This window comes from Delphinapterus leucas, chromosome 12, assembly GCF_059928025.1.
Source record: "Delphinapterus leucas isolate spDelLeu-1000000601 "Yukka" chromosome 12, BTC_Dleu_Yukka2, whole genome shotgun sequence".
NCBI classification, from domain to species: Eukaryota; Metazoa; Chordata; class Mammalia; order Artiodactyla; family Monodontidae; genus Delphinapterus; species Delphinapterus leucas.
In genome coordinates this window covers 79,247,797-79,735,383 of record NC_143140.1, presented here as the reverse complement: position 1 = coordinate 79,735,383, position 487,587 = coordinate 79,247,797, and the positions used below count along the sequence as shown (strand labels likewise).

General features: G+C 41.9%; 1 protein-coding gene, 1 long non-coding RNA gene and 2 pseudogenes across 25 annotated transcripts; all 4 read right to left on the bottom strand.

The window, feature by feature from the left end:
* Positions 1-278: 278 nt before the first annotated feature.
* On the bottom strand, positions 279-324,593 carry SASH1 (SAM and SH3 domain containing 1). Of its 24 annotated transcripts, none has more exons than XM_089922116.1 (21): positions 324,386-324,593; positions 180,632-180,737; positions 148,377-148,505; positions 98,789-98,839; positions 98,609-98,658; positions 73,432-73,472; positions 71,589-71,675; positions 68,672-68,796; positions 61,439-61,540; positions 36,168-36,300; positions 30,094-30,926; positions 24,992-25,066; positions 22,881-23,024; positions 19,528-19,663; positions 17,731-17,900; positions 16,745-16,954; positions 15,897-16,047; positions 11,890-12,003; positions 6,524-7,653; positions 5,072-5,203; positions 279-3,615 (listed from the first exon to the last, which is right to left on the bottom strand). In XM_089922116.1, the coding sequence occupies exons 2-21, from the start codon at positions 180,674-180,676 to the stop codon at positions 3,352-3,354; spliced, it is 4,122 nt and encodes a 1,373-aa protein (XP_089778242.1). In that variant the 5' UTR covers positions 180,677-180,737; positions 324,386-324,593; the 3' UTR covers positions 279-3,351. The 24 variants fall into 24 exon arrangements, with proteins under 24 accessions (XP_089778242.1, XP_089778233.1, XP_089778235.1 ...); XM_089922107.1 differs by lacking the exon at positions 180,632-180,737 and adding an exon at positions 154,190-154,903; XM_089922109.1 differs by lacking the exon at positions 180,632-180,737 and adding an exon at positions 154,190-154,605.
* Positions 65,773-68,659, bottom strand: LOC111166802 (lanosterol 14-alpha demethylase pseudogene; annotated as a pseudogene).
* LOC149747907 (U6 spliceosomal RNA) lies at positions 200,564-200,659 on the bottom strand (annotated as a pseudogene).
* Positions 275,711-324,379, bottom strand: LOC149747906 (uncharacterized). Its single transcript, XR_016395248.1, has 2 exons — positions 313,861-324,379; positions 275,711-313,330 (listed from the first exon to the last, which is right to left on the bottom strand). It is a non-coding gene; the product is annotated as an uncharacterized LOC149747906 (long non-coding RNA).
* Positions 324,594-487,587: the final 162,994 nt, after the last annotated feature.

Here is a 487,587-nt window from a genome sequence, read left to right as displayed (position 1 = left end):
AAAACAACGGGTTTAGACCAGAGGTGGCTTCCAAAAATCTCTTTCTGGGCTAAGATGCTGCAATTATGTGACTTGATTATGCAATATTCGAAAAAACCCTGAAATAAATTGGCAAAGAGAATCTGAGTGACTATGACAGTGAGTTTTTGTGGTGTGGCAGAAGTAATTGTGCACAACTACTATTTTTACAATATATTTCATTCTTAAACCACACTTCATAAATTCCCTTTCATTTCTACCCTATGTGCCTTTATAATACCCAGGGAACAACAAAAGAGGCGTATTCAACTGAAGAAATTTATTTACTTTTTTTTTCTAGGTACATAGATGACATAATTATAGACAAGTTTTGATACATAGGAAAACCCTTCTGTCCACCTTTTTGCTAAATGAATCATCACAATAATTTTTACAGTTTTTAAAACAATACACAGCTTTCTTGGGCTGAAGCAATCGCAAGAACATATTGGTACTGGTATATTACAGGTACTTACAATGTTTAAGAACAGCAATGGAGAAAAATAAGTTATTTAAATATTGATTTCATATACAGAAAGTGCAATGTTGTTAGTTGTTATATAATTTGCTCGACAGTTTCTTGTTTATCAATTTAAAATCGAGATAACTTGGACTCAGACTATTATATTTTGTTTTCTGAAAACAGTACACACATGCAGCATTGACTTGGTGAATTGACTCCTTTTGCTGCAATTATGAAAGCAAACTTTGCTCTGTGAGGAACTGATTTTCAATCGACTAGTTATGTCCAATTTCACCTATACCTGGAAAGAGAAAAGGCCTCTGACTAAGGCAAGGCCAGGAAGATCTACTTCTTGCTTATCTGGGAATGTAAGTAGTGGTTGGGACTGGCTGCACTTCCTTGTAGACAGCTTCAAAGGAAAAAAATGACACACAACGGATGTGTAGCTACCTGAGCCAAAGTGCCTCTCCAGGTTTCTTTTGTGCTTTCCAAAGGTGATGATTTTCACCCTTCCTCAACGTTCTGCACCAAGTGCAGTGGATTAAAACTGGATATTGCTGAAGCCGACCACCTGCCTTCTGGTATCCACAGGAGGCCCCAAACCACCTCGGTCAAACATCACACACACACGTTCAGGCTTTTCTAAGATCAAATTAAAAGTTTAAAGCAAAAGAAGACCAAACAAATACTAAAAGTAAAAAAACAAAAACAAAAAAAATTTTTTTTAAAAGCAAAATAAAGTAAAAATAACCTCAGATCCCACAGACTAGGAAGCCCTTCCCACTGAAAATGATTCATGGTCCCTGAATTTCACTTCTATGCAAAGGCAATGATTTCCAAAGAAGAATGAAAAAGATACGGTTTGGCATTCTCAAAAACTCATATTCAGAAAGCTCCCTTTTCTGGCACCACTTTTACATTAAGTGAAAATCTTACCGTGAAAATGAACTAACACTTTCCCCTTCTCCTTTGTTACCTATTACCTGACTTTATGCGTGGTCTTTTAGCCCAGCTTAAGCTATGAGCAGGCTCTCTCGGACGTCATGCTGAGGTACTGAAAACGCAGGGCGAGGAGCCCGTTTTACAGTGCCCACCTCACCACACACCTGAAATTCCTTCCAGTGACATAGGAGAGCCCTGCAGCCTTGTTACCTTCTAAATGGAATGTCACAGCCCACAGGAATGTCTTACCCCAGATGACAAAAATGGGCTGTTTTGAAGAGTTCAACAGAAATTTGGCAGCTTTTTCCACAACTTCTTACATGGCATCTTCTTATAGAAGGTGACTATTATTGAAGAAATATATATTATTCTTTCAAATGCATACCAAAAGCATGAAAAAAAATATGTCACCTGAGAATGTCCTTTTCCTCAGAAACATGGATCCAGATACATAAGGCAAATGGTAAAATGGTTTTGTAATTAATGAAATCACCTTTTTCCCCCCCCTCCCCTGAGGGATATCATTTGTTTTAATGAGTAGATGAAATATTACAGAACTTTTAAATCAAGGCTCCAAACATTTCTATTGTAAATGATCACACCCAGTGCTTAAAATAGGGTTCATGATAAGAATGTAAAGGAAAATCACTTTGTAAGCAATTGCAAACAATAATTTCTGTTTGCTAGAGAATCAGCCACTAGACTAAAAGAGAATGCTGAAATCAGTCGGAAGACAACTGAAAATATGCAACTACTTAATACATGGCCAATGTAGTTTGGCTCCAAAATGAACCTTTATTATATTTAAGTGAATTATCTAAATAAGAAAAGATGGAAAATAGTATTTTAATTATAAAACCAAAAAAAAACTTTTAAAATATCTTATAAACTACTTCCCTTTTAAAAAACAACCTCCTTAAATGTTCAACTTACAATGACCTTTTGCAAAGGTGATCTGTTAGCTAATGACTGAATTTTGGAATGGACACGGTCAAGATTCCAAGTCAATACTGCAGCACGACGACCAACGTGGTAACAACACTAAACTGATTAAAATGAAAGATCGTAACCTCAAACACACACATAAACTCTCACACGTGATATCTTTGTGAATTTAAGAGCGCCTTTTACCAGGTTTGTAGTTAGTTTAAAAACTGAAAGTCAACATGAAATTTGGCCTGATAAACACCCCTATAAAATAAGCCATGTTAGAGTGAGACAATTAGAAAAGCCCATATCTGCTGGAAACATCCCAGATACGTTAGATGGCAGTCTAAGGTGAAGATCTGGAACTATGGTTACATGGTAGTGAACACTAAGTTAGATAACTGCTTAAAAGCTTACATTAAGGCAAATAAAAGCTGATTGCTAGAAAGCAATTATTAAAATGTCTCTTGTTTATCTAAAGGAGAATAGGGCTTTTTTTTTTCCTAGTGCAGCCAGATTTTCTTATTTTTGAACAAATGAGCCTGGTCAATAGTGTACAATCACTCCCGAGTCTGTTACTTTGGCCTGGCTAAAGCCCATCTGGGCCTCGGGAACCCTGCAGGGTGACAGACAGAAGGGCTAGAAGCACGCTTAGAAACAGGGCAGGCTGCCCCTCCCTCTGCCCCCTGCCCTCACCCAGTGCACCAAGACAGGCTGCAGGCAGAGCATTTGTGGCAAGTTGGCATCTTTGTTCTATTGTGTCCTGAAAACAAAAATAAGTGCTTGTCTTTTCTTTGGGGGTCAAAGAGAACCACACCAATTTCCTGGAGGGGGCTTTTCTGGAGAAGAGAGTCCCGTGCCAAGATTCCGAGTTCTGCTGGCCACACACTGGGCCTTTCTTCTGGGTCTGGTCTGCATGTCCAGCCAAGGAGGAATTGCATCAGCATCATAAACACAGTGAACGGGTGGCTCTTGTCCAGGGAGGTCCATTTCGGGCCTGACTACATGGCCTCGGGGCCTGGTGGCAGTTTGAAGAGTCTGGCTGCAGACACGAGCTTACTTATGTGTCTCTCCTCTGTGATGCCAGCCTCCTGAAGGCAAGTGTGGGACAGAGAAGGCACTTGGCCCAGCGTGCTGAAGCCCGCTTCAGTGAGGGCACTGGCGTACATGGGTAGACCGATGGAAACCAGCCAATCCGACACGGATGAAACGCATCCGGGAGATAGGGGCTTCCTACAGATTTCTGTGAGTCCACCGCTTGGGATCTGGGTAACCAAAGAAAGCAATTTATCAAGATTCAGCAGGTGCCACTGGAGAGCTCTTTCTTCTATGCCTAAAAGGAACCCTATGAAATATTATGTTTATTACTACACTGTCAGAAAGGGATAATGCTATGAGATGTCCAAGAACACGACTAGCATCAAGAATTCTTTCCTGGGCTTCCCTGGTGGCGCAGTGGTTGAGAATCTGCCTGCCAATGCAGGGGACACGGGTCCGAGCCCTGGTCTGGGAGGATCCCACATGCCGCGGAGCAACTGGGCCCGTGCGCCACAACTGCCGAGCCTGTGCTCCGCAACAACAGAGGCCGCGCGACAGTGAGAGGCCCGCGCACCGCGATGAAGAATGGCCCCCGCTTGCCGCAACTAGAGAAAGCCCTCGCACAGAAACGAAAGACCCGACACAGCCATAAATAAATAAATAGATAGACAGATAGATAGATAAATAAATAATTTCCTGACTTCTCAAAGGTGAGACAAATCTTCAAGGAAGTGTTGGAGGTTCCAGAAGGTACTTGGAATTAGACCTAACCCCAATTATGTGTGTACGTCTCCAAACTGTAATCATTTATATTTCTGGCTATTTTGTCTCATGGTGGCCACACTCTTCAGCTAATGATCCTTACGGTGCTTGAAGAAGCGAACCTAAGTGATAGTGTGAAAAGTAAGATACTCAGTGGGTAAGGTTCTTATAAAGTAGATTTCCTTCTGTATTTTGGATCTACATTAACATCCAGAAAATTAAGCATTTAACCAATATAGTCATAAAGAATTAAAAATACAATAATAAACGTTGGCTAGGGCAGGGAAATGGACATCTATACTTGAATCCTGAGAAGGCCAAATGCTACACCTCTCAGAAAGGCAATTTACCACCAAACGTGCAAACCCTTAAGATTTCGTGCAGTCTTGTTGAAGCAAATCCTCTTGAAGGAATATATCCTCAGAAATTAACCCCAAAAGTCTACAAAAAATTATTAACCAGGAGGTTCTTCACTCAATTGTTTAAAATAAACAGCTGGAAAAAATCTAAATGTTTCAGCAATGTGGAACTGGCTGAACTAGGACATAACTACTAGAGCACTTTGAAAAACTGATAATATAAAAGAAATTTTAGTAACAAAGAAAGAGGTTCACCACCTGATAACTGAAAACAATAAGGTCTGCAAACTGTTAATGTACTATTATATATGTGCAGAGAAATGACTAGATGGACTTTTTCACAGTGCTGGGGTTATGGATAATTTTCATCTTTTTCTCTCTAAAGGTATTTTTAAACCTTTGTAGGCTGAATAGGTCTTACTCTCTCCCAGGTGTCTCCCTTCGATAGCTATAATGAACCCTGGGCTACTTAGCGGCTGCCAGCATGCTCACCATTAAGCTCTAGAACTGAATGGACTTCAAAAAGCTGGGTGAGGGGAGCCCCGAAGCGTGGGCTGCTTACCGCCATGCGGTGCTGCTTCCGAAGCAGCTTCACGCGGATCTGGTCCATGTTGGTGGCAACGTCCCTCTCGGGCTGATCTAAGTCTTCCGCATATCTCTGTACCAGGGCCTCAGGAATCCCACAGCGGCCGTGCTGCGAGGGAACAGAAATCTCTTATTGAGGGTTGCAAGGATCTTTTTCCTCCTCCAAGGACGGCAAACAAGGTAGGATAAGACATTTAGCTACTAGAAAACAGGACTAAAAGTTTTAATTTGAAGTGAATATATTTTATTTAGTGTCAGGATGGATGTTTTAGAGACAGTACTTTTACGTCTTTATCTTTTAAGTAGTTATAAGCTCTAGAAAAATGTTTTGAAATATGGTTAAAACAGGACACAATCATTCTCTAGTTTGGGGTCCAACGCCCTCACCTCACTCTTATCTGATCATTTTGCAAGATGTTATTGAAGACAGTCTTCTAAACTGCAGGGAAGAAGGGCAAATTTGTGCCCTACGGAGAGTCTACTGTTGGTTCCTCAACTACAGAGTAGAGTTATACCGCTGTATCACTAGACCAGCATTTACTGTACAGTAGAATTCTCACAACTTTCCATTCAAAGGGGTTCATTCACTAAGTATCAGAAGGCAGAGGAGTATTTTATCGTAAGGCACTCTTGGTCATGAGAAGTTTATAACAAAGACTCCTGGGAATGCATTATAACAATTCATGCATTCCTAGGAGTAACATACAGCTACATCTATTATCGTGTATTTGTATTCAAAGTCATTTTGGTATTGGCAGATCTACTCTTTTTTATTTTTCTTCAAATGAGAAATGAGTTTTCATTATAGGTCTCAATGTTTTTAGGACAATGAGGTATCTTTTCCCCTGTTACCCATACAGATAATTATACAGTCCAATTATTACATCTGAATAGGGCTCTACAATTTTCAAAGTAGGTTCAGGTTTATTTTATTTGCTCCTATTAATACCTCTAAGAGGTAGTTATGCAGGTCATTATTAATTCCATTTTACGCACAGGGAACTGAAATGGGGATTTGTTAAAGTCTAAAAACAAAGATGTTGAAGAAGACATGGAAACTGGAACTCACGTCTATCCTTTCCGGAACTGGGTCTAGTACTGACTGATAGCTCTCCCTGCGAAGGATAGCTGCCCCAAATTAAATACAAACAAGTGAAAGAAGAGAAGAGAAAAGAAGAGAAGGGAAAAGAGAAGAAACCCCTGAGGTCGTGTCTGCATTTAATCTGGGCACTGTGCTACCGGTTCATTTGAACACCAAGCGCGGGGCGGCAGGAGCCCCCGCCGTGGGCCACCCGTACGGTCACTGTCCATCGGTCCTCGCTGCCAGCTGGCCTTTGGGGGCTGGGAGGTGGCGGGCAGTGCCGTTCCTCTCGCCTGGCCCCCGCCCGACTTAGAAGAGCCTGTGCAGTGGGGTCAGGGCCTCGGATACCTTATCGGAATAGGGCTCCTCGGTGAGATCGATGCCTTCGGCCCGCAGCTTCTTCTCGGTGAGCATCTCCAGGTCCACCCCGCGGGTGCAGGAGACCTTCCTGGCCAGGGCAGGGCCAAGCCGCACGCCGTGCTCTTGGAGGCTGGCACTCTCAGGCAGCTCTGACAGCCAGGGTGGAGGCCTGGCGCTCGGCGGGCTGCCTGGCTCCGGCCCTGGGGGAGGCCTGGCCACTGGCGGCAGGGGACAGTCGCTGGGGCCGCCGGGGCTGCCCTTTTTAAGGGGCAGACTGGGTACATCGGCGCCAGGGGCGCCGGGGGGGCCAGGAGGGACAGGAGGCAACCCGTTGGCGAGGCGCTCCCTGCTCTTCTTGGCGGGGACGGGGGGAGGCTGGGCGGGAGGTCTGGCCTGAGATCTGGCCTCGGGGCCCCTCTGCTCAGCATCCACACCTTCTTTGGTGCCTGGGGGGTGATGTGTCCCTTCGAAATCGAGTCCTTTCCTGTGACCCTCAAGAGGCGTCCTTGTTAAACCGTGTTTAACGGCGGGCAGTTGGGCGTCATAGGTTTTGGGTAAACACGGAGGAGGGGACGTGCCACGTGAAAAGGCAGCCATCGGGCCATCCAGTTTCTTAGTAGTCGTTTTCTGAGGTTCAGAAAATCTCTTGCTTTGGGTCAGTAGCAGTGCATTGTCAACAGCAGAATCTAGTTTGGGGCTTTGAACCTTTGTGATGGAGGGCGCTGTCTTTTGTGGCACTTTGGGTACAATCTGAGGGGAAGGTTCTGTCACCTCACCAGGCACATCTCTTTCAGGCTCTCCTTGAAGGTCATCCAAGGAGTGGGATCGGGGCCAAGTCTCCACGGCCTGGGGGCCCTCCAGGGTCTCACAGCTCCGGCAGATGGAAACGGGGAGGCTCCTTCGGTTTTTATTCAAGTCAGTCACACACGGGGGATCACAGTGCTTGGAGGTGTGAGGGGTGAGACCACTGCCCAGCCTCCCCTCCCCTCCCGGCTTCAGCGCGTCTACTGGCTTCGTTAGAGGCAAGGTTGGGTAATTGCCCAGCTGATTCCTGTTGAAAGACTTCACGCTGGACTCAGCTGAAGATTTGGCAGAGGGGCTGGTTTTCCGAGACTTGCCTACGAGACAAGGAAATATTTTACAATCACATTTTAAAAAGCGAATCAATCAAACTGATGTAAAAGGTGTGCTAACGTAATTGAAATCTCCAACTCCTACATCCCACTGTTGAATCACACTAAGGACATAAAATCACCACTGGTGATGTAGAGTTATTTATTTTTAGAAAGAATTCTTAGTCTTATTAAAGGACTCAGGGAGATGAAAGTTAATTGAGTTATGTGGAAAGAAAATATGCTGTGTCAGGCAATAAAATAAATCTAGGCCTAATGTCTTGTCCGTAGCTGCAGTCAGTGTGAAACAAGGCACACCCATACCCCATTTAGGAACCACACTGATGGGATTTCTGTTTAGGGAGTAGTTTCCTAAGACCATGGTTGCAAAGAGGACGTAGGACTGAATGCTGGGACAAGTTCTTTAAATGGTATTCCCCAAGGTTCGCCGGTGACCGCTGAATTCTCAAACCTTTCAAGCCCTCCCCGTTTTGCGTTTTGCTCAGGTGTGTAAAATAAAGGTACCCTAGAAACAGTCAGCCGACCTTGGTGCAAATGAGTAAACAAGCAGAAGTGAGGATGTCGCTGCAGACAATCTATTAGATACTGATATGGTTCTAATTGCCACTGAAGCGACAGACCTGATTACAGTAAAATGACTGTCAGGCTGATAACTTATCAACCGGTCACAGTCTACTTAGTTGACAACTGTTGACTGATACTAATTGCTACTGCTGTCTGGTGAACAGAGCCACCCATGGTAACCCTGAGTGCACCTGACCCCAATCCACTTAAGATTCCTCTTCTCTTTGAGACAAGTAAGCTGTCTGAATTTCCTATGGACTGCTTCCCGACTGTTAGGACAGCAAAGCAACAAACAAGGCATGCGGCCCTCTTCCCCCGAAACTGCTCTGTCCTCAGGCCGTGCCACTGCTGCTCGTGTGGCCCTGATGGATGGTCTACTTGGTAAGTTGTTTTCCTTATGGACCTGATAGTTCCCAACACTCAAATGTTGGTTTTCATTGCGAAAAGAAGAGGACACAGGAGACACACAATTTAGGTTTTATGGCTGCAGGTATTTTAGATGGAATTTATTCACCTCACACAGAAGTCAGCAGAGGCTAACTAGAAACGAGAACGGCGAAGAAGTCAGAAAGGAAAAGATTAGCACCGCGTTCACGGCGGTCAGAGAATGGACTCTTTTCAGAACACTGCACTTTTAAAATCAGTACTTTTCAAAGCAGGAGGATACTTTTTTTTTTTTTTTTTTTGCGGTACGCGGGCCTCTCACTGTTGTGGCCTCTCCCGTTGCGGAGCACAGGCTCCGGACATGCAGGCTCAGCGGCCGTGGCTCACGGGCCCAGCCGCTCCGCGGCATGTGGGATCTTCCTGGACCGGGGCACGAACCCGTGCCCCCTGCATCGGCAGGCGGACTCTCAACCACTGCGCCACCAGGGAAGCCCAGGAGGAGCCTTTTTAATGAAGCTTCATCTACAAAACAGATCAAAGTTGAAGTGCGGAGGTTTCTCAAGGCCCAGGTCCACACACCGCCACCAAGGCCCCCATCCTCGGGACCCCGCAGACCACAGTTAAAAACCAGGGCCTTAGGCAGCATGAGCTTCTGAACCAGAAGTTACGAACTGCATAAGAGGGACTGCTTCTGTAAACCTTGCGTTTATTTCTCCACCCGGTGAAAATACTCTCCTAGTAAAACTAGATCAAAATTGTGCAGCTTGGTTTAATGTTTGAGAAAACAAAGGTGGGGAGGTACCATGTCCTTAACTGTTACGCGGACAAAGCAGAAAAGATGTGTGTGTGTGTGGGGGGAGAAATGTCGAATCTATTTTGAAAACATCTCGCTTTTCAGGTGCTTTTGGCTGGTTTGAATTGTGGACTTGCGGCAATTTCATATCTTCAGTGTGTATGTTTATGCTCCTTTTCAAAGTGAAAGTTATGGTTGATCCTATTGTTCCAAAGCCTGTTTAGTAAATGTCTTCTCTGTGCACATAGAAGTTTACTGAAGTAAAGTAAACCACTGATTCAAACTGAGTCCACATGTGTAGTGGGTATGGGAGCCAAAAATACACATTGTCCGATAACTTCCAAAAACTAGACCATGAGGAGGGCTGGCCCAGTGATGTGAAGTTTGGGGGTCATAACTCTGAGCCCCCAGTCATGCTGTCTGCGGGGACAAAGGAAGTACCATATTGGATGTGGGTAATTATATTCTTTCTGTCTAGCTGGTCTGAAGTTTTGAGATTTTTTTAAAAACAAAAATGTGCTCTTTAAGATTTAATTACATACCCTTCATTCAGAGATCTAGCTTTCATAAAAATGAAGAAATGTTTGAATAGACTTTTCACATTACTTTAATATGAATTTAGATATTTTCATACTGTAATGATAATACTGCTGCCAGGATCTATCTGTTTTTTGTGTTTTTTTTTTTTTGAATTTTAGAATTTTATTTCTTTTCTATACAGCAGGTTCTTATTAGTTATCCACTTTATACATATTACTGTATATATGTCAATCCCAATCTATCTGTTTATGGAAGGAGTCATCGTGCAACTGCGATCCCTGAACTAACGAGCATGCCTGTTTTCCCAGGGCAGTGTCCGAACACCGAGGGCCGCCCCTGCTCAGGCTTTACTGTCTATTTAAGACGAAAACTTGAGGTGAGGGATGATGATGATACTGAAGGAACCAAACCTTCCTGCCCTGGCTTTGCATCATGTTCTCAGCGGGGCTCCTCAAAATCCTCACATTGAAATGAGAGACTCACGGATGACAGTCCCGAGCACTGGGATTTTCTTGCTCTTCAGAATAAATAAGCAAAATCAAATAGGCAAAGAGACCCTTTATGGTATATGTTGCCTTTTTCCTTGTTCCCAAAATAGGTCCACCTATTTTCATCTAATCCATGGTTTGTGAAAGTACTTATGATAACATACAAACTAAATCCCTTCTGGCTTGAAGTTCCAACTAAGCCCCGATACCCCTGGCTGATGTATGACGACATTAAGTAGTTAAGAGTATGGACTTGAAAATGCTTATGGTATTGGAAAGTCAGGTCTAAAATACTGTCTACCATTGACTGAGAGCCTATTATTATGAGTCAGAGTGGTGCCAAGAGGAAAAGAACAAGCGCTTCAGTTATTATTTAATCTCTCTTTAGCATCCTCATCTATAAAATATGCACTGCAGGATCTGAGTGATAATTAGCAATTGCATACGTGCGCACCTAGCCCACTGCCTCATTCATAATCAGTGTTTACAAAGTGCTAGGTATTTTTAATATATTATTACTTTGTCTTAGAATAATCTATTTAAAATAAAAACAACTCACATTACCATTTAAGAAGTAAGGAGGAGGACTTCCCTTGTGGCGCAGTAGTTAAGAATCCGCCTGCCAATGCAGGGGACACGGGTTCGAGCCCTGGTCCGGGAAGATCCTACATGCCGTGGAGCAACTAAGCCCGTGCGCCACAACTACTGAGCCTGCGCTCTAGAGCCCACGAGCCACAGCTACTGAGCCCGTGTGCCACAACTACTGAGCCTGCACTCTAGAGCCTGCGAGCCACAACTACTGAGCCCGTGTGCCACAACTACTGAAGCCCACGTGCCTAGAGCCCGTGCTCCGCAACAAGAGAAGCCCCTGCCCGCAAGTAGAGAAGCCCCGCGCAGCAACGAAGGGCCAACGCAGCCAAAAACAAATAAGTAAATCAATTTGTTTAAAAAACAAAAAAAGAGGTAAGGAGGAGTCGGAGATGTAACTTGGCCAAAGTCTTCAGCTATGCCCTATTCACGTTCAGACACCAGGTCTCCCCACTCTAAGGCCCCACAGCTCTTTGCATGATCCAGATGGGGGGAGGGGCCTAAACCTCTAAGAGCAGCAGAACAATGGAAAGTTTAGGGTCCCTTTCTCTGACACACAAGTTTAAACTCTTTCCAATTATGTGCTATGTGGGACGGAAGAGTAACTGATGAAAGACCTCTCTACTCATTTCTCAACATCATCTGTTGCCTAGGTTCTTGAGAGGTGCTGCTCCCTCCTAGGGATCTTAATTAAGCACCATTCACCTTGGGAAAACTCCTCTCCCTATTGCCAGTTTTCCCAAAAGCAATGAATGGCTCAGGCTGAGGAAGAAAGACAGTCATTAGCCAAAGCACAGAAGTCAAGAAACGGCCCAGTAGGCTTGCGTATGAAGATGCGTTCACGATCACTTGTGCTGACAGTACCGTTTTCCAAGTTCTCACTGCTTTCATAGCATCCCGAGTCTCGTGGAGAGCATCCACTCAAGCCCTGGCTGTCAACAAGCAGCTTCTCCTGGGATCCGGACTGGTCGCTGTTACCTAAAGAAGGTGAACACATAGCAAGGGATCGTAAGAGGAATGAAAAGCAGGCTCCAAATCAACGGCATCCCAGTTCTATCCTCGGTTCTCACAATACATTTTGAAGCCTTGGACTTTGGAAGAGAACAAATTATTTTAAAGTAAATGAGATAAAAATGAACGAGTGAGATCAGAACACTTTTCTTTTCAAATCATGTATCACAGGAAGGTAAGTTTGTAGACAGAGGACATAGTTGAAATACATCAATGCCTTTCAAGTTACCCTCAGGCCAACCAGGGAGAGGAGAAATTCAGAGCATCATGTCAAAAGTGGGGGGAGAGCAACCACAGTCTGCACATTCTATAAAGAGGGCATGCCTGGCCTTATGTAGGTTCAAAGTTACAGGAAGACTGTCTTTCAATCATTATGCAGACTAGATGCTTGGTCGATAAAAATGGAAACCAAGAAAACATTTTCTACCTAAAATAAGTAGTTGACGATGAATGGCTTTAATTTACTTTTCTTTCTCTTCACTTCGCCTCCCCCCCCCCACACACACTCTAAATCAATAAACCAGAAATCTGATGCCTTTTCTTGGGTCATTAAAAAAAAATTGCGGGAAGGCTGAGGGCTGCCATTCCTACTGTCCACTGACCACTTCCTGTTTGTATTTCTCACATGGAAAGCATTTTATAACAGAAATCACGGCGGAACAAGCCCTTAAATTAGAGCACCAAATTAAGAAATGCTATTTTTAAAGTGATTAATGAAAAATTAACTAATTGGAAGCAAAAGAGAAAAACCCTTTCCCCTCCCCCGCACCGAACGTGGAACATTCTAGAGTGATGTCCTCATTGTGTGGAGGAGTCTGTGGATTTGGAATGGCCTTTGTTCTAGCCTAGCATGTTATTTTGGAAAATGATACTTATAAAATGAGGGCTTGGAGCTATCAATCACAACCCAGGAAGAGGAATCAATGCAGTTCGTCCTTGGCGAGATAGTTCAGTGTATTGCAGTGGGCAAACAGACTCCAAAGTGCTGACCGATGGGAATAAAACAGAAGACTTGTCCCTGCCACTGCAGGAAAATGCAGACTGTGCCTGCATCTTTCGGGATGCCAACCTCACCACACAGCAGGATACCTGAAGTTATTATGGGGAGTGAAGGGGTCCCTTGCATTGCCTGAAAACCGCAGTTCAATCCATAAAGTCATGAGGCCTATTCAAGGGGCTAGAGCCACTTTCTTCCTGAAGGATCCAATCAGCAGCAGGAACCCAACAAATTTAGCAAAATTCCCTAAAACTAAAAGCTAGTGTTTCCCCAGTAGGTTGTCCTTCTTCATTAGGGAGAATGAAGAGGCGGGGCATCTCTTAGATGTACTGCACACTCAAGACCACACCCTCCCCGCACCCCATACTCACTAGAATTAACGTCAAGGCACCAAGGACGAGAAAGAAGGGGAGCTAGAATCACGAACATTCTCACAGTCAAGTAAGAGCGAAGGACTGGGTTGTGGGGCTGAAACTCCATTGGGACATGACCTGAATTTGGACTAAAGGTCTCCCCAACCCCATCTCAACACACACACACACACACACACACGGAGAAAGAATATATGCTAAGACACTGATGAGACATCCAAACATCAAAAAGGCGCTTATGCGCAAGGATATGTGCCATTTTCTGGAGTGTAGTTACCTTGGAAAAGAAGGGAAAGGAATGGGATTCTTGGATAGCAGGCCCTCCGATGGGCTTGCAACACTTATGTCTTTAAAAAATAAGCACTGAAGTAAATATGACAAAATGGTATGTGGATTTGTTTTATTTTTCTCTGTACTTTCCTGCATATTTGAAATAATTCCTGATTAAAATTCTCACTCTTGTGAAAACGATTTTGTTAAACGAGAGCTTTTGTCTGGCAGACCTAGGAGAGTGGGTCTGGGATCAGTAGAAGGAACTACCCAGGGACAATGAGAGTCTTTTCCAAATGGAAGCCCGCAGGAAGGCTGGCATTCCCCGTGCACAGATGCAATGAGAGAAGCTGGACCCATCTGAGTGCCAAGCCATGATGCAGATGTGCCTCTTGCTCTTGTGGGGGGCTGAGCTGGAAGATGTGCAAGATCTCTCAGGTCTCAGCAGGTCTCTGGATCTGTCTAGTCTGACAGAAATGTATTGTGTTCCTCTAAGGTATCAGTTACTTAGAGTACTTCTTAAACACAATGAATTTAAAAGCGCCGAATGTAGCATCTTCTAATCCTAGGATAATCCTGCATCCAGGCACTTGGTGCTCACTGGCACCCCTGAGCCCTTGAAGCCTTTGTTTTAGAACCACTAAAAAGAAGTACCAATTTATGTATGCGGGATGTTCTATACAGTGGCACAGCACAGATTCAAAGTAGGATTTATGAAGAGGCAAAGAGCCTTCCTTAGACTTGTGAGTGAGCATGATGAGGGGCAAAGATTCCCTCCTATAAAATATGCCCAAGTGCACACCTCAGGACATGATCCCAGGAGGGACAAGGAGTCTTAGCCCTTGCGGCATGACAGAGACAGACCCTGCACCTTATACTCAGAATTTAGCTTTGCTCCTCCTGTGTCTAAATGCTAAAGGAAACACAATGGATGGAGTTTATAAACCAGCTGTTCTCAGTGGCTGAGGAAGAGCAAATGAGCTATCTTACCGAGCAGATGTGGTCCAGGAGACTAGATGATTGAACGTTAATTGATATTCATATAGCTGGTCGGCCATTCCAGGCACTGGGCCAGGCTCTGACACAACCGGGCCACAGATCCCCAAGGTGTCTCCTGGGGAACTCCAATACTAAAGAGACCAGGTTATAAAGTGACATTAACTCTGAAACACAATTCCCTCCAAATCTATCCCTGAAGGCAGTGTGCTTATCTAGGGTTTAGGTATCTATTTGATGGTGTGTCATCAGTTAATTTAGAGGGAGGACTTATTAAGCAGAAGTGAATTTAACTGCACTTGCTTCCCTGTCTCTTGGGCCTGATACATTCAGTAATGTACAATTTTTTTTTCCACCATTCACCATGATTTTGGTGTGTCTTTTAGCAATGGAAATGCTATTAGCTACTGATATCCCTGAAGCAGAGCATTTGAAAGAAAATGCATTTGAATTCAGTAACTGGCAAGGATACTCCCCACTTTGTGATGAATAATTTCAGGAATATTTCTGATGTCAGACTGAAGAATAAAGAGCAAGGTAAGACCGGGTTAATGAGCAAAGGACACAGTGTATTCAAATAACTACAGGAAAGCTGTGAGCTCACTAAATTCTCTTCATGGGTTGTAAAAATGAGCTATCATTTTAGCTGAGAAATCGCAGCATGGAATTCTCTGCCCTACATATTCACTTGAGATTATTTCCTGCTTCTTTAACGCAAGCTGATGGATTTCATTTATTCATTAATTAACCTATTCAATCAGAAAACAACTCCTCATGTGCCTTGAGAAGTAATTAACCCTTGGTGGGGCAAGATACTCCCAGTTTGTCAGTTACTCTTGTGCCCAGGTATCCTAATGACCTCCTGAAGGCTGCACATCCCACCAGCCCCCAAGGTGGCATGAACTGTGTGTCTTAAGAAAACCGCAATTCAATTCTCAGTCACTCAGAGGAGCGTTTTCCTCAACGATTACCTAGAAACATTCCAGGAAAGAATAGGCTAGTAAGGTTTTCTTTTGCTCCTGCATTGGCAGGAAGGTCTGCTTTGGGAATCTATGTCTTTGTGCTATTTGACAGAATACAAAATTGACCTTGGTTTTGGAAAGAGTATGATCGAATGAGTGACTCCAAGGACCCAAGCATATGCTCGCAGCTTATGGGACGCCTGCTGGTGACCTGAGAATGTGGCGGATCTAACAGTGAACACGTCTGTGCTGGGAAGGACTTACTGTCATATTCCTGTAACAGCTCCACGGCTGTCAAGAGAACAGCTCTGTGCTCTGGGTCCCGGATATTTAACTCGTCCAAATCTTCCTCCTCCAGGAGCTTAAAGGTGTCCAAGTCTTCATATCCATTGAACAGGAAAGTGGGCATGTGCTCCTGGAGGGAAACAAGACAGAAGTGAGTCAGCAGCCCAGCCATGTGATCCACGACCGATGACCGGCCTCAAACCCCTAAACTCTTTTTCCATAGTCATTTTTATGCTAATTCAAAAATTAGTAAGTATCCTTTGTAGCACAGTCTGTACCTCCCAGTCATACAGCATAGTGGGCAGGCGGGGCGCTTCATCCATCAGGGGTTAAGAAGATTTACACTGCAGGCTGAGATGACTCCACTGGCTTGCATTTTAATTGTGCCCTTGCTGTGAGCTGAAGCCTGTAATGCCACCCAGTGCACAACGGAGGAGATTCTTCTTTCATTTAGAGCTGCTGAAATCCAGCTCACAGAGACCTGTGACTTCCTCAGTAGCAAGACAGTTTTGCAAGGAGGAAACAGAATCTACCACGTAGACCACCCCCCCGCTAGATGCCGGGAGTAATGGCAGGAGAGAGGGTGGAGGGGAGAATCCTTACGGCCTCTGAGAAGCCAAGCAGGGCGCCAGGAGTTTGTGCTTACAGCCCTTCCTGGTAGTGGCTTGAAGCTCACAGCTCTTTGGACTAGGAGCTCATTGCGACCTGGATTTATGCTATCACTCCCAGCGGAGGCCAAGGGCAGAGTCATGGTGCTGGTAACTATTTCTGTAGGATAATGGGTACTCATCATAGCAGACGCGGGGCCAGGACAGGACGGAACTAACTTTGAGGTTGATGCGATCCAGGAGATCCTCCACCGACTTGGGCTGGGGGGGTCTTCCTTTCCTCCTCCTCCTGGTGGGGCGCTTGGGCTTCTCCTCTTCCTCGTTGAGCACGTCCACGTAGATGAATTTGAATGTGCCCACCTTGTTGTTCAGCAGGCCCATCCAGGTGCCCATGGGGGGTTTGCTGATTATGTCAATGATGTCTCCTTTCTGTGGCCCAGGGAACAAAGATCTTTCCGTTAGGTACGTTTCCAAGCATGAACCATCTGTCAATCAGAAGCGTGAATCACATGCATGTGAAGACACTAGGAAGACCAGAATCAGGGCTCCGCGAGTCACCTGCTACGATTGGGAGTCCGGCAGATACCGGACAGGGCACTCCTGACCGTGCCAGATCTCACGGAGGCCCAAGGGCCCATCCCCTCTGGCCTCCTGCACCACAGGACAGCGGCCCGAGGTGTCCGTCCACCAGGGCTCAGGGCTGGGTGGGCACCTGGCTCTCTAAACGCCCTGCCCTTACCCAGAGAGCACCTACTTCTTAGGAAAAGAATTCCCACCAATCAGATGTCAGTGGCAACCGCTGTCCTGTAATCGCTTCATACATTTCGTGGAACCCCATCTGTCCCATATGAATGTCACTGATGACACAGAGAAGCCAGTTACATCTCTTCAGTTGGTGAAAGCACAGCGACTGGAGGGTGGAGGGCAACAGGAATTCTGGAGGGAAGCTGAGGTCAGAGGACAGGGCCAGAGGGATGAGGTGGTGACAAAAGAGGATTAACACAAGACCCTCCTCCATCCCCAAATGCTGGCTGGTTCTCTGTTTCATTTTCCACTACAGAGGTCGAGACCGGCTTATCAAGGTAGCAGAGACACTGGCCAGTCTGCACCACAACAGCCCAGCATTTAACCGTAAGGAGAAGAGAACACCTCCTAAGGCAACAAGGCACCCCGTGTTACTGCTCCAAGGCCAGGCAGACACACACCTTGAGCTTGAGTGAGTCTGTGTCATAGGGGCTGGGTGTGAAGTCGGTGTGCACCCTGGCGCGCCCACAGAATGGGCCCCGGTACGGGGGCTCCTCGTCATCACCGTCTTCCGACTTAACACTCTCCCTGTTGCTGGTCGAGGAATCGGTGGTGCTCACTGTTTGACCACCTGTACAGGAAAACAGGCAGAACACGGGTCAATACAGATTTCCTGCACAGCAAAGCTGAAGGCACTGAAGGGGGCTTCCCTGGTGGTGCAGTGGTTAAGAATCCGCCTGCCAATGCAAGGGACATGGGTTCGAGCCCTGGTCTGGGAAGATGCCACATGCTGTGGAGCAACTAAGCCCGTGTGCCACAACTACTGAGCCTGCGCTCTAGAGTCCGCGAGCCCTAACTACTGTGCCCGTGTGCCACAACTACTGAAGCCCGAGTGCCTAGAGCCCGTGCTCCGCAACAAGAGAAGCCACCGCAATGAGAAGCCCGCGCACCGCAACGAAGAGTAGCCCCCGCTCGCCGCAACTAGAGAAAGCCCGTGTGCAGCAACGAAGACCCAACATAGCCAAAAATAAATAAATAAATAAATTTGTTTTAAAAAAAAAGAAGGCACTGAAGGCATCACAGGCTAGGAAGGTAAGAGCCAGAGGAGGGAGTCATGAGACACAGCCAAATGTCAGGACCAGAGCAGAGTCCAGGGGAGGATCTGAGTTTTCTGACTGTTCTCCCTAATCAAGCCCCTAATCAGACAGGGGCCTCCATCAAGTTATCTTTATGACCAGGGAATCCAGGTGACACCAAGACTCCCTGATAGAGGACACCACCCTTAACATTCATAACCTCTCATTTGTCAGGCATACTATTTTTACCCCATTTTACAGATGAGGAAACGTAACTTGCTCAAGGCCAAATGCTTTTAAAGTAGTGAGTTTAAACTTGGTCTCTTCCCCCATAGCATTCGGCAGAAACCGCCATTGGACCAGGAGTGGTTGCACAGCATTTGTTTCAGGGACATCTGTCATTCTCTTCTCCTCTTATTATTTTTCCCCCTATTTCTTAGTTGATTATTTTATTGCCCTGATAATAATGTTTTAATCAACATTTTGTATTCATAAAAGTTATGAAGACATTAGCTTTCTTTGTCAAGCCAGAAGAGAATTATTGGCACTTCCCACTACCCGAAATGCATCAGGGAAAAATAACATTACATTATGGTGTTGAATTCTGCGTAAAATGTTTCTGATTAAGGATTGGAGAATGAAGAGAAGCATCTGTCTTCTCTTTTATTAAACCCCCACTACAATGCTAACAAAGGAATTGGATTCACTATGACAAGGAAAATGGCAGGGGGCAATGCACAGATGAGAGATTTTTACCAAAATCTGTAAGACAAAAAAGTGGTCAGAGGATCGCTAATTACTACTGTAGGTGGAGGATGTGCCCAGAGGTCAGGAGAGCAACGTGTGCGCAGCAGGGCCCCAGTCCTCTCCTCTCAGTTTGCTGCACACCTTCATGAGCCCTTCCCCTTGACCTACTCCCCCCCAGTCTCCAGATCTTCTGCTGGCGTGCTTCCCCTCTCTCCTCCAACCAAAATCATTACCCTCAATTTTGTGGCACTGCTAGACATCAACTACTAAACAAATAGGATTCTAGGGCCAGCTGTTTTGCAGGTCTGTCTCTGTAACAACACCTTAAGGGTAAGAACTTGGTCTAATTTATCTTTAAACTGCCTGAACCTGACACTCAGTAAAAGTCTGATTTTGACTCCAAGGAAATCATCTACGTTTGCAAACTAGACCTACTCATTGAGCTTTGACCGCTCAGAGAACTCCGCAGACTCTCCACAGAACCTCCGGCTTTGAGCTTGGGCTTGTCCATGTGTTCGCTGTCAGGCTGAGAGGATGGAGGGGAGCCCGGCATTCCATCAAGGCCTGAATCCTGAAATGGGTTTTGACAAAATTATGTTTCACCAGAGTGGATGGGTGTCCTTTTGTAATTCACAGCAGTTTAGCCCTCAACGACATCAGTCAAATCCATCTTTACACCCAAGTCTGATTCTTTACCCAAAATGTACCTTCCTTTTTCATCTAAATCCTTACTTCATTTTAAAGTCGTGGTTCATGTAACTATTAATTAAACACTCAAAAAGTATTTTTCCTACTCAAATAGATATTTTTGAAAAGAATCTATCTACCTTGTAGACAAAACATTTCGTTAAAGGCTTAGAGACTCTTAGTATACTCCCTCGTTCAGTAATAACGCTGGACTTCAAACGTAGATCAGATACAACCCACTAGTAGTGTAGTATCCGGAAGTATCATCACAGAATATTTAATCTATTTGAAGGGAAACATTTACACACACACACACACACACACACACACAAAGCACAGATTCTTATATTTCTGTTTACACAAATTACTAAAATTGGCTAATAAAATACCGACTTAGGACCCAGATATACAGTTGACCCTTGAACAACACGGGGGTTAGGGGTGCCGACCAGCTTTGCAGTTGGCCCTCCTTATCTGCGGCTCTGCATCTGTGGATTCAGACAACCACAGATCGTGTAGTACTGTAGCGTTTACTACTGAAAAACTCCACCTATGAGTGGACCTATGCAGTTCAAAACCTGTGTTGTTCAAGGGTCAGCTGTACAGCAAACATACTATTTTTCTGTCTATAATACCGTTTCCCTAAGTCACCCTACGATTTTAGCTTCTTTCACTCCTGTTGTTAATAAACAGCTGGGAAGTCCCTTTTAGATCAGATGCTGGCAGTAGTGACTCAGCAGTACTTCTCACTTTTGGGGTGGACAGCCCCCCATCCGCACATGTAACTATAGCACGCTCATTTGACTTGAGGTGCTAATAGATAAGACAGTATCACATTTTAAAAAGTCTGCAGTCAGAACGGTTTACTGGCCCAAAGAGAACACTTTCTGGCATATTATTACACAGCCACGTGAACACAAAACCATCTAAGGGCAACCTGTTATTTGCATAATGCCGAATCATCAGAAGGGCTTTGATGAGATCTGCAGGGCCCTGCAAACATTTAAGGACAATAGAAAGGGCAGCTTCTGATCCAAAACACACTTCTGCTTTACATTTAAGGAAAGCGAGCAAACAACCGCAACGACTACAAAGAGAGGGTGCATCGTTAGGAGGTTACTGAAGCTGCAAAGGATGAATTCCTGAGGTTTTCATTCCTCTTTTCTGAATCATAAAATAAGCCACCTTTCCAATTAAAATCTTTTTTAAATGCTTCTGGAAAAAACCTCCCAGTCTGAAAAACAGCAATACCAAATACACACCTCTGATACTGTATGTTCACAAATGCTTTTTAAAAATTATTAATTTATTCATCACATATTTATTGATTACAAGAAGAGGTACTATTTCAGAGGCTGGGCATATAGCAGGAACAGAGCAGATAAAAATCCTTACTAAAACAGTCGGTGTCTTTGCTAGAAAGTTTTTTTTTAAAGCCTTACAATGTTAATTTCCTCTCTCTAAAAAGCATTATAATGATTCCTTCTTTTTTTGATTATGTGCAACGACCGCTTTAAAAAAAAAACAGAACTAAAACTACAAGACATCTCTATAGTAGTAAAATTATAGAAAAATGCTCAAAATGACATGAAAGTTCTATGCTCATGACCCACGAAGCAGAAGACCCCTAGGAATGTAAGTTTATAAGAGCTTTTAGTGGATGTTTCAATTTGGGGGAAAAGCCAACTAAATGAAGTGCTTTAATTCGCGGCACTGCTTTCACTGGCATAATGTCTGTCTCACTCGAGCGTGCACAGCTTGCTTCATGGCTGGGCAGTAATACAGAATCACCATCACTCCCATACCCATAGGGACAAGAGACGAAAAGATTAAGGAAAATATTCGTGGAGAAGAGATACTGGAGGCAGCCAGACGCCCCCTGCAGGTCTAACCGGCCAGTTTCTCCATCTGAGCACTCTCATCGTTTTGCATGGTTAATTCTTTGTTTCCATGGACTGTCCTGCCCCTCATAAGATGCATCCCTGACCTCTATCCTCTAGATGCCAGTAGCCCACTCTGACCCACTGCCACTATTAAAAATGCCCCTAGCCAATGCCCCTGGGGTTGGTGAGGGAGCAAAATCAACACCCCCCAACACACCCCCAACACCCCACGAGAACCACTGCAACAAGCTGAAGATATGCAGGCTTTGTTTGAAGCACAGCGCGGGAGGCTGGCTAGCTGGTTCAAACAGGGCGATGCTTGGTTTTTAGCTCACCATGTCCACCAGAGGGCAGCAGCTGAGCAAAAATGCCTGCTTTCCCTGCTGTTCTATTTGGCAGATGAAGCAGCATTACCTACATATTTCATAAGTAGACAAGCAGTTCACAAACGGAGACTTCAACAGACTACAGAATGCAGACTATTAAGGTGCCAGAGGAGAGCGTTTTGAAAATCTAATGGTCAAATTATCTCAGGCCCAGCCTTCCAAGTGTCTTTATTCCCTCCACCCATAAAAATAAGACCCATAAAAAGAAGGTTATGTTCCTAGAGATGAACTTATAGAACTGGGGAAGGAAGTGGTGTCAGTTCTGTGATGTCTTAAAGTCTGCAGATAGGGATGGTTAGTGAACACACCCCTGCAGAAACACGATTACTGTGTAAGTCTTGCAGCCAGGAAGCACTTTCTGACTTTATTTCTCAGACTTGCTACACGCTCCTAAGAACAACTTATGCTACATTTATTTGAAAAGTCGGCTAAGAAAACTTGAGTGTCTTTTTAAGGTTTGATTCTGGTGATGTCCATTGTGGAGCAAGGAATATTTTAGAAAATAAAATCCTTCCTTTGTGTTCTAATTTTTAGTGCTTATTGCATTAAAGAATAATCATTTCTTTACATGTCTGTCTTTTTCTCTCATCTGTACGTAGAAGTCAGGGCCTGCTTTGTATGCCCAGCACCAAACCTGGCGCTCGGGTGACCCTAAGCCCTTAATAAATATTTGCTGAATCCAATGTTTGTCTACATAAACCAAGCATGGTCCTGGAGCCTGGTTAATGCCTGTGAATATATTTAGCACCATTTAAAACCTCAGACCAACAATCGTCAGCTTTTCTTGTTGTTGGGAAGAACCAAGGGGGCTTTTTGCTCAGCTGTCACATACCTGCTCAGAGACAGAGCTGCTGTATTTTTTAGACATTCTCTTCCTCATTGTCTCTTTCACTGATTTCACCTTTTTTCCAAGAGAGATTCGGGAGGCGGTAGGTGATTTGATTACTTCTTTATACACAAAATCTCCTTCTTTACCCTGCAAAATAAAATGTTATAAGTATCTTAATCACAGAAAATGAAGCCCACAAACAGGTTTTATTATTCAAACCATGAATGTCCTACCTCTCAGCAAAACATTGGCATGCTCCAGGATCTCCACATTTTTCTTATGTTAACTCAGTGCTATGTTATTTACCTTTTTGATTACAGATTAAAAGCTATTGACTAAGTGACTTTTGCTTGTTTGTTTGCTTAAAGTGGGATGTGAGTCACTTTGTTTTATTTAAACTTAGTATATTCTTCTCCTGGTACATGTTTTCCCACCATTTTAAATACCCAAGGGGACTGTATCTTATCAATAAAGAATGATTTAGATGAACCAATGTTCACTTAATCCCAGCAGCGGGGAAGAAGTAAAGGATAATACTACTGAATCACCCAAGAAAGTGGTAAGAACAAAATGGCAAATCTCAGTCATTAGAAGTCCAGCATCTGGGGACTTCCCTGATGGTGCAGTGGTTAAGAATCCACCTGCCAACGCAGGGGACACAGGTTCGATCCCTGGTCTGGGAAGATCCCACATACTGGGGAGCAACTAAGCCCATGAGCCATAACTACTGAGCCTGCGCTCTAGAGCCCATGAGCCACAACTACTGAGCCCGCGTGCCACAACTACTGAAGCCCATGCACCCTAGAGCCCGCAAGCCATAACTATTGGGTCCATGCACCACAACTACTGAAGCCTGCACGCGCTCTAGGGCCCGTGTGCCGCAACCACGGAGCCCGTGTGCTGCAGCTACTGGAGCCTGTGCGCCTAGAGCCCATGCTCCGCAACAAGAGAAGGCACCACAATGAGAAGCCCACCCACTGCAATGAAGAGTAGCCCTGCTCTCCGCAACTAGAGAAAGCCCATGAGCAGCAATGAAGACCCAACGCAGCCAAAAAAAAAAAAAAAAAGTCCAGCATCCGATCAGATTTGTATCATTGTAGCACTTCGTGTGGCCAACTCCTAAGACTGTGTAAATTTTCTTTTCTGAACAAGTTAGATTGTGGTCTCCTTTCATTCTATTTTGCATTAAAAAAAAAACAAAACATTCCCCTGAGGGGAAAAAAATCATAGTTTTTACTTTTTAAAAGACTGACCACACAAAATTATTGGTTTATAAATCAATAAAATTTGATATCCAAATAAAATAGTTTTATTCTTCCAGGAAATTCTCAAACACTTCAAAAAATCATAGATGGGTGCTTTCGCTAACACATGGCCATAACAACTATAAAGCACAGAATCCTAATTTCACAGTTGCATGACCAGCTGCACAAGGGGAAAACAAAACTGTATGGAAAACTCACGTACAGCTCTGGGACCTCAGAAAGTAAACCTTAGGGAGAACCTGTACACTGTAAAGGTGGCCTGTCCCCGGACTGTGATCCAGTGGCAGGTCTGAGCAGGCGGTCACCTTGGCCCTGAGGAGTCTGGCTTGCTTTGGCCCCAAGGGGACTGGGTTCATTTCAGGATACCCCAGATCAGAAAGACCTACGCTTGGTGTAGGGCTATGCACTTGGCCTATGACAAGCCTGGTTTTCAGAAATGCTGTCACATACTCTTAGAACCCCAATCACAGGGCTCCACGCTGTGGCCCTACCTATGTGTCACAGTCACGCGCACTTGCAACAAGTATGAGCAAAAAGCACACGTGCACCAATGACTAAGACCATCTAAACTCATCTGGACGTGTGACTTGAAGAAACCTGGAAACCAGGGTATTAAAGAAATGATGCTTCTGCAAAGAGAGAGATGGAGGCCACAGGTGGTCATCATTCAGTCCATGTGGGACTGTGAAGAGTCTTTAAGATGGGGAAATAGAGCTTCTCTCCAAATGCGATTTAGGATCCCGAGGAAAAGGTCACCCAGTACCGATTCTCAAAGATACTAAATGTGAAACTATGTCAGCCACATCACTTGAATCCAAATCTTTTGCTTCCCCTCTGATGTATACTCACCAATGGGTCAGAATTATTACTGCCAATGTGCAGAGAACGATTTGTCAAGTCAAATCCTCCAAAACTGCAGGTTCTCTGTGGAAAGGAGAGGGCAGAGCACTAACAATCCAGTTATGCTAAGATCCTCCAGTAGTGTGCCAACCCAACACACGTCCCCTTTGTAGGATGTCACTGAACCACAAACGTGTTACAGGATGAGAGTAAGAGACGAGAAATGATGAAGAAAAAAAATACATGATTCGTGTTATAAGGAGACGCCACTCATTTTGCCCTTCCACAGGCCACTGGAACTGTGCCTACACCAGAGGTTCAGAATCCTCTTCACAGGCAAAAACCAACTGGTTAAAAAAAAAAAAAAAAAAAAAAATACACCAACCAAAAAACCATACATGTGTTAAGTGCTCTAAGACTCCCTGTCTCTTAGCAACAAAATTTCCCTTCCAGACCCCTTAATATCGGCTGCACACAGTGGTGATAATGAGGGAACATGTATTAGGGAACCCATGTGCTCAGAGTGGTCTTGGAAACCCAGAAGTGAAGTCCTATAGCCCTGCCACTGACAGCAGGCTTTTCTGAGGGACTCTTGTTTTGTTTAGTTTTAAATCGCTGAGACGGAGGGAAAAAGGTTATGTTTATAGTAGAGTCCAATCAGGCCAAGAGGATTACTCACTCATTGCTTCCCTGACCTAGCCAAAAATGCTGATAACTCTCCCATCTAACTGCCCAACTTAATTACTTATGACCCTTTCCTCAGAGTGTATGAAATAAAGATACCACATTTGCCCAGAAAGAAAAAGATTGATTCCGTGACTGTCTCTGACCACACTACTTTAATTTCAATAGGAAAAACACTGATAGAATGAAAACTTCACTGTCCTTTCGGTTCGTTTCAAACTTTATGGAACTGCTTATGTTTCAGTGCTTTTATATTTCCAGAACTTGGTTTGAATTCTCTGCTGTTTTTCTAGCAAAAGCTACTCAAGCACCACCTCTCCCCGCCAACCCCCAAATCTTTAAGAAAAAGGAGAAATTCAAAGCACATTAATTTTTGTTATCACCGATTACCTTCTTAAGCAATTGGTAATAAAATGTGAATCACAGATTTGGGTGCCAATATTTTGTATTACCCGTTTCTCAGGGAACTCTAGTTAACAGCTATTAAAAGGAAGAAATGAACAGAAAAGCACAACATATACTATAAACATTGCTTTTTAAAAATAAATACACCTTAGATACATATTAACTGAACTGAGAAAGTAGAAACATCCAGGAAGGAAAGTGCCTAGGTTTTTGGAATCACACAGATAGGGACCCAAATCCTGGTTCTACCACACTTAACTTGCTGTGTGATCACAGGTAGAGTACTGAACTCTCTGAGCTTTGGTTTCTTCATTAGTAAAATACTATCTATAGCCTATATTTGAGACTTCTAGCACACTGCCTGGCACAAAGCAGACACTCTAGGAATGCTGGTTTCTTCCATTACTTTTCATTAGGGCCACACTGAGAATTTGGTAGCTTGTCCTGACAATTGTTATATTGAAGTTTAGGCTTAGTCAACATTCTAAATATGCAAATGAAGAACTGGAGCTTAGTTCTGGGCCTTATAATTCTGGGAGCTTCAAATGTAAAACCAGAGCAATCCCAGGAATGGGCCAAGAAGTGAAAGATAGCAGGTGTAGCAGAAGGAAAGGCCGGGAGATACAGCAGTGTTATATTTCAGGATAACCGACATTCAGGATATCACACAGCTATTTTTCTCCTTCAGCAAAGCTGTTGCTGCTGTTTTAAATAATCAACCACAGACATAACCTTCAATGGACATTATTCTCATTTTATATAAAAATATCAATGGACAATCTGATTTCCCTTACAGTCAACTCAACTGGACCTATATCTACTCTATAAAAAGAGAAAGATCTCTGTAAACAAAAAGACTCACCAAATCCCCTAATCTGCAAGCAATGTTATGACCATCTCTCAAGGCTAATTTTTAACTTTAACTTTCCCTTTGCAGCTTATAGTGCCAAATAAATTTTCTCATTTTTGCAAAGGCAGTCATTTTATTCTAGTTCCTCTCCTGTGACTCAGGGCTCCACAGACACAGTATGGCGTCCAGATGCCTCATCGTTTTACGGCTTTTGTACTTCCCTGCTTTGAATTCCAACACCGACTGCAGCACTGGAGCCCAGCATGTTATTTCTGATGCATATGAAATAACTGACAAAGAATTTATGTGGAAACTACACCTGCAATAAATTAGAAGCTCATTTATGTCTTCATATGACTGCTGCATGCATTGTCTCCTAAAATAAGAAGTTTAGAGGAAAGAGTGGACTGGTTTTCTTAACTACCAACTAAAACCTCTCCCAGTGACATGCTAAGATATTTGGAACTGATTCTTCTTTATCAATGGAGGATGAACAAAATATAACCGTCAGCACCACCTGAACTAATCTCCAACTCTTTCCGTAATGTCAGGTAGTTCTTGAAGCAGCACTCTTTCAACAGAGAAAACAAGAGAGAATAGTAAAAGAATGTAAACCAATCTTTGGTGGTCTACATGAATAAAGCTTAAATGAGGTTTTTCAAGTTCAAACATCTCCTGTACAGATATTTACAAGAACATTTTAGATAGATGCTTGTGGATGAGAAGCACCAGTCAATGGAATGGTCATGCAGCTGAAAACACGTTTTGGGGGGGTTTGGATTTTTTTTTTTTAATGGACAAAATTCCAAAATGTCATGCATGTCTGTTTCCCCAAACAAAAATTGAATGACCAAATAAAAAGCAAAACAAGCGACCGTTTCCAGTGAGTACAAAGCATTGTCATTTCCCGGAGGTTTCATCAAGCAAATATGGCATTTTTTGAAAGACAAAAAGATCAAGGTTGAAGAGTAAAGGAAACTATACTTTTGAATAAAATGAAAGAGATATATGACAAGAAGAAAGGAAAACAATTTTTAAGTAAACCAAGTAAAGAAATTATTTTAATCCCTTAAAAAAACCCAGAAAAACAAAAAACCCTCTTCTGTTGTTAAAACACTTATATTCTGGGACCTCCCTGGTGGTCCAGTGGTTAACACGCCGAGCTTCCACTGCAGGGGGCACAGGTTCGATCCCTGGTTGGGGAACTAAGATCCCAACATGCTGCACAGTGCGGCCAAAAGAAAAAGAACTTACATTCCCCTATGTTCTCTGAATAACTAGAAAATTAAATTTTGTTTTCTTGATTGTACAATTATACTTACAAGAAACGGTATGTACAAATTTCTGATTTAGCACTGAACACGTATTTCAGCAAGTATTAAAACTGTCCAGTACTGCCTCAAGTTCACAGTACTTTAAAAATACCCAGCCTCAGGCTGGTACTGGGGATAGAGGTTACAGAGTGCCACTTTTACAGGGGGTGGAATTGTTACGTGAAAACAAGCTTGTCCAAATGTCCATACTCAAACGTCAATGAAGAATTAATCACTGGCTCACAATGTGCACACAAGGACCCACAATGGCACAAATCTTAGAAATATAACTTCTAGAGAGAAGGTCCTGATGAAGTTATATCATTAACCTGGCAATAAATAATATAAGGGATACATGAGCAACTCAAGGCACTCAATCGGAAAAATTCTCAGTATTGCATGATTTAAACCCATGGGGCTGAGTCATCAATTTACAGAGAAGAAGTGGATCTGTTCTATCAAGGTCATGTCCAAAGGTGCAGAGGCAGATGAACTAGGCAGAACACCTTGGAAGGTAAAAAACAAATTATACCAAGACTAGGTAGCCACAAGTATTTCCCAAAAGATCTGTGGGTCAGAACTGAAGGAGTGACAACAAGAAATAATAACAAAGAACTGTTATTTTACAACAAAAACAAAACCAACCGAGGCTGTTGCCATGACAAAGAGCCAGAGGAAAAGCTGTTAACTGTTAATATTAAAAGTGCTGCAAGATTTATAAGAATGTGAAAAAAGTGGAGATCGAGCAAGAAAGTCAACACATGGGAATATCTGGAAAACCTAAGGGCTGGTACGGACCTAAGCATCCTTTAAGGAGGGCATTGACCCCAAAAGCAGAACTTGATTTAATGAATTTAAATTACAGCAACCGTCTGGGGAAGAACATGTTACAAATGTGAAGGAACTCTGGGAGAAGCCATCATGGGAGGTGGCAGTACCGTCTACTCCTTCAGACCTATAAAAGGGGACAGGCCAGCAGACCCAAGTGGATCAAGCAGGGCGCCAGGGGCCAGGAAGCGCACAGTTCCTCCACACCCTGTGCCATTTTATATGGGCTCTTGTGCAAACTAAAAGTTGGGTGGGAATTTCAGGGGGGAAATCCCTATGTTCTCCAGTTCAATATAAGTCTTGCCCTGAAAATAAATTTTACTAGGTCTCTAATAATTCAGTAATAAAATTGAAGACCATATCATTATTTGAAAGTAAGTACTTTATTCCTTGCTATGTACAGAATAATCTATGGGGCAGTGGAGGACATTTCCAAACGTTGATCCTTTTGTTTAAAAAGATAAGCACATCAAATATACTTAAGTAAAACAAAAGAGCTCTAATTTTTCTTTCCTTTTAGATTTGAGAACTTTCCGTCTGCCCCTAGTAATAAAAGAAAGTACGTTACAGTGTTTTTTCGAATCACCAAATTGGCGACGATGATGGTGGCAATCTACCGTGAGCTAGTTCCTACTGTTTTAACCCACTGAGAGAAGAAACATCTCTTTTAAGGGCAAAACTTCCTTCTGTTTTGAATCAGCTTCCTTGAGGCCAAGTGACATGATGGCTGCGACTCAAGACAGCCACTTCTAGAAGGAGGCCAGACCCCACCCCTGTACTCTGAGAGCCCTTCTCTGGATCAGCTTCAATGTTTAGTTTTAAATTAAAACTCAAACAACTGGCAAGAGGACAAATGGGAGAGAGGGAGAAGCCATTCCTCAAGGAAAGCGGGGGTAGGAATGGAGGTGATGGAGGGACAGAGCATGAGAAGAGCGGGGAGGACGCCAGGCTGCACGCAAGAAAGGCCATAATGCTTGACTGCACATCACAGAAATGACAAGGCCGTCCCCATGACCGTCTTTGTGACTCACAGACTTCTGGCGGATTCTCAAGAGAACCCTTTTGGTACAGCGGTCCACCGTGGCGGCCCACTTCCTCCTGGTCTCCTCCTCCTCCAGCAAGCACCGTCTCAGGTCCTGCTTCTCGGCCTTGCTCAGGGTCCTGTCTGAGGCAGGACGCACTAGCTGGGTCAGGTTCAGGTGGCTGTAAAGGCTGCGCTCCACCACGTACGTGACATTGAACTCGCTGACGGAGGGGCGCCCGCGCACCCTCCTGCCGGGGCCGCCACAGACCCCGCCCCCTTTGGGTTTCTGCCGGAGCAGCTGCAGGTCGCAGGTGGTGCTGTTGATGCCTTTTCTAGAGGGACGCTGGCAGAGGAAAGCTCTAGAACAGGAATAATTAGTATCCGTTTTCTTCAAGCGGATCTGCTTCCGGACGCTCTGAACCTCCTCTAGGGACACTAGGAGGTGGTGCCGGCGACGGTGGCTGTCGTAGAAGCAAACACCATCGGTACTTACCCCGTGGCTCAGGGACCCGAGACCCTTCTTCATCTCCCCCTCGGTGAGGGAGCGGGACACCTTCTGGGCCTTGTCGTCCTCTGGGTAGGAGAAGAACGTCCCCATCTTCTTGGGGGGCTTGATCAGGCCCCGGCTCTCTCCTTTGCTGAAGGTTTTGACCAACTTCCGGCCGGCACCCCAGGTGTCCAGGCTGCTGGATGACGGAGAAGTGGTGAGAGAGTCTGAATCATCTTCTGGAGGTTTCTCAGGAGAGGCATCAAAGAAAAATGGCTTCTTGTGCACTCCAGAGTACAGGGCAGACCTTTCATCCGGGACCGGGGAATTCTCAAACACCTGTTCCTCCCCGCCTGGAGGGAATCAACACAGACACAGACACAGTCACGGGTTCCTGTCAACAAACCTTTGCGTTCTCTCACAGATTTGCCTTTAGACCCCCAACCCTGCAAAAAATAAGCTAAACCATGCAGCGACCACAGTGACGCCCCTCCCCACAATCACTTACCCTCCATAAACCCAGCTCCTGCTTAAATAAATGCATATAAAAAAGAAAATAAACTGAGCAAATAATGGTTTCACACAGGCTTAATGTTAAAAGGTTTCAGATGTGATTTCTCCTCCTCCTCTCAATATCTTTGTAGACCAAACACCTTAACAGACCTATTAAAAACGGCATTTGGACACTCTAAGCCCATCCATAACACAATATTCCTTAGCATTTAACGATAATTATCCTTCCCGGTTTGCAACTGCAATCCTCAGAAGCTAGGAATCAATTGTTCTCGCTTCTGAAAGGCTCTCCTGTTGAGTCTGGTTGGCTTTTTACAGTCAGAGTGGGATGAATGCCATGTGGCTGACAGTAATTTTTTTTATTGATACATATGCCATTTAAGTAATTAAGTCACCAAGGGAGAAGTCTGGGTGAGGAAACGCCATAAAGGGTCGTAGATTGCAAATGCAACGGACAAACGGTCCCCACTTGATAAGCCAAACACAAAAAGTTGCGGAGCTGGGTGATCCAGGACAGACATTCCCATCAACGCAGGCCCCGCTACAAAGCAGCAAGGGCATTTAAGGGCCTGGACACGCAAGCAGCCCCATGGAGCGTTCCATTTCTTCTCAAGGATTCCAGCTCTTCAAGCCATCACTGGAGGCAGGTATCCAGCCAAGACTTCCAGAGACCAGTGGAAAGGTTTGGACTTGCTGGCAGGAAAATTGAGTTCTTTTCTGCATGTGTTATGTGAACATCTGTGAGAAAAGAAGTAGGTCAAACTCTGGGTGTAGTGATCCTAACTGGCTGTGTCCCTTTAATTATAAGGAAACTTTTGAGCACTGCAGCTTTCTGCCAGCTGAATTGTGAAGGGGAAAAAGCACCAAGTTCCTTGGAACAGACGGATGGCACTAAATATACCACCTGGGATGAGGGTCCCAGTGTGTGGTTAAATGTCAAAGATAAAGGGAGAGCGTGGCTCGCTCCAGAGGGGCAAAAGATGAGTGACTGGTAGCAGGCCTTTAAAATTCCAGAAGTTTCTTAGTTTTCCAACTGATGGGAATTACAGTTACAAATATAAAAAAGACTGCTGCTATTAAATACAACCCAAGGTTGACTTTGATGTCAAGGAGATGGTGGTGGGGAGGGAGATTCAAAATTATATCTGGTCCAAAGTTCTCCATCACCCACAGCACAAATATATTCACTCAAGAATTATTCCCGGATCTTTCAAGGGAGTTTAAAAGCAGGGTCTGTGGTTCTGATGAATACTGGCCGGACCAGAAGCAGTGTGCACACATCGTGAATGTCTCCCGCTCCTTCCTCAGGACACCTAATATGGACTGAAGACCAAGGGTCCTTACGTTACTGGAAGTAAAAATGGCAACCTCTTCCGGATACAGTCTACCCTCCACTTCCAGGGATGAAGTGATGGGGCTGAGAGGCATAGCCTGGTGGCAGGGGCAGCCCAACAGAGGACTTTTCTCTAAAAGTAGTCCAATCACAGATCATGACTTCATATTTAGCCCAGGTGTCCAGAGAGGTGTGCAAAGGCCCTCATTTATGCACAGTCTTAAGGGGCCTTGGGGAAGTTAAGGACCTGTCACTCAGCAGTGGTCTGGAAATTTTCTGGATTCTATATTTGGCATTGTCATCAGAGATTCCAATACTTCAGTGTCACATTTGAGTTTGGGACCAGCTGGTTCACACATGCCTGTGATGTATGTAGCTCTACTTCCTGGTTCTGGCACGTCGGCATCTGGTAAAGAGTTTGGAGGGAAACATGGCAAATGCTTCCAAAGAGGCCACCTTAGCCTGTGCTGGGGGCAGTCCTCACGTGGTACATGAGGTTCTTCTGCCTATGCCTGACCCAGGGCCTGAAATCCCAGCCCGGACTGGATTCCTTGGGTTTAGAGCATTACTTCTCCCATTCACCTCTGACTTGAAAGTACGAGTATCAAGTCAAAAGTACGACAATCAAGATGCTCTCATTCCATCATCATTTGGCGTGTGATTTGCTTCTTGCTCAGCTGAGATCAGAATACGGAAGGGAAGGTGATTCTGACAAGAGGAAGGAGTCAGGAGACAGGATGGCTGAATGCCAAGAACACAGATTTATGCCCTAGATTCCAGCCCTGGCTCTGCTACTCACCACCTCCATGACTGTGGGCAATTATTTCATCTCTCCGAGTCTGTTTCCTCACCTGGAATAATGCCTACCTATTTTATTTTATTTTATTTATTTTTTCGGCCGTGCCATGAGGCTTGTGGGAATCTTAGTTCCCCGACCAGGTATTGAACTCAAACTGGACAGTCAGGGAATTCCCACTGCCTACCTATTTTATTAGTATCTATTATAAGGTTATTGAGAGGATAAAATTAAATGAAAAGAGATATGTGAAGGTACTTCATAAGCTGAAAATCGCTGTACAAAAGCTGATGATTCATTAGCAGGTTACAGATGAACTGGAGAAATGAGGGAAGAGAGTGGGTGGGTATCAGCTTTGGGTAGAAGACACAGAAATGGCTGGATGAAGGGCGCTGCCCTGGCCTACAAGTTCATATTGTCTAAGGTCATGCACGCCCCAGATAAGGACTTGCAACTCAAGTTACAAGGGTAAGACTGGGTGATGGATTGTAACTCTCCTGGCTTTTCCAAGACTCCAGAGCTGGGGGGTGAGAGATGGGGTGGGAGCAGAGCACAGTCCCAGGAGGTAGAGGAGTCAGGCTGCTCAGACGTTAACTCCGGGTCTCCCGCCAGCTGGCTCGGTGACCATGAGTAAGTTACTTCCCCTCTTTGTGTCTGTCGGAGTTTCTTTATTTGTGAAATGAGGGTAGTATTAGTGCCTGCCTCTGGTGGCTATTCTGAAGATGACATATTAACAGGAACATAAAATCTAAAGTGTTTAGGAAAGTGGCTGGCACACAGAAGGCTCTCCGTAAATGCTCATTATTACTCAGACAACTTAGTATTGGCACAGGCATGAGGGAAGTCAAAAGGATCGGCTCTTTGAAGGCCCAGGGGCAGGAGGAGGGGTTGTTGGGAGTATGAATCTCTCCAGCTTTGCAAAGCAGGTGCCAAGGTGGCCACTCTGTACCAGCATCAGTTCTGTTGCTACTGAGGAACCGCAGAACGTTCTACCATGCAAGGGATGGAGGCCTTCTCATCTAGCACAGTGCTGGGTGCAGCCTGCAGTGGATGACCTCAGCTGCAGACACACCTGGGGCCTCTCCTGGTGACAATGGCAAGCCTGGTCAATAGCACCCCAGCTCCCCAGACACCAGAAGTGTCACTGGGGATTCAAACTCACTAAATCCATCTTCCATCTATGACACCTAATTCATATCACGATGAATCAAAGTTCAGAGCTAAAAGTCCGTATAGTTATTACTTTTTACCCTACAGCTACCTCTTTTGGTATATTTCCCCATTTTTTCAACTATGTGTCTCAGAGACAGTTGAATTGATTTATTCTGACATAAATATACAAATGAGAACATTTCTGCATTTTTATGAGTGTTATTCTAGTGGAAAGGCTGCCCCAACACATATGACTATCACATACGAAGGGGCTCCTGGGTGGTAGGCCCAGGACCAGGTACTTCTCCCATTTATCTCATTTATGGACAAGACCCACCAATCTATGCATGATATATGAGATTTAATTTTGGCAAGCATGCATGAGGTTTGTTTTAAAAATGCAACGCTCCCAAGGTTGAATGATGGCTCTTCCATATGGTTCTACTTAATATTACCAAACGACACTGTGTGTGATTTCAGTAAGAGCTGCCACGGGGAGAGGAAGTCAGGCTATATTCTGTCCTGTGAAATCATGACAGACAGGCAGGTATTAAAACAGCCTAATGTAAGTCAGCATTGCACCCGGAATTACCATGCAAAAGACACCCAGATGAAACCCTGGAACTAAACACAACTCTAAGTTTATGAAACTGGCCGTGAAGCAGATAGAGTCTCTCTCCCTCTGTCTCTCCCTCTGTTTCTCTGTCTCTCTCCTCTTTTCTTTTCCCTTTTTATCTCCACTTTCCCACCGTTACCCCCTCACCTTCAGTATTCCTCCAGGGGATTTAAACTGATAATTACATCAAACAAAAATTTTAAGAACAGCAGTAATAACGACAAGAAACCCTCATCTATTTAAATAAAGGGGAATTCAGTTCCCTCCAAGGTTTGATTTATGTACAACAAAAAAGCCTCTATAATGATATTTTTTAAACCTACCTGTTAAAATTTTGAACTTCCTCGCAATGTAGATGTGACACTTCAACAAGTAATGTGCTTTAAAAAAAAAATTCTTTCCAGTACTTCCTTCAACTCACTAATTGTTTTCCAAACAGGAAATCTTACTCTTTTATTGTAACTTTTTGGAAGAATTTTACAAGATGCTGCAAATGCACTTTACTAACAATAAGAAAGATGGACACGGTTGAGATTCAAACTGTCATAACTGCACTTCAAAGGTTAACTATTCATTGCAATAAATCCAAGCTCATGCCGCTTTTGACATTATTGCTTCCTCTGACAAGTGGCTTAGCCAGGGATCTAGCTCTTAAGGATCCACGTAGAATGCGAGGTCCTTAAAGCCTCATTGGAACCGAGACTTGAGACTGTTTACAGGAAGAACAAATCATCCCTCAGAGATCTGAAAGGACATTAAGTGCCTCGTTTGTTAGATGTTTGGGATGGAGGTATATTAAATTTGGACTAAATTCACAGGGTTAGAACCACCATCCTTTTGGGAGCAGAGGCTTACGCTCAGAAGGTGATATAAAATAAAGTTTATATAAAATGGTGTAAGGTCAAAATGAAAGCCGTACCACATCTTGAGGAGATTTCATTGTCACACGCTAGCCATTTCCCCTCTTTGTAATGCTGAAATAACTAAGCCCCTGGAATGCTAGACGCCAGGATCCTTCATCCCAGAAGGTACTGAGCGTTGTCCTGCTCACCTGCAGACTCGAATTCTCCCTCCGCCAGCCTCAGCCGGAACTCGAGCCATTTTCTACTTTCATATTTTCTACTGACAGACGGACCCCAAATGATTGACTTTGGAATAAGCAGGGTGGAGTTTGCTTTTTTTACCTTCAGGGCTGGGCTTCTTCATTTCTTCCACCCTGATTAGTTTCTTTCTCACTCTGCGAGTGGAGTTTACCAGCTTGTGTAACCTCTTAAACTTCACTGACTCTTCCGTCTCATCGTCCGACTGTTCTCTTGACTGTCAAAGAAACAAAGGAAAAGTTAATCAGATAATTGCCCGGAGCAGCTCCGCCTCACTGCCAGTCTGAACTCTGGGCAGCTCTGCAGCTGAACTTGGGGCACCGACAAAGCTGCCCAACAGGTTCTTGGAGCAACACGTATCATCATCTTAAGGTCTAATTTGGTGGAGAATTAGGTCCTAGGCACCGAAACACACACCGATGCCCTGGCCCAGCATGTGGTGCATTTGTCTCAATGAATTCCGGGTTTCTTTCAGAGAACTCGGGCAGGATGCTCTCCTAGGCCGGCCCTGTAATTCCAGTTACACTGCTGTGGTTTGGGCCAGGCTCTCTGTCTGGCCCATCAGGACTCGCTGTTTAACGTGGTCATCGACTACTTCTCCAAACCCAAATTCTGTTGACTTGTTCCAGTCCCCCCCGAAAATCAAAAACAGCAGGGCAGGAAAACGGAAGAGATGCAGAAAGCCATCTTCGGTCCCATCTGTGAGGACCGTCGGCCACATCTCAGCCATCCCTCCTTCGGCCTCTCCCAGCTCCTTCCGAGAGCTCACAAGGCGAGCATGGGGACAGGCCCTGCATTCCTCCATGAGGGACAAGGGAAAAAGCTGACCTTTTCAGCCATACAGTCCCGTCCATATTCCCCAGCATCCCATTTCGTTCTGCAGTGATTCAAGTATGCTCAGTCCAGCTGTTTTCCCTCAAGTATCAAACATTACAGAGAGAGAGAGAAAAAAAAAGTCTCTCTGCAGCAGTGACCCAAGCGAAAAACAATCCTTTCGTTGTGAACAAAATGCGGGTCTCGTTTCCAAGTTAGCTTCAACATTCAACATGCAGCTTCCTCTGTTTTATCTGTTCAAAATGTGAAACAGAGTCTCCAACTCAGTGGATGAGCTGCCCGGGCCTGGCGCGCAGGTATCCCCGGGAGCGCAGAGCCTGGCGGAAGTGCGCAGCATCCACAGAGCCCAGGCCGCTCGGAGCGGTTCCAGTTCACCCCACGCATCCTGCCAACAGCCTTCTCTCCATCTCCTCCAACCTAGTTCACTGACAGAGTCCGGAGAGAAATGCCTCCAACCAAAAACAAACCCCATCTCCGAACACGAGCCTAATAAGGAGAACTCCCCCCTCCAAGAAATACTCTCGTTAATCCCAATTTTATAGAAACTAAACAGGTAAGCAAGAGCTAGCAGAGAACAGCTCAAGAGGAAATGAGGTAGGGATTATATTAATTACTTAGGCAGTAAAAAAGAGTGCCTGCTGTGAGTCCACAGGTATTTCTGTAGCACTCTGGCCCTGCGTAAGGGAGATACGACCCATATCATGGCCTCTGTCCTCGCCCTGGAGTTCCCAGCACTGGAGCCATTGCACTTTCTCACTGCAAAATTATAAGCAAACCATTAACTCGCTAAAGAATAATTATTACAACCCATGAATGGCCAGTCATCGGGACAGAGGTATTTCTCAGGCTTCCCTTCTGTGAAGTATGTCAATGTCCAATTTCTTTAAAGGTCCTAGGTAAAATATTGCATACACATTTCAGAATTAAGGTTAACTGCTGGTTACCCGGTAATGAAGAGCAGAAATCAACGCCCAGATAACAGGGGAAGGAGGATACATTGCATGCTGGTAATCAGGCTTAAGGCATTTGGTCTAAATCTTAAAATGTAACAAATTAAAATAGTAAGTACAGCTTCTACTACATAATGGCAATCGTCTGATTTGAATTTTACTTTTTCTTGGATGAATTGTTGGTTTGCGATGGAATGGTCAGAGCGGTCGACCAGAGGAATGAGAACTTGGTTAGCCCTCATTCTGGGTAATCAGCACCTGAACAAAACCACAGTGCATGGAATTACACATAAACACTGAAAAACATTCTGCCTTCTTGATGTATCTCAAGAGTCAAGTACTTCTAATAGAAGAGTCAACACTTGATTACAGAAAGCTTCTGTACCTACACATCTAGACCATCTATAACCCTCACGTTAAAAAATTCTGAAGGCAAGTGAAAATGAAATAAGCACAGGTTGTCCGTAAGTCAGTTCCAGGAAGCGGCATCACAGGGTGAAGATCACTCATGCCTAGCCCGGGGGTTGCTGGTGGTGATGTGCGTGGGGGCTGGGGGGAAGTAAAAAGAGAAATGGGGCCTGGAAAGGAGTAATACAAAAATCTTGAGTCCACCGAAGACACAAATCACTTGTAGGAAACAGACCACCGGAAGGAGCTTTTCAGGGAAAAATCAAAACAGTTGAACCAGGACAACAGATTTCAAGACAATGACCTCCCCTACCCCACCCCATGCCCCACCAGTCCTACTTTCCTCTGCCCCAGATTCACTGGGGCGAAAAAGAACATATTCCAGGTACTTATTTAATTGCTTTCACATGTTCCATCTATTTTTGAGGAACAAGAACTCTTTAGAACTTTGAGTTAGTGTTATTTTTCTTTTTCTTTAAAAAAATGAAAAGTCTGGAGGTGTTTGCCACTGACAAATCACAAATCATAGCAACCAATAACTTTCTTTGCATTAGCATGTTTTTGAACACTAGATGAGATAGATGCAGCACAATTTATATGAAGAGACATGTAGGATAAAACCAAAGTCATTCAAGATATATATATATATATATATATATATATATATATCTTATTATCATTTTAAAAATAGAAAATCTCCTAAGTGAGCCCGGAAGTCACTGGAGGTAGTTGAACAGTGTATCCCAAGGATGCTTTTTATTGAGAGAGGTGTTGAGTTCTCGCTTCCTTCTGAGTCCAAAGGAAAAAGAGTTGTGAAATATTTGCCTTTAAAAAATTCTCTCCAGCTGTTTCAACATAAAGACTCCGTAAACGGCATGCAGTTTTCTTTTAAACTAGGGAGTAAAGCTTAAATTCCTCATTTCACGTCTCTCCTTTTAAATAAGCATGTGCCACTTCCCAAATGCTGAAGAAAAGACTTGTCTTTTTATTCAGAAAATACACCCCCCCCAGAGATATATGTGTGAGATGGGGGTGTGAGAATTTTTTAAAATTAAGAAACAGATATGGGTATATAAAGGAAACCCCCACACCTAGAGGAACTTTGTAGAAGATCAAGGGAAATCTGCAATGTATATAAAATGAATGATTGATTCCAAGAAATAGACTCAGAGTTATTATAAAACAGGTTTTAAATAAACTACAGTGAAAAAAATAACAGTGTATGTTTATATACATTCAAACACAAGATGGTATCTCTTCCCTTCCCTGTCCTAGCCCAGGTCAGAGTGCTAAGATAAACTTTAGTTTGACCAGCTTCTAAATTAGAAGGTGAAAACTCAATCATCTGTATAAAACCCCCCACCTCCAAACCTGTAGTAGAAAAGGCAACTGATTTACCCCACCAAAGGATGTGGATTTACAATACTGTAAATAGAAACATTTAATTTCCAGCCTCTCTACTGCACATTTTTCCACCAGAAAGCCCATATGGCTCAACTTTTAATTACTTTGGCTAATGCTATATGTAGTAATTCTGTGGTGAATGCTTAAGTGTTTCATTTCTGGTTTCCATGGCAACATTACATCAGATTGCAGACAGCTGGCTCCACAGTTTTAAACCATAACAAATTGACCAAGCCAAGGCACAAAACTATAGCTGCTTTAAAGAGAGAGTACACAATTCGCCTGCCAGGCTGCTGAATGAGGAGGAGCCTATGGGGCCCTTTTGGCTTGTGACAGAGGGTGGAGCCTCCCTCCTTCTCGGCTTCTTTTGGAACATGTGCGTCCTTGACACATCTGCAATGTTCTAATGGGAAAGACATGGAGCCAGCGTGGAGAACTTTTTATAACACAGCTACATTAAGGATAATCAGAAAAAAAGGAACACAATTAATAGCATCTGTAGATACAAAAATGTGTGTGCTGGATGGAGCAAAGTAAAAGCATCCCCTTACTGTTCAACTGAAGCCTGTCACTGCAGGTCGGTAACAGATGCTTCACTCGCCCCTGACCTTGTAACAAACAGTTCTTGCAAATCATGATGTGCCAGAACAAATGGTTTCCAAAAGCTGCGTGGCACAGCCGCGAAGGCACAGGGGTAACGTGCTGTAATAAAGATTAAACTGAACTTGCAAGGAGCAACTAGAACCCTTTTGGGGACCGCTGGAGACCTGGCTGAGCACAGGATTACAGCTGTGCCTTTTGCAGAAACACACTTACTCAGCCTGCTTCCCCAGCTCCAAACACGTAGCATGCTGTCCCGACTAAGTTAACTTATCTCGCCCCGGAACTACGCACGGCAACACTATATTTATGCACTTCTGAAAAGTATTCCGAAATTGGCCAGATATTCGCCTGTGAAATTCACACGATGTCGATGGCGTTAACCTTCAAGTTAAGAGAAGGAAACCAATCGTAGGTTTATGAAAAGCCGTGTGCAAAGCTGCCCGAAACCAAGTCTTCCGCACGAGAAGCCTCCACAAGTGGAAACTAAGCTCCCAGCCCCACGTACACCGAACCCCTCGCATGCCCGCTTTATTCTCAAAATAATATTCACTCCTCTCCTCCAAAAGCTATGCCTTAGTATCGGGTGAGCAAGCTAGGAAAGAATGCTCTGGGTTATAAGGTAGGGAAGTAAACAAGGGAAGAAGGATGAATCTAGAGGAATTTGGATAGGAAAGACGGAAGCATCATAGCCGGGAACAATTAAAAAGCTTTTCCTTGAAGCGACGGAAAGCACATTTCCCCCTTCACGTGAAGCGTGTCCAGCGAACTTACCGGCTTCGGCATTGAGCAGGCCTCAGGGGTGATTCTGAGCTCGTCCGGGACCCCCGCCCCCTCCCCACTCCGAGCGCGTCTTCACTCCTGCTCGCCACCTCTGTAATCTCAAAGTGATGGTGAGGCACTCCTCGAACATACTCCCTGGAAGTTACATGATCGGGCAGGCTCTGCCGGCACAGCTTACAATCCGAAGGAGAAGAAAGTGAAGACACTGGTTTCAATTAGCTGCTTGCTGCCCGATCCCCCAGTTCCTCGCTAACTGCATAACTTGTAAGAAAGGCAGAAGTCATCAGCTCTAAGCAAATCTCCTATTCACCACAAGGAAAAAAGGGAGTGTTGTACGTGGCAAACAATCCCTGTTTTCACTGACGAAGGCTCCCTGACCTCCCGCTGGCCTCCAGTTCCTTAATTACTGTCTATGGAATTCCAGAGAAAGAAAAAAAAGAACGCGAGAATCTCAGCAAATCCGGGACAAGGGCTCACCCTCACGAGTGACTGAGCTGAAAAAAGATCTTTTTTGCAGATAATCTTCCCAACACCCCCTGAAGGGAGTCGTCGCAATTGAAAATAGACACCTTCCCAGGGCTATTTTTGAAATTCCTGAATTAAAACTTATGATTGTGGTTTTCTCCTAAAGCTGTCACTTTCTGTCTCTCTCCCGCTTCGTTTTTTTTTTTCTTTTCTTTTCTATTTTAACCACTAGAGTAAATGTAGGTCCCCTTCACTGATGCTTCTAAAACTGTCTTAACCAAATTGTTTCAATGATCACTTCAGAGCAGCTGAGTTCTCTTGGATTCTAAAATGTAAGCACGGGGACTCTGTCACTAGACGGTCATTTAATTTTCTCAGGGCTGTCTAGGGAGCGACATCACATTCTGTTACTTAAACAGAACACCATCTAAAAAGGCAGGACTGAAAACCCATGTGACGTTTCCGTGACACAGGTTGTAAGTCATGTCTGTATTTTCAGGGCTAAATTCATCCAGTGGGGTAAGTCATGTATTCCCATTGTGTAGTCCGAGCTACCCGCTCCTAGGTGCCTCTCACTGTGTGGGTCTTTATTTATGTACTATGCGAGGGCCCCTCTCTTGGTAGGATATCACATAGCAGAGATCCTGGGGTATCCCAGACGGCCAGAGCTCACCCTCTTTTCCTGGGCACCTGTCCTGCTCTCCTTCGTCCCTTTGGCATCTCTCACTCTGCATGAAATTCCCTTTCCCTCAATTTTTCTGCCCCCAAAATGTCTCCTCCCATCATTTATCGAATTTCCTATTATTTCTCCCCACAATGGTTCGCCACACCTTCCCTATACTGTCTGTTTCCCATTTCGCAAAGCCATTCCCCGATGCCCTCTCTGGTTTCACATCCGCTCCCTTCCACACTGCCATCTGAGGACCCACATGTGCCACAAGTGGTGGCAGTGCTTTCCCAATGTGGGACTTCAATCACCCGTATTTATCAAATGCTCACGATTCCCAGGCACTCTGCTGAGTATCTGCACACATGATCTCATTTCACAGACAGTAAATGGCAGAGGAAGACTGTGACACTTCATGGTTCTGCTCCTGCAACACCCTAACTCTAGCCGGGCTTCCTTCACCCAAGACTGAGAACCACGCTGCGTGCATCATTGTGCTGAGAATTCCTTAAGACTGTCAGTAGAAGTCTCACTTGAATTTCTTTGTTACTTCATGAAAACTAAGAAAACGTGCATGCCCCAAAGACAGTGGGGAAATACTCACAGACTTTGGAGCTAGAACAGCCGGGCATTAATTTCCAAGTCCTCCAGCAAATCACTCTGCTCCTATGGGTCTTAGTGTTCCTCCACGTAAACTTCGTCTAATAACATTGTGTTAAAGTGTTGATGTTTTACGAATTTTGTATATAATTGTGTATAATCGACCACTGGAGCTTGGAGCTTGGTAAGTGATGGTTACATCTGCATTCCCTCTATTACTGATGGGAATTCAAACAAGAGAGATTTTAATTCTTGCAAACTGCTGTTTTAGGTGCCATGTAAGTAGCAAAAACACATGAAAGCAAGTGATAATGGCCAACATTTGAGGGTGAGTCTGAACAGGTTGTTTAGATACACAGAAGATTCTGGGCAGGATTCAGAGCCAGAACTCTGGAATCCCGCAGACATAGGCTGAGGTCTCCTTTATGCCACTTGTGAACTCTCATTTATAAAACAGGCAGTGACAAGCCTCTTAGGGTCCTTTGAGAGAATGAAAGGAGACCTTAACTGTGAGGCCTGGAGCCTGGAAGGTCCTGAAACCTTTACAGTGTGAGATCGAGGGAGCTGGGCCTCAAGAGCTGGGTTGCTGTTGTTGTTGTTTTTACATCTTTATTGGAGTATAATTGCTTCACAATGGTGTGTTAGTTTCTGCTTTATAACAAAGTGAATCAGTTATACGTATACATATATCCCCATATCTCCTCCCTCTTGCGTCTCCCTCCCTCCCACCCTCCCTATCCCACCCCTCCAGGCGGTCACAAAGCACCGAGCTGATCTCCCTGTGCTATGCGACTGCTTCCCACTAGCTATCTATTTTACGTTTGGTAGTGTATATATATGTCCATGCCTCTCTCTCGCTTTGTCCCAGCTCACCCTTCCCCCTCCCCGTGTCCTCAAGTCAAGAGCCAGGTTTTGTGAGGCGGGTGGAGGGAAGGACCTGCTTGGCCTCCCGGTGGTCTCTCCTCCTGCCCATCCCCCTTATTTTTGGCTGCACCAAGCAGCATGCAGGATGTTAGTTCCCCGACCAGAGATCAAACCTGAGCCCCCTGCAGTGGAAGCTCAAAGCCGCAACCACTGGACCGCCAGGGAGGTCCCTTTACCTCCCTTTCTAACTGTCCCTGCTGCTACTCTCAGAGGAGCCAGGTGTCTATGGAGACGCTCCATGTAGGCAGCCTCATGGGCACCCAACAAGGGCTTCCCTTTCAGAAGACAGGAGACACCACAGGGGCAGGGGCCATGTCCACTCCCCTCCTTGTAAGTGGGGTGCCCAGTGCACCGGTGGGCCTGCAGCAAACAATGCACGAAGAATGAAGAAGTTGAGACTCTTCAGCCCCACAGCTCCCAGCCCTGGCTGTGTATCTGAGTAAACTGCGGGATATTCGAAAGACTAGCCTGGGCCAGGCCACCGTGCGACGCTTCTTGGTGGAGGGAAGGTGGCAACAGGGCAGATCAACTTCACAAAGGAAGAGCATCGCTGGTCTCGTTCACTGGGTAGTGGACTTGAACTTACCCAGCACATAGTAAGTACGTAAATTTTCAGAGGACAGATTTGAGCATCTCATTCCCACTCCAAGCAACTATTCATTAGGTCCTCAGAGCAAAGTCCAAGGCCCATATTGTGAAAAGCAGGACTGCGTGCTCAGAGCCCTTACTTCCAGTTTCTGTGCACGTTACGCTCAGCTATGCAGACACTATGTGGAAACAGCCTCTCACAGCACCTGGTTCTCATACTGCGACTTCCTCACAGCATCTCAGATACCCCATCTCTCACGTGTCTGGACACCTCTGCACTTGATAGGATTCCTCTTTGGGGAAGATCTCTGTCCACCCCCATCTACTTCCCTAGCTCCTACTCATCCTTCAAGATTCAGTTCAGGACTTCCCTGGTGGCGCAGTGGTTAAGAATCTGCCTACCAATGCAGGGGACACGGGTTCGAGCCCTGGTCCGGGAAGATCCCACATGCCGCAGAGCAACTAAGCCCGTGTGCCGCAACTACTGAGCCCGCGCACCTAGAGCCTGCAACAAAGAAGCCACCGCAATGAGAAGCCCGCGCAACGCAACGAAGAGTAGCCCCCCCCCGCCCCGCAACTAGAGAAAGCCCGTGCGCAGCAACGAAGATCCAACGCAGCCAAAAAAACAAAAAGATTCAGTTCGTGTGTCACCTCCTCTGGAAAGCCTTCCTGGCTTTCCTCCTCATCTTCCTTAGGCCAGGTGGCTGCAAAGCAACCTAACAAACGTTCTCTTAGGACTTAGCTCAATACATGATCGCAGTATTACTAGCCCTTCACTGAACTTCAAGAGGCCAAAGAGCACTGTCATTTCCATTCCTCTGTCTGCGTTTCAGTAACATTTATTGTTTATTTCTACTAATACAAGATATATTTTTAATTAGAAAATTTGGAAAATGCAGATACAGAAAAAAAGAGAAAGGAAATACTCATATCTTCCTAATCAGAAAAATTAGTAATATTTTGGTTTATATCTTCATACACACACGCATGCACACACACACAATACACTTTTATGTTACTTTTTTTTAAACAAAAAAAGGATGACCTTGTGATCTTTAGCTGTTCCACCCCCCCGCCCCACAGTTACTATCAAGGTCCCCAAAGCCTCCCTCAAATGAACACAGGTGTAAGTAGAAACAAAGTGCCCACTTATAATTGTGACCCTCTAAGCCACACTGCTGCCTCTTAATGTTTCCTTTAGAGAAACCCTGGGGCCCTCAATGTACACTGTTCAAACTGTTTTATAACTTGCTTTTAAAAATTAATATTGAACATTTCCCCACATCAACACATATTCAAAAAATAAAATATGACAATACATTAATGATTCAATAGTATTCAGACACAGAAATACACCATACTTTACTTAAATACTATCCTCAATCATTGGACATGTGCATGTTTCCAATTTTTCAATATTGTAAAATATACTCCGATGAACACTGTGGTAAAATTTCTAATGCACCTAATACATTCTTTCTTTAGAATAAATGATTAGATTGTTCAACTGATGGGTAAAGAATGGGCGTATCGTTAAGTCTTTTGATACATATTAACAATGTGCTCAGAAGAAACACTATTATTTTAAAATCTCACAAGCAGTATAAAAAGAGTACCTATTTCTTCACACAACTGCCAACACTGAACATTACAATATTCTTCCCCACTGAGACAACTAAAGATCGTATCTATATTTGCGATAAATAGATACTTCCTGATTGAAATCAATGGAGGTATGTACTGATTCGAGGCATTAGGAAGAAGCAGGAATAGCAGTATGAGTAAGGTGGCTTCACCTGGACTTACAAAGCTTATAATCTAGAAGTCTGGGGGTAGAGATGCCCCAAGAGAAGTTCAGAAATATGATTAATGTAAGTCAACTGTGATAAATGGGTAAGAGGAACAAAGAGATACAGGGATTCAGAAGTGGGTGAAATCACCTCTGGCTGGGGAAACTGAGACATGCTTCAGTGAGGGGACGGGCACTCGCCATGGCTTTGGGGGCATTTCCATGTCCCTATATGAGCCCAGAAGTCCCGTGTTTACATGGCTCCTGCTGACCTTAGATGCCTGCCTATCTGGACGGTCAAAGAAGAGTTCAGCTGCTGCTGCCCTTATAAACAGCATGTGACACCAATCAACAACAGCTCCACGGTCCTCCTCTTCTCCAAGCTTGATTTCATAATCTCTCCAACATGCCTGATCTCCCTCCACTGGTCCAAGAAGTGATGCATTCAAGGTCACTCCCTACCTTGTGGGCAGCATATTGGCTCCGGCTGGGTACGTTCAAGACCAGCTACCAGTCATCACTGTCCGGCTGTGGCCGGGGCCTTCCGATCACAGCCATCAGGTTCATGTGTGATTCTTTGTGTTTACAGAAAAATTTGTTTCACTCTTTGAAGAAGTTAGAATTACTTTAAAAAGTGTTTATGAATCGCAGTAACTATATCAACTATGAAACACGCTGTGGGTTTCTTTCCCCTTATTTCACAAAGGAGTCAGGGGAGGACTCATCTGTTTAGTAAGAAATATTTTGCTCATTAGCTGGTGACATCATTGCCCTCTGAAATTAGGAGATTTTGTCAGCATAAAAAGATGAACTTCCATTCTTCTCCCAGAGGTACAGTGTAACACTGAAATAATCTCTCTGGCAGTTTCAAAATTAACTAGTTGTCACCAGATTTGAAGAAGAAGGAGGAGGAGAAGATAATTACATGATACTCATACTTGTAAAAAGTATGTGAGAATTTGAGGTAATGTTACCATCCCCTAGAGGCAAAGACTTGTCAGCACTTAATTCACTTAAAGAAACTGTTTAAAAAACTAACTACAAAACCAAAGGAACAGCAAAGGGATGGTACATTCCACAAGAAACTCTATTCTTTTTCTTAAAACTCATGAACTCTGAACTGCTTTTAATCACCCCCAAATAATGTTGCTACTTTCCCTATAAGGAACGAGAAAATATAAGACCTCAGGAGTCCTACAGCCACGTCTAGGGAGACTTGAATAACAAGTAAGCATACTCGTCCCAATTCTGCAAGTTTCCATGAAGCAGAGAAAATGCCTTCCTTCTCCTGAAAGGAGTTGGGGGAGGAGAGAGGTTAAGTGGAGGAAAAAGAACAGACTTCCCCTTCACTCTGTAAATCTTTGGAAGATTTTACTACTTGAGATTATGTCACCCTGCCCATAGGTCAGAGAACCCCGCTGGTCATATAAAATAGGTGAGTTGAGATAAAAAAGAAGTTAGGGGAAGGTAGTCAACAACTAACTCTACAGGTGCCTCTGTAAAGAGTGCGGGAGTGTTACCCAAAACAAATCTATGGTGTCAGGCACACTAACAGCTAAAGCAAAACACCAACCCCCCTCATTCCCAAGTGTATTCGATTCTCACATAGCCCGTGCCATGGAAAAAGGATGATTCAGAACAGGACTGCCAAGTAGGGCAATTACATATGCTTCTGAGGCTCTAGTTTCTGGAGCTGATGGAAGTTTTCATCCCAGAAGCGCTAAGTCTCCCAAGAGACTGGGTGGTGTTTGCAAAGTCACATTACTTTTATGGCATGTTAGACTGACTGATTCATGGATCAGGCACGATGACTTCTTGGACAAGGCCGCCAAACAACCTTGCCTAGGCACATGACGATGTAGGAATACAGAGAACTGATGGAGCCTGCAAGGCAACGGAGGGAAGGTGCGGACACCAAGTTCTTCCCTCCAACCCAAACTGAGGCTACTGGCTATCAGCACGGGCATCTGTTGAAGACGGAGGCAGATGGGCCGAAGGTACCTCCCAGAGTCACGATCTACGTGTGGCCTTAACACACTTCTCCTTATGTTTGTAGAATGAATAATAAGCATATTTACTTCCAAACAGAAGACAGCTTAGCTTGTTTTTGTGTCTCTATAAACACAAAGAATAACACATTAGCCGGATGGCTGTGATCAGAAGGCCCCAATTGATTCACTGGCTTAGAAAATGAATCAATTAGAGCTAGAAAAATTGTTTGCGGTCATCTAACTGGCAAAACAATCAGGTCATGATGACTGCTGACGACGAAACCACAGAATATCCTTCCCACAACTAACAAAATGAGCAACAGTGTCCTACAAAGCACAATTACTAAAAACTGGCAAAAATACTCCACCAAGGGCATCCAAACAAAAGCATATAACCTAATATATTAAACTTTAGAACTCCTTGATCAAGCTAAGAAAAAAATTCCTGAAGACCCACAGAAAAGGAAGCAAACTGTGTGGCCTTCTTTATCTTTTTCGGATCTAGGAGCAGCAGAAATTGCTTCAGGAGAGTAATGAGTGAAAAGATGGAAAGTCAATGGTCAGGCTGATCCTGATTGAAATGAAGCCTCTAGAAATTCACCAGGAATTGGAGGAATAAATTAAAGACAGACTGGTTCTGGTGTACCCATTCCCCCACCCTTAAGCAAGCAACGTTAACAGTGATGTAGCACATTTAACAAACTCTTAGGAGACAGAAAGCCAAGCCCCGGTATCCCAATGAAGACCACATTCCACCTCAGTTGGGTTTTCCCACTTCCCCAGCTATTACATTAGGCTACAGCAACAACAAACATGAATGGGCCACAAAATAAAGCAAGGAAAACACTCCACTGTCTGACAGCACGGCAAACAGTTCAAAAAGAAAGCTTCATTATATCAACACAAACAGAAAATGTGACCTGAGTTACCCAAGCATGATCAAAGTGAAAAGAAATGCATGAGAACTACTCAAACAAACTATAACAAGGGGAAAAAAAGAGAGAGAGAGAGAGAGAGAGAGAGAGAAAAGGCATGGACAAACACAATGATTCTGTCTTTTGATCCCATCTCTCTATCAGAAGAAAATATAACTCAAGGAACAGGAAGAAATTCCTAACAGTTGCTTCTCTCTATAAAATAATTAAAGAAGAACATGAATTCAATTAAACGAGACCTCAAAGACAAGATGAAAAACACGAATGATATAAATTTTAAAACTGCAATCATATATGGAAGCAACGTAAACGTCCATTGACAGAGGAACAGATAAAGAAGATGTGGGACATATATATATATACATATATATATATATATATATATATATATGCACACTGTGGAATACTACTCAGCCATAAAAAAGAATGAAATAATGCCATTTGCAGCAACATGGATGGACCTAGAAATTATCATATTAAGTGAAGTAAGTCAGACAGAAAAAGACAAATATCATATGATGTCACTTATATGTGGAATCTTAAAAAATGATACAAATGGACTTATTTACAAAACAGAAACAGAATCACAGACACAGAAAACAAACTTATTGTTACCAAAGGGGAAAGGGGTGGGGGTGATAAATCAGGAGTTTGGGATTAACAGATACACACTACTAGGTATAAAACAGATAACCAACAAGGACCTGCTGTATAGCACAGGGATCTATATTCAATACCTTATAATAAGCTATAAGGGAAAAGAATCTGAAAATGTGTGTGTGTGTGTAACTGAATCACTTTGCTGTATACCTGAAACTAACATAACTTTATAAATCAACTATACTTCAATTAAAAACAAAACAAATTGCAGTCATAAGGAACCAAACCACCTATTACAGAGCCAATTTATAAATAAGAATGAGCAAAGAAAAGAAGCAATACCGTATTAGTCAAAATATCGATACTGAGAAAAACTTTATTATTTAAATCCATTTTCTTGTATGACCCAAGTCTGAAGATTCACCCACCTATTCACCTAAGCCACTGGCCTTGCTGCTCCGTCTACCTAACAGGTTTCTCCTCCTCCTCCTGGGGAACCCTTGCTCAGTTTCAGTCACCTTCACTGGCCTTTCCACACTCTCCTCACTGGGGCTTCATGGACTTTCTGTGCGTATTTCACACACTCGGTAGAAATATTCCAATTAAGGCCCCAACCATGCTATCCACTTGTCTGTCTCTTCTTCTCAAATATAAACTCCTGTGTGTAGGGACTGACATATAGTCGGTACTCAGTAATGTCTGCACAATGAATGAGTAAAAGAATGTTCAAGATGGCATTCTTTCACCTACACTCTGGCTCAAAAAGCACAGGGCAAGAAGTGTCCTTGTAGGAACTAATTATGCAATGTTATTAGAATTATACTAGTAATAGTACAATCAACCAGGGATGAGAGAGGGTGTGATACAAAGAGGGAAAGGAAAAGGGACAGAGCAGAGAATAAAGGGATATTTCTACAGAAATTATTCTGTGAATAATTAGAATTTGGTTGTGTTAAAATAGTGCTTTCTAGGGCTTCCCTGGTGGCGCAGTGGTTGAGGGTCCGCCTGCCGTTGCAGGGGACACAGGTTCGTGCCCCGGTCCGGGAAGATCCCACATGCCGCAGAGCGGCTGGGTCCATGAGCCATGGCCGCTGAACCTGCACGTCCAGAGCCTGTGCTCCGCAACAGGAGATGCCACAACACTGAGAGGCCCGCATACAGCAAAAAAAATTAAAAAAAATAAAAATAAATATTGCTTTCTGGATGAATGTCCTTGATGACTGGGTATAGTTCTAAGAGTTCTGATATAGTGACTTACAGTTCAAGTGGACTCTGAACAAGTGATGGGCAGTCCATGACTTCAGTAAGTTGGCTTAGGCTGGAAGCGGCCCTCAGTCTGGATCTGACCCATGAACCATGATAGGACCTGGGTCTCTCTCCAACCCATCCATTATATAAGATTTGGTACCAGGGCAAATGATTTAATGAGGAATTAACATGTGATGAATCACTATCATTAAACAAGTAATGGAAATCCTCTCTTACCCCAAGCTCCCTAAGGTTCATCCCAAAAGTGAAGTAAGAAATTGGCATTGCAAATCTAAATGCCAATCCTTAACCCATATTATATTACAAATATCTGTATTTAGATATAATCAGTTAGCTACGGTACATGTTGTAGATCCTGTTTGGTATTTACGTATTAGGTTGGACAAATGAGATTGCTATTTTTAAGGTCAAAAGCTAGTATTTCCAGTTCACGTGGTTCGACCTAATAAAAGAAACAACAGGGAACTCCCTGGCAGTCCAGTGGTTAGGTCTCCACGCTCTCTCTGCCGAGGGCCCAGGTTCATTCCCTGGTCAGGGAACTAAGATCTCACAAGCCACACAGTGGGGCCAAAAAAATTTAAAAAAGAAAGAAAGATGAAGCTGAGGGTGACAGTAAAATCTTAAAAAAAAAAAGAAAGAAAGAAAAAGAAAAGAAAGAACAGGGGCTTCCCTGGTGGCACTGTGGTTGGGAGTCCGCCTGCCGATGCAGGGGACATGGGTTCATGCCCCAGTAGTCCGGGAAGATCCCACATGCCGTGGAGTGGCTGGGCCCGTGAGCCATGGCCACTGGGCCTGCGCGTCCGGAGCCTGTGCTCCACAATGGGAGAGGCCGCAGCAGTGAGAGGCCCGCGTACACACACAAAAAAAAAAACAAAACAAAAAAAAACCAACAACAACAAAAGAAAACTAACTTAAATTTTAAAATGATAACAGTAGGTTACATAACCCTCAGATTATATTGTATCTGGGTATTTTGTCGTTATTTACTTTTGTTCACGTGGCCCTTGATGTGTTGAGGAGGGTGTGCAGGCAGCATCCTCAACTCCCTGTGACCATACAAACCAGTGAAGATAGACGTGTACTGATACCTGGCTGGTTTGCCAGGTGCAAAGAGCCAAATTTCCAACTATTTCTGGGCCTGCTGTAAGAGCACCCCCCAACGTAACAGGCATGGAAGCGCACACCCACATGCTCGATGAGACGGCCTCATTGTCACTATATGGCCCTAGATAATTTCAATACAACTAGTTTTTATTTTTCCCAAACAGTAATCCTAAGGCCACATATGTTACCGAAATCATACCAGACCCGTTCCTAAGCCCACAGACACTTACACGTTCTGAAACAGAAAATAAACTGATTATGTGTTTGGTAAAACCATAACCAATTAAACACACGCTATTTACATTAAGCTTGTTCTGACAACTCCAGTCTGTCTGCCGTAATACGCAAAAGCAGAAGCGCTGCTGCCATGTTAATGGCATGTACAAAAATAAAACTTTTGACAGGAACTCCAGTATTTTAAGAATGACAGTTAATGGCGAGGTAGAAGATCGTCACATAAAGCAATAGAGGCTGGCGTTCATTGGGTATTTACTTGGTGCCATTTAATCCTTGCAACACCCGTGTGAGGTAGTACACTCGGCCCAAGGTGTTTTTTTTTTTTTTTGCGGTACGCAGGCCTCTCACTGCTGTGGCCTCTCCCATTGCGGAGCACAGGCTCCAGACGCGCAGGCTCAGCGGCCATGGCTCACGGGCCTAGCCGCTCCGCAACATGTGGGATCTTCCCAGACCGGGGCACGAACCCATGTCCCCTGCATCGGCAGGCAGACTCTCAACCACTGCGCCACCAGGGAAGCCCTCAGCCCAAGTTTTGAGGCACAAAGAGATGAAACAACTTGCCCTCAGATGCGGAGCTAATAGGTGGCAGAGTTGGGATCTGGACCCAAGGTCTGACTCACATCTGTGAGCTTAAACCAGCCCCCTCACCGGGCAAACGCCTGGCTTTCCCGAGGCCAGAGCCTCCTTCCTGTCTCACTTTGTTTAAAGATGATGATCTCAAGGGACTCACAGCAAACACACGCCTCAAACTTTGGCCCTTCTCCCAGGGACAAGGCTGGGGAGAGAGGGTGGTGTGGAATAAATGACAAGAAGTCATCTAAGCAGTGGTTCTTGGTCAGCTTATGTCCAGTGAGAGCAAAAGTCATCTTTCTCACAAGACTTTGTGACACATGTTATTTCAATGGACTGATTTTGTCTCTAGTCTCTCCATAAGCTACAGGTCTAAAGAATCATTACGGGGCTTCCCTGGTGGCACAGTGGTTGAGAATCTGCCTGCCAATGCAGGGGACACGGGTTCGAGCCCTGGTCTGGGAAGATCCCACATGCCGCGGAGCAACTGGGCCCGTGAGCCACAACTACTGAGCCTGCTCGTCTGGAGCTTGTGCTCGGCAACAAGAGAGGCTGTGACAGTGAGAGGCCCGCGCATCGCGATGAAGAGTGGCCCCCGCTTGCCGCAACTAGAGAAAGCCCTCGCACAGAAACGAAGACCCAACACAGCCAAAAATAAATAAATAAATTTATAAAAAAAAGAATCATTACGTCTACTCTTCTAAAGAGAATTTTAATATGTCTCTATTTTACTATCATTTTCATTTCAAAATTACATTTGTTAAAATTAAGAGGAATATTGCTTCCTCTTCCCACCCAGCCAAATAAAAAAGAAATTTGTAGAAGGTGTCTATGAAAGTCTGAATAATCATCTCAAGGCTTCAAGTACACATTAAAAGACCTGAATCAATAAAAGTTATCTTTGCCATAGTTATATTTAGAAAGATTTAGAAAAGTGTTCCTTTTTTTGACACAGTGTAACATAGCATGGCATGAACATGCTAGCCCAAGCAAAGAAGGTAAAAAAGCTCTCTGGCAAATTACCGCTAGGCCATACTTCTGCTCTTTCTCCTGGTCAAATTAGAAGTCAAATGAGTTGGGCTTCCCTGGTGGCGCAGTGGTTGAGAGTCCGCCTGCCAATGCAGGGGACACGGGTTCGAGCCCTGGTCTGGGAAGATCCCACATGCCTCGGAGCAACTGGGCCCGTGAGCCACAACTACTGAGCCTGCGCATCTGGAGCCTGTGCTCCACAACAGAGAAGCCGCGACAGTGAGAGGCCCGTGCACCGCAATGAAGAGTGGCCCCCGCTCGCCGCAACTAGAGAAAGCCCTCGCACAGAAACGAAGACCCAACGCAGCCAAATAAATAAATTAATTAATTAAAAAAAAAAAAGAAGTCAAGTGAGTTGAGTAAAGCTCTTCCTCTGTTCAAGAAATAAAGAGTCAAAGCACACATCCAACCATGCTGTATTTAAGCCTAGCGAGTATAAGAATTAAAGCTACAACAAGCAGAACCATTTTCTAGCCACAAATCAAAACGTACCTTGCCAGTGAGAACCCTTTTCGGCTGAAACCCGTATGTTGTTATAAAAAAAAAATCCTTTAGGAAGAGAGATTCAACGAAAACATATCAACACAGTTAAAAGCAAACAGTAACTTACATTCAGTAATGTAAGTTATTTTAATGCTTGGAATCTATTCTCTCTTAAATTTCCTTATAAAACCAATAATATAAGAGCAGAAAGACAGTAGAAAGAAGGCCAACCATTTACATAAAGATACCTTTACTGGACTTATAATGTCAACTTTAATACTAAGGTCTATGTGAATCTTCACATAGTTTATGCATCCAATAAATATTTACTCAAAGTCAGCAAAAATATGAAAATCTTATTTTTAAAAAATCGCTGGTACTATCTATAGGTGGAAGACAATTCTGTAAATTCATCATGTATTGTCATTAAAAAAATGACAATGTTGTTTGGGAAGCAGATTTCCCCAAACAACAAAGCTAATAATATTGGTTTCTATCTTCCTTTAACACCTTTGCAATATAAAAATAAAACTTCTGATAAATTTTAACTTATAGGCATTGTCTAGAAGTTCACCCTAGTAAAAGAAACCTATTCAAAATAAGAATTATTTTCACTTTATTAATTATATTTAAGAAGAGCCAAGTTTTAAAAGATCTGGTTCAACCCAGAGTCCTGGACCTTAAAAAGAGCACCTTGCATTTACAGACGTCTCTTGGATAAGCAGAAGCATCGTTCTGCCCCCGAAAGGAACACCCCATGAGCATGAGCTCTGTTCTCTGACCACATTCTGTATTAAATGATTAAATTGTCCACCTTTTTCTTTGGCCATAATAGAAATTAGGCCATTCGCCCCAAGAACCACTAAAAAAAGTAACTCTGTGGAATGCTCTCCTGGCCTTCAGCACACTATCTTTTAGAAAGTTCTAGATTAGACTAAGGCTATAGCAACCTCTTCTTCCAAAACAACAGACCTGAATCTTCCGGTTGGAAGACAATGGCTGTAATTGAGGTAGGTGAAATGACTCTGAAAAGCCTCAGTAAAAACCATCTGCTGGTGAGGGCCAAGTTTATGGTTTATAATTTTAGAAAGCCCCCAAAAGATTTAACAGTCTTGCATCATGCCAACAATATGGGGATATTTTAGTTGCGACCTTGAAAGTCCTCAATCAAGGAAACACTTAAAATAGTATTTTGTAAAAAGTGGAAGAAATGACCACCTGATGTTGTGTGTTTGTTACCCCAAATCTGGACACAGTTCAACCACCTGGCTCCCCAGGTTAGTGGCAAAGCTATATTCAGAATTGGAAAGAAAGGTTATGCAGAGATGCACATACGGATGTAAGGTATTATTATAACACCACAGTGATAACATAGCACTCTTTGCACAAATATTTCCCAACTCTAAATTTCCCCAAATGTAAAAGTGATCAATTATGAAACGATGACTTGATTTACAAAATAATTCACTTCACAAAACATTTCACCATAGTTGCTTCACCCTGGTAAGGAGCTCCAGATACAGAAACATAATTCCAACTTTTTCTGGAACACAGTTTGTATGAAGTGAAACAATTGAATGCGACCAAATTGGATGTCTGCTATGGACTCTAAGAGCTCTGGTGCTTTACTGTCCTTGTTGTTGCTTTACTATTTCTTCATATATTATATATTTAAAAAAATAATTTGAATAGCATCATAATCAAATAATTTACAATCTGACATTTTTCGGCAAGAGAGTTCACTGCAAGCATTTCAGGTACAGATCACCGACTCTTACCTACCACTTTTGTAAAAACAAAAACTATGATTTACTAAAACGCACGCCTTGAGTAAAACAACTTTAAACCCCAGTAAGATAGAGAGCACAATTTCTTTAAACACTTTCTTAATCAGAAGGTAAACTGAACCTCAAAGCACAAAGCTGAAAGCTTAAAATGAGAGCTCTTACAACCTTTCCCCTGCAGGAGGCGAAGGAAAACGAAAGTCACTAAAATAAGATGAAAAATGTTAAAATAAACGTTCAGATGTTTAACAAGGAATCCAGTTAAGTACTCAACCAGAAATTCTTTTTAAACACTCACAACAGAAGTTTGTTATTAATGAAAAACGGCAGAGAACAGATTCCCCTCTGGCAGAGAGAAAGCTATATTTCACTTCCCCTGGTAACTATCTTTAGTACTTTATACTCTTGGAAACTGAGAATGTGAATATGGATTTATTGTGAAGTAACATGCAATTATCGAATGCCAGTTCTGGGGGTGGGGGAAGCCTATGAATCAATGCAAATGAAACCCTAAAGCACGACAGGCATCAATATAGGCATTGAGGTCCGGTGACAAGGGCCCTATGATCTCTGCAACTTTCATGGCCTGGGCATTCCCCACTATGGCCAGTGGGCTATTTGCATCTCAGTATAGAAAAGAATCGATAGAAAGCTGAAAAGCCCTGGCCCTCGCACAAAAGATAATCAAAGCACCGAACCCAAGGCAGCTGGAGTAGGACACAGTGGGAATTATCTGAACTTAATTACCCTGCTAGTAGGCAAATGGAGCATCAGTAAGAAGGAATATTTTGGATGGCGTTTCTTGCTGAGTCTCCAGGAAAACATGGGACAGACTAAAGTCAGGGTGAGAAGGGCAAGTGTCACGTACGTCGGGATCACAATCAAGCACAAGCAAACTTCGGTGCCAACGGTTCATTAGCATGAAGTAATGAACAGCGTGACTGAACATGGGTGTGGGTTGTTTGCACAAAGGCAGCGAGCAAACTACACAGAGTAAACAGCCTTTCTTCAGAAAACTCTCTCCACTGCTGACTAGACTGTCTTCACCTACATCTTTCAGCAAAAAGACAAGTCCTTCTAGAGCTTCTGGGAAATTGTGCTGGAAGTGGAAGGAGCGTATCGTACCCCTGGCCCTCCCTCCAACTAGGAAAGGCTGAGTTTATTTTTGAGCCGTCTATGAAGAAACAGTTTGTAAGGAGTTAGTAATGTAATCATGTACGTGAGTCTGTGTGAGCACATGTGAGGCTAATTTTAACCTCTGCACTGCAGGGTAAACTCCACTGGGGCAGGGCCTCTCTCTCTCCTTCACCTTTGTAACCTGGATACCTAGAATGAAGCCTAGCACATAGCAAGCGCTCTGCAGAGGCTCCACAGATGCCTCCTAAATGAACAAAGAAATGCTCAAGAGAACGAATGCCCAACTTTTAAGAAGTACCCATTTCATTCTGTCAGCTGATATCAAGGTGATGGTTGTGATTTACCCTCTGAAAGGGGTTCAACAAACCAATACTTAATATAATACTTTCTTAGCAGCTTGTTCAAAATGCCTACAGTGCTCTATTTATAGTAACTTTTTCCTAAATGAGATAAGCCTCTCTCCTTACCATCTAAGTATGTGAGGTTTTACTACAGGACTGTTTCTCTGAATGGATAGTCTTGTAACCTCTCCCTTGACTCAGATGCTATTAATCAGGACAGTATCCAGTGAGACGGACACTAAAAGACCCACTATGGACAACTGAGGCTATGTGTTCTCCCCCGAGTTGGGTTTGAATCACATCAGTCCTGAGTTACGATATTTATTCTTCATGATTCTTTGGATTCATGATTTACATTTATATTATGTTAGAACTAGGGGATAAGAGACCCCAAAAGGCACAGTGAAAACCATGGACATGGTTCCTTTGATTACCTCATAGTCCCAGGACATGCTGCTGGCTAGCATATGACACATTCATTATTATAAATGGTAACGTCTCAGTCCCCTCCACACAAAAGCAAACCAAGCAGAGCTTTCAAATTAATAATCCTTTGGGTTTTTTGTTTATTTGTTTGTTTGTTTTAGCTGCAATGGAATCTGGTGTTTGATTCAGGAAATCAGGGACAAGGAGGTAGTGGGAGGGTTATGTTTACTAATGATATGCCATCATTTGTTACTTAGATGCAAAGAAGTGTAAAGACTGAGTCTATAGTCTCAAGACATAAAACATGCTCTTAAAGCAGCCAGGAAGGATGACCATTCAAATACAAGTTTGTTGACTGAATATTTCTCAAGCAGGCTACATAAGCTGAACACTGAGTTAGGCACTCACTGGAGACGCAAAGATAATACAGCTGCCTTTCTTGCTCAAGGAGCTCACAATTTCCATGCAGGTTGAAATACATACAATTAATTCTGATACTCCAGGATAACTGTTAGGTTTCATGTAGCAAGCCAGTTTAACAAAGCACAGAACAGGAAGCTATAAAAATACACTTGAGGATGCTAAAGTTTCAGAGGAGGTGGCAGTTGGACTTCACCTTGAAAGATGCATAGATTTTTACCTGGAAAAATTTGCAGGAAGACATTTTAGGTAGAGGAAATGCAGAAATTAAAGCAGGGAGTGTGAAACTACAAGGTATGATCAGTAAGGCATTCAGGGTCCAATGCGGATGGAGTGGAGACCTACTGGAGCAAGGGGTGACAGATGCGAGTAGAGAAATTGATTAAGGTCAGATCACAGAGGGTCTTGAGTGTGCCAAGAAGTTTGGAATTTATCTTGTAAAACTGGAAAACCATCAGGCTTTTCCGAAACACACGAATGTACGAAGAGAGGTATGTTTTGGAAAGATGACTGGCTGTATGGAGCACTGACAAGAGGAAACAAGAGTCTAAAGAAATGGAGGTAGAGTTGCTTCCAGACTTTAAGGAAGAGAGGACCTAACAAACAAAACAACTGCATAGTAGCTACAAACTACTCAAATAAACAAAATCTTGAAAACCAAAAAAAAAAAAAAAATTGAATAATAGATGAAAAAGGTTAACTCCCTCCATTCTCACTCCATGCAGTTTGATGATAGCACCATGAAATGTCTATCTGAAATTCTGGAATTCTACTTCCTATGATCTTGGTGGAACTCCTGAGAAGCAATGTTTTGGTCACATTAAAACAGCATGAATAATACAAGGTATCAAAACTGGAAAAGAAGAAGAAAAATTGCCTCTATTCACAGGTGACATGGTCTTATATGTAGAAAACGCTAAAGATTTTACACACCCCCCACACCCCCCCCACACACATCTGTTAGAGATAATAAAGAAATTCAGCAAAGTTGCAGGATACAAAATCAACACAGGAAAATCAGTTCCATCTTTATATACTGGCAATAAAAAATTCAAAAAGGAAATTAAGTAAACAATTTCATTTTATAATAGCATCAAAAAGAATAAAATACTTAAAATTAAACATAACCAAGGAGACAAGACTTGTACACTGAAAACTACAAAACAATGCTGAAAGAAATTCAAGAAGACATAAATAAATGGAAGAATAGCTGTGTTCACGGATCGGAAGACTTCATGTTAAGATGACAACACTACCCAAATCAATCTACAGGTCCAATAAAATCCCTATCAAAATCTCATGGCACTTTTCACAGAAACAGAAAAACCCATCCTAAAATTCATATGGAATCTCAAGGGACCTTAATAGCTAAAACAATCTGAAAAAGAAGAACCAAGTTGGAGGGCTCACGCTTCCCAATTTCAAACCTTACTATAAAAGCTATCTTAATCAAAACAGTATGATTCCTGCCAAGGAAAGATATATAAACCAAAGAAATAAAATAAGAGAGCCCAGAAATAAACCCTCACATATATGGTCAATTAATTTTCAAAAAGGGTGCTAAGACCATTCAATGGGGGAAAGGACAGTCTTTTCAACAAGTGGTTCTGGGAAAACAAGGTATCTACCCACAAAAGAATGAGGTTGGACCCATATGTTATATTATATACAAACATTAACTTAAAATGGGTCATAGACCTAAACTTAAAAGATAAAACTATAAACTCTTAAAAGAAAATATAGGAGAAAATCTTCACGACAATGGATATGGCAATGATTTCTTAGTTATGACACCAAAAACGAATGTCAATTGGACTTCAAAATTAAAAACTTTCCTGCCTCAAAGGACGCTATCAAGAGAGTAAAAAGGCAACTCATAGAATGGGAGAAAATATTTACAGGATTACTATCCAGACTCTATAAAGAACTCCTACAACTCAACAACCAGCAACAAAACAAAAACCCCAATTCAACAATGGGCAAATAACTTGAATAAACACTTCTCTGAGGAATGTATAAAAATGGCCAAGCACATAAAAAGATGCTAAACATCATTAGACACTAGAGAAATCAAATCTAAACCACAATGATATCATTTTATACCCATTAGGATGACGTATCAAAAATGGGAAGATCACAAGTGTCAGTGAGGAAGCAGAGAAATTGGAAATTTCACACAGCTGTCAGGAATGTAAAATGGTATAGCCACTGTGGAAAACCATACAGCAGCTCCTCAAAAAGTTAAAACATAGAATTACCATATAATCCAGAAATTCTACTCCTACGTATATACGGAAAGGATTTGACAGCAAGGATTCAGACACTTGTATACCAATGTTCATAACAGCAATATTCACAATAGCCAAAAGGGAGAAACACCCAAGTGTCTATCGACAGATGAATAATTAAACAAAATGTGGTATATACGTGCAGTGGAATACTGTTCATCCATAAAAAGGAATGAAGTTCTAGTATAGCTGTAACGTGGACGAGTCTTGAAAACATGGTGCTAAGTGCAATAAACCAGACACAGAAGGAAAAATATTGTATGATTTTACTTATATAAAGTACCTGGACTAGTCAAATTCATAGAGACAGGAAGCAAACTGTGGTTGCCAGGAGTTGGGGAAGGTGAGGAGAGAATGGAGAGTTATCGTTTAATGGTTATGGAATATCTGTTTCAGATGATGGAGAAGTTCAGGAAGCGGGTTGTGAAGATGGTTGTACAGCAAAGTGTATGTACTTAATGCCACTGAATTGAACACTTAAAATGCTTATAATGATAAAATTTAAGTTGTGTCTACTTTACTTCTATTTAAAAAAAAAAAACAAAAACAGCATGAATAGCGCTGTCCCAGCTACCAAGTAAAGAAAAGAATAACACGTCAGAAGAGACACCTCTTTCCAGATCCAGGTGGGAGTTGGTGCCTGCAAAAAGAAGTCTAAAGGCTCAACTTGTGTAGGCTGTCCCTTTTTAGTAGGAGTGGTTAAGATGCTCAAAGAGACAGCAAACTTACATTGCAGTTTGATGAGCCATCGAATGGTGGGTAAGAACCGTCTGGCCAGTCAGCAGGGTCCAAGGCAGCTGACTGCCGGTGCTGGGCCTCATACTCCTTGAGCTGCAACAAGAGGAAATGGAAGATTGAAATGGAAATGATGGCCAAGGCTGTCTACCAAGCAGCAGAATGAATCCTTTGGGCACCTTCTTCGCACCACTGTTGGTGACTAAGTGGCAGCCAAAGACAAGGGTCACCCAAATGAAAGGAGAAACACGTCCCCCCCTGCAGGTTTTCATCTAAATCAAACCAAGAGACACAACAGACTCTTTGTGTTCTGTGTTCCAAAAAGAACCTTGATTTTCCTTCTCCAACATCTTCCAACATCAAAACACCTTTCTCAGTTCAATTATAAGTTCGATAACAGAAATTGTCTGTAGCTTGACCTTTGGGTTACCTCTCTTTGTGGAAGACAAAATGTGTAGACTAAGGACATTTTAGTAAAACAGAGGTAGAAGCCTGAAACTGATTTTTAACAATCGCTTGCTTGTTTTGCTCTAGACTGCCTCATGTTACCAGTTCAACGTTATCACCTAACAAATGCTATGGGATTTATTGGGGATCCTATGGATGAGAGGAAAATAGCAGTTAGATATCTAGAATATGTTCAGAGACATTTAAAGTTTGGGCTTAAAAACTAGGTTTCTACTTTTTGAAAAACACAGAAGGACAAAATGAAATATTATAGAAAATTAACAAATTTAACCTAGCAGAATTAGATGCAAGATCTTTCAGAATGGCCAATGTGAGAAGTTCCAGGTGTGTTTTCATAAAATACATAAAAATTTAACTCTGTGTGTAATACAAATAAGTTGTCCCAGCATAAATTCTGTTAAAAAACAGTTTTTAGATATGAAGTTAAGACATCGATCAAATCATGTTCCATGAATCAAGACACCAAAAAGCAGATACAATCTGACCTGACAGCCCAGGAGATGGTGCCAGGACCGTCCTTTTCCACTGGAGCTGTGTGGACGTGGCAATGCCAGTCCTCTAGGAAAAAGCAACTTTCCAAAGCATTATTTCTACTATGAAGTTCTTTTCTGTGCATACTTGTGACAGGAAATGGACAAGGGGGAGGCAGACAGTATTATTAACAGGTAAGGGCTCCCAAATAACTGGAAGCCCTTGGGCAAATTACTTAACCTCTCTGTGCCTCAGTTCCTTCACCTGGAAAACGGGATGACAATAAACTATATCACAGGACTGATACCAGAATAAAGTAAGGTAACGTAGCAAAGCTCTTAGTATCCTGTACCCATGCAACAGACTTTTTATGATGGTATTATTATCACCCTTGTGGTTTCAGATAAAAGAGAGCTCAAAGTTCACATCAACTCCAGGTATTTGAACTTTTGCTATGCAGGTGCTTAATATTATTTTAATCTTTCTAGTATATTAGGGGGATTAATATTGTTCTAATCTCTATAATACATTTAAGTGACATATTAGAATGCTCTTCCTTTCCAGATATATTGGTTTCTGAAGTGCATTATCCTTCCTGTATGATGGAAATAGCTGCCTCTGGAAAAGGGTGCTATCATTTGTCTTCTCAGGGTCTCTGCTCTACTTTCTAGGAAGCACTAAATAAAATCTTCATCTTTAGGAAAACAAAACAAATTCCTCACTAGTCAATCATAAACAGACTTAATATTTTTCTTTTGTTATCCGTCCATTTCCATCATTGACGTGGGTGCCTAAGAGTACATGTGCTTCTTCTTCTTTTTTAAAAAAATTCATTCATTTATTTATTGGCTGCACAGCTTGTGGGATCTTAGTTCCCCGACCAGGGATTGAACCCGGGCCCTCAGCAGTGAGAGCGCGGGGTCCTAACCACTGGACTGCCAGGGAATTCCCCGTGTGCTTCTTCTGATAAAGATTCAGATTTGTGCTCTATCCAAATTTACCTTGTTTTTTAATTTCCTAATTAAAAAAAAAGAAAACCGGGATCTCTAACAATTTTTAAAGTTCATTTTACAATGAAAAAAACCTGGTTATTGTTTACATAATCACATTTTTGTATTCCACTCTGCTCCCAAAGACAACTGACGATGTTCATTTGAGAAACTTGTGTATTTTAAAGCAAATTTATAGAGCTTTAGTTTAATTCTGGAAGTTTTAAAATAATGACATTTTAAAGTGTGGGTGTGGCTGTGGGTCTGCCTGTCCATCTGTCTACCTTCATATCTTATTTTCCCTAGTCTCATAGTTTTCTCACACTGGAAGTCTATGACATGATTCTTAGAGGAATGACCATCTGTAGTAGGTTAATGCTTATTCTATCTTAAAGACCTTTATGGAGAGAGATTCTAAAATGTTTCCATTTCTAAGGGCACTTATTATAAAGAACATTTCTATTATATTTAATCTAAATCCCCTCCAGCTGCGATTTTCATTCATTTTCTTTTATGCCCACCTCAGTAGATATGAAAACAAAACACTGTGCAGTACATCCTAAAGATGTACTGTCTAATAACCCTTCATATACTTGAAGACAGTGAATAAGTTCTTTTCTGAGATAAATTCTTTCCGATTCCAGCCCAAGAGACCTATTTAAAAAAACCCTCAATCACTTTGTTGCTCTCCTATGGACTCTCTCCATGAGCCTCTCTAGCTGTCCACATTCCTATGATTGATGCACAATACCTGCTACGAGGTTCTCAGCTCATAATCTTGTGCTCTGGTATAACAGATGCCCAGACTCCCTTTAAAAGACTGCTCTCTGATTTCCCAATTACTGGAGATATGGACTCACTTCTATATACCCTTCTCAGGAGAATTATCCGTGGTTGACAGGCGTTGTCTCCCCACAGATGCCTAGAAGGCTGTTCCCTCCTCCCCAATCAGCTTTCAGCCTCTTTTTCTCTGGCAGGACAAACTCTACAGTGCAATTCACCTTCCAGAGCTCCCCACCCCTCCCTGTGGGATCAGGCTGAGGCTGAGGCTAGACTTCTCCTGAAATCACATCTCTGTCCACCTTCTTCCTCTGCCTCTCCTGCTTCCCTCTCTCACTTACAGGTTTCTTCTGAAAGCTTTTCTTCAATAAATCATGTGCACAGGAATCCACATCTCAGGCTCTGCTTCTAGGGAACCTGATGTACGACAGCTGGCATTAAGAAAAGTTCTCCATGCCAAAAACATCAGTCAAGTCAGTGACAAACATCAAGTTTTTTGTTTTCAAATCCCACAAGGACTTTATTTTGGACTTCCACACAGATACGACCTTGAGGAACCCAACACATATTTATCAGGTGGATAAATACATAATATTTAGTAATTAGATCAAATTACATGAGCAAGTGTTTAGTATCAATATTGATACATTATTTTTTAGGGAACATGATTATTAAATCATGGTCATAAATCTCTCTCAATTTCCTTAGACACTGCTTCCAGTTAAAATGTCAAAGGACATATTTTTCAACAACATAGCTCCATCATGGTTGAGTGCCATCATACCAAAACAATACTGCTCTCCTTTATGCAAAGCTTTAAAAGTGACTTTATTCCTCACCCTCCCAATCTCACATACACCACATAAATTACCCAGATAAGTTAATAACCTGTAGCTTCCAAGTGTCTCATGGGCTTTCTATACCTTGCAGAACTAATCCAACACTTGAATACCCTGAACTTACTCACCAAGAGCTATGAACAGTCTTAAAATTAGCACCTGTAAATGGTGTTGTCTAGAATACGCTAATACTCTAGATCCCCCTAAACGATTTTTTTTAACCAGTGTGCTGGACTCCTTAAAGCATACAGAGTAAGTGACCATCATAAAACCATTAGAAAATGTTTGAAATGCCATTAGATTTGATGGAACTATTCAGTTAAAAAAAAATAAAAATCATAAGTTAAGCTGCTGTCTTTTTAAATTACACACTGTGTACACAGAGTTATCTTGTAAACTTCATTCTCTTCAAATGCTTTTGCAGCTGACAATGGTGTTTCCCATATTGCTTCTTTGCAGCTATTTTCATCTTTGTATTGACAACTGGGTTTTCAGGAATGTGAATCATAGCTGTATACTTCACAGGGGGAAAATACTCAGCAGTGAGATCAAATTCATATGAACAAAGCACAGTGGACCAAACTGTATTCATTTGAACATAGGCAAAATTTTCCCAAATACAACGACGCATTGGGGGATACACTCAGCTCCAAATGACACACAGGCAAACTTCTCTCCTGATGCTGGTCGTCCTATCAGGATTAAAGTCTAGACATTCTATATGGGTCTTTTTTTTCCCCCAAAACTTTCTAATTAATTCATTTAAATTCATTAATGTTGCAAAACTACAACGTGGAACAAATCAGGACAGAAGTTATTGTATTCCTAACAAGTCAAAGAAAAAGAAAATATTACATCTTCTTGGTAAATCAAGACCAACCCTAGTATTTCTTACAGGGACCACATCAACATCTTGCACACACAGTCTTCAGAACTGAATTTCTCACACTGTAAAAGAAGAGCAGTAGGCTATGCAACATCATCTGAACAACGGTAAAATGATCACAGTACATTAATTGTGTCTAAATGGCAACATGTGAACTTATGGTAAAAAAAAAAAAAAGTTTGAATCTTTGAAATATATATCAAAGTACACTAGTGTCTAATGAACTCTGAATTGTGTTCCATGTGCCCCAAGGGCTGTGCAAGTCAGTGCCCTGAACACCACAAATATTTACTAGCTAGTTTATGTAAATAAACTGTTGAAGGGGCATAACTTTAGAAAATTCAAATACAAAAAGTGCAGTGGAGCAGCTAATTAACATTATTTTCCAAGTTCCTCCTTAGCTACGCTGAATGTAAAAACACATAAAAATTTCAAAATGCAAATGTTTTAACCTCATGTAGAATGTCTTATAAAACAGAATTAGCCACCTGAAACAGATTATAATAATTCTTTAGTAACATGAAAGCATTAAATACCTATGGGTCTTTTAGACTCTGACTGACAGTGGGAGAAACACACGTCTGATGCCCTGAAGGACCATTCTTATCATGGTCATTACAGAAGGTCTAACTCTTCATGTTTCTTTTATACAGCAATCAAATAAATTTTAGATACTTGAGCTGATCATAAGTTAAAGGAGGGAGGTCCTTCATTTTTCTTGAAGTGTTTTGTCTCTGGCTAAAAGGAAGCCCATCCAGACGCTAGTAGCCAAGGATGTATGTTGCCCCGCCAAGAGCAGACCGACAAGCTTCCCTGTTACTTCATCACCTGTCAAAGGACACCCACCTTTGTGTGCAGAATCTAATAAAGTTTGGAGAATGTCATCAATTTTTTCTTTCTGTGTTTCTGGATTGCTTATAGGGAATATTATTGATGTCTTGATGAGCTCCATCCTAAAATTAGGCAAAGGCAGCCAGCCTGGCAACAGACAGACTCCATGGCTAAAACCTCCATCCAACCTGCATACAGCTGTGCCACCTTTTCATAGAGTTGACTTCTGATTTCCTTTCCATGTAAACAATGGCTAGCTGTTAAAATTATCAGCTCAGAAAGAACATCAAACAAATTTTTTTCTCCCCAACTTTGAAAGTATTCCTTTGTTTCTTTTTTGATTATAGAAACGTGCTACCTGAAGTTGACTATGTTAAGGACATTTTTAACATTTTCTTCTGCCCCAGGAAAACTGGGTTAGATACATCCTATGCAACTCCCTTTCCAAACACAGATGGTGTCAGATGCCTGCAGACATCTTCTGCATTTAGATCTTCAAATTTACAATTATAAACAGCAATGTAGCAGCATGACTCACCAGAACGTAAGTAAACATCTTGCCTACCATGGTAAAATTAATACAGGTCCGTGTTTCTCATATGCATTTTCTAGGAATTCAGCTGGACTTTTTTCAAGTGCTATGACATGCTCAAGGAATGGCACCGGAGAGATGTCTGGTGGACTTTTTGCCCTAGCTGGCAGCTAGACAGGGTGGCCGAAGGCATGGTGGAGCAGGGAGACCAGACTGAGGGTGAAGGGCAGGCACAGGTGGTCACGAGGCACTGCTTCAGTCCCCCAGAGACGCTGGAAGCAAGATCACCTCTGCTCCTCCGAACCAACAGAGCGAGAGAAGCTGGCAGATGGGCATCTAGTGGAGGCCTTGGTCCTCAGGTCTCCTACTACAGGTCCCACCTCCCACTCCCCTCAAGCACTTTTTTTTTTTTCCAGCATTGTCTCAGCAACAAATCAAACTTTTTTTTTTAACTATTGAGGTTTAGAGTCAGGTATACTAAACTAAAGTATGTCTGGCACTGTTTCAAGGTTTCAGACCTTCAAGATTCTGCTTAATGTTAAAGTCATAACTCATTCAATGATTCCTTAGTGACTTGAAAGTTCTAAACCTGCCTAATTTATGACTTGTCTACACCATCCCGAACCAAGTATTCAAAGTCAGAATCCAAGAATTAGTCAGCCAGTTGGTTGGGCGACAACAAAGCAGGAGATCTCTTAAGAATTGCTATCTTGCTATCACAAACACTACTCCGGTGTCCTAAAGGTTAATTAGGCTTCTTTCAGTGCTTAATTTAACTCAGAGCAAAAAAATATGACACAATAAACTGTAATATCTACTCAGAAATGAAAGTAAGCAAAAGTTTAAGGTTTACAGATAAAGCTTGACTTTTAGGTTAGTCAAAGTTTAGTTTGTTGAAGGCATCTTACAGAACTAATGCTTATAATGGTTGCATTTACTTTTTCTTTGGTGGTTATTTAGTAATTTATCATTATCAATCTCATCAGTATATTCCCATACCCTTTGATGTCCCTGTTCTAGTCTGTTTGAGCTGCTACAACCAACCACTATAGACCGGGTGGCTTATAAACAACAGAAATTTCTCACAGTTCTGGAGGCTGGGAAGTCCAAGATCAAGGTGCCGGCAGATTTAGTGTCTGGTGAGGACCCACTTCCTGGTTCACAGACAGCATGTGTCCTCACGCAGCGGAGGGGGGTAAAGGAGCTCACTGGGGCCTCTTTTACACGGTCACTCACCCCATTCATAAGGGCTCCACTCTCATGACCTAATCACTTCCCAAGGGCCTCACCTCCAAATAATGTGACTTGGGCATTAGGATTTAATATATGAATTTGCGGGGGGGGGCGGGGGTGGAGGCATTCAGTCTGTTGTAATGTCCCAACATTTGTCAATGTCGGGAGGTCAAGCGCTCACAAATGAAAACCACACACCTGCACTCTTACCCTAGCAAGCGCTTCTTCAATGCTGATCATCTTTTCCTTGACCATCACCATCAGCTGAATCCGTTCCTCATCACTCATTGTCAGCTCGCTGGCAACATAGCCCACATCTTCTCCTGGAGATCGGAGAAGAAACGCCATAGGGACAGGTGAAGAAGGAAATAAAAACGATAAGACAGGGTGCCAGTCTTGAAGGCTTGTCATCTAGGACTAGAGAAGGACGTAATTCAGGCGCACCGTCTAGCGCTGTTACTGATGGAGCCACAGGACCAGGAATGGGCTGCTTTGTAGGAAGCCAGTGAGCCTATCTCGCTCGGAAACAAGCTCTAAGAACAAACGGATGTTACCATGGAAACAAATCCTTCAAAATGATCAGAGCTTTTGTGATGGAGGGTCTAGTGGAGGAGTTTTGGAAGAAGGCTGACAGGGCGTCTGGAGTGACAGGTGAGGCAGAGAACTAATTTAAAGACCTGGCTAGAGGGCTTCCCTGGTGGCGCAGCGGTTGGGAGCCCGCCTGCCGATGCAGGGGATGCGGGTTTGTGCCCCGGTCCGGGAGGATCCCACATGCTGCGGAGCGGCTGGGCCCGTGAGCCATGGCCGCTGAGCCTGCGCGTCCGGAGCCTGTGCTCCGCAACGGGAGAGGCCACAACAGTGAGAGGCCCATGTAGCACAAAAAAAAAAAAAAAAAAAAAGACCCGGCTAGAGCGAACAAGCACTCCAAGGCTCCTTCGGCTGAAGGTTCTCTGCGTCCTTCCATTTCAAACACGAACAAGTAGATGTTTTTGCAGAGCAGGGAGAGGAAACCCTCTTTCACAACAGAGAACTTGAAGGTCACAGCGTCTGCTGCAGGACAAAACCTTCATCCTGGTGGAAGCCTAGATCCCTACTAATCTATTTGACTGCTGTTCCTCAGGGGACACGTGTAAATAAATATAATCTCAGGTGTGAAACATCTGGAGATCATTAGAAGGAAGGTACTATCTATGCATGTATCTGAAAGCATCACTCTCATAAATATGGTTCCAAACTGTGAGGGGAACTCAACTTCTAGCTCAAAACTGAAGGCAGGGGGCTTCCCTGGTGGCGCAGTGGTTGAGAGTCCGCCTGCCGATGCAGGGGACACAGGTTCGTGCCCCGTTCCGGGAAGATCCCACATGCCGCGGAGCGGCTGGGCCCGTGAGCCATGGCCGCTGAGCCTGCGCGGCCGGAGCCTGTGCTCCGCAACGGGAGAGGCCACAACAGTGAGAGGCCCGCGTACCGCAAAAAAAAAAAAAACACAAAAAAACTGAAGGCAGGCAGAACTGCAGAGGGAAAGAGAATCCCTCAGTTAGGATCCTTTGAAAGTGTTTTCTTGAAAAGCGAAATGGCCATCACGTCTCATGTATGTGAGCCACGTCAGCGTACATGCCTTTGATCAGCGTGTGGGGAGAGTGTGTCGGTGAAGGTGGGCCGTCATGCGCAGCCGGAGTTCTCATCCCCCATCCTTCTCCTCCACCATGTTGTTCCCCTCCACACCTTACAGGAATCAGTGCCATCAGGATGCTCGGCTCTAGCTTCATTTGCCCGTGGTATAGACAGATGGACTGAATGAGTCTGGCTGCAGACTTGTGGGAACCCATTTCACTCAAGACCTACCTTGGAATTTATGTTCCCCTGTGTTTCCTTATCTCACTTCCTTTTTGTAATCAATCAGCCCAGAAACACCACTCAAGTGCCCTTCGCCACTCAGCCCCTTGTGCGGGAAGAGTAATGGTGTGAGCCAGGGGAGGGGAGAGCCTGCAGCTTTGATGCATTTTACTATCCGCCTCGCCTCCAGTGGTGGAGGGGAGTGGTGGAGAGAGTTGCCTGGGTTTAAAAAGAAATGAACGTTGAGCCGGTAAACTGTTGGCTTCCTCCCTCCATCCCCTTCTCTCTCTCTTTCACCTTTTCTTTCTTTCTAAATAAGACTTTGTTAGAATCCAAGGTTTACTTTGAATCGTAAGTGATGCTGGGTGTGTCTCAAAATGAAAAACTGGGAATGCTTAAGAATAACTCTCTCACAGCAGGACAACTTAAATAAGCCCACTGATGGCTGCCAAGGAACCCAGGTGTGCCACTGACACACACTGTGTCCATTTTTCTCATTTCCGTGTGTAGGAATAACTGGAGAAGCATTCTGCACAGGCTAGACACCAAGATTTTGTAAAAGAAAATAAGTCGTGTCAGTGGTGAGCAACTAAAAATGTTCATCTAATGATAACCTTATCCAGCCAGACTGGAATCTGGAAGTAGCTTCGTTTCCCCTCCCTGTCTGAATACTGGAGAAACATAAATTATACAACTGGGCCTCAAAGGGATGACATATTTACTTACTATATAAACAACAACAAAAGACACAGCTAAGAGGAGGCAGGACTGCCTTCACAAAGCAGCCCGGGCAAATTCCCATGATGTCAGCCCATTAGACAGAGTTTCCAAGGGTAACAACCCCATAACTGTCCCTGCCACAGAAAAGCATCAGCAGTTCTGAAGATTGCAAAGGCCCCAAGTGGCAGGGCAGGGGGGAGGGTCCAAAACTCACAAATGCTAAGACTTTCTGGACCTTTTTAGGGTCCATCTTGGCCAGTAAAGATCTCCCTGAGGTTGATGTGATTGAGAAAAGGAAAGATTTGGTCTTTGCTGCCAGATCTGTAAAAGAAAGGACTGCGAACTCTTTCCATTTTGATTTCTTTGATTTAAAAAAAGAAAAAAAAACAACCCACTGGGATGAAGTCTTAAAGTAATGATAGGAATGTCAGAAAGGCTGCACGGCGTATGGGCACATGCAATGACTTATTCTAACTTACAGCATCCATTTAGATTAGCAGCCCAGGCTTCTTAACATTTTAGAGCTAAAAGGACCTACTGTCTGCTAGCTGTGTTACAGTACCTTTTGAAGTCTGTCTCATTATTCCTTTCTGACTCTTTCGGAAGTTCTGCCAGAAATACTTATTTTTCTTCTTCCAATCTCCTTTTCCTTTAAAAAAAGAAAAAAAAAAAGGCACAAGCAATAAATTCATTAATAACAAAAGTAGCCTCTTCCTTACAACTCAAAGCTTGTAAGAATACTTTGATTTCACAAAAAGACAGTTTTTCTCTTTCAGTTTGTGAAAAGACTTAGAAATGCCTATAAAGTTGTTTAAAAGAAATGCAAATTTCCTAAGAGCAAGAAATGGTACAGTAGGGTTAAGATGAGAAATAAAGAAACATCAAAAAAGCAGGCAAGGGCTTCCCTGGTGGCACAGTGGTGGAGAGCCTGCCTGCCGATGCAGGGGACACGGGTTCGTGCCCCAGTCCGGGAAGATCCCACATGCCGCGGAGCGGCTGGGCCCGTGAGCCATGGCCGCTGAGCCTGCGCGTCCGGAGCCTGTGCTCCGCAACGGGAGAGGCCGCAACAGTGAGAGGCCCGCGTACCGCCAAAAAAAAAAAAAATGAAGAAGCAGCAGCCCTAGCTGCTCTCGTGGACGGGGCACACCCAAAGCTGCGGCTTCGTCCCCGTTCGGTGTCTGGTTGCTCCACGGCCACTGGAAACAGGGCCCAGCGGAGTGATGCACTGTCGGTTTCCGCAGTCTAGACGGGCGGTGCCAGGCAGTGTGGCACAAAACAGACCCGTGGGGACCCCGCGCAAGGGGCTCCCAGGCTAAGGGCATTATTTGTCAAAGTGGGATGCCCTCGTTACGTTCTGACAATCCCCAAGACTCTGAGAAGGAAACTGGAGTCCACTAGCCTGAGGCTGCCTCTGTACCCAGAACGTGGAAGGTGCCTGCTGCCTCTGGGCTAAACACAACAGCAAATATCAGCCATGAAAGGTCAAAGTGAAGTAGGATTATCACTACTTGAATCTTTCTCACAAGCAGTCTGGGAATAGAATGTATTTCTTGTAAGCTATACTCTCCCCTTCTCCCATTTTAATGTTTCTGAAATGGAGGTGCAGCTTGAGAAAAAAATGGCAAGAGCTAACATTTATCCCGCACTTAGCATATCCAGGCACTTTGTATCTAATGGCATATCTCATTTAATACTCACTCACAATGAACGTATGACGTATCCTTGTTTCCATTTGTGGATGAGAAAACCGAGGCTTAGAGAGGCAAGTGACTTGCCCAAGGTCATAACTAGTAAAGTTGGTAGTCATGATTCAAATCCAAATCAAAGCTTGATTTGAGCACTTATGCACCTAATCATGATTACTTTGCCAGGCTTTCTTAGGCCCAAACAGAAGAAATGTTACAAAATCAAGAGTGGATTTTATAACACCTTAATTGTGCATAATCTTTCATTCAAAAGTTCCAAACAGAAGGATTTATCCTAAGGACATGATCAGGGATAGGCTCAAGGATTTTTAGTGGTAGCATCATTTCTCTGTGATAGAGAAAAAACTGCAAACAACTTACATGCCCAGCAGAGAAGAGACTGGTTGATTCAATTATGGCACATCCAATAAGACAGAATATTACGCAGACTTAAGAATTTTACTGTAAAAAATACTCAATCATGTAGGAACATGCTCAGGATATATTCAATTGTAGAGTACGATCCATATTATGTTTTTCTGAAACCCACACAAATTCAGAAAAAGAGAGGAAAGCTATACATCAAGATCTTAACAATGTTTATTTCTGGGTGGAAGGATTCTTTGTGGTTTTTGTATGTTCACATACTTATGTGTTCCGCAAAGTATTAAAAGAAAATAATTAATTAAAAATGGTTAAACCAAGAAAAGTGGTACTGACCTACAGAGCTGTCTTCCGAGTGTGACTTATGAAGAGGATTCCTACAAAAGAAAAACAAGTGTGATTACCAGGGAGCTTTACCTTCATGTGAGGACTGAAAACCCTCCTAACTAGTGGTACCCAGCATCAATCAACTGAGGAGAGCCAGGGAAATTTCTATAGAATATTTATCAATGGCCTTCCCCAGCCATCTGCTGCCTTTCTAGAAACCGGCTGAGGTGCCATTTGTCAACACTAATTAAAGGCTCACTCCAGGGTAAGACCTATATTAAATGAAGGGAACGGACTTCACTGGCTGATGGCTGAAGTGCCTTCCATTTCTGTGAATCATTATTCACATGTTAAGTTACTGCCATTGAGAAGTCTCTCATGTAAGTGGGAAAGAGAAGGTAAATAAAAATAAGAATATAGACCTGGCAGATGAGTAAAGTGGTCACCTGGAGGACAAATAAGGGGGGTGCAGGGGTTTGTGGACATCAAGCAACAGGAGATTGGATGCCCCAAGTAGGGGGGCAGCTAGGATGCAGCTCCTCTGGTCCCTTGCTGCCACCTGGCAAGTGCACTACGTGTTTCTCTAGATCTTCCAATTTCAAAGAGAAGTCAGAAGTCTGCATTTCTTTTACAAGAGCTCCACGTGTTTAAGGATGGCAAATAATTCAAGATTTCTAAAAATGTGTCCAAGTTCAATAACACATGTCTGGGCATCAGATTCGGCCCACACCCTCCCCGACCCTAGCTGCCAGTGGGTGACTGTCGATACAGATGAACTCAAATAACCTGAAAAGTGAACCCAGCCCCAAACGCAGGCGACCAAGCCTTTCTCCAGAATATACATAGACAGATAGCAACGTAAAGGAAGAAGGCAGGGAAACCAAAGAAAGTGAAAATTGGTTCTCTCAAAAGGGGGAAGAGCAGGGCTTCCCTGGTGGCGCAGTGGTTGAGAGTCCGCCTGCCGATGCAGGGTACACGGGTTCGTGCCTGGGTCCGGGAAGATCCCACGTGCCGTGGGGCGGCTGGGCCCGTGAGCCATGGCCGCTGAGCCTGCGTGTCCGGAGACTGTGCTCCGCAACGGGAGAGGCCACGATAGTGAGAGACCCGCGTGCCGCAAGAAGAAAAAAAAAAGGGGGCAAGAGCAGAGGCGGAGCATTAATCTTCCGTTAGGTGGGTCCAGAGCCGAGAGAGCAACTTCAGCGTCCCTGAGCTTGCTGACCAGGAAAACCAGGAAGAAGGAACCTGCATCGGAACAGAAGCAGGGACGCCCAGGGGGTTTACACCTGAACCTTCACTGCTCGTACCTCCACCCGGATGGAGGGTGGAGGTGGCATCTGGCGAAACACTCATGTGAGAAAGCATGGGAGGCCAGAGTTCCACTGAAACAATCAGGAAGAGAAGCAGAACGTCCAATCACTTAGCAGTGATTTTCTGCCTACCTGGCGGGTAAAAAGGACCTCTAGAACTTAAGGTGACAGGAGAGGGGCAGGGGGCTTCCTCTCATGCAGAGTCACCTATGATAAGCCATCTCTCTTTGGAACAGCTGCATCGACGCTGGCTGACTGCCGGCTGCCGTCTGAAGACTTGAGCCCTGTAAGCACCTTCAGACCCCACGTCTGCGAGAAGTGAATTGTTTCTGACTAGCACCAAAGCCTGGCAGACCTCTACTGTCCATGAGGGGACAGAGTAAGAGCAAAGAACAGAAAACAGGGGAAAGGACTCGGGTGCTGAAGAGCTAGACTTGAGGCCTAGTTTCTTGCCCTTTCTACCACACTGCCCGCGCAGAAAACGTACGGAAAGTCTACCTCATCGGCACATTTTGCCACATTTAGCTTCTAGGATATACTCTCCTCCCTCCAATCCACACACAAAAAAAGAAAATCCCTAAACATATACTTACTTGAAAGGCTTCTATGAAATAGTTATTTCAGTTTCCTTCCTTCGGAAAAAACGTGTTGATGCTATTGTAAGGTACATGGACAATCATGAAGAAGTGGGATGTACAATGGAGGGAGGGTGACAAAACATGAACAAAGTACCAGCAAAGAAGGAGAAGCAACAGCAGAAGGAGGAGGGGGGAGGGAGGGGGGAGGGGACATGAGGTGGGGGAGGGGAGAGGGCCAGGAAGGAGGAGGAGGATGAAGAGAAGGAACAAAGGGCTTCCCTGGTGGCGCAGTGGTTGAGAGTCTGCCTGCTGATTCAGGGGACACGGGTTCGCGCCCCGGTCCAGGAAGATCCCACATGCCGCGGCGCGGCTGGGCCCGTGAGCCATGGCCGCTGAGCCTGCGCGTCCGGAGCCTACGCTCCGCAGCGGGAGAGGCCACAAGAGTGAAAGGCCCGCGTACCGCAAAAAAAAAAAAAAAAAAAGAGAAGGAACAAAAACACAAGCCAGGAAGGTGCTCAAGGCCACAGAAGTAGGAGCAAGGCAAATACCAGCAGACAGCTGAGTAGAGTTGGCTAGCTGACTGGGGATTAAGGCAGGAAATCCTTCGAAAATAATATTTACGCTAAGGTTTGAATACTTAAATTTTGTTTTTTAAATTCTACTCTGTTGCATTTGTAGCTCAAAGTCATGGTAATACGCCTCAGCCCACCCTACTTCAACTGGCCATGATCTACCAGCACCATCATCAAGCTTTCTGTAGATGCCCTCTGATGGCAAAGGAAGTGGCACATTTATTTTTATACTCACGCTAAGGACCTAACCGCTTACAACCAACTATATCAACTATCCCTAGCTCTTGATAAACTACTTACCCGTGTAATAAACTAAAAATATGTATGTCTTTCACCTTTTCTAAAAGAAATATTTTCAAGGGAAAATGGTCTAAAGAAATAGTACTTTTATTCAGTCCTTTGTTGATTTAGAATAATACACTTCATCGAGCTGTAAGGAATTCTGCCCATCGTTTAATCCAATCCCAATTTTACAGAAAACCATGGTCTCCAGAAATTACAGAAGTGGTGCTCGTTTCCCTGACTGGTTACAGACCAGCAAGGAGCTGTACTGAGGGATCGCTAGACCGGTTGTCTTTCCAAAATACACCTGACTCTCCCTATCTGCATGAAGTATATATAAAATTGCCTGTCTCAGTACGACTCTTCAAAAATCCAAAGGCTCATTTCTAAGTTTTCAACCCATTTTTCACTTGTTCCGCCCGATGGGAATATCTAATACTGTAAAAACACTCCAAAATTCATACTACAGAAAAGTTATGCTCTCACTATTACATAGTTATCACAAAATATAATTGTATTTTCCTCTATAAAAAGCTGGCTTACAACTTTTTCATTATTTTTATCTACCTTCTTCAAATTATCATGTGTTTTGAATATTTACCCTTGGGTTTGCATTTTTTTAATCTATTTGTTACATAAGAGGTGCTTCTCCTAGTCATCATTTGCATTTCCCCCAGAATGCCAGCAGATGGCACTGTAGCTTCTTTATTCAACTTGCTTATGGTAGCCAGTGGGGATTTTGTATTTAAAATTTCACCAGTTCACAATCTAGATACTGGTCAAAGGTAGCAAGCCAATGTTTCATAAGCACGAGGCCCAACTCATCAATTTACAAAGGGGTAAAATGATGCCATATCAAGTTTAATTTGGATGCAGTGAATTTTCCCTGCCAACAGAAGATGGCAGAGCAACAATGCAAAATGCCATCTCCTTCCTCCTTCAGACTGATTATAAAATTCATCCAGCAGGAACAAAAATCAATGATGTCACCAAATTCCAAATTCGGATGGCAGCAGGTGGAAGGGGTCATTTACTGATCCCCTGGTGGAAGAAATTAATGCTCAGAAGTCAGTTCTAAAGAGGCCTCCTCAGACTTCCCTCGTGGCGCAGTGGTTGAGAATCCGCCTGCCAATGCATGGGACTTGGGTTCAAGCCCTGGTCCGGGAAGATCCCACATGCCGCAGAGCCACTAAGCCCGTGTGCCACAACTACTGAGCCTGTGCTCTAGAGCCCGCGAGCCACAACTACTGAAGCCTGCACGTCTAGAGGCCATGCACCATAACGAAGAGTAGCCCCGTTCGCCGCAACTAGAGAAAGCCCGCACGCAGCACTGAAGACCCAATGCAGCCAAAAATAAATATGTAAAATAAATAAGTTTATAAAAACAAAACAAAGAGGCCTCCTCGTAATACATCCTTCCAGCCAGATACTGCAGACGAAAATGGCAGCCTATTTCTAGCCATCACTTTCACTGTTAACAGGGTAAAAAGGATGGGGATTTCCATGCAGATTTCAACGACTGGGAAGCAATAATTAATATTCGGTTGCACTTTGAGAATCTATTAAAGCATTTAATAGTTTTGCATTTAAAGTCTCTGAACTCAATCTTAGTACCTTTTCATCAATAACTACTACTATTAGACCCCAAAACTGCATAAGTGTAAACTTTCCTCAAGACCCCTAAAACTACTCTAGTTCTCCCTGAAGGTCAAATTCATTTCAGAAAATTATAAGGAATACATGAATTAGATCAAAAAATCAATTTAAGGGACAGCATCCCCAGAACTGAACCAATTCTTTTCATCCCACACTCCAGTCTTTAGCAAATTCTTTGTTAAATTGCTTCCTTCCTTCATTTTCACTCATTCATTTATTCATTGCTTCTTTCATTCAATAAATATTTATCAAGCTCTCATTCTGAGTCTGGCATCCCCGCGGCACTGAGATCATAGCAGTAAATAAAAGATGGGTAAGATCCCTGTTCCCTTGCAGCTAGGATGGGGGTGCAGATCAAGAAGTAGGGAGAATTCTAGAAAGGATGGACAGAGAAGGCCTCTCTGAAGAGGTGACAGGTGAGCAGATACCTCAATGATAAGCTGGCATGACATCCACTCCCTCCACTGGGGAAGACTGGTAGGGAAAGAAAGGAGGAAGTAAGAGGTCTACTTTGGCCACGTTCAGTTTGAGGTGTTTGTTGAACATCCCTGCAGAGATATTAGTGAGATAGTTGGATATGTGAGTCTAAGTTCAGGGGACTCATCGAGGACTGGAGTTAAGAATTTGGAAGTCACTTGGATATTTAAAGCCAGGAGACCAACTGAAACCGAACAGAAGCTGAGACTGAGCTCAAGGGCAATCCAATTTTTATGGGTCAGGAAAAGAAGCGGAAGCAGGCAATGGGACTTCTGGGGAGGGGCCAGTGGAGAGAAGGAAAACCAGGGAAGTACACTTTTACCTTTCTGGCTAGAATAATACTAAAATCAATTTAACACAGATGATACTGCTGCCTCAGACGCCATGCAGGGTAAATTCTAGGTTGCTCTATTTTTCCATTGAATCTATTGCTTCACAGCAGAGATCCACATAAGACCAGAATGAAAGAGGAAACTAACAAAGGTCAAAACGAAATTCTTCACGTTTGTATATAGGAGTCCACCTTGCCTAAGGGCACAGAGGTGGTCAGAGACTTAACTGTGTGTCTGAGTCCAAAGCTTCACCCACTTCACTGAACATACTGCTTCTCATTTACATGAAAGAAAATCACATCACATGATACACTACCCTGGTTCTTGGGTAAGTTCCTGGAATAACACTCAGAAGGATTTGTGAGGAGAGAGCACGTTTTCAACCCCAAATGTGAACATGGCCTATGGGTTTATAAGAACTCAGTATTTCAAAAACACTTTTCAGGATTCGGTTGTGTTACTACTGCATGGTCCTCTTGTCTGCTTGTTGAAGGAAAGGAAGCCACATCATTTGGCTCAAACCCATTTTTCTTCTTCTATTTACAGATAAATAGCCTAAGGTACCTCCAGGCAGAGACAGCTCTATCTCGCTGTTACATACTTAGGCTGGCACACCAGAAAGGTATAACAAATGCCCACGCATAAAGGAATTCCTAAAATAGACTTTGTGTTTTTGTTCTGATGGACTGTCCAGAAACTTCATTATAACCAAACAAAAAACAAAAGAAAAACTGTTCTAACCTCATTTCTAAGAAAGGACCATGTGTTACATGTTACTGGAAAATGTATACTTAAGAGGTTTTAAAGGTTCCTTTATCTTGAGTCTCCGGAAATACACTAACATACATTATTAGTTTATTTCCTGCTGGATTTTGAATCAGAGCTTTTGCTGTGTCTGGGTCTTTGACTGCATCATCCCCTGGCCTGCCAAGGCAGTCCCCAAAGCCAGCAGCAATTTTCCTCAAGATGCAGAAAAAGGACTGAGGCATCTGTGTTATTGAATTATACGTGCACGGGGGAGGGAGAAGAAGGTAAATGGGTTGAGGGCCTTTTTAGTAGTTAGTATTCTCTTTTGCTTTATTCTTTTTTTTTCTCGTTTTGGCCGTACCACGTGGTTTGTGAGATCTTACTTCCCTGACCAGGGAATCGAACCTGGTCCCCAGCAGTGAAAGCACCAAGTCCTGACCACTGGACTGCCAGGGAATTCCCTTCTCTTGCTTTATACCTTTACCTAAATATAACAAACTACTCACATTTGTATTTTTCATATTTAGTGACAAATCATTTTGTGTAAAATAGGTAATTCCTTAATTTGACATTTCTTATTATCCTTTGGGTAGCAAAGATATTTTTCATATAGGAGCATTTCTTCTCTATTTAATAGGAATAAACATGAAACAAAATTCAGCTCACACTATCCACTGTCTGCCATGAAAATTTAAGGGTCACCCTTCCCCCAGCCATGGGGTAAGGGCTGGGATAAGGCATCCGACGTGGAGGGTCCCCAGTGCTGGGCGCTCACTCGTGGGGTTGGGGGGTTGCAGGGAGCGAGTGCCTCCTTAAGTTCCGTGCCCTCCGTTATCTCTTGCTTTACCCTTGATGGGGCCCTTCCCAGCCAATAACCATTATATTCCATACACACAATGGAAATTAGCTTGCCAATTTACTGGCTGGGATGGAAGGTAACTCTCTTGCCAAGCGGCTGGCTTATTGTTCGAACTCCCTGAATATTCAGTACCGATGACAACGCTGGTGACGTGTTGTCACCCTGGTGAACACACTCTCCATACGGGCTTTTTCTTTCATTTCACAGTCTATTCCCGGCCTGTACTTTCTGGCTTTTTGTTGCAAGGTCACCTTCCTAAGTGATCAAGGCAGAAGCCAAATCCAAGGCCGTGGCCGACACTGCACAGGCTCAGTGCTCACAGGCTCAGGAGTCAGGCCCACCCGTGACAGCGCTGCCGCAAACCTAAGCCATATTTTCCCTTTTTATGTGCAGTAAAACTGTGGTGTAAAAACTGTACCTCCCTTGGTGGGTTGTTAGGAGAATTACAGGAGACAGTGAATATAAAGGGCTTAGGGCAGTGCCTGGCACTTGGTGAGGTCCCAGTAAATGTGACCTCTTGTAACTACTCCCCAGAGCCGCCTCAAACACACGAATATGCTTGGTCTTTGGGCAGGATTACGCCACCCTCATCCCACTGAGCGCTGCCGCTACTCAGCCCCTATTCTAGACTCCAGCAGTTTCTGAATCCCCAAGGTTCCTCTTTCTTATTTTTCTTACATTAACTTGCCTCAAAAAATTTGGACGGATGTCGTGATTTCTCTTCCTCTTCTCAATCTCACTTCATACAAGCAATTCATGTTTTTCTCAGAATTAAAAAAAAAAAGACAGAAACAAAAACCATCTAACACAGCATTGTAAGTCAACTATACTCCAATAAAATTTTTTTTTAATTTCATATTTTCCAAAAAATAAAAAGAAATCACAGCAACAATTGAACAAGATTCCAACACACTTTATCCATTTTTTCAGCATAGTATAATTAATATTTGCTTATATCCTACTGTCTTCCTTAAGCAGTAAGAACTGTACCAATTTAGATGACTGTGTTCAACACAGTGTATACTAAATAATCCTTCATTTATGTTGAGTAGATTTCCATATGGATACATATCATGGGAAATAATCGGAGCCCATCAATCATGTAATATTAACTCTCCAAAAGAAACGGCAGGGTTTCCAGGTTTAAGAGTGGATATTGTCCCAAAGCAAGAATACCAGGGAATTCCCTGGCAATCCAGCGGTTAGGGCGCCTCGCTTCCACTGCAGGGGACGCAGGTTCGATCCCTGGTTGGGGAACCAAGATCCCACAAGCTGCGCAGTACAGGCCCCGCCCACCCCAAAAGAGAATACCACCTAATCTTTAATTCCAATTTCATGAGGGTCTCTTATCACACAAATCAAATTCTCACACTTGGAAAGTGCTAAAAGAACATTTGAAAAGTTTGAAATTTCTCGCCATGAGTTTTGGCCTCTTCAAATTTTTCTTATTCTACCCTCTGCTTTATAATATCTTTGGTTTTAAAACTGCCATCAGGGGCTTCCCTGGTGGCGCAGTGGTTGAGAGTCCGCCTGCCGATGCAGGGGACACGGGTTCGTGCCCTGGTCCGGGAAGATCCCACATGCCGCGGAGCGGCTGGGCCCATGAGCCATGGCCGTTGAGCCTGTGCTCCACAACGGGAGAGGCCACAACAGTGAGAGGCCTGCGTACCGCAAAAGAAACAAAACAAAAAAAACCTGCCATCAGAATCAGTTTAGGTGAGCCTATTCCTTCCATACAAGATGTCTCAAGAGGAGCATCTTATCCAGAAAAATAGAAAGACACGGCCAACCTGGGCGTGCAGCTTGCCTTCTAACAACAATCATTTTTGTTATCCCTCAGTCCTCTGCTAATTACATTAGGGATGTGGAAGTTCTAGGTATTTAAACAAGATCTCTTCTGCTGCAAAGCATGCCTTTTTTTTTTTTTTTTAACACTAACTGTCCTCATATAGTTAGAATGGACATAGTGATTCCTCTTCCACTTCTCAACTGCCCTTTACGAAAGCAGTCCATGTTTTTCTTAAAATGAAAAAAAATACACGAATGATTGGACATGATGTCAACATGGAGATGCATGGGCAGCTCACTGGTATCTAGACATGAATGACATTATCTCTAATGTTTCTCTGAGGCCACGACCCAGGAAGCAGCCCAGCACAACGGCTCACAAGGTGGGTTCTGGAGTCCAGTTGCCAGTGTTCAAAGACAGCTCTACCATTTACTAACTAGCAACTCCGGACCAGCCACTTGGTCCCACTGAATCCCAGTTTCAGCCTATGCAAGATGGGGACAATATTATTACTGATCATATGGGTTTTCTAGAGGTTTCAGTGAACTGTGACTTGCATGGTGTTTAGAACATGCCTGCATGTGATAAGCACCACCACCAAGACGCCAGCGATCACGACTGCCAGCCTCTGCTCTCACCCAGCTCTCCTTATGGGGTCAAGTCTCTCATAGTCCTTCTCTAGAACGCACTGAGTTTCTCAACATGGAAGGGGTTGGCTCTCTGGCACCTCGGAGGTGACAACAAGCTCTCCAGGCCAAGAGCAGGGCTCCACCCCTGTTGAGTCTGCAAATCCTTCACAAAGGTGCATTGAAAGAGATGTGTGTCCATTCATTCACCAATTGGTTATTTGTGCCGAAAGTTAATGATGCAGGACACTGTCAGAAGTTTGAGTTTCTTGTCTTAAAAGCAGCCAAAAGCCATCTCTCCACAATGGAGGCCCATGGCCTAGTTGTGTCACTGCCACAACTTCACTCCCGCTAAGACTATACAAAGTGCAGAAGTGCAGAGCTCAACATGCCCACAGATGGGTGCTGGGGGCAGGGAAAGACCAACCTGGGATCCCAGATGGTCATCCTCCAAGGTTTCCAAAGCCTCTCAGCGCGTCTTCTCTTTTCCATCTGGGCCATATTCTTCATCTGTGGCCTGCTGGGTCTAACCTGTCTAAAACCTGGCTGTGGATGCCAGCTGTGATGCTCACGGCACTGTGGAAAGTACCGGCATCTATCTCAGCTCCAAGAAGTTATAAATGCCTTCCCAAGTCCCTCAGATTTAGTAACTTATCTTCAGAATATCCACGTGACACAGTGGAGGGTATGTAATATTATCTTTTTATGAAAGTTCATATAAAAAGGCATCAATAACTAATCAGTCTCTTAGAAAAACAACCAAGGATGATTTCTTGCTCAGTGTTTCATGTTTGGTACAGATAATAAAGCCCTGCACAGCTGGATGAAGGAGATGCACACAGCACGGTCCATACCTTCAGGAGCATACAAGATAATTCGGTAGATTATACTGACACACTGCGAGATACGAACGGTTGAGTGAGTGCTCATCACTGGCAAGGCCAGCTGACTTCCATTTCAATATCCATTCTTGTCTTCATTCTTACTGGGAGAACGTTGATTTTGCTTGGGTGGCAGTGTGCCCTGTTAAATTACTCACCCACCCACACTCCCTTGCAGCACGTGGAGGCCAGGTGTCTGGGTTGCCCGAGAAGACATAACTGGAACTTTACAGCAGGGTGTTTCTGGGAAAGCTAGTGTTTTCACAGTGAGAAGAAATGACTCAGTCTTCACACATCTTTTGCCCTTTGCCCTCTCCCTTGGTCCTGCCTGAAACATGGGCAGAATGCCCCAGCGGTTGTCATTTTATTATAAGGAAGAAAGTTACATACTAAGGATACGGGAGTAGAGGAAATAATTCCTTGGAATACCTACCTCCAGACTCCTTGCTATATGAAAAAATATGCCCCCCTGTGCCTCAACACTGCAGATTTGGTTGTTAAGAAGTAAAAATGACAAACTTCTATAAAGCATTGTTCTGGGTCTATCAAGCACATTCATATATATTGCATCAGATTTCAGGCTCACAGAGACCCTGAAAAGAACTAGCCCCATTACATAGATGGAGAGACTGAGGCCTAGAGTACTCATGGAAGTGACTTGTCCCTAAGTCACGGAGCTGGGGCTTAAACTCAGCTCTTCTGACATCCAATCCAATGTCCTTCCCACTAAAAACCAGATTCACGATACTGTGAGCCCGAAGCCAAAACGATGTGCATTTACTGGCACTGACAGTGCAATTTAAGTTTGTGACTTGGCCGCAGGAGGCTGTAGCCCCAGGTCAAGCTCTGACTTTCGATGTTTCCTCAACAGGCATACAAATTAAAGCATTAAAAAAAAAAAAGAGGTCTTGAACTTCTGTTCATTCTCGTTTTGGTGTAAACAGTAAAAACCAATGCCTTCCTTTAACGACCTCGATGCGAACTTTAATTTTTTTTTTTTTTTTTGGTTGCGTTGGGTCTTCATTGCTGCGTGCAGGCTTTTCTCTAATTGTGGTGGGCAGGGGCCACTCTTCATTGAGGTGAGCGGGCTTCTCATTGCAGTGGCTTCTCTTGCTGCGGAGCACGGGCTCTAGCAGGCTTCAGCAGTTGTGGCACACGGGCTTCCATAGTTGTGGCTCACAGGCTCTAGAGCACAGGCTCAGTAGTTGTGGCGCACGGGCTTAGTTGCTCCGTGGCATGTGGGATCTTCCCGGACCAGGGCTCAAACCCGTGTCCCCTGCATTGGCAGGCGGATTCTTAACCACTGTGCCACCAGGGAAGTCCCAAATTTTATATTTTATTTAGGTTTTTATTATCTTCAGAATTACTAAATTACTGTCAAAACCAAAATAAAACAAAACAGGATTTTATCACATTATTTTCACCACAAAAGCTAGTTTTTATAAAATGAGAACAAAAAAACCTGTAAGTAGCTTTGTTTACATTTTTAATGGCTGCTGTTTATTCCGTAAATAGAGCACAATTATTCCTTCCTTCTAGTTATTTCCCCTTTAAAATTTACTGCATATGTGTAATAAATATGTGGTCCAAGAAAGGCTTTTCTGCAAGGAAACGTGGCTGAGATTTGAGGCTGGCTGGATCAACAGGGAAGCACCTGCCTGCTCCTCTGGAAGGCCGTTTGATTATCAGTATGTGTGACGCAGGCCCCAGCTCAGGAACGGGTGTGGCAATGGCCTCTGTACCACTCTGCCTGGTACAGGGTGCATATGGGGTAATTTATCCCAGCAGACGCTGGCACAGTAAGGAAAACCACCCTTTGGTATTCTTATCAAATTTGCATGGACCAGCAGGGAAAGCCAGGCTGCAAAGAGCTGGCCCCTATGCGCCAGAGCCTCAGGATGGGGAGACAGGAGGAAAAGAGGCTCCTTTCAATGACCTCTTCAGTCTGTTTCCATGGCGATGGCTCCGGAAGCAGGTCAGAACTTTCTCAGTGGAAACAAACAGTGGCTCCCATTCACCATCACCCAAGCCACGCCAGCCACACTGGCCGCTGTGCCATCTGGACACAGAGGAACCTGGGGAGGGATGCGGGGTCCAGGGCTGCTGCCAGCCTTTCTTCTGTCAGCTGTTGGGAAGGGAGCAGGGGAGTCAGTGAAGCCGCCTCTGAAGGCCAAAGCTGGAAGAGCCGCGGGCATGCCGGGCCCTTCCTGGCCGCCTGATCACGTGCTGGAGGCACAGGGACCAACCACCTTCTAGGACAGGGGAGTGGGAGCCACCTGCCAGCCCTATGTCTCCTGGCTGGCAGCACAAAGGATCGGGTCCTTTCCACAGTAACCACTGACACAATCTTTCTTTTTTTTTTTTTTGGCAGTACGCGGGCCTCTCACTGTTGTGGCCTCTCCCGTTGCAGAGCACAGGCTCCGGACACGCAGGCTCCGCGGCCATGGCTCACGGGCCCAGCCGCTCCGCGGCACGAACCCGTGTCCCCTGCATCGGCAGGCGGACTCTCAACCACTGCGCCACCAGGGAAGCCCTCTTTTGTTTTTTTTTTTCACTTTTAATTCCTTCAAGACACAGCTGATGAAAAACTTGTGGATGTTATAAATACTATGAAAATGGGAACTCAAGCTTTCCTATCTCGTCAGATCTCATTTTTTCTGTTGAGGTACAATTGGCGTATAACCTTATATTAGTTTCAGGGGTACGACACAGTGATATGATATTTATACATATTGTGCAATCATCACCACAGTAAGTCTAGTTAACATCCGCCACCATTCAGATCTCATTTTTAGATCCCCACACATCTCCTCTGTCACATCCTCGCGCCCTCCACATTCAAAGCCATTAAGGGGCTGCCGACTCCTCCCTGAACTTTGTAGTTCTGCTGGCTGGTCTCACTTTGCTCTCGGATTGCTTCACATCCTTCCTCCTTCTGATTCTGTGGCTTTATCTGAAGTGACGCACGAGCACCTGCTAGAGATGATTCGGACACCAGGCAGCACTGCCAGGGACACCATGACGATAACTGACGTCCACCAGCGTCATCTGAGCGGCCCCGGGACCCACTGGTGACTGAGGTGTGGAGAAGAAGCACAGAGCTTCAATCTGACTGACGAGAAACAGGTTTTGGCAGAGTTCATAAAGCCAAGCTGCTGCTTGAGAACCTCCTGGGAAACTTGTTACAGGCTCCAGAGTTCCACATTTGGAGAATCCAATTCATTGGGGCTGGGCGGGGCCCGAGGGTCTGTCTTCAACAAGCTCTCCAGCTGACTCTGCCTCGCGGATGTGCTTGGAACCACTGTTGTAACCCGGTAGAAAATGGGAAACACGTTCCCCATCCTTCCTTCTCCACCCCCTCCTTGTATCCTTCTACTCCACCACCTCCAAAATATGGAAAGCAGTACTGCCAGCAAGGTTTTCGGAAGAGAATACAGAATACACTAAGCTAAAACAAGCAGCTGATACGCTTCAAGCGTTATCCTGACTGTGAGGTTTTATTTGGACAAAGCTTTTAGAGAAGGTCGGGGCGGGGTTGAGCCTTGCCTTGGGGAGCTGTGGTGGGTCTGCAGTCCATCACCTTAGCTCAGCTGGACTACGTTTCCCAGATCCCCTCCCCCAACTGGGTCAGCGTGGGCCACGTGAGATGTTTCACGTGAGGTGCGCAAAGCAGAAGCGGTGTGGTAGCTGTTTTCTTTCTGGGCTTCAGGGTCAGTGCAGGGCATGAGGCCCCGCTGAGGCCAACACATGTCGTCACGTGTCCCCTGGGTCACCGAGTGGCAGGGCAGCAGCTGGGCTGCCGTGCTCGCATTCCTGTCCAGTCTCCTCCTCGGGGTCTCCGATCCTGGGCCTGTGGCTTGTTTCCCTCCAGGGGAAGGACGCCAGCCCCTCCTGCAGGTTCCTGACATTGGAGCTTGCTGGGCGGTAGTGAAGATGACTGGGTTTCAGCCCATCCTTGCAGGCGGCAATCTGTCCTCTCTCCTCACTTTCCCACATCATTTCTGCCCCAAGTGCCAGTCCTGTGGACTTCAGGCCACATCACCGGACAAAGAGGGAGCAGCCTCCACAGACACATGAGGTCAAAATGCTATAATGACGTGATCCTAACGTCTGCTTCTCCAACAGAACCCTGACTGATGGGGAATTTATGTGGCTCTCGGCCCCGCCCCTCCCTGCAGGGGTGGGCGGTCCCTCCTCCTCCAGTCCCTCGGCACTGTGCACACAGGGTAACCTATCACTGTGCCTTTTCTTCGGGGTGTCAGAGGACGGCTACCTTTCCTATCCTGTCCATCGTTCCAGGGCCTAGCATATTTGTCCATACAGCCGAAACATGAAAAGTGCTTATTCAATTAAACTTCACTAGAGGCCTAGCCCATCACTTGTCTTCCCTAAGTGCATCCATCCTTGTGTGGTCCTGGTGGTGGAGTCTATGATAAAGGCCTGGCGCTGGCAGATAAACAGATCTGGATTGGAATTCCACCACTGCCTCAACCAAGGTTTGGACTCGTGATCTTGGTGTGTCATTTAGTCTTTCTAAACCTCGGTTTCCTTAACTGCCAACTACCATCTACATTATAGTTTTGTTAGGAGGATTCACACACACAAGTTGTAGGTATGGGTCCTCCCTTATTCCTGCTAGGAAAGGAATGCTATTTATTTACTGATAGCCCCCCTTCTCCCCGGCCCAGGGTCCTGGTCACCTCTCCTGCAGGACAGACAATCAACAGTGGCCACCTTTGCGTGCTAAATACCTCCTGCGGTCACTCGATGCAGCCCAGGCACGTGGACTCAAGCTGGGCTGGGTCAGCTGGAGGCTCCCTCACCAGACGGAGCTCGGGGCCACAGAGTTTTCAGAGGGAAACAGCTGAGGTGGAGGATTCTGGCACAGCTGCTCTTACTTGGAGCCCCTGCGTCCTGGAATGTTGAGCCCCTCAAATATGCTGTGCGATGGAGCACACACGTGTGCGGCCCACACAAACACATATTTCAGCACGTTGCGACCGCACGGGCTCTGTGAAAGCGGTGGCTGTCTCCCAGCCCTCCCCCACCCTCCTATCTTCGGGGCGTTGAAAGGACAGGAAAGCTCATGGGGGAGAGGTGCATTGTAAGTGACCGTGGCCACTACGAGCTGCGTGTCTGGCACCGTCTACTGAGACGCAGGATGGAAACCACAGGTGCACTGCCGTGCAGGGCAGCACCCTACCTTCTGCGGCTGGGGAGAGAACAGCACCTGCCTAGACAGGCACAGCACTGGGTATTTCACACAACCACCCTTGGAAGGAGCTTTTATCCTGCACGTTTTATCGATTAGGAACCCGAGGCTTGGAGAATTTAAATCCCACAACTAGCAGACCTTAAATTCAGGCTCAGGTTCTGTCCAACACCAAAGCTGACATGAGCGACAGTGAACGCGGAGAGTCTGTGCGACGCTGGCCGGTGCCCGTCATGCTTCGGAATGCGTCAGAAAATGAGCGATGGCCCAGGCTAGAAGGAACCCGGAGACCCCCTGACTCAGACTCACTGCCGTGTCACTGGGAGCTGAAGCCTGGAGGGGTGACAATCACAGACAGACTGGAAGCCCAGCCCCTGGACAGTGACCGTGCCCTCATGTCCACAGCCTTGGCAGATGGCTACCGCTCAACTGATTAAAGCAAAGGAATACAGAATACATACGCTGACGCCTGGCTCTTCGCGCAGCCTACTTATTTTCTGAAACTTAAGTTTGCTGTCTGCCTGTCTCACCTCGCCCCCTCCTCCCTGTGAGCTCCAAGGACCAGACACTGGGGGCCCGAGTCGCCTTTGGTGCTGCTCTAACGGGCCACGAGCACTCACCTCCCTTTCCTGGGGGCGGGGGGACAGTGGGGACACACCCACCTGAACCGGGCAGAACCGACTTGTGAGCCATTCAAGAACGTGCCTCCACAAGGCTGCTGCACTCCCCACACGTGCTCTTTCCCCAGGGGAAAGTAGTGGTGCTCCCCTCCACACCCCACAGCTCTGCCACAAACAGGATGTGGAAACGGGATGCATTAGTCTCGGCTCCGGGGGACACGGCTTGACCTGGGTTTCCAAGCGAACTCGCGGGCCTCACCAGCAGTTCTCGCTGACTCTCGTCTGTTCCCAAGGGCGACTGATAACCAATCGCCGTGCCTGTGGGCTTCTAGAGCTCACGTTTACCAATGAGAAAGAGAGCCCCGGCCCGTCACACAGGAGTCCACGTGACTGCAGGCCTCAGCCCCTGCCCTCAGGGGGCTTCCACAAACGGATGAAGCCTGAGCCCCTCTCCTCAAGCCCAGGCGCTGGGGACGAGCTGACTGAGGAAGAGGTCCCACTTCAAACTTCTGAAATTTCTTACACATTTCAGGATTTCTTTTTGAATTGACAAAAATACTCCAAAACTGACTGTGGTGACAGTCGCAAAAACCCTGCGAATATACATTCTAAAACCCACTGACTTGTATACTTTTTAACAGGTGAGTTGTACAGTATGTGAACTATATCTCAATAAATCTGTTACTAAGAATAAAATAAAACAAGTGTACTTTCCCAACAAAATTGCAGGTTTAAAACATTTTCAGGATTTTTAAAATTAATATTTTGTGTGCTTCTCCATATCATACCTTTATCTGGAGATGGTATGTGGAGCCCAACTTGAACAAGACTGCAGAATGGAATCGGGTGCGAAGGGGAGGGGCAGCTCTTAGAAAGAGATCTGGGGATCTGTGGAAACTACCATTCTCTCCACTACATGTTTTTTAAAATGCTTTTAACAGGTGTCTTTTTAATCCTAATATTCACGAGCAGAAAGCACTGACTTCATATGACACTGCTATCATTTTAGGGAGACACTGGCATATGCTAGCTAACAGGTGAGACCAAAGTAGGTCTTCTGTAATTCCGGTCCTGGAGATAATCCAGTTTTAATCTTACTTCCAAGTACTGGGGGCATTTAATAAATTTGATGCAAGTATTTAATGAGCACTTGCTCTATGCAAACTACTGTTCTGAATATTAAAGAAAATCCAAAGAGAGGAAGAGAATGAGTTCATGGCCTCAAGGAGCCCACGATCATGCTGGGTTGGGTGGGATTAGAAAAGTGCACAGGGGGCTAGAGCCAGGGGCAAGGGCATGAACTTGGGTCAGACGGAACAGACAGTGATAACAGACAAGATTGTTGAGCGCCTATTAGATGCTTGATAGCTGACTGAGGCCAATACTGTAAATGGTTATTCTTTTTATAGTTGTGGAATCTGTAGATATGAAGGTAAGTAACTAGCCAAGAGCTGAAGAGTTGGAAGAAAGCACCTGGCTGTGAACCCAGAGAATCCGCTTTCAGGCCAGGCATCTTAACCCCAAGGCTATAACGGCACTTCGACCAGATTAGGATTTTTGTCTCTTGCTCTGGGACCTTAGGCAAGGTACTTATCCTCAAAAATAGTACGCATCTCAATGAGTTCATGAAAAATTAAATGATAACATACAATAAAAGTGACTAGCACCAGTGCCCAATACACATAAATAACCCAGGAAGCAGTGCTATAATGTCGACAACAATGATGATGATACCTGTGACAGGACATTAAGAGACATCAAATCCACACAAAATTGCTACTGGATTCCAAGAGGTGGAAAGAATACAGCCGGCGACGGGACTGAGAAAGCATTCAAGGAGAAGCAGTCCTTAAAACAGGACTTAAAAGAAGGAAATGCTTTCAAGGCAGGAACTTCAGACAACCCAGGAGGCATTTGGAAACAAGAGCATCCCCTGGGTCTGGAACTGGGTCATGTGGCTGGGAAACTGGGAAATGCAGCAGTAAAGATGAGCTGGTGCTCTATGGGGGGGAGGGGGGAGGAGGAGGCGGGGGGGGGCGGGTTTTGATCACAAAGGTGAAAACCTGCAGAGATCCTAAATTCTAAGTGTCCCTGAGGGGATCTCAGCATCCTCTCTCAGTGTGACGGGACCTAACTGCCTAACTGTACTTTAGGGAGTACCTTCCTGGATGCTCTTTTCCAGTTCATGAGAAGAGTGTTAAGGGTCTCACGTGGAGCAGTGAAGATGAAAAGGAGGGGAACAAGGGAAAGTTATAGAAATAGAGGGAGCAACAAGGTTTGGCAGTTAGGTTCTGGAATCGTGGAAGAAGAGCGGGAATAAGATGTAAAGGCTCGGGCTTCCCTGGTGGCGCAGTGGTTCAGAGTCCGCCTGCCGATGCAGGGGACACGGGTTTGTGCCCTGGTCCGGGAAGATCCCACATGCCGCGGAGCGGCTGGGCCCGTGAGCCATGGCCGCTGAGCCTGCGCGTCCGGAGCCTGTGCTCTGCAATAGGAGAGGCCACAACAGTGAGAGGCCCGCGTACCGCAAAAAAAATAAAAATAAAAAGACTGCAAACAGGCAGGTCACCAGATGGGGGGATGGTGCAGAGGGAGAGGCGTAGATTTGACGTGGATGCCCAAGACAGTAGTTCAAAGCCACGGGTGGGGTAGGTATCTTGGGAGAACTTGCAGGCTGGATGAAAGCTCCAGGGGAACAACCAGAGTAAGGGGTGGGCAGCGAAGAAGGGAGCTGCCAAGAGTGGGCATAAAGTGAGGGGGGAGAAACTGGAAACCACAAAGTCATGGACACTAAGGGCGGAGAGAGCAGCGTGACCAAAGGGAAAATCAGCGCCAAATGCAACAAGCATCTGTGAGGGGGAGGGGCCTTGGACCTTGGAAAGAGCATCTCAGCAGGGAAGGAAGAGAAGAGTCCAGCTTTAGGGGAAAAGTTTAGCAACTAAGAGGGGAGAGAAATGCAATTGTGGTTTGGGAGGATGGAGAGATTCTCATGGGGTGGAGAAGAAGTGGCACGTACCAGTGTGCACTCACCCACCCAGTCACGCATGTATCCAACATTACTGAAAGCCTTTTATGTAAAAGATCCTGGCCTTAGCGTGGGAGTTGACACACTCACACACACACACACAGTCACCACATAGGAGCACCCACAAGTGCAGTCCACTGCAACAGCAGCAGGAGAGCTCAGGGGTTACAGAGTCCAGCAGTGGGACGCTTCACCTCCATCTGCAAATCAGGGAAGACTTCTGGGAGAGGCAAGACCAGAGCTGAGCTTTTAAGGTTGAATGGAAGAATTTCCCTGGCAGTCCAGTGATTAAGACTCGGCGCTTCCAGTGCAGGGGTCCCACATGCTACACGGCCAAAAATAATAAAAATAAGGTTGAATAGAGCTTGCGCAGGTAAGGGGGGTGGGGAGGACGGTGAGAGTAGGGGACAGGGCACCACACCAGAGGAGCTGCAATCAAGAGGCTCAGCGTCCGCGGGAGAATATGGCCCATCTGACAGATTGCAGGAGCTCCACCCACCTGGAGCAGATGGAGGGAGGAGGCATCCAGGCAGGCAGAGGGTGGATGATGGGACGCAAGCAATCCGGAGAGTAGGTAGCAGGTGACACAGCGTGGAGGGGGGATGGACCAAAGGGGACACATGAATGCCTGCTGGGGCTTCTTCCCTGGAGTCTAGAGGAAAGAGGAGGGGAAGACAGATTTTTGAGGGGGAAAAAAGGAAAGCTGACACCTTCCAAAGAGTCACCAGGACTTCCCTGGTGGTCCAATGGTCGGGACTCCACACTTCCAATGCAGGGAGCGCGAGTTCGATCCCTGGTCGGGGAACTAAGATCCCACATGCCATGTGGCACGGCCAAAGGAAGAGTCACCAGCTTGCCAGATGAAACAGTTCCGAGAGTGAAGCAAAGCCAAATGGAGTAAATGCTTGCACAGAATATTTATAAACTCTATCCATTTTATCCGACCACAGAACACAGCTCCCTCCCTTTTATTTTATCTTCCTCTTCCATCATGCTACTATATTTTTTGGGCTTTTTCACCACAGGTAATGAAAGAAAGGGAAACGAAATCAGAGAATTTTCAACTCTAGTGAAAGACTTAGTAGAAAAGAGTTTATAAATATTGGCTAAGGTGAAGTTTTGAGATTTATTTTGGACCTTCCTGCCTCTATAGATAAATGAGAGACCCGACTTATATAAGAATAAAACTTGTTCCTACTTCCGAGGGAAACCAAAGTGGAGGTTTTAACGGCTGCTATTTACATAGTGTTCATGAACTCAATTCACCTCTCACCTCTCTATCTGCATAAGCAATACAACTACAGGTATTTTGGAACTAGACCTTAGTGGTTAGGAGCATGAATTCTTAAGTGGGAGCCAATCTGGGATCTGTCACATATTAGCTGTGTCGCCTTGGGCAATTTATCAACCTCTCTGTGCCTCAGTTTCTGCATTTGTCAATGGGAATAAGAGCACCCAGAACAGCGCCCTGTGCTCATAGCTGGTGCTCTGGGAACAGATGCTGCATGAAGAAATGAGTAGGGTAAAGTGGAGTGTGTCGTACAGGGTTTTCTAGGAAAGCTTTGTATGGGAAGTGCCTTTGGCTTTCTGCCCTTTTACCTTCTTCCCTTTACCCTGCTTCTCCTTCCCTGCTGGAAGATGCAGCAGCATTTTAAAACCAGAGGGAGGGAGGGAAAGGGAAAGGGAAAGGGAAAGGGAAAGGGAAAGGGAAAGGGAAAGGGAAAGGGAAAGGGAAAGGGAAAGGACAGTCTAAGTTCCTGAAGGCTTGCTTGAGCCACAGTGCCAGCCCTGGACCTACCCATGAACAAGAATGTATCTAGTGAAACTTGTATTAGTTTATGCCACTATTTGTCAGGTTTTCTGTTACCTGTAACTAAACTTTGTTGACTGAAGAAAAACACACAACATAAAAGTTGCAAGTTAAGTTTTATTTGGAGATCTTACTGAAGACTATAGGCCAGGGGACAGCCTCTCAGAGAGCTCTGAGGAACGGATGCTAAGAGACAAGGGAGGAACCAGGATATATAGGATTTTTAAATTTTTTTTGGCTGAGAAAAAAACACATAGTTGAACATCAAAAGATTACTACTAATCACCAAAAAAACCCCACACATTTCAAGTTAATTATTTTAGTGGCTTTCTATGTATGAGAAGATGCAAGAATCTGGGCTCACTGAAATTATTCCTTAGGTATGCATCTTAACTAATAGGGCCAGGATCCAAAGCACAGAATGTCTCCTGGTTTTTCTCCATACAGAATTCCCTGGGGTGGGAGGCACTGCCGTGGCTGACGGCTCCATCCTTACAGAACTGGGATGGAGGCACCACATTCCCTGCCCACACCCACTCTGAATAGGTACAGTTACAAAGATGTTTTCCAACAAAAATGGCTTGCTCTCAGTTACTCTTGAGTAACAAAAATTTTAACTAACATTCACCTTTTCAACCAGTCAACACAAATCCAAGATTGGTGTAATAAAGTGGATAGTCTCATCAACAGGCAATGCAAATAGATATAAATAGAAGAGGTTCAAATTAAAGCTCCTTTGGCCTCCTTTATTATATTTTCAGTGAAAGCATATGGAGGGCCCACGGACTGTAAGAAAATCAGGATGAATGGGGACTCTGTCACACTGGGAAGGGGGCTGGGAGGGGGGCGGCTGGCAGGTCCATTCCCTCCCTCCCTCCCTCCCTCTCTCTCTCTCTCTCTCTCTCTCCCCCCCATCCATCCCTCCGTCCATCCCTGCTTTCACCATGCAGGCTCTGCACATCTAGACGCCAGATGGGCCAAGCCAAATAGAGCCCAAGCAGCCCCCTACTTGTCAGGCTACCCAGGTGCTGTCAGGTCAGGTGTATTAGAATTCTCACTGCTGGTCTCCCCCAACAAAACCGACCTCCTGGGTGTTTTCTTGCCAGAGTTATATTCCTGTAACTTAAAACTTTAAACCTTGTGAAATGCAAAGTACTACTGGGAGAGGTGATGTATTTTTTAGAAAACAGACATTTGCATCATAATTAATGCCTAATACTTTTCTTACAACAGGTTTAACTGGGGGAGAAGGGAGGGCAGGGGTGCTGAGGCCCCTGAGACCACTGTGGGGAGAGGGGGGACTGGATTCGGAAGGGCGTTATCAACCTCTCAGCTCCCCTGTTACCTGCTGCCATCATCTATGCCTCTGCTTCTAAGGTGGTGCTGCTCTTGGATTTGTCCACTTTTGTTTACTGAGTTCTCCTGCCTTTTGAATAAAAAGTAGAAGAAACCATCTGCCAATAAAACAACACTGCTGACTCAGAAGGATATTTTGGTTGGCAGATACTCTGCAGACACTCACCAGACACAACCAACTGGTTTGCCAGGTCGTCCACCAGGGCTTGCAAAGTTACCAGCAAGGATTTTCACTTGAAGAATAGCAGGATTTTGCATTTCAAAGTACTTGCATTTTCAAGTAGAAAAATACAAATAATTCAATATAAACACTACATCAAACCTACTCAGATTATAATCTGACCTTGAGCATCCAGGGTGATACCTCATGTTTAAAAAGACAAAAAAAAAAAAAATCTAAATTAAAAATCTAAATTAAATCTAAAATAATCATCAATTTCAGAATAAGTATCACCATTTTGCAGCCATCACAGTAAAAACTGATTCAGGCAAGAATCACTAAAAGAATCTAAAACCATTAGGTAAAAATTTAATGAGGAACAAGACATTTACATAGTCTCAGATTACCTCCCCACAGAATATTTGTTAATTACAAGAGATAAGTGTAACTTCTTAGAAGAAACCTGACAGGCATCACTCTAACCAAAAGATCAGAATTAATATCACCAACGATGGGACAAACTGACATCATGATGTAATGCACTGTGGAGGCCACAGCACCAGAAATGCATTACCTGAATCTTAAAAAAAAACAAGAAACAAAAAAAAAACCCAGATCAAGAAACATTTCACAAGACACCTAGCCTACACTCTCAAAAAATATCGCCAAGAAAACCTTTCAGATTAAATGTGCAAGAGACATGACATGTAAATGCCATGAGTAATTTTTTTTAAAGTGATGGATTGAAAAACAAATGCTATAAGAATTATTATTGCGACAACTAGAGAAACTTGAATATTAACTGTATATTAGGAAGATCACTATTAAATTTTTTAATTTGGTAATTATATTGTGGTTCTCTATAAGATTGTCCTTGTCTTAAGAGATACATGGTAAAGCATTTAGGAGTGAGGGTCATGAGGTGTGCAACTTAGTGAAGTAACAGTAAAAATTAATGATATTACATAAGTGTGTGTATGTGTGTAGAAGAGAGACCAAGCATGCAGATTGGTGAGTCTAAGTAAAAGTTATATGGGAGTTCATCACACAATTCTTGTAACCTTTCTGTAAGTTAAAAAACTTTTCAAAAGTTTTTTTTTTTTAATTAAAAAAAAAAGTGTCATTGTTTTCGAAAACCATTTAAAGGGAAGTGGAGGATGAAATGGATTGAAATTTTCAAATTCTTTAGAAACAACTAAATTTAAATAAACTATTTAATTTAACAGAAGCAGAGCGGTAGTATTACAGATGGGAGGTTGGGGCTTGTCAGCAGCTGTGTGTGTGTGTTTGTGTGTGTCTGTGTCTGTGTCTGTGTTTGTGTGTGTGTGTGTGTGTGTGTGTCTGTGTCTGTGTCTGTGTTTGTGTGTGTGTGTGTGTGTGTGTGTGTCTCAAAATTGTTAACCTCAGGAGGCTGTCAGTCTTTCTCTGGGCCACAAGCGTCATGCCACATTTTACTAAGTGGAGGTTATAAACACAGAAAGAATGACTACCCACAATTGAGGGGAAGGAGAAATACCCAGCCTAAATAAGATTAGTACAAATTTGGTGACCTGGTGAGTCACTTCCTCTTAGGAGGAAAGGCAAACATCTCTTGCCCACTGAAATATTCAGAGAGTCTGAGAGATCACCTGAGTTCTCAGCCTGAATCATGCCATTTACGTAGCAAACCAGGTCAGAAAAGCCCACAGCCCCTTCACTCAGTGTTTCTGCCCACACTCGGTTCAACACCACCATCGTACCTCCAATTTCAAAATCCATGTCAACTCAGCTCTCTTGGCTATTTCAGCCTCCACGCTACTAAGTTCCTGGGAGAATACATGCAACTAAGACAAAGGAAATTCCTATTTACTGCACATTTACCTTCCAACCTTGAGTGAGCAATGGCCTTGGTTTTCTTTTGCTCATCACCCCTAACACTCCTCAGGCCTGATCCAAAGCTGCTTAGTGAGAACTGAAGCTTTGGCGCACAGCAGCCTTCCCTCCTGGAAGCCGTGTCTGTGCCAGCAGCACACACACGTGGATGGATTACGCAGAGCTATGCTGTAAAGCACACACACGCTCGCCTAACGTGTGCTTTTCATTCCAGAAATACTTGATGCCTAAACCACTTCTACGCCTCTCTTGGCCTGAAACAGTATGAGTGGCTCTGTGCCAGAGGAAGTGTCTGTTTAAAGATGTGGACTTTCTCAAAAGTTCTTTACCTCAGAAAACCATAAAGAGAACATTCTACCATAATTATGATAGAATAAAGTAGAAGAGGGAAAGGTTATAGGGGAAAAAAAATTGCTTTGTTTTGTTTTTAACTGGCCAAACAAATACTGGAAATATAAGATGTAACATAGAATTATCTTCCATGAGAGTAAAAATTACAGGGTCCAAGTTAGGACAAGGAGGCAAACATACTACCTTTAACAGGAAAGGGTAGTTAGCCTTTGTAATCTGTCACAAGCATTTATCTCTGTTTTAAGGTCACCCACCAAAGCAAGGTACATAGAGGGTTATGTAATCACTGTTTTATTCTGGAATGTATTCTATTTTTGTACCTTGCTTCTTTATGACTTTCATCCTATATCAGAAACCAGTGTAAAAGAAGAAAACCATTCTGGTTGACTTAGCTGTCCTTTCCTTTTCTCCATGCTCACTTTCAGATATTTAAGCTCACTTACCATAAGGAGTGTGAAATCAATTAACGCTTTGCAGAACCCTCTGCATCACCAGTTGAATTATGAAACACACTCATCCATCTACACACACACACACACACACACACCATGTAAGGAAAAGGACATCAAGCTCTGTAGTACATACACAATATTATGATCACCCATTTCACGTCCCTCAGGATGGACCTAAAAGACACCTTAGAAATTCTGCTCCTGGACAGAAGGAAGAAAACTTACTTTCTTTCCACTTCTGGTGTTGACACGGTGCTACTGAAGCCCAGTGACTCCTAGGAGAGAAGATTCACAGTGTCAGTGCAGGCAGAACAGCAGGCTTCATCTGATTTGTACATAATACCACTTAAAAAAAAAAAAAAAAGGACGGAAGCAAAAATAGATGATTAAAGTCACTGTGCTTACTTCGATCTGGGACCGCAGCTGAAGTGACGTTGGGCTGGCTTCGGGTTTCTCCTAAAACAGAACAGATGCTGGTTTAATGAGACTTCCAAACATGGCACACACCAGAAGACAAATAGTTGTGTAAGAAGAGATGGGGGGATTTGGAAAATGCTAGGGTACAGTGGGAATAGATGGAGGAGATAAACAGATTTTCTGGAAAAACTATTTTTAAAATGAGAGCCGTACCCTTTTAAAATTGAACTGTTTTCCAAACTTCATCACTTGACACTGTTGATAATTTTACTGCAGAAGATAAAAGCACAATCTAACTGAAGGGTACTAAGAGTTAATGGTGAAATGATGCTCTGGATGTGATTAGACCGTCATCAGGACACAGAATTTACTATGATCCATTTGTGCCATACAGTCATAAAGAAGAGGCAGAGGACTCAAACAATTTTAGAGATAAAGTCATAGAGTATAACACGCATTTTACGGTTTAAAAAAAAAAGAAGAGAAAAAAAAAGAAAGAAAAAAAAAGAGAGATAAACCCATTACCTGTGATAAAAAATAATATATTGAAATAAGCTTTGACAACAAAACAGGATAATTACACTATTAGAAGTGCTAGAATATGCCATAAGAAAATGAGTTATACTAGTAAATAGAGCACAGAGCACCGCACTGATAATTTTTCATAAGTAGAGAAAAATTTTGAATCTAAATAGGTGCTAAAGCGGAGGTTCGCATCAGTGTCATCCAAGTCCAGGGTGGTCCCCGGCTGATCAGCAAGTCCTAAGCAGGATGATGGGCAGTTTTAGAGGAAGGAGTAATATCACTAATGTTGTACAAGTTTGAACTATCAGATTAATTATGAGTTTTTCAATAATCCTATTGAGTTCTTAATGATTGCTATCTTCTTCACGACTGTATGTGCACTATATGAAGACTGTTTTGTTGGTCTCAGCTAACAGTCAGGAAATGGGGGCAGATCATGCAAATTACGAATTCTCACTTGCATCTAATTGTTCATTTTTTTTCAGGTTGCTTAATTCATCAGCACAACTGCAAATCTAGATCAATATTTTAAAACTTAGCAATGAAACAGTAACGTAAGTGTAACTCGGAGTGAAAGTATAAATGTAAACAAGGTAACAGGAATCCAGTACAAATAAAGAAGATAAAATGAATGCATTGGGGTGATTAAATCTGACAACAGGATGATTCTTAAACACTGAAAAAGTGTTTAATGGACTGGCAACCCACTCACCTCCAGTCCCAGGACCTTATTTGTTATGAAAAAATATCAGAGTGGGTGTGAAGCCCCAGTGAACTTCTCTTTGGTTAACATCCTCCTGGTTTTTATTGCCACCTTTGTTTATAATGATCAAGTTTATATTCTGTCGCAAAACAATGTATGGAAATGTTTGAGTTACATTCCAAGTCCAATTGGTATGATGTCAGACTCAAGTGCAATCAACAAAGAGGATGTGTATTTCAGAGGTTCTTGGTGCTTAGAAACCAATCACGATGCCCTGATACCTAACCTCTTAGCATTATGGCATAGAGAAATTTAAAAACTTAAACAGCAGGAGGTAAGCAAAGGTACAGCTTGCAATTTTTTCATCTTAAGTCTTCCTGTTCAGGAGTCGGTATGGAAGCCTGGGCATTCTGGCGCACCTCTATTAGTTCCTCTGAAATGGTCCCTCTAACCCCCAACGCCATAACCATCAACACAAAGTAACTGATTCGACTCTATTCCCCTCCTCTGTTCTTAACTTTCTTCATACTCTGAGTCTCTACATTACTCGGTAACGTAGACCATGATAGGAAATTACCTGCCTTTATTGTACATTTTTATCTGCACTTTTCTAATAAATTTTATTTATTGAGTGTATCACTTGTTACTCCACACCATAAACACAATGTTTACGGTATATTATGCAAAATGTACCCATTCCTGCATACAAAACTGATGCTTGTTACCAATCATATTAAATGTTCGATGATCTGGAACTAATATTCTAAACAATTCATTTTCACATGTTAGTTTGTCACTTATAATAGACATTTGACTGTGCTGTAGCTACTTAGGAAATTGGTTGGGTGTGTAGTTTGATATACAATGTATTAAAATTCACCCCATTAAAATAACGGACCCAGTTATTGTTTCCATGCAGAACATCTGTTTTACCAGGAACAGGATATGTTTAACAGGAGATCTTGCACAATGATGTTTCTAGTGGGTTTTTTTCTTCTTTTTCCCCAGAACATGCCACAAAATAATGTTGTTCAGAGCAAACATTATTAATTTCATCTCTCAAGGAGAGATGACCATCATTGTTAAGAGGCATTTCTTAGAGTAAACGTATCCTAAAGTAAAAATATTACACAATTGAGGAGAAGCTTGTAAAATTATCCACTAAGTTAAGGACCCATATGATGTTTGGTGAGAAAACAGAATGAACTATGGGCAAAATTCCATCATTATGACATTGATGGGTGTCACATGATATTAATGACAAACATACAAAAGACTATCATTCTATCATGTTCTCGCGAATGTGATGAGACCCATGTGGACCTACCATCGAGCCTAAGAAATGGAACGTTACAAATAAGAGTTAAAGCTAGCAGGTATTCTGACGTACACTTGGATAAAACACCTTATGTAGAGCATGAAACAAATCTTGAAAATATGTCATACACACTTAAGGAAAAAGTGCTGGACTTTTTATTCTGTTTACCTCTAAAAAAAATTAGATTTTTTTTCACAGCACAGTGTGAAATGAAAAAGTGTGACAGAGTCAGACAGAAGGAACACCAGTCATGTGTGCAGCAATAAAGGGTATTGCTTACGTAATTCAGAAGGACAGATTCAGGTCAGAATGGGCAGAGAATTTGCAGCAACATGGATCGATCTAGAGATTATCATACTAAGTGAAGTAAGTCAGACAGAGAAAGTCAAACATCCTATGATATCACTTATATGTGAAATCTAAAAAAAAAACCGATACAAATGAACCTATTTACAAAACAGAAACAGACTCCCACATAGCAAACTTACAGTTATGAAAGGGGGTAGGGGAAGAGGAATAAATTAGGAGTTTGGGATTGACAGATACACACTACTATAAATAAAGTGGATAAAGAAAGTCCTACTGTACAGTACAGGGAACTATATTCAATATCCTGTGATAAACCATAATGGAAAAGATTCTGAAAAAGAAGATACATATATACAAATAACTGAATCACTTTGCTGTACACCCAAAATGAACATATTGTAAATCAACTATACTTCAATTTTAAAAAATTAAAAGAACTATTGGGAAAAAAAAGAATGGGCAGAGAAAGGCTCCTTGACATCCCTCTTCCCTGTCCAGTCACCAGACTAGGCCAGCCCCTTCTCTGCTCCCAATTCAACCAGTGTAATGAGGGGAAGGGGCAGGAAGCCATGGTTCTGGAGCTCCAGCAGAAGGAAGTCCTGATGAAGGCGGGAGGTGGAGTAAGAAGAATTAAAGAGATACACCTGATTGCCCAGCCACTAACTACTTTATTCTGGGACTAATGGATGGTCTACAATACAATTCCTGATTTGGAAGTCATCACGTTGATGGAAGTCATAAAAATTGTGAATACCATCAAAATCACTGAGTATGTATGTATCTTTGGGGCATGTTATGATAAGTGATGATCCCTGAGAAATAAGATTCTTCTGTCTCTCATTAACATATTCTGACTGTTCCAGTTGCTACTGCTGTGTAACAAATCATCCCAAACTTAGTTATATAAACCAACAAGAATTTTGTTTTGCTCACAGATTCTGCAGGTAAGAATTCAGGAAGGGCACGGAAGAAAAGGCTTATCTCTGCTCTATGATGTCTTGCTCAGCTGGGAAGATTCAAAGGGGGCGGGGGGTGACTTGATGGTTGGAGCCGTAATCAACAGAAAGCTCACTTACTCACATGTCTGAAGGCTGATGCTGGCTAACAGCTGGGACTGAAGCAGGAGGTATCAGCTGAACACCTAATACATGGGTGCTTCCAGAGAGAGAATACCAAGAGAACCAGGCAAAGTGTATTACCTTTTTTTAAGAAAAGTTACAATTTATTTTCTTTAATTTTTATTTTATATTGGAGTATAGATTAACAATGTTGTGTTAGTTTCAGGTGTACAGCAAAGTGATTCCATTATCCATACACATATACAAATACACTATCTATAACGGAATCACTTTGCTGTATACCTGAAACTAACACAACATTGTTAATCAACTATACTCCAATATAAAATAAAAGTTAAAATAAAATATATAACCAAAAGGGCCTATATATAGCACAGGGAACTCTCCTCAACATTTTGTAATAACCTAAATGGGAAAAGAATTTGAAAAAGAATAGATATATGTATATGTATTATCTATTATAACATAGCCTCATACAGTGTCACTTCTGTTGGACCCACAAGCCCTTCCGGAGGCAAGAGTCCGAGCCCTATCTCTCACTTGGAGGAGGGTCAAAGTCACATGGTAAGAAGGGCACTGGGATGGGAGGTATCATTAAGGCTGTTTGGAAACTACAGTCCACCGTACTGACTGCCAAGGAGATGGGAGTTCAGGTAAGTTTTTGAAACCAGGAATGAGATGAGACTATTTATTCTTGACAATGTCCTGAAACATTCTTTTGTGATTTTTATAGCGTTTACTCAAGCAGCATATCATGGCAATATATTTCATCCTGAACTTATCACATAAAACAAAAAAGAAGCAGACACAGATACACAGAACAAACTAGTGGTTACCAGTGGAGAGAGGGAAGGGAGGAGGGGCAATAGAGGGGTAGGAGGGAAAAAGAGTTATTAATGGTATTGTATGACATCATGTGTGTGAAACTTTTGAAAATTGTAAAGCACTATTGAATTATTTTTTAAAGTTGAAGTATCACATTGTTTTAGGCTACAGTTATTATTTGTCTCTTATTTCAAACTTATTATAGAAAATCTCAAATATACAAAAGGAAGGAGAACAGTATATATAACAACCTCCCAAATGCTTATTACCTAGCGGCAACAATTATCTACTCATCAGGATCAACTTTATTTCATCTATACCTTCACCCATAATTCAGCTCCACCCTTTTACTTTGAAGAAAATCCCACACACCGTATCGTGAAATATCACAATTTTTTTTGTTTTGCAGGATCTTAGTTCCCCCACCAGGGATCAATCCCGGGCCCCCTGCAGTGAAAGCATGGAGTCCTAACCACTGGACTGCCAGGGAATTCCCTCACAATTTTCAATGTTAAGGTTTACCTACCAGGGTTTCTTACATCCTAACTGTGGCTCAGTCTTGAGCAAATGGCTCAATTATCAAGAATTCGACTCTTTCCTAGCACTGGAAAACTTTCTTTGGTTACCGCAAAAAAAAAAAAAATCACTTTCAACAAATTTAGATATTCCATCTAAATGTTGCAAAAGAACATGAAGAAACACACTCCAACTTGAACACAACCACAGAGTTCATTAGAGAAGGACTCACTACTGTTTCCCAGGTATAAATCTATCATCCTAATACTTTTTGAGTACGATATGCTCATTGACTTTGCTCTTGACAGAGTATTCTGAGCAGTATTTTATGAGAAATAACTCCAAACGTTGGTCCATGTTCAATATGGGCATCCAGGGAGCCACACAGCACTGGAAGCTGAGCCTGAACCTGTAACTGTAGGTTAGGGTATCATAGCTTAGTTAAAGTTTAAAAAATTTAAAAAGAAAGTGGATGTATGGAACTTGACCTATGAATTAAACTGCTTATCACTAAGCAACATGTGTATGCCTTAGTTAAGAATGACAAATATCATTAACATTACAAATTCTTAGTGAGTTTGTAAATTACAAACGCTTAAGGAAACCTCCCTAACTTAATGAAGTATGAACAGAGAAAGCCAAAGCAAAATATAAATACTGCCCAACATGGGTGCATGTAAGTATGTGCATAGGAAAAGGTCTGAGAGGATCTACACTTCTATTCTCTTTGCCGCTTTTTACAAGCATGTAATCTTGCATTGCCTTTATTATTTCTTTTTCTAACAATGGAAAATCAGCTTAAAAATACAATCTCCAAACCAGACTTACAGTGGTGATAATTTTGCAATTATCATACATACAAATATCAAATATTATGTTGTACTCCTGAAACTAACACGATGTTTACCCCTCCTGCTTTTCCAACTGTAAAGTTCGTTTGGCTTTGAGCACTGGCAGCATTGAGGGGGGGAGAGGTGTGGCAGAGGGTATGTCAGTTATACTTCAATTATTTTTTAAGTTGTAATAATAGTAAGAAATGAAGAAAAAAGGTTTTAAAATTAAACAAATTTAAAATTAAAAACAAATGATTACTTATAATATGATATCAATACATAAGTATATCATATGATATCACTTATATGTGGAATCTAAAAAAAGATACAAATGAACTTATTTAGAAAACAGAAAGAGACTCACGGACATAGAAAACAAACTTATGGTTACCAAACAGGAAAGATGGAGGTGGTAAATTTGGAGTTTGGGATACAGCTACACAATACCATATACAAAACGGATAGGGACCTGGTGGCGCAGTGGTTAAGAATCTGCCTGCCAATGCAGGGGACAGCGCTTCGATCCCTGTTCCAGGAAGATCCCACTTGTTGCAGAGCAACTAAGCCCGTGTACCACAGCTACTGAGCCCGTGCGCCACAACTACTGAAGCCTGTGTGTCTAGAACCCGTGCTCCGCAACAAGAGAAGCCACCACAATGAGAAGCCCAAGAACCGCAACGAAGAGTAGCCTCCGCTCACCGCAACTAGTGAAAGCCTGCAGGCAGCAACAGACCCAAAGCAGCCAAAAATAAATAAATGTTTTTAAAAAAAAAAAAAGGATAAACAACAAGGTCCTACAGTATAGCACAGGGAACTATATTCAGTATCTTGTAATAACCTATAATGGAAAAGAATCTGAAAAAGTATATACATACATATATATATAACATATTGAATCACTTTGTTGTACACCTGAAACATTGTAAATCAACTATACTTCAATTTAAAAAAAAATAAAAAATTATAAAGTTAGTTATAAAAATTAAAAATTTTAAACTGCAATCTCCAGATCCTATATATGTTTTAAAATTATCTACATGTATATGTTTATAAATGTATGAGAAAACACCTGAAAGCATTCCTAAACACCAATGATAGTTCCTGCAAAGGCCACTGTATTTCTGAATTTTTAACATATTTTCAAGCACATATTAATTTTGTATTTTTTAAACATAATAACCATTCTAAAAAATTAAATCTGATAATTTTAGTTTTATCTCAAAAATTAAAACTTAAGAAATATCAAAACTTAATTTCTCAAATTAGGCCATGCCCTGTTTAAAATTCTTCAAGTGTTAAAAGTTTTAATAACTAGTGTCATAAAGCTATGCATGAATTTTATGTTTAACAATAAAGGTCCATGATGATTTTAGAAATAATCTCATATTCATAATTTGAATGAAAGAGACTAAACCATAGTATCATACAGTTTTTTTTAGAAAGGAATCAGATGACAAAATTACTAGGGGAGAAAACCTCAAATCCATTTCTTATCAACTTGGACAATTTCTGGAAATAGTTCCCTAAATGTTTATTACGTCTAACACAGAAGCAAAAAAAAGAACAAATGTTTCAAGATGAAATCACTGGTTTGCCAAAATCAGAACCAAAACCAGAACCAAACATGAAAGCACGTGTGTGCTTTCACCAGCTTGGGCATGTGCACGTGTGCCCAAACACAGGCAACACACACACACACACACACACACACACACACACACTATAAGGTCACACCAGTAGGGCATGGGTCAAATAGAAAACTAAGGCTCTGACCCTGATAGGCTACATTTTCACTCTGAAGTGCTACAACCCACTGTGCAATACACCAGCGTCAAAAACCCACTCAGGGCAGAGTAGGACCAGGAAAGCCAGTATCCTGCCCTCATCTTCACCCCAACTTTGTTTCCACGTTCTTGTGGAAACCCACACCTCTCCCTCCCTTAATGGTGGCAGAGCTGGAAGCCAAATGAACTTTACAGCTGGAAAAGCAGGAAGGCTAAACCCCTCTCCTATTCCAAAAGCAGAGAGGAAGAACCTCAGGCGCCCACCAGCTCTGCTTGGCATCAAGTTCTCCTCCTCCATCCTGGGTACAGGAAGGAGGCCTCGAAAAAAGTGAAAGGACTGAGCGCTTACAACTTTCAGCTACAAGTGAAACGCCACATGCTCTTATTAATGTGTTCAATTAATGGAGGGAACCAAGCTCTGAACTGCTGGGCAAAGTTGCTGCTGGTGGTCGATTTTAAGACGCATGTGGCATCTCTCACTTGACAAGAAGACTGAAGTGGTGGTACCTCCCGTTGGCCGAGTCTCCTCCCCTCTTGTCTGACTCCTCCATTCCAACCCATCAGTGTGGCATGTGTTCATTTTCTCAGGATTTAAACCTCAACGTTTTCTTGGGCGTTTTCTCACTCCCCATCACATCAGCTACTAGGAGCTGCTGCTTCTCCCTTCACATGGCTTCTTGCATCCCAGCCAACCCATTCCATTCCCACAGACCCCAGCTTCTTTGCAGTCCTCCCCTCACAGACCTGGACCGCGCTGCACAGGAGGGTGGGAGGTGATGGCGTCAAGCCAGGAGAATTGAGTTCCAGTCCGGCTCCCACTTTAGACCTCCGTTTTATTTTATTTGTTTTTTCCAATGGCAATGAAAGAGAAATGGACCATTTGATTATCTTTAAGTTACTTTTGGACTCTAAAACCCCAGGATGGAGCAGTGTCATGCCCATTCAAGCACTACTGTCCATTAAATCTTCTTGAAATCCTAATGCTATGTCCTTGCTATTTAAAGTGCTTCATGTATCATGAGCATTAGAATCACCTGGAAGCTTGTTAGAACAGCAGTCTTGGGCCCCACCCCAGACCTCTTGAATCAAAATCTGCATTTCACCAAGATCCCCAGGTGATCCGTTTGCTCATGTCACTTCGAGAAGCACACTGCTTTGTACTCTGTGTCCTTTCTCCATTCCAAAATTTTCCCAAAATGTGGAAACACAATACCAACAGGATAAAGTCCACATTTCTGAAGGAGAGGCCATTTGACCGACAGGCCGGATCATAAACTAGGTGCTGGGTCCAATGTCTTAGAGACCGGGTGCTGGGTCCAATGTCCCCTAAGTGCTTGCTGTCCCAGTAGTTTCACTTGTTTCCTTTCCACCCAAACCCTAGTCATCCTTCATCTACAAACCCACCTCCCATTAAACCTTCGCTGCCCAACTGTGCCTTAAATGCCATTCCTGAGGGTCTCCCTCCATGTAGCTACTCTTCTGCTCGCTTATTTGCATCATATTCCCTCAACTAGACTGTAAATGCCTTTTTTTTTTTTTTTTTTTTTTTTTTTTTTTGTGGTACGCAGGCCTCTCACTGTTGTGGCCTCTCCCGTTGCGGAGCACAGGCTCCGGACGCGCAGGCTCAGCGGCCATGGCTCACGGGCCCAGCCGCTCTGCGGCATGTGGGATCTTCCCGGACCAGGGCACGAACCCGTGTCCCCTGCATCGGCAGGCGGACTCTAAACCACTGTGCCACCAGGGAAGCCCTGTAAATGCCTTCTTAACGGGGATTCATTGTACCCACATACAGACAGGCACACAGACAGACAGACAGACACACACACAGTCTCACAGTCCAACAAAAACTATTCAGCACTTATTATGGACCAAGCCCCATGTGAAGTGCTAAGGAGGCAGCAGTGAACAAGACGAGGGTCCCTCTCCTCATGGCTGTTACTTTCTGAACAAGAGAGAGAGCTTCATGGGTATCTATTGGTTTGATTTGTTTAAACTGGATTACTTTGCCAGTAATTCTGACTCTCCCATTAATTTTTCATTCCAGTTCTACTGATTGGGGCATGTATTTTCATGCTTTAAGATTTCTTTCGGGTTGCAGAGTTAGATCGGTAAGTAAAAGCAATTCAACAAATATTCTCAAAAAGATCTACAACTCAGACCTATAATAACTTAAAAAGACCATGTTAAGGTATTGAATCACTTTTAGGGTAAAATCTGTAGTAGTCTGTGTGTTCTAAATTCGGTCGCACAGGTTGTCATATCTTATTTTACCTAAATCGTTCATAGGTGAAACAGGAAACGTTAGTCATTTTCAGGCTCCTGTAAATAAGCTCACCGCCCAGCATATCAAATTTTTTCTAATGAGTGAAAGTGAATGGAAAACTACTCTCATCCCACCACATCAAAGAAGAAATGTTCCAAGGAAAAAGCTTTTTTTTTCACAGTTGAACGCTATTATACTAACTGCAGCCTTAAAACCCAACTATAATGAACAGATCAGTGAATTTCTATAAGCATTGATAAGAAACCAAAAGTGGCAATTCCAACCTAGCCATTACTGCTCTGTGGTAATTGAGTCTCCTTGCTGCATTAGTCCACGTTCTCTAAGCATTTGTTACATATTTATTAGACCTCTCCACATTCCAAAAAATGACTTAAAATGCCTGATAAACCTTAAGTGCAATGTTGCCTGATAACGTTAAAAAACTAATGTCAATGATACAAAGGGGGAGAAAAATCAAGATTGTGTAGTAAAACTGGTCCATGAATTAGGTTAGTTCACAAAATTCAGGTTATGGATTCTACACTAAAGATAGACCACACGTTTGGGGCTAAGCTTCTAATGTTTAATGCAAAGGAGACATGATCGGTTAGATTGACATTATCCATCATGAGAATGAGAATTTCTCCTCTGGCTTCTGGCAGAGAGGACACTATATCACACTGACCAACATCACAAGCCACGCCCCTGCAGAACTGTCCCACAAGCGCTTTAACTTCAGCAAAGCTGGAGGTAGGCCTGAGATCCCCTGGTGAAAACCAAGGGACCTCCCAAGGGGACATTCATGAAATGCACATCCTCCCATCTACTGGAAGGACCCAGGACAGGGGCAGAACTCAGTCTGGGGAGAAAGCAGGGTGAGTTCTGCCATCTTGAAGCATGACTATGCTAAAACACAGGGGAGAGTCAGTGAATGTTAGATGAATTGGTTAAAATCAGGGATAATTTTAATCTAAGAGTGTCAAGCTTGGTACTCTCATGCCTCATTTCAAACGACAAGGCAGTACGATTCTTTAATTTCTAAACTGTCTTAGGAAATGATATACTAGATCTTTCAGGCTACAACTTTAACAGTGTTGAGTACATAGCATGCACCAAGCACCTTGAAGACAGGTAGGAATAAGACCTAAACCGCTGCCTGATGATAGATCATTTCAATAAAATGCATCACGGTAGAAGAATGCACCTTTTACTACGAACAAAGTTAACACAAGTATGCCATGTCACATAAATGTAAATATTAAAGACACAGTGTCATGAAGACGTTTTAATCACCCTTTTAAAAAAGTTGTGAGAGAATTCCCCGGCGGTCCAGTGGTTAGGACTTGGTGCTTTCACTGCCGGGGCCTGGGGTCGATTCGACCCCTGGTTGGGGAACTAAGATCCCGCAAGCCGTGCGGTGCAGCCAAAAAAAAAAAAAAAAAAAAAGTTGTGTCATTCAATTTTTCATTTTACTAGCAGGACTTGGCTTATGAAGACCAACATACAAATGGCCCCTGCATTTCCCAGTGGTGGATACGCACAACATCCAGCGCCTCTGGATGGCCCATCCAATCTCACTGTTGTGAGAACAATGTGCAGTGATCCACACTCACCAAGAGATACTCTGGGTACATCTAGTTGCTGACTGGACAAAAGTCACAGAAAGCAACTAAACGGGGCCCACTTATTTTTAATTTCTCTCCGTGTCTCTTCATTTGCTCTTTCATCTAACCACTCCTTAATTTAAAAAATAGTTATTGGGCTTCCCTGGTGGTGCAGTGGTTGAGAGTCCACCTGCCGATGCAGGGGACACGGGTTCGTGCCCCGGTCCGGGAAGATCCCACATGCCGCGGAGCAGCTGGGCCCGTGAGCCATGGCCGCTGAGCCTGCGCGTCCGGAGCCTGCGCTCCGCAACGGGAGAGGCCACAGCAGTGAGAGGCCCGTGTACCGCAAAAGAAAAAAAGTTATTGATCACACACCGTACGCTAAGCACTGTTCTAGTCAAGAAGGATAAAACAGTGAAAAAAAACAGTTGCTGCCTTCATGGAGCTTACATTCTAGTGATTTCTAAAGTCACTCATGGGAATCATTTGCACTTAATGTCTAAATCACAGGCCCAGTATTCCTTCTGTTCTAGCACCAGGCATGATATCTGGACAGCTGTGCTCAGCTTTGGATGCCAGATTTTCCAGATGATAATGAAAACCAGGGGAACCTTTGTTAGAAAGGTGTCTAGAAATGGAGTCATATGAATGAGATCAATTGGAGGACCTGGAGCTGTTTACTCAGAGAAGGGAAGGAGAATGGAAACATGGTAAGGGCTTCCAAGGAGAGAGGGCAGACAGCCGCCTTGTGCCTCTTCCCATACAGCACAACAGTAACAGGCCACTGCACACTGAGGCACTGAGGAGGGGTTGAGTGGGAAAACATTCATTACGTGTTTAAATAATATATACTGATTATACCAGAGTATTAGGGAAAATGTTAAATTTTTCCTGTGGCATGCGGGATCTTAGTTCCCCAATCAGGGATGGAACCCGTGCTCCCTGCAGTTGAAGTACAGAGTCCTAACCACTGGACCGCTAGGAAAGTCCCATGAAAATATTAAATACTGAATTGGTACAAAACTTCCAAATAAAATCTTTTTAGTTTTTTAATAGAACTTCGAGCTTACTGAAAAATAACTTTAAAAAAATTAAATTATATGATTGAAATGACTGTAAGCTAAGTTAGGCCAAAACTTTTAGTGATGAGCTCTTACCACTCTTGTTGGTCATTACTAACAAGGAATTTTATTCACACAACTAAGTCATCAAAATTGTTTTGTCCATTTCTATAACCACTGAAATACTTATGGCAATTTACATTGCAAGGATCTAACAGCACTTTGCCCAATGTCACAGTGAAACTGCTTATGAAAATGTAACAGATTTCAAATCTAGTTAAAAATTTTCATATTAGGTATTACAAAATGACCAAGTTCTAATGTCCATCCTGAAACTAGCTCAGCCACACAGGGCCAGAGAGTCGCTGTGCCACCGTGTCTGACCACTGCACCTTGGACTACATGCCTGAACCTTGCTCCAAACTCCTTCAACAGCTCCAAGTCCCCTTGCCCATGATGTACAGGAGCAGAGCGCTGGGCAACTGGCTGACGAACTGCGTGCCACCACTGAGCTTGCTGCCAGAGGAATCGCATATCAAGGTCCCTCCTTGGGACCACGATCCAGTGAGCCCTAGAACAGAGGTTCCACACTTAGTACCCTGCAATCCCCTGGCTTGTTCGACACTATTGCTGGACCCCTCCCCAGAATTACAGATTCAGTCCATCTGGGATGAGCCCTCTAATTTGCATTTCTACCAAGTTCCAGGTGATGCGCACACTGCTGGCTGGGGAGCTATACTTTGAGAACTGCTGCCCCAGACAAGGCTGCTCAGAGCTGACTCTAATGTTGGATTCAGTGGCCTGGAGGTTGAAGGGATCAGTATACCCTGAGTCACACCTAAACTCCAGCCTGGTCTTCACTGCTCTAGAAGGGGATGACCAAGACTAATGATTGTTAATTTTATTTTATTTATTTATTTATTTTTATTTTTTGGCCACACCATGAAGCTTGTGGGATCTTAGTTCCCCGACCAGGGATTGAACCCGGGTCCTCGGCAGTGAAAGTGAGGGAATTCCCAAGACTGATGATTTTAAAGTAAAAGGAAAGAGGTAGGCTCAACATTATTTAAAAAAGTGTCTGATAATAGAATGAATTATTTACAACATGTAGAATACATATAACTGGAGGGTTTGAGCATTACCATGGGACTGTCTACTGACTGGGAGGGACTGTTTTTCAGAAACAGATCCAGACCTCTGTCGACTACAGTGATTGTGCTAGAGTGTAATCGTTGGAAATTAAATAAGCCTTTGTGGGAAAATTTACTTTTTACATTACACTTTTACAGGAAAATGAACAAGTCCTAACCCAGTGACTCACGTGTTTCAGAATGAATAATCTTCAGAAGTTGGTGACAGTCTATAACTGAACAAAACTCATGTATTCATTTATTCAACCCATATTTCCTAAGTGTCACCTCTGTACCTAGTTGACATGCTGGGTACTGGAAGTATAAAGAATAGTCACTGAACTTCAGGAGCTCATGATCAAGTAAGATGAACATAACTGAGAATATAAAAACCCCAAAGCGTTCATATCATCACATAAATAACACCTGCTCTGATTAGTAAGCAGACTGGGTGTCTGAATATGGGTTTTACAAAATTATGTAGCTTCACCAAACTGGAGATGCCAAATTTAAATGAATCCTCTAAGATACTGACTCACATTTTGTCATGATTTAGAGCATTATTATTGTTGTCTTTGCAGCTATAAAAATCAAACGCTGGGCTTCCCTGGTGGCACAGTGGTTGAGAATCTGCCTGCTAATGCCGGGGACACAGGTTCGAGCCCTGGTCTGGGAAGAACCCACATGCCGCGGAGCAACTAGGCCCGTGAGCCACAACTACTGAGACTGCACGTCTGGAGCCTGTGCTCCGCAACAAGAGAGGCCGTGATAGTGAAGAGGCCCGTGCACCGCGATGAAGAGTGGCCCCCACTTGCAGCAACTAGAGAAAGCCCTCGCACAGAAACGAAGACCCAACACAGCCAAAAATAAATATAAAAATAAATAAATAAATAAAAGATTGCTATTTAAAAAAAAATCAAACACTATCATAACATTTAACCATTGCTCTTTCTCAGACTTTGAATCATATTTCCAAACCATCTTTAAAAGTTTTTTAACCACCTTTTAAAAATTCATTTATTTATTATTTTTAAAAATTTATTTGGCTGCGCCGGTGTCTTAGTTGCGGCATGCAGGATCTTCGCTGCCGCGTGCAGGATCTTCAGCTGCGACATGCCGGATCCTTTAGTAGCATAATACGGGATCTTTAGTTGTGGTATGCGAGATCTTTTTTTTAGTTGTGGCATGTGGGACCTAGTTCCCTGACCAGGGATCGAACCCGGGTCCCCTGCATTGGGAGCGTGGAGTCTTACCCACTGAACCACCAGGGAAGTCCCCAAAGTTTTTTAAACATCTTAAAAAGCCTCAGAATCAATGACAATCAATGACAATACAGTGTATTCTGAAATCATCAGCCACAAAGTTTTACTTCTAAAAGAAATGGACTTTTGAATTAATAGCAATGATGTAAAACATTTAAAAACACACTGGGATTGACATATATACACTACTATGTATAAAACAGATTCCTAATAAGAACCTGCTGTATACAAAATAAATTAAATAAAATTTAAAAAAACACATGCATAGATGTCATAGTATTTGATTAAGAAGAGTAAGAATAAAATAAAAATTGGAATCTCAGAAAGTTGAGACAACTGTCAAGTTTCAGCCCAGGGCAAACTTTTTACTGCTGTATTACGAATGCTTGAAAAATCCGATTTATAATGGAAACACAGGCAGACCAAGCCCCAATGTAATATACATAAATGATATGTTTCTGTTCTTGTCCAGTGATTTTCCTCCTTTCTAAGCATTAATCTTTGAATGTCTCACTCTATATATTATTGAACTTAGTTCAAAAGCAAATGAAATCTAAAATACCCATTTACAGAATGGCTAAAGTGCCACGTTGAAATTACTGTGATTTATCTGTTTCTTTAACGGTTACTGTAGCAAACGTACTTCATTGCTCAAAATTATTACCTGGTGGCACAGTTTACTCTGGTTTAAGCATAAATCTATCCCCCCGTTCAGAACAGCAGCTGTTTGTCAGGATCTCATTCCTGGTTCACTCATCCACAACCACGAGGCTCGACTTTTTATAACCCGAAAGTGTATCTACATGTACACTGAGGTACATAGAGATGGCATGCATTTTTTGGAAACCAATTAAATTCACGTGCACCACGACTACTACATTGGGGGAGGGGCAAGGTAGAGTACCATTTGCCCAGTACTGAGTTCGATCCCTGTGCTCACATGCTTACTCGTACCTGCATGACTGGCAGCTCAGGCACTAAACGCAGCCCTGTCTGTAGAACTATTATATTTCTTGGACATTACTGCTTGCAGGTACTACAATCACAGCAACTTAGCTGTTGCTGCTGTGGTTATGGAGAGAGATTCTGGTTTAAAATCCACACCAAGAGGAGGGCCTCCTCCTCATTTCCTGTCACGTGATTTGGTTGCTGGAAAAGTTGGGGAAACCGTATATTCTCCACCTCGGGAAAATTTTGCTACATACATGATAATAGACTAAATGGCTCAATATATAAAGGGTGCTGATAAATAAGAAAAACAATACTTTAGACAGGAAAACAGGCAAACGACTTTAAAACATGGGCCACAGAAATAAAGATATTAAAAAACGTGTGTTCTTAGAAATAATCAAAGAATTATGATTGAAAACTCTGAGAATACTTTTCACCAGTCAAACTGGTAAAGTTTTCTTTATCCTGATAATGTTAAATACTGGGAAGTATGACATTTTAAAAAGAAGCACAGATATGTTGTTAATAAAAGTGCAAACTATACAATATTTCAAAATGGTAATTTTTTTTTTTTTTTTTGCGGTACGCAGGCCTCTCACCGCTGTGGCCTCTCCCATTGCGGAGCACAGGCTCCGGACACGCAGGCTCAGCGGCCATGGCTCACGGGCCCAGCCGCTCCGCGGCATGTGGGATCTTCCCGGACCGGGGCACGAACCCGCATCCCCCGCATCGGCAGGCGGACTCTCAACCACTGCGCCACCAGGGAAGCCCCAAGATGGTAATTTAACAGTGTTTGTGGAGTCTTTAAAATGTTCCTACTTTTCAACCTGCTAAACTCATATCTAATAATCTACCCTAAGGATGATAAATTATGAAAGTGAAGATGTACATTTAAAGATATTCATTGGGAATTCCCTGGCAGTCCAGTGGTTAGGGCTCCGTGCTTCCACTGCAGGAGGCAGGGGTTCGATCCCTGGTCAGGGAACTAAGATCCCGCAAGCTGTGAGGCCAATTAAAAAAAAAAAAGAAAAAGATATTCATGGTTACTTATTTTTATAATAACAGAAAGCACTTAAATAGCTTGAATTGAGGGATACTTAAATAAACTATGGTCCATTCACAAGATAAAAAGGTATATAACCATTAAGAATCACAACACCGGAGAATATTTAACAAGGGAAGAGTGTTCCTTATAGAAGGTTAAGGAATGTAAGCAAGCGCACAGTATGACAGCTTGATCCCAATGTGTATTTGGGTAAATGGGTGGATATATACAGAATGTAAAGTCCACTGGGGCAGGCAATTCTGTATGTTTTGTTCACTGTTGTATCCCCAGAACCCAGCGGTGTCTGGCAATTCAAAAAGTAGGTACTCACTATTTGTTGAACAAATATATATATACATACACAGACAACAGTCTGGGAGGAAATATGCCAACATGTGGTTAAATCTGAGATGGGGGTAGGGATTAGAGGTTTAAACATAATTAGTTTGTTTTTTAGGCTTTTCTGTATTTTCTTATTTTTCTATACTGTGTATATACAGTACAGAAAACCAGAAAGCAAGACAAAAATGTTTCTATTTAAAATGTATTTTTTCCTAATATTATTCCTTCTAGACCTAGAGTCAGATTTGGTTCAAAATTTACACATATACATAGTACACTATCAAGATTCCATACCATAACTGGGACTTAGAATACCCAAGGCATAGAAGATGTACGTTAATTTTTTAAAATCTCACATGATGACTGGTTCCTTTTCTACAAACAGATCTTTGTGTGGAACACTTGTCATTTAAAGATACATTATTCGACATATAAACACACACTTCATAGTACCTTATGTTTTTAAACTGCATTATAATATTGAAGATTCTGAAACATCAATCATTTGGAATTTTCCTCATAGAAAGTTTGCTCTCCTTTCCCTTTCTCTTAAACTGCCTTGTCAAATTCTCCTTTTCCCCACAGCATGGAAAGATAAAATTAGAAGTATTTCCTTGTTGTCTCTAAACTAACCTCAATCACCATAAATATCACCGGGGTGTTAATTAGAAAACGGTTATTTCATATGAGATTATGCATACAATATGCACGGAGAATTTGCATGTATACAAACAGTGAGCCAATTTGCCCCTAGCAAGTAGCATTTTGTCCTTACGAAAGCAAACAAACAAAAGCCACAGAAGAGAACAAACAGGAAACACATTTGGACCTGATCTCCGAGGGCAGAAAACAGATGGACAGCCCTTCCCTAGCCTCTGTAGCAGGACAGACAAAAGTGCAAACCCAATGACCAGTGTGCCTGGGACACCGGCTAGGAGATCTGGCTGTGTCCCTGAATACGACATGTCCCTCCCAAAGGCTGAAATGAACCTAGAGATATGATTGTGACTTGGAGAATCAAGAGAATAAAAGAGTCTTGCATGGTACAGTCAGGTCTGTCAAAAAAAAAAAAAAGATGTAATCCATGTAGCGATACAGTAACACTTTGAAATCACCCAAATTTTTCCTTTCTATCAAGCCAATGTACGCAAACTCAAAGCACTAACATGACTTTTTCATTCATTCCATAAACTTCAACATAAAGGGAACCCACGGATCAGAGTGCTCACCTTTACCACAAAACCCTAAGCTGGGAGAAACGGACAGCATCCTAGTATAAATTTTAAATGTAAAACATATAGATCTTGAAAGTTGCTATGAAGAGTCTCTTTGAAATATTCCAAATTTTAATCACCAGACACATTACCTTAACAACTCATGAAAATGCTAATCACACTAAAGAGAAAATGATCTTTGGAGGATTCTTCAGTTCTTTGCCATATAGTATTCACAGAGCAATAAGTAACCCCCTCAAATCTTACCAAAGATATTTTAATGTTGGGATGAGCAGTGCAGCACAGGAGAATGACTAAAGAGGCAAGAGATGGAAAGGCAGGGATAACTGTCAGGCAGGATTCAACGCTGGGGAAAAGACTGGTGGCATCAAAACTGTCGAGGCCTTTAAAGTCGTGATTTGAAGTCTGGAAGTTAAGGAATATTTTGGACAGACTTTTAGGAAAATTAAAGACGTTACCCTCTCCGTGGGCCTTCCCCTATCCCCTAAGACTGTCAGGTGCTCCCATCACACCATTTAACCACATTAACACTGCAACTGTCTCTATTCGTCTACAAGGATTTCACGGAAGGTTTCTGGGCTGAGGCTGCTCACCATTAACCATCCCGAGAGACCACAGCACAGAAAGCCTAGTGCCTTTTACACTATCAACTGAATTAAAATTTCTATTATGTTTTTAATCCCTAGGTATTGACATTGTATAATTTGATCCACAAGCATGAGACAGACAGTATGTTGAGAAATAAAGACAAGACAATGACAGAAACATGTTCAAGGAAGGACAGAAACCTTGTTAAGCTCTCTATATCATCCACGACACGTGTCAACGGTGCTGTTAGGGACCACACAGACTGCCATTTGTCCTTGCTCAACGTGAGCAGGCAACCAGGGGAAAAATTGGAGAAGTTTAGGGACACATAAAAACAAATAATTATTTTCTTGAAAATCCTCTCTTAAATATTCAAATGGTACCCATTGTAAAAATTGAACTGATGGATTCAGTTATCCACACAAAGGTACTAGCAAGTAACCAAAGAAACAGCAGCAACGAACTCCTTGGGGTTACCTGGTATACCTCTAAACACAAAATAATTACCAAGTGCTCATCAAGGCTTGTTCTGCACTGCATCCCACTTCCCCACCTGCTGGCTGTCACTGGATCTCCACCTATAAGTTGCACGCCTGTCCCAGGGCCAGTTCTGTCTTGAGGAGCAGGTACTCCCACGGTACTTTCTGATTCATCATCGTCATCAATGTAGTCATCACCAACATAATTACCACCATCACCATTGTCACCATCATCCTCACCCTCACCATCTTCTTCACTTCACTGCCATCATCACCAATGCTGACTAAGCACTCACTTGGTGCCATACACCATTCTAGGCACTTCACATATATTATTTCATTTAATCATCTGGAATGCCTTCTGAGGTAGCAAATTTTACTATTTCCATTTTACCAACTAGGAGACTGAGGCACAGAGAGATTACAGACCACGTGCTAGAAGTCTACTGTCCCTGTTCTCCTCCCCTGCTCTTTAGCCTGTACCCAAGTGTTTTGCTTTGTTGTTTTCTTCCTTCTAAGGCTTTGTTCTGATAACTGCCAATAACCTTGGTCTTCTCCCAAGACAGGGGTTCTGCCCCATCCTTGGTCAGCCTGATGACTCAGTCCCTGCCACCTTCTCATAGGCTTAAAGACGGACAGGCATCCATTAGGAGCTGCTCTCAGTTTCCTGGTGCTGCCCCTACCCGACTCCTCTGTCCATAGGACCCCATCACCTGCTGCTTACTCAGACTTGAACCTCCTGCTGGAGACCTGAGCCCTCCAGTAGATCCCTGACACGAGGCCACCACAGTGGGTAGGTCTATACCCAAGATCTGGTCTCTTTGGCTTGTTTCTGATCCTGCCAACAATCATTGGCCTTGTTGGCAAAACTCTGAAGTTGCTAAGGGTGGTAATGAATCTCACATAATAATTAACCACGTCCCAGGGAAGATCTTGGGTTCTCTAACTATTTCAATTGTACTCCAATGAAGACTCATTCGCTCTTGAGGCAGCACAACCTCAAGACACAAAGGCAGTGTTCCGAGCTGGTGCTGGACGTGCAGCAGTTCCCTTCTCCTGCAAGACACTGTGGAGCCTGCCACCTGTCAGAGAGTGTGCAGTTTAATTAGGTAACACTTGTGAAGGGTTTTGCAATGTGTAGCACACATGTTGTCCCGGGAGCTCACACATGGCATTCCACATCGCAAAATTCAAGAGCTATTTTTAAAGTCTCTCTACCAGTTGAACAGAACCTAGAGTATGTCCTTTGCAGACTGTTGTTAACCCAACACTCTTTCACTGGAATACCTTGAGAAGAGCGCACAGCTGGTGGGGATTATTGAACAGGATACAAAGGACACTTTAAAAAAACTATTTACAAGCAATGTCTAGTTTTCAGAGAAACCTCAAAGAGCTTGCTTCGTTTCATCCAGTCCTTTGAAAACAAGCAATTCCAATGGGGAAAGAGGGAACCTATTGCATCATGTCTGTCTAGATGTCATTTCCAGGTAGGAGGGTGAGTCACGGCGGGGGCCAGCTGAGGGGACTGAGAAGGCTTCTGGGATGGCCTGGAACCTGTAACTAACCTTGGTCAGTTAAGCCAAGCGCCTTGACGGCTGGAGGTTTAAGCCAACTAACCTTGGTCAGTTAAGCCAAGCGCCTTGACAGCTGGAGGTTTAAGTGGGGGATCACCTCTACCTCTTCAGACTGTAATTACAGAAAGCTTCTCTGGCTTCAGGAAAACTGTTTTTTTGTAGTATCTTTGTCTGCTTTTGGTATCAGGGTGATGGTGGCCTCGTAGAATGAGATTGGGAGTGTTCCTTCCTCTGCAATTTTTTGGAAGAGTTTGAGAAGGATGGGTGTTAGCTCTTCTCTAAATGTTTGAAAGAAATCACCAGTGAAGCCATTTGGTTGTGGACTTTGTTGGAAGATTTTTTTTTTTTTTTTTTTTTTTTTTGCAGTATGTGGGCCTCTCACTGTTGTGGACTCTCCCATTGCGGAACACAGGCTCTGGACGCACAGGCTCAGCGGCCATGGCTCACGGGCCCAGCCGCTCCGCGGCACGTGGGATCTTCCTGGACCGGGGCACGAACCCGTGTCCCCTGCAACGACAGGCGGACTCTCAACCACTGTGCCACCAGGGAAGCCCCTGTTGGAAGATTTTTAATCACAGTTTCATTATTTGTGATTGGCCTGTTCATAGTTTCTATTTCTTCCTGGTTCAGTCTTGGAAGGTTGTACCTTTCTAAGAATTTATTCATTTCTTCCAGGTTGTCCATTTTATTGGCATAGAGCTGCTTGTAGCAGTCTCTTACGATGCTTTGTATTTCTGCGGTATCTGTTATAACTTCTCCTTTTTCATTTCTACTTTCATTAATTTGAGTCCTCTCCCTCTTTTTCTTCGTGAGTCCACCTAAAGGTTTATCACTTTTGTTTATCTTCTCAAAGAAAGAGCTTTTAGTTTTCTTGATCTTTGCTATTGTTTTCTTTGTTTCTATTTCATTTATTTCTGCTCTGATCTTTATGATTTCTTTCCTTCTACTAACTTTAGATTTTGTTTGTTCTTCTTTCTCTAGTTCCTTTAGGTGTAAGGTTAGATTGTTTATTTGAGATTTTGCCCGTTTCTTGAGGTAGGATTGTATTGCTATAAACCTCCCTCTTAAAACTGCTTTTGCGGCATCCCACAGATTTTAGATTGCCGTGTTTTCATTGTCATTTGTCTCTAGGTATTTTTTGATTTCCTGTTTGATTTCTTCAGTGATCTCTTGGTTATTTAGTAACAAATTGTTTAGCCTCCATGTGTTTGTGTTTTTTACATGTTTTTTCCATGTAATTGGTTTCTAATCTCATAGAGTTGTGGTCAGAAAAGATGCTTGATGTGATTTCAATTTTCTTAAATTTACCAAGGCTTGATTTGTGACCCAGGATGTGATCTATCCTGGAGAATGTTCCGTGTGCACTTGAAAGTGTAATCTGCTGTTTTTGAATGTCCTACAAATATCAATTAAATCTATCTGGTGTATTGTGTCATTTAAAGCTTGTGTTTCCTTATTAATTTTCTGTCCAGATGATGTCCATTGGCTTAAGTGAGGTGTTAAAGTCCCCCACTATTATTGTGTTTTTGTCGATTCCCTCTTTTATAGCTGTTAGCATTTGCCTTATGTATTGAGGTGCTCCTCTGTTGGGTGCATAAACATTTACAATTGTTATATCTTCTTCTTGGATTGATCCCTTGATCATTATGTAGTATCCTTCTTTGTCTCTTATAATAGTCTTTATTTTAAAGTCTATTTTGTCTGATATGAGAATTGCTACTCCAGCTTTCTTTTGATTTCCATTTGCATAGAATATCTTTTTCCATCCCCTCACTTTCAGTCCGTATGTGTCCCTAGGTCTGAAGTGGGTCTCTTGTAGACAGCATATATATGGGTCTTGTTTTTGTATCCATTCAGTAAGCCTGTGTCTTTTGGTTGGAGCATTTAATCCATTCACATTTAAGGTAATTATTGATATGTATGTTCCTATGACCATTTTCTTAATTGTTTTGGGTTTGTTTTTGTAGGTCCTTTTCTTCTCTTGTGTTTCCCACTTAGAGAAGTTCCTTTAGCAATCGTTGTGGAGCTGGTTTGGTGGTGCTGAATTCTCATAGCTTTTGCTTGTCTGTGAAGCTTTTGATTTCTCTGTAGAATCTGAATGAGATCCTTGCCGGGTAGAGCAATCTTGGATGTAGGTTCTTCCCTTTCATCACTTTAAAGATATCATGCCACTCCCTTCTGGCTTGTAGAGTTTCTGCTGAGAAATCAGCTGTTAACCTTATGGGAGTTCTCTTGTATGTTATTTGTTGTTTTTCCCTTGTTGCTTTCAATAATTTTTCTTTGTCTTTAACTTTTGTCAATTTGATTGCTATGTGTCTCGGTGTGTTTCTCCTTGGGTTTATCCTGCCTGGGACTTTCAGCGCTTCCTATTTCCTTTCCCATGTTAGGGAATTTTTCAGCTATAATCTCTTCAAATATTTTCTTGGGTCCCTTCTCTCTCTCATCTCCTTCTGGGACCCCTATAATGCAAATGTTGGTTCGTGTAATGCTGTCCCAGAGGTCTCTTAGGCGGTCTTCATTTCTTTTCATTCTTTTTTCTTTATTCTGTTCTGTGGCAGTAGACTCCACCATTCTGTCTTCCAGCTCACTTATCCGTTCTTCTGCCTCAGTTATTCTGCTATTGATTCCTTCTAGTGTATTTTTCATTTCAGTTATTGTGCTGTTCATCTCTGTTTGTTTGTTCTTTAATTCTTCTAGGTGTTTGTTCTTTAATTCTTCTAGGGCTTTGTTAAACATTTCTTCCATCTTCTCGATCTTTGCCTCCATCTTTTTCTGAGGTCCTAGATCATCTTCACTATCATTATTCTGAATTCTTTTTCTGGAAGGTTGCCTATCTCCACTGCACTTAGTTGTTTTTCTGGGGTTTTATCTTGTTCTTTCATCTGGTACATAGTCCTCTGCCTTTTCATCTTGTCTATCTTTCTGTGAATGTGGTTTTTGTTCCACAGGCTGCAGGATTGTAGTTCCTCTTGCTTCTGCTGTCTGCCCTCTGGTGGATGAGGCTATCTAAGAGGCTTGTGCAAGCTTCCTGATGGGAGGGACTGGTGGTGGGTAGAGCTGGGTGTTGCTGTGGTGGGCAGAGCTCAGTAAAACTTTAATCTGCTTGTCTGCTGATGGGTGGGGCTGAGTTTCCTCCCTGTTGGTTGTTTGGCCTGAGGCGACCCAGCACTGGATCCTATAGGCTCTTTGATAGGGCTAATGGCAGATTCTCGGAGGGTTCACGCCAAGGAGTACTTCCCAGAACTTCTGCTGCCAGTGTCCTTGTCCACACAGTGAGCCACAGCCACACCCCGCCTCTGCAGGAGGTCTGGTTCAGTCTCCCCTGGGGTCACTGCTCCTTCCCCTGGGTCCTGATGTGCACACTAATTGGTGTGTGCCCGCCAAGAGTGGAGTCTCTGTTTCCCCCAGTCCTGTCGAAGTCCTGCAATCAAATCCCGCTAGACTTTAATGTCTGATTCTCTGGGAATTCCTCCTCCCATTGCCGGACCCCCAGGTTGGGAAGCCTGACGTGTGGCTCAGAACCTTCACTCCAGTGGGTTGACTTCTGTGGTATCATTTTTCTCCAGTTTATGAGTCACCCACCCAGCGGTTATGGGATTTGATTTTATTGTGACTGTGCCCCTCCTACTGTCTCACTGCGGCTTCTCCTTTGTCTTTGGATGTGGGGTATCTTTTTTGGTGAGTTCCAGTGTCTTCCTGTCGATGATAATTCAGCAGTTAGTTGTGATTCTGGTGCCCTCCTCCTATCATTTTCTTTAGCTGCAATGCAGCAGAGACTCAGAAGCAGAAACCACTGTGGGAACCAGCGCTGGGAGGAAAACTGGAACTCCAGGAGCTTGACGTAGTAAACACTGGAGAGAAATCTTCTTGTGCTTCCCGCAAGGAGAGGGGAAAAGGAACCATCTTGAAATACACCGGAGCACTCTTTCTCTTCAGGAAAACTAAAAAGTTTATTTTTAATGAATGAGGGCAGGTCCCTCATCCCCTCTTTAAGAATGCCTCCTTCTGCCAATGAGAATCCTGTGATTGAGTGGGTAGGTTTAATGGGTTGCCTTTGGCTAACAGTTTTGTGGGTAGTTCCCCCAAATCGTTGTAGTCCTCCAATGACAGCCACTAGGGTTCGCTTACTTTCCCCTGGGCTTTCCCTTCTATGTTTTTTTAAAATAAATTTATCTATTTTATTTTTGGCTTCATTGGGTCTTTGTTGCTGCACGCAGGCTTTCTCCAGTTGCAGTGAGTTGGGGCTACTCTTCGTTGTGGTGCGTGGGCTGCTCATTGCGGTGGCTTCTCTTGTTGTGGAGCATGGGCTCTAGGCGCACGGGCTTCAGTAGTTGTGGCACGCGGGCTTAGTAGTTGTGGCTCACAGGCTCTAAAGCACAGGCTCAGTAGTTGTTGCGTATGGGCTTAGCTGCTCCACGGTATGTGGGATCTTCCCGGACCAGGGCTGGAACCCGTGTCCCCTGCATTGGCAGGCGGATTCTTAACCACTGCGCCACCAGGGAAGTCCTCCTTTCTGTGATTAACTGACCATAGTGACAGCTCTCTGGTGACCTGTGTCCTGCTGGCTCTCAGGCAATTGTCACCAATTTTTAAGTTGCTGAAGTTTGCAGGGGCAGGGGCTGGCATGTTCTCATACCCACTCACAGGAGTTCCTGGTGGTCCAGTGGTTAGGGCTCCCTGCTTTCACTGCCGGGGGCCTGGGTTCGATCCCTGGTTGGAGAACTAAGATCCTGCAAACCTCGTGGTGCAGCCACCCCCAACAACAACAACAAAAATCCATTCACATCTCACGCTTATCTTTCCGGAATCTAAGCTCTGACGCAACAATGCTGATCGCACCAAATGACAGTCAAACCTGAACAGTGATCCGTCTTTGGTTGTTTTTTTTTAAGAAAACTACCCTGTGGTATATTTCCTGCAAAGTTAATAGTTTTCTTCAAGTGTTGCTTTATCAATCTTGTTTTCTCCCCGACACGTGTGACATAAGAAGGGCGCCTTTTAGAGAAAACCCTGGGTCAAAGCTATCAAACGTCAGAAAAGTGATATTCTTCCCTGGTGCTTCCTATTTAATAGACGGAAGCAGCACAATATATGAAAATCAGTACCCAGGCCCCTTCATAGTAACCAGTTTCCTAGGCATACACATGATCATCATAGACTAATATCAACATGTAAATCGTGCAGATGACACACAGGCACCAATAGGACTAAGTGATTTCCTCCCGCAAATTAAAAATATTCAACACCAGCTTTCTAAATTCATTTGCTAATGGAAGCCCCTACCCATTTGTCACGAAAAAAATATGAAAACATTCTGCGGTGTCGGATGTCAGTGATGTTGGCTCACACTGAGCACGGCCAGGCAGTATGCTTGGCACCTTACAAAGAGTGAGAAATGTATTCATTCTTCCTGGACCCTACAGAACATAATAAGTGCCACAGGGACAGACACGTAACGCATTTTCTTCGTTGCTGCAGCCCCAGTACCTGGCACGTAACAGGTGCTGAATAAATATTTGGTGAATAAATTAAAAGAAAAAAATTCTCCGTAGTTCTCACTGCAGCCTTCAAAGGTTGAGATTATGTTTATCTCCTTTTTACAGAAGGAGAAACTGAGGCTCGGAGACATTAAGTAACTTGCTCCCAGTCAAGTAAGTGGTAAAGTGGCTAGTAAGTGGTAAAACCAGGATTTCCCCTCCCCTCTGCCTGCCCTCCTACACTCAAGCTGAACCACTCTGCTCTGTTGCCTAACAGTCTCCTAAAGTCAGTTACCTACTAAAGCCATTTGCATCCAACAAAATGTCCACATGGATATACAGCTGACCCTTGAACATCGTGGGGATTAATCTGCATATAATTTAGAGTCCATATCTGAGGCTCCTCCACATGCACGGATTCAACAAACCACGGACAATGAAGTACTGTAGTATTTACCATAGAAAAATCTGCATATAAATGGACCCTTGCAGTTCAAATCCCTGTTGTTCAAGGGTCAACTGTACAGGCAGGAACACTCCAGAAATTCTTCCCGTGATATACTTTCTGACTGTGCCTTATGACCTAACACTTAGCATGTTTGGGGGCTCAAAGCTAATTATCTGGGTGCTTCCTCTATTTCTTTACGTAATTACCTTTCTTTTTAGCAAATATTATACAGACAAAAGTAGAAACACAAACCTTCTGGGATGACTTTCGCCTGCTGTAAATACGAATGATGTGCCCTTGGAAAAAAGGAGGATCAGAAAGCCACCCAAACTTTAAATATTTTTCATTCTCCAAACAGGGAAGGTCACACTTCTTCCACTGTTTTTACACAGACTTCATAAAAAGGAGGAGCAATTCCCCCACATATTTATTCTTCCTTTTTATTTTTTAATCTTCATTACCATTCTTTTCTTCCCTTCTTTTGGCACACAGACCTGTTCAACTCTCCCCACAGAAAGAAAAATGGAGGAGCGCGGAGGGGAAAGGAGAAAAGGGAAGGAGGGAGGCAGGCAGGAAGGGAGAGTGAGAGGGAGGGAGGTTGGCTGGGTAACACTCTACTCATTGCACTCGTTCCTTCAGCACCAAAGAGCAAACTTCTTGAATGAATTTTCTATACCCACCGCCTCCATTCACCTCCCATGAACCCATTCATTTCAGGCCAGACATCAAGTAGGTGCCAAGAAGATGATGATAAATAAATCTCAGAATGTATCTCTCTCTCGCCAGCTGCTCCTCTAAATCTAAACACTGCCACCATTCTCAGGTCCCTGGCTGTACAGCTCCACGAGAATACCTGGACAGGACCTCAACCTCCACATAGTATAAAGTGAGCCCCTGATCTTCCGCACACCCCGCCTTTGTCTTTCTCTTACCTGCAAAAAGCCACACCAGGGACTTCCCTGGCGGTCCACTGATTGGGACTCAGTGCTTCCACTGCACGGGGCATGGGTTAGATCCCTGGTCGGGGAACTAACATCCCACATGCCTTGTGGTACGGCCAGAAAAAAAAAAAAGCCACACCAGCCTCCCAGCGTCTTCACTTATCCCTGTCCCTTCCAGAGACTCAGTGAAGTTCTAAGTTCTTCCAGCAGAATGTTTCTTGCCTCCGTTTCATCGTTTCTGTTTCCACACCTGGTGTCTTTACTCAGGTTTCCCTTCCCTTTCATCTGGACTGGAGCCGCAGCCTTCTCACTGCTCTCTCCTCCCAGATAACTGAATGTACTACTGATAAATCAGACTTTCCAAGAACATAATGCTCGTGTCATTCTCCTAATCAAAAATTTTCACAGGTTGAACCCTCCTACATTGTTGGTGGGAATGTAAATTGGTGCAGCCACTATGCAGAACATAGTGGAACAGAGGTTCCTCAAAAAACTAAAAATTGAGTTGCCATATGATCCACCAATCCCACTCCTGAGCATGTATCTGGACAAAACTATAATTCGAAAAGATATGTGCACCCCTATGTTCATACTAGCACCATTTACAATAGCCAAGAAATGGAAGCAACCTAAATGTCCATCGACAGAGGAATGGATAAAGAAGATGTGGTATATATATACAATGGAATATTGCTCATTCATAAAAAAGAATGAAATAATGCCATTTGCAGCCGCATGGATGGACCTAGAGATTATCATACTAAGTGAAGTAAGTCAGAAAGAGAAAGACAAATACCATATGATATCACTTATATGTGGGACCTAAAATATGACACAAATGAACTTATCTACAAAACAGAAAACAGGCCCACAGACATAGAGAACAAAAATGTGGTTGCCAAGGGAGAGGGGGCTCGGGGGAGGGATGGATTGGGGGTTTAGGACTAGCAGATGCAAATTATCTATGGATAAGTAACAGGGTCCTATTGTGTAGCACAGGGAACGTCAATATCCTGTGGTAAACCACAAGGGAAAAGAAAAAAATTATTCATATGCTCCCTCTTAAAAACAGAACAATGTCAATTATTAAACTGGTGTTCAAGGCTTCCATGATACAGGTACAACCTACTCTACAAGTTACTTAATCTCACTAATTTAATTGAAACTGAAATGCACTAAGCTCCCTTGAACATCCAAACATGATTCAAACTAACTAAATACTAAAGTAGCTCAAACTACTAAAATTATAATTAAGTTTCACGCATTTGTTAAGAAATCAACACACACACACACACACTAAGGTTCACAGTTTTTAAAATGGTAAACATTCCCCTAGAGTCTCATCATTAAAACCTTAGTATTATTCAGAATCACTGAGTTGCTTTCTTTAAGAAATGCCTCTTTCTTTTTTCCAACAATAATGATTTTCCTGTGATTCTTTCCCTATATACTCCATGATCTAGTGTTCCAGCTCTGGGGGACTTGTTGCAAACTGCAGAAACGATGGCACAAATTATAAGTTTAAAAACCAAACAATAAATCTTCATTGTATCATTTTACATCATTTTTTAAGCAACTTTTTTTTCCTTCCATTCATGGATGTTTTAGGGGTAACTGGAGTCTATTAAAGAATACTTATCTCCAAGTGCCAGGGCCTAAGTAGATTACTACTATTGCCAGGGGAGAGTGAGGTGCAAATTAAAATTTATGTGAAAGACACTTGGTACTTCTTAAGCATTTCTTAAGTGAACTCTGATTTTCTCAGTCCTTAAATCAAAATCTAGCCAAAACGATCCCTCATACTTATAAAACTGTAAGCCTCTTAAACATCTTGAAATACGGTTCGTCAGACATATACATGCTTTTTTAACACCTTAACTACAAGTCATAACGAGTCGTAAGTATCAACGTTCAGTCTCGCTTCAGGCCATGAAGGATATGTAACAACATGAATTTTACCAAAATGCAGATTAAGAATTTGAAAAACGAATGGAAAATCCATCAAGAGTATAGTCTGCATAGAAGCTTTGGCCAATATTCCCATTATGGTCTCTGAGAATAATATTCCAAACAACTGGGGATTTCATGCTTCATATTAATTTCATCAAATTTTACATAGAAAATTACTAAAAACTCAAATGACATTTCTTTTTATTTCCTATAGTTTTATACACAGCCTTGCACATGGTGAAGACTCAATACGTGTTGACTAAATGTAATTGCATAATGCTGAATTACATAATGGTGAATTACATAAAACTAATTTTATTCATGTGTGTTTGTATAATGGAAAAAAATTTTTATATTGCATTTCTCTTGGACGCCAGGACACGTAGTAAAGTGCTCAATCAGTATTTAGCATCGGGTTGAATGACAGGATTATATATTTAATCATATAAATATAAATTCATGACATTGCTTAAATAAAAATACAGATCTGGGGCTTCCCTGGTGGCGCAGGCGTTACGAATCCGCCTGCCAGTGCTTGGGACACGGGTTTGAGCCCGGGTCTGGGAAGATCCCACATGCCGCGGAGCAACTAAGCCCATGTGCCACAACTACTGAGCCTGTGCTCTAGAGCCTGCGAGCCACAACTACTGAGCCCGCGTGACTAGAGCCCGTGCTAAAAGAGAAGCCACCGCAATGAGAAGCCCACGCATAGCAACAAAGACCCAACACAGCCAAAAATAAATAAAATTTAAAAAAAAACAAAGAAAGCACTAAAAAAAAAAAATACAGATCTGGGAGGCAATTTTTATATCTGTGCCTCAGATTTATGGGCAAAAGCTTTATTTTATACCACTGGGTAGCTTGTGACACTACAGAGTGTTACAATATAGGTTATAATGAGATCCTTCTTAGAATACCTGTTACCTCTAATGTGATGTAGTTGTTTATTACCTCATAAGAGTTCCATTTACTATGGAATGTGAATTTTTGCCCAACTTCTAATTTAGATTGTCCTAGAGAGAAAATGTAATGGTAGTAATATGGTTCCTTGGTTTACAGGAAGGTATGGGTCTTGTCTCAAGAGAACCGACTGAGAACTTAAAGAACTTTCTGAGATTAAACAACAAAAACAACTATTCTAGAACACAAGTGATCTCTTTTGTGATTTGAACAGGCAAGCATTAAAAATATAACCATGAGCACTGCTTTCCACAACACTGCCTTTTTCTTATAACAAAAGCACGCTCACCTCGTTATTTTATCCGTTTCTCATGGTGAGTACTCATTGGGATCACTCTACAAAACACTCTCTACCAGAGATGTGTTCACAACCTTCAACTGACATACACCAGGAGGTTTTCCAAAGACATCCTCCTGATGGGAGAAGTAGCAGTACTGGTTTCAGGCTAAGGGTGTGTTCTGTTACGGTCTGTGGTGAAAGCGACTCTGCAAGGGACCAGACTTAGTCATTTGATACGTGCATCACGACCTGCCTCCAGGAGTTCAACTTTATTGAAAGCACAGGGAATCACTTTCTGCCGTCTGGCTTTAAATACAGATAGTAGTTTTTAAGGACAATCTTGAAGTCACTTAGGTATGAAATTTCTTAGCTAGCCCCAAGGCGACGTCGGTATAAAAATTCCTCCCTTCTCTTATGCTCTTATTCTTCTCTTAATTCTCTTACTAGAACATCGATGGCAATTTTCATAGCATTTTCTGACATTTTAAAGAAAACAAAACCAAACTTGAGAGTTCATTTAAGCAAAAATTAAAACTGGAGAATGTTTAAATTCAATATTGCTATTCACACAATACTATCTTCTAACAACTCCTACTAATTGGGTATACAGTTAATAATCGTTGGCCTCTACAAGGTACAAGTCACCATGAGGCACCAGGTATTGTGGCAAATGCTCTGAAGGATACAGGGATGCAATTAAAGCCAGTCATCTTGGTGCTTATAATCTGGTAGAAGGGATGAGACAAGTACATGAATAATAATAAAAGGTAGGAAAGAACAGATATCATATGAAAAGTATCATAAAACTGCAACAGGAATTCAGAAGAACAAGTGTCACTTGCCTTAGGGAACCAATGAAGACACTGCAGAGATGGCATTGGAGCAGGATGCAGTGACACGTGTAGAGGGAAAATGACTGTCTAGGCACAAAAAACGGGGTAGAAGGGAGGCAGAGACTGTTTTTCTTCACAACAAATCTCTTGAAATTATGCGATAATGAATGTACTTCATAATAATAAAAGCTAAGGGAGTACCTTACACCATATACAATAAATAACTCAAAATGGGTCAAAGACCTTAAATATAAGAGCTAAAACTATAAAACTCTTAGAAGAAAACATAGGGGAACATCGTTTTGGCAATGACTTCTCGGATATGACATCAAAAGCACAGGCAACAAAAGAAGAATTAGATAAATTGAACTTCATCAAACTTATAAATTTTTTAATACACTACTATATATAAAATAGATAATCAACAAGGACCTACTGTACAGCACAAGGAACTCTACTCAATACTCTCTAGTAACCTATATGGGAAAAGAATCTGAAAAATAACAGATATATGTACATGTATAACTGAACCAGTTTGCTCTACATCTGAAACTAACACAACATTGTAAATCAACTATACTGAAATATAAAATAAAAATAAAAAAAACAAAACAAAACTTTTGTTCATCAAGGGACACTATTAACAGTGTAAAAAGGCAACCCAGGGAATGGGAGAAAAATATTTGCAAATCATACATTTAATTGATAAGGGATTAATATCCAGAATACATAAAGAACACCTACAACACAACAACAAAAGCTACCCAATTTGAAAATGGGGGAAAAAAATGAAAAAACAAAAAAACTTGAACAGACATTTCTCTTAAGAAAATATACAGATGGCCAAAAAGCATATGAAAAGATGCTCAGCATCACTAATCATTAGGGAGATACAAATCAAAACCACAGTAAGGCATCGCTTCACATCCATTAGAATGGTTACTATTTTTTAAAAAAGGAAAGAAAGAAACAAAAGAATGAGCATCAGCAAGGATATGAAGAAAGTAGAACCTTTGTGCACTGTTGGTGGGAACATAAACAGTATGGAGATTCCCCAAAAAAGTACAAATAGAATTACCATATGTTCCAGGAATTCCACTTCTGGGTATATACCCCCAAAGAATTGAAAGCAGAGACTCAGAGAGTTAATTGGACACCCATGTTCACAGCAGCACTATTCTCAATAGCCAAATGGCGGAAGCAATTCAACTGTCTATTGATGGATGGATGGATAAATGGATAAACAAAATGTGGTAAATACATACAATGGAATATTATTCAGTCTTAAAAAGGAAGGGAGACTTCCCTGGTGGTCCAGTGGTAAAGAATCCGCCTTACAATGCAGGGGATGAGGGTTCAATCCCTCGTCAGGGAACTAAGATCCCACATGCCTAGGGCAACTAAGCCAGCGCGCCACAACTACTGAGCTTGCGCGTCTCAACAAGAAAGCCCCCGTGCCACAAACTACAAAGCCCACACGCTCTGGAGCCCACGCATCACAGCTAGAGAAGAAAAAACCCACACGCCTCAACTAGAGAGAAGCCCTCACGATGCCAACGAAGATCCCACGTGCCACAACGAAAGATCCCGTGTGCCGCAACTAAGACCTGACGCAGCCAAAAATAAGTAAAATAAATAAAAACATAATAACTCTTTAAGAAAAAAACAAAAAAAGGAAGGAAATTCTGACACATGCTGCTACATGGGAAAACCTTGAGGAAACTATACTAAGTGAAATAAGCCAGTCCCAAAAGAACAAATACTATATAATTCCACTAACGTGAGATGGTTAAGAGAGGCCAAATCTATAAAGACAGAAAGTAGAATGGTTGCCAGGAGCTGGGGGGGGCAGGGAGTGGGGAGCTATTGTGTAGCAGGCCTCAGGTTTCAGTTTTGCAGGATGAAGAGCTCTGTCGATGGATGGCGATGAGAGCACAGTGAGAATATATTTAAAACCACTGAAATGTACACTTAAAAATGGTTAGGATGGCAATTTTTTTTTTTTTTTTTGGCGGTACGTGGGCCTCTCACTGTTGCGGCCTCTCCCGTTGCGGAGCACAGGCTCTGGACGCGCAGGCTCAGCGGCCATGGCTCACGGGCACAGCCGCTCCGCGGCATGTGGGATCTTCCCGGACCAGGGCACGAGTCCGTGTCCCCTGAATCGGCAGGCGGACTCTCAACCACTGCGCCACCAGGGAAGCCCAGGATGGCAAATTTTATGTTATGCGTATTTTACTAGAGTCTTTAAAGAAATAATTTTTTGAACTGAAAAAAAAAAAAAAAAAAGCTAAAACAAGTTCAACCCTCCTTACTGACCCTCTTGCAATGAACAACGCCTTCCTAGACCTGAGAAGGGCCTGCCGCGCCCCCCCCCCTCAGATTCTCCCTGCTCCTCTTTGCCTTCTGGCCAATTCCCTAGGGCCAGATCCTTCCTGGACTACCTGGATTCCTATTCCAACCTCTTGGCACTCAAGCTCCACAGGTCACCCGTAAGTTGTCGTAGAAGACGACATACATATGTTGGCTGTCTCTCTGCTAGGTGTTGATGGACAAGACAGCATTCTCTCTAAGCTTGAGCACTGAATTTAGAAATCTGTATACAAACAGTAACATACATAACAACAAACTAAAATAACACATACCAATTGCATTTATTTATAACTTCTTTTTCAACTCTTGCAGTTCAGAAACAGATTTCACTCACATCAGTGACGGCTGCACTGGATCTCCTAACGATGTCCTTTACAGGTATTCTTTGAGGTGCATATGGTGAGAATTCCAACCAAAAGAAACAGGCAAACAAACACAAGCACTGCTGAACAAATTCTTATCTGACTAAAATGCTGGCTTGTGTTCAAAGTTTGCTTTTCCTTAGGTCAGACCAGGTGACTGGCACCCAGTAATGAGAAACATGCCCATCTGGCCTGTTCTACAGCCCTGCCCCTTCTTCATTCCCATCCTCAAGTCAGTGTGACATGGGCGTAAACACATCTCCACCTGGAGAAAACGGCTCTAAATTCTCCATTGCTTTGGAGGCCACCGCCCAGCACAAGATGGGTTGGGTTCCAAGGATTATCTTGTCAGTTTCTCTTCTGAGGGTTCTTTTTTTTTTTTGAGGTAACAAAATTGAGCTTTAATCTTAGCAAAAGTGGACACATCCCAAGGTCAGGCCACCCAGTCCAGTTTTTCTCAGGATGTGCTGGGATACAGATGCAGAGCGTACTCGCCAGCGTAACAAGTTTCTATGGGAAAATGGAGTCCAAGATGAATTCACCCCCAGGGGAGTGAGGGAGGGTGCACAGCCTCGAGGTGTCACTGGTGGCCATTTTCACCTGGGCAGTGAAGGCCCAGGGGTGAGGATGGGCTGCAGGTGGATGGCGGACCAGGTGGTGAGAGGAAGGGATAAAGGCAGGAGGAGGGAGTGAGGAGGGGTGGGAACACTGAGGAGCAGATGCGGAGGAAAGGTAGCGGGTGGGCGCGAGAGTTCCTTGGCATCTTGCACTCTCAGCCCTGCTGCAAACCAGCCCTGAAGTAGAACAGCGGGGGGCGGGGGGGGGAATAGGGGCAGAATCTCCTGTTCTCCTCGTGCCCCTGAACCAAGAACTACCAACGTAGGCGCGGGGGCATGAAGAGGTGCGGGCAGAAGGGGCATCTTCTCTGGTCTTCTTCGTCCCTGCTTGTCCCCCTCTAGGGACAAGATATTTTCTACAACCGTGGTCACCATTATCTGCTGATGTTCTCTCTCTCTCTCCCTCCCCCACCCCACTCTCTCTCTCTCTCTCTCTCTCTCTCTCTCTCACACACACACACACACACACACACACACACGTAAACACTCACCCACACATGACCCCAGGGTGATCTCAGGCAGGAGGTGAGGACTACAATGCCAGGACCGAAGGGACAGGCAGGCCTATGAGAGGGGCCTCCCTGTGCCCCATTTTCAGGGTATGCAGCACAAAGAGGAAAAGAGAGGGGGAGGAGAGACAAGAGGCAGGAGGAGAGACCCTGCATTTGAGCATCTGCTCATTGGCAGGAAGGCCTGTAAACTAGGGGCTTTTGGTCCAGGTATGCTATGGACAGAATCAACCGTCTGTTCCAAGTCTATGAAGAGCTAGTGTTGGTTCATTCCTGGGTCCTCACCCAAGCTTCCAACACTTGCCTTATTACTGGTTCCCTGTCCACTATTCTGCAGTTCCATGTGACCATACAACAGGCTCTCACTTGCGGAGGGAGGGAGGGAGGAAGAAAGGGCAAGCTGCTGCCTTGGAGAGGTACGGACCTCACAAGCAATACACAGTGGGGGAGGTGAGGGAGCTAGGAAGTCAGTTTGGAAGAGATGCGGGTACCAAATGCACTTTTCTATTGTACTCCAGTTTTTACAAAGATCATCCTCATTGGATCCTGGGTTTTCACATTTAGATATCCATTTTAAGACAGCAGCCTATCCTTTAGAACCATACTAAAATATAGGTTTACATAAGCAAATTTTAAAGCAGGAAAAGACTTTTTTTTATTATCAAATATACTTTCATTGGGAGCCTTTTCTCCTCTAATCAGAAGTTTGAACCTCTTAACATATTTTACGTTTTTATTAGTCAATGGATTCATTCTTGTAATAAAGGCACTTTTCCCCAGAATTATACTTTCCAAAATTTACTGCTTTAAAAACTTTCTTATTTATGCTTATTTTAAACACTAAGAGTAATAACAAAGCCTCACTTTTTGAGGATAGAAATTCAAAGATGTTCAAAATGCCATTGTCATTCCTTTCACAGCTATTTATTGATCATCTAGTACATGCTGGGAACTCTTCTAGCCACAGAAATGCAGTAGTGAAGAATGTATTTATTATACACTCACTATAGAAAGGTGAAAGACAGAACACGAAGTACTGTGGGATTCTGAAGTAGACTGTAGTACAGACTGCACAACCTTGGGAACACACTAAAACCAGGGAACTGTACACTTAAAAGAGTGAATTTTATGGTATGTGAATTACATCTCAAAAAAAAAATCATTTTACAAAGCCCTATGGGAGTGTTCTGAAGGGAGATAATATGTACTATGCGCTTTCACATGTTAGGTATTCAATAAACGCTTTACAAAGAACACAATCAGCTGTGGTATTTAATTAAAAGAAGATTCCTACTCAAAAAAAATATATATATATAATCTTGGTTATTACTGTAGTCAGCATTATCGTTCTAACTATAAGTGCCCTTATAAGTCCAGCCCTGTTAAATTCATCCAAACTTTAGCTGTTTCCTTGTGTTGATCCAGGTTATGGCACAGAATAATCTGAGCAATTGTACAAGTTCTTGTCCAATTACTCAGAAACCAGCCTTGTGCTTGATTTTAGGTTGTAGAGTCCCGACCCTAGCGTGAGGCACCTGCTCCTCCAGACCAGTTCAGCTAAGCTTTCCAACCAACAAGCATCACCACCTTTACCTTTTCTATTGTCCTAATGCTTAACGCATCTCCAGGTGAATGGATGGATACTAGAATTTGCTGTAAGCAGATCTCTATGTATCACCCACTTATGAATATGACTAATAGAATCTTATCCTTGGATGTCTTGTTCTATTGCAACATGAACTTCCTGAAATGAGGCTTATATTTTCTGTGACTAAAAACTCCCCCATGACACTACCTACGTTACTGAGACACGCCAGAAAACCATTAAATATTGTTTTTACTTTGCTGTTTTTACCAGTTCCCTGTATTCACGTTCAGGAAGAATAATACGTGCCATCATTTAGCTACCTCTAAAATAGTTATTACATAATACACTAAAATTACAATATTTAGAACCCTCTAATATTCTGTTAAACTACATTTTCAAGAAAAGGATACAGGTAAAACAGCAAAATGTTTTATTTTACTTTATTTACTTTCTTTATTATTTTACCTTTCACGTTATTTTACCTTCTTTAATGGAATTCTTGAAACGTCTATTACCTCTTGTGTTCTGTAACAATGTAGGGAATATAATTTAACAGATTCTTTTTAATTTACAAGGTTTTTGGCCCCTCTTCTAAATAGTCCAGACTGTCGAGATTCTTGAGTTCTGTTTACTTTTTAAATGTTCTGTGTCTCCATTTGCGAACATTTCCTACCACTATCAGATGACCATCTCTAGCAATGAGTCAACCCTCTTTTAATTTACTGCTTCTACTCTGTCCTAGGTAAAACATCATGTACGTTCATTTGTGAGTGTCACGTACGTTCATTTGTGAGTGTGTATTTGTGTGTATGTAAAGAGAGAAAGAAGAGATGAAGAAGTAAAGAATGAACAAATAGAAAATTGGAAATTCCAGGAAGCTACTTAAAACCCAACTGTTTAGAATTGTTACCCTTGGTAAGTATTAGGAGACTTTAAACTTCTACTTTAAGGAATTTTTGTGAGGTTTTTTTTAAAAAAAATTTATAATGAGTGTATTATTGTAATTTGTATAATAAAAATTACTTTATATTATATTATTGTTTATAATATCACACATTTAAATTATATTACCCAAACACTTAAAGTAATCTGTAAATCAAGATTTACTCCCTGGGGAGGAGTGGGGGGGGAGGAGTGGGGGAGGAGGAGGGGGGAGGAGGAGGGCGGAGGAGGAGGTGGGGGAGGAGGAGGGGGTGGGGAGTAGGGAGGAGGAGGTTGGGAGGAAGGGGGAGGGAGGCGGGGGGGGGGAGGAGGAGGCGGGGAGGGGGGGAGGAGGCGGGGAGGGCTGCTTTGGGAAGAATATCCTGAGAATAAAAATGGAAGGTTAATGCGTGGCCTGGGGGGGGGTTCAGAGATTTTGCACTGACCTCCTGGTTTCAAATTCCATCTCTGATACCTACCAGCTATTAGATTTTTAATAAGTCCTACTTACTTAGTATTCCTATTAGAAATAATACTTATTATAAATATTCACTGAGCCCTAGCATGTACCCGGGAACTCTTCCTGGTGCTTTACAAACATTATCTTATTTAACCTTTACAACATCTGATGAAGCAGCCCTGTCATCCCCATCTGACAGTGCCCAAACCGAGGTTCCAGGCAGGTCCCAAGCAGTAAATGTCCAGACAGGTGGGCGACGCAGCTTCCCTACCAAGTTATTTAGTCTCTCTTTGGGAGCATTATTTTCTGCCTCTGCCCAACTGAAATCATAAGATTACTAATACCCTTCTCATAAGGATATTAAAACTAAATAAGGTAGTACATGTGGATGTCTCATAAACTCCAATGTACTTTTTATTTTTTTTTACTATTTTTAAATTTTATTTATTTAATTAATTTATTTTTGGCTGCATTGGGTTTTCATTGCTGTGCACGGGCTTTCTCTAGTTGCAGCGAGTGGGGGATACTCTTTGTTGCGGTGCGCGGGCTTCTCATTGTGGTGGCTTCTCTTGTTGCGGAGCACGGGCTCTAGGCGCGTGGGTTTCAGTAGTTGTGGCACGTGGGCTCAGTAGTTGTGGCTCGTGGGCTCTAGAACGCAGGCACAGTAGTCGTGGTGCACAGGCTTAGTTGCTCCATGGCATGTGGGATCTTCCCGGACCAGGGCTCGAACCCGTGTCCCCTGCACTGGCAGGTGGATTCTTAACCACTGTGCCACCAGGGAAGCCCCCAATGTACTTTTAAAATGTCATTATTACAATAATTATCAGCATCGTTGTTATGGCCTCCTCACACTTTACCCTTCCTTTCTAGTTACTGGCAGTATTTTAGGTACTGAGTTTTACACATGTTAGGCTATACTGGTGATCAACGATACAAAATAGCTTCATTGATAATTATCAGAAAATCACCAGCATTTAAAAGATTCATCAGAAACACTAAATGGTGAGTTTTTACTTAAGCTAAAATTCTCCTTTAGAAAGAAAGTTTTAATCTTCATGAGTCAAGTAACTGACTCCAATGAAGAATTCAGATAAAATATCAAAACAGATTCCAAAAGATGAAAGAGATCAAAGGAGTATCTTGGAGAAGGGAAACCCACACCCCAAGGAGAAAGGATATCCACACACAAACAAAAATACCCTTTGAAATCACAGCTGGAAATCTGTCTTCCTCTTGGCATCTTTGTTAAGAAGCCATGTCTCTGTTATCGCACACATTAAAAAATAACATACACTCCCACAAACACATCCAGATGTTCACGAATATTCATGATGTGCTTCCAGTCTGGTTTGGACATGCCCTTGATTTATTTCTGATTAAGTTCCATCAGCTTCTGCTGGGGTCCATGAGATGGATGACATTGCTGTAGCACAAATTTTGAACATCTTCATATTCTAAATAGTTGCAGAAGGTCTCTCAAACTATCCCTTAGAAATAAATGATTTATGCACAAACCTCAGAATAACCAAAGACAGAGAAATTGGTTTACTCCTGAACCCAAACTCTAAGACGCCTTCTAAAGTTGATCAATTAAGCCTCCACTTCTAAAACAAAGGTTGACATGGGGGATCGGGGGGAGGGCAAAAAACTAGAATCTGATGTCCTTTTTCAAGTAATACAGTGAGACTTGAAAGGAAAGGCAACAGACATGCTCTGAAGTTACCAAGATGTATTTTCCAGTCACCAAGTTACTCTGTGTCCTTCCAAACACAAAATGGTTGAAAAGCCAGAAAGACCAACTGAACCGACTGCATAGAACAAAGTAGCTCAACATTTTACCATCTTGCTTTTCTTCTATTTGAAATAAAATTCTCGAAACTTCCAAATGGAAAAAAAAAAGGCAGCTCCAAATCAAAAACTACTGCTGAAACCGGTGTGATAATCTTCTCAAAACAGGTGGCCAGAGAAAGGTCCAGTCAATATACTTGGTGTTCCGGAGCCCAGTTCTTTCTGTCCTTAGTCATTTCAGTTGGTTCACAGGAGCTGTGGTGAGAGATCCCCCTAAAATATGGACCTAGTCTAGGGAGTTCCCTGGCGGTCCAGTGGTTAGGGCTTGGCACTTTCACTTCCGGGGCCCAGGTTCAGTCCCAGGTTGGAGAACTAAGATCCCGCAGTGGCTAAAAACAAATAAATAAAATAAAATAAAATATGGACCTAGTCTACAGCCATAGCACCCTGATCACGCCCCATCTTGTCTGATAAAATGTGGACCTATAAGGTCAGAAGGCCAATGTGAGGTGTGTGTTCTGACACCAGAGAAGGCTCATAACTCTGCTCCAGGTGACCTCCTGTCCGGGGCCTGCTCACATCTGCGTAATCCCACTCCAGACCCAACTCTTGCCATTTCAACCAAGCTGGGCCTTAGAGGACAGGTGGATCAACCACTTGGCCTGGGCCACTCAGCCTCTGCCGAGGATCTCAAACTTAGACCTTTGACAATAACAAAAAACACTGTAGATACAGCTACAGAAACCCATTCTTAGGGCCTGAAAATAAGGAAACATTCATCACACTCCTTTACATTTTGTCTCAAGTCAAGACCATACTGCCTCTAGTGTGCCACAAATTAGCATGTTTAAGTAGCCTATAATTAGCTTGTGATTAGCATAAATAAATTACACTGTAATCTTCCACGTTAAAAGTGTTTAATTGTTAAATGTAGACATTGAGATCACACTATACTTTTGGTAACCTGGTTTTAATATTCCAGGGCTCCAAAATGCGCCTGGCCTGGGCCTCACTTAACTTTGAAAGGTCCCGATTCCAAAAACAGTGACACTCCTTTCCCCTCCAAGCCCAGATTCTGCCATCAAAAAGTGGCCTCTTTAATTTCTTGCCTTTTTTCCCCAATTATTGTCAATTTGATTAACATCCAGGAATGCTCTCTGTTGTATGTAAATGAAAACAACTACAAAGTTCAGACTCTTTTCCCTTTCTGGCAAGCATTTATACTTTGAGCAGAATGCTATTTTGGTGTTTAATCCCCTGGGCACATTGTGTTTATAAATGCAAACAAACAAAAATCAGTCATTTCTGAATGCTCAGGAGCAAAACCAGAAAAAGAAGCTGATGTTGTTGATTCCTATTTGAAAAGTCTGATGAAGACGGCTCAACTATTCTACCACACATAGCACATCTCATCTGTCCATCTCCATAATGGTATGAGCCGTCTACAAAGGTCTCTAAGTTTAAGAGGATGGAAGCATACCTAAATTGATCCTAAATATAATAAAAATCTTCTTAATTATGAGAGGTACGGGATGCCAAGATCAAATCTGGCAGCCCAGAGACCTATTCATATTTATGTCCATGTTAACGTGGTGCAACGAACAAAACAATGCTAAGTTGGGACTGGGCATTTGACTACAAATGGGACTTTGTCTGAGGAGCCCAAGCAGGGAACTGTATTACCATCTGGCTTAAGACATAAAGCCTCAGTGTATTTTGACATCAAGTGTGTAAACCCCACAGCAGAATGTGGTTCAGACTCAACTGTCTAAGGCCCATCTTTTCTGACTGCAATCTGCAAATCAACAGTAGCCCAAAGCTAGCAAATAATGTCCATTAAGACAAAACGAAACAAAACAAAAGCAAATGCCCTGGTGCAACAGTTGGGCTTTAGCATTTAGCAGTTGAATATTCAAAGTCAGGACAATTTGCAACACAGCTCACATATTTATCCTGGGGGTGAGAATAAGAATTCAGGTAGCCTCCTGGGGCAGCCAGTGTTCCCTAAGCACTGAGGTGGAGGCAACCCTTATCTTTTCTTGAATATCTTTTCTTGAATATTCAGGGAGCTCAAAGGTACAGGAAACCTGTTTTCCACAGGCTTTGCAGTCTCTAGCAAATAACAAAAGAAGAGCAGTCAATAAAACAAAACAAAACTCCCCACGGAGACTGGACTAGTCTGCATGACTGGGGAGAGCCACAAGGTCACCTTGGCCCAGCCGGTCAACTATTGCAAAATGGCAATTATTCTTGTTTTGTCTTGTGAATGGTGATGAATCAGAGCAACGTTCTACCTTTTTATATCATTAATGATCCAAGGACCTGTGAAAGGACAGCATGTATCTTTTCTCTGCACACCTGTTTATGCCTTAGGTTCCAGCCCTAGTAAACTTCTCTCAGTGGCCCATAAAAGCCACATTTTCTCTCATTTTTGACCTTTTCACTAACTGTGACCCCTGCTTTAAATTACTCTGCACTGTCTACACCTCGCTCCCCAACCAGATTAATCTTCTGTGTTTCCTTACAGTTGGGCTTGGATATCACCTCCTCCAGGAAGCCTTCTTTGATTTTCCTAAACTGGGTCAGGGGCTCTTTTGTGTACTCCTGTAGGGCATTTTAATAGTCTGATTAGGGAATTCCCTGCCAGTCCAGTGGTTAGGAGTTGGCACTTTCACTGCTGTGGGCTGGGGTTTGATCCCTGATCAGGGAACTAAGATTTCACAAGCTGCACACTGTGGCCAAAAAAAAAAAAAAAAAGTCTGCTTACTTGTCTAAAGCCCCCACTAAACTCTGACATCTTTGTGGACGGGGAACACATCTTTACCTGTATTTCTGGAATGACAACATCTCAGATGCTTGACGCTCATTTAATAGTTTTAAATAATTACATACACAAATGAATTCAACAAATACTTACTGAGCACCTATTATGTGCCATGCACTGTTCTCCATGCTGGAATACAGAAAGGACCAAAACAGACTGACAAAAATGCCTGTCCTCAAACTAGGATTTCCTGGGAAGGGATATGAGGGAACTTTGTGGGGTGTCCTGCATCATGCTGGGGTGTGGATAACATGCCTATATCCACTTGACAAAACTGGATAGCTAAGATGCAAGCATTTCAATATGTAAATTTTACCTCACAAAGAACTTTAAAAAAATAATAATTAAGCAGGCGTGAAGGGGCTTCCCTGGTGGTGCAGTGGTTAAGAATCCGCCTGCCAGTGCAGGGGACACGGGTTCGAGCCCTGGTCCAGGAAGATCCCACGTGCCGCGGAGCAACTAAGCCCATGTGCCACAACTACTGAGCCTGCGCTCTAGAACCCAAGAGCCACAACTACTGAGCCTGCGCTCTAGAGCCCGTGTTCCGCAACAAGAGAAGCCACCACAATGAGAAGCCCGCGCACAGCAACGAATACCCAGTGCAGCCATAAATAAATAAATAAAAATAAATAAATAAATTTTTAAAAAAGCAGGCGTGAAGAGTAAAGATGAAGTGAGGATGGCAGGATGCTGGTAACTGTTGAAGCTGGGTAAGAGGCACAGGAAGTTTGTTATAGTATGCTGTTTATATATGTTTGATATTTCCCAAAATAAAAGCTAAAAGAAACCTCTGCACTCAGGTGAGTAAAAATTAATGAAGTACAAATAACGGATACTCCTGCATCATGACAGGAGTTTTTGAACCAGGAATAGAAAGGAAGGAAGAGAAATGAAAGGTTATAGGTCACTTACAATGAGGGACCAGGCATGCTTATAGTAGTTTTCTCATTTAATCCTTGTAACAACTTTATATTTTTACCCCATTTTATAGATGGGGGAACTGAAGCTTAGAAAGGTGATACAACTTGCCAGTTAAGTACAACAACCAGAATTTGAACCCAAGTCTTCCTGACTCCCCCAGTCTCCTTCCATCATGTTTCTCACACCCTTTTGCCACTGTGACAATCACCGAGGCCAGGACTCCAGCTTGGGCGTGGGGTGGGAGTGGTAGGGTCTGAGGAAGCCCCAAGAATCACCCCCAGTCACACCAGACACCACTCTTACTGCCTCCTGTCTTTGTCCAGAATTATACCTCAAAAGATTAAATTACGAAAATTGCTAGGAACAATAATTATGCCCCAGAATCATTCCTACACCCTCGGCAATGGTTCTGATATCACATTTCTCTGTGATAATATGTAACAGTCTCAGTCCTCGAAGACCTGGGTGAGTCCTGCCTGGGCTCCTGGCTCTTGAGGCCCACACAGGTGTGTTAATAGTTTGGCACAAACTGTAAGTCACCTGTAAGTGGCACAGAGATCCTGTAAGTGGTGACTTCTCTGTCAAGACTGTGATACACCAACCACTGTACAAACTTGTTTCTGCCAACATCCAAGCAGACTCAGCCGCAAAGATGCCGAGGAAGCTGACATGGCCGGTAGTAAGAGGCTGCCTTGCATGTGTCCCTCTCCTGGCCATGGTGTCACTCTGACAGATGTCAGACTTAGCATCACTAGACATGGGCCCATTATGGACTTGGAAAGCTGCTGTCATTTCCAAACGCAGCTTCTCACAGCCAAAAAAACACACAGTGCTCAGGGATGTGCCCAAATGTATGGAAATACGGGCAACTTCCCTGCTGTTCCCAACCACTAATGTCCTAATCCCCAGCAGAGGCAAGGGCTGTGGTCCAAACACACGGTTCCTTTAGGGCCCACTTGGTGCTAAATAGAAACTCTCATGACAGTTATAAATCTCAATCATAATCCGTGCTTATGCTGTTGAATTTTCACCCATCTGTACTCTCTCTGTTACCTTCATCTAAACTAACTGGCCCCCAAAACACTTCATCAAATAAGGGCTTTATTCCAGTCAGGGGCCAGGTGATTAGGTCCTGGAGAAGTAGTTTGATATCCAGTCCCAAATCAAAACCTTTTATTTTTCAGGGTTAAGTCAAGCATCTCTGTGGGCAGGGTGACTTTTTGGCTTGTTTGTTCTCCAGCTGACATGTAATTAGCTCTTAAGGACACTGCATTTTTGGACTTTTTAAAGCCAAACATCAATATTCAAATATCTATTCTGTCTATAGAACATTTCCTCAATCTCCCAAATTCACCCATAGGATGTGAAATGAAACAAACCCATAAAACCAATTTAAACCATCACCCCAAACTCTCTGCCCTCAAAGCTGTCTCTAATGACTTTTTCTACAGCAGATACAACAAACCTAATGCTATTGTTTTCCCTATAAATTGTTTTATGTTCCTAACATGTTACTATTTCCTCTTAGTGCTTTCGGTGGATTATTTCCTCTCCAAGTCATCTCATTTCTGCTTTTTTTTTTTTTCTCCTTTCTGCATTTTTTTTTTTTTTCCTTTTTGGCTGAGCTGCACCACATACAGGATCTTAGTTCCCTGGCCAGGGATCAAACCCGTGCCCCCTGCAGGGGAAGCACAGAGTCCTAGCCACTGGACCGCCAGGGAAGTCCCTCACTTCTGCTTTTGACAGGGCTGCCCACTAGCACAGAAAACAAGTATTAAGCTGCAGGTCCTCAGATCCCAAGCTGCCCCAAAAGCCTAGCATGCAAGAAGTTTGCCTACTTGTCTGAAGGCAGAATTCGCAATCTAGAAATACAGGTAAATTCTGATGCAATAAAAAGTGGCGTTACGAAAAAAAAAAAAAAGTAGCATTACGGACTGAAAGTTGCAGCTTTTCAAGAAAATAAGTTCCCATCAGGACTCTATCTGTGATGAGCTAACCACCGTGAGAGGGAACTTTCCCTAAGTCGCCAGTGTTGCAAGCATGGCCTCAATGATGACCTTAAACAACCTCTAACTTCTGGACTCCTGAGCCGTGTGAAGGACCAAGACCATCTAACTTGGTCTTCAATACTTGCCTGGAATCTCATAGAAAGGGAACTGAATATGCTGATCTTACTTGTCTCACTAACTACACTTTAAAGGATGAAGAGAGTTTCCAGCTAGCTCCCATCAATTGTATCCACCACCACATTCCTGCACCTTTGATGAGAAGTAATTTAGCTCATGCAGTGTTTTCTCCCCACGCTGTCTTTTGCCAAAGCTCTGGAACAGAGCACACCAAATTAGCCCTCTCTGTCTAAATGGGAAGAAGTTATTTATTCCACTTCCAGGCAGGCTTCCTTTCCTACCAAGAAGCTGCTTTCCAACGTTCCCAAACACTGTGGAATGACTATGGTAACCCCAACTCTTAACCAGCTAGAATGTGGGGAAAAGCAGTTGAGCATCGTATCAAGGATCATCTGTCAATTCACAGCCATCATTTCCTTGCATGGTGAAATGTCCAAGGAAGCCACAGAGTATCCTATTATTCAAGGTCAAAATTGCAACATTCAACAACTCAGTGCAATAATGAAGTTGTTGTTTGGCTGCAACCTTGCCAAAAAAAAAAAGGCACTAACTGTGCCCCCACAGGAGAGCCTAATTAATTTTAACAGTCTTTTGCCACATGAGAATACTTTCTTAAAAGAAAGGAATAATGCCCCTCCCCACCCCCCTTCACACATGCCAGGGGACAAAGCTACAGGAAAGAAGCCCTTGGCAACAATGACGCCCATGTGCCTGCCTGGGCCAGGGTGTCAGGCTCCTGGGGTGATAGCTTTCTGCCCCCAACGGATGCTTCTCAGCCTTAATCGATTCCATTATACTAACTCCTACCCATGTTGAACACTAAATCAGTGAACAAAAAGGAAAAAGGATCAATAGTTATTTGACAGTTATGACATAAGAAATCTTCACGTGGACTGAATTAAGGAAAGAAATGAAACTGCATAAGAGCACCAGCATCTTACTTAGAGTGGAAGTGAATGATGTCTACTTATGGAATATATAGCAGCGGTGCCTAAACTATTTGGTGGGTCCCTTATCCAATAGGTTTTTTCAAACATAAAAGGAATTTTTTTAAAATTTTTTTTGAAGGATCTTCATACTGTTTTTTTTTTAAATTAATTTATTTATTTTATATATATTTTTGCTGTGTTGGGTCTTCGTTTCTGTGCGAAGGCTTTCTCTAGTTGTGGCAAGCGGGGGCCACTCTTCATCGCGGTGCGTGGGCCTCTCACTATCGCGGCCTCTCTCTTGTTGCAGAGCACAGGCTCCAGACGCGCAGGCTCAGTAGTTGTGGTGCATGGGCTTAGTTGCTCCACGGCATGTGGGATCTTCCTGGACCAGGGCTCGAACCTGTGTCCCCTGCATTAGCAGGTGGATTCTCAACCACTGCGCCACCAGGGAAGCCCCAAAAGGAATTATTAATAAAAGAATTATCTGTTCCGAGTTACTAATTTTTTCATCTCTACTCGAAGTAGATTTATGAAAAATCACAAAATAAATAAGGATTCAATTGAATCAGTAGTTTTCAAACATTTTTTTAAAGGCAGAGGTACTGTTACTCAGAAAAGATCCACGTAGTCCCCTAATACATAAAAGATGCTTAAAAAGGAGCTGGTCCAGGGCTTCCCTGGTGGTGCTGTGGTTGAGAGTCCACATGCCGATGCAGGGGACACGGGTTCGTGCCCCGGTCCGGGAAGATCCCACATGCCGCGGAGCGGCTGGGCCCGTGAGCCATGGCTGCTGAGCCTGTGCGTCTGGAGCCTGTGGTCCGCAACGGGAGAGGCCACAACAGTGAGAGGCCCGCGTACCGCAAAAAAAAAAAAAAAAAAAAAAAAGGAGCTGGTCCAGATAAGGAAACACGGAGTGTTGAGACTTTTCTTCTGCCTCTCATTCCTAAAATGGTCTTAAGGTCACCACAATGAAACAGAACAACTTGAGAAGCACTGAACCAAAATGAACCCAAGACCTATATAGCAAATTTAAATTAATAAATGCAGAAGTTTTGGTAAGATACTTTCTAGTAAATGTACAACATGGAAATACCAGCACACATATAGATTATATAGACCTAAACTCTGTATTTACTGTTTATCACATGGAACTTCAAATGCTCCACTAATCATACACATAAAAGTCTTTATAAAACAGCCAAATGAATTTCAATGCACCTGAGAGAAGAGTTGTGTCTTCCTTGGTTATCTTGGTAAAATCATGAAAAATGGTGATTTCAAAGAGGTCTTAGCAACATGGAAGAACTATAATAAAATGTTAAGTAAAAAAGCAAGAATTACGTTGCTGATGTAAAAATGCCCAGAAAACACGGAACGGAGACTTGCTAAAACACCAGTATGGTTATTGCTAGGTGAGAAATTAGGGTGGTTTCTTGTTTCTTTAAATTTTATTTTGTTTAAAACAAAAAGAAGAAAACAAAGAAGGAAGGAGACAAGGAAAGAACTAGCCTAGACCTCCTCCTTCTGGCTGAGAGTCATTAAAAATGTAGTGCATACCGGCCAACAGTAAAAACATCCTTTCCCCTTAAGCTAAAAAAAATTAAAATTCAAATGCAATCTTTTAATGAATACAAAAATTTGATCATTATTGCCCCAACTAATACTCATTCAGTCTGACAGCCACAGACCTGGGTTAATCCTTTCGGGATCTGAATTTTTTATCTCAAACTAGTGCAGCAGCCTGCAGAGTAATAACGCACGCACAACCGCGAGAGGGCTGAAGGAGGGGATGCTGGACCAGAAGCAGCCTGGCTGGGCAGGAACACATTCCCAGTGCCCCACTCACCACATCCAGGTCCTGGGAAACCCGCCGTTTCCGCAGCTCCTCCATCCTCTCACACACGTCGGAGAAACACGTATTGTAATAATCTGCATACTGTTGCGCCAGGTCATCGATGTTTCCCAGGGAGCCGTCCTGAGGGTGAGGAGGGCAGGGGGACGAAACGGGAAGAGAACAAAGGCGATCAGTCCACCTGCAAACGCCCCACACCATCTAGTCTTCCTCTGTGCAGCACTTATACTAATAACAGCTGGCATTTTTTCAGTGGTGGACGTGTGCCAGGCTAAATTTTACATGCGACATCACCTAATGCTGAGGACAGCCCTGGGACACAGGACCTATTTTCCTCAGTGTGTATAGATGGACAAACATCTACACACTCAAAAAAGCTGAGTGACAGCCCAAGGATTGCACGGCTACCAAGCAAAGAAGCCAGGCCTCCAACTCAGGACTGTCTGATGCCAAAGCCACGGTTTTAACCCACATCCCTGCCTGCCTTGCAGGGCCAAGAAACCCCTGGGAAAGCCACTGTGTCGGTGCGAGGCACCCTAAAGCCCAGTCGGTGGCTGCATCAGAACCTCTGCGGAAGCGTTTGAGAAACCCAGATGCCAGGACACCACTCCTGGGAATTCTGATGGGAAGCTGAGAATTCAGAAGCCAACAGGGGATGCTGCATCTGGGACACACCTGAACCATGCCTCCCATGAGACCCTCAGAAAAGTGGGAACTCTTATTCCCTACATCATTCAAGTACAGAAGCAAGAGAACAAATTCAGCTAAATAAATAAGGAAACATATCTGTCTCTCCACTGAGGGACGGGCCTGGAAGCTGCTCTGGAGCCCACACCCCCGAGTTCACATCCAGCTCTGCGGCCACTGCTGGTTCGGCAGCCTTAAGCATGTTTCCTAATCTCTGGCAACGCTGGGATACCTCCCCGTGAGGAGTGATGAAGTAACGTGACACACTCAGAGCTTGGTCCTTCACAGTCCTCCTGGCACATAGTAAGTGCTCAATTTACTTAGCTAACAATAGTCACTACAAATAATGTTTCAGATTGTAGTCTTCCTTTAGGGGAACGGATTCCTAAATTCATGTTTGAACACATACACAGAGGATGACAGCAATGCTGTATACATTTGTAGGTTATGCCATTTTGTCTATTCATTCATTCATTCATTCCTTCAGAGAAGCATCTCCCCTGCCCCTTTTCACCTCCCAACAAGGTCTTTCTTTGGTATGAATAAAAGACCCTACCAAGACAACCAAGGAAAATGATTTTACCAAGATAACCAAGGAAAACACAACTCTTAGACAACCGAAAAAGTACACACACATTTTCCCTGTGACAGACCACTGGTCAGCCCTGTCTCATAGTTAATGCCAGCACACCACCCTTGGTGCACATGTCTAAGACTGCAAAGCACACTTAGACGCAGACAGGCTTTGGGAATTAAGAGATCTTCAGTGCTGGTGCTGAAATCTCTTCAGAATAGTCATCACGATCTCAAAGTCTGCAAACATCAAGTGTCAATCAAAACTGAAGATGAAACACCAATGAATGTTGAATTCTCGTGCTTTAGATGTACTTCCTTTTTAGAGTTTTTGCTTCTCTGCTATTTATACCGTACTGTTTCATTTAAATTTCCTTCACGCTAACTTCCTTTGTGCTACTGAAATAAAATTACAGTATATACAACAACAAAAAAAGAGTTCTTCAAAAGCCTTTCTGCTGGGACTTCCCTGGCAGAGTGGCACAGTGGTTAAGAATCTGCCTGCCAATGCAGGCGACACGGGTTCGAGCCCTGGTCCGGGAAGATCCCACCTGCTGCAGAGCAACTAAGCCCACGCGCTGCAACTACTGAAGCCCGCACGCCTAGAGCCCGTGCTCCACCATAAGAGAAGTCACCGCAATGAGAAGCCCCTGCACCGCAATGAAGAGTAGCCCCCGCTCACCACAAGTAGAGAAAGCCCGCACGCAGCAGTGAAGACCCAATGCAGCCTAATTAATTAATTAATTAATTTTAAAAAAGGCTTTCTGCTGAAGATCTCAAGGCCCTGGTCAGGATATGTGGGTCAGAGCAAGTGACCATCTCTATCCCACTTCTGCATTCACCAATTTCACAAAACTGACCAAGTGGGGAAACAGAATTGAAAGAAATGATTTTTTTTAGAAAAGATTCTTCCTTTGTTACCAATAAAATGTTCTATGCTTGAGGTAATTGCCTCAAAGTCCCCAGTACAGAGCTAGGGATGGGAAGCTCTTTACAAGAACAGTAAGATGTTTGAACGTGTCTGGGCAAAAGTCAGTCCCTCCCCTCTGAGACAACAGGCTGGATGGACACAGTGGAGGTGGCAGGAGCTTACCCTCCCCCCAAAAAGGTTTGTCACGTTTCCGGTAGGGAAAATAAGAAGGAGTCAAATGGAAGTCTGCTGCCAGCCTCCGAGGAAACGCACAGAGGGGATCAGCCTACCAGTCTTTGCTTTACTGCCTTTAGTAGAGGTGAGGCTCCCGACAAATTGCATCATAAGTCGGATTACGATCCTGAGGTCTGCCCTGACTCGTCTCAACTCAACAGCGCATGCCCCATGGGCCACAACATGAAAATCTACAACCTCCTGACCGGTCTTCTTGTCTCCTTCCCCATTTGGCCTCATCTGCCTTGGATCCAGTCACCAAAGTGACCTTGCAAAACAGAGATCAGACCGGGTCTCTCTCCCCTAAGAATGATCCGTGCCACACACATCACACATTCTACAAATAAACCCCAAACTTACCAGCCCGGTGGAGAAAGGGGCTGAGGCCTGCCGACGGGGAAGACCAGAGGAGCGAGAGAAGATGGGCAGCCCCTACAGTGGCCGCTCCCCCAGCCCCCATGCCACCCCCAACACCAAGAGAAAGTACTGGAAGAAACTTTAGGAAAGAGCGAGGGCGGAAGGGCTGCTCCCATGGGAGCATCTGTTCCAGCCAACGACCAGGACTACGACAGCAAAGTGCCCAGCGAGGCAAGGGCTCCAGACCACCGCTGCCTCGGCCACCAACTGCTACTTTCTTGGACTAATCAAGGCCACCTGAAAAAATTATAAAAATGATAATTTATATAGCTTTGTTCAAATTGCTTTCTTTCCTTTCTCTCTCCTCTCTCATACATCCTAGGACACCTTCAAAGCCAACTGTTCACGTCACTTCTAAAGTTTCTAGGCTTCTGGTCAAACTTTTTTTCCTAATAGTGAAACAGTTTCATTCCCTACCCCTCACTCCCAATCACTCGGAACTCCCCAAATATTTGAGGGCCTGGGAAATATCTGTTGCTCGTGAGGAAGAAAGCAGCTGTTCAACTCAACTCAGGCCAAAGACAGCAAACATTTCACACCCTGCAATAACCACTCCTCACTTGATGCTCCGCAAATAATAATTTAGAACAGGGTGGCACAGCTGCCTCTGTGTGTTTTCAAATCACTTTCCAGATGTTCAGTGAGTCCCCATAATTACCACTTTCATCAGTCTTGATCATTTAAATGCCAAGAAAGACAAAATAATTTTTTAAAGCGTGTGTGTGTGTGTTTTTTAAGTACGTCTTGTCTGCTATGCACAGAAAGGAATTTTTTTCCATCCCCATCACATGGAACCAAGGAGCCACATGATTTTCTCTTCAACCACTCCAAATCCATGCTTTTTCAGGACTGTCTGGAGACCCCTGCATCCTTTCTGTCCAACTTGTTCTTACTTGATATAGTACAAACCTCTTCAGTAAAAATATTTAATACTTAATATTCTATTAAAATATTTGCAACATTAGTCTCTAGGGAATTTAAATAATGCAGTTGATGTTTTAATAGCACCACACCTCGTACATCTTTTTTTGGGGATGTGATGTTCATGTCTGACTGAACACCCCACAATGCTAATGCCAAGAGGCATTGATGTTACAAAATAAACTTCGAAATATGTAGTATGGCTTTATAAATTTTGATATTTATTATAATAAATACATTAAACTACTTAAACAGATTCCTTTTTAAACTTTTTTTTCTTTTAAGGTGTTAAAAGTTTCTGCTGTAGAGTGTATTACTTGTCTAATCTGTTTCGTTTCTTATTTTCCCCCTTCGGTTCGCATGCATTAGGCTGAAGCAATATTAGCTCTGTGTTTAGGAACTCAGAAAAATCTTATTTCCTCAGAATAGCCTTTTTAAAGTAAATTGTGAAATTCTGTGACGCATAAACTTTTTTACAAGAATTTTCCCATCACTGTCTACCAAAAAAAAAGATACATGCAAATTCAAGCTCTCTTCCCGTTTCTTATTACAAAACCAGGTCACAGCATTTTTCCATATGACCATCCATTTCACTTAATATGAACTTAATTTAAATCTGGGTCCCGCTACCAGTGTCAGCTCAATGGAAGACTAACTTGTATAATTTTCCTATGAAGCCACAGCACACATTTATACCAAACACCCATCTTTTTTATACAACCAACATAAAAATATAGAGATAAGGGGCATTGTACCAAACAGTTCAGATCGGGTGAACTGCTGTTACAATTAAGGAGAAAAGAAACAGAGCATTGTTCTCTCAACAATTGATTTAATAGCATTTCTGAATTTTTACCCCAATGTACTTCTGTCTCTGGAAAATGTGAAAACTAAAAGTACTATGAAAACAGAGGCATTTGTATCATTACTTTTTTTGTTTTTGCTCTCTTCTTTCCCCAGATGTCATTTATGCTTTAGAATATCTTGACAAAGTTTAAGGGGAAAAAAAGAAAAAAACTTCTCTGAAAACACCAGGAGACACAATGTAATCTGTACTGCTGTATGCAGATTACATGCAAATGAATGGAAATGAACTCTTGGTCCCGTGATTTTATCTATCTGTAAAGACAGAGCCCTAAGGGAAAACTCAATGTGTTGCTCTGAATCCCCAAAGTTGAGGGGAAGAAAGGGAACAAGACTCCTGACTGATTTATTTCACACATCTCTACCTTTTCTGTCTATAATAGTAAATACGTACATGATATATTTTATGAAATATAAATTATATGTTTTATATCCACTGCTCACTATTGTTTGGGAGGGGGATGAAGATATATTCATATATATAAATACTTGCATCAGCCCCCTACCAGATAAATCCACTAAAAGAAATCACTACAATAAAATAAAGCCTAACTGATTTCTTGAATGACTTCACAATGCGTTCTCACTCTTAATTAGCTTGTGTAAAGATTTTGAGGTGATAAACACTTCCAGCAACCTTTCAGGTGAAGTTGCTACTACCATAAACAAGACTTTAATTCCGGTTTCCTCGTTCAGCCTCACCGAACCCGTGAGATGTCAATGTTTGCACCAGCTCTGTCATCCCATCCTGCCATATCATTCTGGAGAAATTCATTGAATATGTAATAACTGATCTCAAATATATTTTCTCTGAGGTATCTCTCTCCGCATTTCTGCAGATGGTTTGAGCTGAAATACAGTTTGTCTCAGGAAAGTTTTTTACACGTAACAACCAAAAACATACACCAGAGGGACAAATTAAGTCATGCTGGTGGTGAGAGAGGGCTCTGGGGGCACACCCACGTGGCAGGCGGCTGGAGGAGGGCTGATTTCACATCTTCCACTCTCCTCCCTCCAAAACACCGAGAACCTGCCGGAGCCCATGTCTAACTCTTGCTTTGGCAAATATGATCTTGGTGCCCGTGGCCCCCACTATCATGCATCAGTGGTCTCCAGTTAACATAAATCCCTTCCTGAAGCATGAAGAACAGCCTCACAAGCTGCCAGTACTGGCGACCCCTCCTTCCCAGCACTCTCTCACCAGTTGCTTCCAAAGGCAGTGGTCTTCAGGGACTCCCCTGGCGGTCCAGTGGTTAAGACTCCGCACTTCCCCTGCAGGGGCCCAAGGTTCCATCCCTGGTTGGGGAAGTTCCACATGCTGCAAGGTGTGGTCAAAAAATAAATAAATAAAATTAAAAATTAAAAAAAATAATAAAGGCGGGACTCCCCTGGCGGTCCAGTGGTTAAGACTCCGCACTTCCACTGCAGGGGGCGCAGGTTCCATCCCTGGTTGGGGAAGTTCCACATGCTGCAAGGTGTGGTCAAAAAATAAATAAATAAAATTAAAAATTAAAAAAATAATAAAGGCGGGACTCCCCTGGCGGTCCAGTGGTTAAGACTCCGCACTTCCACTGCAGGGGGTGCAGGTTCCATCCCTGGTTGGGGAAGTTCCACATGCTGCAAGGTGTGGTCAAAAAATAAATAAATAAAATTAAAAATTAAAAAAAATAATAAAGGCGGGACTTCCCTGGTGGTCCAGTGGTAAAGAATCCGCCTTCCAATGCAGGGGACGTGGGTTCAATCCCTGATCAGGGAACTGGGATCCCTTCCCACATGCCACGGGGCAACTAAGCCCGTGAGCCACAACTACTGAACTCACGCACCTCAATGAGAGAGCCCGCTGGCCGCAAATTGCAGAGCCCAGGCAAATCCACATCTGCTTCTCATCAACTCCAACCTTGATGCCATCGGTGACCTACAAGAGAAGCTGGAGTTCTTCAGATGGCTCAGGACCCCCAGAAGATGACGGAGACCTGGCAGGACCTGGACTCGCTGGGGGTCCGGGCACCACTTCACGCTAGCAAGGTAGATCAGTGACACCACAGGGGAGCCACCACAGCGCCCAGTGCCCTCCACTAACCTTCAGAGTCTGAAAAGTATGGCTACTGCCGATTCACTTCTGACTTCTGGGTTGACACAGTCCTAAGTCACCACACAGCCCTAAGATATTCTGTGGCCTGTGAGACCAGCATTTGTTTAGACAACATTGCATAGCACAGGGGAGTACAGCACAGAGCGGGAAATGCCGGCATACATCCCAGGAAGAAACGGGACTGTTTCCTGCAACATTTTTTTCAGTTGTGTGTGTGTATAACTGTACCGAATCACAATGTAAAATACATCTTCCAGTGAATCTGTGGCCAAAAGTTTGAAAGTCATTGGTGGAGTCTGTCTCTCGGGCTGCACCCTAGGGGTCCTCCCACTTTCGAGTCCGTTCTAGAGCTCCGTGCACATGGGTCTCCTCGGGACTCTCTCCCTCCTCCTCGGCTTACCCCTAAATGCAGATGCTCCCCAAAGGCTCTCCCTGTGTTCTCTTCTTGTGGTCCCTGCTCTCCTGGGGGAAAGCTCATCTGTGGTTGACCTGATTTAAAGCCACAACAGAAGCATTTTTTCCTTCTCCTCTTCCACCCTCAGGCTCAGGGCAGCCTGCTTGACCCCAGGATACGAAAAGCCTGAGATCTTTAGCAAAAATGTTATTACCAAAATCTTATGCATGAACTAGTTATCCCTAATTATCTGCTGGGTATGTGCTGGGAAGGGATTTGAACAGCTTGGTTTAAATATGAACAAACTCAGTTTACAGGCCATGGAGAGGAGTAGCTACAACAAAATGGAATGAAAAGGCCTCCTCGTGGGGAGAGTGTGTGCTGGCATCTTTCACGTCATGATGATTGTCAGGTGTGATGAACAAAGTGATCAGAGCTATAAAATTATGTTCTTCAATCATCAACACCTAATGGGATACTTCATTAATTCAAATAATACTTACTGAACACCTATGGCATTCCAGGTGCTGTGCTGGGTGCTAAGTATACAATATAAAATCAAGAAACGTGAATGCTTATTATTACTGGACAGAAAAGCCAAGTATGGCTGTATTTTAAGGCAGTCATATAATTAAGTCATGGAAATTTGTTGAAGGGATTTACTAAACCGTGTGCTTAGTATAAGGTCTTTTTGGAATTAAAGGCTTTGAAAGATCCCATTCGCTGGGCTATCGGTGGCTTAAAAAGAACATTTCACAGGAACCTTCAGAACTTGAAAAGCGCAGGGAAAAGACTAGAATGTTGACAGTTGGTTCTAAAAACCTCAAGTGCAGATTTATTCAGACTTAAAATGGACATGAGGATTTAGCAGAGGACAATTTTAGACTCAACTCATTTCTCCTTTCCAAACTGCCTGAGCTTAATCGAATCACAGATTTGGGAAGAACAGCAGAGTGAGCTAGTTGGGTGGGAACGAAGTCAGAATTTCAGACCAGATTCACAGATTTTGATGAGTATGAATCACACTTTGCACTTTCTCTGGCTGCCTCTGGCCCATACTCATGAGGATATGGGCATTCGCAGGCACTGCACCAATCAAAATCTGACCGGGGGGAACACGTGATCTATGATATTCTTAGAAACCTGGAAAAGAATAGATTGATCTTAGAACAATCCTGAAATTTCTGGTTAGGATGTTAATTAAATTTTGCATAACGTTTGAGTTTGCTACATTTTATGAAAATTATATTCTACCCTGGCTTTAGCAGAGAGTCAGGAGGTGTGGTGTACATGGAGTCAGACGTGCACGTGAATCCAGTTCACTTCCGAGGACTGCTCCTGAGGGCAGTGCGACTGTGTTGTTTTTGTTTTTGTTTTAATTTTTAAATTTTTGGTTGCATTGGGTCTTCGTTGCTGCGTGTGGGCTTTCTCTAGTTGCGGCGAGCGGGGGCTACTCTTCGTTGCGGTGTGCGGGCTTCTCATCGTGGTGGCTTCTCTTGTTGCAGAGCATGGGCTCTAGGCACGCGGGCTCAGTAGCTGTGGCTCGTGGGCTCTAGAGCACAGGCTCAGTAGTTGTGGCGCACGGGCTTAGTTGCTCCACAGCATGTGGGATCTTCCCGGACCAGGGCTCAAACCCGTGTCCCCTGCACTGGCAGGCGGACTCTCAACCACTGCGCCACCAGGGAAGCCCAGTGTGACTGTTAAGTGAAATTTGGACGTCCTGGTGACCTGATCAAACTGAAGGCATCATGCTTATCACCCAGCATTCAGTGTTATAAGTGCTAGTGTTGATTAAATTCTTTCTTGGTGATGCTGCCAAAATTCCACATTTTTAAGAACCAGCAGGTAGGGACGTCCTTGGTGGTCCAGTGGGTAAGACTCCATGCTCCCAATGAAGGCAGCCCGGGTTCGATCCCTGGTCGGGGAACTAGATCCCGCATGCGAGCTGCAACTAAGAAGCCCACATGCCGCAACTAAAGATCCCATGTGCCACAACTAAGACCTGGAGCAGCCTAAATAAATAAATATTAAAAAATAAAAGAAAAAGAAGAACTGGCAGATAATACCTAAAGAGTGTTATCAATAAAAATTCACATGACTTACAAACCTGAGGATACTGAACACGTGGCCCATTACCGAAAAACTTTGTAGCCCTTAACTTATATTTTGATAACTCTTAAAACTCTTTCTTCATCTCCTTAGCTGTAGACAAATGCCTATGCCTATTCTTCCTACATATTCATATTCCAAACTCTCCATCCCCACCAAACTTTCATTCTGGATTCCAGTAGTCCAGAGATTAGCATCAACCCATTTGATCCGTGCCAACATTCACAGGGTCATTCACTTATCCCCAAAGTTAAGAGATAACTAGGTCTTATAATGTGTCATAAATAAGTGCTAATATAATATTTCTTCTCCAATATCTCTCAATGTCTCAAAATATTTCTCCATCCTAATCCTAGCAGTGTTTCAAGACATCAACCAAGGTTCCCAGCTATTCACCCCCTCTCCAATCCCATCTCATTTACGACCCACTCTATACCCCATGCCCACTGTAACTTTCAAAATATAAATCCTGAAAACTATAAACGCCTCCTAGTGAAGATGTGACAAAGTCAGTCTGCTGCTGACAATACAAAAGCCTTTTCACTTGTACTCTGTCTGCCTTTCTAGACCCCCACCTGTGGCTCCACCTCCCCCATCCATGTACCAGTTTTGGCCAGATCAAACTACAAGCAGCACTACATCATCCCCGCTCCCCCCCATACTATTTCTTCTGCCTGGAACACCCTTCTTTCATGCCACTGACCCTGCAGAGAGCAGCCCATCCTTCGCAACTGCACCTGACCTTCCCACTGCATAAGCATAACTCACACATTCCCCGTGAAGTCTGCGATTTGCTTCAAAGTCATGGGGGGAGGGGAGAGGAGTATAGATGAAACAAGATTAGCCATGATTGATAACTGTAGTGCTGGCATATGGCTGTTCTTTAAAATATTCTCTCTACTTTGGTACGTAGTTGAACTTTTCCATTTTAAGACATTTTTAAAAAGTGACCCTCGCTCATTTACATGGTGGTTGTCCCCAGCACACTTTAAAGTCCTTGATAGCTGAATCTGGGTCTTATTTTTGCAACCTCAGTCCCTAACACCATGACAACACCTGACACTTGGCAATTACTCGAGAAATATCTATCGAATTACGAATGAATGAAAGAGGGAAGGAAGGAATAAACAAAAGTTAGTAGAATGATCTCTCCCCTTCCTGAGGGTGCCGGATAACAATAACATTCATTCTGTTAACTATGCGATGACATTCCATCCACCAAACCAGCATGTCACATATAATGGTGACCTTTCACAGGCTCAGTCTCCCTGCCCCCACCAACCTTACAACAGCAATTCGCTCTAATGGGTAAAACATTCAAACACGGAATATATCATTAGAAACAATGACAAATGAACTGACTGAGGGTGTGGGAACAATAAAGGTAACTCCTCTGACTCAGGGGATGGCCTAACCTGTTCCCAGAGGAAAAGCTCCTGGGGTTGGCTGACGGATCAGTGCAGAGGTGTGGCAGGACAGGGGCCAAGAGACAGAAGAGAACCTAGGTTTGAAGATTCTTCATGTATAGGAATTAATGATTCCTAATAATCTCCACTTAATGCTGATAATTCTCAACATGTTAAGGGTCATAGATCTTGGAAGAATCCCATGGAAATTTTTTATCCCTAGAAGATTTAGGACAAAATTTCTTGGTGCAATGGGCTTCAAGGTCTAAAGGTTCAAGATTAAAGTCTCACATTCTTCTCTATCCTGACAGAAAAAGCAATTAAAGTGTTTGGAATTAGTGTAGTATAGGGAACTCTACTCAATGCTCTGTAATGACCTGTATGGGAAAAGACTCTTAAAAAAGAGTGAATATATGTATATGTATAACTGATTCACTTTGCTGCACACCTGAAACTAACACAACATGGTAAGTCAACTGTACAACAATAAAAATTTTTTTAAAAGAGGTGTTTGGAAACGAAGAGGGTGCCTTCCTTAAAAAGGCACTGAACACACCCGGAACTCTTCTGGTTGAATCCCCTGCATTAAGCTCCCGTCAGGGAGACCAGTAGGAAAACACACCTGGAATGCAACTGGCTCGGGTGCTGTAAGAAAGCAAATGCCAGAGCAACGCTGTGGCCTCTGAAACATGCATATTCCCTTTTTTTTTTTTTAATAAATTTATTTATTTTATTTTTATCCTTGGCTGCACTGGGTCTTCGTTGCTGCGCACAGGCTTACTCTAGTTGCCTAGAGAATAAGCCCTGCATATTCCCATTATGGGACTGAGCTATCGTGAGCTGAAGAGATACCTGTTTGTTCCTTTTTACTGGAGATGATTTTAGGGTCCTTCGCTCATGTGACACCAACTGAGTGGTTTCTTTCCAAAGTCGGGGAGAAACCAGTTCACCCACTGCCCTGGAAAAACTCCCAGTGGTCCCCAAACAACTCTTCACCACACACCTAGCCCCTTCCCAGAACATTTCCTGACTTAGCTTCTGACATTTGCTCTTCTGACCAGCTCCTTGATCTCCAGGACACACACAATAGCAATCAGGGCACTAAGGACTTCATTGAGGACTCAAAGGCCTGCTTGTGAATGTGAATGTAGGGTGAACACAGAAAATCTGGCTTCATTCTGTACCACATTCTGACCTTTCACGTATAGGAATAATCAGATTTAAAGACAAAATTACCGCTCTCGTTCCGGGCACATGCGTGAGTATCACTGTATCTACGTATCTGTCCATCTACGAATGTAACCACATAAAATATTACATGACATGACAGCCATACTTTTACTTCAATTTTTGGGGAAGACAAGTTCTTTCTTAACTACATCATTTCCCCTCAAGATGATTTCAATTTTCATCATAAAAGACTTTCATGTTCGCCAAGAATATAATGTGAAAATGCTCTGAAAAAGCATCTTAAGCACATGGATCTGTTCTTACTCTTAGATTAAAAACATCTTGAAAGTTGACAGTGAAGACGATTTGCTTTCTACCGCATTCTATATACATGGTTACAATGAAAACTTGACGGGCTTCTTAGGAACTAAGTGAAACAACAACAAAAATCTAAGATGAATTGACACCATTCTAACTAAGCCAATTATCACAAGAATGAAAATATTCAATTTGCTCACAAGCTGAGAACTTACTAACATCACCACTGGCTTTTTCATGACACCCGCAGTTTAAATTTCTAACATATAGTTTTCTTTTTTTTGGCTGCATTGGGTCTTCGTGGCTGCGCCCGGGCTACCTCTAGTTGTGGCGCGCGGGGGCTCCTCTTTGTTGCGGAGCACGGGCTCTAGGCGCACGGGCTTCAGTAGTTGCGGCTCGTGGGCTCTAGAGCGCAGGCTCAGTAGTTGTGGCGCACGGGCTTAGTTGTGCCGCGGCATGTGGGATCCTCCTGGAACAGGGCTTGAACCCGTGTCCCCTGTGTTGGCAGGCGGATTCTCAACCACTGCGCCACCAGGGAAGCCCTGATGTATACTTTTTTAAAAGAGCAATTCCCTTCACCAAAGAATTAACATTTTTCCTCACACCTGTCAGAATGGCCATCACCAAAAAGAACACAAATAACAAATGCTGGCGAGGATGTGGAGAAAAAGGAAGCCTCATACACTGCTGATGGGAAGGTAAACTGGTGCAGCTGCTGTGGAAAACGGTACAGAGGTTCCTTAAAAAATTAAAAGTAGAACTACCCAACGATCTAGCAATTCCACTCCTGGGTATATATCTGAAAGAACCGAAAACACAAATTCGAAAAGATACATGCACCCCAAAGTTCATAGCATTATTTACAATTGCCAAGATATGGAAGCAACCTAAGTGTCCATCAGCAGATGAATGGATAAAAAAGATGTGGTACATATATACAATGGAATACTACTCAGCCATAAAAAAGAATGAAATAAGGCCATTTGCAGCTACATGGATGGGATTAAGACATTACCATACTAAGTGAAGCAAGTCAGAAACAGAAAGACAAATACCATATGATATCACTTATATGTGGAATCTAAACAAATAAAACAAACTAGTGAATATAAGAAAAAAGAAGCAGACTCACAGATATACAGAACAAACCTGTGGTTACCAGTGGGGAGAGGGAAGGGAGGAGGGGCAATAGAGGGGTAGGGGATTAAGAGGTACAAACTATTAGGTGTAAAATAAGGCTATTAGGTGTAAAATAAGCTACAAGGCTATATTGTACAACATGGGGAATAGAGCCAATATTTTAAAATAACTATAAACTGAGTGTAACCTTTAAAAACTGTGAATCACTATTTGTATACCCATAACTTAAGTAATATTGTACATCAACTATACTTCAATTTAAAAGAAAGAATTAACATTTTTATCTACTCATCGGCCAAATCTTGTTTCTTCCAATAGCTTTACAGGTCAATGTTTGCTCTGACATAGCCCCCTCCTTCCTATCCATGATCTTGGATTCACAAAGAAACACTCTCACTAAAGGAAATGAATGAGTTAAAACACATCTGCCGCCTGCCTGCCTGCCTGCCTACCTGAACCTTTTTATTCTTCTTAATTGCTGCATTAAAAAAGGGCAATTTCACTTTCTTCTCTGTGATGTGTATGGGACATTTTAATTTTAATTGTTTGCCACATTGCGGGGGCGGGGGGGGCGGGGGGGGGGGGAGCCTACAAAGAAAATTATATGCACTACTCAGACAGGCTGGGACCTGGGACCTGGGACCCTTTGCTGCAGTGCCTGCACCTAAAAAAATGTCTCCTCCAGCAACAAAATACAAATAAACTATAAGGCACTAAAAATAACTGCATGTATGTGCAGTTGGGGCAAATTATGGACAAAAAGATACAAAAAGATCAAAAAGCCCAACTGCCGCTTCTGAGGAGCCAGGAGCAAAGGCAGGGGGTCCGGAGCAAAAGCAGAGTACTGGGCATGCCCCCTGCACACAACACCGCCAAAGGGGTGGTTAATCCACCAAAGCCCCCCTCCGGCTGGACCCCTGGACACACCCCTACCCTCACCCCATGGAAGAAACCAGCTCATCAGGCCCCCCTTCGGGGAGCAAGCCTGCAAGGGAACCTGTTGTTTGTTCTCAGTAAGGGGCCCCAATAAAGCCTTGCCTGCGTGAATTTCTTGTCTGGCCTCTGATCGATTTCTAGCGATTAAAGAGGCCAAGAACCCTGGTTGGTAACCCTATCAGGCCTCTTAAAGGGTTGCCCAGTTTTAAAACGCTGATTTTGTCAGGATGGGCTGTGCTTTTCCGTTCACAAAGCACAGCAATTTAACAGCTGTTTTATTTTGGGAGATCAAAGACTGGGCTGCCTCCTTTCAACCCTGCGCACCCTCAAAACACAGAAGCTGGAGAGACCCTGTTAGAACCTATTCGGATCCTGCCCCTCTGCTCAAAAGCCCTATTCAGGCTCCCCTCTCACTCAGAGTAAAGGCCTCCATCCCCCCATGACCTGAAAGACCCTCCCCATCTGCACCTCCAACCAGCACCTGTCTCCTGCCTCATTTTTTTTTTTTTTTTGTGGTACGCGGGCCTCTCACTGCTGTGGCTTCTCCCGTCGCGGAGCACAGGCTCCGGACGCGCAGGCTCAGCGGCCATGGCTCACGGGCCCAGCCGCTCCGCGGCATGTGGGATATTCCCGGACCGGGGCACGGACCCGCGTCCCCTGCATCGGCAGGTGGACTCTCAACCACTGCGCCACCAGGGAAGCCCTCCTGCCTCATCCTACGACTCTCCCAGGCTCACTGCCCCCAGGGACACACTGGCCACCTCTTTACTTCTCCAACGGCCCAAACCCACCAGCCCCAGCCCGGACTTTGAACCTGCTCCTCCCTCGGCCTGTTGTGCTCTTCCCACAGTTACCTGCCCTCCCCTCACCTCCTGCAAAGGTGACTCCAATACCCTCTTCTCAAGGGTCGCCCTAGCTAACACCGCAACCTCCCTCTCCTGTTCGCACAACCTCTAACCCCACTCTCTGTCTTATCTTTCTCTTTACCACTTTGCAGCATCTAAACTAGTTTGCATGACTCCTAACTTTTCCAGTCTCTGTCTCCCGACTAAAGTGTAAGGTCCACAAGGGCAGAGATTTTTCTCTAAGTTTTGTTTACTGTTCAGTGTTGAGGACAGTGCCTAGGAGACTCTCGATATAAATTTGCTGAATGATGAGTGAAAGAATGAATGAATGAAATAAAATGCTCAATCCACAAGCACTGTGCCAGACACTATACACTCAGGCCCTGGGGAAGATGGACATAAACAATTCATATACTGCGCTACATTTTAATTTATTTTTTCTAAATAACAGATCTACTCCTCAGTCCTCAGACTTAAAGTAACTGGCAAGTTTTAGCTTCTAAACGCCCATGGCTTCATCATAATTTAAAAGGCCAATATTAACTCCGCTGGTGCCTTCTGTATGTGTATCATCCTGTTCCCTTTGTACGGTTTCTAAAGAAACAAATGGAATATATAGTTCAAGGTGTTAATTACATCAGCTTATTAAAAACAAACTCCCAAGACGTGTCAGTTCTATCACTTAGCACTTTTATGTTTATGTAGTTTATTCGTTTTGTAAATGTGAGAAAGTCAAACATAGTAAGATTGCAAAACAGCCAGTACCAAAGGAAAATTCTTTCTCTTACACAGACAGGCCTTTTAAAGAACTGGCTCCAGTGTGCAAGTTTGAAAATGATTAAAGGACATGGCAGTGGAAGCAGGTTTTTACATGACAGTGTTTCTGAATTCGTGGTAGGGTGATGTTCTGCTTCCTTATGTAATATGCAATTTAAACAATTTCACATAATCAGAAGAGACGTATTCACAGTATTCCATACTGTGAAAATGAGTGAGGACTGTTTCAAGACATTCTGTATATCCAGATTATAAATGATCTAGCTTAATAATGACAAATCATTTTTTTATATTAGATTTAGAGAGAAAGTTCTGTGAACAACTGCTACTGAGGAAAATTAGCTCTGTTAATGAATATACCAGAACAAGACCTTCTGACCCGCAAGGGCGAACTAGGCCATAAATGCAGGAAATAAAGATTCTCAAAAGGCCATTAAAGTTAACTCTTCCCCAACTGCAGCTACTTCACCACCGTCCTGGAAACCTGGTGAGTGAAAGGCTTCCCGCCCTATTACTCTCTTTCCTTACTTTGCCAGCACCATGAACCCACAGGGCCTCCTGGCTCCATGCCCAGACTGAGGTCAGATGTTGCCCCCACCTCCCTATAGACAAGTGTGGCCACAGAGGCTTGACATGAGTCACCGGTGACAATGCAGAAAAGTCAATTTGAATTTCCATAGAAATAATTCAGAAAACATCTAAAAAGGTATTAGTCAATTAATTTCAACCTCATTTCATTTTTTCCTAAAGATGAGCCCAGTGTCTTTAGCCTCTTCTCTCCCATCCCCCCTTCTGTGGCAACAAAACCACTAAAAGGTACGAAACATGGAGGAAGGAAGAGCATTAGCCATTCCCGAAAACTATAGTTCCATGAGGCTGGTACTCAGACAGCAACATTCAAAGAGATAACCAATGGAAAGATACCAAGCCTGAGGTACTTGGCAATATACTTCACCAGATTTTTTTTTCATTATAAAATTTTATTTATTACACAAATATATTTCAGTCCTCATTTGAGATTACCGTATTAGGTTGGAACACATTTTTGAAAAGGCAAGAGACCCTAAATAACACCAAACCAGAGAGAGGATTTAATAGAAGAACACCAAGATGGCACTGTTCAAAGACAGAAAGGAGAAGTCTAAGATGGGAACATCTCAGCCCACTACACTCAAAGAGCAGAACCCAAGGATTAGTGGCTGGGACTAATATTTCAAAACTTTCCAGGAATCCCCTGGCGGTCCAGTGGTTAGGACTCCATGCTTCCACTGCAGGGTGCGTGGGTTCCTGCAAGCCACGAGGCGCAGCGAAAAAACAAAACAAAACACAGCTTGCCACAGAGTACTTCTGTGTGAATTTCTTCCCGAGGCCAAATCTTGCCAACTATCTTTAAATAGACAATGATAGCTAATCACCTACCAGTTTCTTAAAGTTGCACTGGATTTTATCCATATTCCACAATTTGTTTTTTAATAAAAGATGTCCGGGGAATTCCCTGGTGGTCCAGTGGTTAGGACTCCATGCTTCCACTGCAGGGGGCCTGGGTTTGACCCGTTGTCGGGAAACTAGGTCTTATCAAATTGCCATTGGTGCTCACGATGTTGTAAGATATCGTGACCAACTCTGGATTATCTAGCTTCAAAATTTTTACTGCATCATAAAGACATTGCCTTTGTCCAGGTAGAAACAGTTTCAGTATGTGAAGCAGATACAACTACAAACAAAAAGCAATGTGTAGAAAGCCAAGAGACACATGATAAAGTCCAGCTTCCAAAATGGCCTATTCCTCTTCCACTGGCAGGGGGATATACCTAAAGGAGGTCCCTCCTATGCTCTGTGTTCCCTAAACGTTTATGCAGTCACTCTACCTTGCATGGGTTTATTCCTAGTTCTTTCATATCTGCACATTCAAGTACTCTCTCCAATACATATTAGCTCTCCTGGGCCAATGCATGCGTCTTCTTGCAAGGCAACACATCTATAATCCTTTGCAGTGCCTGCCACAAGGTAGCACAGGTAGGTGTTTAACAAAAGCGCAACGAATGAATCCTTATCTTGGGGAATATGGTACAGCATACAGCTTCAGACATCATATGGATGGCTTTAAAATGATTCACTTTTGTTCCATTTGATCAAGTTTGCAGAATAAACTGGTAATAGAATGGGGGCAGGGTATGTGTGCATGCACGTGCATGCGTGTGTGTGTTGGGGAGGTTGAAAGATGAGAGGTAGAAGACAATTTAACGTTCATTGAGTGTATAAATACCTATATATATAGATAGATGGATAGGATACATATACCTATATTATATCTCAGGTATTCTTGCAAGTTATTTAACTTAAAACATACAAGACAACATAGGTTTCGCTAACTGTACCATACCAATGAGAACAGATACTCAGAGAGGTAACAAATGTGTCCACTGTCACATAGCTCATGAAGAGCAGACCCAGGCTTCAAACCCACCCCTGCCTACTCCAGAACCTGACTTCACCATCCCAGTAGTATGGACTTAGAGCAGTTGGGCATATAACAAACCTTAGCTAACCTTACTGTTTATTTAAATCATCAAGCCATCTATTAAGGCCTTCCACAGAAGGTACACCTCCATTATATTTTTAAATAAAAGTGAGGGTTGGTTAGTAACACTCCCAAGCTGCACAAGTGTACAGCTGAATCATTCATTCAACCACAAATGAGGAAACATATGCCTGGGTGCTTGGCCAGGTCAAACAAATTGGCACATCATCCAATCCATCGTCTCCTCCTGAGGCCGGGATCACAGCTCATCCAGCAGCCCTCGAGGGACCGGCTCGTGGCCCGGTGGGAAAAGCTGAGGCTCGGAAATGCTGACACAGCTGCTCTGGAGGCCTCTGAGGGGTGCCCCCTCCCGAGCTCTTTACCCCAGCACTGCGTGCAGGAGCATGAAATGGCAAACAGGCGCTGGGTACCTGGGAGCAGAAACTCAGTGTCTCCCCACCAATTCCCCCCCTCCCCAGTCTGGGCAGGAGAGCTGGCCTTGAAACTTACAGGCTGGAAAGGATGGGTCCAGATACAGATCTAGGCTTGACCTCAGCGCAGCGCCCGGAGGGCAGAGGGGGCTGTGTGTCATCACATCCTGGTCACCCCGGCCTGCCCTCCACCAGGACAGCTTCCTGAGGAAATCCCGATGGCTTCAGAGAAATGGGTGGCCCAGCCCAAGTATGTAAACAGGAGCAGCATGTTTTGTTCTCCGTCCCTGCACACCCAAGTGAGGTCTCGACTCCACAGCTTCTTTGGCAGCAGCAGGGCTGAGCAATGGCTTGGATGACTAGCATTTATTAATACAAGTCAAGTATGTGCATGGCTTCACTCAACGGAGGACCGGAGGACCGCTTGAGACTGAGGCGGTCTCTCCTAAGCTTTTAGCTTAAGAAAGAATAATCACAATAAATAACAAAAAGATATGCAGTCTTAGGCATGTTCCCTAACCAAAGGTCAAAATGCTTTCCAGCCTGGAACTAGTCTACTCAGGTTCATACCCTCCTGGATAGAGATTAAATTCCATAGTCAGGACCAAGCTCCCGGTAACTCCCCTGAACTTATCAAGGTGCCTGGCACGTGGCAGACACTCAGTAAGGTTGATTGAATGAAGAGTTTTCTCTGTGAAGTGAGAAACTGCCTCCCAGTTGGCTATACACTGGCGCATAAGAGTATATATGCACACCAAGAGCGCTGCACTAAAAATTGGAAAAGAAAAACAAAGGGAAATAAAACGACTGAGTAGAAAGGATGCTGTCCTACCCCATACCCAGCCCCTTTGCTCACATCAACCCCATCCACCGTATCTCATGTTTGTGCTCGTCCTTCGGAATTCTCCTTGGGACCAGGAGAGTCTCAAGGCCAACGGGGGCCCAACCTCTTCTCAAGGTGAAACGGTACCTGGCTTCTGGTAACTCAAAATGTTAAACATAGGACTGATATACATTTTCTCCTAAGGTGTCTTAATAATTATGGAATTTTTGTTCATTATACTCCGGTGTAGAACTGTCTCCCTTTCTCCACCCTGCCCATCCTTCCTGTCTGCCCATCTTACCAGGCACAGACACACAAAAAGAAGGGTGCTGCCAGACCCTGATGCTACCAGACTGAATGGCAAGCCAGCACCTGGCCATCACAGACATCTCCAGTGTAGCAGTGGCTCAGAACTCCTTTTAGGAAAGAGATTCATGTATGCACCAGAGTGCAGTGGAAACCAATATGGGCTGTGAAGCCAGAATTCTTGGGTTTATTCTGGCTACACAATAAAGTTACACAGCTACACAGTTACACAGCTCTGTGTGACCCTGGACAAGTACTTAACCTCGCTCAACCCAATCTGTAAAATGGGGTGATAATGAGAGCACCTACATCTCATTTCATCTCACTGGACTGTGCAAAGTTTAAAAGAAATAACCCCCCAATAGCATTTAGCACAGTGCCTGTCACGTAATAAACACTCAATAAATCTTAGCTAGTATTACAAGGACTAAAAATCGAGAATTAATTGTCTAAACAAAGCCCTAGGATGCACCTTTCTGTAAAGTATTTTCTTTTTAGAAACAGTAACACAGAGGTATTTGAGATTTTTTTGAGCCATTTAATTAAGTCTGGCAATTATTCCCCTACTGAGCTTTTTAAACACAAAGTTTCATGTAAATATTATTTGGAATCAGATTTTTAAGTACCAGAGACTGCACGTATGATTTTGTAGTTTATACCAACTAGAGATATCAGCCCAGGAAAAAAGCTCTTCCCCTTGTCATCAGCAATCATTTGGACAGTGGGATCTGCCTCTTCCACGTGTAGATTCTACCACCACCACAGGGTCCGACGTGGGTGCCCTGGTGTTCTCAAGCAGCTGAGGACAGTCCTGTCCGCTCACGTGGCTCACTGAGCACTGGGAACTCCAGCCGAATGATATCCTACAATAGTGACTGTGCAGCTTTTTGTCACTGTGCTTCCTGAGAGGAGCAATGAGGTCAACGTGAAAATATGTCAGCATGGGAAGGGGTAGAGGGAACACTGAAGGTCTTTTCTTAATTGATCAAATTAGAAATTTGGAAATTTCAAGAAAACTGAGCAGACTGATTTGGGCCATAAGTTTAAAAAGTTAGCTGAAGGGACGTCCGTGGTGGCGCAGTGGTTAAGAATCCACCTGCCAATGTAGGGGACACGGGTTTGAGCCCTGGTCCCGGAAGATCCCACATGCCGTGGAGCGACTGAGCCCATGCGCCACAACTACCGAGCCTGCGCTCTAGAGCCCGCGAGCCACAACTACTGAGCCCGTGCGCCACAACTACTGAAGCCTGCGCGCCTAGAGCCCGTGCTCCGCAACAAGAGGAGCCACCGCAATGAGAAGCCCGTGCACCGCAACGAAGAGTAGCGCCCCCTTGCCGCAGCTAGAGAAAGTCCGCACGCAGCAACGAAGACCCGACGCAGCCAAAAATAAACTAAAAAATAGATAAATTTTAAAATGCTGTGAATTCAGAACACAATGATAAAAAAATTTATTAAAATAAAAGTTAGCTGAAGAGTGTAGCCACACGAAGGCCACTCACCTTCTTTAGCTCCCCTACCACATACCCCCCATCCCTTTCACCTGTGAGCCTCAGGCATGATGCTAGCCTCCCCGCTTCTCTCATCCGCCACGCCCCCTGCCACCGAGAATCAGCAGCCCAGGCCCATCGTTTCTCCCAAACACATCTCTCAAATCCATTCCCTCCACGACCTTAGCTCCCCCCCGTCACCCTAGCCCTTGCTGGATCAAGGCTGCGTCACTGTCACGGCGATGGCTGAGTCCAGCACCTCTGCTCTGCGGTACAGGCCACACTGCCTTCTAGGGGACGTGAGGATTCTGGTCTACTCAAGAGCACAAGGGCACATGATCAAGGCTGCCCAACTGGGTGCCCTTCTGGTCCTAATTAAATTTCCCAAGTGGCCTTTCTCACTGGAAAGAGCATGTCATGGTAGTCCAGTCTGCTGGTTAGCTTTAAACTCTCCCTGTAAATCAGTTTAATGGCACTGGGTTTATCTTGATTTCCCATCCCCACCCTCACAACCCCAAACAATCTCCTTAGATGATCAGACAAAACACCTAAATGTCATCCTCAGTTCTCTGTCCCCCTAACAACCAGCCCAAATGCAGAGGCTCTACCTCTAAGACCCATTCCACATCTGTCTACTTCTCTCCAACACCAGCACTACAGCCTGGTCCAAGCCACTGCCACCTCATTATAATCCGTTTTCCACAACACTGCCAGTGGTCTTTTAAAAACATAAGTTCATTTAAATGCTCCAATGGCTTCCAATCATGCTTAAAATAAAATCTGGACTGTGACTGATGTATTCTGGCCCGACTGTCTCTTTGACCCACTCAGATCTCCAGCAGTCACTAAGCAATAACCTTATATGGGCCTTGTCTATGTTCCTAAAGTTCACCAAGTTCATTCTCATCTTGGGACCTTCACAGCTGATGTTCTCTCTGCCTCGAGAAGTGCTCTCCCCCACGATACTCATTTCCAGCTCCTTCCTTGACCACCCTATTCAAATCTAGCCCCTCGGTAAACTGGATTACTTATTCCATCTTCAAAGAGCTGAGAGTTTTGTACAGAAGAGACTGCAGAAAAATAAATTATATAACATGTGTTTATATCCTGCCTTCTTTCACAGTGAATTTGAGGTGGCAATTCAAAATAAGTGATGAATACTTACACAAGTAAGGAAAGAGCCGTCCTTGGCCCAAACCTACATACCGGTCATGCTTTTACACAGGGTCCAGACATTTTAAGTCAAGACACTTAAGAGGGCTGCCATCACCTCCCCAAGTCCGGACAAAACCTCCAAGTAAATGAAATTCTTCTGGTGCCTTCTGAAGCTTTGTTCCTCCCAAGTATCCAATACTTTCTCGTGCTCACACCTTATAACTAACTTCCGGGGCACAGCCTCTTCTCTGGTAAACATTCCCTCCTCAAAAATTATCCTGGGACTTCTCTGGCGGTCCAGCAGTTGAGACTCCACGCTTCCACTGCAGGGGGCGCAGGTTTGATCCCTGGCTGGGGAACTAAGATCCCACAAAAGATTAAAAAAAAAAATTATCTCTTTCTAGCCCCATCTCTCCTTCCACTGAAGCTCCCTTTAACAGAGCCACGTCACCGAGGGGCAGCAAGATGGAGACGGTGCTTAAGGAAAGTGAGGATACAGCGTTTGAATTCCTAATGAGAAGTGCAGGCATGGGGTGGGGGGGTGGGAGGCGACATCTACACTGTGACCACCCTCCTCAGCATCTTGGTAGGGAGCGCCTGGGCCCCGGGCCCCCCCAGCAGGTCTCAGTAAAAAATTAAAAACGTAGTCAGAGTTCGATCCAACAAATAAAATGGCTAATAGGCCTCCTAAAGACTGTAAATGTCAAACGAGTGATACAAATAGTGGGTGCTAACGCATATTCAGAGAAGAAAAATACTGTTTTTGCCACATCATGAGATCTACTATAAAAAAACAGTCCAGAATTGTAAATTATATAACAGTGAAGTATGACAGTCCGGAACTTGCCTGGTCAAAAGGGGACACGGTAAAATACTTGGAGAAAAGAGTTTTGTAAATCGTAGAATGTGCTGTCTTTTATAATACAAGTATCCCTCGCTTTTCAAAAGTTCGCTTCACACCACTTCACGTTTATGAAAGACCTGCATTAGGCCCTGTTCTTGCTAACCGAAGGAAACCCAAAGAGGATTTCCATTTTTATGAAAAACGGGAAAAGGGTAACTTGAGATCAGTGTATGTATTTCAGCGCACACCTCCTTCCCCGGGAACCACACTCAGTCTCCCAGCCTCAAGACGCCATAGCTTTGAACTGGGTCTGATCTGTGCTTTACCTCGATTTACAGTTGACCCTTGAACACACAGCTGAACTGCATACATCCACTTACATGTGGATTCTTTTCAATTAATATAGTACCTGTATTTTTACTTTACAGATCTTTACATTAACTAAGTGTAGGGAAAAGTTTGTGTTCGACGAGAGATCACACTACATGGAATCAAAAGAACCAGGGTCTGAGTCCTGATTCTATCCCGTTTCAGCTTTTCCTGCCCTTGGGTGAGTCATTTATCAATTCTTTTGTTTTTGAGGCAGAGATAGCAGTATGCAGATTTTCGTGAATTTTTGATGGGGGTGGGCGGGCGTCAGACCCCCCTACCACCGTGTTGTTCAAAGGTCAACAGATGTACTTTGTGCATCTGTTGGCAAGATGTATCCTAAGGCAACTGCTTCTTCACTTTACGCCATTTCAGCTTATGAAGTCTCAGGAACACTCTACTTCTGGAATGGGAGGGTGGGTGATGGCACGTGGGGTGGGGGATGGAGAGTTGGGGGGAGACCTCTACTGATACTGTATTGACTTCGTGTTTCATTGTTACCATTTTGCAGTGTTTGCTGCTGTCAAAACTCTTGGGAACAGTGCTATCACTCTATCCCTGTGTCAGTTAGCCTGTCAATCAGAGAGCCACCAGCCAGAACTGACCCTCACCTTGACCAGGCACCAACAGAAATCTTCCTTTTGGCCTTGAGTCATTTCCTGCCCCAACTACAGCAATTTCTGGTTTTATATTCTTCTTGAATATTGAATCACAAACTCTAAATGTGCTCAGGGCAGCCAACTTTTGCATTTTTAACTCCCACATTACATTAAGGAGGTGTCCTACACCCTTTTTTACCCATTGCTGGGCTGGATTCCAAACTGCTCATTCTTCTGTCACTCCTTTAAGGGACTACACTCTGGTCCATGCGCTCACTCCACTGACTTCCCGAGGGCCCTTGGTGAGTATGTTTCCAAAGGAAGGTGTGGCAGCTGGGGGCCATCTCTGAAAACTTAAGGCGCCTTCTTCCTTTGGGACCATGAATCATCTTCCTTCTCTGTCTCAACTTTAAAATTTTCCTTTTCCTCTGCAAATCAGAAGTTTCTTAATAGGATGTCTGCTGGGCTGTGTAATAGTCTCCAAAGGGAAGTGATGAAGGTTTTGGCTTGAATCATTGAACTAGAGTTGGAAGAGTAATCTACGGTAATGTACCACAGGGAGCAGTCCATTACCAGCAGGATGGGCTACAGATGATGTAGGAAATTTAATTTTCCTAACTCTTCATTTTTATTGTACTTTACAAAAACAGTTCTCCGAAAGCATTTATTCTGAACGAATGGTGGGGATTCAAATTAATTTGTTCAGGGGTCTGAACCTTTTAGGATGAATATCCCGTAAGATTTTAATTAACATGTCCAGTAAAGAATCCACAGAGAATAAAACACATGACAAAATTATTTCCATTTTCTCCACACCCTCTCTTACTTTCATTCCTAACCCTCAGCAATCCCACAAGGAGTGTTTCAGACTCCTCAAATCTTCCATCATAGGTAAGATACCTGTGGCATTCTACACAGTCTCAAAGACCAGGGGAATAAAATGGTACCAGGAGAAGCCTCAAGCAGAGGTTAATGTTTTCATCCAGAAACCCCCATCACTCCTTTCCTAATACAGGCCTTATGGAATACCATGATTCATCTCCCTCTTACTGGATTTGAAGGACTGAGGGCAGAAAATTCAAAGGGTGGCCCAAGGGTGAAAGAGTACAGCCTGATATTTACAGGCATCACCACCAACATTCCTCGGGGTCCATGTAGCCCCACCCCCCAAAGCCCTTTGCCAGATTCTCTGACCCTCCTCCCTCCCCCAGCTTATTTGCCCCACCCTAGAAATCAGTTCAAGAAATCTAGCAGCAATGGGACATCTGTTTTGTCTCCGCAGGCCCTCCCAACTTCTCTTCTGGGTAGTGGTTGCGATGGGGGTGGGGGCAGCAGCCTTTGGAGGACTAGTTCAATTCTATCATTTCACAACAAAGATGTAAGGCACTGTTAAGTCTCCATTTCCTTATCACCCCCGCCCATCCTCCCCTCACTTGCATCTTTCTCTCTCTCTCTCTCTCTCTCTCTATCGATAGATATAATACAGAGAGAGAAACAGTAATAATAATGGTGAGCAGAAGAGGGAAAAGCTGTAGGCACTTGCCTGAGGGCTTATTTGGGTGAGAAGATGGGATACAATGCAATTTCCCAAGTCCACTTTATTCCTCAGCTCATCAGATGAGAAATGCTGGACCATCACGAAGGAAGCACTTCCCTCTACCTTTGTCCCTCTTGTTACCCCCTAGCACTTGGGAGAGGAATAGAGGAGTCTGTCTTCCTCATGCCCGGCGGAACCACCCAAAGCCAGTAAGCGTTTGTTGCACAGGTGTCTGTGCTCCCCTGGTCACGTTCTTACTGAGGCTCACTGTTTACCTATCTTGTCAATTTTCCTTCTCCTCCTGGTCAAGGTATTGGTCTGTGCAAAGTACTAAAACTTTCCTGGAAAAAGTTCTGCTTTCTTTATCCCTTGCTCCTTTTCCCAACAGCTGTTCCCCTGTAGAAAGAAGATAACAAAGCGCCCATCTGTATCAGTTTTTTAGGACTGCTGTATGCCAAAGTACCGAAAACTGGGGTGACTTGAAACAGAAATGCATTGTCTCACCGTTCTAGAGGCTAGAAGTCCAAAATCAAGGTTTCAGCAGGGCCATGCTTCCTCTGCAACCAGTAGGGGAATCCTTACGTGCCTATTCCTAGCTTGTGGTGGTTTGCCAGCAATCTTTGGCATTCCATGGCTTAATAGATGCGTCACTCTAATCCTCCATTTTCATATAGTTCTCTCTGTCTATATGTGTCTTCACAGCGTCTTCCCTCTGTGTATGCCGGTGTCTGTGTCCATATTTCCACTCTGGATTAGGGCCCACTCTAACAACCTCATCTTAACTTGATTAAATCTACAAAGATCCTATTTCCAAATACGGCTGCATTCTGAGATTAAGACTGAGGGTTAAGGCTTTAAGGGACTTCCCTGGAGGCTCAGTGGATAAGACTCCAAGCTCCCAATGCAGGGGGCCCAGGTTCGATCCCTGGTCAGGGAACTAGATCCCACATGCACGCCACAACTAAGAGTTCACATGCCACAACTGGGGAGCCCGCGTACAGCAACTAAGGAGCCGGCGAGCCACAACCAAGGAGCCCGCCTGAGGCAACTAAGTAAGACCCAGCGCAACCTAATTAATTAATTAGTTAATTTTTAAAAAAGGCTTTAACACATCTTCTTCGGGGGTGACAGTTCAACCCATAACCTCACAGGGTTATAGGGACAATGAAATGAGATAACGCATGGAAAGAGCCTAGTACAGTGTTTGGCACATATTATATGATCAATCAGTCCGTATCAGCTGCCAACAATACTATTTTTATTATTACTCTTCTCTTTCTGCCCCATAGCATCTTTGCTAAAATGGCTTTATAAACAAGTCTTGACGGCAGTCACGTTTCAAAGAATATTCCAACTACTGCACAAAAATATAACCTCCAAATTCCTTGAGAAAAAAAATAATTACAATGGGTGACTGGGTGGCAAACCGTAGAATGTTCCTTGTTCTATCCACCGAGTTCTGAAGCTTCAAGGAAGCGTGGAATGTAGAGCTGCATAGGAATCAATAAAGAAGTCCTCCAAAGAATCCGCTGACAACTGAATTTCTAAGTTCCTTTAGTTTGCAGAAAAAAATGTTTGATTCTATCCTGCACACTCTCCCTACATTGCCACAAAGAATATATGTTTATATTTTTTAAATAAAAGTCCCATCAAGGACAATAGATACACAAAGCGTTAGAAAACCGTAAGCCAAAGAACCAGTTAATTGACTGCTAATCGTCTAAGAAGTAGTGGCTTAAAAATTTTAAAAAGGTGATCGCCTTTAGTTTTAACAGATACTTCAGAATGTTGGCTCTATCCCTAGTTGTACAGCTGTGACTATCGTCACATCCAAGGCACTGCAACAACACCAGCATCCTTTTCTCTGCACTAATAAAACTTGTTTTGATTTAAATCTTCAGGGGACACCAGAAGGTAGTGTGTCACTCCCCCCAGCCCTCATTCATTTTAAGTCATTTTTCTACCAAAACAAGCTTTGGAGCTTCATCAGTCCCTGCTGCCAACTACGCTGCATAATTCAGTACTTACTTATCTTGACCTAACTAGCAAATGCAGGAATTTAAACCAGTCTTGCTTTGGCTTGTTCACTTGGTCTTCGGCTGATCCTTTGAAACCATCTGTAACCTAGCGCCCTTGAGCAACTCTTGTCCCAGATTTTCCTTATATGTAAGGACTTGAAACAGAACACCCTTAAACTTGTCTGCAAGTAAGTCTACAGGTATACAAAGGAAAGGTTTGCGTGTCTTTTTAAAAATCTTGATTTTTAAAAAAAATATGTAAACCTAGTGTCATAAAACCAAACTCTTTCGCAGCTTGCAAAACTTTTTGGCTGACAATAGGAGAGTCTGCTTTTCCCAGTGTTGTGAAAGTGGGCCTTCCTGTTTTCCACAGTAGAAGAACTGGAAGCCGTGAGAACAAAAGTCTGGCTTTTCTAGAATTTGTGGCAAGCCGTAACAATGAGACACCAGACGTTTGTGCTGCCCTCTGCCTCCTTGGAAGAGGTGAGCCTGCAAAGTCTTGAGTGTTTGCCACACTGACCCACCCTAGAGCATCCAAGACCCCAGGGACCAGGCAGCTTGGGTAGAAAATGGGAAAATCCAGACTAGGGATCACTTTCTGGCTTCATCCCCAAACTCTGCTCAAAAGATAGCAGAGCCCACATCCAGCTGGGTCTGGTCTACTTCAGAGGAGCATTTGAAAATACTTGCAAAGATGTAACTTCAATGTTTCACCTCTATTTCACAGATAAAATAGATGAAAACTTAGAAGCCTAGAATTTACAGAAACCAGAATCAACCAGAAATTGTTGAATTACGGGTATTAAAATATGGGCAATGAAATGTCAGTGTGTTTGAAAAGGAAACCAGGAACCCTAGATTACTCACCAGGCTAGAGAACTGTGGCTGCCAACAAGGCTGGGTTTCTGGTAGCTATAAGGGCATTAAACCAGTCGATGCATGTAAAGGACACACCATGAAATGTAAGGAATTATATGCCAATGTAAGTATTATCATCTAATCTCTAGAGTAGCACTTCTTAAGAGTAAGGGATGTGACCTGCTGAAAATCTCTTGATGTCTAAGGAGTGTATTAGTTATACTTGCCTCCCCTCCGGTTTCTATGGAAACTCTTCCACCATGGAAGATACCCCACTTTCTAAAGACACAAGCTCTGGAATGTGCAGTCTTTCAGTGATGTGACAAGCGGAAGAGTGCTTTGATATAGAATGTGGAGGTTACCAGCTGACAGTCTGGTCTGTTGAAACAGTACATAGTTCTCTGCTAGTGCTAAAGTTATATCACGTGGATTTCAGTGTATCTTTCATGTACCTTTTATGAATCATTTGACACCTATTTACTTTAATGCTCATCACATAGCCTCAGTTTCATAATATCCTAATCAGGGCAAATCACTACCATGCACCAGTGTTATGAGGCGCCTTTCATTAAGTCACCACCTGGGCACCACATGTTACATAACTAGAAGCAAAATGCTGCAGAGGCATTAATGACCTTTCCCCAGTAGGCTATGTCCTAAGGCTACACTTTTGTGGAACGTTTTCAATAAAACTGTATTTCATGATAAAATATGCTTTAAAAATGAAATGTCTTATCTCTCTAGCATCCAATGTTCGTCTTTACAGACTTTCCCAAAGTTTCAAATTCCTTCATGTTTTCTATAGATGCATAGTGAAATTATCCCCCAATTAAAATGTATATAAGTGGCATACTGCATAATAATAATGAATAATAATCTTTCTCAAACCACAAGCAATCCCATCTTCTATCATGTTCACACTGACATGTGTTTGCAGGTTGCTTTGGGCTCTGGTGGGGACACTACCGTATGACGCTTTTATAACTTCTTGATTGGAGACGGAAGATTCCTAATTAAGATGCAAAAATACAGAATGAATGTTTAGCAACCCTGACAAAAACATTGGTTAATTCAATAAAACCCTGGGAGAATATTTCACAAAAAAGTTCAAGATAATGAAAGTAGATTTAGTACATCTATATGAGCCCAGCATTCAAAAAATAAAATCACTAGTTAAGTGGACGCTTTCAATATCTTACATGTTTCTAAGAAGTCAACTATTAAAATGATCTCATATTATGGTGCTTCTTAGTCACAAGAGAACTGCAAATAGCAATCTGGATACCATTTAAACAGAAAATATGTTTTCCTTACAAATACCTTCTTGCCTCCAGAAAACCCTGCCTATTCACAAGTTTCATACATTTTCTCTCTGGAGCATACACATCATTTTTAACACCCGTTTCCTAACATGAAACCTGAAGGTTAATACTTTGAAGCAATTTATGCATTTGTTTTTAAATTGTGTATTCTAAAAAGGACATGTGACATACATTAAATCAATAGTTAATATCAATCCTAAATTGAACATGTGGAATCAGATCATCACTCCATCTGAAGATGAGAATGAAGGGAAATTAATTCATATTCCAGCTAAAGGAGATTTAACCGTTAACAGCTAACAATAACGAGCATTTATGATCTGCTTACCATATGCCATGCACAGTCCTACTGACTTAATTAATCTTACCAGACCCAATGACGTGAGTGGCTATCACCCTCATTTTACTGATGAGAAAACCAAGACATAGAAGGGTTAAGGAACTCACCCAGGTCACAGGTCCACTAAATGCTGAAGCCAGGATCTGAAGCCACTCTGAACTGCTTCCTTTGCTCTTAACTCCCTCACAAAATAACCTTTCAGTTTTCTAAGAGGTGTTTAATCAATTTTTTTGTTTTTAAATGTTCTCATTCTGTTACCCTTCTCTTGATTAAAACAACAAAAAAATTTAATTATATTTTCTTATTAAGACTTCATTTTTTTAGCAGCTTAAGACTGACAGCAAAGTTGAAGGGAAGGTACAGAGATTTTCAATATATCTCCTACCCTCAAACAGGCCTAGCCTCCCTCATTATTAATATCCCCCACTGTCATATTGTGACTTACAGGAGACAGATACTTGGTCTTCTTCCCAGCCCTGGTACAGGGGTCCCAACCCTTGGAATTTGGAGTGATAGGAGCATCTTTTGTCGCTCACTAGGAATCCCTTCAGAGCACATCTGAGTTTATGCTAATGAGGCACCTAGGCTGGGGCTCCTAGATAGCCTCAGGATGGAGCTGGTCACCAGGAAGACCAAGTAATTAGAGGGTAAGAACTTTCAGTTTCACCCCACCCTTACCCCCCCCCAACCTCCTTGAAGGGAAGAGGGGCTGGAGATTGAGTTCAGTTATCAAAGGCCAATATGTAATCAAGCATGCCTACATAATGAAGCCTCCATAAAAACCTAAAAGGGCAGAGTTCAGAGAGCTTCTGGATTGGTGACCACATGAAGATTCGGGGAGAGTGGTGCCCCAGAGAGAATGGAAGCTCCTCGCCCCTTCCCACCTACCTCACCCTAAGCAACTCTTCCATCTGGCTGTTCCTGAGTTATATCCCTTCATAACAAACCAGTAATCTAGTAAGTAAACTGGTTAATCTAACAAGTAAATTGGTTTCCTGAGTTCTGTGAGCTGATCTAGCAAATTAATGGAACCCCAGGGGGGATGCAGGAACCTCCAATTTATAGCCAGTCGTTCAGAAGCACAAATAACAATCTGGACTTGCGATTGGCAACTGAAATAGGGACAGTCTTTGGGACTGAGCCCCTAACCTGTGGGATCTGACACTAGTAGATAGTGTCAGACATGAATTAAATTTGTGGGAAACTCCATCAGTGTCCACTGAGAATTTGAGAATTGCTTGGTGGTGTTGAAATAAACCCATCGTACTCATTAGAGTGGAACCTTTGTTACAACTGATGAACATACAGTGTCACATCATAATCACCCCAAATCCAAAGTCTGCATTACGGTTCACTCTTGGTGTTGCACATCTATCTATCCATCATTATAAAAGTCCTCTGTGCTCCACCTGTTAATCCCTCCCTCCCTCCAACCCCTGATCTTTTCACTGTATCCACAGTTTTGCCTTTTCCAAAACGTCATATAGTCAGAATAAAAAACTTTTCAGGTGGGCTTCTTTCACTTCGTAATATACATTTAGGGTTCTTCCACATCTTTTGATGGCTTGATGGTTCATTTCTTTTTAGCACTAAATAATATTCCACCACACTTTATTTGCCCATTCATCTCCTGAAGGACCTCTTGGTTGCTTCCACGTTTTGGCAATTATGAATAAAGCTGCTATAAACAGCTGTCTGCAGGTTTTTGTGTGGACATAAGTTTTCACCTTCTGCGGGCAAATACCAAGGAGTGCAACTGCTGGACTGGATGGTAAAAATATGGCTTAGTTTTGTAAGAAAATGCCAAACTGTCTTCCAAAGTGGCTGTACCATTTTTCATTCTCACCAGCAATAAACAAGAGTTCCTCTTGCTCCACATCCTCTTCAGCATTTAGTGTTGTCAGTGTTCCAGATTTTGGCCATTGTTACAGGTGTGTAGGAGTATCTCATTGCTTTGTTAAAAAAAAAAAATTTTATTTTAACCCTGTGCATATCCAAAACAAAGACATCTGTAAAATTGTTAATGGTTTATCTTTAAATGTGGCCTTTAAAATCCTCTGAAGATGGATGTAAGCCTATAGCGAAGATACTTATTCTTAAACTAGAATATTCCTTTCTTCTATATTGAAACACTATTTTTAAGAGCGCCCAAAAAAGCATAAAAACATTTTTTAGCTCTAGTGTGAAAAATGTATCGGTTGACAGCAAGTCTTAGGCAAAAGTACTCAAGTCCCCAAAATTAACTAGGATAAATTGTTAAAGTAACTAGGGCTCAGGATACATACTAAATTTTTTTTATTCTGCCCTTCAATGATACTTTTAGTTAGAATTACAATTATATGCATTTCTTTTTCTTTCCCTTGTCATTCCACTTTTAATGCTGCATGCCAGGACAGAAGATGAAGCCACAGCCACAACTCGGAAGACAGTGATGTGTAGACACACTGGACCTTCCTCACTCACTACTTGCTGTAAAACCAGACAAACAATGGATGAAGCAACAAAATAAACCGTGAATCAAATCTACGTCATAGACACCAAGGAGAGCCGCAAAGTACCTCTATGGACACATGGAACAAGTCTACAGAGCAGTCATTATAAACTCAAACGTATTCACGTTTTTACCAATCAGCTTAGAAAGGTGAAAGACAATAGGAGATCTCTTCAGAAAAGAAAAAATTAGGGGTTACAGAGAGGAAAAACTATCTTATTATCAAGGTTTTGTCTTCCAAGTCTCTAAGATACTCTAAGGCCTGGGTCTCCGATCTCTGTGCCTGAGTCATCTCTATTACAGGGCTTGACAAGCAAGAAAAAATACAAACTAGGTTATCTCTATGAGGCATCTCAACTCATAAAGAATTAATGCTACCCAGTGAAACATCTTATGGAACAAAGGGTGGGACACTAGACAGCTGCCTAGGAGCAAAGCTAATGAGGAACAGACCTACAAATTTCAGGTCTCATTACCAAATTAAATTAATAAATAAATGAGCATACTACCATCTGAGAAACGACAAATCCAGGTCATCATAAAAATACATTTTCTCTCAAAATTAGTCGGAAGGTTTGGTTAATTCTTTTAGTCTTAGTCTATACTCACTGGTATTAAATGGTACAGTTAATTCTTAGTCTTAGCCTCTATCCATCTAAATTCATTATTTTGAGATCAATTTTATTTCTACCCTAAGAAAAGAATGTGTGTAAACCATGGGTAAGTACATCATATATCACAGTGGGGTTATGATGGTTAAGTCTGAAGCATAAAGTACTCTTAAAAAGAATACATTAAGTAAACTGCTAGTTACAGGTTTTCCTCTTATGTCCTTTGTAAAACTGAGCTACAGATTTGCTTATGGATCAATATGCCCAACTGAATATTTCCCTCTATTTTACTGTTCTCTAGAATTATCCTTTTTTTAAAAAAAATTTTTGTCTGCAACGGGTCTTAGTTGTGGCCTGCGGTATCTTTCATCGCAGCGCATGGGCTTAGTTGTCTGGCGCGGCACGTGGGATCTTAGTTCCTCAGCCAAGGATCAAACCCACGTCCCCTGCACTGGAAGGCAGATTCTTAACCACTGCACCACCAGGCAAGTCCCTAGAATTAGCTTTTAAAAGATGGTATTAAACATCATTTAGCTATAGCATTGTGTGCATATTGTTATAAATAATAATTCCCCTCTTTAAGGAACCAAATCATTTACTCCAATACAGAGAGACAGGTAAGTAGATATGTGTACACATAGATGTGTCAAGATAGATACTTCTTTAGAATGAAAAGAAAAAAAAATCACAACACTACAACATGCCTAAAATCTCTTGCATTAACCCAGCCTACTCTTGAGCATAAAAGAATTTACCAGAAGTAAATTACCATGAGCAATCCTTGACTCCTTATAGAGTAAAATATGGGGACCAATAGAAGCCAGGTGATAGATAAGCTGGTATGTTTCATAAACATTTAATCCAAGCTCTCATCTTCTCTTGCCTGGATCACTGAAGTAGTCTTCTTCCAAATTCATCACCAACTCATCACCCCCCAAAGTCACTTTTCTAAAAAGTGATCATGACACATGTCAATTTAAAATTCTGCAATGGCTTCTCACTGAAGCCTACAGAATGACTGCAGCTACTTCAGCACTCAGGACCTGGCACCCACCTCAGTGCTCTCTGCTCTCCCATCTTTCTTTCCCTAGGCTCTGTCCAGAAGGCCCTTCCTCTCTTCTTTCCTCCTTAGCCCTCACTGGGAAACACCTCTCAGGTAAAGCCTGCTCACTGCCAGGGCCCAAACTGAAAGGCATTTCTGGGACTGGACTTCCTGCACCAGCACCTCCGTCAGCCCTCCCCAACTCCGTGCTCTTTGGGGCGATCTGCATACTACACTGCAGGACTGGGTATTTAGGGGAGGGGCAGTGGGCGCTGTTTTCCCTACAGAACTACTGTCTTTCTGGAAGTCAGGGGCATGTGCGGCTAGTACTTAGCTCAATAGCTTAAGCAAAAAAGATTGACAGTCAATAGATGTCTCGATAGAGATGTGAGAGAACGAACTATAAAACTGCAACTAGGAGTTACTTTCCAGGAAATAACATATGATCCAAATCCCAGCTCCTGTTTACCGTCTGGGTGATTCAGGACATGCACGTTTACCTCTCCACTGTAAAACAGGGACAAAAATGCTCACTGGTCACAGTGAGAGGACCAATTAAGGTTAAGTTTGGGAAGGGCCCCGCACAGCACCAGGACTCAGCCCTTGTGAGCACTGCCTTCCCCTCCCCACGTTGCTGCATTCTATCATTGGAAGTTGAGAGTCAACGATGGTGAACAAGGATGCAGAACAAGCCAGGTGGAAGAGGGAAGGGTTACAAGGTAGAGAGCGGCAAATGAAAGCAGGATGTGGGAAGACGGAGAGCACGAACAGTCGCTTTAATGCAGAGGCCTCTTTTTAGCTTTTTTTTTTTTTTCTTTTTTGGCTGCGCCTTAGGGCATGCGGTATCTTACTTCCCCCACGACCGTGCCCCCTGCATTGTGAGCACGGCGTCTTAACCACTGGACAGCCAGGGAAGTCCCAGAGCCTCTTTTGACAGCAAATTAAGGACCCCAGCCAGAACTGTAAGACTTAACTTTGGCAAAGAAATGAAAATCGGTAGGTCTAAGTTCTGGTCCCTACGCTGCTGCCCCAAGCCCTTCCATCCCTCCTCTCTAAATGAGAGAGTTGAGGACTCACTTCCAAGGTCTCTTCAGTCAGTGTCTTCCGCTACATCACCCTGCAATCTCTCTACTCATATACAAGCCATAGGCTTTCAGCCAGCTACCAGGGACAAAGCATCAAGACGAAGTCAGAATATTGGAAACTGGGGCTGACTCTCAGATTCCAAGACCTAAAAAATTAAGTCATTAGCTGAAGGGCTTAAGGGAAGACACCACCCAGAGAATATGTAAATTACACACTGGTCTGTACAAAGGAGTTTGCATTTTAAAAGCCCTCTAGGGATCTCACTGACACCTCCCCTCCCCTACACTTTGCCCAAAAATACAGAGCAAAAGGAACGTCTTTTAAAGGAAGAAGACTTCGGTAAACAGCAAGACAGAATGAACCTAGCCGATAAACTTAAACAGAATGAACCTAGCCGATAACTTAACCTAAAGATAAACTTAACAGATAAACCTACTACATTCTTTTCTGTAGCTTGAATAGGAATTAAGAGTAGGGGAAGGTCCTCCATGTACAGTTTGTCTACACAATGGATATTTTCCAAGCATTGCTAGGAAATGGGTGTAAATTGTAGGAACATTGCAGGGAAATGTAAGGTTTGGGGGAGGTGCATCTTGCAGGATCCTGCAAACAATAGTCACTTACTAACTCCCTTCCTCTCCCTTCCCACTGAGACCAAGTAGCTTCAAAGGCCTGATTCTGCATTTAAGGAGTCCTCGAATTCTGGAGGAAAAATTTATGAACCATCACAAGTTACCAAATGGATACTTGGGGCTGAAAACATGATCTACCTCATCTGATAACCTCAGCAATTCCTACTCTTAAAAAAAAAACTACTCTCCCCCACCCCAAAAAAGAAAAAGGAATGCTTTGTCTGCAACCAGGGAGTAAAGATAAAAGAGTAGAATCCCATAGGATTCTAACTTGTTCTGCAATTCTCAACAGAAGTCTAAGCATGTCATCGTGAAAGGTGACAGGCTTTGAAAACCCAGGCAGACCACACGCTGCCGAGTTAGAGAACAGAATAGCGTGTTTTGCAAGAAGGCCTCGGTTTAATTGCTCAGGGTTTACAAACATTTCGCAATTTGCCATTACATTTTCAGTGGAAGTGCCAGGATTTAAGTAGGCATGATGCAACTGTCCAAGTGGTAGCTTTGGCATAAGCAGAATTTATTAAAGTCTTCATAAATGCGCCCCATTATAGCCAGGGCATGAGTCTTTACAGAACTGTATTTTGGAGTGGCTCCTGCATTTAAGAGTACATACTTTTTTTCCTTTCTCACTCAATAAAAGCATATTCTCAGCACCCAGTAAGGCCCAAGCCCTGCAGGTAGAAGAATGACTGAAATACAGACCATGCCCTCCAGGCCCTCACATCCATACTGGTTTTGTAAACTCATTTTCTCTTAACTCTCTATTTACATATTCACTTGTCAGCATTTTATTCATTCCAACACACTCAAACATTTTCATGCCATAAATTATACTATTACTTCTCTAAACAAGCGTCTTGTTAGCAATTATATAAAAACAACTGATTGGTGCTGAACTGGGCAGGACTGAATTAATTTAAATGTAAAATGTGTCCCAATGAACTCAAACAACCATCTTGTATTTACCGAGATCAATGCCTCTGGGGCAACACTCTCCCCCTTCCCTGGGTTTGAACCAACAAAATCCAAGGGGGTAGGGATGCCGAGGGCTTCTCGCTGTACGGCACCTTCGGGAAAGAGGAGCTGTGCTCATTCATTTAAAAAAAGTTTTAACCTAATAAGCTTTGAAGTTTACATTTTTACACTAAGAAGAATCTAAAAAATAAAGTAGCAACTGTCCCTGAAATCTGCTAAGTATGATGTCTGGATGTATAATTCCCCTACTACCTCTACTCTCCTAATCTTCCAAACAGCATTTGCCTAAAATGACTGGATGCCATTACATTTCTACCAAGTTGATCTGGGATAGTTAACTATGGAGCATCATGGCATCAGGCTCCTGACCGGTGGAGGTCAGAGAACTGGGGTGCAGTCTGACGTTGCCACCAACAATGAATACGTGCCAGAGATCAAGTCACTTCAACCCGTCTAGGCTGACAGATGATTGCAAAATGCCATATTTTAAATACAAGATGAAGGAAATGGTGTCTTTTATCTCCGTGAGAACAGAGAAAGTCAGTTGTCAGTTTCGTGTCTTGATACATTCTTCCGAAGATATAGTTTCTTATAAACACTTGGATGGCAGCTTTCTAAAAGCAGAATAAAGATCCTTTTCCCCTGGTGACTTCTTACAGGCACGTACAAAGGACAGCAGGTAGTCTTCGTCTTCTTTGCCTGCTTTTTCACTAAGGAACAATCTTGATGCCCAAGACTTAAAGCAAAATAAGACCTTATAAAAAGATGGGAAAACACGGGTGAACACTACCTGTTTGGAACAATCTTTACCGTCTTTCAGCCTCACACGGAACTATTAGCTCTGTAAGAAGCACATATTTGCTTTTCTCCTGCATCTGCCTTTTGAATAACAGGTTTGGGCTTCTTGAGCCCCACCCCATCTTCTAACTCAGCCAAAGAACACTCTGCTACAACTGACCCAACAGCGCTGGAATCTGCCAGGGAAGGGAAAGCAAATCTTCAGAAAGTGGTCCATGCCACCCCGGCCCCCAAACGACCCTGAGCCCACACGTCAGTTCAAGTGAGCATCTCTAACCCTTCCCTCCCCAGCCCACACCCTAGTAAGGGATGTAATGTGATGTCATCAAGCCAATTTTCTCAGTGCCTGAAAATTTACAGAGTGAGACCTAAGCAAGAAATAACAAGATAAGCTTCCTGCTTGATAAACTTAAAAAACAATCTATCACCACAACTTTTATATATATGTTCATTGGCTTTTCTGGAATTTCACTGAAGGCCCATATTCATCAGTAATGTTCAGAAAATGCAAAAAGCGTTAACTTAAATTTTTTTTAATGTATATTTTTTTAAACATTGGAGAGTCATTCTGAGACGGCCCACACTCTGTCTACGGAGTGGGTATCTCCCTGAATAAATCTGCTTTCAAAAAATAAATTAATTAAAATAAAATATCGGAGAGTGAGGCGAGCAGATAGAAATCTCTGACCAACCTTCCCTGGCTCTCTGTACAGGAATAATCATAAATGCCAAAGGACATGTGAAAAGGGAATAACTGGGACTTTAGGATGTCTGGAAAGCTGAGACACAAGATCATTTGCAAGAAAAAAAAACAGAAAGACAGCTATTCTTTATTAAGCACCTACTATGTATCAGTATAGAGCACTAGCTATATATCAGCTTAGTTAAATCTCAGGAAACCTAAGAAGCAAATCTTTGCTTCACTCTTCAGGTAATGAAACAGAAGGTCAGTGGAGTTGGGTACCTTGGCCAAGATCAGGCAGTCAGTCAATGGGAGGGCTGGGATTTGAATCCAGGCTAACTCACTCCAAAGTCCAAAAGCTTAATTACTGTGCTAAAAATGGTTTCATCATTACCAAAGAAGAGTTTTCTATAAACTACACCTCCTCCTATTTAAAAAAAAAAACAAAAAAAAACAACTCCAAGTAAATCTAGAGCCTCTTCCAATGATCTACACAACTCCCAATTCCGAATCTTTCCATTGAAATGGACTTTTTAATGTGTGGAGTAAGATGTCTGACTGTAAGAACCCCACCCATCTGATTCCAGTCTACCTGCCTACCTAGAGCTCCACCAAAGCAAATCTACTAATTCCTCAAGGCACTGAACGCTGAACAAGTAAAAGCTTCATCCGCCATGCCTAAGAACTATTTTTCAGAAATTATGCCAAATCCACGGGCGGGTTTAGTTACTGGACATTTCAAAATGCATGACAATACGGATTTAGAAAAATAAGTCTTATTGTTTTTAGTCCCAAACACATAACAAGTATCCTGGAATTCTACAAGTTGAAAAACTGCAAACAAAGTAAACTTTCTGTGGTTCTGAGTAAGGAGATAATTGTTTTCCTCTCCTGGTCAGACAACACATGGTGAAGAGATAAACATCAGTAACATCAGCCTCTTCCCAAATCCGACTGTGAGAGCACATCAGCCAAACAGTATTTATTTACATCTATTCTTTGAAGGACTCTGTCTTTTCCACACCAACTTCTCAGCAGGTGTCCCAGATTAAACTGTGGAATATCATACCCGTTTGTTTAAAAAATATATCTTTGATGTGATCTGTGGCTGGTTATCTTTTTAATTAGGGTTTGAAATCCTAAACCGTGTGTATTTAACCCCCTAAGAGCTACAGCCGGAGAAGGACGACCCCGAGGAGTGGGCTTGTCGAGTCTGCGAGCGCGAAGGGAGCGCCGCGGCGCCGGGGTGCTGCCTGCTCCCGGGTCCCGGGTCCCGCGACCCGCCCTCCCCGCGCCTCCGCTTCTCCAGGTAACTCACCAGGATGCCCATCACGTCGGTCCAGAGCCGGGAGAACGCCTCGGACATACCAGCGCCCGCCTCAGGCTCCGGCGCGGGCTCGGCTTCGGGCTCGGGCGCCGCGCCGGCGGCTCCCGCGTCCTCCTCCATGGCCGGGTCCCCGGGGCGCCCTGGCCCCGCAGCCGTGCGCGCCCGGTCCCCGGCGCCGGTCCCCGCCCGCCGCGTCACCACCGAGTCGCGCCTCCGCGCCACATCCCAAGCGGCCCCGGCCTCCGACCCGGCGGGGGCCCCCGGCAGGCGCCCGCACCTCGGCTCTCGGTGGCGACGGGCCGCGCGGCTGACAGGTCCAGAAACTTTCCCAGCCCGGCTCGGCTCGGCTCGGCTCGGCTCAGCTCGGCAACCCGGTAGCAGGAGGCAAAGTTCGCACCACCGAGTTTTCCGGCGGGGAATTCTGGCAGCCCAGAAGCAATGCAACCCGCTGCAAAGGCGTCTCTTCCTGTGACGGGGACCGACTAACTAGGCACGAGACTTATTTCTTCCAGCAAGTCTGGGCAGGGCCCCGCGGGGTGACCGCGGCGCCTCTGGAACTTGGAGGGTACTTCCCGGGCCCCCTCTCTTCAAAATGAGCTCTTCCAGCTCCACATGACTCTCTCCCCTTGATGCTAAAGAAAGCGTTTAGCAACAAAAGGTGCTCTGATGTCAGGCTCTTTGCATGGAAATGAGCCGCAGACAGGAGGACAAATCGCCTGTTGAAAGAGCGGCCGCGCTGCTGTCTCCCGCCTGCACAAGTTTCCAATCACGCTATTCACTGGCACGGTTTGGGTCACAGAAACTCGAGAAAGTTAATCTTTAAGCTGCTCCTGCCGAAGGAGTTCCCAAGTAGTGTAGTTACCCCGCACACCTCGCCCCTCCTGAGGTCAAGCGACCTCAGGAATTACAGCTCTGCCTCTGGCAGCCAAGACTTGGAAAAACAAGTGTGAAAGCTTGGGCACGAGCCATTGTTTGTATCGTGTTTATTACAAGGGGGGACATTTTGGTTCCTGGGCGGCCACAATGCCGTGCATTGCTCGGAGTGGCAGCTATTTCGGGGGAACGCGCTTTGGGTTTTAATGGTCCCTTTACAGTAAGGGCATAGGGAAGGGCCTTTTTCAAAAGGAAATGTTTTGGTTGTAGCCATTAAGCCAACACACCTGGGGCCCCGTGTGTGTTTTTCTAAGGAGAAGGTCCATGACGGATTTATTTTATGAGGGAAATAGCCCTGTAGATGCATTTCTCCTTTTGTGATTGCTTCTTTAAAAGCCACTCAAGAATTCTCCCTGGGAGATGACAGCCCACGTCACATCGGATCTGGTGATTGATCACTTTGTGAAACAGTTCAGAAACTACAATGAATCGCCCCTATGTTAAAGGACTGAGTGGTACAAAAACCCAGGTGAGGTGCCCCAGGGAGAGAGCCCTTGCTTGTTTTAGAGGGCTCTGGCTGTCTTTGTTTTTTCCTTCTGAACCCACATGAAAGGAGGGGTACAAGATCACGTCCCTTGAAATTCCCCTCCTAAAGCATTAATTACGGGATCCAAAGGATGAATAGCCCTTAGAAGAAAGTTCAAAATTGAAAAAAACTGAAAAAAAAAACTTTTTCAAAGGTAATTAAATTTATACGCATAATCCCCGATGACAAAGAAACAAAATGCAAAAGTTTCCCCTTGATAGGAAGGAGGCATTGTGTTGAAGTGGAGTGCTGGGTGCAGAGTCAGTATGACCAGGCCTGGTGCTTTTCCCTGGGCTGAGGCTGGAGTTAGATCAGGTGCGCATTCTAAGATGCTGGGAATCCAAATAAATTCATTAAAGCATTGGTGGGCTTTATTATTATTACTATTATTATTACATCTATAAAGACATGAAAATAAGTAAACGATAGGAAAAGGTAAAATAACCATTGAGTTGATTTTATGTATACTTAAGAATTTCAATGTATTAGCCATGTGGTACCTTACTCAATTCAAGAAAATACAAAGGAGGGACTTCCTAAGTGGTCCAGTGGGTAAGACTCTGCGCTCCCAATGCAGGAGGCCAGGGTTCGATCCCTGGTGGGGGAAATAGATCCCGCATGCATGCTGCAACTAAGAAGTCTGCATGCTGCCACAACTAAGACCCAGCGCAACCTAAATAAATAAATAAATATTAAAAAAAAAAAGGAAGAAGAAAATACAAAGGACAGTGCTGCTTCTACAGGGGGCGGCTAGTTTTCTGCATCAACACCTTCTAGCAAGTGACTGAGCATGAAGTCAAATAAGCAGGATGGTGGGGGCAGGACTCTCCAGCACCAGTCGTGAGTCTTTCTTCAAGACTCATCAGATCACCTGAGGGCAAAGCATTTAACTCTTCTGTGCTGCAGTTTTCCCATCCTAGAGGAGGCAAGGCCACCCTAATTGCCATGTACCTCCTCAGAGGAGATATTATATTTCAGGGTCATCCAAAGATAGGTACCATTTGGCAACAATACAAACACACATATCAATATAACTAAATCTTAGCCAGCATTTTGGTACTTAGAGAATCAAGCTACCCTAGAGATTTAAGCTCCTTGTCCTGGCATTCCCTAATGATAAGAAAATAAGTAATACCTTTGAGGGGGAATGTTGCTACCTACAATTTTGCTGTCTGTACATAAATATGAAATTTTGAGCATTTTTCTACCTGTAGTACGTAATAATATTTTTGACCACCTGAATAATGAAGGTGAACCTTTTCGCTTATCAAGCTTCATGATGCTTCTACGCAAAATGAGTCTGATTACTTCTCCCAAATTGAGTCTTTTCTCCTTTGGTTAATGTCAATCTTCCAAAAATTCCTTCAGGGGCTTTTTAACAACATATAAAGAATAATTAGCAACATCACAATCATCACCAAACTGTTTCAGAGTCCCATAGGGTACTGTTTACAAAGAGCTTTTTATAGTAGAATTATGCCCCATGAGGGCGGGACAGAGCCTTGAAGGTGATCTTGAATGATCACTCCAAGTGAACACAACTACACTGAGCAGAATCAAAGTCAGATGACTTGATTACTTTTAAAAGTTCTTTCATCTATGCTGTAATTTATTTGATTCCCACAGAGCTCTGTAAGGTGGGCAAGTGTAGATGTGCCATTAAAGACATGTATAGGGAAAGTATACACATAGGAATCCTGCTCTCTCTCCTTTTCTCTTTCCATCAGGGCTCTCCCTCATCCAGCTCTGTGGAATTGTTATGATGTTGGTAAGTGAACTCCAAGGACAGAAAGGGATCTAGAAGAGAATTTTCTAGACACCTAGTAGAGACCCAAAAGTTGACTGAAATCAATTCTGTGGGTTCTGATAAACATTTATTGCAATGAACTATCAGAATGCAGTCAATGAAAGCAAATATTGGAAATGCACCTGTCTCAGTAAGTGTTCCTTCTTGGAAAATTAGTCATACAGCTGCACATATATGCGCGCAACACGGAAGTACATACATACACACATACACATATAAATGCAAATACTGGATTGCTTTGTAAAAAATTGTTCCTTACTATGTGGCAGGATTACAAGTTTAAAAGCCACTAGTCTAGAAGCTGCAGGGTGTTGCCTGCAGTCTACTTAGGACATCATTTTGACATAAGTAAAAAAATCTATTGCCTGGCAGTAAAGGTAGAGTTTGGCAGTAACACAAATATAATGGGTTCAGGACAGAGCCCAGTTTGAATTTTCACTCAGGTTTCTATAAGACATTGGGCAAGTTATTTATCTCATCTGTAAAGTGGGATAGTTCATCTACTTAATACAGTTGCTATGGGCTTCCCTGGCGGCGCAGTGGTTGGGAGTCCGCCTGCCGATGCAGGGGACGCGGGTTCGTGCCCCGGTCCGGGAAGACCCCACATGCTGCGGAGCGGCTGGGCCCGTGAGCCATGGCCGCTGAGCCTGCGCGTCCGGAGCCTGTGCTCCGCAACGGGAGAGGCCACAGCAGTGAGAGGCCCGCGTACCACAAAAATATAAAAAAATTAAAAATTTTAAAAATTAAAAAATAAATAAAAAATACAGTTGCTATGAGGTTCTGTGTGAAAATGCAGGCAGTAATTCTCTATGAATTAGAACTTCTTCCCCCCTTTCCCTCCCCCTATTCACTCATACCACGAGGTGATATCTATAAAATTTCCCTGTTCATACCTGTCTCTTGGGTCACATAAAGGAGTAATTCCTAGCCCTGGAATGTGGCTGCTGAGTGGAAGGGCTGGGAGGTTACCTCTGGCAAGGTGGAGTCATAAGGGCTATTCAGTTTGGAAGTAAAGGTAGTAATAACAGTAATATCGATGTTATTTATTGAAAATCAACTCTATGTCAGGCACTGTGTTTGATGTTTTAAAAATATTTTATTTAAACTTTAAATAGAATTTATCACTTCTCACTATGATCCAACCCTCCCACCCGCTCACTTCCTATTTCAGTACTCTGTTACATCCATCCATTGGTTCAAGCTACCAACCTCAGAGACATGCTTGAATCCTTCCCACACCTCACCATCACTCCCATCTAACCATGGACAAGCCCTGTGGATCCTACTTCCTAAATATGTGTCAAGTTCATCCACTTCTCTCTGTCTCCACTACCACACACCACCTTAGTCCATACTAGCTCCATCTTTTACAATATTTTTTTTTTTTTTTTGCGGTACGCGGGCCTCTCACTGTTGTGGCCTCTCCCGTTGCGGAGCACAGGCTCCGGACACGCAGGCTCAGCGGCCATGGCTCACAGGCCCAGCCACTCCACGGCATGTGGGATCTTCCCGGACCGGGTCACGAACCCGTGTACCCTGCATTGGCAGGCAGACTCTCAACCACTGCGCCACCAGGGAAGCCCCATCTTTTACAATATTTTATCTAGATCAGTGCTTCTCAAAGTGTGGACTCAAGAACAGAAGCATTAGCATTACCTAATTTGTTGGAATTTGTTGGAAATGCAAATTTCCGGCCCCAGCCTCCAAGCCTGCAGAGTCAGACACTCTGAGGATGGGACCAGTGACCTGTATTTTAACAAGCTCCCCAGGCAACTGTGAAATCTGCTGAAATTTGAGAGCCACTTGAAACTATGGGAATGTCAGAATAAGGAAAAGGAACACATTGCCAAGGGAAGGTGAAGTTGTAAAATATAATATGTTGAAAAACTAAACCAGCGGATTGCTTTTTAAAATTAACTGGTAAAAGAAACCATCATGAGATATGTGAATGGAGATCCCCAAATCAGATGTTCAGAGACATTTGGCTTTCAAGGGCAGACGATAAAATATTAAATGTATTTATTGTAATAAAGTGTATTATCCATAAGAATAGTACATATTTTAGGAACACAGCTTCATTCAAACACTTGTTATGTCTTAAAGACAACACATTTTCTACAGAAAAAAATGTGAGATTAAGCAGAGATTAATAGAGAATAGACTTGAGGACACAGTGGGGGAAGGGTAAACTGGGACGAAGTAAGAGAGTAGCATGGACATATATACACTACCAAATGTAAAATAGATAGCTAGTGGGAAGCAACCGCATAGCACAGGGAGATCAGCTCGGTGCTTTGTGACCACCTAGAGGGTTGGGATAGGGAGGGTGGGAGGGAGACGCAAGAGGGAGGGAATAGGGGGATATATGGATACATAGAGCTGATTCACTTTGTTGTACAGCAGAAACTAACACAACATTGTAAAGCAATTATACTCCAATAAAGATGTGAAAAAAAAAGCAGAGACTAAATCCAAAAGATTATAAATAGTCCAATATTTTTTTTACCATACTGCATTCTGAAATTGAGCAATGAAAACAGATAAACTCATTTAATTTTTGCCTAAGGTCAGCAATCCTCTCTGGCACTCTAACGCGGGGCATTCCATAACGCCTGGGGCGGGTCGGGGTGGGACTAACTTCAAGGAAAGACTGAAACGCCAAAACATTTTCCCCCTTGACAATCCCAAACACATTTTTTCCACAACTGCCTTAAAAGTGAGCCAAACCCCTGCTAAAGCATTACCTGTTTAAAAGCCTTTTCATCATGGAGTATTTGGTAAGAGAGACTGAGAAAAGAGCTAAGAGCAAACTAAAGAAAAATTAAAACCAAGTGAAGACAGCCCAAACAGGCTAGGGAGAGAAGGTAAATAAACAAAATGATGATTCAGGGCTATAAATACTTTTCTCTGAAATCTCTTCTTCCACTCTGACAAGCAAGGTTACTAGCCTAGCCAGTTAGGTTTTCCTCTGTGCTGATGCTATGTAAACACCACGGTTCTGCCTGGGAATCATTCCATCAGGCATAAAACGACGTGACTGATATTTCATCTTGCATAGTTGGGTCAGACTAGGTAATTTCTAAAGCCATTTGTAATTCTGAAATACAAGGATTCTGAACTATTCAGTAATACACATTATAGACAAGAAGCAAAAGACTCTGAGTGGGGTACCAACATTGAATTCACAATGTTTAAGGCAAAGGACCCAAAGACTTCAGCCCACCATGAAATAACTTCTGAATTAACATAGGAGCAGTGTCTCCTGTGGAGAGCTGTGAGATTCTCTGAGAGGTACCTGACACTGAAAAGGAGAAAAAAAGGAAGCATGGAGAGAGAATGGTCTTTAGAATCATACTCCCTGCTATTTATCTTTTTAGCTTAGGAGAGTGTAAGAAAAAAAAACAAAAGGAATGTGTTAATAAGAGACGAAAGATTATGTTAAATATTTCCAAATTATGCAAGGACAGTCTAAAAAGCACAGCTGGGAAGTATCATCCACCAACCAAACTGCTTCATCAATCTTGTCTATTTTATAAACTTTACCCAACGAGAATGCCTACTTGGCTGTCTCTATTGCTTACACATACTTGTGAAAAATATTTTTTTTCCTATTAAATGTAAAAGCTCCAGTTAACACTATTGCTCTGCTTCTTTTTTTAAAAATTTTATTAATTAATTAATTTATTTATTTTTGCTGTGTTGGGTCTTCGTTTCTGTGCGAGGGCTTTCTCTAGTTGCGGCAAGCGGGGGCCACTCTTCATCGCAGTACGCAGGCCTCTCCCTGTCGCGGCCTCTCTTGTTGCGGAGCACAGGCTCCAGACACCCAGGCTCAGTAGGTGTGGCTCATGGACCCAGTTACTCCGCGGCATGCGGGATCTTCCCAGACCAGGGATCGAACCCGTGTCCCCTGAATTGGCAGGCAGATTCTCAAACAATGCACTACCAGGGAAGCCCCTGCTCTACTTCTTTGAAGTGCAATGTTATATACATAGAACAAAAGATTCTCACTCACAAAATGAATCCCAGAAACCATAGAAAACTATTACAAATCTTACCCAGAACTGAAGTATTATCCAGAATACTTTGGTTGAACAACGAGAAAAAATAATTTATAATTAATGACATTTTTATATGACTATTAAAAAAGGAGGGAGGCATTGAACTGAGTATAACATTCTGGAAAAAATATGTGTTGACTTATTAAAGCAAAGGAAAGTGTGATATCCTTTTCACTACTCATTTTTTTAAAGAGTCACATATTTACTATATAAATTACTTGAGGAAGAACCACGAGTCTTAGATGCACTGCCCAGCCTGATGGTAACTCTGTATACAGCCTTGCTTTACTCTGTTCTGTGTCTTTCATGGGGGAGCCAATATTTTGGGTCACAAGCAGCAAGATTTTTATACTCCTAAAATGTACCTGATGGCTATTGAAAAGAGACACTCCCATTCTTGTTTCTAAAGGAATAAAGAAAGGAAGGAAGGAAGGGAGGGAGGGAGAAAGGCAGGGAGAGAGAGAGAAAGAGAAAAGAAATCTCCTAACTTTCCCTTTAGCTATAAAGTTCTATCCTTTTAGAATCTCAGAAACATATCTTCCTTCTTACGCAATCTAACTCCTTTCCTTTCCATGTACAGTAAGTTTTTCAGTCTCCCCTTAGTCATTCAAGGCCATTTTCCTCTTCTGGGTACTTTCTTTCAAACTGCATTTCCTGTGACACACAGAGGCACACGCGCATGTGCGCGCACACACACACAAAGGCTCAGTTATCTCAGTTTTTCTGAGCCGCCTTATACAATTGAAGATATAAATAAACGAACTTGGTGAAGAACTCATCAAAAGAGGTGGCACCATGAGAATGTCTCAATGAGCTTCTCACATATAGAGAGAGAAGTTTGAGTGACAAGACATTGGGGTCATGGCTACTTCTTTAAATAGTGCCTTGGTCAAGCTAAGTGAAACAATTCCCTGTTTTAGGAAGCACGTAACATGCTCTGCTCCTATGGTGAGTGCTGGCTGGAATGGGGATTGAAATTTAAGAGAAATATTAATATGGATAAGCAGGCCCCAGATTTTCTGCACCGTTTCCCTCTCAAGGAACACAAATGTTTTTAAAAGAGCAAAAAAGTAGGTTGTCTAGGCATAAATTTTTCCTATGCCTTATAAATGAAACAGCTAGGTGCTAGCTCCTCTTTATCTAGTGAATGTTCTCAAAAATCAGATGATGTTGATTCCAATTGCAAAGAGACACAACAAAGGCCCCTTGTTCTAGAAATGAGGTCATTTGGACAGTCTATCCATTAAGAAAAAGCCTATTTTGCTTTAAGAGGTCACCTATTGGGGCAGGAAATCCATCTTTCAGCCAGTGCACTAACATCTGGCCTAAGTCTTCTGGGCTGAAATGTCAATTTCCTGGTCTAAATGGAACACACATGAAAGGAAAAAAGATAAAAAATACAATTTTTTTTTTTTGGCCAAGCTTCATGGCTTGTAGGGTCTTAGTTTCCTGACCAGGGATTGAACCTGGGGCCCCGGCAGTGAAAGCACCGAGTCCTAACCACTGGGCCACCAGGGAACTCCCAAAATTCTCCAAAAAAAGAATTACTCTTTAGTGATCAAAACAAATAAACAAAAACTGTAAAATACCTGTATGAAAATTTTCTTTCTGTAATAACTCCTGAAAGGTAAAATTAAGAGGCTAGAGATTAACGACAGCAAAGGAACAAATCAATCATTCACTAGTACATTCATAAATAAATATACTTTAATTTAGAATGACTAATCATGATTCATGATGATTCATCCCAAGCTGGGCCAGATTTGCTTTTGTATTCTACTATGAGGAGGGGGAGGGGAGGAAGTATACTAACTAAATTAACAGGATAAAACTTAAAAAAGAGAAGTAAAGGGAGGATATTTAACCAACACAAGAAAAAAATCTTCTCAAGCTGGTTAAGAGTGCCATAAAATATTTCATGTGTAATTCTTCTAAATAAGCCACTCAGTTTATACTACTTTTTGTACCCTTTCAGAATATTCCATAGTTTTGACTAGTCTTCTTCTACTGGTTCAAATTAGAGAGATCTGGTCCATCATTCATTCATTCATTCATCAGGCAACAAACATTAATTGAGCTCCAGTTATGTCTGACATCACGTTAGGTATTCACAAAAGACAGCCCTGGTTCTCAGGAGTATTTAATCAGGAGTGTAAAATCCTTAATTTTTTGAAATTAAATTGTTAAATTGTCCGATTTAGGTTCACTTTATAATTAGTGGTCATGTGGAGTCTAGAAGAGCGTGAAAATTGAGAAAAGGCAACTTTTCAGTCATACTACTAATCTAGGCAAGAGCTACAAGGATTAACAATGGGGGCACTTAGCACACGTACATCAGTTCCTGCCTGATCGCACACTGCTTTTTCAGCTTGACTTTCTGTTATGATCAAACATAGAGTTATTTTGGAAGGCTCTTATCTACTTTTCCCCACATTCTCTGTATTTCCTATTTTCTGCTTCTCTGTTTTGTTCAGTCTGTTCATTTTCCCTGAAATACTCCTGCTTTCTCCCTCCAGCTTTGTTGAGACATAATTGACCTATAACATTGTGTAAGTTTAAGGTGAACAACTTGTTCATTTGTTACACTTATATATATTGCACAATGGTTACCACCATACTGTTAGCTAACACCTTCATCACCATCGTATCACGTAATTACCATTTCTTTTTTGTGGTGAGAACATTTAAGATCTACTCTCTTAGCAGCTTTCAAGTATATAATACAGTACTATTGACTATAATCACTATGCTATACATTGGATGCCCAGAACTTATTTGTCTTATAACTGGAAGTTTGTACCCTTTGGTCAATACCTCCCCAGTTCCTCCACCCCCAGCCCCTGGAAACCACCATTCTAACCTCTATTTCTACGAGTTCGGCTCTTTTAGATTCCACATATAAGTGATATCATACAGTATTTGTCTTCTTTCACTTAGCGTAATGCTTTCAGGTTCTTCCATGTTGTCACAAAGGGCAGGATTTCCTTCCTTCTCATGGCTGAATAATATTCTGTGAATCTATCTATCATCTATCTATCTATATCGATATCAATATCGATATAGATATCTCACATCTTCTTTATCCATTCATCTATTGACAAACACTTAGGTTGTTTCCATAGCTTGCCTATTGTGCATAATGCTTCAATGATCATGGGAGTTCAGATATTTCTTTAAGAAGCTTTTTCATTCCCTTTGAATATATACCCAGAAGTAGAAATGCTGGATCATGTGGCAGTCCTGTTTTTAATTTTTTGAGGAACCTCCATACCGTTTTCCATAGTGGCTATACCAATTTACATTCCCACCTACAGTTCACAAATGTTCCTTTTTCTCAGGTATCCTTATTTTTTTGAAAGAGCCACAGGTGATTATGATGGGTAGTAAAGGATGAAATCCACTGGTGTAAGTGAGAATGTAAAACTGAGAAAGACAGAACTTGGGGAACACTACCATTCAAGAGAACAACATGGGGTAATGACACAGTGTCTGAGTGAGAGTAGTCCCAGGGGTAGAGAATCATGGTGGCATGATGTCAAGGAATTTGAGGGTAACAGGAAGACGGGAAGGATCAGCAGTGTCCAACATTATGGAAAAGTCGATAGGAAGAGTATCAACTGAACGTTCATTTTAGCGGTCACTAGTAACTCTGCTTAGCCAGTGCAATTTCATTGTAGAGGAAGGAGTAGAAACAAGATTGCAGGAGACTGAGGAAATGATGGGAGAAAAGTAGTGAAGAAAGATAACAGAAGGGGTCACAAGGTTTGAAGAAATATTTTTAAGCATGTGAAAGATTTGAGCGAATTTATAAGGCAAGCAGAAAAGGAATAGTAGAGGAGGAGAGATTGGAAATTTAAGAGAGGGTGGTACTAGAATAAGATTCCAGAGGAGATGATGATGATGATAATAATAATTTACATTTTTGAGAAATTATTGTTGGCGGGATTCTCTTGTACAGAGTCCAAACAGACTACCCCTTTCCTGTTAACACAGGTTTCCTACTCAATAATACAACAAAATTGATCAGATTTAAGCATTCTAAGAAAGAATTACATTCTAGTCACATTTTGCTGATGCTAGACCCAGATCTTCACTGGATTTTAAGATTTTTACAAATCCTCATTCATACATTTCAGATATTTCAGTTCAATAAGCATTTACTGAATGTCTATTCTGTACTTACTGGAAGGTATTTAAGCATTGGGGAGTATGAAACGTCACAGATTCTGATCTTGATGAGCTTAGTCTTGTGAGGGAGTCACATAAATACTCCCAACCCAGTGTGATAAAAGAATCCATAGGCCCTTTATGAACTGAGAGACTGGATGGTCATGGCGGTCTAGACGCATCATGGCAGCCTTCCTGTAAGGGGGTTCATCTGAGTTAAAGCAGTCTCAAAGGAAAGGTTGAAATTAGCCAGTCACATGGGAGCTAAGCTGGTTTCAGACTATGAGAACAACAGGAAAAAAGGCACAAAGACATAAAACAATATTATGTGTTGGAGGAACTTGAAGTTCTCTGTTTTAAAAAATGCTAGTGAGGGAATGAATAGCTAGTCCAAAGCTCAGAGAATGAGATGGTCAGTCACACTGCACCTAGCCTGCTGTCAACTAAAGAGGTTAGTCTTAAGGCTCTGGGAGAGCTCATCCTTTGTATTTTAATGCTTCCTGATTTCCTTTCTGAAATGGTAACCTTCTTTTACTTCCCAAGTGCACCATGTACTGTTGAGGGTCCTTGGGCTGAACAGGCAATGCCAACGCCTGTAATAACAGAGTACACATGAAGAGCCACAGGCACATTAGGGAGGGAGTTAAATTTGGAACCCTTCACTAATGTGCAGGTCATACCTGCCCAAAGGCCATGCTGATTCTTTTTCTTTCCAATATTAGTAAATGGGCCACCTCCCTTGATATTTCCTAGCAGCAGTACCAAACAGCTTCATGCAGAGAATCTTGTCCTAGATCTCCCCACCAACACTGTGATATGAAGTAATTTTCAATCTTCCTGGTTCTCGGGGTCCGTAACTCTAAAATGAGGAGGGGGAGATATTTAAGGTCTTTTCCATTTCTAATGTTCTATAATATTGTGAGTATTTTGGTATAGGAATTGTCTTAGGGAATAAGGAAGTAAGGAGATACCAAAAGTCTGGGGAGGAGGAAAATGGCTTTCCTGGTTAGTGGAAGGTATTTATATAACAGATGGGTTAAGCCATCTGGAAGATACCCCTTATAAGAAATGGCTTATGCATGCATTCTTTTTTTTTTTTTGCGGTACACGGGCCTCTCACTGTTGTGGCCTCTCCCGCTGCGGAGCACAGGCTCCGGATGTGCAGGCTCAGCGGCCATGGCTCACGGGCCCAGCCGCTCCGCGGCATGTGGGATCTTCCCGGACCGGGGCACGAACCCGTGTCCCCTGCATCGGCAGGTGGACTCTCAACCACTGCGCCACCAGGGAAGCCCTATGCATGCATTCTTGATGAGGCCAAGTGTTCCTCAATTCTCCATCTAGAAATCAAGCAGTATCTTCAGGAAAGTGGCAATGGAACGTGACTGACATAAACAAAATTACAAATGTAGATTGATACAAGATTCAGAAATTTGGCAGGATGCATCAAAATCCATAAAAATGTTCATATCCTCTGATCCGGTATTTAGACTCCTGGGAATTTATCCTGGTAAATTATTGGAAAGGAATCAGAAGCTCTGTGCTCAGAGGCTTATTACTGCACTTTTTAAAACATTTAAAATTTAGAAAGAAGCTTCATATTCCACAAGAGAACAATGGTCAAATAAATGGTGATATTGAAGGAATAATATCTATTGATTAAAATGTCAATATAAAGAACATGTAACAGCACGAAAAAATATCCTCTCTATGAAACGCTGAACTCTGAGAAATCTGGAGTGCATGTGTGCAAAGGTGAGACGAGAATCTACAAATATTATATGCCAGTGTTTGTAATTAAGTAGGAGCTCAATAAATATTTTTTGAACAAGTAAGTAAATGAAGTAAAATGAAAACTGGTGATGCATTAGGATGGTGGGATCTTGAATTAAATTATCTTTGAGAATTTTTCTATTTTTGTTACTCTGTTGTTTAATGATAAGCACAAAGTTAATGAAGGTTAAACATTTATTAAATGTTTATTGTGTACAGATCTGGTCCTACAGATAATATATTTTGCAATGCTACTTATTCATCACCTTCCGAAACATGCCTGCTACTTTTCCACCTCCAGATTCAAGCCTTCATGGAGCCAATTTCAATGCCGGCCAGACATTTGAATGAATGAATGAACACCTCAACAAATGAGTGGCAGAGATTGAAGCACAAGATACTGGTACCTTAAACCACACGGTCTCTGGTGTGCTGTATGGTCAGGAATTCTCAGTACTCACTCAAAGTCCTAGACTTCGAGACTCTCTATGTAAATAACTGCAAGAATTGGAAGGTTTGAGTTCCCGAAGCTGAGAGACAAAGAGAATTCTTCTCAAAACCCTGTCTTAGAAAACATAAACTTGGGCTTCCCTGGTGGCGCAGTGGTTAAGAATCCGCCTGCCAATGCAGGAGACACGGGTTCGAGCCCTGGTCCGGGAAGGTCCCACACGCCGTGGAGCAACGAAGCCCGTGCACCACGGCTGCTGAGCCTGCACTCCGGATCCTGCGAGCCACAACTGCTGAGACTGCATACCTGGAGCCCGTGCTCCGCAACAAGAGAGGCCACCGCAATGAGAAGCCCATGCACTGCAACCAAGAGTGGCCCCCGCTCACTGCAACTAAAGAAAGCCTGAGCGCAGCAACGAAGACCAAACTTAGCCAAAAAGAAAAAAACAAATACCGTATGCAGCCAAAAATAAAATTAAAAAAAAGAAAGCATAACCTTTTCAATTACTTCTGATCATTCTTTTTTTTTTTAACTAATTAATTTATTTGTGGCTGCATTGGGTCTTCATTGCTGCACGTGGGCTTTCTGTAGTTGTGGAGAGCGGGGGCTACTCTTTGTTAAGGTGCATGAGTTTCTCATCACGGTGGCTTCTCTTGTTGCAGAGCACAGGCTCTAGGCACGCGAGTTTCAGTAGTTGTGACATGTGGGCTCAGTAGTTGTAGCTTGTGGGCTCTAGAGCACAGGCTCAGTAGTTGTGGCGCACAGGCTTAGTTGCTCCACAGCATGTGGATCTTACCAGACCAGGGATCGAACCCATGTCCCCTGCATTGGCAGGTGGATTCTTAACCATTGCGCCACCAGGGAAGCCCCTTCTGATCATTCTTGAATGCCTCAATGTTTTTTTGTTTTTTGTTTTTTTAATTGGGGTATAGTTGCTTTACAATGCTGTGTCAGTTTCTGCTGTACAATGAAGCCAATCATCTATATGTACACATGTATCCCCTCCCTCTTGGATCCCCCTCCCACCCCCATCCCACCCACCTAGGTCACCACATAGCACTGAGCTGAGCTCTGTGTGCTATACAGCAGGTTCCCACTAGCTATCTATTTCACACATGGTAGAGTATATGTGTCAAACCTAATCTCCCAATTCATCCCGCCCCCCTTCCCCCACTGTGTCCACACGTCCATTTCCTATGTCTGTGTCTCTATTCCTGCACTGCTGATTGGTTCATCTGTACCATTTTCCTAGATTCCACATATATGAGTTAATATATGATACTTGTTTTTCTCTTTCTGACCTTCTTCACTCTGTATGACAGATTCTAGGTCCGTCCACCTCACTACAAATATCCCAATTTTGTTTCTTTTTATGGCTGAGTAATAGTCCATTGTATATATGTACCACGACTTCTTTATCCATTCGTCTGTTGATGGCCATTTAGGTTGCTTCTATGTCCTGGCTATTGTAAACAGTGCTGCAATGAGCATTGGGGTACATGTGTCTTTTTGAATTATGGTTTTCTCAGGGTATATGCCCAGTAGTGGGACTGCTGGGTCATACAGTAGTTCTATTTTTAGTTTTTTAAGGAACCTCCATACTATTCTCCACAGTGGCTGTACCAATTTACATTCCCACCAGCAGTGAAAGAGGGTTCCCTTTTCTCCACACCCACTCCAGCATTTATTGTTTGTACATTTTTTGATGATGGCCATTCTGACCAGTGTGAGGTGATACCTCACTGTAGTTTTGATTTGCATTTCTCTAATAATTAGTGAAGTTGAGCATATTTTCATGTGCCTCTTGGCCATCTGTATGTCTTTTTTGGAGAAATGTCTATTTAGGTCATCTGCCCATTTTTGGATTGGATTTTTGATATTGAGCTGCATGAGCTGTTTGTATATTTTAGACATTAATCCCTTGTCCGTTGCTTTGTTTGCAAATATCTTCTCCCATTCTGAGGGTTGTCTTTTTGTCTCGTTTATGGTTTTCTTTGCAGTGCAAAAGCTTTTAAGTTTAATTAGGTCCAATTTGTTTACTTTTGTTTTCAGTTTCATTACTCTAGGAGGTGAGTCAAAAAAGATCTTGCTGCGATTTATGTCAAAGAGTGTTTTTCCTATGTTTTCCTCTAAGAGTTTTATAGTGTCCTGTCTTTTACATTTAGGTCTTTTTTGTGTGTGGTGTTAGGGAGCATTCTAGTTTCATTCTTTTACATGTAGCTGTCCAGTTTTCCCAGCACCACTTATTGAAGAGACTGCCTCTTTTCCATTGTATATTCTAGCCTCCTTTGTCATAGATTAGGTGTCCATAGGTGCGTGGGTTTACCTCTGGGCTTTCCATCCTGTACCATTGATCTATATTTCTGTTTTTGTGCCAGTACCATATTATTTTGATTACTGTAGCTTTGTAGTATAGTCTGAAGTCAGGGAGCCTGATTTCTTCAGCTCCATTTTTCTTTCTCAAGGCTGCTTTGGCTATTCGGGGTCTTTTGTGTTTCCATACAAATTGTACACTTTTTTGTTCTAATTCTATGAAAAATGCCATTGGTAATCTGATAGGGATTGCACTGAATCTGTAGATTGCTTTGGGTAGTAGAGTCATTTTCACAATATTTATTCTTCCAATCCAAGAACATGGTATATCTCTCCACCTGTTTGTGTCATCTTTGATTACTTTCATCAGTGTCTTAAAGTTTTCTGAGTACAGGTCTTTTGCCTCCTTAGGTAGGTTTATTTAAACAATGGAATGTACTGCAAAACTTTTACACGTTGTAGCATTTCCAAAAAGGAACAGGAGTGCACTATGGCAAATTTTTAAGGAATGGAACCTGAAGGGACCCAGCATCCAAGAAAGAGCAAGCGGGAGATGTTGGGAGTCACATTTTAAAAGGTTTTCTCAGTATTTCCTCAAACCTCCTTAATAATAACAAATATTCAGGAGCCACCTTTTTTGATCCACCCAGAGTGTTTAACTTTCCTGGTTTTGCAGGTCTGATGATAAATATGGTGTCACAGATTAACAAGAGCTCTTTATTGGACTGAATTTTATCACTGGCTCATGCACGCCCAGATTCCGTGGAGGCCACTGGAATGGCTCATCTGTATCCAAAAGAAGTATTTAGCCTTTGGTCAGCAACACAAGCAATTTCACCCTTGATTTTTCTTGGATACAGAGTCTACCTTGTTTACTATTCATCTCAACATTTCCCAAGGAGAAACACTATTCTTGAAGTTGCTCTGTGCCTTTGGTTATTTCTCCTGATTCCTTCCCTTTCCAGCTGATTCAGAGTGGAGAGCATGCAGCCACGTGCTATATCTGATCACCGTTATGCTCCCCAAGGCACAAACGACAGTATTTTTAAGCACAGCAATCTCAGGGGTTCTATTTCAGTAGCTCATGTGACATAAAGAGCCTCACTTTGAGGCTCTTTCACGCATACATATACTCAAGATACACCCCCCCTTTCCATAATTCTTTAAACCCTGACTGTCCCAGAGCTTAGCCACCTCGGCAAAGCAATAATCAATACTCCCTGCATCATCTCAACATATGGTGGCCAGTTTCTCCCAGAAGTATCTATGACTTATGAAGGAAAACCAGCAAAACATTTCATGAACCCATGGTGTCAAACACCACTCACTTTCCTGGTCTGTAAAATAAAATGTCTAACTTTCAGTGCCTATGAGATGAAAAATTGAGAGTCCAAATGCACACTGCCCAGCATTTCCTGAGAGCTTTCTTCTAATCACAGATGCATTCTGGGCAAGCCAATTAATCTGGGCACCATGCCCCGAAGTGGGTTGTGTACTGCTCCATGTCACTAACAGCATGACATATATCTATGCCCTGCACCCACTTAATTTGTCCCTGGCTGGAATACATGAACTTTTATTTGTGTTATTATCATCATATCCTGTCTAGACTGAAAACAGCTACAGAGCGGCTCCCTTCATATTCAGTGAATTAAAAATAAAGAAGCTGGTCTCTACCCCCACTGCCTCCGCTGGGAAAGCTGGTGGGTTTCCACTCAGCCTCTCCCATCTAAAAGGGGAGAAACAGAGGGAAGACCAGGGAAGCTGCTTCCAACTGGAAAAACCTAGATAAGAGCAAAACTTGACGTTAAATAGTAAACACAGTGATCCGACTGCAGTAATATTATATTTTAAGTACATCTCTTGGAAAAATAATGAGGTTTAAACCAAGCTAGGCAGCAGTAAAGTTCGGACTCTGTTTTGATTCTAGTTTGAAAACACTGATGTGCCAGGAAATTGGTGAACAAAAGCATTACTGTATCCTCAGAGTTGTGAGCGGGGGAAGAGGCTGTGGGGCTACAGCGCAAGGATTCTCAAAGGCAGAAGTGTTCAGGGGTGTGGCAGGCGATTCTTTCCCTGAGATTTTTGACAGGCTAAGAAAGCTCCTAACACCAAGGTAAGAAAATCCTTTCAACTTAAAATATTTTGAATTTATATAAAACTGACCAATCACTGGGATAACTTGCATCAGAAACAAACAAAATCTGTCTATTTAAGGATTCATCAAAGGATCTAAGGTGGTGGTTGAGCGCATAGACTTTGACTATTTAAGTTCAACCTTAAACCAGCCTCAATTTCTTCAATTATAAAGTGGGGTTAATGAAAGTGTCTATGACATAGTGTTGATAAGAAGAATAAATGAGATAGTTTGCAAAGAATTTGATGCTATGAGTGGCACATAGTAAATGATCAATAAAAATGTATTAGCTACTTTTATTATTATTATGTGGAAAAGCAGTTAATACAATATCTACCTGGCTTAAAGGGAGCACTGAATAAATGAGAATAGTGGTTATTAAAATTTTATTTCAATTCTGTTTAGTACTAATGATAAATAGCTGCTTTTAAAAAACACGTATACAGGAGGGTGGGAGGGAGACGCAAGAGGGAGGAGATGTGGAGACATATGTATACATATAGCTGATTCACTTTGTTATACAGCAGAAACTAACACACCATTGTAAAGCAATTATACTCCAATAAAGATGTTAAAAAAAACCCCAAAAACCATGTACACTATTTTTCATGAGTAGCTTTGGGGCTTAGGAGAGAATAAGTTATTCTAACTCCATCCTCTCTTTCTTTCCCTCCTCCTGAGCTCAGACACAGTAATGATGCTGGGTGGAGAGGAGAGAGGAAAATAGACATCTATTTCCAAAATTGGTTCAAGGGCCTAAAATGAAAACGTATGCCATTGATTAGAGGGAAATGACCATGAATGTCTTAGAAATAACCCCTAGACTCAGGCACAAAATAATACACTCATCAGGCTCAGTAAACTCCTCATTATCATATAAATTGTTTTCAAGGCTGATCTAATAGGATATGATTAATAATTGGGATTTGTTTTCTTCCAAGAAGCTGAATGATTGAAGGGAACCCATACAATTTAAAAGACAGTTCCTAAACTGATCAAGTGAGTGTTTTCTGCTTTGTTTTGTATAAACAAAAGTATTCTCATTAGTAGGCAGAGTCCTCAGGGGTGCCACTGAGTGAGGTAGTGTATGTGGCTGCAGTCTTGGCGTTGTCTGTGTTCACTATAGGAAGTGGGGCTGCATCTACTCACCATACGGCTTATGAAATGAGAATTGCAAAAATCCTGGCTGCTCAGGGACAGAACTTCCGACTTCGTGTTGTTTATCCTCTGATTAGAATACCTGGTAGAGTCCAAGGACTGCTTGAGCTACTCCCAGCTCTTTTCACTTCCTCTTTGGACCTTTTCTGAGAAGCACAAGCTCATTACTGGTGTAAATTTAATGCAACCCAAACTGCTTATGAAAATCTGGACAGGAAAACACTGAGCTTATGCTAAAGGTAATTTTCAGAGAAACAAGGTTTCCTTGTTCAAGTTGCCCAAAATTCAGAGCTCTGCAAGGGGGAGGGAAGGACTGGCAAGTTAAGGGAAATAAAATCAGCAAAATAAGGCCTTTGATTACGAGTTAACACAATGTGTTCTAGCCAGTTACCACAATTACAGCTCTTGCTCTTCTGCCAGAAGGAGCAGGTAGCAGTTTCTAATTCCACTGCCCACCCTACACCAGGCATGCAGCCTCACGCACACAACCACCAAGGCCCTTGTCAATTAGAAGCAACATTAAAATGACATCGCATCTACTCACAAATGTTGATGAGCTCATGCCACCTGTTGAGGGGCTGTGGGACAGTAAAAGGGTAAAGAGACTCGACACAAGTTTGTATATATTTAAAAATTTTTTTGAATTATTATTATTATTTTTTTATTTTTGGCTGCATTGGGTTTTCGTTGCTGCACGTGGGCTTCTCATTGCAGTGGCTTCTCTTGTTGAGGAGCACGGGCTCTAGGCGTGCGGGCTCAGCAATTGTGGCTCGCGGGCTCAGTAGTTGTGGCTCGCAGGCTCTAGAGCGCAGGCTCAGTAGTTGTGGTGCACGGGCTTAGCTGCTCCGTGGCATGTGGGATCTTCCCGGACCAGGGCTCAAACCCGTGTCCCCTGCACTGGCATGCGGATTCTTAACCACTGCGCCACCAGGGAAGCCCAGGTTTGTATATTTATATTGACAAAGAGCCACTTCATTCAATGTTCTCCCTCCACTTCCACCTTCTACTCCACTGTTTTGCCAGAAATCTTTTGAATAGCTTTGCAGTGGTATTTTGCACCCAGAAGAGTGTTAGTTGTATTTAAATACCAAGCCTCGAGAATCACAGGACATTGTGAAACGTGTGCCATACCTCAAGTAGTAGAAAAAATTAGCAGGCTAAGTTACCCTCGAACCATCCTCCACATGCATTCACAAATAAGCACGAAGAAAAACTGAAGCCAAGTAGTCTTAAATTGGAGCTAAAGGTGAATTTTCTCAGTCAGGGTGAATCTAAGACACCGGAATGAGTATAGAGATTATCAAAGCTCTTTTCCAAAGATCTGGACAGTAGGAGAGTATGTCAGAATCAGGATGTCATGTCAGCTTACGTGAGCTTCCATCCAGCCTCTGCTCACATAGTTTCCCTACAATATCTAAGTCCAACTTTGGGGTTTGGCTCAGATGGTATTCCCTTTCTCTGCCACTAATTCCCATGATCTGTTTTTTTTTTTCGGGGGGGAGGGGGAGGTCTGGTTATCATTTGGAGTGTGTCTCTCCTCAGTCACTCCACACGCCCTGGATCTCTGTCTGCTGACACGCAACCTGTCCTTCAAGACATAATCAGATGCCACCTCCCCTGAGAAGGATTTCCGCAGTACCACCATCTCCCCAGCAAGAGTCTCTTCCTCCTCCTCCATGATCCCAGAGAAGTATCCTGCAAATCCCACTCTCACAGCACTTCACATACTGCATTTAATTTTATCTTACTACTTTTTAAAGATTCTCTATCTTCTTTTTTTTTTTTTTTTGCAGTACACGGGCCTCTCACTGTTGTGGCCTCTCCCGTTGCGGAGCACAGGCTCCGGACGCGCAGGCTCAGCGGCCATGGCTCACGGGCCCAGCCGCTGCGCGGCATGTGGGATCATCCCGGACCGGGGCACGAGCCCGTGTACCCTGCATCGGCAGGCGGACTCTCAACCACTGCGCCACCAGGGAAGCCCTTATCTTCTTTTTTTAAAAAATTGAAGTATAGTTGATATATATAATATAATGTTAGTTTTAGGTGTACAACATAGTGATCCTAAAAATACATTATGAAATGATCACCACGGCAAGTCCAGTAAACTATACACAGCATCTTAATTGTTAATTTGCTTCCTTGTCTCTTCACTGTGAGCTGCCTAAGGGCAGGGACTCCACGGTCTTTTCCTTTTGTTATTCTTAGTGCCTAGCACAGTACCTGGACATAAGAGATCCTCAGTGAAGAGTAAAACAAAGTCAGCACCTGTGGAGTACTTCCTATACGCCGGGGGCTGTTCTCAGTATATCAGTGATAGAATCTATTCCCCGAGGTTTTTAGAACTGACTTGGATAAGCCATTTCCAAAACCCGGTACAGACTAAATGGTGAATAAACTAGCAAATTCTATTTCATGAGTTATTCAGTTCTTAGAACATATTTTGTATGCAGTGCTACTATTTCTTCTCATTTTAAAGACGAAGAAATGGATACGTACAAAGGTTAAGAAACTTGCCGAAGGTCACTTACTCAGCTTAAGTGCCACAGTGGAGTTTTGTTTTATTTTAACATCACCTTCATAGTTTTTGACAACTAAGTACGGTTGTTAGTATTTCTTCTTTTTCTTCCAAGGCAGGTTTATCGAGGCATAATTTATATACGATAAATTTCATACCTTTTACTGCACGGTGCTGTGTTACAGTCATGTAACTACCACCACAATCAAGATAGGGGACAGCTACACCACCCCAAAGAATCCCCTCATGGACTGAAGCCATGAACTCCTTTCCCCACTCCCCGGCTCTGGAAAACACTGATCTGATCTCTGTCCTTTCCAGCTTGCCTTTTTCAGAAAGTCACATAAGTGGAGTTATACAGCATGCAGCCTATTGAGGCTGGCTCCTTTCACTTAGCATTTGAAGTCTGTGAAGCGTTTGTGATCCATCCATGTTACTGTGAGTATCAGTAGTTTGTTCCTTTTTATTGCTGAGTGGTATTCTATTGTATGGATGTACCCCAGTTTACTCATTAACCAGCTGAAGCATGCTTGGGTATGTCCCAGTTTTTGTTGATTATGAACAAAACCATTTCTAAACATTCGTGGACAGGTGTTGTGTGAACATAGGTTTTCATTTCACTTGGGTGAATACCCAGGGGTGGGATTGTTGGGCCATGGGGTAAGTGTGTATTTAATTTTATAAGAAATTGCCAAAATATTTTTCAGAAGTAGCTGTACCATCTTGCATGCCAATAAGTAATGTGTGAGAGTTTCCTTTGCTCCACAGCCTTGCCAGCACTTGGTGTCAACAGTTTGTTTTTTGCTTTTGGTTTACTTTTTAAAGTCATTCTAATAGGTATCTAGGGGTATCTCACTGGGGTTTTCATTTGCATTTCTCTAATGATGAGTGGTGTTGAATACCTTTTCATGTGCTCTGTTCAATATTTTGCCCATTGAAAAATTGGGCTGTTATCCTATTACTGACTTTTAAGATATCTGAATATATATTCTGGATACAAGTCCTTTATCCGATATGTGCTTTGCAAATATTTTCTCTGTCTGTGGTTGTCTTTTTATTTTATAATGTCTTTCAAAAAGAATTTTTACATTGGATTAAGTCCAACTTATCCATTTTTTCTTTTATGGATCTTAGTGTTTTATCTAAGGAATCTTTGCCTAGAAGAGCCACAGAACATTTCTCCTATGCTTTCCTTTGGAAAATTTCCTAGGTTTAAATGTTTACATTTTGATCTATGATCTATTTTGAGTTAACCTTTACATAATACATGATGTATGGCTCTAGGTTCTCTTTTTCTTTCACTTATGGATTTCCATCTGTTATAGCACCATTTATGAGAACGAGCAGAAATTTGAACTGTAGTTTCTCTGCTTCTAGAGGTCAAGTTCTTACTATGTAAATCCTTGTTCTATGTTTATGTATTTCTTTAATCTTCTGCTGGATCATAAGCTCTTTGACAGAATTCACTATATCCCTCATAGCAGAGTGCCTTGAACATAGCAAACCCTCACTAATTACCCCTGGACTGACTCTTTAGATGGAGGATAGAATAATAATCACTCAAAACTGGCCAGTCCTTGTTCTCCCTTGCCCAAGAAAGAAACAGTATCCTCATACATGTTGCCTGTGTGTTTAGAGCTCTGACCCACCCAGCAGGCAGGCAAAGGTCACCTGTCCAATATTTACAACTGACCTCCATACCCTAAGCCTTTTAATACAAGGATGGAGGAACTAGTCTTTTCCTCATATTAACATGGGTCTCAGTCTACAGGTGGCAGGACGATAATTACGTTTCTTCTGACAGCATTCCAGCCTGATATACAAGCTCTGGCTGTCCTGAGGAATGGCCATTTGCCAGTCTCTTCTGGCCAACAGGCAGGGCTAGTTCAGAAGCAATTTGGGGGCCAGAACTAGTGGGTGGAGGAAGGAAATATGAAACCCTAGTATAACAGAGATTAACTGACATCTTGTGTCTGATCCTAGAGTAAATAAGCGAGTGTGGCAAGTCCTCTGCATGATCTTTAGCTCCATGGATTTATAAGCAAAGGCCATTCTGTAACTCACAGAGGGCAAGACCAACAGACCATTGCTTGGCCTTTGCCACCAAAAAGGCAAGAGGGTCTTGCCCAGTCCACCTGAGAAGATTTTGCATTTTTACCCCATCACTCATTTTTTATTATAATAACCTTCAGTTCTCATTCAATATTCCACCTTTCCCAAGACAGCATAATTACAAACACCAAATCATTTCTGGTGGGGCCACATAGAGGAAGAGATGCTCACAGACTGAAAAGGAACGATTCCATTTTCTTTCTTCTTTTTTTTTTTCTTCATTTTTTTAGGCTGTGCCACATGGCATGTGGAAAATTAGTTCCCCGACCAGGGATTGAACCCGTGCCCCCTGCACTGGAAGAGCAGAGTCTTAACCACCGGACCACCAGGGAAGTCCCCATTTTCTGATATGAAAAACTGGAGAGCAAGAAAGAAAAGCAGAAACTATCTAAAAAAAAGCTCTCAAGTTTCTGGTAAACACTGATATAACACAAGCAAGGTTTTTTCCCTAGGGCCCATTACAGAGTAAGTTTTCAGACATGCAATATTGTTAGCCATTATTATGCATTTTTGCTTTTTTTTTTTTACCATTTTTTAAAAAACTGTGGTAAGATGCCATTATTATATCTTATACAAGGTGCAATGCACATACACATGCGTATGTGCATATGTGCACACACACAAACACACATGAGACACTAGAGAGAGAGAGAGAAATAGAGAGAGACTTAGAGATTAGGAACCGAGAGAAAAAGATAGGGCATTGTGTGTGGTTGGCTGCACATCTTGCTTCCCCAGGCTAAATCTCCAAGGCTTCAGGCTGTGTCTCTTCCATGATCTCAATCCTCATATTATCATAGAGATTCCGGGATCACAGCTCCTTTTCAGTGCTCTGCACATCTTGAACATTCAGAGTCAGCTGGGTTATTTCAGGGAAAATTACATAAAATATATTTGCTGAATAAACATTAATGGAAAAGTCATCAGACACTGAGCGAAGTGACCAGTTAAATCAAATTGCACCAGACAAGTGATATGCTTTCCACCAAAACAAGATAAAGCCAAGTTAAGTTGACTAAGAGGCTGAGCAAAAAAATTAATAACCTAATTTAAAAAGCAGCTGCCAGGCTTCCCTGGTGGTGCAGTGGTTGGGAGTCCGCCTGCCGATGCAGGGGACACGGGTTCGTGCCCCAGTCCAGGAAGATCCCACGTGCTGCGGAGCGGCTGAGCCCGTGAGCCATGGCCGCTGAGCCTGCGCGTCTGGAGCCTGTGGTCCGCAACGGGAGAGGCCACAACAGAGAGAGGCCCGCGTACCGCAAAAAAAAAAAAAAAAAGCAGCTGCCCATTAGCAACATGAGGAAGATGACAGGCCATTCTGGTAGGGCTGGATTCTCAGGACAAATCATACACCCTCCTCTGGAGCCTGAGAATCAGCAGTGGGTGGAAGGGCAGTAAATACAATAGGATGCATGAAAATATTGGGGCAGCCATGGAACCTGGTTTATACATATCCTCTTCCAGGAAGATGTCATTTTTTAATGGGTTTGACAGCTTGGTATACTGTAAGATCTTTTAGGACAGGGCTCTCAGCTTCCTCTCCAGTTGCCTTTGAGGGTTGTGCTCAGAATGTGGCAAGTGGCCAGTTCTCTGGTGCACCCAAGGATAACTAAGAGGCACTGTCACCACATATGCTTAAAAACACCGAGGTCGGGTCATCGTGCACATATCTACTGAGCACATTGCACAAAGTTGATTCCCAGAGGTACTGACCAAGTCCTGTGGCCAGGATGAAGTTCTCCCAATCCTTGGGCACAGCTGGCTTCTGAGACTCAGTGGGCTAACTACTTGTGATGCCACTGAATGAACTCAGACCAGCCTCACATGGCCTTCTTTTTGGATAGCAAAACAAAAGCAACAAGGCAGGGGTATGGTGATGCTCATTCAAAGGCTCCTTTTAATGGTGAAGTCCATTATCTAGGCAGTGAAGAGAACCCAGACTAACACATAATCCTGTCCTCCCTTGGTACACTAGACCAGTGGGTCTTAAACTTTACGCTGCATCAGAACCTTCTGGAGGGTTCCCAGAGGGCCAGGGCTGGGCCTGAGAACTTGCATTTCTAGCAAGTTCCCAGCTGGTGCTGATGCTTCAGGTTCAGGAACTACAATTTTTTTTTCTTTTTTTTTTTTTTGCAGTACGCGGGCCTCTCACTGTTGTGGCCTCTCCCATTGCGGAGCACAGGCTCCGGATGTGCAGGCTCAGCGGCCATGGCTCATGGGCCCAGCCGCTCCGCGGCATGTGGGATCTTCCCGGCCTGGGGCACGAACCCGCGTCCCCTGCATCGGCAGGCGGACTCTAAACCACTGAGCCACCAGGGAAGCCCCAGGAACTACAATTTGAGAACCACTGCATCCACATTGGCTTGGATAACATTTCCTACCTCTGCTCCTCTAAACTTGACACATGATGGAAGCTTCAGAATTCACTAACTATTGAATGATTCCATAGTAAAAGAAAAAGAAAAAACAGTGAAGCCAACAAAGTTTCACTTTTACAGAGGTCAGAGTTTTGGCAACCTCAAGGATTTGGAACATAGTTGCAAACTCAGAAGTAAGATAAGTCCTTAAATTGTTAAAATAAGCCTGTAAAAAAGTTATGGTACTCTGTAGGGGGTGACAATACAAGAGAACCCCTTAGGTCTGAGTGTAAATTAAGCCAATACATATTGCAAGATAATGACAAAAGAAATATGAGGGCACTACCATCAGGCTGTATTATCTGCAGGGGCAAAATGTCCTATGTGACTTGGTATCAGCCCCTGTGGTCACCACTATATTACAAGTAAAACACAATAATCCATTTTCCTAAAATATTAAGGCTCCTCTTGAGCAACTCCCTCCCACTGTTGCCCCAGTGTCAATTAAAGAAAATATAAAACGCCAATAAGGAATTCTCCCTGGATGTGAGAGTGCAAAAAGCCTTATAGCTCAGCTTGGGACACACAATGATTGTTAGCTGGAAGAAGTTGTCCTGAGGGGGCTGCTGGGTGATGCGTTCCATGGCCTCGCTCTCAGGGGGAATGGAGGGGTGGGGAAGGAAATCTGCCCCTGGCTCAGCCCTGAGGGGACCTGTCTATGTTCCCAGGTAAGGGAAAGAGGCTGTGAAAACTGAAGGAAAAGATTACTCTGTAAACCCAAGGAAGGGCTGTAAATACTAGTGTGGAGAGACAGCCTTCCTGTGTCAACAAGATCAAAGAACCCCCCTCTCCTGGAGATACCTATTGGGGGCTGAAATAACAGCTGATTTTGAAAGGGCCACAAAGTACAAAGCAGAGCGCAGCACAAGCAACAGAGAAGTGGAAGCTGTGATGTTCCTTGACAACCAAGGAGAGGCTTCCTAGAACCCAGTTAGAGGCTGGAACCTTGGTGCTTAGAGACTAGTGACCATCAACTCCTCTAGATCCATCTCTGCCTCCTTTGCCATCTTTCTCCTGGGAGACTGAAGTCTATTGATGGTGCCCTGAGTCCTGGTCCTCTGGCTTCCTTTGGGTTGGGTCAATGGTGGAGGATAGGAGAGTGTACGGAGAGAGAGGTAGGGTAGGGTGTCTATCAATGTCTAACAGTGCCAACTCCTGCCAGGGTTTTAACAGTTGCTACCTTCCTCTAAGCTTGGAACTCAGCAGAGGTGAGCCCATTTCCAGGGTTATGGTTCTTGACTTAACAACTGTTTTCCCCAATTTTCCCTTCAGGCTTCGAGGTGGTACAGGCTTCCTGCAGTTACTAGTGTCTGGCGCTTCACCATCCCTGGTTCTTTATTTTTTTTAAATTTATTTATTATTAACTAGTTATTTTGGCTGCACCAGGTCTTAGCTGCAGCTCGTGGGATCTTCACTGCGGCACGTGGGATCTTTAGTTGCGGCATGCAGACTCTTAGTTGTGGCATGTGGGATCTAGTTCCCTGACCAGGGATGGAACCCGGGCCCCCTGCATTGGGAGCACAGAGTCTTACCCACTGGATCATCAGGGAAGTCCCATACTATCCCTTGTTCTTTAATCCCTGCCACACTTCTGTGAAATAGCACTTCATTCAACTCTCATCAAACCCTTTGAGTCAGCCTGCTGTCTACTGCCTGGGCCCTCTGAAATAGAGATCAAGGTCAAAGCTTCCTCGGATTGAGAGTGAGCTTTGGTGAGCTCCCGACTGTAAACTCGGGAACAAATAGAATCATCAGCTTTCCCAGGTAACCCTGTAGCAGAAGGTAATGAAGACAGAGGACTTGGGGAAATTAGTCTCAGCTCAGGAATGTCAATGAGAATATGACTCTAAAACAATTACCAAAAGCATATGAGCAGGGGTTAAACAGCTGAATACATTCTGAAGAAAGTGATTAGTATAGAACATAGGAGTTATTTTAAGAAAGTTTTCTAGAAGTTGTGAATTTTTAAAGCTAGTTCTTGAAAGAGCAATAATAATTTTTTTTTTTTTTTGGCCATGCTGTGCAGCCCGTGGCATCTTAGTTCCCCGACCAGGGATTGAACCTGGGCCCAAGGCAGTGAAAACACGAAGTCCTCACCACTGGACCGCCAGGGAATTCCCAATAATAAAATTATTGAAAAGATTTGAGGGATAGTATAAGTACTGGTAGATTTAGGAGGGAATAAAGCAGGATGCTATGTCCTATTTTTTAAAACAGCTTTTTTGAGATATAATTCACATTAAAATATAATTCGCCCATTTAAAGTGTACAATTTATTGCATTTGAGCACATTCCCAGGGTTGTAAAACCATCACCACAGCCTGATTTTAGAACATTTTCATGCCCTTGAAAAGAAACTTTGTACCTATTAGTAGGCAATTCTCATTCCCTCCCTCCAAGCCTCACTTCAAGCTCGAAGCACCACTTATCTATTTTATGTCTCTATAAATATGCAAGTTGAGAATATTTTATATAACTGGAATCATACAATATGTGGCGTATCGTGACTGAATTCTTTCACTTAGCAAAATGTTTTCAAGAGTCATATTATTTATTCATTCATCAGTTGATGTATACTTGCGCTGTTTCCATTTTTTCAAAATAAATAATGTTGCTCTGAACATTCGTATACAAGTTTTTGTGTGCACATGTGTTTTCATTTCTCCTGGGTATATCCCTAAGAGTGATATTGCTGAGTCATATGAAAATTCTGTTTAACTTTGAGGAACTCCCAAACTGTTTTTCTAAAGCAGCTATACCAGCTTAAATTCTTACTAGAAATGAACAAGGGTTCCAGTTTTTCTACATCTTCATCAACTCTTGTTATAGTGTCTCTTTTTGTTTATAACCATCCTAGTGGGTGTGACGTGGTATCTCAACGTGGTTTTGATTTCTATTCCCTTAATGACAAAAGACGTTGAGCATCTTTTTGTGTGCTTATTGGTCATTTAAATACCTTCTTTGGAGAATTATTTATTCAAATCCTTTGCCATTTTAAAATTGAGTTGTCTTCTTATTACTGAATTTCATTAGTTCATATTCGGGATACAAGTCCCTTGTCAGATATATAGTTTGCAAATAGTTTCTCCTATTCTGAGGTTGTCTTCACTTTCCTGATGTTATTTCTTGCACCACAGAAGTTTTTATTTTTGACGTAATCCAATTTATATGGGTTGGCCAAAAAGTTCGTTTGGGTTGTTAAGCCGTACGGAAAAACCTGAACGAACTTTTTGGCCACCCCAATATTTTCTTTTGTCACTTGTACTTTGGCATCATATCTAAGAAACTATTACCTAACCTAAGGTCACAAAGATTTATGTCAATGTTTTCTCCTCAGAGTTTTATAGTTAGCTCTTACATTTAGGACTATGAGCCGTTTAATTTTCGTGCATGATGTGAGGAAGGAGTCCGACTTTATTCTTTTGCATGTGGATATCCAGTTGGCCCAGCACCATTTGTTGAAATGACTGTTCTTTATCCCATTGAATTGTCTTGGCATCCTCATCGAGAATCAATTGATCATATATGTTAGGGTTTATTTCTGGACTTTCAATTCTATTCCATTGATCTACATGTCTTTCTTCATACCAGTACCACACTGGCTTGATTTGTAGTAACTTTTGAAATTGGGTATTGTGAGTCTTTCAACTTTGTTCTTCTTTTCTCAGAATTGCTTGGGCTATTCTGGGTCCCATTATAGGGGCTGTGTTGAAACTGTAGATCAATTTGGAGAGTACTGCCATCTTACAAATATTAAGTGTTCTGATTCATGAACATGGGGTGTTTTTGCTTTTAATTAGATCTTGAATTTCTTTCAACAATGTTCTGTGGTGTTCAGTGGATAAATCTTTCACTCCTTTTGTTAAATCTATACCTAAGGGCTTCCCTGGTGGCACAGTGGTTGAGAGTCTGCCTGCCGACGCGGGGGACACGGGTTCGTGCCCCGGTCCGGGAAGATCCCACATGCCGCGGAGCAACTAAGTCCATGTACCACAACTACTGAGCCTGTGCTCTAGAGCCGGCGAACCACAGCTACTGAGCCCATGTGCCCCAACTACTGAGCCTGCACTCTAGAGCCTGCGAGCCACAACTACTGAGCCTGTGTGCCACAACTACTGAAGCTCGCGCACCTAGAGCCCGTGCTCTGCAACAAGAGAAGTCACCTCAATAAGAAGCCCACGCGCTGCAACGAAGAGTAGCGCCTGCTCACCGCAACTAGAGAAAGCCCACACACAGTAACGAAGACCCAATGCAGCCATAAATAAATAAATTTTAAAAAGGAAAAGAAAAAAAATGATGGTCCAAGAAAATAAAATTGAGTCTTCTCAACCATAATTCTAAAAGAGTCATGTACCACAATGTTCATTGCTGCACTACTTACAATAGCCAGGACATGGAAGCAACCTAAGTGTCCATCGACAGATGAATGGATAAAGAAGATGTGGCACATATATACAATGGAATATTACTCAGCCATAAAAAGAAACGAAATTGAGTTATTCATAGTGCGGTGGATGGACCCAGAGTCTGTCATACAGAGTGAAGTAAGTCAGAAAGAGAAAAACAAATACCGTATGCTAACACAGATATATGGAATCTCAGAAAAAAAAAAGGTCATGAAGAACCTAGGGGCAAGACGGGAATAAAGACAGATCTACTAGAGAATGGACTTGAGGATATGGGGAGGGGGAAGGGTAAGCTGGGGCAAAGTGAGAGAGTGGCATGGACATATATACACTACCAAATGTAAAATAGCTAGTGGGAAGCAGACACATAGCACAGGGAGATCAGCTCGGTGCTTTGTGACCACCTAGAGGGGTGGGATAGGGAGGGTGGGAGAGAGACACAAGAGGGAGAAGATATGGGGATATATGTATACATATAGCTGATTCACTTTGTTATAAAGCAGAAACTAACACACCATTGCGAAGCAATTATACTCCAATAAAGATGTCAAAAAAAAAAATTGAGTCTTCTCTCTTTTTCCCTTGGTCAGGCTAGCTAAAAGTTTGTTAGTTTTGCTGATCTTATCAAAGAACCAACTTTTAGTTTCATTGATTTTCTCTATTGTTTTTCAGAGTCTGTTTCATTGATTTCTGCTCTAGTCTTTAAATTTCGTCTCTCTGATTGCTTTGAGTTTAGTTCACTCTTCTTTTTCTAGTTTCTTAAGATGGAAGATTTGGTTATTGATTTGAGATCCCTCTTCCTCCTCCTCTGCCACTTCTTCTCCTTCTCCATCTTTGTCTCTTCCTTCTTCTCCCCCTCCCCCCTTCTGTTCCTTCCTCTTCCTTTTGTTACATAAATTAACCCATTTATTACGGGTTAGCAATGTTTCAAATGGTAGAGCTTCTAGTGCTTTTTTAATTCCTTCAGTCTTCTGGTGATGAATTTACTGTGATGGTAGAAGTGGTGTTGTAGGTCCAGGCACCACCAGCTACTACTTTCACGCAGGAGTTAGAGTGCCAAATCCTCACAGTTCATCTCTTTATCTTGCTTTTGCCGTAGAAAAGCAAGCGAACTTAGAATGCAGGCTGATTTCAATTTTTTTTCACCAATTTCCCAAGGTAGAAACCATAAGGGTCTTGTGTTTACTGATGATTCTGTCCTTCTTGGTGGATTTAGCCATGTTGCTGCAAACTGAGCCCAGAGAGCTTTTCTTCTTCTTTTTTTTTTTTTTTTTTTTTTGTGGTACGCGGGCCTCTCACTGTTGTGGCCTCTCCCGTTGCGGAGCACAGGCTCCGGACGCGCAGGCTCAGCGGCCATGGCTCACGGGCCCAGCCGCTCCGCGGCATGTGGGATCTTCCCGGACCGGGGCACGAACCCGCGTCCCCTGCATCGGCAGGCAGACTCTCAACCACTGCGCCACCAGGGAAGCCCCCATCTTCTAATTTTCCTTGCAATTTCTTCTTTGATCCTTTCATTATTTAAGAGTGTATTGTTTAATTTTCCTATATTTGTGAATTTACCACATTTCCTTCTGTTAATATGTCTATAACGTCAGAAAACATACTTTGTATGATTTCAATCCTTTTATACTGAGTCTTGTTTTATGGATTAGCATATGGCCCATCCTAGAGAATGTTCCACTTGTGCTGAGATAAATGTGTAGTCTGCTGCTGTTGGATGAGTCATGTTTTTATTTTTTAATCAAGTTTAAAGTACAGAGGTGCCTGGAATCAAACACATTTTCATCTCCTTTACCTTATCCATGGTCAAACTGGGAGAAGAATAATTTCAATCATTTGTTACTAGATATATAGAAAGATATAGATATATAGATATACATAGGTATAGACTATTTTTGCAGCATGGGGACGTATCATGTGACTTTGAGAATAAGGCTGTATGAAATCATAGCACCATGGAGCTAAGGTTTCCCACACTCACTTTATGATACAAATATCATGGCAAATCCTAGAAACTTAGAGGACTGGATTCTCTGATTCCAAAGGCCCCCTCTAATGTTAAAATGGTAGGCAGATACTTAACTTCTCCGACTCTCACTCTGGTCATCATTATTAACCAAGAACATAAGATGTTATCTTAAAGTTCTTGTGAAAATTAAATGATGACTTTTTTCATTCAACAAGAAATGACATGAAAATGACTTAGTAGAGTGTTTGGTACATAATAATCATTATGTTAGTTGTTTTCAGATACAGATGCTATTTAGATACAGAACGTTAGTTAGGTTTTAGATACAGAACTGCTATTGCCGCCAATAAAGAATGGTTTATCAGCTAGTTTTCTTCCCTCAAGTAAAACATACAGGGAACACTTTGTACTGCTTTAAGATTTTTGAAACTCCGGCCTGAGCTTGTTTCCTTGCTCTAAATGAAGGGAACAGAATATCTTATTTCTGGGCGGCAAAGAGTTTTTTTTTTTTAAACAATTCTATGAAATTTATTCTAGGGTACCCAAAAGCATTGGACCACTTGGTGAGGATGTTACAGAGAAAATAAGCATCTGATGGACACGGGCATGTCAGACTAGACAACAGTTTACATCCTTCCAACCCTGAGTCTGCTGAGACAGACAAGAGAGGTTATGAAAATGAGTACTAGCGCGAAGTCATCTTGTGAATCTGATCATACTAATGAAAAAAGGACACACTAATCAATTTATTTCTTGGAACTATATTAAGGTTTTTAGCCTTCCATATTCAGTTTACTAAATCATTTCTGACAGTGTGTTATGGTAAGGTAGTCATAGGAAAGAGTTAATTATTTCTACCCGAAAGCAATTTACTACCTCTCAAGTGTAGAATAAGGACTACAATATGTTGCTAAACTGATATCCATGCATCAATGGAAACAGGCCCTAGGAACTTAAAGTTTCATTTCCTCCCCAACATCTTGACAACATTCCCTGCTCCTAGAACCCTCATTCAAATATGGGGAGAGGATGGGACAGGCACCCTGTAGATTTACTCTTATTTAAGAGTTGAGAATTTGTAACTAAAGATAACGTCCTGAATTAATGTCTTGCTTCTTGTGCCCCCCCAACTCAGTTTGACCTTTCACCCCAAAGGCTTTTTAAATTTATATAATTCTCAGGCATAAAATCCTGAGAACTTCTTAAAGGATTTAAATGATATCAGGATGTACAATTCTTGTAGCACCAATAAATGCTGAAAAATAAATATCTAAAGTCTAAATTACGAAAAACAAATCTTTATAACATCATATTGCCCCACAAAATATCATTAAGCTTCCTGGGATTGGTTATAGTCTAAAATTCACACAGCCTCATAAAACCATTCTCTAAAATGAAGACCCAAGAGGACAGGGAAGTTTTGTTTTTTTTTCTTTCCTTATTTCTCCCCAAACCTTCAACGATGTCTAGGATAGAGTGAGTGCTCAATGGATATCTGTTGTATGCACTGAATGAATTCCCTCCTTTAACACACAAACATTTATCTACAAAGTATTTTAAATGCTTGCAAAATGTCCTGTATGCTTTATTTATGAATAACGTAATGATATCTTGACTTGAGAGAAAATATGATTATCTGTTGGTTCTCTGAGAGCAAATTTATAGACTTAAAGTGGGAAATTGCCAAATAAGAAATTATGGTAAAACTTTTTTCAAGTCAGCAATTCACTGTATTTTCTTTTAACGAATGCTATTTCCCTTAAAACTTGTAAGTTACAGCCATGCACTAATTTTTACCGAAGGTACTGCTGCTGTGTTACACTGATGTTTCAATAGGGTTACCAGATAAAATACAAATAATCGCACAATAATTGGTACAAAAATATAAATATCGCATGGGGCATATGTGTACGAAAAAATTATTGTCTATCTGAAGTTCAAATTTAACTGGACACCCTGTATTTGTTTCCTGCTAAATTTGACACCCCCAGCTCAAAGTAAATATCATTGCTCTCATCTTAAACTGTTGTCACGATCAAATGCAAGTTGCTTAATAAATAAATCCATAACTGGCTGTCTTATCATTATCTTTTCTCAGGAAAATAAACAAACTAAGGAAGAAAATGGCTTCCCGAGTGACGGCAGTGGTGTGACTCCCCACGGGGCCCCTCCTTCGTAGTTCCCTGAGGTCAGCAGCGGCTCCGTGGGGCAGTGCTACACCCGGACCCGGAGTCCTACCCTCTATGATGAATGAATCCTATTTCACGTTACAGGCCCTTATCGGTATGCTTTTCCGGATGGACCTAGAGACTGTCATACAGAGTGAAGTCAGTCAGAAAGAGAAAAACAAATATCATATGTTAACGCATATATGTGGAATCTAGAAAAATGGTACAGATGAACCGGTTTGCAGGGCAGAAATAGACACAGATGTAGAGAACAAATGTATGGACACCAACGGGGGACGGTGGGAGTGGGTAGTGGGATGAACTGGGAGACTGAGATTGACATATATACACTAATACGTATAACATAGATAACTAATAAGAACCTGCTGTGTAAAAATAACTACATCAAATAAAATTCAAAAAAAAAAAGACAAAAAACCAACAGAAGTTTCTTCCTGCTTTTGGAGGAGCAGCGCTGGCCACATGAAAATGCTAGAATTCAGCAACAAAGAAATTCTCTTCTCCAAAGACCTTTCTTCCCTTAGCTTAACCTCACACAGAGGTTAACCCTCCACAGCTGCACACTTTTGACTCTTGACCTTTGCCTTCACAAGTATAAAAATGTGCCTTCAATATTTTGCTAAATTTTCCAAATCCTTTAAACAAGAGGCAGTCAGAGCCTCCACGCGGTGACTCCTGTCCTCAGCACACTTCTTTCCCTTGCCCTGGCCTCCTTCCTACATATAAGTGGTATTAGAATAATATGAAACTTTAAATTTCATTGTTTGGAAGAACACTAAGCAGTTGGCTTCCCAACACAGGGAAATTACCAGAACTGTACGTGTCCTAGTCTCCATTGCTCTAGTGCCGAGGATGGAACATAGCCTGTCAGAATGTCGGATGTGAGAAATTGCACTGCGGGGCAAGGTGTGGGCAATCCAGAGTTGGCTCTGCCCAGCAGGTGAAGCACTGCTGTCATCACGCAGCCCTCACCTGGGCTGGAGTCTGAGGGAGAAAGGCATGCTGGGAACAATTTCATACTCTTCTTCAAGCACCTGCACTTCTTCAGATGAGGGGAGAGTGCACTTCTGCGTGCCTCCACCGTGGTGCTGACCATCAGCTTAATCTGAATGTACCACAGGCCACTGAGGAAATGCCTCTCTACCCTGTGGGGTGGCTGCCTTTCATCAGTACTCAGAAAGAAGGTGAAAGAGTTCTTGTTAGGAATAATATTGTTTGTTGCGGCTTTTCTCCATTTCTCTCTCTCTCTCTCCAAGGGAGAAGAAGCTGAGTTAAGAACAGAAATCAGAATCTGGAATCTGCTCACTCAAAGAATAATGGATCTATTCTGCTCAAAAAATGCCTTGATTGTTGATGTGTTTACTTCAGCTCCTTCTCTGAAATTTGAGGACAAAGCAAAATTGGGAGCAAGGAGTCTGTGTGTGTGTGTGTGTGTGTGTGTGTGTGTGTAAGTGTGCACACATGTGTGCAGAGAGCTCCTTTCTCTAAGGGTTCAAGATGCCCCTGTAATGAGCCTGCCCACCCCACTGAGGCATCAAAACTCATTACTTTCCCCCAAAGCTACATTTAAGCCACCTTTAAAGTGGATAGCAGGACACCTGGGGCTCATTTAGTTCATTATCCTGGGCCTTTGTTTGCTCATCTATAAAGTGAAGACACTGGATTAGACACAGTCTCAGACCTTTCCAGATCCAAAATGCTCTCTTGTGATGTTACTGAAACAGGGACAGTAGATTAGAATTTACTCACAAGCAAAGCAAAGCCAACACTGTGTGTGTGTGTGCGTGCGTGCGTGCACACACGCGTGTGTAAATGTCTTATTAACACAAAGGACTTACTAAGCATTCATGAAATTTTCCTTTGCCTCTTTCAAAAGTGGGAACCAGATTCGATGCATTTTAGTACAATGGCTGTGGTAGTGGGTTTTAACTCCCATTCTTTGGAAAAGGTAAATGTCAATGTGTAGCACAGAGAGTTGAGGCTAGAAACTACTGAGGTGCTGAACCACTTCAGAAAAAATCTGGTGCTTTTTCCAGGTGATTTTCCACCCAATAAGATAGAAGGGCAGTGGAAATTTTCAAGCCATGTTTTTTTTTGTCCCACGCTCTTTCTCCATCATGAGTGAGGGCTTGGGATTTGATCAGACAAGCTGAGGTTCACAGCTCCGCACTGACATTTATGAAGTATTATTTAAAACCTGGGGCATTAGTGTGTGCAGTCCTTTCTGTGTAAGAATAAAAATAACAGTAGCCACCATGCATCAAGTACTTAGTTATGTTCTAGGCTGGATTCTAGGTAAATGTTTTACCAAATGTTATTTAATCTTCCTACATGTTGGTGAGAAAGGACCTATTACCATCATCCCTATTCGAACTTCATCCCAGTGAGAAAGGATCTATCACCCATCCCTACAGAGCAGTTGGGTAATTTGTCCAGGGACTTAGTAGTAAGGGAAGAACCCAGGATTTGTACAATTCTGACCGTGAAGAACGTATTCTCAACTATTCCTGGATTCTGCCACTGGTCTCCATTTGGTCGCCAACCCTGTGACAGTTTCCTGGCTCTGTGGCCTCATTTGTATTCTTGTCTGCCTTCTCTTGTGGCCAAAAACACATCTGCAAAGGAATTCATTGGCCACAGAACTGAATTTCTCTGTGCAAAATCTAAGTGGGCCACTCCAGAAACATGGGAGTGCCCAGCGCTTCGCAAGCATCCTTCTTTGATGGGGCCAGCCCAGGTGTGGCAGGCATACACACGTCATGCTATTCAGAGAACACATTCCCCTTGGTGTCCCCAGAATTGTGGCAAGGGTCCAACTGCAATTCCAAGATTTCCCGTGAAACATTCAGCCGCCCAAACTAGGCCAATGACTCTTTCTCAGGTTTCTCTTGCTCCCAGATGAATCTTAATGCTCTCCGAGTGTATAAGAAGAGCAAATACTCCCTAAGTTCTGATAAAGGAATAGAACCTTTCCTTTTCCTTCTCTCAGGATAACTGGCACGGTTGAACTAAGGTAGGGGCCATGTGACAGCCCAGATGGCAAAACACAGTGTTTTGTGACCTGTGGGAAGCCTCTAGCTGATGGCTTCCCCCAGGATTCTAACTCACTTTGCCTTTTGGACAGGCTACAGGGTGCACGCAGATTATAGAAAATTTAGAGCCTAGCACTAGTGGCATAAATGACATTTCTCAAACCCCCTCCCCATCCAGGACTCGCTGGCTCTGGGTCTCCAGCATCTACCTGCCCTCGCCGCCTGGGAGGGAGCAGCTGCGGAGAAGGGCAAGGGTGCCAGGTACAGGGGAAAGCACCCATTCACAGCGCTGCCCAGGGTCCAGGTGCAGCAAGTGGAATACCGAGACTTCCCTGAAGCCCTTGCAAGACAACCTGTGCACCTGCATTCCGAAGGGAAGAAAAGCAAACAGTTCAAGGCCACTTCCTCGAACCAGGCATTTATCGACAGAATTGTAACCCCACTGGGGATGTTTCCTAGGCTGCTGACTTGTTGCAGGCAAGGAGCCACACCTGAGGAGACAAAGGGCAGTTTCGTTGCTTCCCGCTAGTCCAGGGGTGATCTGGTTCTGAGCACATCTGGAGGGTCATTGTCAGCACCACTGACCACCTATAAGGTTTGGATCATCTCGGGTTTGCAAGGTGCTCTGTGGCTACTCTGTAGGGACCTACATCCAGGTTTAGTGAGCCCTTCCAGACCATTATAGATCATGGTAGATGTGATTCCCCTCTCTGGGCTCCTGTTGATTTAAGTAGACCTTTTAGAGCCTGGCATAGAGCCTATGATTGATGGAATTCACATATCATTTGCCTTTGTTGCTCTGCCCTGATTGAGCCACATCCTCAGTGACTGAGCTCCCGTGAGACTCAACATTTGAGCAGAATGTCCTTCACAGCTCTCTTCCAGGTGCGGAGACTTCTAGAGGCTGTGTCTGAGTCGTACAGCCCATAGGCCAACACACTCAGAAGTGATGGAAGGCCGAGTATTGCTAATATCTGTAATAACGTCCATGCACCAAAGAAAATCCAGTTTCTGTGGAAGGTTGTATTAGTCCATATCCCAGGATGAAGCAGGGTTGGGGCCTGGGGGAGATGGGTGTCACCCTCTGCCAGTGGTGGGTGACAGGCAAGCTCAGAACTCAAGGCAGGGTGTGGTTTAAAACCTTGAAAAAAAATGAATTGGATAAGCATTCACATTGGATGGCTTAGTTATATAGCTTCCCAAGGCAGGAAATAAGACTAAACTATGTCTTCCAGCTGCATGATTCTATGAAAAGATCAACACAGAAGACAGTTCTGTCTACTTTCTAATCTCAAGTAACACTTAAAAACACTTCATTAAGTACATTTTACAAAGGTATTTCCTTCCTGTTCCATATTCTTTCTTTCTTTCTTTCTTTCTTTTTTCTGCCTGATCTTGCTACCAGTGTTAAAGATGCCAGCTGCTCTTTTTCAGGAGGAACTTAACTAAATTCTTTTAAATCTTAGTATCTATTTTCTTGGTTCTAAACTTTTCTTCTTTGCCATGTCTGGAGTTTTCAGTTCTTTTCCTTATACCGAGTGTTCAAATGCCTCCAGGAGACCAGCAATAACAAAGATAACAATAACTACCTTATGCCCCAAGCTGTGGCTTTCTTAACCTCAGCCCTTATTTCTGGCTTTCATTTGATTTCAAAGAGAGTTTCACTACTTAATAGATCAGTCACATCTTGCCTGTCCCTCCATCTCTCTTGGTTTTCTCCTGAGAGCTGGCTTTGCTTAGCATTCTTGGAGAAAGCTTGGTCTGCTTCATCAGATGGGTGAATGGCTCTCACAAGGTGGAGGCACTGAGGATGGACAGATGGGAGGAAGTAATTTCCGTTACTCACATTAGATTGAACCACGTGAAACTGCCAATACTGGACTATTTTTTGACCTATAAACATAACTTCATAAGTTTAAACTAATGTAGGAGTTTCGGGCTCATATTTATGCGGTGAATCAGTTTTCCTATAAATTCTATTCAGCCAGAGAGAATCAGATGGTCTTGCTCACTGAAGGCTCCCTTCATGCTGAATTCCACGTTTTTCTGAAGATGATAATAGCTAGCATTTATTGGACAGTCCTGCATCTTCTCATGTGATCCTTACATCAATTCAGTGAGGTAGGATATATGACTCCCATTTTACAGATCTGAACACTGAGGCTCAGAGAGGCTGCGTGAAGGCAGGTCTGCCTCACTCTACCCCCATGCACTTTTCCCTCTACCACACAGGCTCATCTTTGCATTAACCTCTCTTCTTTTTTTGGCCGTGCCTCACAGCTTGCGGGATTTCACTTCCCTGATGAGGGACTGAACCCAGGCCCGGCAGTGAAAGCACCGAGTCCTAACCACAGGACCATCAGAATTCCCCAACCTCTCACCTTTTTAAAGCTCTTCCTGATATTATTCCTTTTGAAGTGATTTTGCCTAAAACAAATATGGGCAAGTTTTCCACCACCTGATCTTCATTGGGCTGTAATTGTTCAAGATATGATGGTGATGCCTCCCTGTTGATAGGGAAACTGTAGGAACAGTGCCACTTATTTACCAATCTCTGGTCCCTCATTTCCTCAAGTATTGATAGAAATACTTCGGCATTATAATTTTTTGAAGTTGTAGGCAGACGACCGATTTGTATGTGTTACAAACAAACTGGGAACCCAGAGCATGAATGTATCATGTTTATAGATGCCATCAAATAAAATCTAAGAAATTAGATTAATCTGACACATACTTAATGAAGTACATAATCATTATTATGTTTCATGGTAATTAGGCACAAATGGGACGCGTTCCACGTAAATAATTGTAATTGGTTTGACTGTGCATAGATTTTTAGGTTTTTATTTTCTGATCACATGTAGTTTTGTAAGATCTATAAAGGGTGTCAGTGTGGACCTGTGTTCCCAGATTCCATCTGTCATCACCACCACCACCACCACCATCATCAGGTGTGCTGACCAGTACAGGTGTGGGTCTTGCACCCCTTCCCTCAATAGTTAGGATTTCCTTGTCCCCTCCTTCCCCAACCCTAGCCTAGGATAATTGCTTCTTGGGTTGTAGGAATGCCCCTTGTACCTCTCCCCCTGCTGTGCTTCTCCCAGACTCACACCCTGAAGCGTTCCTGCAGCAGTTGCTAGAGCTGTACTTTTCTGTCTCCTCGGGTGTCCTGGATGCTGAAGGCTTGAAGTGACTGATCTCTGGGCTTCACTGTTGTGGATGACAGTGAGGCTGGGCTTAATGTGAAAGAGGATGAGACAGATGCAGGAAGGGGAAAGAAAGTTTTAGGCCTGGGCTGCTGACTGAGTGTGGGATTTCCATGTTGCCAGTGACCCTATTCATATATGGTTGAAACCAAGGGGAATTTATTGGATCCCATAACTGAAATATCAGGGGTGGATTCCAGGGCTGAGGAATATCTTTAGGGATCTGTGTTTCTCTTTCCCTAAGCTTTGCTTTTCTCTGTGTTGATTTAATCTTAGGCAGGCATATCTTTGTGGTGGGAAGATGGCCACCAGCAGCTCCAGGATTAAATCAGCCATCTCAGAAACAGGAGGAAAAAAGCACCTCTTTTTTCAGCAGTTCCAGCAAAATTCCTGAGATCAACTGTGATTTGCCTGGCCCTTACCTGAACTAAGCAGAGTGGCCGTGGGCATGTGATGCTCTCGTGAATGGCTAGGCCTCCATCACAGGAGAAACTTTAGATCTGGAGGTGGAGTCAATCCCACTAGACCACGTAGACAGCTAGTGGGCAATAGTGGGCTGCAAAGGAAAATTGGATGCTGTTATCAGAAAAGGGATTACAGAGTCGGGCAGATTATAGAAATTACAGATGTCCACTCTAGCTGGTGAAACAGAGGGCAGAGAGAGCACAGGTAAAATGGCCTGAGCCCCCATATCTCAGAGAGTTGGCTCAGAGAAGAGGAAGTATGAGGATTAAGGTAAGTAGAAGAAATGGGAGTAGATATGATCTCAGTGACCTATTCTACCTATTAAGTAGGCCTTTCAAGACCTTAAAGTGAACAAAAGTTTTACTTTTCTGTCCTTTAAAACATCTCCCTCCACTGCATGCTGTTATTTGAAATGTCTTTAATCATGGACAACCCTTTATTCTAAAAATAGGGAAAACAGATTTAAGCGCAAATGCCCTGGGAAAGGCAATACAGAGTATGAATGTGTTGCAGCCAAGGTAGAAATGAAAATATCTTATCATATCTTGTTTTGATAAGGAAAGAATTAAAAAGAACAGGGAAAGAAATGCCGTTAGAAGAGAAGAGAAAGAAGAATTGTAGATGATTAAAGAGAGAAGACAGTCAAAACTCACTTCCCAAATTTGTCATTGTCAACTCAGTTGATCCAACACAAGTAGTGGCCACAAGACTGACCTTAGTGGAAATTCTATAATAGCATGTTTTTACTATTGATCTCTTTGCTTTTAAAGCTTCTTACTTTATTGAATGAGAATGGAATTTCCCAAATTTAGTATTTGCTCTTAGTTGGGAAGTCTCTATAGCCTGGACAATCTTGGCCCAGTTAGGTCATAATTCAAACTAGTGAGAAGAATGCAAGATAAAACATGTCACAGGAGAAATTCACTGGCGCTCAGTCATATCCAGAGCCTTGGCATGCCTTAGTAAAGTTCAGCTTTTCTCCCCCTTCTCTGATATAATCTGCGTTTTGCTAAACAGGACTTAAACAAACTTGAACTTTATTCCAGAAAAGTAAAGAGAAAGCTTTGATACCCTTGAAGGCCCTTACATTTCAGAAATTCAGGTTTATTCAATATTTAAAAGACACTGAAAACTGGTACACTGTGCTCCCCTCAGTGTGACACCATCTTAATTGTACTTTCAGTGAACGAATGAGTGTTTGGGAGGCTGATCCTCCCAGTGAACTGGCTCCCAGACCTGACCACATGGGTTAGACCATCACTTTAAGATATTCTGAAGATTTCCCAGTAGGGGTTAGTAATGTGAGGACCACAGTCCACAGTAATGTGACACCACAGTCCAAGCGTTTTTATGATATTCACTCTTGCACGTGAGAAATATTTCAAAGAACTTCAGCATGGGCCCAATGATATTCTAAAACCACCAATAAAGAGAATCAACACTACAAAATGTTGTCCTAATTATCCTGGGCTTTTATCAAAAATACTAATATTCTGGTCAAGTAAAATGACAGGAAAATGTCAGGAATGGTAGGGGGTAGGATTGTGTAAAGAAAAAGGTAGTCTGGAAGACAAGATGCCTTTTCATCTCTTTGGTACAACATATTGAAATCTATAATAATAATTTTTAATTTAATTCCCAATTCTTAACTTGGAGAGAGAAGGGAAATTCTTACCATATGTTTGGGCATCAAAGACAAAAAGCTAAGGGTGTTGGTTGTAATCATAGATAAAAATGAACATGCACTGAAACTTAGACTTTCCTCACAGAATTCATGATTATTATTTGCATTCACAGTTGCTATACAACACATGTATGCGGGCAGGATAGAAATCAAATCACCCTCTGGTTATATATTAAAGGAAGTAGCATCTCCAACTCCTATTTCCCCATGTACAATACTCATTATGCTTCTTTCTAGGTTCCTATTTTCAGTTGTTCTCGGAATCCAATGGCTTTATCAGTAACAATTATCTATGTCTCTGAGGCTAATCAGCTTAAAAAGAAACATTTGCCTGAAAGCCTCCTCTTTAAGTTTACTCTGGATAATGGCAAAGGCTACCACTGGCTACTGTGAGGACCTCCATGGGGGCCCCATCCAGACAGATGCATCAGACAGGCCTGGAGACTCCTGTGGAGGGGGGCCCCTCCCTGTAACCATCTCACTGCCTTTTACCCTCAAATCAACAGGAAAGGAAGACAGCAACAAAAATCAGGTTAAGGGCTCTAAGCCTGAGACTGTGAGGCATCTGAAATCAGGTAGGATTGGGTAGGACCACACCTTTACACACGGATGGCCAGATGGCTGTGTTTGCACGTTAGTCATCCATCACAGGGCTGCCCTGCCACTTACTCCACCTTCCTGGGTCAACACCAGCGGTTCCCTCCCTCCTCCTTCCCTGCCTGCTATTAGCTCAAAGCATAACATGCTTCTCAAATTATGGATTATATCAGGTGACCTGACATAATTAACCCAAATAATCCATTGAAACTGACCTAGTATCTGTTTGTTTTGCACAGTAAAATGGAAAAGTTGCACACTGTGGGAGATTTGGCCACTTCCAGTTAACTGCCTCTCTGCTACCCTAAAGGCTGGAAGGTGAAATCTCTGAGAAATTTCTCTGGTCTTTGTTAGGCAGCCAGGTTTGGATGTAAATGATCTGGGCAACATGCATGTTGGCATTTAGAAGCATAGACTCTGGGGCCAGGTGCTGAGAACCAGGTGAGAAATGATAATTTGATTGCTACCAGGACATTTTTCTGATGGTTCGACCAGGTGTGTGTGTGTGTGTGTGTGTGTGTGTGTGTGTGTGTGTGTGTGTGTGTGTGTATCCTGTGTATGTGTCAGCTCTAGGATTGGCGTGGAATTTGCCGAGAGGTAGGAAATTACAGAACTAAACTATCATCCTTGAGGTTGGGGAAAGGTGCATGAGGCACACACCCGTGGCAGGTAAGAAATAAAGCGGTGGGGGGATTTTTCTAAGCTGGGAGGTTGTTCTTGTTTCATGTGAAGATGAATATGTAGTTCAATCCCTTCCCATGGTTTTTGTATTTTTAATTATACTGAGTTTTAAATAGTCAATTTAAAGACACCTGTGTGTTGCTTCTTTTTACACCTCTAACCTAGGAGACTGTGTTTCTGGGACTGGGACAGGCTCAAGCATGACTCCCATGATCCTCTGCTGCAGGGATGCTCATCTCACAGGCACATCCCAGGGCTGCCCTGTCACTTAATCAGCTTTCTCAAAGTGATTGAAAAGCACACTTGACACACGTGCCGTCTTCAGAGATCAAGTTATAATTAAATCCAGGAAAACTCTCTGACAGCTGGAGCCCGGGTTTTGAGTTTGGTATGTGTTCTTGCAAAAGCCCACAGCTATAGCTGATGTGTCGCTGCCACATGCCCGGTGTGGGTGACCCTGGAATGTTTGTTCTGCCTACAGTCTATTTTGCTTGGGGAAAATGAAAGCCCACTAGTAAAGTAAATTTGCTTTGAATACAGATTTAATCATTTTCTCACAAAACTGAAGCTCTCCGTGTTCCAGACAGGACAAAAGGTTAGTTTGATATTGTGCCAACAAACAAGGAACCATAACTAAGTAGTTGAGAATAGGTAAACACAAATGGCTTGGGAGAGGGGGAAGTGTCTGGTGGGATGCCAGCGTGGGGACCAGATTTAACAGCTTCATCAAAGGGAATGTGTTAAATGCTCATTAACTGAATTTACAAATGATCCCCAACTGGGGGGTGTTGCAAACAACAGAGGAATAAACACACACACACACACACTAATTACATGCACACGTGCATACAAAGCAGGAAATGAAGGAGCCTTCTGCTTGGAAAATAAATCCAAGATAAAATAGTTTTAAATATAGACATTCAAAGAAAGCATTAACATAGATTTCATACAGGATTAAGGGAACAGCTTGTCAATAGTAAGCTGCTGTCTCTGGTGAAGGTTATTGGGCCACTGCAAAGGGTAGGAGGGGAGACCGTGCCCATGGTGGCAGGGGGCGTGCACATCCCCAAAGGAGCCTGGAAAAGATCTGAAACACGCTCAGAAGGAAAGCAGGGGCCACTGGACACCAACGGAGGCAGAGTAGAATGCTTGATGGTAACAGGCCACCAGATTCTAAATATTTGTTCCTGAAATCCCTAATTTTCTAGGGCTTCAGGAGCCATTGACCCAGGCCACACTGTGGGTCTTGGTGGTGGAGGAAGGGCCACAGTGGATCACACTGGCACCCCACCATCACCCTACAGATGCTTAAGAAGCCATTAGGAACAGACTTCTTAGGGGATTGTTTTGAGTGTTGCAGAGGCATCTTGAGGAAAATAAAGTGCATTCTAGATCTTCAGCCGCATCCTGATGGCATCAGAGACTCAGGGTGAGGACAGCACCTCTACTCGCGCCCCAGCCCTGAAATCTGACCCTCTAGGCTTCCCCTGCTGACTCCTGGGGCAGCACGTGGAGGGAAGGCAGGGTGGGTCAGCAGACTGGCCGATGGGACACCTGGGCTGCAGTTCTGCTTCTGCTGCTAAATATTTGTGTGACTGGGGGCAAGTCTCTGGACCTCTCTCTCCGGGTCTTAGTTTCCTAATAAGATCAGATTTTCTTACTGGAGAATCCATGAATTAGCTTCAGGGAGATCTCAACTCCCTTGTTCGTAAACATTTTATGTGAATGTGCATATGTGCTTTTTTAAAGAGAAAGAACACATCCTTTAGGAAAGAATCATATTTTAAAAGATGTTCATGATGTAAGAAAGTTAACAACTACTGACTATCACTGGATTATTCCTAAATTTAGCTGGCGCTAAACTTCAATCCTTACCCCATACAATCCCTTCCATCTCTAACCCATATAAACAACCAGAGGTTCAGGTAACACAGCAAGAATCTGAGGCACCTGCCTATCATAGGTCACCAAACCTATAATCCAGACATCTTAGGTGTGTTTGGACTGAAAACCATTGGAGCCTCTTGGCTCAATTGGTTAGAACATAGGAAAAGTAAGTTCAGGGTTGCAGGTGTGATTCATGCTTAGACCGTTTCTTCACTTGAAAAGTAGAGAAAGGGGGAAATACTTCTACCAGAATTACCATAGGAAGCCCTACTCAGGCATCTTGGAACTTAAGGAAAATAGTGGAAAAGAGAAAAATATATAGCGTCTCATGGCTTTTTGAAAAACAAATGTAATGTCATACCATGTCCTCAGCCAAACCTTGTCAGGGGTCCTCTGGCTACCACCCTGTGAAATGGCTTTTCTTGGGCCCGCAAACACCCAGAGGCCACAATGTAAAGTAATACAAACATGGTAGGGTGCTAGGTGCTTATCTCCTTTAGCCCATGTCACAACTGTAGCAGGTGGATAGTGTTAGCTTCATCCTCATTTTCCAGGTAAAAAAGGGGACTTTGGAAACGGGGAGGCAACTTTTCTAAGGCCACAGATGGCAGGTGTTGGAGGCCGGATTCAAGTGCAGGCAGTCCCACTTCAGACCTTACCTACTGGTTCAACAACTGTGTGGGCTCCCCATGAGGGCGTGAGGGGAGAGGTGAGAAGGGCTGGAGCGGGAGAAGGACGTGGCATCACGTAGGTCCCGGTGCGCGTATGTTCCTGCTCCTGTGGGCACCCCGTAAGTACAGTATGGATTGGGTACAGAGCTGCTTGAATTTTACCTCCTAACTACTTCCTTAGACAATTACTCCAGCATATTATGTTTCAAGGCCAAACAAGTCAATCTCTCCCTCTCCCTCCCTGTGTCCTTACCCCTTTTTCTTATCCTCTCTTATTCTCTAACCAAAAGACCCTATATTCTTTTTTTTAAAAAAAAACACCTTTTATTTCTATATCTGTAAAAGATGCTAAGTGACCTGAGTTCTTTTTGTTTGTTTGGCCTCACCGTACGGCTTGCAGCATCTTAGTTCCCTGACCAGGGATCGAACCCATGCCCCCTGCAGTGGAAGCGCGGAGTCCTAACTGCTGGACTGCCAGGGAATTCCTGACCCTATATTCTTGAAGTTCTGTTGCTTAAAAAGTCTGTGAGGGACTTCCCTGGTGGCGCAATAGTTAAGAATCCGCCTGCCAATGCAGCGCACACGGGTTCGAGCCCTGGTCCGGGAAGATCCCACATGCCGCGGAGCAACTAAGCCCGTGCACCACAACTACTGAGCCTGCACTCTAGAGACTGTGAGCCACAACTACTGAGCCTGAGTGCCACAGCTGCTGAAGCCCGCGCGCCTAGAGCCCGTACTCTGCAACAAGAGAAGCCACCACAACGAGAAGCCCGCGCGTTGCAATTTGGAGTAGCCCCCGCTTGCCGCAACTAGAGAAAGCTGGTGTGCAGCAACGAAGACCCAACGCAGCCAAAAATAAATAAATCTATTTAAAAAAAAAGTCTGTGAGAATATAAATTCAGAATAATGGCTACATTTGTAGGTGAGGGAGGGCATGTGAGAGGTGAGAAGTACAGAGTGCCTTTAGATGTATAAGTTTTATGCCTTCTTAAGCTGGACCATGGGTATGGACTTAATGGTTTGTATGTTTTCATCTGAAAAATGTGAATATTATTAAATACTAAACAATCTTTTTCACAGTCAGCCTGAAAAAAGATTTACTTGGCCTTAAAAATGTTCATACCACTTGACTGAGCAGCTCCATTTCTGGGAATCTATTGTGAGGAAATAATCTGAAATGAGGGCAAAGATTTATATGCCAAAGGTTCATCACAACGTTATTTCTAATTTAAAAATCTTGAAATAATTTAAAAAGCCTAACAAAGAAGAATGATTGGGCAAATTATGCTGCAACTGTGAGCTGGAATATTATATATACTTCAAAAAAAAGATGCTTACGAAGTGTTTTTAACGGTATAAGGAAACACATTTGATGAAATTTTAAGTGGAAAATCAGAATATGAAATCACGCATAAAATAAGATTTCAGAGCTCTGGAAGAGACTGAAAGAAAAAGACTTGAAAGAACAAGGCAAATAGTGGGCACCTTTGTGTTGTACAACTGTGGCCCTTTGGACTTGTTTTTAAGTTCTAATTTTATGCAACTGAGTATAAATTACTTTTATTTCATTTTTTTTTTGGCCACACTGCACAGCCTGTGGGATCTCAGTTCCCCGACCAGGGACTGAACATGGGCCACAGCAGTGAAAGCACAGAGTCCTAACCACTAGGCCACCAGGGAACTCCCAGTATGTATTACTTTTATAAAATGGAAAAAATAAAACTAAAAAATTATCTGCTTATTGGTTCTTGTCATCAAAAATCTTCTGATATGTTCCTGTATTGGCAATTGGGATGACTTTTGTTCCTTAGCCTAGATAACGTGTTCCTGCTGACAGAATAACTCACAGGGTTATGGACGGGCCTTCTGGAGTTCCTGGTCCCCAAACAATTCAGTGTCTCCTGTTTTGTGTCATCTATTCCAAGACTAGATGGAGATGAGGAAAGCCCAGTAGGAGACCCAGGTAGATACACATGCTTCTGACCAAGTAGGGAAGAACTATGGTCATGTGAGGTAAGGGTGTGAGGTTTCTCTGGCGTGTACACACACACACACACACACACACAGACACACACACACACACACACACACGCCCTAGCCTCCCCACAGTGTCCCTGCCCACATTCCACCTGGCCTGCGTGCCACAGGAGGAAGGTATGTGGCAGGAGTCCAGGGCCTCTGAGGCAGCTGTCTCAGGGCCCAGGTGGCCGCAGGGCAGCAGTCACAGCTGGCAGGTGGAGAGTGGGCGCGGGAGGGAGTGCAAGCTGCTCTGGGATCCTCTCTTCTTCATGGTCCCCTCCTCCTTCTTCAGTTCAGTCATTCACCCCAGAGGAAAGTGTCTGGCTAGTTTAACCAGCTGCGGACGGCTCAGAATAAGGAAGAAATAAACCTGGGCTTAGCTGCAATCAAACGATAAGCCTTGTGGAGTGGAGTCCCCAGAGAGAGTTGCGAAGCAGCTGGTTGAATCTCTTCAGGTTTCCTTCCAGGGATATGTGAGTGTCCTTCCCTGGCCCCTGGATACATCTCTAGGTGTGTCCTCACCGCAGAGAAATGAGCTATGCTTAGAAGCAGAGGCTGCAGCTGGGGAGAGGGCTGGACATATTATAGATGGAGGAGAGGGCAAAAATGCAAAAGGCACCACCTGGGACTCCTTACCACAATCTTGATCAGATGTTAAAAATATATATATTATGTATATTTATTATATATATAATATATTTATATACTTTATTTATCTTATTTAATTTTTGGCCGTGTGGAATCTTAGTTCCCTGACCAGGGATCGAACCCGTGCCCCTTGCAGTGGAAGCGCAGAGTCCTAACCACTGGACCGCCAGGGAATTCCTCAACATACTTTAAATACATATTTACATTTATTTAAACTATAAATGCTTTAAAGATGTTTGATATATATTTACATATTTTTAGAATATATTTAAAGATGTTTTTTATATGTATCTGTTTGATATGTGTATAGATACATGCTTTTTAATCATCATAATATCAGGCTGAGGTTAATAAGCAAAATTTATTAAGTCAAGTAGTACTCAAGGCCTTACTCCCCTTCTTCCCCTCCACACAGAGTTCCCTTCTTCACCTGCTCCTTCCCTGACATAACCACTCTTAGCTCTTTTGGTTATTTTATTTGTTTGTTGCTGGCATTGTCATCTTTCTAAATTATGTGCCTATCCTGCTAGTTCTTAGATTCTTTTCCCCCGCTACAGACGTACAGATATTATCTATTGACTTCCTAATATGAAAGATGATTTAACATTCCATCCTGCCTCCTTCCCCTACCCCTCCTTATTTTCCCTTTTTTTATCCTCCCAGTGTAATGATTGTGTTACCTCAGGTCCTCTGAGAAGCAGAAAACAAGGCAGAATTAGAAATGAACGCGATAAAGCGGTGGTTCCAGGGCAGAGCTGACACCATGAAGGGGAGGGCAAGGAAGGAAGTTTGGGTAGGAGGATACTTGGACTGCAGGGTAGTTCCGAGAAATTCAAGGCCAGGCTGATGATGAGACCCAGACTGAAGACTCCCCAGTGAAGAAGTCTTGCACTGGGCAGCAATGGCTGGCCCTTGTCCCCCTGCTGTGCTCCATCACTGGCTGGGAACCCAGGAGATCAAGCCTTCCCTGGAGACAACAGTGGGTCCCCAAGGGGGGGATATACCCCTGAAGCAGGTTGTCCTTTGATAGGAAGTCTGAGTGGTCCACATCCATGGCCACCTCATTTATATTCTAATTTGTGGTTTTGTTAATGTTCAGTGCTTCTACTATTGTGACTGAATGAATATTGTTCATAGCTGTGTCATATTGTATACTATAACCGTATTTCTCTTTTCATTATTTTTCCTTTCTTGGAGTTTTCTTCTTTATTACTTTTCTATCTATTTGTCCATTATTCTGCTCCAAATCTTCTGACAGTGTATAAAACACCCTGCAATATGATGGAACCCATTGGTATATCAGTCAGTTCTATTCCTTTATTTTTTTGATCTATTCTGTCTGGAGCCCCATTCTGGGTTGGTTGTGCTTTGCTTATTCCCTCATTTCGGTGGAGCAAGTCTTCTAAGAGCTTGTTGAGAAGGGATGTAAGTGATGTAACTATTTTTATTTATTTATTTGGTTGTGCCCAGTCTTAGTTGCAGCAGGCGGGCTCCTTAGTTGCACTTCCAGGGCTCCTTAGTTGTGGCATGTGAACTCTTAGTTGCGGCATGCATGTGGGATCTAGTTCCCTGACCAGGGATTGAACCCAGGTACTCTGCATTGAGAACGCAAGATCTTATCCACTGCAGCACCAGGGAAGTCCTGATGTAACTATTTTGACCCCTTATATGCTATAAGTCCACCCCACACTTGACCATTTCTAGGTTAGAAGTCATTTGTACCTCGGAATTTGGAAATTACTGTTCTTGGCTTTTAGGGTTACTGTTGAGCAGTCAATGCCATTCAGATTCCAGATGGTTTATGTGACCTTCTTTTTGCTTTCTGGCAGCCTTTAGGGTCTTCTGTTTATCCCTAGTGTTCTGAAATTTCACAACGATGTGCCTTATTCTCTATGTTGGGTGCTAGGTGGGTCTTTCTAATCAGGAAACTCCTTTTACTTCCGGGAAATTTTTGTTTATTATTTCATTGATTTCTTCCATTTTGTTTTTTCAGCTCTCTCTTTCCAGAACTTATTATTTGGATACTTGACCTATTGGACTGACCATCTAATTTCCTTAGACTCTGTCCCATTTCCTATCTAGTTCTGTCAAATTTCCTAAACTTTATCTTCGAAGTCTCTTAAAAATTCTTTCTGTTTTCAGAATATTCTTTTTTTTTTAAATTGTATTTGTTTTTCTTCCTCTTGCCTCACTGAGCATACTCAGTGTGTATATACATGTATGTATACACATAAACAAAAATACAAGAGAACAAATCCATACTTTTATTTAGTCACTTTTCAATAAGTTTAAATCTTCGAAGGGTACAGCATCACATGGATTCTGTGTCCAATGGCCTTAGGAGGAAGGTTGCTTTGGAATTTGGCACCGACGGTGCCACTGGTTCCATGAGCTTGAGTTATCTTTCCCCAGACTACTCTGGTTTTGTTGGGTTTTCCCACCAGGAGTTACTGGGTTCTGGGAATTCCCTGGTGGTCCAGTGGTTAGGACTCTGTGCTTTCACTGCTGAGGGCCCAGGTTCAGTCCCTGGTCTGGGAACTAAGATCTTGCAAGCCATGGGGCACGGCCGAAAAAGAAGTTACTATGTTCTTTGCTTTGTACACAAAAGCACATCTCTTGGCTAGACAGAACTTAGTTTCATCTCGAGCGTATACACCTTCAATTTTCAGAAAAGCTGTGTGCTCCCTCTGGTTCCAGGGACCCCGCTTCTAGCCAGCAAAAAAGGCCTTGGACCATAGCCTTCCAGATATATGTCGTTTTAGAAGTCCTGTTCCCAGCAGGCCTCCACAGGCTCCAAGATGGCTGAAAGAGCCTCAGTGTGTATTTTCAATGCAATTCTGTCCCTCAGATTGTCTCTGCTACCTTTGAGTTCATTTTCCCCACCCATCTGTTTAGCTGTCTTTCACGTCCACAGCTTTCTCCTGTTATCTGATGATTCTTTGTTTATACTTAAGACTGAGGCACCAGAAATCAGATTGGAAGCACTGCATTGTGGGGCTTCCTTTCCCAGAACCTTCTGAGGGTTCTCGGTTCCAATACGCTTGTTCCTGTGGGTGTTCTCCACACCCCACACCCCATGTAATTAATTTTCAGTTGCCTCCGTTATATTCTACATCAGTTGCTACTGTTTCCCTCAATCTGTGTTCAATCTTCCCAACTTGTGTTGGCATTTCTCATTTCTGTTATCCACCCCCCACCCCGCATCATTGCTGTTCTTGTGGTTTTATTTTATTTCCCTCCTTATTTCAACTTTACTGCGATTTGAGGAGGGAGGGGCGACAAAGAACGTATGTTAATGCAATGTAGTATGTATAACGAGACATCATGCTTCTCCTATGTCTTATTATCACACTTTCAACACGCTCCATATCAACAGTCTATCTCAAAAATGGTTGAAAAGGTATCTCTTTTGTAGAATGTGCTCAGAGGAAACAACTGCCCATCAAATTTTCTTATCCCAAGATACCCTTCTTCTGTGACACTCTTTTGATCTATTTCTTCATTAAGGTAATAAAAGGTTACCATTTACTGAGGACCTACTGTGTGTACTTTACACTCAATATGTCTCATTTCATCTTCACAGAATCCCTGCAAGGTAGGCATTATTATACCCATTTTACAGACAAGGACTGTGGCTCAGAAACTTTTCCCAGGAAACTCAGCTGACAAGATGTGGAGCCTAGATTCAAGGAGGCATCAGTCTAACTTCCAAGCTGACTGCTCTTTCCAGGGCACTTTGCTGCCCATCCCCAGGGGTTGTTCAGTGCTTGGTGACAGCTGTGACAGCAGGAGTAACACACCAGGAGCTCTTTGATAGAATATAATTTCCATGCAGGTAGAGCCCTCACCTGCCTTGTCTACATCCATCTCCCAAGCACAAGAATAATACCTGATGCATTGAAAACACACAATCAATATTTTTTAAATAAACCAATGAATGAATGGATGAACATGATATCCTTTAATTCTCAGAGCAACGCAGTCATAACTCTTACATTACCCTTTCATAAAAGGTTAGAAAACAAGTTTCAGAAACTTGGGATTTCTGTTTCCTGGGGATCTGCCCTTTCTAGGAAGTGTTGTTTTTATGTAATCTGAGGAATAACCCATGCTAAGGTGTCAGCTAGGACCTGAGAGGATAGCTGAGTTGGCTTGGCTTCATGAGTTCAGAATTATTCATCATTGGAGAAGGTGTAGAGGAAAGGGAACCCTTCTACACTGTTGGTGGGAATGTAAATTGGTGCAGCCACTATGGAAAACATTATGGAGGTTCCTCAAAAAACTAAAAATAGAATTACCATATGATCCATCAATCCCACTCCTGGGCATATATCCAGACAAAAATATAATTCAAAAGATACATGCACCCCTATGTTCATAGCAGCACTATTCACAATAGCCAAGACGTGGAAGCAACCTAAGTGTCCATTGACAGATGAATGGATAAAGAAGATGTGGTACATATATAGAACGGAATACTACTCAGCCATTAAAAAAGAATGAAATAATGCCATTGGCAGCAACATGGATGGACCTAGAGATTATCATACTGAGTGAAGTAAGTCAAAAAGAGAAAGACAAATACCATATGATATCACTTATATATGAAATCTAAAGTATGACACAAATGAACTTACCTACAAAACAGAAACAGATTCACAGACATAGAGAACAGACCTGTGGTTGCCAAGAGGGGGTGGGTGGGGGAGGGATGGACTGGGAGGTTGGGATTAGCAGACGCAAACTATTATATATAGAATGGATAAACAACAAGGTCCTACTGAGTAGCACGGGGAACTATATTCAATATCCTGTGATAAACCACAATGGAAAAGAATATGAAAAAGAGTGTAAATATGTGTATAACTGAACCGCTTGCTATACAGCAGAAATCAACACAACAGTCTAAATCGATTATACTTGAATAAAATAAATTAAAAAAACAGAATTATTCAGCATTCATTCAACAAAATACTAGTGACTGTTCATTATGTGCTGGACTGGGAGACTGAAATTCATTACATCTCATCTTAGCTTCACAATAATCTTGCTAGGTAGCTAGTCGTTCTAAAACCAGACTCTTAAATATCCATTTGCCAACGAAGAGTTCGCTTAAAATTCAAACTCTGTTTGAGAATCTGGACTTCATTTTAGTGTCCTGTGTTTTCTTGGCATTTTGGAGCAGTTTGATGGTTTTAAACAATTAGTTCCGGGGCTTCCCTGGTGGCGCAGTGGTTGAGAGTCCGCCTGCTGATGCAGGGGACACGGGTTCGTGCCCCGGTCCGGGAAGATCCCACACGCCGCGGAGCGGCTGGGCCCGTGAGCGCCATGGCCGCTGAGCCTGCGCGTCCGGAGCCTGTGCTCCGCAACGGGAGAGGCCACAACTGTGAGAGGCCAGCGTACCAGAAAAAAAAAAGAAAATTAGTTCCTTGAAGGGCACATCTAACTTAATTTTGTATTTCTGTTAGGTATTGCTTGAACTTGCACGATTTTTTTAAAAAGATGGGATTGTTTTGGACACTTGAAAGTGCCTTTTGACCTATTTTTGAATAGTTAAGCTCTTTTAAGTCAGTTTATGTAAAAAGCCTTTTATTCAGAATTTAAATTAAATTAAAACTTAATTTAATTTAATGATGTTTATTTCCAGGACACCTGAATGGTTGTAAAAATGCTCCGTAGGGGACTGATGTTACATAAGATATTCTCCTGCCAGGCTGTAATGAGTAAAAAATGAAGACAGACACCTAGGCAACCCACTTACTACCCCATTCCTCTTTTCCTCCTTCCTCTCCCACCACTGTTGTCCAAGGAGGAGGTGGGGCTCCTCCTGGCTCCCTATTTTTGCCAAATGCTATATTTCCTGATCTCTTGAGTCAAAGGAAAGAACTCAGGTGGGTCACTGAGTGGATGTATTGGAGGCAGGTAAAACTTCTGGTAACTTCTCCAGCAAGCTTACCTCCCTATTCATCCAAAAACTATGCCCTAAAACATCAGTGGGGCATGTGAAAGGCTTAAAATAGGAATGACTAAAACAGCTAGAGAGATAGATAACTTTGTAGCATTTGCAGTTACTTTATTAATTGTAGAAATGCTTATAATAATCCAAACAGGTAGCAAAAGGGAGAATTACATTCTTTCTGCCTGCCTAACACATCCTTGGATCAGAATTTGTGAAATTTGTTAACTAGTTGAATGTGTCCCTATTTTTTTTTTGTCCCTATTTTTGATAGGAGAAAATGGAATCAAATTGCTCAGAGCAATTTGAGGGAGAGGTAAGAGCTCAGCGTTAGGCGTATGAGTAATGGAATGACTTTAGAACATGCACCTGTCAAACTCAATGCTCACAAACTGTATACTTTGTTACTTTTTTAATAGGTCAAAAATAGATGATTCTTTAAAAAAAAAAAAAAGACAGCACAACTGTATCTATTTTCATATTTGGGAAACTACTGGGGTGTCAACCTAATTTCAGAAAGAATTTTTTTTAGAATTCCCTGGACATCATCTGGAATAAAGATGATGTCCTTCCGACACTGCAGTGCTAGGTGGGTGGCTAAGCTCATCTGACCCTCAACCCCTGTGGGTCCCCAGAGATTCTGATGAGTGTCCCTGAGGCTGACTTACTGGTCTGGGCATGATGAACTAAATGTCCTTCCATGCTATAAAATTCTACCATTCTAACTTTTCAGGCATGAAAATTATATTTTGAAAAGCATATCCATAGGGATGGTCATCACCAAAGTGGACTTCACGATGTTGCTGACCGTGACGGCTGAATCGGCCACCTGATTGTGCGAGAAGCCACATGAGCTGCAGGTACATTCTTTTTTAAAAACATTTATTTATTTATTTTTGGCTGCTTTGGGTCTTCGTTGTTGAGTCTCTGTTGCTGCATGCGGGCTTTCTCTAGTTGCGGCAAGCGGGGTCTACTCTGTGTTGCAGTGCGTGGGCTTCGCAATTGTGGTGGCTTCTCTTGTTGTGGAGCACGGGCTGTAGGCACGCGGGCTTCAGTAGTTGTGGCACGAGGGCTCAGTAGTTGTGGCACACGGGCTCTAGAGCGCAGGCTCAGTAGTTGTGGTGCATGGGCTTAGTTGCTCTTCAGCACGTGGGATCTTCCTGGACCAGGGCTTGAACCCGTGTCCCCTGTATTGGCAGGCGGATTCTTAACCACTGCGCCAACAGGGAAGCCCCTGCAGGTACATTCTTGCGTGAAGTGTGCAGGCTCTGGGACCAGACTGCCTGGGCTCGAGCAGTGGCCCCCATACATCCCAGTGTGTTGTCTTTCCTTAACAGTAAAATAAGGATTGTATGTACCCACCTCACAGGGTTGTTGTGAGGATAAAATGAGCTAATATGGGTCAAGAGCTAAGAACAGTGCCTGGCACCTGGTAAGTGGTACATTAAATGTTAGTTAGGAATGTATTTCTATCATTTTAATTTACGTGAACTATTTGAAATTACACAAGGTGCTTTTTAGTTACCGATGCACAGGAGTGCATTCGTAGGTATGGTAAATGGACAGTTGCTCCTTTTATTGGGACTGATATATATACACTAATATGTATAAAGTGGATAACTAATAAGAACCTGCTGTATAAAAAAATAAAAACAAAGACACCCACAATTGCCCCTTTTAGAATCCCAGAATGCAATTTCCCAGCAATGCAAGTGCGCATCTCTTCCTTTCACTTTGCAGCCACCTCTACCAAACAGCTTTCTCCTCAGCCCCTTGCTCATTTCTTTGCACGTACATACAATTTTCCTTCTTCCTCCATCATAGCCGACTTAATTCTACTTTGGGAAATTTTTTTCCCAATACTTAACTCACAAATCCCCTGAACCCTCTTCTTCTTTTCTCTCACACTTTCAAGTTTATTTCATTTCACTTCCCACAAGTGATGTGGGAAGTGGCTGGTAAAAGCTAGAATCAGGCTATTGACAGTCTGCATCAAAATGAAGGGGGGAAGTTGCAAAAGGAGAGTGTCCAAGGCTGGAAGGAAGGGGCCCAGAGTCCTCCTGGTTTCAAAGTTCTATGTCTGCCATCTCAGATTTAGATCCATATTTTATGACCACTTACCTTCTACCTCATATGGGTTAAGCACTAGACTAGAGCTTTTAGATGGATTATCATTTGATGCTCATGGTAACTCCTTGAAGTTAGGTATTACCCCCAGCTTACAGATGAAGAAAAGCAAAAATAGAGAGGTAAATAACTTACCCAAGACCACATAACTGGGAAGTAGAGAACTAGAGTTAGAACCCATACATTCTTATTCCAAGCTCCATTCTCTTCCCACTATTCATAATGCCTCCCTTACATAACCGTAGAAGTAAAATAATAATGGTCAAATTTCATCAATATCATGCCCTTGAAACTACAAGTTCCATTCAGAATTCCATAGAAGTTTCTATATAGCTCTTCATCCTCCTCTAAATAAATGAACTTTTTATCCAGCGCTCACTGCATCCATCCATCCATTCATCCATCTATCCTTTTATTAATTATTTACTATTAATATATTCCAGCATTGTAATAAGTCCTGAAGAAATCCCTATCTTTAAGGAGTTCTCAGTCTAGGGAAGGGGACCACGTGTAAATAAAAATTTACAATATAATGTGGTGAATGTTAATACATAGTGGTACTTATAAGGTTTTAGAGAAATGCAGGAGAGGTGGGGAGGGGAATTTCTAACTTTTCCTAGGGGCAACTTTTAAAACTAGGATCTCTGGTACTTTAGAAGGTCAGGGAAGGAATCACTTGAACTTGTGCAAAGTTTTCTCAGAAGAGTTTATGTCCAAGGGAGGAGAGAAGTGAGAGTTTGACTGGGGCATCACAGAAGAGTTTTAACTGTGTTAGTGTTTGAGCTGATCAAGAGTTTGCCAGGAACCAGAAGAGGAAGAGGATATTCCAGGCAAAAGCAACTACAAATGGAAAAGTACATGCAAATAATTTGCTAGGACTCCTACCTAGAGTACCATTCAAAGGAGTAACAAGAGACTAAGCATCTAGGATAGGTGGTTAGGGTTTGGATAAAGAAAGGAATGGTATGCAAGGCCAATAATTAATTCTCAAGGATACTAAAAATGCTCTCAAAAGCATTATTACAGTTCATTGTAAAATTGATTCTTCAATGCCATTAAACAAAATGATAGAAGTTCTTTCTGTCCATTTCCAGAAAGTTGCAACAAATTCTCTGTATTTTGGGATAAATTTGCATTCAGGAGTTGAGCTGGGAGCCTAACCTTGTTTCTGGGGGATAATGTGTTCTGAATTCCAAACAATGGTTTACAAAACTCTGGAGAGCCATGAGGCTGTGACTTGGCATATAGTGGCACAGCCTTAGAGGCAGGCCTGATGTTCAAACACAGGGCAGGGAAAGAGGATGTGGCCCCAAATGAAGACTTGCTTGTTACTCTAAAAGGGGCAAGAGAGCTTTCTGGAGGTGAATTTTACTTGAGGTAATAGAGGTTAAATTTCTTTTCTTTTTTTTGGCTGTGCTGTGAGGCTTTTTGGATCTTAGGTCTTAGGTCCCCGACCAGGGATTAAAGCCGAGTCCTCGGTAGCGAAAGCGTGGAGTCCTAATCACTGAACCACCAGTGAACTCCCTAGAAGTTAAATTTCTGACATGGGTTTCACCCTGAAGTCTCTGCAACACTACTTTTATTTTCTTCCTGAACTTCTGGGGTTGAGATTAAGTAAGTTAGTGAAATTAAGATACATATAAATATAGCTGTATCTCTATATAAATATCTATATCTGTATACTCATCTGCCAGAGAGGAAGCTGGTCTGAACTGGAACCGTTTCTATAGATTTCAAGGCTCATTCGCCAGTCTCCTCAGCTAGGACAGAAGCCATGTTTCTAAGCCTGAGAATTCCCCCTTCTGTCTGAGTTGATCAATACATCTTTTTGCATCCTCTGGCACAAAAACCCAAATGTGCTTCCTTTTCTAAAAGGGAGCCTCTGTCTCGCTGGGATTAAGAGAGCATAGTCCCATGACACAGTCTGCACTCAATTTTTGGCATCTGAAAAACCTTCCCCCTTTCAAGAACTGTGGGCAACCAGTCAAGAGGGAACAGTACATTGGCATTTGGACTGAAAATCTTACCTGCCAACTGGGCTGCTCTTAATGTATTTTTTCTGAAACTGGGGGAAGCACATGTAACAGGGACAGGCTTTGTGCTATCGGAACATTTTTGATGAGCACATCTGCACTGAGTTGAAGGGGAAGCCGGCCAGCTGTGTTTGTTCACTTTCTCCTGTACCAGCTTTCCTCGGACTCTTGAACACTCTCGTAGGGCAACTGTTACCTCTCAAGACTCATATTTCATTTCTTTACTTTATTAATACCACAACCGCGGAATCACACATTTTATACGTAGTTGCTCTGACTGACACTCTAGCACGTTTCTCTCAATTACTCGTCACCTTCTATGCTTTAGTTCTGGTGTCAATCTTGCCAAGAAGGTGAGTGGAAATTGACCCAAAGAGAGTTTCACTAGCTTCATATGTTCAGACTGATACTTCTTCCAGGGTTCCCTTCCACAACGCTATTTTCATTCAACACGTATTTATTGGGTATCAGCTGTACCAGGCACTGTCCTCAGCTTCTCAGAGAAAAGGGTGAGCAGAATAGGCTTCTGGAAGTAACCCGAGAGGTCTCCACTCACCAAAGCCCAGTCCAGACCCGGAGAAGGAGCCAGAAGGGCCTCCGGAGCCTGGCTGGGGCGGGGGATTATGGGGGTGGAGCGGCGGAGGGGAACTCAGCATCCATGCCTCAAGCTGTGGGGTACTCAGACCCTTGTTCATAACCACTGTTGCCTTCTTTTTCCTTTAATCATTTTTGATGAACAAATCTAATCTCCTTTTTAATTTAGAAGAAAAAGAACCTCACATTCTATAACAGAAATTTTTCAACAGAAAAAGAAGGAAAAAAGTTGTTCAGCCGGCTGAGAAGAAGACTTCAGTAGGATATTAAATGCTAAATAGTTAATCAGATGGTCCCGGTCCCCTGAGGCTTGGAATATGAAGTTCAGAGTTCCATCCTTCATTCCTGGCATATGTGGAAATATTTTTAAATAATTTCATAGATAAGCTGAGGGTGGAAAAGCTCTCGCTTTTTAACAGTAAAAACTTTTCTTGGCTTCCAGAATCGTTTTAGAGTCTGGGGGGGAGAATTTTATATAAATATCTACATAATTTTTGAATATATCTTATATAAATGATAAGTCACAAAAACGCAAAACCTGGCAGAGAAATTTCTGGACAGTGGAGGCTTCTTAGCCTCTTGGAATTCTGATCGATTCATTGGTGGCACTGAAAAGCCCACAGACTGACAGTTACTTTATACCTGTTAGCTGTAACAGTCCCCTCCCGAATATTCCTGCCCAAAGGTCAGAAGGACATTTCCTTACAGAAAAGCAGTCTTAAAGTTTGAAAACACACAGCCTACATACCCTGCCGTCTAGGTCCTCCATGAAGGGAGCTGCCGTGTTGCTATCAGGCCATACGTTCGAATGTTCTCCAACTTCCTTTCTGACTCAGATCGAATGAATTCGCAGCGCTGATGTAAGGCTCTTAATGGCAATCTGTTTTCAATTCAGGGCAGATGTGGGACACTCTTGTAGCTCTAGGGATTATCAACTTTAAAACAAATCGCCTTCAGGATGATAAGTCAAGAGGCAGTAACTGCTTCCTGAGGCCTCCTTGGGGTTCCTTCCAAATGCTTAACATATAACACAAGAACTATGGCTCAAAAGCGGGTTTTGCTCCTGAGGTTCCCAGGCTTGAGAACGAGGCTTGCAAATACTCCTCAGAAACAGAGCTTGTAAATACATCTCAGAGCGAATTCAGATATTTTAGTAACATGCCAAAGTGATCAAAATGTTCCTGCCCCCCGTCCCCCACCAATCTGTCTTAGCACTATGTTTAGTCCATGGAGTAGAGCTTTTCCACAAATTGAAATTGAATTGTTCTGGTTCAGAGTTTTCTTGGCTCAAAGGAAGGAAGGGGAGGATTATTCCAAGACTTCCACAGAGAAACATCCAGAAATCAATTTAACATGATAAGTTTAATGTTCTAGAATTAGTGTTCCCGTGGCATGAACTGCCTACAACTCGGAGCACCCTCTGTTCGGAGACCACTCCATAGGGTTGGCTCATTCGCCAGGATTTAAGACTCAAAAAAAACCCATAGCGGGTGCTTAGTATAGTTTAACCCCATTTAATAAACCTGAAAAGAGGTTTAAAAAAAAACTACTAACTTGCAAAAAATCTGAAGGAAAAATTTTAAGATTTTTAAACAAAACTTTCCCCATAAAGCACCCACAGATAAGTTTAGGTATAAGTAACACTAGTGAAGAGTCAGAAAATAGTCACAGTACATTATATATTTAGAAAACACAGTCTATTCTTTAAAATTAATGAGTGTGACATAATGAAGCTACGTGGCAAAGCATTAAGTCACCCACCAATGAACACTATAGCTACAGTTTCTCTTACCTTCATGGGGAGACAGAGATTAAATTTCCACTAGCTTACACATGTGCTAAATAACCATGAAGCAGCATTACACGAGGGTGTTAAGAATTCTGGATGGGACATAAAGGGACCTGTCCCCAGGTTTCTTTAACTCAGTGGCTGTGGACAAGCCACTGCCCAGGCCACAGTTCCATTGGTAAAGTGGCTGAATTAGGTGGTCTCTAAAATCCAAACCTCACGTATCAGTTATGATGCATTCATCAAGACTTGGTAGAGAACAGAGGGTAAAGGGCTTTTCTTTCTTTTGTTTTCAAGAATAATCACTAAATACCACTAGGTGGACATCTCAGACAAAATTTTTTTCCACCTTGAAGCATATATTTATAAGTATGGCCACAAGGCAGGTTTTAGCTGAAAAGTTGGATCTGAAGGGTAAAGAAAGCTACTACCTTATCCAAATCAGACACCTAGATTATTTATTTATTTATTTATTTGGTTTTATGGGCTTCTGGGGAAACAGTTAGCTAAGGCATACTCCAGAATTGTCATCCTGCTTATGGGCATCAGTAATGTACTCACTTAGCAAATTTATTAGGATTAGTTAATTTTTTTTTTAATTAAATGAGGTAAGGAAAGTCAGACGTTGTCAGTGAGCAGTGGGTAGTTTTGATAGGTAGGGTTAAGGTGGGGGATACCTGGTATGGAGGATGGAGAGTGTGATGTGGTGAAAAAAGCATGGAATTATGAGTCTAGTTCCAGGGCTACTACTTCTACTACTTAGCTTTGAGGCCTTGGCCACCTGACTTCTGTTTTCTAGGTGTCCATTTCCTCATCTCTACAAGGAAGGCATTGGTCTCTCCATCCTCTTAGTTGCCCAATAATCAAAAAAGAAATTCTACCCCATAGGATGTAGCTTTTATTTTAGAGTTTGACTCTCAGAAGCACTGAAGCCAAGACTATAAACTCAGTGTACATCTGATAACAACTGGAGATCAGGCAGATCTGCAGTTAACCTGTGATATGATCTTTTCTGCAACTGTGGGAGATCCTCACTCACCTGCAGAAAAGAGCTCAGATATACCAGTAAAGTCCTGTTACATAACATCATAATAATAAACATTTCCTTTCCACAAACTTATTTACATTCTCAGCTATAATTTGATAATATATGAACATTTAAAAAACCGTGTGTAACACTGGCATTGTGGGTTGAACTGTGTGTGCCACCTCCCAAATTCATAAGGTGAGGCCTAACCCCGGTACCTCAGAATATGATCTTCTTTGGAGATAGGGTCTTTACAGAGGTAACTTAATCAAATCATTGGAGTGGGCATGAATTCAATGTGACTGGTGTCCTTATAAAATGGGGAAACCTGGACACAGAGACATGCTTAGGGAGAATGCCATGGGAACAAGAAGACAGCAATCTACAAGCCAAGGAGAGAGGTCTGGAACAGAGCCTTTCTTCACAGCCCTCAGAAGGAACCAACCCTGCCAACATCTTGTTTCTGGACTTCTGGCCTCCAGAACTATGAGACAATAAATTGCTGTTGTTTAAACCACCCAATCTGCGGTACTACTATGTTACAGCAGACCAAGCAGACTAACAACTGGCACCCTCTGAACAATGACTGTGCATTATCTTGCATCCTACTATGCGCCAAACACTCACAAAAACAAATCAAGGTACTCTAGGGTTTAAGACTGTGAGAGCTGGAAGAAACGAGCATTGAGACTGGGTTGACAGTGGACAAAAGCCATCAGCAGCATTATTTTTGTAGTTTTTTTTTTTTTTTGAGGTACGCGGGCCTCTCACTGCTGTGGCCTCTCCCGTTGCGGAGCACAGGCTCCGGACGCGCAGCCTCAGCGGCCATGGCTCACGGGCCCAGCTGCTCCGCGGCATGCTGGATCTTCCCGGACCGGGGCACGAACCCGTGTCCCCTGCATTGGCAGGCGGACTCTCAACCACTGCATCACCAGGGAAGCCCTTATTTTTGTAGTTTTAAAGATGTCTTCTCGCCCCCTCCATTCCAACACACAATGTAACACGACTGATTCAACAAAGCACACAAAATACAAAAAAATATAAAAACCTAAAGAAGCCCAGTGTTGGGGAGGGTGCACACCTAGGAACACCCATGGCTCTGTTTTTATTCAAGGTACTGTGTGCTGACTCAGCACAGGAGTTGGGGTCACCTCTGTTACTCTACCAGCTCCTCCACAGGGCGTGCCAATCCAAGCATTTACGATATACCCTCTTATTAATCTTAAGAACTTTTTCCCAAATCAGAACAGATGAAGAAATAATGTGCTATTATTTCCAAAAAGTTAGGCTACACTGATTCTCTCTATTAAGGCACATTATCAAAAATAAAGGGAAAAAAAATAAAGGGAAATGCGAAGAAATGGGCATAGTGAATGCATATTAAAGCAAGCATTATTACATAGAGCAAGTTGATAATAGTTTCCAAAGATAAAATCCAGACCGGATCCAGCACCATTATTCTCAAATGCCTTATCTGGCAAAGTTTGGAAGTGAGTACGTTTTATAAAACCATTATGAAGGAAATGCAAATACTCTGAACCTATATATTAATTAAAATCAATCTCCATTATCTTTTGTCTTAACAAGCTCAGAATCAAACATAGTCTCTATTCAATAGTGACAGTACTTATGGCTCAAGTAAAGCTGAGACAAAGGCGGGACTCCAACAGTGCAGCAACTAGGAAGGAGGAAAGTTTTACAGTGAATTACCTAGGCCAGGCAAGTGGATGTGGCCCCAGGGGAAGTGGGAAGATTCTGCAAGATGTAACTTTTCAAGGCAATGTTAGAACGTTCAGTGGGAACTGACAGACCAGTGATTCTGGCAGTTTGATGCTTTCGAAACAGTGAGGAGTGGAATTATCTGTTGCAATGCACAATTAGCATTGAGCTGAGTTTTGCAACTTGAATATCAGCAGTTAACATTTTCCCTTCAGGTTTGCCATAGTAACTTGTCAGGATGTTATTTACATTAAACCTGATCTGCTTCACTTTCCCACGAGAGCTAAAAGTAATAACTTAGGCTTTATAGAGCTGTACAATATATATCTTTTGTAGGGGAAAAAGTTTTAGTTACGACTGTCCCATTCCCCTGGTCCACACCAAAACTTGAGTTTATTATTTTATTTCACAATATTCAAATGAAGTCAGTGATTCTCACCCCTGTCTGCACATTAGAATCAACCAGAAGTTTTTAAAAATCCAGATACCTAGGCCACAGCCCAGACCAATAAAGTCAAAATCTCTAGGCATGGACCCAGGCTCAGTACTATTTCTTTTTCCTCCCCAAGTGATTCCAATGTCCATCCGAGTCAGGGAATAAAATATTTCTTTCTTAAATGAAAGAATTCTTCTTTTGGTGCATTTCTTGGCATTCCAAATTGTTTGATCAAGAAAAGTTTCAAAACATTGAAAATCTTATCCATCGGTCAAGATTTCCTGAACTAGAAAGGGAGTGGTGATGATTGCTGCACAAAGAGAAATAGCTAACAGTTGTGTTATTTATTGTTCACATAGTTGGTTAACACACTTTTGCCTTCCATTCATACGATTCATAAAGTTTCACGTGGTTTAGAGATGAATCAAGGTGAAGATTTTATTTTTTTGGCCACGTCACGCGGCATGCGGGACCCCAGTTCCTTGACCAGGGCTGGAACCCCTGCAGTGGAAGCATGGAGTCTTAACTACTGGACTGCCAGGGAAGTCCAAAGTGTGAAGATGTTAGATGATATCCCTTCTAACTCTCAGACTATGATTCAACACAGTATTTCTCATAATGGTCTGCAGAGAAGAGGCAGCTAGAGGTGCTTGTTGAAAATACAGATTCCCAGTTCCTTCTTTGGAGGGTCGATTCTGTAGTTATGGTGGGTCTCTGGGGCTCCTTATCACCAGGCAATCTTGAAAAATATTTTATTCCCTGACTTGGGTGGATATTGGCATCACTTAGGGAGGAAAAAACGAGTACTGAGCCTGGGTCCACTCCTAGAGATTCTGACCTTATTGGTCTGGGCTGTGGCCTGGGTATCTGGATTTTTAGAAGCTTCTGGTTGATTTTAATGTGCAGACAGGGGTGAGAATCACTGACTTCATTGAAACAATAGTCATTTAAGTGAAACAGGTGTGAAAGCAATGTCTACCATTCCCATTAAGATACTCAATGTGCTTTTACATACATGTGTCTCATTTGAATCCTTGAAAATCTGCTGAGGTGGGAAGAGTGGGCATTCTCTTTCTCTTACAGATAAGCAAACCAAAACTCGGAGAGGTGAAGTGGTGTGATTGAGGTACCACTAGAAGTAGAATTATGGAATTGGTGACAACTGTCTTATGGATTCTACTACCTTGCCTATGTTTCTTTACTCCTTACTAGCTCACCAGTTGTCCCAGCCTTCCTTTAAAAACAAAACAAAACAACACTTTTGGTTGCCTAGAGCGACCAAAAACTTACATCAGAATTGTTATTAATAATAATACTAATAACCACATCAGCAGCTAACATTGGGTCCTTTCTATACATTGTGCTAAGTGCTCTGCATGCATTATCTAATTGTCTCAAAGACTCTGTAAGGTGGGTTATCATTCCCATTTTACAGGTGAGGAAACTGAGGCTTAGAGAGTAAGTAACTTGCCAATGGTCACGTTCCTATGCAGCACTCTTCTTATTTCATCTAAATCTCTTCCTAGTTTCCTTGCAGCTAACCAAATTTCAGCAAGTGGCAGAGAGAAAAGGATCTGATAAAGTAATTCAGAGAAAGCTATTATGGACAATTACAGCTTTCCTGAATCATATTGCCACTTCTAACGTGGAGATCAGATCTTTTAAGAAACTTCTCGAGCCAGCCATTCAAAAACGTGAGTATCCAGCACTTGAAGAGTTCATCTGGAGAATCATGGGTCGTTAATTCCTAACTACCTGCTGTGTCTATGCCTGGGTTAACCGTGTCTTCCCAGAGACAGTCCATAATACACTGACTTGGCGTCTGAGGGCTTGAGTCCCAAATGCTTGTTATTCGCTGTGGGATCTTGAGCCAGTCCTATCCAGGATGTGGCTTAATGCTCTGAGAGAATCAGGCCCAGTTGGAAAATTAATCAATATTCTCATTTTTCTTTTTCTAAGGTTTCCAAAGTACTGAACTTATTTTTCTTCCCTGGCTCTGTCTGTTGTCACTGTTGTTCTTGTAACCATTTTTACTGTTACTATATAAATGAGATATACTGTACTAGATACTACACAATAAAATGAAATATATAGTATATTTTACCAATAAGTAAAGTGCCTAGCACAGTGCTTGGTAGAGTAAGCAAATATCTGAGAGATCATCGCTGTTGTTAGCATCATTCAATGTATTATTTGTCCATCATAATTAATTGCTGAGAGTATAGAAAAACGTATAGAAATAGTAACAGGTGACAGTGACTGTACATTTACTCCCTTCACATGTACAGAACTTATTTTTCTTATTTAAGTATGCAGAGCTCAAAGTAAATGAAGTCAAGGATCAGGTTCCTAGAAGTTCAAGAGGATGTGTCTTCTGTTTAGCTACAAAACCTCTTCCCAGAAATTAGGTACTATTTCATGATGCTGTGAAGAGGGAAAAAAATGTAAAAGAACAGAGTTTCTTTATCCCTCCAATTCTGAAGACTGTCACCTGGTGGGGGGGGGGTCCTAGCTAACTTCCTGCAAAGTTATACTTATGTAAAGATTGAGGAGAAATTATTCTTTTATGTATACTATAAAGAGAATAAGGCTACTGGGTCAACTGACGGAAGCTTAAACTATGCATCCTCTAATATATAAATCTTGATTTATTCAACAAATATTAACTGAGCACTTACTCCGTGCTGCACGCTGGGAATACAATGATGACAAAGGTCCCTACTCTCACGAAGCGTTCGTTTTTAGGTGGCACACGGACAAGGGACAAGGACACAAACAGGCTAGTAGAACAATAACTGTGCTAAATTTCTAAAAAGAAACCATCAATGGGCTGAGATGGAGACTGTTGGCAGAGGTATCCTCTTCAGATAGAGCGGTCAGGAAGAGGTGACTTCGAACTGGAACAATATGAAGTCAGCTATTACGTGTGGGAAGAAAATCATTGCAGGCAGAGAGGTTCGTGAATGCAACGTCTCCGAGGTGGGGAACAATGCTTGGTGCAGTCGAGAAATTGGAAAAAGTCTAGTATAATTGGAGTGCAGAGAGCATGGGAGAAGGTATGACACCAAGCCGCAAGATGATCAGGGGCTGGGTCACCCAGCCCTCTGGGTCATGGTAAGGAGTATGGATTTATTTTAGGTCCAGTAGGAAGCCACTGAAGAATTTTAAGCAGAGAAGCAGCATGATCTGATTTGTGTCTCAATGTAATTCCTATTGAGTGTGGAGAACGGACATTGAAGATAATGATGACCTTTCTCTTCCCATGGCTGCAGTGGTTGAGAGTCCGCCTGCCGATGCAGGGGACATGGGTTTGTGCCCCGGTCCGGGAAGACCCCACATGCCGCAGAGCAGCTGGGCCCGTGAGCCATGGCCGCTGAGCCTGCGCGTCCGGAGCCTGTGCTCCGCAACGGGAGAGGCCACAACAGGGAGAGGCCCGCGTACCGCAAAAAAGAAAAGTTAAGACACTCAAAATTCCTCCTGGGCTAGCTCAGAAATACATCCTCCATTGTCACGTACCCTTCTCTTTCCATTGACCAGACAGGGGCAGGAAAACAATAAAAGTCAAACTCTCTTTACCCCATGATAGTTTTCTTTTCAGGTTTCAGTTCAACGCAAAGCGTATTTCTATGGTTGAGTTATGAACTCCAAAAACAGAGGCTTGTCATGGAAATGCAGACAGACGCCTCACTGCAGCCACGTTCCTGGGCGCCGCTATAGTCATCAGTTTTAATGAGAGCTGTTAATATCGCCTCCAGCAGAATGGTTGCCCTGGGCTGACGTTCTGGGCTGTGCACAGGTGCTCTCGGCCAAAAATGTAATGTACATCATTACGTTATCAATGAGGCACAGATGCGCTTTCTGTCTGAACTCAAGGTGGTGTTCCTGCCGAGTGTTTAAGTCTTTCAGCGGGACCGGGGCTGTTTGTATCAAAATGCTGTTCTAGCTCAGTGAACCTGAGAAGTGCATTCTGCTTCTCCAGGACAGGAGTTTAGAAAACATGCTTAAGTTAAGAGTGCAAGAAGGCTGGGCTCTCAAAAGGCAGGTACAGGATTTCTTAAGAACATGAAACTCAGCCCAACACCTTCTGCTTTTTCAGTGAAAACTTCAGCCACTGCATGTCCATTCATTGACTCCTCGGGATTTTTTTGGGCACCCACCCTGCGCAGGTACCCTGAAGAAGTTGAGGATGATTCTGTCAAGGACCTTGCCCCCAGGCACTCTGCAAATATTTCTGCCATTTCTGATTTTCCCTGCCAACTTCTTTAGAATTGACTCTCAAGATCTGGGTCTGCACTGCCACTCCCTGAGACTCTAGTTCTAACATTATGGTGTTTTTCTACTGAGTTCAATGTTTAACTTAATTTTACAACCCCAGCGGTGTCTCCTTTTTCCTAAGCTTGAAACCCCCATTCACTGAACTTTTTGTTATTCAACTTGGTCCCTAGGATCTATCTGACTTGAAGCCAGGTTTTTCTTAAAGCTGGCAGCTCCTGCAGTTAGCCTAGCTTCTTACCTTGGCTCTGCCAAACCAGTGTGGATACCTGGATGCTGAGAACTGGCTTTGAAGGGCACCCAGGGGCCACCACCGACAGGGCACTGCACCTGCCTCTGTTCTCAATGTGAAGTCACCTGTCAGGGATGGAATGGTGGCTCAGGGAGAAAAAGGGTACCTCCTCCACACAGGAGGGAGTTTTGACTCAATCCTGACTTTGAAAGTGACATTGCCTTCCTTGCTGTCCAGGAAAACTGTTCTCTTACACAGAAGCTAAATGGTGAGAAAGGAGATCATTGCGCTGGCTACCATGCAGTCTCCTTACTGTCATTTCTGTTTTAAGCACAGAGATGGACACAAGACACAAGGAAGACACTGGGAAGTGTGTGTGTGTGTGTGTGTGCGTGTGTGTACTTGGAGAAGCGTGCAGTATTTTCCTGGGCCTCTGAGAGCATCCAGCTGAGGAAAACATGAGACCAGCAAGGTCAGGACCCAGCATTACCCAATCCTCTGTCCTTCAGCTTGTTGTACACCCCTCGACTGATAACCAAAGATGACAGAGGCCCCTGAAGATAAATGGGCGCTCTTCTTTGCCATTTCCTTTCCACCCCCATCCCCATGCCTTACTTCAGGTTCCCGCTTCCCCACCCCCGACTAATCCCCACTCCTCATTGAGTAATGGTTTGGCAGTGGCATCATGAAGGGGTGGCTGGTGGCATTAACCCTGTCTCCTGGCCCCTCATCCCTCAGGGATGTGGCCGTTGCTGGGGAGCTCAGGACTGTCATTCCTGCCATCTGCCTCAGAGCCCCAGAGCTCTGGGCCAGCAGCGGTGCCCTCGTGGTGCAACGGCTGTTCTGCATGGCTGGCCTCGCTAGAAAGTGAATCTCTTGACGGGCAATTTGCTGCTGCCACCTGTATCAAGAAATCTTTTGCTAAGACTGTGAAATGCACGAGACCCCCTCTCTGCTCCCAGGCTTAGTTTTCACATGTTCTGCTTCTATTGAATGTACATTGTCCTGGTTGCATTTCCAGCTGGTACTTGAAATATTCTGATCACCTCTCCTTTCTCCTAGGCAGACAGTCACATGTTTTATAAGTGGTAGGAAGGCAAGGACGTAAGGGACCCAACAGGTGACAGTAGGAAGTAAATGTCAGATGTGCTTCTGACTCAGGAAGACTTGGGTGGTGCTGCAAGCCCCTCCAAGAGAATCTGAGTTTGGATGAAATGCAGAGGCGGAAGGGTTGACTTTCTGTCTAGGGATTTACCGCGGACTCTCTCTTGTCAAATATCAGGTGGAAATCTTCCTGATGATTACCTCAGGGCTAGAAGATTTGGACAACACGTTAATATTTACAAAGTGCTTTTTAGGAGCTGTACCAACTATTATGCAAATTCACAACAAGTTACATAAGAAGCTGATTAATGTTATTGTATTAATATATCAAATGTATAAACTGTATCGTAAGATTTTTTGGGGGCAGGGGGAGGCAGGCAACTATGATATGATTAATGTAAGTTAAGTGATATTTTAAAATAATTTATATTCGAAATAGAAATCTTTTCCAATGAATATTTCATAATTGAAAAATTAAGCTTCTTCAAATTTCATGAAAATTGAAAGGAACATTATGAAAGTGGCATCCTCCGATCTCTATTCTTTTAATATTTTCAAAAGATCATATATTTCAAATAGATGAACATATTATATTTAATCTTGGACTAAAAAAGTCTGGTTCTTAAATATGCTATTTTGTTCAGAAATTAAAAACGAGGGAAATAATAATTTTAAAAGCCAAGCTTGGGACTTCCCTGGCGGTCCAGTGGTTAGGACTTCGCCTTGCAATGCTGGGGGTGTGGGTTCGATCCCTGGTCAGGGAGCTAGGATCCCACATGCCTCGCGGCCAAAAAGCCAAAACATAAAACGGAAGCGATATTGTAACAAATTCAATAACGACTTTAAATATGGTCCACATCAAAACAAAAAAAATCAGAAATTGAAAAAAAAAAAGACAAGTTTTACAGTGCATTGAAAGGATGTTAAAATGATGAAAAGTGCCTTAGTCTTTAAAAGACCTCATCATATCCCAACCAAAGTCCTCCTCCCACAGATAAGGCTTGGCTCACTCTTACTGTAAGGGGCCCCAGCGGTGAGATGCAAGGTCTTCTTCATGACAGGGAGTCAGTTCTCAGCCATATTTCTGCCAGGCATTTCTTTTTCTCCATCGACCTTATAATTCATTTATGCAGTTGATAAAAATGTATTAAGCCAGGTGTGTTCTGGAGGGACAATGATGAGTAAGAACAGTCTTAGCGCTGCCGCATGGAGTGAAGAGTGACAGGCAGTGAGATAAGCAACAGCAATGGAACCAGGGCTGGGATGGGAGGAGAAGGAGGGTTATCTATGGAGCCTTCACCAGGAGCAGATCCCACAGCCCTGAGTACTGGTGAGAATGTAGGGGGTTCAGGACATTGGGCCCTTGCTCTGAAAGAAGAATCCAAGAGAGATCTGGATTTTCTCTCTGCTCATACAGTTCATTTGAAATTTGAGGACAGTTTACACAATTGGCATCGGCAACCCCATCTGTTCCTAGAATTTTGGCTTAGCCCTAGACACAAGGAACACCCTGAGTGTGGTGGATTAACTTTGGTTCTGTTTAATTTTCCTAACCAAAAACATTGGTCTTGAATGACTCCAAGCTCCCCTGGAACACGGGTTGCCCCCCTTTGGGTATAAGCTTCCCCCCCATCCTTGCAGACAATCTTTGAGTGCCGTCCAGTTATAACACACAGGCAGCCAAGGTAACAGAGGTGAATAGAAATAGGAAAAATACCAGGCTGTTTGCATTGGGACATGGTAACCGTGAAATGAGCAAACATTTAATTTTGTTTATTGAGGTCAACATGAAAGCTGTTGAATCTCTTATAACAACTTTGTGACATTTGATGCATGCCTTTTTGAAACACCTCAAGCTGAGCTTGTTGTTCTGAAATGTCAGAATGTTCCTTCCTGGTAAGCAGTCAACTCGTATTGAGTTCTCCCTTTGTGCAGAACGCTGTGAAGTGTGGCTGAAATGCATAAGGGGGACGAAAGAGGATACAATGAAAACTGGAAGCTGTGAGTCAGGAGACAGTGAAAACAATCTGAAAAGCCTTTCTGGTTTTGCTTGATTTCAGACTGCATTCATGATCAAGGGGGAGAAGCCCACCCATACTTTCCATGCGTGCTTTACTTTTATGGCCCCCTTCTCAATGCAAGGGGCTACTTGGGCAGTAAATTTTGCCCACTGAGTGAGGTAATCTCAGAAATGGCAGCCTGAATTTGTGAAGAAGCTGTGTGTCATCTTGGACCCAGGCAGAGATCTGCTAACCTTTGAGGCCAGGAAGCCTTCAGACAGGGCCTGGAAGAAAGGCAAGCCAACAATCTCAGGCCTCACCTCTTGCTTCTTTTTTCCATTTACCTTTGATGAGGGTATGTTGACAAAATAAAATATTGAGAAGTCATGGGAATTGCCTGGTTGTCTAGTGGTTAGGACTCCGTGCTTCCACTGCAGGGGTCATGGGTTCAATCCCTGGTTGGGGAACTAAGATCCCACATGTTGCGTGGTGTGGCCAAAAAGAAAAAAATACTGAGAAGTCATAATTATATAGAGGATAAATGAACAGGCTTTGGAGTTCTGAGGTTTAAACCAAGGCTTCACTATGATTAACTCTATGACTCTGGGCAAGTCGACCTCTGTGAACCTCAGTGTCCACATCTGTAAAATGGGGGTAATAATAATATCTACTCAGGGGGTTATTGTGAGGATTAAATGAGATAACAAATATATAAGTAGGTTAGCCTAGGGCCCAGTCCAGAAATGTTTATAGATGTTAAGCTATTATTATCTATAATTATGTCAACTCTATGGGAAAAAAAAAATCACTGCTTTAATTAGGATTCTTTAGTTTGATAGTTCCAAAAATTGCCCAGTCTAACACAAACAAAAAGTTATGTGCATTCTAACAAGTTAAACATGGGAAAACAAAGTATTCATTTATTAATTCATTTAACAAGCATCTATGGAGCATTTTGTATGTGCTCAGCCATGGGCGAGCCACTGAGGGTGCAGACATAAAAGTAACAGTTCCCATTCGCTAGGAACTTGAAGTCCAGTGGAGCAGATCAACACATAAACTGACAATGACAATACAGCATGTGTGCTTAATACATGTGGCTTGGCAGATCTATGCTTTGAAAACACAGAGCTCAGGAGAGAAGAGCACGTAATACCAAAAGGATTACACGCCGATTACACTCTAACGTTCTCATTCTAAAGGAATGGAAGAGGGAAGTCAGGAACACAGGAGAGATTACTGCAGGCCCTGCCTCACACCCTGCCGAGCTCCCAGCCTTAGAAACTGGCTTCTCCCCAGCCTGGGATGTCATTCTTTGGTCTTTAAGATAAATGCTGGCCTTGGACAGGAGCTTAAGGCCAATCCTCTGTAACTCAGGTTTAAGCCAAGTTTGCAGTCAGGGCAGCCTTGACCATATGCCCCCAGTCCGATACCTTCTCTTCTGGCCTGAATGTTTAGAATCAGAAATGGGCTCTTTCTTCTTTGCACATCTTTAAAAACCCTAATATTGGCTGTGAACTCCATGCTTATGGGTGGAATCCTGCTACCTCTTAAAGACTTTACCAATGACCTTTCCTGCTCCCTAGGGTCTGTGTTGGTTGGTTTGTTTTTGGTAATAGCTTTACTGACATATAATTCACATAGCATACAATTCATTCACTTAAAATGTACAATTCACTAACTTTTAGCATTATTCACAGCTCTACCATCACCACAATCACCTTCAGAACATTTCATCACCCCCAAAAATCCTTTGCACCCCTTAGCTGTCACCCCGATCCTCCTATCCCTCCAGCCTCTGGCAACCACTAATCTACCATCTATCATTACAGATTTGCCTATTCTGGACATTTCACATAACTGCATGCTATGGCTCAAATTATAGCCCCCTAAATTCATATGGTGAAGTCCTAACCCCCAATGTGACTGCGTGTTTGGAGACGGGACTTGAAAGAGGTAATTAAAGTTAAATAAAATCATAAGGGTGGGGACCTGATCCAACAGGACTGGTGTCCTTTTAAGAACAGGAAGAGACACCAGGGATGTGTGTGCAAAGAGGAAAGACCATGTGAGGGCACAGGGAGAAGACAGTAGTCTGCTAGCCAAGGAGAGAGGCCTCAGGAGAAACCAAACCTGCCAAAACCTTGATCTTGGACTTCTAGCCTCCAGAACCATGAGAAAATAAACTTCTGCTGCTCAAACCCCCCAGTCTGCCGTATTTTATTATGGCAGCCTTAGTAGGTTAGTGTAGTAGATTTATACAATGTGTGGCCTTTGTGTCTGGCTTCTTTCACTTAGCATAATGTTTTCAAGGTTTAATCCATGCTGTAAGATGTATCAGTACCTCATTCCTTTTTTGATGACAAATAATATTCCACTGTATGAATAAACCATATTTTCTTTATTCATTTTGATGGACATTTGGATTATTTCAACCTTTTGGCTGTTATGAATAATGCTGCTATGAACATTCATGTACAAGTTTTTGTGTGAACATGTTTTCATTTCACTTGGGTACGTATATCTAGGAGTAAAATTTATGGGTCATCTGGAAACTCTATGTATAACATTTGAGGAACTGCCAAACTCTTTTCCAAAGTGTCTATACATTTTACTTTCTCACTAGCAATGAATGAGGGCTCCAATTTCTCCATATCTTTGTTAACATTTGTTACTGTCTGTCTTTTTGACTGTAGCCATACTAGTGGGTATGAAGTGGCAGTTCATTGTGGCTTTGGTTTGCACATCAGTAATAACTAATAATGTTGAGCATCTTTTCATGTGCTTATTGGCCATTTGTATATCTTTGCTGGAGAAATGTTTATTCAGATCTTTTGCCTACTTTTAATTAGCAATTAAGTTTTTTTAGCAATTAATTTTCCATTTGACTTTTTATTGTTGAGTTGCAATTATCCTTTATATGTTCTGGATACAAGTTCCTTATCAGACATAAGATTTGCAAAAATTTGTCCCATTCTGTGTGTTATTTCTTCATTTTCTTGAAGGTGCCCTTTAAAGCACATACGTTTTAATTTTGATGACGTCCAATTCATCTAATTTTTCTTTGTTGCTTGCACTTTTGGTGTCTTATTTAAGAAACCATTGCCAAACCTAAGGTCATGAAAATTTACTCATATGTTTTCTTCTAACAGTTTTACCATTTTAGGTCTCACATTTAGATCTTTGATCACTTTTGATTTAATTCTGTATATGGTGTGAGGTAAGGGTTCAACTTCATTCTTATGCATGTGGATAGCCAGTCACCTCAGCATTATTTGTGGAAAAGACTATTCATTTCCCCATTGAATTGTCTTAGGAATTTGAATAAAAAATCAACTAACCATAAATTTGAAAGTTTATTTCTGGCCTCTCAATTCTATTCCATTGATCTGTATGTCTCTCTCTTTATGCCAGTACCATACTGTCTTGATAACTGTAGCTTTGTAGTAAATTTTGAAATTGAGAAGTGTGAGTCCTCCAACTTTGTTCTTATTTTTCAGGATTGTTTTGGATATTGTGAGTCCCTTGAAGTTCTCTATGCTTTTGAAGGATCATCTCTCTCTGGTGCCTGTTGCCAGGATTTATCTGCTGGCTGAGGCATCTGAGGTTGGCCTGCAAATCTGCCAGGCTTACCATATGTGCTGGTCTCTGTATGCCTCAGTATTACTTCATCTGCCTGAATAGACTTTTTCCAGCCCCTGGAGCTGGATCTTGTTAATCCAAGTTCTTGATGGGTACCTTGTGGGGGAGGGGATCTCATTCCAAGGCCAGCTCTCGTGGTGTTTTAAATAAGATTGATATGTTAGGTCTCATGGTTCACTATAGAATCCTAAGAATTAATTAGCTTTGATGGACAGCTTGTTAAGTGTAGTCATGTTACGGCTGTTGTGTTTAGATTATAAAAATAATATTGTCGTATCCTAAAAAAAAGCAAACGGAAAAAATCATAACCCATTTGTTAAAATTATAGTGTAATTATCAATGATCTAATGTATGACTGTAGGTAGGCTCTTTTTTCCTCTGTAGTAAGACGTTTTTGCATGACTTTTGGAAATTAACTTGAGTTGAGAATTCCACTAGGAATTTTTTTGGTATCTATTGTTTCCCTTATGGTTTGAGAGGCCATTCACATTTTTGGAGGCATAATCAAGCAAAAACCATACTCTTGGCCTAGGAAGGCCTTTGTTACATTATAAGGGTGCATTCACAGAAATATATTTACTTGGATTTATTTTGAGGTTAGGCTAAGACTTAACATGTAGTTTGTCTTTATATTGAATTCTTTCCTCTCTAAAAGCATACATGCATTTACAAATGCAGCATCTCATCCTTAGAACGATTCTTAAGACTGGCTACAGATGTTCAGTTTAAATCGGTTTGGCTTCCAAGCCATCTGAATAAAACGTGCTGCACCATTTACTGAAACCTGGGCTCCGACAATCCGGACGCTCATATTTTCTTCAGGATGACCAGCAAGGGGCACTAAAGCCTAGCATCTCTACCTTGTTCCCTCCCAACAACATCAGAGGTTTCAGTAAGCAAGTAATTGGGCATGAATATGGAAGCTGTGCACGTTTATAGTCAGATCCAAACACTGGTAGCAGTCCCTTTGATATTTTTCAAGGGTATTGATATTTTTTAAATGAGAAAAATTCTGATTGGGTAAAAAGACAGCAAAACAATTCCAAATACAGAATCACTCTTTGTTTGCCAGCCATAATTCTCCTGTCTAGTCAATACTATTAGGTAAACCAGCAGAATCCTGTCATTGCTTCTCTATGAATTACTGTATTTTTTTCCACCCAGAGAACATAATGGCCTAGCCACATAACGAGTTCCTAAAAGGATGAACTACTTGATGTCACAGTGACAAGCAATTATTACAGAGGCCTACTGGCTGGTCTTTTTTCTTCTTCCCTTTAAATTTTGCCTGCCTATTTATTTCCATCAGCTAGTAAGGATGACTCTTTTATGGTTTCAAATAAAGGATGCAATCTACACGCTAGGCACACGTTATGAATAATTCCCTGTCATAACAAGTCACGAATGTCCTTCAGAGACTGGCACGAAGTTACTGGAGCTGTTTAATATTTGGTAACGGGCTTTTCTTTTTAATTTTAGCTTTGATCCATGCTTAATCACCTCAAGGTGCTGAAACACTAAGAATGACAGCATTTAATAATTAGTTCACCAAGCTGGAAGCTAAGACCCATTATTCTTTCATTCTAAATCAAAGAAATAGTTTCTGGAAGCTCTGTCCACTTATCAATATTATAGAAATGATTGCATGTAAAGTTAATTAATTCAGTATTAATGTTCAACTGTAGGTCAATCAATGTATAATACTTTGAGAAAAATTCATTCCTTTTTCAAGCTGGTTTTCTTTTAAGACTTAGGTTTTTGGGACCTTGTTACTTGCAGCATGTGAGAACTATATTAAAATGGATCGCGTAGTTCTTCACCCAGCTCATTACAGCCCTCTTCCCCTCAAATACAATGCTAAGCCTCAAATGGCTGATCACTTAAGAACCCTTAAGAAGTCTCAGCTAAATCATGGGCAGTTCAGAGTACGATTTCTCATATTTTTCCCTCTGGTAGCCAGAATTAGAAATTGGAGGTTGCAGAGCAAAGACTTGCAGGGGCTGAGGCAGATACTGAGAGTGAAATGAAAAAGAGCAAGAGAAAGAAAAGACCGTGGATTGCGTGTTCTCTGAGCAGCCCCGAAGGTGTTCTGTCTTAGCTACTCGAGATGCTCCTGATGCATCCAGGTGTTGTGCCCTTTCCACTCCCTGGGTCTTTCTTCTCTGTGACGCGGGGAGATGGAGACAGAGGCCATACACGCCTGGCATGGTTAAGAGCACAGACCCTGGAGTTAGTTTGCTGGTGGCATATTCTGTTGTGTAATTTTGGGCAAGTGACTTTCTCATCTAAGCCTCGGTGAATTCTTCTGTACCGTGAAGATTCACTCATTCATTTAACAAATACTTATCCAACGCCTGCTATATGCCGGGCACCGTTCTAAGGATCAAATGAGAGAATGAAGGCGAAGCACTTAGCACTGTGAAAATAAATAATGGCTATTATTATCTATTGAGAATCTACTGTGCGCAGGCCCTAGGCCATACACTTTGGGCAATTACTTAACCTCTTTCTGCCTCAGTTTTCCTCATTTGCAAGGGGGGAATCATGTCTCGTATGGCTTTTGTAAGGTTTAGATGAGGTGATGTATTTTAAGTACTTAGTGCCTGGCACGTAATAAATGTTATATTAACTGTTTGCTATCACTACCTCAGTCTCTAAGTAACAACCTGGAGAGGTAAGTGTCATTATCATCACTTTAAGGATGAGTTTACTGAGGCTCAGGGAGGTCAAGGTCAAATGGTCGGTAAGCCTCAGATTGATAGTCTTATCTGCCTGGATCCAAAGCCTGTCTGTGCTTTTCCCAAGGAACCTTGGTGCCTCCTAGAAGCATTGAGCACCCTGCTTGCGATCACACAGGCCGTTTACACATGAACTTCCTTGTAGCTCTGAAGTGCTACCCCCTCAACCCCCGTCCCTCTGAGTCTCTCCTATCAGTGCGCCTGTGGGCGGATACACAGACGCACGCGCACACACACTAGCATCCGTAGTCTTTGCACTTTGCATTCATTCTGAGCGGTGGCTCCTCTCCTCACAGAAACTATGCCACCAGTTATGCATCTAGCAAAGTTGCCATCCACGGCTATAGAACCTGTATACTTTTTTGCCAGGTGATAAGTAAAAAGCGTAAATTTAGTTTTTCAATCTGTGAGCTTTCTCAGGAAGAAAGCTATCTTCTTGGCTTGCTCATTCATTCATTCATTCATCAAAAATTCACTATTAGCCAAGCCCAGTTCTGGGTAAATTCTTAAATTTTTATTAACCACACTCTATGTTTTCTCAGTACGTAAAGTACTGGAGCCTAATTGTAGACCTTGTACAGATTAGTTTAAAAGGAGAGAATGCAGGAAAAGACAATGTTTGTTTGTTTGCTTTTCACGTGCCAGTGGTTGTCACTGACTGTCAGCAGACGATAGTTCTATCAACAACTCACAACTTAAATAAGAAGCATATTTTCTCGCTGCGTCCTTTGTATATCTTCCCCTTGGGAAACACACAGCTACAAATTATATGGAGACGCTTTAGAGCTAAATGAATCTCCCTCTGAGAATCCTGGGGGAATGTGACTGCTTTAATAAACTATTCTTTTAAACCTGATGAAGTTGCAAATGTTCTGAAGAGCATATTATACCAAGCTGGTGATGGATTTGTGGAAAACGAAGTTCCATAGTCAAATATAGTAACTGTTTCTTTTGTAAAAAATTACAGGCCCAGGACTTCCGTGGTGGCGCAGTGGTTAAGAATCCGCCTGCCAATGCAGGGGACATGGGTTCGATCCCTGGTCCGGGAAGATCCCACGTGCCACGGAGCAACTAAGCCCATGCACCACAACTACTGAGCCTGTGTGCTGCAACTACTGAAGCCCGTGTGCCTAGAGCCCGTGCTCCGCAACAAGAGAAGCCACGGCAGTGAGAAGTCTGCTCACCGCAAGGAAGAGTAGCCCCCGCTCGCCGCAACTAGAGAAAGTCCGTGCGCAGCAACGAAGACCCAATGCAGCCAAAAAAAGAAAAAAAGAAAAAAATTACAGGCCCAGTTTTCGCCTCCAAAGTACCTGACCCAGGAGGGAATAGATTTTGAGGATTTGTACCCATATGGCATGAATTCTCAGAGTTATGCCCCCAAAGAGCTATAAGTTTTGAGAATGCATTTTCTGTGTGTTGTTCACTGAGCATCCATTCTTTATTCTTTTAATAATATTTCAACTATCCCCTGGGGAAAGGTTCCTACTGGCTCTTGATTAAAACAAAACAAAACAAAACAAGACAAAAACAAACAAGAAAATTCCCTTATTGCCTTCTCCCCTAGTCTTTTGGGAACATGTGCTGTGACCATTGCTAACTGCTACCCTCACTGGGCTTCTTCCTTAGGGTTTCTTTTTGGGAATGCCCTAGAAGGTAGTATTGCTTAAGAGATAAAGACTTCTGTTTAGCTCCGTTATTTGGAAATATAGAGAGCATTGTAAAAGGAATTTTAAATATTTCTGACTTGTGTTAATTGTCACTATTTAGAGGTTACCATGAGGTTTCTGTCAAGAATTTGAAATAAGGGGCTAACACTGAGAGTTAAATGGCAAAATCAGTATACAATGCATTAGAGATATATACAAAGTGCCTTAAAGAGAGAGACTTGTTAAAAATATTTGCCAATCACCGTGATCAGAACAGATGTTACAGTCCCAGCTTTCATCCTTTTGTTGCTGGAATGTGGCTAGGTCTAGGTTTTCCCATGGAGGGAGGGCCCAGGATGACCAGCGTGACAGGAGTCAGGAAAGCAGCCCTTTATCAACTAGTACAGAAGCATTTCCATAATTATTTCCAGATAATTAAGTACTTCCATAATTAAGTATTTCCGTATTTAACAACTGGTTTGCAGAGGTGGATTTTCTAAGTGAATAGGAATCTTGCATGGGAATCTTCCAAATAAATCTTCACTTTCATACCTAATTTTTATTCATAAAGGGGTATTGTTTCTTCAAGAGGTCTCACAAACTTGTACAAGCTTTAGGCCACCACAAAATCAGATGCACACCAGATGACTTTAAGCCCAGTCAACAAGGTGGGATGGCAACTACGGAAGGGGTGTGGGAGGGGCTCGCTCTGGCTATGGCCATGTGCGTGTTCACTGGCCACTGCACTGGGTGCTCTCATCCACAACCCTCATGGTCCCATCATCATGTCAGGTTTACCCACTTTAGGAGATGGATTCATCAGACTATCATTATAATTATATCCTGGTGTCATTATAATTTCTTATGATCTTTCATCAAACACTAATAGAATTTCTTCTATTTCATGCTTACCAAGGAACCTCGTGATTATACCTAGCTCCTGCGGTGGCTGCCTTTGAGAGGCTGGCCATTGGATTTAAGGGTGTAGTCCCTTGGGCAGTTCTGTTTCTCAGAAAAAATTAATAAACTGGCATTCTATTTTATTAGTTAGTATTCTAATTACTTGGCCAAAGTGAGTCCACTTCTGAGAGACAGTCTATGCGAAGGTTTCTGAGACTGTGAAGCCAGACTTTGGAGCATGATTAATTGCCTAAAATAAACATCCTGTCTCTAGGGACAGACACTCCATTGCATTGCCCTTGGCCTTCTTCCTTTACACTCGGCAGTATTTTTACTTCAGCAGAATTGTTTATTTGTCTCCCCCCACTAGACTGTAAACTCCTCAGGAATAGGGGCCATCTGTATTCCAAATAGTATAAATACATAGCACAGAATAAGAACTCAATAAATATTTGGTGAATGAGTGAATGGTGTAAGAAAAAGTGTGTGATATCCTTTGGATACTAGTAAACTAGTAGTGATGTAAACTTTTAGTTAAATTTACAAAATCACTTTGTTTTTAACCAATTTATTTCTTCATTACAAAAGTATTCACAATGCTTTGGAGGTTGAAGATCTTTCACCTGTTTGTTGACAAGTCATATCAGATATAAACCTAGCCACTGTTGATATAAAGTCATCTCTTCCTTAATTTTTTTCACTACAGTATAGTCCCTTTATTGTTTTATGTCTACCAGATCTGCAAATATTTTGGGGAACTGGAAATCATTTTCTACTTGGCACTTAAAGCTAGTGATGAGAAGCTAGGTATACTAAGAATAAACCAATTCTGGGATGAATTCCTTTATTGAAGAATGTGCAAAATAACCCAGATGAATGGTATTGATGTTATTACACAATATTTTCATCACCCAGAAAAATCTACTGTTGGTTTTAAAGTGCACACACACATACACACACACACACACACACACACACACACACGTTACCCCATTACATGAAAATGTTGAGGCAGAAGTTGAGGGAAATAAAACAATTCTAATGGAAATAGCCTTTTTAAAAAGAACATTCAGAGGCAAATGAATGAACTGAATGCTGATGAGAGAAATAAAAATGAAAAGACTTCTACTTCTCCACAGCTATACATTCCTGTGAGATTTTATTTCTGAGTCTACTCTCTTGTCAACCCTAAAGGATATAAGTAATCTAAGAAAGAAAGAGGAGAGAGGGAGAGAAAGGGAGAGAGAGAGAGAGAGAGAAGTCAGAATAAAGTATGAGTGTGTGTGTGTGTATGTGTATTAGGAAAAAGAAGACGCTTCACAGCTTGTTGTTTTTTTCTCAAACTTGAAAACCAAACCAAAATAGAAACTCCATCCCTCTATCACTAACATGTATTCTGAAAAAAAGAAATCCTTCAGTTAGTATGAACTATATTGCTGGCTCTGTAACTTGCCTTATTAAAGAACGCCAGCAGAGGAGAGGGTGTGGAGAAAAGGGAACCCTCTTGCACTGTTGGTGGGAATGTAAACTGATACAGCCACTATAGAGAACAGTATGGAGGTTCCTTAAAAAACTAAACATAGAATTACCATATGATCCAGCAATCCCACTACTGGGCATATACCCAGAGAAAATCACAATTCAAAAAGACACATGCACCCCAACGTTCACTGCAGCACTGTTTACAATAGCCAGGTCATGGAAGCAACCTAAATGCCCATCGACAGACGAATGGGTAAAGAAGATGTGGTACATATATACAATGGAATATTACTCAGCCATAAAAGGAACAAAATTGGGTCATTTGTTGAGACGTGGATGGATCTAGAGACTGTCATACAGAGTGAAGTAAGTCAGAAAGAGAAAAACAAATATCGTATACTAACGCATATATGTGGAACCTAGAAAAATGGTACAGATGAACCGGTTTGCATGGCAGAAACTGAGACACAGATGTAGAGAACAAACGTATGGACACCAAGGGGGGAAGTGGCGGTGGGGGTGGGGATGGTGGTGTGCTGAATTGGGCGATTGGGATTGACATGTATACACTGATGTGTATAAAATGGATGACTAATAAGAACCTGCTGTATATATATAAAAAAAAGAACCCCAGCAGAGACAACATACAATGCATTTACAAGGGGGAAATTAATTACTCTAAGTGAACAATTAATATTTCCAAATCAGTTGTCGCTTCTGTTAGATTGACACTCCGTGCCTCTTGGAGGGGAGACAGGGAACTTTCTAGGCTCAAGCAGACATCACCTGGCCTGCATCTTTGCATCGTTTTTCAATGGTAGCATGATCGCCAATGGTACCCACGCTATAATATCAAGAACTGATTTTATTAGCAGCACCCACCATTCAATTACAGGCTACCTGGCATCACCTTAGCTTCCTTGATAGAGCTGAGTTTGGGAGAGAAGCAATCATTTGGGAATTGTGCTTGTCTTGAGAAACAGAAGAGTTAATGTTGTTTGTTTGCATAAGCAGAGAGGAAGTTATCAACCCCGTGGATTCTAAAATTCTAACCCTCAAGAGCTTTTAACATTTCCTCTTTAAGGCATCAAGCAGCTGTTTCTCTTGGGAGGGCTCCTGGAAGCCAACCGAGCTGAACATGGGGTAATGGAATGTGGGCTTGAAAAAGGAATGCTGAGATCTAGCTTCTAATCACAAACACACACACACACACACACACACACACACACAGAGTCACCAGAACCTATGAGTATCTCAACTGAAATCCTTTTTCCTTATAGCCACGCAAGGCAAGAATCCATCCTCTCCTCTGTCAAGTGGAGTGACCTTCCTCAGGCCGCCTGAGGGGTCCCTGCTCACAGGAACCCTGCGGCCAGAAGCACAGCTGCGATCCAGCTGCCTCTGAAAGAGCAGGCCACCTGGAATACAGCCCCAGAAGAAGCGACAGCCACAGCGCAGTAGCGGCTCCTTCTGCAAACGCTGTGGGAACGCATCAGGAGTCCTCCCTGTTACAGAAACTGGAGGCCTCTAGCTGTCCTGCTTGTTCCCTGCCATAGCTTGTCCCCTCCTGGTGGAGCTGCCATTAGCTCCCAGGAACACGGGCCCCCTCTCTGAGTGTGTTTTCACTTATATTATCACGATAACCATTAATAGTAAACAACTTCCTGCCACTGGGTGCGTTCCTCCAGCAATATCGAGTTGCGATATTCTACACGGTGTGTCTTGTTGTGGGAAATGCCATGGCCTGTGAATAAACCTGGGCTCTCCTGCAGGGAAGGGAGACATTTTCTAGTGTCAAATGTGCAGGGAAAACATGGACTCGAGGACAGGAAGCTGGACCTTAGTAGGTGATTAGGTCTGGGCTTCCAGGAGTCTAAGCATGCTTCCCTGCAGGGTAGGAGGGGACCCTGACCTTGCCACATGGATGCAGGCAGGCCTAGAGCTGGGAAGGGAGGCCCATGACCAAGCTCCATGTCAAGGGCATGTTATACAGCCATGTGTTACTTGATTTCTTTTGCAGGAAGACCCTCTTTAAATGCTCCAGCTCACTCTCAGAGTGTTTTGGAAAATTCAAAGAATGGTCTCGGGCCAGAAGTTGAGAGAAGAGTTAGAGGGAGGCCGTGTCCCTGAGGCTGGACTGGGGGTCACAGGAGAGACTCCAAATCTTTGCTGAGTCAGTCCACAGGCCTCCCACGTGGCTGAACAGTGGGCTTCCCCACATCACTTCTCATCATCCATTTCCACAGCCTTCCCAGTAACCAACATGTTCATAAGCTCAACGATGGCTATCATGACTGTTCAGAGAGCTAAGAGTTCAAATCCAGCTTTAGGGGACTTCCCTGGTGGTCCAGTGGCTAAAACTCCATGCTCCCAAATGCAGGGGGCCCAGTTTTGGTCTCTGGTTAGGAAACAAGATCCCGCACGCCACAACTAAGACCTGGCACAGCCAAATAAATAAATATATATATTTTTTAAATCCAGCTTTAAAGCAGGATTTCAAGTTTCCTGATCACATCCAAGTCTCCCACCTGACGTGCCAATTGAAATATCCTGTTTTTATAGGTGGTCAACATATGGGATTTATACCATCAGTAAGAGTAAAAACAGCACATATTCAGTGCCAACAGGAGAGAGTACACAGGTTGGTACAGCATATGGTCACCGCTCATGGTCCTTAAGGAAGAAACTATTTCCCTCTCTGGAACTGGGCTAGTTCATATAGAAAAAAATTCTTAAAAAATCTGTGTCTAGATGTAGATGAACCAATGGCATATGGGATCCTGAGGCACCCACAGTATATTCCACTAAAGAAAAGAGAGCAGAATAAAATATAATATGCATTTTTTTAATAGTGGCAGCTGCCTTTTTCAGAGAAGTACTAACCAGGTATTAAGGTCATTCCTGAACCAGTAAATTGCCTTGTGAATGATAAACCCTCTTTATGTGAAAGTTATAATAAACATTGGTGTGTGAGGAGCAAGTGAAAGAGGACTTGGGACGGAAGCAAACACGCACTTTCCTTGGCCTTGAGAAATTAGATTGAACACTAGAGATTGGAGCCTTTGTTGTTAGGGGAGAGATTCTGAAATCACTGGGACATGAAAGCGTTCCCAGCCTCATTCCAAGCTACCAAAATGCTGGGTCCAAAGACACTCAGAGTCTCATAAAGTGTCTTGCCAAGAAAAAAATGGAACTTTGCCTTCTTGGCTTCCAAAAAGAGGGTTTCCATCCAGGTTCCCACTGGAATGGAGAAGTCATTCACATATTTTCCCACCCTTTCTGGTCTCTCTGAATCACAATAACTTTATTTTAGCTTGTTATTTACAAAAGGAAAATGGTCCCTTAAAATCAGGCCGAAGACCAGTCTTCAGATTAAAAAAGAAGGTTAATAAAAATAAAAGTATATAATATTGCAAGATTACCACTATGGAATAAAAATTATGCACGGAAAAAATACTGGCAGTGAATAACACAAAAAGTTAAGGGTTGTTGTCTAATGGAATTAAATAAGCATGTTTTCTATAATGAAGGTGCTTTCGTGGATAAACGGATAAAACGTACCCTTCCCCACTCTTATTTAAAAAATAAATCCATGAAGAAAAATTTTCATTTCCAAGTACTACTTGTCACTAGTAGTCAAGTCCTCACCATCTGCTTGCTGACTAACTACATAGCAAGAGCCCAGAAGACTATAGTTAATCCTGAATAGACCTACATTCTTTTAAAATGTCTACACTCAGAAACAACTAAGGCACCAAGGAACAAACAAAGGTCACTCTTTCTATCAGATTTTCAGTTATGAGTAAAACTTACCACAATAATCCATGGATGTGGGGCTCACACCAGTCATTTCTGACCCAATTCTCAGTTTATAAAAATAATACCTAACATCTATTGAATGCTTGTTTTGTCAATAATGGAGTTGTGTGCTATAAATGTATTATCTCCTTGAATCCTTACACAGTCGTGTAAGGTAGATACTGGAGTCAGTCTCATGTACAGCCGAGAAGGTGGAGGCATGAAGAAGTTAAGCCAACTTCCCAAGGTCACAAAGCTAACAAGTGGCAGAACAGGCACTGAACCCTGACCATGTGACCCTAGAGCCCACGCTCTCCACCATGAAGCTTTACTGCCTTGTGAAGCTGTACGATATTGTGCCTTACCCCTTCTTTAACTGATGTTCAAAATTCTCTGTTGAAACATCTATAACAGGATATAAACATGTACCCCGAGGCTTCACAATGGGCATGTTCCGGGGAATGTCTTAGACACAATTTAAGGTGTCCATAAATCTGAAGTTTTAAAAGCAGGAGGAGATACCATTTACCTAGTAGTTTTCATCTCAAAGAACACCTATTAGGAAAATTCTAGCAGTGCAACGGCATAATGTCTGACTCAGCGCTTGTGTGTGCATGCCCTTATGTAGAGACATTTGGACCGTGAGAGGTCGTAAAGTGTATTTAATCCACCTCTTCAGCTGGGTTAAGAGACCCGCTCAGGGTCTGACAACTAGTTAAGAAGGTGGCCAGGATGAAAACACAAGTCTCATCTCCCATTTCAGGACTCTTCCACCTGTTTCTTCTCATCTTAAGCCCAAGAACAGAGAGAAGCAAACTGGAGCAACAGAATTTCCATGATTACTTAGGATCTGATGGTTTTAGTTCTAGTAGATATTTTTTCCCTATGATGGGCTTTTTTTTAGAGTTTGCCAAAAATAGGTCTGTGGAGACCATGAAATGTTTTGTATATGAGAGAGGGAAAGAGATAAAAACATAACTTAAAAAAAAAAAGATGACTATGCAGGCAAAAATAATGGTATGGGAAATTAAATCCCATGCCTAGAGGTCTGAAGCTGATAACTTTTCCTGACCCCAGTGGGAAGATATTTTCCTTTCTCGGGGAGCACAAAATCATTGGCTATGCTTTCTCTCTCCCTTTGAAGAATATGTCTTCTCCCTATTAGTATAGGACAGATCAGGTGACAATAAATCCAATCTGGGACTGACATTAAAAATGTCTTTCTCTTGATCGTGCTGTAAAGGCTTCAGCCCCAAGTTGGCGAGCGCTGAGAGCTGACTTGGAGGCGGAGGCCTGACACACAGAGTAATGCCTGTGGTATGAGGGGGCCGTTACCCACCAGCAGCCTCGGGTGTGGGAAACTATTCCTTCAACTCAGGGAAAGCAGCCCAAACTCTGCAAATTTGATCTCCTTCTTTTGCCAAAGAGCCAGCTACAAGATTCTGGTATCCATCACTATTATTATAACTGTAGGGGGAAAAAAATGACTTAATTGTAAAACAGTGACCTCACCCTAATAACCACGGTCTAATCATTTCTAAAGAAAGCTGCCTTTTTCATTTCTGCCAACTTGCAAATGAAACAAATTATATCGGAACATGATTATATTCATTAGTGATAATTCCATGAAAACAGTGAGGATTTGAATTTACCCTATACTTAACCCAGACAACTAACACTGCTGTGCAAACCTCGGGTCAAGTGATCGATGCTGTGTTAGGAGAATATTTGTCCCAGGCTATAAGCAAATGAGTGTGCCTCTTCCTCAGTGAGATGCTGATTCAGGTGAGAAAAAGAAAGCAAGACACCAGAATGCTCCTCCTCTAAATTACTTAGTTTAGCACCTTTGAATGTTATTTCTCTGATTTAACTCTGCAGGTTTCTGTGGGAGAGAATGACACATGGGACAAGCCTACTCTCTCACGGTCACATGTCAACATCCTGGGAGGCTGAACTGATGCAGGTTACGGAGAGGCAGCTTGAGGGTTGATTATGCCCTGACGTCGGTCGCCTCCCATGTACCTGAGAGGTCGCGTGATGTCTTCTGGATGGCTAGGCATTCCATTTTAGGAGGGAGGCAGAAGACTGAATAAGGGAGAAGAGAGAATAAAGAAGCACTGTGACAGAATGACAACATGTCCTAACATGGTTTTTATTAACCATTTTTGAGCTGATTTCTATGTCATTGCCGGGAGATTGATTAGCAAGGTGCCACTTTTACAGAAGAAAGAACTAAAATGGAGAAGGACAGAGACAGTGACATAATGACTTGCTTGAGATGAATTAGCAAATCAGAGCAGGACCTGGAGAATCACTCAAATTGGCCAATACCTGCTCCTGAGCTCCGACAATGAAATGAAGTTCAAAATTTGGAAAGGAAGAAGATGCTAAGCCAGCTTCCCTTCCACTGTGGTCCAGCTGGTCAGACTTCTTTCAGATCCACGCCCTGGGTCATGGGAGAGCGTGTGGGAGGGTCAGTGCTAAGCCAGCACTCCCTCCAGGGAAACATCCCAAGGCCAGGTCACAAAGAGAACGGGTCAATATTATCTCCCTATCAGAAGGACCACATGATGTTATAGTATCATTTCCTTCAGGAAATGTCAACACCCCCAAATTATTTAGCCACCCTGAGCCCCTACGGAATAACAGCCTTCACCTAAGACTAAGGAAATATCTCTCTCAGTCAAACAAATATGCTTGGAATCAGTGAGCAAAAATGTCTTCTCTCACGTGAAGTCCCTCAAAGTAGGATGCGGTGATAGAAGTTCAATAATTCTAATATCCCCGGTTGAGCCAACCGTCTGGCTCGACAAACTCACAGGCCAGTAGAGTGCCTGGTACTTTGCAGGGTCACAGTTTGTGTCTCCGCTTCCATCTGACCTTGACCCTGCCCAGCTTCCTATAATCTGCCTGCTAACTTGGTTAGTGAATGACAACAATTCCCAGAGTAATTTTTTGGAGCTATTTTTGAGCTGACCCACATTGATTTTCCCCCAACTAACCTGATATGCAAGTTGAGCCAGTAGGAGAGAAGTGTATACAGTGGTGATAAGGGTGAAGTATATGTATTCAACAAATATTGATTGAGAAGCCAGTATATGCCAGGTATTTTTCTAGTCCTGGAAATACAGCAGTGAGTAAAACTCATAAAACTCCCTCCTCTCATTTAATTTATAATTAAACAAATTTTTTTTAATTTATAATTTGATGTGGGTATATGTGTGTGTAATTGAGATGGGGGTGGGTAAGACATAATGGCCAACATAAGTGGAAAATTTTATATTGTACGTTAGAAGGTCATGAGTGCTATCAAGTGAAACTAGGAAAAGAGGATAGGAAGTTTTGAGGTGAGAAGTGATAGATGTAATTTAAATAAAGTGACAAAAGAAAGCCTGGTGAGAAGGAAACTTTTGTGCAAAAACTTGCAAGACAAAGTAGCAATCCCTAAGTCCACTTGGGGAAGAGCATTTCTGGCTCTGAGTGTAGAGGCTCTGAGTAGGGCCACCACGATGCCCATTTTTGGGGTGTGGCATCCTCCTGGTATTCTAGATCAACGGTGTCCACTGGAATTGTATCACGAACAGGGGGCAGTGGGAAATGTGGCAGACCTGTCATGAGGTGGGAGCATTCTGCAAAGAGCAAGGGGGTCAGGGAGAGAGGGACAGTCAGAGGGAAAATGGAGGCCAGGTATTTTCAGGATCTTTTTGACTAACTATGTGGGAAGGCTAGATGACTATACAGGGAATTTTTAAACAGCCCCATTGCTCGCGGCGACCGAGACCACAAATTCTAAAAATAGTCAGGCTGTTCCTCGGCTACTTGGGTTTAGTAGCTCATAAGTGAGTTCCATGAGGGAACTATAAAAGTGGGCATGCCTTTATTTGCATGGTAGCTTTTCAATTCTCCAGCCCCTGCTGAACTTGGGAATAAAAGTTGCCATCAGAACAGATACCCGTTATAATGTGCTTGCTATGTTATTTGGAATATTCAGCTCTGCTCTAGAGGCCAGGAAAACAAGTGGAATGATGAAATCCACAAGAAATCTTAGGCAAAGATAGTAAGTAAGCTCGTTCCTTATGCAATACAGGCAAACCTCATAGCATGTATTAAGTATAGGTAGAAAGTAATTTAGAATATGCTAAGACATATTGAAGATAAACAGAGTAAAGAATTATGTGATGCAACAAAGAATGTCACCTATAGATAGAAATGGATGGAAATATCAGGTCGTAAGTCTTTTTTTTTTTTTCCAGTACGCGGGCCTCTCACTGTTGTGGCCTCTCCAGTTTCAGAGCACAGGCTCCGGACGCACAGGCTCAGTGGCCATGGCTCACGGGCCCAGCCGCTCCGTGGCATGTGGGGTCCTCCTGGACGGAGGCATGAACCCGTGTCCCCTGCATCGGCAGGCGGACTCTCAACCATTGCGCCACCAGGGAAGCCCTTTTCTTCTTTTTTTTTCGTAAGTCTTGATCATACTACCTCTGGGCTGACAGCTACATCACCCCTATATTATTAGCCATTTATCAGTGACCCTCAATATGGTCCCATTCTGGCCCCACAAGAGCTGTGATCAAAAGATGCAGATAACATCTACCATGTTAAACATGATCATTGGTAAGCTACAGATTGTGGCCAGGGGTCCTCATCCTTGCATCTCTCCAGTAGAGCAAATGTGCCTCATTAGTCCAGGGGGCCATCCCGCTATGGGCTTCCTTGCTCAAACCTCGCCTCTGCTCCCATACTACCTCATCACTGTGGAGAAAGAGACAGGACATATGGACCTTCAAAATCCAGGATTCGGATAGGGGGTGCTGCCACCTGCTTGCACCTCGTCCTGGCGAACTCACCCCTTCTCTTTCCCCTTGCTTTTCTCTCTGTGTTTTCAAGCAATTGCATAAGCTATGTGCTTCCAGCATCTTAGTTCAGTCTTGTACCTTCCTGTTCTGTGACCTTTGGGATAATTTCCCACATACCACCTCACCGTTTTCTTCCCACACCCTTACTACGGAAGCGTGAAGCCCAGGTGCTATGAAGTTCTTAACAGTCCCTGTATTAGGTTATTATTCCCTGAATCCTGACATTCATAGTGAGTGAACAAGGTCCTTCAGAGTCCTTGTACAGAAGGAAGCAATTTTAAAATATAAAGAGAGGGGCTTCCCTGGTGGCGCAGTGGTTGAGAGTCCACCTGCCGATGCAGGGGACACGGGTTCGTGACCCGGTCCGGGAAGATGCCGCGGAGCGGCTGGGCCCGTGAGCCATGGCCGCTGAGCCTGCGCGTCCGGAGCCTGTGCTCCGCAGTGGGAGAGGCCACAACAGTGAGAGGCCCGCGTACCGCAGAAAAAAAAAAAAAAGAAAAGAAAAATATATATAAAGAGAGAAAAAAACAAGCCTACTGTGTTTCTGCAAGTATCTTTTATATTTTCATTAGTGGTATAGACTTTTCAAAGCTTGACTAACTTTCTCCACCTATTAGCTTGGAGGGTCTAGAAATACCATGTAACTAGCCAAGGGGGAAAATTCAAGGCCATTTTGGAACCAGAAAGAGCTCTTCTGAGAGTCAAGGTCTTGGCTCATGAGATTTCTCCTACTATTTGCATGTACTATTATCTACTGATTATAATTGCTAGAAACATGTTTGTACTGGTCCCTTTGACGAAGTGGGCTGAAATAAGGAGTTGTGGGTTTAACTCATCATAATGTGTAAGAGTCAACCCTAAGGCCCCTGGACATGTTATTAAAGCCTGGAAACTGCTGAGTTAGTGTACAACTTAGACATCTAAAACTGAGACACAAATACCTCTTTTTAAAATTATGCAGTTTCTAATCAGTTTAACATGTTCTGTGGCAAATAATCATTCCAAAGAAACAAGAGTATTAGCTATCTCTCCATAATTGAGTAGGTCAAAAAGGACAATAAGAGGTTATAGTAACAAAAAATATCTTTTTGATTAGAGAGATTTTATTTTTCTGATTTTGTCTCTTCTTTCCATGAGGTGATTACACCTGACCAGATTAAGCATATGATTATATAAGGTCAGCAATCAGGGTCTGTTCATTTACTTACAACCCCTCGCCTTTCCCCTTACCACCTGCCAATTGCCTTTTTTTAAAAAAATGACATCAAGGAAATGTTACATTGCAAATCTCTATAAAGTGCATTTAAAAATTCCCAAATTTTGGGCTTCCCTGGTGGCGCAGTGGTTGAGAGTCCGCCTGCCGATGCAGGGGATGCGGGTTCATGCCCCGGTCCGGGAAGATCCCACATGCTGCAGAGCGGCTGGGCCCGTGAGCCATGGCCACTGAGCCTGCGAGTCCGGAGCCTGTGCTCCGCAGCGGGAAAGGCCACAGCAGTGAGAGGCCCGCGTACAGCAAAAAAAAAAAAAAAAAAATTCCCAAAGTTTTAGGAACCAAAAAATTAACAAATGTGTCCCCAGAGAAGAGATGAAACTTCTAGTTGATGAATAACTATTAAAATTATTTAGAAAATTATTTAAAAGTTAGGGCAAAAAGACATTTCCAGAGTCAAACGGTCTTCAAAGAGTAGTTCTTGTAAATCAGCTCTTTTTGGAAAATTTAAAAATTATTTAAGCTTTCCAAACATGAAGAATGCCAGCTTTCAAAATCTTTGTGCAACGACATCACAACATTTAAATAGAAATCCGATTCAGATGACAAAATACAATATTCTTTTTTTTTTTTTTTTTTTTTTTGCGGTACATGGGCCTCTCACTGCTGTGGCCTCCCCCGCTGCGGAGCACAGGCTCCGGACGCGCAGGCTCAGCGGCCATGGCTCACGGGCCCAGCCGCTCTGCAGCATGTGGGATCTTCCCGGACCGGGGCATGAACCCGTGTCCCCTGCATCGGCAGGCGGACTCTCAACCACTGCGCCACTAGGGAAGCCCAAAATACAATATTCTTACTTACTACAATCTCAATACAGTCTTATTATTGTTGGGGCAGAAATTCTAAATGTTAGCAAATAGAATAGTGGTACATTAAAAGAATATTATACCATTTACCAAGAATATATATTTCTCAAACAAATATCTAGCAACAAGTTTAATGGTAAAACATTAAAAGTTTTATTTTCATATCCAGAATAAGAATTTGATAGTAATGCCTACCATCTCCACAATTAATATTGTTCTAGAAATAGCCCATGAAATTTGACATGAGGAATGATAATTTAGGGGGTAAATATTGGTAAGGATGAGAAAAACATTATTATTAATTGCTGCTTATATTATTGTATTCCTATCAAATCCAATATAATCAACTGAAAAATTTACAAAATAATTAGTTAACATATAAAATGTCACTGGGAATAAAATAATCAGTTTTGGCTTTTCATCTGTTCTTTTTATTTTTGAATTTTTGAAATTTATTTAATTTATTTTTTATATGGCATGTTCTTATTAGCCATCCACTGTATACACATCAGTGTATACATGTCAATCCCAATCGCCCAATTCAGCACACCACCATCCCCACCTCCCCATCACTTTACCCCATTGGGGTCCGTACGTTTGTTCTCTACATCTGTGTCTCAATTTCTGCCATGCAAACCGGTTCACCTGTACCATTTTTCTAGGTTCCACATATATGCGTTAGTATACGATATTTGTTTTTCTCTTTCTGACTTACTTCACTCTGCATGGCACACTCTAGGTCCATCCACGTCTCTACAAATGACCAGTTTCATCCCTTTTTATGGCTGAGTAATATTCCATTGTATATATGTACCACACCTTCTTTATCCATTCGTCTGTCGATGGGCATTTACGTTGCTTCCATGACCTGGCTATTGTAAACAGTGCTGCAATGAACATTGGGGTGCATGTGTTTTTTTGAATTGTGATTTTCTCTGGGTATATGCCCAGTAGTGGGATTGCTGGATCATATGGTAATTCTATGTTTAGTTTTTTAAGGAGCCTCCATACTGTTCTCCATAGTGGTTGTATCAGTTTACATTCCCACCAACAGTGCAAGAGGGTTCCCTTTTCTCCACACCCTCTCCAGCATTTGTTGTTTGTAGAGTTTCTGATGATGCCCATTCTAACTGGTGTGAGGCGATACCTCATTGTACTTTTGATTTGCATTTCTCTAATAATTAGTGATGTTGATCAGCTTTTCATGTGCTTCTTGGCCATCTGTATGTCTTCTTTAGAGAAAAGTCTATTTAGGTCTTCTGCCCATTTTTGGATTGGGTTGTTTGTTTTTTAATATTGAGCTCCATGAGCTGTTTATATATTTTGGAGATTAATCCTTTGTCCATTGATTCGTTTGCAAATATTTTCTCCCATTCTGAGGGTTGTCTTTTCGTCTTGTTTATGGTTTCCTTTGCTGTGCAAAAGCTTCTAAGTTTCATTAGGTCCCATTTGTTTATTTTTGTTTTTATTTGCATTACTCTAGGAGGTGGATCAAAAAAGATCTTGCTGTGATTTATGTCAAAGAGTGTTCTTCCTATGTTTTCCTCTAAGAGTATTATAGTGTCCGGTCTTAACATTTAGGTCTCTAATCCATTTGGAGTTTATTTGTGTGTATGGTGTTAGGGAGTGTTCTAATTTCATTCTTTTACATGTAGCTGTCCAGTTTTCCCAGCACCACTTATTGAAGAGACTGTCTTTTCTCCATTGTATATCCTTGCCTCCTTTGTCATAGATTAGTTGACCATAGGTGCGTGAGTTTAGCTCTGGGCTTTCTATCTTGTTCCATTGATCTATGTTTCTGTTTTTGTGCCAGTACCACATTGTCTTGATTACTGTAGCTCTGTAGTATAGTCCAAAGTCAGGGAGTCTGATTCCTCCAGCTCCGTTTTTTTCCCTTAAGACTGCTTGGCTATTCGGGGTCTTTTGTGTCTCCATACAAATTTTAAGATTTTTTTGTTCTAGTTCCGTAAAAAATGCCATTGGTAATTTGATAGGGATTGCACTGAATCTGTAGATTGCTCTCGGTAGTATAGTCATTTTCACAATATTGATTTTTCCAATCCAAGAACATGCCAATTGCCTCTTAAAATTTTTGTTCTGTGCAGAATTGAGTTTAGTTCTGTGATTAAAATTGACATATCATTATGACACAAGTGGCCCTGAGGTGTGGACCTTTGTTTTCATTAGAAATCTGAGTCTAAATTTTATGGTAGAGGTGATGACTGAGGGAGATAGAGAGTCCATGCATTGTCAGGAGATGGTTAAAGGAGTCTCCAAAATTAATTCTATTCTACTATATCTTGGGGGAAAAAATTGCCCATGGCCCCATCAAGAGTGAATTTTAGAGCATATTTCAGATATTTTCAAAACTGTTGAGAACCAGGATTTTCAGGTCCTGCAAGGTTTTTTTTTTACTTGACCTTAGCTCTGACTCTACCTCTCATTTTTTTCTTGTCCTTACCTCCCCGCCCCCACTTAGCCAAGCACCAGACATTCCCAGAGTGAGGTCAAGGGTCATGCCAGACCCTACCTGCCGTGCAGAAACTTCACTGGCAGAAGTAAAATATGGATATTCCAGTATGGATATTCAGTATAAATACACACACAGACACACAATTAAATTCAAACTTACAAACCTCTTGAATCAATTAAAAATTCTGCTAAGTTTGTTAGTTTTTTTGGTTAAGATGTTTCAGAAGGACTACAATGCAGAATGCACACAGAACGAAGTAATTCTTACTGAATTTGGTTTTCTTTAAAACTAAATTTAGGACCTTTTAATTACCTTAAGTGGTTCTCATTTTACAGCAAACATGACTAAGCAACTCTTTTCTCTTTTTGTATGTCTCTGATAAATGGAGGGGCGTTTAGATAATTTAAATCAGTGTGTAGTTAGTTGCTTAATTTCATTCTCCCTCTCTTGTCTGTAAGCACCAAGTGGGTAAGAACTGATTCTTGTTCCTCCTCGTATCATCGATGGCTGGTACATAGTACACACATGATACATATTTGTAAAAGATGTGGATGGATATTTGGATGGATGGAAGAATAAAAGGAAGGAAAGAGAAGGAACAGAGGTGGGAGTAGGGTGGGTGGGAGCCTGCATGAAAGCTTCCTCTCTTTCTCTGGCAGACCAGAGAGAACAGCAGGTTGACTCTGCAGCGTGGTGACTTATAGCACCTAGAAGAGCTTGGATTTTGGTGTCAGACAGACTGGGTTTCAATCTTTGCTCTGCCCCTGCCTGTGGCTAATTACTTAACGTCTCAGACTCTCAGTTTCCTCATCTATAAACTGGAGAGAATACCACCTGCATCAGAGCTTTGTTGTAAATACTAAATAATAGACTCTCCATAAAAGCTCTCAGCTTGGTGCCAGGCTCAGAGTCCTGAATAATGAGACCCTAACTAAATGCTCGTTTTCCAAGGGGCACTGACTTCATGGAGTTTGAGGCATACAAGCCTGTAAGGTCTGGATGATGTGCAGAAGGACTGAAGGATGAGAAGCTAAATGCCAAGTTCTCCAATTTTCCTTGTCTACATTCTGGCTCAGAGATTTAATATTTTCTTGTCTTCAGCCATCTCTTGAAGGACAATCCTATCTACTGATCTAAGGTTCAACACCACATTTTAATTATCTTCTGTACAGTTGGATGCTCTACTTTATACTTTTTAAAATACTATTTTATGCTCAAGTGTAACATATTCGACAACACCAAGTGAAGAATCTCAAACTAGTGTCTCCTCTCCAGTCTCCTCTCTGTTAATTTTACTTTCATTCTCTCAAACTCCAGGCTCAAAGCCTCAGAGTCAGCGATCCTTGACACATCTAGAAGAGTGGTCAAACCACGGCCTCTTGGGTCAGTAGGCTTGAGCCGAAATCTGAACCTGGACACTTACGTGCTGTTGGATGGATGAGCTTGCGGTTTACATCCATCAAAACCCGCTTTTCCTATTGATTTCTCCTTTCCTATTAATAAGTGCCTCTTCTCCCCACCAATTATTAAAGCTTGAAACCTTAAACTCATCCCTGGCAACATACAAATTCAATAGCTCCTATTCTTCTTCCTTCATATGATCTCTCATACTCATTTATCTTCCTATATCTGCCACCACAACTCATATCCAGGTCATACAGGTTAAGAGCATGGACTTTGGTGTCCAACAGAACTGGGTCTGAGTGAACACTCTGTCACTTGTTTTTTTTTTTTGAATCCCTTATTCATATTTTAAATTATTTATTTATTTATTTTCTGGCTGCACGGCACGCCTTGCAGGATCTTAGTTCCTGGACCAGGGATTGAACCCGGCCCACAGCAGTGAAAGCTCCGAATCCTAAATGCTAGACCACCAAGGAACTCCCTGTACTCTGTCACTTTTTAACTGTGTGCTGCTGGACCATTTACTAAACCCCCCAAGGCTCTTTCTTCATCCAGCAAAAGGGATAATAATAGTAGCCATCTCATATGGTTGGGGGGATTAATTGAGATAATGTCCAATGACAATGCCTAGTTTCTCACTGCTATCCATACCCACATATCACAGAGTTATATTATCCTCTATCCAATGTTGAAACTCTGTCTACAACATTACTGATGGATAGGTCATTTGGCTTTGGCTTGAATCTTTTCAGGGATGGGTGGATCAGCATATGAGATCTCTTTATGACTAAGCTTAGTTGTTATAAGGTTCATCCTTATATTGAACTGAGGTTCCCCTTGCATCATTTTCACCTTCTGGAGTAATAAAGTATTCACGGAATCATTTTCCACATTACAACAGCCTTGTGAGTCTATGAAATCACCTCTTATGCTCCACTTTTATATTTCACCTTGCAGATTTAAACATCACAAATTGCTGGAAGTTTTTTCTTGAATGTCCTCTGGTCCACTCGACTTTATCAATATCTTTCTTAAAATATTTTGTCCTAAGCTGATCATGTAAATGCAATGGACCCAGAATAGGCAAAACAGTCTCCAAAAAGACGAACAAAGTTGGAGAAGTCACACTTCCCAATTTTGAAACTTAGGACAAAGCCACAATAAACAAAATCATAAAACTCCTAGAAGAAAACATTGAAGTAAATCTTTATGATCCTGGGTTAGGCAATGGTTTCTTAGATAGGACACCAAAAGCAAAAGCAACAACTACAACAACCAAAAAATAAGTTAGACTTTACGAAATTAAAAATTTTTGTATTGCAAACAATGCCAACAGGAAAGTGAGAAGACAACCCACAGAATAGAAGAAAATATTTTCAAATCATATATCTGATATGACTTGTGTTCAGATTATATAAAAGACTCAAAACTTAATAATAAGAAGATAAATAACCCAATTAAAAATGGGCAAAAGATTCAAGTGGACCTTTTTCTAAAGAAGACACACAAGTGGGGACTTCCTTGATGGTGCAGTGGTTAAGACTCCGCGCTCCCAATGCAGGGGGCCGGGGTGCGATCCCCGGTCAGGGAACTAGATCCCACATGCATGCTGCAACTAAGAATTCGCATGGCACAACTACGGAGCCCATGTGCCACAACTAAGACCCGGCGCGACCAAATAAATAAATAAATATTAAAACATAAAGAAGACATACAAGTAGACAATGAGCACATGGAAAGATGCACATCATTTGTCATTAGGGAAATGCAAGTAAAGACCACAGAGAGATACTACTTCCCACCCACTAGGATTGCTATAATCAAAAAGACAACAATAACAGGATGTGGGAAAACCAAAAACCTCATACACTGCTGGTGGGAATGTAAAATGGTGCAGCAAATTTGGAAAACTGTTTGACGGTTCCTCGAAATGTTGAACATAGAGTTACCACATGACCTAACTATTCAACTCCCTAGGTATATACCCAAAAGAAATGAAACATATGTTGGCACAAAAACTTGAACGTGGCTCATTATGCAGAAGAGCCAAAAGCTGAAAACAACCCAAATGCCCATCAACTGATAAATGGATAAATACGTACGGCACATCCATACAACAGGATATTACTCAACAGTAAAAGGAATGAAATATTGATGTGCGGTATAAAATGGATGAACTTCCAAACATTGTTCTAAACGAAAGAATCTAGTCACAGAAGACCACATATTCTATAATTCCATTTTTATGAAATGTTCAGAATAGGGAAATCTCTAGTGATGGAAAGTAGATTAGTGTTTGCTGAGGACTCTGGGGATGGTGTTGGTGGCTGAGGGGGAACAGAGAATGACTGCTAATGGTTAGAGGGTCTCTTTTAGGGCTGATAAAAATGTCCTAAAATTGATTATGGTGACGGTTGCACAACTTTGTGGAAAAATATATGTATATAACCACTGAATTATACACTTGAAATGAGTGAATTATAAAGCTGTTTTTAAGAAATGTGTGTACAAATTCAGCATTATACTCTGCTTTGATCTGACCAATATTTCTTCGCTGGGATTCTTTGTTATTTTTGAGACCTATACTTTATTTTTACATTTACAGCACTATATTTTAATTGTATTGTCACAAGCTATATGTCCCTAAGGACAGGAATCATTTTTATTCATTGTTATAGTTCCATATCCTTGGATAATATTTTGTGCAGAGTGTTTAATTAAAACATGTTTATTGAATGGATAAATTTTAGGCTAAATGAATGTAGTTTGCATTTGCTTTAGGGTAAATACCTTGCAGGTAATCAACTAATCCTGCTCAAGTCTCTTTTCATGTGGATTGCTGTTAAGCCAGGGCAATTCCATCTTGTGCTTGGGCAATACATTATTTTTTAATCAAACTGAAGAGCTTTACACTTATTTGGTAAATTTTCTCTTCTTAGATAACATCAGTCATTCTAGCCAGTTAAGACTTTCTTGGATCATTTCTCTGTTTCTAGTATAGTCTCTATTTCTACCTGCTCTGCATTGCAAACAAATCTGAATAGGCACACTTATTATTAAAGACTTACAAGTTTATTATTAAAGACTTATAAGGCTTTCTCCAAGATGTTGATAAAAACATTCAAGAGCAGAGAGCTGAGGCCAAAGACTAGTGGAACATCAAAAACCACCTGAAGATAGATTAGTGAATGGCTCTAGCTAACTTGACTATAATCTAGTCCAGTGGCTAGAACTTCCTTGCGAGTGTTTTTCCACCCACCTTCCTAAATCCACCTGACAAGCTCAGATCCAGCGCCATCTCTTTCATGGACCATTCCCTGATCATTGCAGCCAGAATCTCTCTCTCCTTCTATTTAATTTGTTATAATATTTGTTTGTACTCCTGTTGAGAGATTGACCTCATACTACCTTGAATTATAATTGTTCATGTACGTGTCTCGTGTCTCAGTAGCTGTTCTAGACCATAAGAAACTAAAAAAAGAGGATTGGTGACACCTTTGATACTTTTGCCTCTTAGAATTTGTGTGCTTAATAAGTTTTATAAGTAACAGAAAAATAAAATATTCAGTGCTGTTAGAACGACTATTAAATGTCCATACCTTCAGGGGTTAGATATCTGAAAAACTATGTCAAATATTTAAAATAAATTGAAACAGTCCATATCAAAAACCCTGCTAGAGTAGGTACCTCTCCCCAGTCTTCTTCAATTATTCATGACATAATTTGCAAAAGCATCACACATTATGCTTAAAGTTTAAAGAATGCATCATCTTAGAGTTTTCAAACTGGTCCATACTAGCTTGAAATTTAATTTTTCTTGCACTTGTATTTTCTTTGTTTTGTTTCTGTCAGTCTTGGTCCAATGCTTGGCTAACTGCTCTGCCATTTTATGTTGATGTGGTGCTTACAGGTGTGTTTTTGTAGCTGTGTTCTTCCATTCCTCAGTTCTACTGGAGTGTAGCCCGATTAAACCTCTTCTCTCTGCACCGTGTCACAAAATCACCTTAACAAAAGGGTGAACAATAACTGTTGTGGTATTCTCCCATTACAGGGGATGAACACACTGAACATGTGTATAAAAAGTGGAGGACTTTACATTTTTGCAATATAAAAATAATTTCTAAATCATGATTTCCATACCGTGGCTGGAGAGGGATTACAATCTCCTCCTTGAAATTTTCATCACTTACTCAAAAAAAATTTCTTGAGTGCCTACCATGCGCTGATTACCCTGTTCCAGATGTTGGATACACAGCTGTGAACAAGACAAATACAGTCTGCACTCTCAAGGAACTTACATTCCAGCGGAGGCGAGAGACCAAAAACAACTTTGTACATAAAATCTTTTCTGACAGGTATTAAGAAAATAAAACAACATGATGTCTGAATTCTAGGTTGCTCATTTTAAAGGCTAGAGTCCCTACGACGCCAATGAACATTTCTGAATTAATAATTCACACTTCATAGATCTATACTTATGCCAATATATGTTCAGTATGGCTATTTCTCAACAGCCAGCTGACACGTCAGATCACTGCCCACCCGAAGCTTCCATACTCAATAATCCAAAATTCTGTTGAGTTTACACTGTTCCCGTGGAATTTAGAGGCTAATCTGAATCCTCTATACCAATCAGAATAATCCTATTCTCTCTGATTGTGATTGTTTTAGGCAGAGGCGTATGACTCAGTCTTTGTTAATGAAACTAGAGGTCTGATGTGAGGCTTCTGAGAAGGATTTCCTGGCTCGTAAGAAAAAGGAAGACACAGGAAGAAGAGGTGGTCTTCTCTACCCCTGGAAATCTGGTGATGCTCTGGATGAGAAGCCTGTACCTGTGACAATCATCTTGCAACTCCAAAGACGTCAGCTAGGGTACAAAACCTACATGCCGAAGAAGGCACAGAAGAAAGAAGGAAAGAAGGGATCTTTTTAAAAAATTTTTATTTATTTATTTATTTTTTTGCCACACCTCACGGCTTGTGTGGGATCGAACCTGACCAGGGATCGAACCTGGGCCCATGGCAGTGAATGCACCGAGTCTTAACCACTGGAGCACCAGGGAATTCCCAAGAAGTGATCTTCTTGATGACAGAGTTGAGCCATGGAACTGTCCAACCCTGGAGTCACCCCACTTTGAGTCCTCTAGTTACGTGAGATAATGCCTTTTCTGTTTCAGCAGCCTAAAGCATTTTAACAGATAAAAGTAGATACAAATGCACATACATAGTGAGCAGTCTGGCTGGCTGATTAAATGTATGTGTAGGCATAAGTTATCTCCCCTCTCCATTTATGACTGTAACATTTTTTTTACCTCAGGCAAAAGCAACGGTTGAATTAGAAAATTTCAGGGTTGAAAATGAACATCTGAATTTACTACAATTAAAAAATCAATTCAATATGTAGTGGTATTACAGTAGAATAAAATAGATGCTTACAGATTTGTTAACTGCTGAAGACATAATAAGACATCAAATAAACCAATTTTTCTTTAAGTTCCTTAAGAAAAAAATCTGATGTGGAGTCCAGTCTTTCATTTTATCACTGGAATAAATAGAAAACAGCCATTGCAATCAATCGCCTGTTTGTTCCCCCAGAGAGCTCGCCCGCAAGCATATATTACGTATGGTGATGAGAGGGGAAACTGGGCTCCTTTTCATACTGTCTTTTCTTCTAAACTACAGTTTCTCCTTTTAAATAAAATGAAAGCAAAAATGCTAAACTACTGCTGTCAGAAAATAGCTTTCTCTAAAAGTGAAATGCCAATTGTCTTGCAAATATTTTCTGTTTCTCATTTGCAATTTTCTACTGGTCACTTTGATGTAGTCAAAGCTTCTGAATATTTATAAAGATTTGTTTGTTTTGTTTTGTTTTGTTTTTTTGGAGAAAGACAAGAAAGGCAGTAACAACCTTACTGGGTCGTTATTTAGCAATTCAACCTTTATTTCAAAGGACAAATGGTAAGGAATTATACTTATAAAAAACCTCAATATATAGTCTTTATAAAGTTACTTTTGTAAGTGTAACTCTATCCATAACCTTTGGTATAGTGCAGTTTGGAACACAGTTATAACTAACATCTGAGGCATGGTGGGTAGAGGGAGTAGATGGTATAGTGATGAAAATAGCCTCTCGTGCTTAAAACAATCACAGGTCTTCTTTCCACCAAGAACCAGTGACACCTCCTGCTGGAATCATCTTCCAGTTTATTCTTTCTATCTTACAAACCTGCAACAAGCAACCATAATACATATTTCTTCCTGCTTGCTTCCCTTAATCACCAACCTTCAGTGGCCCTTGGGAAGATAAAAAGCATCCTCCTTCCTTCCATCCATCTGTTTGGTAGAAAGAGGGAAGTTGTGGAGGAAATATGGGTCATCTATACACATGTCCAGCTTTTTAAAAGGAATCAGTTTCAGTATCCTCAGCTTCCATGTATATATTTTTTTTTTTAATTTTTTTTCTGAAGATGACTTACATGAGAGGGAGCTTGGTTCATTATTGTTTAGAAAAGATTCTAGTAAAATCGTTCCTATCAGTTTAGAATGAAGAAAAGCATACCCATCACCTGTGCCAACTCTTACTCTAGTGCACTGCCCAGGGGTGCAAACATTTTTGGACAGTTAAACAAAAGTATAAATAGAAATGACAGTTTGAGGAAGCCTCTTTTACTGATTTGTCAAGACAACTTAAACACATCCGGCTTATTATCTTTCCCCATCTATACACAATTCTGTAAAACATTGGTGCTGGTAAAGTGATATTTTCGATCATGTAGGGATGGATGATCTCAATTCCAGACAGCCAAAGCAGTATAGCCTACTGAAGTTGATCATTTTAAATGCAACTAGAGTGCTTTTTGGGAGTCTACCAAAAATTTGGTGATATATTTGATAAACCCACACATCAACACTTTATGTAATTTCTTTTAGATTTGTCATGCTTTATTATATAAGGTAGGTAAAGTCTTTTCTAAAAATCAAATCATGAGATACTTTTTGCAATTACAGTCGATCCTCATCTCATTTCAAATTTTCTACCTCCTAATAACAAAAATAAACTTACTTAAAGTTATAATACAATTTTCAATATCAAATTTAAACTGTGTGAGTTACATGAACAAACATTTTCTTTAGTAGGTAGAGAAGCAAAATCGGTTAAAGACCAGTAGTTGATGGATTCTTATGGTCTCCATCATGCGGTCACTTCTTTCTCTCATCAGCGGAACCCCCTGTGTTTGAACTCAATTCTTTTTTTTTTTTTTTTTTTGCTGTACGCGGGCCTCTCACTGCTGTGACCTCTCCCGTTTTGGAGCACAGGCTCCGGACGCGCAGGCTCAGCGGCCATGGCTCACGGGCCCAGCCTCTCCGCCGCATGTGGGATCTTCCCGGACCGGGGCACAAACCTGCGTCCCCTGCATCGGCAGGCGGACTCTCAACCACTGCGCCACCAGGGAAGCCCTGAACTCAATTCTTACTCATGAGTGACAAGGACCAGAACTACATCTTTCCGGACAAGAGGGGCCTTTCTTTCTAGCATAATCAGAAATGTTAAATTTTTTGTTTGCACAGCATTTTGAGACTGAAGGCACTGTTCCAAGAATGTTATCAATATTAACTTGTATAATCCTACTTTCAGTGCTCAGGGGGTCACTATTATGCCTTCATTTCACACTTGGGGAAACTGTGGCAGCTAGTCAGTAGCAGAACTAGCATTCAAATCTAGTCCACCCGGCTCTCTCAGGCTGTGCTCTCAGTCACCGCTACAGCTGCCCCTCCAGAAACATTTTCAAGTCTTGGGTCTTTTTAGGAAGTTCTCAGGATCATCCCCTTCTTGCGCTGCCCACACCTAGAATATGTCCACTGAGAATGATGATGAAAACAACAGCGTTCAGTTACCTCTCATCTGGGAATCAGTTTCCATGCAAAGCGTTATTTCCTCATTATATAGATAAGGAAAGGAGGGACAAAGGGTCAGTTAAGTGAAAAAGAGAACAAGTTGAGAATTTTATAGAAGTCCCCAGCCCTGTGATCTAATCATAAGAAAAGTTTCCATTCTCAGGAGTCGCTAGGGAAACAGATTTGAAGAGAGAGAGAATGAATATCACTGGCGGGAACATAGGGAGAGAAACCTGAAATGCAAAACTCTGTGCCTGCAATGAGGTCATGGAAGCAAAATGATTTCATATATTCATTCAACTTCCTGTGTGGGGAGTCATGTATAATCATGTACATAGTCATAGGCATAATGCTGTGGCTATTAGCTTGGTATAGCAGCTGTGGGCTGAGCAAGGTGAGGGCCCTCGGTGTCTCTTCCCAAGGCGCGTGGCCCCATTTTCCTTTCCAGCTGAGGAGCCTGACTTGAGACAAGTCACACCGGCTCTGTGCAGGCACACTCCCTACCTAAGCAATCGCTTGAGTCACTTGCCTGATTCTCAGGTTTTAATGTAGGCGTGGATGAAAATGTATGGAATAGTTTCACGTTGCTAGGCTATTAAAGACAGTGATATTGATTGTGTCTGGGGGGAAAAAATCCTAATCGTTGATTTATCTGCACAAATTCACTACTCCTAAGCTACCTTAGAGTCCCTTCAGCCTGGGAATTCATTTGATATTGTGGTCTACTGATGCAGTGGAGGTAGACAAAATCTAGGTGTCCCACAAAAATAAGAACAATCGTAGGTTGGGAGGGGGAAAAAATCAAAAAGCTCAACTTGTTTTGAATTTAAGACGAGGGAAAATAAAACTTTAAAAAGTAAAAGGGAATTCCCTGGCGGTCCAGTGGTTTGGACTCTGCACTTTCACTGCCGAGAGCCAGGGTTCGATCCCTGGTCAGGGAGCTAAGATCCCACAAACTGCACGGTGCGCCACCCCCCCACAAAAAAATAAAGTAACATCAAAATTTTTTTTTTAAAAAGGGAAAAGATTCGTATTTTTCAGTTTCATTTTGTGGGTAGTGAAGATGTAAAGAAAGAGGCTGGGGAAATGTATACAGAAAAGAAGGAAGGCTAGTGCCGAGGGTGAGGCTTAGAGACCAGCGGGCAGAGGAGACTATAGAACAGGGAGAGATGGGGGGAAAGGCTCAGTCATTGCAAAGTGTTTTAATGGACTTGAACTTCTGTAACTACATTCTGTTCGCCACTGTTGTCACTGCCCTTTGAAATTCTGATTAGCCAATTAATCACTGTTCTCAGCCCCCATAGCTCACCAAAGGGAAAATTATGCTCCTGGTGTAGCCAAAGCAATATCACCCCATGTCTAGATGAGCTCAAATAAAACCGGTCTCAGAGTTGCCCTCCTCCTGCCTTAAGTAGCCACAGTAAATTCTAGGGCACCCAGGTCATTTTCAGATAAAAACGCTGCCTACAAGTCAGACTTTTAATATGTACCCTAAAACTTTTAAATACAGAGAACTCCTCTCTACAGACTGGATTTTTAGTTTGACTCTGTTCCCTTTCAAATCTATTCGCTAACCTGTATACAGCTATGCAGAAGATATCTGTGCAGATAGGGGACATAAATTCAGTACTAAGCAAGCTCTGTTGAAGCTTTGTCATGTTAATACCAGCCACAAATGAAAGTAAAATTTTATTTTTAGACTTAACCTCATAAATTGCCCAAAAGCAGTTTCTTTATTTCCAGCTGATTTATTTGAAGAAAATAGGCTCAGATTTATTGGGTCTGTTAATAAAAATAAATTAAATGACCTCCTGTAGTTTTGCTGCTATTTATTGATCTCTTTCAAATTTAGTAAGCAATTCCATCTTCAGTAAGGCGTGTTGAATGAAATGGACTGTGAATGCAAAGACGGAATGAACATTTAGAAAGCATTTTCAAGTCCCAGAAGTAGCTTTAATAAATGAGAATAAATTAAATTCACATCACTGGAGAAAAAAAGATGGATTTTGTCTTAATGGTGAACTACACAGAAACACTTTATTGGATGTAGGATCTATTGGACCTTTTTAAGAAGCCAGCTCATAGAATGGATTGCTGCAGCTCTGATGAGTGAAAGGTCCATCATAATCTGTCTTGTAACCATACCTTCTGAGACTTTGAGAAATTACTTCTAACATCATTAGGGTAATTCACTCCTGTCTTCCCCATCCAACCCGTGAAACTGCTACGACCACCACTACTGGTAGCAGTAGCGATGATGATGACAACATGACTTCAGAATGAGAAGAATTATGGGGTGCTTTCCCAGAATTAGATGACGTGACCTTCATATTACCAAACCCACATGTACGTTTCAGTACATTTCCTACTTCACCTTTGTTATGGTTGCCACTATCAACCATCCCTTTCTTCTTGAAACTACTTTGGCTGACCCAATACCACGCCTCATTCTGTACTATTTCTCTGCAAAGCTCTGTCTTCTTCTAGGTCTTCCTTTTAGGATCTCTTGACTTAGCCAACTTTCTAACCTGTAACTTTAAGCTAAGCCTTAATTAATGAGGCTTCCCAGGGCTTTGCCCTGGATCTTTCCTTGGTTTATCCTTTTTCTAGGCAACCTCCTTTACACCCTTGGCATCAACTAACTCCTATATGTTGATTTCTCTCTCTCCCTTTTTCATAACTCACCACTCAGTCCTCATCTCAAACTCAGTATGATTAAACCTGACTCGGTATTTTCCCTCTAAATACATTTCTACCTCTGTATTCCCCAGTGATACCATGATCTACCCAACTCTTAATGGGACTCCTGGGAATTCCCTGGCGGTCTAGCAGTTAGGACTCCATACTTCCACTATAGGGGCCATGGGTTCGATTCCTGGTCAGGGAACTAAGAAGATCCCACGTGCAGTGTGGCTCGGCCAAAAAAAAATGGGAGTCCTCCTCTGACCTACACAACACAGGAACTGTTTTCTCAATTCTTTCAACAATAGCACATATCTAGAACCATTCTAGATGCTTAGGAGGGAAGTGAATTAACTACACACAGTAGGTGCCTCTGGACATCAGAGCTTGATTCTCTCCAAGAATCCAGGCTTAGAAAGGTTGCATCTAATCTGAAACCCAGCAGCCACCAGAGATGGCTCCATCTCCTTCATTTCCTCCATGCAGTTGTCATCTTTACCCAATTTTTCACCCTGACTATACACACAGGGAGGCTTACGTGTGGATTTGCTGACTAAAGCTGTCTACTTCTTATCTTCCTGATAGAAATCCTCTTCCCTCCTGTATACAGAAAGCTTCATCCTGACTTAAATCCCTGCCTCCATCTTTGCCTTCCCTGGTTTCTCCTCCCCCTTCACCCCAGGTCACTTCTAAGAGACAAATTTGGTCATACGCTTCTGCTCAAACCCTTCAATGACTCCTCCTGGCTTTCAGATTAAAGTTTAAACTCTAGCATGATCAAATGTATTGTCAACCCTGTCTATGTCTTCACATTTCCCACCAACCCCACCTCCCCAAACCCAGGCTGTAGTCAAAACCAACTCTCCCCAGGTAGAATTAGGTTTCTCCAATGGCTTCTGCAGCGCCCTGCACAAATCACATTCTATTGCCATCATTCACTCATTTAACAAAATTCACAGAGTGCCAACCATATGCACCAGGAAGGCAGTTATGAGCAAAACAAAGTCTTCGCTCTCATGGAATCCAATTCTACATGGACAAACAGTAAACACATGAACAAATTAATAAAACAGAGTAATGGGATAATAAGGGACTTGGAAGTTCTTTCATTAGGGAAGTTGGGGTAGGTCTCTCTGGGAGGATAACATACGAACTAAGAAATAAGCAACAAGCAAAAAGAGGCAACAAGAAAAAACCTGCTATAGACAGAATAGCAAGTTCACAGGCCCCTGAGATTGGAACAAGTTGTTTGAGAGATGGAAAGAAGCCAGGGCAGGCTTGAGAAGTCACTGAAGTAGAGGATGAGAGGGAGAGATCCAGGAGAGGGGCTGGAGAGTCAATGGGGGCCCGGTTACGGGTTTAGATTTTATTTTAATTGCAGTGGAAAGCCATTGGAGGGTTTTAAGCAGGGCAGAAAGGTCTTATGGCAGCTGGTGGGGAACAGACCATAAGCAGGCCAAGAACAGAGGCACAGTCCAGATTAAAAGTCATGGTGCCTTAAACTGGGGTTTTAGCAGGGAAGATTGCAGCATGTGTCATATTTGCAATATAATTTGGATGTAATGCCAATGGAAGGTGCTGATGGATTGTGCATAGTGGGTGGGTGTTGACTCTTTTTCTAGCCTATAAGCTCTTTAAGGGAAAGGCCTGTTTCTTCACATCTGTATTTTTAATTCCATCATGGTGCCTGGCACCTAGAACGTCACTAAGGCTGGTTTATGAATGAAACAAGCTAAGAGGAAATTACATTGTAGCTGGGGGTTGTCAGTGCAGGCTTTATGGTAAAGGTGAGAATGGACCTGTAACTTAAAAGATGGGTAAAATGTCAACTGGTAGAAATGGAAATAGAGGGAAGGTGAGCTCCTAACATTTCTGGATCCTGGGACAAGAATACAAGTGGAACCCACATACCTCCTGTCTTAATATTTTTAAGTCTTAAGTCAAACTAACAGACTGTTAAAATGTGCTCTACCTGTTTTAAAGTTATAAGTGAAGCTAAATAAAATACGCTCTATCCTTTACCTTGACAAATACGCTTTATAATCACTAGGCTCTGGAACTTGGCAGTGGAATGGGAGAGCCAGCCCCCGGCCCCTGGATGAGGCATGCCCCCTGCCCATCCTACCCCAGGTCCGTCATATGCACACATGTAAACACCCAGGCCTGCAAGTCTAAGCTCAGTCCACTTACCACTCCTCCCCGCTCCCCCTCCCCGCCACTGCGCAGGCCATGAAAGCTGCCATCGGGTCATCGGAGCAGGGAATTCTGGGTCTCAGGTGTTCAGCACATGGACTACAGGGCAGGACTGGGGCTCAGGGAGAGCACATCCCCTTGGGCCTGCCAATGTGTCACCGAACAAGGAGAAATAAGGCCAGAGCAAGGCCCCCTAGAGTGTGAGGCCGGAGTAAAGGCCCTGCTTACCTGGATCTGAGGGCAGTGCTGGTTGAGGGGGTAAACAGGGGGAACCATGAGGCATATTAAGGGGATGGGGAAAGACTAGTTTGTCTGGAGCAGATAACTCATGCAGCCGAGTAGAGATTAAATCCTAGAGGGATAAGAATTTGTGGGTAAAGAACTTTGATCCCATGGGCAATGGAGGGTTCTGAACTCTTAAGTAGAGGAAGACATGATCAGACATTTGTGTGCAGGGAGAATGAGGAAATGGGAGAGAGATGAGCAGAGTGACTTGACTGCAGAGTTTAGGGTACGAAGTAATGAGAACTGAAAGCAGAGAGAAAGGAGTTCGTGTAACACCTAAGAAGAAGAGACAACCAATTAGATGCAGGGGGCAAGGGAGATGGAGGAATTGGGCCGAAGATGATTTTGCAAGAAGAAATGTGGCCGGCTGCATTATTCCTAGTGCTATGCACTGAACGTCTGTGCCCCCTCCTAATTCATATCTTGGAGCCCTAATGTGATGGTATTTGGAGGTGAGGCCTTTGGGAAATAATTAAGTCATGAGGTTGGAGCCCTTAGGATGCGATTAGTGTCCTTATAAGAAAAGGAACAGAGCTCTTTGTCATGTGAGGATACAACGAAAAGACAGCTATTTAAAAGCACCTTGATCTTGATTTCCCAGCCTCCAGAACCATGAGAAGTAACAGTCTGTTGTTTAAGCCACCCTGTCTATGGTATTTTTGTTATAGCAGCCCGAGCTGGCCAAGACACTTACATAAGGCTCCTCTTTCTGAGAAGTCAGGACCTGGCGTGGGTATGCTTTGATCACTGTTTCTGCAACCAGTGCCAAGCCTGACTTCTCAGGACTCCTATGAACCTGGGTTCTCTCTCAAGGTCTTTTCAAGTAAGCCCCCTCTGCACCTCAGCACCTCTATCCACTATCAGGCTGAGTACGGGAATGCAATTTTAGCTATGAGTTCTAAGTTATGTTTATTTGGGGGTGGGAGGGGGATGTTTCAGAGATTATGAAAATGTAGGCGTCTTTTAGGAAAGGATAAACAAGTCAGTCCCGAGGCAGGCACCCAGGTCATGGTCAGATAAGGTTAAATAAGAGATGACAGGGTGATGTGGACTCCAAAGTATCTGGGTTTGACCCTGCCTCTTACCAGCCACATGACCTAGAAAGTCTGGCCCGGAACTTCTTCCAAAGTACTGTAGCATGAGGGTTTTCTGTCCTGACTTGGGTGCTAGGAGTAGGGGGGTGGGGGCGGGGGCGGGGGTGGGGGAGTTGTCCCTCCAGGGTGCCAGCCCCAGCCCTCCTTCTGCTACGCCAAAGAGGCGAGGACAAAGGCCAGGGAGCTTTGGCTACAAAAGTCAGATGCATCAGGGCTGCAGTGTTGTGATAGAACCAACAAATTAAAGGTCTTTCCCACTAAAGAAATTTATGCCATTTGATAGAAAAATATCAGTTTTCTATTTTACATATTGGAACAGAAAATAACTTGTGGCCAAAACCTCCATAATTTTCCTTGTGATGTTATTTTTTTCGTGTGGGCTCTTATTGTGACCATCAGTGGTGATGCGCTAACTAGTTGTTTGTCACTAGTTCTCTTCTTGTCCTCTTCCCACCGTTGCTTGGCATCTGAGTTTGTTTTTCATTTCTATCAGTGGCACACAATTTCAAGCAGCTGTTTTCAGAAGTGCTTGACTTTTAAGCAGAGTATGCAGTGCTCTCTTGATGGTGGCACCGCCGCACTCAGCCCCAGATCTGGTTTGCAAATGAAGATGCTGGTGCGCTAGTCGGCTTGATTTTGGACTGATTTCCGCGGGGTTGTTATTGCTTGGACCTACCCTGGAAGCCTGTCAGCATTTTGAACCTGCCCACGCTATTTTCAGGGTTGGGGGGGGAGACACAGGCCCAGCACAGACTGTAGGGCTGGGAAGCACACGCTTTAGAGTAGGGCAACCTGCGTTTGAACCCTGCCTTCACTGCATGCTGGCTGTGTGATCACAGACAACGCTTGCAAGTTTCTTGTCTGTAAAATGGGGGTAAGGATGGACCAGCACCTCATAGGCTGACAAGCGATAAAGTGTGTAAACCATTTCGGTTCAGTGACTAACATGGAGTAAGCACTCAGTTCATCCCAAAAGAGTGGTATTATTTCTGTCTAGATTTTAAAAATCCTTACAAGAGTCCTACGGGGTAGGTTGCTATTAATATTATTATCACTGGTTGTGGATAAAAAAGCTGAGGCACAGAGTGGTTTAGTAACTGGCCCAAGGTGGCACAGCCAGTAAGTGGCAGAGCAGTCTGGCTCCAGCGTCTCTCTGGGTCGCTGTTTGGTGCTCAGTGGGGCTGGGTGGTACATAACAAGCAGCGCATACTCTATTTCAGGCACCAGGAGTAAGCACTTCACAGCACAGGATTTTATTTAACTCCCTAACCTAACTCCCTTGCTACGTTCTGGGGGAATGCTATGACTAGCTTTGTGATAGAGATGAGGGAAATCAGAGGGTCAAATGAGGTCAGGGAGGACTATGCTGCTGAGAGGGGCTGGCCCCCCAGTCTCTTTCTCTGCACGCCGCCGGGCATGGATCCTTCAGAGCTGACGGACCTGAGCGGTCATCTCATATAAATGTCCCCAGGATGCCAAGGGGGCTCCTGGAGACCCATGGGTTGGAGCCCACGTGCCCTGACTCCAGCCCATTGTTTTATGTTTTTGTTCATGGTATTATGATAACAATATCAATGGCCACTGTAAGTAATTCAATATACTTCATGTTTTCTTTTCCTCCGGCCACAAGTCTTCTAATAATAAAAAGTTTCTAAAATGAATAAGTATTAAAAACCTAATTTGCACAAGCACGAGGAAGTCCAGAAGGCCAAGTAAACAAGAAGTCTGGGCACTTTTCTTTAGAAAATAAAAGTAGTAGGGGAAAAAAAAAAAAAGCTAAAATGTGGTAAAAGTAGATGTGAGAAAGGAATACTGCAAAATTCCTTCATGTTATCCATATTCTGGAAAATTACTGTCCACAGTTACATATTAGAAGATAATTCTGGTTATAGTTCTGCCAGGAAAAAGGTGGGGTTTTTTTTCTGAATTAGGTATTCTTTTTGCTAATTCTGCCCACTATATACGTACCATAAATAAATTTTAGTGCTGTGGAAAAGTACAGGCATGCTCTGTGAGTTGATTCTAACTGATTTTACATTTGAACCTTACATCTGGGGATACAGTAAAACTATGCCATAAGTCATCATCAGTAATAAGACATTAAAATGTCGCTTTCCGTGATACCTCGTACACAGCTGTTTATTACTAAGAATCTCATTTTTAAATGTTTTAACCTATTACAAGTTTCCTTGTTACCATCCAAAAGGAAAGACAGCCCGGCAGAGTCTGTCTAAATGTCCTAAAGACAGCCTCTCTCCTCTCCAGAGCGTACCTCCAAATCCCAAGAAACACACAGCATTAGTTTTTGCCAAGTACGTTATGGAGGACCTATTTTCCATTAAGTTAAGCCAGTTAGTCTTATACACTTTCCCTTTTTTAGAACCTCTGCTTTTGTTTGATACACATTTGGAAATTTTATTGATTTCCCAAGAAGCTAAGTTCTGCACAATTTAGCAGAACCAGGAAAGGTATCGACTGAGTTTCCCACCGATTTTCAAATGGGATCATTTTCTTTCAAACACTCACTGGATTTCGGTTGGAATGAGACAGGTGGTTTTAGGCTCAAAGCTATTCAAGGCTGACAGAATAATAAAGCAAGGCCAGCAGCCTTTCTCACAGACACCCTGTGCAAGTGCTGGCAGAACCCTGCAGGCTCTGCCCTCTACCTCTGCAGAGACAGGTGACAGGTGATCCCCACACTGACTTCAGATGAACCTGGCACCTCCGGGCTCCTGGGGACCCAGGGTGACTGATACAGGCCCACCTACCTCCCTAGAATGTTTTGGTTTGGAACACATCTGAGTCCATTCACCTGTGCTGACCAAGGGCCACGACTGGGATGGACAAGGTGCCAGGGTGCGGGCAGGTGGGATGGGTCCAGGCATTCTCTCGGTCTTGCCCATTCAGCTCAGTTCAGCAGAAACACACTGAGTCCCTGCCAGGCTGCCATATAGCACACAAAAAACTATTTGTCACGGAGGCTTGCAATCTCCCTCTCATGCAAAGCACTTTGGTAATATGAAATTAGTCTCCCTCCTCTCATCCAAGCACTAAGTCTCTGATAACTTAGAGCTGGGCGAAAGACCAAATAAATATACATCTTGGCACATCTGGGGACCCAGTTGTATTTAAGTCCAAATAACGCCAGAGAGGGTTCTTGTAGGAGAACAGAGTTGGGAAATCATTATTATCCTGTGCGATAACATTAGCTGACATGTGTTGAAAAAGACAGTGTGCTAAGTACTTTACATGCATTATCTCAATTAATCCCTAAAACATCTCTAGAGGGAAATACCACTTTTAATACAATTTTTACAGAAAATGAGGCATAGAAGTAACTGTCGACAGTCATTTAGCTGATAAGTGATGGATCTGAAACCCAAACCCGGGTTGGATTAACTCCAGAGTCTGAGAATGTAACCGTTTTTGCTCATCTGCATTTATCATTTAATCTTGTCTCTTAACATGTGGGAAATGGGGAGCATACACGTGTTCTCCTCCTCTGAACACGTCTTTTTTTAACTTCACATCAAAATGCATGCACCGTCAGTTTCTACCAATTACCAAACGCACAAATCAGAAACACAGCTCAGCCCAGTGTCATGAGCCATGGTTACTCTCGTTAGAGAAAAACCCGCTCGCATATATTGCACTCGGTGTGGAGTGACAGAACTGTCATAAAGGTAATCATGTAAAAAACAAAATCTGCCACTATCCAGTTCCTGAACTTCTGGGGAGTTGTTTTCTGTGCCAGCTAGTGATGAGCACCCTTCTTCTATCCATCATTCCCAGTTTTATACTGTTGGGACTAGGATATCATCACTATCAAATCAGAGATGTACATGACTAGGAAACATTTAGTTTTAGGCTTACAGTCCTAGTAAATCAAAAGAGCAAGACGGAAAATAAACTATAAAGTTACGATGTCAGCTGGAGATTCTTTGTAGTTGGGCCTTGACAGTGGTTTGCAAGTTTTAGTATTGCAGACGGTGGAAAGCAATCTGCCCAGGAGAACCGAAGTCTCCAAGCGCACACAGACCAAAGATAATTACAAGATCCTTGAACTGAAAGTCACCTCTATTGCAATCCCTGCTTTCAGGACCACTTTGTTGTTTATATGAGCAGAGAAGGCAAAGCCTTTAACAATACCTGTACGGGTAATTTACTTGAGAAGTCAGAGGACTCAACCCCACCCAGTCTTTCCTCTTAACACCCTAACACACACACACACACACACACACACACACACACACACACACACACACACTTTGGCCAGAGAATTCTAGGCTTCTACAGAAATTACATCTTAACTGAGTCACTGAATTAATTAACTGAATTAATTCAGTTAATTAATTAACTGAATTAATATAATTCAGTTATAATATAACTGAATTATATTAATTAAAACGATCTTCACTCTTTAAAGTTGAATTTTGCTATAACTTTTTTCATGGAAACTTTACTAATCCTCTAAAAACTGGGAACAGAGATTCTTAATCTGGGGTTCGTGGATACGCTCCCCTGAAACAAGATGAAGTATTTACTCGGTGGAGTTGCATGTGCAGTATCCCGCGGAGAAAGTTCATAGCTTTCATCAGCTTCTCAAAGGAACCTGAGACCCCTTAAAGCCCCAAAACTACTGTCCTAGATACAGGTCCTCTAGTGTAGCTGAAGGACATGAGAGTTAAAAAAGATCCTATTTCACTCTTACTCAGCACTTTCCAGAAGTTCATGCTGACAGGAGGTTCTAGCCCAGCAGTTGCTTCTTTTTTATAAAAACCAAAACAATTGTCGGAGGTGTCAGCGTCAGGGACAGGTTTTAGCAGGAGAAGGTGACAGTATCTCTGAGTCCCCTCCCCAGGAGCCACTGCTGGCCACCCTACAGTCCCTGTCAGCACATTGCACGGCGCGAGCCTGTGCACAGAGCTGGGTTTCAATGCGTGGGGTTCAATCCTCGATCTGTTACTTTCTATTGGTTGCATGACCTTGGTCAAATACATGCTTCCCTATCCTATTTTTTTCATCCATAAAATGGGGAAAATAATAATATCCTCTCAAGAGTTATGTAAGGATTAAATGAGATAATGTGGAAGTAGTGCATGACACACAGTCACCTATCTGAAACCCTTGGAAACAGATGTGTTTTGGAATTCAGGTTTTTAAGAAATGTAATATATTGCTATCCTCTACATTATTTAATACCACCAGCATAACCCATAATAAATGGATATTTCTACAGCAAAACTATGAATATTCACATTAAGAGGGACGAACCAAGATTACAGACAGCCTTATGTCAATTCAGGACAGGTTTTGCCACCCCAAAATGTCAGTTTTCAGAGCATTTTGGATTTGGGGATTGAGAATAAGCAACTGTCAGCCTGTTTGGAAGAATCCTACTTTCTTCAGTTCCCAAGGCCCTAATTCTTGTCATTGCTGAGTCACCAACCTTGGCTTGTCCTCATACTTCTATTCTCTGTGCATTGGCGCTGGGCCTGTGGCTGAGCTGGTACCCAGTGTATTTCTCTTACCATAATGCTCATTTGAACCGTGTTCCGCTTGACCCGTGGCTCCCCTCTCCTACTATGGTTCTGAGTGAAGAAGACTCCTCTCTTCTCTTGGCTTTGTCTCAACCTCTCCCAGTTCCCGAGGCAATCTCTCTCCCACAGCTCCCCTGTTCCAAGGGCTGTCCGCCTCCTGTTCAATATATTCTCGGAAACTCTCAAAGTTACTCCCAGTGACGTTGGCAGGTACGCTGGCGAGAAGAACACTCTTCTCCTGGAGACAGACGAGACATTCCTCGGTTTCATTCAGGTATGCCTGAGAGCTGCTTGAGAGGAATGACGTGGCAAATCCTCCCAGACGGCACTCTGAGCCTCTCTCCCCCATTCCAGAGTGTCCCAAGAGAACGAAGATGGGCTCCAACATCAACAGAACAGCCGAGGGTGACACTTCTAAGGGCTCAGTGACAGTTAGTGGCAGGTAGCAGCTGCCGAAGGCTACCCTCATGATACTACCTGGCCGTGGAATCACACGGTTTAGTATTGGTGGTGCAAAGGGGACGATCAGACATATGGGGGTTTGATTTCTCCTTCTTTCACATGCTGTGTGACCTTGGGTAAGTTACTCTAAATTCTCTGGGCCTCAGCTATAAAATGGGGATAACATTACCCACTTGACTAGGGCTGTAATTAGGAGTATGTCAGCTAACCTATATATAAATGCCCCAATAATTATCCAGTCCCTTCCTTAAGTGCCCTTCCCTAGACTTTCCCTCACTAGTCCGGGAGACCCCTGAAGGGCAGGAACAGATCTTCTCCTTGTATTTATTTCTAGTGTGGGTTCTGGCCCATAGCAAGCAAGCCTGTAATAAAGTAGTGAATAAATGAATGCAATTGTTTTTGCAGTTGATAGCACACCTTTAGTTCCTGCTAAATCAGATATCCACAATTTGAGAAGAGGAAACTAGGGTGAGAATGCCTGAGCCAGAGCCTCCTGGTCCAAATAACCATGTTTCCCTCTGATGTGGATAACAGAGGTAGACTGCACAAGCTCTTCCACTCAATAATAATGTTTTGTTTTTAAAATGGAACTTTTAATTTTATAGACAGAGTATTACATCCTAGTAACTAGAATGAAAAGTCTTTCTTCTACTCAACTGTCTCATTTAATTCTTATTACAACTTATTTGGTAGGTAACATTGTTGTTTCCATCTTATAGCTACAGAAACAGAGATCTGTGTTCATAACTGATGCTTATCATTCGTATTAATATAACCCTAACCAGTGTATTCTTCCTTTTTCTTCCAGGTTTACTGAGCTATAATTGACATACAGCACTGTGTAAGTTTAAGGTGTACAGCATAATGATTTGATTTACATATCATGAAATGATTACCACAATAAGTGTAGTGAATATCATCTCACATAGATATAAAATTAAAGAAATAGAAAAAGTTTTTTTCCTTGCAATGAGAACTCTTAGGATTTACTCTCAACTTTCATATATAACACACAGCAATGTTAATTGTATTTATCATGTTGTACATTAAATTATATCCCTAGTACTTATGCATCCTGTAATTGGAAGTTTGTACCTTTTGACTACCTTCATCCGATTTCCCCTCCCTCCAAAGTGTTGCATTTTTAAAAGATGTCTCAATTTCGAGTAAGACTTGAAGATCTACTACAGCTCAATACCTCTTTCACTAATCCTCAACTCTTATTAATTAAACTAATTAATTATTAAGTTCACTAATCCTCAACTCTTATTAATTAACTTAATTCTAGCATTCTCCTGGGTTCAAGCAGGTGATAACGGCCAGACTAATTCTAAACTATTTTGTAGACCCCAAGGTTCATTTAGGGCTTTCACTGGTGTCGGAAATTAAGACACCTTGGATTCAAGCAGCTTTGCCTATAGTTACTCTCCTGTTTTCTTGGACTAGAGAAGAAACTAAATGATTCCAATTTATCCATATAGAAATCAATGATGCTGTTTTTGCAGCATTTTTAATTAGCCTCAGTTCCTTACCCGTGAAGGGGACACTAACAGTATTTGCCATGCTTATGCGAGACACCCGTGGAAACACCAGGGCTTTGCCAGCTGTGAAAAACTGCAGCTTCTAGATGTAACCTTATTGCGATAGACTGCCAAAGGTCCTTTCCAGTGCTAATTTTCCATAATTCCAAGATTCTCTAGTCCAGCAGTAAACAAGGTTTTTACTTACAATCTACATTTTTCTTTCTGTCTGATCCTTATTTTTGCTGTGTCTGAAAGAAACTTTGGGGGAAAAAATGCAGTGCGCGTGTGTGTTTCTTTTTTCTTATAGTACAATAGTTCCTCCCTTACCCAAGGTTACACTTTCTGAGGTTTCAGTTACCTCTGGTCAACTGCAGTCTGAAAGTGTGAAATGGAAAACTCCAGAAATAAACAATTCTTAAATTTTAAATTGTGTGCTGTTGTGAGTAAAGTGAGGAAATCTCGAGGCTTCCAGCTCTGTCCTGCCCTGGATGGGAAGCAACACTTTGTCCAGCATATCTCACCCTCATTAGTCACTTAGCAGCCGGCTCGGTTATCAAATTGACTGTTGTGGTATTGGGGTGCTTGTGTTTGATTAACCCTTACCTTACTTGATGGCCCCAAAGTGCAAGAGTAGTGATGTCGGCAATTTGGATATGCCATAGAGTAACTATAAAATGCTTCCTTTAAGTGAAAGGGTGAAAGTTCTTGATTTAATAAAAAAGGAAGGAAATCATAAGATAACGCTAAGATCTACGGTAAGAACAAATCTTCTATTTGTGAACTTGTGAAGAAGAAAAAAGAAATTTGTGCTAGTTTTGCTGTTGCAATCTGCCAAAGTTACAGCCACAGTGTGTGGTAAGTGCTTAGTTAAGATGGAAAAGGCATTAAATTTGTATAAGATAATTTGAGAGAGAAACCACATTTATGTAACTTTTATTACAGTATGTTGTTATAATTGTTGTATTTTATTATTATTGTTGTTAATCTCTTACTGTGCCCAATTTATAAGTTAAACTTCATCATAGGAATGTATGTATAGGGAAAATACATGGTATATAAGGTTGTGCCTTGATATCTGTGAGGGACTGCTTCCAGGACCCTGGTGGATACCAAATTCCGTGGATGTTCATCTCTTATACAAAATGTTGTAGCATTTGCATATAACCTATGCACATTCTCCCTATACTTTAAATCATCTCTAGATTACTTATAATACCTAATACAATGTAAACGCTATGTAAATAGTTGTGAATACAACCTAAATATTTTGCAAAACCCTCTGGTGGGATGCAAATTCAAGTCTTGCCTTTTGAAATGTCCTAGAATTTTTTTTCCAAATATTTTAAACTTGTGGTTGGTGAAATCCACGGATGTGGAATCTGAGGCTACAGAGGGTCAACTGTATAGGGTTTGGTACTATCCGTGATTTCAAGGCATCAACTAGGGGTCTTAGAACGTACTTCCCATGAATAAGAAGGGACTACCGTACACTTTTTTTTTTTTTTTGCCTATAATAGAGTAAAACAAAAGGCAGTCTCCATGAGAAAGCACTGTGACTAGAATCCAGGTAATAGAGGAGAAAGACCAGAGAGAAAAGGGAGCTGAAGTTAGAGGAGACTGGAAGGGCCCATTTTTGAAGAACGAGGGAGACACACTGGTTGGAAAGCACTTACGCCGCTCTGATAGGTAATACAATGCATTTCTCCTCCAGAAGACATTGACAGTGTAGGTAAAACATGTTGCTCTGGAGGTTTGGAGGTAAGATGCTCGATATAGCTGACAACGGGTGAGGACCATGTGGGGGAATGAAGATGTATAAATTCCTCACACTCAGCCTACGTGATCTGGCGCTCCTTCCAGGATTCCAGACCATGTGTACGCTTAATTTAGCCTGGCCCTGCACACTGCTCCCCACGCAAAGGAAAATCTCTCTTAATTTCTCTTTTCTGGCCATTCCCTTTTTCTTTCTGTCAACAGAACCTTAAACTATGCCTAGATAGAGGCACACGGTCACACAGGTGAGCCTACTTCATCTCTTCCGACAATGAGAGGCAGCTGTACATGATGTGAGATACAGAAACAGCCTTTGGTTAATATTTCAGTCACAGGAGAGGAATTTGGCTACAAGATGAAGGCGTATTAAGAAATAGCTCCCAGACAAATGGACTTTCTGAGTTCATCTCGAAGCATCCAACATCAGATTCACACTGCGTCAAAATTCAGACGATTTATACAGTCTCATTAGGTTCTATTAGTATTAATGGGAAATATGCATGTATATCGATATGTGCATTAGTGCAGGCGGATTTCCCAAAGGATTTTTGCTTTGGGGCAAAAGCTGCTATTATGTGCACCTTCTCCACAATGGAAATAGAATTATATCCGCTAAATAAGTGCAGTTGGTCCAACGAAGTGACCACTAAAGCCTGGGGCTTGAAGCCAGCTCAAGCTGGAGTTTCTAGGTTTAGCAGGTTAGTGACAAACTGTTTTTGTTTGTTTGTTTGTTTTTTGGCTGCACTGCGAGGCTTGCAGGATTTTAGTTCCCCAACCAGGGATCGAACCCAGGCCCCCTGCAGTGGAAGTGAGGATTGCTAACTACTGGACTGCCAGGGAAGTCCCAATGACAAACTGTTAAGCAGACTGTTTATTCTGAACCTGAACCTTTGACTCCAACTGACAATTGCTCTAAAAGGACAAAGAGGAGGAAATAAAATGATATTAATACAGTTTAGATCTAGGGTATTGTTAGCTTTGCAAAACTGAAAAGCAGGGGGAATTAACATTTGATACCTCGTTCTCTCCATTCTGTCCCCGCTCACCACACACCCATAAAGCTCCCAGCAGCACAGAGAGTTCTCTGTTCTGTTCCGGCTTCCTTCTGCCATACCTCCTCCCAGAGCCTTCTTTCACACTATGGTATGAACACCTAATAGCAGCATAGCAGCATAAGTGTCATCCATTTCACTAATAAACTTGGCCGTGTGACATGACAGGCCTCATGGAAAGGGAAAGAACTTTAGAACTGATCAGTTCTGGGATGGAGACGGAGAATCCAAGAAGGATGGTCATAGCCAAAATCAAACACTCCATTGCTGTCCCGTGCAATATGGTAGCCACTAGCCACATGTAGCTAAAGAGTTTAAATTTAAATTGGTTAAAATTAAAAGTAACAATTTTCTTCCTCAGTCTCACTAGCCATGTTTCAGATGCTCAGTAGCTACATCTGTCTAGTGGGTACTGAATTGGTGAGTGCAGACATAGGACATTTCCACCATCATGGAAAGTTCTATTAGACAGTCTGTTCTAGTGGGAAGTGGTAAGTCAGGATTGTGACACCCAATGATGTTTCCCAGGAAAATCCAGTCTAATGGGCAGGGATGCTCTGTCAATGCTTAAACTGAGTTGGGGAGGTCTGTCTGGTCCCTTTGTTTTGGAACAAGAACGTGGGCAGTGGCTGGGTGTTGGTGGGCAGACAGTGAATAAAGGAAAACCGTGAACCGCGTAGGCACCTTAGAGCTAGGGTTGATCTGATCATTAACTCTACAAGGACTAGTAGAGGATAAGAGATGCTGAGGAACTCAAAACACTGGGGTTAGATAGAACATGAACATAAATTTAAAAAATTACATAACATTTGTGTTAATAATTATTAATGATTATTTTCTATTTTTGCCAAGTGTCTTAGTCTGCTTAGGCCGCTACACCAAATTACCATAGACAGGTGGCTTAAGGAACAAACATCTATTTTTCATTGTTGTAGAGGCTGGGAAGTCCAAGATCAGGGTGCTGGCAGAGGCAGTTCTTGGTGAGGGCCCACTTCCTGGTTTGCAGTCAGCTACCTTTTCACTGTGTCCTTACTTGGTGGAGAGCAGAAAGAGAAGCAAGCTCTCTCCTGTCTTTTCTCATAAGGGCACTAATCCCACCTTGAGGACTCTATCCTCATGACCTAATTACCTCCCAAAGACCCCACCTCCAAAACCCTCACACTGAGGATTAGGGTTTTTCAACAGCTGAATTTCTGGTGGGGGAGGATAAACATATAGTTCCTAACAGCAAGTTATACTACTGACATAAACTTTCTTTTCAAAATACAGTTATTAAAATTTCAAAGGGGGTAAATTTAAGGAAAAATATTAGATGAAAACTAGTATGGGAGCAAAGAGCAATACGGTAAAATTCCTAAATGTGGTTTGCAAAGGACGGAACTTTGAAACACTGATCCAAGGTAAAGGGTCTGGTCTGCTTCTCAGTAGGGCCACCTTAACCATCAGGGGCACCAGGCACAATGCCCAGAACCCACAATGCTTTTAGAGATCCATGCCAACGTGTTAATTTCTTTCAAGGAAATTAAATTCTGGAGAAAAAATACACTTTCAAGCCAAAGAAATGTCTTAATAAATTATATATATATATATATATATATATATATATATATAGTATGAACATATTTGTCTTTATACCAACACAACTGTAAAACATAACTTTCAACATTTTTTTTTTTTTTTGCGGTACGCGGGCCTCTCACTGTTGCGGCCTCTCCCGTTGCGGAGCACAGGCTCCGGACGCGCAGTCTCAGCGGCCATGGCTCACAGGCCCAGCTGCTCCGCGGCATGTGGGATCTTCCCGGACCGGGGCACGAACCCGCGTGCCCTGCATCGGCAGGCGGACTCTCAACCGCTGCGCCACCAGGGAAGCCCTTTCAACATTTTTTAATGGAGGAAGTGGCCCACAAAGCCAAAAGTGCCTGGGGCCCATGAAAATCATACCACCACCCCGTTTTTAGGTACACATGGGAGGAACCTTGAGGCAACGGGGACACAGAAGGGTAGCATTTGCTCAGCAGCATAATCAGTGGGCAGGGGTGGGAGACTCGGATTTCAGCAGGAAAGTGTAAGTATAAATCAGAAAGCAACAGCAGCATCCCATGCATGCCCGCCAGCTAAGCACGGTGTGAGCTAAGGTGCAGTCAGCAGACAGGGTGCCCAGGGCTCAGCCCAGGCCCACCAGACACCAGGCTTAGGACAGTATGACTAACCCCAGTTCAAGTGATCACTACCTGCAGGTCAGGATGGGTTCTGGGAGTGGAGAGAGCTGAGCCTTCGGGGGAAGTTTCGCTGGGGACAGAGGAAAGGCAGGATAGTCAGATCATGGGATTTCAGTCATCATCAATTAGGAAGACCTATTCGGACTATTTAGCCCTGAAATCACATCATGGCGTTTAGGGACAATCACCTACTTGGCCTGAGTCAGACTTCTTACGATTATAAGAAACACAAATGAGAAGCAGATATACACATACACACACAGGCAGCGACTCCTAAACACAAAATGTGACTTGGGAATGTTGTCAGATATTCGTTTTGGAAAAGAAGTTTATGAAACAATAACCTAACGCACCCTGAAGGCAAAGACTGCCTAAGTGAAGGCTGACTCCAGGACCTCTTGACAAGGTCTGTGATGAAGGGGTATAAATGCCATTTCAAGTTGGAGAACTGTGGCTAAAGGCCAGGTATGCAGACCGATTCTATAATATCTTGTAGTTTCTCTCTCGTTGCCAAGTGAGAAGAATGACATTGATAAATCACCCTATTATAACTTGTAAAAAAAAAAGGAACAGGTACTTAGAGAACTGACCAATACACACCTGAAAAAGACAAATGGCTGCAGGAAGATGGCCGATACAAGTTGGAAATTAGTGATACCCGCTGTGGGAGGAACAGGACAAAACGTAGCTGACAGAGATAATATACCAATCTCACGAATGTCCATCGATTCAGGTCACCTGACAGTCTTCTTGGAAAAAAGTCTCAATTACTATTAATATACATGAAAACACCCTGAAAACTATGACACATCACGCAAGTGCAAGGTATTATTATAACTTAACCAACTGAAGTGGAAAATTAAAGCAATTATCTATATACTTTCATTTTAGGCTCAAGTTTTGGGATATTTGGTCAGGACTTTTTTTTTTTCTTTTGGTTAAATGGTCTAGATATTTACCACTCTAATGTGCAGAATCAGCAAAAAGAGTGTTTTGATTTTCTAAACGCTCCAGCTTTCAGGGGGACTCAGAATGACCATGTAATGATAAGTGCCACAGATACCTCTCCTCTGTGAAACTGGGTTATTTTGTGCTGGTGAGCGTGTTGGTTTCTACAGTGGCATCCAGCACCTAGGCCACAAATGGCTTCCTTCTTAAACCTCAAGGGTTTCTGCAAACCACGTTCCAGTGGTCTGTAGAAAGTGCTGTCCTACATTTTCCATTACCTCAGAGTTGGGCCAAGTCGGCCTGAGGGGGAGTCATTAACTGCTTCAGTGTCTTCATGTGTCTGAGTAACTACAAATATATAGTGCAGTTCAGCAGTGTAGGAAGCCACACGGGGAACCAGGGCGAAAATTCACTGCCATTTTCTCTGGCAGTTGTCAGTGCTCAGCAAGACCCAAACTGAAACCTTCAGTTGCCAACAGTTCTAAACAATACGCGTCCATGTTCCCGAGGTGGAGGGGCCCCGTGGGGGCCCAGGCTGAATGGGGGTAGGTTGGGTGAGAGGGACAGAATGGAAGTGGATAGAAAAATGAACTTCTGAGATATGAATAAAGAAAGGAATGGATTGATGGAAGGGACCCATATGTAGGTTTCTGGTGAATTGCTGGTGATACTGTGGAAAGTACACGTGGCGTCCAAGCCCATTTTTACTTCAGGAAAACTCATTCTCGCATTCTGCAGCAGGTGCTACTATTTGGATTATGAAGAGTAATAAGCCATATGGTGTGGCAGAAAGGAATCACACGTCTTTTCACATGGACAAATATTATCATTCCAATACATAAACACGTCAATATAAGTGTTTTTTTCTTCTGGGAGCACTACAGCCCCTGATCTCATTTATAAGAAAATGACTCACTCCGGATGTGCAAAAATTACCTGCCATGGTTATTACTGGAACCTGCACCAGTGGTCTCCTCAAGTTTTTTTTTTCCCCTTATTTGCAGGAAGACAGGAAGAAAGGGGGGAAGGGAGGGAGAGAGGGAAGGAGGGAAGGAAGGAAGGGAAAGGAAGGACAGGAAGAAAGAAAGTCAGAAAGAAAGAGAGAAAGAGAAGAGAAAGAATGGAAAGCTGGTCCAAGGAAGAGAGGGCACCCTGTTCCTAGCTCCCCACCTAGAAGGCAGCCCGACCCCAGAATGCTCATAACTGAGCCAGCTAAATACCTCGCAACCAAACCCAGGAGGCAAAGGTGGAAAAGACTTAATCAAGCTACTTAGAGTGGTCAGTGAAGGCCTCTCTTGATTTTATTTTAAATGTCTCAAGGACAAAGCATCCATCACGGACCATACATGCCTCCTAACAATCTATCTAGATCTTCCATTTCTTAATTTGGTCTTGTTACTTCTCTCTGCCATTTCATTTTTCTTTATTCTTCCTTGCCCTGGAACTTCCTAGATAAGGTTTTTCTCCTGAGAATCTACCACTTTTGGCACAAGCTGTTTTGTAATCAACCCCAAACTTCTCTTGCTTATGTCTCTTCCTGCCAAGGCTGGGTCATTGTCTTCCAAGGCTTTCCAGTGTCTGGCTTTTTAGGCCCACGTGTGTCCCTGCAGGGCAGACGAGCCCACTGGACTCAGGGAGAGCCGTCCTGGGGTGCTGTTTGCAGGGAGGGACAGAAGGGGCATGGCTTTGCTATTCAGGTCCTGTGTCCACCAAGGGTCAGCCCTAGTAAGGTGGAACCAAAGGAAGCCTCGGAGGGAGAAGACCTGGAGGAGACTGGGGGGACCTAGAGAGCTGTGCTCGATGGAGACAGCCATCCTAGGAAACAGCACAATGATGGACGATACTACTTTCATGGTAGCACAGTTTGTAGTGGGTCCTTTCCCCCAGTGTGCAATTCCTATAAGTGAACAAACTGGGATCAGTTTACCAAGTGACCCTTCTCTCATTCTATAGAGTCCAGATGGCAGATTACGGAAAAAAAATCAAATCCCTAGGAGTCTAGGATTAACATATCCACACTACTATATATAAAAATAGGTAATCAACAAGGACCTACTGAATAGCACTGGGAACTTTACTCAGTATTCTGTAATAACCTATATGGGAAAAGAATCTGAAAAAGAATAGACATATGTACATGTATAACTGAATCACTCTGTTGTACACCTGAAACTAACACAGCATTGTAAATCAACTCCACTCTAATAGAAAATAAAATAAAATGAAAAAATGGAATCCAGCATTCACCTGCTGCTCGCTCAGCCTGTACCTCAGGGGCCATCAGCTCCAGGGCCATCTGTGGCCAGGCCGGTGAGCATAAATGGATGAATCATCAAGGCTAAGAGAGAGTAGGGGCTATGGGGAACTGGAGGATGGATGCATTCAAATTAAAGCACCTAGCGGCCCTGCATACTCGTAGCAGACCCATCTGCAGATGCGTTCAGCCTCGGGGCCACCAGGTTGTAATTCCTGCTCAGAAACCCATCACCCTCCTCTGCGTGGGCACCTCCCAGGTTCCTCCACGGGCAGCCCACTCCACCTGTTCTCCTTCACTCTCAGCTGTGCTGGTCTCAATCCATACCTTTTGGCCAATGTCACATCCACTGTCCCAAGGGTATCACTTACAGTCCAGCCCTTTAATAGGCTGCTGGGTGGAGGTGAACAGCGGTGGACCCAGCAATCTGTGTTTAAGCCAGGCTTCCAGGAGATTCTGCTGCAGGCTCAAGTTGTTTTGGGGGTTTTTTGTTTTTATAAATTTACTTATTTTTGGCTGCATTGGGTCTTTGTTGCTGTGCGTGGGCTTTCTCTAGTTGCAGCAAGTGGGGGCCACTCTTTCTTTTTTAACATCTTTATTGGAGTATAGTTGCTTTACAATGTTTTGTTAGTTTCTGCTGTACAACAAAGTGAATCAGCTATATGTATACATAAATCCCCATATCCTCTCCCTTTTGCGTCTCCCTCCCACCCTCCCTATCCCACCCCTCTAGGTGGACACAAAACACCGAGCTGATATCCCTGTGCGATGCAGCTGCTTCCCACTAGCTATCTATTTTACATTTGGTAGTGTATATATGTCCATGCCACTCTCTCACTTCATCCCAGCTTACCCTTCCCCCTCCCCATGTCCTCAAGTCCATTCGCTACGTCTGTATCTTTATTCCTTTCCTGCCCCTAGGGTCGTCAGAACCATTTTTTTTTAGATTCCATATATATGTGTTAGCATATGGTATTTATTTTTCTCTTTCTGACTTACTTCACTCTGTATGACAGACTCTAGGTCCATCCACCTCACTACAAATAATTCAATTTCGTTTCTTTTTATGGCTGAGTAATATTCCATTGTATATATGTGCCACATCTTCTTTATCCATTTATCTCTGTCGATAGACACTTAGGCTGCTTCCATGCCCTGGCTATTGTAAATAGTGCTGCAATGAACATTGTGGTATACGACTGTTTTTGAATTATGGTTTTCTCAGGGTATATGCCCAGTAGTGGGATTGCTGGGTCATATGGTAGCTCTAGTTTTACTTTTTTAAGGAACCTCCATACTGTTCTCCATAGTGGCTGTATCAGTTTACATTCCCACCAGCAGTGCAAGAGGGTTCCCTTTTCTCCACACCTCTCCAGCATTTACTGTTTGTAGATTTTTAGATGATGGTCATTCTGACTGGTGCGAGGTGATACCTCATTGTAGTTGTGATTTGCATTTCTCTAATGATTAGTGATGTTGAGCATCCTTTCATGTGTTTGTTCGCAATCTGTATATCTTCTTTGGAGAAATGTCTATTTAGGTCTTCTGCCCATTTTTGGATTGGGTTGTTTGTTTTTTTGATATTGAGCTGCATGAGCTGCTTGTATATTTTGGAGATTAACCCTTTGTCAGTTGCTTTGTTTGCAAATATTCTCATTGTGGTGTACAGGCTTCTCGTTGCGGTGGCTTCTCTTATTGTGGGGCACAGGCTCTAGGCACGCGGGCTTCAGTAGTTGTGGCACTCAGGCTCAGTAGTTGTGACGCACAGGCTTAGTTGCTCCATGGCATGTAGGATCTTCCTGGACCGGGGATTGAACCCATGTCCCCTGCATTGGCAGGTGGATTCTTAATGACTGCACCACCAGGGAAGTCCCCAAGCTCAAGTTTGAGAACCTCTGCTCTCTCCGGTTGCTCTCATCTTCACTTTGCCATGTGCCTCTGTTCGCCTGTATTCTTCCTAAATTGCATGCCTAAAACTAAACCTGGACCCACACAGACTATTATCTCATTCATTTTAGAAGAATAAAGGGGCATCATGAAGATTAAATTAGATAATACCCGTGAAATACTTAGCACAGTTCCCAGCACTTACTAAATATGTAATGCATGTTAGTTATTATTGTCATCATTAATCAATGTGTTATATTAATTATACAAGTTTTTCAGTGTGGTCTAAGACCAAATGAACTTTTAGTGTATGGTAAGTTTCTACTGTGGACGCTGTGTCAAATTCCTCTAGAGTTTCTGTCTCTTATTACAACTCATATATTTACATAGTGAATGGAAAAGTAAAACCTGTATTTAAAAAAACCCCAAAAACAAAAAAAACGTGTACTGAAAACAGTAGCATAAATGGTAGGGTTGAAACACCCTCATTGATGTAAGGAAGTGATCTTGTTACATCAGCTAAAAGCTGCACAGGTTTGGGGAGGAAGACGATAGATCCCCCCTCAAAAGGAAGGAAGCAATCACAGAGGTACGATTCCTTTGAAGTGGTGAAAGGAGAGATCAAACATAAATTTTAAGCTTTCTGATATTTCAAAGAACACAGAGAATCTCTTTCCTAACCCTCCTCCAATTTTAAACGCCCTGCAAAATCTCCACCCTTCTTCCGTTTTAGTTAAAAGACTATTTTAAATAGTAGAAAAAGTAGAAATGCCAGCCTGTGCTGGGTCTGTATTAAAATCCGCTCAATAAAGAATTCTGACTTTCATTAAAATAAGAGCTAAAGGAGGGCCAAGAGGCTGACCTTCACGTCGTTCACGAGTGACACCAATCACCTGGCCTTGGCACGCACATGGATTTCTCGCAAGGATTTCGGCAGGTGTTTTCTGAATTGCATCCAGAATCGCACTGGACAGAAACGCAGCAGAGGTCGCCGAAGCCACATCAGTAATAATAAGCAGGCTGATGGCAGCCCCTCCGGCCCGCCCTGTGAGCCCACGGAGATCCCATCACCACTGAGTCCGCAGGAGGCAGCGTCTGCAGGAGCCTCTAGCCAAGTGCCAAAGTCATGTTAACACACTGGAGATGGACACTCTAACAGTGCAGGCCAGAGGTCTAAGGGAATGAAATGAGCTTAGGAGAGGAAAGTGGAGGGGAAAAAACGCACAGATTTTTTTTTTTTTTTTATCAGTAGGTTTCATTTTAAAATTTGGGATATTTTCAATACAAATGCTTACAGTGTTATATCACCACTGCCATATTTTCAAGTATACTTTTTTTTAAAGTTAAATTGTGCACAGGGAACTCTGCTCAATGTTATGTGGCAGCTTGGATGGGAGGGGAGTTCGGGGGAGAATGGATACATGTATCTGTATGTCTGAGTCCCTTTGCTGCGCACCTGAAACCATCACATTGTTAATCGGCTATACTCCAGTATAAAATAAAAAGTTAAAAAAAAATAAAGGAAAGGGCTTCCCTGGTGGCGCAGTGGTTGAGAGTCCGCCTGCCGATGCAGGGGACACGGGTTCGTGCCCCGGTCCGGGAAGATCCCACATACCGCGGAGCGGCTGGGCCCCTGAGCCATGGCCGCTGAGCCTGCGCGTCCGGAGCCTGTGCTCCGCAACGGCAGAGGCCACAGCAGTGAGAGAGGCCCGCGCACGTATCAAAAAAAAAAAAAAAGATTAAAAGAAAAAACTATTAAAAGCACTCTGCAGGGACTTCCCTGGTGGTCCACTGGTTAAGACCTTGAGCTCCCAATGCAAGGGGCCCGGGTTCGATCCCTGGTCAGGGTACTGGATCCTGTTTGCTGCAATTAAGATTCGGCAAAGCCAAATAAATAAATAAATATTAAAAAAAAAACCAAAACAAAAAACTCCAAAGGTGAAATAGAACATGTGTATGGCCCCTTAAAGTTCTCCACCTTCTATGATTCACAATTACCTTTAAAACCTATCTAGGACTTTTCAGTCTAAACACGCAACCTCTTGATTTTCTTCACTTGTGTACTTGTGATAACTTGCCTCCCCTTTCAAGCTCTCAGGTGAATTGTGTACCTCTTTCTCTTGTGGATAGAAGAGAGTTTAAGTAATACAACTATGTGTATGCCTGGCAAAGTCGATCATCTAAAGCAAAGGATGCTGCCAGGTCACCAGATTTCAGTGGGCAAATTGATATGAATAAAGCCAGAGAGGGGGAGATGTGAGAAGCAGACTAACTAGAGAGAAACTAACACAGTGAGTGTGAAAGAATAAAAATGTTTCATGTTTAGCAACCAATCGCTAAGAAGGAGAAATGGGAAAATCTACCTACAATGTCATGAAAACAGAGAGAGGAGGAGTTTTGAGAGTGCAAAATGTTCCATGTGGCAGGAGTGTTGCTAGCAGAGAAATTTTGTTCTGAGCTCTTCGGATGGGCACTGGTGTCTTGAGATTTTTGTAGAAAAGATTTGGCTAACTCAAGGAACAGGGAAGTATCAGAAAGGTTTGCTGGCCTTAGGAGTAGATCTAAGGAGAATTAGACTTCTCTTTTATCCTAAGCAGAGACAGACTGTTACCTAGTACACACGACAGCCATCATTTCTAACTTGATGTAGTTTACACCCGACAGGATCCCATTCATCAACCAGCATTTCATATTTTTCCTTAGAAATATGCTTCTTTCTCCCTGTTCAACTTATACCGCTCTGGCCTGGGACCCCTGTCACCTCATGTTTAGGTCCTGTAACAACAGCTTTCTGACGGCCTCCAGAATCTTCAGAATCCAATCTATGTGGACAGACTACTTTTCCTTAAACGCTGCTTTTACCATGCCATTCTACTGCTCCCATACCTTCCACGGCTCCCAAGTCTTAACTCCTTTGCTTGGCCTTCAAGGCTCTCTAGGATCTGCTCAAGTTTCTCTCTCCGCGACCCTCACATGCATTTCCTGTTCAGTCACTCAGTACTGTCCCAGCGCCAGGGGTGTTTCCGCATCCCAGCATTTATTCAACACCATCCCCTTCACCTGGATGCCCATCCCTCTCCTTTCAAAATTCTATCCATCCTTCTTGATCCATTTCCTTCATGAAACCTTCTCCAACTCCCCTGACTTCAGAATCCCTGTTGCATTTAGTGTGTGAACCATGCACCTGGATACTCTTTTACATATTATTTTGTTCTCTAATTGTTTCGTGTACATATAGCTCATCTCTCAACTGTATTTTGACCTTCGTGAGTCAAGAGCATGTCTTCTTCCTCTGTGTTTTCTGCAGAAACAGGAAAAGTAAGTACAGAAGCCAGACTCGGTGAGCACTTGCCTGATGCTTTGTTCAGTTGAGCTCATGTGGAGAGAAGGAATGGGGGTGAATGGGGATTTCAGGTTGGAAAAAAAGAAAAACGGTTTGGGTCTCGGCAGTGATGATGATCACACAGGACTACAGTTACCACTGTTTACTTCCCCTAAACACCTGTGCCTGTATATAGCACCCACTGGCGACTGCATCCTCATATTTAATCCGTCCGTGCTGAAGCTGGCGTGTAGAACCACTGTGCTAAGTTGTGTGCAGGGCAGGGACCTGATCTATCAACTGTCCTTGAACAGCACACAACCTTGGGCATTTGAAACTGCACCTGGAGGCAAGCTCCCGACTTTGAACTTGCAGGGGCTGCTCTTATCCTCTTAGAGGAGAGGATTATCTGGTCCTGTCCAGCATGGAGGTGAATTTCTAAGCGACACAAGCAGTCTGAAAGACCAAAGACACACAGAAATTCAAATGCACTAAGAACAAAGAATAACTAGGGAATTATCCATGGAGGAACTCCTCTGGTCCTCCAGGCAGAGAAGGCTGAGAGCAAATGTCCGACATGATGGATGAAAGGACCTGCTTCTGATGGCAGAGGCTTATATTTCTCACTCCCACACTGCTCGCTACGCAGACAGCGCCTAACCCATCGTTAAATCTCTGGGTCTCACCATCTACGCAGTTAAGGTAACACCCCGCTGACCACAAGAGAGGTTGGGTGCATTAATTATGATAGAAAGACACTGTGAAAGTACACCAGCCTCTCCAAACTTTGTTTCTGTTGATGCACACAGGCCCCTGGGCAGCCATAGGATCCCAGTGAATTTCAGTCCCTCCTGCCCTGGGCTGGGCCCGTCCCTGGCTGTCTGAGTTGGCAGGTATTTTACCTATTGCACAGCCCGGAAGGAGCTCAGGGGAGACTGGTGAGCTGCTGCCAGCAACCTAAGGCGGTGTCGGGGCCTGATGGCCTGGCGGTAAGTGGCCACCCACTTGCCAAGGGAACTGGTGACAACATGTAGTTGCCGAGATGGAGCCGAGATGGAGCCAGAGGCTGAAGAGCTTCCAAAAGAGGAGAGAATATTCACAACGGCAGTTTGAGTCATCAAGGTTGAAGAGAACAACAGGCGAGCCTGAATTTGTGATAGGTGTTTACTGTACAGTTCTGATCTTCTCTCATGTGACTGACTGTATCTTACCTGGAAACCCCTCGGGCAAGGAACTGGGGTGGGGGTCTAAGTGGGGAGGACCAATACCTGCACCTCACCCCTTTGTGTATTTCCTGAGTACCAGCCTCTGCCTGGGCCCCTCGGGCTGTCCTCGCATCCCATCAGTTCCCAGCCCCTTGGAGCACAGACATCCCTTCCTGCCCTGAGGGCATGCAGGAAAGAGCCCTTTTTATTTTTCTGGTTTGTCAAAATGAGCTCCTAATCAAAACTAAGGCATTTAAACAATCGAAATATTACAAGAGCATAGAAATGGTTCAGTCTCCAGAATACAACTGATTGATAATATTTTGCTAAGTGAATGACTTGGATAAACGAAGGTGGATGTCTCCAAAGCTTGCATATGGATCTGAAAATTGGGCCTTTTTAGTTATGTCTGGGAACAGTATAGTATTTTTTTACCCTGATTTCTGCCAGCCGAGATATAGCATTTAAACCTAAGACACCGGGCATGGTGAGCATTCTTTAATGAACAGAAGTGATTATTCTAGAAACCAATGTTTTAATTTGTTCTTGGAGTCAACTTTATGTTATAAAAGAAGATAAGTCATACTGCCAGGGAAAAGACAGGTAGATCACATTGCTGCCACCAAAAGAGACTTTTTTATTCCGATCTAAAAATCACCCAAGTTTGCAACAGAATCTTCTATTTCCAGTGAAGTTCAAATTCACATTAGAAAGGAGAAAACACAATGAAAAGTTATACTATGGAACAGTGAGATATACTAACTGAAAAAGCACTGCACTGGGGTTGGGGTCTAGGATCTTGTAACCCAACTCTTGGTTCTTCAAGTAGGGGAACTTCAGTTTATTCAGTTATAAAATGAGATGATCAGCCAGGGTCCCCGAGGCCTGGGAATCTGTGTTGTTCTGGCAGCCTTTCAGAACCTGACCAATTCATCTGAAGTAAACTCAACAGTTCTCAGTGACATAAAAAGAAATAAGAGGTCTGAATATGCCCAGTCCAAAAATCATAAAAATTAGCTTTAGACATTAGTATGCACCTTTTTCATGCTCTTCTGATCATAGTATACATTATGATCATTATATATATACACACACACAGACAGGTGTATTTATATAATCCTAAATGAGATACATTTAAAGAAAATCAAAAGTAACAATGCAACCCAGAGTTCCAAGAAACGCTTCATCTGTGTTAAAAACCTAGTTCGACGTGACAATCCCTTTCTATCAGCAAATCGTGTTGCTTCGATAAGGTAATGTCTTGCGTGCCCACAAACTTTGCGGTATGGTTTATCAATAAAATTAGGAAAATTTACACCCAAACAATTCATCCGAAGTCATTTATCACTAATACCATTTGGTATGTAGAAGGCATGTTTCACTTTAAAATAATGAGCAAGGCTACAGTCCTTTGATTATAAATTCCCCTTTCATCTTAATTTTATGAAAAGCCACAAGGAAAATGCCCAGCATGATGCCCTTGATATTTAAACACTTCGTTCCACTTACCATTAGTTTCCTCCAAAACTCAGCCTCCCTTGCAAAATGCTCCATATTGAAGAGATAAATTTCGTGTTCTGCCTTGTCAGATGTGTCACTTGGACTGCTCCAGTGACTGAGCACAGGGAAGCAAACATTTCAGCCAAGCTGCTTTCATAATACTGATGGTTTGCTTTCTCTCATCGCTGAGAGTCTTGGGAGAAATGAAATTTACATACGTTGGGGTGAGATGGGTGTGGGCATTTCCCATAGTTATGATTCAAAACCGAGTTATGTTTCATTCAGGGAGATAATAATATAACTCAAAGAAGAAAAGTATCCCTTAGCATTGCTGCCACTTAAGACACGACAACTCCTATTGCCTTGTGCCAATGCACCACACCGCAGTCTCTGTGCCAAGAACAAACCTACAGTGGGTGGTGTCAGCTCCTTCTGGCATTTCTTTTTTTTCATGGCAGACTCTAGTAACTATAAACCTCTCAGCTCACTTGAAGGTGTGCACAGTAACACAAGACTAGACATCTGGAATGCAAGTCTAAGGTTGCAAGGTCAGGGAGACAGCTTTTGACATTATTGTGGGCAAAATTAACCAAAGTCGACTACTACATAATTCATCCTGTGTGTGCTCTGTTAGAACAGGTAAAATATGATTTTTTAACAGCTGCATAAAAATATATGTGCTTGTAATAGTCTCACATCTTTCGTATGAGAGATTGGAGAAGAAATAACTTCCTTAAAATGTCCCAGAGAATTGGATCTGTGGTTATCATCGTAGGCATAACTCAGATATGAGACACTCCCGTTTTCATTAGTTCTGACTATTCTAATGGTCACTCAAAAGAAACATATGTGTAAATAGAGAGGTTTTTTTAAAAAAAATATTTAAAAAAATTAAAAAGTTTTTTTGGCCATGCAGCATGCGGGATCTTAGTTCCTCGACCAGGGATTGAACCCAAGCACCCTGCAGTGGAAGAGCAGAGTCCTAACCACAGGACAGCCAGGGAAGTCCCAATAGAGAGGTTTAACACTCTCTACCCACGATTCTTGCAAGCTGAAAAAGGAAAGGAAGGAAAAGCAGAGACTAGATAAAGCCTGATGGCAGAGACCTGGAAGAACTGAAGTTCTTTCTTTCTGGGCTTGCATGACCTTTACATGTTCAATGAACATTTCTCAGATATTTAGATTTAATGAAGTTGTCAAAGCTTCTGATGAAAAGCAAAACTCAAATGCACAAAATGCATATCCTTTGATAAACCTTCCCCTGAGTTTTCTAACAACATTTCCTTCCTTTGCCAGTTTCTAATTACACAGGACTTAATGAGCAGTGGCCCTTTACAGTAAAACCTGACTGTGGTCAACTGCTGAGCTCTACTTCCAAAGCCTGGGGTGGAAAATCAGAAGCCAACATCCTGCTGTTCCAACACAAAACAAACCACTTTGATAGTTATTCTCTTGCAGGAAGATTTTCCTCTCCTCATTTTAATATGGGTAAGGCTTTCTCAAACACTTAGTTTTATAGAGTTTCACCCTGGAAAGCAGTTATTTATGTTTGGTACATTTTCTCCACTTCTTTCATGCCCCAAATTAGTTTCAACTTTGTCAGATTAACTGCTTAAATATAAAAAAACAACTACTGACAACCAAGGGATCTGGGGAGATGGAAACGTGGTAAAGAAGAGCACATTTTCAAGAGAAGAAAGATGATTTTGTTGGAGGAATATCTAAAAGTACTTGTTTACTTTTCTTCCCTGGAAGCCCTGAGGAGGGCTATACTTAGTGTAACTCTTCCATGAACCACTGCGCCCATCAGAACCTGTTTTGCGGGCCCTGCCTCACAGCCGAGTCCATCTCTAACTGTTGTTTGTGGCCAGGGTGAGTCATTTGAACACTGGGCAACTTTTCCAACCACGTGAAGCAACTATTTCTCTCTGGCAGGGAGTCTTCTTTCCCACTGGTGAAATCTGACGTTCTATCTGCTTACTATTCGTTTCACTGAGTAGGGACATAGGTACTTTTATAAAATAGATACACTTCATATTAAATAGATACACGAGAAAGTTCTAAATTAAGTCATATGTTTTAAAAATTCAAGGGCATCTCGATACTTAAAGGAATCCATGGCACATCCACTTTTAAGAGGGAAAACAACTTTGCAAGTGTGAGGCTTTATAGACTGCATTGTCTTAAGTTGAGGGACGCGAGTTCAGCGTGCTGTGACTGACTCAACTAGTGTCACTGGAACACAAAACTGACTCTACAGGCACGTTTTGGTCGTCCTTTGCACAGAGAGTGGTTATGAGAGCTTTCTTGACATCAGTGAATTTTACTCATTTGCAAACAATTTGCAAGAAAAAGAGGATGCAAAATCGGTTTACATTGTCCAAAAAGTTTAACTGATGCAAAGCGCAGTCTGTAAAGGATGAACCAGTGGTGCCTTGAAAATGTGCCTTCAATCCCCCCTACTTCCTTGCACAAATACAGTGGGTGGAGGACCCAAAGTCTCCTCTTGGTGAAATGTTCACTCCACTTGGTCTTGGAGAATGGCTTAGGCCCGCACATGGAGTGCAGTGCTGTGTTTGGTGCTAACCACACACACTCATAACAAAGTCTGGAGGTTTGAATTTAGGGTTGTTTCCCCCTCTCTCTCTCTGTATCCTTCTTTTCCTCTCGGTCTCTGTGCCTCATTCACTGAGTGTGGTAGAAGCCAGACCCAGCTGCAAGACTTCCTGGCTTTTTTTTCCTAAGAGTCTGACTCCCAAAGGGAAGACTGAATTTAAAGGAAGGAGCAGAATATCTTTGAGAAACAGGTCTGGGGGTAGAGAGAGGTTCCAAGGTCCCAGGGAAGGGTGGTTCCCTGGCTTTGCCCTGGGGAAGCAGAGTGTCCCAGGGAGGAAGAGTTGTGGTGTGTCTACAGAGGAGAAACTGTAAGACTGTGACTCACAGCTTCCACAATGATCCTCATGCCTCAGGAGGACATGGGAACAGCAGAGGACTGCTAGATGTCCAGGCAGCCCTGGAGGCCCAGGCGGTATGGTATTGGTGAGACCATGACAGACCCCACAGCCAAGGCCCCTCACCTTTCTGGGCACTTGAACCCCTTCCTGAATCTGGTGAAGTCCTAGAAAGGAGAGGAAAGCCCAACAAGGACAAAATGAAATGCAGCTGGGGGCTCAAGTTTGCTTTAAAGGAAATATAAATCAAGTCACATTTAGTCCTCACTTGAGTTTGAGGACAAGGGTTGTATCAGCTACTCATTCTGATGCCAAGCAACGTGGTGAGGCCTTGGGAAGTCTGCCATTTTTTTCTATGTAAGCAGGTGGAATCACATCTCTAGTGTTACAACTAGAGAGCTAGATAAATGCCGTGTATTACTTTACTCCTGGCCTCAAGGTCGCCTGGTAGCCTTTGCTCTTTGGGCATCACCTTGACCCTCACCATTGGGCTCCTGGGTGGGAAGTTTATTGCTGTTGTTTCCTGGCTCTGCAGAGGTAAGTGGCACAAGTTGAAACAACAGATGGTGAAATTTCTGAATTAGAAGTGGTTATTGTGTTCATTGTGATTTTAGCTTTTCGACCACAGTAGATAGAAAGCACATCTTGACCAAATAAAATTCTATGGCAGAGAAAAAGGTCCATTTAGGATCAATTATCAAAGGCCCCCTAGGATACTGAGCATGGCACACTCACCCCACAATTTGATCTGGCCTTTCTCTTCCTATGTTAAGTGTGGCGGTTTCTGAAATGTACTGTACATACTGCCCATGTCTGTTACCAAACAGTTTCTGGGACCTTTGACAGGTGCAATTAAAAAATAAAAATTAAACAAAAACCCCTGCCATATGTGTTGGCACCTATCTGACAACATAAAACCAGACATTCCTCAGTCTTTCCTGAATGATCCACAGAAGCGTGAGTAAAGCAAACATACTGAAACTTAAGTGAACACCCAAAGCAATAGAAAACATCAACTCCCCAGTCTAGGACGCCGCACAGGTATGGACTAGGGGAGCCTTCTGTGTCCTCAGAAGGAAGGTGTACAGAACACAAGAATAAGAGAGGTGGGGTAATGAACAGCCTATGTTGAGGTGGATAATAAACTATGTGCTGAGACTGTGTCTTCATTTTTTTAAAAAATTTAATTAATTAATTAATTAATGGCTGTGTTGGGTCTTCGTTTCTGTGCGAGGGCTTTCTCTAGTTGCGGCGAGTGGGGGCCACTCTTCATCGCGGTGTGCGGGCCTCTCACTGTCACGGCCTCTCTTGTTGCGGAGCACGGGCTCCAGACGCGCAGGCTCAGTAGTTGTGGCTCACGGGCCCAGTTGCTCCACGGCATGTGGGATCTTCCCAGACCAGGGCTCGAACTTGTGTCCCCTGCATTGGCAGGCAGACTCTCAACCACTGCACCATCAGGGAAGCCCATGTGTCTTCATTTTAATCGGCTATTTCTGCAAGCAGCGTAGGGACATGGCAATTGTCACGTTGCTGTGGTCAGCTGCATCTTGTCCTGCATCAAGCTGCCCTTGGGGGTACTACAGGGTCCCTGTAGGCATGGAAATCTGGTCCATTTTCTTGTGTCTGTCAATAGGAGATGGTGAGGGAGGCCAGGAAATGGTGAGCAGTAGGAGGCAAGACCCTCTTACCACTGAGCAAACAGAGCAAAACAGAGGCCTGAAGGAAGAGTGTAGGGATACTTTCTGCCTGTGCAACTTGTGTTGGACATTGGCCATGAGGGGTCTCTGAAGGAGAAAGGAAAAAGGAGAGGAATATTTGTGTGCTACGTACATTTCTTGCTTCCTCTACAGCCTAAAGATTGATTTAGACCTAGCAAGCCTCGTAGGAGTGTGTGAATCTTTTCTGGACACAAATCCAGACATCAGGTTCAATTTACAGTGCATGGAAGGCAACCCTGCAGGCTCTGATCTAATCTCAGGATCAGAGTGAACTACCAGCCTGGGAATAACAAGAGCTTGAAGAGTTTCTTGCAATTGCTAAGAAGAGGGGGAAAGAGGGAAAGATGTTGCATGACACTTATTGAACATACATGGCATGTGCTGAGCACTTTACAGATGTTCGCATTTCATTCTCTTCATAACCCTGGGAGGTAGACATTAGTATCTTTGTTTTTCTCAAGAGGAAACCAAGGGTCAGAGAGTTACCTGGATTCTATGGTGACTCAGTTGGCAGCTGCTGTAATAGTGAAATTAGTGGAAATGGTTGAAGTGGCAGTAATGAAGACCAAGACCTCAATACGTGCTAGGAGTTTTACATATTTATTTCATTTAATTGTCCAACAACCAAGCAAGGTCTCACTCCAATTTTGCAAATTAAGAATCTCAGAATGTTTGGGGGACACAAACATTTGAGGGCATTAGCCCGCTGTGGCCCCCTTTGCCTGGCAAAGCAATAGAGCTATTCTTTTCTGCTTCACCCCTCGCCCCGCAAAAAAGAATCTCAGAATGTTTCAATAACATGACCATGTTTATTCAGATATCAAGTCAGGATTTAAACCCAGGCTAATTTACTTCAAAGTTCATTGTATCACGTTGCTCTTTTCTCTTTAAGTTGTAAATAACCATACTGTTTTCATAAAGAGAAGGTAAAAAACGAAGTTTAAACAGAGAACAACTAAGAGGGCCTTGTATAAAAAGCTGGTGAAAGTTGCTGTGTGCTAGAGCCACTGAGAAGATACAGGAAAGGCCTACCTCTTAGAAAGTCTAATTGAGTTATTTTATATAAACACAGAAACTACGCTATGGTTAAATAAATAGTAATTGGCAATAGTTGAAAGCCAGAAAAGAATAGGTAGCCTATACCATCTGGCCAATATTTCTTTACTTATTAATTCATATTTCTTTATATCTTGCTCTCAACTATATCCCATTGTTTAAAATATAAAAATTAGTGACAGAGTCATTTAAAAAATCAGAAAAGGTAATTGAGAAGAAAATCTCTCTCAGTTATTCTTGCCTAGACAATCAGAGTATCAGGACATGGGGTCCTGGGCACCATGGCCCATCTGAGGCAGTTTACCCAAACTACAGACACAGTGCCAAATGCAGAATAAGTCTCTAGAAATTCACAACCCAGATCTGCAGGTGGATGATGGCCTCTGACAGACACAGCAGTCCTGAGCTTGCCTCCTGGGCCACTCCTGCCAGGCGTGGACGTGCTGGGGCCCATTTCCTGGTCATAGTCCTTTGGGCATATCTCTCTGCTACCTTGTTCTCTCTCCTCATTCCCTCCCCTGAAGGAAAAGAGGGGAAAGTAATCATAAAATAAGTCACCTTCTGTTTAGAAAGCCTTTTTGTTTCTGATGATCCCAAAATATTTTTCTGGAATCAAATCTACCCATATGAAGTCAAGCAAAACATAGTATTTTGCATGTAGTGACAGGATCTAAATTTCTTGGTGATAGTTGATTAATAGAGTAACACCAAATTTACGACCCATTCTTAGCAATTATATAGAGTCCTAGAGTGTACAATATGGCCTCATTTTGTGTGGCTACAATTCTCTTGCTTTTGCATTACAACCCAGTTTCTGCTGGACAAAGATAGGGATGGCCAGGATTTGGAAACTCCAGTCCCCTCCTAACTCTTGGCAATGTAGATACCTCGTCTTTCATGGACCCTTCTCATAGCACATTTAAGGCAAAAGAATAGTCCATTGGTTTCATCCCAATACCCAGTGTATTTTCTTAGGCCATTAATTAAAGTGTTAATATATTTGAGCTGCAAAGACATCATTTACCCCTCTGGCTAAGTTTACACCAAAATCAGGCTTTGATATGTGCAAAAATAATTCTGACATATGCTTCCTTTCCTCTGAGCTCCACTCTGATTCCTGTTGGCCTTTTACTATTTAGCTTGTGCTGAAGTACCATACGTACATATGAAGTACATATCGCAGAGGTAGTTAAGATGGAGTGGGGGGGCAGTTAAACCATAAAAATAGAACCCCTTAAATTGGTCAGCCTGTCACTGCCAAAGGTCATTCTCTAGGGAGAATATCTTGCTTTTATCAGATGCTAGTGTTCATTATTGGAAAGTTCTAATTAACAGTACACATTTCTTGAATATGTTGATTTAAAACCAACACCTGGTAATAGTCAAGAGAAGATATGGGTTTTTTGGTAGTTAAAAACTAAGCAAGCCAGTTAGAGGATGTGCAATCTCCAACTTTGGTAAGCCTAGTTTGGTAAACTCAGCCATTGTCCATGGAAGCATTAGTTTGTGGGTGTTAAATCAGATCCACAGCTCCTTCCCATATGAGCTGCAAGAGGCTATTTAAAAGGACATGCTAAGATCAGTCCTATTTGGAGGCAAGAGAGGGAAGGGAATGGCTTATTGAAACTGGGCCCGCCTAAGACCATCTAAGACTAGATTGGAGCTCCATGATCATGGAGCAAATGTTGTTTTCAGTTGCTCCCTCTGCCTCTAGTGGAAGGCTGGGGGTTGATGTGGAAATATCAGAGCAGCACCTGCAACCACCTGACAAGGCAGGTGACAGGAATTCCTCAGCCTGCTCGTCAACAGCAGATTACCAGTTCTGGCCCTAATAATTGAAACTTTCATGAGGACACACTACCATCTTCTTTTAAACTCAATAACCAGCACCTACCAAGACTTATCCTCTGTCTCCTTAACAGTGACCCCCCCCCAATTCAGAGAACACCAAAAAATTCCATTACATTTTTTTCTCGAACACTAGAAAAAACATAAAAGGGAAGCCATTTCTAGGCACTGAGCCTAGAACACATCTACATTGATCTCCCAGAAAACTGGGGTTTTGAGTCATCTGAATGTTGATGAATTCATGTTCTTTTAAGTATAACCTGAGCAAACAGTTGATAAAGTTCTTAGGTCTTCTAAGTTCAGAGGCATTTTGAAAAAGCACAGGTGTTACATAAAAATGTTGTAGGGCTGGGGCTTCCCTGGTGGTGCAGTGGTTGAGAGTCTGCCTGCCAATGCAGGGGACATGGGTTCGAGCCCTGGTCTGGGAGGATCCCACATGCCACGGAGCAACGGGCCCGTGAGCCACAGCTACTGAGCCTGCGCGTCTGGAGCCTGTGCTCCACAACAAGAGAGGCCGCATAGTGAGAGGCCCGCGCACCGCGATGAAGAGTGGCCCCCGCTCGCCGCAACGAGAGAAAGCCCTTGCACAGAAACGAAGACCCAACACAGCCAAAAAAAAAAAAAAAAAAAAAATGTTGTAGGGCTGGTTCTGCCCTTACTTTCTGGAATTGCTAAAACACAATGAAACCAAACTGAATTAGTCATACAGGACAGAAACAATCTGATGTGTAGTAACGCAGCCATTTCTACTATGCACATAATATTTATGTAGGGAAACAAATTGAATAGGTTTCCCTAACAGGAGTACATGTCTGGAGCCATGCTTGAGAATAAAAAGGGAAAACATAGAAGATCTTCATAGGCTGTATTTTTCTTCTGGACCATCTAAACATGCAGCTACAAATGTTTAAAGTTAGTTTAAATGATTATAAGTCCATTTTTTGGTAAGCATCACTGTAGACCTTCTCAGGTGGTCCTTTAGATTTCAGAATAAAGATTTCTCCTATAAATGTCAACTCTTTGTCATCCAGCAGATGACTGACAGTGAAACACACAGTTAATCCTTTCAGATCTTTAAATCGTGTGCAGTCATTCCTAGCCAATGGAGCCAGGCATAAAGGTCCCCTAGCAGGGAACTGGCCTCCAATGAACATGCACAGATGGCTCCTGCCTTCTCTGGGTGTGCATGCCAGCTCTCCTGTCATCTGTGCTACAGCAGAGCCCCAACCCTTCCTACCGCACAGCCTCAGCAAGGTGCTTTTCTAGGGTTTGGGCAGAAGGGAGACTGGTTTGATTTGTGTCCGTGGCCATCAGCTTCTTCCGAGCCAAGCAGCTGTTATAGCTCAATAACGTGGAAAGTGGACGAACAGCTTCATAACCAGGCACATGGCCTCCCAGCCTCCGCTGGCCTCCCATTCATGGAGGACCACAGGTAGGGCCAGCCTGGTTCTAAGAGCACCAACGGGGCACATGCCCCTCATTGTCTAAGGCAGAAAGATGCCTCAGGAACTTGGATGTTTACTTCACGAGGCACCAGCACAGGGCAATTTATAAGAAACACAATTTCACACAGAGGGTAAAAAAAAGGACATATTTGTAATTGACGATGGGGAGGCAAAACTCCGTGTTCTTGTTCTTTCCTAGTCAGTATGAGGACATGAATACAGTAGAAGTGGCACCGAGGGGGCATTAGTTGCAGAGTAGTTTCCCTGGCTTACAAAACCTCCCCGAATAATTTAGTAATGAAGACCTCTTCTTTGAACTGTCAACTTTATTTATCTGTTCTACCTCCGTTCTGAATCAGAGTCATTTATATACTCTTTGTGGAGGAGTCCCATTCAGCCGAGAATACAGACGCTGTATGGATTTACGGAGGGAGGTGTCCTTTAAAGGCAACTAAGATGACAGTTTTTATCACATAGAATGTGACCCACAAAAATAGCTTTTTGAATTATTTCAGTGATAGACATACTCTATTTTGGTCTAGCAATCAGTACCATTATTTCTAACATTATTTCTCAAAACATCTTTAAAAAGCAGCCTTATGGCATTATTTTGTGTTGCAAACAAGGTCACTTGAAGACACTGGTGGGTCCTGGACAAAATAAGATCTGGAGAGGGCAGAGGGGTTTGGTGTGAACCTGACTGGTAGGTGGAAGACCTGGGTCTGGGCTGTCCACCAGCTGGTCGGGTGACCTTGGACGGCCACACCCACACTGCAGTTTTCTATTCAACCTGCTTCACAGGGCTTAATGAAATTACAATGAAAATGTAAATGCTCTGAAAATGGCCGTGGCAACACATAGATATGGTGGTGCCCCCTCACCATACCACAAGATACCCCCTTAGCTTGTACGAGTGCCCCTGTGTGTAGTTTTTAGGTCAAGGGAACAAACAATGTTGTGTTAATTTCTGGCGTACAGCAAAGTGATTCATATATATATATTTTTTTCTTTTTCAGATTCTTTTCCATTATAGTTTATTACAAGACACTGAATATATTCCCTGTGCTATTCAGTAGGGCCTTGTTATTTATCTGTTTTATACATAGTAGTGTGTATCTGGCTAATCCTAAATCCCTAATTTATCCCCTCGGCCCCTTTCCCCTTTGTTAACCATAAGTTTGTTTTCTATGTCTGTAAGTCTGTTTCTGTTTAGTAAATAAATTCATCTGCACCATTTTTTTCAGATTCCACATATAAGTGATATCATAGGACATTTGTCTTTCTCTGACTTGCTTCACTTAGTATAATCTCTAGGTCCAACCATGTTGCTGCAAATGGCATTAGAAATAATAGATTCTTAATGAAACTTCTAGATTGATGGCTGGTCATTAGATGCTTTCTACGAGAGGACTTATAACACAGGAAACATTCAATCATTCACTCATTCCCTTTTTCATCCAAACCAACATTTCTTCAATCCCCACATGCTCCTTCAAAATCGAATTGGACTTTTCTGGAAGTTTTGAAACAATGACTTGAGAAACAAAATTATGAATTACAGATAAATGTTTAGAGTGAGAGTCCCTCCCTCCCAGCTGTTTGGGTTTTTACTAGTGGCTCTTTAAAATAGACATCTACCCTGCAGCTTTGTTCCAGTTATCTATCATTGCATGCATAACAAACCAGCCCCAAATTTAGTGGCTTGAAATAACCATTTATGATTATCCTTCACAGTCCAGTGGATTTGCTGGGCTCAGCCGGGTAGTTTTTGTCCAGCACCTGTCACATGTCTGCAGTCAGGTGGCAACAGGTGTTGGAAGGGTCTAAAGGCCCACGTGGGCTAGATGTCCAGTATGGCTCCCTTGCATGGTTTGCAGTTGATGTTGGCTGTTGACCGGGAGCCCAGCTGGGTTGTCAACTAGAATGTCTACATATGGCCTCTCTATGTGGTTTAGGCCCACTGGCTGGATTCTAAGAGGGAACATCACAAGGTCAAGCATACAAGAGACTTGTAGCCTTGGAAGCTTCAAGGCTTCTTAAGACCTAGCCTTGGGAGTCCCAGGCTGTCACTGCCACTGTATTCTTTTGGTCAAACTAGTCACTAAGGCCAGCCCAGATTCAGAGAAGGAGAATCAGACTCTACCTCTTGATGTAAGGAGCACCATGTGAATGCAAGGAGGGAGGGAATGGATGGCAGACATCTTGTAGACTTTCTATCCCAGGCTTCCTTGAGGCAAGTTCCCCGGCGACCGCTATCAAGTGGTTACTCTGTGCTTTATACAGTTTTACATGTTTTCTCAATTAATTCTCACAATGACCTGACAAGACAGGTATTATTAGTTTCCCTATATTAGAGAAGACAAAATAGGCTCAAAATGGCTGCATGACTAGTTCATGGTCAAACAGGTTATAAGCGGCAGAGTTGGATTTTAAATCCTAGTATGTCTGGCTCAAAGCACAGATTTTTCACATTATACAACCCTGCTTGAAATGATTACTGTGTGTGAATAATGTCCAAGGAAAGGAAAGATAGAGAAAAGAAAGAAATGGATAGAAGTGCTTTCATATAAGTGACAATAGTTCTCTGATGACAGCAAGCTCTAGACCACAGCCTCTGTTGCTCTTTAGGTAATAGTTTTAGATGTTCAAGCCCCCAAACATTCTTGTTTTATGAAAAACTATCTCTAATTTTAAATGAAGCATTTCAAGGGTTCATACTTCAGCAAAATGAAAGCCCTGGGCTTCCCTGGTGGCGCAGTGGTTGAGAGTCCGCCTGCCGATGCAGGGGACACGGGTTCGTGCCCCGGCCCGGGAGGATCCTACATGCTGCAGAGCGGCTGGTCCCGTGAGCCATGGCTGCTGAGTCTGCATGTCTGGAGCCTGTGCTCCGCGGCGGGGTAGGCCACAGCAGTGAGAGGCCCGCGTACCGCAAAAAAAAAAAAAAAAAAGAAAAGAAAGCCCTACGTATAATCAGAATTAAAATTTACTGCAGAGTAATACATTCTTATTAAACGGAATGAATGTTGTCTAGTAATTTTTAAATTATCTTGAAAATAAGGCTAACATTAATCTTACTATCAAATCTGAGCTTTAAAAATTAATTAGAAAATGTGATTTAGTATTATGCTATAAGCTAGTTGAATTTTTAAATAAACATTTATATCATTAAAATAAAACATGACTCAGGGAACAGGCACTCACTTGTTTCAGCCTCATTTCCTTTCAGCCACAGGGGGCAGCGCTGGTCAGTGGATGGCTTTTGTGTGTGTGTGTTTGTCCTTTCCTAACAAAAGGGGGAGAGTCATTTCCTTCTCTGAAATGTCATCATCTCTGCTCTTTATTGCATGAAGTGTCCCTTCTCGAGAAGTCCTTATCTCAAACTCCACTTCAAATGGGGGATTTTATTTTAGGGAGAGAAAGATTGGTAAAAGATTCCCATGTTTCTTAAATTTTAAAATTCCTTATACAATTATTCCTCCCCGACAAGAAACAAGTAGGACATAAAGAGAAGACAAAGATAAAAAGGAAAATCAACCATAAGCCATACCATGAGTGAAAGTGTCCACGGGAAATGTGGGTCGTCAGCACGTCTGTTGCTGTAGGTGTTGGTGCCTTGGACATGTAATCTTTGGGGGCAAGGGCGTTCCTTGGCTTTGGCTCACTTATATGTTACTGAGCTGCTAAGAGCTGAGGGGATAAATCCCTTTCTCCCCACAGTTTTCCTAAATGAGGAAGGGCAAAAATACAGCGATTATCTAAGCAGTGCTGCCCCCTGCTGGTAGTGGTTATGCAACCCTGCAAACAGACGTTTCCTCTGTCCCAGTTTCTAGTTATCTGCTGGGAAATGTTTAGAGCTCTAAAGCTCTGAGATGATCCAGGTCACACTACCCTTGTCACGCCACTCCTTGTGCTCAGTGGAAGCTGCAGCCAGCCTTTGGAGGGGAAATGACCTATTCATTATCACAGCTTTAGTTCAGGTCTCTTTCTATACTGCCTAACTTCATGGAACACCCAACACCTGGAATTCACAGTTCCAAAATAGACAGTGCTTAACCTCACTGTGCTGTGTGTAAATATATTCTTTTTTTAAAAAAATAGCCTTGTGCTCTATGGTGAATATTATCCTTCAGATCTGACCCATTTAACTAAAACTATCAGATTTTCCTTAAATGCTGAAATATGATTCCTCGGATATATGTGGTACTTATGATTCCCTACATCTCTTTCCTGAAATAAAAATAATAGAAAATTTTTGTTACTCTTCTGTAGTCCAGTTTCTGGGGGAAAAGATTCTTTCATAACTAGAGCCAGTGATTTAAGATGGAATTAAAAGAAGTAAATTTGATATTTACAGAGCCAGACCGTCTTTAGAACCGTCTTTCTAAATATTCATGCATTTGGCTACATTTTACTTAGACTTTATTAATATTTAAGCCTTAAATATAATTCAGATGATCAAAAAATTGCATGTAAAATTTTACTGGTCAAAGTTTATTAGAAAGTTCAGAATCTCACAGCAGCCCGGCGGGGTAATTAATTTAAAATTTCAACTGGTTCGTCTATTCTTTTGGTACCTACACACACTTGGGTTAACTGGTTTGGTTACTAGTTCCAAGATTGTGTCCACGTTACATTCATGGAGACGTTACACATATATGGAGCGCTTTTACACTTCCACATCTAGTAAGATGTTTTTCACAACTATAATATAATGACAACTGGGCAGATTTTGTGGTTAGAGATTCTTTTTGTTTTTTGGCGGTACGCAGGCCTCTCACTGTTGTGGTCTCTCCCGTTGTGGAGCACAGGCTCCGGACGCGCAGGCTCAGCGGCCATGGCTCACGGGCCCAGCCGCTCCGCGGCATGTGGGATCCTCCCGGACAAGGGCATGAACCCGCATCCCCCGCATTGGCAGGCGGACTCTCAACCACTGTGCCACCAGGGAAGCCCTGTGGTTAGAGATTCTTAACTTCCTTTACCAAGAGCAAAGTCTATGGCCTTGAGATGCCTTCATCCTCTCTCTGGTCAAAGCCTCATCCCAAACATGGTGCCTACAAGAGGCTTTCTGTGACTCATCCCATCTGACATTGGTTCCTCTCCTCTTGATAGTACCTTGGAATTTATGGTCTCAGTTCTTGACATGTTTTTACAGTGAAAATGGCTTTCTGTGTGTGTGTGCGTGTGTGTGCACACACATGTGCTAGTGTGCTGTTGTAGACTGAGCTAAGCTGTATGCTTTCTGAAGGCAGGTGCTGAGTCTTTCATTTCTTTGATATTGTCCAGAAGTCCCTGCTATAACCTTCTACCAAGGTAAGAACTCAAATGATGTTGACCAAATGCATCTGACATTTCTTTTTTTTCGTGGGGGGGGCAGTTCATCTCATCAGTCTTTTTGCTTTGCTTTACTGGGGTAACAAACTTCTTTAAAATTTTTTTTTTATTTTTCATTTTTTGACTGCGTTGGGTCTTCATTGCTGCGCACGGGCTTTCTCTAGTTGCGGCGAGCAGGAGCTACCCTTCTTTGCGGAGCACAGGCCCTAGGCGCATGGGCTTCAGTAGTTGCGGCATGCAGGCTCAGTACTTGCTGTACGCAGGCCCCAGAGCGCATGGGCTTCAGGAGTTGCGGTGTGTGGACTTCAGTAGTTGCAGTGTGTGGGCTCAGTAGTTGTGGTGCACAGGCTTAGTTGCTCTGTGGCACATGGGATCTTCCCGGACCAGGGATCGAACCCATGTCCCCTGCATTGGCAGGCGGATTCTTAACCACTGCGTCACCAGGGAAGTGCCGCATTTGGTATTTCTTAGAAAACTGATTATAGAAAAAAACCTCAGCAAGGGTACCACACCACATCTTGACCTTCTTAACAAATGTGTCTGTTCCTCCCAAGATGCTGTCTGCTTATCCTGCTGCCTGCCTGTTTTCTAGTCACTACCAATTAGCATAATTACCATCTCCAGGCTCTGCCCTTTATTGATCCTGGTGTTAAGGCAGTTTACAGTCAAGAGCTGTGCTGACAGAAGGTACAGATCTATTCACCAGGACCTCAGTAGAGTTTTGTGCCTTTTCTTGTTCTTCAGAATTGCTTTTGTCTGCTTTAGTTTTAGACTGTACTTTCCTTTGTCTCATCTCCCCCAAGTTTGGTGTGGCAGAAATTCAGTAGACCACTTAACCCAGCGATAGAGAGCTGTGGGAAGACGCTTATGATAAAAGTTTGGTTGCAAGACAGACTAATGTGATCAACTTGTCAAAATAAGCTCAAAGCCATATAAATAATCAGCAAGGTATTTATCAAACGTCATGGCCGCACCATATGGAGGGTTAGTCCGGGTTTTTTAGTTAATAGAAAGGGTTGAGGCTGGAGACCCTGGATTCTGAAAAGACTTTCCCCACGATGCTGTTAAAGAAATGAACTAATAGCAAGAAAGCTGGCAAAAGACCAGCCTGTATCCTGAACCATTGTCAGAAAAATGTATTCTTGAGCCTCTAGAAACTAGGGGGATATGGCAGCATTGCCTAACATAAAGAAGCCTGTTTCTAATTTATACAAGAGGTGCACCAAGCCAAGGAACTTACTATATATTAAATCATTAGTATTTAACAGTGAATATGTAGCTTGTGCATATTTGTATGTATAGAAATAAGCATCGACAAAGATGGTAGATCAAAGAGGGTAGATCAGATTAGGAAATTGTCTTAGCACAGGTACCCCAGAAACCCAGTGGAGGTTTTAAGGCCAGGAGGGCAAGTGGCTCAGATTTCTTGAGCCAATTCCGATTGTGGTACAGGCTGCCTGGAGCCTGACCTGAGGAGGTTTTGTACAAGGCTGCCAGGTGTGGGCACAGAGGTGTGTACTGCACAACTCCTGAGTATGTCGGTCACACAGACACACACTATGCAACCTTGATTCTGAGCCCTCCCAAGGCTCCGTGGGAACAAATGTCTTGACTGATCCATTATGTTTACTGTGACACGAGAGGAGGAAGGGGATGACGCCTATTATGTTTTACACATCCCTGCTCTACAGCTGGTCCTTCCTGCTTTCATCTGTGGTCAGACACCAACCAAGAGTGACACCATGTCCTTCCCTAGGCTGCAAGTGCAGCATCTTTGTTCAGTGGAAACTGATGGGAATGGGGCATCAATATTATCTTTTTGTTTGTTTGTTTTGCGGTACGTGGGCCTCTCACTGTTGTGGCCTCTCCTGTTGCGGAGCACAGGCTCCGTACGCGCAGGCTCAGCGGCCATGGCTCACGGGCCCAGCTGCTCCATGGCATGTGGGATCTTCCCGGACCGGGGCACGAACCCGTGTCCCCTGCATCGGCAGGCGGACTCTCAACCACTGCGCCACCAGGGAAGCCCAATATTATCTTCTTGTAGTTAGATTTATTCTCCTCCACGCTGGCATCTAAACAGCCAAATGAGATTTCACTTTATTAGAATGATGCTAAAATGACTATTTTTCCTAACGCAAGGGGTACTGGAGAGAAATTTGAATGCTATGACTCCATTTGAATAGTATCACTGTATATACACTTATTTGGTAATTTATTTAGCTGTTCATATGTAGGCACGTGCATAGGATTTTGGCCTTTATTTTGATTTAATGATACTCAGTGTAATGACTATTATTTTTACCTGCCCACCATCCATTCTCCCTGTAGAATCAGCCCTTTCTCACTCTTACCACTATGTTTATGGAGGTGACGCCATTCCCAGATCCGGGATGCTCAAGTGACCCCGAACTGGCCCATCAATCCTTTTTGTCCCTTCATCATTGTGTTTGATTTAGGGACTGTTAGGAATTGAACTGTTTCCCCTGAGAAGATAGGCTGAAGTCCTAACCCTCAGTACTTCAGAAGGTGACCTTATTAGGAGATAGGCAATCAGGTTAAAATGTGGTTCTTAGGGTGGGCCCTAATCCAATGTGACTGGGGGTCCTATAAAAGGGGAAATGTGGACACTGAGACACCATAGAGGGAAGACGCTGAGCAGACACGGGGAGAACGCCATCTACGAGCCAAGGCTCCCGGAAGCTGGGAGAGAGGATGGAAGAGATTTTTGCTCAGCATCCTCCCAAGGAGCTAACGACACCTTGATCTTGGACTTCCGGCCTCTAGAACTGTGAGAGGATACATTTCTATTGTTTAAGCCCCGCAGTCTGCGATACTTTCTTACTGCAGCCCTAGCAAAGGAATACAGGAGTGATCATGTGACTCCAGCCAAGCCAATCAGAATGAACCTCAGGATTTTCACGGAAGCAACTGGGAAAGACAAGATCTTTCCTTTGCAGTTGTGAGGAAACAAGACTGGAGCTTCTGGGGATGCTAAGTAGACAGATCTTATCTGAGGCTGGAGCCGGCACATCTGGGCAGAGCTGTAAATCCTGAGCGAGGAAAGTGGTTCCGATGACATTGTTTGAGCTACAGGACTAAAACATTTTGAAGCAGCTTCTTGGTCTTGCGTTTTCAGTTTCAGTGGCCAATAAATCACTGCCCCCCTTTTTTTCCTGTTTGCTTAATCCAGATTGACTTGGCTAATTCTCTTGCTCACTCACATGGTCCCAACCAAGTTACTTGGCACCTGAGATTTTGGGCATGATTGAGCTACTTTTGGGGTGAGAGCTGCAATCAGCTGGTTCCTGTTACTGCATAAATATGGCTCAAAACAGTAAAGAGAAATATGGAAAAAAATTCTTCATCACTATGTTCTACAATATACTATATCACAACTACATGGATTGTGGATGCTTTCAGAGAGGTCATTCTCGGGCACACACAGTGACTTGAAAAGAATATGTATTCAACAGGGAAGTGTGAAATTAAATCGAATCATTTAAATATTACCGACACAGGTCAACTCTGTTTTTGCAATTATCAACCATTCTTTCTTCATGGCTATTCCCAAATGACTCTCTATGAGACAGATACTTTTAAGAAGGATAGCTTTAGAAATATCACTTAACACTAAGAAATAAAAGTATTGGACATTTTAAGTCCATTGATGGTGAAAATATTTCTATAATCTCCACTTTGGGACCCTGTGCCAGTGCATACAGGACATTTTTTTCTCCTTTATGGAGAACAGTCACAGACTTGCCCAGTGAGACGGTTCTGGGTGGTGAGACAGACATGGAGGGAGTTACTGCTTGGCCAGCTTGGGGCTTATATTGAGAGTCACTGGTGAAAACCCAGCCCAGGACACCCGAGTGATGGCCATCTGTTGATTACTGGTTTCAATCCAAATTTTCAGTCTGGTACCCACATTAAAAAAGATATGCACATACATTAGCATCAGAATAATTAACCACTACAGCAGCTGTGCCAAGGGCAGAATGAATGGGCCATTTTAAATACACTGTCCATTCACGCCTAAAGGTGACCTCTGCAGTAATTCTGGAGCACACTCCTGGATGATTTGGCGGGCTTGGAGCAAGAGTCTGACTTGATGATTTCTGGGATAAATAACGGATTATTCAAAGCCAGAACCCAAACGGGGAAAAATATATATGGTTACCCATTATTTATTTTTGATCAAGGATGTCCTTTATCCAAAAAAATGATTTAAAGCAGCTACACAGTTGCACATAATAATACAGCTACCTCAAGAGGTTTAAAATAAAAACAAAAAAACAAGGCAAAGAGAAAATAAAGTGCATGAAAATCAGAGAGTGCCAGGTGTGAGATTAGTCTTAAAAAAGCATGTCCTATAGTCCTAGATATTTTCTAGCATGAAATATGAAGAGGAAAACATGGTCACTTCCAAGAGTGGGTCTTTATATAGAAAACACAAACAAAGAGAGAAACAAACAAAAACCCCTTGGTTCAAGTGAAGAACTGCCTTATGTAGAGATGAGAAAGGAATTTTCCCTCAATGTGGTGGCACTTCAGGGATAGAATAGAAAGAAAAGCCTCTGCTCTTCCCTCTTGTGGGATGGATATCCCACACCTCCTCCCTTTTGTCTTCCCAAACAAAAGTCTTTTCCTAATAGTAATGAAAACAATGATACTGCGTGTTTACCAAGCCTGACGGGGAGGTGGGCACTGTGCTAAATCACTCTACTCACAGTATTTCAGTCCTCAGGACCACAAACATCTGACCGGCTGGCAGATAAGATGGCCGCTTCACAGATGAAGATTGGCTTGGGGCAGGAGTGACAGAGCCAGTGGATCAGTGGATCTGTCGGACTCCAAAGCTCCTGTCCTTACCTGCTGCAATATACAGCTTTTAAAGAAGAGGCTGAGAGATAACCAAGAACACATCTCTAGGTTTTTTCTATTACGGGTATATTTCCTTAAAGCATTTCCCCAAAGGCCCAGATTGTTTCTGCTGATTCCATCAGGAAAACGAGATGATAATCTGATTAACAGATCATGGGTGGGATCATAAAAGTTTATTGTGGGTCTTCCCTGGTGGCACAGTGGTTGAGAGTCCGCCTGCCGATGCAGGGGACGCGGGTTCGTGCCCCGGTCTGGGAAGATCCCACATGCCGCGGAGCAGCTGGGCCCGTGAGCCATGGCCACTGAGCCTGTGCGTCTGGAGCCTGTGCTCCACAACGGGAGAGGCCACAACAGTGAGAGGCCCGCGTACTGCAAAAAAAAAAAAAAAAAAAAAAAAGATAAAAAAAAATTTATTGTGTACCATATTTTTTTTCATGAAATGAAAGCCTGAAATAGACCTTGAGAGCCTTCATGTTCAACATACTCAAATGCAAGAGGCTCCACTTTGCTCTGATTTGAACTTCTCAATTTCAGGTTCAACAGAACTGAAACAATCAAGGGATGATTCCGAGCGTGGAAGTCTGGCCAATAAGACGGTTTAGGAGGGAGCCAGGCTGGCCCTTCATCCATAGGTCCTAGACCCGTCACACGTATAGGACTGACATTGCACGTGGTGTGTTGCACAGTGTAGCTTCACTGGTTAGAAAGGGGAAAGGGACAGAGGACAGCATCCTATCCTTCACGGCCGAGGATGCTATGAGAACAGTGTGGAGGCAGCTTCAAGAAAGACACGTTTCTACGCAGTATTATCAGCCAACATGTCAGAATGTAATGCCTTAAAAGGAACTACAATTGGTCTGTTTGGCAAAACTGTTAATGGGACAAAACACAGAGACAAATATAGGGCTGGGCTCTTCAAGCACTGCGCGTGCGCCTGCACACACACACACACACACACACACACACACACACACACACTAAAGACAGAGAGTAAACTGATTGAGCTCATTATTGGCCAGCATTGTCACGTGTTGGATATTTAGCTCCTCCATCTATACCACTGTTTTCTGTCAGATCTCAAAGGTACAGAGGGCAAAATATGGCCTAAATGGGTTCTCCCAAAACCTAATATGGTCACACGCTCATGAAAATTTCTATTAATGAAGGTGGTGAAGGAGACAAATGTGGTAATGGATATAGAAAGAGAACACTACCTACCTCTGCAAGATCCGCTGTGCACTGGGAAGAGTTCAACACTGGGGGCAGGGTGAGAATCAGGAAAATACAGACGAGGCAAAAACTAGAAGGACTGAAGGATTCTGTGAATCTACCTTGCCCGCCCCCATCCCCAGACTTCTGGCGATGAGTCTCCTGAAATGTTTTCTTAACAAGTTTGTTTATTCACAGCAGGAGATATTTCAAACTGATCTGTTTGAGGATGCATTTAATTACTATCATGTTGATGATGAAAACTCTTCTCACCCTTCTACCTACATACTTAATCGTATGTACACCCATCTCTTCTTACTAACTTCATTTCCAGTTATCTTTCTTTCCTGTCCAGAGCTAATCTTACATACCCTCTTGTTCTTCTCACTTCCTTTTAGAGTTTTCACCACCAACGATTCCCTTTCCTGTTTCTTTTTCTCTGTCTCAACTAGTATTTGCCCCCTTAGTTTATTCTCAAATTTCTCTCATCTTAGAAACACGGTATTCTTTAGTCTCGCTCATTTCTTTTCTATTACAGCTTCTACAAGGAAGAGTCTATAACATTGGTCTCTCCTTGGAGGCACGTTGTAATCGCCCGGGGAGCTTCGATTGGTCTGGGATGCAGCCTGGCCATTGGTAGCTCCTAAAGATCCTCAGTTGATTCTAATATGCAGTCAAAGTACAGAACTACTGGTTTATCTTTGTTTCTATTAATTCCTCAAACGCTTTCACTTTCATAGTCTAATGACAAAAGTCCATAAATATTTTTCAGGTCTCCTTTTTGGTGACCTTGAAACTTCCCTACTTCTGGACACTTGACTGCCATCACTCCAACCTTCATGCTTGTTTCTCGAAACTGCTATTTCCTCACTCATTAAAATGGCATCCTGCTTCACATACTCACCCAAGCTGGAAACCAGGGAATCATTGTCAACACTGTGTCTTCAGATTCTAGACTCTGTCACCAACTCTTGCTATTTCTAGCTCTTTAGGAGCTGAGTATCTGTCCCCTCTTGTCCATTCCCACTGCTTAGCTCAGGGTTTGATCACTGTAGCTGAGATTAATGGAAGGCTTTCATAATTAGTCTGATTCCAGTCTTGACCAAAGTTTCTCTACTATATGGTTTCCCTCTCCTTTTCCATGACCATCACCCCCTATTTCCATCTGGAGCACCTTACATCTGGCAACTGCAAGGTCCTTGTCACTGCATCTCTATACCTCTGGCATTGCACTTCTCAGGTGGTTTTGTAACAGTTTACTAGTTCCCTCTCAGACTGAGCTGCTCGAGGGGAGCGGTTTTGCATCTTTATACCCCTATGGCTACCAGAGAATCTGGTATATAGTAAGTGGTCAATAAATTTTAGTTCAGTGAATAAATAAGTTAATATGCATTCTCTTCTGTTGCAGGGCCTTATCTGACAGCTAATATCTGAACAACCTTTCCGGAGTGATTAACAAAGGCAGGCAAGGATGAAAGAAAGAAATGCAAAACACAGGCAATCCTGACCCCCAGGGAGCCTGAGCGGGGAAGGGAACAGAGAGATGAAGCACATGCTGGGGAAAGTGCCACCCACATGAATCAGCTCTGCTTGAAGTGTACGGATTCCCTTTCGGGTCTAATTTTATGCATATAAGAGATCATTTCTTTAAGACAAGTTCAGTGCCACATACGAGTTTCATTACAGGCCAAATAGCACCCTGGAGACATAATAATAGCATGAACACATTGTAGATATGGCCTGGCTCAGTATTTGAATAAGGACTATATTTAATACAGAAGGAAAATACTCTGAGCACCTATGTCATTTGGAATAGGAGATCACTGTACCAGTAAAACTCAAAGGAAAGAAAGGTTTGTAGGGATGGGGTCCTCTCCTCCCACAGAAAGTGAAATGACTCTTGTTTAACGTTTCATTTCATTCTCCCTATTTCATTCCCATTTCATAGCAATTAATTTGAATTCCTATACGTGAGTGGCCATGACATGGGCTTCTGGTTGTCCCTTCTGTGAAACATCAATTTTATAGTCACATGGAGAAAAATGCATTTCTTCAGCTTCGACATCAACTTGTTTGAGAGAAATCTGGCAAGAAGACTATTGAATCATCACCAGTGAATTGTGTACACTTTGGGGTGCAAACAGCTAACTGCTAATGCATTAATTAATACAACCCTTGGGCTTTTTTGCTTCAAGAAGCAAAGCCTATAAAAATCACCCCGTCACCTTTTCCCGACTCTCCCCACGCCCACCCCCTATTCCCCACCAACCCCCTTCTTCCTGGATGTTAGGAATGAGAAAATTAAGATAATTTGTGTGCACATTTCTGACAACCATTTTAGGGTTCTGTAATGATAAAGAACAATTAGCAAAGGCTTCTCTGGCTTCAACTAACCACTTTCTGGGCAAACGTTTTAATTCATGAAGAGGTTAATTCCTTTGGTTTAATCATGCAGCATTTAAGCAGAGGCTGCCTGGGAAAGCAAAGGACCATTCCATTTAGGTGTGTCTCTGTCCACAAGATGGCAGTAAACGTTTGCAGAGTTTCTAGGATTATTTTAGTCTTTTGTGCCTGAATGGGGTGCTGTGGAGTGGGGAGGGCTGTGGAAAGGGGAGTGAGACTTGGTCTAGAGAAAATTTTTATTTACTTGATGTTTTATATTTTTGTGTCAAATAAATCCAGTAGTATATAATTGACTTAAAATGCTTTCAAGTGGGTGACATCGTTTATCTTAACAGTTAAGCTGTGTATCATAACAAAAAATAACATAACTGTTATCCACCTCAACTATATGTAACAAAAAAGATGAATAAAAAATTAACATTTGGCTTGGAGAAATTATAGCATTCTATGTATACTGGCTAATAACCTGGAAAACATATGAACACATTGGTTTATTTCTGAACCCTACGTGAGTGAATGCTATGTGCAAGGGTTTTGGGTGATGCAAAAGTCCAGCACACTAGGGTCTTCTTCTCAAGAAGCTTGAGACCAGCAGAAAATATCAACATGTATTCACCTAGTTGTTATACAAGGTAATGGGTGACAGAAGGGGTTATGGATGAAAAGCTGTGACACTGCAGTGGTGGAGAGATTGCTTTTAACTGGGGGGCGGTGGGGGGGATCAGGGAAGGCCTTTTGGGAAGAAGGACACTCAACAATTGCCCTGAAGGATGCGTGGGATCCAGATTTGCAAACCGCATGCATATAGGTATGGGAGTAAAAGCACACCTAGGGCAGATGACGAGTACCCAGGGACGGTCAGGTCAGTTGGCTTGGTGGCGAAGTGTATATAAAAGGGAGGATTGGCAATAAAGTCAGCTTGATGTTGAATGCTAGGTTCAGAAGTTTGGATTTATTCTGGAGGCACTGAAGGTTTTTGAGCTGAGGAGGGGTCTAGCAGCAGTGCTTCAGAAAGAAGAGCCTGGAATCTGCACAGAATGGATGGAAATGGAGAGAAACTTGCTGTGCAATGGTGTGTAATTCTGGAGAGAGGCAGTTGGGTGGTCCTAGCTAAGCTTCATCCTAAAGCCCAGACCATTAACTTCATTTCTTTAGGTCATTTCCCTTCTATAAAAAGCAAAAGGTTGGGCCAGGTGGTTGTTTTCAGCTCCAAAAACCACAGGCCTTGCTAGGATAATAGCAGGGGTGTAGGGACAGGGGAATAAATACAAGAGAGATTAGCAAGGCAGGCAAAAAGCACCTGGCCTCTGAGTGGAGAGTGAATAGAGGGATGTGGGGATGGGATGTTGGCAGGAGGGGAGCAGAGAGAGGGAGAGAGGAATACAGTTCATGCAGCTGGTTGCCTAGAAAGGCAGTGGGGGCCTAAGTAGAAAAAAGCAACACCAGCTCTGTGAAAAATACACTCTCAGCTTTGAACGTACTGGTACACGGGAACTATCTGTAGTATAGAAATCATGGACAAAGGGATTGTTTAAATTAACCTGAATATTTGGATAAATTATCTGAACAGAGAGATAGAATGACTATTATAAATGTTTCCATTCTTTCCCTCTTAATAAATTCAGCACATATAACATTGTTAGAGAAGAAAGACTTTTAAAGGTAATATTGAAACAGAAGCAAAATAGGCAGTTCTTTGTGTACAAAGATGGCGCCCTGGACCCGCCTTGTGGGAACTGAGCTGGGAGCTCCTCTCCTGCTTGTGATGCAGCCTGAGGACCAAGCCACCCATGAACACTCACAGTGACAAGCACACGAAGGACAGGGTGGAAGAAGCACCGGCTGAGTCATCACAGAAGAAAAATCCTCAGTCCGATGTTATCTCAACAGCTGGAACAACCCAGTGGTGAGGCAACTCTCCACCCAGTTCTGACCAGACATTTGTGGGAAAAGGGCAAATGTGAAGCCGACAAAGAGTTATCAGGGAGTGATTCAAAAAGTGCAATTTCCAGGGCTGTCACAGGGTGCGATCAGACAGTTTCAGGCTCATCTCCTGGACCACAACACTGTACAAGCAAGACTGATGCCCAGAAGGGTGGATTGGTGGAAGGGAAGGACTGGCATGTGGCTCCAAATCAGCAGAGATTAAAGTCTGTTTGATGCCGCTCGGTGCTGTGAGGTGAATGTGAAATGGACGTTTTCATTTAGTGTGCTGGAAATTCATTTCCAGAATGTTCACTTCATCAGCACATCACTTCCTTGACCTTTCTGCATAAACAGACATTTGCTATATAGTGAAACACACACACACACACACACACACACACACACACACACACACACACATGTAATCTTTAAGACAGGAATTTATGCTCCTTAAAAATGAAGCTAAAAGATTCCTAACCAGGTAGATTTTTACAAAAAAAAACAATTATTACTGGCACTCTGACCATCCTTAAATGCAGTTTGTATTTGGAACTGTGGATGAATCTGCATTTGATTTCCAAACTTTCTAAAAACCTAAAGTGCTTTTTCCCTGAGAGTCTGGAGTGGCCCAAACATCAGGGGCTGGAAAACTGAGGACAAATGACAGCTTTTGGAGACACTAGGAAGTTCCTCGTTTAATTTTTGTTGGAGTATAGTTGATTTACAATGTTGTGTTAGTTTCAGGTGTACAGCAAAGTGAATCAGCTATACATACATATATCCACTCTTTTTTAGATTCTTTTCCCATATAGGTCCTCAACATGTAATGATTAAAATATTAACTATTCCTTAGTACCAACAATTTTTTAAAAGTACTGCACAACTTTCTCTTTCTCCTCCTTTCTTAAACCTACCTTTCTTTCTTATTTAAAAAAAACATTAATTTAATGGTTAAAAGCAATGTTTTCTCAAGTGTGAAAGGAATTAGTAATTTAGTTTAGTGTGTTTAATATTCTGCCTTGGGATTAACCATTGAACCTTTCTGAACCCAGCCCCCCTCTATGTTCTCATCCATTTGGGGCCTCCCTTTTTAGGGACCTGTCTACCCGGTTGTGTCCCAAACCAGCCCGAGACCCTCAGCGCAGAAACCACATCTTCAGTCTTTCCTGCATCCTCACCCCCTACTTTGCTGGTGCCTGGTGCATGGGGCGCATTGCACATGCTGCATAAATCACTGAGTCACCCCTTTGCTTCTCCAATCTTATTCTACATGGGCTAACAGATGCATATTAACTATAAAGAGTTAACACCACACCAACACAGCACATAGTAGGAGGGTGAACTTGATGTTACATTTGTAACATCAAATATAACATCAAATTATAATCAAATATAATAATCGTAAATAATTTGGGGGTTATTCCCACTATCCCTTCTTCCCTCCCTCCTTTCCTTCCTTCCTATGTGTGTTAGTATCTATTATCTGTAAGGCACTAAGATTATAGAATGTCGGGAGAAACCTGAAGGTGATCCAGGGCAACCCTTGCCTTATCATGAAGCAGCTCTACCATAGCCTTGATAAGAGTCCTGTGGCCTCTGCCTGAACACCAGCAACGATGGTAAACCATTATGGCTGCAGGCAGCCCATTCTGTGTGTAAACCCATGATTATGTATCAGGATGTTCTTCTTTACTATTCGGCACAAACCTTGGTCCCTGTAACTTCTATTTATCGCTCCTGCTTCTAACCTATAAATAAAAAGTGATTTTAAGTCTTCTACATCAAGGTCCTTAAGATATCTGAAGTCGTGCATCATGTCCGTTCTTAATCTTTGGATCCAAAGATTAAGATTGTAAGGCTAAACTTTTTTCTTTCTCCCCTCGTTATTCTTTGTGTATCTGGGCCTTCCTTCCAGACACGTGGGAGCTTAGGGATCTGATGCTAGTGATGATGTCACCATATTCCGGGAAGCTGAACAAGGCCTGGATGGGGGGCGCCGCTTCCAGCTGTTTGCAGGCAACAGTCTGTGGGATGCCTGAGGGAGTGGGAGGCAGAAACTGTGGGAGATTCTTATACAGACACTGGAAAAACAATTAGCACCAGCCTCTGCCTTTCTCAAACAAGCCTGCATCAGAATCTCCCAGAGTGGAACACAGATGGCTGGTCTCCACCCCCAGATTTTCCAGCAGGTCTGAGCTGAGACGTGAGATACTGAATTTCCAGAAACTTCCCAAGTGATGCTGGCTCTGCTGGTCTGGGAACACACTTGGAGAATCACTGCTGTAGACAATGGGATGATGCTGAGATGCAGCACCAGATGAGGACAGAAGGCTCAACATGAATTGGAAATTAACACAGGTCAGGCCTGACACTAGGGTGGGGCAAGTGAGGTGCCTGCCCAGGGCGCACAATGTAAAAAAGAGGTCAGCGTCCGGGCTGTGTAAGTATAGGGCCATGCACATGGAGAGCCAACTGCAAACAAGCTTGTGCCAAGCAAGCTGCTGGCCGGGATAGACTGCATGCTGCAGTGTGGCCTCCACGGTAGGTAGGATGTTGGCTCTCAAAGCTGCGGACGTCGTATGGACATATACGAGGGTTCCGAGTGCCTCTAATATCCTGGTGACTACTTCTTTCAGCAGTAAATGTCACAAACACACCTGCAAACAAATTTCATGAAATTTAGGGTGGGGTGCTAGCAAGGTTGCGTTCTAAGAAACATTTAAAATCTAAATGTGCAAGAGTACATTCTAAAATTCCATTCAAATCCTGAAAACATTCGAGTGGAATTTCTTTCTCCAGAAGTGAAATCACACAAAGGACGGCAGGTTGTAATAAATAAAGGTTGGGATCCATGAGCTATTATCGTGTCATTTCTATCCTCAAAGGCTTTCCTGTCTCCTAGGAGACAGGCATGTAAAGAAGCGATTCTACATTGCAGAATGTGAGGAGCAGAGGCCCAGTAACAGGGCTACCAACTGACTGCCATGGGGATACAGAGGATGGAGGGGTCCTAAGGATGTACACGTATGTCATTGATTGTGTGCGTCAAGTAAATTTATTTAAGAAATGTTGCCTCTGGGGCTTCCCTGGTGGCGCAGTGGTTGAGAGTCCGCCTGCCGATGCAGGGGACACAGGTTCGTGCCCCGGTCCGGGAAGATCCCACATGCCGCGGAGCGGCTGGGCTCGTGAGCCATGGCCGCTGAGCCTGCACGTCCGGAGCCTGTGCTCCGCAGCGGGAGAGGCCACAACAGTAAGAGGCCCGCGTACTGCAAAAAAAAGAGAGAGAAATGTTGCCTCCACCTCTGAGAAACCTGAAATCGGCAGCCAGATGTTCCAGACAGAGAGAGATGAGAGGGAGGGCTGGCAATGTTCTTCACTGGCCCCGACGCCCTGACCAGGTGCCTTCCTCCATAGCTGCTGGTGGCCTCGAGGGGCCCCTGCTCCCCCAACCATCTTACTGTTTAACATGAAAGAAATTCAATCTCAAGTTTGGCAGAAACTTCAAGGTGTTATCTGTTCCTCCCTCCAACTCCAGGTAGAATTTTACTTTCATAATCAAGACAAATAAGTACTAGCAATAAACTCTCTTTGAAGGTCTGCAGGGAAGAAGGTTTCACAATGCTGCCTGTAAGCTGCCACTATGGACCGCGTGTTTGTGACCCCCAGAGATTTCACATGTTGGGACCATAACCCCCAGTGGGATGGTGTCTGGAGGTGGGGATTTTTGGAGGTGATTAGGTTTAGGTGAGGTCTTGAGGGTAGAGTTCCCAGGATGGGATTAGCATTCTTATAAGAAGAGGAAGAGATACTAGAGCTTCCTTCCTCTCCACCATGTGAGGATACAAGGAGAAGATCGTCATCTGTGAACCAGGAGGAGGGCCCTCACTCTGAATGCAACCAGGTCGACACCCTGATCTTAAACTTTCAGGCTCCACAACTGTGAGAAATAAATGTCTGTTGTTGAAGCCCCCCAGACTATGGTACTGTGTTACAGCAGCCCAAGCTAAGACAGTTTCTTATCAGAGGAGCACTTCCTTTGCCTCAGCTGGCTCTGTCATTTCAAACTCCTTTCTCTTCGCCCATTTCCATTACCACTTGCTATTCCGCGAGAGAAACAACCACCAGCCACTTTTCTGGGAGTTGATAATGTCCCCCTTCAAGGCGTGCTAGGTGCTGGGGATGACTGGTAGCTCAGATTCCAGCAGGTGAAGTGAAGACAGAGCCTGAAGTCCTTCTTTAGGGGAAGCAAGAACTTCGAAGGTCTTTGATACTGAGCAAGTGCCCTGGTTCCAGGCAAAGTAAGGAAGACACTGAGGCACGGCCCTGAGATGCTCCATTAAGTCTGGACCTCCTCTCTCACTGGGCTAGTGGATGGGTAACTTATTTGCAAGGCAACATTAGAACCTAGGCACACTTCAAATGATCTATTTCCTACACTGATAACCTGGATCAATTTCCTAAGCTAGGAAGGAGGAGAGTTGGGTTTTAGCTCTGCCATCACTTCACACATGGTAACTTTCCCAGTGTGGATTTCAGTTTATCCATCTATAAAACAAGGGACTTAGGTTAGATAGGTTAGATATGCTTAAGGTCTCGTCTAACTCTTAAACTTTCTAAATGTCTCTGGTTTTGGAGTGCTAAATGTAAAAACTATCCAAATTCTGTTTTATCTATTAGTGAAGAAGATGTTCAGATTTCATTTTGTATCTCTCTGTTCAAGACAAATGGACATTTCACACCAACAGCTTTGCTGTAGCCCTTTCACTAAAGGATGTTTTTCCACCCACCAAATTGTGCATTCCAGGCTTGCCAAACAACCTGAACCTGTCACTGCGTGTCACAAGGCTAATTTATTCTAATCCCCTCAAGCTCCTAGCCCTATGGAGGAGTTTTCCTATTGGCAAACTCAAGGCTGATTAATGGGCAATTACAACAGGGAACATGGCGGTAGAGAGGGTTGGCAGAAGGGGACGGGTGAATATTACCTGCAGTAATTCACTGAATTCAAATCGGAAAATATTAACCTCGTTTTAGGAAAACACATGGCAATGCTGAACTTAGAGAGTTCAAATACCAAGGGGACTGAAACACGGAGCTTGGTGAAGACAAGAGGCACTTGTAACAGAAGCTTCACTACACAGCCCTTCGGTAAGTGGTGCCTTGACATCATGTGAGTCTGTTGGCTGGTTCCTCCTCAACAAAATTGTTATTTTAAACCCCAAACTACCCAGAATAATTTCCAGCCTGCTGACTGCAAATCAAAATGGAGCATACTGACTTCCCTTGCAGAAAAAGGTTGCCCAGGGATGCACTGGAGATGGTCAGAAAATATATTTTGCTCCCTGAGGCCTTTTCCCTGCTTTGTATTTCCTTGTCTCACTGCCCACCTCCTTCAGAGACTACATACAAAGGCTACACTGATTGGAATCAAGTTTAAAAGCATCGCCTATATTTGAATGAGTTAAAGAAAGACTGCCTTGAAGTTAAGGAGAGCCTGCTGTGCAGTCTCAATTTTCTAAAACTTTACCTCCTAATCATCTTTCCTTTTAATACAGAGTCGATTTTATTTATTTATTTGCGGTACGCGGGCCTCTCACTGCTGTGGCTTCTCCCGTTGCGGAGCACAGGCTCCAGCCGCGCAGGCTCAGCGGCCATGGCTCACGGGCCCAGCCGCTCCGCGGCATGTGGGATCCTCCTGGACCGGGGCACGAACCCGCGTCCCCTGCATCGGCAGGTGGACTCTCAACCACTGTGCCACCAGGGAAGCCCCCGATTTTATTTTTAATTTGTCCTTTAGAATGAGGGGTTTTTTTGGACTGAGGATTCACCTGGATTAACTTTAAGTATGGCTCATTCAAACCCAGTGTACGCTATGCGAGTGTACTCTAGGGCTTCAGCTCCCAGTCTGGGTACTCTCTGTGGTTAAGAAGGAGGAAAGAAAAAGGGAAAGGTTAGTAGCAACTTCAGTGATTCTGCTAGGCCTCACCAGGGTCATTACCATTTAGACTCCAGTAAATGGACCTCCTAGTCTGGGATTCCCCAAATGATTTGTGCCAGACTGCAGAACTGTCACATCAAGTAATAGCAAGGATGAATATGAAATTTACAGCTACTAGTTACTGAACATTATCACTGAGCATATTACCAGGCACTGTGCTGGTCGCTGCACTGATATTATCTTACTGGATCCTCAGGTCAGCTCTCTGGAGAGGTATTATTATCCTCACTTTCCAGGTTATGAAACAGAGTCCTAGAGGGTTAAATGACTTGCTTAAGGTCATATAACTAGGAGATAGTAGAACTGGGGCTAGAACCCAGCTCTGTTTGACTCTAAAATGTGTGCTCTTTCCATCCTCTCCCCTGAGCCTCCAGAGTAGAGAATATTCTATTGTCAATTTCACCTTCCAGTAGTATCAATATTTCATGTTCAATTGTGATCATAGTTATGTGGGAGCAAAATACGCGAGGTCATGCGTCTCCTCTTTACTAATGAAAAACTGGTCTATGATTATTTGTGCACATTTTTCTTTAGTATCTTTATAACACATGCATCAGTTTAATACCAAAGCAGAAGCTTTATGTATTGGGCCCTTGGTACCAATATATTTAGATTATGTATAGCTCTGAGCCTGTTTTACTATAACAGGGCCTCATTCTCTCAAATATATCCATCAACCATCCATCAGTGTAACATACATCACTCATTTAAGAACACATTTCCATCAGACCTTTTCTCACTCCATATGCGGTAATAGCGCATATGGCAATTACAAGTTTAAGAATCAGAAGGCTATAAAGTGAACAATCCAAAAATGATTAATTTTGCTCTGTTAGAAAGCTGTCATTTCTGTTCTTATGAACTGATAATAATAACCTTGTCATTCCCCTGCTTCTTTTCCAGGATATAGGCTATGTATTAATTTGCTAGGGCTGCCATAACAAAGAACCACAAACTGGATGGCTTAAATACCAGGAATTTATTGTCTCAGTTCTGGAAGCTAGAAGTCTGAGATCAAGGTCAGCAGGGGTAGTTTCTTCTGAGGACGTAGGGAGAATCTGTTCCGCGCTTCTCTCCTAGCTTCTGGTGGTTTGCTGGCAATCTTTGACATTCTTGGCTTATTGACACATCACTGATCTCTGCCTTTGTGTTCTCATGGCATTCTCTCTGCCTGTGTGTCTGTGCCCAAATTTATAAGGACACCAGTCACACTGGATTAGGGCTCCAACCCCCTACACCAGTCATCCTACCTACTTAACTAATTACATCTGCGATGACCCTATTTTCAAGTAAGGTCACATTCTAATGTCCTGGAGGTTAGGACTTCAACGTGCATTCTGGGGGGACACAGTTCAACCCATAACAGGCTAGTTGGACAGCAGGTGAGTCAGCATGTGGGAGGCCCAGCATCTAGCACACTCTGAGATCCTCACAGTGGCCCCAACACTGACGACGCACTGAGGCAGGAGCCCCAGGTCTGCCATGATGGTGCACACGCACACTCTAGGATGGAGATGTGTGTTACCATATATTGATACATTGTAAAGCCAGGTAGGAGGTGCTATTCTGGAGATGTGAGCAAGCTGCTGCAAGAGGATTGAACCCAGCACTGAATTTGCCAGGAATTGCTCGGGAGTCTTTCTCAAAACGCCTACCCCTCCTGATCAACTGCTCATCAAACTCAAAAAACAAGGGTAAAGTTTAAATATGACTCAATGTTGTTTGATATCAGAGCGCTCATGTACCTCTTAGCAGCCAAACTTGGAGAAAAAGGCTTGTTTTAAGAGGAATTGTCAATCAAGATTTTCAAAGAGTAGGTTTCCTGATCTCTTTGCATAACATTTTGTCCTTTTGGTGATTTGATTAGGAAGAAGCTTAAAGTAGAGTGTGATGGATATAAATGTGTTCAGCCTACAGATACATCTTAACGTTTTCTGGTTTCATCTCTCTTGACGATGTGAATCACATTTAACCAATATATCCCAGTGTAAATAATGGTATAAGAAAAGGATTTATAATGCTCAGCTGATGGGTTGCTCACGCCAAACAATATGGGTACTTTTAAACTCCCACACCATAAGGCAACAGACATATCTTTAGTGTTGGCCAGAGTGAGAATGGACCTGGATTTGTAGTAACCATTCCATACCTTATAGCTTAAAATTTGTTGTATCCGCAGCACAGCATTGATGAGTTCAAGCCTGAAGTGGTAGATGATGTTCACACATTGTGTCTGAAGTTTGTGTCTAAGGCAAGGGCAGTGACTATCTAATTAATTCCTGTGGGATGTCAGTGCACTTTTAAAATTTAATATTAATGGCAATCATTAGAAAAGTACCATTGATATTTTAAGAAATAAAGAAAACATCATATATTTAAGTGTTTTATAAATAGCTAGAAATCATCCTCTTTTAATTATTCTACTTTCCTCTGGAAACATAATCCTCACACTCTAATCACAAGAGAGACAAATAGACACATTTATTAATAGCCTATGATTTAAATACACGAATGCCTCAGCTTTCTGCACCCGAGGGCTCTTTGTCATGGCAGTATCATTCCGTCCATGATTAATTCTGGGACCCCAAAGTACTCTAAAGGATGCTGGCAGAAACTTTGTAGCAAGTGAGGTGCAAGGTGCAGGATTAAATGACACCTCCTTTCCTGACACGGTGGCAGAGATTCTGTAAGAGTTGAGGAATTGGATGTCCCCATCAGGGAGACTCTTTCCCGTGGCCGCACCTCTTGAAAATTAGTCTTACTAAGTCCCCAGAGAGTCACTGAGCAACCACCCTCCCCATGAAAAGCAGAGGAAGTTATTGTTCTATCTAAGTCTTAAGGCTGAAAATGCACAGAGGATAAATACCCTGAAACTCTAAGTATATTCATTTGGAAAATCTGTCTTTAACAACTGCAGGATGTGGAAAAAGGATCTGGTATATTTGAGGATCCAGGTTATTCAGGGAATGAGAAGGACACTGGGCATGTTCAGGGTTTTGATGGGGGACAGCTCTTAAGTGCCAAGCGCCTCCCTATCTCTCCACACAGATGTCCAGGGGCCCCTTAAACTTGACATGATCAAATGTAAAGTCACGGATTATCCCTCTTCTCTGTCAGACCCCTGTCATCTTCCTCCAGCACAGAGACTTCTGTTTCCAAAGGTTAGCCAGTGATGCCCCCATCCACTTAGTTACCCAAGCTCGGAACCTGGCCGTCATTTACTCCCCTCTTCCCCTTCCGGGGCAGCCACTTCCACCGTGCCCTGTTCGTTCTCCTTTCCAATGTCTCTGGATCTGTCCTTACCTTTTCTCCATTTCCTTCTCTCCTGCCTGAGTTCAGATGTCACCATCTCTCCCGCCTGAGTTCAGATGTCACCATCTCTCCCACGGACAACTTAACTGGAACTGGCCTTTCCGTACATAGTGCCCCCCCCCAATAAGCTCTGGTTTTCCCACTGCCAAATGCACAGCAGAAGTGATATTACCTTCCTACTTCAAACCCTCTCAGTCTATTTCTGTCTACAGGGTAAAGTTCAAACCTCTCAGCTGCGTAGACAGTGTCTTTCCCCATCTGGCCTTAACCGCCTTTCTAACCTATCTCTCCCTTTGCTTGACCCTTTATTTTGAAACAGATCATGCACCTTCATGTCTCCATGGAGTTTCCTCTGCCTGGAATTCCTTCCCCCGCTCTCCTATTGAATGCCAATTTATCTTCTGAGACCAAGTTGATTCTACCCTTTATTGGCCAAACCTGTCAAGACCTTCCTGACTATTCCTGGGCATAATTACTTCCTTTCTCTTTGTGCACACACACAGCATCTTATGCATTCTTTATTCTTGCTTATAAGAGAATTAAAATGTAACTCTTTATTAGTCTCCCCTCCTAGGTTGCTTACTCCTTTAGGGGAGGGATTGTGTCTCATTTATTTTTCAATTTCTAGAGCTTGTCTGAAACATAGTTGGTACTTACTACTTTTTGATGAATGAGTGAATGGATGACTGAAGTCAAACCCATCATTTCCTTCACATTAGGAGAGGTTTTATCCTTTTATTTTCATATTCCTATTCTAGATAAGGAGAAAGGTAGGGAAAGCCTGTCCTATCAGGTCTTATTATAAAACTACATAGTATTGACAAAGAACTCGACAATTAGAACAATGGAAGAGAAGAGAGAGCCCCAAACGGGCCCAACCACAAACTTGAGTAATGACATTCGTTATCAGTGAGCAAAGAATGGCCTTTTCAGTAAATGGTGCTGGGGCAGTTGGTTGTCCATACGGGAAAAGAGTGAAATTATATGCCTATCACCACACACAATATTTAATTCCAGGTGAATTAAAGATTTAAATGTAACAAGAACAACTATTAGTATGAGACTTTTAAAAGACAATAGAGGAAAATATCTTTATGATCAAGAGGGATTTATTAAATAAGAAATAAAAAAGCAAAAAACCTAAAGGAAAAAAGTTGAAATATGCTATATTAAAATTAAGAAAGTCTGTTCATGGAACTATAGCATAAAGAAAGTGAAAAGACAAACCATGAACTTGGGAAAGATATCTTTAACACACGCAACTAGGATTCTAGTATGCTATTCAGCACACCACTCTCAAACATAAACAGGCAGAAAAGGATCTCCAGGCTTTGAGGAAAGCATTAAATGTGAAAAACAAAGATTACTGCAGCAAAAAGGAAAGTAAAACAACTTGGAGCATGTAGAGGATATGTTAGAAGAAGAAAACTTTGAAATCCCTGAGTATGCAAAGCACTGTATCTATTAAATAACAGGATGTTACACAAAAGAAAAATTCTAAGAAAAAAAAGGAGCTCTTGGAGGAAGTTAAAGCTTAATGGCAGAAATGAGAAACGAACTTGAAGGATAAGAAGATAAAGTTGAAGAAAACTCCCAGAAAATAGAGAAAATGACAAAGGGATGGAAAATAGGAGAAGTAACTGAGAAAACACAAGGATTAGACCAGGAAATCCAACATCTGAATAATAACCATCCTATAAGAAGAGGCCAGAGAAATTAAACAGAAGAAAACTATTAATGAAGAGCTGAAGGGAAATTCTTCAGAACCAAACCTGATTTTCCAGATTGAAAGACTCAAGAAGTACCCAGCAGAATGGATGAAAACAGCCCCTATCCTGGAATGGCACATTGTCATGAAATTTCAGACCATTTGCAACAAAAAGTAGATTTACAGTCTTGCAGAAAGAAAAATACAGCTTTCATACAAAGGATCAAGAATGGCTTTAGACTTTTCAATAGCAAGACTAGAAGCTGATGTTTTCAAAATTCCAAAGGAAGATGATTTCCAACCTACATCTGTCACCAGTCAATAAAGACACTTTTGCGGGACATCCCTGGTGGCGCAGTGGTTAAGAATCTGCCTGCCAATGCAGGGGACACGGGTTCGAGCCCTGGTCCGGGAAGATCCCACATGCCGTGAAGCAACTAAGCCCGTGTGCCACAACTACTGAGCCTGTGACACACTACTGAAGCCCTCGCGCCTAGAGCCCGTGCTCCGCAACAAGAGAAGCCACCGCAATGAGAAGCCTGCGCACTGCAACGAAGAGTAGCCCCTACTCTCCGCAACTAGAGAGAGCCCGTGCACAGCAACGAAGACCCAACGCAGCCAAAAATAAATAAAATAAATAAAAAATACATAGACACTTTTGGATGTTCATGAACCAAAAACTTATCATTTGTGCATCCTTTCTCACAGAGCTACTGGCACATGTGCTCCACCAAAACAAGAGTGTAAACCAAGAGAAAGGAAGACCTGGAGGCCAGGAAACAGGAGATCTACTGCAACAGAGAGACAATAGCAGTCCCTTGAATGAATTCCCTAGAATGACAGTCCCTAGAATGAGGTCCCTAATAATAGCTGCTGACAGTCCGGATTAGAACAGGTCAGACGATTTCATCAAGAAGGTAAAAAGAATAAACTAATATATTTGAACATTTTGAAAGGAGATTTACATAACTGCGGGAAATTTGGGGGTTGAATTCATGATGGGCACATAGAAAACTACATGAATGAAAAAATAAGTTAATTATTAATTATAAGGAAAATGCACAGAAAATAAAAAGTAATCATATGTACCACATGGCCAGGCTGTGAATGGTGTTCACATAGTCATCATTATATAAGCTCTGACTAATGATATAACCAAATATGATATAAGATTACTGGGAGGGTGAAGAAGATGAGAAGTGTGAGTATGCATGCGGGGAGATGGGAGGTCTATGAAAGAGCTAAGTTTCGATATTTCAAAGTGAGAAGAAAATAGGTATTTTTCTAAAACTGAAAAAAACCTATTAGTAACAATGTAAGCGTCGTGTTATTTAAAGATATATAGGTAAGTATTTATAAAATCCATTAAAAAGGCTGAAATTGGAAGTAGATGTTTGGGTGGGAACTGATTTTTTTTTAATGTATCAAGACGTGGTACTACTTGCCTCCTTATATGTTTGTGTAATATAGATAAAAATAACTAAAAAAAATAAGTAACAATGGAATATATACAGTGTAAAATATTTTATAAAGTACAGAACCAAATAATGTATCACTTAGGAATGCATACAGATGTGGAAGATCATAGAGGAAATGATAAAATGAATGACAAAATAGATAAATTTTTTTTAAAAACCCAAAACACGAGGATAACATTAGCTGGAGTGGAGGGATAAGGATGGGGGAGGAACTTCCAGACAGACTCAACATTAGTAAAGTTCTCTTTCTTAAGTTGAGTAATGGGTTCCTTTGAGCATATATAAATTCTAAATAGATTAATTTTTATATATCAAACATTATATAAAAACAAAATATGCTGGCTTTGCATAATGCATTCATAAAAACTTACAGAATATTGATTTCCTTTTTATCTATAGCTTGATTTCAGCCTTTAGTAGTAAATTTAGAAAGTTCACAGAGTTGACCATTATATGTAGACAGTGTCAGGAAATAGACTTATATCAGTCAACTGACATCAAGAACTTAACTACATGAGGATTTCCCATATTTTGGTTCAAAGAATTTAACAAAAATAATTCTCAACTTATCTCCCTTTGAACTAACTAGAGAATGCCATGATTTATGTTTATGGTTTTTGTCTTTATTTGGGTTCTACTTGAGATTAATTGTGGCCAGTCCCACACCTTTCCTAACTGCTTTTCATGTTCACCTAAGCTACTCCACTACCCATTAGCACCAAGTGCCCTTAGCAGCCATATTCCCTTCTTGACTACTCGTGCTGAACTTGTCTGTAATAACAATGAGATAGACTGTTAGGAGAATTTCATCTTACACAGCACTGCTGAAAAACACCTCTAAGGTTTCCCCAAGTGATAGAAAACACTCCAAAACTTGTAACAAGAGAACATCCAATCTCCCCAAATGGCTCTAGTTGTCAGTAGCTTTACCTTCAATACCAATTGTTGGACAGTAATGTACTTTTATCCAAGTTTCAAACTGTACTTACTGGTACTCATTTGCACAGACTGAGAGACATTTATGTGGGATGCCATTGCATTGAGCTTTCAGTATTTCTGATTTACATCTTTTCTTTGGATAGGACATCTCTGACATAGCAAAGCTATGTATTTGAAACCTGCTGATTGTCATTTGGCGTCAGTGCTTTATTTGTACAGGGCAAAGCTACTGCCATAACGAATTAGATTGCATCTTTGCCTTTAATATTTTTGGATATTTAAAAATATTTTTAAAAATAAAAATAACTTAAAGCAATATTCAGTACTTATAGCCCAACAAATATTTACGGAATATATCTCTGACATGAATAGCTCTAATAAGTTAGTTTCCTATTTGCTGACACCAAGGGGTGCGACAACCAAAACAGCTGTCAGACTAAGAATGCTGTTGTCACCATCAATTAAATCCCTTTGCTAGACAGCTCTGGCCATGCACCTGTTTTCTTTCCTTTTCTTCTTCTTCTTCTTTTATTTATTTTTTTAATGGAGAGCTACTCCCTTCTCTCTTATACTGAAAGAAAGGCAGGAGGGGAAAGGAACAATAAATTTAGCTGAAGGTCAACTAGGGCACCCCGCTAATCGCCCTCTCTCCTCCCATCACTGATTGCCTGAGAACAGGAAATCAGCCCAAATCTATTGTTGTGATCAGGGAGCACAAGCTATAATGTTGGTGAGTGAGCACGCACTGCTTACTGCCTTTTTCCCTTCCAAGAGAAATAATTACTACGTGTAACTGACATACTTCGGAGCAAATACCTTCTTCTGAGCTCATCAGTGTGAAGGATGCAGCACAGCAGAGCTGGTCAACCTTGACGAGAACATGCTGCGGTCGGAGCCTCGATGTACCGACCGCAGCCTCTCACCCCTTGCTTCGCTCTGGTCTGCCCTGATTCAAGGCAACTCTCAAAACTATGAATGAGGTATGAGAGTCGGAATGTGTCGGCGTGTAAAGGTGGACACACCGAAGTACCCTGCATCTTCCTGCGCTTGTAAGAACGATTGGGGGCTACTCAGTTCTAAGAACAGGCAGGACTGGTGAGGGGGAAAGAAAAAGCAACACGGAGCCTGGCATCCTGTCTGACCCACGTCTATCCTTCCATGCAGGAGTGAGCAAGGTTACCCAGAAGCACCTACAGAAACTGAGCCAGTGACAATTCCAGTCACTGGAATGCCAGTGGAATATAAGGCTTCCACAGGTGCCACCCACCTTCAGGGACACAACAGGAAATGAGTCAGGGGAATAATAATGAAGAGAAGAAAAATAAAATGTCCTTCACTTTACAAAATGCTTACACACAAGTAATCTCACCTTTTTTGTGTGTGGTACGCGGGCCTTTTACTGTTGTGGCCTCTCCCGTTGCGGAGCACAGGCTCCGGACGCGCAGGCTCAGAGGCCATGGCTCACGGGCCCAGCTGCTCCGCGGCATGTGGGATCCTCCCGGACCAGGGCACGAACCCGTATCCCCTGCATCGGCAGGCGTACTCTCAACCACTGCGCCACCAGGGAAGCCCTAATCTCACCTTTTAATTGACCCTTACCTCTGGGGCAGAGAAGATTGGTGTCCTCAATTTAAGAATGAAGAAACATATTTGGAGGAGTTAAGGTTGTGCACAAGGTCATGTGAAGGTCAGAGCTAGGCCCTCACTCAACTCCCGTCTCCTCCTGGAAAATGGGGACATTACCAGCTCAACTCTTCCTACTTAATACTTGAAAATGTTAGCTCTTGATGAGATTTGCTTTTTTTTTTTGCATATTCTTTAAATTTTTTTTCCTTTACTAACATTACACAACCACTGTGGTAGGTAATATGTTCTTAGAGCTGCCAAGAAAAAACCCATTATGATGATAAGCACCATCTACAAACCACCGTGAGATTTCGTGCTTCCGTAGGGTAGCAAGGGTCAAGGATATTTTATGTTTTTAAAGCTATCATTTACTTTTTAGGACATATTTAGTTAGTAACTTAATAGTCTTTTACCCTTTCTTCTTCATTTATTAAATGAAATTAATCAACTTTGATTAATTCTGACTTGAAAATTTGACAGCAATAACCTGCTGAGTGTATTTGTACTTTAGCTTTAGTTTTAAAAGTGAAAGACCACAAAATTTCCTTTAATCAAAAATGCAGATACAATATAAAAAATTTAAAAACTCATATATTAGGCCTATTTAGGAAACAATATATTGAATCAAATAAATACTAACAATTATAGAGATACTTAATTCAGAAGAGTCACTCAATATTTTGTAGCCCAACAGTAACAGATTATGAAACAGTATTATTAAACCCTGTAGCCCAATATCTAATCTAAAGTTTGCACCTAGTCCAGTGTCTGGCGCAAATAAACCACTCAATCAATATCTGTTCCCTGAATGAAAACTGAATGTGTTATTTTTTGTAGACCCTGCCCATCATCATTAATAATTTTACAATAACTTTAAATGGATTTTTAAAGGCTTTAGCAAAACATACACTCAGTATATATATTTGGACCTATAAAATGAAAAGGATTCAGGCTACCCCAGTGATAAATAATTAGACATATACTTTGGCAGTATTATTTTAATTTTAGGAGAAAGTAGTCTCTGTTTAGACTTTATTTTTTATTTTATTTTAATTTTTTTTGTAGACTTTATTTTTATGAAACATTCCCTCATTTCATTTTTCTTCTGTTCCTACCACTCATTGCTTTTGCAATGCAATGTTCTTTTAGGAAACTTATAATAGTTTGGTGTAAAAAGCAGTGGCTCCATTGCTGGTGTTGTGTAGTTCCATCACAAAATTCTGAGTGTTCTGAATTCCACATTTTGCTTCGAACCACTGAGTTGACTACTAAAACGGTCATATTATTATGATATAAATAAAAAAGTAACAGTTCCAAATTCAGAGAGTGAATCTGAGGATTCACTCAGGAAAGGATCTCTTAACCTCTGAGATCCTTTCTTCCACTTCCAAGCCAATCCCAGTCCATTCATAAGGCTCCAAAGATTTAAAAAAATGTATTGAGTATTTATTCGGACCACTGTAAAGGTGGTATATACCACGGTGCCCATTCATCATTTTTCCAGACTCAGAATTAAGTTATATTATCTCAGGGCCTAAGGCAGACTCAAACATAACTTCATTAGACCCATGCACTACAATTTTATAAGATATTCCTTTTTGTGGACACCAAGTCTGCCCACAAATATCACAAACTGTACAAAATGGTCATGTTATTCTGATGTGATATTCCATATTATAGGCTGTTTTGTAACTTTAGATTTGTTGATCCCAGAAGTGGTATTATCCAGTTGATAAACTGATTTTCCTTTTGTTCTCACAGTCCCAAGTGGACTACAAACACATATAATCAGTCCCCAGCATACGAGTGAGCAGTGTTCCAGAAGTTTATATATGCGTTTGCAACTCAAAATGCATTTTCCCATAGAATCAGTCTTTTTAAAAAATGATAATTAGTTTTCAAGGGTAACCGCTAAAATCAGTTTAACTCATACTGAATTGGAAGTATTTTGCTAACAGTACCATTTGTACTAGGTCACTATTTATGAAACTATTTCTCTGGGAAAATGAATTCTGAGGTCTGCCGCAGGACTGTCAGAAACACACCTCCTCTCCTTCAGAGCAGGAGACCCACTTACCTTCTGATTGGGGGCTGCAAAGGGTTTGCATGGGATGACTGGGCAGGTACTCCCTGGGGACAGGTACTAGGCAGGGGCAGGCATGTGCATGGCGTGGAGAAGGGGAGAACGTTATGTCCCTTCCCCAAATCCCTACCCTATCCCTGTCCCAGTCTCGTAAAAAACTCCCAGTATTACCCGTCTTTTTCATTTAGGAGCACACAAAGACTTCAGCTGAAAGACACTGCGGCATCTACTGTGCTTTCAGGAACTCTCCATAGGTATGCAGTGCAAAGGGATTATGGGTTGCATTAGAAAGCACGTCCCTCACCCACTCACTCATCAGCAGGCATTTATTGAGCCCTGTGAGGTTCCAGTGACTCTGCCAGGTGCTGGGATACAGAGATGACTAAGCCACACTTCTTACCCAAAAGCCTTACATTCTAATCAGGAGCGACAGGTATCTAGATAGACGTTATTATATACTACAGTGAACATAACGTATTATACAAGGAAGCATAGAATATAAGTTCAAGGGGTCTTAGAGTATCATTGGGGATGTATAATAAACATAACTGGAAACTAAATCAGAATCGAGAGCATAATATTCACAAAGGTCACAAAGGCAACTAGAAGCAAGAGCTAAATGAACGGTATACACCATTCCTTGACCATGGAGCCCCGTTTCCCCCCGTGGAATAGCCCCTCACATCTTTCAGAGCACAACTGTGACACTGAACAAAATTCAAGGATATTCTGGTATGGAAAATCAGTGTATAAATTCAAGAGACAGAGAAATTTTAGTTAAGTCAGGTTAGCACATTTGCTATCTGTCCAAATATCTCTATAAAGGTAATAAAGTTAATAACAAAAATGCTATAAACACACAAGGGCTAAGACAGAATGAGAGAGCAGACAAGAGATGTTGATTAAACTCGTGGACAGCTGATGACAGGTGGTAACAGACTTAGCAGAGAGAGGAGACCCAAAACTCAAGGCTGTCAGCAGGGTGCCAACAGGAAACCCTGTGATTTGCACCACAGAATCCCAGAAGGCCTTAGGAACTGAAGGCAACAGGTGCCTGCTGGAGGTACCTGGAGCTGAAAGTGAAGAACTAGTTGTATAAAGTGTAGTGGGGCCCCTGGATCCCCTCCTCCAGCCTACGAATCCAGGCACCCTCCCTCTCACCTCCCAGCAGAAGCCAGTTTACTCTCCAGAGAGGATGAATCACAGAGGCTCTGGCTGAAGATGGCCAGGAGACAGGATGGCGAAAACATGGAGAAAAGAGTGCATTCTACCAGCCCCTCCTCCCTGTGCCCTCTTTACTCCTCAGAACAGTGTTATCCATGTTTATCACCTCCAGGCGGGAGAGATTAGGTGATTCTTCTCTGGGGAAACTGATCAACAAAAGGTGGGGGCCTGATTAATATTTGGAGTCTGCCAAAGCAATGTCCAGGTCCCCTGGCCAGACACAAGCTTCGTTTGTATACAAAAAGCTTCTGACCAGAATTTTAGCCCTTCACTCAGATATGAATGGGCCATCAAACATCATGGGACTGTGAGAAAACCCAAAACATGGAGGATGGAACTCCAAGGAAACAGATTAATTCAGGCAGCAGAAAAATATTCCTAAAAGACTATCATTAATATCTTTTAAAGTTGAGAAGTAAAAAAGGGGGTATTTAGAAAATAAGAAAGAGCTCTTAGAAATTAAAAAGGAAATGAAAGCAAATTTAATAATAATTTTTAAAAATTTCAATAGAAAAGTTGGAAGATAAAATACAGTATATCTTCCAGATAGTAAAACAAATAAACAAACAAAGAAAATCCTGAAGAGATGGAAAATAGGGGAGAGATAAGAAAATCAGAATAGTATATCAAATAGGATCATACATTGAACTAAGAGGAGTTTCAAAAGGCAGATAAAGGAGAGAGAATGAATTTATCCAATCAATAATATACAACAAATTGCAAGAATTTATGAAGAACAGAAATTTACAGATTGAAAAGGCCCACAGTGTTCCCAGTACAATAAATAGAAAAGATTTATACAAAGGCACAGCACTGTAAAATTTTAAGTTTACAGAGAACTTCTTAAAACAGTTTTTTTTGGGGGAAACTGTATCATATGTAAGGAACTGGGTATCAGAATGGCCCTGAATAAGAGTATCACTAGAAAACTTAAAACAATAGGGCACAGGCTTCAATAAATCTTAGAGAAAATCATTTGCCGTCTAGAATATAATGTTCATCTAAACTATCAAGTGTGATAATAAAGAAAAGTCGTTTAGGGACTTCCCTGGTGGTGCAGTGGTTAAGAATCCGCCTGCCAATGCAGGGGACACGGGTCTGAGCCCTGGTCTGGGAAGATCCCACATGCAGCGGAGCAACTAAGGCCATGCACCACAACTACGGGGCCTGCGCTCTGGAGCCCGCAAGCCACAACTACTGAGCCCGTGTGCCACAACTACTGAAGCCCACGTGCCTAGAGCCCATGCTCCGCAACAAGAGAAGCCACCGCAATGAGAAGCCCGTGCACCGCAACGAAGAGTAGCCCCCACTCACCACAACTAGAGAAAGCCCACATGCAGCAACAAAGACCCAACATAGTCAAAAATAAATAAGTAAATATATGTTAAAAAAAAAAAAGTCATTTAGACAGAAAAAAGTCACAAAAAGTTTACCCCATTGTAACCATTCTCAGGAAGCCACTGAATAATGCGCTTCACCCAAATGAGAGAGTAAATCAAGTAAGAGAAAGATATGGGATCCAGGAAACAGGAGATCTGACACAGGAAATAAATGAAGGGAGTTCCCAGAATAATAGTGATGGTACTTCTAGAACAAACATGGGGGTTAGAACAGAAGAGCAAGAGGTCCAGAAACAGTGCTCCCCCCAAAAAAAGTGGAAGTAATTTTATTTTTTGACAACATGAGGAAGTTTTTATAGCTCTTTTGGAAAAGTTAGGGTTGAATTAGTGATGAGTACAAGGAAGACTATGTAAAGAAACAAAGTTAAGAGACCAAATAATTATTAACTCCAGAGAAAACAAAACATTGAATAAGACAGGTAATAATATTAGAGTAATCTACAGGGCTCAGCTGTGGAATAGTTTTTTTTTTTTTAATTTTTATTTATTTACTTTTGGCTGTGTCGGGTCTTCGTTTCTGTGCGAGGGCTTTCTCTAGTTGTGGCAAGTGGGGGCCACTCTTCATCGCGGTGCGCGGGCCTCTCACTATCGCGGCCTCTCGTGTTGCGGAGCACAGGCTCCAGACGCGCAGGCTCAGTAGTTGTGGCTCACGGGCTTAGTTGCTCCGCGGCATGTGGGATCTTCCCAGACCAGGGCTTGAACCCGTGTCCCCTGCATTGGCAGGCAGACTCTCAACCACTGCGCCATCAGGGAAGCCCGTGGAATAGTATTTACATGATAGTTATCATGAGAACACTGATACAAATAAAAACTGTAACTGAAACTTCATTGGAAGTACGATGGAAAGAAATGTGTGTGTAAGAGGAGGGCAAGAAGGCTAAGATTGGGAAAACGAAGTCAATAAATAATGTCTGTAATTTAAAAATAGAGATATATCTATTTAATCTCATTACGTACTCGTGTGGGGTTAAGTATCTAAAGGAGCTGAATGTGGTTGTCTCTGAAGAGTGGGAAATTAGGAGTGAGGAAGGATGAGACATGGAACACTTGTTTTCTTTATCAGGCGGATAGCACCATTGATCTACTGAGACTATCTACATGCACTGCTTTGATAAATATAAAAATTAAATGAAAAAGGAACTATGTCAGCAACGTGGAATATGCTTATGGTATAAAATACAGACAATAAAGTTGTGTCAATTCTTTGAATACTAACTATGTAAAAGGAACATTTAAACATAAAAATAGTTGGTTTTTACAATAGCGGCATTTAAAATGGGCAGTCTAAAAAAAAAAAAAAGGTAATCTAGTGCCATCAGCAAGGGGTTGTCACTTTGTAACTATTGCAAGTTAACAAAAGCCACTTTGAAGAATGGTTTACCACGTCACACTTTATCGAATGTTTGCAAGAGAATCACTTGTTTTTTAATTTTACTTAATTCATAATACACAAGTTCAATGTTTTGAATTTTTTAAGTAGGATAATATAATCTTTGCCTTATTGTTAATTTTGACTAAAATAAAGCTGAAAGTTCCCCGCTACGTATGTATTGATTTTTTTAGTAGAAGAAAGCAATTGACATTAAAATAAACAAAGACACTTCTGTTATTTTCATTTGCACATGTTTCGGTGCCACAGCTCTTTCTGATTCTATCTTCAGAACAGCAGCTTAGCACTTGTCTGACCCATCCACCTCCGATTTTTCCATTTTAAAGAGTGGATAAAGAGGCATACAAAAGTTGATTGCCAAAGGTCTCCCGGTGACGTGGATGAGATGTAAAACAACGTGGTTTGCTAGATGAAGAGAGAACAATATTTCTGAACCTTAAGCTCAAGAAGAAAAGCTGTTGAAGAAGAAAAGTTTTTGTCTCTGTTGTTCAAATAAGGATTAACTGTAATTTCAGAAAAAAACTCAGAAGTTCAGCCACTTCAATTAATTTGACAAAAGGCCCCATTTTCCAAAAACGAAATAGAAATATTTTTTTCATTCTGAAACTACAATTTTCAGAACAGCAGAGAAGATTTTTTTGGAACAGAAAGAAAACAGGAAAAAAAAAAAAACCAACCTATGAAATTTCTAGGAAAGTGAGAGACATGAGGCTACAGTTTTCAAATAACTGTAATGGAAACAACTTTTGCAGTTAAAAAAATATATTTATGTAGGTGACTTAAAGCATTACACAATGGTGAAATCTCCTAACTTCTTCTATATTGATATTTCTGCTACATCTGTATGCTAAATTTAGAGATTAACCTTTGTTACATTAAAATTTATCTCTGCTAATAGAATCACACATGGTGATTCTTGAATTTTTGAAAAATATAAAAAGCATAGAAAAGAAAATAAAAGTTATCCACAATCCTATCATTCAGAGATAATCACTGTTGACATATTGATGTCAACATGTCACCTCAGTCTTTATTCCCATGTGGATGAAAAGATATTATTTATTTGTTTCTAAATTGAAATCATGCGATATATCCTTTAAATCTTCACTTTTATTTAATATGTAACAAACCTTCTCCAGATCACTAAATAATTGTCTAAAACATGACTTTAATTTTCTCTGAAAATTTGGAAGACAGTCCTGACTGCCAAACACCACGGTTCCCTATGAAGATAGTCTACCCTTTTACTGTCTCTAATTGGCTCTAAAAAATACATAAAGCATCAAATAATTATGCATGCTAGATATGTTTGATCTTGTATATATGAAGTACTATTTTTACAAGTGTAAACCAGGTATTAAGGGATCTACATGGTTGATTATATATACTTTGTTTCATTAAACAAGCAAAAAAAAAAAAACCAAGCAATTTTTATTTTTGTCTCTTGAAAAAAAGCAGATACAATTCACGATCCATAGCGATGGTGTTCTGGATGTCTCTTGATCATTACCAGAGGCTCCTTTTTAGGAAGGAATGTGCCAATCTATTTTCTACCACCAAAGCTGCATAATTCTCAATTCCCTGTTTTCTATCCATGATATGCCCATGCTTTTAGTGTCACTGGTTGGGTTCCCCAGGAAAGCAGGCTCTGAGATAGAAATTAGCATCCTGGAGGTTTCTTAGGGTTTCACTGTGATCAGCACCCATGGAAAGGGAGGAGAGAGAAAAGCAGAATTGGACAGCCTGAGAAGTTGAGCTGCGATGGAAGCCTCGGGCACCTTAGCGGGAGCTCTGACAATGGGATGACTCCTCCAAGCTGTAGCTGATTGGGGCAGGAGAGCCGAATCTTTAGCAGCCCCTCGTCAGTCACTGGATGCAGCCGCCCAGGAGTGGGTGCCATCTTGTGCAAGTGGCTCTCCTCTGCTGAGACAACGCCCAGTGGGACTTGACACTTGAGGGCTGCCTGCCAGCTGTTGCTGGAGATGGAGCAGCAAAACCTTCCTTCCTGACGGGGGCTCACTACAGTGTCTTCCTCCTCTTGTCTCCCTGGCTAGAAAACTGGGAGACAACTGAAATCACCTCTTTTCTTGATCAAATCTATCACCAAGCTTCTTGTTTGTTCCTCCAAAAAGTGTTTCAAATACATATATATATATTTTTCTCTAAACCCATGGCCATCTCCCTTCCCTTTTTGCCCCATGCAGAAGTTCACACCCAAGTTACTCTAGCAGCTTCCTAGATGGGCTTTGGGTTTCATGTTTCTCCCTATTAATACTTTTCACATACCACTGCCAAGATCATTAATGCACTTGAACCGTGACTTTTATTATATTATTTCTATTTAAAGAATCTGTATTTGTTCTCTATTTCATAATATGTATACCTTCCAGTTTTCTTTGTTTGGCTTTCAAGGTCCTCAAAATAATAATTCTCAGCCAATCTCATGCTATGCAAACATACTCCCCACTGCTCTGCAACCCTCTAGTCACTCAGGGTAGTCTCTGATCCTGCCCAGGCCATACTCATGAGCATGCCAAGCCTTCTCTGGAACATCCCTCCATCCCCAGGCATGCCTGTCTACTCTGCTTGTCCTTTAAAGCTCAGTCCTGCCCATTTTTATGAAATCTTCTCTACTCTCGGCCCTTATCTATTCTCAGTTTTCTAGTTCCTGTTTTACTCACTATAGACACAAAGGATGGCACCTTAATTTTTCAACAACAGTTTCCCGTGCTCCAGTTTGGGCTCCCCTGCCAGACAATAAAAGAAGGCAAGAATTATTTCTTACACCTCTTTGTGCCCTTGGAGTGCTGGCCCCATGGGAGACTCTCGGAGCCCTGAGTGATTAGCAATCATTGTCATGAATTTTCCTTAGAGACTTTAGAAGACATCCACATCTTCCTTTACTTATTCAAGCACTGTTTGATGAGACTCTCCTTCTTAGATGCTCAGCACATGAAAAGGCACATTTTGCCTACCTTCACTCCCACGGTAGCACAATGGCTCAATGTGGATTAAAGCCACTTTGGTTCAAATTCTAGCCCCACCATTTATTTCCTAGCCATGTGGCCACTGACAACTTATTTAATCTCTCCCAGTCTCAGTTTCACCACTTACACATTGATGGTAACAACAGTAGTATCTACCTACTGCATAGTTTTTCTGTGAGGAATACGTGAGAAAATATACTTAAATATTTATCACAATGCATGTAGTAGCATTCAGTATGTGATACCTACTGTAACCCTGTGAAGGAAGCGCAGGCCCACTTATATCTAAGATGGTTATGTCAGGAGCACAGTGGATGGTGCACCACGCCTGGCAGAGCAGCAAGGCAGCAGCTCTGCTCACAGATGATGGAGCCCTTGCTTGGTAAGTGCACCCAACACCAATGGAGGTACTCTTGGTGGGACTGGCTACTGTAGAACCTGCTCCTGGCCGGCTGAAAGGCTCAAGGTACAAAGTGGATGAAGGTGCTCTCCAGAAAGGTAGGTGAGCACATGTGAACTCAGCTGAATGATGAGAGACTGAATATACAAACAGACAATGGCCAGACCATGCATAAAGATAGGGCTCTGACCCACAGGCTGCAGCACCTGGCCCATCGTCTATAGTAACCAGCCCAGGAAGTCAGCCTGCTCTAAGTTAGACTTGTAGGAAGCCTGACCACTATCTCTTGTCAGAATCCAGGGAGCCAAACAATCACCCCTGTAACAATGGCCTCAAGATGGCTGGGACTTGATTAATAACTGACAGCTTTCCTAATTTTTGTCCCTGCTTCTAGCTTAGGACCAACCAGAGAAAGCCAGGTATGTACCTCTAATCAATCACACAGGATTCCAGTTAGTCACGCGCGGCTTCCCCATGTCACAGCCTCCATCAGGGCACACCTGAAGCCTCCCCTTCCACCACCGTGAAGCTTTCCCACTCCTCTGGCTGCCCTGAGTCTGTTCAAATGTGAGTGATGGCGGCTGACTCCCATGCTCTAGCAAGCTCTGAATAAATAGCCTTTGCTTTTCTCATTAGGTTGGTTTTCATTTGTTTCCACATGGGCCTATTTAAAACAAGGGCTTAAATGTTGCCCTGTCACCGGGTTTTAATTTGAACCAACTTCCAGATTGCAGAGGAACACAGCCTGCACTGTGCTGCCTACTCTGAATATACGCATGCAGGCTCATTCAACTTTACAGGGGATGACCGTTCCGCAATTTTCACAAGATAAGTAACACTACGTGTCTCCGTTAAAAGACCTCAAAAGGGCTGTGTTTGTGCGATCATCCACGAACTTCTTTACATCTCTAAATGAGAAAGTATGAAACTGATAGTTCATTTCTCCATGTGATTCTAATTCAGGCTTAAATAACAATTTCTTGACGAAGGCAGTTCTGATTTTAGAACTGATGAAAAATTATTTTTGCTTTTTAACATTTGTAAATAGTCATTTTTCCATAGTAACAAGTAATTCAGTTAACTCAGGCCCCTTTCCTTGCAGTTTCTAACCTATGAGCAAAATTCACTCCAGCCTTCTGCAATATGCTTCTTTGTTATATGCAGGAAAACCTTGCAAATAAACAAAACAAAAACCCCAAGGATTTATAACTGGACCAGAAGATCATAGGTACAGAGTGAGTGATCACAGATCCAGAAAAAGGCCCGTGAGAAATGAGATTCCCACTAATTATTTGCTGAAGGAACGGTAGAAGGAGCCAGCTGTGGATGTAAGGACACACGGCCCAGGCATCTGTGCTCAAAAGGCAGGGCCAGATTAAGTGACTCGGAGGTGCTCTTCAGTTTCATTCTCCACCCCAGTCTGTACTCCTAGCCACTGCATTTAGGGGAAAAGGTCTTCTGTGAGGAAACCTGAAGACCAGGCAGGAAGCACTGGACCTAAAGAGTGAAGGACAGTTGTAGTTAGGCCTAAGGAAGAGCTGCCAGGCCATTCAGAACCCATCAACAGCTTTCTGAAGACAGTTGTAAATGTCTTTCTTGGACACGAGTTTTTCAAATTTAAATTTCTAATTTCATTTAAAATTTATTTTTAATACATGTAAGTAAATTCTTAATTTGTTTTACTTTCCATTTAAAGTTTTAATTAAAGTGTTTAATTTAAATTTTTATGAAAAAGACTATGAAGCAGTGAAAGCTAATGTATTTTGAGCTAGGGAGTGGCTGGTACCCTGGCCCACAGCCCCCGTGGGAGCCAGGGCACCAAGGCAGGCTGCCCAGAATCCTTACTGCATGACTACGTGGGATCTGGGGGACAGCTTTGACAGGAACCTAGATTAAGCCTCTTTTAAAAATAAATGGAAACAAAAACAAAAACAAAAAATAAATAAATAAATGGAAGCAGTTCACTTGAAACTAATATAATGTCATGTCAATTATATGTAACCCCCCTGCCCAAATTTTTTTAAAACAAATGGAAGCAAAGACTGTCCCAAATGTTGTGGAGAAGGCCCAGGATACAGAGAAGTTTCCTCAAGGAGGCTTATCTGGATAGCCCTGCAGCCCTGACTGGTTACTGCGTAGAGGATGGGGGCTGGGGGTAGCATTGGGGAGGTTCTGATGATTCTGCGTCCCGGACCCCTTAGTTCCTCAAGAGATGGGGCTATAGAGACGAGATGACTCGGGCACCCTCTTAGGATACAGACGCTGTGGTAGAGGTGGGCCGAGGGTCCTTCCCCACTTGCGTGAGAGCAGCTGCCAAGTTGGGGCAGTTGTATCGCTGCTTTGATGGCCGCCAAGGACAGCACTGGGTCACAAGGACCCCCAGCTGGAGACGGGGGGGTCCCATGATTTTACTGAGTGGGGCCTCACTTTGAAGGTTCCTGTGTCAGTCCCTGAAACCACACTGATATTCTGCCAGACAAGCAGGGGCTATTTTCGATTGTCAAATGATCTGCGGAATTCTAAAGCCCTGTTTGGAAAAGCTGCTGAAAGCATTCCGAATTAGAAACCCTGAGATGAAGAAAGTGTTTTGGAACTAAACATAAGTGCTGGTGGCATACCATTGTGAATGTACTAAATGCCACTGAATCCTTCATTTTAAAACGGTGAACTTTATATGAATTTCGCCTCAACTAGAGAAAACGGAATTAAGGCGAGAAAAAAGAAAAACTACAGGAAGAAACAGGACAAAACAACTTCTACTTAGTAGCTGTCAGCAAACAGAGACCTCCAATCTCTTTCGTCATTCATTCATTCAATAAATGTTTGTCATGTTAATACAATCTTTTTTTTGTTTCTTCTCTCCACACTCAGCAAGCCAGCATCACCGCATCTCTAATTATTCTCCTGGTAAACATGTGACTTAACGGGCTCATCATTCTCTCTCTTTCCCCTGTGATAACCCTGCTCTCTCCCGTCGCTCACCCAAATGTTTACAAATCCCTCAGACACACACAAAAATTCACTACATTCCCATTGCTTTGAAAAAGTACCAAGTGTTGAGACCTCTAGTTGCAACTCTACTATTTCTGGAAGCATCCCAATACCTCTCCTGTAACAGCTAATGCAACACCACTGAGGTCCAGCCTGCCAGAACCAGGAGCCCTGGCTGCCACACCCAAGGCCCTGGAACCCAAGACTGATCCTTCCCAAGAACATATGTCTCATTGGCTTTAGGCAAAAAGAGACTGCCAGGTACTCGTTTCTTATAACCTCCTTAAATGCAAACTTCTTCCAAAATGTCAAGTTCCATTATCCTGAAATGCATCTTTAAAGGTAATTGACTATTAATAGATACCAATTGTACAGAAAAGACCAACAAGCATCTCTAAAGAGGAGACTAAGTAAATATAAGCCATTCTTTGCTGCAATGAATGAAAATTACGTATGAGTGAAAAGGTAGACTTTCATATCATTGGATTCAGGAATGAAGGGACAGGAACGTAAAAATCTAACTTCCTTTATTTCTATTGTACTTACATGGAGATAAATGTCTGTGCATTCTATTTGATTTGTAGTTCCCATTTTGAGACCTCATAAATTATTTATTTTTATTTGGGTTGTGTCGTCTCCTAGGATTTTACTTCAGTGTGTTTGCCAGGGATCTGTTAATTTTTATTTTAAAGGGGAAACATGTACAGAATCTCATTTGCTTTTAAAACATGAGCTAACTGCAATATTACCACTTCTCTTCTGAACTGGTTTTAAAAGAGCAGGTTGGCTTCTTACTTCAAGCCTGACTCTCTTTTTCCCATCTCAGCTTTATGTCTGTGCGATTTGTGAATTGTAAACAACAATCATTTTTTTAATGTTCTTAGGGAAATGCCTTGGCTGCATTTCAAGCCTTTTATGTATTCTCCTCATGATGTTATCTGTAATTAAGCTTTAGATAATTAACATTCCCCACAAAATCGGCATCTCTATATCTTTTCCCCTTGTTTGTTACAGACATTAAATTAAACTCAGCACCGCTTCCCCATGTCCTCCTCCAGATCCTGAAGGTCAACCAAGTTTTAATTTTTTCGCAAGTAAATAATAAATAAGTGGCGCATGGCCTGAAAAGTAGCATTTAATCTAGTGGTTAATACTAGGGTTTGAGGCTAGGAAAGAAATTGTTCTTACGTAGCTATACTATTCCTTTGGCAAGCAGAAAAGGAATTCTCAGAAGCCTTCTCAGCCAAGTAATGGACTAAGACAGCAGGTGATACATGGGCGGTGGCAAGGAGGTGATTCAGCTTCACCTCTTCATGCATCCCAGCTACTTTCCGGGCGGCAACTTGGATGGTAAGCAGTTCCCAGGGTTGGAAAGGAGACATTCTGCCTTTCAGAGAGAATGTTAATATGCTGGGAAAGAGCTCACACAAACCATTTCACCATCATTTTGTTATTACAGCTATTAGGAAAATAGAAGCTCTGCTTTAAATCTAGATGGCATATCTCTCTGTAGGAATTCCAACTCTTACAGAATCCACACTTCCTTTACGTTTGTGTAGATGGGGAGAACAGCAGAGTGAGACAGACTTGTCTAAAGCAGGTGGGATATAAATAAAAGCAGGGAGAGGCAGGAAAGGACCCTCCCCTTGAAGATTCAGAGGGGTCATGGCCCTGCCAACACTTTGATTTTGTATTTCTAACTGCCACAACTCCGAGAGACAACATTTCGGTCATTTCAAGCTACCCAGTTTGTGGTACTTCGTTACAGCAGCCCCGAAAAACTAAACAATGTTGTTCAAACTTTTTCCTACCATTAACAATAAAATTTGAAAAACTCAACGCCTCCCCAGCTGACACACAAAGAAAGCATGTGGGAGATGCGTAGAAACCCAAAGCCCTTGACGTTGAAGCCGTAGGACAAACGTTCTGTGTCTTTTCCTTGAAGAATTGTGAACCATGATGGGAATAAAAAATAATGCCCCCAGAACATAAGGGTCATATTTAACTTCCGCTTAGAAATAACTGAAGACACAACAGCCATGTTGAGTGATGTGATCTTGGAGACGAGGCTCAGGTCTGCTACTGAACAGGGATGGCCAAACCAAGCATTCAAAGACAGGGATGCTGCTGGCTGGAACCGATCATTTTTTTTTAATTTGTAAAAACTCAATACGCATCTTCAAAAGATTATTCCAAAGAGGGTTTGAGTGTAATTATTAAAAGGTAACAAATACGGTTAGTACAATAGAAAATGAATTAAAGCTGTTCTGGTCACACAAAGTATATAACGAATCATATTTGCTGAGGAAGAAGCTCAAAACCTTGGTATTTAAGATGAGGGGGATGCAAAATGCCTTGTTAGGATCATAAATGGCCGATGCTGCAAACTCATTCTTCCGAAGAGAGTCAAGACTACTTTCTACCTTTCTGGATACAGACAACTAAGAAGAAGGCTATAAAGATCGTTATTTACAAAGAAACAGCAAAGCCAGCACTGTATTATTACTGATGCTCGTTAATAGCTCAGATCTTCCACACTTACTTACCTGGGAAATATTTCAACTGCTCATGGTGACAGGATGACCTGTATAATATATGGAGTAGGGTCTCCATCTGAACAATGGAAGAAATGGGTCTCCATTCCTTCAGATTAGGGTTCAGGTATGCCTGGAGGTGCCTGTGTGATAGCTTGACAAAAGGTCCTTTTGTGAGAGACTGAGAAGCCCCCAGGGCAAGAATTAATACTGAGAGAAGAAGGAGATATACAAGGACAGGGCCTTGGCAAGGGGCACTGCTTCTGTGTAGAGCGAGATGCCTGTCATTTGGACTTAATTATAAATCACACCTGCTAAGATTTGTCAATAGCCGTAACTATTTCTATAGTACTTACATATTCTATAGGGAATTTATCAATGGCAATTTATACAACATTGTCTCCTTCCCCTGAGACTGTAGGGCTTTACCAAAATATCCCCCCAAAAATGTTTTGCTTTAAAACTAGTGAAACGTACATTTAAAAGTCCATGAAATTTATTACTCAGAGACTCATTTTAGCCATAAATCCAAAAGCTACCCATGAAACAAAAATTCCTTCTACCCAGGCATTTCTTACTGAAGTTGAAACAATATGAAAATGAATGTAACAAATTTAGACACATAGATTTTTTTCTTGAACAAGTCTTTCCACTTCTGAAGAAATGTCGTCTCAAGGGACCCAAACATGTCCAGGCCAGTGACTTTCTCATAAACAGGATTTGGAGGGAGCTATGTTTTCCTCGGTGAAAACACCCAGATTCATCAAAAGAAAAAACATTCTCACAACTAGCAAAACTCAAACCTTTAAGCAAACAACAGGTTTAATTTCGGAACTGTTTATATCCAGTGTTTTAAAGGCAAATACATTATCCACATGATAGAGTAAATATTTCTTTTATAAAGTAAATATAATTTTTATTCTGAAAAACTTAACGACAGACTCTTCCTCAAGGAAATCTGGAATTAAGAAAAATCTTTATTTAAGGCAGCCAGTGTTTTGAATAAATTGCCAAGTAGTCCTTAGCTTGAAAGCTTGCCAGGATATTTGGGAAAGGTGGAAACAGGCCAAGGTGAACCCCATTTGAATTGTACATCTATGCAACAAAATAGTTCCCATTCTTCTTAGCTGCAGACTGGCTGGTTAGGGTGTAAAATCAGTGTGGATCTGGGGCTGGGCTGAAGGGCTTGTTTGTAGGGCAGCGCTGGGCCGTGTTCCCCATGACACGCCAGTGAGGCCCACACTCTTGTCTCTGGGGCAGTCACCCTAGAAGGGCCCAGAGGGTAAGTAAGAACTCCTGTGCACAGCACACAGACTCCGGTGATGATAAGGCAATGAAAGGACGCATTTCCAAGACTGATGTGTTCTCAATTTAAATTTCAAATATAGGAAAATACCGAACTGTGCAGTTCAAATTGGATACCAAAAACTGTAGGTTTAGTTCCCCTAGGGCTCATGCATCAATCTTAAGGTGACGGAGCCAAAATACAACAGCAGGTAAAAATTAAATGGTTGTTCTACAAAAACTTTGGTAAGATATTGGGAGCTTTGAAGGCTCTCCATTATGGAATGTAGTCCTGTTTTTTGTTTTTGCTTTTGTTGTTTTGTGTCAGGGAGGGGGTGGGAGGTGTAGAGTGTTTTAGGATGATTGTTGAACTTGGTTTGGGCAGCATGTAGCTGAGTGGGCAGGATAGGCCTGCGTCTGGACAAAGGAGAGGACAGGCCCTTCGGCTGCTGGGAAGGCAGTGCCCAGACAGCCCAGGAGGCGGCACCCATGGCTTGAGCAGAGGCAGAGCTGGTCTCCCAGGCCTGAGAACAGCTCAGACACACCGTCAGGGCATTAGGGGCACAGCAGCAGACAGAGAGGAAGAGAGCAGAGGGGACTAATTGGTTGCAGAGAAGCCTACGTATAAGCACATGTGAGCATCACATGGGGACTCTGGACATTGCACGTGTGTGTGCATGTGTATGTGTGTGTGTGTGTGTGTGTGTGTGTGTGTAACTCCGTAGATCTGAGGTTGCTGCAGTTTCTGGTGGAGCCAAAGCCACAGGCAGAGCCCTAGTTACTAAATTTGTGACCCAGGGTTTACTCCCTTGCTGCAAGGCCTAAGCAGAGAGGCTGTGGTACCAGTTCCTGCTGAAATATTACCCCTTGGTCACAACTTCCTTTACTTAAACAGTTGGAATAAAATGCTAAAAATACTCTGTAGAGCAATATAAATTTATGTAAAAGAAATACATTAAATCCAAATATTGCATAACGGGTGGATTTTTTTTTTTTTTTTTTTTTTTTGCGGTACGCGGGCCTCTCACTGTTGCGGCCTCTCCCGTTGCGGAGCACAGGCTCCGGACTCACAGGCTCAGCGGCCATGGCTCACGGGCCCAGCCGCTCCGCGGCATGTGGGATCTTCCCGGACCGGGACATGAACCCGTGTCCCCTGCATCGGCAGGCGGACTCTCAACCACTGCGCCACCAGGGAAGCCCAATGGGTGGATTTTTAAATATATTTTTCTCAAATAAAATTCATATAGATGTATGTATATATGTATATATATACACCTATGTGTTTATATGTGTGTGTGTATGTATATATATATAACTGTTATGTATCAATTGAGCCCTTAATACTTAAGAGCAAAGAGAATGTTTCTCTTTAAAGTTTTCTACTGTTGATGATTTCTAGGGAAGAAATGTAGCAGTGAACTTTTAATACATAGTAGGTTATTAGAATCAGCCTCATAATAAGGCATCACTGGCTCTATTTTCATCTGAAATAAGAGTTTGACATCTGCTTGGGAAATAGATTCCAGAAAAGGAAAATATTAAATAAGTTAAAGGAAAGCCAAAAGTATTTCACCTTCACTAATAGTCTAAATATTCACAAGACATTTATCACTATGAAATGCATGACAGTAAGTCTCTAATTAAATTGCTATTTCTAGCTCTTGAGCTACAATGAAAATTCTATAAAGGAGGCTATAAACCAGTTATCAAACTATTTTAATCACAGTTTGAATTAACACAAGAAAACAGCATCCAAGGAGAGGGCATAATTTTGACTGACACTAGACAGGCTTAAAATTCCAAACCGGATGGTAAGTCCTACGCAAGAAAGGCCTGTTTCTCTTATTTCTATGTATGCACTCAGAGCATTGAATAGGGCTCTGCACAGTCAGTATTCTGTAAATCTTACAGACTGACTTGCAAGAGTCTGCTAAAAAAATCATAGAAATGTCATTTAATTCAAGTTCCACGTTAGAATATCCTATGAGGCTCCCTGCCCAGTAATCATAAACTCATCACGTAACGATGTCAGCAACTGGACATGCTCACAAACCTCGTGTAAAGGGATTAAGAGTTGCTAAATTTTCACAGAGAAAATCTCTGGCTTGCTGTCAAAAATCAAACACGTGGACATTGTGATTCAGCATCGTCATATCATCAGTCCAAGAACCAGAAGGGAAAAAGACATGATAAGAAAAAAATTAATTTGGAGGTTAGATGCGAAGAATGCTATAGTCTGACAGTTACTGCGGCATATTCTCCGTGGGTCCCCGCGAACCCACCCTAGCCATATGGGTTTCCAGAATCATACCTACAGATGATGATGGGGTCACCATTCAGGCTGCTCTCCAGAAAAAATGAGAGCAAGAACCTCTAAATAGGGGCATAAAAAACATTTATTCAACAATTATTTTTAAGTATCTAGTATGTGCCACTTATTGATCTAATTAGTTGGGTTCAAAAGGTGAGCAAAATCGGTCCTCTGATTTTTAGGAGATTAGAAAAAGTCTGGAAAGAAAAGAAGTATCAAATACTTTGAAGAGAATGGAATATAAATCATGGAGCAGTTATCTTACTCACAAACATGCACTCAGCACTAGAAATGACACAAAGGCACAACTTTATAGCCTGGTTCTGCCTCAAGCCACCAGCTTCATCTTACTACAGGAGCTGGAAAACCCTAGCGAGGCTCCTCTAACGTCTGTTTGGGCTCTTATTTGTATTCTTTTTTTCCCCTTTTAAAAAAATTATTCTGATCTGACTCCTCCCGCTACAGTCTCATTGCTGCTATTGTCTTCTGGTCTTGGACCCTACCCAGATGTGACCAACTAAATAATGTGTTTAATTTTTTTTTTATTTAGGAAGTTTCCAAATGTGCACAAAGTTGAATTTGATTCATGATTCAATGAATGATTCATTTTCATTATATCAATACAATGAGTCTCCATGAACTCATCACTGAGTTTCAACCATCATGGTTTTCCCAGTCTTGTTGCATCTATCCCCACCCTCTTTTTACAATGTCAATTTTATTTTCATTGCTTGAGATATTTCATTTTCGAATTGTTACTGATAAATTACACAGGATTTCCTGTCATGGGGCTTAATGCCTAGCAAAGAGTAGATCTCAAAAATATTTGCTAAATGAATGCTCAGTAAAACATTCTCTGCTTTTACAGTGGGAGGAGTTTTCAAGTTGTCTAGGGTAGGAAAAAAAGATAGACATTCTGAGTTCAGTGTTACAAGGTGAGCCTTAGGAGAATTCCTCTTTAGGATACGCTAATCTTGTCCAGGTTTCCCTGTTCTGTTTCCCACTCACAGCCCAGTAAAAGGAGGTCTTCAAACAGGAAAGGGGTTGGTGGGCGGGAGCATGCCAAGGTAGCAGAACCAAAGGTAAAGCTCATCTCTCTTGAAACATTTAATTAAAACAAACATAATAAAATATGTAGCTACTTCCCAGGGTCATAAGTGGTGCCACTTCCCCGGAAATACTTTTGCTCAAGCATATTTGATTCATTATGTAGGTTTCATCGTACCTCACATGCAGGCAGTATCGAAAGTACCAGTCCTAGACCTAGAGAATAAAGCAATACAAGTCTCAAAAAGTGCTGAACAAAACAGACATGTGCTCTGGTGAGCTAGAGGAAGCCCCGCCATCTGAGCAGTATCCTGAATCTGAGTCCAGTCTAAATCAACTTAAAAAATTGCCAGTGAAGAAGAAACAAAATTTCATTTGTGGATAATATAGAACTAAGAAAAGCACTTAAGATGATATTCACCGAAAAATAAAATAACAGGAGACCTAGTCTTATCCTGGCTTTCTGTCAATATCCCTAAATGACCATAATCTCAACCTTGACTTTTTTACCTGTCAAGCAAAACCACAGTGAAATCCCATTTGTATGGACAGCACTGGAATTTATCAAATAGTATTTGAGTAATTGGCATGGTTAGAAGAAAACTGATCTGGGAATCAGGAAACCTAACTGTGTGACCCTGGGCAGGTCATTTAACCTGTCTGGGCCTCAGTTTCCTGACTGCACAATCGGAACTGACTACCATGTCAGAGGTTTTCTTTAATGTTTCAAAGCATGTAGGTAAGAGTGGAACGGCTCTTGTTGAAACAAAGGCAAGAAAGGAACTCAGAGTCCCACAGACCCAGCATTCCTCCCACAGTGAAGTCTCTCATGGAATAGCAGGGTTTTAGAATCCCTAACCTAGAACTGCTCAAGATTTATCAGCTCTAGAACCCTATGATTGTATCATGCCTAAATAAATCTAAGGTCAAAACTGTTTCTAAAATCATTAACAAAGGTAAATATGATTTTTTGGCGGATGAAAAATTAACATTTCCATGTGATATTTTAGTTTCTTAAAAAGGATCCACAGAAAAGGAAATGCTACAATGCTTGTTCCAAAGCTAAATCCGTATGCTTATTAGAATTTCTGCCCCATCTCAAGGTAACATTTTCTTTTCAAATTATATTTATGTTTTTAATCTCCGTTTACTAATTAACCATGTTTAGGTGGTAAATTATTTCACAACTTTTTTTTTGGCAGGGGCGCTGTTACTCAGTGACCTGTGGACAGGACAGGGGACACTGGTTAGGCAACTGATTCTGCTTCAGATTCTTGTTCTGGTTTCTGGCTGCAGACAAGCTTTTGTGCTAGGGAAGGAATGAGCTGGGGGAAATTTGAAGGGCAGAAGACCCACTGAGCCTGGCACTGTTCGCAGATACCAGATTCTGAGAAGGAAACTGCTGAGTCATGGGAACACGTTCTGGATCATCGCCAAGAGGAACTGCAGTCTTAGGTCCCGACATGCAGTTTTCTTTACCTTTGTGCATGATGCCTGTGGGCTCCCGCCTCCACCTGAGGCTGCCGAGTCCCCCCCCACCCCAGAGCTCTCACAACTTTTTAATAGGAAAGAATACAAAAGGTTCTCTGGAATCACAGTTTTCATCTACTGCTGATCACAGAGATTTTCTGGCGGACTGGTGGTAGCCATTCAATTTTAGGAAGGAAATGCATTTACTGCTTCTTCCACTGGCATCTCACTTGAGCAGCCTGAGTGATGGCGCCCATACAGTGGCAGGGTCCAGGAAAAATATAAACACTGGTGATAGAAATAGAAGTTTCCCCCCAGTGATGCATTTCTATATACACTATGTGTTATGGGCTGAATTGTGTCCCCCAAATTTGTATGTTGAAGCCCTAACCCCCAGTACCTCAGAATGTGCTGGTATTTGGAGATACAGCCTATAAGATGTGATTAAGTTAAATTAAGACTATTAGGGAGGGCCCTGATCCAATCTGACAGGTGTCCTTTTAAGAAAACTTGGACACAAAAAGAGACACCAGGGATTTTAGCACACATAGGAAATACCGGGTCAGGTCACGGTGAGAAGATGGTCATCTGCTAGCCAAGGAGAAGAAACCAAACCTGCTGACACCTTGATCTTAGACTTCCAGCCTCCAGAACTGTGAGAAAATAAGTTTCTGTTATTTAAGCCACCCAGTCTGTGGTATTTTGTTAAGGCAGCCCTGGAAAACTAATGCACTATGTTTATATGTACATATATACACATACATACACTATAGAAAAGGACATGTCTAGCTATCCATTCACACACACACACACACCCCCTCAGAGATTATTACCTTCTTCAATTTAAGGCTTCTTAACATCATCCACAAACAGCGAGAATGCCACCTCATCAAGTTATTTAGGAATTTAGTGCATTCTGATGTATGAATGGATGTTTTCATCTTATAGTAAAATGTGTAAGTTGAACTGGGAGAATATCCTATTTGTTTTTAAAATCATGTCATGAGATACAAGCCCCTTCTTGTCTATCCAGTTTGCTAAGAAAATTCAAATACTGTTTCCTGCTATGTAGGATGATATAGAGACGATGAGACTGCTGACAACTGAACAGAAAAAATCGGGAGATATAAATTTAATTCTACGATTAGATACCTTTTCCTTGGAGATCAGTGTTGCTGGATTGTCTTATGTTCAAGAGAATCACTGAAACAAGATTAAGAACTCTCCCTCTCTCTCTTTTTTTTTTTTTTTGCCAAGGATTTTGGAAGTTCTGCTTTGTATTATGTGATGATAGTAATAAATAAATAATTCCTCTGGTATTAATGATATTAACATTTCATGTAACTCATTCATTAAGTTCTCAAGTGGAGACCCAAAGCTATTATAATTCAGTACATAGTCACTTAGTATGAAACATATGCCTTCTCAAGCACTATATCCATTTTTAAATTGATAGTACCATCAGGTCTACAAGGTCCCAAGAAGAATTTCATTTGCCCACTCGTCTAAAGTGATTGTTCGATGTTCCCTGACCTTCAAAAGCTTTTCGTCATTTTTCTGTCATGTAGCTTAGAGGTTCTTTCCTCCATCCATTTCATTTAAATATGTGCTGTGGGTAAATCCAATAAACTAAGTAGCCATTTAGTTAAAACCCTCATGGGGTCAGAGCTCTAGGGAACATTTCAAGGCACCGATGTCCCTTCTTCAACTCTGATTTCCTAGATCATTGATCATCTTCTACCAGCTCTTTGAAATAGATCCTCTTGCCAAGTGCCCCTTAATCCCCTGTGTTGAAAGCAATGCTTGGTCTGATACCTAGAAGCTGGTGGTCCCCTTGGGGATGGATGAAAGGAGAGGAAAGTCCTCCTCTTCATGATTAATAATCTAAAACTCTCCTAAAGAGAGGTAAGAGACCCTGAAGGTGGGTGGGGAGAGCTCCGTTTATTGCCTCATTCCCTAAGGCACATCCAACAGAGAGGTGTTGCTGATAAACAATTCTCTCCTCTCCCTTTCAATGATAAATCACCTTGTCAAAGGTGCCTGTAGGGTTGTTACAACATTTTTCTTACTATTAGCGCTTCCCTGACTGGAGAGTACATGGATGAGGTTGTAGAGGAAGGTCAAGTGAAACCTAGGACCTTGTAAACAGTAGGTGCTTAATACTGTGGAATAAAAATGAAGCAATGAGGATAAAGCTGTCATTTTTTAAAAAATGTCAACTCAAAATACAGAATTACACTATATCCATGTTCTCTATTGCAGGTTTTAGGTTCACTAGTTCTACAATAAATGAAATAATTGGTTTTGACATGAAAACAGAATTCCTGAGTGAAATAAATCTGGTAAATGCTGGGTTAAACGAGAAGCGCTTTTTTTTTTACATCTTTATTGGAGTATAATTGCTTTACAATGGTGTGTTAGTTTCTGCTTTATAACAAAGTGAATCAGTTATACATATACATATGTTCCCATATCTCTTCCCTCTTGCGTCTCCCTCCCTCCCACCCTCCCTATCCCACCCCTCCAGGTGGTCACAAAGCACCGAGCTGATCTCCCTGTGCTATGTGGCTGTTTCTCACTAGCTATCTATTTTACCTTTGGTAGTGTATATATATCCATGCCACTCTCTCGCTTTGTCACATCTTACCCTTCCCCCTCCCCATATCCTCAAGTCCATTCTCTAGTAGGTCTGTGTCCTTATTCCTGTCTTACCCCTAGGTTCTTCATGACATTTTTTTTTCTTAAATTCCATATATATGCGTTAGCATACGGTATTTGTCTTTCTCTTTCTGACTTACTTCACTCTGTATGACAGACTCTAGGTCCATCCACCTCATTACAAATAGCTCAATTTCGTTTCTTTTTATGGGTGAGTAATATTCCATTGTATATATGTGCCACATCTTCTTTATCCATTCATAGGTTGTTTCCATCTCCGGGCTATTGTAAATAGAGCTGCAATGAACATTTTGGTACATGACTCTTTTTGAATGATGGTTTTCTCAGGGTATATGCCCAGTAGTGGGATTGCTGGGTCGTATGGTAGTTCTATTTGTAGTTTTTTAAGGAACCTCCATACTGTTCTCCATAGTGGCTGTATCAGTTTACATTCCCACCAGCAGTGCAGGAGGGTTCAAGAAGGGCTTTTTTTTATGTCACTGTAGGGACTGCTCACAACTTGGATCTCTGCGAGATGATGATAGTACTCAGTGATTCCCAAGCTTGTTATTGGCAGGATCTGCTTCTTCTGTAAGATATTTGAGAAGGGTTGCACTAAAAAGCTTCCAACTCACAGAAGGAATTAACTGTCTGTTGCCTTAAACTGATGGACACAGGATTTTAGATCCTCTCATTCACGTTGGTGGGACCAGGCCAGTAGCACTACCCCAGGAAAGAGCGCCCAGCTACCTGGCTGGCATAGGCTCCATCTTTAATTTTCCACGAGAGCAATTCGTGTATGTATGGCAGAAAAATCAATGCCAAGTTTACCTCCAAATTTTTTCACATTAAAAATATATTTTTTGGACTGTAAGTATTTAGTATGCTGTTTAATAGTGGAGAAAGATTCTATAAGGGAAAGGCGAAGAAGATAGGGTACTATAGTGGAGTTTCAAAAAGGGAGGGGAAACAAAAATAAAATGTGAGATAGAAAAAGCCTCCTTCTTTACTCCTCAGCTGGTAACAGAGCCTGACAGATGAAAATGCAATTCATATCAATCCAACATGAGTAGCAGGTGCCGTGGGAACGTGAAGCAAGATGCTTGCTTACGCTAAACTACCTGACGGGGATAGGGCTGGTTGTGGTATCCTGGCTGCAGGATGTTCATTTTGTTACATAGTAAATGCAGTACATTTTCTAGTAACGACTGATTCTCATTTAAATATGCATCTTAAAAGGCCTGGTTATGTCTACCTATACGTTCAACAACAAAGAAATGATGAATGCATTAATCCACTCAGGGTTGTCACTAAAGAAATGGTTATGAATACTAGTTGCAATCCAGAAAAACTTAAGTTACACTGTTATTGGAAAATATAGAGACAAGCGTATGTACTTTGATCACATCTATCAAAAACTATAAAAAATAAGAGAAATTAAAGTGTGAATAGTGATTAGAGAGACAGATAATTCTTTTTTTTCCTCCTTTCAAAAATTTTTAATGTCGTTCCACAACTTATATTGTTGAAAAATGTATATGTTTTTAATGATCTAGCTTCGTTCTTATGTGTGATTTTGTTATACAGGGGCCAATATTTTTTCTTCAGCTAAGACAGCAGAAGAGGTGATTTATTGTACATGTTGTACACGCAGCCACAACTCAGAACAGAACTGGCCCAGAAAGTCACAGGTCCAAGGCAAAGGACCAAAGGGACCATTTTGATATGAGCAAGGTGGGTCTCTCAAAGGTGGTGGAGGCAATGGATGTTCTAGATCCACTGAGACAAGTTCTAGACAGTCGGCATGCAGTCCAACACTTGGTGCCAGCATCCCCGGCCTCTGGCTTTCCTTGTTTCTGCTCCTGTGGCTTCCAACAGTACACAAGCCGGCAGTTTCCTGGGACCTCTGCCTCATCTTTCTGTTTCTGCACTTTAGCCTGTGCATTCGCTTCTTCCTCCACTTGGCTCTTATTGGCGGGGAGGTTTCTCAGAGGATGGTGCTAAGGCCGTGAGCTAGGGGTGATTTTTTTTAACTTGAGTTAGTCATTTCAAGTTTTATAATGAAGACAAAGAGAAAAAGAAAAGAGATTGATGTATACACTTTTGAAAAATTATATTCAAATTTCCAGGAGATCTCTGCTCTGTTGATTACTAGATGACTAAAGACAATAAAGGCTGCTCATGCTGAGTTACGGCAGATGGCTTTGTTATAAACAGGGTATCCATGTTAAATTGACTTCCAGTAGCAGTTTTCCTCTATCTTCAAAAGGATGTAAAACATTCACTTTCTGAAACTGCTAACAGTTCTGCACAAGATTGTTTTCTTTTGTTTTGTTTTCCATGAAGGCTGGCATTCCAATTTTCACCAACCCTGGAAGAAATCTCAAAGAATAATGTTTCTTACATCTACCTCCAATTGTAGATATAACAAGACAACCTGCCACCACACGATAAGGATGTTTTCCCTTTTGTAGTCAGTGATAGAAATCATGTGCGGTATCAGAACGCAAATTTAATATATTATAAAAGCATCTCCTAAAACACAGACCTAGGACTCAACTTACTCGCTACAGTCACAGTCAAGTTTATCAACAGTTTGAAAAATGAGTGATGACACAACTGCTGCAACCCCTCCTCCAAACAAGCTCCAGGTTTTATCATTAAGAACCAACCCAAGAAATCAATGCCCATTTTTTTAAAGATACCAGATTTGACACTTTGGCTTTTTATACTGTACCTTCAACGTAGAATCTGTTTTGTCAAACAATTAAAAAGCAAACATATGTTATGCTGTTAGAAAATGATGACAACATACTAATCAGGTCTCTAAGCTCATAGCTTAGTATGATGACCATTTATTTCCAGGTGATTCTGGGTTATCCTCAGCCTGACCTGCTCACCAGTGCATCCCATGCTTAGTCACCCCAAGTGACTTCATAAGTTATTTGTGTGATTATGGTCCCTCAATGTATAAAACAGACATCATTTCTTTCTTTCTGTTTTTTTTTTTTTTAATTTTCAGGAAAGAGACCTGTGGCTAAAAATCTAGAACTGAAATTACAGATTTTCCTATTTATGCCATTATGGAAGGAGAAATTTGCAGCAAATCAGAGTCCAAATTAGAAGAGTCCAGATTCTATTAATCACATTCTTTGGTTTATACTATCACTGGAATGTGAATTTCACTTCTTGGTATTTGTAATGGTTAATTTCACGTGTCAATTTGACTGGCCACAAGATGCCCAGATTAAACATTATTTCTGGATATGCCTGTGAGGGTGTTTCTGGATAAGATGAGCGTTTGAACCAGTGGACTCCATAAAGTAGGTTGCCCTCCCCAATGTGAGTAAACAGCATCCAATGTGTTGAAGGCCTGAGCAGAAAAGAGGAAAGAAGCAGAGGAAAGAAGAATTCGCACCTTTTTTTTTTTTTTTTTTTTTTTTTTACGAGGGCCTCTCACTGTTGTGGCCTCTCCCGTTGCAGAGCACAGGCTCCAGACGCGCAGGCTCAGCGGCCATGGCTCACGGGCCCAGCCGCTCCGCGGCATGTGGGATCTTCCCGGACCGGGGCACGAACCCGTGTCCCCTGCATCGGCAAGCGGACTCTCAACAGCTGCGCCAGCAGGGAAAAGCACCTTTTTTTTCCTGCCTCACTACTACTTGAGCTGGGACGTCTCATTTCCTCTTCTCCTGCTCTTGGACTGGAATTTCACCTTTGGTCACCCCGGTTCTTAGGCCTTCAGTCTGGGACTGAATTACACCACTGGTCTCCAGCTTGCAGAGAGCAGATTGTGGCACTTCCTGGCTTCCATCATCACATGAGCCAATTCCTCATAACAAAGCTCCACATATATCCTATTCGGTCTGTTTCTCTGGAGAACCCTGACTCATACAGTGTTCATTTCTTCTTTCACAGCCTCTGGACAATCTTGTTGTTGAAGTATTGAACGATCACTTGCTGAAAGCTTTGTAAACACAATACATTTTCTTTCTTTCCTTTTTTTTTTTTTTTTGTTGTGCTGTGCAGCATGTGGGATCTTAGTTCCCCAACCAGGGATCGAAACTATGCCCCCTGCATTGGAAGCATGGAGTCTTAACCACTGGACCACCAGGGAATTCCCCACAACGTATTTTCTTAATTCAGATCACTAATTCATGTAGTTTCTCTGATATTTTCCTCTTAATAATATACTCTAGTGATCTTTATCCAAAGAAGCAAATAGTATTAGTGCCAGGTGCTCTGTGCTCACAAGCAAAGCAAAATGCATTTACATTTGTAAATATCCACTCCTGGAATGTCACTGCTCCTTCTTTCTTTCTTTTTTTTTTTTCCACATTTATATTTACAGAGCCATCAACCATCCCAGAGCAATCTGTCTTGCTTGTCTGTGCTCAACTGTGAAAATGCATCTTGATCTCCTCCTTATTCCCCAAAGTCATGACTCTAGCATAAAAGCAGACCTTTATTGCTAATTGCCCTGGTATTTTCTTGTCCCCAAAGCACAAGATGCTCAGACCACAGTTCTCAAGAAAGAAAAACAGTAATTGAATATTTCAGTTAAATGCAAAATTACACTTTCCATTCTTCTCCCAGCTAAGGTAGGACTAGGATTTCTGAAAGGCCAGAATATCTAGAGGTCTTCTAATAACTCAGAGCAGAGGAAACATGGTGCTTTTATTCCTTTGTTCTAACTAAATGATGCAGTCAAATTCATATTTTTTTATTTCCATTTCCATATTTTCCAAATATATTCTCCATGGGATACTGCTACTGTATTACATTTAGAATACTTCTTGGAGTTCATAATTTGTAATTGATTAATAATGCCCTTTTTGGTCAGCTTATGAGATGAGCTAGATTTTTTTATGCTTTAAACTTTGTGTACTATGTATAATTGCCCAGTAGTTTAAGATCACTTTCTCTTGCCCCATTAAAATATTAGAAAACAAACAAGTCTAACTGAATGGTTTTCCCTAAGCTATTTATACTAAGTTAATAATCTATTAATAATATGCAATGGGAGTTAACACTGAAATAGAAAAACACACATTATTTTGACAAATTACCCTCAGGGTCTGATAAGGCTTAACTAATTATTTATGTACAGGGAAGAGCAATCTCGTAAACAAGTACACTCAGCCTTGCTAAACATGCTCAAATTTGGTTCCAATTCATCTCACACCTTCTAGGAATGACCAGCAAAACAACACACTGGCTTACAGAAAATTCCTCCGGGTGCTGATTTCTCTGAGGTTGGGAGAAGGTGCTGACATTTGATTAAACAATCAGTAGGACAAAAAAAAAAAAAAAAGATACAACATTAAAATGTCATAAGATTGCTGCATGATTTTCTTCTACTTTAGATCATTTACTTTGAGATCAAGGCCAGTTTTTCTGAAATATTTCAACTCTTAAAAAAAGATCACGGGGCCTCTGTTTAGGACCTGCCTGAAAGTGGATAGGTAACATGTCCAAGGAGGGCCTCTAGAGTGTGGAGTTCTGTAGTTTGGAGGCCTTCCCTGCAGCTTCCCTTGGCTGAGCTTGAAGAGAACCAGGGCCTCCCTCAAAAAAGGCCGTGCGGCTGACACAGTCTTGGTGCTCCAGGCGGGTGTCAGGCCTGTGCCTCTGAGGCGGGAGAGCTGAATTCAGGACATTGGGCCACCAGAGACCTCCTGGCTCCATGTAATATCAAATGGTGAGGGCTCTCCGGGAGATCTCCATCTCAATGCTAAGACCCAGCTCTACTCAATGACCAGCAAGCTACAGTGCTGGACACCCTATGCCAAACAACTAGCAAGACAGGAACACAAACCCACCCACTAACAGAGAGGCTGCCTAAAATCATAATAAGGTCACAGACACCCCAAAACACACCACTGGGCGTGGTCCTGCCCACCAGAAAGAAAAGATCCAGCCTCATCCACCAGAACACAGGCAACAGTCCCCTCCACCAGGAAGCCTACACAACCCACTGAACCAACCTTAGCCACTGGGGACAGACACCAAAAACAACAGGAACTACGAACCAGTAGCCTGTGAAAAGGAGGCCAAAAACAGAGTAGGTTAAGGAAAATGAAAAGACAGAGAAACACACAGCAGATGAAGGAGCAAGGTAAAACCCCACCAGACCAAACAAATGAAGAGGAAATAGGTACTCCACCTGAAAAAGAATTCAGAATAATGATAGTAAAAATGATCCAAAATCTTGGAAATAGAATGGAGACAATACAAGAAATGTTTAACAAGGACCTAGAAGAACTGAAGAGCAAACAAACAATAATGAACAACACAATAAATGAAATTAAAAATTCTCTAGAAGGAATCAATAGCAGAATAACTGAGGCAGAAGAACAGATAAGTGACCTGGAAGATAAAATAGTGGAAATAACTACTGCAGAGCAGAATAAAGAAAAAAGAATGAAAAGAATTGAGGACAATTTCAGAGACCTCTGGGACAACATTAAACACACCAACATTCGAATTATAGGGGTCCCAGATAAAGAAGAGAAAAAGAAAGGGACTGAGAAAATATTTGAAGAGATTATAGTTGAAAACTTCCCTAATATGGGAAAGGAAATAGTTAGTCAAGTCCAGGAAGCACAAAGAGTCCCATACAAAATAAATCCAAGGAGAAACATGTCAAGATACACATCACACTATTAAAAATTAAATACAAAGAAAAAATATTAAAAGCAGCAAGGGAAAAACAACAAATAACATACAAGGGAATCCCCATAAGGTTAACAGCTTAACTTCCAGCAGAAACTCTGCAAGCCAGAAGGGAGTGGCAGGACATACTGAAAGTGATGAAAGGGAAAAACCTACAACCAAGATTACTCTAGCCAGCAAGGATCTCATTCAGATTCGACAGAGAAATTAAAAGTTTTACAGACAAGCAAAGGATAAGAGAATTCAACACCACTAAACCAGCTTTACAACAAATGCTAAAGGAACATATCTAGGCAGGAAACACAAGAGAAGGAAAAGATCTACAATAACAAATCCAAAACAATTAAGAAAATGGTAATAGGAACATACATATCGATAACTACCTTAAAGGTATAATGGATTAAATGCTCCAACCAAAAGACATAGACTGGCTGAATGGATACAAAAAAAAGACCCGTATATACGCTGTCTTCAAGAGCCCCACTTCAGACCTAGGGACACATACAGACTGAAAGTGAGAGGATGGAAAAAGATATTCCATGAAAATGGAAATCAAAAGAAAGCTGGAGTAGCAATTCTCATATCAGACAAAATAAACTTTAAAATAAAGACTATTATAAGAGACAAAGAAGGACACTACATAAAGATCAAGGGATCAACCCAAGAAGAAGATATAACAATTGTAAATATTTATGCACCCAACATAGGAGCACCTCAATACATAAGGCAAATGCTAACAGCCATAAAAGGAGAAATCGACAGTAATGCAATCATAGTAGGGGACTTTGACACCCCACTTTCACCAATGGACGGATCATCCAAAATGAAAATAAATAAGGAAACACAAGCTTTAAATGATACATTCAACAAGATGGGCTTAACTGATATTTATAGAACATTCCATCCAAAAACAACAGAATACACTTTCTTCTCAAGGACTCATGGAACATTCTCCAGGACAGATCATATCTTGGGTCACAAAGCAAGCCTTGGTAAACTTAAGAAAACTGAAATCGTATCAAGCATCTTTTCCGACCACAACACTATGAGACTAGATATCAATTACAGGAAAAAATCTGTAAAAGATACAAACACATGGAGGCTAAACAATACACTACTAAATAACCAGGAGATCACTGAAGAAATCAAAGAGGAAATCAAAAAATACCTAGAAACAAATGACAATGAAAGCACGATGACTGAAAACCTATGAGATGCAGCAAAAGCAGTTCTAAGAGGGAAGTTTATAGCAATACAATCCTACCTGAAGAAACAAGAAACATCTCAAATAAACAACCTAACCTTACACCTAAAGTAATTAGAAAAAGAAGAACAAAAAACCCCCGAAGTTAGCATAAGGAAAGAAATCATAAAGATCAGATCAGAAATAAATGAAAAAGAAATGAAGGAAACAATAGCAAAGATCAATAAAACTAAAAGCTGGTTCTTTCAGAAGAGAAAAAAAATTGATAAACTGTTAGCCAGACTCATCAAGAAAAAAAGGGAGAAGACTCAAATCAATAGAATTGGAAATGAAAAAGGAGAAGTAACAACGGACACTGCAGAAAGACAAAGGATCATGAGAGATTACTACAAGCAGCTATATGCCAATAAATTGGACAACCTGGAAGAAGTGGACAAATTCTTAGAAAACCACAATCTTCCAAGACTGAACCAGGAAGAAATAGAAAATATAAACAGACCAATCACAAGCACAGAAATTGAGACTGTGATTAAAAACCTTCCAACAACAAAGCCCAGGATCAGATGGCTTCACAGGCAAATCCTATCAAACAATTAGAGAAGAGCTAACACCTATCATTCTCAAACTCTTCCAAAATATAGCAGAGGGAGGAACACCCTCAGACTCATTCTATGAGGCCACCATCACCCTGATATCAAAACCAGACAAAGATGTCACAAAGAAAGAAAACTACAGGCCAATATCACTGATGAACATAGATGCAAAAATCCTCAACAAAATACTACCAAACAGAATCCAACAACACATTAAAAGGATCATAAACCATGATCAAGTGGGGTTTATCCCAGGAATGCAAGCATTCTTCAATATATGCAAATCAATCAATGTGATACACCATATTAACAAATTGAAGGAGAAAAACCGTATGATCATCTCAATAGATGCAGAAAAGCTCTTGACAAAATTCAACACCAATTTATGATAAAAATCCTCCAGAAAGTAGGCATAGAGGGAACTTACCTCAACATAATAAAGGCCATATATGGCAAACCCACAGCCAACATCATTCTCAATGGTGAAAAACTGAAACCATTTCCTTTAAGATCAGGAACAAGACAAGGTTGTCCACTCTCACCACTATTATTCAACATAGTTTTGGACGTTTTAGCAACAGCAATCAGAGAAGAAAAAGAAATAGAAGGATTCCAAATTGGAAAAGCAGAAGTAAAGCTTACCTCTTTTGGTTTGGTTAGATGACATGATACTATAGATACAGAATCCTAAAGATGTTACCAGAAAAATACTAGAGCTAATCAATGAATTTGGTAAAGTACCAGGATACAAAATTAATGGACAGAAATCTCTTGCATTTCTATACGCTAATGATGAAAAATCTGAAAGAAAAATTAAGGAAACACTTCCATTTACCATTGCAACAAAAAGAATAAAATACCTAGGAATAAACCTACCTAAGGAGACAAAAGACCTGTAGGCAGAAAACTATGACACTGATGAAAGAAAATAAAGATGATACAAACAGATGGAGAGATATACCATGTTCTTAGATTGGAAGAAACAACATTGTGAAAATGACTATACTACCCAAAGCAATCTACATATTCAATGCAATCCCTATCAAACCACCAATGCCATTTTTCACAGAACTAGAACAAAAAATTTCACAATTTGTATGGAAACACAAAAGACCCCGAATAGCCAAACCAATCTTGAGAAAAAAAACGGAGCTGGGGGAATCAGGCTCCCAGACTTCAGACTATACTACCAAGCTACAGTAATCAAGACAGTATGGTACTGGCACAAAAACAGAAATATTGATCAATGGAACAGGATAGAAAGCCCAGAGATAAACCCATGCACATACGGTCACCTTATCTTTGATAAAGGAGGCAAGAATATACAATGGAGGAAAGACAGCCTCTTCAATAAGTGGTGCTGGGAAAACTGGACAGCTACATGTAAAAGAATGAAATTAGGACACTCCCTAACACCATACACAAAAACAAACTCAAAATGGATTAAAGACCTAAATATAAGGCCAGAGACTCTAAAACTCTTAGAGGAAAACATAGGCAGAACACTCTATGACATAAATCACAGCAAGATCCGTTTTGACCCACCTCCTAGAGAAGTGAAAATAAAAACAAAAATAAACAAATGGGACCTAATGAAACTTAAAAGCTTTTGCACAGCAAAGGAAACTATAAACGAGACGAAAAGACAACCCTCAGAATGGGAGAAAATATTTTCAAATGAAGCAACTGACAAAGGATTAATCTCAAAAATTTACAAGAAGCTCATGCAGCTCAACATCAAGAAAACAAACAACCCAATCCAAAAATGGGAAGAAGACCTAAATAGACATTTTTCCAAAGAAGATATACAGACTATTCCTAAAAGGATTAATTTTCAGTAAATCTTTGAATTTTTGCCATTCAGGGAAGAATACATGGTTTTATTTTTTCTCAGTGCTGCCCCATTTAGATACTATCTCTAGCTCAGCAAGGACTTGTAGTGGGAGCATGGTTTAAAAGGGGGGAATTAAGTCATCATTCCTTTGAAGCTTCTAGAAAGTATTTCTAATGAAAACCACTTTGGGGGACTGAGGAGGTGCATATAGGCGGGGTTGGCATGAATCTAGTTCTTGAACGGGTAGCAGTCACACAGGTATTTGCTTTCAAGTTTTCCTTAACATTTGACAAATATATTTTATACCTTCTTCTAAATGTGTATTTTATGATTTAAAAAGAGAAGAGGAAACACCATCTGACTCTATGCCTGATTACATCCCTCCCTACCTACCCAAAGGTGACAGTGAGACCGTTGGCCATGTTTACACTGTTGAAAGTCAGGTCAACCATCTTGGTCTTCTCTACCAGACACAGGAGCAAAGGGGCAGGGGCTGGAAGCTGTGTACTTTTTCCAGCTTCTAAGTTAATTCTTTTTTTCTTTAAGCTGAAGTATAGTTGATTTACAATATTGTGTTAGTTTCAGGTGTACAGCAAACTGATTTGGTTACACATATATACGTATATATCTATATTTTTCTTAAAAATTCTTTTCCATTATAGCTTATTATAAGATACTGAATATAGTTCCCTTTGCTATACAGTAAATCCTTGTTGTTTATCTATTTTATATATGGTAGTGTGCATCTGTTAATCCCATACTCCCAGTTTATCCCCTACGCCTTCCTCTTTGGTAGCCATAAGTTTGTTTTCTATGTCTGTGAGTCTGTTTCTGTTTTGTAAATAAGTTCATTTGTACTATTTTTTATATTCCACATATAAGTGATAATTATATATTTGTCTTTCTCTGCCTGACTTACTTCACTTAGTATGATAATCTCTAGGTCCACCCATGTTGCTGCAAATGGCATTATTTCATTCTTGTTTATGGCTGAGTAATATTCCATCATATATATATCTCTTCTTTACTTTTTTTAACCATTCATCTGTTGATGGACACTTTGGTTGCTTCCATGTCTTGGCTATTGTAAATAGTGCTGCTATGAACATTGGGGTGTGTGTATCTTTTTGAATTCGAGTTTTCATCTTTTCTGGATATATACCCAGAAGTGGGACTGTTGGATCATACGGCAGTTCTATTTTTAGTTTTTTGAGGAACATCCATACTGTCTTCCATAGTGGCTGTAGCAATTTACATTCCCACCAACAGTGTAGGAAGGTACCCTTTTCTCCACACCCTCTCCAGCATTTATTATTTGTAGACTTTTTGATGATGATCATTCTGACCGGTGTGAGGTGATACCTCATTGTAGTTTTGATCTGCATTTCTCTAATAATTAGCAATGTTGAGCATCTTATCATGTGCCTGTTGGCCACCTGTATGTCTGGGAAGATGTTTGCCAACAGTGTGACTGACAAGAGCTTAATTTCCAAAATACACAAACAGCTCGTACAACCCAACAGAAAAACGGGCAGAAGACCTAAATAGACATTTCTCTAAGTTAATTCTTCATAGTATGGCATCATTACTTTATATTGTTATTTTACTTGAAGCGGTAGTGAATTTCAGTCACATTCTGGCAGTCGCATTCTGGCTTAAATCTAAGCATTAGAATACATTTCTAAAGCCCCTTCAGAGAAATTTGGAAATTCAGTTGCATTAACCAAACTTCTGTTTCCTGCTCTGGAAATGGCCAACAATATAGAGTATTCTCACATTTACTCCCTATGGGCTACTATATTTTAGCTTCTATTTATGAGTGACCATACAGTATTAGCCTTTCTGTTTGTCAGATAAGTTTTTACTAGTATTATTGTTCAGGTACTTCATGGTCCACTATTGTCAAAACCTGATCTATAACACTTTTTAGAAATAAAAGACACTATGGCTTTTTGTTTTCGCATCTTAGCCTTCTTGAAAAGAGTTCTCCTTGTTCTTGTCAAAGAGGTAGTTAAAGCAGTAATCCTCTGAAATATTTTAACAAATCAAAGTAGAAAACGACTGAATATTTCCAAGTTCCTATCTCAGCCCACAGGCTCAGGAATATGAATTAGGTGCACTGATGTAAATGTTGAATCTTTAATATTTCACACCAAAAGAAATGCCTCCAGGTAGCTTTTAGCATACTGCTGTAATCTTGGGTAATGAATTAATCATACTCGTCCTTAACATGGAATGTTAAGGTGGAATTCATACCGAAGAGGACAGATCAGATAAGCAAGCACTTTTGCTCCGGAAAACTATTTCACCAGTACATTAGCGTTCAGAGCATTGACTAATCTCTACAGACTAGGATCTAAAATTAATATAGGTCCCAAAGCCTCAGTCTCAGAACAGCGCCAGATAAAAATCCCAAATCAGACTGCTAGAAGTGCTTCCAAGGAGAAGAAGCACCCAGGGAACCAGTAATATTAATTCAGTAAATAGGAATTTATCCCACTTACCTTTGTTCTGAGGCCTTTTCTAATCAGCAACGTCTACAAGTCGCTTGTGGAGGGCTGGCTCCCTTAACTAAAGAGGGAGTGTCTGCATGTACACTAATACTCCTTAGACCAAATTTCTGCCTAGCTGGGTGACACAGAGTTAATATCGAGGTTGACTGGAAATTTACATGCCCATGGCAGTCAAAATGAAGCACAGGCCGACTCACAGGCCATTCTGACACACAGTGGGGGAGGTTTTGGCTCACATAATTTTGATTATATAGAATTATTTCGCCCTTTATAGATGAAAGCTGTCTTATGTTTTGTTATCCACACCTCCAGTGAGCTCCCCTACTCCCTGTTATTTTATGGCTCTAGTCATTTCTTACAAGTAATATTTTGGAGCCTAGGAAAAGCAGCATGAGGTTCACCCTAAATTTAGTTACATGCATGGAGCTGGACTTGGGAAGAAGGGGGACTAGGCTGACAGTCTCCTTGCTCATAACCTTGACCTGCTGAAGGGCAGGCCAGGGGTGAGCACACCACCTCACTGAAAATCAGCAGGAAGGCATCTTCTGAGAGAGGAGAACACATACAGATGTGTATTTCATGGTCCTGTATCAGTAAATTTCGTATTCGTTTTAGAGGACCATTGCTTTCATCCATCCATCCATTCAGTCGTTCATTAATTCTTTTAACGAATTTGTGTTCCGGATCTGTAACATTTAAGGTACTCTCCTGGAACTGCAGATTAGACAAAGTATGATGTGGCTTCTGTCCTTCAGTTTGTGCATGAAAAAGGGAAGAGAGGGCGGGGAGGGAGTGGTGGAGAGAGTGCATGTCATGGTCGAAAGGCCGATCATAAACTTGACCTAAATTATTTCTAGTTTTATGAATTCCGTAAGATGAATTATTCAATCCTCATTATGCACGTTTCCTAATTTTAAATATAAACTTTATTCAGAAAGTATCACTCCTTTTTTTATATCATTATTTGGTAGCATAGAAATCCTACACCTCAGCCCCTTAAAATATAAAGGAAATTGACCTACGTGAATATCTATAATACAAGGTCAAGTGAGATGAGTACTATCAAAAAAGTACTACGTGCTGTGAGAATTTACTTAAATCAGAGATTGCTCTGATCTGGAGGGAGCACACAGTGAAGGTTCCAGAAAAGGACTATATTTCAAACAAGCTCCAAAGAGCCTGCAAGATTTCAAGGGACCAAAGACTCTAACAGTTCAAATGCCACATAGGAAGGACCTTGAGTGCTTGAAAACTGACTGGAGGGTGGCAGGGAGGGGTGCAGGATGGCTGGGAAGTGTCGGTGTGAGTGGGAGTTCTGGAATCTGGGGAGTGGGGCTGGTGACCCATTGACAGACACAAGGAAGGTGGGTGGGGGAGGGGCAGGGGCAAGTTGGGGTTTGGGAGCATAAGGGTAGGATGCACTAAGTTCGAAGGCTGGGGCAAGATCCTAGTGAAAAAGTCCGATAGAGAGTTTGAAACACAGCCTGCAGCCTTTTGAACATCTTTTAGTGCCTACATATTGGAGAGAGCTGATGTTGAAAGTATATATGTGATTTTGTGGGAATGAGGGTTGAGAAGAAAAGGGAAAAGGATAGAGACTTAGAGAATGTCCACGTTCAGGGGCAGAGAGGAAGAACAACTGAAATAGAAAACTGCAGCTTGTGAAATCAAGGAAGAGAATATATCAAGGGTTGTGAGAACATTGTTAAAAAATAAAACTACTTGGAGTTTAAAAATTCACAGTATTTACTCAAATACAACTTACATGGACTAAAGACTTTTTGAAAAAGGAAACGAATCTTTAAAAACTAAAAGAAACTACAGATGAATATTTACCTGGTATTTTAATGAAAAAGAACTTTCCAAGAGTAAAAGCAATGTGAGACACGACAAGACAAAAATTGAAAATTTATGTAACCAGGACAATATTTTGCCAAGATCAAACAGATGCATTCTAATTTCCCCCTTACTCTGTGTCCCATCTGCAGCCTGGCCCTTGCAGGGTGGAGCCACCAGACTGACTTGCCCAGAGCAGGGGAGGAAGAGATTGTGCTCTCTCAGGCCAGGCCGGAAAGTCTGGAGAGTGAGGATTGCTAAATGACCCCATCTGTTTAGCCATAATTTTACATATCAAGGGGTGGGCATGGCTGATCAGATCTTACAGTTCTCCCGGAGTAAGGAAAAGACACCACTTCTGCCCCTGAGGCTGAGGCCAGGAGGCTTGCTGCTCTGTGCTGGAAAAATGTTTGGCACAAGGGAAGTTAGAAATCAAAAGCCAGAGGGATTGTGCAAGGAAGAGGGAAGTGAGAAGGTAGAAAAAAAGAACCGGTCCGAAGTGTGTGTCCTGGCTGAGACCCTATGATCTGGGGGACTTGGAAGGAGGAATGATCTCTGTTTCCGACTCCGTTTAGTCCTTTAGAAAGAGACAGCCTCTCAGGCTACACTTTACCAACCCAGGGGCAGCCACACTGGGGGAAACGGCTGGTGCGTTCGGTTAGGCCCAGGGAGGACTGGAAGTGGAGCTTTTCTGGTTACTTCTTGGTCTCCATGTGGTGTGTCTGGGATCTGCCCCGTCCAAGGTCTTGGACCTGAATTGAGAGCCTGCAAGCCTGGCACCGGGGTGAGGGTGAGAGACCTCTCAGCAGAGGCTAGGGGTGGATTCCCTGTGCCCAGAAGAATGTGGCAGAGTGCGTTACGACAACCAGCCTAGGAAAGCCCAGCCAGCCAGGCAGCAACACAGAGAGACAGAGAGTAGGTGGTACCATGTGGATCCGAATTGCTCTTCAGTCCCCCACAAACAGGTGACCAGTACACTCAACTCCATCTTGGATCAGAGCTGGGGAATTGGGTTCAGCAATAGGAGAGCTTACCCAGTTATCTCAACAAACCAAAAACTGCCTAAAAGGGCTAAACAATTAGCTCAGACACAATTCAAAAAATTTTAAAAGCCCTAAAAGTGGCTTCCCTGGTGGCGCAGTGGTTGAGAGTCCGCCTGCCGATGCAGGGGACACGGGTTCGTGTCCCGGTCTGGGAAGATCCCACATGCCGCGGAGTGGCTGGGCCCGTGAGCCACAACTACTGAGCCTGCGCATCTGGAGCCTGTGCCCCGCAACAAGAAAGGCCGTGACGGTGAGAGGCCCATGCACCGGGATGAAGAGTGGCCCCCGCTCGCCACAACTAGAGAAAGCCCTCGCACAGAAACGAAGACCCAACACAGCCAAATAAATAAATTAAATTAAATTAAATTTTAAAAAAAAGCCCTAAAAGTTAATTTCTACCTACCTATCCAATGGCTGAGAGTTTGTAGGGAAGACAAGCCAAGTCACAGATAAACACATTGTACTTATCTATATACTGAAGCACTGTATTGAGTGAATCTGTAATTGGGGCACATTCTCACATGTCAAAACAACATTGATACGACTAAATGTCAAACATCAAATAAGGGATGAAAAAAAGAAAGGGTTAATATGTTTTACCGACACAGAACTCGTTCGAATAAATAAGAAAAACGCTAAGATCTCAGGAGAGGAATGGGCAAGAACAAAGACCAAAAAAAATCCCCAAATAACCAGTCAATTTATAAACCAAGAAATACAAATAGCTGATAAACATAAATATCTGAGAAGCTAACCAAGAAATAAAAAGTAAAATGACATTCGTACCATTCTCACTTTTCAGAAGAGGGAATATTGATACGAGTTTTCTGAAAATTGATTTAGCAATACACATTAAGGACATTCAAAATGCTTATATCTTTTAATCTATTAATTCCACTTCTAGAAAACTATCCTTAAGAAATTGTCAGAAGTATGCATGCATTTAACAATGAAATTCAACACTGTTCAAGAGGTATGGCAAGATCAGAGAATGTAAATTAAATCTTCCCCAAGCTCATGGCTCACAAACAGGTAACTTCTACCGGTTCTCATTTTAAAGATAGCCTAGAAGAGACTCCAGCTCCGTAACTTTTCTATTTCAGTCTTGTATCAACTTTGCAGTAAAGCCACCCTTCCTTATGTCCAACTGAAACACATCCTGCTTTACTTTAAGCCTATGTTTGGTCTCGTGTGGGCACAGTGAATAAAATTTAAAAAATTAAATTCATTAAATTAAAAAAATCCTTCCTGGCCCCAATTTTTCTTCCTTCTTTCAATGAGCACTCACTTCTGGGACTAATGCTGCTTCTGACTTGCTCCTGGCTCTCGGCACCCACCTGGCCCAGGTCCTTGAGGTCTCTTCGCTCCCTTAGCCCCTGGATGAGAAATGGCCACGCAGAGAGACAAGCACACAGCTGCAATATGGTGTGAAAAGAGCTCAGATTGATGGCTGTACAGGGGGCATGGGTGCATAGAGAAATCTGGGTCAGCCTAGGGGAGTCACATGTCAAAGAGAAGGAAACCTGGATGCTGAGAGCTGAACAGGATTCCTGAACAGGGCAGTGGTGAGGTGGGGGGAAAGGGGGTGGCCTGGGGGGTGTGAGTGTGGAGACATGGCCAAAGGTACACCAGGAGAGAGTGTGGCTTCACAGAATGAAAGCTGTTCTGTGTGGCTACAACTGGAGTGTGTCAAGCGGGATATATGGGGACGAATGAAAGTTTGGGGGCTCGCCTTTGTAAGCCACGTTAAAGACTTTGAATTTCAGTCTACAAACATTATGGAGTCAGTGAATAATTTAAGTTGGTGAAACACAATCAGATTTTGGTGTTAACCAAGGACACACAGGCACTGTAGATGGTAGGTTGGAGACACAAGTACCACATGTAATGAATTAGGGCACCAAAAGAGCAAAAGAGGGGATGGAACAGAGGAGAAGGGTACAGGAGACAGCATACAGAATCAACACTATTTAGGAACCTGCTGGATGTGGGGCAGGGTGAGGGAAAATGAGGAGACATCTCCTCAGTTTCTGGTTCCCTAAAAATTTTACCTTATAAAAAAATTTCACCTACAAGTAGTTCTCGTACTCGAATGTGCAGGGAATCACTGGGATCCTTGTTAAAAATATAGATCACTGGGCCTCCCCTCCAGATTGGTAAAGTGGGGGAGGACCAAAAATGCATTTTTAAGGAGCCCCCCGCAATTTTCATATAGGTCCACTTTGAAAAATACCTCAAAGTGTTTTTCTTTTAATTTTTGCTTTTAAATAATTTGCAAACTGCTACCCCTAATTAATAACTAGTAAATAATCATGCACAGTGAAGAGAATAAAAAAGTGGAAGAGTATAAATCGTACACTAGTGATACTATGTATCTGCAAATGTGGAATATGGGGGAGTTGGGGCAGAGAGAAGATGGGCATGATGCCTATGAAAGCATAACAGCATTTAAAGGGCTGTGAACTAATAAAATATATATATGTATATATATACACATATATATGTATATATGTATATATAATAAAACATATATACGTATATATACATAATATATACATATTATGTTCCTGCTAATATTTGGCCTTTGACCCTGGTTGTGACACAGAGAACTTAAGTCCCTTGGAATTTCCTGGGTGATGGGAAAAGATAGCATCTTTTGTTCTAAGAGATGACTCTTGGCAGGCTCCTGGATTGGGGCTGGTCACCAGGAAGACCAAGCATGATTAGAAGCTTGGAACTTTCAGCCCTACCTCCATCCTCTGGAGAGGGGAGAGGGGCTGGAGATTGAGTTAATGATTGATCATGTCTACATGATGAGGCCTCCCTAAACACCTCTGAATTACTAGCTTGGAGGGCTTCCTCATTGGTGAACACATCCAGACACCAGGAGCTATCCCAACGCTATCAGGATGGAAGTTCCTGTGCTTGTTCATTTCCATCGTTTAAAGTATGCTTAGTAATGAATCAGCAATGGTAAGTAAACTGTTTTCCTGGGTTCTGTGAACCACTCTAGCAAATTATCAAACCTGAGGAGGGAGGGTCATGGGAACCTCGTCTTTGTAGCCAAGTCATATAGAAGTTGTGGGTAACCTTGAGACACACTACTTGAGACTAGCATCTGAAGTGGGGGCAGTCTTGAGGGACTGAGCCCTTAACCAGTGAGGTCTGTGTTAACTCTGATTAGTGTCAGAATTGAGTTGAATTGTAGGTCACCCAGCTGGTGTCATACAATTGTTAGTGTGGAAAAATACCCACACATCTGGGAAGTATTGTGAGTGTGAAAATAAAGGAAAACACAGTGAATATTTCCTAGACAAGTCAACATGGGAAGAGAAATTAGTGACGATGGAAAGGAGTGACCCGAGCTGAGGAGAATGATGGCCAGATGGGTGCATCTGAAGGAGAGTGATCCAGAGGTGCAAGTGAAACAGTTGAGGACAAGAAAGAAAAGTGAAAACAGGCGTCCCTGGATTTGGTCATTAGGAGGTCTCTGGAAAGCTGAGAACTAGAAGAATGGAAGGTAGCTGTGGAGGGAAGGAAAGGTGAGGAAGCAGAGACTATAACGGTAGGAAGTAACTCGGGAAGCTCTGCCAGTGAGACAGGAGGGACGGGGGCAGGGCACCACCATTAAAAGAATGACACAGCTGTTGAGGATACGACAAAAACTGGTTAGAACCAACTAGGCCCAAGATGGCAGAAGATTCAATTTCTAGTCACCTTTAGCCTCATTATGCACTCATTGTAATACATTAGCATACGCTAAATGACACACCCACGGGTGCCGTGACAGTTCTGAGGGTGACCATACAGGGCCAAAATTTGGGCAGTGGCCCAATTCCTGGAAATCTCTGCCCCTTCTCCAAGATAGTTAGAATATTCCTCCCACTTGTTAGTGTATGAAATTACCCAGGCCATAAAAACTAACCACGCCTGCCCCGACGGATTGCATTCTGTCTACGGAATGTGTATCTCTCTAAATAAACCTGCTTCCACTTACTATGGCTCACTCTTGAATTCCTTCCTGCGTGAAGCAGGAAGGAACCCCAGTAGGGGAAGGTAAGTCAAAATCTGGAACCTGGCATGTGGTTAGTGATGTTTGGGCCTGGCTGGAAGGTCCCTGAGTTTGACCCACCTGAAGTCTTTTCCCAGACCCTCACTTAGCAGTCCATCCTAGGGACTTGCCCGAGACCTGGGACATGACCATCCTCTCGTGCCCCATTCTGCAACACTGGGAAGGGCATGAGAGAGCTATCATAGCAAGAGTGATAAGTAACAGGGTCTGCCCTTTCAGAGCATAACATTCTCTTCATGTATTTACCTATTTAAAAATATAAAATACATCATTCCTGAATGATACAAGGAAACAAAATCCGAATTTCCCAATACCATGACATCTTCACAGGTTTAACCATCAAGTCTAATTTGTACAAACATAAAGGTGTGCAGTGTGGGGCTGCTACTGATAAGTGTTTTTAAACATTATTTGTATTGTTAGTTTAAGCCATCAATATATTGAAAAGGTCTCTGGATATACTTTTATGAAAAGTACAGGCTTCTATATTTATAAATGAACATTAAAAAAAAAGATTAAAACCCTTCTCCAAGCTGCATCAATAAATCTGTCACAGTTACACAAATCTTAGAAGGCAGGCAGTTTGGAAACAGCTCACTAATTTCCTTCTTGAGCAAGTTCTCATTAGCAAGAGTCTGAAGACAGCTAGTGTATGAACCTGCAAAAGCACCTGGGAGTTTGTGTTCCTGTTGATATCAAATGCATTATCCCAGAGGCAACTTTGTGAGAAAACCAATGAGATTGAAGTGGGCTGAGGAAACCTTTGAGAGATCAAAGCTTCTTTAAAGGTTTCTGGAAAATTTAGGTGCCATCTATCTCTTGTGAAACAAAACTAGAGTTAAAAATAATTCCACCCCCATTCCACCCCTAATCCCCTTTGGGTACTCATTAAAATTTACTTCCAAGTTCTATTCAATGAGTTCTCAAATGAATGTGGGTGGATTCAGAGACTGACATCTCTTTGTGGGTCACATGGAGGCAAAAACCAATTCTTGAGTTTCAGAACTTTAGTAAAGTGTAGTCTGAATTAGAACAGTCCACCATCCTTGTTTCCTAGGGATGCTGGTTGGAGAGTAGGTTTGAGATTAACTGTAAATAGGTCACCTCTAATACCAGCCCCTGATTTAAAAATCCCAGGAGGGGAACGTAAGTCAAAATCTGGAACCTGGCCTGTGGTTAGTGATGTTTGGGCCTGGCTGGAAGGTCCCTGAGTTTGACCCACCTGAAGTCTTTTCCCAGACCTGGTATCTTGGTTTTTCTCTCTTCCTTCCTTCTCCTTCTCCTACTCTTTCTCCGCCTCCACCTTTTCTTCTTCCTCCTCCATCTTGGCATTGTAACCTGACCCTGCCGTCTGCCCTCCAGACAGGGGCCAAACTTCAGGACCTTGACTCTGAGTTATTATTTCTGAGTCTGAGGTACCCGCTACTACTGACAGATAGGAGTTTGAATAGAGTTTCATATATATTTGCAATTACATATCATAACTACATATATTTAATAATATACTTGTTTTATATATAAAGAAAATATCAATAAAACCTATTATATAATATATATTACATATATATGATTAAAAATCATGTTACCGTATAAAAGCATTTGGCCTGTCAGTGGCTCTTATACTTGAATGTGCATGACGATCACTTATTAAAAATATAGATTCGTGGGCCCCATCCTCAGATTTGTGAAGTTGGGAAGGGGAAGAAAAGATTTGCTCCTGGCAATTCTTATTTAGGTCCACTTTGAAAAATAGAGTTAAGAGTTTTCCTTTTCCTTCTAAATAATATATAAATCAGTGCCCCCAATGAAACATTAGTAGATACCATGAACAAGTGAAGAGAACAACAATAACAAAACTATAGGGTATAAATGGTTGTAGATATTTTTCCTCTGTGCCTCCTTCAGCTACTATATTAGCACAAGCAATGGACAAAGCTTTTTAGGGCATCTGAGAAAAATCAGGAGTTTTCCAACGGAAATGATTAACGCAATGAAAAGAGAAAACAAATTTTTTTTTTTTTTTTTGCCCTGGTACCTATGCTTGACTAGGTATTGCTAAAATAAGCAGAGATTTGGTATTTTGTACGAAATATAGTTTTCTGATTACCTAGAATTTGTCCTCTTAGAGATAGAGCACCACGGAGGCAAGGTCTCATCTGTGGTGAAGAATGTATTCTGACTACAAACAGCGAATGAAATTCAAAGTTGTCTCCTAGCTACTGATCTTAGCTGGCATCTGAGAAATTCTGTAAACGACACTGACCCCCATGAGCTGACCCTGACATCCTGGCTTGCAGAACATCAAATGGATGCATGCACACAGGAAATGGGAAAAAATTAAAAAAAAAAAACCCTATCCCCACACCCCGCTCCAAAACCCCACCAAACCCTAAGGGAATGAGTTCTGTTTTTGAAAAAACAACTATGATAAAAAGCCTATAAGGTTATGTAAAACTAGGGTCATAGAAAAAATGGGGGAAAACAATCCCAGATTTCCCTAATTTCAAAGAACGACTTTATTCATGCTAAACATATAGCCTATGGGTTCTGGCTTCTGTCACCTTCCAAATAAAGTGAGAAACAGATTTTCTTACATTTCTTTTTGTTCTTGGCTTCTAAAGCTCAGCTTGTTAAGTAGATTTCTGAGCGCAGGAGAAAGATAAAAGCCTTTTTCATGTGGGGTGCAGGGGAAAGTGGTAGGGAAGGACTGAGAACTGTTATCACTAATAACCTGCCAAATTAGGTAAGCATGGGGGGTGAACCAAAAGATCTGATAATTATTTTTTTCTAAGTAAAAATTTAATGGTGGAAAAGAGAAAAGGCAATGAATTGAATGGGCTGTGAGTCTAGCCCCTAACTCTAAGCACTTAAGAAATGTTTCATAATGACGGTGGTTACCCACGTGCTTGTCCGCCCATTGCTAGAATGAAAGTGAATGAAATCCCTTAGAAGACCTCTGATCAGGCACTATCCCCTGACAGGAGTCAGCTTGTACCAAAAAGGCAGTACTCCATCCTGTCATGGGTGGGAGATCACTACCACCACTCAATTAGACAAAAGGTGACACCCTGGGGTTTATAATTCTTGAGGAGCCCCAATTAATTTATGCACCTGCTAGTGTGTGCCAAGCTGAGTTTAAGATTTTTTTTTTACATTTTTATATACTTTCTCTCAAAAATACTCATATTTATTAATGTTGGCTTACTAATGTTATTCCCCTGCAGAGAAAAGGAAACGTGTTCATCTCAGCATTCTTGCCTACTTCCTCTCCCTTTCCTCCTTGTTTTAATTAACAATTGCTCAGTGCCCTGAGGGCTGTCATTAATTAAAAGATTAAAAAAAAATCCTTCAGGAATAAGTAGAAATGATATTTTCCTCTTTTTAAACCTGAATGTGGTTTTAAGATTTATTTTGCAGTTTTTTTTTTTTTATGGTCCTCTCCTTATGATTAAATTTATTTCTGAAAGATTCGGTTGTTGATTTTATGCAAATGTAAGATTTTTCAATATAGGAAATAAAACTCTTGATGTTTTATTAATTCATGCTCTCCTTAGAGTTTGGTAAAAGAGCTTTTGCAACATGGGAATTATGCTTTAATAGACAAAAAGTACAAACATTAGTAACTCTTGTAATTCGGAAAATGTACATTTTGGTAATTCCTTTTTTCCATTGTTTAAGAAGAAGGTAAAGATGTGTTTGGGAGTTAAAAGAATTCACTGATTAAGGCAGATGGGGGAGATAACTAGTAAGTACATGTGCCTTCAAGCCATTAGGCTGTGACTTATACTATCTAATTACTATTTTGACCACTGATAGATTTTTTTCTCCCTCTAGTCCATGAAAAAACAGATTAAATAAGAGACTATAAAGGGACCAAAATGATTCCAAAGGTGGCTTAATGAAAAAAAATGTTCTGCAGTTTTATGGAAGGTTATAAACCTTATGAAGTGAACCATTTTCTGATGATAAAATGCTCTGAAAAGGCAGCCCAGAACCTTCTCTGACACAGGAGAGCAATGTCTTCTCCAAAGTCATTGGGAGAGGCTTACAAGTATTTTATCATGGCTCAAATTCCTCTTGTTGCAGTTTCTAAACTTCATTTCCCATGTTAAAATATCACAATGCAAACCATAAGAATTAACTTTAAAAAATCGCATGTGTTTGTGTGGAGTTATAAAAGCCAGTTTGTCTTTACTGAAGGCTGCTTGGTGGGAAATGCTCAGTGAGCAAAGAGCCAGGTCTGCATTCAGCCTCTTTTCTCCTTGGCCTATTTCAGGGGGTGATACTCTGAAGCTCCACTGTCTCTCAGCACCACCAGCACAAACACACTTTTCAGTGCATTATTCTCTAGTAAATCCTCTATCAACTCTACAACCACCTCCCTCTCCTCCAAATGCAGGAACACTCTATGGCTCCCTCTTGGCCCACTCTGATCTCCCTTCTCTATACTCTCTTTCTCAAAGACTTTGGCCACTGGGGTTAAAACTCTGGCAAATAATCCTTAAAATAAATCATCATTCCTGAGTCTGTGTGCTTCTAACTACTTCTTGACCTTCTGATGTAAAGTATCTTTAAAATCATAAAAGCAATACAAACGCATTATGAGAAATTGAGCAATTAGAAAGGGAAGAATCACCAAAAATTCCATCGTTTTGAAAGCTCCATATTATTTTGGTGTACTTCATATCTACATTTTAAAATAATAATCATAGTTAATATCTCAGATTACATTCTACTTTTTCATTTAATATTAACTCAAAGACGTTTGCACATTGCTGTCTAGTCATATATCAAATTAGAATACAGCTGAGGCGCATTTATCAAGCGGACAGGCCAGCGTTTATTTTATCATTTCTTTGGATGTTTGATAGTTTCTAGTATTGCAATTAAGAGTAATGCTGTCTCAAATAATGCATAGTATTATTCCTTCAGGAGAGAGACTCAGAGTGGGATTATTGGGTTCCAGTCTGCGAATACTTAAATGTATCTTAAGATACGTACATCTTATATATCTTAGGATATACTGACAGTGTCCAATTTTGGTCCCCCAAAATGAGGTTACATATTTGTTTATTTTCTGCTTTTTAGTTTAAAACAATTTTGAATTTACAGAAAATTACAAGAGTAGTCCAAAGAATTCTTTTATACCCTTTGTCCAAAGACCCCAATCAAATTTTGCCAATTGTCCCAATCACGTCCTTTATAGCAAAAGCACCATTCCAGTATCCTGTGTTGCACCTGACTGCCATGTCTCTCTAATCTCCGTCAATCTGGAGCAGTTCTGCAATCTCTCCTTCACCTTCATTCTGAAGATCACATAAAAGATGTCAATTTTAACGTCTCATCATCATCTGAAACGCAACGAATCTAAAACTGATCTCATCACCTTCCTCTCAAAATCTGCTCTATCACTGAATTCCTACTTTCTGCCATCTTTCTTCCAGTAACCTAGGCTTAACACACTTCCTCTCCCTTAGTCCACATGTGATTACCAAATTGTTAAATACTGTTCTCCAACTGTCACTCAATACCTTTATGTGCATTTTCCGTTAGCACCTCAAACGCAACATGTCCATCCCTCAACTCATCAGCTTCTTTTCAAAACCTCCTCCTCGGCCTCCTATCGCTCTAAACGGCACCAACGTTGGCCAAATGGGCCAAGTTAGCACGAGGTAAGAAAGGCAGCAGGAGAGCATAAGTGTTTCCATCCAGTGGCAACATGGTCTTGTGTGCTAAAAGAGTAAGCAGGGATGGGAGGGTAGAGTAGTGTGAGAATAAGCCTTAAAGGCTGTGATGAATAAGTCAGTTTCACTCATTCCTTCTTTCTGGACTAAGTTATAAGCATATAATGGCTCTAGCTATTTTTTTAAAATTTATTTATTTATTTTTGGCTGCATTGGGTCTTCATTGTTGGGTCTTCGTTGCTGCGCACGGGCTTTCTCTAGTTGCGGCGAACGGGGGCCACTCTTCCTTGTGGTGTGCGGGCTTCTCATTGCGGTGGCTTCTCTCGTTGTGGAGCATGGTCTCTAGGTAGGCAGGTTTCAGTACTTGTGGCACGCAGGGTCAGTAGTTGTGGCTCATGGGCTTAGTTGCTCCACTGCATGTGGGATCTCCCTGGATCAGGGCTCGAACCCGTGTCCCCTGCATTGGCAGGTGGATTCTCAACCACTGCGCCATCAGAGAAGCCCTCTTGCTATTTTTTCAAACTGACTTATAATCTTAGCACTAGCTAGCTCTTTCTATACAGAGAGAACTAAATAAAAGTTTGTTCATAAACTTGATAAACTACACTGGAACTTAGAGCCTTTGGGAGTGTATCCTCCACTACCAATTACCTTCCTCTCTAAATGTGGCAAGATTATTTCTAACTATAACCATCTGATTTGAAAAACATGGGCTCTCATCTTAACTTTCCTCTAAATAGCAGTGGCAGAACTGGGTACACTAGCTTAGCAAATACTAATTGCAAAAAAAAAGTATTTAGCAAATACTTATTGAGGGCCTACTTTATTTATGTGAACTTAAATTGGTGCCTTACTTAACTTGAGAAGTAAAAGTATGAAAACTTAGAACTTTAAGTGGTCTATCTTAACAAAAAAATAAGCATATTGATTTCATTTTCAAAGAAGTTTTTTTAAAATTAGACTTGCAGTTTTTGTAAGTAAATAGAGGCCTGTGCTTACAGGAGAAGAGAGAGAGACAATAAAAAGCACATGTCATGCTGTGTATTTAAGAGACAAGGTTATAGCAAATAAATGCACACATCAAAAAAGGAACATCTCAAGGGACTAGAAAAACAAACTAGGCCAAAGTTAGCAGAATGAAAGAAATAATAAATATTACAGCGGAAATAAATAAAATAGAGAATAGAAAACAAATAGAAAAAAAATAAACAGGGCTTCCCTGGTGGCGCAGTGGTTGAGAGTCCACCTGCCAATGCAGGGGACGCGGGTTCGTGCCCCGGTCCGGGAAGATCCCACATGCCGCGGTGCGGCTAGGCCCGTGAGCCATGGCCGCTGGGCCTGTGTGTCCAGAGCCTGTGCTCCGCAACGGGAGAGGCCACAACAGTGAGAGGCCCGCGTACCACAAAAAAAAGAAACAAAAAAAAAAAACAACTAAGAGTTCACAAACCCTTAGCTATAGAGCGAAGGAAAAAAGAGAGAAGACCCAAATAAATAAAATCAGAAATGAAAAGGAGATATTACAACTGATGCCTCAGGGGAAAAAGACCCTTATGAACTATTATGAACAATTATATAGCACCAAATTGGATAGCCTAGAAGAACTTGAAAAGTTCCTAGAAGCATACAAACTTCCAAGGCTGAATCAAGAAGAAATAGAAAACTTAAACAGACCAATAACTAATAAAGAGACAGAATCAGTAATCAAAAACCTTCCAACAGAGAAAAGCCCAGGACCTTCATGGGTGAACTCTATCAAACATTCAAAGAAGATATCAATCCTTCTTAAACTCTTCCAAGAAAGATAAGAAGAAACATTTCCAAATTCATTTTATGAGGCCAGCATCACTCTGATACCAAAGCCAGACAAAGACACCACAAGAAAAGAAAACTACAGGCCAACGTTCTTAATGAACATAGATGCAAAAATCCTCCATAAAATGTGAGCAAACCAAATTCAACAGCACATTAAAAGGATTACACACCGTGAACACGTGGGATTTATTTCTGGGATGCAAGGATTGTTAAACATACACAAATCAATCAATGGTTTACATCACATTAACAGAATGAAAGATAAAATTTTGGCAAAATTCACCATCCGTTCATGATAAAAACTCTCAAATAGATATGTGTAGAAAAACTTACCTCAACACAATTAAGGCTATATATAAAAAGCCCACAGCTAATATGAGAATCCATGAGGAAAAACTGAAAGATTTTTCTCTAAAACTAAATATAAAGCCAGGATGTCCACTCTCACTATTTCTATCCAACATAGTATTACAAGTTCTAGCCAGAACAATTAGACAAGGAAAATAAATAAAAAGCATCCCAATTGGAAAGAAAGAAGTAAAATTATCTCTGCAGATGACATGATCATATATGTAGAAAAACCTAAAGACTTGACAAAAGAACTGTTAGAACTAATAAACAGATTCAGTAAAATTGTAGGATACAAAATCAATAAACATAGTCTGTGGTGTTTCTATACACTAACAACGAAGTATCTGAAAAGGAAATTAAGAAAACTATCTCACAATAACATCAAAAAGAATAAAATACTTTTGAATAAACTTAACCAAAGAGGTGAAAGACTTGTACACTGGAAATTATAAAACACTGATGAAGGAAATTAAAGAAGACAGAGATAAATGGAAAGACATCCCATATTCATGGACTGGAAGAATTAATATTGTTAAAATGTCCATACTACCGAAAGTGATCAACAGATTCAGTGTAATTGCTTTCAAAATCCCAATGGCATTCTTAATGAAATTTCTAAAAAATCCTAAAATTCATATGCAACCACAAAAGGCTCCAACTAACCAAAGCAATCTTGAGCAGGAAGAGCAAAGCTGGAGGCATGCCACTTACTAATTTCAAAAAATTTACAAAGCTACAATAATAAAAATAATATGATTACTAGCATAAAAACAGACACATAGACCAACGGAATAGAATGGAGAGTACAGAAATAAATCCACACATTTATGGTCAACTGATCTTTGACAAGGGTGCCAAGAATACACATGGGGAAAGGATAGTCTCTTCAATAAATGGTATTGGGAAAATTGGACATATATACACAGAAGAATGAAATTGAACCTTATCTCACACCATATTAAAAATTAACTCAAAATTGATTAAAGACTTATATATAAGACCTGAAATTGTAAAAATACTAGGATAAAAACATAGGTAAAAAGCTTGCCGCTGGTCTTGGCAATGATTTTTTTGGAAATCAAAAATGATGACAAAAGTACAGGCAATAAAAGCAAAAACGGAGAAGTGTAATTGTGTCAAACTAAAAAGCTTTTGCACAGCAAAGGCAACAATTACCAGAATAAAAAGGCAACTTATGGAATGGGAGAAAATACTTGCAAACCATATGTCAATAAGGGATTAATATCCAAAATATATAAGAAACTCATACAACTCAGTAGCAAAAACCCCCAAATAACCTGATTTTAAAAATGGGCAAAGAACCTAAGTAGATATTTCTCAAAAGAAGACATACAAATGACCAACAGATACATAAAAAGGTGCTCAACATCATTAATCATAAGGAAATGCAAATCAAAACCACAATGACGTATCACCTCACACCTGTTAGGATGACTATTATCCAAAAGACAAAAGATAACAAGTATTGACAAGGTTGTAGAGAAAAGAGAACCCTTGCACATTGTTGGTGGGAATGCTAATTGGTGCAGCCATTATGGAAAGCAATATAGGTTCCTCAAAAAATTAAAAGTAGAACTACCATATGATCCAGCAATTCAAATTCTGAGTATACAGCCAAAGGAAATGAAATCAGTATCTTGAACAGATATTTGTACTTCCATGTTCATTGTACCATTATTCACAATGGCTAAGCTATGGAAACAACCTAAATGTCCACTGATGGATGAATGGATAAAGAAGTTTATATATACATATACACACATATATATCTGTGTGTATATGTGTATATATATATATATATATATATATATACACTTAGGCCTTGAAAAAGAAAGAAATCTTATCATTTGTGACAATGTGGATAAACCTGGAGGACCTTATGCTATGTGAAATACATGGAAAGACAAATATTGCACGATCTCATGTATGAAATCTAACGTAGTCAAACTCATAGAAGCAGAAAGTAGTATGAGGCTGTTAGGGCAAGGGGGAAAGGGAAATAGGAAGATGTTGATAAAGGGTACAAACTTTCAGTTATGCGAGGTAAGTTCTGGAGAGCTAATGTGCAGCATGGTTACTAGAAAGCTGCTAAATCAGAATCAATCTAAAAAGAATTTTTTTTTTCTGGGAGTGATTGAAAGGGAGCATAAAAGGATGTCAGGCTGACAGATGGATTACTGCTATTTGCAACCAGAAAACAAGGCCAGGCTGTGGATCTTGGTGTGAAATTGCAAGTCTTCTATCTATTTCAGGAGATCACACTGGAATAGCTTATTTTATTTCCAAGTCCTCCCCCTCTTTTCCTACATACACAGCAGCTGTTATACCTGATGAGATCTTCAAGGACAGTGCCAGAGATATATTCATTGAAACTTTCCTTTTCCAAGACATTTTTTTTTAATTTTTGGTGTGGAACAATTTATAAAAGCTGAAAAGCTTATAGATATATGTTGCTCTACGGTAAAGAGGCAATCCCTAATATCAGATTATATACTGAAAGGTAAAACACTGACTGTCTTTAGCACGGTCCAACATCTCCTTCTAAGGTCATTTCCTCTGGGTGATCTCACTTCTCATATGACCTACACACTGCTGTTCATCATTGCTGCTTGACTCAGACTGCCTGCCTCAAGCATTTATTTTTTCATTTTTCTGACCATTTCCATGAGCCTCCTCCTATCAAAGTTTATCTTCTTTATTTTCTGACACCAATAAAAAGAGACATGCCAAGTCTAGGCTCACACTGGGTTTAATATTTGAGAGTCTACTCTATGTATGTCTACTCCAGTTATTTTCATTTAAACAAATGGCTACTGAAACGCATTGTCTTAATCTAATTTAATGCATATGGAAGAGTAGAAATTTGGACAGTGAGGCAAGATGGTACTGTCCCATCTCAAATTACACTACAAAGGTGACTATTACCCCTCTATATAAATAGGGCTTTATGCTTGGATCTTCAAAAATAACAATCAACTTCTACTGTAGTTGAATCATTTGCTATTCAAATGCCAGAGTTTGACATTAGTTTTCCCTGGATATTATATTTTCTTACCTTGGCACTTAGATAATTTTAAATATTTTGAATATCCTTTGTATTAATAGTCTGGTTTTTGGATATGAAACATTCTGAGTGTTCCATCATGAAACAATGACCTTAACAGCAAATTCCCATAATCTACTAACAAAATGGTTCTAGACTTTCAACAGCAGTATTGTCTTCCTTCATTTTCTGAAATCAACTAACTTAAAGGCCATCAACTATGATGTGGCATCTTGTATTCCCTTATCATCAAAGGGAAGTCAAGAGAGCATGGCTCTAGTTCCTATTTTTTCACCAGTTAGTGGTATGTCATTGAGAAAATGACATCATTGCTCTGGGCCTCTACACGTTGAGACTGGATTCAGTGATCTTGAAATTTTTCAGACTGCAGATTCCTTAAGAATTGGATGAAAACTGGTCCATCTCTCTATCACATACACAGATATATACCATTTTTTTGCATACATTATTATTCTATTTGTTATAATATCATGGTTAACGGAGCCAGTTCTGGCCCAAGTTTGAATTCCACTTTCACCACTTACTAGATCTGCAACCTTGGGAAGGTCACTAAATCTCCCTAACTTCAGTTCCTTACCCATTAAATAGGGAAAATAACTCCTACTTCCTAGGACTATTGCCAATTTAAATATATATAAAAGTACTTAACTCAGTGTCTGGCCCATAGCAGGCCCTTAGTAAACGACAGGTATAAAAAGAAATTGATGGGGGACTTCCCTGGTGGCGCAGTGGTTGGGAGTCCGCCTGCCAGTGCAGGGGGCACAGGGTCGATCCCTGGTCCGGGAAGATCCCACGTGCTGTGGAGCAACTGAGCCCGTGTGCCACAGTTACTGAGCCTGAGCTCTAAAGCTCACGAGCCACAACTACTGAGCCCATGTGCCACAACTACTGAGCCCATGTGCCACAACTACTGAAGCCCACGCGCCTGGAGTCCGTGCTCCACAAGAGAAGCCACCACAACGAGAAGCCCGCGCACCATGACACAGAGTAGCCCCTGCTTGCCGCAACTAGAGAAAGCCCGCATGCAGCGATGAAGACCCAACGCAGCCAAAACAATAAATAAATAAGTAAATAAATTTATTTTAAAAAATTGATGAAGCCAAAAACAAAACAAAAAAACAAACCCAAACCAAATAACTCACTGGATTAGATTATCTCTAAAATTTTACTCTATGTATTTTTAAAAAATAATTTTATTTTTTAGAGCAGTTTTAGGTTCACAGCAAAATTGAGCAAAGGCATGGAGATTTCCCATATGCCCCTGTCCCCACGCATGCCTTGCTTCCCTGCTATCAACATCCCCCACCAGAGTGGTACATTTGTTACAACTAATCAACATACACTGCCACATCATTATCAAAATCCATAGTTTACATTAGGGTTCACTTAGTGTTGTACGTTATATGAATTTGGACAGATGTATAATGACATGCATCCCATTACAGTATACAGAGTAGTTTCACTGCCCTAAAAATCCTCTGTGCTCTACCTATTCATCACTTCCTCCCTCCAAGCCCTGGTAACCACTGCCTTTTATTTTTTTTGCGGTATGCAGACCTCTCACTGTTGTGGCCTCTCCCGTTGCAGAGCACAGGCTCCAGACGCGCAGGCTCAGCGGCCATGGCTCACGGGCCCAGCCGCTCCGCAGCATGTGGGATCTTCCCGGACCGGGGCACGAACCCGTGTCCCCTGCATCGGCAGGCGGACTCTCAACCACTGCGCCACCAGGGAAGCCCACCACTGCCTTTTTTTACTGTCTCAATAGTTGTGCCTTTTCCAGAGTATCTTATAGTTGAAATCATATACTGTAGTGTGTAGTCTTTTCAGATTGGCTTCTTCCACTTAGTAACGGGCATTTTCTCTCCATGGCTTGACATGGCTTGATAGCTCATTTCTTTTTAGTGCTGGATAATATTCCATTGTATGAATGTACCACAGTTTATTTATCCATTCACCTACTGAAGGACAGCTCAGTTGCTTCTAAGTTTTGGCAGTTATGGATAAAGCTGCTATAAACATCCATGTGTAGGGTTTTGGTGTGGACATGTTTTGAACTCTTTTTGGGTAAACGTCAAGGAGCGCAATTACTGTATTGTATAGTAAGGGTATGTTTAGTTTTGTAAGAAACCGCCGGACTGTCTTTCGAAGCGGCTATGCTATTTTTTGTTCTTACCAGCAATGAATGAGAGTTCTTCTTGCTCCACAAAAGCTCCAGAATTTGGGGTTTTCAGTGTTCTGGATTTTGGCCATTCTAATAGGTGTGTAGTGATATTTAATTGTTTTAATTTGCATTCTCCAGTGACATATGATGTGGAGCCTCTTTTCATATGCTTATTTGCTGTGTATCTTCTTTGGTGAGGTATCTGTTAAGATCTTTGGCCCATTTTTAAAATTGAGTTCTCTGTTTTCTAATCACAGAGTTTTAAGGTTTCTTTTTATATTTTGGATAACAGCCCTCTATCAGATATGTCTTTTGCTAATATTTTCTCCTAATCTGTGGCTTGTATTTTCATTCACTTTACATCATCTTTCACAGGGCAGAAAATTTCTATTTTAGTGAAGTCCAGCTTGTCACTTCTTCCTTTCATGGATCATGTACTTTGGTGTTTTATCTCAAACAGCACTGCCAAACCCAAGATCATCTAGATTTTCTCCTCAGTTACCTTCTGGGAGTTTTATAGTTTTGCATTTTACCTTTACGTTTTTGATCCATTTTGAGTTAATTTTTGTGGAGAGCAATCTCTGTCTGGATTAATTTTTTTTCATGTGGGTGTTCCAGTTGGTGTTTAACTTTATAAAGAAGTAATATTTATTGATTACTACAGCATAGTGTTTAAGTCTGCATTTACCAAGCAAGCATCACAGAGTGTTGTTTTTCAAAATATTCTCTGGGGGCAAGTTAGAGGGTTGGATGCAGGGGAGGTGTTCCATCTAACAAGTAGGGGGAGGCCCTGCATCTAGCTCTCCCTTTTTAAGATTTACAGCATTCATAGCATAGTAAAAGCTCTGATGAGTCCTAAAATAAAGACAATCCGCTCACAGCTTATCTCTGTGTTTCCCAAACTGGTTCACTCACTTTTTGCCCCCAATCCTACTAATTTCTCCAAGAATTAATGTTCCTGAACACACTTCCAGAAACGCTTTTTTGGTCTGGTATTCTTTTTCCTCCTTTAAATCTCATCCTCATCAAGGAATTGCGTTCTTACTTATTTAGAGGACATTATGTACAGTGGACATCAGTACTGCTGGAATATTAAGTACATATAAAAATAGCTATACAGGATGGATGAACTCAGTGATATATTTTGTCCATGTCCACAACACCTAAAACATGCCCAACCAATCAATGAAAATTCTTTGCACACTAAACACCAACAGCTAATTATACTTGCAGTCAAATGCAGGGAGAGACTCCCTGTTAAAACTACAGTCGCAACACTCACACCCTACAAATATTGAATACGATAGTACTTCACGTAGTTCTTCATCCACAGAGACACATGGCTGACATCTGTTTAGTTATTTCATCAAAGTAGTCAACTGAGAGCTGTGGAAAATAATTTGGAAGCTATAAATAGTCACTGAATTGATATATGTGAGAGCATCATGCTGGCATTGGCTGCTCTGAATGTTTGATATCGAAATTTGGGTTATCACATCAGGCTTGGGATACCGATTTGATACCAAATATCCATTAACTAGACTAAAATCTATCAAACACTCAGAAAATATCAATCCCTTCTCTTTTAGTCCATCCAGATCTTCCAAAAATCTTGCTAGTTTCCTCTTTGCCTCTTTATCTGGACATAGATGGTATATCTGCACTAGTGATCTTAACTGTTACCAGAAACTTGGATTACAGAGGCAGGAAATGAAATATTGAAAAAAAAGTGAGAAAGAAACCTCATGAAAAAAACCAACAAAAAGATTAAAAAGAAGATTAAAAAAAAATGAGGGGAAAGAAGTTTAGCTTCTGGGGTTGAAAGCATTGAGTGGAAAACACAGTAATGTGTTTTTAACATTCATAGGAATTATTATACATATTTTATGGGGGAAAAACTTAAAACAGAGAAGAGACTCCAAAATTCTGTCATATGCAAACAACATACACTGGAAATAAATAACTCCATCTTGCATCTGAGCAAAATAACTGGATGAAAGTTCTTGTTTTCCAAGAATTCTGAATAACCCACAGGGTTTCTATTTTTTTAGCACATGCTTATGTTTTACAGGCAGTTTCAGGACTGGATTTCCAATAAATGCTTTCTATGGATAAAACTTTTATATTAAAAAAAATGTACAATAAGGCAGAGGCTTATTTCTAGCCCCTTATAAGCCTCAGAATTCTGCAGACACCAGTTTAAACTGGTATTGCGTTTTTACCAGTTGCTTAACAGGACTTTGCTCCATCAAGCAGGCACAGAAATTAAAAAAAATATTTGAAGTGACACACTACATCATAGCTGGAAACAACAAGACATTTAAAAGGTCTTTTGTATAACATGTTGCGAGTTGCCAGCTGTTTTTCTGATCCATAGAGCAAATCCTGCACTGAAAGACTGCTACCCAGAAGGCATGCACCGACATTGATTTCAATCCACCAGCTCTCCCGGTGGATCAGATGGCATCTCAGCACTGGAATCAGTATTGCTATCACATACTCATCTGTCGCCTCATGGGACAAGAGCTGCAAGAAATATGAAGGGAAATTGCTCCCGTTAGGGGACAGCTACATTTTTCTGTAAAAAAAGCCACCACCTATAGTGTGCATGTTAAAATGATGCTTAACTAAAAAAGAATCCACCCTTTTCTGCCCAAATATTAACACACTCAGCAGAATAATACATTATTTCTGCTTCCCAGCCCTATTCTTAGCCTTCCTTGGAGGTGAGCTAACCAAGTTCTTTTCAAGGCCGTGTGGAAGTGATTTGTCTCAGAAACTCACACCCAAAGTCATTTCAGAAAAATGTCTGAAGTGGCTGCCATTTTGCCTTCGTGTCCATTTCCATCCTTGTGCACATACCCACCAAAGGAAGGACTCTTTCACCCGGTGAATCAGATTCAGGGATGTTTCTGCATTTTTATTTATTCTCCAATTTCAGGGTGGCCCGTTAGATTGAAGGACTGCAACCATTTGGGGGAAAGCAATTTCAAATTTTAACTTATTTTCTCAGCCAAAAATAAAGTGGCTTCACTTGATGGAAAGAAATGTCATCCTCCTAAGAGTTCACTAGCTCTCGAAGCTTTCACTTTTTCACATGGACAGCAGGACACTGACTCCCAGTAAATGTTTGTGAAGCTCAGTAATTCCAAAGAGTCTGACTTACGGCTAGGCTCACAGAAAAAATAGCCCCTAGCCCCAAACCACATACTTATATCCATCCATCCATCCACCCACCCATCCATCTATCCATCTACTCATCCAACAAATATTTACTAAATACCCACCCATTATGTACCTGAAAATACAGCCATGGATAAACAGACAAGTCTTCTGCTGTCATAGGACTCACCATGTAGGAGGGAGGTGCAATTGTTCATAGGATGTGTTACCCTTAAAACACTGTGATGCAATCATGGTTGTTATTTTCAAAAGCTTTACCTTAATTCTATGCTTTCCTCAGTGCATTCTGTGCAGGAAAATGTTCAGGACAACATCTTCAGTTTAAGAATATAAAATATATTTAGAAGAGCAAAGATGACACTTAGCTTCTAAGATACAGCCCGTCAAATATTCTAAAGCAGATAAGAATCTTAACAGAAGAACTCATAAATACATTTATTATATAATACTAAACATAGTGATGGAAGCATAAATGGTGTCTGCATGATGGAATTGCTGACCAAGTATTTCATTCAGAAAAAGGTAAAAGAAATTCTTGTGAGTTTCAGACCATAAAGAAAGCTATCATTAAATGCAAAGCTTGTTTAGCAAAAATAAATTCAATAGTCACAGTAGCAAGAGCCTCTTGGGAATAACAAGGTCATTAGAAGCTTTTAAGATTCTCATAACAGATGACATTCCCTTACGTCCTTTTCAATCCCAACTTGGCCCTAGTCATTCTCTTTCTTGGGCTGTTTTTTAAGTCAGTAGGCTGCAGTATAATATATCTTGACATCATAATCTAAAATATAAGATCAGCTCAATTGTTATGTGAGTAATATTGCTTTTGCAAATGACTGCTGGGAGACGGGATGCTACTGAGTGAAGAGGAAAATGTGTGCCATGTCCACTCCTTGCTGCCTGTGGCTTAATCTGAAATAACATCTGTGAAGGAACATGTGACATTTCGATCCAGCAATGCATTTGATGGGCAAAAAATTTATCTGTAATAAAATTTCTAGTACAAGGGAATCAGGACATTGCAGCTTTTGCCTCTGCCTGTCTCTACTCTTACCACCCCACTCTGCCCAACTCCCTCAGGAAAGGGGGCCGGCGGGAATCAGCTCGCTATGGAAAGCAGCATCGTATAGCGTTCTCCCAGATCAGGATTCCAAGAGCAGCCATGGTTTCCTCCTTCGGCGGCAAAAGTTGAAACCCTCTTAGAATCTCAAGAAGGCTACCAACAAAATGTTCTTCTCTGTGCAACCCTAGTTCAAAAAAGGATTCAATTCAAAAAGTTATATTTTGTAATTAGTATCTATGAGTGTTGATACTCATGAGGTGTAATCGTTTTTTCTTTCTTTTTTATAAATTCTTTTGGGGCATCAAGTAGTGTATTTAATGAGACTTGCAGATAATCACAGGAGTTATTGGGCAGCTTATTCATGCTGAGAGATAAAATGCAGATGAAAGAATGGCAGAGGGACAGATTCTGGGAAATATCTCCTGGATGTACATACACAGAGCATGCCTGTGTCTGCTTTTAAGGATATTCTTAGGATAAAAACACTGGAAAAAACATATATGCATATGGATGCAAAAATATCAGGAGAATTCCTTGGAAGTTTCTCATATTTCCCGCATTCCTCAGCATGCACTGCCAAGATGCCTTTGGGCTTCATAATGTGTCTATTATCAGTAACCACTCCTTGTATATTAATAAGAAGATCCGGGCTGCCTAAATGCTGAATGAAGCTTAAATTAGTTACAGCCTCAACTTAGTTATAAGCCTACATTTTTCTACTTATCACAGCATAAGGTTTCAGAAGCACCTGGTGCATGGTGGGCACCCAATAAAAATGATCATCATTTTTGAAAGGAAAAGGATAGAAAATGGGGCCTAGTGCACAGTGCTTTATGCCCAGCCATTGCAGGAGGTATTACTGAAGTACCAGAAGAATCGTGCCTAAGTCTGTAGTGTCTTTCCAGGTGTGGCAGTGGTCTACCACATCCCCAGTCATAATCAGTTTAATATAAGGGCCTGTGAGCGAGCTTCTTGAGAGGCTGTATCCCCAAGTCCTGTCTCAGGGAATGAATGGAAGGAATGCATGAATGATCGATATCATTGTGGCAGGCACCACTCGTAATTACAGCTAGCAAAATATGGAGGATAGTGAGAGGGGTCTTAGGGGTTAGTACCTCCCTTCTGCTCACATTCCTTTGGCCAGATCTCAGGCACATGGGATCGTAGTCTTTGTGCCCAGCAGGAAGTGAAAAAGGGTTCAGTGAATAGTCAGTCTTTGTCACAAGGGGTAAGGACTCAAACGTCCAGCCACTCTTTCTCCTATGGACACAGCTCTCCGTAGGCTTGCCACCTCTTGAGCATCTGCTGCCTTCCTTGTACCTCCAACCCTTCAGAGCATCTGTGAAGGGTCTTGTCCCCTAGAAGACGAGAGATCCCATCCAGCAGAGTCCTGTCCAGTTAGTCTCAGGGCAGATTTCTTCCCAGTCTACTGCATTCTTGTCTCTCACTCTACTAGGGCACGCTCAGCTCATCTTCCTGTCTCTAGATCCTCATTCTAATTTCATTCCCAGTGGCAGGGTCCCTGTCCTGCTCATGTGCCTAAATCCAGACATTAGTTCCCACCTGGTCAGGTCTGACCAGTCAGGGGCCCATCAGGAAACAAAAAGCACATTTAAACTGGGCAATGTGAAGAGTTCAGGACAGGACCATTTACAAAGGTACAGGAAAGGCACAGGGAAAATGTTAAGAAATAGTGAAGCTTCTCGGACTAGGTCAGAAGGGACAAGAGGAAGGAGTGGTGACAGGAACCAGCAGGCAAGGCTACGTTATGGGAGACTGAGAGCTGCAGGGAGCTCAGGGCAAGCTCACAGGGAGGGAGGTGGGGGAATAAACACTCCCAGCTTCATCCTCTGACCTCCTGCTGGTGGTTCCCATTGGCAAAAGGCAACAGCAAAAAAGAGAAAGGGGGTTTTTTGATCCTGTCCATGCAGGTCAGCTTCCAGGAGCCCAGAGCAGATTGAGGAAGAGTGGAGAGCAGATCTGGAGGAGCAAGTGGAAGCCGCACAACATAGCAACCCTGGCTTGCTATGAAGCAACCAGGTCCTCCTGGTTGCATCGAGGTCCTCCTCCTGCAGCCCAGTCTCCATGGCTGAGTTCCCACTACCTGGGACCAGACCTTAGACACAGCACTGCCGACCTGCTGGGACTCCCAACAGTTGCTTCCAGACATCCCTCCCGAAGACCGCCTGCCTATTTACTTGGGACTCCTCCTGTGCCCCGGTTAGAAGAAGAACACAGTCCATGCAAGACAAGTCCATTTAATTTCTAAGGAAGCATGATGCAGTGCAAAAATCATGGACTCTGAGGCCACAGAGACCTGGGTTCAAAATACCCACCTGTCATCTTTAGTCGTGTGAAATTGACAAAGTTAGACTCTCAGAATCTCAACTGTAAAGTAGGGCTAATAAAACCAAATTGTCAGAATAAGTGAGAAGTCTGATGACAGCAGAAGTCTGGGTGACAGCATTTTATAAACGTTGCAATCATGTAAACATTGAGGATGTGGCAGCAGCCATGGAGATCAAATCATGCATAGATGCAACATACTTTTAAAGACCATGTTGATTTTATAGAGGAAATTTACTAATTTCTTTTCATTATTATACTAACATCCATAATCTTATAAACCATGACTGACTGCACTGTGTATTTTCCAGGGTTTTGTTAGTTTGTCATTCCTAAGTTTCCTATCTAAACAGTTACACTAACTGTTGTTCCAAACAGCATAATCAGAGTGTTATGAAAACAGGTCTTTCAAGGAAATATCCTGAACCATCAACGGTAACATATATCACAATTATTAATTGGTACCCCAAGCTTAAACCATTGTGTGGCTTTTCCTAGGACTACAGCTCTGTGGGACAGCCTTGGGGTCAGAAGCTACTGAGAGAGAATCCAGGGTTCTATTACACAATACTGTTTGTCTCCAGCAAGGAGAGCTTTCTTCCCTTAATTGCCTGAGACCCATCTCACATATCAGCCACAAGGGATGAGAAATGGTATGATGGCCTCTCCCCCTCAAGTCAGAAGGACACTCAAATGTAAAAGCTGAGTTGGGAGACTTGAATGACAACAAAGAAAGAGGGAGATCAGAAATTCCTATGGAGGGTGTTTTCATTGCATTCAGTGTGTGTTCAGACATGACGAGAGCATCAAGTTTTCAATTTAAATTCTTTCTGAAATGGAAGAACGTTATTATGAAGAGATAGTTTTTAGAAAGCCAAGTGCCTTCAAACTATCACCTTGTTTTTCAAAGCATTCCCGCTCAGCATTTCTGCATCCCAGGAACTGAGCAGAAGAAGGTCTGGACGATTATTCTGCTCATCACCTGCCAATCCAAGACTAGAATATTCTTAAATTCTCACCCAATCTTGCTTTACTGAGATGACTGATTTTTTTTTTAGCAGTTCTTTTTAGAATGTATGACTATACTAGGGACACCTCCACCTGCTCCACCAGTCTGTCAACTGTCTTAGTTTCTTTATCTTGTGTTCTTTTCAACTTTACAACACTATTACCTGATCTTTTAGTAAAATTCTCTCCTCATAAGCCTCCTTGGGAAACTCAAACACTGCATCCTGGTCATACTTGACCACTCTCCTTTGGTCTTTAACACAAATAACTTGCCTCTCTTCTCCCCTTGGGCATCACTGTCATTCTCTTTCCTGCTCTTTCTTTTCTGACTGTTCTCAGAATGCTCTTACCTTCCGCCTCCCACATGGAATGAATCTCAAGAGCCTCAATTCTTGTCCCTCTGCATTTTCCTCCCATGTTTCCTACCACAGAATGTAAAGCACCACAGTCACCACCTTCATTTGCCATCTCCTATTTCTCTATCTCCACTGCTCGCTGATCACCTGCACTGCAGGGGCACTGGCCGCCCCAACTGGGGGTCCTGCGTGTGCAGTGTTCTCCAAATTGGAGAAGGTCAGTACCGTCCTCTGGGACGCCTGTATTGATATTTCTTTATCTAGAATTGGAAAAAATTAAAACTTATTATACTTAATGTATGATTTGATAGTACTACTTTTCTATAATGGTTTAAAAGTATATAAAACTCATCTATTGAACAAGGTGGTCTTGATATAGATGAAACTAAACAAGAACTGGATGGTTTTTTACACCACTGTATTCCAGCAAGCTCTTTGAATGACTCTTCTTGGCACCCAGGTGAAATCTTAACTGGGTATGATGCTTATTTTTATGTTTCAATTGGCCTGGGCAAAGGGGTGCCCAGATAGCTGGGAAAACATTATTTCTGGGTGTGCCTGTGCAGTGTTTCCGGAAGAGGTTAGCATTTGATTCAGGAGACTGAGTAAGGAAGATCTGCCTTTATCAATGTGGGCAGGCATCATCACTGTGGTGGCCCAAGTGGAACAAAAATGTGGAGAAAGGGCAAATGATCTTTCTCGTCTTCAGCTGGGGCATCCATCTCTTCCTTCCCGTGGACATTGGATATCCTGGTTCTCGGGCCTTTGGACTCTAGGGCTTGCACTAGCGGCTCCTTGGGTTCTCAGGATTTTGACCTTGGACTGGGAGTTAGGCCAGCAGCCCCTCTGGTTCTCAAGCCTTCAGGCTTGGACTGAATTATGCCACCTGCTTCTCCAGCTTGCAGATGGCAGAGCGTGGGATTTTTCAGCCTCCATTACTGTGTGAGCCAATTCCTACAGGAAATCTCCTCCTATATATCTCTGTCTATGTCTCTATCTATATCCATATCCATAACCATATCTATCCTATTGGTTCCATTTCTCTGGAAAACCCTGACTAATACACCAGGTCCCTTATCTTTCCTGGGCACCTTTCTGACATTAATTAAAGGCTCCATCTAACCATCTAGCCACCTAACCTCCCTCCCAGCTCAGGCTGACTGCGGCTTAGCAGGCCACAGCAGGGAGGAGGCGTGGTGAGGGTGTTCACCGTTTCTCCCCTGTGCTCTCCCGCTCCCTTCCTAGAGCTCCCTCTGCCTCTTCACGCTTGGATGGGGAGAGAGGAGGGAAAGGGGCCCGAGAGGTTCGTCCTTGACACAGCAGGAGGGTGGCCCCGGTGAAGGTTAAGTTGGATCACGTCAAGCTCTCTGCTGTCCAGATCCTCAGTGGTTTCCCATCACACTCAAGGGAAACAGCACCATCTTCACAGTGGCCGACCAGGCCTTCTGTGATCTGTCCCCACTCACCCTCTGACCTCATCTTCCAGCACCCTTCCTCCCCCAGCTCACTCTGATCCAGCCATGTAGGTTTCCTAGCTGTTCCTCAAACACACCAGGAACCCTCCCGCTTTAGGGACTTTGCGTGCCTCGTCCCCCTGCCTGGAATACCCTTCCCACAGGCATGCACCCGACCTTCACGAGCTCAAGCGCCATGTCGCCTCCTCAGAGGGGCCTTTCCTGAATACTTTATTTAAAATTGCACCTTCTCGTCATTCTCAACCCAGCACTTTCTATTTTGCTCCACAGTCCCTTTCACCTTCTAACGCACCATATCATTAACATTAATTTTGCTTATCTTTCATTCCTACATATTGAAGAGGACAGTACGGTTTGATGCATAAGTTCCAACATCTTATTGCCTAGAAGTGAACTAAGATAATACATTTAAACAAAATTTGCAATGATATAAGCAAAGTTGGGCCATTTATAAATATGGTATAAATAAGCCAGACCATTTATCTTTTTTTAAAAGGCTTTTTATTTTATATTGGGATATAGCTGATTAACAAATGTTGTGATAGTTTCAGGTGGACAGCAAAGTGACTCAGCCATACATATACATGTACCCATTCTCCCCTAGACTCTCCTTCCAACCAGGCTGCCACATAACACTGAGCATTTATCTTTGCCCTAAAACCCACTTATGGCCAAAGACACAGACCTACTAGAGAATGGACTTGAGGATATGGGGAGGGGGAAGGGTAAGCTGTGACAAAGCGAGAGAGAGGCATGGACATATATACACTACCAAACGTAAAATAGATAGCTAGTGGGAAGCAGCCGCATAGCACAGGGAGATCAGCTCGGTGCTTTGTGACCGCCTGGAGGGGTGGGATAGGGAGGGTGGGAGGGAGGGAGATGCAAGAGGGAAGAGATATGGGAACATATGTATATGTATAACTGATTCACTTTGTTATAAAGCAGAAACTAACACACCATTGTAAAGCAATTATACTCCAATAAAGATGTAAAAGAAAAAAAAAATCTTTCCCCTCTACCTACCACATCCATTCTCCTCTCCAGTGCCATGCACTGACTCAAGCACATTATAAGTAACCCTCTTCTTTAGTCCTTCTCTCATACTGTTTTTCTCTCCTAAAATGTCTTTACTCTTTCTCTCTGCCTATCCAAATACTACTTCATTTTTTTTGAAGGCCTTCTCAAGGCTCCCCTTTTCATGAAACAACGAAAGTGAACAAATATTCATGAAGCACATACTATATACCAACAAAAATAATGACACATTGTTTTAATTCTCTCAACACTCCTGTGATCTAAGTTATTACTAGCCCATTAAGTGCTCACTGCCCTCAAGCAACTTGCCCAGGGAGGGTCTTATGACTATCAGAGCTAGGATCCAAATGCAATCTGAAAACTCCAAATGCTACATGTATTCTGTACGGCCATGATGCTTCCAGAACTACTCCAATCGATACTCTTCACTTATTCTTCCTCTGAACCATGTTTCGTATCACATATCTCTACTTCACTATGGTTCAATTTATGATTTTTCGACTTTATGATGGTGTGAAAGTGATACGCGTTCAGCAGAAACAGTACTTCAAATTTGGAATTTTGATCTTTTCACAGCTCCCAGCCAGCCACACCATCAGGTGTGTAAACCACTGATACACTTACAACCATTCTGGACCCAGACAACCACTCTGTTTTTCACTTTCAGTACAGTGTTCAATACATCACATGAGATATTCAACACTTTATTATAAAAGTGGCTTTGTGTTAGATGATTTTGACCAATTGTAGGCTAATGTAAGTGTTCTGAGAACGTTTAAGGTAGGCTAGGCTAAGCTATGATGTTTGGTAGGTTACGTGTATTAAATGCATTCCTTGTGAATCGAGGAAGATCTGTATTCTCTTGAGCTTGTCCCTGTCCTCGTTGTTTAACTTTGTATGCGCACATGTCTTGCAGAGCTCATGACTGTGATGCTTCCTGTTTCCACGGAACTAATGCCGTGCTCCTTTTTAACACTGATAGGATGGCCAGAGCCCATGAAGAAAGCAGAGGAGGAGTGGCTAGTGAGCTATAAGGAGAACTTGAAGCACTGAACTTTGAAAAAATAGAGAGGTTTACAATGGAGGAAATTATCCCTAAGTCTAAACAAGGCAGAGGAGAGCCATAAGATAAGAAATCAGAACCATCGACTGGATTTCCTCATTTGGAGTAATAGTATTTGTACTTTTAGTGAGAGAGACTTCAGTAGGCTGTTGGAGGTAGAAACCAGATTCCTGCGAACTCAGGAGTGAATAAGAGGTGAGGAAATGGAAACAGCAAGAATAGAATACTCTTTCCAGAGTATTTATCTTTGAGAAGTGGAAAGAACTGCATAGCATCTGAAGGGAGAAGGCTTTAAGGATAGGGGACATAAGAAGAAAGAGGGAAGGGAGGGAAGGAAGGAAATAAGGAAGGAAATAAGGAAGGAAGGAAGGAAGGAAGGGAGATGAATAGCCTGCAGTAATATTTATGATAATGGGATTTTTTTGCTTATGTTACTAGAATTCCATGAGATGTTTGCCTTGAGGCTAATATGATTTAGAGTACTGTTGAATATGTGACCTTTCGGTAGTTAATGGGCTCCCAAATCCCTCTGCCCAACCTCTCCAAGTAAAAAGACCTGAATTATTTAAATTTTCCTAAAAACATTGTATATAATAGAGTTTTCTTTTGTATGTTTGATTTTTCGCTTTTGCCTTTCATACACCTGGAAAAGAGGAATTCTGACACGGTGAAGCAGCTGACTTTGGTAACCAAGTGCTTCCCCAGGACTCAGGAAAAAGGTCACCAGTCCACAGGCCCTCAGAGAGAGCAAGTTCAATATCTTGGACCATTCCGAGTAGTGCCAAGGAGTAGGCAGTCTTTCCTTTGAATGCCAAACACTGTTAGAGGAACCTGAAGAGGTGAGGTGTAGCAGCGGATCATCCATGATGGGTGTGATTTACCAGTTGCCTTGTTTTTAAAGTAATAGAGGCAAGAAACCAGCAGTGCATACTGTAAGCCTGTGGTCTATAACCTGGCATCCACACAGTGTATTTATGGGTCCTTGAGGGGTGGAAGCCAAATTCTGACATCATTACCTCTTCAATACGGCAAAGGTTAAAGTACTACACCTAATGTAGCTTTACAGTTTTATATGACAAAGATGTTCGGGGCATGTTAGTTAACGATCACGCTTTGATTTAAAGATACTAGCAGTATGCTTAGGACCCTGCCTTGGTCTCCATCAGCGGGAGCTGCAGCAGTAAAACACGGGCAGTGACAGATGGTTATTAGCTCAAGGAAACTTCCTAAAAGGCTCGAACAAACTCAGAAGGTCCACAAATTGAACCAGAATCAGTGAATTCCCAAAGTTTAGAGGAAACACCAGAGGGCGAGGGGATTCATGGGAGACAATCAGGGAACAAAGGTCAAAAAGCTGCAGGCAACACAGTCCCAATTTATTAAACAGCCTCTAATTAGGATTGGTCTGGCGCAAGTGTACACAGGCATAACTCAGTCAATAGCTCACGCTGGAATTCTGTTTTTAAAAAAAGTAAAAGCAAAATAATAAAAAGAAAAGATGAAAAAAAGGCCCCAGCCTAGAAACCCTCAAACGTCTGGAAACTGCACCCCCCCCCCCCCGCCCCGGCAAAAAAAACCCTACCAGTGGTGGTAGGGCGTATTTTTTTTGGCCAGTTCAATTCAGCTGTTTTTATGAAATCACAATTTTTCTCAGACTTCCAGCTTCTTGGACATTTCTGATGTAAATAATGCTGACAACTTTTAATTTTTAAAAATTAAGAGAGAAAAACAGGCCATGGGGATGTCCCCAACATTCCCCTACTGGTCGTTATTCTAAAGTAAGACAGAACAGAGCAACAGGGAACAGAACATATTTCTATTCCAAGTGATCCTAAATGCAGTCTGTTTAACATGTATGCATTCATGGTATTTATATATAAACACACACAGATACACAGAAACAGACACACACACACACACACATACACACACACAGAGTTTCCTCTGATTGCAACTTAAGAATACTAGGTCCCAAGAAGAAAACTACAGTAGAAATTAGGGATATAAATTATTCCTGAATCAAAATGCTCACACAGGAATCAAACAAGTACCGAGAAAAGCAAGCCTTTCACCATTAATCTACTTTCTTACCACAGGAAGGCAGGGAGTATCTTTTAATACTAGGACAGGTGCCAGGTGATTAATTAGAAAAGGCCTTGGAGAAATTGTAGAATAATGTCTAATAAAAAATACTTTTTATCTGCAAAGAAATAAAAGTGAGAGTGCCTCATGCTTTGAACACCAGAGCTGGGCAGCTGGTGGAGAGAAACTTCAGATGTTACCTAGAGTCAGGCATCCCAGGAAACAGTTAAGAAGACACAGGGGAAGTTTATTATTGTTACTTCCTTTATATTTAAGGGGATGGGAAGGAGGCTGGGGTTGAGCCACAAAGGAAAACACTGTCGCACAAAGCAGTGTCTTCAGACTTTAAACAGGTATAGTACAAATAGCAATGGAACAGGAAAAAAAATATGTAACAAAAATTGCTGTTAAACAATTAAGGCCAAACAGTAAACAAAATACATAAATACAATGTCAATTATTTTCCATACGAGTAGTATAAGCTCAATACTGTAAGAAGGAATGTGTCTTTCTTTTAAATATAATTTGTAGGAGGCAAAGTTTTAAGAGGAAATCCCACAACTTAAAATGTTTTCTTAATGGCCTGAATTCCAGTTACCAAAATTTGCCACCAGTCCTGTCATGAAACAGATGGCCTGGAAATAGAGATGTCTTTTCAAGGGCCTCAAACAATCTAAACTTTCAGAGATCTAGAGCTTTCTGGTCACATGTCCAAGAATTTTGGTGGTGGTAGATATACAAACTGTTCCGACTTTTGTGGATTTGGAAGCTCCAGCTGGATCAAGCCTCTATGTTGTTATATCTTATATCTTCTTGAGGTGACAGAAAAGGAGAGGTCCCAAGAGGCCCAGCACCCCAAGGACTACCAGCAAAACAAGACAACTTCCAAAAGATTGAATGAATCCGCTCACTGGTGGCAGTTACCAGGGTATTTCAGAGCATGTCAAAAAAACTTGGCTGGTCAGTATTAAAAAGGAACTACATGCTGGAGAGAGTGTGGAGAAAAGGGGACCCTCTTGCACTGTTGATGGGAATGTAAATTGATACAGCCACTATGGAGAACAGTATGGAGGTTCCTTAAAAAACTAAACATAGAACTACCATATGACCCAGCAATCCCACTACTGGGCATATACCCTGAGAAAACCATAATTCAAGAAGAGTCATGTACCACCATGTTCACTGCAGCATTATTCAGAACAGCCAGGATGTGGAAGCAACCTAAGTGTCCATCGACAGATGAATGGATAAAGAAGATGTGGCACATCTATACAATGGAATATTATTCAGGCGTAAAAAGAAATGAAATTGAGTTATTTGTAGTGAGGTGGATGGACCTAGTCTGTCATACAGGGAGAAGTAAGTAAGAAAGAGAAAAACAAATACCGTATGTTAACACATATATATGGAATCTAAAAAAAAAAAAAAATGGTTCTGACGAACCTAGGGGCAGGACAGGAATAAAGACGCAGACATAGAGAATGGACTTGAAGACATGGGGAGGGGGAAGGGTAAGCTGGGACGAAGTGAGAGAGTGGCATGGACACATATATACTACCAGATGTAAAACAGCTAGCGGGAAGCAGCCATATAGCACAGGGAGATCAGCTTGGTGCTTTGTGTCCACCTAGAGGGGTGGGATAGGGAGGGTGGGAGGGAGACGCAAGAGGGAGGGGATATGGGGATATATGTGTACGTACAGCTGATTCACTTTGTTATACAGTGGAAACTAACACAACATTGTAAAGCAATTATACTCCAATAAAGATGTTAAAAATAAAAATATATACCCCTAAAAAAAAAAAATGTAACTATCTGGAGAATTGCATATAGGTATAAAAATGTCATGGCGCTCTGTTCTTTGCTATATTTTTCTTTAAAATCAGCCCAGAAGAACAATAAACATCCTTAGGTCAGAATTTGAGCACTCTGCATATAGCAGATGCCCAATAACAGTCTTGTTTTTCTTTTTTTTTTAACTAAAGAAATGAATCTCTTCTTTGAAAAAAACAAGAGTTTAGGTCTTTGAAGTCTACGGGAAACTCACTTTAACACAAGGGATACACAGAGGTAGGTGGAGCTGTTTGTAGAGGGAAATTGCTAAATATCACATTGGCAGACAGAAAAAAAAAAATCCGTATATGGGATTTGAAGAATTGGAGACAGGGAAGCATAATTTGGGTCTTCCCTGAGATACAGAGCTTTCCTAACAAAAAGTCCATCTGCTGGGTCTCAGATGTGAACACTGCTGCAGAATCTTAGAGAGCCTGGAGATGGTAATAACCAGGCTTTCCACTAAAAAAAGGTTTCCTATATGATTTGTCCATGACACTGTTTTAGCTCACACTACAGACAGGCTAGTCCCTAATGACAATCCAATAGGATGTGGCCCCAAAGCTAGGAGGAAGCACAGGAAAAGCAGCTGCTATTGGAAAAACTGGTAGGTGGGTGCACAACCATTGTCTTATTTTACCTTCCTTTTAGGGGCTGGTCAGGAAATACAATCCTAAAACCACTTTTCTCTTCGGCTTAACTAAAGTATATACTTTATTGCCCAGTGACTTAAGCAGTAAATGTTACTGAAAGGACTAACTTAAGATCTGAATTTATTTTAATTAGTCTTTGTAGTAATACTGCAGCAGACGTGAGTCTGCTTATATGCCACCTGTACTGGCTAAGAATCTCAATGAAGACCCAAACATTTCACACTGCTAGAGAAGGCCATTTAAAATAATATGAAAAGAAAGACGAAATCAAAGGAAGATGGGAAAGAAGGAAGCAGGCTTATTTGTTTTTTGGACATGCTCTCTGCACGCATGCAGCCAGTTATGGTGGTGTCGTGGCGCGGTATTAATAACTGACAGCTGTTGTTAACTCCTACGTTAGAGTAGATAACCTTACACGGAATCCATACCCAGATACTGGGCTGCAGAGTAATGAGTCCCCCTGGAATGAGAGCTTTGGCCTTCTTTGTTGTAACTATCGATCTGCTGTAGAGTCCTGATGTGATTTAGATGAGGGAGGAAGAGATAATGGCATTGATTATTCTATTTAGGAAGCAGACTAAGACAGAACTCAGGTACAATACATGAACACGAAAAAACCCCACTCAATCACTCCTTGTCTTTTCTTTGCAGTCCAAGGCAACACAGGTAATCACGGTGACAGGGGAATACATCTTGATAAACACGTAGCTTTGAATTTCAGGGACACTTTGGTGTAACAAAACCATAACTGCTTTTGTGGCTTCGGCTTTTTAAGGACCATGTATCCCAGTCCTGACAAAGCCCTGGATGGTGGTTTACCAGTAAAGGGTGAGCTTGAGGGGACAAGTGCTCACCTGGGGAGAAGTCTTCCTCATTTGACATCATACTTTCTAACTTCATTGGGTAAAAATGTCTTTGATTCGAAATTGGATTCCGTAATGTAAGGAATGAGGTTTAGCCCACCTGCTCCATTCAGTCTAGTTCCAAAGTGGGATGGGGGATGGGGAATTTTACGCCCAGGGGACATCTGGCAATGTCTGGAGACATTTTGGGCATTCATGACTGAGAGTGGTGGTGCTACTGGTATATAGTGGGTAAAGACCGGGGATGGTGCCAAACACCCTACAGTTCCCAGGACCGCCTGCCACAGCGAAGAAATATCCAGCCCAAAGTGGAGAGAGTGCCAAGGCTGAGAAACCTCTGTCTAGTTTATTTCACAACAGTATTATCTAGAATTAAAAAAAAAATTCACCAAAAAGAGCTTAAATGCCAAATAGTTTGCCTTGGGACAAGAGTCCAAGAGAAAAACAAACCTGAAAAGCATTTTGTGTTGTTGTTTTTTGCATAGGTCTTATCCAGCTCCTATGGCCTGACTCTCAACTACTTGAAACCTGTTTCAACTACAGTAAATCACTGCTGAGCACCCCTGCTAGGCCCAGCAACTGCATTTTGGGGAGAAAATTAAGAGGTAGAATAATAGCCTTGACTTCCACTGGGTTGATAGTCTAGGCTTGAATAAGACTAAATAATAGAATGGGGTAGATTTAGAATATCTTTCACATGACAAGCAGAGAATAGGAGGGAGAGAAGAGGAATTGTGTCATGACATTCTGGAATTCAGAGCGAGAAGGAACCAGGATCTTATGTGTTCCAATAAGCCACCATGTAGTACAGCAGCTATGAACTTGGACCTTTCAGGTGGAGAGACCTGGCTATAGCACGTATTAAGCTGTGTAATTCTGAAGCTCTCTGAATGTGGATTTCCTCACCTGTTAATAATACCTGCCTTATAGAGTTATGAAGACTTTGTACCACACTGAAATTATGTTTGGCTGTCAATAACCATTTTCCAGATGAGAAAATGGGTAGATTAAAGGTCAAGTGCCCAGTCAAACGGCAAGTTTGGAAAAGTCAGAGGTACAACTGAAATCTGGTCCAAGGCCAGAGCTCCATCCATAATGTGTGCCACACATCCCCTTCCTTGGATTCTCATCAACATTCCTACTGCATTAACACAATGCACACCTGCATCCACCATGAGCCAGGTACTATTCTAGGTACTGGGAATACACACATGAGTAAGACAAAAGCACTCCTAGTGTAATCGTGTGGATGGATTGTAAAGGGAATATGGGCTGGGATTACCTGCTTGATCTCATGGGGTCGGGCTAATTTAGAGCTGAGATGGTCTTTGAACTGGTCTCGGAATGGTGAGGAAAGGGGATGGGATGGAGCAGGGAAGTCCCTAGAGTCTCTAGAAACAGCAAAAAGGTAGTGTTTGGGGGGCTTCCCTGATGGCGCAGTGGTTGGGGGTCCGCCTGCCGATGCGGGGGACGCGGGGTCATGCCCCGGTCTGCGGGGATCCCACGTGCCGTGGAGCGGCTGGGCCCATGAGCCATGGCCGCTGGGCTTGCGCATCAGGAGCCTGTGCTCCGCAACGGGAGGGGCCGCGACAGCGACAGGCCCACGTACCGCAAAAAAAAAAAAAAAAAAAAAAAAAAGGTAGTGTTTGGGGAGCTGGTAGCTGTTATGTTGATCTAAGACTTCACAGTTTACAAAGCATTCCCACATCCCCTACCATCACTACCACTATATCATGATGAAATGAACATTTGTTGAGTGCTTACTGTGTACCAGGAGCTGTGCTAAGCGTTTTACATGAACCAGACCACGCATCATTAACAACAACAACAACAAATCTGTGAGGAAGATAATATTACCATTGTGAAGAAGGAAATTAGTATTTATTAATTATGAAGCAGCTTAGTGTAAAGGAGATTTAGTGACCTGCCAGAAATTACGTACCACTTAACGGCAAGCTTTGGCTAAAATGGGGATCTTCTGACTCCATGTCCAATGCTCTCATAATTAATTAATAGTTATGTATATATCTTACATCTTTCCCTTTCCTCCTTGTACCTTCATCTCTCTCTAAATTCTCTGAGGGCAAGAACTATTGGTCATCTGTGTCCCCTAAAACTTGGGGCAGAGTGGGAGGTGGGGATGGAGATTGACGTGTCTAGGGCAGAATCAAGGTTTAAGAAATGTTGGTGGAATTTAATAAAGATAGTTTTTGCACTGGAACTTATTTCAAGGGAGTACTCTCCTTTGAAAAGTATTGATAAAACTGGAATGATCCTGGATATGAAAGAATCAGTTCAGTTTTAAAAAGAATGGTAGTTGTAGTCTTTATCTAAGGGAGAGTTAATGCAGAGTACTCTGAATATTCCCTTATCTGCCCAACCTAGACTATTTTCTCAGGTTTGGGCCACAAGCATAAATTTCTAAGGAATTTTCATTGAGCACATGTGTCCCCAGGGAAGCTTTGAATAAGTAAAAAGTTTTCTAAGCACTGAGGTCTTTTGCTTGGAAGTAGGAGAAATGATTTCAATAATGCTGCCAGTAGTTTGGTAATAACTGAACTGAAGAGTTCAAGCATCCCCTGGTTTGATGCCCATTGAGTGCAGTGGGCCTCTTGATATCTGATAACTCACAGAGCAGGTGCCAACAACAGGGATTTTGACTAGGGTTCAAATAAATTTTAATACTCAAAAATCATAAACACTTACAGCTACATATTGACTGTGCTATGATGATCAACATTTGATTTCAAGGACTTGCATCAGGATTTAAATGCAAGAGGTTGGAGTGTTTTCTTTGATATAGGTTTGGTTCATCATGGGTGATTTGAATAAGATATATAGAATACCACTGTGTTAAGGAAACTTCTGTATTGCCAGTCTTCCCAAACTACCTATGTGATTAAGACTTCCTTGGATTTATCCACTACAACATGTCTTTCAAACCTCAAAACAAAAGAAGAAAGATAAATTCCTTTAGTTTCACCATTCCTCTCTGCTAATTCTGATATTTGGACACAAACTGTTTAATCTAGAGCTTGGTACTATAGGCTGAGATTTGGGAAAAATATGAATTTTATTTTGGTTTCCATTGATAAATTGTTGAATGATTACAGAGAAGGACTAAGTTCTTAGAGTGAAATTTGGTAGTCCAAACTCAAGACTTATTATAGCCAGGTTTTATGGATACTATCAGTGTGACAAATTGTTTTTTCCAAGATGGCTGCAACAAGATTTCCCATCCCACATGCTTTTCTTACAAAGTGACATTGTTACTTCTCTCATTGAGAAGTGGGGTCTACGTTCCCACCGCTTGAACATAGGTGGGCCTGTGACTACAAAGGAAGAGAAGCTATATAACTTCTGAGAGTAGGTTTTAAAAGGTGATGCAGCTCCCATCTTCTCGCCTGGGATACGTGCTCTTAGAACCCAGCTGCTATGCTATAAGGAAGTAGAGGTCACCTATAGGTGTTCTGGCTGAAAGCCCCAGCTAAGAGCTCAGTGGATAGCCAGTGTCAATTCCAGGTATGTGAGTGAGAAGTCCTCTGAGGTGACTCCAGTTCTAGCCACTGTCTGACCACAACTGTATGACAGACTCTAAATGAGAACCCCTAGCTGAATGCCATCAACCCCAGGACCATAAGAGATAATATTGTTTTAGCCACTTAGTTTGGGGATGATGTTTTATACAGCAGTAAATAATTGGAACAACTAGTCCACTTACCTCCTGCACTGTGTTCACTTTTAGAGATTTAATATCTTTTAAGGTTTTGTGTATGTAATACAAATATATCACATATAAGAGGGCAGTGATGTAAAAACCTTTAAAAAGTTGCTAATCTCTCCCTCTATAGATATAGGTAGATAGATAGATATAGATAGATCATCTATCTATATCTATCTATACATAGAAATGGCATCTGAAAGTAAACTTCGGACAGTTCCAAATCCTGCATTATAATTTCTCAAATTTAATTTCAAACTTCGCATTTCTGCTGACATTCTTGTGTCTGTTTTTGCTGAAGTTGGTTTTTAATGATAATCTTACTGCTTGTGGGCATTTGAACTATGAGTTCTGAGATTAGCAGTGGAAGCGGCATTGGAGGAACCTCATCATATTCAGGTAGCTGAATAGCCAAGCAAATCACACTGTGAACTGTCACCCTTACTGCTGATAAATATCTTTAATCCCATTCAAATATATTCCACTTCCAAGGCTATTCATAACATGGTTTGTCCTCTGTCATCAATTCTATTCATGCAGCTTGCCAAAGCTCCCCACATTATTCTCCCTCCTTTCAATAAATTATCAGAATATAATTAGTAATATATCAAAGATGTACTTGACCCAGGTACCCACCTCTTCGCAATAGAAGCAGATTAAAAAATACCTTTAGGGCTTCACTGGTGGCGCAGTGATTGAGAGTCCGCCTGCCGATGCGGGGGACACGGGTTCATGCCCCGTCCGGGAAGATCCCACATGCCGCGGAGTGGCTGGGCCCATGAGCCATGGCCGCTGAGCCTGCGCGTCCGGAGCCTGTGCTCCGTAACGGGAGAGGCCACAACAGTGAGAGGCCCGTGTACCGCAAAAAAAAAAAAAAAAAAAAAAGCAAAAACAAAAACAAAAAAAACCCTTTAACTTATATAGTATAAAGACACAGGCAAAGTCTTACACAGGGTCAATAGAAGTCCCATGGATTGGATTCAGAGGAAAGATTTCCCTCCCTGTAAATTGGGCTCAATCACCTAGATGGTAGAGAAAGAGGAATAGCAATAAGGACATCTGCCCGTCGGCATAAACCTGAGGCCAGTCAATTGAACTTTAGTCTACGGTGCTGGGTCCAGATTGCTTATGACATACAGCACAGCCATAATCTGACTCCTAGAAAGAATTTTCAAAATTCCAATGATAATTTAACCCTGCAAACTTAAGTCCTCAGACACTTCTCTGGCTCCCTGCCTAATTGTTCTTATACTGAAAAAATAACACTCAAGTAAAATGTACCCACACAAGATCTAAATGGCAGTTAAATCTGAGTAGGACATGGGCTGCTAAGTCTTGGAGTTACACATGACATTCGGTTCCTGCTCTCACAAAGCTCACCATACAGATGTATTCTATTGCTATTAATGTGCTAGGGTTGCTGTAGCAAAGTACCACAAACTGGGTGGCTTAAAAACAGAAATATATTGTCTCACAGTTCTACAGGCTAGAAGTTGGAGATCAAGGTATGACCAAATCTGTTGCTTGACCAAACCTTAGTCAGCCTCCTCAACCTTCTCCTAAGCCCGTCTGCACACTCCTTGTAAAATCTAGTTTGAGCAAGGACCACGCCAAGTCAGTTTAACCAGAATCCCCCATCCTTGATGGCTGATCGGGTCCCCTACCCTCCACCACCAACCAGGTGATGTCTGATCACCCTGGCCTGTCTTCAGCAAGAATCCTGCTAGGTTGGTTTAGCCAGAACCCCCTTATCTTTGATGTTCTCTCTTAGTAATACTCCATCCACTGATTGCCACCTTGCTCCTTGGCTATTAATGCCCACTTGCCCATGCTGTGTTTGGAGGTGAGTCCAAATTTTCTCCACTGTCTTATAACCCTCTTCTCACTGGATCCAGAGGTGAGGTACCAGTCTTCCCTGTTCCTCATTGCTCCTTCTGGATCATTCTTTCTTCTTTTTCTGTTAAAAAAAAAACCTTTGAATTTTTCCTTTAGCCTATACCATCTTGCTGCAGTTATCTACCAACCCTCAGGGCAGCTCCTCTTCTTGAAGATTTAAGCTCCCGGCTCACTCTCTACAAAACTACTCTTATTATAACTCATTATGAGTTTTGTATCCATGTAGGGAATTCTTCCAATACCTCGACCTCTTCTCTTCCAATGGTCTCATCCTCCACCTGCCTCAGCCCCTTACTCCCATGGTCATCATACCTAGAACTTTCATTACCAATACCTGCGGAATCTACCTCCAGCATCCCATTCTATGACCACCACCTGACGCATTTCATGCTCATTCTTTAGGATCCTCATACTAATCCTTCAGCCACATCAGCTCATATGATTCATCAATCCCATTTTTCACTGTCCCTTACCTTTGCCCCATGACCTGATCGTCTCCATGTCCTTATTTCCTCATTCAGCTAAAATGTCACAATCCTTGGAATAACTCCCTTACATATATCTTTAATATCCTCACCCTATCTCATTTTGGTACATCAGCAGGACAAAATCTGAACCCTCTCAAATTCACCTCTCCACCTATTACATACCTGTGTGTGGGTGGAAAAGAACAGAGTCCATGTTTAATGGGCTGGCTTCAAATTCATGCCTTTGTATTTCTTTTCTATTCTATCCTCATCCAATTCCCTGGTGGCTTCACTAAGCCTCACAGCAAAATATTTATTGAAAGCTAAGCATTTTGGTACATAAGTCCCTTTTCTGATGATATAAAATTTGTTTTACACGTGAAGGGTAAAAGTTCTTTTAAGGGGAAAAAGTTATTCTTCCTTTAAAGACTAAATTTTCCCCAAGAAGTCTTTTATTAGTTAATTCTGCTATTGCAGTTTAAGAAGTAGTTCATCAAAATTCAGAAACTTTAGGCAACCCAACTTTCACTCGAGTTGATGAATCTGAAAGATTCCGTAGTTGATACTCTAACTGGAAATCCAGGACAGGATTCTTCACAAATTAAAGGAAGAACTGTGTTTCCCTCACCTCCCTCCCCAAAATGTGGTTCATCAATCTCTGTTTAAAAGGGAAGGTCACCATTTACCATTCCCTGTCTTTTCCTAGGCAAACTGCTATCCTGCTTTGGACATACTTAATGGGCCAGTCATAGTTACCAAAAATGTACAAATGCAAAATGAGCTGATGATAATGTCTTCCACTTAGCAATATCTTCTCTCCTCTCAAGCACTGCGTGTGAATTTGAGACTTGTGAAAAAACATATAGTCATATACATGTATTCTTTTGGGTTTTTTTGTTTGTTTTTGGTTTTTATTTGCTTTTGCTTTTTGAGAGAGTAATTTTCAATTGTAATTTGACTTGCATTACTTGCTTTCTCTTGGGAAACTTAACACTTGGCTTCATTCTAGGCTGCCCATTTGTTTACAAAAAAGGACGGAAATAAAACTGTGGTCACCTTCCTTAATCTTAAAACAACTAATTGCTTACTTATCAGTCTTCTCCTCCCCCTTGTGGGTCTACTTCATGATTTCCCAACATTAGAGTATTATCTATTTAAATCAAATGCTTTTTTTTTTTTTTTAATGGCACTGCAAACTGCTTTTTGGTATTAGCCTGTTGCTGTGAAAAAGACATTGTTGATGAAATGTGTGATCCTCTAGAATTTAATGGGGAAAAGGGTAAAAAAAATCATTTTTGACCAATTTTGTTGATATTAAAGTAACTGACATTTTTATTTATTTTTTCCGATACGCGGGCCTCTCACTGCTGTGGCCTCTCCTGTTGCGGAGCACAGGCTCCGGACGCGCAGGCTCAGCGGCCATGGCTCACGGGCCTAGCCGCTCCGCGGCATGTGGGATCTTCCTGGACCGGGGCACGAACCCGTGTTCCCTGCATCGGCAGGCGGACCCTCAACCAGTGTGCCACCAGGGAAGCCCTCCCTAGGTAGGTTTATTCCTAGGTATTTTATTCTTTTTGTTGCAATGGTAAATGGGAGTGTTTCCTTAATTTCTCTTTTCAGATTTTTCATCATTAGTATATAGGAATGCAAGAGATTTCTGTGCATCAATTTTGTATCCTGCAACTTTACCAAATTCATTCATAAGCTCTAGTAGTTTTGTGGTGGCATCTTTAGGATTCTCTATGTATAGTATCATGTCATCTGCAAACAGTGACAGTTTTACTTCTTTTCCAATTTGGATTCATTTTATTTCTTTTTCTTCTCTGATTGCCGTGGCTAGGACTTCCAAAACTATGTTGAATAATAGTGGCGAGAGTGGACATCCTTGTCTTGTTGCTGATCTTACAGGAAATGCTTTCAGTTTTTCACCATTGAGAATGATGTTTGCTGTGGGTTTGTCGTATACGGCCTTTATTATGTTGAGGTAGGTTCCCTCTATGCCCACTTTCTGGAGAGTTTTTATCATAAACGGGTGTTGAATTTTTGTCAAAAGCTTTTTCTGCATCTATTGAGATGATCCTTCAATTTGTTAATAAGGTGTATCACATTGATTTATTTGCCTATATTGAAGAATCCTTGCATCCCTGGGATAGATCCCACTTGATCATGTTGTATGATCCTTTTAATGTGTTCTTGGATTCTGCTTCCTAGTATTTTGTTGAAGATTTTTGCATCTATATTCATCAGTGATATTGGTCTGTAATTTTCTTTTTTTGTAGTATCTTTGCTGGTTTTGGATTCAGGGTGATGGTGGCCTCATAGAATGGGTATGGGAGTGTTCCTTCCTCTGCAATTTTTTGGAAGAGTTTGATAGAATGTTTGATAGAATTCATCTGTGAAGCCATCTGGTCCCGGACTTCTATTTGTTGGAAGATTTTTAATCACAGTTTCAATTTCATTACTTGTGATTGGTCTGTTCATATTTTCTATTTCTTCCTGGTTCAGTCTTGGAAGGTTATACCTTTCTAAGAATTTGTCCATTTCCTCCAGGTTGTCCATTTTATTGGCATAGAGTTGCTTGTAGTAGTCTCTTAGGATGCTTTGTATTTCTGCAGTGTCTGTTGTAACTTTTCCTTTTTCATTTCTAATTTTATTGATTTGAGTCCTCTCCCTCTTTTTCTTGATGAGTCTGCCTAATGGTTTATCAATTCTGTTCATCTTCCCAAAGAACGAGCTTTTAGTTTTCTTGATCTTTGCTATTGTTTTCTTTGTTTCTATTTCATTTATTTCTGCTCTGATCTTTATGATGTCTTTCCTTCTGCTAACTTTGGGTTTTGTTTGTTCTTCGTTCTCTAGTTCCTTTAGGTGTAAGGTTAGATTGTTTATTTGCGTTGTTTCTTGTTTCTTGAGGTAGGCTTGTGTAGCTATAAACTTCTCTCTTAGAACTGCTTTTGCTGCATCCCATAGGTTTTGGATCGTCATGTTTTTGTTGTCATTTGTCTCTAGGTATTTTTTGATTTCCTCTTTGATTTCTTCAGTGATCTCTTGGTTACTTAGTAACGTATTGTTTAGCCTCCATGTGTTTGTGTTTTATACGTTTTTTCCCCTGTAATTCATTTCTAATCTCATAGCATTGTGGTCAGAAAAGATGCTGGATATGATTTCAATTTTCCTAAATTTACTGAGGCTTGATTTGTGACCCAAGATATGATCTATCCTGGAGAATGTTCCATGTGCACTGGAGAAAAAAGTGTAATCTGCTGTTTTTGGATGGAATGTCCTATAAATATCAATTAAATCTCTCCGGCCTCTTGTGTCATTTAAAGCTTCTGTTTCCTTATTAATTTTCATTTTGGATGATCTGTCCATTGGTGTAAGTAAGGTGTTAAAGTCCCCCACTGTTATTGTGTTACTGTCAATTTCCTCTTTTATAGCTGTTAGCAGTTGCCTTATGTATTGAGGTGCTCCTATGTTGGATGCATATACATTTATAATTGTTATATATTCTTCTTGGATTGATCCCTTGATCATTATGTAGTGTCCTTCCTTGTCTCTTGTAACATTCTTTATTTTAAAGTCTATTTTACCTGATATGAGTATTGCTACTCCAGCTTTCTTTTGATTTCCATTTGCATGGAATATCTTTTTCCATCCCCTCACTTTCAGTCTAAATGTGTCCCTAGGTCTGTAGTGGGTCTCCTGTAGAAAGCATATATATGGGTCTTGTTTTTGTATCCATTCAGCAAGACTGTGTTTTTTGGTTGGAGCATTTAATCCATTCACGTTCAAGGTAATTATCGATATGTATGTTCCTATGACCATTTTCTTAATTGTTTTGGGTTTGTTTTTGTAGGTCCTTTTCTTCTCTTGTGTTTCCCACTTAGAGAAGTTCCTTTGGCATTTGTTGTAGAGCTGGTTTGGTGGTGCTGAATTTTTTAGCTTTTGCTTGTCTGTAAAGCTTTTGATTTCTCCATCAAATCTGAATGAGATGCTTGCCGGGTAGAGCAATCTCGCTTGTAGGTTCTTCCCTTTCATCACTTAAAGTATATCATGCCACTCCCTTCTGCCTTGTACAGTTTCTGCTGAGAAATCAGCTGTTAACCTTATGGGAGTTCCCTTGTATGTTATTTGTCATTTTTCCTTTGCTGCTTTCAATAATTGTTGTCTTTAATTTTTGCCCATTTGATTACTATGTGTCTCGGCATGTTTCTCCTTGGGTTTATCCTGTATGGGACTCACTGCACTTCCTGGACTTGGGTGGCTATTTCCTTTCCCATGTTAGGGAAGTTTTCGACTATAATATCTTCAAATATTTTCTCAGGTCCTTTCTCTCTCTCTTCTCCTTCTGGGACACATATAATGCGAATGTTGTTGCGTCTAATGTTGTCCCAGAGGTCTCTTAGGCTGTCTTCATTTCTTTTCAACCTTTTTTCTTTATTCTGTTCTGCAGCTGTGAATTCCACCATTCTGTCTTCCAGGTCACTTATCCACTCTTCTGCCTCAGTTATTCTGCTATTGATTCCTTCTAGTGTAGTTTTCATTTCAGTTATTGTATTGTTCATCTGTGTGTGTTTGTTGTTTAATTCTTCTAAGTCTTTGCTAAACATTTCTTGCATCTTCTCGATCTTTGCCTCCATTCTTTTTCTGAGGTCCTGGATCATCTTCACTATCATTATTCTATATTATTTTTCTGGAAGGTTGCCTATCTCCACTGCATCTAGTTGTTTTTCTGGGGTTCTACCTTGTTTCTTCATCTGGTACATAGCCCTCTGCCTTTTCATCTCGTCTATCTTTCTGTGAATGTGGTTTCTGTTCCACAGGCTGCAGGATTGTAGTTCTTCTTGCTTCTGCTGTCTGCCCTCTGGTGGATGAGGCTATCTAAGAGGCTTGTGCAACTTTCCTGATGGGAGGGACTGGTGGTGGGTAGAGCTGACTGTTGCTCTGGTGGGCAGAGCTCAGTAAAACTTTAATCCGTTTGACTGCTGATGGGTGGAGCTGGGTACCCTCCCTGTTGGTTGTTTGGCCTGAGGCAACCCAACACTGGAGCCTACCTGGACTCTTTGGTGGGGCTAATGGTAGACTCTGGGAGGGCTCACGCCAAGGAGTACTTCCCAAAACTTCTGCTGCCAGTGTCCTTTGTCCCCATGGTGAGACACAGCCACCCCCGCCTCTGCAGCAGACCCTCCAACACTAGCAGGTAGGTCGGGTTCAGTCTCCCCTGGGGTCACTCCTCCTTCCCCTGGGTCCCGATGTGCACACTACTTTGTGTGTGCCCTCTACCTTGCAGTGCATCCTTTTGAATTTCTTTAATGAAGGTATATAGATAGAAACTTCTCTCAACCTTTGTTTGTTTAACAATATCTTTATTTTGACTTCTGTCTTAAAAATATTTTCATAGAGTGTACAACTGTTGGTTGGTTTATTCTCTTTTAACACTTTGAGGATACTGTTCCATTGTTTCTATTCAGAGATCAGCTGTCAGTATAACTGTCATTCCTTTGTTGTAACTGGCCTTTTTCTCTGTGTCTATAATCTCTGTCTTTGATGTTTTGTAGCTTCACTATGACCCTTCTAACAGTGAATTTCTTTGTATTTATTGTTTTGGATTTGCAGGGCTTCCTGATTCTAAGGATTAGAATTTCCTCCATTTTTTGCATTCTCTCCTGCTTGGGCTTTGATTATACTAATGTTAGTCCTTCTTATGCTATCCTCTCTGTTTCTCAACTTGTCCTTTATATTTTCCATCTTCTTGCCTCTCTGTGCTGTAATGTGAAATTTTTCTTTTAATCTATTTTTCAGTTTTTTAGTTCCCTCTTCAGTTGGGTCTAATCCTCTGTTGATTTCAGTTTCACTCAACAATTCTTTTTTATTTCCAGAAGTTCTATTTAGTTCTTTTTCAAATGTCCTTGGTCAATTTTTAAATAGTCTCTTGTTTCTGGCACATATTTCAAGTCCATATTTTATTTTTAAACTTATTAAACAAACTCATTTTTATGTTTCTGATAATCTTCATATCTAAAGTCTTGTTTATGAAGACTTGTTTGCTTATATGTTTAGGTTCTCCACTGTAAGCTCATTATTCCTTTACACTGTCTATGACATTTCCCAAGCCTAGACTGCAGATGGGTTTCCACAGAGGATTTGCATTTGCCTCTGCAAAGTTACTGATGAATCTTCAAACCCAGGACTACTGTAAAGTACATTCCCAACTTGAAGTTTATAAATGATTGACAAGTGGGAATTTGGTTTGTGAACTCATTTGATGTCCGGTGTTATTACAGAGATTCAGGGGAAATATTTTCCTCTAGGTGTGAATTTTCTTGTTTTACCCAGACAGGTAATTTTCCTTAGCTATGGATGGATGTTGAAGGGCTACATTATTTCTAGTTTGCCTTTATACTTTATGCTAGGAGATATTACTATTCGACTCACCATCCTGGGAGAGACCCCCTCAGTCTATAACTGTCATTCACCTAGAGCCCATAAAGCTCAAGGTCAGCTTAAGCAAACACCCTCAGGGTAGATGTTGGCTTTAGTCATCAGCTCTCCTCTCTGGTTTCTTCTTCAAGTAGTTTTTGGTACCTGTGAATTTTTAACATTCCTACTATCTCATGTAAGCCTTTAAAGCTTTTCAAAAACTCGATTATTTTAAGTTCTCCTCAGAGTATGTCATCTATGATCATTTATGATTTTGCATAAAACAAAACTTGGAGTCCTTTTGAAAGCTGGGAAAACGATATTCGGATTTGATGTTGTTTAGCTGAGTCACCATATTAAAATAATTACAACTTTCAGAAACAGTAAAGTATACATTTCCTGCTAACGTCATTCTGTCGCTTGGGTCTTAATTACATGAGAATGGCAATTTTCATATGTATAAGAATAGGAAATAATGATTATTTGATCCTGTTAGTTCTTTGGACTTTTAATAAGTAAGACTTCATTGTATAACTTGTTTTCAAAAGCCAAAAGGGACTTCCTTGGCGGTCCAGTGGTTAAGACTCCACACTTCCACTGCAGGGGGCACGGGTTCAATCCCTGGTTGGGAAACAAAGATGCTGCGTGGGACGGCCAAAAAAAAAAAAAAAAAAAACCTAAACCAAGCAAGGTTTTAAACACATTGCTTATGTTTAATCTGAGACATAGAGAAATTTTAAAAATAGGGGAAAAATGCTAGAAATTTAAAAAAGGTTTTATATCTTTTAAAATAAATTATTTTTTCTTTCTTGGTACATGAAAATGAGTTTTCTGTGTTTGAAATTTAGAAGTTTTCATAAACATTCCTTTTCCACATGTTGACATAAGAATAAAATAAATAAAGAGCAATAGTAATCTCCCAAGGGATCATAGTTCCAGCATGAAAATGGGAAATAAAACTTCCAGTCTAACATTTAAGAGGCTCAGGTTCCATATTAAGGACTTGAGTCTTTGGAGAGTTTTTCACTGAGAAAATGCCTGTCTTGGGGCAGGGTGCGGGGTGGGGGCTTTGGTGTGAAAGATCACAAGACATCATTTCTTCAGTTTAATAATCCATTTAATACCATCTTTCAATCCCATTTCATGCTCAGTAGAGCAAGAATAAGTGAACCTTTTGCTGACACTGGTTTTGTTGAAGAGCTTTTGTTTATAAAGCAGTGGCGACATGATCTTATCATGTTCCATCATTATTGGTTTGCTTCTGTCCCCCATCCAAGTAATGCCTTCCTCTGATGTATGCAGTTTTTTCATAGCAGTGACTCCTGTCCTAGGCTGAAGGGGTTTGACAATACTTGCTCACTTTTAAAAGAGAGGCATGTCTCAACTTTCTGCCTCAAAAATCTGTTTAAGTGATCACCTTTATTCAGCCATCTCTAAATTTTGAGGAGGAAATATGAATTCGACCGCTTGAACATGAATAAAGGCAAAGGAAGCCCTGGACTGTTGAACTTCTAGGGGCTGCACGGTGGATAATTGATGACTTTACACTGAAACTAAGCTCTTCTGTGGGTCGTGATCACCTAAGAAACATAGACTTATGATGGCGTGAGTGAGCAAAAGAGTCACGTAGAGTCAAACAAAGACAACCCAGCCCTTAGCATTCTGTCTCCCTAAGATCTGTGACTGTTATGTATGGTACCATATCTCTCTATTTTTGCTGTTTGAGATTTACAATAGTTCGAAATTTACAATAGTAATCAAAGGGATAGGAGTTTGCATGAAAAAATGTTTTCATGGGGTATATTTTAAGAGACTGATTCAGCATTTGCAAAGGAAATATATTATTATGGTTTTCATAAAATATGTATACTATGGCAATTTTATCTTAAATTTCTATAGCACTTCATGGGCTGCTTCCACATAGTCAGTAACATTAATCTTTGTTTTTCAGATGAAACAATGGAAATTTAGAGACTGAATGAATGGCCTCAACAAAGTCCTATAATACAGTATTAGCAAAGCCCCTTCTAGAACCCGGGTCTTCCGACTCATAAACCAGTGCTCTCTCTGTCGTGTAACTCAGGCTCGTAGGGCCTCAGGAGTTCCCTGATGCCCCTCGTATTATCCTCCCTCTACCATACTTGGAAGGGCACACAAATTTACAGTAAATCCAGGCCTACATTTCAAATCTAATCTCTGCTTTACCACAAGATAAATCTCCATTTCCAAGCACAGCAGCGGCCTATTAAGGGTTCATTAATATAGGCAAATGGACCAAGACACCACTAAACGACTAAAGAGTTTAGAAAAATAGCTATTAATAACAGCTCCCGCAAGGGTTTCATACTGACATCACGAAGAAGGATGTATCAAATGAACACTGTGTGTGGAATGCTCACGATAAAAGTTCTTTCCCAGAAGGGCCTGAAGTTAGGTGGAAAGACAGAGTATGTGTCTAAGAGAATATCAGATTACAGCCACCATCATCATAAAGAAGGATGTAGAGCATCTTCATACCTTTTGATATATTTGGAAATATTTGGAGAATAAATAGAGAAAAACCTTAAGCATAAAAGTAGAGAGCTTTGTTTTAGGGAAGAGAGAGCTGGAAACTGAAGTCAGTGGCTTGAGTTAGTCCCTGCACCGCCATAAGAAGCAGGAGTCCCAGGGCAGATTGCCAGACCTCTCTGAGCCTCAGTGTTTTCTGTGAAGGTGGGATGAGGATTCATATCATAAAGTGGTTTAGAGGAGTTAAATGTGAAAGTGCTTTGTAGATCATAAAGCAAGGCATAAAAGAAGAGACTGTGAAGGACAGGTTGTTACCTATGACTGTAATACTTGGCTGTGTATTTTTTTAAGCTATTTAAAAAATTTTTAATTATTATTTAAAAAAATTTTTGGCCATGCCCCACAGCCTGCAGGATCCTAGTTCCCTGACCAGGGATCGAACCCGTGCCCCCTGCAGTGGAAGCTCGGAATCCTAACCATTGGACTGCCAGGGGAGTCCCTGGCTGTGGATTTTGTCCTGATGATGCCAACCACTCCAGTAATGGAGTCACCCCCCTAAACTGCCTTGGATGTCTTACACAACCTCCACCCCAGCTGCTCTCTGACTTGATGCACCAGTTCATGTAGCCATGTGGCAAATGCCAGATGTGGCACTTGGCAAATGATGAGGTATGTTCCTGTGTCTCTACAGCACTACTGCGTACACTTTGGGTAATCCCACAGCAGCCTGCTGCTAAGAGCTGTGTTGAATGACCACCATCCACACTTGAGACGCTATGCTTTGATTTCTGAACATCACAGAAAGAATATAAGACAGCATATAATTATTTCTTTTCCTCTCCAGGCTCTTTGTTTTCTTTTCTGAATTCTTAGAGCTGGATATTACATCCTATGAAATTATCACACCATCCATGATCGGCTTCAATTTGCTTAGCTACGTCTGCCTAGATTGTGGGCAAAAAAAAAGATAAAGGATGGACTTCTACAGCATTCAGCTTTCCAGTCTCCATCAGTAATACTGTCACAGCAAGCCTAGGTAAAATTTCAAGTTATCTGCGGGGTCAACCAGAAATCCAAAGGCATTAAAAACAGAGTCAGTGTGTATTTGACTGTGGGGTCAGCAGAAAAGAAAATAGAAGAAAGATTTCCTGTATCTAAGAGTTCAGAGTTATATGCCTGAAATTAATCACACTCCCATGTAATTAATGTTGTGCATGTGTTTTTTTTTTCCTGGAGATATATATATATATATATATATATATATATAAAAACATCTTTATTGGAGTATAATTGCTTTACAATGTTGTGTTAGTTTCTGCTGTAAAACAAAGTGAATCAGCTATACATATACATATATCCCCATATCTCCTCCCTCTTGCGTCTCCCTCTCACCCTCCCTATCCCACCCCTCTAGGTGGTCACAAAACACTGAGCTGATCTCCCTGTGCTGTGCAACTGCTTCCCACTAGCTATCTGTTTTACATTTGGTAGTGTATATATGTCAATGCCATTCTCTCACTTCATCCCAGCTTACCCTTCCCCCTCCCTGTGTCCTCAAGTCCATTCTCTACGTCTGCATCTTTATTTCTGTCCTGTCCCTAGGTTCGTCAGAACTTTTTTTTTTTTTTTTAGATTCCATATATATGTGTTAGCATACGGTATTTGTTTTTCTCTTTCTTACATACTTCACTCTGTATGACAGACTCTAGGTCCATCCACCTCACTACAAATAACTCAATTTCATTTCTTTTTATGGCTGAGTAATATTCCATTGTATATATGTGCCACATCTTCTTTATCCACTCATCTGTTGATGGACACTTAGGTTGCTTCCATGTCCTGGCTATTGTAAATAGAGCTGCAGTGAATATTGTGGTACATGACTCTTTTTGAACTATGGTTTTCTCAGGGTATATGCCCAGTAGTGGGATTGCTGGGCCATATGGTAGTTCTATTTTTAGTTTTTTAAAGAACCTCCATACTGTTCTCCATAGTGGCTGTATCAATTTACATTCCCACTAACAGTGCAAGAGGCTTCCCCTTTCTCCACACCCTCTCCAGCATTTATTGTTTGTAGATTTTTTGATGATGGCCATTCTGACCATTGTGAGGTGATACCTCATTGTAGTTTTGATTTGCATTTCTCTATGTGCATGTGTTTTGACAGGCAGCTGGTGCTAACTAGAAATCACCTTAAAACCTATTCAAGATCTTTTTTTTTTAATTTCAGCATTACATTTTATAAAGCTTAACATAAGTGCATGTTTATAAGATGTAGAGACAGGCTGGAAAGAAGCCATATTAGGTATTAACAACTATGTGAAATGGTGTGGATTTGGGGGTTATGATAAGACTGTCTCTGGTCAACTTTTATCAGTACCTGGGATGGAGATAGAGAAGGATGCTGATCAAATGTACACATAAAACAAAGATGGACAGGATAATGAACAAGCATGACAGAATCAAAATACAAATGGATTTGGAGGCTTAAACACCAGACAAAAACAAGCTGAATCTTAACAGGAAAAAGTCTGGCATTTAGAGTAGATTTATAATAGGTCATAAGCAAGAACCAAAGGTCATCTAACAAAGAGCCAAAGCTTTAATTTTCACCAAAGGTGAGATGGTTGTGCTAAACAACAGCAAAAGAAATCCCCCATAAAATTAGTCGATGCTAACAGAAGGAAATATTGAAAGATAATTTTTGCATCTAACGAAGGAGTCAGTCATTCCCTGAAGCCTGCACATTAGAATCACTGAAAAAGATTTAAAGTAAATTCAGATTTCCTGGACTTTCTGCAACTTTTTTGCCTTTCTTTTCTAGAACTCTCTCAGCTACCTGTTCTAGTATAGGATATGATTGTTACAATTTCTTTTGGTTCTAAAGTCTTTTATTCTATCCTATTATATTTTTGTATATCTGAGTCAGTTTCTTCAAAAATTAACTTCTACCTTTTGCTGAGATTACCTCAATTCTGTCAGCAAGAGCTGGTAGGGCTTGGCTTTATCTACTATTGGCACTGCTGCAAAACGTGAATGTTCTTGGCATAATTCCTCACAACTGCCTTCCTAAGTAGTTTCTCTCATATTTTATGATTTGGTTGAAAACCCAATATGGTTAAGGAAAAAGATGTGCATAAGTGAAGCATAATTATATCGATTCATGTTCTGCTGATAAAGATTAACTTGTCCTCAAGGCATAATAATGGCCAAGACTGCCCATGATCAATAACTCTTGAACCAATAAATCTTAATATTGGCAACAAAAGCCAATATCTACTTAAACTTTTTTCAAAGTGTTATAATATATGCTGATGACATGAAACATTTGAGCACATAAAACACAATCTCTTGAGCTTCATGTTGACACTAAATTTGTATTCTCCAAGAGTTAATATTCTAGATTCCAGTGACATAGGAGCAACTGGCTGATCAAGGGGAAAGTTAATAATGGGGACTGATGGTTAATAATATATTTTTTGACTGAAATAACAAATATTTATTTCTTACAGTTTTGGAGGCTGGGAAGTCCAGGGTTAAGGTGCTGGCAGATCCAGTGTCAGGGGCTCTTCCTGGCTTGGAGATGGCCATCTTCTCACTCTTTCCTCACATGGCAATGAGAGAGATCTCAAGTCTCTTACTCTTTCTCTAAGGGCTTTAGTCCCTTCACGAGGACCCCACCCTCATGTCCTAATCTAACCTTAATTATTTCCCAAAGGCCCCATCTCCAAATACCATGATGTTGGGTATTAGGGCTTCAACATATAAATTTTAGGTGCAACCAACATTCAGTCCAAAGCAAATGGGAACAAGAGTGATGCCAAACTGAACACAATCTGGCATGGTTCACACTCGATAACATATTTATTTAGAAGAGCATATAAGATTAGTGTACGTGGAACCACTTTGTTAAAATCCAAACCGTTATGGAAATGTAAAGTATAACAGAGTTTGTCTACAGATTCTAAGCGCTGTACAACATACTGGCAAAAGAAAAACAGCTTTTTGTAAAAGCAGAAATAGAAACAAGATACGAGAAGAAATGAAGCAAAAGTACACGAAGGAAGCAAGAAAGGGAAGGCATGATGACAAGATTTTACTGGGTACCCAGCATGTGCCAGGAGCTAGGGGAATTATTTGACGTGTATTGTTACATTTAATTCTCACAATTCTATTAGGTACAAGCCAAACCTCAAGCACAACTCTGATTCCTGCAGAACCAAGGTTTAGGCTAAGGAACAGGTTCTACATTTTTCAGTAGCAGAGCTTGAATTTGCATCCATGTCTGTGTGAATCCAAAGATCATGTTCTTTCTAGGTTACTATAGACAAACCTCAGTGGTTACCTTTATGGAGTCATTTCGGAATTGTTAATAGTGTGGAGAAGTATTTTTCTTACATTGGTAATAGGCCTGTGCTTCATCCCAGCGTTATTTTCTGTGCAACACAAACAGGCCTCAGACCAGTCTATGCAATGCAACTAAATACTGGTGGCTGATAACCAGGAAAAGCCAGATAATGTAGTTTGTTCCTTGGTAGGGTGAAAAAGATTTTATGGGACAAAAAGATGCTGGAATGTCTTTGACTTTTGGGAAGACAAGTGCCTTCCCACCAGGGTGTTAGTCTGCTCAGCTGCCATTACAAGATACCATATTCTGAGTGGCTTAAACAACAGGAGTTTAGTTTTTCACAGTTCTCAAGGCTGAGAAGTTCAAGATCAAGATGCCAGCTGATTTGGTTCCTGATAAGAGCCCTCTTCCTAGCTTGTGGATCTCCACTGTGTCCTTACACGGCAGAGAGAGAGATAGAGAGAGAGAGATTTCTGATTCTCTGATTTCTCTTCCAGGAGAAACCAGGTCTATGGGATCAGGGCTTCACACTTACGGCCTCATTTAACCTTAATCACCTCCTTAAAAACCCTATCTCCTATACAGTCACTTGGGGGTTAAGGCTCCAACATATGAATTTTGGGGAGATAGATTCAGTCCACAGCAACCAGTGCAGCACTTTGGACCTGTACCCAAAGACATGCTCAGGAGTTCACATTTAGTTCTATCACCTACAGCCCTGTGAACTTGGGCAAATTTCTTATAAGCCTTCTTGAGCTTCAGTATTATCACCTGACTGATAACAGGGACATGATTATGCTTGCCCAGTGAACACTACTGGGTTGTGAGGAGGATGAAATTTCACAATGTGTAGGCAGCCCTGTGTTTTTGTGCATGAAGCTTTCCTGAGAATGTCTAAGAAGGACTAACATCCCAAAGATAGACTGCAGTGCTCGAAGGAGCTTCTATCTCCTGAGCTTTGAAAAGTATTCTAAAATCTCTAATTAAATATCACCTTTTAGATGGAAATTTTGCCAATATGTTTCAAGTTTTTTACACATGTTCTTTTGGTCATTTACTTGTTAACCGTTTTTTAAATTATCCAATTAATAAACAAATATATTGCAAAAATACAAATGATACTGAAATAAGAAGTAAAAGTCTATCTTTCTCTTTTTTTCGTAAGTCCCACTCCCAGGTAACTGCTGCTATCCATCTGGTGTGTGCCATTCTATGCATTTACAAGACTGCATGTATATTTCTATACACGTGTGTGTAAACATGTACAAGCACACAATTTTGTGGAAAGTTTTTTAAGATGAAGATATCATGCTTCAATCTTTATTCTTTTTTTTTTTTGTGCGGTACACGGGCCTCTCACTGTTGTGGCCTCTCCTGTTGCGGAGCACAGGGTCTGGACGCGCAGGCTCAGCGGCCATGGCTCACAGGCCCAGCCACTCTGCAGCACGTGGGATCCTCCCGGACCGAGGCACGAACCTATGTCCCCTGCATCGGCAGGCGGACTCTCAACCACTGCGCCACCAGGGAAGCCCCCAATCTTTATTCTTTTCTTTCTCTTTGAATACATATTTGTCTGGCTTAAGTTTAAGAATTATCTTGTTGAGCTAAAGACTTGCTACTTTCAGCATGTGTTGAGATTGCTGCCCTTACCTGGGCTGTAGGCTTAAGTGACTATGCTTTTTGCAGTATCAAACCATCATTTTCTCTAACTTCCTGCTAATTTTTAGAAAACAATGAAGCAAAACATGCATTTATTTTGATATCTTGGTGCAAACAAACACTGCTGTGCAGACAAAGCGGGAAACACAGCTGAAACAGAATCACCAGCTACCAGTCAGTTTAAAATATATGTTCATTAGTGATGTCTAGCTCCAGCAGAGTAAAGGTAGTTTAATGATATAAGTGTATAATGCATAAAAATGTAAGTTGTTTTAAATTCAACCCTCTAAAGTTTGAGTTTACACGTGACAGTAATTTGTGAAACCATAGAAGTATGTTTGTGCAAAGGAAGAAAGGTCTCATTTTGATAAAAGGCACTTTTTCAAAAAGTACTTATGAATTTTTCCACATTCATCCAGTGTGTGTGTGTGTGTGTGTGTGTGTGTGTGGTTTTGTAATCTGCCTGAAAGTCTTTTGTCTCGCATGCATTTAATAAACAGGTCTTATTTTACAATTCATTACAATTTCACGTAGTCTGCATGTGCCTCAGATTACTCTCGTCTTTCTAAAGCAGCTTGTGCATTTACTCTTAGAAAAGATAATAGGCTTAACAATGAATTTTGTTTAAAAGTCACCAACAAAACACTGAAGCTATTCAAACCCAGCTAACAATTTAACTCTGTCCTACTTACCCTGAGCAATACTATCCAGTGAAAGGCAATGTCTTGATGGATCATTCATGGAAAACTAAAGTAATTACCATCATTCTAATATTCCTATTTAAATGCATGAAAAACTGATTACCTGAAGGCAGACCTATATATAGCAGAAATGGCATCTTCTTAATATTTATGCTAATGTAACAGACATTTTACACAAAGGTTAGAGGTGACATGTGGGTAAGAAATGATCTTAACATACACTTTTGTTTACTTACGATAATGTATGACATGACTGTTACTCTTTGAGAGAGATTTAATTGGCACAGAGGACAAGGTATAGAGCAGATCAATGTGAAAATATATATACATATACATTCACAGGCACAAATATATATGTATATACAAATATACATATATACACATATAGAAATACATATATACACATATATATACAAAAATACATATATATATATATACATTATATACTCATATATATAAAATACATTCATGTAGAATCACTAACCACTGACAGAGAAGTGGAACACTCCTAACACCCGTACCTAGTTTTACATGTAGATTTCAGTTCACTTTCAGCCTGAGGTTGTCACATTTTTTCAGTCCAAAGAGAATTTTGATGGAAATTAGAAAAGGTTTCATAATTTAGCTGACTCTGAGCATTATATACCTCCTATGTAAAGAAACAAAAAAATGTTAAAGTGATGCCATTTCAAATTGCAGTTACTATCCTAAGCAAGGAATGCAGAACTGGGCTTATAATTCAATTTGATTTTCACACTGTCATTTCCACATGGCTAACTCACAGGCTGAATTCTGTTTTCTGCCAGCTTTCTAAGCACACTCCAAGGTGAGGCTCCCCAGAAATGGTGCATAACAATGAGCACATCACGGAAGCCGTGCACGAAGAACAAATAAAACATGAAATTACACATGAACTCAAGACTCACATAAGCAGGTGAGGAATGGGTTACTGTCAATAACGGATTTCAAATAAGCCTCTAATTTAATGACAAGTGAAAGCCAGAGTCTGATTGAGGGCAATCAAATGCTTCTCTTTTTATCTGCTTCTAACTCAATTTTTACATGAAAAGAAAAACCGTGCCATTACACCATCAGCAATATCAGGCTACACAAAATCTGTAAGTACAAAGGCTATTTGCACGAGCAATTATAATACATTGTGCACCCACACCTAAAGTATGGTCAAGTGAACGTGTAACCAAGAGCAACTTCTAACTCAGCATATTGGTAGAAGTTCGCTGGAAAGAGTGTTCGCTTTTCACTTTAGTATTCTAATTGTGATTGTCATTGTCAGCGCAACTGTGATGGAAAAGAAATATGACTTTCAGGTTTAAAAACTCAATAAACAACCAGGTGACTCACCCAGGGGGAAATGAGGCCACACCCAAAATGACCCTGAGTTAGGTCTCTAAGAGAGATGCATCTTTTTAGTGTTTACAGGAGAGATTACCCTGATTTCTCTTCCAAATTATACACTCCGGAATTCCAGCCCCTAGGACATACTACCTCAACCAATTTTTTTTTTTGCACGCGAGTGTATTCTTTTTAGCATTTCACTATTCATTATTTAGTATTGTTTTCTGGGTTTTCAGGTTTGTTTCTGGGATGCTTTCAAGTCTTTCCACCAAAGTACTGTAAATTCTCTCCAGGGAGGCCCTGGTATGATAAATTCTTGTTGAATTAATATTTCACCAAAAATGGGAAGTAAGATAAGTTAGTGACTAGGGTCAAAAGACATTAATTTCTAGACAAGCGATGATCTAATCGCATGTGGAGGCATTGGAACAAAACTTTTTCCCCCTTTCATATAGATCTGGACGTTTTAACTCTGTGCCCTCTATACTATATTGTAGGGGCTGTGTTGGCATTTTAGAAATTCCCTTGCTGTCAGATAATATGAGTTGCAAATGGAGAAAAGTGGACGATGCCATTGAAGGCAGTGTGTGTGAGTGCTTTATATGACTACAGAAGCCTGATCTGCACTCATCTACTTCCAACTTGCCTGGAAACACCTGCTTCTGTCCAGTCCACTTCATAATCAGTAGCGAAAGTCAAAGTAAAGAAACTCATCCACCTTTTGTGCATGCCAGTTCCTACAAGGCAAGGGAGCAACACGATCTTGTTGCCTCTGACCCTTGGTGATATCCTGAAGGCAGATCCAAGTCCCCCTGCCCCTTTCCTCTGAGTGCAGAGAACTCCTGCTTCAAGGTAAAGAATATACATTTGCAAGCAAAACATCAAGAATTCTATTTCCTTGGTAACTCTGTGCAGGGAAAGAGAATTTGAGATGATGAGAAATATTCATTCTGACCAGGTATATATAGCCATTCTCCTCCTCATTCCTGAGGTTTTCTCTGCAGCACAAGGCAGGGTCCCAAGTTGCTCCAAGTAGAGATACATTTAATGTTAAATGGAAACTGCCGCTAAGTTTAGCTCTCCTGCTGAGATCCTTGGGAGATTATTACTTCCTTCTGGCTACATCAGGCCCACCTTTTCCCATACCTATCAAATGGCTTTGAAGTTTCACTTCATTTGAAATACTGTACAGTAAATGTACACCGTGTGCTAATGGGCTGCATGGATATGGAGCAAATAGTTGCTTAAATTAAATTTAAAAGTAGTTCAGATAAAGACCTAGAGAATTAGTACTGGGGTTAAGGATGGAAACTACTGAGGGGTGCCTGGCTGGAGGGGAAAATTACAGGGAGGGGGTGCTTCTCCCTTCCCCCTCCACCTCCCACTAGGAGGGAATTCTGTCTAGTGCCTTTGTGCAGTCAAAGGGGATCCTGGTTGAAGGTTGAGTACGTATGAGTTACTCTCAGAGGAATCAGGGGTAGCCCTAACAGGTACATGAGCACAGCCACGGCTGCCCTCTGCTCTCCATTCTCTGTTGTCAGGCAAGTATTGGCAGCCTAGAACAGCCAGGGTACTTTTATTACAGATGAAGAAAAATGTTTTGTGAAAGCTATAACACGGATCTAGGGAAAAGCTTCAAATTCTGTGCCGCACACAGATGTGTCTGTCAACTGCTCTTTACTCAGCCCTGTCAGTGGATTTCAGTGACCCACCTGCACCTCATTACCCTTTTTACAACACTCTGCAGTGAATTCTTATTCATAATCAGACATCTTATCCAATTCTAGGTCGCAGAAATCACTTAAGCAGTCATAATGAATACGGCATCCTCTGGATTTACATTTAGTAAAAATTCAAAGTAAAATATTCCTAAAGAGAGACGGCTAAGCTCACATTCCCATCCAAAATGCAAGCCTATAAAGTCATAGTGGAGACGATGGGGTCGCATTTTGTCTTTTTTCTCCACTCTTTTTGTGTTTCCTTTAGGTGCCCAGAATGGTCCTAGGAAAATCGGATTTCCCCTCTGTATGTCATAGTTAGAAATGAAGTCTGAAGTATCCTGAGCCATCTTCCATCATAGTTACCAGCAGAACAAGAATGAATCTAAAATCTAAATCTCGTTTAAGTAGAATTTAGAATCTAACAAAGAAGGATACATAGTAAAAGTAAAGCAGAATCCTAAGGATGCTTGATATATGGAACTCTATATACACATGCACAAAGGAAGAGGACAGAGAGGTAAGTTCTTTCCTTAAGAAACAAGGAGAAATAAGCTTTTCCTTCTGTTTCTATAGAACCCATCATTGCTTTGCTTCTACTCCCAACTAAGGAGGTACGCCTATGAACAGATAAAGGCTTGAAAAGGGAACAACTCACTCTCCCTTCTTCTAGGTGAACTGGAAGCAGGTTATATGCTGAAACACAACGAATCCACTAGAAGGAAACAGAAGAAGATGCTTCTAGACACTTGTGTTGAGGAGATTCCCAAAGAGCTATCATTGTTAAGTAATCCTCACAGAGTTGCATATTCCTTATTTTGGTTTGTTTTCTACTAAGAAAATGAAACAAACAAACCAACCATACAACATAATTCAGAAAGACACATTTTTCTTGGACTGTACCCAAGCAGGGCATTATTACGCAGCCCTTATTAATGGGTATGTGTGTGTGTCAGAAGAGCATGGGCTTTGCTTGGTTCCCCTCTTGAAATCCAGAATCTAGAGCAGTGCCCAGCACATAGTACGTACTCACTAAATGTTTGTTGAGTTGAGGACCTTCAAATTGAGTTTTATAAAAGAGACACACATTTTAATTGGACAATTTTCATATGGAGAAATAGATCATTCCTTGTAACAGCAAGAACCACAGGATAACTTATTATTTCTATTTGATTGATTAAGGAAGATTACAACTATGGAATAAAAAAACCCAAATTGGACCCTGTTGATTTTGATTTTCTGTTATTTCTGTGGCTTACTAATAAGCCAATCAATAATATGAATAAATCCCTGCAGTCATTAGCAAGTCTCTTTGGTGAATTTACCAATTTCTTCCTAAGGAAGGCAATTACAGAGTTTAAAATCCATTCAGTCTCCCACTATTCTCCTTTACTACATTGAAAATCTTAATGGCCAATGCAAGTACAGGTGACTGCATTCTGAGTGGAGTCAGTGGAATTTTTTACATTAAAATTTTATTTTCAGATAACTGTAGGTTTACATGCATTTGTGAGAAATAATATGGAGAAATCTTGGGTATCCTTTACGCAGTTTTTCCCAATGGTAACATCTTGTAAAACCACACATAGTACAATATCACAATCTGGATACTGACATTGATGCAGGCAAGATACAGAACATTTCTATCACCACAAAGACCCCTCATGGTGTTTTATAGCCATGCCCTCTTCCCTCCCACCTCCACCCCACCTTCACTCCTGGAATACACTACTGTGTTTCTCCATTTCTGTCATTTTGCCATTTCAATAATGTTACAGAAATAGAATCCGTAGTATGTAATGTTTTAGGATTGAGTTTTTTCATTCAGCTTAATTCTCTGGAGATTCACTCATGTTATCATTTGTATCAATAGTTTTTTCCTTTGGGTTTTAAGAAGTATTTCATGGCATGGATGAACAGCAGTTTGTTTAACCATTCACCTCTTGATGGACATTTGTTTGCTTCCAGTTTTTTGTTGTTATAAATAAAGTTCTTAAAATCATTCAGGTACAAGTATTTGTGTGAATGTTAAGTTTTCATTTCTCTGGAATAAATGCCCAGGAGGGCAATTACTGGATGGAAGAGTAGCTGCATGTTCAGCTTTTTAAAAATTAATTAATTAATTTATGGCTGCGTTGGGTCTTCGTTGCTGTGCGCGGGCTTTCTCTAGTTGCGGCGAGCAGGGGCTGCTCTTCATTGCAGTGCAGGGGCTCTAGGTGTGTGGGCTTCAGTACTGTGGCATGCGGGCTCAGCAGTTGTGGCTCACGGGCTCTAGAGTGCAGGCTCAGTAGTTGTGGTGCACAGGCTTAGTTGCTCCACGGCATGTGGGATCTTCCTGGATGCGGGTTCGAACCCGTGTCCCCTGCATTGGCAGGCAGATTCTTAGCCACTGTGCCACCAGGGAAGTCCCTATGTTCCACTTTTTAAGACATTTGTCAAACCATTTTTCATAGTGGCTGTACTACTATACCTGTTTGGTCCAGCAGTTTATGAGTGATACAATTTGCATCCTTGTCAGCTTTTGGTGTTTTCACTATTTTGGTGTTAGCCATTCTGATAGATGTGTATTGATATCTCAATGTTGTTTTAACTTTCATTTCCCTTATGATGTTGAACATCATGTCATGTGCTTATTAGTCATGTGTATCACCTCTTCGGTGAAACGTCTCTTCACATCTTTGTCCATTTTCTAATTACACTGTTTGTTTTTTAACGTTGATTTTTGAGAGTTCTTTGTATATTCTAGTTACTAATCCTTTGTTGGATATGTGGTTTGTAAATATTTTCCTTCACTCTGTAGTTTATTTTTTCATCTTATTAGCAGGGTCTTTCACAGAGCAAAAGTTTTCAATTTTCAGGAAGTCCTGTTGATCAATTTTTCCTGTTTTAATGTTCTGCCAGCAATCACAGTTTCTTACGTAAGAATTTTATCTCCCTGCTCTTTTGGGGCTTGTGGAACAGAGCAGTTTTCTTCTTAAGGTAAAGTCAGCTGAAATCTATTTTTCCACCCAAGAAATGAGAGGAAATTGTGAACATTTCTGCCTGGCAATATGCTTTTTTTTTTTTTTTAAGGGTCAGTATCCTTTCTCCTGCAGCTTTATTGAGATATAATTGACATATGACATTGTGTAAGTTTAAAGTGTACAACATGTTGATTTGACACACACACATATTATGAAATGATTACCAAAATAAGGATAGTAAACATTTCCATCACCTCAAATAATTACCAATTTTTAATAGTGAGACATTTAAGATCTACTCATTTAGCAACTTTCAAGTATATAAAACAATATTGTTAACTACAGTCACCATGCAGTACATTACATCCCCAGAACTTATTAATTTTATAACTGGAAGTTTGTACCCTTTGACCAACATCTCATTTCCAGGTGGTGGCCTGGCAACCACCATTCTACTCTCTCTCTCCTCTATCTATCTATCTATCTATGTATCTGGAGGCTGGGATCACTGAGGCCATCTTGATGTTGGAGGAAACTTAAGAGCCTGGGGTCATGGGAGTTCCCCTGGAACTTAGGGCCTCCGGGGCAGCCTGGAGGTTGGATTTGTGAGAGCCAGCCTGGAGACTTTGGGAGCCAGCCTGGCATTGGGACAGGCCAAGAGCCCGGGTCTGTGGGATCCTGCCTAGAGCCTGGGGCTGTGGGAGCCATCTGGGAGGCTAGGTTCATGTGGGCCAGCCTGGCGCTGGGGCAGGCTAAGAGCCTGAGTTCCAGGGAACTGAGGTCTATGAAGACTGGCCTGGCACTGGGATGGGCCAGGGTCTGGGTATGTGGGAGCCTGCCGGCACTGGTGTGGGCCTGGTTCTAGGGTCCATGGTGAAGCTGGGTGTTCATTTTACTCTCCTTCCTCCACAGGAGGGTGACTATCTCTTGCTGGGCTGCGTGGGCTTGCAGGGATGATGAGGGTAACGTGCAATTTTCTTTCCTGCCTTCTCCATGTCTTTTCCTATTTCTATGCTCCACCCACATGCTGTAATCTCTCACTTAGAATCCTTAGCTCTTGTGAAGGTATTTTCAGGCATGGATAGTTAGTTGTTCAAATTGATGTTTCTGAGAGGAGACAAGTGTTAAAAATGCTGCTACCATCATCTTGCTGAAGTCACTCTCCCCAATTTTCCCTTTTACAGATTGTACTTTTGGTGTCAAATCTAAGAATTCTTTGCCTAGTCCTAGATGTCAAAGATATTTTCTCCCATTTTTTTTCTTAAAAATTGAGTTTTACATTTTATATTGGTTTGTAATCCATTTTGAGTTAATTTGTTATAAGGTGTGAGTCTTAAATCTAGGTTCACTTTAGTTGCCTATGGATGCCCACTTATCCAGCACTATTTGTTAAAAAAGCTATCCTTCCTGCATTGAATTGCTTTTGCACCTTTGTCAAAAGGTGCTGGGCAAATTTGTGTGAGTCCTATTTCTGGATTTTTGATTCTCATCCATTGATCTATGTGTCTATGAATAGACATTCTTGCCTTGTTCCTGATTTTAGGAGGAAAATATTCACTTTTTCACCATTAAGTAAAATTTTGTCAGTAAGGTTTTTAAAGATGTTCTTTTTCAATTGAAGAAACTGAGGAAATTCCCTTCTATTCCTGGTTTTTCCAGGATAATATTTTCTGGTAAAGAACGGGTGTTGAATCTTGTCAAATGCTTTTTCTGCATCAAATGTAGTTTTTCTTCTCATGTAGTTTTTCTTCTTTAGCCTGCTATTATGGTGGATTATATTGAACTGGTTTTATATCTCAGGATTAAACCCTAACTGCTCATGGTGTATAATGATTTTTATATTGTCAAATTCTATTTGTTAATATTTTGTTAAGAATTTTTACATCTATATTCATGAGAAATATTGGTCCATAGTTTTCTTTTTCTATTATCTTGGTATCAGGATATTACTAGGTTCATAAAATGATTGGGGAAGTGGTCTTTTACATTTTCTGGAAGAGATTGTATAGAGTTGGTGTCTAGTGTAATTCTCTATTAAACCACCTGGGCCTGCAGAATTGGGCTTTAAAAAAAATAATTCAATTTTCTAAATAGTTGTGGGGCATTCAAATGATTTTCTTTTTTATATCGGGTAAATTGTGGTAGATGGTGTTTTTTGGAGAGTTGGCCTATTTTATCTAAATTGTCAATTTTCTGTGTATAGAGTTCTTTGAAACACTTCCCTGTTCTCAGTTTTTTGTTTGCACAGTGTTATGGGTTGAATTGTCCCACAAAGTTCATATGTTGAAGTCCTAACCCCCAGTACCTTAAAATGTGACCTTATTTGGAGATATGGTCTTACAGGGTAATCAAGTTAAGGTGAAGTCATTAGGGTGAACCCTAATCCAATATGACTGGTGTCCTTATAAAGAGGGAAAATTTGAAGACAGAGATGAACACGGAAGAAAAATAAGAAGACAGCCATCTATAAGCCAAGGAGAGAGACCTGAAACAGATCCTTTCCTCAAATCCCTTGAAAGGAACCAACCCTGCCAAAACCTTGATTTTGGACTTGTGGTCTCCAACACTGTAAGACTGTTGATTAAGACACCCAGTCTGTGGTACTTTGTTACAGTAGCCCCCGCAAACTTATACACAAGGTCTGTGGTGTTATCTACATTTTCATTCCTGATATTAATTACTTGTGCCTTCTCTTTTTTTTCCTCGTCAGTCTCTATCAATTTTATCTTTTCAAAGAACTCTTTTTTTTTTTTTTTCTTTTTTGTGGTACATGGGCCTCTCACTGCCGTGGCCTCTCCCGTTGTGGAGCACAGACTCCAGACGCACAGGCTCAGTGGCCACGGCCCACGGGCCCAGCCGCTCCGCGGCATGTGGGATCCTCCCAGACCGGGGCAAGAACCCGTGTCCCCTGCATCGGCAGGCGGACTCTCAACCACTGCGCCACCAGGGAAGCCCAAAGAACTCGTTTATTTTGTTGAGTTTCTCATCTCACTTTCTGCTTTCAATTTCACTGGTTTCTGGCCTTCAAAAACAGGCTTTCACTTCCTTTCTTCTGCTTGCTTTGAGTTTATTTTGCTCTTCTTTTTCTAGGTCATCAAGGAGGGAGCTTAGAATACTGATTTGAAATTTTTCCTCCTTTGTAATGTGTGCATTTAGTGCTATAAAGTTTGACTCGCAGTACCGCTTTAGCTGCTTTCCACAAATTTTGATATATTTTAATTTCATTTTCATTCAGTTCAATGTATTTTTTGGATTTCCCTTGAGGTTTCTTCTTTGACCTATAGATTATTTAGTAGTGTACTGTTTAGTTTCCAAGTGTTTGGAGATTCCCTGCTTTCTTTATGTTATTGTCTTCCAGTTTCATTCCATTGTGGTCAGAGAAAACATTCTGTATAATTTTAGTTCTTTTACGTTTGTTGAGGTTTGTTTAATGGCCATGATATTGCATCTTGATATAGGTTCTGTGGATACTTGAAAAGAATGGGTATTCTGCTGTTGTTGAGTGAAATGTCCTATAAATACCAACTAGATCCTTTTGGTTGATGGTATTTTGAGTTCTTTTAATTTTAAGCTAATTTTCTTTCTAGTTATTCTAGCGATTGTTGAGAATAATGTTAAAGTCTCCAACTGTAACTGTACATTTGTCTATTTCTCCTTTCAGTTCTATCAGTTTTATCTTCTCATATTTTACACCTTGCGGATCTTTCAGCTGGAGGCCACTGCTATACTGGAGCCCTGTTGGTGTGGTATTAAGGCATGGGGGACGAGAAGTCTTCTATAATCTTACAATTAAATTTGAGTCTTTCAGTGGACCTGTGTTCTTAGCTCCCCTCTTCCCCAAGCCTCAGAGGAGACAAGTAGGAGCCAAGGCTGGCATTCTCTGATGAGTCCAAAAGTAGAGTAGAGCAATTATTGTCTAAAAGTCTTTTGTCCTTTTCTTGGTCCTTATATGGAAAAGTATATCCACTCCATCTTTCCATCACTGAAGTCCTCCTGTTATTGAAATTTTAAAAAATCCTAAACATCCATGCTCTGGTTGAAATCAGATTTGATATCTGTTTTGGTACTATAATATTATTATGAAGAGTCTGTCTAGAAATTTAAAATTTTGAAACTTATTTTATTACTCAATAATATCATTGCCCTCCTAATTGATTTGTTTATTTAGATAGCCTATTATCCTAAAATGAGGTACACTTACATTGTATAGTAATTCTCTACCCCTTAACATTTAAGTTAATCCAAACTTGATCATTCCCCTCTCAAAAAAATTGATGGTACTACACACAGTTCATATATCATTATATTTTATAATGCACTAATACACAAACAAATTTGGAAAGGCATTTGTCCAATGAGCATCTGATTTTGAGCCTAAGGAATAAGGAAACACACAAAATATAGAAAAGGTAGGTCTAGAACTTACTGCATAGACTGTGTCTAGTACAGTGCCTGGCATGCAATATACACTGAATAAGTATTTGCAAATGAACGAATAAATAAATGAAGATGGCACTGGGAATTTCATGAAGATATTTTTCCTCTGAAATAGAATTTTTGTAACTAAGATGCATACATGAAATCTGAAAGTCTTTAACGGAAATTTATAGTTAGATGCAGATGTGTAGTTTATGCATTTATACATAAAGTGTTTTTGGTTCTAAGTCTCACATTTATTCTTGTGTATGGTAGACACACAGAGATTCTTAAAATTTTTTAAATCAAAAAATCGTTTCCTCTTTTGATATGCAAAACATGAGAAAATCAACAATCACAAAGCTAGCCCTCCTCTACCTACAATAAAAGTTACTTAATGGTTAAACCTCCTGAGCTTATTGAGAATTCTTTTCTTTCGAAAGATGTTCAAGGGTATGGTCATTGTCAGAAAGTGGTTTCTTTTTCAAGTAAACAAATGACTTCTCTCCTGTTCTGTGCTTTCCAGGTCTCAGGATAAAATGTTGCCAGGTGGTAGAGATCTCTCAAGCTGTAATTCATCTGAGCCCTGTAGACTAAGCCTAACTGATGGGCAGAGAATAAATAAAAAAGCAGGCCCTGGCTCCGCTGACACAAATCCAGTTTTCCCTGCCCAGCTCTCAAATGCTGGCTAAGTCTATCTACATTTTTCATGGGCAGAGTTATAGTGCTCTAATCACCTACATCTAGATGTGCAACATAAAAGAAACCCTTCTGATTGCTGCAGATACTTTGGGTAAAAGAAAGAACTCTGACGTCAGGATGTTCAACTGGTTGACTATAATCGGTCCTCTGTATCCATGAGTTCTGTATTCATTCTATATAAGATACTTGAGCATCAGCAGATTTTGGTATCCCTGGGGGTCCTGAACCAATCCCCTGCAGATACTGATGGACAACTGTCCTTGCAGAAGATGAAGGAGAGATGTATGGAGAATCTCGGCTTTCTTCCACTGTCATGAAGGAAATGGACTGCATGGCTCTCAACCACCTAAGGTCTTTACTTAAATGTCACCTTTTCTGTGATATCTTTTCTGGCTACACTGCTCACAATTTTACCCTTTCCCCCTCAACACAAAAATATAAATTTATTCTCAATTTCCTTTCCTTGTTTTACTTCAAAACACTTATCATTATCATCATCTTGCATTCTACATGCTCTGCTCATTTATGCTGTTTATCATCGGTGTCACTCCACTAGAAAGCTGCCTCGATGAAGGCAGGGCTCTGTTTTCTGTGTTTACTGCTGTATCCTCGACAGTCCTGGTCTGTGGTAGGTGCTCAATCAATATCATAGAATAACGGTTGAATGAATTCTCACGGAAAGAGACAATTGTCACAAATAGTTTAACCATCAAGATGGTGACTGCCAGTTGTACAGTTCAGTTGGTTTTCATCACAAAGGGAGCTTAGGCAGAGGGGGGAAGCAGTAGTCTGGGAATAAGGCAAATCTGCACTGTCCCCCTGTTATCTGACAAGTTCGCTTGGTCTCTATGAGTTTCGGTTTCTCATCCTTATTTTTTAAATTAATTTTTATTGGAGTATAGTTGCTTCACAATGTTGTGTTAGTTTCTGCTGTACAGCAAAGTGAATCAGTTATATGTATACATATATCCCCTCTTTTTTAGATTTCCTTCCCATTTAGGTCACCACAGACCATTGAGTAGAGTTCCCTGTGCTATACAGTAGGTTCTCATTAATTATCTATTGTATACATAGTAGTGTATATATGTCAGTCCCAGTCTCCCAATTCATCCCACACCTCTTCCCCCCCTTGGTATCCATAAGTTTGTTCTCTACATCTGTGTTTCTATTTCTGCTTTGCAAATAAGTTCATCTGTACCATTTTTCTGGATTCCACATATAAGCAATATTATACGATATTTGTTTTTCTCTTTCCGACTTTTAGTTTCTCATCTTTAAACGAGGGGACTCGGGTAGGAAATCTCTAAAGTGTCCCCCCACCCTCTCTGCAACTCCATCATCTGAGCATTCATTTGTTTATTATTTCATGATCTATGAGAGACTCTTAAGTCCACATTCTCAGTGAAAATAAAGATGGTTTTATTTATTATGGTATTTTATACCTATTGTATACCTTATAGTACTGGTGACACAAGTTAGATTACAATAGAGGCCCAAAAAAGTATAAGGTAGTTTAAAATAGAGTGAAAAATAAAGTAGAGGGACAGAATAGAGCAAAGAAAACAAAAGAAATAAAAGTGGGAGTGGGGACTACTCCATTGCATAAAAGGAACCACAGAGAAAGGACCAAATCATCATGAGAGATGAATTTCTAACACCGTATGCTGATCACAATCACATAATGAATCATGATTTATAACACAATTTTTGCAAATAGAGTTGGTGCATTTAATTGTTCTAACAGGTCACGTTTTAAAATGACTTCTGAATCTTCAATAATAATTAAAAAAAACCTTAACATGTGGACCTTGAGATTACTGCCTTGCCATAAAACAAGGTGATTTCACTTCCTTAAAATGAATTATTCTCTGTGAGCCGCTGCAGGGCATGCGAAGCACTATTCTCATTGATTCTCTTTCTTTACACACTTTTTGCTCTTCTCCAATCATAAGTCATTGCACCAATAGAACTTCCACTTGCATATAAAGTGACTGGTGCCATGCACGTATTTACTGTCACTTTTTATAAAAGACAATACATTTTCAGCCATGACAAGAGACCAGCTGGCTAATTTAGAGTGCCTGCTGAACATGTGAGGAAAAGTAATCATTTTATTTTTCACTGGTGTATTTAGAAGGCACATGCTGAATATGAATGATTATAAATATAATTATACAGATGTATGATGGGGGTATCCAAATGTTTTCATAGGAAATGCACAGAAATCATCTTTACAACTCTGGTATTTTTGAGTAAAGCAATTCAGAAATGCTTATTTTTTAAGCAACAAATAAAGGTTGGTCAAAACTGATTATGGTATTACATTTTTAAAGGACAGTTTTACTGTCAACAATTCATTGTATCTTTACAAAAAAATTTATTAGTTGATATGAAATTTTATTAATTGATATGGGTTCTAAATATAATAATCTAATTACTGGTAAACATGTTCCCTCTATTGATTATTTAGCAATCCAGTGTGTGGAAGTTCATTATTATAGCGCTTAATTTCAGAATCCAATTTGAAAATTAGGAATCCTATATTATGTCTCCAAGAACAAAATCATAATATGATTTGAGTATAAGATGAAAATATTACAAGTTTTATTTAGATTTATTTCATTTTTTCAATTTCTATTTTTAATGTTATAAATAAAAAAACTTGGTAATGCAATGATGCATGCATATAATATGTAAATAAACAAATATACGTACATTGGAGAGAGTGTATGACCAAAAATATACAACAGCCAAAAAGGCAAGTCCACTGCACTGCTCTAGAAAATAGTAAGTCTAAAACACTGTCATTTATATTTGCTGTCAGTCACCAGAACATATTTAATTTACCAAGTACTTTTTATGTGACTGGCATTATGCTAGGCACAGCGTGTAGAATTGCTAATAGTAAAACAGATGGTCTAGGATTTAACAAACTATCCACCATAAAATGAACTCAAATATAATAATATAGTAGAGGAATTAGCATGTCACTTCTCCAGAGGTCCTATTATGTGACCATCTGAAATACATGAGACTCTTAAAGCCAGCAAAATCAGGCTCCTGTGTTGCCAAAATAGATGCCTGAAATCCCCATGCACTTTAAAATAACTGTTTCTCAACTATTTCAGTTTTATAGGTTTTGGTTCATCTTCCAGTGAGTTTGATTGTCTAGTTTCATAGAACAGTAGAAACAACAAGTCAGAAAGGGTAGAGGGTATAAAAAAATAGGGAAGAAGTAATAAGAGGAAGTAGTGACAGCTGAAAGGTAAATGAGAAAATTGAAAAATAAACCCCAAATGTTATCTCACATCATATTTAAAAAATGAACTAGAAGTGAATCATAGCTACATGTGAAATCTAAAATTATAAAAGCTCTAGAATAGAAACATAAGATAAAACCTTGGGATAAGCAAGTATTTTTGAGATGTGACACAGAAAGCATGAACCATAAAAGAAAACTTTGATAAGTTAGACTTAATTAAAATTTAAAACTTTGCTCTTTGAAAGATACCATCAAGAAAATTAAAGAAAGCAAAGCACAGAATGGGAGAAAATATTCACAATATATATATCTGACAAGGAAGTAAAAAACAGAGGTTATTAAAAAAAGTTTACAGCTCAATAAGACGAAAAAAACTCCAACTAAAATGACACAAGATTTGAAAAGACATTTCACAATAGAAGATATAGGAATGGGCAAAAAGTACATGAAAAGATGCTCAATATCATTAGCTATCAAGGGAGTACAAATGAAAACAGCCATGATACATTAAGGTACATCCTTAGAATAGCTAGACTTTTAAAAAAAGACGAACCACACCAAGTGTCGGTGAGGGTGTGGAGCAATTGACAGTCTCATCACTGCTAGTGGGGGTGCAAAATGGTACACCTATATTAACAAAAGTTGAACATACAATTACCAGACAATCCAGCAATTCCACTCCCAGATATCCGCCCAAAAGAAATGAACATACATCCATTTCCAGATCAATTAGAAGTTCCACGAGGCAAGGTGTATCATGAATAGCCAATGCCTTGCACATTACCTAACACCAAGAAGATGCTAATAGGTAGGTGTTAACTGAATGAATGGATGACAGCTAATTAATGGTATGCTCTAAGATTGAGCGTGCAAGTGTGTAATATATTACAGTGACACATTTTGTTTTTGTTTTTAAGCTGTAAACCCCATTCATCAATAGAAACCTTATAAGAAATCCCAACAGCTAAAACAGATAAACCAAGTTCTGCTCTGTCAGCCCATCCCACCTGTCTCCAGTGGCAACCAATGAAAAATCTTCGCAACATGGAGTTGGCAGGACCTGCAAGGAGTTGGGAAGGATTGGCAGGACTCTCGTAAGAGCAAGTGGAAGGACTGATTATTGTAGGAATTACATATAGAGTGATGGGGCAAAGCCTGAGTAGACGGGATGGGGTTTGGTTGTAAAGTGTTTTTCAAATATACTCCTTCACTTCCTGCTTCATCTTTAAGTCTCTTCTACTTCCCAAAGTCTAAAAATTCCCAGTACCACTTGTCTGGGCCTTCCCACTATACCAAGAGGAGGAAATTTCTGCCAACTTTATGCTTTCATGACACTACTGTCCTTCATCAAAGCAAAAGATGCCATGGATTGTAAGACTGACCATTATTTTATGCACCACTAAAAAAAAATGTTGCCAGTTAAAGTATGGCATAGAGCTCTCTTATCACTTAGAATTCTTATTTTAACTTACCTAATGAGCTCTTCCAGGATCATTTCGACTTAGAAGACATATAACTGGAGATCATGATCTTGACCTCTTTAATACCATTAGCATTGACAACTTATTTCAGAAAAAACAGGGTTTAATTAGCATAACCTTGTAGTTTCATTCCCTCCCCCACCCCCCCCCACCCCCCGGGAACGAATCACATGTTGCTGGAAGTTAGATAACTTCTGTTCAAAGTCAGCAGGAAGTTCAATGAAAGTTCAATGCTTTAATGCTAAGTCCTGCACAATGAATGAATCGGTAATGCCTGCCTCTTGTTCCGTTGACATTTCTTTCATCTGGTGACAGACTGTATTTTCCAAATACGGCTGCAACAATATCTCCCAGCCCATATGCTCTTGTAGGAGCTTGCTGCTTCCCAATCAAGAGATGAAGTTAACTCTTTTCCCCTTGAATCTGGGCAGGCTTCTGACTTGCTTGTCACCAACAGGACGCAGCAGAAGTGAGGCTGCATAACTTCCGAAGCTCCATTGTGAAAGGCGATTCAGTTTCCACCTTGCCTACTGGACTAGCCACTCTTAGAGCCTTCAGCTGCCATGTAAGCAGTCCAACTGCCCTGGGGCTGCCAAGACATTTCAAAGCCCAAAGGAGCCCGTGCAGGGAGAGGCACCACAGGGAGAGGCTCTGAGGCTACATAAGGGAGGGAGAAGTATGCTCAACCAGCCTCCACGTGCTTCACCTTCCTGCTGTCACAGCTCTAGTCTCTTCTGACTGCAACTGCATGAGAGACCTTGAGCCAGAGCCAGCCAGGCAAGCCCTTCCCAAATTCCTGTCCTACAGAGACCGTGAGAGATAATAAAATGATCAGTATTTGTCTAAGCCACGTAGTTTGGGGAGTGATTTGTTACACATCAAGAGATAACTAGAATACAACTAGTCGTAGGCATCTGGCAATTTCTCGTACCTTTAGCTGAGTTGCTTGATCTGTACTAGGCAATCCTTTCTCAGATATCTCAGTAACAAAACATAACTATCTGCATCGCCTTGTGGGCATAGGTCAGGTAAAGCATTTGCCTTGCTGCTTCATAAAAAATATGAACTTGTGTTTACATTTACTTCATTAATATAAATATTTGCTTCACATATCATATACGCCTCTCAGCACTATTTCCATGCCTCTATGTGTACAATTATTTTTTCAATGCAAAATCATAGAGTACTTTTTAAGAAGACACTTTAAATGGCATATGCAAATCAGTACCTGTAGTATCCACAATAAACACAACCCATCTGGAGTGAAGGCAATGCGAACATCCATGACCAAGTTCAAGAATGTGCAGACAATCACAACTAAGTCATGAGAGCTACCTAGTCATAGGTGAAGAAAGATGCTACCCATTTTAAAATGCATCCCAATTTTGAGGTGTTAAAATGTGAAATTTTTGAATTAGAGTTAATGAAGTATGACATTCTCTATTCCTCTCTCATGGCACTTATCAAATATAATTTCTTGCCTTGTATTCTAGGTGTTCGTGGACACCAGTGTTATAAGTGGTGGTTGGACCAGTCTATTTACTTCTGTATCTCCAGCGGTTCCAAACTGCATGCCATGCACACTGCCTTCCTATCAGGAGTCAATTAATCACCCAGACTGACTCCATTTTAATATCACACTTTGCAATCTCAAATCCTCAGACAGACGGGGCAATTCTTTGTTTACTGCTGTCTGGCTGTGAGTTTCATTTCTCCCAGTGACTATTCCAGATGTGTGCTGTTCTTAATTTCCCAAGCTCATTCCCACCAATTTGAGAATTGAGAAGTAACATGGCACAGGGGAAAGAACCAAGATTTGGTGGCAGACAATGTTGAGTTCCTAGACTGTGTGGCCTTTGGTAAACAACTTAACTTCTCAAATCCTCAGATGCTTTTTTTTTTGGTCAAATGGGAGTAATTTACCTTCCTGGAAGGGTTATAGTAAGCAGTAGGTAAATGCTTTATGTAAAGTGTCTAATACCAGTGTGCCAAGCTCTAATAACATTCAAGTTTTAGTTCCCTTTCATCACCTTCTCCTATTGCCTCCTATTTTATGGAGAAGACAAAGATAATCCTTTCAATTTCTCCTTTCCATCTAAAAATTTACCTCTATCTTTGCCCCACCTATCTTTATTAATTCTTGTCTCATATACCTATTCCTTCATAATAGTATCATAGTGTCTTAGTTTCTTCATAGATAGATGAGGAATAATGAAAATAGCCACCAACAGGGTTGTTTATTAGGATTTAGTCAATTAATACATCTTAAAACCTTAGGGCATTTCCCAGCACATAGTAAGTGATAAATAAATGTTAACAAATAGTCTTAGCATCTTGACTTTCTCATACTTTGCCTCTGGCAGTGAATAGGCTCTGCTTGGTGTTAAATCTAAATGACCTGAGGTGGGGATTAGGAAGAGGGATGATGAGCTAAGGTTTGAGTTTGTGTAGTTTAGAAAGAAGAACTAGAAACGGTTGTGAAAAGAGGCTAAAATGACTCTGTCACCAAATAAAGCCAGATCTCTTTTCTTCAGGTTGCTAGTCTGATTGTTGTTTTTCTTGCCTATCTCTATTTTGTAAAACCTAATGAAAAGTGTGCCTTGAATGAACACTCAACAAATATTTGGTGATTAACTGAATATAACTCTTGTTTTCAAATAAGAGTCAATGGAAAAATGGAGTTCATAAAGAAAATTTCACTTTAATCAACTTTCAAGGGCACATTTTGTCAATTTACAGAGCCTACTCCATAAATACCAGACCTTGGCCCAGGCTCCCAAATGTCTTGCATCTTTATGTACATCCGTTGGCCTAGGAACACCTAACAACACGTGCTGGTTAATCCTACAGCAAACCATCAGCCCTTCCAGCTTGAATGATCATGCATTAGGTACTTTGCTTTCAAGGCATCACCTTCACCTCTAAGTATATAACAAAATGCAAAAGTTAGATTTTATTTTCCTCCAAATAATGATTACCTTTATAAAAAGTTTTTCAAAAAGATATTTCAGGGCTTCCCTGCTGGAGCAGTGGCTGAGAGTCCGCCTGCTGATGCAGGGCACGCGGGTTCGTGCCACGGTCCGGATAGATCCCACATGCCGCGGAGCGGCTGGGCCCATGAGCCATGGCCGCTGAGCCTGCACGTCTGGAGCCGGTGCTCCGCAACGGGAGAGGCCACAACAGTGAGAGGCCCACGTACCGCAAAAAAAAAAAGATATTTCATTATTCATTGAATTTTCCAATTTGTTAGCACTGCTTGCTTATTCATTTTTTTACTGTAACTTTGGACTTGACTAACATGGCTTTAAATCCATTTTTACTACCTTGTGCAAGTTTATTTTACTTTACTGTAGAAGTGTTTTCTTTCATATATAAGATATTGTTTAGGAGGTAGTTGTTGTTTTTTTTTTAGGAGGTAGTTTTGAAGATTACCTGAGATAAGATCGAAATCAGGTAAAAGGGTAACTGGAATATAATAGGTGACTTAACAAAGCTTAATTTCATGGCAAGCTTTCCCAATTCCTCTTGATCTTTTTTTTTTCTTTTAGTATGTGGTCAGGACTATAGAGAGAATTTTAGAATGCTATCAACAGTGCAATTTTATCTTCTTAGTCAAACAACAAAAAGAAAGCTGACATTTCTGGAATTTCATTTAAAGCTCCTATCTATGTAACCTTTAACAATCCGTATATGTGTATAAATATTTCTCTCTCCTTTTCTTTTTAGATCAGAATTTTACTCAGATTATCCTACATGAAGAGATATGCTTTGGATTATCTTTTTTTGAGACAGGATAGAAACCTTATCCAAGCCTATACTAACTTGATTAGCAAAGTCTTTGAGATTACTATAAAGTACTTTCTAAATGTCTATACTAAACTAAGGCATTATCTGTTATTTTAACTAAAAATGTTTCTGGGTTTATGTAAGGAAAATCAGTGTGATTATTAACAAAACACAATCCAAGGCCTCTAAGATGACAGCGGAGAGATACTCTCCATGTGGTAAAGACCAAGGGCAGTGGAGACCACGGTCCCAATTGTTAGGTCCAAAATTTACCAGTGCCTTGATTGTCTCTCCTTGAAAACTCTTGTCACTTTCTGCTGATTTCCAGGTGTGAAACGCTGCATCTCATCTAAAATGCTAGTGCAGGAGAGGTCAGTAGTACCATAGTACCTTCTTTAATGCATTATGGCTCAGCTCAGACCTTTACCTAGACCGTATTAGAACTGTAGAATAACGAAAAGCTACACACTAAACATGCACACATACACACACACATAAACAGGGTAAATATCTGAAATATCAATCTCTTTATGACAGATGTACCACCCAGAAACAAACTTGAGGCTCTTCAACTTCCTGAGTTCTAGATCTAAGAAGAAGGGCAGGAGGAGAGTAACAAAGTCCTTCATCTCTTCTACATAAGGCCTATTTTCTCTGTTCCAATTTCATTCAGGTGTGCCTACCTCTTCTCTACCATTGACATTAGAACCTCTCTTCCCTATGTCCTTGTGAACTTCACTATGCTTTATTCAGCAAATATTTGAGTATCTACTATGTTTCCAGAATAAGTTAAGAACACGGTCTATGACCTTTACCTTCTTGAGTCACATTTCTTCCTGTTCTAGTCTATTCTGTGGCTCAGGAATTACCTAACTCCATGGTTCATATGTTTAAGAATCACTTACTTATGCTTATCATATTCTTACAGATAGTATTCAGCTTTAACAATTGAGCTATTGGAACACCCCTCGGCGTACAAGAAGAGTAAAGAATTTGTCTTTAAACACAGAAAATGTGATTTGAATAAGAGGCTTGAAATCAAGTTAGGTGCAGCAATAGAAAAGTTGCCTATGGCACCAAAAAAGCACTGACTTCAAGCACTGGCCTTGCCACTAAGTGGTCAAGAGGCTTGCAATCATGTGACCTCACTAGACTTCAATTGCTTTACATGTAACATGACAGGTTTGTTAGATCACCTCTTTGGACTTCACTCTAAAATTTGATTCTGTCATGTGTCTTACTGCTAAATATGTTTTGGTATTTCGTTTGACTTGTAAAATAAGAGATAATATTTGTAGAGAAGGCTATCGGCTGTTGAACCAGTTAGTTACATTTATCAATCCCACTCTACGTGCTCCACATAAAACTTGGCACATAGAACTCAGCATGTGCCTTAGTTTGGGTTTTTCAGAGGAAGACTCCAAGTAAGGATTTGTGCTCAAGTCATTTTTTGAAGGAATTGCTCCCAGGAGAAACTGGGAAGCATGTTGGTTATGTCGGATAAGGAATGGAAGAAGCACAGCAAAGGTACATATGTCGGATAAGGAATGGAAGAAGCACAGCAAAGGTACATATCCCACAGAGCAGTACTGGCTAAGGTCTGCTCTAGGGAGGATGTGAAGGTACTTCTAGCTCTGAGCAAACAAGCAAAGCATCTCTAGTGGCCTGAAAGTCGTCCTCAGAGGAGTGTCATAGGTACAGACCACTGGAAGCAGAAGAAATGGGGGAAAAATAGAAAAAGGAATCCAGGGGAATCTTGGTAGAGCACTGACTATGTCCACTAAAGGGCCTATCAGTTAGAATGCTTTCAGTTACATGCAAGAGAAAACCTAATTCCCACTGTCCTAACCAACAGAATGAATTTGCTGGCTCCATTCAGAGGTTGGGTAGGTTTCAGCTATGGTATATTCTGGGTTCTTAACACCCTTTTCCTGCAGTTATCCAAGGTCTCGTATTCTCTGGGAGTTAATTTTGTCCAGAAACAATCAATATTCATACTCTTCCTTCATATTTTGTCTTTCCTGACCAAAAAGCAAAAGTCCAGAGCTTTACTCTAATTGGGACATATTAGGTCAAGTGTCTTCTCCTGAATCAATACCTGCAGTAAGACCCATGTATTCCTATGATCCGCTAAAGTTAGGCCGGGGTCAATCGAGAGCATGGCTGGTACCCAAAAGGAGAGGAGTGAAATGACTTGAGGAATAAGCACAGAGATCCAATGCAATCTTTGCAAAACCAACAACCACACACACCCTGCTCCCTATATCCAAGTTCCCCCAGTCCCCACCCCTAAATGGAAGCAGTGGTTCTCCTAGGCTGCATGCAGAGATCACTTAACATCTGGGTCCCTCCCCCAGAGATTCTAATTTAATTCATCTGGGTGAAATCTGGTCATCGGAATTTTAAAAAAATTCCCAGGTGGTTCTGCATAGCAACCAAAGTTGAGTACCACTAGTTTAAAGGGAGATGATCAAGTCTCTTCCAGTTACTAGCAACTCAAGTGCAGGATTTCTAGGTGAAGTCCTTTTATTATTTTTAAATCAAATTCCGATATAACTCTCAAAGGTCGGTCACAAGTTGACAAATGATAAGTTACCATCACTTGCCCTCCTCCAACATACAATGGTGGAGAGAGGATGGTAAGCTACTATACAAATTTTATGTATAAAAAGGAGAATAGGAAGCAACATGGAGTGGTCATTCGTCCATAGCGCATTTCATATCCAGCTGGATAGAACACAGAGTGGTCCCTGCCTTGCATGAGGAGTGAATGATTTAGTTGGCCAATCTTGCTGACCTTAGTCCTATTGTTCAGGACTGTCTTCCCTATCCTTTGTTTTGTAGAGTTATGCCAAAGATGGACATTGGGGAGAATTCTTTTTCCCGGCCCGCATCACTTTGGGGGTCTAGCTATGAGATTATAAGAGCCTGGAGATTACCCTAGGGATGAACAAGAGTCTAACCCTTGGCTTGGGGTTTCTTGGGGGAATTCCAGTTACTGGGAGAGGAGTAAGGATTAGGTTCTCCCCAGATATAGCTTTACCTCCTGTTATAGCCCCTGTCTCCTGCTTTTGCTCCAACTGACCTAATCTTGGGGCAGAGAATTTGATTTTTCAACCAGTCAGTCTCCAGATAACCAGACTTTTACCCATTTAGGAAGGAAAGTCACTTGTAGAGAGGGCTTCTCTTAGAAAAGCCATATTACATTTTTTCTTTTCTTTCAGATTGATTAGTTTCAGGCCAATCTTGTCTCTCTCGAAGGACTTTAGTGCAAGCTGAAAATTTTCCTACTAAATCACTGAACAGTACAATCTTGGCTAGCACTTGAAATCTATTGTAAGGTACAGCAGGAAATCATTTAACTAGTTATTTTGTGACTATATAATAAGATTTGTCAACTTCCAACCATAGAAAAATTGCTCTGCTTGCTTAGATACAGTTAGTTCAATATTTTGGGATCTGTGATGAGCAAAATACTGCTCTTAGCACCAAATTCTGTACCTGGTAGGATGCCTTTTGGTTACAAAAAATAATAGAACATCATTACAATCTAGCTTAAATCGTGAAGGAATTAATTGGCTCATGTAACTGAGAGTGAAGAGGTGGGCCTTTGGGTGCAGTTCAGTTAGAGGTTTAGTTCCATTTTCCACAGGTTCTTCCTGCTCTTCCATATTTTATGGACTAGCTTCATCTGCAGGTCGGCTTCCCTTGATAAGGTGACTGCAGTTAGAATTCAACATATATACTTTTCTCTCCAGACCTTGTTCAGTGAGACTGGAGGGGTAGTGGGCAGATTCCTCTCTTTATCATTAAACAAAAACCCAGAGTTTCACTCTAATTGGATAAAGTTGGATCACGTAACTACCTCTGGGCAGTAACTCTGGTATGAAGGATGGGACTCCCTTTATAAATGTAGGCCAATGGCTTCTTATCATGTAGAGCTAGAGGAGGGTCAGCCCCAATGGACAGTACCCGGCTGCTTGTCAATGCCTGGAGACACAGCGATTAAGAACCAGATTACAGAAATAGGAAAAAACCAAAAAAACCAAAAAAAACCCAAATGGCATCTGCTCATGTTTTAGATGTAGATGAACAGACACAGAGACACGTGTAAATGAAGAACTCTCCTATTTTCAAGAGTTTCCAAGTGAAAAGATGTATGAAAATGATGAAATAATCCCTTTGTGGTCTTAGTGAGTATTTTTGTTTAAGAAAGTTTTAATATTGAAATTTGTGAATCTGATTTTTTTGAGCTTCTCTGATCTCCAGTAGGTAAGAAAATAATACTTTAAACTTACGAATGTTGCTATTTAACAGGTTTTATACTTTTTAAAATATCCATAAAAGCAATGAATACACACAACTGCTAAGTCCCTAAATCCTTAGCAAGCACTTTATGATTGTATTATTATATTAGTGCCAATGCTATGATAATAACTCATGTCAAAACCCCAGGAACCAAAAGGTTAACTCTGGGGAATTCAAGTGCGTTGACAACTCTGCATTCACAAGAGTGATCCTGGGTTATCATTTGCAACTTCTTTTTATTCCTCAGTGATACAGCCTCAACATGATCATCTACATAAAGCACACCCATAATCATATTAAGATTAGGGAAAATATGTATGAAACATTTTATTTATGCTTAGTGACAGTGAGCAAGGGGGAAATAGGCAGAAGAATTTTTGTGACAGTTTATATTCCAACAAATAATCACATGGTTTAAAGCGTACTCCCAAAGCAGATTATACATTTTCTGCATTTAATTATAATCATACTTTCCTCTTATCTGATATGAATATCCTCAATTTAAATATCAGTTTAATTGATGCCTATCATTTAATAATCCTCCTATGATCCAAGCCAGTTATAACAATTCTTTCTTATAAAACTACATTTGTTAGAATAATGCCAAGAAGGAAAATGTTTAAATCCTGACATAAAAATATCTGTGATAAAACAGGAGCTTTGAATTTCATGGTCCTTTAATATTGCCTTTGAAGTAATGAAAAAGTCATTTTCCACCACTTGCTTCAAGGACTTCACTAATAACATCTTCCACAAAGGACGGATCCTTTTTTTTTTTTGGTACGCGGGCCTCTCACCGCTGCGGCCTCTCCCGCCGAGGAGCACAGGCTCCGGACGCGCAGGCTCCAGAAGCGCAGGCCCAGCGGCCATGGCTCACGGGCCCAGCCGCTCCGCGGCACGTGGGATCCTCCCGGACCGGGGCACGAACCCGCGTCCCCTGCATCGGCAGGCGGACTCACAACCACTGCGTCACCAGGGAAGCCCAGGACGGATCTTTTTTAAGCAGAATATTGTGACGTTATTCTAAAGCATTTAAAATTATATAACAAACTTTTACTGGAATTTCTCAGTTTACCTTTTTTATTCTCCCTAATGAAATACTTGTTAAACAGGTTACATCATCTTAACCTTATGGAAATGCCTGTGATATGGTATCCATTATTTAATTCTGTTCCAGAAAAAAAGGATAACAAGTTGGGGGTGGTAAGGAAGAAGGATGTTATAAATCATGTAAAGAACTAAGAAAATAGGCTTTCTTTTGGTCTAGGCTTCAGGTTCACCTTAGGTGGCAGAAAAATTAGTAATTTGATAGCCTTGGACCTGTCGCTCATGTATACTTGCCTCCACACTAAACTCGCCTTTAGTATGACTGCTGTCCACTTAGGAAGGACCCGGCAACAAGGAAATCACCGGGGCTTAAACATGTCAGTAGAACTGTCCAGGGCTTAAACAGGTCAACAGAACTGTTATGCTCTGTGACCATCTCTGTGTGCCCCAAACAGAGTCAGCTACATCAAGAAGCAGAATTTCAGAAATTCCTGGCTTAGGGCTGTCTAATTAAAAAATGGTGCAAGATAAAGTTTCCCAGGAGCACAGAAATCTGAGGAGGAAATTAGTTTCTTCTTTCACTTCATATGGGATCTCCAGCTAGGAAACTGCAAAGGGGAATTCTGTAAAATACACGTGAGGATGTCCCAGACCCTCTGTACTGAGGAAAAGAGGACTTGTGGTAATAATCCCAGGCTTTGTGTTGGTACAGCTCCGTTTTCCTGGGAGGATCAGGTACTAGAATGAAGAGTGATTCTAGGAAGTAACCAATGAGGAATTAGAGGGTAGCTCTACCAGTCAGTGCTAAAAAGTAAGAAAAAAAATGAATAAATGAATAAAGGAACTAAGGAACAATTCTTTTTCAAAGAAAACATGCAGATGGCCAACAGGCACATGAATAAATCCTCAACATTGCTAATCATCAGAGAAATGTAAATCAAAACCACAGTGAGAAATCACCTCACACCTGTTAAAACAGCTATCATCAAAAGGTCTACAAATAACAAATGTTGACAAGGATATGGAAAAAAGGGAACCCTAGAATACTGTTTGTAAGAGTGTAAATTGGTGCAGCCACTATGGAAAACTGTATGGAGGGTCCTCAAAAAACTAAAAATAGAATTACAATATGACCCTGCAATTCCACTCCTGCAGATATATTCAAAGGAAATGAAAGCACAAATTTGAAAAGGTACATGCACCCCAACATTCACAGAGGCACTGTTTACAATAGCCAAGATATGGAAGCAACCCAAGCGTCCTCAACAGATGAATGGATAGAGAAGATGTAGTATATATATAAACTGGAATACTACTCAGCCATAAAAACAAATGAAACTCTGTTATTTGTAACAATGTGGATGGACCTAGCAAGTATTATGCTTAGTGAAATAAGTCAGACAGAGAAAGCAAATATGCTATGTTATCACTTATATGTAAAATCTGAAAAAGAAAACAAATGTATACAACACAACAGCAACAAACTCACAGAAATAGAGAACAAACTAGTGGTTACCAGTGGGGAGAGGGAATGGGGGAGGGGCACATTAGGGATATGGGATTAAGAGGTACAAACTACTATGTATAAAATAAATAAGCAACAAGGACGTATTGTACAGCACAAGGAAATATAGCCATTATTTTGTATTTTATTATTAATTAATTTATTTATTTTTGGCTGTGCCGCACAGCTTGTGGGATCTCAGTTCCCTGACCAGGGACTGAACCCAGGCCACAGCAGTGAAAGCCCTGAATACTAACCACTAGGCCACCAGGGAACTCCCTGTAATAACTTTAAATGGAGTGTAATCTATAAAAATATTAAATCATTATGTTGCATACCTGAAACTAATATAATATTTTAAATCAGCTATACTTCAAAAAAATAAATAAATAAAGACCTTCCTATGATAATGGTGGAGGGCACAGCTGCTTTTCCCTTCATTACACATACTGTTCCCTTCCTTTTCATGGGAAGGATAATAGTACCCAGCTTAGAACCATTGTCAGAATTTCTGAACAGTGCCTGGCACATTCTTAGATTAGCTATTCTTATGACTGGGTTGGCCAAAATGTTTGTTCGGGTTTTTGCATAAGAAAAACCCGTTTCCATTTTTTTTTAATGGAAAAACTTGAATGAACGTTTTGGTCAACCCAATATAATAACTTGATTTAATCCATTTATAGATGCTGATGGTGAGTATCTCTTAGAAAGAATGGCCAAATGAATGAGCTGGCACAGTATTCATATCAATAAAAGTGTTAAAAAAAAAACCAGTTTCCATAAGCATTTCATAATTTTATTGGAAATTATAATAATTTTATTGGATTAAATAATTGAATAATTTTATTGGAATCATTATATTCCAATAAAATATTGGATATTCGATAATTAAATAATTGAATAATATTCAATAATTGAATAATTGAATAATTTTATCGGAATCATTATATTCCACAAGATTGCCTAGGTCAGACCAGGTGATTTGATATAATACAGACTTTTACTTTCTAGACCAAACTAGATGAAACTTCATCTTGAACCATTTAAAATTAGATAGCCTCATTCCAGGAGTTTCCACAACAAATAACTTCATAGGAGCTATTTGAAGATGTCTCAAATCTCTTCAAGTTGGGAATGTCTTTTAAATGCCATTCTCTTCTGCTGAATTTGAGTTGATTTCTTCTTCTTCTCTTCCTTTCACTAGATTTAAAAAAGTTGATCCATCTATAAAATATTTTCAGTGTTTCCGATTGGGAATGAGGGAAAGGTTACATCTGAGTTAGCAGTTGGGATCATATAAAAGACGAGATGGCCAGTTTATCTCATAGAACACAAAATCATAAAATTTTAGGGCTGAAATGGACCTCAGAGAGCCTCTAACCCAAGCAGTTCATTTAAAAAGAGGAAAAAAGTCAACTAGGCTGAATGCTTAGTGAATTAGAAATGTGGTTATGAACATAACGTAATAATGGATACTAAATATAGCGCTCTCTCTCTATATGTATATATTGCTAACATAA

Bases quoted from the DNA above. Each gene is read 5' to 3' on its own strand.
- SASH1 (XM_089922107.1), bottom strand. From the start codon at position 154,432: ATGGAACCTGCGCCCCCTGCAGTGGAAGTGCGGAGTCTTAACCACTGG. The intron at 17,901-19,527 runs GTAGGTCTAGTT...TTTCCTGTACAG, and splicing joins GAGCGGTCAAAGCTCAATGA to GTGGTCAAACAGTGAGCACC. The intron at 3,616-5,071 runs GTAAGCAGCCCA...TTGGTTACCCAG, and splicing joins GGAAGCAGCACCGCATGGCG to ATCCCAAGCGGTGGACTCAC.